Source organism: Ovis canadensis, chromosome 12 (assembly GCF_042477335.2).
Source record: "Ovis canadensis isolate MfBH-ARS-UI-01 breed Bighorn chromosome 12, ARS-UI_OviCan_v2, whole genome shotgun sequence".
NCBI classification, from domain to species: domain Eukaryota; kingdom Metazoa; phylum Chordata; class Mammalia; order Artiodactyla; family Bovidae; genus Ovis; species Ovis canadensis.
In genome coordinates, this window is record NC_091256.1 from 11537074 (window position 1) to 12113789 (window position 576716).

General features: G+C 44.2%; 9 protein-coding genes, 2 long non-coding RNA genes and 8 pseudogenes across 43 annotated transcripts; 7 read left to right on the forward strand and 12 right to left on the reverse strand.

Moving 5' to 3' along the window:
• Positions 1 to 28900: 28900 nt before the first annotated feature.
• On the reverse strand, positions 28901 to 29824 carry LOC138415802 (olfactory receptor 5W2-like; annotated as a pseudogene).
• Positions 29825 to 36596: 6772 nt separating this feature from the next.
• Positions 36597 to 37550, reverse strand: LOC138416270 (olfactory receptor 5W2-like; annotated as a pseudogene).
• A 12617-nt stretch (positions 37551 to 50167) lies between these two features.
• Positions 50168 to 52269, reverse strand: LOC138416271 (olfactory receptor 5I1-like; annotated as a pseudogene).
• A 4327-nt stretch (positions 52270 to 56596) lies between these two features.
• LOC138415938 (olfactory receptor 10AG1-like) lies at positions 56597 to 57798 on the reverse strand (annotated as a pseudogene).
• Positions 57799 to 65935: 8137 nt separating this feature from the next.
• LOC138416272 (olfactory receptor 10AG1-like) lies at positions 65936 to 68438 on the forward strand (annotated as a pseudogene).
• A 5460-nt stretch (positions 68439 to 73898) lies between these two features.
• LOC138415803 (olfactory receptor 10AG1-like) lies at positions 73899 to 76487 on the reverse strand. Its single transcript, XM_069544362.1, has 2 exons — positions 76052 to 76487; positions 73899 to 75939 (listed from the first exon to the last, which is right to left on the reverse strand). The coding sequence occupies exons 1-2, from the start codon at positions 76434 to 76436 to the stop codon at positions 75425 to 75427; spliced, it is 900 nt and encodes a 299-aa protein (XP_069400463.1). The 5' UTR covers positions 76437 to 76487; the 3' UTR covers positions 73899 to 75424.
• A 12994-nt stretch (positions 76488 to 89481) lies between these two features.
• On the reverse strand, positions 89482 to 90586 carry LOC138415941 (olfactory receptor 10AG1-like; annotated as a pseudogene).
• A 6573-nt stretch (positions 90587 to 97159) lies between these two features.
• LOC138415942 (uncharacterized) lies at positions 97160 to 132622 on the reverse strand. Its single transcript, XR_011247459.1, has 3 exons — positions 132340 to 132622; positions 119838 to 119929; positions 97160 to 98654 (listed from the first exon to the last, which is right to left on the reverse strand). It is a non-coding gene; the product is annotated as an uncharacterized lncRNA (long non-coding RNA).
• Positions 132579 to 148212, forward strand: TMEM183A (transmembrane protein 183A). Of its 10 annotated transcripts, none has more exons than XM_069544456.1 (8): positions 132579 to 132893; positions 133087 to 133176; positions 134016 to 134159; positions 139761 to 139920; positions 142346 to 142526; positions 145026 to 145106; positions 146063 to 146218; positions 147493 to 148212. In XM_069544456.1, the coding sequence occupies exons 1-8, from the start codon at positions 132785 to 132787 to the stop codon at positions 147676 to 147678; spliced, it is 1107 nt and encodes a 368-aa protein (XP_069400557.1). In that variant the 5' UTR covers positions 132579 to 132784; the 3' UTR covers positions 147679 to 148212. The 10 variants fall into 10 exon arrangements, with proteins under 10 accessions (XP_069400557.1, XP_069400555.1, XP_069400559.1 ...); XM_069544454.1 differs by having other exon boundaries at positions 132601 to 132893; positions 133992 to 134159; XM_069544458.1 differs by having other exon boundaries at positions 132608 to 132893; positions 133992 to 134159; positions 145046 to 145106.
• Positions 148213 to 150933: 2721 nt separating this feature from the next.
• On the forward strand, positions 150934 to 204926 carry PPFIA4 (PTPRF interacting protein alpha 4). 18 transcript variants are annotated; one of them, XM_069545120.1, is made up of 30 exons: positions 150934 to 151079; positions 165687 to 166300; positions 169511 to 169612; positions 169975 to 170139; positions 170486 to 170560; positions 170747 to 170836; positions 171384 to 171575; positions 171853 to 171999; positions 172255 to 172389; positions 174222 to 174305; positions 175596 to 175727; positions 176041 to 176103; positions 176991 to 177082; positions 178669 to 178777; positions 180262 to 180470; positions 181909 to 182149; positions 182599 to 182634; positions 182812 to 182945; positions 183246 to 183412; positions 185190 to 185286; positions 185782 to 185863; positions 186413 to 186613; positions 187285 to 187347; positions 187931 to 187957; positions 189711 to 189886; positions 194300 to 194397; positions 195044 to 195219; positions 197352 to 197420; positions 201111 to 201285; positions 201783 to 204058. In XM_069545120.1, the coding sequence occupies exons 2-30, from the start codon at positions 166067 to 166069 to the stop codon at positions 201830 to 201832; spliced, it is 3621 nt and encodes a 1206-aa protein (XP_069401221.1). In that variant the 5' UTR covers positions 150934 to 151079; positions 165687 to 166066; the 3' UTR covers positions 201833 to 204058. The 18 variants fall into 18 exon arrangements, 11 of the variants coding, with proteins under 11 accessions (XP_069401221.1, XP_069401219.1, XP_069401222.1 ...); XR_011247600.1 differs by lacking the exon at positions 187931 to 187957 and having other exon boundaries at positions 189711 to 189964; XR_011247599.1 differs by lacking the exon at positions 187931 to 187957 and having other exon boundaries at positions 189711 to 189964; positions 202136 to 204058.
• A 5327-nt stretch (positions 204927 to 210253) lies between these two features.
• Positions 210254 to 213316, reverse strand: MYOG (myogenin). Its single transcript, XM_069545125.1, has 3 exons — positions 212571 to 213316; positions 211744 to 211825; positions 210254 to 211158 (listed from the first exon to the last, which is right to left on the reverse strand). The coding sequence occupies exons 1-3, from the start codon at positions 213114 to 213116 to the stop codon at positions 211037 to 211039; spliced, it is 750 nt and encodes a 249-aa protein (XP_069401226.1). The 5' UTR covers positions 213117 to 213316; the 3' UTR covers positions 210254 to 211036.
• A 5219-nt stretch (positions 213317 to 218535) lies between these two features.
• ADORA1 (adenosine A1 receptor) lies at positions 218536 to 361049 on the forward strand. The gene is made up of 4 exons (XM_069545133.1): positions 218536 to 218748; positions 320686 to 320775; positions 321593 to 322025; positions 359087 to 361049. The coding sequence occupies exons 3-4, from the start codon at positions 321685 to 321687 to the stop codon at positions 359724 to 359726; spliced, it is 981 nt and encodes a 326-aa protein (XP_069401234.1). The 5' UTR covers positions 218536 to 218748; positions 320686 to 320775; positions 321593 to 321684; the 3' UTR covers positions 359727 to 361049.
• On the reverse strand, positions 285117 to 286076 carry LOC138416273 (annexin A2 pseudogene; annotated as a pseudogene).
• Positions 361050 to 361411: 362 nt separating the features above from the next.
• On the reverse strand, positions 361412 to 370729 carry MYBPH (myosin binding protein H). Of its 4 annotated transcripts, XM_069545129.1 has the most exons (12): positions 370416 to 370729; positions 369354 to 369518; positions 369112 to 369246; positions 368212 to 368379; positions 365716 to 365804; positions 365165 to 365360; positions 364873 to 365012; positions 364176 to 364335; positions 362863 to 362999; positions 362567 to 362753; positions 362193 to 362243; positions 361412 to 361672 (listed from the first exon to the last, which is right to left on the reverse strand). In XM_069545129.1, exons 1-11 carry the CDS (start codon positions 370438 to 370440, stop codon positions 362227 to 362229), a joined length of 1419 nt encoding a protein of 472 aa, XP_069401230.1. In that variant the 5' UTR covers positions 370441 to 370729; the 3' UTR covers positions 361412 to 361672; positions 362193 to 362226. The 4 variants fall into 4 exon arrangements, with proteins under 4 accessions (XP_069401230.1, XP_069401227.1, XP_069401228.1 ...); XM_069545126.1 differs by lacking the exon at positions 370416 to 370729 and having other exon boundaries at positions 369354 to 370139; XM_069545127.1 differs by lacking the exon at positions 370416 to 370729 and having other exon boundaries at positions 361412 to 361730; positions 369354 to 370037.
• CHI3L1 (chitinase 3 like 1) lies at positions 370416 to 382873 on the reverse strand. Of its 4 annotated transcripts, none has more exons than XR_011247607.1 (10): positions 382628 to 382824; positions 382380 to 382409; positions 381274 to 381475; positions 380698 to 380754; positions 379778 to 379928; positions 377728 to 377849; positions 374720 to 374931; positions 374062 to 374244; positions 373432 to 373548; positions 370416 to 370737 (listed from the first exon to the last, which is right to left on the reverse strand). XR_011247607.1 is itself a non-coding variant. In XM_069545132.1 (10 exons), exons 1-10 carry the CDS (start codon positions 382674 to 382676, stop codon positions 370672 to 370674), a joined length of 1101 nt encoding a protein of 366 aa, XP_069401233.1. In that variant the 5' UTR covers positions 382677 to 382824; the 3' UTR covers positions 370416 to 370671. The 4 variants fall into 4 exon arrangements, 2 of the variants coding, with proteins under 2 accessions (XP_069401233.1, XP_069401232.1); XM_069545132.1 differs by having other exon boundaries at positions 374808 to 374931; XR_011247606.1 differs by lacking the exon at positions 370416 to 370737 and adding an exon at positions 372600 to 373233.
• A 107183-nt stretch (positions 382874 to 490056) lies between these two features.
• LOC138416303 (uncharacterized) lies at positions 490057 to 493529 on the forward strand. Its single transcript, XR_011247608.1, has 2 exons — positions 490057 to 490207; positions 493280 to 493529. It is a non-coding gene; the product is annotated as an uncharacterized lncRNA (long non-coding RNA).
• A 7355-nt stretch (positions 493530 to 500884) lies between these two features.
• LOC138416304 (large ribosomal subunit protein uL16-like) lies at positions 500885 to 501523 on the forward strand (annotated as a pseudogene).
• Positions 501524 to 507540: 6017 nt separating this feature from the next.
• On the forward strand, positions 507541 to 511667 carry BTG2 (BTG anti-proliferation factor 2). The gene is made up of 2 exons (XM_069544465.1): positions 507541 to 507788; positions 509190 to 511667. The coding sequence occupies exons 1-2, from the start codon at positions 507671 to 507673 to the stop codon at positions 509522 to 509524; spliced, it is 453 nt and encodes a 150-aa protein (XP_069400566.1). The 5' UTR covers positions 507541 to 507670; the 3' UTR covers positions 509525 to 511667.
• A 31989-nt stretch (positions 511668 to 543656) lies between these two features.
• FMOD (fibromodulin) lies at positions 543657 to 553983 on the reverse strand. Its single transcript, XM_069544466.1, has 3 exons — positions 553597 to 553983; positions 549916 to 550903; positions 543657 to 545267 (listed from the first exon to the last, which is right to left on the reverse strand). Exons 2-3 carry the CDS (start codon positions 550892 to 550894, stop codon positions 545116 to 545118), a joined length of 1131 nt encoding a protein of 376 aa, XP_069400567.1. The 5' UTR covers positions 550895 to 550903; positions 553597 to 553983; the 3' UTR covers positions 543657 to 545115.
• Positions 553984 to 576716: the final 22733 nt, after the last annotated feature.

Here is a 576716-nt window from a genome sequence, read left to right on the forward strand (position 1 = left end):
AGCTGTTTCTTAGGTTTGGAAATGCTGTAGGTAAGGAAAGATGGGTCCAGAGGAGAAGGCTGTGTGCTTACTTCAAGGCAAAGGAAACAAAAATATCACACACACACACACACACACACACACACACACACACACACATACACACACACCTCAGAATAACCTCCTGAGGTACATATTGTTGTTACCCAACTTTAACCATGAAGAAACTGAAACTTAAAACGGTCAAATTACTCACTTGGGGTCAGAGTGAGTGGCAGATCCAGCCAGACACAGACAACATCTCCTCAGCCCAAGCTGTAAGCCTGGCTCTGTATGGCCTCCTCACAAGGCAAACGCACAGGACGATGAAAAACACAGCCACCAAAATCTTCCTCTAGTTATTAACATGAACATAGTCATTCACACTTATGCATTTATCATATATTTACATTCATTATAGTAATTTATATTTATTATATTTGTTTTTATTTCTGTTTATTTAGAAGTATTTGATTCTCAAAGGCTGAATCTCCTAGAACTCTGAATATATAAAATGCGGCAGGTTAAAATAGTTTTTGATAAAAGAAAGTACCTAGAAAAATGGGTGCAAAATGGTGTTTTGCCAGATCCTGGAGACTCCAGGTTCAATATGTGGGTCTCCCACACTACACGCAGATTCTTTACTCTCTGAGCCACCAGGAAAGCTCGATCCTGGAGAGGAGTGGTCTAACCAGACAAATTCTGAACCATATCAAAGGAAACATATTAATGGAAACACAATGGGCTACAGTGTTCATTTTTGAAAAAGGAAAACATATAAGATCATCCAGAGGGGGAAAAAAAAAACTACAACCACACTTTCTTGATTCTAATATATGGGAAGAATTCTTGGTGTGGCTGTCTACATAAGGGATGTGAACTGCAGTTAGTAAAAAGGCAAAAATACAGAAGACAGAAACTTTTCCATTAGGCTTTATGCTTGTTTACACAAATCTTCACTATACACAAACTAAATTTTAAGCTTTAACTCAGTGAAGACATTTGTGAGGAGAGGCAAGTCAGCACACACTTGGAGTGTGTAGTGCCCTTGCTTTTTGGTGATATAACCTGACAGAGGGCTACAACTCTGAGAAACCTACAAGGACAGGGAGCACATTTCCCCTGTTATCTCAGATCATAGTGGTCTTACGCAAATGGCAGCCAGTAGGTGCTCAGAGTCTCTGACAAGTGTTGAAAATGTTGACATTCTGTGCTGCTGAACATGGGAGATGCATCTATTTTAGAGACTAGATGATTAAACAGTAAGGTTCACGCTCCATTGTGTAAATAAGACCCTGAATTATATTCTGTCAAACAAGAGCATCTTCTTCTGTTCTTCCATAAGAAATTTACTATGGTATCAGAAAGTTGAGAAATCTGGAAGATGCCATTTAGAACCTTTAAAAATGCTTGGATGATACATTTTAAACCTTCACTGAAAATAGGAATATTTGTATTCATAAACATGTTGGGACTTTTAAAGCCCTGATAACATAGTTTTCATGGTTAATTTAAAATCTCTCGGGACTTCCCTGGTGATCCAGTGGTTAAGAATCTGCCTGTCAATGCAGGGAACATGGGTTGGATCCTTGGTTTGGGAAGATACCACATGCCAATGAGCAACTAAGTCCATGCACCACAACTACTGAGCCCACGGGCTCTAGAGCCTGTGAGCTACAGCTACTGAAGCCTGCACACCTGGAGCCTGTGCTCTGAAATGGGAAGCCCCTGCAATGAGAAGCCCGTGTGCCATGGAAGAGTTGCCCCCGCTCACTACAACTAGAGAAAGACTGAGCACAGTAACCAAGACCCAGATCAGCCAAAAAACAAAACAAAGCAAAGCTCTCATTAAAAAAAAAAAATAGCTTGCTTTTCTCATGGCTTTTGTAGTGCTGTTGTTCAGTCGCTCAGTCATGCCCGACTCTTTGTGACCCCATGGACTACAGCACACCAGGCTTCCCTGATCTTTACCACCTCCCAGAGTTTGCTCAAATTCATGTCCACTGAGTCAGGGATGCCACCCAGCCATCTCATCCTCTGTCATCTCCTTCTCCTCCTACCTTCAATCTTCCCCACCATCAGGGTCTCTTCCAATGAGCTGGCTCTTCATATCAGGTGGCCAAAGTATTGGAGCTTCAGCTTCAACATCAGTCCTTCCAATGAATATTTAGGGTTTATTTTCTTTAGGATTGACTGGTTTGATCTCCTTGTGTCCAAGGAACTCTCAAGAGTCTTCTCTAGCACCACAGTTTGAAAGCATTAATTCTTCCATGCTCAGCCTTCTTTATGGTCCAACTCTCGCATCCATACATGTCTACTGAAAAAAACCATAGCTTTGACTATACAGACTTTTGTCGGCAAAGTGATATCTCTGCCTTTTAATACACTGCCTAGGTTTGTCATAGCTTTTCTTCCAATGAGCAAGTGTCTTTTAATTTCATGGCTGCAGTCACCATCTGCATTGATTTTGGAGCCCAAGAAAATTGGAATTCTCCAGGCAAGAATACTGGAGTGAGTAGCCACTCCCTTCTCCAGGGGATCTTCCTGACCCAGGGATGGAACCCAGGTCTCCTGCATTACATGCAGATTCTTTACTGTCTGAGCCATCAGGGAAGCCCCCAAGGACTATCAGACATAGACACAGACTATAGACTATTAGACTATAGACACAGAGAGTTTATCACGTTTCCTCCCGTGACACTCAAAAGAGAGTACAGCAAAGCTATTTACACCACAATGGCTTGGAATCACGTGCGAGAAAGATGTGGGTGATACAAGGCAGGAGCGCATCTAGGAAATATACATATTAAGGGAGAACAAAACCACAGTTTTTTCCTCTACTGGATTATTCCTTTCAGGCTAAAAATATGCTGTTGATTCCTCCATTAAAAAAAAAATCCTTCACTCTTTCCCCCTCCAGCAAGACCTTCTTTCTCTGCTGATCTCTGAGTGTACTGGCTCCTCCAGAAAGCTACCCATCATCCTCTTCTCCTGCGCCCATCTAACCAGGCATTGGTTACTGGCTACCTAATCGTGCCTGCCCTTGTGAAGATACCAATTCCTCCTGCTCCTGCAAGCACCACAGCATGTCATATGGCTCTGGTTTACACCCTTCTTCTGGAAGCCTCTTCCACGTGGTCTACGAAGCTCCACGATCTGGCCCAATACCCCTCTGCGCAGTCATCTTCCACCTCTTTCCTCCTGCTCACTGTGTTCAGGATGCTCACTGCATCTGCCTCCCTCAGGCTCTGCACTTGCCACTCTCCCTGGATGGAATGTTCTATCTCCATTGCCCCTGCTTTATTCCTTCACTTCCTTCAAGTCCCTGCTTACCTGTCACAGAATACTGTCTGACAGGTGCACTTATGCTGCTGTACCTCTTTCAACTCTCTCTTCCCTTCGCCCTGAGTCCCCAAAGGATAGAGCAGGCCTCTTTCCTCACTGAGCACTAACACAGGACACCTTCATTCCCCTCTGAGCCTTAGTTTTCATGTTGTCAAGTGTAACCTATGGACAACACGATGGCTCATTATGGGAGAGTGCCACCTTCCCTTTGAGTAAATGGAGAGTGGCCAGGGCTTGGTGGGGGAGGTGAGGAGAAAGCTGGTGGATTATCCAGAGAATGTCAACATTGCTCAGTAAGATAAAATGGCAGATGAAACTGATTAAAGTTTCCAAACTTAGAAAGATATTCAAAGTATCGGGGATCCTGGGTGTTTTATTACTGATTTTAATAAACAAACAAACAAAACACCCAGAAGCAAAATAAATCAAAGTACAATGAAATAAAATAAAATGCTCATGGGCTTCACATAAGACAACATTCAGAAAGAGCAAGCATGAGTTGGTGCAGTCACCATGGAGAACAGTATGGAGATTCCTCAGAAAAACAGAGGTACCAGAAGATCCAGCAATCCCACTACACGGCATAGATTCAGAGAAAACTGTAATTCAAAGAGATGCATGCACTCCAATGTGCACCACAACAGCAGCACTACTTACAATAATCCAGACATGCAAACAAGCTAAATGCCCACAGACAGATGAATGGGCATATGTGGTACATATATATTTGATACAATGGAGTTTTGCCATTCTCTAGGTCCATCTAGGAACATGGATGGGTGAATCCAGGGATGGGTGAATCCATACTAAGTGAAGTAAGTCAGATGAAGAAAGACAAATATCATATGATATCACTTATATGTGGAACCTAAAATAAGACACAAATAGACTTATATATGAAACAGAAACAGATTTACATAGAGAACAGACTTGTGGTTGTCAAGAAGGAGGGGGCTGAAGGAGGGATGGCATGGGAGGTTGGGACGAGCAGATGCAAACTATTATACATAGAGTGGAAAAACAACAAGGTGCTACCGTATAGCACAGAGAACTGTATAGCACTGAGAATATATATCTCAATATCCTGAGATAAATCATAATGGACATATGTATGACTGAATTACTTTGCTGTACAGCAGAAATCAGTACATTATAAATCAACTATACTTCAATTTAAAACTTAAAAATTAAAAAAGAGGAAGCAGACAAAAGCATCTGAATTTGAGTTTGATATGGAATTATAATATGCAGATAAGAAATATTATGCATGTATAATAACTTTGATGATGATGATGATGACAACCATGGTGCTAATGATCTAAAGGTCCTTTTAAGGAGGAACAAATTATAAACAAGAGCTTTCCACAGAAACTAAGGAGCCTGGACTGGAGGACACTTATTTGCCATGATGGCTGTTCATCTGGACAGCTGAATAGACTAGCAATGCCCGTGTCCAAGGCCATGCTGCGCTTCCACGGCCAGTTCCACAGCAGCAGGATATCCAGTCCTCACTGAGGGCCCACTGGCTAGGAAGCACCATGTAAAAGGTCTGTCCTTGCCTCAAGAAATGTCTGCTTTCTTCTCAAGGGCTCAAACTTCCTCTCCTGACCTAGCAGTTGCCCATGGTTCACGTTTCTAAGCCTGTTTATATGAGTAGAAGCAAAGATCTTGAGCAGCGACCTGGTCAGGGGCCCATGGAGAGGGGTCCTAAGTGGAGATTCAGATGCCAGGCAAGGGCCCAGTGGGTGGTAGATGGGGACATTCTGGTGAGAGGGTGGAGGCCCAACAAAACAGAAGTGAGAGATAGGGCTTTATACCAGAGCAAAGGCGAACACATTTCTTCCCCCTTTTATTTATTTTAACCATTATCATAGCCACTCTTTGTTCCTAAGGATTTTTTTTTTTTTGAACAGAGGTAATTTATTTTTTTTCAACTAAAAATAATGGTTTTTTTTTCTTTTTTCTTTATTATTATTATTCTTTTACAGTCATGTCACTTTTTTTTTTTACTTTACAATATTGTATTGGTTTTGCCATACATCAACATGAATCCACCGTGAGTGTACACGTGTTCCCCATCCTGATACCCTGCCCACCTCCTTCCCCATACCATCCTTCTGAGATTTATCTCTTCTCCATTAGAACTACAGATTGAGAAAACTTGGACAATCTGACTCCTCTCATGGAGATTAGGTCTGAAAAAAGTTTATTTGGAATAGATGACTCATTTCAGATCACATACACACATATTACCTATTGAGTGTGTGTGTGTGTGTGTGTGTGTGTGTGTGTGTGTTAGCATGACTTGAGATTTCCTGAATCTGAAGTTTATTCAGAGAAATACTGCTCATTTCATCACTACAGAGTCATTATTTAAATAGATGGAGATCTTTTAAATTTTGGAAAGAACTTTGCTACTTGTTTTCCTACAAATTTGTGCCAGCAGATTTATCTCTCAAATTTTGATTTAGCTCATTTAGTCATATTACTAGTTGAAAGACTTGGTTTCCTTGAGTATATCTCCTGAGCACAGGGGAAATGGCCAGGAGTGGACCAGGCAGGAAAGAAAGTAAACAACATATGATTTCAAAACTGTGACCAACCTGAACAGATTGCTGAGGATAGGTGGGATGTTCTATTGTGGTCCACGATTAGGCCTAGTGGCTAATGTGAGAAATTCTACTCATTTGCTTTTTAAAAAAATAGCTTTATTGAGATATCATTAACATATTATTAAATGTCCATGCAAAGTGAACAGCTCATAGGACTGAACAGGGAATTCCCTGGTAGTCTAATGGTTAGGACTCAGAGGTGTCACAGCTGAGGGATGGGGAAGGATGAGGGGACTGAGACCCCACAAGCCGCATGATGTGGCCAAACAAACAAATAACAAAACAAACCAAACAATAGAAAACCCCATACCCCTTACCCCACAAGGCTGTGCAGCTGTCTATTCTTAGAACATTCCACCCACCAAAGGAACCTTGTTAGAGGTCAATTCCCATTCCTTTCTGCCCCCAGGCCTCAACAAGGGCTAATCTACTTCCAGGTCCTATATAAATACTTGCAAATTTTGGGTGTTTCATATAAATCAGATCGTACCATATAGTCTTCTTCTGTGACCATCTTCTTTCACTTAGCACAGCATTTTGAAGGCTCACCCGTGTTATAGCATATATCAGTGCCTCATGTCTTTTCCTCATTGAGTGCTATTCCGCGGTAAGGATGTGCTGTATTTTGTCTATCCTTTCATCTGCTAATGGGCATTTGAGTTTGTTTCTGCTGTTCAGATGTTATGAGTGACACTGCTGTGTGTCCTCTTCTTTGGATCCCAGGAGGGAGCTGTGGACTTAATGGCAACTCTAGGCTGACCTTTTAAAAAATATTTTGGCCATGTCCTTCCAACATGTGAGAGTCACAGACATTCAAAACTGAGTTTGATGTCTTATAACAGTTGTTCCTTGAGTATTAATCAGACTTCAGCAGGCAAAACCAGTGAATTAACTGCTTCTTGTCAAACAGAATGACCCAGCATGGCTGGGTCTAATACTGCCATCAGCTTCAAATCTGTTGTAGAGACTAACACCTATGTCTTGGAGATGATTCCTGCCCACCCCCGTTTCTCACAACTAGCTTCTGAATACCCATTACTGACCCCATGATCCCAAACTTTTTAAAATTTATTTTTAATTGGAGGATAATTGCTCTACAATGTTGTGTTGGTTTCTGCCATACAACAATGTCTATCAGCTAAAAGTATACACATGTCCCCTCCCTCTTGAACTTCTCTCCCACCCCCTACTCCATCCCACCTCTCTAGGTCGTCACAGAGCACTGGATTGAGCTCCCTGTGTTGTACAGCAACTTCCCACCAGCTAGCTATTTTACATATGATTTAGGTACATATGTTTCAATGCTACTCTCTCAACGCTTTCCATTTCTCTCAGCGCCCCACTGCTCTACCATGTCTGAGTGTGGAGTGCCAAGCAGACAGGAAGAAGGATGTTTGGCCAGTTGGCTCCTCTGCTTGGGGGGCTCAAAGCCAGTCAGGAAGATGTCACTAGGGGGTGCCTGACAGGGCCCTTGAATTCTTACAGTTTTCACTATCTAACAAAATCTAGGCTCCAGTGAAGTCCACACAAACCTAAGAATTTAGTTTTAGACAAATCTGCCCTTCTGTTCCTGCAGGTTATAATCATCACATTGAGAGGCTCCTAAAGAAATTGAAAATGATTCCCAAAATAATAGCTTGCTGGTAAAAGAATAGCTTACTTTAAGAATTATTTTCAGTTCACTGTTTTTTAGTCACTAAGTCGTGTCCAATTCTTTTGTGACCCCATGGACTGTAGACTGCCAGGCTCCTCTATCCATGCGATTTCCCAAACACTGATACTAGATTGGGTTGCCCTGTCCTCCTCCAGGGTATCTTCCCAACCCAGGGATTGAAACTGTGTCTCCTGCATTGACAGGGGGGTTCTTTACCACAGAGCCACCAAGGAAGCCCATTTTCAGCTCTTATAAACTCCATGATGTTATTTCTAATGAGTAATTTTTTAAAATATCTTTACTCCTTGTACCATATTTTGATCCAAACATGTTTTACTACAAACTTTGCTAATACATCAAAAAAACTTTTTAGCAAATGCTGAAGAGAAATTAATAATTGCTCAGATACCTTTATAAGTCTCTACAAACTCATCGGAAATGTTTAAATCCTTTTCCAAAGCAAAAAATGTCTGTGGACAAGCTTGAACCAGACAGAAAAGATGGACCTTTCAGGATGAGTTTATTCCATTTTTGAACATGAGGCTTTGAAAAAGGATTTCCCCAAAATTTAAAAATATCTCTTGAAACATGATAGGATAAAGAAGCAAGTGCAATGACTTTTTTCCATCTAACCTTCACCTTAGAGTTTTACATCAATTTTGGAGAACTCAGTTTTAGAAAATAAATTTTCTGATATCCACAGTCTTAGATCTTTTCTTAGCCATGGCTTTTTGTAAATCATTTTAGGAGAAAGAAAGGGGGAAGTTTGTTTTCCTTATCTCTAAAATCTGGTTAACATAAGCTTGTCATGATGCAGCTGAAACTCAGACTTTTCTGACCTCCAAAGTTGCTCCAGTCAGGAACTCAAGATAATGTGTGTGCAGAAGGTCCACTTCCTTCCACCTCTTGCTGCCTTTCCTGGTCCAGAGCATCACACCTTTCACCTGGGCCATCTCAGTTACTCCCTACTCATTTCTCAATACCATGGTGCCCCACCTCCTACACACTTGACCCAACAGTCTCTTCTGTGCATGAACTGCATCAGGTCATTCCCTTTCGAAAGCCTTGCAAGAATTCTTACTGTGCTCACAATGAAAGTCAGTCTCTTCGCATGACTGCAAGGGCCTGAATGGCCAGGCCCATGCCTGTTCCCTTAGACTCATCTCATGACCTGGAGAGCAGTCAGTCTTTTCTGTCAGGCTCTGTGACCTTCCCACACCTCTGACAGCCAGGCTCACCATCCTGCCCCTCACCAGCCTCAAGTTCTTTAGGTGTCAACATAAATGTTGCCTCTTCAGAAAGGCCTCCTCTGACCACACTTTCTAAATGAAACTCTTCTGCTTTTCATTCTGCAAAATTGGTTCACTCTTTACTTTCCTCATAGTGCTAATTTCAACCTATAATTTAAAAATGTGTGTGTTCACATTTTTATTGTCTGCCTCTCTCTCTCTAGAGGGTAAGATAAACATGGCCAGGAAATTTGCCGAGCACAGAGTAGGATGTAAATATTTGCTGAATTGATAAATTCATGAATTTAATTGCCTATTATATCTTAATGCATGTGAATTACTCCTTTAATGAGCATACGTCACATCCCTTACACATTCCCAGGCTCCACTGGCCACTGTTCTGTCTTGTCATTTTCCAGCCAAGGCGTCTGCTACAGGGCTCAGAACTAGGACGAAGGTTTCTTTATGGGCCGTTTCTTTAGAAACTGATGCCTAAATTTAAGGGGTAAGTGGTTGGCCAACTTCACATATTGCTGTGTATGACAGTGCTGAGTAGAGGTCCAAGAGGCAGCTCCATTTGGGTGTCCAATGAACACATGATTACAGAACAGTAAGTCTGTCTCTTTAGCTCAAGTTTATTTTTCATTGCTTTGAAAATGGTTGCTTCCTTCTATTCTAATGACACCCCCATTTCAATCTGAACACATAGCTCATATGCATACAAATAATGGAAAAAGGAATGTTAACAGTGTGTGAGGCACCTTCAGTTTAACGTGCAATATCCTAAGGCACAGAACACAGACACTTTTCCTCCAACCACAGACCAGTGGGGTTGAGACCAGATCTGACTGCCCCTCGCCTGCACAGTGGGAGGAAGGAGTAGCTGCTCTTTCTCCTGGTTCCTCAGAGTAAATTAAACCAGCAAATTAAGCTAGACAGCACTTTAAGCACAACCCTTACTAATGCCATCACTGATTTAGCAAATTAAAATATCTCAAGCTGACTACAAATGAAATGGTGACAGGCCTCACTGCATGATGGGGCTTGAGGCCTGGCTCCTGGAGATTGATCTCCTCGTCTAGGACACTCTCACTCCCAGGACCACCTGGTACACTCCTAATCAGATCTGCATCAACAGAATTCTGGAGGAACTGATCCCCTCTTGTTGCTTCCCCCTGCCCGTCACACTGTACCAGGGCTAGGCTGTCAGCTCCTGAGACAGGGTTGCCATCAAATGATTGAGGGGTCTCCTGGGCCTGGAAACTCAACATGGAGTGAGACGATGACCACAAGTCACACAACTGGACTCTGCCTAAAGACAGAGTTCAGCTATAACAGAGCTACTGCTGCTGCTGCTAAGTTGCTTCAGTCATGTCCGACTCTGTGCGACCCCACAGATGGCAGCCCACCAGGCTCCCCATCCCTGGGATTCTCCAGGCAAGAACACTGGAGTGGGGTGCCATTGCCTTCTCCATAACAGAGCATTTGCTGGCAATGAAGCTGTCTTGGGCAAAACTGTCTTCCCCAGGACCATGATTCCTCCATCACTGTGGAAAAGCATGTGTCAACAGGGGATATTATATATATACACACATACATATACACACATACATGTATAGCTGATTCACTTTGCTGTATAGCAGAAATTAACACAACATTACACAATAACTATACTCCAATACAAAAATTTTTAATACAAAAAAAGGAAAGAAAAGCACCAGTGCCTCCATCACTCTGCACTAAGTCACCTAGCTCCTATCCCCCAAGCTTCCTGGGCCTCCCAAGTGGATAGTGATACTGACAGCCTCCTGGAGATGAGATGGGTCCCCTGGGTCCTCACACACGGACAATGTGCTTGGGCAGCATTCATGTCAGCTTGTCCCCATCTTCTGGATAGAGTCAAGCTCACATTTAAAAAAATTATTTTTTATATTTTGTGTTGCTCAATAATAATGAGTCCAAATTTCTTTGGAGATGGACCTCTAATTAATAAGTGTACAAGCCTAGTTCCACATATATGAAAAAAAATTTTTTCTGACTCAAGACAAAACCAATGGGTCAGCTGTCTAAAGCATCAAGAGAAGTAGAGCATGATTTAAAACCAAGAAAGGACAGGTCACTTCAGCATCTTCAAACAAAAGTTCATCCTTGGACTCAGAATCAAGACATTTTACCAAACAAGAAGGCAACTGCATCACAATAATGCCTTGCATTTACAGATATGTTCTTAACATGCCTTGTCAGAATGTCACATGACCTTGTGGGTCATCATAATCAGGAGGTCATTTGTATTAAATGATGGACAACAGCCACTGAATGTTGAGCACAGAGACACTGCCCTACATACTCTAATAACCTTGTTCAGTTATAGTCTCTCTGCAGGACAGCTATTACTATCTCCACTTTGCTAACTCGGAAGCCATGCCTGTCTAAGGCTCAAGCCAGCAAGCGTGTGTGCATGCTAAGTCGCTTTAGTCATGTCTGGCTCTTTAAGACCCCATGGACTGTAGCCCACCAGGCTCCTGTCCAAGGGATTCTCCAGGTAAGAATACTGTAGTGGGTTCCCATGCCCTTTTCCATGGGACCTAGCCAACCCAGGGATCAAACCTGAGTCTCTTACATCTCCTGCCTTGGAGGTGGAGTCTTTACCACTAACACTTACCTGGAAAGCCAATAAAAACTCTGGTCTAGAAATACTTGTGTTTTCCACACCCCATTGATTAGAAAGACAGAAGACCTTTTCCCCATAGACTAGAAACTCACCATTTCAAGAAATATATCTATTAAATCATATAAGTCATGAGAAAAAGCCAAAAATATATTACTACCACTCTATACTCAAGCAACAATTAGTAATGATTTTTATAGAGTATTTATAACCTTAAAATATTATTCAATGTATACCTTACAAATTAAAGCAAGGAAAACTTGATCAGAAAGAAAAATTTCAGCCATGCCATTAAAGCATCTTTTGAGTTTAAGACACGCTAAGACATTCTGGTTACACAGGTTATTTTTAAAGGCTTAATAAATATATTAGGGCTAGTAGAGTATCATTTACTTGCTCCTCCCTAACTTCAGTGACAGTGCCAAGAAGGGGGTTATCACTCATGGCAATCCTCCTCTCTGGCTGCAGGACTGCTGAACCAATCACAGTCCCCACAGAACCAACCCCTGGCCACTGTGGCTGATCCAAAGATGAATACGACTCATCTGGATTTCCTCTCTGGGATTTCTCTAGAAGCTCGAGAATGCCCTCTCCTCCTGGGTTGGGAGAATGTGAACCAGGGCCAGACTGATGGCCAGGGGTCCACCCTTAAAGAAACAGCCTGGTCTGAAAATTGTGCTAAAACACAGAGCAATTGGAGGGAGGGAGATGAAAGATGAGAGAAGGTGAGAGTGCAGATGAGAGAGAAAGAGAGGAGAAGAGGGAGCACAGGAGGAGGAGAGGACACTAAAAATACAGGTGGAAGGTGGCAGGTACAGACACACGTGACCAACACCTCCACCCAACCCAGGCTGTGGTTGGCATTTCTGCAGTGAGGCATCCACAAACACCTTCCACCCTGTCCTCCGGAGGGCTAAGGAGCTCTCTCACATGCCACGTGCTCCTCCTAAGTCCTCTGTTAAGAGCAAGTGAGCAGTGTGCAGTGGACAGCACCTGCCACCTGCCCGTTAACATCACTACGAGATGAAATGAAGTCACCTCCAGTGAGCCAAAAAGCCCACTGGAGTTTTTTAAGCACAGGAAGAAGTATAAAAAAAGGATCAGGTTGATTGTATGAGATACTCAGCGAGCATGTCCAATGCCTAAGATCTCATAAATAGTGGACTGTTTCAACAGTGTTTCCTGGAAACCCAGTTCTATCTCGGGGACAAAGCCTTCACCATTTCTGACAGTGAATGACGTGCTCCAGGCCAACATCATCTCCATGGCAGCTTCTCAGCACTTCTGGACAGGCCATGTGGTGAAGACAGCTTGGATGAGAGACCCCCTGCAATCTCATGCCAGGACTCTAGCTAAGAATCCCTTGCTCACTTATGTGCCCTCAGGCCCTCTCCACTCCTGCTCTGTCCATGCCTACCTCTCGCCATTTCCACTCTGTCAGTATTTAGGTAGGAGATGGTGGGCCTCTGGGACAGACACCTGATATTTGTCAAGTGGAGTAAAATTCAAGCTTTGTTCTTACCCAGACACTCCAAGGAAATAGCTAGTGGTAAAAGCTGAGTTCTGCTAAAGCAAAGAGAAAAGGTGCCCAATCTTGAGGTCAAGGAAGACTTCCCTGTCTGCACATGTTCAGGAAGTCTTCTTTGGGGTTGAAAAGGGAAGGGACCCCATCCCATAATAAGTGCAGAAATGCACCCATAGGCCTCTATGGAGGGATACATCTGAAAAGAAAGTTGCACACACACCTTTGGGAAGGTGCGTGGACTAGTCAGTCAGGTGTGAAGAAAGAAACAAGATAATTGGCCAAAGGTAAACAGACCTAGAAGGGCTGTCCTATATAAGTGACTTAAACACCTCCAGACTGTGTTCCTCCTCACTCACTCTGCACTCTTCTCCAGGTGTGTATCTCTGCCCTCCTTCTGAGCTGGATGAACAAACTGTTTTCCTGTGTGCTCTCCCATACATTGTGCTATGTATCAAATCATAAATGTTGGACCTGTTTTTGCAGTTTTTGCCTCCTTGAAACAGTCTTGCTTACAAACAGGTGCAAGAGCCTGGGCCACTTTTGCTTCTCGCCTCTAGTCCCTGGTGGTCTAGTGGCTAGGACTCTTGGTTTTTACCCAGGTTCCCCAGGTTTAATTCCTGGGCAGGGAATTAGGATCTCTCCCTCTGAGATCAGTATAATCCCAGCTCCTGTGCAAAGTGAAAACACTGATCTTTCTATATTGTTTCCCAGTGTGACTGAGCCCCAGGCCCTTTCCAGGCTTAGGTCAGAGCAGAAAGGAAGCAGGGAGCACCAGGAAGGGAGGCTGTCTATGACATACCAAAGTTAAAAACAGTTTCCTCCTCACCATTTTCCAAACTGAGCAAGCCTTGCTCAGTGAAAAGCTGGAAACATCCATGTCTGAACAGTGGTCCAGATAGGCCCATGTTCACTCAGTTCTCTCCTGCCTCAACAATCTGGACTCCTGAAAAATGTCCTTTACATTAACCTGGGTGATGCATCTTGAGGTAGAACAGGTTCACTATCTACAAGTAGTTGTTTACAGTGTTTCCCTTCCATTCAGACTGCTCTCTTTTCCATCCACTGGTCACTGAGGCAGACTTCCTGCTGTGATGGAGTCGCGGGCTCTAGGTAGGTAATTCTATTGGTGAGAATAGTCCACTTGCTCAGCAAGTGTCAGCAATTAATCTTACCTGATTTAAAGACTGATTGAAATCTACTTACAAGTGAAAACAAGGTGAGCCAGCATGGTTTTGTACATAAGCAAGACCAAAATGAAGATGATAAGAAAAAAAAATTGTGGAACTTTGTACTACGATCAATAAAGTTCCTTAAGAGGTACGTTTTCTAAAGCAAAATCCCTGTTAGGGTCAGGATGTGAGAAGCGCACTAATAGGCTCAGGATTAGGGTTTGGTTTCCTTTTTATTCTCCCTTCAGACCCCACAATTTGGGGACATGCTTCCCAAGTTGGTAACAATGCACTTGTGTAAGCCTCATAATCAAGGGACAGAGATCATATTCCATGTACTTGAGATGGGAAATTTCCCTTCATTTCTGAAGATATACTTAAGGAAATGTGATCTAGATTTTTTAAATACATACATTTCAGGGGGCAAAGTCTATTATAAACATTTAAAAGACACTGTCTAATTATAATGGTTTGAATTTCTTTATATCTTGCTCCAAACTGTAATAAAATAAAATCATTTATTACATATATGAACTAATTGGAGTTTTGAAAAGAAACTGGGTATTTGATGAGATTAGAGATTATTATTTTGGGGGGATGAAACTACTGATGGTTATTTTTTAAAGGGGATTTTTAGAGATACATACTAAAATCTACATAAATGACATTATACCTGTTGAAGACTTGCTTCAAAACAGTGTGGGAGGGGGCAAGCAGGCAGGGGGTATAGATGAAACCAATTCAGGGACTGCTGAAACTGTGTGATGAATGCATAATGATCACTGTTCATTCTATTTACTGCCTCTGAATCACAGTTAAGCTCTCCACCTGCATGGTGTTTAATTTACCTACCCCTGCTTCCTTTAGCAAAGTATCAAATCATTGTCTTCTATTTATGGATTCTCAGATGTCCTATTATTGGATTTTCCTTGAGATCCTAAGAGCATATGCAGATTTCTGCATCTATCAATAATATTCTCTCAGCCATGCAGACTCATTGAAAGACACCATTATTTATATACAAAAATGTTCCCATGTTCTCACTCATTTTAAAATCTGGCTTCATAGATCACCATTCCACTACTTTTCTCTCAACAGTCTCTGATCTAAACTTGTAATTTTTAGCTATTTTTCTTCTCATGAACTAAAATAATGGAACCATTACTGTCTTGTTTACTTGAACTTGAAAGTGAGAATTTATTAACAGCTTTCTTTTGCTCCTTTAGGTTAAACTGATGCAAACTGAATTAAATATATTCCATTTTCCCCTTACAAAAGTCTCAGGAGTTTACAGGAGACAGTTGACATAATGATCACCTATTTCATGGCCTAACTTTGTACCAACTTAGATTTTTTAAAAAAGTTGAAAAGATAATATAGAGAATTCCAGTATAGCCTCCATTCAGCTTCTCCTAGTATTAACATCTCACACAACCACTAAGAGATAACATTGAAAACGAGAGGATTCTCTTGTTAGGAGCCATTGCAAACTATCTTCTGAGTAAAGTGAGTGAAACTGTATAGATGAGTGGGGAGGACAGGTAAGGGTGGTCACCCCAATGTGGTGCTGGCCTGCTGACCCTAAAAGACAGAGAGACACACACACAAAGGTATATATATTTAATTGAAGTATAGTATCATGCTAATTTCCGGTGTACATCATAGTGACCCAGGTATTTTTTCAGATGCCTTTCCAATATAGGTTATTACAAAATACTGACTATAAAGTAGGTCCTTGTTGCTAATCTATTTTATTCACAGTGGTTGTATCTGCTAATCCAAAACTTCTAATTACTTATATTACATGTAAGTAAGACCATAAGAGTATTTGCCTTACTCTGCCTGACTGATTTCAATAGGTGTAATATTCTCTAGTCATGTCTAGCTCTTTGAAACATCGACTGCAGCACGCCAGACTCCTGTTATTTACCATCTCCTGGAGTTTCCTCAGATTCATGTCCATTGAATCGATGACGCCATCCAACCATCTCATCCTCTGTCACCCTCTTCTCCTCCTGCCTTCAAACTTTCCCAGCATCAGCGTCTTTTCCAATGAGTTGGCTCTTAAAATCAAGTAGCCAAAGTTTTGGAGTTTCAGCTTTAGCATCAGCCCTTCTAATGAATATTCAAGATTGGTTTCCTTTAGGATTGACTCTTTTTATGTCCCTGCTGTTCAAGGCACTCTTAAGAGTCTTCTCCAGCACCACAGTTCAAATGCATTAATTCTTTGGCACTCAGTCTTCTTTATGGTCCAACTCTCACATCCATATTTCTGATGCTTACTGGAAAAACCATAACTTTGGCTATACAGACCTTTGTCAGCAAAGTATTATCTCTGCTTTTTTATATGGTATCTAGGTTTGTCACATTTTTTTCTTCCAAGGAGCAAACGTCCTTTAATTTCATGGCTGCAGTCACCATCTGCAGAGATTTTGGAGCCCAAGAAGATAAAGTCTGTCACTGTTTCCACTTTCCACTATTTTCCCATCTATTTCCTGTTTCCATTTTACCCCTATCTATCAGGTGAAATAATGGGCTGGATAAAGCACAGGCTGGAATCAGGACTACCAGGAGAAATATCAATAATCTCAGATATGCAGATGACACCACCCTTATGGCAGAAAGCAAAGAGGAACTACAGAGCCTCTTAATGAAAGTGAAAGAGGAGAATGAAAAGGCTGGCTTAAAACTCGGCATTCAAAAAACTAAGATCATGGCATCCAGTCCCATCACTTCACTGCAAATAGATGTGGAAACAATGGAAACAGTGACAGACTTTATTGTCTTGGGCTCTAAAGTCACTGCAAATGGTGACTGCAGCCATGAAATTAAAAGACACTCGCTCCTTGGAAGGAAAGCTTTGACAAACCTATTGTGATAATCACTCAGTCGTGTCCAACTCTTTGCAATTCCATGGACTGTAACCCACCAGGCTTCTCTGTCCATGGAATTCTCCAGGCAAGAATACTGGAGTGAGTTCCCATCCCCTTCTCCAGGGGATCTTCCTGACCTAGGGACCAAACCGGGGTCTTCAGCATTGCAGGCAGATTCTTTATCAGTGACAAACATAGACAGTGTATTAAAAAGCTGAGACATGAGGGGCGGTCCTAAGATGGTGGAGGAATAGGACAGGGAGACCACTTCCTCCCACACAAATTCATCAAAAGAACATTTAAACGCTGAGTAAATTCCACAAAACAACTTCTGAATGCTGGCAGAGGACATCAGGCACCCAGAAAAGCAGCCCATTGTCTTCAAAAGGAGGTAGGAAAAATATAAAAGACAAAAAAAAAAAAAAAAAAACAGAGAGAGAGAGAAAAGAGGTAGGGATAGAGCTCTGGCCCAGGAAGGGAGTCTTAAAAAGAGAGAAGTTTCCAAACACCAGGAAACACTCTCACTACTGAGTCTGTGGTGAGCCTTGGAAGCACAGTGGGCAACATAACAGGGAGGAAAAATAAATAAATAATTAAAACCCACAGATTACGAGCCCAACGATAACTTCCCCAGTGGAGAAGCAGCGCAGATGCCTGCACCCACAACTAGCAAGCAGGGGCTGGGCAGGGAGGGGCAGGCTGCATTGCTTAGAGTAAGGATATGGCCAGAATGCCCCGAGGGCAAACTGAGCGAACTAACTTGGGCTAGCAAACCAGACAGCAGGATAGCTACCACGTGAAGAGTCCTAACCTAAGACACCGCCAGGCCCGCACACAGAACAAAGGACTGAACAGAGATAGCCGGCTGCAGACCATCCCCCTCCAGTGACAGGCAGCCAGAGCCGGAAGGGGGCAATCACAGCCCAAGAGAGACATTATCTACCAAACTGCAAGCAGGCTTCTTTGCTAACTAAGAACTTCTTGGGGTTCTGGACTGTCAACATCCGCCTGAAAATGTGTGCTGGTTGTACACCCAGAAAACCAAGCATCAGGGACAGGGGAGGCGATAAGTCGCAGTAACCGTGCTCACCAAACACCACATCACCTGAGCTGCTCAGACCTCAAAAGGGCACAAAACACAGGCCCAACCAAGTCTGTGCTTCTGAGGACTACCCAAGTGCCTGAACCTGAGAGGCTTAGACCTGGGAGGTGCATGCAGCCCAGGGCCGGCCTCAGACGGTTCCCGGCTGAGTAACCTACAGCCTGAGCAGTGTGGGAGGGAGGGCACATGCGCCGTGAGTGGGGGCAGGCCCAGTATGTCTGAGACACTGCAAGCACATGCCAGTGTGCCAGTGTTATTTGCTTGCAGCGTCCCTCCCTACCCACAGCACGACTGAATAAGTGAGCCTTAAAAAAGTGTCCACCATGGCCCCCATTGTGTTAGGGCAGAAATCAGACACTGGAGAGACCAGCAAACAGAAGAAGCTAAAACAGAGGGAACCACCTTGGAAGCGACAGGTGCAATAGATTAAAACCCTGTAGTTAGTACCAACTACATAGGAAGGGGCCTATAGATTTTGAGAAATATAAGCCAGACCAAAAAACTATCCGAAAATGAACTGACCCCACACTGCCCACAACACCAGAGAAAGTCCTAGATATATTTTTACTATTTTTATGATCATTCTTTATTTTTAATTTTTAAAAAAATTTTAAATCCTCTATTACACCTTTAATTTTCATTTTTATAACTTCTTATTGCTTTGCAAAAAAAAACCCCTATTTTTTTAAGCAAACTTCATATATATATATGATATAATTTTTGTGACTTTGTCTTTTTTTTCTACTTCTTCTTTTCTTTAATATTGCATTTTTGAAAATCCAACCTCTACTCTAGATTTTTAATCTCTGCTTTTTGGTATTTGTTATCAATTTTGTACCTTTAAGAACCCAATCTTCAGTACCCATTTACTTGGGAGCGAGATTACTAGCTTGACTGCTCTCTCCCCCTTTGGACTCTCCTTTTTCTCCACCAGGTCGCCTCTGTCTTCTCCCTCCCCCTTCTCTTCTCTACCAAACCCTGTGCGTTCCAGATGGTGGAAAACATTTAGGGAACTGATTACTGGCTGGACCTGTCTCTCTCCTTTTGATTCCCCCCTTTCTATCCTCCTGGCCACCTCTGTCTCATTCCTCCCTCTTCTCTTCTCTGTATAACTCCATGAACATTTCTGAGTGGTCCAGACTGTGGAGCATACATAAGGCAGTGATTACTGGCTAGTTGCTCTCTCCTCTTTTGATTCCACCTCATCTCATTCGAGTCACCTCTAACTCCCTCCTCCCTCTTCTCTTCTCCTTGTAACTCTGTGAACCTCTCTGGGTGTCCCTCACTGTGGAGAAACTTTTCATCTTTAACATAGATGTTTTGTCAACGGTGCTGTGTAGAAGGAGAAGTCTTGAGACTACTGCAAAAATAAGACTGAAAACCAGAAGCAGGAGGCTTAAGTCCAAGTCCTGAGAACACCAGAGAACTCCTGACTCCAGGGAACATTAATTGACAGGAGCTCATCAAACAACTACACTGAAACCAAGCACCACCCAAGGGCCAACAAGTTTCAGAGCAGACATACCACACAAATTCTCCAGCAACACAGGAACACAGACCTAAACTACAATATACAGGCTGCCCAAGGCTACCCCAAAACCATTGACATCTCATAACTCATTACAAGAAACCTTGACAAGCCACCTGTATAAACCCCACCCACAGTGAGAAACTCCACAATAAAAAGAACTCCACAAACTGCCAGAATACAGAAAGGCTACCCCAAACTCAGCAATATAAACAAGATGAAGAGAAAGAGGAATATCCAGCAGGTAAAGGAACAGGATAAATGCCCACCAAACCAAACAAAAGAGGAACAGATAGGGAATCTACCTGATAAACAATTCCGAGTAATGATAGTGAAAATGATCCAAAATCTTGAAATCAAAATGGAATCACAGATAAATAACCTGGAGACAAGGATTGAGAAGATGCAAGAAAGGTTTAACAAAGACCTAGAAGAAATAAAAAAGAGTCAATATATAATGACTAATGGAATAAATGAGATAAAAAAACACTCTGGAGGCAACAAATAGTAGAACGGAGGCAGAAGATAGGATTAGTGAAGTAGAATATAGAATGGCAGAAATAAATGAATCAGAGAGGAAAAAAGAAAAATGAATTAAAAGAAATGAGGATAATCTCAGAGACCTCCAGGATAATATTAAACGCCCTAACATTCGAATCATAGAAGTCCCAGAAGAAGACAAAAAGAAAGATTATGAGAAAATACTCGAGGAGATAATAGTTGAAAACGTCCCTAAAATAGATAAGGAAATATTCACCCAAGTCCAAGAAACGCAGAGAGTCCCAAACAGGATTAACTCAAGGAGAAACACCCCAAGACACATATTAATCAAATTAACAAAGATCAAACACAAAGAACAAATATTAAAAGCAGCAAGGGAAAAAAAAAATAACATACAAGGGGATTCCCATAAGGATAACAGCTGATCTTGCAATAGAAACTCTTCAGGCCCGGAGGGAATGGCAAGACACACTTAAAGTGATGAAAGAAAATAACCTAAAGCCCAAATTACTTTACCCAGCAAGGATCTCATTCAAATATGAAGGAGAAATCAAAAGCTTTACAGACAAGCAACAGCTGAGAGAATTTAGCACCACCAAACCAGCTCTCCAACAAATGCTAAAGGATATTCTCTAGACAGGAAACACAAAAAGGGTGTATAAACTCGAACCCAAAACAATAAAGCAAATGGCAACTGGATCATACTTATCAATAATTACCTTAAATGTAAATGGGTTGAATGCCCCAATCAAAAGACAAAGCCTGGCTGAATGGATTTAAAAAAACAAGACCTCTATATATGTTGTCTACAAGAGACCCACCTCAAAACAGGGAACACATACAGACTGAAAGTGAACTGCTGGACAAAGATATTCAACACAAATAGAGACCAAAAGAAAGCAAGAGTAACAATACTCATATCAGATAAAATGGACTTTAAAACAAAGGCTGTGAAAAGAGACAAAGAAGGACACTACATAATCAAAGAATCAATCCAAGAAGAAGATATTACAATTATAAATACATATGCACCCAACATAGGAGCATCGCAATATATAAGACAAATGCTAACAAGCATGAAAGGGGAAATTAACAATAACACAATCATAGTGGGAGACTTTAATACCCCACTCACACCTATGGATAGATCAACTAAACAGAAAATTAACAAGGAAACACAAACTTTAAATGATACAATATACCAGTTAGACCTAATTGATATCTATAGGACATTTCACCCCAAAACAATGAATTTCACCTTTGTCTTAAGCACACACGGAACCTTCTCCAGGATAGATCACATCCTGGGCCATAAATCTAGCCTTGGTAAATTCAAAAGAATTGAAATTATTCCAAGCATCTTTTCTGATCACAATGCAGTACGATTAGATCTTAATTACAGGAGAAAAACTATTAAAAATTCCAACATATGGAGGCTGAACAACACGCTGTTGAATAACCAACAAATCACAGAAGAAATCAAAACATGCATAGAAACGAATGAAAATGAAAACACAGTAGCCCAAAACCTGTGGGACACTGTAAAAGCAGTGCTAAGGGGGAAGTTCATAGCAATACAGGCATACCTCAAGAAACAAGAAAAAATCAAATAAATAACCTAACTCTACAACTAAAGCAACTAGAAAAAGAAGAAATGGAGAACACCAGAGTTAGTAGAAGGAAAGAAATCTTAAAAATTAGGGCAGAAATAAATGCAAAAGAAACAAAAGAGACCATAGTAAAAATCAACAAAGCCAAAAGCTTGTTCTTTGAAAGGATAAATAAAATTGACAAACCATTAGCCAGACTCATCAAGAAACAAAGGGAGAAAAATCAAATCAATAAAATTAGAAATGAAAATGGAGAGATCACAACAGACAACACAGAAATACAAAGGATCATTAAAAAAAACTACTATCAGCAATTATATGCCCATAAAATGGACAAATTCTTAGAAAAGTACATCTTTCCAAAGCTGAACCAGGCAGAAATAGAAAATCTTAAGAGACCCATCACAAGCATGGAAATTGAAACTGTAATCAGAAATCTTCCAGCAAACAAAAGCCCAGGTCCAGACGGCTTCACAGCTGAATTCTACCAAAAATTTCGAGAAGAGTTAACACCTATCCTACTCAAACTCTTCCAGAAAATTGCAGAGGAAGGTAAATTTCCAAACTCATTCTATGAGGCCACCATCACCCTAATACCAAAACCTGACAAAGATGCCACCAAAAAAGAAAACTACAGGCCGATATCACTGATGAACATAGATGCAAAAATCCTTAACAAAATTCTAGCAATCAGAATCCAACAGCACATTAAAAAGTTCATACACCATGACCAAGTGGGCTTTATCCCAGGGATGCAAGGATTCTTCAATATCTGCAAATCAATCAATGTAATTCACCACATTAACAAATTGAAAAATAAAAGCCATATGATTATCTCAATAGATGCAGAGAAGGCCTTTGACAAAATTCAACATCCATTTATGATAAAAACCCTCCAGAAAGCAGGAATAGAAGGAACATACCTCAACATAATAAAAGCTATCTATGACAAACCCACAGCAAACATTATCCTCAATGTGAAAAATTGAAAGCATTTCCCCTAAAGTCAGGAACAAGACAAGGGTGCCCACTCTCACCATTACTATTTAACATAGTTTTGGAAGTTTTGGCCACAGCAATCAGAGCAGAAAAAGAAATAAAAGGAATCCAAATTGGAAAAGAAGTAAAACTCTCACTGTTTGCAGAGACATGATCCTCTACAAAGAAAAGCCTAAAGACTCCACCAGAAAATTACTAGAGCTAATCAATGAATATAGTAAAGTTGCAGGATATAAAATCAACACACAGAAATCCCTTGCATTCCTATACACTAATAATGAGAAAATAGACAAAGAAATTAAGGAAACAATTCCATTCACCATTGCAGCGAAAAGAATAAAATATTTAGGAATATATCTACCTAAAGAAACTAAAGACCTATATATAGAAAACTATAAAACACTGGTGAAAGAAGTCAAAGAGGACGCTAACAGATGGAGAAATATACCATGTTCATGGATCAGAAGGATCAATATAGTGAAAATGAGTATACTACCCAAAGCAATTTATAGATTCAATGCAATCCCTATCAAGCTACCAATGGTATTTTTCACAGAGCAAGAACAAATAATTTCACAATTTGTATGGAAATACAAAAAACCTCGAATAGCCAAAGCAATCTTGAGAAAGAAGAATGGAACTAGAGCAATCAACCTGCCTGACTTCAGGCTTTACTGCAAAGCCACAGTCATCAAGACAGTATGGAACTGGCACAAAGACAGAAATATAGATCAATGGAACAAAATAGAAAGCCCAGAGATAAATCCACGCACCTATGGACATCTTATCTTTGACAAAAGAAGCAAGAATATACAATGGATTAAAGACAATCTCTTTAACAAGTGGTGCTGGGAAAACTGGTCAACCACTTGTAAAACGATGAAACTAGAATACTTTCTAACACCATACACAAAAACGAACTCAAAATGGATTAAAGATCTAAATGTAAGACCAGAAACTATAAAACTCCTAGAGGAGAACATAGGCAAAACACTCTCCGACATACATCACAGCAGGATCCTCTATGACCCACCTCCCAGAATATTGGAAATAAACGCAAAAATAAACAAATGGGACCTAATTAAACTTAAAAGCTTCTGCACAACAAAGGAAACTATCAGCAAGGTGAAAAGGCAGCCTTCAGATTGGGAGAAAATAATAGCAAATGAAGCAACTAACAAACAACTAATCTTAACAATATACAAGCAACTCCTGCAGCTCAATTCCAGAAAAATAAATGACCCAATCAAAAAATGGGCCAAAGAACTAAATAGACATTTCTCAAAAGAAGACATACAGATGGCTAACAAACACATGAGAAGATGCTCAACATCACTCATGATCAGAGAAATGTAAATCAAGACCACAGTGAGGTACCATTTCATGCCAATCAGAATGTCTGTGATCCAAAAGTCTACAAGCAATAAATGCTGGAGAGGATGTAGGGAAAAGGGAACTCTCTTACACTGTTGGTGGGAATGCAAACTAGTACAGCCACTATGGAGAACAGTGTGGAGATTCCTTAAAAAACTGGAAATGGAACTGCCTTATGACCCAGCAATCCCGCTGCTGGGCGTACACACCGAGGAAACCAGAATTGAAAGAGACACATGTACCAAAAAGTTCATTGCAGCACTGTTTATAATAGCCAGGACATGGAAGCAACCTAGATGTCCATCAGCAGATGAATGGATAAGAAAGCTGTGGTACATATACACAATGGAGTATTCAGTTCAGTTCAGTCGCTCAGTCATGTCCGACTTTTTGCGACCCCATGAATCGCAGCATGCCAGGCCTCCCTGTCCATCACCAACTCCCAGAGTTCACTCAGACTCACGTCCATCGAGTCAGTGATGCCATCCAGCCATCTCATCCTCTGTCGTCCCCTTTTCCTTCTGCCCCCAATCCCTCCCAGCATCAGAGTCATTTCCAATGAGTCAGTCTTCTCATGAGGTGACCAAAGTACTGGAGTTTCAGCTTTAGCATCATTCCTTCCAAAGAACACCCAGGGCTGATCTTCCTCAGGATGGACTGGTTGGATCTCCTTGCACTTCAAGGGACTCTCAAGAGTCTTCTCCAACACCACAGTTCAAAAGCATCAATTCTTTGGCTCTCTGCCTTCTTCACAGTCCAACTCTCACATCCATACATGACCACAGGAAAAACCATAGCCTTGACTAGACAGACCTTAGTCAGCAAAGTAATGTCTCTGCTTTTGAATATACTATCTAAGTTGGTCATAACTTTCCTTCCAAGGAGCAAGCATCTTTTAATTTTATGGCTGCAGTCACCATCTGCAGTGATTTTGGAGCCCAAAAAAATAAAGTCTGACACTGTGTCCACTGTTTCCCCATCTATTTCCCATGAAGTGATGGGACCGGATGCCATGATCTTCATTTTCTGAATGTTGAGCTTTAAGCCAACTTTTTCACTCTCCTCTTTCACTTTCATCAAGAGGCTTTTGAGTTCCTCTTCACTTTCTGCCATAAGGATGGTGTCATCTGCATATCCGAGGTTACTGATATTTCTCCCGGCAATCTTGATTCCAGCTTGTGTTTCTTCCAGCCCAGGGTTTCTCATGATGTACTCTGCATAGAAGTTAAATAAGCAGGGTGACAATACACAGCCTTGACGTACTCCTTTTCCTATTTGAAACCAGTCTATTGTTCCATGACCAGTTCTAACTGTTGCTTCCTGACCTGCATACAGATTTCTCGAGAGGCAGGTCAGGTGGCCTGGTACTCCCATCTCTTCCAGAATTTTCCACAGTTTATTGTGATCTACACAGTCAAAGGCTTTGGCATAGTCAATAAAGCAGAAATAGATGTTTTTCTGGAACTCTCTTGCTTTTTCCATGATCCAGCGGATGTTGGCAATTTGATCTCTGGTTCCTCTGCCTTTTCTAAAACTATCTTGAACATCAGGAAGTTCATGGTTCATGTATTGCTGAAGCCTGGCTTGGAGAATTTTGCGCATTACTTTACTAGCGTGTGAGATGAGTGCAATTGTGCAGTAGTTTGAGCATTCTTTGGCATTGCCTTTCTTTGGCATTGCCTTTCTTTGGGATCGGAATGAAAACTGACCTTTTCCAGTCCTGTGGCCCTGAGTTTTCCAAATTTGCTGGCATATTAAAATTTTTCTTTTGCCACATATGAAAATGTTTATTTACATCGATGTTTATTTTCTTTAGAAACACTGAAGAATCTGTTCTGTCATTAAAGAAGCATAAATAACAACTGAGTATCCTTAAGATTGTAAGTTACCTCTCAGGTCTTTCTTGAGTTTTCTAAGATCTTTTTGAAAATCTTCAAACTTCATCTGCGAGGCCTGAAAGAGGTCCTGGGGTTCGTGTAGCGAAAACACACACTGTTCTTTCCCAGCGTCCTGGTCAGCACGAAGCACAGAACATTTAGTTAAATGAGGACAGAACAGCAGCAGCAATGACAACATCAAACACGACCACATCACTCAACAACAAAGAATAACAAAATGTGACTCTGTGAACGTTATCTCACCTCATCAAAATGGCAAAGATAATATGACACTATATATGACAACAAGTTTCGGCTATTGTCCTAGACAGAGAGACCAAAGTCAGTAGAAATACATTTTTTTTTTAATGTCTAAATATACAGCTTTAAAGAAAACGCATCCCAGTAAATCCACACATGTAGATGAGAATATTTAGGATGAATGGAGATGTTCTCTGTTTCATGTTACTTTAGTTTAATGGCCCAGATAGTCTTGTCCTCCCCCCGTCTGTTCCCACCTGAGCCCCAAGTAGAAGCACAACTGTTTTGAGGGTTGTCTCAGTTGTACACACCTTCCTACTTTCACTTTCCTCAACCAGAAAATTAATTCACTAATTTTATTTCTTATTATTAACAGGTATAACTACTATCTAAACAGAAATTACTAAATAGCACCAGCATTTCTGTATGGCTGAACCAATAGGGACCATTCAAACAAGAAGCTTGACTGAGGTTTATTACTAAGTAGATTAAGAAAAATTTAAAGTATTATCTCAAGTGAGCTGGAGCTTTAAAATGCAAATTCATGTTATAAATTATGTCAGCAACTGAGATTCAAGAATTAGTAGCTATGCAGCTATAAAAAAAAGTCTGAATTTGGCAATAAGGAGTTCATGATCTGAGCCAGTTAGCTCCTGGTCTTGTTGTTGTTGACTGTATAGAGCTTCTTCATCTTTTGCTGCAAAGAATATAATCAATCTGATTTCAGTGTTGACCATCTGCTGATTACCTTATGTAGAGTCTTCTCTTGTGTTGTTGGAAGAGGGTGTTTGCTATGACCAGTGCATTTTCTTGGCAAAATTCTGTTAGTCTTCGCCCTGCTTCATTCCGTATTCCAAGGCCAAATTTACTTGTTACTCCAGGTGTTTCTTGACTTCCTACTTTTGCATTCCAGTCCCCTAAAATGAAAAGGACATCTTTTGGGGGATGTTCGTTCTAAAAGGTCTTGTAGGTCTTCATAGAACTGTTCAACTTCAGCTTCTTCAGAGTTACTGGTTGGAGCATAGACTTGGATTATTGTGACATGGAATGGTTTGCCTTGGAAATGAACAGAGATCATTCTGTCATTTTTGAGATTGCATCCAAGTACTGCATTTCAGACTCTTTTGTTGACCACGATGGCTACTCCATTTCTTCCGAGGGATTCTTGCCAGCAGTAGTAGATACAATGGTCATCTGAGTTAGATTCACCCATTCCAGTCCATTTTAGTTTGCTGATTCCTAGAATGTCGACATTCCCTCTTGTCATCTCTTGTTTGACCACTTCCAATTTGCCTTGATTCATGGACCTGACATTCCAGGTTCCTATGCAATATTGCTTTTTACATTATTGGACCTTGCTTCTATCACCAGTCACATCCACAACTGGGTATTGTTTTTGCTTTGGCTCCATCCCTTCATTCTTTCTGGAGTTTTTTCTCCACTGATCTCCAGTAGCATATTGGGCACCTACTGACCTGGGGAGTTCCTCTTTCAGTATCCTATCATTTTGCCTTTTCATACTGTTCATGGGGTTCTCAAGGCAAGAATACTGAAGTGGTTTGCCAGTCCCTTCTCCAGTGGACCACATTCTGTCAGACCTCTCCACCATTTCCCACCCATCTTGAGTGTCCCCATGGGCATGGCTTAGCTTCACTGAGTTAGACAAGGCTGTGGTCCTAGTGTGATTAGATTGACTAGTTTTCTGTGATTATGGTTTCAGTGTGTCTGCCCTCTGATGCCCTCTTGCAACACCTACCATCTTACTTGGGTTTCTCTTACCTTGGGCGTGGAGTATCTCTTCACAGCTGTTCCAGCAAAGCGCAGCCACTGCTCCTTACCTTAGACAAAGGGTATCCCCTCACCTCCAACCCTCCTGACATTGAATGTGGAATAGCTCCTCTAGGCCCTCCTGCGCTGGCCCAGCCACCACTCCTTGGATGTGGGGTTGCTCCTCCCAGCTGCCACCCCTGGCCTCAGACGTGGGGTAGCTCCTCTTGGCTGCTCCTGCGCTGTCACAGCCTGGCACTCTTGGCCTCCGCCCCTGACCTCGGATGCAGGGTAGCTCCTCTCGGCTGCCTCCCCTGACCTCAGACATGAGGAACTCCTCTTGGCCACCGCCCCTCGGGCATGGGTTCCCTGACCTAGAACGTGGGGTAGCTCCTCTCGCTTATACTCATTAATACAAAAAGTATAGTACGTATCATAGAATATTTTTTTAAAAGTTCAAACATCTGTCAGTAAACACATGAGAAGTATCTAGTAATTGCAATAGTACATAAATGAAAGAATGAATCAATACAATGGGACAAAATTAGAACACTCAGGAAAGTTTTCAACGAAGAGAACATGCCATATATAAATTCTTGACACATATGAGCATGCTGCATTTGGAAGTTGTAATGTTTCTAAAATTTGGGCTTTATAACCAATGCTTATTATTAATTTATGTATTTAGTGAGACAATTTATTTTCTCTTGTATGATGCAACATAATTTTACAAATACAAAAACCACAATGTGTGTCTTTTTCTGTGTGTGAAATATAAACATTTAGCATCATCTTTTAAGTTTTATTTTTTCTAAGGTTTGTTTCACATCCTTGTTTCTTAGGCTGTAAATCAGAGGGTTTAACATTGGAATCACTAGAGTATAAAACAACAAAGTCATTTTGTCTTAATCTAAAGAGTAGGATGAACTCGGCCTGAAATACATAAAGAGAATAGTTCCTTGGAAAGTTGCCACTGCAGTTAGGTGGTAGGTGCAGGTAGAGAATGCTTTGAACCTCCCTTCTACAGAATGGATCTTCAAGACTGAAAGGATGATATAAAAATAAGAGACAAGAACTCTTGAAATGGTACTCAGTTCAGTGAAGCCAAAAACAAGGAATAATGCCAACTCATTGACCTGTATATCAGAGCAGGAAAGGAGGAAAAGTGGAGGTAAATCATAGAAGAAATGGTTAATCTCACTTGACCCACAGAAACATAAGTGGAATGCTAATGTCACGTATATCAGAGCATCCCATCCCCACCAGGTAAACCCCAGCCATGAGCAGGGGGCACATCCCACTGGATATGCTGACCACATAGAGCAAGGGGCTGCTGACGGCCTTGTACTGGTCATAGGCCATATTGCCAGTAGGAGACACTCAGAATCTGCAAAGATACAGAAGTCCAAGAACTGCAGAGCACAGCCATGGGAAGAGATTGACTTCTTCTTGGCAAATAGGTCCACCAGCATCTTAGGGCTGATGGCTGTGGAATAGCAGAGGTCACAGAAGGAGAGGTGGCTGAGAAAAAGGTACATGGGTGTGTGCAGCTGGGGGTCCATCCTAATCAGGGTTATCATTCCAAGGTTTGCCAGAAGACTGATGAGATAGACAAGGAGAAACATGGTAAGTAGGATCGCTTTGTTCTCAGTGTTCTCAGTAATTCCCAAGAAAATGAATTCATTCACGGAGGAGCAATTGTCTCTGTCCATCCTTCTTTGTTCTTGTCTATACTCTTAGATGGAGAATGCAATGGCACCCCACTCCAGTACTCTTGCCTGGAAAATCCCATGGGTGGAGGAGCCTGGTAGGCTGCAGTCCATGGGGTCGCTAATCGTCAGACACTACTAAACAACTTCACTTTCACTTTTCACTTTCATACATTGGAGAAGGAAATGGCAACCCACTCCAGTGTTCTTGCCTGGAGAATCCCAGGGACAGGGGAGCCTGGTGGGCTGCCGTCTATGGGGTCGCACGGAGTCGGACACGACTGAAGTGATTTAGCAGTAACATACTCTCAGAAAAATATTTTTAAAATAAATAACAAAGATACATGGATAGGTAACACTTTTGCACATCTGCAAAATATCGTAAAGCAGAACACATTTCTTTCTATAACAGAAAAGCATCCAGTCATGTGCCCACTCTTTAAAGAGGCAAAACTATCTACTGAGGCTTCTCTGTTGCTTCAGACAATTAAGGATCTGCCTGCAACATGGGAGACCCAGGTTTGATCCCAAAGTCAGGAAGATCCCTTGCAGAGGGGAATGGCTGCTCACTCCAGTATTCTTGCCTGAAGAATTCCATGGACAGAGGAGCCTGGTGGGCTACAGTTTTGGGGGTCACAAAGAGTCCAACATCACTGAGTGACTAACACTTCTTCAGCTATCTATTATCCAATAAGAAAAATCACCTAGAATAGACTGTTGAGAAAATGAACCAAATCTATTACGTCATTTATGAGGCATGTCACTTCCTACAAGGTCATGTCGGAGTCTGACTTTATCTCAATGGATACATTTGAATTAATTTACCTCTCTTTTCCTCTTCAAAATAATATGAACAAGATTCTAATGTATTAGAGATGTTGAGCTGTAAGACAGGGCTAAGGAGTCTCTACATTTGAAAGTATTTACATGGAAACAAAATGGGATTACAGTTTTAATGTTTCTCATTACATGATTGGTTTAAGAATATTTGTATTAATTCCTGAAATAATGACCATGTCACTGACTAATAATAATGATCTCTATTTTGTTACTGGTTTTATGTTGTGTTTACTAGTTACTGAGACATCTAAACATTATCAACCTTTATTCCTAATAATTTGTTATTGATTTGTCACAATACTCATTACCCCTTTGCAGAGAGAGTTGTCAAAAATCAAGTCTCTTGATGAGGGAAAGAAAAGATCTAAAAGAAATTGAAAACAATAGAACACATTTGCATCTCTTTGGATTTTAAATGGGCTCTAATATTATAGAATGGAAATGAGATGAGAGACAAATTCATCTGAGATAGATACATACCCTCTCTTATGTATGTGTCTTTGTGTGTGTCATGCTTGAAATGCCTATTTTTTTTAATTGGAGTAAAATTGCTTTACAGTGTTATGTTGGTTTCTGCCATACAACAAAGCAACTCAGCCACAATTATAAACATATCACCTCCCTCTTGACTTATATATATTTTTGATATATATGAGAATAGAATGCATTTAATGAAATTCTTCTTAAGCCTAAATAGATATGACATTTTTTCACATAAGAATTAATTTGCAAGTTTTTATTTTTATGGTGGTAGTTGTATTATTTTTTAAACAAAATGAAACAAACCTTCAATTCATGTATACACTTATCCAATGATAAAAGGAGTAAAAGATTTTTTGTGAGCCAATAAAATAAAATCATTAAGAAGTTATACTGTGGTTATTAACAAGTTCAGGAAGATAGTTCCCAATCAGAGAAATCAATATTATTTCTGGCAAATAAATGCAGAGTTAATTTAATTGAGTAAGTAGGCATAAACATTTCACTTACAAATACATTTTTTCTTTCTCAAAAAGTTATTTCCTCTTATATTCTTTAAGATAAGGCCTGGAAACCTACCTGAAATGGGCAGGTCTTGGGTAGCTAAATGATAATAAGCAGATGGTCTTTTATTTTACCAGGTATATGGGGACTTAAATCCCTGAGTTACTGCCCCTAAGTTTTGATGTTAGCAAACATTTCATTAATTATGTTTCTGCTCCTGTGTATTCCCCTGTGAATTCAGAAACAACTTTGCAAAGGCTGAGATTTAAAGCTTCACTATTGCTGCCAGATTGATCTATGGTAGAAGAAAATAGCAATTTGTTTGTATGGAATGCTTTGCAGTTACCCTGAAACTATCTCCTCCTTTTCCAGTCCAAAAGGAAACCTAATGAAACTCAAAAAGATCCTCCCTCCATCATTTTCAGCTCCTTTGGATTGGTCATTTTGTCTTTGAAACAGTCTCCTTCACTGGACTATTTAGGAATATGGCTACACTTTGACCATATTTTCTTTTTTATTGAAATACGAGGCATATATCATACAATTGATCTTTCTTATGTAAGTATGCAGTTCTTGTTTTTATTGTTTTTTATTATACTTTCAAGATTGTTCAATTATCTCCAGTACCTAAATCCAGAATATTTTCATCACTTCAATAAGAAACCCCCACCTGCTACCCGTCAGTTCTCCTTCCTTAGCCCATAGTAACCACTAATTCTATGTGGTTCCCTATTATGGATGTCTCATACAAACAGAATCATGTGATACCTTTTTTTTCTAATATGTTTTGTTCATATGTTTATTTTCTTTTCCTGTCAGCCTTCTTTCCTTGAAGATAATGTTTTCAAGTTGCATCCATGTTGCTCCACTTATCAGTATTTCGTTTCATCATTTGGGGACAATATTTTATTTTAAAGATACAATACACTTTGTAGATCCCCTCTTCAGTTAAGTGACTATCAGGTTTTTTCTACTTTTTATCTACTATAAATAATGATGCTATAACATTAGTAACAATGCTACCTTTCACCATAGCTTTCATCACCACACACTGTCTTATTCTCATCCTACCACATTTTTTACAGGCATTTCATTGACTTTATGACTCCCTCACATTTCCTAAATAATGTACTTTTTCTTTCTGAATTACATTTTATTTATATAAGAATATTTACATTACATTTAAGGAATGAAATCAATGATTTTTTTTTCATTTCCTAAAATTTCTAGTGCAAGAATTTGAAAAGGTAATACTATCTAAATGTTTATTTACTACTAAGTATAGTACTAATATTTCTGTCTATTAAAGCAGAGGCTGAGGAACAAAAAATAAGAATGTAACTGTGATCAGAATTTTCTATTGATAAGTTCATATATGCAAAGATGACTCATTTTAAAAATTTTTACACAAATGATTTTTCTAAATAAACAGGGTTCATAATTTTTTTAAAAAAAGTTATTTGTTTTCTACTATCCACATTCATTCTATGAGACAGAAGTTTCAATATTACATCCTCCCAAATTCTCCCTTCTAGACAGCAACGAAACTCTTTCAGTCAGTTAGTTCAGCCACTCAATCGTGTCTGACTCTATGCTACCCCATGGACTGCAGCATGCCAAGCTTCCCTGTCCATCACCAACTCCGGGAGCTCACTCAGACTCATGCCCATTGAGTAAGAGACTTTGATACCCAAGAAAATAAAGTCTGTCACTGTTTCCATTGATTCCCCATCTATTTGCTATGAAGTGATGGGACCAGATGACATCATCTACTCAATGGGCATGAGTTTGAATAAGCTCTGGGAGTTTGTGATGGGCAAGGAAGCCTGGCATCCTGCAGTCCAGGGGGTTGCAAAGAGTCAGACATGACTAAGCATCTGAACTGAACTGAACTGACTCGGTGATGCCATCTAACCATCTCATTCTCTGTCATCCCCTTCTCCTCTGGCTTTCAATCATTCCCAGCATCAGGGTCTTTTCCAATGACAGTCATAGTCATTGGACACTCATTTTCCAATGAGCCATAGTCCTGGTATCTTTGGATGTAGCCCAATCATACCAGATACGAAGATCTTAGAGCAAACTTTGAGTATGAAGTTCCTTGGGCTGCAATGAGAGCAAAGCAGTCAATCCTAAAGGAAATTAGTCCTGAATTTTCATTGGAAGAACTGATGCTGAAGCTGAAACTCCAATACTTTGGCCACCTAATGCAAAGAACTGACTCTTTAGAAAAGACCCTGATACTGAGAAAGGTTGAATGCAGGATGAGAAGGGGATGACAGAGGATGAGAAGGTTGGATGGCAATCCAATGGACATGAGTTTGAGCAAGCTCTGAGAGATAATGAAGGACAGGGAGGCCTGGCATGCTGCAGTCCATAGGGTCGCAAAGGGTTGGACATGACTAAGTGACTGAACAACAACAAATCCTGCATTATAAATATGTACTGCATCTTCTTATCCATTCATGTGTTAACAGACATTTAGGCTACTTCTATGTCTTGGCTATTGTAAACAGCACTGCAGTGAACATTGGGGTACATATATCCTTTCAAACTTCAGTTTTCTCTGAATATATGCCCTGGATTGGGATGGTTGCATCATGTGCTAGCTCCATTTTTGAGCTTTTAACAGACCTTCATATTGTTCTCCATAGTGGCTGTACCAGTTTACATTCCCACAACAGCGTAGGAGGTTTTTCTGTTCTCCACACCCTCTCCTGACCTGCCTCAAGAGAAATCTGTATGTAGGTCAGGAAGCAACTGGACATGGAACAACAGACTGGTTCCAAATAGGAAAAGGAGTACATCAAAGCTGTATATTGTCACCCTGCTTATTTAACATATATGCAGAGTACCATGAGAAACGCTGGGCTGGATAAAACACAGGCTGAAATCAAGATTGCTGGGACAAATAATAATAATCTCAGATATTCAGATGACACCACCTTTATAGCTGAAAGCAAAGAAAAACTAAAAAGCCTCTTGATGAAAGTGAAAGAGGAGAGTGAAAAAGTTGGCTTAATGCTCAACATTCAGGAAACAAAGATCATGGCATCCAGTCCCATCACTTCATGGCAAATAGATGGAGAAACTGTGGAAGTAGTGGCTGATTTCATTTTTTAGGCTCCAAAATCACTGCAGATGGTGACTGCAGCCATGAAATTAAAAGCTGCTTACTCCTTGGAAGAAAACTTATGATCAACCTAGACAACATATTAAAAAGCAGAGACATTACTTTGCCAACAAAGGTCCATCTAGTCAAGGCTATGGTTTTTCCAGTGGTCACATATGGATGTGAGATTTGGACTAGAAAGAAAGCTGGAATAATTGATGCTTTTGAACTGTGGTGTTGGAGAAGACTCTTTGAGAAACCCTTGGACTGCAAGGAGATCCAACCAGTCCATCCTAAAGGAGATAAGTCCTGAGTGTTCATTGGAAGGACTGATGTTGAAGCTGAAACTCCAATACTTTGGCCATGTGGTGCGAAGAGCTGACTCATTTTAAAAGACCCTGATCCTGGGAAAAATTGAGGGCAGGAGGAGAAGGGGATGACAGAGGATGAAATGGTTGGATGGCATCACCGACTCAACGGACATGAGTTTGAGTAAGCTCTGGGAGTTGGTGATGGACACGGTGGCCTGGCGTGCTTCAGTCCATGGGCCTGCACACAACTGAGCAACTGAACTGAAATGAACTGACACTCTCTCCAGCATCTATTGTTTGTAGGCTTTTTACTGATGGCCATTTTAGCCAGTGTGAGATAATATCTCTTTGTGGCTTTAATTTGCTTTTCTTTAATGATTCACGTGTTGAGAATCTTTTCATGTGCCTCTTGGCCATCTGTATGTTTTGTTTGGAGAAATATCTATTCAGATTTTCTGTGCATATTTTTGTTTGGGTTGTTTGTTTTGTATACTGAGCTGCATTGCAACTGCTGCTGCTAAGTTGCTTCAGTCGTGTCCAATTCTATGCGACCCCATAGACAGCAGCCCACCAGGCTCCCCCTTCCCTGGGATTCTTCAGGCAAGAACACTGGAATGTGTTGCCATTTCTTTCTCCAACTGAGCTGCATTAGCTGTTTGTAAATTTTGGAATCAATCCCTAGTTGCTCACATCTTTTAAAATATTGTCTCCCGTTCTATGTGTTGTCCTTTCATTGTGTTTATGCTATCCTTTGCTGTGCAGAAGTTTTTGTTGTTGTTTTATTTTAATTAGGTCCATTGGTTTATTTTTGTTTTTATTTCTGTTGCCTTAGGAGGTGGATACAAAAAAATAAACATTGCTGTGATGAATGTCAAAGACTGTTATGCCTATGTTTTCCTCTAAGAGCTTTGTAATACCTCATCTTATATTTATGTCTTTAATTCATTTTGCATTTATTTTTGTATACAGTGTTAGAGAATATTCTAATTTCATTCATTTACATGAGCTGTACAATTTTTCCAGCACCACTTATTGGAGAGACTGCCTTTTCTCTTTTGATAATCTTGCCTCCATTGGATTTATAGTCCTCAATTTTTATTTTAGAGTGATTTTGAGGCTTGTTAGGAATTACTTGACCATGTAGTTAATTAATACTTGCTATTAGCTCTAGCTTATAGTTATTAATATAGAAAATGCAGTGTGTATCATAGAATATAAAGGACCTAAATGTTCAATGATCTCTCAGTAAATATACAATAAATCTTAGTGTAATTGAAATAATATTTGAATTAAAGAATTAACCATAATATTTGACAAAACTGCAAAATTCTGGAAGTATTCAGCAAAGAGGAAGTGCTATACATTAGTTGTATATACACAATGAAGCATGCTGTTTTGGAACGGTAGTATTTTTAAAGATGACATTTTATTACAAATATTTATTTACTCCTTTAAAGTATTTTAAACAATTTCATTTCCCTTGGATCATGAATATAATTTTACAAACAACAGACATATGTATGTGTGTCTATATATTTATAGTACACCCTTTAAAACCACCTTTAATCTTCCAGTTTTTCAGGGCCTGTTTCACATCTTTGTTCTGTAGGCTATATAACAGAAGATTTAACATAGGAATCACAAGGGTGTAGAACAATTAGGTCATTTTGTCTTGATCTGGACAGTAGGAAGTATTTGGCCTGAAATATAAGAAAAGTACAGTTTCCTAGAAAATTGTCACAACATTTAAATGAGAGGTGAGGGTGGAGAAAGTTTTGAACCTCCCCTCAGTAGAGTGGATCTTCAAGATTGATAGGATGATATGACAGTAAGAGAAAACGACTCCTGAAATGGTACTTAGCTCAATAAAACCCAAAACAGTGAATAATGCCCATTCATTGACCTGTATATCAGAGTGGGAAAGGAAGAAAAGTGGAGGTAAGTCACAGAAGAAATGGTTAATCTCATTTGACCCACAGAAACATAGCAGAATGCTAATGTCGTGTGTATCAGAGCATCTGTCATCCCCACCAGGTAAACCCCAGCCACGAGCAGGAAGCACACCCTGCTGGACACGCTGACCACATAGAGCAAGGGGCTGCTGACAGGTTTGTATTGCTCATAGGCCACACTGCCAGCAGGAGACACTCAGAATTGGCAGAGATACAGAAGACCAAGAGTTGCACAGCAACAGCCATAGAAGGTGATTGATTTGTTCTTGGCAAATAGGTCCACGAGTATCTTGGGGTCAATTGCAGTGGAAATAGCAGAGGACACGGAAGGAGAGGTGACCGAGGAAAAAGTACATGGGTGTGTGCATCTGGGGATCCATCTTAATCAGGAATATCATCCCAAGTTTCGCCAAGTGGCCAATGAGATAAACAATTAGAACCATGGTAAATATGGTCACTTTGTCCTCAGTGTTCTCAGTAATTCCCAAGAAAATAAATCCAGTTACGGAGGAGCAATTCCCTCCATCCATTTTTCATTGTTCTTGTCTGAGCTTTTAGAAAATGATCAAGAAAAGAACACATGGATGTGTAACACTTCTGCACATCTGCAATATATCGTAAGATAGAACACAATTCTATCTGCAATTGTCTTTATATTCAGAAAATTATACATTCATGCACACACTCTTTAAAAAGGCATAACTGTTATTACTCAATAAAAACAATGTCAATGTATGACAAAACCAATACAGTATTGTAAAGTAAAATTTAAAAAAATAATAAATTTTTAAAAAAGAAAAAAGAAACAAAGTTGCACTGAAGGACATACAGTCCCAAATGATTAAAAAAAAAAAAAAAAAAAACACCTGGTATAGAACATTGGGAAATTGAACAAAATCTAAATGTAATTAGTGAGGCATGTTACTTTCTACAAGCTTGTCCCTGAGCCTTCCTTTCTTTACTTCAGAGAATACATTTGATGAATTTACCTGTCTTCTCCTCTTCAAAATAATGTGGGTGAGACTCTAATATTAGAGATATCTGGCTGTAAGTGTCAGGACTAAGCATTTTCTATGAATATTCATGTGGATGCAAAACAAGGTCGTAATTTTAATATTTCTCAAAACCATGATTGTTTTAAGAGTATCTGTGTCAGTTCCAGAAATAATGAGCATATCATGGGTTGATCATAATAAAATAATTATGTTTCTGGTTTTGGTTTATGTTATATTCAGTGTTTGGTGAGACATTAAGCAAGTATTAATGAGCAGTTCTCTAGATGTGTATTTTTGTTTTGTCATAATATTAATTACCTTTTTGTGGGAATTGTCTGGTGCCAAAGAAAGAATCACTTTACTCATTGAAGGGAAACATTTCTACAAACTTATTTGACACAAATATTTTTATCTCTTGAGCTACTCTGTAGCTCAGCTGGCAAAGAATCAGCCTGCAATACAGGAGACCCTGGTTCGATTCCTGTGCCAGGAAGATCCCTGGAGAATGGGTAGGCTACCCAATCCAATATTCTTGTGCTTCCCTGGTGGCTCAGATGGTAGAGAATCTACCTGCAATATGGGAGATCTGGGTTCGATCCCTGGGTTGGGAAGATCCCCTGAAGAAAAGAACAGCTATCCACCCTGGTGAAATATTAAAAAAGACTTTTTCTTTATAAAATGGAAATGAGATGAGAGATAATAAATGCTGTGGGCTTCCCTTATAGCTGAGCTGGTGAAGAATCTGCCTGCATTGAGGGAGACCTGGGTTTGATCCCTGGGTTGGGAATGAGCTCTTGGAGAAGGAAATAGCTACCCACTCCAGTATTTTAGCCTGGAGAATTCCATGGACTGTATAGTTCCTGGGGTCACAAGGAGTCAGACACGACTGACTGACTTTCACTTTCTTGTTTCTGAAATATATAGAATTATCTCCATTGTGTCTGCATGCATTTATATGTGTGTCACGTGTTTGCATGTGTGTGTGTCTTGGATAATATGTGAAAACTGGAATGTGAGTGATGTGCATATTTTTTAGACCTAAAGAATATGACATATTGTTCACTTGAAGTTCATTTTTTCACAGGTTGTTATTTGTAAGATGGAACCTCAACTGCTTTTGAAATAAAGCAACAAGAACCTTCCAACTAATGTTTATACTTGGTGGTGGTGGTGTTTAGTCACTAAGTCATGTTTGGAACTTTAGCGACCCCCTGGACTGTAGCCCACCAGGCTCAACTGTCCATAGGATTCTGTACAGTTTGATACCATCTGACCATGGTCAACATCAAGAATAACAGTATACAGACAAGTTATTTAACCTGTGCCATTTTGAGATAGTGATTATATAGCAAAAGAAAACTGAAGCACTATGAATAGAATATAAGCAGAGGGGAAAAATGTTTTATTGATTATTAATTATTCCCATTACATAATTTTATGAAATCATTTTTAATGTTTGTATTATTATGTAATGCTATGTATTATTATGTAATATAAATGTTAGATTTATAGGTGAAGTGAAGAAACTATTTGCAAAACATTTTTGCAACAAAGAATTTGTAGCTAGACTATACAAAAAGGTTTATAAATAATAAAAACACAATCCAGTTAAAAATAAGGACATGATTTGAACAGATACCTCACCAATAGATATATAAATGGCTATTAAATAATGATATAATAAATAATAATGATGAAAATAATAATAAACAGCAAAAACATAAGTTATAGAAATATATTTTGCAATTATACATGTCCTTTTATGTCCAGGCTTCAAGTGAATGTTCTCTGTGGTGCTTCCCACTGTCACATCAGTTGATCAGCTACTGAAGACACAGGTTATATGCTTAGTAGCTCATTGTGTTTCTGATAGCAGAGAAGGATGTTCCATACTTTCAGTAATACTTTCACACATAAAGATAAAAGATAGGGAGGAAAACAAACACTTTGCTTGCAATTAACCTTTAGTCTACAAGATGCCACTTAGAAAAAGTTTTCAAATTAATTTGATTGGATATAGAAGGTTCTTGACTTGGTATTGGACAGCGCTTAAGAAAAGGTATTTGATTTTGTATTATTGCTTTCCTAGCATCCCTGCCTTACACCATCATGTTGCACTTTATGTATTTAAATTGATTAAAGAAATATATGTATTTAAGATCTATCAAGTGTTTAAAATGATTCAGGCATGATTCTCAGCATTTAGTCAAACATGCAACAGTCACTGATGTAGGTACTATATTCTCTTCATTTTACAGGTCAGAGAATTGAGACAGAAAAATTAAGCAACTTGATCAAAGTGCAACTGACTAGTTGGGTACAAGAGATAGCAAAGGAAACCAAAGGAATCTGTCTTCCTTCCTAATCCAGCAATTTCGTAAATGCAATCTTGTTAATGAAATATTCTACACATGAAAACACACAGAGACACAATCTCAGGTTCTTACTATATCTTTTAAGACAACCTATTACAATCTGTTCTAGAATTAACTCCCAGCTCCTAATGGTTGGAAGTGACAGATTTTATTTGGGGGGGGTGGGGGCTCCAATATCACTGCAAATGGTGACTGCAGCCATGAAATTAAAAGACACTTGCTCCACGAAAGAAAAGGTATGACAAACCTAGACACTATATTAAAAAGCAGAGACATTACTTAAGCAACAAAGGTCCATCGGGTCAAAGCTATAGTTTTTCCAGTAGTCATGTATGGATGTGAAAAATGGACCATAAAGAAAGCTGAGTGCCAAAGAATTGATGCTTTTGAACTGTCATGTTGGAGAAGACTCTTGAGAATCCCTTGGCCTGTAAGAAGATCAAACCAGTTAATAATAAAGGAATATTCACTGGAAGGACTGATGCTGAAGCTGAAGCTCCAATACTTTGGTCACCTAATGTGAAGAACTGACTCATTGGAAAAGACCCCATAGCTGGAAACGATTAAAGGCAAGAGGAGAAGGAGATGACAGAGGGTGAGATGGTTGGATGGCATCACCAACTCGATGGACATGAGTTTGAACAAGCTCCAGGAGTTGGTGATGGACAGGGAAGCCTGGCGTGCTGCAGTCCGTGGGATTGCAAAGAGTCAGACACGACTGAGTGACTGAACTGAACTGAATAGTTGGAAAGTTATTCAACTATTCAGTTCAATTCAGTTCAGTTCAGTTGCTCAGTCGTGTCCGATCTTTGCGACCCCATGAATTGCAGCGCGCCAGGCCTCCCTGTCCATCACCAACTCCCGGAGTTCACTCAGATTCACCTCCATCGAGTCAGTGATGCCATCCAGCCATCTCATCCTCAGTCGTCCTCTTCTCCTGCCCCCAATCCCTCCCAGCATCAGAGTCTTTTCCAATGAGTCAACTCTTTGCATGAGGTGGCCAAAGTACTGGAGTTTCAGCTTTAGCATCAGTCCTTCCAAAGAAATTCCAGGGATGATCTCCTTCAGAATGGACTGGTTGGATCTTCTAGCATTCCAAGGGACTCTCAAGAGTCTTCTCCAACACCACAGTTCAAAAGCATCAATTCTTCGGCGTTCAGCCTTCTTCACAGTCCAGCTCTCACATCCATACATGACCACAGGAAAAGCGATAGCCTTGACTAGACGGACCTTAGTCGGCAAAACAATGTCTCTGCTTTTGAATAAACTATCTAGGTTTGTCATAACTTTTCTTCCAAGGAGTAAGCATCTTTTAATTTCATGGCTGCAATCACCATCTGCAGTGATTCTGGAGCCCCCAAAAATAAAGTTTGACACTGTGTCCACTGTTTCCCCATCTATTTCCCATGAAGTGATGGGACCAGATGCCACGATCTTCGTTTTCTGAATGTTGAGCTTTAGGCCAACTTTTTCACTCTCCACTTTCACTTTCATCAAGGGGCTTTTAAGTTCCTCTTCACTTTCTGCCATAAGGGTGATGTCATCTGCATATCTGAGGTTTTGATGTTTCGGCAATCTTGAGTTTGCAGCAATTTTGAAACTTATAAGTGTTTCCTTTATCTTGGGGCTATGAAATGTATTTGGCTCTGTGAAAACAAGTGTTTGATAAAATGTTTGTGTGAGAAGTTGTGTATGTGCTGGCAAGGTTGTTGCAGGTTCTTAGCTACAGTTTGTCCCAGGCATTGCAGGGGTAAAAGAATCTGCCTGCCAATGCAGGATAAGCAAGAGATACAGGTTCCATCCCTGGGTGGGGAAGATTCCCTGGAGGAGGAAATGGCAACCCACTCCAATATTCTTGTCTGGATAATTCCAAGGACAAAAGAGTCTGGTGGGCTATAGTCCATGGGGTTGCAAAGAGTTGGACACAACTGAGCATACACACAGCTGGAGTTTGTAGTCAGGGATTTAGATGACTCCTGGAACCTTATATCTCAGGAGGGATTTATCTTTGGTTTTAAGACTTTTTTATTTTTTATTTATTTTTTTAATTGGCATTTTTTTAAATTTTTTTAATTTTAAAATCTTTAATTCTTAATGCGTTCCCAAACATGAACCCCCCTCCCACCTCCCTCCCCATAACATCTCTCTGGGTCATCCCCATGCACCAGCCCCAAATATGCTGTATCCTGCGTCAGACATAGACTGGCGATTCAATTCTTACATGACAGTATACATGTTAGAATGCCATTCTCCCAAATCATCCCACCCTCTCCCTCTCCCTCTGAGTCCAAAAGTCCATTATACACATCTGTGTCTTTTTTCCTGTCTTGCATACAGGGTCGTCATTGCCATCTTTCTAAATTTCATATATATGTGTTAGTATACTGTATCGGTGTTTTTCTTTCTGGCTTACTTCACTCTGTATAATCGGCTCCAGTTTCATCCATCTCATCAGAACTGATTCAAATGAATTCTTTTTAATGGCTGAGTAATACTCCATTGTGTATATGTACCATAGCTTTCTTATCCATTCATCTGCTGATGGACATCTAGGTTGCTTCCATGTCCTGGCTATTATAAACAGTGCTGCGATGAACATTGGGGTACATGTGTCTCTTTCAATTCTGGTTTCCTCAGTGTGTATGTCCAGCAATGGGATTGCTGGGTCATACGGTAGTTCTATTTGCAATTTTTTAAGGAATCTCCACACTGTTCTCCATAGTGGCTGTACTAATTTGCATTCCCACCAACAGTGTAGGAGGGTTTCCTTTTCTCCACACCCTCTCCAGCATTTATTGCTTGCTTGCACACTTTTGGATTGCAGCCATTCTGACTGGTGTGAAGTGGTACCTCATTGTGGTTTTGATTTGCATTTCTCTAATAATGAGTGATGTTGAGCATCTTTTCATGTGTTTGTTAGCCATCCGTATGTCTTCTTTGGAGAAATGTCTATTTAGTTCTTTGGCCCATTTTTTGATTGGGTCGTTTATTTTTCTGGAATCAAGCTGCATGTGCTGCTTGTATATTTTTGAGATTAGTTGTTTGTCAGTTGCTTCATTTGCTATTATTTTCTCCCATTCAGAAGGCTGTCTTTTCACCTTGCTTATATTTTCCTTTGTTGTGCAGAAGCTTTTAATTTTAATTAGATCCCATTTGTTTATTTTTGCTTTTATTTCCAATATTCTGGGAGGTGGATCTTAGAGGATCCTGCTGTGATTTATGTCTGAGAGTGTTTTGCCTACGTTCTCCTCTAGGAGTTTTATAGTTTCTGCTCTTACATTTAGATCTTTAATCCATTTTGAGTTTATTTTTGTGTGTGGTGTTAGAAAGTGATCTAGTTTCATTCTTTTACAAGTGGTTGACCAGTTTTCCCAGCACCACTTGTTAAAGAGATTGTCTTTATTCCATTGTATATTCTTGCCTCCTTTGTCAAAGATAAGGTGTCCATATGTGTGTGGATTTATCTCTGGGTTTCTATTTTGTTCCATTGATCCATACGTCTGTCTTTGTGCCAGTACCATACTGCTTTGATGACTGTGGCTTTGTAGTAGAGCCTGAAGTCAGGCAAGTTGATTCCTCCAGTTCCATTCTTCTTTCTCAAGATTGCTTTGGCAATTCGAGGTTTTTTGTATTTCCATACAAATCTTGAAATTATTTGTTCTAGTTCTGTGAAAAATATGGCTGGTAGCTTGATAGGGATTGCATTGAATTTGTAAATTGCTTTGGGTAGTATACTCATTTTCACTATATTGATTCTTCCAATCCATGAACAAGGTATATTTCTCCATCTATTAGTGTCCTCTTTGATTTCTTTCATCAGTGTTTTATAGTTTTCTATATATAGGTCTTTAGTTTCTTTAGGTAGATATATTCCTACGTATTTTATTCTTTTCGTTGCAATGGTGAATGGAATTGTTTCCTTAATTTCTTTTTCTACTTTCTCATTATTCGTGTATAGGAATGCAAGGGATTTCTGCTTGTTGATTTTATATCCTGCAACTTTACTATATTCATTGATTAGCTCTAGTAATTTTCTGGTGGAGTCTTTAGGGTTTTCCATGTAGAGGATCATGTCATCTGCAAACAGTGAGAGTTTTACTTCTTCTTTTCCAATTTGGATTCCTTTTATTTCTTTTTCTGCTCTGATGGCTGTGGCCAAAACTTCCGGAACTATTTTGAATAGTAGCGGTGAAAGTGGACACCCTTGTCTTGTTCCTGACTTTAGGGGAAATGCTTTCAATTTTTCACCATTGAGGATAATGTTTGCTGTGGGTTTGTCGTATATAGCTTTTATTATGTTGAGTTATCTTCCTTCTATTCCTGCTTTCTGGAGAGTTTTTATCATAAATGGATGCTGAATTTTGTCAAAGGCCTTCTCTGCATCTATTGAGATAATCATATGGTTTTTATTTTTCAATTTGTTAATGTGGTGAATTACATTGATTGATTTGTGGATATTGAAGAATCCTTGCATCCCTGGGATAAAGCCCACTTGGTCATGGTGTATGATCTTTTTAATGTGTTGTTGGATTCTGATTGCTGGAATTTTGTTGAGGATTTTTGCATCTATGTTCATCAGTGATATCGGCCTGTAGTTTTCTTTTTTTGTGACATCTTTGTCAGGTTTTGGTATTAGGGTGATGGTGGCCTCATAGAATGAGTTTGGAAGTTTACCTTCCTCTGCAATTTTCTGGAAGAGTTTGAGTAGGATAGGTGTTAGCTCTTCTCGAAGTTTTTGGTAGAATTCAGCTGTGAAGCCGTCTGGACCTGGGCTTTTGTTTGCTGGAAGATTTCTGATTACAGTTTCAATTTCTGTGCTTGTGATGGGTCTGTTAAGATTTTCTATTTCTTCCTGGTTCAGTTTTGGAAAATTGTACTTTTCTAAGAATTTGTCCATTTCTTCCACGTTGTCCATTTTATTGGCATACAACTGCTGATAGTAGTCTCTTATGATCCTTTGTATTTCTGTGTTGTCTGTTGTGATCTCCATTTTCATTTCTAATTTTATTGATTTGATTTTTCTCTCTTTGCTTCTTGATGAGTCTGGCTAATGGTTTGTCAATTTTATTTATCCTTTCAAAGAACCAGCTTTTGGCTTTGTTGATTTTTGCTATGGTCTCTTTTGTTTCTTTTGCATTTATTTCTGCCCTAATTTTTAAGATTTCTTTCCTTTTACTAACTCTGGGGTTCTCCAATTCTTCCTTTTCTAGTTGCTTTAGTTGTAGAGTTAGGTTATTTATTTGACTTTTTTCTTGTTTCTTGAGGTATGCCTGTATTGCTATGAACTTTCCTCTTAGCACTGCTTTTATAGTGTCCCACAGGTTTGGGGTTGTTGTGTTTTCATTTTCATTCGTTTCTATGCATATTTTGATTTCTTTTTTTATTTCTTCTGTGATTTGTTGGTTATTCAGAAGTGTGTTGTTCAACCTCCATATGTTGAAATTTTTAATAGTTTTTCTCCTGTAATTGAGATCGACTCTTAATGCATTATGGTCAGAAAAGATGCTTGGAATGATTTCGATTTTTTTGAATTTATCAAGTTTAGATTTATGGCCCAGGGTGTGATCTATCCTGGAGAAGGTTCCATGAGCACTTGAAAAAAAGGTGAAATTCATTGTTTTGGGGTGAAATGTCCTATAGATATCAGTTAGGTCTAACTGATCTAATGTATCACTTAAAGTTTGCGTTTCTTTGTTAATTTTCTGTTTAGTTGATCTGTCCATAGGTGTGAGTGGGGTATTAAAGTCTCCCACTATTATTGTGTTATTGTTGATTTCCCCTTTCATACTTGTTAGCATTTGTCTTACATATTGCGGTGCTCCTATATTGGGTGCATATATATTTATAATTGTCATATCTTCTTCTTGGATTGATCCTTTGATCATTATGTAGTGGCCTTCTTTGTCTCTTTTCACAGCCTTTGTTTTAAAGTCTAGTTTATCGGATATGAGTATTGCCACTCCTGCTTTCTTTTGGTCTCTATTTGCATGATATATCTTTTCCCAGCCCTTCACTTTCAGTCTGTATGTGTCCCTTGTTTTGAGGTGGGTCTCTTGTAAGCAGCATATAGAGGGGTCTTGTTTTTGTATCCATTTGGCCAGTCTTTGCCTTTTGGTTGGGGCATTCAACCCATTTACGTTTAAGGTAATTATTGATAAGTGTGATCCCATTACCATTTACTTTATTGTTTTGGGTTCGGGTTTATACACCGTTTTCATGTTTCCTGTCTAGAGAATATCTTTTAGAATTTGTTGGAGAGCTGGTTTGGTGGTGCTGAATTCTCTCAGCTTTTGCTTGTCTGTAAAGCTTTTGATTTCTCCTTCGTATTTGAATGAGATCCTTGCTGGGTACAGTAATCTGGGCTGTAGGTTATTATCTTTCATCACTTTAAGTATGTCTTGCCATTCCCTCCTAGCCTGAAGAGTTTCTATTGAAAGATCAGCTGTTATCCTTATGGGAATCCCCTTGTGTGTTATTTGTTGTGTTTCCCTTGCTGCTTTTAATATTTGTTCTTTGTGTTTGATCTTTGTTAATTTGATTAATATGTGTCTTGGGGTGTTTCGCCTTGGGTTTATCCTATTTGGAACTCTCTGTGTTTCTTGGACTTGGGTGATTATTTCCTTTCCCATTTTAGGGAAGTTTTCAACTATTATCTCCTCAAGGATTTTCTCATGATCTTTCTTTCTGTCTTCTTCTTCTGGGACTCCTATAATTCGAATGTTGGAGCATTTCATATTGTCCTGGAGGTCTCTGAGATTGTCCTCGTTTCTTTTAATTCATTTTTCTTGTTTCCTCTCTGATTCATTTATTTCTACCATTCTATCTTCTATTTCACTAATCCTATCTTCTGCCTCCGTTATTCTACTATTTGTTGCCTCCAGAGTGTTTCTGATCTCATTTATTGCATTATTCATTATATTTTGACTCTTTTTTATTTCTTCTAGGTCCTTGTTAAACCTTTCTTGCATCTTCTCAATCCTTGTCTCTAGGCTATTTATCTGTGATTCCATTTTGATTTCAAGATTTTGGATCATTTTCACTATCAATATTCGGAATTCCTTCTCAGGTAGATTCCCTACTTCTTCCTCTTTTGTTTGGTTTGGTGGGCAACTCTCCTGTTCCTTTACCTGCTGAGTATTCCTCTGTCTCTTCATCTTGGTTATATTGCTGCGTTTGGGGTGGCCTTTTTATATTCTGGTAATTTGTGGAGTTCTCTTTATTATGGAGCTTCCTCACTGTGGGTGGGGTTCTATCAGTGGCTTGTCAAGGTTTCCTGGTTAGGGAGGCTTGTGTTGGAGTTCTGGTGGGTGGAGCTGGGTTTCTTCTCTCTGGAGTGCAGTGGAGTAACCAGTAATGGGTTATGAGACATCAAAGGTTTTGGAATAATTTTGAGCTGCCTGTATATTGAAGCTCAGGGGACTGTTCCCATGTTGCTGGAGAATTTGAGTGGTATGTCTTGTTTTGGAACTTGTTGGCCCTTGGGTGGAGCTTGGTTTCGGTGTAGGTATGAAGGCATTTGATGAGCTCCTATTGCTTAATCTTCCCTGAATTCAAGAGTTCTCTAATGTTTTCAGGCTTTGGATTTAAGCCTCCTGCTTCTGGTTTTCAGTTTTATTTTTACAGTAGCCTCTAGACTTCTCCATCTATACAGCACCGATGATAAAACATCTAGGTTAAAGATGAAAAGTTTCTCCACATTGAGGGACACTCAGAGAGGTTCACTGAGTTACAAGGAGAAGAGAAGACGGAGGGGGTAGTTAGAGGTAACTGGAATGAGATGCGGTGAGATCAAAAGAGGAGAGAGCAAGGTAGCCAGTAGTCACTTCCTTATGTGCGCACTATAGTCTGGACCCCTCAGAGGTATTTACAGAGTTACACGGGGAAGAGGAGAGGGAGGAAGTAGACAGAGGTGACCAGGAGGATAAGAGAGAGGAATGAGAAGGAGAGAGACAAATCCTGCCAGTAACCAGTTCCTTAGGTGTTCTCCACCGTCTGGAACACACAGAGATTCACAGAGTTGGATAGAGAAGAGATAGGGGAGAAAAGAGACAGAGGCCACCTGGTGGAGAAAAAGGAGTGTCCAAAGGAGGAGAGAGTGGTCAAGCCAGTAATCTCGCTCTCAGGTAAACTTGGGTAGTGAAGTTTGGGTTTTTAAATGTACAAAATTGACAACAAAAACCTAAGCGCAAAGATTAAAAATCTAGAGTAGAGGTTGGATTTTCAAAGATACAATATTAAAGAAAAGCAGAAGGAAAAAAGGAAGAAAGAAAGAAAAAAAAACAAGAATTATTAAAACAAACAAAACAAACAACAAACAAACAAAACAAAAAACTACCAACAACCATCCAAAGACTATATATGGTGTTTGCCTTAAAAAAAAAAAAGGCTTTTTTTAAAAAATAGTAATAGTAGGTTATAGAAATAAAAATTAGAGGAGAAATAGAAGACTTAACAATTTTTTAAAAAGTTAGAAAAAAAAGGAAAAAGAAAAACAAACAAACAAACAAAAAAAAGGAATGATTTTAAAAATAGTAAAAATATATCTAGCCCTTCTCTGATGTTGTGGGCCGTGTGGGATCACTTCCAAGGTGGTTCCCTCTGTTTAACTTCTTCTGTTTGCTGGTTTTTTAGGCTCACTAGTTCAGTCGCGCTGTGGGGAGGGGGGATGCTGCAAACAAATAGCACTGTCGTGTGCACACAGTGTCTCAGCCCCGCTTGACCTGTCCCTTCTCGCGGCGCACAAACCGCTCCGGCTCTACGATGCTCAGCCGGGAACCGTCTGGGGCCAGCCCTAGGCTGCGTGCACTTCCCCGGTCCAAGCCGCTCAGGTTCAGCGCTCAGGTAGCCCTCAGAGGCACAGATTCGGCTGGGACTGTGCTTTGTGCCCTTCCCAGGTCCGAGTAGCTCAGGAGTTTGGCGAGCGCGATCGCCGCGGCTTGTCACCTTTTCTGCCGCTGCTGCTTAGCTTTCTGGGTGGACCACTGGCGCACCCCGTGAGGCAGATTGTGACTGTCCAGCACCCCCAGAAGTCTTAGCAAAGGAGTCTGCTTGCAGTTAGGTAAGTAAAGTCTCTCCGGGTCTGCAATTGCCCCTTTCCAGTCCTTACGGCTCTAGCTGCCTGTCCCCAGCGGGGGATGGTCTGCAGCCAGCTTTTTCCATTCCGTCCTTTGTTCTGTGCTCGGTCCTGGCAGTGTCTTATGTTCGAGCTTTTCGCGTGGTAGCTATCCCACAGTCTGGTTTGCTAGCCCAAATTAGATCGTTCTGGTTGCGCGTGGGGCGTTCCTGCCCGATTCTTGCAAAGCACTGCAGCCCGCGCCTCCCGTGCGTCCCTGCCCTGCCCCCACTTCCCAATGGCGGATGCAGGCGTCTGTGCTGCTTTTCCGCTGGGGGAGTTACTGGTGGGCTTGTAATCTCTTGGTTTTAATTATTTATTTATTTTTCCTTCCTGTTATGTTGCCCTCTGTGTTTCCAAGGCTCGCCACAGACTCAGCAGGGAGAGGGTTTCCTGGTGTTTGGAAACCTCTCTTCTTAAAATTCCCTTCCCGGGACGGGCTTCCCTTCCCGGGACGGAGCTCCCTCCCCACCTCCTTTGTCTCCTTTTTCGTCTTTATATTTTTTCCTACCTGTTTTTGAAGACAATGGTCTGCTTTTCTGGTTGCCTGATGTCCTCTGCCAGCCTACAGAAGTTGTTTTGTGGAGTTTGCTCGGTGTTGAAATGTTCTTTTGAGGAATTTGTGAGGGAGAAAGTGGTCTTCCCGTCCTATTCCTCCACCATCTTTACAGTTCCCTTAAGACTTTTTTAGAAGCATCTTTTACGTCTTTGTTTCTCAAACTATAAATCAAGGGATTCAGCACTGGGATGATGATGGTGTAGAACACTGAGATGATTTTATCAGTGTTGGGAGAAAACAGGTAGCTAGGTCATGAGTAAACGAAGAGCAGAGTTCCCTGGTAGATGGCCACGGATGTCAGGTGAGAGGTACACGTAAAGAAGGTCTTCTTCCTCCCACTGGAAGAACGTATCTTTAAGACTGAGAGGAGAATGTAAAAGTAGGAGATGATGATGACAAGGAAGCAGGTAATTTCCACTGAGCTGCTGTATGTGGAGAGAAGCCACTCAATAAGTGACGTGTCTGTGCACAATCACTTAAGCAAGGAAGGGAGGCCACAGAAAAAAATGATTAATGACAGCTTTGTCACAGTATTTCAGAATAAACGTAAAGGATGTGTGCACCAGGGAACTCATATTGCCTCCAAAGTATGACAAGACGATCAACCATATGCAGATGTCCCGACACATCACAGCCGTGTATGGTAAAGGGTTACAGATGGCGATATAGCGGTCATACGCCATGGCAGCCAAGATAAAGGATTCGGTATCTGCAAAAGTACAGAAAAAATAGAACTGCTGGGCACAGCCGTGATAGGAAATGGACTTGTTCTGAGAGAAAGTGGACAGGCATTTTGGGAATGATGACTGAAGAATAGCAAAGGTCTACAAAGGATAGGAAACTACCACACAATTGCACTCATCTCACAAGCTAGTAAAGTAATGCTCAAAATTCTCCAAGCCAGGCATCAGCAATACATGAACTGTGAACTTCCTGATGGTCAAGCTGGTTTTAGAAAAGGCAGAGGAACCAGAAATCAAATTGCCAACATCCACTGAATCATGGAAAAAGCAAGAGAGTTCTAGAAAAACATCTATTTCTGCTTTATTGACTATGCCAAAGCCTTTGACTGTGTGGATCACAACAAACTGTGGAAAATTCTGAAAGAGATGGGAATACCAGACCACCTGACCTGCCTCTTGAAAAATCTGTATGCAGGTCAGGAAGTAACAATTAGAACTGGACATGGAACAACAGACTGATTTCAAATAGGAAAAGGAGTACATCAAAGCTGTATATTGTCACCGTGCTTATTTAACTTATATGCAGAGTACATCATGAGAAACGCTGGACTGGAAGAAACACAAGCTGGAATCAAGATTGCTGGGAGAAATATCAATAACCTCAGATATGCAGATGACATCACCCTTATGGCAGAAAGTGAAGAGGAACTAAAAAGCCTCTTGATGAAAGTGAAAGAGGAGAGTGAAAAAGTTGGTTTAAAGCTCAACATTCAGAAAACGAAGATCATGGCATCCGGTCCCATCACTTCATGGGAAATAGTTGGGGAAACAGTGGACACAGTATCAGACTTTATTTTTTTGGGCTCCAAAATCACTGCAGATGGTGACTGCAGCCATGAAATTAAAAGACACTTACTCCTTGGAAGAAAAGTTATGACCAACCTAGATAGCATATTCAAAAGCAGAGACATTACTTTGCCGACTAAGGTCCATCTAGTCAAGGCTATGGTTTTTCCTGTGGTCATGTATGGATGTGAGAGTTGGACTGTGAAGAAGGCTGAGCGCCGAAGAATGGATGCTTTTGAACTGTGGTGTTGGAGAAGATTCTTTGAGAGTCCCTTGGACTGCAAGAAGATCCAACCAGTCCATCCTAAAGGAGATCAGTCCTAGGTGTTCATTGGAAGGACTGATGCTAAAGCTAAAACGCCAATACTTTGTCTGCCTCATGCGAAGAGTTGACTCATTGGAAAAGTCTCTGATGCTGGGAGGGACTGGGGGCAGGAGGAGAAGGGGACGACCGAGGATGAGATGGCTGGATGGCATCACTGACCTGATGGGCAAGAGTTTGGGTGAACTCTGGGAGTTGGTGATGGACAGGGAGGCTTGGTGTGCTGCAATTCATGGGGTCGCAAAGTGTTGGACACTACTGAGTGACTGAACTGAATGGCAGAGAGTTCTGACAAAGTGTGTTCCACTGGAGAAGGGAATGGAAACCACTTCAGCATTCTTACCTTGAGAACACCATAAACAGGATGGAAAGGAAAAAGGATATGACACTGAAAGATTAATTTCCCAGGTTGGTATGTGCCCAATATGGTACTGAAGAGTGAAGAAAAAGCTCCAGAAGGAATGAAGAGGCTGAGCCAAAGTGGAAACAACACTCATCTGTGGCTGTGACTGGTGGTGAAAGTAAAGCCCGATGCTGTAAAGAACAATACTGCATAGGAACCTGGAATGTTAGGTCCATGAATCGAGGTAAATTAGAAGTGGTCAAACAGAAGATGGCAAGAGTGAACATTGACATTTTAGTAATCAGTGAACTAAAATGGATGGGAATGGGTAAATTTAATTCAGATGATCATTATATCTATTACTGCGGGCAAGAATCCCTTAGAAGAAATGGAGTAGCCTTCCTAGTCAACAAAAGAGTCTGAAATGCAGTACTTGGGTGCACTCTCAAAAATGACAGATCTCTGTTTGTTTCCAAGGAAAACCATTCAGTATCACATAATCCAAGGCTATGCTCCAACCACTAATGCCAAAGAAGGTGAAATCGAATGGCTCTATTATTACCTCCAAGACCTTCTAGAACTAACACACCCAATATATGTCCTTTTCATCATAGGGGACTACAATGCAAAAGTAGGGAGTCAAGAGATACCTGGAGTAACAGGTAAGTTTGGTCTTTGAGTACAAAATGAAGCAGGGCAGAGTCTAACAGAGTTTTGCCAAGAGAATGCAGTGGTCATAGCAAACACTCTCTTCCAACAACATAAGAGATGACTCTACACATGGACATCACCAGACGGTCAATACCAAAATCAGATTGATTACATTCTTTGCAGCCAAAGATGGAGAAGCTCTATATAGGCAGCAGAAACAAGATTGGGAGCTGACTGTGGCTCAAATCATGAACTCTTTATTGCAAAATTCAGACTTAAGCTGAAAAAAGTAGGGGAAACCACGAGGCCATTCAGGTATGACCTAAATCAAATCCCTTATGATTGATTATACAGTGGAAGTGACAAATCAATTCAAGGGATTAGATCTGATAGACAGAGTGCCTAAAGAACTATAAATGGAGGTATGTAACATAAAGGAGATGGTGATCAAAATCATCCCCATGAAAACTTCCATAAGACCCAGCAATCCCACTCCTGGGTATATTCCCTGAGAAAACCATAATTCAAAGAGATACACAGCACTATAGATAATAGCCAGGACATTGGAGCAACCGAGAGGTACACTGACAGATGAATGGATAAAGAAGGTGTGAAAGTGAAGTCGCTCAGTCGTGTCCGACTCTTTGCGACCCCATGGACTGTAGCCCACCACGCTCCTCCATCCATGGGATTCTCCAGGCAAGAGTACTGGAGTGGGGTGCCATTTCCTTCTCCAGGGGATCTTCCCAACCAAGGGATCGAACCCAGGTCTCCCGCATTGTGGGCAGATGCTTTACCATCTGAGCCACGAGGGAAGACAGTACATATGTATACTGGAATATTGCTCAGTCATAGAAAGTAATGAATTTGTGTCAGTTCTAATTAGGTGGATGAATCTAGAGTGAAGTGCTATATAGAATGAAGGAAGTCAGAAAGAGAAAAACAAATATTGTATATTAATGCAAATAAAATGGAATGTAGAGAAATAGTACTGATGAATCTATTTGCAGGGCAGGATTAGAGAGGCAGACATGGAGAACAGATTTGTGGACACAGCAGGGAAAGGAGAGGATGGGGAAAATTGAGAGAGTAGCACTGAATCATTTGCATTACCATGTGCAAAGCAGATCTAATGGGAAGTTGCTGTATAACACAGCTCAGCCCGGTATTCTAATGCAACCTAGAGAGGTGGGATGGGGTGGAGAATGGGAGGGAGGTTCAAGAGAGAGGGGACTTATGTAGCCGTAGGGTTGATCCACCTTGTTGTGTGGCAGAGACCAATACAACATTGCAAAGCAATTATTCCCCAATTTAAAAAATCAAAATAAAAAAGCACCAAAATCTACATTCCTGAGAAACATTTCCTGCCACAATACAGCTTTTCACCAGATGAACAGACACAAAAGAGGTGCTATCTACTACCACCAAACATTGTGAAACACTATTATGTATGCAGATATACTCTCCTTTAGAATTTTATTTAAGCCTGTGAAATAAAACACATTTATTTGCTTCACAGAGCCCTTCTGGTGGGGTGGTCTGACTAGTCTTATACTTTAAAAATAAAGACATCGGAGTGTCAGGTTCCTTATGCTTTCCTGCTTTCCCATTCTTAGATATGACTTCTGCACCCTTCCAAGGATGAAGGGTATCCTTGTCTGGAAAATCTGATAGACAGAGGAGCCTGGTGGGCTGCAGTCCATGGGGTCGCAAAGAGTTGGGCATGACTGAGGGACTAACACAAAGGATAAAAGTAGTGGAAACAAAAGTCTGAACACTTGTTAACATCTATCTTCATGTTATTAGCCAAAATTGAGTCATTGCTTCATACTCAGCTGGAAAGGAGGCTGAGAAATTGAATATTTCAAATCCTCATAGAAAAGTGAAGTCGCTCAGTTGTGTCCGACTGTTTGTGACCCCATGGACTGTAGCCTACCAGGCTTCACCATCCATGGGATTTTCCAGTCAAGAATACTGGAGTAGGTTACCATTTCCTTCTCCAGGAGATCTTCCTGACCTTGGGATTGAACCCAGGTATCCCACATTGTAGGAGATGCTTTACCATCTGAGCCACCAGGGAAGTTTCTTCTTATAGTACAGTTAAATTGGTTATGAGATTGAAGTTTTGAATTTGCATATCCTGAGCAGGTCTACACCATCTCATATTATTTTCTGTGAAAGATATCATTATCTTCTGTGTATTAGTTGTCTGTTGCAGTTTTAGTTTATTATCTTGGAGGTCTGTAGATGATAGGTCAAAACTGTTGGGAGGGCCACATTCTTTCTTTTTTTGCTTTAGTGAGTATTCCATCTTTCTTGTTCAATTAAATTATTGGCAGAATTTTCTTCTTTGAGGTTGTTGGACAGAGGACTGAGTCCTTGCTGGCAACTGGTCAAATGCCATGTTCACTTTCTAGAGATCAAGACGGTCCTTGCTCTTTGTTTCAACAGACTCTGGAGCCATCACTGACAGAATGAGCCCTCCTTTTCTCTGTTCCATCTGTGATAACCCATTTTTTGAATATTGCTTTTCTTTCTCTTCTTGTTTTTAAGGCTTATGTGATCAGATTTGTTCTACCTGAATAATCTCCCCATTTCAATGATTTATGATATTAATCATATTTATAAAGTCCATTTTGTCAACTAATATAGTGCACTTGTTTCCAGGGATTCTAGTTCATCTCACCTGGAGAGATATCTATCACAATCTCCCAGTGAAATAGCATGACCGGCCTGTGTGGTCTTCATTTGACTGAACCATTAACATCCATAAATTATTCTCTGATACATCATATAATAGTACATCCCAGGATAAAGACAGTTAGATTATAATTGAAACTAAAACTAGAGAATGGAATAATTGTCAAAAGAACTATAGCAGAAGTTCTCAGGGACAGCTACAACAAATCATCTCTTAATGTTGCTGATTTGAGGATGGAATTGGGAAGATGTGCATTAATAATCCTAGTGAGATATGTTCACTTTCCTTGATTATATCAGTCAATGATTTAAAGTTTTCAACACTAAAGGAGGGGATAAAGACATGGGAAGTTAGTCCAGACACACTAATGTAATGCAATTGTACGGACTGTGGGTAATTCTGAAAATAACTTCTAAAACTTTTCTTCATTTTTATATCTATATATATTTTCTTTTAAAATTCAAATGGACATAGATTTAGCTGTTAGAATGCAGTTACGTAAAGGATGAAATAATGCAAAGCAAATTATTTTGGATCAAATTCGCTAAGTAGAACATGCAAGTATGTGCAAAATAAACCAGTTAAGATGAGCAGGAAGGTACTGTTTTATCATGCATTTAAGAAGAAAACAAAGTCTATGAATGCTATTCTTTTGGTTTTATGATTGCAATAATTCCATGTGAGTTTATAGTGGATAAGCAAATATGCTCCCAATATTATTGGTTCTCTGAAAAATCTAGGTTTTTTTGCTAGCAGTCTGATGTTGGCACTAGCAATATTCATTTACCCATTCACTCATTCAATCCCTCCTTCAAACATCCAATTTTCAACTGCTTATACTCCTTTTCTGTGCTATACAATCAAAGAATACCAACAAATGCAAGTGTGGAGATAGAGATAATTATTTAGATAAATAAACATATTTTCCAGTATATTTAAGCCAAAAAACTTAATGGATTCAATTTTGTTTTAGCTTTTTTAATGTGTAAATTACTATGTAATTCATCAGGCAGGATTATTCCTTAGGCATGGAGGATTGACGACTCATTTATCTGGTATTTATCCAAACCCAGTAAACTGTGGATTAGTTTTCTAAAGTATTCATAAGTGTATCTGAGAATAGAAGTGGCTAACTCCTTAAACAGGGAAGATAGAAGCTGAAAATGTTTCTCTGTTAACTGTTTAGCAAACAATTAAAACATTTATAATTAAACTCATCACATTATTTTTTTCAGTAATACTTTTCTCAGCGCTGTAATCACATCCTTGTTCTGAAGGCTGTGTATCATGGGATTGCACATCGGAGTCACTATGGTGTGGAACAGAGAGAGGAGTCTGTCAGTTCCTGCAGAACGACTGGATTTTGGTCTTGAGTAGGTGACAGCAGCAGATCTGAAGAATAACTCCACAACCAGCAGGTGAGAAGAACACGTGGAGAAGGCTTTAGCCTGTCTTCTGGCTATTGGCAACCTCAGAATAGTGGGAATGATTTGGCTATAAGAGGCAAGGATCAGCAAAAAGGGACGGCAGCAAACAACAGAGCTACTGCATAGACTGACAGCTCGTGTGCAGAAGTGTCTCCACAGGCCAGCTTCAGAATGGGAGGGGGGGGGATGTCACAGAAGAAGTGGTTAATCTCGTTAAAATGACAGAAATGCAGAGAGAAGATCTGGCACGTTTGCCCTATCTGCACTGGGATTCCACTGACCCAGGAGCCCACAACCAGCTGGAGGCACACCTTTGGGGTCATGACCAGGGGATAGCGCAGGGGGCCACAGACAGCCACACAGTGGTCATAGGCCATCACCGCCAGGAGGAAGCACTCAGTGGCTCCGAGGATAAGGAAGAAGCACATTTGGGTGGCACAGTCCGGGACAAATATTCTTCTGTCCTGAGTCCAAAGATTCACCAGAATCCTAGGGAGAGTGACGGACACATAACAGATTTCCAAGGAGAAAAAGTTTGCCAGGAAGAAATACATGGGTTTCTGCAGAGCTGGGTCAAGCCTATTTAGTATTATTGTGAGACTATTTCCAGTTAAGATAATGATGTAAATGATGGAAAATACCCCAAATAGTAACGCCTGGAGGTTTGGAAGGTCAGAAAACCCCAGGAGTACAAATTGTATAACTGTGGATACGTTGTCTTCTGCTTCCATCTCTTCATATTTCATCTGTGGAAATGATTCAATCAAAAGTACTGTTATTTCACTTTCTTTGACTTTTGTTTCCTTATATATATAAAAGATGGTACACCATTCATTTTTTCCAATTCCATTAGAAAACAAACCTATAATTGTTAGGTGTCTAACAGGTTGTAAATTACATTTTTCATCATTATTAAATCAATTTGTAAGAAAAGTTATCCATTTAATCTTTATTTTCTGCCATGAATTATCACTTTTTCTGAAGATATGTGATTATAATTTGGGCTTCCCTGGTGGCTCAGACGGTAAAGTGTCTGACTGAAATGTAGGAGACCTGGGTTCAATCCCTGGGTTGGGAATATCCCCTGGAGGAAGAAATGGCAACCCACTCCAGTACTCTTGCCTGGAGAATTCTATGGATAGAGGAGCCTGGTGGGCTACAGCCCATGGGGTCGCAAAGAGTCGGACACAACTGAGCTACTTCACTTCTTCATCTGAATGCTCAAAAATGCAAAAAATTGAGTTAAATTCATTTACATTAGTGATTTTGCTCTTATAGCCTGTGTTTTTCTCTTCAGCTCTCAACTTAATTCTGTGTTTAATTATTGTTGATTGAAAGTTAATTTGATTGTATGGTGAAATATATTGTAAGTGACCTAAGATAGTTTTAGGGAAGAATATAGTTAACTTTTAAAGTGTTGGTTTTCCTGTGGTATTTCCAAAGTCTTGTTTGGCACTGACAGTCTACATATTTCATTTTTTTCTTATAAATAAAATTGATGAGCTGACTATATAACATTACGGGATGTTACTAGTTTTCAAACATGTGTATTTCAGTGTAAAGTCCATAAATCAGTACTGATAAGTTCTATTCAGATTTCTCAGTTGAGAGAAAAGGAATTTTAAGCTGTTCTTTTGGTCCAGGAACACTCGAGATGTAAGAGGCAAGTACATCCAGGTTTATGTTCACAAATGCAGTTCTGGCTAGAATGTTCACCTCTCACTCACCTACTGCATCAAAGAGACACCACCCACAACTCATCTGTGAGATCTTCTTAAATCACCCACATCCTCAACAATTGCTGTTTTACTGATGATCCCATTCAACTTTTTCATTCCTCCTTTTCGCATGTGTTTGTGTTAGTCAGGCATGTGAATGTGATAGGTTGAGATTTCCCATCTTTTTTCATTAACTATATTACTAGATTCTTTCATTTTTTTCTGGCCTGGAGAATTCCATGGACTGTATAGTCCATGGGGTCACAAAGAGCCAGATGCAACTGAGAGAGTTTCACTTCACTTCATTTCCAAAGTAAAACATGGATTCCCACTGAAAATGTAAATCTCTCCTTCCTCTCTTTCCTGTTAGAGATCAAGCATACTTTTTGTGGGGCATGCATGTGTGTATATTTGGAGAAGGAAATAGCAACCCACTCCAGTGTTCTTGCCTGGAGAATCCCAGGGACCGGGGAGCCTGGTAGTCTGCCGTCTGTGGGGTCACACAGAGTCAGACACAACTAAAGCGACTTAGCTACAGCAGCAGCAGAATGTGTGCATATTTAGAAATTATACTCTTTACTCATTCTTGCAGAAGTAGGAAATTGCTTCATTGTTTTCAGCGTGTTACACAGGTATTTTCATATTATGTGTTAACTTATTTGAAAGCCAATAGAAAATAAGTCACTGAAAATAAGATACACAACTAACTACATATTCTAAGGGTATTAAATAAGGACAAAAGTCAAGATTTCTGCTGCAAAAATGTAAACAAACGTGGGGTAGAACCAATAGTCCATACAAGAACAAGAATACTGGGGTGTGTTGCCATTCCCTTCTCCAGGGGATTTTCCCTACCCAGGGGTCAGACCCAGGTCTTCTGCATGGCAGGCAGATTCTCAATCATCTGAGCCATCAGGGAAGCCATATACTATTTATATACGTACCATCTACAATATCTTAAACTACACATTACAGTACTAAAGATATTCAAACTTTTTCCATTCTTATACAATTCTCTCAATAAAAATGTGATTGTTAGAAATGCAAAAATGCTATGAATGAGTCTCTTATTGGTCAGAAGCTAGTGGCTGACAGATGTATTATATATGAGTCTATGCAATCATGCCTCCTTTTTTTAATACCTTGTCCCAACACCTTTACCAAATTTTATTCACATACTTAAATCAATGTAGAGTGTAGTACTTGGGTACTGATTAAAATTACTTGTTGAATGAATCATCAATCTTTTTAGCAAGGAGCATGCACCTACATTTGTGGAGCCACCCATTTCCCACAGAAACTGCCATCTGCTTTATTCTTTTTATTGTATCTGCTGTTTATGTATGTAAGGTTTTTCTCTCATTTTTTAATCCCCTTTACAAATTATTCCTTCCTGTTCAGGTAGAATAGTGCATTTGAAAAGCATACTGAAACTAAGATGTCAAAGAAAAGCCAGAAAAAGTAAGAAAGCAAAACTTAATATCAAGAATGGAGTGTTCACATTTATTAAAATATTTCTTGTCTCAACTTTTTATTTATCAAATGGAAACTTTTTATGAATAATAAATAGAATTGTCTGTATAAAACCATTTCTAAAGTAAGAAATATTATAATTATTCAAATTCTGTACAAACTGTACTTATATTCTAAACTCAATCTCAGGTTCAAAGATTTTCTCAAATCTTGTGACATATTTGTTGGTTTCTCTGACTTCTGAAAACTGTCAATGCTTCTCTTTATACAATTCAAAGAGAAAATCACTATATAATTCATCTAAATAGAGCCACTTTTGTTTTTGCTCAAATAATTCATGTTTATTGTTCCAGTATTTCCACTGAAATGACAATTTTCTTTGATGTAGGGATTATGATATGTAAATCAGCTATATCATAATGCATTTATTACTGTTTAGAGAAAGTTTATGAAATCAATTTGAAATAGGAAATGAAAATCTAAAATTGGTGAATACAGTTCAGAAGCCTGCTTCCTTTAGGATAAAAAGGAAAACATGCCAATATTACTTTAATATTTTCTCATTCATTTGCCATAGAATTTAATTTTAACAAACAAATGATTCCCTTGGTATTGGATGAGAACACATTTTAATAACTCCTTTTACTATTGTACAACTTAGTTAAATAATTTTTAAAATGTTTTTGTGATATATCCTGATATAATACTACATGCAAACTACTTAAATATATGCTTACTATGTAATAATCACTTAATAAATCTTAATACTTAAGATGACTGATGATAATGATAATGAAGTTGTAATATTTAATATATTGGCCAAATATATTACAAGACATTTCCTGTGGCTCAGTGGTAAAGAATCTGCCTGGAATGTAAGAGATGAGAGACATGGGTTCGATCCCTGGGGCAGAAAGATCTCCTGGAGGAGGGCATGGCAACCCACTCCAGTACTCTTACCTGGAGAACGCCATGGACAGAGGAGCCTGGTGGGCTCCTGCAGCGCATCGGTTCCCAGAGAGTCAGAAGACTGAGGCGACTGAGGGCACGCATGCATAGTACGCAGTACTCTGTACTTTCTCACTTTGTAATATGATGATGAGAATTAGAAAAGCGAAGATTATCTGAATCAAGGTTTTCTAAATTAATTAACAGTAAGAAGAAAGGATCTATTTTTAATTCTTCTGAAATGAATGCCTTTTTTGCTGATGCTAAATGTACATAGATATTTGTAAAGCTGAATTTGCTTTGGAAAAAATGATTCATGCTTACCTGTTTGAATTGAAGCTAAATGCAATGCTTACCTTTATAGACAGAGTTAAAAGACAGGAAAAAAGTGAGACCTTTTTTGTTTTGGCAGTTAGGCAATTTACATTTATTTGGAACAGAGGCTAACCACAGTCTATAATATATTCCTTGTCATAAAAAATAGTGCTCTTTAAATATAAAATATTCTTTACCCTTGGGATCAGCTTATTCCCCATGTCATTTCTTAATTAAACTAAACCTTTCTGTCCGCCACTGGAGGAGTTTCATACGACAATCAAAATCATATCTGTCCATAGTATTCCTTAAAATTTTCTACCTCTTTTCCTGTATTTTGTGATTATTAAGAAATGGAAGTATTGTAAAATCAGAAATTTATGATTACATATTACTGATGCTATAAAGATGTGCTATAAAAGATTTAAATGAATAATGTTTTGAAGAGAATTGTCTTTGTCATTAAAAATTCAAAAGTAAGAAATCTAGAAGACTTGGGACAATTAGGTCATGTTCAACAGGAATTTTCCATCTCCACATTCACACTAACCAGGTCGACCTCACCGTCTCCTAGACTACAGAAAGAGGAGTGAGGGGAAGGGGAACACACACTTACTCCTTTTCAGGTGCACAAGCTGAAAGCAGGAGCCCGGTGGGCTACAGTCCGAAGTGTCGCAGCGACGACTAAGCATGCGCACATGTAAGCGGAAATAAACAGACTTGTATAAAGAATAATGGAGAGTTAGAACAACACATTTCAGAGATATTTCATCCATGCACTGAAAGCTATCACTATTGAAGAGTTATATGTTATGTAACTTTTCAAGTATCTGGAGGTCTTCCTCTTATTGATCTACATTTTTACTTAATATAAATATCACATACCACAATCTATGAGATCCAGCCAAAGCAGTACTTAAACAAAATATTATAGCACTGAACATTTAGAACATTAAAATAACATCTTAAGTCAATAGATTAAATTTTCACCACAATAAATTCTAAAAGTCATAGTGAAATAAATCTAATCAAATGGAAGAAAAAAACAGAATAGAAATCGCCAAAACTAAAAAAAAAAAATAGAGAAAGGCAATCAAGTAAAAAGCTGATACTTTGTAAATTTTATAAAGTAGATATGACTTTTAAAAAACAGACAATGAAAAAAGACATATCACATGTATTAAACACAAAGAATGAGTTGGCACATTGAAATCTATAGATATTATTAAAGGATTAATAAAGATGTTTTTAATAACTCTATGTCTATAAAATTGCCAATAAGATGAAATGGACTGATTCCTCAAAACTCACAAACTATCAGGGAATCTTTCCAACCCAGGGATTGAACCTGCATCTCTTGGGTTTTCTGTATTGGCAGACGGATTCTTTACCACTAGCGCCACCTGGGAAGCTGCAGGATATTTATATCTGTATCTGTATCTAGATAGCTAATCTATGTCTCTATCTGTTCATATATATTAATTTTAAAATATTCAATTGTTAAATTTAATGAGAAACTACAGAAAACCAATTAGGGCAGCCTGAGGATTACAAAGAATCAGACACGACTGAAGCAATTGAGCACACACACACGCACACATAGCCCCTGGAATCACACATCCATTTTCTGGAAACGCATCTCTGTGTGCTTGTGTGTGTGTGTGTGTGCCTGTTTGCAAAAGACTGAGGGCAAGAGGGAAAGGGAGCAACAGAGGGTGAGATGGGTGGATGGCATCACCATTTCTCTCCCTCATATGATCAATTTTGAGTTAATTTTTAAATAAGGTTTTATGGTTTATATAGAACTTCAGGGTTTGTTGTTGTTTATTTCTTTGGATTTGCATGTGCAATGTTTTAATAACTTTTTTAAGACAATATATTTTTTCTTAAATAAATTGAATGATTTTGAACCTTTGTCAAAAATCAGTTAGTCATATTTGTGTTGGGAAATTTTTTAAATGTCTTAGATTCCATTGCTCCATCAACATTAGATGTCCTAATTCCCCTAGGATATTTATGTACTTGTGCACTAAGTAGCTTCAGCCATGTCTGACTCTTTGTGACCCAGTGGACTGTAGGCCGCCAGGTTCCTCTGTCCATGGGATTCTCTCAGCAAAAATCCTGGAGTCAGTTGCCTTGTTATTTAAAGCACTACAGAATAGAGTAAGACATCACTGAAAAGGAATGCTATGGCCAGGGACATTTTTGGTTGCTTTCCAAAATATTTGAATGGCTAGTATAATGAGCTGGTTCAATTTTACACTGATATGGGAGAGAACTAATTCCCAAGGCCGAAAGAAATCTATTTCTACTTAAAGAGCACTATTTGCTTTGGAGGGAAAAAATGATTTAGAAAGACATTTGCAACACCTAACATTCAAATTATTTAAAGTTGAATATCAATAGAACAACATTTAAAATACTCCGTATCAAAGAAAGAAATAACTTCATTCCAATCCAGGGAGGTAAGCATGAACTCTTACATCTAAAGTGTTCTTTACATTTTAGATTGATTCTCTTAGCTAATCACATCTTAAATATCAAAGTTTATAAACCCAAATATTTACAGGCTATTAAGATAATATATTAAATTTGACAAGTTAGACTATATTTCAGGCAACATCTTCATTATTCTGATAGAAAATTAGTGAGATAAATGACTAAAAGAATTTTGAAATGTATTATTAGTTTTAATGTAACAAGTTATTAAAATAGTTGAGGCAGTTTTGAATAACATTCTAAATGTAGGAAAACTTACTGAAGAAAGCAGTGATTGGCTTATTTTTAAATGTTTTAAAAGTGTTTGCATACTACAATCAATGAAATACAGTATTATTTCTGAAGAAACACTACTTTGAAAAGTATTAGTTGCTCAGTTGTGTCCAACTCTTTGTTATGGACTGTAGCCTGCCAGGCTCCTCTGTCCATGGAATGTTCCGACAAGAATATTGGAGTCGTTGGTAGCCATTCCCTTCTCAAGGGCATCTACCTGACCCAGGGGTCAAACCCAGGTCTCCTGCACTGCAGGCAGACTCTTTACCATCTGAGCCAGGAATCTAACATTTTAGGGCATTAAAAGAAAAATCATTGATGTTATACTTTTCTGATTAAACAAATACTACAAAATCAGACTACAAATATAACTGTCTTTGTCCTCATCCAGAGGGAGTTAGAGCCTTGAGGTCATTAGCTAAGTAAAAGAGAAATCGGCCTGTGTCCCTAAGAAAAGAAGCCAGCCTAAAGGAAAAACAAACAAACAAACAAAAAGCCTCAAAAGAATCAAGCCTGTTTACCGTTCACTTGGAAGGACTTCTGAGAAAGAAAAGTTTGAGTAGAATTAATTTTAGAGTAGTGATGTGATACTGCCTTTCTCTAACTACAGTGAAGGGATATAAGTATACAATCAAATCACAATACTAATCTCATCTCCAGTATTAGGTGTAGACTGAAAACACTGGTGTGGTTTAGTCACTGTCCTGTCTGATTCTTGCGATCCCCATGGACTGCAGCCCACCAGGCTCCTCTATCCAAGAGATTTCCCAGGCAAGAATACTGGAGCAGGTTGCCATTTCTTTCTCCAGGGGATCTTCCTGACCCAGAGATTGGACCCGTGTCTCCTGCATTACAGGTGGATTCTTTGTCTCTGAGCCACCAGGGATTCACTAAGGTGAATATTTTGTTATGAAAATACTGAGAATAATTCATAGGTTGACTTTCCATATCTCTCTCTTCCTTCTTTCTCTCCCTCCCTCTCTCCTTCCCTCCCTTCTTCCCTCTTTCTTTCCTCCTTCCTCCTCCCTCTCCCTCTCTTTCTCTCATCCTTTTCTTTCTCTTCTCTGTTTATGTTGCTTGAATTTCATCCAGCTCATAATCGTTTTATTGCTTAAGTATCATTTGAGAAGATAAAATGTGGAGAGCCTTATAGTAGATGTGGTGGATAATAACACCATCTCTGTATTGCATGCATGAATGCGTGCTCAGCTGTGTCTGACTCTTTGCAGTCTCCTAGACTGTAGCCCATCAGGCTCCTCTGTCCATGGAATTTTCCAGGCAAGAATGCTGGAGAAGGTTGTTATCTCCTCCTCCAGGCGCTCTTCCAGACCCAGGATCTAACCTGCAACTCTTGCATCTCCTGCACTGGCAGGCAGATTGTTTACCACTAATGCCATGTGGGAAACCCCTCTGTATTGCAGAACACTGTAATTTCAATTAAACTGTTTTGGAAAGTAAACATAAAATCATTTAACACAAATAGAAACTGTTAATTAAAGTCTGAAATAAATAGTGGACTTAGAATGGAATTTGTAGTCACCAACTGTTTGGTTTGTACACTTTTTTAGGTTATTAAAACAGAAATAATATGAGTCCAACACAATGTGTGGTCAGTATATACATCTTTCACTGTCATAGATGAATACATAATATTTTTCAGTATTATAATAAAGCCATGCATGAATGGTATCCCTGACACAACCTGGAAAACATTCCAAATTCATGGAGAAAATCCTCAGTATCTTTATATGAAGGAAAGATTTTATGCTACTATAATATTTAAGGAGGGAATTAGAAATTGGATGGAAATTGCTTAATAACTTCTCTACATTTCAAAAGGTCTTATCATGCAATTTCTATTTAATATTCACAATACATGTGGAAATTTCAAAAATTACTTATCATTGCATGTTATTAAGAACTTGTCACAAATCTTAGTCAAGCAAATTCATACTCAGTTATAGACTGCTAATTTCCAATTTGTTTTTCAATTGTTATTTTTACTTTTCTCTGATTTGTTTTCCCCAAAATACTTAAGAAAAATATGAAAGAAGGATATTATCACAATATTGGAGAAGAATTAAGACAAGATTTCAATGTGCAGAGAGAGAGAGGTGATCACAAAACACAATAATGAGAATAGTGCATCCCATACCAATCATTAGTGGAGGGTATAGTAATCTAATTAATATTGAATATTGTTATCCATTCGTAAATCAAATACTTATTGGGTTATTTATATATGTTAGTTCCCAGGAAGGAGAAGCATATATAAATGATACATTCTATGTTCCCCTGAAATTATCTGTTGCAGTAAAAGTAACTTAGATTTTGAGTTGTACATGCCTAAAATTCAGTCTTTAATAATGCCTTTTATTTGCTTTGATCTTAGCTGATTTATATAACATTTTTATGTTGAAATTTATTGAAAGCATGGCTGTCGATTGCAGGAATTATCACTCAAATGCAAAAGCAGCGTTTGAGATTTGATAAAAACCTCTTTGGCTGAGTTCTTTCTGACTCTTTCAATTGAAATAAACTGGCTATTCCAACTATTATAACACAAAAAAATCACAAAGATCATCCCCCAAATCACTTTTTCTGGCTTATTTTTAAATTATAGTTGCATGATGACTCAAAAATATTTGGATAGCTTAAATCAAAATATAAATAAATGAAATTAATTTAAAAGAAATAACATGAGAAAGAATTGATGGAAAGGTCATTCTAAATAAAATTGTCAAATTTCTTGCTATAGCTATATATTCGTCTCACAAAGCTGAATAACAAAATGCAGCATCAATTATTTCATTATCAGTAACGGGAAAATACAGCCATCTATCAGCAGACCTAATTCCTGATATTACTCTTTTCTGATGGATTACTTTTTGTGAAAGAATGAGCTTCTTTAAACTATAGCTTAATATCAAATTTAGATGCTTTTCTAGGACTCAAATTAGTGAGTTTTGAAAGTGCAGTGCATACATTTTATCACTTGGCAAACTGCAACTCAGAGAGATAGAGGACTTTACATTAAATATATATATATTTAAATTAAATATATTTACATTACTTTACATTTACATTACATATATTTACATTACTTTACATTATATATATATATATATATAAAATATATATATATTGCAGATGCTTCCAGGAGACCAAACAGCAGAAGGCAATTTCTCTTCAGTCATGGCATTTGTTCTCCTGGGATTTTCGGATCTTCCAAACCTCCAGGGACTTCTATTTGGCATTTTCTTTCTCATCTACATATTCATCTTAACAGGAAATAGTCTTATCATAATAATCACGAGGGTAGACCCTATGCTCCAGACGCCCCTGTATTTTTCCCTTGCAAATTTCTCGTCACTGGAAATCTGTTACGTATCTGTCACTCTAGGATTCTAGTGACCCTTTGGACTCAGGACAGAAGCGTTTCTTCACTGAGCTGCGCCATCGGACGCGCTTCTTCCTTGCTCCGCGAGCGCCGGGGGCGAGTCCTGTGCCCTGTGTGTCCATGCGCAGCCTCTGGCCATCGGACGCGCTTCTTCCTTGCTCCGGGGGCGCTCCTCTTGGGAGCGAGGCCTGAGCCCTGTGCATCCGCGTGCAGCTTCTGCGCCGCCCTCTGCTCACGAATCACAGGACGGGCCCGCAGTCGGCTGCTGGCGCCTGGGTGCGGGAATTCCAGTCCCGACAGCACAGACACGCCGGGTGTCCTCACTGCCCTTCTGCGCTTCACACCAGATCGACCGCTTCTTCTGTGACATCCCCCGTTGATCACCTTGGCCTGTGGGAACACTGCGCTTAATAAATTCGTGTCTATGCGGTTGCTGCGCTGTTTGCCACGATTCCTTTCTTCCTGATTCCTTTCCTCCTGATTCCTTTCCTCCTGAAATGTCAAAATCATTTCCGCCATCTGAAAGCCGCGCTCGGCCACAGGCCAGTCCAGAGCCTTCTCCACCTGCTCTTCCCGTCTCACCGTTGTGCTTTTACTCTTTGGCTCCGTGACTATTGCCTATTTACACCCCAAACCAAATCATTCCACAGGAACCGACAAAACGCTCTCTGTTTCCTACACTGCTGCGACGCCAGTGTTTAACACCTTGCTATACAGTCTTAGGACTAAGGATGTCATTGCAGCTTTGAAAAAATTATTACCTAAGAAAACACTGTGAAGATGTGAAAGGTCACTTTTTAATGTTTGTCTCAGAGGGCTCACAGAAATATGATTTAATTTCACTCTTCCATTGTTTACTGATAGCGTAATTATTCCCAATTATTATGTTGTCATTTACTATTATTAAGTATTTTGAGGTTTTCTGTCTGAAGTCAGTTTGACTACATTTTAAATAAGAAAATCAATTAATTTTGTTTTATTCTTTAAAACAAATCCACTTTTTCATAGCCATTTAAATTTTACCCAACTCTAACACTTTCAGATAAGCAAATCGCTAGAATTTTGCTTAAAATGTGTAGAAAAAAAAATACTTTGCCTTGATAACTGATAAATTATTTACAAATATGCTGGTACCGCCATATGTATTTGTGACACATTCATTTCAAATGGGAGAATTTTTATTAGATATGTGATGAGGAATGAACACAAGACTAAATTATAAGTCATACGTTCGTGAACAATAATTTTAAAATAGAATGAAAACCTTTCATTACATCCATTTTCTCAGTATAAATTAAGAAAATTGTTCCATGTGTAACCAGAGGGAGCTGAATGTCTGATCTTTTCTTCCAAGAGTGATAAAAACTGAATACCAAACATCTGACACAGCGCTGTCATACAGCTTTCATTACTGTGCTTCATACCGATTTCCAAAATGCATTTCCTACTTAGAATCTTTGCTAGAGCTTACTTGAATTAACAAAGTTGCAATGAAAAAAAAATCTATGTATGGATTGTTTTTTTACACTTAATATCAAGGAACAGATTAGTAATTTAGATGAAAATTAAGAGCTTCCCTGATAGCTCAGTTGTTGAAGAATCCACCTGCAATGCAGGAGTCTCCAATTTGATTCCAGGATCAGGAAAATACCCTGGAGAAGGGATAGGCTACCCAATCCAGTATTCTTGGGCTTCCCTTATGGCTCAACTGATAAAGAATCTGCCTGCAATGCGGGAGACCTGGGTTCAGTCCCTGCGTTGGGAATATCCACTGACGAAGGGAAAGGCAACCCATTCCAGTATTCTGGCCTGGAGAATTCCATGGACCGTATAGTCTATGGGGTTGCAAAGAATCCGACACAACTGAGTGACTTTCACTTTCCAAGCAAAGATTCACACACAATTACTTAATATCACAAATAGTAATATAGCCATAAAAAATGCCTAACACTGCCTGTCTATAAGCTGTATTTAAATTAGTATGAATACAACTAATCCTTACCAGCTGATCTTTCAGTAATGTATATGAAATTAACCAGAGGGTACAGATAAAATCTGCTTTTGAACTGTGGTGTTGAAGCAGACTCTTGAGAGTCCCTTGGACTGCAAAGAGATCCAAACAGCCCATCCTAAAGGAGATCAGTCCTGGGTGTTCGGTGAAAGGACTGATGTTGAAGCTGGAACTCCAATACTTTGGCCACCTGATGTGAATAGCTGACTCATTTGAAAAGACCCTAATGCTGGGAAATATTGAGGGCAGGAGGAGAAAGGGAGGAAAAAGGATGAGATGATTGGAGGGCATCACCAACTCAATGGACATGGGTTTGGGTAGGCTCTGGGAATTGGTGATGGACAGGGAGGCCTGGCATGCTGCGATTCATGGGGTTGCAAAGAGTCGGACACAACTAAACGACTTAACTGAACTGACAGATAAAATCAAGAATTAATCCATCATAAATATCCTGACAGGAAAAAAAAAATCAACACTTCACTATACACCTGCTTCTCTCTTTCAAATGTGTAACTCAAGGGATACTCAGTCTCTATAACTAAAAATTGTTACTAATACTTGTAAATATCATTTATTTATCTAATGATACTGTCACTTTATAGGTTTAATTTTTTTTGTAGATTTTGTTCCTTCAGGTTAATTTCTCTTTAAAAGAGTTAACAGTTTAATTATAACATTTGATTTATAAATTTGGATTTTTATTTTTCTAGGGCTTGTGGGGATTCCTAGATGGTGCATTGGTATAGAAATTGCCTGCCAGTGAAGGAGATGCAGGTTCAATTCCTGGGTTGGGAAGATCCCCTGGAGAAGTAAATAGCAACTCACTGCAATATTCTTGCATGAAAAATTCCATGGACAGAGAAGCCTGGTGGGCTATGTAGTCCACGGGTGAGCAGAAGTCAGATATGACTGAGTGACTAAGCACACACATGGCACACATGAGTGTAGATATCTTAACCTACTTCATCTATTTTTTTAATGTGTCAAAAATTAAATACATTACTGATGGTGATAAAGAAAGTGAAGATATAATAATTATGGGAGTGCTATTCTTTCCCTTTCAAACTGTGATGCTAAAGAAGTCTCTTGGATGCAAGGAGGTCAAACCAATCAGTCCTAAAGGAAATCAACCCTAAATATCCATTGGAAGGACTGATGCTAAATTTGAAGCTCCAATACTGGCTACCTGATGCAAAGAATCAACTCATTGGAAAAGACCCTGATGCTGAGAAAGATTGAAGGCAAAAGGAAAAGGAAGTGGCAGAGGATGAGATAATTAGATAGCATCATGGACTCAATGGGCATGAACTTGAGCAAACTCTGGGAGACAGTGGACCACAGAGGAGCCTGGCATACTACAGTCCATGGGGTCACAAACAGTTGGACATGACTTTGAGACTGAACAACAAAGTAATTCTTTCCCTGAACTCTTAGATAAGCAAATTGTAATGAAATGAAATAGTATCAGTCCTATAATTAAGATAACTGATTTTTGTTTTGAATTTATTATCATCTGTGCATTCTCAAGTATCTCAACTGTTCTTTTGTGTCAATTTCTCTGTCTATAAAATAGCAATAACATCTACTATCAATAAGTATGCCAAAGCAATGAACACAATATCCTGGATTCAAGGAGCCTTTTCAGAAATTTTAAAAATCTTGGAGAAGGAAGCATTTGCCAACATCTAGTTTTCCATAGAATGAAGGCTACTCATTTAAATATTGAAATTATTTTAACAATATTATTAATACAAATTCTCTTACAACAATGTTCACACTTCTCTGCCTTCTTAAACCTTCAGGCAGAGTTCATTCTGCCTTGGTGTCTCATGATATACACATGCATGAATAAATACTTGCTCTTATCTTTGGCTTACAGGACCTGCCACTATTTGCTGACTTGGAACATTTAATTTGGCTCTGAATTTACATAGAACGCATATTCCTCTATCTCCTTTCCTTTCTTGATTCTCATCACTTGATTTTCGAGATTCTACAAACATTCTTTAATTCAATTAACTATTTTTTCCTAATATGTTTTTCATTGTCATCTATCATTCTTTATCACACTGATAAAGAGTAGATAGTTCTTTGTTAGTCATTTGATTTTACTTACAATTCTAAACGAGACCTCACTTGAAAGAAAGGAACAGAGATTATCTCAAGGCTCTTTCTCTTTTTATTTAATCTAAGATATTCAGTGGTTTGCTAATGTTTACACATACTTTCAGTATGGAAATGCAATATATGAGGCAGTTATTAATTGATTCTCTGTTTTTTCAAGTATGTTGGCTGTCACAGAATAATGATCCTCAAGGACACATTTTATAAGGAAGGCTGAGTGCCGAAGAATTGATGCTTTTAAACTGTGTTGTTGGAGAAGACTCTTGAGAGTCCCTTGGACTGCAAGGAGATCCAAACAGTCCATCCTAAAGAAAATCAGTCCTGAATATTCATTGGAGGGACTGAAGCTGAAGCTAAAGCTCCAATACTTTGGCCACCTGATGCGAAGAGCCAACTCATTAGAAAAGACCCTGATGCTGGGAAAGATTGAGGGCATGAGGAGAAGGGGACGACAGAGGACAGGATGGTTGGATGGCATCACCAATTCTATGGACATGAGTTTGAACAAGCTCCGGGAGATGGTGAAGGACAGGGAAGTCCAAGCTGCAGTCCATGGGGTCACAAAGAGTGAACACAACTGAGCAACTGAATAGCAACAAAAATATAAATGTGTGACAACCTTGTGTGTGCATGCTAAGTCACTTCAATTGTGTCTGATTGTGCCACCCTATGGACTGCGGCCAGCCAGGCTCCTCTATCTATGGGATTCTCCTGGCAAGAACACTGGAATGGGTTGCCATGCCCTTCTACAAGGTATCTTCCCAATCCAGGGATCAAACCCATGTCTCCTGCAGCTCCTGCACTTCAGGCAGATTCTTTACTGCTGAGCCACTGGGGAAGGCCATATATGACAACCTTAATCATTCTAAATATAATTACTTCAATTAATCCACCTAGAAAAGTTCACATCTGTGTTATTGCATGCACATACACAAACTTTTTATCTATGTATCATCTATCTAAATGCTTTAAACACAAAATATAAATGTACATATATAAATATGTATATCTTTTGTGTGTAAAGCTTATTATGGCAAAGCTCAATCATCTTCCTTTTTGAAATTTCAACATTATCTCTCTAAAAGTTTGTTTCATAACTTATATTTTTTCCAACTCTTCCCTTAGACCATATGGTCACCTTCTCTTTATCTTCCAATTCTATTATTCTATTTCTATATATGTTCTCTATACTAATTATATGATAGTGAAATAAGCTTACATGCTTTCATGTCATAGCTAAAGAAATAGTTTATCGATATAAGGGTTACATACAGCAAAACACTATTCCAAGAAACAATTATAGGTATGATACCTATATAAGTATAAATATGCAGATACCTTTAAAAGAAGGAAAGAAACAGAAGATGTCTACCATTATTCCCTGAATATTCCTTTCCAGCAAAGAATCCAAGCTATTAATACAATCCAGATGCACAATGAAGACATATTCACTTTTCACTTTCCCCGAATCAGGCTATTAATCTCGGAAAGATTTTGCGCATATTATTGACCTTCCTATCCTTCGTTGTCAGTTGACTTCAGTCCACAAAAGCAATATTCTCCTAAAGTACACACACAGACACACACAGACAAGCATGTATACCTATGTAAATGAATGTCTGTTTTCATGTTTCTAAATAATAAAATTTTTATTATTGTGTGTGCTTAGTTTCTCAGAATTATAAGTGACTTGCTCTGGAAATAGTACAATGCAAAGTAGTAACAAAAGATTATCCTGCTAATAAAGATATTTATGATTTGCAAAGCAGTGGTAGTATTTGCACACATTTATTGTGTTTTAAAAACAAGTGATACAGATACAGATTTTTGGCAAGCTATTACTACTAAATGTGGTAACTAGTTTAGATATGGTTTGTTAGTTGCCAAGCCAAAGGGAGAATAATTTCTGAAGCTGTCCACTGACATTTTTAGCTTGGAACTTCAGTATCTACCCCAAAAAAGTCATAATGCTCCAAGATATCACTCTTATTTGCCCTTCTCTATAAACGGAGAGAGATCCAATCACATCTGTTCAATCTATCAATATTTTTAAATGTTGCCCACCCCCAATTAGTTATCTCTTCTCTCTAAAAGAGGTTTGTTTTTTTTTTTTAGTTAGGCAGAAGGGAGAGAAAAAAGAGAGGATTTCCTGATTTTTGTCTCAATCTTTTCAGCATATGATAGTTTCAGGATTTATCCAACTTCTGCCTAGAAATTTTCCTGGAATTTTGTTGTTGTTGTTGTTATAGTTCTCTTTCTCTTAATCTCCGCTGTATTCAATCATCCCCATTAGATTTTAGTAGGTTATGATGGCTGTATTATCTGAGAATCTTGGTGATTTATTGTTTACTTGGTTCTCAGTAAGAGTTGGTTTTTCCTTCTTCACTTTATTATCAGAATTGGTCACATGTCATCTGGTTGCTTTCCCAAGGAGAAAGTGGTACTGCACCTCCCTATCCATCTGGAAATAGCCAGCTCCATATAAATGTGAACAAAACTTACTTATATTTTTATGGGAATAAACTTTAAAAGCAACTCTTCAAGCTTCATCATATTTTTTAACTTTGAGTACTGGTTACAGGTCATATTTCTGCAATGATCTGTTGCCTGTCTATAGGAAGGATTATTATTATATATATATGGAATTTTGAAAATTATATAACTACAGAAATAGCAGACACAACTAATCATTGTGATTTTCCTTGTCCAGAATGAATACAAATTGTTTGTTATTTTGATTACCTGAATAGCACAAGCTTACTGTAATAAACTGCACAATTTCAATAAAACAAAGGAAAAATAGAATGATTTACTCTGTGATTTCCATAATTAATGATGATTATTTTTTTATTGACCATTTCTAATATGTGTATGTATGTAAGGTTTAAGGTGTATAATACTTGTGCTTTTATGGCAGATACTTACTTTTACAAAAATTTAAATCCTTTCCCTTTTCCCCTAACTTTCCTATCCTCACTATCATCTCTAGGAAAATATATTTAAAAAATCATGACTTGTGAATATTCTCATCACTTTTTCCAAGCTCATCTTATTATATGTAAAGACTTCAATAATATCTTTTATCAACTCAACAAATCATATTATTATTTAATCTGATATACACATAAATGATGCCTAATAATTACTAATATCATTGTACAACATCATTTATTAAACTACGTTCCCAGTGAGAGGCACTTTTCACTCTAAGAAATCATTTCTCTGCAGAATAATTGCTAGGCCAAACTATACATAACATTTTAATTAATGCCCATTACTAACTTAGTTTTAAAAATTTCCTGTGACAACTCTATGGAACTGAATAATATGCTTTCAAATAAGTGATATAACTTGAGTCTGTATTACAACTGGGCCTATTATAGCAATTCTTGTCTAAAGTTCTTACTACAAGAGAACATTTCACAAGAAGGTTATAGAATTCCCAAGTGAATGATTTGCTATTTGTTGACCCATACTCAACTGTATAACTGGAGACAGAAAGGTTTCTCAGTGTTACAAGTAATTTTTATTTTGGTAATAACTACCACTTTATAGACAGATAAATTGAGTTAAGATAAATATTGAAAATTTATAACAAATATGTAAGAAATCAACTTCTGAAATACAAGTCAGTTTTTCAATGAACTAAGGTATTTGCATGGCCATTGTCTCAGTGCCATTATGACATCCTTGTTCCTTAGACTGTATATCATGGGGTTAAACACAGGCGTCACAATCGTGTAGAAGAGAGAAAGCACTTTGTCAGTTCCTGCTGAGCCTTGGGTCTTGGGTCTTAAATATGTGACAAGGCCTGATCTGAAGAACAATGCCACAACCATAAGATGAGAGGAGCAGGTGGAAAAGGCTTTGCCTCGACTTGTGGCTGATGGCAATTTAAGGATTGTGGAGATGATTTTGCCATAAGAGACAAGTATCAACAGAAATGGAGCCAAAACAAACTGCGCAGCAACTGTGAAGACCAACATTTCATTCAGAAAAGCGTCCCCACAGGCCAGCTTGAGTATGGGAGGGATGTCACAGAAGAAGGGCAGAGAGAAAATCTGGCCTGTCTGGCCTATTTGGATTGGGATTCCACTGATCCAGGAGCCAGCCATTAGCTGGATACACACCTTGTAGTTCATGACTTGGAGAAGGCAATGGCAACCCACTCCGGTATTCTTGCCTGGAAAATCCCATGGATGGAGGAGCCTTGTAGGCTACTACAGTCCATGGGGTCGCAAAGAGTTGAACACGACTGAGCGACATGACCAGAGGATAGTGCAGAGGGCTACAAATGGCTGTGTAGCAATCATAGGCCATCACGGCCAAAAGGAAGCGCTTGGTGGCCCCAAGTATAAGAATGAAGCACATCTGTGTGGCACAAGCAACTAAAGAAATCATTCTTTGTGTCCAAAGACTCGTGAGCATTCTGGGGAGCGTAACAGACACATAGTAGATTTCCAAAAGGGAAAAATTTCCAAGGAAAAAATTCATGGAGGTCTGGAGACCAGGGTCTAGTTTTGTTATCAGAAATATGATCCCATTGCCCATCAAGATAATTATATAGATGAGTAAGAACAGTCCAAATAAAAACCCCTGGAGATGAGGAACATCAGCAAAGTCCAGGAGAACAAATTCCATCAATTTAGTGAGATTACCTTCTGGTGCTTTTTCTTAGTGTTGCATCTGTGAAAAGGCAGAAATGTATTATCTGCTTTTTATTTTTACCATCAAGGGTCAGTGCCTGTTTTATAAATTGTATCAGGATATTCATATTGATTTCTATGATCAATGCAATTGTTCCTAATTTAAGAATTTTATTATTTATGCATTTCTCCTTTCTCAGTTTATAATCCATGTGTTATCACCATACACTCTCCCTTGAAATATCTTTTAGGGCATTCTTTCTGAATACAGTCCAAAGTCAAAAAAGTTAAAGTGTTAGTCATTCAGTCTTGTCTGACTCTGTGATCCCATGGACTGTAGCCCACCAGGCTTGACTGTCCATAGGATTTCCTAGGCAAGAATACTGGAGTGGGTTGTCATTTCCCTCTCCAGGGGATCTTCCCCACCCAGGGATCAAACCCAGGTCTCCTGCATTGCAGGTGGATTGTTTCTCAGCTGAGCTACCAGGGAAGCCCCAAATGCCCTGACCAGCACAGGCATTGGACAAATTGATAATCACTGAAGATAGACCCACAGTCTTGCTATGTTATCTCAGTTTTAAATACTTACATTATTTTGTGGCCGTGTCTCATGGCTTATGGGATCTTAGTACCTCAACCAGAGACTGAAGTGAAAGTACAAAGTCCTAATCATTGGACTTCTAGGGAATTCCCTTAAATATTTACATTTTTTGGCAATTTTGTATTTCTCTATAACTTTTCTTTACATACTTCAGTAGAACTGTTAATATAACAGAAATTATCTTCCTTATATATTTTCAGCTACATATTTCAACTCTTCATTTCCCTCCCATCACTTGATGATCTTGATCATGCATGTTCTTATATACAATTCACATTATTAGGCAGTTTTTAATAAATGAGAGAATATTTTATTTAATTGTACATAGGGGAATAAAATACATATATTTCAGTAAGATATTATGTGGGGGCTATCAGAGGGTTTCATTCTGGAAAAGTCGTGTGGGAATAGATACAGATAGAAGCAATTAAGAGGGTCACTCTGGGAAAACAGGGATCACCGGGCTGTGTTCACTAGCTGTGTGAGATACTTCCTGTCATGCTTTACCCTGCACTCGGTGTGCCTCTCTGATGTCTTTGTTGTTCCTCAGAAAATAATAATAATTCAGGTAACAGTTTCTAAACTCACTTTTCTTGAGCTAGGATATTGAGATTTAGCAATGATGGATACATTGATCATTTGCGCATTGGTTTTGTGATTGCAAATCAGTGCTTATTTTTTAAATCATACTGAAGTTTGAATCCTAACTCCATTATTTATCATCTGTTATATTAAGTAATTGTTCAAATTTTCTTTGCTTTCTTATTTGAGATAATTAGATATGATATTATTGATAAATTACCTATCACTTTTAATATGTTTATGTATAAGTTATGGTCCTATAATTATAATTATTAATATGGTACAATGTTCTTAAATCTTTAGTTGCCAGGGTTGTAACACACTCCCTAGAAAAATTGTTTTGGGTAGAGCTATTGAGTTACTTGCTAATGATTACATTTTTGCATTTTTTTCCTTTCATCAGAGCCTGGAGTAGAATACGGTCTTAGCTAAATAAGGAATGAGACTCCTCTAGTACAGAATTTCAGAGTTTCAGGGCTGACTCTGCATTGTACCACTGTTAAAGTGACTGCCTCCTTAAATATTACACTCCAGGCATCACTTGACTCAACATGACTCCCAGCCCTGCTTCTCATTTCCCCATCCTTTATGTTTCAAGTTTTTCCACGCAAGCATAGTCTAAATATTGTGTCATGGACAGAAAATACAATCCTGACAAGATGGCCTGCAATCGAATCATGGCTTCACTTGCCTGCTTTGTGACAATGTGAATTGCTTAATCTCCCCGTGCCACAGATCACTTGGCAGTAAAACTGACTAACAGTTGTACCAACAGTTAGGACTGCTATATGAATTAATTCATTTGATACATGCAAAGCAAATTAAAGATGTTTTGGCATTCATAAAAAGTCTATTCAAAAGCTAGCTATTATTTTTTCATTAAAAACTAAATTTTATTCTTCTAAATTTCACTCTCTGTCTTACCATTATGAAAAACTGCTCTCTCATTTACCTTGACTTTGTATCATATGGTTAATGAGGGAATAAAATAAGATATTAAAACAATCATCACAGTGATATAAAAATCCAAGACTCTTAGATGTGAATTCTCCAAGAATTTTCTGCCAGTAATTTCAATAATAGTATCACCTCCACTCTGTAGAACTAATAGGGAGAACACACACAACTTTGTAGCACATAGTGCTGCAATTTGGCTCAGTCCTTTCATTTACCTTTTATTTTCCCACTGACGTTACATGATCTGAGATGGAAGCACTGAGACTATTTTCCTACTTGGGAACAATATAGAACATAGAAAATGCTTGTTCACTTACTATGGTGTTCATTATTTGGTTCTGAAATTGAGAAAAGAAACAGACACTTTTAAAATTGTCAATCTGAAAAGGGAGAAAAGATTAATATACAAAAGAATACAATTTTAATCTTTATCATTTTATGAATAAAAACATTTAGTATGAGCAATTTCACCTATTACTTGAATAAAATTATTTCCAGTGCTATATAAAATACAGTTTGTAATTGTACAGATGAGATATTTTGGTGATCAAATCTTATATGACATGAAATAGGTAATATCTGAGTTTGAATTTTTCAAGAGTAGAACAAGGTGTATTTCAAGTATATTTGTATATCTGATAAAAATTAGCAATGTAATCCTTGAAAATAATTTAAAAACAATGTTGGACTTAAAGCTATCTTTATTATTTTATAAATCCTGAATTCTATAAGTTTCTTTCTTCAAAATAATTGTTCTTTGAACTCCTCAATGGTTGTAACTTTATTTTATGTGTTATGTTATTTAAAATCTCATTGTAATATCAAACTGAATAAACATATTTAACTTTTTTGATACAATATGTTGACTCAAATAAAGTTTTCTTTAATATCATCTATACCTAGACTTTAATTATTACATTTTTTGACATTTCAAATGGACTTAGTACCATTATTTATTATTATTTAATTGCAAATTTTATTTAATAGAATAAGAAATATATAAAAGATGCTTTAATGAATTGAAACATTTGCTACCATGTTAAAATTTAAAATTTACACATTTAAATGTTTAAATTATTAATTTTAAATTTAAAATAAGAATTAAACTTTACTATAATTATTTTCATATTTACCTTTCTTACTTGAGATGTTGCTGATTTTTCTCACTAGAGAAGATCAGAATATTTAAGTTCCTGTAACTGAAATTACCTGTTTCATCAAAATTATTCAACTGGACTTTAAATATTCTGTTCTTTCTATACATAAAGTGCTCTTTAAAAGTAGCTATCTCTACCCAAGGGATCTCTGCAACCTGGCACATTTAAATTTCCAATTTAAATCATCACTTCATGAATTATCTGACTTGCATTTTTTTTTTTTAATTCTCCCAGATAGCTCTCACTCTACTCAGAATATATTTTTCTTCAGCCTCTAGAGGGACTAGAGGACACAGAGCATTTTATTTCTCAAATGTGAACAGGGTGCTAAGTAATATTATTTGCGGGCTCCCCAGGTGGTACAGCTGGTAAAGAATTGGCCTGCCAATGCAGGAGATACAAGAGGCCAATGCAGGAGATGCAACAGACAGAGGTTTGATCCCTGGGTCAGGAAATTCACCTGGAGTAGGAAGTGGCAACCCACTCCAGAATCCTTGCCAGGGGAATTTCATGGACAAAGGAGCCTGGTGGGCTACAGAGTCATACATGACTGAGCCCGTACACTCACAGCATTATTTGGGTTGACCCAAAACAGACATGCATCCAGTTCTTAACTATTATGAACGAATTATGCAGAGTCTCTGTATGTTTCTTGATACTTAGTTAGAGGACAGATCTGTGTAATAGTTATAATACATATTCTGATGGCAAATATTTTTATGGGCAAAATTAGTGTGTTATTGATTTCTTCAGCAACCTGAGATTTAGCTGATGAATGTATTAAACATACATCAAAATTTTAAAATTTAACCCAAGGTTAACCATAGTAGGAGAAAATTTTTCCTCTCTTTTGCAGCCTACCACCAAATTTTCCCAAATTTATTTTACATGTTCAAGGTGTGAATACTTTCAGACTCTAGCTAAAATAAAATGAGAATCTGGAATAAGTCCAGCTGAGATCATAGGAAAGATGCTAAGCAAAAAGTTGGTGAGTTATATGTTTTCAAATATGGAGAAATTTCTCCAACATAAAGACTGTTTAAAATTAGAGCCAGTTTCTCATCACCCCAAAAATTGGATATTGGTTCCTGCTGCTGCTGCTGCTAAGTTGCTTCAGTCTGTCCCACTCTGTGCGACCCCATAGACGTCAGCCCACCAGGTTCCTCCGTCCACAGGACTCTCCAGGCAAGAATATTGGAGTGGGTTGCCATTTCCTTCTCCATATTGGTTCCAATTATTTAGTAAATAGCAGTTTTTCCAGTACTCTTGCCTGGAGAATCCCATGGAGGGAGGAGCCTGGTAGGCTACAGTCCATGGGGTCGCAAAGAGTCGGACACGACTGAGCGACATCACTCACTCAAGGTTTATGATTTGGAGAAGGCAATGGCACCCCCACTCCAGTACTCTTGTCTGGAAAATCCCGTGGATGGAGGAGCCTGGTGGGCTGCAGTCCATGGGGTCACAAAGAGTCGGACACCACTGAACGAGTTCCCTTTCACTTTTCACTTTCATGCACTGGAGAAGGAAATGGCAACCCACTCCAGTGTTCTTGCCTGGAGAATCCCAGGGACGGGGGAGCCTGGTGGGCTGCCCTCTATGGGGTCACACAGAGTCGACACGACTGAAGTGACTTAGCAGCAGCAGCAAGGTTTATGATTATGAAGAGAAAACATTTACAAGAGGGAACACATATAGTATGTGTCAGTGTGAGTGATTTGGAAGGTTAATTAAAAAGTATCAGCAGCCTCACGGCAAATATCACAGAAGGCCCGTGAGTAGTGGGTAGTGGGACAGGCTTATCACGGGGACCGGATGTGATAAAGGACAGAAGGGGAGTGAGAGGCCAGCCAGGCTGAGCTCCTGCAGGGGCTCATCCAAGAAATAGCTAGTGCTGGGAAGGAGTTAGAAGACCTCGTGATTCGCAGAGTGCAGTATTATGCAAGGGCTTCTCGGGCGGCTCAGTGGTAAAGAATCTGCCTACCGAGGCAGGAGAGGCCAGGGCAGCCTGGCGGGCTGTCGTCCATGGCTTCTGACAAAGAGTCCGACACAGCTGAGCGACTGAGCATAGCTCAGCCCAATATCATGCGTAAATAAAGAAGCCTTCTCCTGGAATAGAATAGAAATTCCAGAAAAGGCTCAAATATACATGAACATTTGTCATTGACTAAAATAGCCAGTAAAGTAATGCTCAAAATTCTCCAAGCCAGGCTTCAGCAATAAGTGAACCGTGAACTTCCTGATGTTCAAGTTGGTTTTAGAAAAGGCAGAGGAACCAGAGATCAAATTGCCAGCATCCGCTGGATCATGGAAAAAGCAAAAGAGTTCCAGAAAAACATCTATTTCTGCTTCATTGACTATGCCAAAGCCTTTGACTGTGTGGATCACAATAAACTGAGGAAAATTCTGAAAGAGATGGGAATGCCAGAGCACCTGACCTGCCTCTTGAGAAACCTATATGCAGGTCAGGAAGCAACAGTTAGAACTGGACATGGAACAACACACTGGTTCCAGATAGGAAAAGGAGTACATCAAGGCTGTATATTGTCACCCTGCTTATTTAACTTACATGCAGAGTACATCATAAGAAATGCTGGGCTGGAAGAAGCACAAGCTGGAATCAAGATTGCTGGGAGAAATATCGGTAACCTCAGGTATACAGATGACACCACCCTTATGGCAGAAAGTGAAGAGGAGCTAAAAAGCCTCTTGATGAAAGTGAAAGAGGAGAGTGAAAAAGATGGCCTAAAGCTCAACATTCAGAAAACAAAGATCATGGCATCCGGTCCCATCACTTCATGGGAAATAGATGGGGAAACAGTGGAAACAGTGTCAGACTTTATTTTTTTGGGCTCCAAAATCACTGCAGATGGTGATTGCAGCCCTGAAATTAAAAGACGCTTAAACCTTGGAAGAAAAGTTATGATCAACCTAGATAGCATATTCAAAAGCAGAGACATTACTTTGCCAACAAAGGTTCATCTAGTCAAGGCTATGGTTTTTCCTGTGGTCATGTATGGATGTGAGAGTTGGACTGTGAAGAAGGCTGAGTGTCGAAGAATTGATGCTTTTGAGCTGTGGTGTTGGAGAAGACTCTTGAGAGTCCCTTGGACTGCAAGGAGATCCAACCAGTCCATTCTGAAGGAGATCAGCCCTGGGATTTCTTTGGAGGGAATGATGCTAAAGCTGAAGCTCCAGTACTTTGACCACCTCATGTGAAGAGTTGACTCATTGGAAAAGACCCTGATGCTGGGAGGGATTGGGCAGGAGGAGAAGGGGATGACAGAGGATGAGATGGCTGGATGGCATCACTGACTCGATGGACGTGAGTCTGAGTGAACTCTGGGAGTTGGTGATGGACAGGGAGGCCTGGCATGCCACGATTCACGGGATCGCAAAGAGTCAGACACAACTGAGCAACTGAACTGAACTGAACTGAAAATAGCCTACCAATTTGGTAAGGCGTGGGCATTTAAAATCCCTGTTATTTGGACAATTGGGCAGCCTTAGAGGGAAAAAAACAGTATACGTATTTTTGATAACTATCCCACAGCAAGATAAACCCTGAATGATACACAATTTTGTATATTTTAGAGTGAAATGATGACAGTATTCTAAGAAATGGGTTTTATAATTTTGGAGTAAGAAAAGTTTAACTCATTAAAATTTAGAAGGCAGTACACACACACACACAAATACAAAAAAAATTTGTAAAATTAAATGATTCTAGATGCTAAAATGTAGCAAACCCCATAAGTATCTAATATAATTAATATAATGGAAAAAAATTGTTACAACTAAAATCAAATAAAGCTCCTTCTTTAATACAGAGGAAAAGTCCAGAGTATAAATTTTAAAAATGGGTAAAACAGATGAATTAACAATTCACAGAAGAAAATTATTCCTTCAACTACAGACAACAGCTTCATTTGTAGGAAAAAAATAAAAAGTAAATTGTAATCTGAATAATGATACAGTGTTAAAAATCTGAGACATTTTCCTATGCATTGTGTATGTGTGGAGAGGAATATCCAATTGACCAGTATCACAGTTGTGCTCACTCTTTGAATCAATCAGTAAGCATGCATACATACTAAGATATGCAGTAGCATGATATTGCAACAAATTTGTGCTTGGAAAAGTGTGAATATTTTATGACTTAATGAGCCTTGATTTTGATACTGTCATCTATTCTTTTTTCTCCCACAGTTATATATCTTTAAAATGTGTTCTATAATTTATCAAAAATTTCTAGTGCTTGAAAGTAGACTGGCTTATTGTGACCCAGAGCCTCTTAACCACAAATGAAAGTTATTTAATTGTTTTAGAGGTTGGAAAATTAAACTTGGCTTTAAGTATGTCCTTTTATAAAGATGTTGATTTATTTTACAAAGCAATTCTGTAACATCACCAGTCTTGAATCATATTTTTGTTGATTACTACCTTTTTATAATAAAAGGTAATTCATCTTTCTAAATTAGTTTCATAAAAAAATAAAAGCATAGCCAAAAGTAAGACAGTATTATGCTTTTTTCCATGATAGAATATGCTCATTAAATAAAATTTAAGAAATGGAATTATGTATATAGGTATGATAAATGGTGTTCTAAATACTGCTTTTTACCTTAACAAAAAGGATATGTACATTATGATTATGATTTGGTTTGCTTAAAAATATGCTTAATCCATGCTCTATATAATTGCATTTTATTCATTTCTATAACTCCTTGGTTTTCCTCTGTGTGAAATTATCACAATTACAGTCAATTCTAGTTTGATAAAGATCCGACATTATGGATGATGTGAAATGAGCATTCTCAGATGCGTCCCTTGGCACACATGTGCACACATTTCTTCTGGTACATGGCTAAGGGTAAGCTTTTCTTGATGAAGGCAGGCTGTGTGCTAATATGCTGTACAATTCACACACCAGCATCAGGGGAGAGCTTTCATTACTCCACGTCCTTTACGTATGTGATCGGGTTAGTCTTCTTGTTTATTTCATCCTTGTAATGAATGTGTCATTACAAATGTGTTCATTTGATTTTAATCTGGTTTTAATTTTCTTTTACTGGTTGCTAATGGGTTATTTCCTTCTTTTTTTCTGGGCATTTAGATTATTCTGTCTTGTGAAATGCATCTTTAAGTCTGTTGTCAATTTTTCTCCTGAATTTTTGATGCTTTTGATTTAGAGCACTCCTTTAACTATAGTGTATTTAAACATTTTATGTTGAAAAACTTCACTCTGAATACCAGTATTCCTTAGTCCAGGAAGTGCAACAGATTAATGTTTACATTATGACTAATAATTTTATCAAAAACACTTTTCTTGCACCAACGTCATGAAGTTAATAAACATTATCTTGGAAGAGACTCATTGTTATGCATTTTACTTAAGTTTACAAATTATCTGAGATTACATTTTAAAATAAATTTTGTGAAGTGAGGGTCAAGCTCTCTTTTTATGCACCATTATTAATAATTAAATTAATATAATTTATTAAAATGCTATCTTTTCTACATTTTCTGCAGTATGAACTTTTGCTTATTCAAGTGTGCCCATGTTCTATAGTCATTCAACAAGTATTCTCTAAAGCTTTCCATATGCACTAATCTTTGCTAGCTGAAATCTTTTGGTTTTAAGTAAGTTGTAAGAATACAGAGGGAGACAAAATAGAATATGCATTATGAATTTTGGATGAAAATATTGGGAGGCCAATTAGATAGATACTATGTTTTAGTACTTTGGCTACCTGATGCAGGGAGCCAACTCAATGTAAAAGACCCTGATGCTAGTAAAGATGAAGGCAAAAAGGAGGACAACAGAGTATGAGACAGTTGGATATTAATCATGTCACTGACTCAATGGGCATGAAGCTGAGCAAATTCCAGACATAGTGGAAGACTGAGGAGCCTGGCATGCTATAGTCTATGAAGACACAGAGTCGGACATGACTTACCAACTGAACAACAACAAATCAAATAAGAGGTGAATTTTTGCTGACAGAGACTAGTCCATTTAATATGAGATCAGCAAAAAAAAAATAATTTCTTATAAATACAAACACTAGGGAGATAATCTTGATATCAGAAAGTTAAGCATAAAATGGCAGGATCATGAGGATAATCAATTTATATTAACACAGGAAGAAAATTTTCAAATAATGTCTGATTAAGATAACTGTAGAACTAAGTGGGGGAAAGATCACTAGCTCAAAGCAGAGGATAAGATGTTAAACATTAAGGCAGTCATTTTCTCAAGGCTGTCATGACATCCTTATTCCTCAGAGTATATATCATGGGATTAAACATCAGGGTAACATGGTATAGAAAGGAGAAAAAAATCTTTCCTGTAAAAATGTTGGAATCGTGTCATAAATATGTAATGGTTCTGGGTCCACAAAATAAAGGCTCAACTATGGGTCTTCCCAGGTGGCGCTAATGGTAAAGAACTTACCTACAAATGCAGGAGACATAAGAAACACAGGTTCAATCCCTGGGTTGGGAAGATCCCCTGGAGAAGGGCACAGCAGCCCATTCCCGTGTTCTTGCCTGGAGAATCCCATGGACAGAGGAGCCGGCTGGGCTATGGTCCACAGGGTTGAAGAGAATTGGACAAAACCAAAGCGACTTAGTGCACACGCGTGATGTGTGGTGAGCAGGTGGAGAAAGCTTTAGCTCATCCTGTTGCTGACAGCAACACTGGATGAAGAAGCGATTTTACTGTAGGAGCCAAGTGTCAACTGAAAAGGGATCACGACAAAAAATTCACTAATGGTACAACTGCAGAGACTGACATCTCATTCAGAAAAACATCGCCACAAGCCAGCTTGTAGTTAGATCCAAAAATGACAGAGGGAAAATTGGCATGCTTGCCTTATCCTGACTGTAACACCACTGATCCAAGAGCCAAGCGTCATCAGCTGAATACACAGCTCCTGGTTTATAAGTAGGGGAAGTTGCGGAAGTTACAGTTGGCCACATAGCAGTCACGGGCCATAACTGTCAAGACCAAGCATGCAAAATTATATATATATATATATATATATATATATTTTTTTTTTTCTGACTGTGAAGATTTGTGAATATTCTAGATTTCCAGGAAGGAAAAGTTACTGAGGAAGAAACACATGGAAATTTGAGAGCCTCGTCAACTCTGATTATAAGAGTATTGTTCTTGCTTCTCACCAGGATAATCACATAAAAAAGGAAAATATTACAAAGAGAAACACTCAGACATTGGGAATCAGAAAAATCGAAAAGAACCAGTGTTATCATTGAAATGAGATGTGCTTTTCGGTTGTGTCTGTGTGTGTGTTTGATGTTCTCTCTGTGAAAAGAGTGAAATCAGCAATTTTTATTTTTATTTTATATAGTAATTTTATTTTATGTAGTATAGCTATATATAAATATATATATTTGTTGTTGCTGTTCAGTCTTCTAGTCATGTCCGACTCTTTGCAACCCTATGGACTGCAGCACTCCAGGCCTCCCTGTCCCTCACCATCTTCCGGAGTTTGCCCAAGTTCATGTCCATTGCATCCGTGATACCACTCAACCATCTCATCTTCTGATGCCCTCTTCTCCGGCCCTCAGTCTTTCCCAGCATCAGGGTCTTTTCTAATGAGTCAACTGTTTGCATCAGGTGGCCAAAGTATTGGAGCTTCAGCTTCAGCATCAGTCCTTCCAATGAATATTGAAATATATGCCTTTATATTATATAAAATATATATTATACATATGTAAAAGTGCCTATGTACATATGTATCCTATGATACATATGTATCATAATCTTATATTTATCTCATTTGTAACTATTATTAAAGCCATTTTAGTCCTTTTTGAGACTAAAATGAGACTAAAGCCATTTTAGTCCTTTTTGAGACTTGACCAAACATTATATATTCTGGCTCTGTTTAGTTCATAACAAATGTGCTATTTCTTTCAAACATCAAATATTATTTGGCTGATACTGAAATTTCTGTTAGCTACTAAATATTCTGTAAAATGTTGGGAGGCAATAAGAAGAAATGCAGTAATTTTCTTCCATATATAGTTTTTATTTTCTGAATAAAATTTATTATTTTTGTGATGTGCATATTATTCTCTTCGTAATAAATCCATACTGCAAAAAAGTATAAATAAGTAAACAAGTCAGACATTATCTGAACTCCTGTCACTGTAAAGAAGCCCATTCTCTCTTCTAATACACATCCAGATCTTGCTGACATACACACACACCAACTAGAAAGATGCACATGTGAAATGTTATATGAATACATGGATGCTATCTTCCTTTGTTTTACAAAAATAGAGTTATATTTATACATACATTTATGTACTTATTAAATGCCTGAAAAGCTTGGGATTTCCTCACTGGTGTGGCTCTAAAACATTGTCCTAAGAGACTGTGCAGCATCACATGGTAAACGGGCGCCCATGTCTACTATGTTCCAAATGAGAACAGCTTCCCTTTGCTTTGCTAGTGTTGTCTTTTGCAGTATTTAAAAAAAGCTTTTAATAAACATCCTTGAAAAAACACGATTAACCATCATTCTTGGGCAAATACTTTTATGAGGCTTCATTGATATAGTTTTTGAAGTTAAAAAAAAATTCTACATATTTTTTTTAAAATCACTGTTCCCAAAAGATACAGAATTTATCCCAAATGATTAGAATAAAAACACCATAAAAAAAACTGCTTTCACAGGGTATTACTTTCCTAGATCTATTGTAACAAATTATCACAAATTGAGTGGTGTAAGTAACAGAAGTTGACTTTCTCACATCTTTAAAAGCCAGTGTCCCAAATCACAGTGTTGACAGTGTTTTCCTCCACAGACTCTGAAGGGATGGTCACTCCTCACTTCTTGCAGCTTTTGATGGTGCCTGACCTCCTTCGCTTCATGGCTGTGTCACTCCCGGTTGCTTCTTCCATCTTCACGTGATATTCTTCTATGTGTCGCTGCGTCTCTATTTTTAACTTAATCTCTCTTCCCACCTTATAAGAACTAAGAACAATGATCATAGGATATAGTGCCCTTTCCTTAAATTAAGATAATCTTATTTCAAAGTCCTTACCTGAATTACACCTGCAAAGGCTTTTCTTTTCCTAATAAGTTCAGGTTTGCAGGTTGTAACCTGACATATTTAAAGGGATCAACATTCACCCCAAAGCACTTTATAGTTTAAATTCCTAATATTCCTAATACTAAGGAGACACTACAAAAGTATACCTTGAAGCGACAAGCTGGAGGAAATGACGTCACTAGAGAACAATCAGCATTGAGGTAACAAAGGATCCTTTCAGGGTTTGTACTCTGAAAGGGTTATGGACAGTTGCAAAATAGAGAAAGAAGGAAAAACTGCAAGAAAACACTCAGATTCCCCTACTCCCACCAACTTGGATGCGGTTGTTATTTTCTCATCGTCTAAATCCAGTCGTAAGTACAGAAAATGATAGTGAATATGCCTGAAGGAATGGGAAGTTTCAGGCAAATTTCTTACAGGCATGACCATGATCATTGGTTATATTGCAGTTAACTATCATTTTATTGCTCAGGAAATCTTCTTAACTCACTCTTTGCCAGTGAGAGGAAAGATAGGTCTTCAGAATAGATCATTGCCATGGAGATAATTTGTGTTTTGATAACCCAGAAACCCTTAACTCTTTGAAACTAAGGTCCTTTCACATAATGTGAGATGGCAGTGATGATATTAACTTTCAGTTTATAGGAATATAGAAATAAACTAGATAATATTTTCTGATGTATTTACATGGGAAACATAGAAACAAATTGCTTCTGTAATTTCAAGCCTTCGAGTCAAGTTGATAATTTACTTAGTAGTTTTCTCAGTGCTACGGTGGTATCTTTGTTCCTCAGAGTAAATATAATGGGATTCAACGTTGGGATCCAAACTGTGTAGAAAAGAGATTAGCTTCCCAGTTTCTTCAGACTGATTTGGTTTGGGCTGTAAATAGGTGGTAGAGGCTGTGCTGTAGAATAAGACCAGCACTGTGAGGTAAGATGAGAAAGTAGAGGCGGCTTTAGCCCTCCCTCTGGCAGATCGCAGTTTCAGAATGTTGGTGATTCTGCCACAGGAGACAACAATCAACAGAAATGGAACCATGATGAACACGACTGCAACTACATAGACTGCTACCGCGTTCACAAATGTGTCCCCACAAGCAAGCTTGGACACTGGGGGGCGGTCACAGAAAAAATGATTAATTGCACTAGACCCACAAAAGAGCAGAGAGGAAACCTGCCATGTTTGCCCAGTTACAACAGGAACTCCACTGACCCAGGAGGCAGTGACCAGCTGGACACAGACCTGGGGGCTCATGATCAGACCATAGCGAAGGGGGTTACAAATGGCCACGGAGCGGTCCTAGGCCATCACGGCCAGGAGGAGACACTCTAAACCTCCAAACAGAAGGACCAAACACATTTGTGCAGCACAGGCAATGAAAGATACGTGCCCTTTCTGGTTCAGAAGGTCCGTGAGCATTCTTGGGATAGTGACAGTTACGTAACAGATTTATAAAATGGAAAAGTGGTTGAGGAAAAAGTACATGGGAGTCTGGAGAGTAGGGTCAATTCTTGTTATCAGTACAATGACACTATTGCACATCATGATGGTCAGATAGAAGATGAAAAATATCCCCCAAAGAATCCATTGGAAATTGGGAATATCAGAAAACCCCAAGAGAATAAATTCCATCATTGTAGTGATATTTGATTTTTCTGTTCTTAATTTGTACTCCATCTGTAGATATGATAAATTCAAGATGGTTAATTCATTAATCCTTTTGATTAATGTTTCCCTTCTGTTAATTGGATCAGATGCATGAACCTATGTACATAATCCATGCAAGTACTGCTGCCTTTGCCTTGCTCAGTTTCTAAGAAATGAGATTTGAAACCTCAGCAATGAACTGACGTGCAGTTAAAATCAATTAAAGAAATAAAATCCTTATTTTTTACACTTGGATGTACTGATACCAGAGGGCTTCCCTGGTATCTCAGCAGTAAAATAATTTGCTTGAAATGCAGGAGATACAGGAGATGTAGGTTTGATCCATGGGCAAGGAAGATCCCTTGGAGGAGGGGATGGCAACCTACTCCAGTATTCTTGCCTAGAGAATTCCATGGGCAAGGATCCTGGCAGGCTATGGTCCATGGGATCACAAAGAGTCAGACATGATGGAAGTGACTGAGCAGCAGCAGTAATGATACCAGAAACAATACAATGTATGCATTTTTATTTAGAGCTATTGTGCAGCAATAGTATTAAATTGTTTCACTCCTTTTAAGAGTGCAATTATATATGACACAGCCTTGCTATTGTTTTTCTTTGGGTTCATCAATTTCTTTTTCTGTACCTATAGACTTATTCCATTTCCTTTCAACTCAAAGCTTTTCACTTAAAACTTTTGCCTAATTTTTATTCATAACATTTTAAGCCCTCCAATTTCTACTCCAATGAGAACTGACTTTCTTAAACTCAGTCCTTGTTACTGGGAGAATAGAGACGTGTAACTGTATTGTTCTCGTCTGTGTACCTCACCCATCAGTTATGTTACACATGGAAAGCATGTTACATCATGGGGTCCAATAACATTCACTATTAATATCCACTGTACACTGCATTACAAATACCAATTAACCTTTAACACAGTCCATACATATGACCCATTCTTCATGATATTTGGAGTTCCCTAATAGCTCAGTTGGTAAAGAATCCACTTGCAATGCAGGAGACCCTGGTTTGATTCCTGGGTAGGGAAGATCCAGTGGAGAAGGGATAGGCTACCCACTCCAGTATTCTCGGGCTTCCCTTGTGACTCAGCTGGTAAAGAATCTGTCTGCAAGGCAGGAGACCTGGGTTCGATCCCTGGGTTGGGAAGATCCCCTGGGGAAAGGGAAAGGATACCCACTCTAGTATTCTGGCCTGGAGAATTCTATAGACTGTCCATGTGGTCACAAACAGTCAGACATGACTGAGTGATTTTCACTTTCATGATATTTTAATATAGTCTGTTCTTAACCTATGTGATTCTCTGATCCATTGTTATCTACTTCTCTTACAACCAAATAAAATACTTCCTATATAATTCCTTTGTAATTTTATCTAATAAATGTAACTTTATTTAAACCCTATAATTATTTATTTTGGGAATGCAAATGGCAAAAGCATATGAGTGGGACTAACACACACACACACACACACACAGAGGCCTGTTATCTTGCTTCAATTCAAGTTCATGTAATCAGTTATCAGGCAGTCAACAGTGTGTGACAATTTTCATAACACTTCATTAATGTTTGTTTTCTGTGTTTTCATATTTCATTAAATCTACTATGTCTGTTCCCATCTTCCAGCTCCACAAACTATTGCTTTTGCGTTAATACTTTGATTTAAAAAATTGAGTCAACAAATGTTCTCTCATATTTCTCTATTTCCATTAGAATTAGTTTTCAAAATTACCTTAACTGAAAGTTTTATTATAAATACTATTATTATTATTGCTATTTCACTTATTTCTAATTTTATCATTAAAAAAGTTAAGAAATACATTGGTTAAGTTGTTAACTAATTTTCAGATAAAGATCTCAGATTTTCATATTTTTCTGTTTTATCCTTTTTATCTTAAACCTCAAATCAGAACTACTTTTAAATAAAACCCATCTAACATCTTATCTTCATGAATTTATATGAAGTTATCTATGAGAATATAGATGTTTTGACCCTGTAAATTTTTATAATTCTTTTGAATCAGGAAGTCACTGTCATTCTGCAGTCTTCTTAAAAGATCAGCTGCTCTTATGTAGGAAGTAGTCATGCTCACCCTGGGGGATATTTTCTGTTGAGTATCAGTTTAATTTCTAGAAGACTGCTTCTGTTTGGTGATCATCTGGGTTTATGTTTTAAGACTACTTTTTCTGTAGATGATTTGTCCTCTGACGCTCCTTCTTGGCATAAAAGTTCCCCTCTGTGGGGGTGGAAAGATGACACTTAATTATCTAGTATCTATAGCGGAAAAATGACATTTATCTAGTATCAATAGCGGAAAAATGACATTTATCTAGTATCAATAGTGGAAAAATGATATTTATCTAGTATCAATAGTGGAAAAATGACAATTATCTAGTATCAATAGTACTTTCTGGAAAAAAATTAAAACTTTCAATTTATTGCATTTCAGACCATTAGTAATTGCTGTAAGTTTGTCTTCCTTAATTTTATTCCCATAATTCATTCAGATCTCATCTTTCACATCTTTAGAAAAGTGTATCACTTACTAATACACAAACATGATATTGTTGTTCTTTCCAATATAGTGTGGGGAGGATTAGATCCCTTTTCAGAAGTAGAACACTGTTCCTAGATTAACTTTTGTGGAAATTAAAGCATGTTGTATCTGCTGACAAAAATCTGGGTAGTTTTATTCATGTTAGGATATCTAGTTGGTCATCAGCGTAGGTATCTAGCAGATTAAAAATGAAAGGCACCTTAAAAATAGCCTAGAGCCTGTTATGCAGAGTGAAGTCAGAAAGAGAAAGACAGATATCCTATATTAACACACATGCACACATATATCATATGTGTGTGTGTGTGTGTGTGCTCGAGAAAAATGATACTGAAAAACCTACTTGCAAGGCAGGAATATAGACACAGACATAGAGAACAGACTTGTGAGGGAAGGAGAGGGTGGGACAAACTAACTGAAAGATTAACACTGAGACATATACACCCCCACATGTAAAGCAGATAGCTAGCGGGAAGTTTCTAAATATATACAACAGGGAGCTCAACCTGAAGCTCTGACAACCTGGGGCGATGGGGTGGGGTGTGGGAGGGAGGTTAAAAACAGAGGGGATGTCTGTACACCTATGAGTGATTTACTTTGTTGTATGGCAGAACCAACACAACACTGTAAAGCAATTATCCTCCAATTAATAATTTTTTTAAAAAACATTTAAACCCAATTATTTAAGACAGAAAAAAACAAAAAAACCCTCCTACAAAATGCTTTTTCTATTTCAGCTACTTCCAGGCAGGTATGTAGCTAAAATGATCAGGAATGAAGTTACAAGGCCAATATCCACTTCTGCTCATAAGCACATTTTTTTTTCTTTCTGTTTAGAGATTCTTTGACAATTTGAAACACTATTCGTGTTTAAAGAATACATTTGAGTCAGTTCTAATGAGATGGATGAAACTGGAGCCGATTATACAGAGTGAAGTAAGCCAGAAAGAAAAACACCAATACAGTATACTAACACATATATATGGAATTTGGAAAGATGGTAATGATGACCTTGTACGTGAGACAGCAAAAGAGACACAGATGTGTAGAGCGGACTTTTGGACTCTGAGGGAGAGGGAGAGGGTGGGATGATTTGGGAGAATGGCATTGAAACATGTATACTATCATGTAAGAAATGAATCGCCAGTCTATGTCCGATGCAGGATACAGGATGCTTGGGGCTGGTGCACGGGGATGACCCAGAGAGATGTTATGGGGAGGGAGGTGGGAGGGGGATTCATGTTTGGGAACGCATGTACACCCATGGTGGATTCATGTCAATATATGGCAAAACCAATACAGTATTGTAAAGTAAAATAAAGTTAAAAAAAAAAAGATTCTGCAAAACAAAAATATCTAACATTTTATGCAAATAATGCATAAGTGCCAAACCAAGAAAACCCAACAATAATAAATCTGAAAACAAACCTGTATTCAGCCTGACTCTTCACATAGATGTATAACAGCCGGCATTTCAATAGGTGAGAAGAGATTCCACATTAAAAAATATTTCACGTGTTTGCTATATACTTTATATCATAATTATTTTACATTTGATCATGATTGCTTTCTAGATGTTTACAGTACAAATTTATACATTTAACAGTACAGCAGTATTCATAACCATTAAAACGTTTAGTTTGAATTTATTGCTACCAAACTTTCCAAAGTGCTATGACTATAAAGGAAGAGTCTATAATTGTTATTCTATTTTGTGAGATTAAAATTTCTCACAAAGCTGTGGTACATATACACAATGGAGTATTACTCAGCCATTAAAAAGAATACATTTGCATCAGTTCTAATGAGGTGGATGAAACTGGAGCCAATTATACAGAGTGCATAAACCAGAAAGAAAAACACCAATACAGTATACTAATGCATATATATATGGAATTTAGGAAAATGGTAACGATAACCCCTGTATGCAAGACAGCAAAAGAGACACAGATGTATAGAACAGTCTTTTGGACTCTGTGGGAGAGGGAGACGGTGGGATGATTCGGGAGAACGTCATTGAAACATGTATAATATCATATAAGAAACAAATCACCAGTCTACGTTCGATGCAGGATACAGGATGCTTGGGGCTGGTGCGCTGGGATGACCCAGAGGGATGGTAAGGGGAGGGAGGTGGGAGGGGGAGTTCAGGATGAGGAACACGTGTACACCCGTGGCAGATTCATGCTGATGTATGGCAAAACCAATACAATATTGTAAAATAATTGGCCTTCTATTAAAATAAATAAATTTAAATTTAAAAATAAAAAAATTTAAAAAATAAAAGTAGCATTTCTTTTTTGTCTTTTAAATTTGCTTCTCTTTATTACAGCATGTTCCTCATAAATTGGACTTATGTACTCTTTTTTTAGGATTGATGTTGTCATTTAGTGTCATGTTTATTTACAAATGAGAATTGCACTAATGATTTGTTTCAACTAAGTTTTACTTACAGGATGGAAAAAATTGAATGTCTGTCACCCATCACCCATGTGAGTAAACTGATCTAATCCTTAAATCTATAGTTAGGATAGTGAATTGAATGTTTCTGTGTTCAATTCAATATCATCATCACCTGAAAACAAATCTACACTCTGAGACAATACCTCAAATATATCAGTGTAACAAAATAAAGAAACATCTCGAAATCATATTATAGTACAAGTTTGCAGTTATTTCCATCTAGGAGTTCCACTGTTCCTACCTTTTCTTAGTAGTTTCCTACTGGATCTTCAGGATGCAGAAACCTGAGATGTCAGACAGACAGAACATAAGGAAACAAATATACTATTCAGAGCCTCCATACATAATAAATACGTCACTTCTACCCATATGTCATTGTAGAAACTAATCACTTGGTCCAATGTAGTTCTGAGAAGGTTAGGGAATGATGTTCATTGTATGTCAATAAAACAGATGTATTTGAAGAGCATAAAGCCAGACTCTACCAGAGTCCTCACTTTTGGTCACTAAAATAAAGGTGTTATAGCATGCTGCAACATGTATACCTTTAGACTGATGATTTAGCATGACACATAATGGAATAAGCATTCATGGTACATATTTATGCATATTAATTTGTTTTATAGATATATTTGAGCCTAACAACACAACATCATTATTATTTTCATTAGGCTTTGATGCTTAAATTAGCAACAGTGGTGAGGCATAATTTACATAACATAAAGCACAACCTTTAAAATTCAGTGATTAGTTGAGATGTACTTGACTTATAGCATTATATTAACTTCTTCTGAACAACATTAATATATTTGAAATGATCATCACAATGTCTAATGTTAATATCCATCAATGTTAATATCCATCACCACCCAAAGTTATGCATATTTTCTTGTGATGTGAACTTTAAAAAATTCTCTTAACAACTTTCAAATATGCAAAATTATTTAACTATAGTCACCATGCTCTATATTATTTTCTTGGGCACCAAAATCAGTGTGGACAGTGAGCAGCCATGAAATCAAAAGGCTTTTGTTTCTTGGAAAAAAAGCTATGACAAAACTAGAGTGGGTATTAGAAAGCAAAGACATCACTTTGCTAACAAAGCTCTGTATAATTAAAGCTATGGTTTTTCCAGTAGTCACATATGGATATGAGAGTTAGAATATAAAGAAGGCTGAGTGCCAAAGAATTGCTGCTTTCAAACTGTGGTGTTGGAGAAGACTTTTGAGCGTCCTTTGAACAGGAAGGAAATCAAAATGGTTAATCCCAAAGGAAATCAACCCTGAATATTCACTGGGGGGGACTGGTGCTGAAGCTGAAGCTTCAATACTTTGGTCACGTCATGCAAAGAGCCAGCTCACTGACAAAAGGAGAAGGGGGCGATGGAGGATGAGATGGCGTCACTGACTCAATGGACATGAGTTCGAACAAACTCCAGGAGATAGTGAAGGACAGGAAATCCTGACATGCTGCAGTTCATGGGGGTGCAGGATTAGATGGGACAGCTACTGAACAACATCAACATCATGCTGTATATTGATTGGATTGCTATACATTTTAATAGCTGTTTTATAAATATGACTAAATTCAAACTTACTGCCTTGCTGTTTGTGTTTTGTTTCTCTTATACATATATATTTTCATTGTTTTTTCTTATTATTTTTTGTGATTTTAATATACTTTTAGTATTTATGTATCACTTAGACACCATATTAAAAAGGAGAGACATTACTTTGCCAACAAAGGCCCGTCTAGTCAAAGCTATGGTTTTTCCTGTAGTCATGTGTGGGTGTGAGAGCTGGACTATAAAGAAAGCTGAGCATCAAGGAACTGATGCTTTTGAACTGTAGTGTTGGAGAAGACTCTTGAGGGTCCCTTGGACTGCAAGGAGATCGAACTAATCCATCCTAAAGAAGATCAGTCCTGAATATTCATTGGAAGGACTGGTGCCCAAGTTGAAACTCTAATATTTTGGCCACCTGATGTGAAGAACTGACTCATTTGAAAAGACCCTGATGCTGGGAAACATTGAAGGCGGGAGAAGGGGACAACAGAGGATGAGCTGGTTGGATGGCATCACTGACTCAATGGACATTAGTTTCAGTAAACTTTGGGAGTTGGTGATGGACAGGGAGGCCCGGTGTGCTTCAGTCCATGGGGTTGCAAGGAGTCGGACACGACTGAGTGACTGAACTGATCTGAAGGCCACTTGACTTCACATTCCAGGATGTCTAGTTCTAGGTGAGGGATCATACCATTGTGATTACCTGGGTGATGAAGATCTTTTTTTTGTATTGTTCTTCTGTGTATTCTTGCCACCTTTTCTTAATATCTTCTGCTTCTGTTAGATCCATACCATTGCTGTCCTTTATTGTGCCCATCTTTGCATGAAATGTTCCTTTGGTATCTCTAATTTTCTTGAAGAGATTTCTAGTCTTTCCCATTCTACTCTTTTCCTCTATTTCTTTGCACTGATCACTGAGGAAGACTTTCATAAGTCTCCTTGCTATTCTTTGGAATTCTGCATTCAAATGGGTATAGCTTTCCTTTTCTCCTTTGCTATTGGCTTCTCTTCTTTTCACAGCTATTTTTAAGAGCTCTTCAGACAGCCATTTTCCTTTTTTTGCATTTCTTTTTCTTGGGGATGGTCTTGATTCCTGTCTCCTGTACAATGTCATGAACCTTTGCCCATAGTTCATCAGGCACTCTGTCGATCTGATCTAGTCCTTAAATCTATATCTCCATTATATAATTGTAAGGGATTTGAGTTAGGTCATATTTGGGTCATACCCGAATGGTCTAGTGGTTTTCCCTACTTTCTTCAATTTAAGTCTGAATTTGGCAATATGGAGTTCATGATCTGAGCCACAGTCAGACCTCGGTCTTATTTTTGCTGACTGTATAGAGCTTCTCCATCTTTGGCTGCAAAGAATATAATCAGTCTGATTTTGGTGTTGACCACCTGGTGATGTCCATGTGTAGAGTGCTCTCCTGTGTTGTTGGAAAAGGGTTTTGCTATGACCAGCGTGTTCTCTTGGCAAAACTCTATTAGCCTTTGTCCTGCTTCATTCTGTACTCCAAGGCCAAATTTGCCTGTTACTCCAGATGTTTCTTGACTTTCTACTTTAGCATTCCAGTCCCCTATAATGAAAAGGACATCTTTTTTAGTGTTAGTTCTAAAAGGCCTTGTAGGTCTTCATAGAACGATTCAACTTCAGCTTCTTCAGCATTACCGGTCGGGGCATAGACTTGGATTACCATGATATTGAATGGTTTGCCTTGGAAATCAACAAAGATCATTGTGTCGTTTTTGAAATTGCATCCTAGTACTGCATTTTTGACTCTCTCTCTCTCTTTTTTTTTTTTTAACCATGATGGCTACTCCATTTCTTCAAAGGGATTCTTGCCCACAGTAGTAGAAATAATGGTCATCTGAGTTAAATTCACCAATGTGAGAGGAAACCCAAAGTCCCAGTCACCTCTTGAGATGAAGAACGAGTTTCCCACCACAGCTCAAGAGGAGGCTTGACTCCCCTGTTGCAACTTGAAAGAAACCCGGAGTTTCCCACTGGAACTAGAGAGGAACCCCAAATTCCCGCTGCAACTTGAGAAAAGACCCAGCTCTCCTGCTGCAACTCGAAAGGAAACCCGAGTTTCACACCTCAACTTTAGAGGAGGCCTGACTATGCTGTTTCAACTCGAGAGGTATGGCTAGAACTGCTTCACAACTCGAGAGGAACATCATGTTTCCCACTTCCACTCTAGATGAGCCCTGATTCCCATGCAGTGACATGAAATGAATCATGAGGTCCCCATTGCAACTCTAGAGGAATCCCAAGTTCCCCACAGAAACTTGAGAGGAACCCCAAGGTTTCTGCCACATCTCAAGAGAAACCCCAGTTTCCCACTGCAAATAGAGAAGAGGTCTGATTCCCCTGCATAGTCTCGAGAGAAACACCGAGCTCCCCCTCACAATTCAAGAGGAAGCCCGACTCGCCTGTTGCAATTCAAGAGGAACCTGGGGGCCAATTCCCCTGAGGCAACTCAAAAGGAACATCGAGTTACCCGTCACAGCTCGAGATGAACCACAAGCATCTTGATGCAACTCCTGAGGATTCCCAAGAGGAACTTACCCCAGAAAATTCGAGCAGGGCCCTCTTCTGCAAAAAGAGTGGAAGCCCCATACCACAATTAAAAAGGAGGCCCCCTTGCTACAACTAGAGAGTAGCCTCCTGCATATCACAACTAAAAAAGCATCCCTTCTCATCACAACTAAAGAGGTGTAACCCACTTCACAATTTGAGAAGAGCACTCTACCACAACTAGAGAGGAGCCAAACTGCTACAACTGTAGAGAAGCCCCCTGCCACAACTAGAGAGGAGTCTGCAAATGACAACTAGAGAGGAGCCAACCCACCACAAATAAAGAGTGAACTCTCGCTGCAATTACAGTGGAGCCCCATGCCACAGATACAGTAGCCTCCTGCACATTGCAACTAGACACAGGCCAGCCTGCACATCACTACTTGAGAGGATCTGCCCCACTGCAGCTTGAGAGGAGGCTCCACCACAACTCTAATGGAACGCTGACTCCCCTGTTGCAACTTGAGAGGAAACCCGACTTTCCCGCCTCAACTCAAGAAGAGGCCTGAATCCGTGATGCACCGAGCCCGTATCTCCGAACCGACCGAGAGAGCATGTCCACCATAGTAATGCAAAGGCAAGAAGGGAGTTTATTTCTAGCGCGCTAGGGCCCAAGTCTCTTCCAGCACAATGGAATCCGACAAGAGCCCCGAACAAAGGAGTATGGCGGCTTATATACAGGCAGTTCTTTGTCTCAGTTACAGGAGTGGCTGGTGTTACATGATTGGCCAGGCAGGATGAGCGCATATCCTGTCTCTTTCTGGTAAACATGACTCAGGTCCTAGAGCCCGTCATTTGGTCCCTAACAGAATCCCCTGTTGTAATGCGAGAGGAACCCTGAGTTTCATGTAGCAACTCGAGAAGAATACCGAGTTCCCTATCTCAACTCGAGATGAGGCCCAATTCCCCTGCAGCATCTTGAGTGGAATACCAAATTCTCCATTGCAACTCGAGAGGAGCTCCAAGCTCCCTGATACAACTCCAGAGGATTCCCAAGAGGAGCCTACCTCACCACAATTTGAGAAGAGCACTCTACCACAAGAGAGGAAATGCCATACCACAACTAAAGAGGAGGCCTCCACTGCCACAACTAGAGAGTAGCCTCCTGCACATCGCAACTAGGGGAACCATCCCTTCTCATCACAACCCAAGAGGAGTCACCCCCTTACAATGTGAGAAGAGCACTCTACTACAACTAGAGAAGAGCCCAACTACAACTAAAGAGGAGAACACAGTCCTAATATGGCAGAGAAACAGTATGGGGAGACAACTTTCTCCCCCACAAATTCATCAAAAGATCATTTGAATGCTGAGCAACTTCCACAGAACAACTTCTGGACATTGGTGGAAGACACCAGGCACCCAGAAAGGCAGCCCTTTCTCTTGGAAAGTAGGTAGTGAAAGGTTGTTGCTGAACCATGAAAGATGCCAGGATTCTTGGCCTCAGGACGAGAAGAAATCAATCCAGGGCCAGAGACGAGGCTTGATCATTTAGAGCTTTTGTGTAGTTTATTAAAGTATAAAAAAGATAGAGAAAGCTTCTGACATAGACATCAGAAGGGGGTAGAAAGAGTGCCCCTTTCACTAGTGTTAGCAAGGGAGCAATATACTTTTAGTTAGTTATTACAATGAATCAAAAGAATGTCTGGAGGTTGTAAAGATTGTACTAGACCCACTCCAATAACTTACATTTTAAGATAACAGGATTAGCCAGAAGGTTTTCAGGACGGAGAAACTGTCCTCAAGCAGGATACATTGTTGTTATCTAATCCTTCAGTTCAGTTTAGTCGCTCGGTCGTGTCCGACTCCTTGCAACCCCATGAATCACGGCATGTAAGGCCTCCCTGTCCATCACCAACTCCAGGAGTTCACCCAAACTCATGTGCATCGAGTTGGTGATTCCATCCAGCCATCTCATCCTCTGTCATCCCCTTCTCCTCCTGCCCCCAATCCCTCCCAGCATGAGGGGAGGTCTTTTCCAATGAGTCCACTCTCTACATGAGGTGGACAAAGTATTGGAGTTTCAGCTTCAGCATCAGTCCTTCCAATGAATACCCAGGCCTGGTCTCCTTTAGGATGGACTGGTTGGATTTCTTTGCAGTCCAAGGGACTCTCGAGAGACTTCTTCAATACCACAGTTCAAAAGCATCAGTTCTTCAGGGTTCAGCTTTCTTCACAGTCCAACTCTCACATCCATACATGACCACTGGAAAAACCATAGTCTTGACTAGACAGACCTTTGTTGGCAAAATAATGTCTCTGCTTTTTAATATGCTATCTAGGTTGGTCATAACTTTCCTTCCAAGGAGTAAGTGTTTTAATTTCATGGCTGCAAATCACTATCTGCAGTGATTTTGGAGCCCCCAAAAATAAAGTCTGACACTGTTTCCACTCTTTCCCCATCTATTTCCCATGAAGTGATGGGACCAGATGCCATGATCTTCGTTTTCTGAATGTTGAGCTTTAAGCCAACTTTTCATTCTCCTCTTTCACTTTCATCAAGAGGCTTTTTAGTTCCTCTTCTGCCATAAGGGTAGTGTCATCTGCATATCTGAGGTTACCGATATTTCTTCCGGCAATCTTGATTGCAGCTTGTGCTTCTTCCAGCCCAGGGTTTCTGATGATGTACTCTGCATATAAGTTAAATAAGCAAGGTGACAATATACAGCCTTGACATACTCCTTTTCCTATCTGGAACCAGTGTGTTGTTCCATGTCCAGGTCTAATTGTTGCTTCCTGACCTGCATATAGGTTTCTCAAGAGGCAGGTCAGGTGGTCTAGTATTCCCATCTCTTACAAAATTTTCCACAGTTTATTGTGATCCACACAAGGCTTTGGCATAGTCAATAAAGCAGAAATAGATGTTTTTCTGGAACGCTCTTTCTTTTTCAATGATCCAGCGGATGTTGGCAATTTGATCTCTGGTTCCTTAGTACAGAGTTTAAACTGAGTTGTTTGCTGTGTAATCATCAGTTGTTAAAGACAAAAATGTTTTATGTGACTAAGACTAAGGAATGTAGAGGGGGGAAAAAAACATTTGTCCTTTCCTCCTCCTTGAGAATCCCAGACCCCTATCTCCTCCTCGAGAATCCCAGACCCTTCTCTCCTTGGGGACACCTGGACTTCTTATCAACCTGCCTAGGAATTGACTCTCTCAGTGGGACAAAATCTAAAAGACAAAAAGAGAGACAACAGAGTTAGGGACAAAGACCAGTCCAGGGGAGGGAGTCATGAAGGAGGAGAAGTTTCCAAACAGCAGGAAACCCTCTCACTGGTGGGTCTGTTAGAGGCCAGCAAAACAGGGAGCGGGGAGGGGGGGTGGTGACAAAGAATGCATGCCTAACTGCAACTCCCCACAGAGAAGTAGCCCAGAAGCTCACGTCTGCCACCAGCGAACTGAGGCTGGACAGGGAGGCGCAGGTAGATGTTTAGGGTAAGGACTGGGGCTGAATGCCCTGAGGACAGTCTGAGAGAGCTAACGTGAGATAGCAACCCAAACTGTGGGTTAGCCAGAGAGAGAAAAAAGAGAGACAACTTTCTTGCACATAGCTCTAACCTAAGACACAGCCTGGCCAGATCACAGAACAAAGGATTGAGCGAATACCAAAGGAGAACTAGCCGGCTGTGGACAGGTCCCTTCCCCCACCCCCGACAAGAGGCAGAGAGACAGGCAGGCGACAGCCAGAGCCAGAAGGCAAGGTGCAATCTCAGCCCTATAGACAGCATCCTTCTTCAAATTGTGAGCAAGCTCCCAGAATCCTGGGATCCTAGACAACTGACATTTGCCAGGAGGCTTGCAGCCTGAGATCAGCACCCCAGAGGAGACACACAGCACACCTGAGATGGCGCTTTTGTGGCACACCCAGGAAACCGAGAGGCTGGGATTGGGGAGGTGATTAAGATACACAGCCCACCTGGGACAGTGCGCTCCCCAAGCACCTGGTCACCTGAGCCTCTCAGACCTAGGAAGGGCACAAAACGCACACCCAACCTATTCTGTGCCCTTGTAGAGTACCCAAGAACCTGAACCTGAGCACTTAGGCCTGAGAAGTGCAAGAAATGCAGGATCTGCTTTGGACAGCACCCCTGCAGAGCAACCTGGAGCCTGAGCAGTGTAGACCAGGAAAAAACATGCTGCCATGAGCTGGGGTAAACCCAGTGTGGTCCAAACACTGCCAGCACTCACCACACATGCCAGTGATATTTGTTTGCAGTGTTTCTCCCTCCCCATAACACAACTGAACAAGTGAGCCTAAATAAATGACCACCTTCAGAGGTTAAAGTGTCTGCCTACAATGCGGCAGACCCGGGTTTGATCCCTGCATCGGGAAGATCCCCTAGAGAAGGAAATTGTAACCCGCTCCAGTATTCTTGCCTGAAGAATCCCATGGATGGAGAAGCCTGGTAGGTCGCAAAGAGTCAGATACGACTGAGCGACTTCACTTTTCACCTCCTAGTGTCAGAGAGGAAATTAGACACTGAAGAGACCTGAAAACAGATGAAGCCAAAATAAACAAAGAAGAGGGAACCACTATGGAAATGACAGGTGCAACAGATTAAAACCCTGTAGTTAACATTGACTAAGCATTGGAAGAGGCCTATAGACCTTGAGAAGAAGTATAAGCTGGAACAAGGAACTGTCTGAAACAGAAATGACCGCACACTGCCCTCAGCAGCTCCAGAGAAATTCCTAGATATATGGTACTAATATCATTTCTTAATTTTAGTTTTATTGTTCTTTTATTTTTTCATTCTTTATTACTCCTTTAATTTTCATTTTTATAACCTACTATTAGCTATTTTTGAAGAAATTTTCATATAGATAAATTTTTTATAATTTTCATGATTGACTTTGTTTTGTATTTTTAATATTGTATTTTTGAGAATCTAACTTCTAGCCTAGATTTTTAATCTTTGCTTTTTTATATTCGTCATCAGTTTGTACCTTTAACAACCTAATTTTCAGTACCCATTTTTATTTAGGGGTTTGATTACTGGCTTCATTGCTCTCTCCCCCTTTGAACCCTCCCTTTTCTCCCCCAGGTCAATGCTATCTCCTATCTCCCCAGTCTCTTCTCTACTTAAGTCTGTGAATCTCTCTGGGTGTTCTGGGCTGTGGAGGACACTTAGGGAACTGGTTACTGGCTAGATTGGTCTCTCCGCTTTTGACTTCCCCTATTCTCCTGTCACCCATCCTGGTGGCTCAGAGGTTAAAGCTTCTGCCTCCAATGACAACTTTATCTCCCTCCTCCCTCTTCTCTTCTCTGTGTAACTCCGTGGACCTCTCTGGGTGTTCCAGACTGTGGAGAGCACATAGGGAATTGATTACTGGCTAGATTTCTCTACCTTCTTTTGATTCCCCCTCTTCTCCTGGTCTCTCTCTCTCTCCTCCCTTTTCTCTTCTAATGTAACTCTGTGAACCTCTCTGGGTGTCCCTCACTGTGGATAATCTTTTCACCATTAACCTAGATGATTTATCATCTGTGCTGTACAGATGGAGAAGCATTGAGGCTGCCGTAAGAATAAGACTGAAAGCCAGAGGCAAGAGGGTTAAATCAAAAACTTGAGAACACCAGAAAACCCCTGACTCCAGGGAACATTAATTGACAGGAGCTCATCCAAAAGCCTCCATACCTACACTGAAACCAAGCTACAATGATTTCAGAGTAAGACATATAATACCAGAGTAAGATATACCATGCTAATTCTACAGCAATGCAGGAACACAGCCCTGAGCATTAAAATACAGGCTGCCCAAAGTCACATCAAGCCCATAGATACCCCAAAATTCACTAATGGACACTTCATTGCACTCCAGAGAGAACAGATCCAGCTCTACCCACAGGAACAGAGGCAAGCTTCCCTAACCAGGAACACTTGAAAAACCACTATTCCAACCCCACCCATAGGGAGTAACCTCCACAATAAAGAGGAACCACAAACGCCCAGCCTACAGAAAGGCGACCCCAAACACTGCCATATAAACAAAATGAAAAGGCAGAGAAATATTCAGCAGGTAAAGGAGCATGATAAATGCCCATCAAGCCAAACAAAAGAGGAGACAGGGAATTTACCTGAAAAATAATTCAGAATAACGATAGTAAAGATGATCCATAATCTTGAAAACAAAATGGAATTACAGATAAATAGAGACAGCGGAGCCTGGTGTGCTGCCATCTATGGGGTCGCACAGAGTCAGACACGACTGAAGTGACTTAGCAGAGACAAAAGTTGAGAAGATGCAAGAAATGTTTAACAAGGACCTAGAAGAAATAAAAAAGAGTCAATCAATAATGAATAATGCAATAACTGAGATCAAAAGCACTCTGAAGGGAACCAACAGTAGAATAACTGAGGCAGAAGATAGGATAAGTGAGGTAGAAGATAGAATGGTGGAAATAAATGAAGCAGAGAGGAAAAAAGAAAAAAGAATTAAAATAAATGAGGACAACCTTACAGATCTCTGGGATAACGTTAAATGCCCCAAAATCATAGGAGTCCCAGAAGAAGACAAAAAGAAAGGCATGAGAAAATACTTGAGGAGATACTAGTTGAAAACTTCCCTAAAATGGGGAAGGAAATAGCTACCCAAATCCAAGAAACCCGGAGAGTCCCAAACAGGATAAACCCAAGACAAAACACCCCAAGACACATATTAATAGATTAATGAAGATCAAACACAAAGAGCTAATATTAAAAGCAGCAAGGCAAAGGCAACAAATAACACACAAGGGGATTCTCATAAGGATAACAGCTGAACTTTCAATAGAAACTCTTCAGGCCAGTAGGGAATGGCAGAACATACTTAAAGTGATGAAACAGAAAAACCTACAACCAGATTACTATACCCAGCAAGGATCTCATTCAAATATGAAGGAGAAATTAAAAGTCTTACAGACAAGCAAGAGCTGAGAGAATTCAGCACCACCAAACCAGCCCTTCAACAAATGCTAAAGGATCTTCTCTAGACAGAAAACAGAGAAAAGGTTTATAAACTCGAAACAAAGACAACAAAGTAAATGGCAATGGGGTCATATTTATCGATAATTACCTTAAATGTAAATGGGCTGAATGCCAAAACTAAAAGACAAAGACAGGCTGAATGGATACAAAAACAAAACCCCTATATATGCTGTCTACAAGAGACCCATCTCAAAACAAGGGACACAGACAGACTGAAAGTGAAGGGCTGGAAAAAGATATTTCATGCAAATGGAGGACAAAAGAAAACAGGAGAAGAAATGCTCATATCAGGTAAAATAGACTTTGAAATAAAGGCTGTGGAAAGAGACATAAAAGACACTACATAATGATCAAAGGATCAATCCAAGAAGAAGATATAACAATTATAAATATATATGTACCCAACATAGAAGCACTGCAATATGTAAGGCAAATGCTAACAAGTATGAAAGGAGAGATTAACAGCAACACAATAATACTGGGAGACTTTAATACCCAACTCACATCTATGGATAGATCAACCAGATAATTAGCAAGGAAACACAAACTTTAAATGATACAATAGACCAGTTAGACCTAATTGATATCAATAGGCTATTTCACCCTCAAACAATGGATTTCACTTTTTTCTCAATTGCACACGGAACATTCTCCAGGATAAAGCATATCCTCGGCCATAAATCTGCCTTGATAAATTTAGAAAACATGAAATCATTTCAAGAATCTTTTCTGATCACAATGCAGTAAGATTAGTTGTCAACTACAGCAAAAATAGTATTAAAAATACAAACATATGAAGGCTAAACAACATTATACTTAATAACCAATAAATTACAGAGGAAATCAAAAAAGAAATGAAAATATGCATAGAAACAAATGAAAATGAAAACATGACAACCCAAAACCAATGGGATTCAGTTAAAGCAGTGTTCAGGGGAAGGTTAATAGCAATGCAAGCTTACTTCAAGACACAAGAGAAAAACCAAATAAATAATCGAATTTTACACCTTAAGCAACTAGAAAAAGAAGAAATAAAGAACCGCAGGCTTAGTAGAAGAAAATACATCATACAAATTAGGGCAGAAATAAATGAAAGAAAAATAAAGGAGACTATAGCAAAAATCAACAAAACTAAAAGCTGGTTCTTTGATAACATAAATAAAAGGGACAAACCATTAGACTCATCAAGAAAAAAAAAAGGGAGAAGAATCAAATCAACAAAGTTAGAATTAAAATGGAGAAATCACAATAGAGAACATAAAAATACAAAGGATCATAACTATATCCTTGCTAATTATTCTTTGCTAATTATCTGGCAACTATAGGACAAAAAAAATGGACAACTTGGAAGAAATGGACAAATTCTTAGAAAACTATAACCTTCTAAAACTGAACCAGGAAGAAATAGAAAATCTTAACAGACCTATCACAAACACAGATATTGAAACTGTAATAAAAAATCTTCCAACAAAAAAAAGCCCAGGACCAGATGGCTTCACAGGTGAATTCTACCAAAAACTTACAGAAGAGTTAACACCTATCCTGCTCAAACTCTTCCAGAAAATGGCAGAGGAAGGTAAACTGCCAAACTCATTCTATGAGGCCACCGTCACCCTAACACCAAAATCAGACAATGATGCTACAAAAAAAAAGACAACTACCGGCCAGTATCACTGCTGAACATAGACGCAAAAATCCTCAACAAAATTCTAGCAAACAGAATCCAGTAACATATTAAAAAGATCATGCATCATGACCAAGTGGACTTTATCCCAGGGTTGCAAGGATTCTTCAATATTCACAAATCAATCAATGTGATATATCACATTAACAAATTGAAAGATAAAAAGGATAATATTATCTCAATAGATACAGAGAAAGCCTTTGACAAAATTCAACATCAATGTATGCTTTAAAAAAAAAAAACCCTCTGGAAAGCAAGCACAAAAGGAACATAAATCAACAGAAAAAAGCCAAATATGATAAACCCAAAGCAAACATTATCTTCAATGGCGAAAAATTGAAAGCATTTCCCATAAAGTCAGGAACAAGAAAAGGGTGCCCACTCTCACCACTATTATTCAACATAGTTTTGGAAATTTTACACCACAACAATCAGAGAAGAGAAAGACATAAAAGGAATCCAGATTGGAAAAGGAGAAGTAAAACTCTCACTGTTTGCAGATGACATAATCCTCTAGAGAAAACACTAACACATCGTGAGAAAATTACCAGTTAATCAATGAATATAGAAAAGTTGCAGGATATAAAATTAACACTCAGATATCCCTTGCATTCCTATATACAAACAATGAGAAAACAGAAAGAGAAATTAAGGAAGCAATTCCATTCACCATTGCAATGAAAAGAATAAAATATTTAGGAATAAATCTACCTAATGAAAGAAAACACGGATATATAGAAAACTATAAAACAATGATGAAAGAAATCAAAGATGACACAAGTAGATGGAGAAAGGTACCATGTTCATAGATCAGAACAATCAATAGAGTGAAAATGAATACACTACCCAAAGCAATCTATAGATGCAATGCAATCCCTATCAAGCTACCAACGGTATTTTTCAGAGAACTAGAACAAATAATTTCACAATTTGTATGGAAATACAAAAAAACTCAAATAGCCAAAGCAATCTTGAGAAAGAAGAATAGAACTGGTGAAATCAACCTGCCTGGCTTCAGACTATACTACAAAGCTACAGTCATCAAGACAACATGGTACTGGCACAAAGATAGAAATATAGATCAATGGAACAAACTAGAAAGCCCAGAGATAAATGCACTCACCTATGGATACCTTATCTTTGACAAAAGAGGCAAGAATATACAATAGAGAAAAGACAATCTCTTTAACAAGTGGTGCTGGGAAAACTGGTCAACCATTTGTAAAAGAATGAAACTAGAACACTTTCTATCACCATACACAAAAAACTCAAAATGGATTAAGGATCTAAATGTAAAACCAGAAACTACAAAACTCCTAGAGGAAAACATAGGCAAAACACTCTCTGACATAAATCACAGCAGAATCCTCTATGACCCACCTCCCAGAGTAATGGAAATAAAAGCAAAAATAAACAAATGGGACCTAATTAAACTTAAAAGCTTTTGCACAACCAAGGAAACTATAAGCAAGGTGAAAAGACAGCCTTGAGAATGGGAGAAAATAAAAGCAAACAAAGCAAATGACAAAAAATTAATTTCAAAATTATACAAGCAGCACATGCAGCTTAGTACCAGCGGAAAAAATGACCCAATCAAAAAATGGGCCAAAGAACTAAACAGACATTCCTCCAAAGAAGACATACAGATGGCTATTAATCACATGAAAAGATTCTCAACATCAGTAATTATCAGAGAAATACAAATCAAAACCACAATGAGGTACCATTTCACACCAGTCAGAATGGCTGCTATCCAAAAATCTACAAGCAATAAATGCTGGAGAGGGAGTGGAGAAAAGGGAACCCTCTTAGACTGTTGGTGGGAATGCAAACTAGTACAGCCACTATGGAGAACAGTGTGGAGATTCCTCAAAAAAATAGGAAATAGAACTGCCATATGACCCAGCAATCCCACTGCTGGGCATACACAGCAAGGAAACCAGAACTGAAAGAGACACGTGTAGCCCAGCGTTCATCTCAGCACTGTTTAAAATAGCTAGAACTGGAAGCATCCTAGATGTCTATCGGCAGATGAATGGCTAAGATAGCTGTGGTACATATACACAATGGAATATTACTCAGATACTAAAAGGAATGCATTTGAATCAGTGCTAATGACGTGGATGAAGCTGGAGCCTATTATACAGAGTGAAGTATGTCAGAAAGAAAACCACTAATACAGTATATTAATGCATATATGACAGCACCATTGTGGCAGAAAGTGAAGAAGAACTAAAGAGCGTCTTGATGAAAGTGAAAGAGGAGCGTGAAAAAGTTGGCTTAAAGCTCAACATTCTGAAAACTAAGATCATGGCATCCGATCCCGTCACTTCATGGCAAATAGATGGGGAAATAGTGGCTCACTTTGTTTTGGGGGGCTCCAAAATCAGTGCAGATGGTGACTGCAGACATGAAATTAAAAGACGCTTACTCCTTGGAAGGAAAGTTATGACCAACTTAGACAGCATATTAAAAAGCAGAGACACTACTTTGTCAAAAAAGATCTGTCTAGTCAAGGCTATGGTTTTTCCAGTAGTCATGTATGGATGTGAGAGATGGACTATAAAGAAAGCTGAGCACCAAAGAATTGACGCTTTTGAAATGTGGTGTTGGAGAAGACTCTTGAGAGTCCCTTGAACTGCAAGGAGATCCAACCAGTCCATTCTAAAGGATATCAGTCCTGGGTGTTCATTGGAAGGACTGATGTTGAAGCTGAAACTCCAATATTTTGGCCACCTGATATGAAGAGCTGACTCATTTGAAAAGACTCTGATGCTGGGAAAGACTGAGGGCAGGAGGAGAAGGAGAAGACAGAGGATGAGATGGTTGAATGGCATTACCAACTCAATGGACATGAGTTTGGGAAAACTCCAGGAGTTGGTGATGGACAGGGAGGCCTGGTGTGCTGCGGTTCATGGGGTCACAAAGAGTCAGACATGACTGAGCGATGGAACTGAACTGACTGAATGCATATATATGGAATTCAGAAAGATGATAATGATGACCCTATATGTGAGACAGCAAAAGAGACACCGAGATAACAGATATTTGGACTCTGTGGGAGAAGGTGAGGGTAGGATGATTTGAAAGGATAGCATTGAAACATGTATATTACCATATATGACGTAGATCACCAGTCCAAGTCCAATGCATAAGACAGTGTACTCACAGGACGACCCTGAGGGATGGGATGGGGAGGGAGATGGGTGGTGAATTCAGGATGGGGGACACTTGTACACCGTGGCTGATCTGTGTTGATGTATGGTGAAAGCCACTACAATATTTTAAAGTAATTAGCCTCCAATTAAATAAATTCATTTTTTAAAATGGTAAAAAAAAAAATTTTTAAATAAAAAGAGGAGCCCCTGTGCCACAAAAAGAGAGAAGTCTGCAAAAGACAACTAGAGAGGAGCTGACCCACCACGAATAGAGAATGGACACTCAGGGGAGTTAGAGTGGAGCCCCATGCCACAAATAGAGACTAGCCTCCTGCACACTGCAATTAGACAGGGGCCAGCTTGCACTTCTCTAGTAGAGGGCATCTGCCCCACTGTAGCTCAAGAGGAGGCTCCACCACAACTCTAAAGGAACCCTGAGTCATCTGCTGCAACTCAAGAGGACCCGAGTTTCCACTGCAATTTGACAGGACCCCTAGGCTGTAACAAGAAAAGGGGATACTTGTCAAAATGACAGAGGGGGCCCCAGCCAACACTGAAGCGGATTCCCCTGGCACAACTAAAGTGGAGTCCCCCAGGATATCACACCTAGAGAGAACTTTTGCCCCAAATAGAGACGAGCTCCCTGAAGGAAGTCAAGTGGAGTCCCTCACAACTAGAGAGCAGCAAACCCACTAATATTAGTGAGGAACCCCTGGCACCATAAGTAGAGAGGACCTCCCCTGCGGAGCCACCCACACCCCAACCAGAGAGGGCACTGCCCCACACCTCTAGAGGAGCCCTCCACCACAACTCTAGAGGAGCCCGCTGGACATCACACAAAGAGAGGAGCCCCTCTACTGCCAATACAGATGAACTTATACAAAAGTAGAGAGGGCCTTGCACATCACCACTAGAGAGAATAGAACCCACCACAACTACAGAGTTGAACCTGCCCAAAATGATAGAGAAGTCCCATGACAAAATTAGTGACAAAAAAAAACAAGACAGGAGCCACCCTGCATATCACTGCTAAAGAAGAGTCACCGCAAGACAACTAAAGAGGAGTCCCCACTGCAAGTCAAGAGGAACCCTGAGTACATCCATAATTCAAGAGGAACCCTGAGTTCCCCTCCACGGCAAGAGTGGAACCCTGAATCCCGAGCTGCAACTCAAGAGGAACACTGAGTAATGGCTGCAATTTGAGGGGAGCTCTGACTCCCTGCTGCAACTAGAGAGGAATCCCGAGTTACCCCTTGCAAATCAAGAGGAGGCCAGACTCCCCTGTTGTAACTCAAGGGTAACCCCGAGATCCCTGTCACAACTCCAGAGGAAACCCGAGTTTCAGGCCTCAACTCAAAAGGAGGCCTGACTTCCCTGTTGCAACTCGAGAGTAACACTGAGTTCCCGCTGCAACTTGAGAGGAGCTCTGAGTTTCCTGCTGCAACTTGAGAGGAAACCCGAGTTCCCCGCCTCAACTCAAGAGGAAGCCTAACTCCCCTGTTGCAATTCGAGAGGAACCCCGAGTTTCCAGCTGGAACTGGAGAACCTCGGGTTCCCTGCCTCAAATCAAGATGAGGCCCAATATCCCTGCAGTAACTCGAGAGGAACCCTGAGTCCCCCACTGCAACTCAAGATGAGCCCCATGCCCCCTGATGTAACTCCAGAGGATTCCCAAGAAGAGCCTGCTGCTGCTGCTGCTGCTGCTAAGTCGCTTCAGTTGTGTCCGACTCTACGCGACCCCATTGACGGCAGCCCACCAGGCTCCTCTGTCCCTGGGATTCTCCAGGCAAGAACACTGGAGTGGGTTGCCATTTCCTTGCATGAGAGCCTAACCCACCACAATTTGAGAGGAACACTTTACCGCAACAAGAGAGGAAGTCCCATACCACAACTAAATAGGAGGCCCCCTTGATAAAACTAGAGAGTAACCTCCTGCACATCACAACTAGAAAAAGGCCCCTTCTCATCACAGCCAGAGAGGAGTCACCCCCATCACAATTTGAGAAGAGCACTCTACCGCATCTGGCTACCACAACTAAGAAGATTCCCCACTTCCACAACTAGAGAAGAGCCTGCAAACAACAACTAGAGAGAAGCCGATCCACTACAAATAAAGAGTGGACCCTCACTGCAATTAGAGTGGAGCCCCATGTCACAACTAGAGTAGCCACCTGCACATTGCAACTCGCCAGGGGCCAGCCTGCACATCGCTACTACAGAGAATCTGCCCCACTGCAGCTCGAGAGGAGGCTCCACAACAACTCAGAGGAACCCCGAGTTACCTGCTGCAACTCAAAAGGCACCCCGAGTTCCCCACTGCAATTTCACAGGAGCCCTAGGCTGTAACAAGAAAAGGGCACACTGATCAAAATGACGGAGGGGCTCCCTGGCCAAAACTGAAGCGGATTCCCCAGGCACAACTAGAGTGGAGTCCCCCAGGATATCACACCTAGAGAGAAGTCCTTCGGCCACAAATAGAGATGAGCTCCCTGAAGTAAGCCGAGTGGCAACCCTTACAACCAGAGAGAAGCAATCCCACTAACATTAGTGAGGAACCCCTAGCGCCAAAAGTAGAGAGGACCTCCCCCATGGATCCACCCACACCCCAACCAGAGAGCACACAGCCCTGCACTTCGAGAGAAGCTCTCCATCACAACTCCAGGGAAGCCCACTGGACATCACACTTAGAAAGGACCTGCTCTACTGCTAATAGAGACGAACCTCACACCACAACTAGAGAGGAGCTTGCACACCGCAACTGGAGAGAATCAAACCCACAACAACAGAGTTGACCCTGACCACAACTATAGAGAAGTCCCATGCCAAAACTAGTGAGTAGCTACCCACCTAGCAACAAGATAGGAGCCACCCTGCACGTTCCTGCTAGAGAGGAGTTGCCCCAAGACAACTTGAGAAGAGTCCCTAAGGCAAGTCGAGAGGAACCCCGTGTTCCCCACCACCGCTCAAGTGGAACCCTGAGTCCCCCACTGCAACTCAAGAGGAACACTGAATTCCCACCACAGCTAGAGAGGAGTGCTGAGCTCCCTACTGCAACTCAAGAATCCTGATTGTCCAGCCTCAACTCAAAAGGAACCCCGAGTTCCCTGCTGCAACTCGAGAGGAGACCCAACTTACCTGCTGCAACTCAAGAAGAAACCCGAGTTCCATGCCTCAACTCGAGATGAGGCCAGACTCCTCTGCTACAACTCAAGAGAAAACACAATTTTTATGCCTCAACTCAAGAGGAGGCCTGACTTCCCTGTTGCAAATTGACGGAACTCCAAGTTCTCCATCACAGCTAGAAAGCAACACTGAGATCCCTGATGCAAATTGAGAAGAACCCTGAGATCACCCTCGCAACTCAAGAGGAGGCCTGAAATCCCTTGCTGCAACTCGAGAAGAAATTAGAGTTCCCCACCTCAACTCAAGAGGAGGCCTGACTCCCCTGTTGGAACATGGGATGAACCCCAATTTCAACCACCTCAATTCAAGAGGAGGCCTTATTCCCCTTCTGTGACTCAAGAGGAACCCCAAGTTCCCTGTCATGACTCAAGAGGAACCCCAAGTTCCCTGTCGCAACTCGAGAGGAGCCCCAAGGACTCTGATGCATCTCCAGAGGATTCCCAAGAGGAGCCACCCCCACCACAAATCGAGAGACGCACTCTACCACAACCAGAGAGGAAGGCCCATACAACAACTAAAGAGGAGGCCCCCCTGTCACAACTAGAGAAGAGTCTGCAAACCACAACTAGAGAGGAGCAGAAACAAAATCCTCAGTTGACCACACTGCAACTATAGTAGAGCCCCATACTGTAACTCTACCGTAGCCTACTGCACCTCACACCTAGACCGGAGCCAACCTGCTAATCGCTACTATAGAGGAGCTGCTCATGCAGCTCGAGGGGAGGCCCAGAACAACTCTAAATGAACCCCAATCATCCGTCCCAACTCGAGAGGAAACCAGAGTCCCCCACCGCAACTCAACAGGAGCTCTATAGTGTCATAAGGAAGGAGCTCCCAGTGACAAACAGAGGAACCCCTCACCAAAAGTGGAGAGGATTCCCCTGCCAAAACTAGAGAGGATCCCTCTGGCACAGTGGGCCTAGAGAAGAGCTCCTCTGCTGCAAATAGATAAGAAGCCCCTAAAGTAACTCAAGATGAGCTTCTCACAACTAGGGTGGAGCGACCCCATGAAAACTTGTAAGGAGCCCCCAATTCCACAACTAGGGAGAACTGCCGCGGGCCAGCATGAGGAACTCCGCCCATGGCAAAGGTCATGAGGAAGGAGGCTTGGCATACGCAAAGGCGTGATCAAGCCTCAGGAAACCCCCTGTTCCCGAGCATCTACCCCAAAACCAGAGTCTGTTTTATGCTCTCACCTACACCTCTGACTTTACGGGGGGCTCTCTCCCACAACCATTTCTCTCAGAGAAGGAGTTAACTTGCAGCTCCAGTTAATAAAAATTCCTGGGCGTGACAAAAGTGTTTCAACTTAGAAATTCCTCTGGAGGTCCTCTAGCCTCCTTGATCAGGTTCGTCAGGCCACATGTGATTGTTTACAGCCTCCCAACCTTGAGAGGCACAAGAGGCTTTAAAACTTTCTAAATACAGACTCTTGAGAAGTTAGAAAATTATTAGTATAGTATAGTGGGTTGATTAGAAATTATATTGGTGAAGGGTTTTTTCATTTGTCGTGCCAATAATTACTGCTATTTCCCTGCCCTGGGTGTGACAAGGGTGTCTCAGGTCAAACCTCTCTGCTGACAGACTAGCTTGTATGACAACCTCTCAACCATAAACAGCACAGAGAGTTTGGAGTATTAGCATAGGGCTTTTCTCATTGTTGAGTCAGTGATTGCTGCCAGGCCTCCATATCCTCAGGCACCTGGGAATATATAATCAATGTATTTGGAATATAGAAAAGGAACTATAGTAGTTTTTGATGTTGGCAATACTAGACTTTTTGAGTTAATGAATTTTCTCTTTTGTTATAGATCACTGTACTTTGTTATAAATCACTGTGTCCTTGCTATGTAAAAATGTAACTTTATCACTATCTTAAGACAAAATAGATCTTAAGGGGAACATTGGTCAAGGGTTTACATTTGTTGAGCCAATATTTGCTGCTAAATCCCCATATTCCTTGCCCTTATAATGAATATAACTAGCGTATAGGAAAAATAAGTATTAACCTTTAAGATTAATCATGTTAAACCTTAGGCTAAGTAAATTCCTTTCCTAGTTGTAACTCACTACACCCTCACCCTACAGGAATGCAACTTTATTTGGAGGGTGGCGCCTGATTTAAGAAAAAAATCACCCCTGGAAAAATAAGTTTTCTGGTTAACTGACCGGTATCAGAAAGGGCCATAAAATGTCAGCAGGTCTTATGGCCAGAAGATGATGTCAAACCCATAAGACCTTTGTATAATTTTATATGAAGCACCTGATTGTGACAAGGGTCAGGTCTGCTGATCCCTGCGTGACTCTGTATTCATTCCTATGTATAACAAAAAGGTATATAAACAAACCTGAAAAATAAAGAAATTGGATCAGTTTCTGGAAAGACTGATTCCCCCATGTCGTTTCTTTCTTGCTCCCCATTTTTTTGGCTGAATTCCCATCTGGAGCATGGATGCTATTCCATGTAAACCAAGTTATTCAGCCTCTTTTTCTCCACTAATTTTCCTACTACACTATCCATTTCTAATCTCTCTATATATCTGTAATTAAGATTTTTCCTAGGATGCTGATTCCGTCCCCACCTTCGGATCACCCTGGATCCACCGGGGCTGGACCCCGGCAGAGAACACCCTCCCCACAGAGAACCCCCAGAGGAAGCACTACCACTACTAGAGTAGAGCCCTGAGTGTCCTCCTGAACTGGAGAGTGGTCCTGTGCCACAACTCAAGAAAAGTCCATGGCCACAATGAGCGAGAAGCCCAGCCGCCGAGACCGAAGAGTGTCCCGTTACCACAACTGAGGTGGAGACAACGGACACAGCACCTAGAGGGGGTCCCCTCCACTGCAAACAGAGACGACCCCCCTGCTGCAAGTCGAATAGACGCCCCCTACCAATGTCAGAGAGGAGTAACCTCGCCACAACTAGAGAGCAGCCCCCTGAACATCGCAACTTGGGATGAGCATTCCCACACATCGCAATTAGACAGAAGCCTCCTTCCACAACTAGAGAGAAGGCTCGCATGCCACGACTAAAGAGGAGGGGCCATGCCCAAACTAGAGAGCAGGTTCACCCATACCACATCTGGAAAGAGTGCCTGTGGACATCGCTACCGGAGTGAGAAACCCCCTCCACAATTCAAGAGGAACACTTCACTGCAACTCTAGGGGTGCTTCCTGTACACCGTACTAAGAGAAGAGCTCCCCTAGCACACCTCGAGAGGAGACTGCACACCAAAACTAGAGAGGAGCCCACCCACCACAACTAAGAGTTGACCCTCCACAACAACTAAGAGGTGTCCCATGCCACAGGTAATTTAGCCACCCACACATCACAACTAAACAGAAGCCACCCTGCACATTGCAACTAGAGAGGAGCCACCCCACCACAACTCGAGTGGAGGCTCCACCTCAACTTGAGAGGAACACAAAGTCCCCCAACGCAACTTGAGAGGAGTCCCCAACCACGACTAGAGAGGCAAACACACACTGCAACAAGAGAGGAGCCCACCCAGACACAGCATGAAGAAAGGAGGCCCCACACCCTGTCCCTAGAGGGGAGCAATCTTGAACACCACACCTCGAGCGGAGGTTCCACACCACTATTAGGTGAAAGGAAAGTGAAGTCGCTCAGTCATGTCTGACTCTTTGCGACCCCACGGACTGTATCCTACCAGGCTCCTCCTTCCATGAAATTTTCCAGGTAAGAGTACTGGAGTGGGTTGCCATTTCCTTCTCCAGGGGATCTTCCCGACCCAGGGATTGAACCCGGGTCTCCCGCACTGCAGCAGACGCTTTACCCTCTGAGCCACCAGGGAGGTACTATTAGGTAGTAACCCCTCAAACCACAAATAGAGACGAGCCAGCAAACTGCGCCTAGAGAAGAGTCACACAGCATAATGCACCAAAACAGCAATTCCCAGTCCACAACCAGAGAGGACGCCTCCAGGCACAGCAAAACTAGGGAGGACACCACAACACATCACAACTAGAGAGAAAACCAACCGCTAAAACTAGAGAGTTGAATACACGCCACAACTAGAGAGTTGACCCTCAGGCACAACTAGTGGGAAGCACACTGCCAAAACTAGGGTGCTGCCCCCCTGCCCGCTGCTGTACATCGCATCTAGAGTGCAGAACCACGGCCACTAGAATGGACAACTCTGTCACAGGTCGACAGGAGCCCACCCCACACATCACAATTAGAGAAAAGTGCCCATGCACAGCACGACTAGAGTGCAACTCACACATGGATCATAACGAAAGAGGAGGTTGGCACTGCAACCAGAAAGGAGACCCCTGCTGTAACTCAAGCGGCACCCTGAGTGCCCCGCTTGATTTGGCAGGAGCCCTAGGCTGTAACAAGAAAAGGGGCTACAGGCCAAAATGACAGAGGGGCTCTGAGACCAAAACTGAAGCAAATTCCCCCGGCACAGTAGAGTGGAGTCCCACAGGACATCACACCTAGAGAGAAGCTCCTCTGCCGCAAAGAGAAACAAGCTCCCTGAAGTAATTTGAGTGGAGGCCCTCACTAGAGAGAAGCAATCCCACTAATAACAGTGAGGAAACCCTAGCACCAAAAGTAGAGAGGACCTCCCCCATGGAGCCAACTATGCCCTCAACCAGACAGGACACAGCCCCGAAACTCGAGAAGAGGCCTCTACCACAACTCGAGAGGAGCCCACGGGGCATCACGCATACAGAGGCAGCCCTCTGCTGCTAACAGAGACGAATTTCACACCCCAAGTAGAGAGGTGCTTGCACACCACAACTAGAGAGAATCGAACCCACCAAAACTACGGAGTTGACTCCAACCTCAACTAGAGAGAAGCCCCGTGCCAAAACTAGTGAGCAGCCACACACGTATTGCAACAAGACAGGAGTCACTCTGCACATCCCTGCTAGAGACGAACTGCCCCAAGACAACTTGAGAGGAGGCCCCATCAAAAGTTGAGAGGAACACTCAGTACCCCTCTAACTCGAGAGGAACCCCGAGTTCCCTGCCACAGCCCAAGTGGAACCCTGAGTCCCATGCTGCAAATCAAAAGGAACACCGAGTTTCCCGCCACAACTCCAGAGGAGCTCTGAGTTCCCTGAGGCAACTTGAGAGGAAAACCGAGTTCCCCGTTGCAACTCAAGATGAGCCCCAAGCCCCCTGATACAACTCAAGAGGACACATTTCGAGAAGAGCACTCACCTGAAACAAGTGAGGAAGTCCAATACCACAGCTAAAGCGGAGCCCCACCTCCTGCTCCCTGCCACAACTAGAGAGGAGTCTGCAAACCACAGCTAGAGAGAAGTGGAAACAAAAACGTTAATTGACACCACTGCAACTAGCGTGGAGCCCCATGCCGGAACTATACAGTAGCCTTCTGAAAGGTGGTTGCTAAACCACAAAAGACTCTGGGATTCTTGGCCTCCTCCAGAGAAGAATAATTCAATCTGTGGCCAGAGATAAGGCTTGATCACTCAGAGTTTTTGTGTAATAAAGTTTTATTAAAGTATAAAAAAGATAGAGAGAGCTTCTGACATAGACATCAGAAGGGGCAGAAAGAGTACCCTCCTGCTAGTCTTTAGCTGAATGTTATATAGTTACTAGCAGTCTGCTAATAAAGGAAATATCTCAAAACTCAGAAAATGGCACCAGGCCCCTCATCCACAAGATGCATTTTGAGATAACCTTGGCACCAGGTGAGTCATCCCAGGCCATAAAATGATTGACATGAATCTTGAAGAAAGGCAGATTTCCATACAAACATATAGTTTCATTAACATAGATTAGGAGAACAGTATACCTTACTGGTTTTTCAAGTCAGTTCTGAGCCTTTAGGCTGAACCGACTTGAAGACAGAGTCTGGGGTAAATATATAGCATATTAACATAGCTTAAGACAAACATTTCCATAAGAAAAATACAGTGGTTACCTCAAAGTTTGAGAAAAGTTAAGTTCAGGTGGAGCCAGGTGTCATTATGGCAACACAGAATTTTAAGAGAAACCTCTTTTTAAATTTGTATAGAGAAGGGAAAAAAATGTAACACTAGTTTGTTTCTTCCTGCTACTTAAGAGAGAGAGAAAAAAATGTCTGACCATTTCTCCAAAGAAAACATACAGATGGCTAATAAACACATGAAAAGATGCTCAACATCACTCATTATCAGAGAAATGCAAATCAAAACCACAATGAGGTACCATCTCACACTGGTCAGAATGCTATCAAAAAGTCTACAAACAATAAATGCTGGAGAGGGTATGGAGAAAAGGGAACCCTCTTACACTGTTGGTGGGAATGCAAACTATGGAGAACAGTGTGGAGATTCCTCACAAAACAGGAAACAGAACTGCCATACAACCCATCAATCCCACTGCTGGGCATACACACTGAAGAAACCCAAACTGAAAGGGACATGTGTACATCAGTGTTCATCGCAGCGCTGTTTACAATAGCTAGCACATGGAAGCAACCTGGGTGTCTATCAGCAGAGGAGTGGATAAGAAAGCTGTGGTACATATACACAATGGTATATTCAGTTCAGTTCAGCCGCTCAGTCGTGTCCGACTCTTTGTGACCCCGTGAATCGCAGCACGCCAGGCCTCCCTGTCCATCACCAACTCCCGGAGTTCACTCAGACTCAAGTCCATCAAGTCAGTGATGCCATCCAGCCATCTCATCCTCTGTCATCCCCTTCTCCTCGTGCCCCCAATCCCTCCTAGCATCAGAGTCTTTTCCAATGAGTCAACTCTTCGCATGAGGTGGCCAAAGTACTGGAGTTTCAGCTTTAGCATCATTTCTTCCAAAGAAATCCCAGGGCTGATCTCCTTCAGAATGGACTGGTTGGATCTCCTTGCAGTCCAAGGGACTCTCAAGAGTCTTCTCCAACACCACAGTTCAAAAGCATCAATATTACTCAGCTATTAAAAAGAACGCATTTGAATCATTTCTAAGGAGGTGGATGAAACTGGAGCCTATTATACAGAGTAAAATAAGTCAGAAAGAAAACACCAATACAGTATATTAGCACATATATATAGAATTTAGAAAGATGGTAATGATGACCCTATATGCGAAACAGCAAAAGAGACACAGATGTAAACAACAGACTTTTGGACTCTGTGGGAGAAGGCGAGGGTGGGGTGATTTGAGAAAATAGCACTGAAACATGTATACTACCATATGTAAAACAGATTGCCAGTCCAAGTTCAATGCATGGAACAGGGTGCTCAGGGCTGGTGCAATGGGATGACCCTGAGGGATGGGATGGCTAGTGAGGTGGGAGGGGGGTTCAGAGTGGGGGACACATGCACACCCATGGCTGACTCATGTCAATGTATGGCAAAGAGCACTACAATACTGTAAAGTAATTAGCCCCGAATTAAAATAAATTAATTTTTTTAAAATGTCTGACACTCGCAGCCTATTTCTTCCATTTGGAGACCCCTGGCCTTCCTGCCTGTTACCCTCTCACTACTGCACAACACAACTCAACAGGGGCCAGTGTGCTAATCGCTACTAGAAAGGAGCTGCCCCGTGCGGCTCAAGAGGAGGCCCCACCACAACTCTAAAGGAGCTCCAATCACCTGTCGCAACTCGAGAGGAACCCCGAGTCCCCCACCACAACTCGACAGGAGCCCTAAGCTGTCACAGGGAAGGAGACCCCGGTGACAAACAGAGGAGCTCCTTGCCCAAACTGGAGAGGATTTCCCTGCCAAAAGTATGGAGGAGCCACCAGCACATTGCGCCTAGAGAGGAGCCGCTCTACCGCAAAGAAAGGAGGCCCATGAAGTAACTCGAGATGAGCCTGTCACAACTAGAGCGGAGCAACCCTGTGAAAACTAGCGAGGAGCCCCCAATGCCACAAGTAGAGAGAACAGCCTCCCCACAGAGAACCCCCGAAGGAGGCACTACCACTACTAGCTAGGAGCCCCGAGTCCCCTCCTGAACTGGAGAGGAGACATATACCGCAACTCAAGAGAAGCCCATGGCCACAACGAGAGAGGAGCCCCACCCGTCCAACCTGGAGAGTGTCCCACCATCACAGCTGGAGAGAACCCGGACATCACACCTGAGATGAATTTCTCACAGGAGGTGCGAGCAGCTTCTCTCTTCCAGAAAACTCAAGAATCAGACCTGGAAGTGATCAATCAGAAGCAAAGCCAAGCCACCACAAAGCTTGTCAGTAACTTACAATGTAAAATCTAAGTAGTATTCTGAGGCAGAAAAGAGGCTTTAGAAGCAAGTTCTGACTTCCTGGTTCACAGCATGATTCGGAAGAATGTGAAAACACAACCTGTGTACTCGGATCCTCCTGTGAGATAACTGGTTTTAAACAGAGAATTCTGTGAACAGAGAATACTCTAAATCTACCTAGCCTGCTTAGGTGAAAATGTACCCAGAGATGACCCTTTAATAAGGAGTTACAGGCAGCTTGCTTTCATTTCCGAAACGAACAGAATTTGACTAACAAAGATGTGGAACTGAATAACACACAAGGAAGGAAAGTTTTTCCACGTAATTTTCAGTCTAAAATCAACTAGGCTTCGGATACAGAAAATAGAGCTTTAATCCAAAGCTGGGGTTCAAGGATCACACACAGCATGTTTCTGAAGAACATAACACAAAAGGGCTGAGTGGATCCTTCTGGGAGAACCATTGTTTGAGCAGACAGTAAATTATAACTGACATTTTTGGGTGTACTTCACCTCTTAGAAGAACCCCTACCAAGGCATGACAAGCAGCTTCTTTCTTTCAGAAAGCTCAAGGATTAGACCAGGAACCTGTCAATCTGAATAAAAATGAAGGAGATGGCAGTGTTTTTCCAGGAAATGGGTCAAAACCCAACTTGTTTGCTCATTTGCAATGTTACAGCTTGAGCCAAAAGTTCAGTTTGCTATGTTCCCACACAGCATGAGTCTGAAGAATGGAAAAACACACACAGGGCACTCGGATTCTTCTCTGGGTGTACTGGTTTGAGCAGAGAGTTCTGTGACTTGTTAGTTCTCTAACTATAACTAATCTGCATACGTGAAAATGTCATCTGAGATGGACCTCCTAACAAGGATTTGCAAGCAGCTTGGTTGTTTTGAAAAATTCCAGGATTAGACTAAGGCAGTTGTTGGAGAGAATAAAACAAGAGCAAGCAAGGTGTCTCGAGGTTGCTTTCCATCTCAAATTAACTCGTTCTCTGAGCCAGAATGTATGTCTTTGACCAGAGCTCAGTTTCAAGGTTCACATGGAGCATAGTTCCAAAGATTGCAAACACACACAGGGCCCACAGGATCCTTCTGTGAGAACACTATGTGAGCAGGGAGGTCTGTGACTAGTTAGTTCCCTAGCTATAAGTAATGTGGGTAAGTGTAAATGTTCTGGGATGATGTCCAAACCAGGATGTTCATGCAGCTTGTCTGTTTCAGAAAAGTCATGGTTTAGACTAGGAAGTTGTTGATATGATTAAAACAAAAGTCGACCAAAGCATTTTTCAAGTAACTGATCCAAGGCAGAAGAAAAGTCCTAAGCAAGAGCTTGGTTTTCCAGGTTGACACACAGCATGAGTCTGGAGACTGCAAAGACACAGACAGGGCACACAATTCTGTGGAAACCGTGGTTCAAGCAGGGAGTTCTGGGTCTCTTTAGTTCTCTGAATGATAATTCACCAGGTTGGGTGAAAATAGACTCAGAGATAACCCTGGAGCAAATAGTTGCAAGCAGCTTGCCTGTTTCAGACAACTCAGGGATCAGACTAAGGAAGCTGTTGAATGGATTCACCCAAAGTAACCAAAGTGTTATTTGGGTTACTTTCAGTGGAAAACGACCTCCTTTTCCGAGGCAGATAATACAGCTTGAACCCAAAGCTCAGGTTTCGAGATTCACACACAGCATGATGTGCTTGCTGTGTCTGAACCTTGTAAAATGTCACAAATTATGGATGCCATTGAACTGAATAAAACAATACTTCAAGGAATTTGTTGACTGCAATAAAAGAAAAGCACGATTGTGTTTTGGAGGTCAGTTTCAGTCTAAAATGGACTAGTTTTGCAAGGCAGGAAATAGAGCTTTCACCAAATGCTCAGTTTCAACATTCACACACAGCACATGCCTTCCAAAGGTAAAGACACAAAGAGGCCCATTGGATCCTTCTCTAGAAACATGCTTTGGGTTGGGAGTTCTGTGACTAGTTAGCACTCTAACTATAGGAAACCTGGATAGGTGAAAATGTACTCTGACATGACCTAATGAGGAGTTGCAAGCATCCTTTTCCGTTCTGAAAACTTGAGGATTAGAGTAGGAAGTTGTCAATTTCCACAAAGCCAAAGCGAGCAGCAAATCGTGTTGCAAGAGGCTAGTTGCCTGAGGCAGGAAATACAGCTTGAACCAAAAACTTGGTTTTCAAGGTTCAGATACATCATGTTTCCATTCAGAATGTAAAGACACAAACAGGGCACACTGGATCTTCCTGGGACAGTACTGCTTTGAGCAGAGAGTTCTGTGTGTAGTTACTTTTGTCACTACAGCTAAGCTGGTGAGGTGCAAATGTGCTCTGAGATGAATTCCTCACAGGAGGTGCAAGCAGCTTCTCTCTTTCAGAAAACTCAAGAATCAGATCTGGAAGTGATCGATCAGAAACAAAGCAAAGCCACCAAAGGGTTTGTTGGTAACTTACACTGTAAAATCTAAGTAGTTTTCTGAGGCAGAGAAGAGGCTTTAGCCAGCAAGCTCTGATTTCCCAGTTCACAGCATGATTTGGAAGAATGTAAAAACATAACCTGAGCACTCGGATCCTCCTGTGAAAACACTCGTTTTGAACAGAGAGTTCTGGATGAGAGACTACTCTAAGTCTACCTAGCCTGCTTAGGTGAAAATGTACTCTGAGATAACCCTCTAACAAGGAATTGCAAGCAGCTTTCTTTGGTTTCCAAAACCAACAGGATTTGACTAAGGAAGTTGTGGCACGGAATAACACACAAGCAAGCAAAGTGTTTTCTAAGTAACTTTCAGTCTAAAATATACTAGGTTTCAGATGCAGATAGTTCAGCTTTAAGGAAAATGTCAGTTTTCAAAGTCAACACACAGCATGTTTCTGAGCAGTGTAAATGCACAAACAGGGCATACTGGATCCTTCTCTGAGAACACAGGTTTGACCAGAGTTCTGGACTAGTTTGTACTCCAACTGTAACCTGGTTAGGTAAAAATGTACTCTGAGATGATATCTTAACAAGGAGTTTGCATGCAGCCTGTTTCTTTCAAAAAACTCAAGGGTTAGACTATGGAAGTTGTTGAACCTAATAAAATAAAAGCAACCGAAGTGTTTTTCATGTAACTTTCAGTCTAAAACTACCAAGTTTTCAGAGGCAGAAAATACAGCTTTTGTCAAGAGGCTCAGAGTTTCAAGTTCACACACCACATGTTCTTCATTAACTTAGAGACATACACAGTACATGCTGGACACTTCTGTGAGAACACTGGTTTGAGCAGAGAATTCTGTGACTAGTTAATACTATACCTATAGCCAACATGGTTACGTGGAAATGTACTCTGAGATGACGTCCTAATACGGAGTTTCACAATTCATATGGAGACATGAAAGACCCCAAATAGCTAAAGCAGTCTTGAGAAAAAATAACAGAGCTGAAGAAATCAACCTTCCTGACCAGATTATACTATAAAGCTACAGTCATCAAGAAAGTATGGTACTGGCACAAAAACAGAAATATAGGCCAATGGAACAAGATAGAATGCCCAGAAATAAACCCATGCACCTATGGGTACCATATTTTTGACAAAGGAGGAAGAATATACAATGGGGCAAAGATAGCCTCTTCAATAAATGGTGCTGGGAAAACTGGATAGCTACATATAAAAGAATGAAATTAGAACACTCCCTAACACCATATACAAAGATAAACTCAAAATGGATTAAATATCTAAATGTAAGATCAGAAACTATAAAACTCTTCAAGGAAAACATAAGCAGAACACTCAATTACATAAATAAAAGCAATATTCTCTATGATCCACCTCCTAGAGTAATGGAAGTAAAAACAAAAATAAACATGTGGGACCTAATTAAGCATGAAAGCTTTTGCACAGCAAAGGAAACTACAAACAAGGTGAAAAGACAACCCTCAGAATGGGAGAAATTAGTAGCAAATGAAACAACTAACAAAGGATTAATTTCCAAAATTAACAAGCAGCTGATACCAGTCAATACCAGAAAAATGAACAATCCAATAAAAAAGGGGGGAAAAGACCTAAACAGACATTTCTCCAAAGAACACATACAGATAGCTAACAAACACTTGAAAAGATGCTCAGCATCACTCATTATTAGAGAAATGCAAAAATCAAAACTACAATGAGATACCATCTCACACCAATCAGAATGGCCATCATCAAAAAAATCTACAAACAATAAGTGCAGGAGAGGCTGTGGAGAAAAGGGAACCCTCTTGCATTGCTGGTGGGAATGTAAGCTGATACAGCCACTATGGAAGATGGCAAGGAGAGTCCTTAAAAAACTGGGAAGAAAACCACCTTATGGCCCAGCAATCCCACTCCTAGGCATATACCCTGAGGAAACCAAAATTGAAAAAGACGTATGTACTCCAATGTTTATTGAGGCACTATTTACAATAGCTAGAACATGGAAGCAATCTAGATGTCCATTGGCAGGTGAATGGATCAAGAAGCTGTGATGTGTATACACAACGCAATATTATTCAGCTATAAAAAAAAAAATGTATCTGAGTCAGTTCTAATGAGAGGGATGAACCTAGAGCCTGTTACACAGAGTGAAGTAAGTCAGAAACAGAAACATAAATATCGTATACTAATGTAAATATATGGAATCTAGAAAGATGCTATCGATGAATATTTGCAGGGCAGCAATGGAGAAACAGACTAGAGAAAAGACTTATGGACATGGGGAGGGGGAGGAGAGGCTGAGACGTATGAAGAGAGCAACATGGAAACTTACATTACCATATGTAAAATAGATAGCCAATGGGGATTTGACGACTCAGTGAACTGATGACTCAGAGAACTCAAACAGGGGCTCTGTATCAACCTGGCAGAGTGGTATGGGGAGGGAGATAGGAGGGAGGCTCAAGAAGGAGAGGACATATGTATACCTATGGCTGATTTATGTTGAGGTTCGACAGAAAACAACAAAATTCTGTAAAGCAATTATCCTTCAATTACAAAATAAATAATTTTTTTTTAAGTATAAGATATTTTTCTCCTTCAGTCATAATGTTGTGTCTGACTCTTTGTGACCCTTTGGACTGCAGCACACCAGGCTTCCCTGTCCTTCACTATCTCCCAGTTTCCTCAAACTCATGTCCATTGAGTCAGTGATGCTATCCATCCATCTCATCCTCTGCTACCACCTTTCTCCTGCATTCAATCTTTCCCAGTATCAGAGTCTTTTCCAATGAGTATACTCTTCAATTAGGTCACTAAAGTATTGGAGCGCCAGCTTCAGCAACCATCTTTCCAATGAATGCTCAGGGTTGATTTCCTTTAGGACTGACTGGTTTGATATCCTTGTAGTCCAAGGGACTTTCAAGAGTCTTGTCCAGTACCACAGTTCAAAAGCATCAATTCTTTGGTGCTCAGCCTTCTTTATGGTCCAACTCTCACATCTGTACATGACTTCTGGAAAAACCATAGCTTTCACTATACAGACCTTTGTGGGCAAAGTGATGCTTCTGCTTTTTAATACACTGCCCAGGGTTGTCATAGCTTTCCTTCCAAGGAGTAAGCATCTTTTAATTTCATAGCTACAGTCACCATTCACAGTGATTTTGGAGCCCAAGAAAATAAAATCTGTCACTGATTCCTAAAAGAATAAGATATCTTGAAATAAATTTAACCAAGGAATCAAATACCTGAAACTATAAATTACTGATGAAGGAATTTGAAAATTATAGAAAGAAATGGAAAGATATCCTGTGTTCTTGGATTGGAAGAAATAATATTGTTAAAATGTCCATACAACCCATAGCAATCTAGAGATTTAATGCAACCCCTATCAAAATATCCATTACATGTTTCACAGAACTAGAACAAATAATCCTAAAATTTATTGAAATCGCAAAAGATCCCAAAGAGCAAAAGCAATATTGAGAAAACAAGAACAAATGTGGAGGTATCACACGCCCCAATTCAGATCATACTACAAAGCTACAGTAATAAAAACAGCACAGTACTGGCAATAAACACAAACCCATATGTCAAGGGAACAGAATAAATAAATATTATTCCAGAAATAAACTTGCACACTTATGGTCAATTAATCTACAACAAAGGAGGCAGGAATATACAATGGAAAAAGCTAGAATATGTACACTGCTCAGTAAATAGTGCCATAGAGCTGGACAGCTACATGTAAACAATGGGATTAGAATATTTCATCACATCATATACAAAAATGAACTCAAAATGGATTAAAGACTTGAATGTAAGACTAGAAACCATAAAGCTCCTACAAGAGAACATAGGTAGAAGACTCTGACATAAATTGCAGCGGTATTTTTTGGATCTGTCTTCTAAGCCAAAAGAAATAAAAGCAAAAATAAACAAATGGGACCTAATTAAACTTAAAAGCTTTTGCACAGCACAGGAAATCGTTGATCAAACAAACAAACAGCCTTTATTTATGACTAATAAAGGATTAACATCCAAAAATACAAACATCTCATACAATTTAATATCAAAAAAGCAAACAGCCCAATTTAAAAGTGAGCAGAAGACCTGACTAGACATTTTCCCAAAGAAAAAATACAGATGTCCAACAAGCACATGAAAAAATGCTCAGCACTAGTAATTATCAGAGAAATACAAATGAAAACCGTGAGATATCACCTCACACCATCAAAAAGTCCATATATAAATTAATATGTATATATGTGCATACACACATACAACAGAATAGTATTTGACCATAAAGAAAATAAATTCTGCAATTTTCAGTAATGTGGATGGACCTAGCGAGTTTTATGCCCAGTGAAATAAGTTAGACTGAGAAAGACTAATATTGCATATTATCACTCACATATGGAGTCTAAAAACTAAAACAAATAAATGTAGTAACAAACAAGACTCACTGTGAGTAACAAGACTCACAGATACAGAGAACAAACCAGTGGGGAGAGGGAAGGAGGAGCAGCAAGACAGGGGTATGAGATTAAGAGACGCAAGGTACTTACACATAAAATAAAGAAGCAACAAGGGTATACTGTATGGCACAGGGAAACATAGCCATTACTTTGTAAATGGATCATAACATATAAAAATATTGAATAACTACGTTGTACACCTGTAACTAATATTGTGAATTAACTAAACTTCAACAAAACATAAAGAAAAACTGACAAGAATAACAATAAGTTTGAATTAAAATGATTAAGGGACTTAGAAGACTTTATTAAATGGAGATGCATTTCCAACCACTAAGTGGAAAGACTCAATAGTATATAGATATCAATTTATCCCCAAATTAAGTCTATAAATTGAAGGAAATTTTAATTTTAAAAATTCAATAAAAATTTTTGGAACTTGAAAAAATAACAGCTCTTTTAGTAACTTTAACAACTTACGTTACTAGAAAAAACTGTGTATCTTCAAATATGGACTCTGACAGTGCCGTTAATTTAAAATCGCTGCTTTTTAGTAAAAGCCATCTCATCCTCTGTCGTTCCCTTCTCCTCCTGCCCCCAATTCCTTCCAGCATCAGGGTCTTTTCCAATGAGTCAACTCTTCACATGAGGTGGCCAAAGTATTGGAGTTTCAGCTTCAGCATCAGTCCTTCCAATGAACACCCAGGACTGATCTCCTTTAGAATGGACTGGTTGGGTCTCCTTGCAGTCCAAGGGACTCTCAAGTCTTCTCCAGCACTACAGTTCAAAAGTATCAATTCTTCTCTGCCCAGCTTTCTTCACAGTCCAACTCTCACATCCATACATGACCACAGGAAAAACCATAGCCTTGACTAGACGGACCTTTGTTGACAAAGTAATGTCTCTGCTTTTGAATATGCTATCTAGGTTGGTCGTAACTTTTCTTCCAAGGAGTAAGCATCTTTTAATTTCATGGCTGCAGTCACCATCTGAAGTGATTCTGTCTGCCACTGTTTCCACTGTTTCCCCATCTATTTCCCATGAAGTGATGGGACCAGATGCCATGATCTTCGTTTTCTGAATGTTGAGCTTTAAGCCGACTTTTTCACTCTCCTCTTTCACTTTCATCAGGAGGCTTTTTCGTTCCTCTTCACTTTCTGCCATAAGGGTGGTGTCATCTGCATATCTGAAGTTATTGATATTTCTCCCAGCAATCTTGATTCCAGCTTGTGCTTCTTCCAGCCCAGCGTTTCTCATGATGTTTCTCATGAAACTCCAATACTTTGGCCACCTCATGCGACGAGTTGACTCATTGGAATAAACCCTGATGCTGGGAGGGATTGAGGGCAGGAGGAGAAGGGAACGACAGAGGATGAGATGGCTGGATGGCATCACCGACTCGATGGACACGAGTTTGGATAAACTCTGGGAGTTGGTGATGGACAGGGAGGCCTGGCGTGCTGCAATTCATGGGGTCTCCAAGAGTTGGACACGACCGAGCAACTGAACTGAATAAAAGGTGAAATAAAAGATCTACATGTGTTCTGTTCCACTGATGTGGCCAAAGGAACTCAAGAAGAGCTTTGCTTAACATCTTCATATTAAAAAAAAAGAAAAAGATCTTCATATGCTTTTTTTTAGTCTTTATTGAATTTCTTATAATATTGCTTTCTTTTTTTTTTTTTTTTTTTGGTATGTGGCATCCTATGTCCCTGACCAGGGATCCAAATCAACATCCCCTGTAAATTTATTATTGTTGTGAAATGAGAAGGTTTGGAGATTTACCAGCTGCATTTTGACTACATATATCAATTATATGGAAAATTATTTTAAAAATAAAACAATTTTTAGTTCAGTCTGTTAGACCCTTGTTCATGTTATTACTTTAGATAAATTTGACTATTTCATGACTACAGTCAATTATATTTAATTTCTAATACAATTCCTGATTCAACCTTATTAGCACAGTCTCTACTGTTACACAATGTTAGTAAAAGGCCAGTGGTTTGTGCCTAACGAATGTCTATGTTTATGTTTAATTAGATTAAAAACGTAAGTCTGATCCTAAATATGTTAGGATGGCACTGTCTGGTGGGTCCTGGTTGGGTTCCTGGTCCCTAAGTACCATGCTTCTCAAGACAGGGATTAGCACCTTTTGGTAGCTGCAAAGAAGTTAGAAGGGCAAAGAACCTCATTTAGGACCCACGGTAACTTATTCCTTCTGGATACTAGACCAGGATCCTGCTCCGTCACAGTTCTATAACCTTAGCTCCGTGAAGTTTTTCTCACTCAAAACAAAGGAGACACCATTCTTTCCTTATCAACCCTACTAGTATTTATCTTGGTGGTGGTGGTGGTTTAATCGCTAAGTCGTGTCCCACTCTTGCGACCCCATGGACAGTAGCCCACCAGGCTGCTCTCTGTCCATGGCATTTTCCAGGCAAGGGTATTGGAGTGGGTTGCCATTTCCTTCTCCAATTTATCTTGGAGGATGGTGTAAATGAATAAACTTTTAAGAAATCGTTCCCCAGATTTCAGAATTCAGAAATGTATAGCTTTCGTATAAGAAATTAGAGTGAAGACTTACCCATGTTAGACTATGCCTTTGTGGCCTGAGAGATGAGCACGAGAATGACAATAAACGCGCTTTGGGTGTACTGAAGGGAACCTGGAGGGTGGACAGAGACAATAGCAGAAAAATTGGGGAGACCAGAAGATAAATCAACGGGGTTGTGGGTTTCGGTCTGAGACGCAAAATTATCTTTTAAGACGTAAGACAAAACCCACACGGCCCATAAAAACACCCTCCCTACCACTTAGGAACCCAGACTCAGGGTTATCTGCAGGCGCCGGATGATGACGTACTCCCTAAACCAGAAGGTGATTGGTTTCTGAAGAGGAGAGTTGGCGGCCGAAGCGACGCGGAGCCGGGGCCTAAGTCCTCGCGGGAGCTGCGGTCTCTGGAGCGGGATGGCAGCGGAGCCGGCCGGAGTTGGCCCTAGGCTCACAGATCCCGCTCTCTGGCCTGAAACATGGCCCGGGGTCCTGGCCCTTTAACCCGGCCTCGCCCCGACACGGTCGCCATGCCCAAGAGAGGGAAGCGACTCAAGTTCCGGGCCCAAGACGCCTGCTCAGGAAGAGGTGGGCGAGGGGCAGGGGCTTTGAAAGACTTGGGGCTGGAAGCAGGGCTGGAAGGCACCGTGGCGAGTGCTCGCCTGTCTGCGATGGGAGGGCGGCTGGGGCCCGCCGGGGACTTGGAGTGCGCAGAGAATCTTGGTGGGGAGGGAGCTGAGGAGGGACGCCTTCTCCTTTGAGGGTTGGTACTGTGTTTCAGTGACCGTGGCGGATTATGCCAACTCGGATCCGGCCGTCGTGAGGTCTGGAAGGGTCAAGAAAGCTGTCGCCAATGCTGTTCAGCAGGAAGGTAGGCTTCCAACGAGTCTTTTCAGACTCAGACAGTCTGAAAAGAAAACTAGGTTTTTTATTTTCCTGGGGTTCTGCCTCAGTGTTTTTCTTAAAATCCTTTGGGGATCTTCCTGTAAACGTGTTTGCTGTCCTCCGTTGTTACTTACTTATTCAGAGGAAGGGAAAGAATAGCCAAGAACAGTAGAAGTTTCTGTAGCAGTAATATTTTATTTGTCTTTCTATTAAAAAATAAGTCATTGAGTACTCTTCTGTGATTTCCACTCCTTTCTTCCTGGTTATTAATCTTCTTCCTATTGTTCACATATATTCTTCACTTAACTGCTATTTGCTTATGCATTTGAAGCATTTTTTTTTTTCCTTTTTTCATGCTTCTCTTACTTTCAAGCTTGAAACTTGCGTTTTTATAATAAGTACTGTCTCTCATCCAGAATTAAGGTTAAATTGGATTTAATTCCTCTCAACCTTCTCCTCAGAAATTATGCAAATGAAAATAGCATTCACTTTTTGCTCTTCTCCTGCGGGGTTTATAGTGGAGAATAATTCACTCCCTTATTTCAGATCTGATGTGTTTCACTCCTGTATTTCAGGTCTGATGTGTTTCTGCAATTTTGGAGTCAGTTTGCCCATTGCTTTCCAGTTTTTTGTATTTAAAATGCCTTTAAAAAAAAAAAAAACATTCTCAGCTTTCTTTAGCAGATTCTCACACTGCTTTTGCTTTTTTTGTTTTTCTGTTTTCTTTTCCTCATGTATGCTGATACCCTGCCTAAGCCATAGGCTTAGGCTCTGCTGTCTCATTCTCTTATTTTTTTCTAGTAAAATCTCTCTGTGGCTTGGAAGCCTCCCAGGTTCCTGCAGTGGAAGCTCTTTCTGGGGCTGGTGAGCCCTGTGACATCATCGACAGCAGTGGTGAGACTGATGCCCAGGAGGAAAGCATCCATGAGAGAACTATCTCCAGAAAAAAGAAAAGCAAGAGGCACAGAGGTACAATGCTGGCTTTCTTTTGGATTATTGGTCCTATCTGTGGTGATACCTTGAAGCTGTCACTTCTCAGTAACACAAGAGGTGATACCAGTAGGGAACCCGAGTTTGAATATTAGGAGTAGGACAGGACTGTAATATACCAGGGCTTTCCACTTATATCTGAATTTGAGAGGAAAGGAGAGTCATAGCAGTCAGTATATTTCTGGAGCTGTAAACTGTAGTAGCCGTTCATTGAGAACATATTATCATTGAGAACATATTATCATTGAGAACATTATCAGGTAAAATCCATTTAACAACAGGAGAACAAAAAGCCTTTGCATTTCTGGATTTCTGAATGTGTAAGGAAGAAGACTTTTGACAAAAATGTTCTCCTAAATATTTGGATTTTTATATAACCAGTTTCATTTCAGTTAGATATGTATGTGCTCTGCAGTTGTTAATGTCTGCTTTATGTCTAATAGGTACTGTAGTAAGTAGAAAAATATGTGATATTTATGGATTAGTGGTGATAAAACTTACACAAGTGAAACAAAGAAAGTTAAATTAATGGTATATAATGTGCCAATAGGAGAAGGCAATAGCAACCCACTCCAGTACTCTTGCCTGGAAAATCCCATGGGCGGAGGAGCCTGGTGGGCTGCAGTCCATGGGGTCGCTAAGAGTCGGACACGACTGAGCAACTTTACTTTTACTTTTCACTTTCATGCACTGGAGAAGGAAATGGCAACACACTCCAGCGTTTTTGCCTGGAGAATCCCAGGGACAGGGGAGTCTGGTGGGCTGCCGTCTCTGGGGTCGCACAGAGTCAGACACGACTGAAGCGACTTAGCAGCAATGTGCCAATCCATCATTCATTGGTTTGCTCCAGACTTAAAAACTCATACTCTTGGAATGGAGCCCAGAATACCTATTCTTTTTTATTTGTAATTTTTGAAAATTATTTACATATCGGCTGCACTGGGTCTCTGTTGCTTTTTGTGGGGGCTTTCTCTAGTTGCGGTGAGTGAGGGCTACTATTTGTTTTGGTGTGTGGGCTTCTCATTGTGGTGGCTTCTCTTGTGGAACACATACTCTAGACACGTGGACTTCAGTAGTGGTAGCACGCAGGCTCAATATTTGTGCACAGGCTTAGTTGCTCTATGGCATGTGGAATCTTCCTGAATCAGGGATTGAACCTGTGTCCCCTGCATTGGCAGGCAGATTCTTATCCACTGCACTACCAGTGAGGTCTCAGGGTACCTTTTGATAAAGCTAAAGTGGTTCTGATGATCAGCTAGAGTCAGGGGGAAGTTAATATTATAATGTATCATTTTGGTCTCAGATCTATGAGAACTTTCACCTATACTTGAGAATCAGATAACAGACTTTTGCATTTGTTAAAATATTTTGAAATAATCAGCAAATTTGGAAAATTCAGCAGTGGCCACAGGGCTGGAAAAAGGTCAGTTTTCATTCCAATCCCAAAGAAAGGCAGTGCCAAAGAATGTTCAAACTACAGCACAGTTGCAGTCATTTCACATGCTAGCAAAGTAATGCTCAAAATTTTCCAAGCTAGGCTTCAGAGTACATGAACAAGAACTTCCAGGTGTTCAAGCTGGATTTAGAAAAGGCAGAGCCACCAGAGATCAAATGGCCAACATCTGTTGGTTCATAGAAAAAGCAAGAGAACTCCAGAAAAACATCTACTTCTGCTTTGTTGACTATGCTAAAGCCTTTGACTGTGTGGATCACAACAAACTGTGGAAAATTCTTAAAGAGATGGGAATACCAGACCACCTGACCTGCCTCCTGTGAAACCTGTATGCAGGTCAAGAAGCACCAGTTAGAACCAGACATGGAACAATGGACCGTTTCAAAATTGGAAAAGGAGTATGTCAAGGGTGTATATTGTCACCCTGCTTATTTATTTAACTTATATGCAGAGTACATTATGTGAAATACTGGGCTGGAAGAATGATAAGCTGGAATCAACATTGCTGGGAGAAATAGCAATAATCTCAGATATGCAGATGACATCGCCCTTATGGCAGAAAGTGAAGAAGAACTAAAGAGACTCGATGAAGGTGAAAGAGGAGAGTGAAAAAGCTAGCTTAAAACTCAAAATTCCAAAAACGAAGATCATGGCATCCAGTCCCATCACTTCATGGCAAATAGATGGGGAAACAATAGAAACAGTTACAGACTATTTTCTTGGGTTCCAGAATCAGTGTAGATGGTGACTGCAGCCATGAAATTAAAAGACACTTGCTCTTTGGAAGAAAAGCTATGACCAACCTAGACACCCTATTAAAAAGCAGAGACATTACTTTGTCGACAAAGGTCCATCCAGTCAAAGCTATGGTTTTTCCAGTTATCATGGATGGATGTGAAAGTTGGACCATCAGGAAAGCTGAGTACCGAAGAACTGATGCTTTTGAACTGTGGTGTTGGAGATGACTCTTGAGAGTCCCCTGGACTGCAAGGAGATCCAACCAGTCCATCCTAAAGGAAATCAGTCCTGAATATTCATTGTAAGAACTGATGTTGAAGCGGAAACTCCAGTATTTTGGCCACCTGTTGCGAAGAACTGACTCCTTGGAAAAGACCCTGATGCTGGGAAAGATTGAAGGCGGGAGGAGAAAGGGACGACAGAGGATGAGATGGTTAGATGGCATCACCAACTCAATGGACGTGAGTTTGAGCAAGCTCCGGGAGATGGTGAAGGACAGGGAAACCTGGCATGCTGCAGTCCATAGGGATGCAAAGAGTTGGACACGACTGACCAACTGAACAATAACAATTGAAATAATCAATAATAAATGAACTGACATTGCTTTGCAATTATGCCAGTTATTGTCAATTATACCACTCTTTTCCAGAACCAAGGATGCTAATAGACATTCTTCTCTCTCTCTTGCTTGAAATCCCTGCCTATTGTCACCATTGTATCAATGTTAGATATTTCTCTTGATTTTCTTCTTTGATTTCAAGCACGTTCCACAGAAGAGCTTACAGATTTTTAAAACATCTTTGTTGAGACAAAGTACATCCCTTTAAAGTGTGCACTGTGTGGTTTTAATATGTTCACAGAGTTCTGTAGCCATCAACATGATCTAAGTTAGAACATTTCTGTCAACCCAAACCTGTTAGTACCATTCCTAATTCCCTCCTAACACTCTTTCCCACCCATCCCTTCCTCCCAGGCAACCACCAAACTACTTTCGGTCTTTATAGATTTGCCTATTCTGGACATTTCATATAAATGAAATAATATAATATGTGGTCTTTTACATCTGACTGCTTTGACTTAGCATAGTGTTTTCAAGGTCCATCTGTATTGTAGCATACATCAGTGTTTCATTCCTTTTTGTTTGACTATTATGAATAATGTTACTAGTATCAGTCATAGACAAGTTTTTGTCTGAACATATATTTTCATTTCTGCTGGGTAGGAGTGAAATTGCTAGAGGACATGGTGACTGTGTTTAACTTTCGGAGGAATTGCCAAGCTTTCTTTATGAAGTTTCCATTTTATGTCCCACTAGCAATTCCACATCCTAGCCAACACTTGTTATTTGTCTAACTTTTTAATCTAGTGAATGTGAAGTGGTATCTGATGGTTTTTATGTGCATACTAATGTTGAATATTTTATGTGCTTATTGGCCTTTTGTATATCATCTGTAGGGAAATATCCAAATCTTTCACTCATTTTTAAATTAGGTTATATTTTTATTACTGAGTTGTAATAATTCGTATGTATTCAAGGAGCCCAGTTAACTTATCAGCTGTATGACTTGTGGTTTACAAACTCTTAGGTGTAATTCATCTTTTACTTCCTTGCTCCACTTTACCCTCATTAAGGTCCTTTATTCTCATCAAACCAGTCTTCCCCTCCCCCTCTTTTTTCTTTTAAAAAAGGAACATTTACAAAAGAAGAATGAATAGTATAATGAATCCCATGTGGCTATCACATAGCTTCAACAATTATCAACTCATGGCTGTTTTTGTTTTAGCCACTACCCCCTCACCCCTAGTCTCAACACACACACATGCACAATTAGTTTGAAAGTTTCCAGACATCCCATTATTATATCTGTAAATATTTTGGTAATTATCTCCAAAAGATAATTGCTCTTAAAAAAATTAATCACGTGTGAAAAAGTTAACAGCAGTTTATTAATATCATCAAAATCTTGTTCAACTTCTCTGTTTGTTGCCATCACATATGTTTTGTTTTTCTGAATATTCAGGCTTCGTGTTAGCTGTTTATTTCACTTGGAATACTTCCTCTTAACCTATGCCTATCAAATTTTTTATGTCCTACATAACTTACCTACATGAAGCTTTCCTTTACTGATTCCATTTATGTTTTGAAATTTCTTAATAATTATGTATAAAACATTTGCAAAAAAAGAATATTGGCAATTTTTATAATCACTGAATTTTGTCCCTAAAGACAGAAAAATTTTAACAGTACTCTGCTTTGTAAAAGTTATCATGATTCTCAGTGGAGGAATTACTGAAAGTTGTTTGCCTTCTCTGAGAGAGAGATTTAATGTGGGAGAAGAGGGCCCCAAGGGCTGTAGGTTGAGCCTTAAATGGTTACTGGAGATTTCAAGAAGAATAGGAACCACAAGAAACAATGTTTTAGAATCGTTGGTCTCCATTATGAAGAACCTGATGCAAGAACCTAATTGACTTATAGAGCTGCAGGAAGTGACTAGAAAAGCAGATGCAGCTTCAGGGAGGTGGTTATATGGGCTTTGCCCAGGAAACAAACAAACCTTGGTTTTGAATAACTATATAACTAAGTGTCAATTAAAGTTTAGAGTTGACCAGATTCTGGTGTCTCTATGGAGTGTGGATTTTTGCTTGAATCTGACATGTATTGTGGACCTCAGGGTCAAGAGAATTAATGCTAATAAGGTCTGAAGGAGGAAGAAGTGAGGATATGTCCTCACAGGGTGTCTTTGATTACTGGATGCTTGTGGCCAGAACTGTAGACCAAGCTGATAGTGAAACCAGAAACTAGAAGAAAAAAAAACATGCTCAAGCAATTATTGAGTAATGAAAATACATTGTAATTTACTTAGTTTTTTATTTTGTACTTTGAGGATTCTTTATACTATATAAAAATCAGTTTTGTTTTTTAAATGACTGAACTAAAGAAAATGATGGATGGGGATTGCAAGGGAAATCAAGGGTAGAATTTATATAAAGTTGGAATTTGGAGAAAACTGGGTTTTGTTTACCTTGACCACATGCACAAAGTAATATGGGCCACAATAATATAGTAAAATGGGCACAGTAATATTTTCCTTATTTCCATATTATTGGAGTTGAATGGTGTAATGTATGCTAAGGTACTTTGAAAACTTCAAAATAGTGTGTAAATACTGGTTAAAGGCCTTAAGAACACAACCTATTCACTTGGGCAACAGGAAACAAAAATTTTCAGCAGCTACAATAAGGAGGAAATGGGCCTTTGAGAGGCTTCCTTGGACCTATTTAAACTATTTTTTTAACTATGCAAGCCCTGGGAGAATTGAAATGATTAGGGATCTTTATATGTGCATATAATAGAAGGTCAGAGGTTATAGTTCTTTTTTCTATTTCAGAAGACCTGAACGGGACTGGAGGAGAAGAGTATCCCATGGATATTTGGCTATTGCTGGCCTCCTATATCCGTCCTGAGGACATTGTGAATTTTTCCCTGATTTGTAAGAATGCCTGGACTGTCACTTGCACTGCTGCCTTTTGGACAAGGTTGTACCGAAGGTGCGACCACAGAGAGCTCACTGTGTTATCTGTGTGGCTGATTTCATTGTTTTTGATTTGATGCTACTCCCTGGATGGTGACCTCTTCACTTTCTCTAATTCATGCCTGGGCATGAACCTAGCTTTGACTTCCTTGAGCTCCTCTTTAAAATTGATATTAATTCATTCAGGTAATTGTCTTCCCTATGATTACCTTCTTACCCCCAAGCAGAATCTTCATTAGGTTGGTACAAAAGTAGTTGCCGTTTTGGACAGTGAATTTTAAATCCTTGTAACTAGGCTCAAACACATCTTTGGTGATCAAAATAGAAACCATTACATTCAAAACATTTTTGCCAACAAGAAATAAGTTTGTTTATTCCTGTAGCATGAAAATCTACGCCTCCGGATTCAGTGAACTCTTGGAACGTATTTCTGCCTCCTGCTGCTTGTGGAAGTGTTTTGCCTGCAAAAAGTTGTTGAGATACTTGAAGCAGTGGTAGTCAGTTGGCAAGAGGTCAGGTTAATATGGCAGATAAGGCAAAACTTCATTGCCCAATTCATTCGACTTTTTTTTTTTTCTTCAACTTTTGAAGTGTCAGTTGTGCAGTGTGCATTCAGGCATTGTTGTAGAGAATAATTCTTGGGCCCAATCTATTCTCCAATGCTGGCTGCAGGCATTGCAGTTTTTGGTGCATTGCATCAATTTACTGAGCATACTTCTCAGGTGTAATGGTTTTGCTGGGATTCAGAAAGCTGTAGTGGATCAGATGGGCAGCAGACTACCAAACAGTGACCATGACCTTTTTTGATACAAGTTTGGCTTTCGGAAGTGCTCTGGAGCTTCTCAGTCCAGCCACTGAGCTGGTCATGGCTGGTTGTTGTATAAAATCCACTTTTCGTCACATATCACAATCCATTTGAGAAGTGGTTCATTGTTGTTGAGTAGAATAGTAAAGAAAAGTCAAGTCGCTCCACTCAGTCGTGTCCGACTCTTTGCGAACCCATGGACTGTAGCCTACCAGGCTTCTCCGCCCATGGGATTTTCCAGGCAAGAGTACTGGAGTGGGGTGCCATTTCCTTCTCCAGGGGATCTTCCCGACCCAGGGATCAGACCCGGGTTTCCCACACTGTAGGCAGACGCTTTACCCTCTGAGCCACCAGGGAAGCCCTAGAAGACGACAGTTCAGAATGACAGTTTTTTTTTTATTTTTGGTCAGCTCATGAGGCACCTACTTACTAAGCTTTTTCACCTTTCCAATTTGCTTCAGATGCCAAATGACCATAGAATGGTCAGTGTTGAGTTCTTCAGCGACTTCTCCTATAGCTCTAAGGGGCTCACCTTTGATGATGGTTCTCAATTGGTTGTCAACTTCCACTGGTTGGCCCCTACACTCCTCATCTTCAAGGCTCTCATCTCCTTTGCAAAACATCTTGAACCACCACTGCACTGTGTTTGGTAGCAGTTCTGGGCCAAATGCATTGTTGATGTTGTGAGTTGTCTCTGCTGCTTTATGACCCGTTTTGAACTCAAATAAAAAACCGCTCCAATTTGTTTCTTGTTTAACATCATTTCCATAGTCTAAAGTAAATACAAAATAAACAGCAAGTAATGTCATTAGCAAAAAAAAAAAGTGAGAAATATACATTAAAATGATGTATAATATAACCTCATTTATTTAAGAATGTGTTCCAATATGAAGTGGCAAAGATCAACAATGTAACACCCCAGTTACTTTTGCACCAACCTAATACTTTCAGCAAAAGTAAGGTCTCAAAAACAACTGTTTTTGACTTTGCTTCAGAGGTTTATCTTAGCTAGAATTCTCAGAAACTATAGCTGCCCATCTGTTTATCTTTCCAGCTGGGTTGGTTGTTTCTTAGATTTGCTAGTCATCTTGAATGCATAGTCTTTGCATTTATGTGGCTCTGTATAGTTGCAGTGGTGAGGAGAGAGTGAATGATGTGATTAATAAGAGGGCTAACTTTTGATGCTGGGTTAGAAGTGTCAGAATATGGTGGAAGGGGATGTTGAGGTTATCAGGGAGTAGAGAACTTTCTGAGACATGTGACAAGAGAACCTGGTAGATCTTCTCCAGTGCAAGTTCTTTTTGAGTAACTGAAGTATATTGTACTAGTATTAAGTCAGAGACTTGCCCTTTTTTAAAGTGAAATAGGATTTAAAATTTTTAAGTGAATAGAGAAGTGCAGGATTACAAGGTATATATGAATTGGGTTTTGCATAACGAAGAAAAGAAGCTGAGGAGTGAAGGAGATGGTAATTTGTACGTGTGTGTGTGTGTGTTTGTGTAAGAGCACTAGGGACAAACTACTGGCCAGTGCAATAGTAATGTAAAGTTTGTACAGAACCCAGGAGTCCTAGGAGGCTGGCCTAGGACAGAAGAGACAGGCCACTCACTGGTGGGAGTAACGTGTCATGTTGCAGACACTACACGCTGGACGCCTCTCTGCCTTTGCGCCTGCGACCAGAGTCAATGGAGAAGCTGCACTGTCTTCGGGCATGTGTGATCCGATCTCTGTACCATATGTATGAGCCATTTGCTGCTCGAATCTCCAAGAACCCAGCCATTCCAGAAAGCACTCCTAGCACATTAAAGAATTCCAAAGTAAGTGGGTATTAGTGGTAGGGTTTAACAAATGGACTCTTGTATAATGGGCCTGTTATCATGGCTTGTTTCTAGCTTTCTGAATGGGGTGGTCTGGGGCTGTAGATGCCAGGCTGCTCGAGGACTAATATAAACTTTCCGGGCTTGGGGGTATCGTTTCATCGTTTCTCCAGGACATTCCTGCTGTGCTGGGCTGGCTTATGTTATGTTTACCTTAAAGCTTTCTTGTGCTTTTAGCATATTCCTTATTCTCTTTATTTTCTTGCTGTATACATTGAACCACTTCAAATGGTTTGATGGTCTGAGCGAGGAAGAACACAGTTCAAATGGTAAATGTAAACCATAATTCTCAAAAGGTGCTTAATCATGATATGCTAAGTCACTTCAGTCATGTCTGACTCTGTGCAACCCCATAGACTGTAGCCTCCCGGGCTCCTCTGTCCATGGGGTTTCTCCAGCCTAGGATACCGGAGTGAGTAGCCATTTCCTTCTCCATTAAATCATGATACAAAAATATTAAAAAAGCGAATTTTCTTACTAATTTTCTTTTTCTAATGTGACCTTGACATCTGGAATGTCACTTTCTCATTGACTTCTTAAAAGATTCTGGTGTAGACTTCTTCAGCATTTGCAAAGTGCCTATTGTTGCCAGGCTCTGGGATGGATTGTTTCAGAGACTATAAAGTATTCCTACTCAGACTTCAGCGCTCTAAAATTCTTCCTGTGTTCTAGGCCATTATTTATATCTCTGGATTTCTCCAGTAGTTTATATTCATTTATACATTGTATTCAAGTTTCATTGTATTTTTCTGATCTGTAAGTAGGTCTGTAAGCCTGTGGCCCATTTTGTCCTTTGTTCCACCATGAGGTATCTGGTGAACACACCTTTGCCAAGCTAGACTATTATAGCATATATGATTATTTAGGCAAGTTGATGTCTCCAACTTTTTTCTCATTCAGCTAACACTATTGTCCAAATTTTGTATCTTTTGAGTTTGTGAATTATTTTTTTTTACTCTGTTCCTACCCAAAGTCTTAAGTTCTTTAGCACTTCGTAATTCTATTTTGTGTTTTATGCTTTGGATGTTAATGATTCTTTTTCCCTAGTTCAGCTCTAGTGTGAGAACATTCTACCTGATACATATTGATTAAAAGAGTACTGTTGATTTCAAGATCATGGTTTTCCCCAGGATTGTAAACTGAGGTGGTCAGGGTCATTGGCTGAGCTCAATTTAATGTCACACTAGTTGATGGATTTAGGGCAGGATTAGAATGCTGAGTGGGTAGAATTTTATTCCTTCTCATAATATGAGTAGACAGAGTATCTTTTCACATTTATAGTTTTCCTCCCCCTAAAGACCTTTGATCATCGCAGGTTAACTGTGGTGAGATGGGATCACCCCAAAGCTGACCATGGCCGGGTGTTAATCAGTTGCTGGGAGCAGAGCAGCACTGGGCAGACTTCATGCTGGACATCCTTGCGGCTCCAGTGCACAATGCAAGTGCTACTCCTAAATCTAAAATGCCCATGTCTTCATATTTTTATAATTTATTAATTTTTTAAGTGGACTACTAACAGTGGTGATAACAAAAATCTTAACCGAGACAGGAAGCCTAGGCCACCCGTCTGCTGTTTTTGTGTCCACTGTTTAGAGATCTGGACGATGTGGGACCTGCAGTGGCTGATGTCCCGTGCATTGCCTTGCTAGTAGAACCATAATCGCATGGCATTCAGGAAGTTGCCAGCATGCCTGAAGGAAGTTGTCACATGTTGCTGGACTCCACCTTTTCGTATTTGATTCTCCCTCTCTCTCTTTTCAGTAGCATAGCTTGTGTGGGACACTGGAGCTGTTGTGTTGGCAGCAGAAGTGTTTGCCCCTTAAAGCCAAGCCCATTATTTTTGATGGAACAGCAGGACGTACAGGGCATGTCTGAAGGGCAGGACAGCTGGCACGGCGGACGACCCACCCCTTATCCCCTGGGAGGTACTTAACTTCTTGTGTTAACCCTAGCTGTAGCCTGACTTTCCTTGAGGGGCTTACTCTAGATTGAATTCAGCTCAGCTCTGTAGTTTCCATACCGGCTGTCTGCTCCCAGAAGGTCCTGAGTGGTTTGCTCCTATTACATTCAGGGTTGGCTATCTCTGCCTGCTTTATGGCTTTGTTATTGTCTTATCTGATGGCTACTGACTGCCCTTATATTTTAATGTAGAGAAGTGGCCTGCTGAATGCCCCAGTCTCTAGAGACCATGTTTGTGTCTTTAAAGATGAGAACAATAGGGGTTGACCTTAATAGCATCTGAGGTTGACTTTTATCGGTACCTCTTCTCTTTACTGAACAGCCTTGGGGTTGTCTCTTCTCATGTTGCACCAATGTCAAATTGGGGGGTGAGGGGGCAGGATATGGGGGTTTCTGTCTGTGCCAAAGTAAAATCTCAGCATTGGAGCCATGGCTGGCTCTAGAGCTAGCAACAGAAAAGTTATTTTTATTTTCTTACAGTGCTTACTTTTCTGGTGCAGAAAGATTGTTGGGAACAGACAGGAACCAATGTGGGAATTCAACTTCAAGTTCAAAAAACAGGTATGTGTTTTTATCATCTCTTTGCTTTTCAGGTAATACCTTGCTCTGATTTTACTAAACATAAAATTGCCTTTTTAAAATCAGGTACTACACATTAAAACTTATAATAATGTCATGGAAAGAAAGAAGGAATTATTTTATATGAAAGAGGCACAAAGATATAATAGCTTAATGCACAGAGTAAACCTTGAGCAGATCCTGGATTAATGAACAATGAGATACCTCTTTATGTATAAAAGACATTTTTGGTACAGTTAAAGAAATTTGAAGATTCTGTGGATATTAGATATGAAATTATTGTTAATTTTTTTAGGTGCCAATGTTACCTTCAAATGACTTTGCCTCCCCCACCCCAGAGCTGTGATTTTTTTTTTAAACATATGAATATATATATATTTATTTATAAAATGAGAGATGTGAGAGGAAAGAAAACAAATATGGCAGAATATCCAATGGTAAAGGGTATACAGGAGCTTATTGCATGATTTTATTAATTTTTCTGTATACTTGAAGACTTAAAAGTAGGGGAAAGGAAAGAACTTTGTACTGAGGTTATTTGCCTAAGAATTTTTTTTTCAAAGCAAATGTATTTGTGAACAATAATAATTCACATGGTTTTATGTATCTGAGGCAATTTGAGGAAGCCGTGGGGAGAGGGACTGCCAAGAGTGTTCGCAGGAAGAGCAGATACTATTGTACCTTTCTTTCTGCTTGTTGCTTGGACTGTACCTGAGATCTTGGCTACTGAGAGGACCTGTTCTGCATGTCCTTGCATGTGTTTCCTCATCTTTCAAAGGGCTTTCCTTGATCGGTGTAAAAGCTGATTTATATATTAAAGAGAGAAGAGATAACAGAAAAATGGATCTCAGCAGCTTTAGTTAAGCATTTTCATTGGTGGAGTCTTAGAGCCATAACATTTCCTCTAACCCATGAGAGTAATTCTTAATTCTCCTCAGTCCCCAAGATTAAAGAGCAAGTGTATGGGAGGATTGCAGCCTCCCATTCAATACGAAGATGTTCATACCAACCCAGACCAGGACTGCTGCCTACTGCAGGTCACCACCCTCAATTTCATCTTTATTCCAATTGTCATGGGAATGATATTTACCCTGGTAAGTGGAGACAGGATGTCATCCTCAGTTCTTTTGTAGACTGTCACTGTACCTAGAGTTTGAAAGATTTGTATATTTAACCACTGAGGAAGAAATCTTTGAAAAAAATTATTGTTTAAAGTAATTTTAAACAAACTCTGAAAACTGACTTTTATATTAGGAATAGACTTATTTGTGGAGAAGTTAATTATGTCTGAGAATATTTTACTTCTGTTTCATTCTCCATAGTGAATAGAATGGTTTTGTATCTCCTGTGTTGTGCTCATTAATGTTTGAGAAACATTATCCCATTAAGGTTAATGATAAAGCTTATGCATGGGCACTATATGTCAGGATCTGAAGCATGCATGTGGTATCATAAATGGAATATTAAAATGTAGGGTTACCAGCTCTGTCCTTTGCGTAATTCTCTTGACTATTCAAGGTTTAGCTAAGAATTAGATTAGTAAACAACAAATATGCCTCTGGTATATTTTCCATATTTTTAACTGGATTGGCAACTGGAAAGTTCATGTAATTTATCTTTTCTGTATTTTTGGCTTATGTTCAGAGATATATTCCACATTGAAAATAGCTTTATTCTTTTCTTAATGGTAAAATAAGTAATGCATACTTCATGTGAAGAATTAAATAATACATAAACATGTTGAGACAGTAAAGGTAACTTAGACTTGTATCCTCTAACTGCACTTAACTTCTGGGGAATTGTTCTTTAATGTTTCTGTTAATATATACATGTAGATACCCACTCTCTTAAATAATTTTGTATAATTCAAAGTATGTCATATACCTGTTTTTATGGTAGCCATCTCATTAAGCCACATTAATGACTTATTTATATACTCATATTCCATATTCTTCCTATTCATATAATTCTCTACCCATCTATATATGTTGATATATAAACACATTTAGAGATTTTGTGGTTTATTTTCCCAAAAAAAGTCATCAGATGTATCTTATCAAAATCCCTTCAAACCATCTCTTATAAAGTTTTTAAAAATTGTCACTGATGATACTCTATGTGCACGTATCCTAATATTTGCAGCCATTTGAGAGGCTTTCTTTAGCACAGTTTAAATATACGAAGCTAAGAAAAACTTATAAAAACCACTGTTAATGTTTAATATTTTTGCAAAGGTGCTGGTAGTGTAACTTAAGAGATTATTTTGTGGCCTAGTCCATGTCAATTGTCTAGACTGTTTAATTTCAGAGTGTGTCATAGGAAAACAAGGTTGTTAAATTTGGGTATTGAATTTACTTTTCCCTCCCAGTTTACTATCAGTGTGAGCACGGACATGCGGCATCATCGAGTGAGACTGGTGTTCCAAGATTATCCTGTCCATGGTGGTCAGAAACTGCGCAGTGAACAGGGTGTGCAAGTCATCCTCGACCCAGTACACAGCGTTCGACTTTTTGACTGGTGGCATCCTCAGTATCCATTTTCCCTGAGAGCATAGATATTGCTTCCTGTCACTGAGGGCAGCCTTGAGCTAGGCCAGTCCATTTGTAATCAGATTCCAGTTTGGGGAATTTGGGAATCAGATTCCAGGGGCAGCTGGATTGTATATCTAGTCAATAATGCACATGCTCTTTATGTTTCTGGGGTTCCTGGTAGAAGAAGGAGAAGGATTGAATCAAAAGGAAAAACAACTATGATTTTTAAACATATTTTAATGTAAAACTTTGTATTTGAAAGGAGAAACCTGAGCCTGTTTTCTGTGTTAAACCCCATTTGGTGCTACTGAGTTTGTTCTTTATTCTTTTACCCCAGCCAAAGTGGATGATCTTGCTTTAGGGGAAAATTAAACTCTTAAGTCTCCAAACAAGGAAATTTTACCATTCCTTTATGTATCAGAGTAACCTTAGAGGCGTAAAATTGTTGCTACTCTTGCTTTCAGTTTAGCTGCCCCTCAAATTCAAGTGAGTATTTCCTTGTTTCCCTTTACCCTTATCTAGAAATAAAGCAGGTAACAGGGTTTTCAGAATCTTAAGGAGATTGACTTGTGTATCTTTCTTTAAAAATATTTGTTGCATAAATTTTTTTTGCCAGTTTTGAATTTTAGGTTTCGGGTTTTTTTGGTTTTTTTTTTTTTTTTTTTTGCATGAAGCTGATAGTGGTGATGATAATGATTTTGTGTTATATTAGGAACTTTTCATAATGTCTCTAGTTCTCACAATCCTGCAAGGTGGATGATACTGTTCCCATTCTCTGGCTGAAAAAAACGGAATCAGTGACTTACCCAAAGCTATCCTGTCCTGTGCTTAGTTTCTCAGTTGTGTCTGACTCTTTGCGACCCCCATGGACTGTAGCCTACCAGGCTCCTCTGTCCATGGGGATTCTCCAGGCAAGAATACTGGAGAGGGTTGCCATGCCCTCCTCCAGGGGACCTTCCCAACCCAGGGATCAAACCCAGGTCTCCTGCATTGCAGGCAGATTCTTTACCACCTGAGCTACCAGGGAAGCCCACCCAAAGCTATAATACCCAATAAATGGCAGAGCCAGGATTCTGACCCTTTGCTATCCCACAATTAAAATGGTCAGTCTCATTATTCTCATGGTAGATGTCAGCAAAGCGAAGCAGGCAAGTGAGCATAGATGGAAAAAATAAAAGGATGAATAAAAAGTTGATTGTGCTAAACCTTATCGCTAATCAGCCTAAATAGTATGTAAGATCCATGAAAGAATCTTTTAAATATATGTTTCTAAGTAAAATGTAAAACCATGAAAGTTACTGCAGGAAGAATAGTGATTAAATTGTTAAAAAGGCATTTATTATGGTGAAGGTCCTTTAAAAAATGCATTCCCATATTGGAACCAGACTTTGGCACTGTAAGAATTTAGTGCCTCCTTTGTTGTGCTCTGCCCTGTGCTACCTATCAGAGCTGGTCTTTTCATCCCTGCAGGAAAACTAATGTCCTCCGTGCTCTGAGAAGATCATGTTTTTGTTTTGTTTTTTTGCTAACAAGATAACTTTGCTGCTTGTCTCCTGCCCCACCCCCTACCCAAATTAGCTGGGGGGATGGATGTTAGCTAGATATTGCCACAAGGTGGGCATTAAGACCATATTCCTTAAACTTGAAAATTCAATGGGGGCAGTGCAATCCTGAGCTTGACTGCTAAATGAGTGTTGTTTTTTTCCTTACCATTCTCCCTACCCCCTACTATTTACAGAGTCTTCTTAGGAAGGATCTGCTTAATACTGGTGCTAATAGCTAACCTTACCCCACACTGAGGTGGGTACTAAAGCTCTTCATGCAGAAAGTGAGCTAGGTCAGTGGAAAACAGAATTTGGGCACTTAAATGATTTTTAAAAAAAAAGGACAATAAGCACCTTAGAGATCTCTACAATCAAAAATTGCCTCTGAGGCAGAAGGAGAGAAACACACAATTCCTAGTGTCCTTATAAGATGCCACGGAGCAGAAGAGAGATGTCTAGTGAGTTTTGTGGCCCCTATTTAGGAGTTACTTTTAAAAGGGGAGTGAAGTAAAATTGGCTTAATGATTGTGTCCTGACTGAACTTCCTGGTTTTTGTATCAAACTCCATGGTATGATAGATAAAACATTAAACATTGCCTTAGCTGTTCTCTTAGTAAAACATTGACCCTTGGTAAAGTATTACCTCTGCATCGTTTGAGTTGCGTTTTAGTGAAAGGATATAAAGCGTCTCAGGGATTTCCTTTTGATGGGAACCGAAACCATCTGGAGAGGAGTTGGAACTTTCTGGACTGCTTTTATAAAAACTGCTATGTACTTTCCACTTCTTTAAATACGCACCTTGAATTTGCTTGGAGGGTCAGACAAAATATTCAGGTTCATTTCTTACCCTTCAAGTCAGAATTACTCAGATTTTCCTGCCTTCTACTAATGACACAGAATTAACTAAGCCAAATGGTGAATATATTGGAGGAAAGAAAAAAAAAATGGTTATACGTTCCATTGATCTCAACTACAGCATTTGTTGCTGATACAGAACTTGTGTGTTTATAAGTCTGTACACATTGCATGTGTATAAAGCCCTTACATTACTAGCAGTGCTTACTGGGCAATGTAAAGGACTGAATAGGCACTGTGATGAAACTTCACAAACCAGATGGGAAAGATGCACTAATTGTCACAGGGTACAGGGTACGGTGCAATTAGAAGAAAATGGTCAGGTTTAACCAAAATTTGGCATGAATTTTGGCATTTAAAACTGTCTTCCTATTCTGTACATACTATAGACAAACATTTCATTTTATATTAACAGTGTTAGCACAGCCAAGCGACACAATTCACTTAAGCCTGCACTATGGAAATTTATCTGGCTTTCAAGTTTCTCCACTTAAAGAATGGGCGCAACCAAAGGACGAATAATAAATAGGCAACAGAGTGTGAAAGGCGACAAATCATTGGCAAATAATTACAAGGCCAGTAGAGACCAATTTAGGGAGGAGGTGGTTAGAGACAAACGTAGGTTCAAAGGGTACGTGCTGCACTTCACTGGGATGGAGGCAGGGCTCCCTTGGGCCCTAAAGCTTGACTGGCGTTGGGCAAAAATCTGGCTCCCCGCCACCTCTCGAGAGACTCTCCAGCCGAGCCAAGATGGCGCGCAGCCCCAAGCGGCTCCACGTCACGAGGGAGGGAGCGCCGCGGAGGGGGCGTGGCCTCGAGGGGGCGTGGCCTCGAGGGGCCGGTCAGCCCCGCCCTTGAGGTGGTGCGGGGGCCGTCCGCAGAGGGAGAGGGCGGGGCGCTTCGGCTTGGGGGGGCTGCGGCTGCCTCCGCGCCTGCTCGGCTCGCGAGGACAAGTCCGGCGCCTCCAGGCCGGGGCGGCTTCCTGCGCAGAGCCAAGCTGCCCGGCCTTCGGTGAGTGCAGGCAGGTGAGACTCCAGAGCCCAGGGTGCGGGAGGGGTTCCTGTTTTTCCCACCTCCAGCTCCCCTCACAGTTTGAGAAGGAGGTCTCAGTCTAGCGGTTCTTGGGAAACAGCACCTTTTACTCAAACGTGTCTCCGGTAGATACTTTTCCTGCTGCCCCTCACCAGCCTTTGCAGTGCCCTGTGCCCTTGAGGATGAGAATGAGAGGACGATGCCCGATTTGCGGGGAGTGCTTGGAGTCCGCCCTCAGCTCCATCAGCTCGGGACGGGGAGTCTGAGTTGGCAAGTCTCCCAGGGGGAGCTGGGTGGACCGCGCCCCCGTTTCCCATGCAGAAGAGTCAGAGAAGCGCCGGGGCCAGCTCCGCTGCTTTGGCACAAGGGGTACTGTCTTCGTTCTTCAGGGGTTCTTATCCCCTCCCACATTGCTCATATCAGCCGTTCTTAATATTGCTCACTCTCCATTCCTCGAACTGCCAGTCTCAGGTTGTGCCAGAGATGCCCACATTTCTGCAGTGCCAGGGGCGGTGGAGTGGAAGGAGCAGCCAGTTGGAGGTCTGTTGAAGGTGGGGTTCAGGATGGGCGCAACCATAAAATAGGGCTGGGTAGAAATTCCTGAGCGGAGAGAGTAGGAGTGGGGAATTGACTTTCCACTACGCAGTTGAGATATTTTCCAGTACAGTTTGGTTGTGAGTGGGAAAAGAGAGGTCTGGTTGAAGGACTTGGAAACGTGATGTGGCTGGGTTTTTTGTTTTGTTTTGAGAAGGGGTTGCCAATGTCACCTTTAAGGAGAAGTATGCTGGTAGAGGGGTAGGGGTATTGAGACTGCTGTCCTCTGGTGAGCAAGTTGTTGAGGAGGAGGCTGTCCTTAGCATGGAGATCCTCTCCTGGTGGGATCTTAGTAGCCCCTTTTGGGTTCTCCCCTCAATCTTCCCAGTTGGAACTGGTACCTAGTACTTTGTTCAACATACAACAAATATTAATTGGGCATCTACTGTAATGCCAGACACCATTGCTAGGTGCTAAGTCTTCTGAAGGCAATTTAGGGCCATGGAGCACCTGAAAGGTACACACAGCAGACACCCTGTTAACAGATCCATTCCTCCTCCACCGCCAGCACCAATTTTGTTACACTCCTATTGGATTATGAAAAGATCTGGGTCCACATCCTTTTAAATAACTGTCTTACTTGGATTCCAACCTATCCACCCTCTGCCACTAATAATTAGCCAGGCAGTCCCAAGGAAAGCTACCTTAAAAAGGAAGTGTTTGAATGAGTTCTTTTGGCTGTTTTCTAGGACTTTGCCCTGAGATGTAAGGAGGATGCCTGGATTAAGAGGTACCGGGAGATAATGAGACAATGAACGGCACAATGGTTATTGAAGGCCAAGAATACACTAGGCACCCTCCACAGTGAGAGACGCCATCTCTAAAAGATAGAAGGATGGGTGTGGGATGGGGGTGGGGATGTGAAAAGGAAATCTCATCCAGTGGCATCAGGGCATGTGCTGCTGAGCTTGTCATCATGCCAGAACTGTGGCATGTATAAGGGAGGTCTTGCAGCTGGATGGTAAGGAGGGATTGGATAGGCAGGGAAGGGCAGGCAGCCAGGATGCTGGGTCCCCTCTCTAGGTTGATTACTGAAATCTTAGAGCTGGAAATAGTTGTCAGGGATTGCTTGTGGGTCCTTTCAGAGCCACTGAGGACAGCAGGGTGAGAGCTAGGGGAGAGGGAGAGTAGTCAGCTTTGGGGGCAGTGAAGCATGGTGAAAACTGAGCAGGGCCAGGGAGGTGGAGACCAATGGGACTTTAGAATATGGGGGAGAGTACTGAAGTGTTTCTGTGCCAGGGATACTGTACTCTGTGGCTATATGCCCTTGGATAAGTTGATATAGAAACAAGGTGTGGTTTCTAAGTGGTATGGAGTTATGTGTGGTGTGTGTGTGTGTGTGTGTGCTGGAGAGGAGGAGTTGGTAGGGAGCAGGCAGCTGCCTCAGAGTTTAGGTTCTGAGTAGGGAATTGGGAGAAAGAGGAGAGGGAGTGGGGTCAGAGGGAGGGACAAATATATATTGCAGCCACTTGAAGTCACCATATGTCCCCCTCTGGCTGCTAGCTCGCTAATTATAATTAGCTCTGGGGGGCATGCGGTGCTGGCTCCCAGAAGCGTGGCACTTGAAATAGCCACCAGAGTAAAGAGCACTCAGAGGGGTGCTGATGCTGGGCAGACTCTGAGAGGGGGTCCTTCTAGAGGAATTTGCTGAACTGGGAGGGGGCTGTGGAAACTGAGAATGTCATGGGGAAATAGCATTGAGGGAAGGAGCTCTAAGTCAGGTTCATATGAAACTCCAGGGCTGGCAGAGCCTGAGGATCTGGGCTGCTGGCTCACCACTCACGCAAGAAGCATGATGGCTGCCTAGCTTGTGGCTCTGCTTTCAGAGAGTGTTGGGAGCTGCAGCCCTACCTCCCTCAAGCACCTTCTGTTCCCCCAAGTGAAGTCCGTTCTAGTCCAGAGAAGCATCTTGCATGTCAGTCAGGGGTCGAGAGGCCTTGGCTGGGGTTGCCTCCTTCCCAGAGTTGGGGGAGAAACCGTCGCTGGTGAGCTCAGTGGTCACTGCAGGTGGTGCTCAGCGCTGAAGCCCAGGATGTGCCGCAGACTGAATAGTTGATTGCGTGCTACTCCATATGTCTTCCTTTCTTCCAGGTAGGCTGTGAATTTCTTAAGGGTTTAGATTGTATCTTACTTGCCTTTTGTATCCATAACAAAAAGTAATCTACTGCAGAATGGGAATCTACTCATAGTAATCTTTGACTTGAATTAAAGAGGTCTGTCTGCAGATCCCCTGGGTTCAGTGAAGCCTTGCAACTAGATATTTTTAACCAGGAGCAGAAGATCCTCTGGGCACCCAATACAGTGATGTTACATTAGTGGAGGAATTAGATTCTATAATCAGTGAAGGGAAAATTCCTAAATTTCCCATAAACCATGGTAGGTGGTTTAGGTTTATATCTCTGAATAATAATACTAATGTACAGATACAGTACACATTATATAGTAATTATAAAAATGTATAATGTATACAGTGATTTAAAAGAGTACTTAGTTACAAGTATGATTTTGTTGCTAAGTCTCTGATGAAAATAGCTGGTTTTCAGAGAGACCTCTGTTGCTCACTTGGGCTTCCCTGGTGGCTCAGTATTGTTGTCTGCGAAATCCCATGGACAGAGGAGCCTGGAAGGCTACAGTCCATGGGGTTGCAAAAAGCATGACATGACTTAACAGCTACACAACAACAATTGCTCACTTTGCCCAGCCAGTGTAGTTTTATTTATTCTGATAAATTTATTCTCATAAATGCATGTCTGATATGACTTCATAGCCACTGTCCTTTGATAGATAACTGTCATTTTAAAGGAGAGATAGGTTTCCATTCAGTTTAAGAAAAAGCTTCCTTAGGACAATGAGGGCTTCCTCATTTAGTAGTGAGCTCTTTATTCCTGAAGGATAATCAAAGAAAGACTGACCTGTCAGGGATATTTTGGGAGCAACTCACTTCCAGCATGGAAGATTGGCCTGCATGGCCCCAGAGAACCTTTCAAATAAGAACCTACAATTCCAGGTAGGGGCAGGAGTGGAGGTAGGCATAGGCACTGGATGATAGAGATGATCTTCAGTTCAGTTCAGTCACTCAGTCATGTCCGACTCTTTGCGACCCCATGGACCGCAGCGCACCAGGCTTCCCTGTCCATCTCCAAATACCGGAGTTACCCAAACTCATATCCACTGAGTCGGGGATGCCATCCAACCATCTCATCCTCTGTCATCCCCTCCTCCTCCTGCCTTCAATCAGCATCAGGGTCTTTTCCAATGAGTCAGCTCTTTGCATCAGGTGGCCAAGGTATCGGAGTTTCAGCTTCGGCATCAGTCCTTCCAATGAGCACTCAGGACTGATCTCCTTTAGGATGGACTGGTCGGATCTCCTTGCAGTCCAAGGAACTCTCAAGAGTCTTGTCCAACACCACAGTTCAAAAGCATCAATTCTTCGGTGCTCAACTTTCTTCTCATCCATACATGACTACTGGAAAAACCATAGCCTTCAGTAGATGGACCTTTATTGACAAAGTAGTGTCTCTGCTATTTAATATGCTGTCCAAGTTGGTCATAACTTTCCTTCCAAGGAGTAAGCATCTTTTAGCTTCATGGCTGAAGTCACTATCTGCAGTGATTTTGGAGCCCAAGAAAATAAAGTCTCTCACTGTTGCCACATTTATTTGATATGAGTGATGGGACCAGATGCCATGATCTTAGTTCTGAATGTTGAGCTTTAAGCCAACTTTTACACTCTCTTCTTTCATCTTCATCAAGAGGCTCTTTAGTTCTTCTTCACTTTCTGCCATAAGGGTGGTGTCATCTGCATATCTGAGGTTATTGATATCTCTCCCAGCAATCTCTAATTCCAGCTTGTGCTTCTTCCAGCCTAGCATTTCTCATGATGTACTCTGCATAGAAGTTAAATAAGCAGGGTGACAGTATACAGCCTTGACATACTCCTTTTCCTATTTGGAACCAATCTGTTGTTCCATGTCCAGTTGTGACTGTTGCTGCATACAGATTTCTCAAGAGGCAGGTCAGGTGGCCTGGTATTCCCATCTCTTTAAGAATTTTCCACAGTTTATTGTGATCCACACAGTCAAAGGTTTTGGCATAGTCAATAAAGCAGAAATAGATGTTTTTTTCTGGAACTCTCTTGCTTTCTTGATGATCCGATGAATGTTAGCAATTTGATCTCTGGTTCCTCTGCCTTTTCTAAAACCAGCTTAAACATCTGGAAGTTCATGGTTCACATATCGCTGAAGCCTGGCTTGGAGAATTTTGAGCATTACTTTACTAGTGTGTGAGATGAGTGCAATTGTGCGGTAGTTTGAGCATTCTTTGGCATTGCCTTTCTTTGGAATTGGAATGAAAACTGACCTTTTCCAGTCCTGTGGCCACTGCTGAGTTTTCCAAATTTGCTGACATAGTGAGTGCAGCATTTTCACAGCATCATCTTTCAGGATTTGAAATAGCTCAATAGGAATTCCATCACCTCCACTAGCTTTGTTCGTAGTGATGCTTTCTAAGGCCCACTTGATAGCATATTCCAGGATGTCTGTCTCTAGCTGAGTGATCACACCATCGTGATTATCTGGGTCATGAATATCTTTTTTGTACAGTTCTTCAGTGTATTCTTGCCACCTCTTCTTAATATCTTCTGCTTCTGTTAGGTCCATACCATTTCTGTCCTTTAATGAGCCCATCTTTGCATGAAATGTTCCCTTGGTATCTCTAAATTTCTTGAAGAGCTCTCTAGTCTTTCCCATTCTATTGTTTCCCTCTGTTTCTTTCCACTGATCACTGAGGAAGGCTTTCTTGTCTCTCCTTGCTATTCTTTGGAACTCTGCATTCAAATGGGTATCTTTCCTTTTCTCATTTGCTTTTCACTTCTCTTCTTTTCACAGCTATTTGTAAGGTCTCCTCAGACAGCCATTTTGCTTTTTTTCATTTCTTCTTCTTGGGAATGATCTTGATCCCTGTCTCCTGTACAATGTCATGAACCTCATTCCATAGTTCATCAGGCACTCTATCAGATCTAGTCCCTTAAATCTATTTCTCACTTCCACTGTATAATTGTAAGGGATTTGATTTAGGTCATATTTGGGTCATACCTGAATGGTCTAGTGATTTTCCCTTCTTTCTTCAATTTAAGTCTAAATTTGGCAATAAGGAATTCATGATCTGAGCCACAGTCAGCTCCCAGTCTTGTTTTTGCTGACTTCATCTTTGGCTTCAAAGAATATAATCAATCTGATTTCAACGTTGGCCATCTGGTGATTTCCATGTGTAGTGTTCTCTTGTGTTGTTAGAAGAGGGTGTTTGCTATGACCAGTGCGTTCTCTTGGCAAAACTCTATTGGCCTTTGCCCTGCTTCATTCTATACTCCAAGTCCAAATATGCCTGTTACTCCAGGTGTTTCTTGAGTTCCTACTGTTTCATTCCAGTCCCCTGTAATGAAAAGGACATCTTTTCGGTGTGTTAGTTCTAAAAGGTCTTGTAGGTCTTCATAGAACCGTTCAACTTCAGCTCTTTCAGCATTACTGGTCGGGGCATAGACTTGGATTACCATGATATTGAATGGTTTGCCTTGGAAATGAACAGAGATCATTCTGACGTTTTTAAGATTGCATCCAAGTACTGCATTTCGGACTCTTTGTTGACTATGAGGGCTACTCCATTTCTTCTAAGGGAGTCTTGCCCACAGTAGTAGATATAATGGTCCTCTGAGTTAATTTCACCCATTCCAGTCCATTTTAGTTCTCTGATTCCTAAAATGTTGACATCCACTCTTGCCATCTCCTGTTTGACCACTTCCAATTTGCCTTGATTCATGGACCTAACATTCCAGGTTCCTATGCAGTGTTGCTCTTTACAGCATCAGAGCTTGCTTCTATCACCAGTCACATCCACAACTGGGTGGTGTTTTTGCTTTGGCTTCGTCTCTTCATCCTTTCTGGAGTTATTTCTCCACTGATCTCCAGTAGCACAGGTCACTTACCAACCTGGGGAGTTCATCTTTCAGTGTTGTATCTTTTTGCCTTTTCATACCGTTCATGGAGTTCTTAAAGCAAGAATCCTGAAGTGGTTTGCCATTCCCTTCTCCAGCAGACCACATTTTGTTAGAACTCTCCATGGCTTGTCCGTCTTGGGTGGCCCTACACGGCATGGCTTAGTTTCAGTGAGTTAGACAAGGCTGTGGTCCATGTGATTAGACTGGCTAGTTGTCTGTGGTTGTGGTTTCAGTCTGTCTGCCCTCTGATGCCCTCTCTCAGTGCCTACTGTCTTACCGGGATTTCTGTTACCTCAGACATGGGGTATCTCCTCTCAGCCATTCACCACTCCAGTGCCACACGGCCTCGCTCACCACTCTGTGGAAGATTTTCCTATGTTTGGCTTCGAGGATAGCTGCTAAGAGGAAGGTCAGGCAAGGAGTTTGGCCTGCGCTCTTCCTTCAGGAGTGAGCATTCTGGAAGACTTAGTGGGTGACTGCTGCCATCTAATGCCATGGGCTTGGGAGGCTAGGCAGTGAAGCTCTGATGGTTGCTGGTAAGTAGAAAGATGGGCTGAGCCTAGTTCCTTGACTTGAACTCACACTAGGCCAGTTGTGGAGTACCCTAAAATTTTCGTCCTTGTTTGGGGCAGAGCACATGAACAAATACGATTTTTATTCCTTCATTATTATTCTCATCCTTCCCTCCTTTCCCTCTCATACATTCTCACAGAAGTTCAAGACCACATATAGGCTTATACTCTCTCATGATCAGCAACATGCTTTCACGATCATGCACACATGCAAAGCTCTCACGGCAGCCACGTGCTCTCATGAACGTGCATTCTCTCATGACTCCCAGGTGCACTCTCAGGATTGCATCACATATGTATTTTCATGACCAGTCATGAGCCCTGACATATACTCGTGATCACACACATCCACACAGTCTCACCATTTTACATGCCCACTAATGTTCTCTCCTGCACATGCACTCAGGACCCCATTCTCATGACCATACTCTTATACACACACATACACACAAGCACATATCTCTTTCAGGGTTACACATTGACACCACAGATTCTCATGGCTGTACCCTTAGTCTGTTGTGTGAATACACATCCCCCCCCATATTCTATTTTGTGTATGCACATACCCCCACCCCCCACACACTTGTGTGACCACTTGCAGTGCACACTTTTTATTGTGCCTACATTTCTCTGGGCAGTCCTGTGTGCTCTGGATCTTTCACACCCCAGCACCTGACAGTACTCCCTTCTGATGCTCCGTATTACCCCTGGACAGTTGTTTTCTGCTCTGTGGCAGCTCCCTACTTCTTTGCTGACTGAGGACATATATGTGTTCATCAGTGGCTCTGATTAGCAGAAGATGGTTAGGGTTACTGTACTTACGATGTAAATTCAGCCAAAGCCAGGCGCTATGTTCAGTGGTGCAGCCTATCTTAACTTTTGTAAATAAGTGATCTCTATTAGACATTTGGGGCTTCCCTGGTGACTCAGTCGGTAAAGAATCCAACTGCAGTGCAGGAGATCCAGTTCAGTCCCTCGGTCAGGAAGATCCGCTGGAGAAGAAAATGGCAACCCACTCTAGTATTCTTGCACGGGAAATCCCATGGATGGAGGAGTGTGGCGGGCTATTGTCCATGGGGTCGCAGAGTCAGACATGATTGAGCAACTAAAGCGCCACCATTAGGCCTTTAGCATATGGCCCCCAGTGTGTCCTGTGGAGCCTTCCCAGGCCCTTGTTCTGTTGCACTGATGTGCTGCCTCTGAGAGAATGTTTGTTTTAGCAGAGGTCTCTGTAGACAACACCTACCAGCAATCTTCTAACCTCTTGTTAGACTTGGAACCCTTTGATACAAATGAAACCTTAATCAGAAATCCAGTAAAATTCACAGATTTGGAGTTGATGAGCTTAAAGAAAGAAAAGAGTTCAGAGCCCTTTGCATTTGTCTTACCTCTTTCCTCTTTTTTTTTTTTCATGCCAGGCTGCCCCGAAGGTACTCTATGAAAAAGCCCAGTTGGCAAACCCCTGGCTTAATTTAAACGGATAGCTGTGACGGCTGTAACTGTGGTTACTTTAGAAGTGGGCTGTTTTGGAGATGTACAGAGACCTGCAGGCCTCCTTTCTGCCCCAGCCTCTGCCGTTAGTCCCCCCTGGGTGGTGACAGTGAGAGTGACCATGTGGTTCGACACGCCTGAGGCAGTGGCATTTTATATGTGTCCTGGTGCGGTTGTTAACAGTGCCTGCATTCACTGTCCTGATTTGGACAGAAAGTTCTTTGCTTACCCAAATAATAGGCCATGTCTTAGTAAGAGGTGGCTTATAACTCACTCCTGTGGAGCAGCTGGAGAGATGGGCTTCACAGGTATGGGCCCAGGGGAACCTGTCAGATGGAGCAGCCTCTTCCTGTGTCAGCTGACTATGCCAGCATTCAGAAGTTGAGTGTCTTAAGCTGGCAGTCGGTGCTAACCTGTGCTCGAGCAGCATTTTATACTTCTCAGAACAGTTTCATGTCTCTTAACTCCTTAGACCCTCATGACAACTTGTGAGATCACTAGATCGTGTTACATGTTATGACTTTTATTTCCCAGATTTGGGAACCTGAAGCTCAGAGAGAGGAAGTCTCATTGCTGGCCCTTTAGAGACCCAGAGAACTGGATGCTTTTGAAAGGATTTGTGACCAGCAGTGAGAAAGTATCAATAAAGCTTTTCCAAAAGTTTTTTCCTCTGGGAACGCTTCCTCTAGCTAATGCAGATTTTTAGTTTTCTTATTGTATTTGGGGTGGGCTCAGCCTTGAGATGCTTCAGGAGCCTGAAATGCTAAGAATTAATTCTTACTGAGTGTTTGATGGACACTGATGTCAGCACTTTGAACTCTAGTAATTCTCACATCTGCTATCTGAAGTGAATATTACTATCATCCCCATTTCACAGATGGAGAACCAAGGCTCAGAGAGATTAGGTATCTTTCCAGAGTCACAGGAGTGGTCAGTGAAGGAGCCAGTTCATCAACCTCCTCCAGAGTCTGCCTTTTAAGGCAGGAGTGGCCCCCATCTTGCTGTAAAGAAGTTTTAATTTTTTAGAGGGCAAGATAAGTTTTTTCTATTTTGAACTTCCCTTTAAAGTGGGTCAGGAATGGACTTCCTAGAATGACTCTGTCACATGTATCCACTCAACTCTGTGTATGTCAGGCCCACGGTTAGTGTTGGAGAGTCCAAAGATAATTAGGTTAGGGTTCTCACTCTAGAGTCTTCAGTTGAGTTGATGTGCCACAGAGGACAAAACTGTTCTGGGTCAGTAAAAGGGCCAATCTTATGTGTGAAGGGAATCAGAAAGGTTCCATGGGGGAAGTGGTGCTTAAGATGAGCTTAAGGGTGATCAGAAGTTCCTTAGACTAATACGGAAAGGAGACTAAGGCAGGCTGGATGAGGTGCTAGAAGCTCGTGAGCAATAGGTGGACTCTGGGAGCTTAACAGTGAGCAGAGACAAGGAGTAGCAGGGAAAGGTGGCTCGGTGGGGCTTTGGAGAGGGGGCTGAGTGGGGGCAAGTCTTCTTGGGGTTTTGAGCTGGATCGGAAGAGGAACAAGGGGAGAGGATGGACTTCTGCATGAGAGGAAAAGAGAGGTGGGGAGCTGGACTGCGTTCCACTGAGAGGATGGTGTCTGAAAGCCCCAGAGGGAGGCGGCTGAGGGCTCGGAAGAATGTCTGCTTTTGTAGTTCCTGTGGGAATAGGAAAGATGGAGTGGTGCGGGAAACTCAGGCAGTCTCCTTAAACAACTCAGTATAGAGCCAGCCAAGGGGGAGAGGGAGAGGTCTGCTTACGGGGTGGATGAGGCTCTGCAGACAGGTCGCTTCCAGTGGGGACGTGGCTGCCTCATGACCATGGTGCCTGCCGTGCAGGCCTTCGCTCGGGCTAGAGGAAGGTTGGTCGAGGAGGGCTGAGGCAAGCGAACCCTTAGGCTGCCGTCTCCTGGATAAGGGCGAAAGGGGCTGGGGCCCAAGTGCCTTGGCTTCTTGGAAGAAACAGGATGCCTGAAGGAGTTGTGTTCACTCCCCTCTCCTCCATCCTCTGCTCCTCTTTGGAGTCAGACAGACTGGAATTGAATCCTAGCTCTTCTTACTAGCTACATAGACTTGACTTGTTGCATGACTTATCTCAATTCTCAAATTGGTGAAATGAGAAGAATTGTGTCTTCCTTGCAAGGAACTGGAGAATTAAAGTTACTATGTGTCAACTGATGCCACAATGTCTGGCACATGGTAAATTCTGAATAAATCATAGCTGCTTTCATAATTGTTACTGTTTTCCTAGGTGATTCTCCCCCATTTCCTCAGGTCTTCATCCTTCCTCCAGTTGACTGGTATCTGACCTTGTTTTTTTACCTCTTTACCCTGAAGGAGCTCTCACCCTGAAGCTCCCTCTTTGCCTGGCTCTTGGCCCACTTCCACTTGGGCACAGCTCCTGGAAGCTTTGCCCTGGCCCTTGGGCCTCTATGGAAGCCAGTAGCTTTGCCCTTGCTGAGCTGTCTTACCATGGTGGGGCCTGCCATCTGGCAGGGCAGTGGGAAGCCAGCCTGTGTATGTGTGTGTGGTCAACCAGAGCATCACATCCAAGCGCCTATCCCTCCTGTTTGTTAGGAAAAGATGGGGGTGATTTTTAGGGAGCCAAAGAGGTTTCAGAGTCTCTGCCTCTCCTGTATTCTTAAGCTCAGAGGCCTGGTTTTCATCTGACCCTCCCTCTTCACACACACACATCAGCTCAGTTAGGGGCACTCCTCTGTCGTGTCACAGCCTGCCCACACTCCTCACTGCCACAGCTCCTCACACATGTCTGCTTTAGGGGTTGGTAGCTTTTGACCTGTGAGTATTACTTAGAAATTGTGCAGGAGTTGAGGCTTCTGCTAGGTTGGATGATAACTGCACTATTTAAAGATGGCCATGGAACCAGAAAGAGCCAGGTGTCCTGATAGGGCTGTTCATGAGCCCCCGTCTGCTCACCACACTAGTGCAGTTTGTGGGGGCAGCCGTAGGAAGTCCTGGACAGTCATCTCAGAGGCATCCCCCTGCCATGCACCTCTGGGCACATCTTCAGCCTGCTCTGTGGTTTGCCATTTCGCTAGGGGGAGTGGAGTAGCTACCTGTCTCTTGGTTTGGAAGGAGCCTGGGGAAGCGATGATGGTACCAAAGTCAGCTTCTCAGTTGCCAGGATGACTGGGAGGATTTTGGTAGGCCAACTCAGACCAAATGTCCAGCACGTCACTGTGGGCAGCCTGAGATCCTGTTTCCTTCCTGAGAACTTCTCAACCCCTTTCCTAGAAGGAAACTCCACCCACAGGCCCACCTTTGCCCACTACTCAATTCAGTTCAGTCGCTCAGTCGTGTCCGACTCTTTGCGACCCCATGAATTGCAGCACACCAGGCCTCCCTGTCCATCACCAACTCCCAGAGTTCACTCAGAGTCGTGTCCATCGAGTGCCCACTACTAACATAATTCAAATGCCCCTACAATCATGGAATGCTTTCTGCTTTTCCAGGCTCTTTATCTATGATCTCATCCCCCTGAGGTGGACTGAATAAGGGTCGTGGGTTCTGTCTTACAGCAGAGGTCTCAGTAAGGCAAGACAAGCCCAGGATCACTCAGCTAATCTGTAGCAGAACTGAAGCTCAGGGCTCGAGTCCTAGCTCTGGGCTCCTTCCTGTGCGTTATACTGCAGGCTGCCTGAGCTCTGCTGGGCTCAGTCCCTGTGCTCCTGAGCATACTGTGCTCTTTTCCAAAGCACAGCCTTTGCCACAGGGGCCCCTTCCCCAGACTGGCCTTCTCTTTGACTTCACACTTCTTCAGGTAGGGGCAGGAGAGTGGGAAGGGATTGGGCTTGGCTGTTGATGAGCTTAGAGAGGTATGGTGGGGCCACTAACCGCTAACCACTGGACGCTCAGTCGTTTCCGACTCTTAGCGACCCCATGGACTATAGCCTACCAGGATTCTCAGTCCATGGGATTTTCCAGGCAAGAGTAGGATTTTCCCACTGGAGTGGGTTGCCATTTCCTTCTCCAGGGGATCTTCCCGACCCAGGGATAGAACCCAGGTACCGCATTATAGGCAGATGCTTTACCCTCTGAGCCACCAGGGAATCCAGTGGCCTTTAAATCTCACAGAGTGGAGCGTTTCAGGTGAGGAGAGTGAGTGAGTCCGAGGAATTGCTGTTATTAGCATTAGTGAGACCACTGCTCTGGAAGGACTGGGGCAGCAGCGCCTCCTGTCTGCTCCCAGCTACTCTGTGGAGCAGGGATACTGGGTCAACGTAGGGTGCAGACCAGGGTGCTACTTTTCACCTCGTGGGATCCCACCTTTTACAGTGGCTATCCAGTTTGGAGAAGGGCTCCCTGGGTCAGATTTTGTATCCATTTTCTGTGTCTGGAAACGTGAATGTCCTAAGGCTCCAAATCCTGTGTCTGCCAGTGTACGTACATATGTGGGCATGTGTGTGCATATATGGGCACACCCACGTGCTGCCTGAACTATTGGGTCCTCTGGGAATGGCTGTGGCGGTGGACTTGGGAGTTCTCTAGTTAGTGCTCTGACTTTTATCTCAGCTGGGCCCATGTTTCTCCCCTGCATCATTTTCTGTCCCCCATTCTGGGGGCGGGGAGCGAGGGTGGTCGGTAAGGGTGAATTCATTTAGAAGAGGCTTGGCCCTTTTTTGGTTCCCCTGCTAGGTTCTGCCCTGCCACAGGCTGTCTGACTTCCTGTGTCTGACTTTTCGCTTCACACTGGGTCCAGGTGCTGCCTGTCCTCTCCCTGACTCTCCCAGTCTGCCACCAGAGGGGTAGACATGAAGCTGTCTCTGAGTTTCCCAGATGTAGAAGGGGTAGGGAAGGAAGGAAAGCACCATTTATGGGGTTTCTCTGAGTCCTTATCACTGCGCTGGCTGTCTCACATCCCATCTCTCCTAGAACAGGAGCCTTGAAGACAGCTTCCTCTGAAAACTGATTAGGTGGTAGCCTTCCAGCAGTGAGCAGGGAGACCGGAAGCTGATGGCAGGCGGAAATCCCCAGCTGTTGGCCGCCTTCCTCAGTCCCCTTTCCTTTGCTCTGACCGCTGGACATCCCTGTGCCAAAGTCAAGGTGTTACTGCCAGGCTGTGCACGTGTTAACCACCCTAGCTGGTGGCTTCTGACAGTACTAGCATTGGGCAATGACATGGAGGGAGAAGATTCCCAGACATGAGCAGAGGCCCCCCTGGAAGCCCTGCCCTAGGAGAGTAACCCTCCCCACTCCCCGTCACCGATCCTTCACTTCATTCAGTCCCTGCTTCAGCCCATAGGTGGCAGTTCGTGAGTTCAGAGTGGAAGCCTGCTGTCTGCCAGGGTTCAGGAGTAGGGGATGACTTGATCCAGAGACTCTTCCTGAATGACGGGCATGGAGCAGATCAGGGTTCTCTGCCTGCCCCAGTGTCCAGCCTGGGCCTTGCCAGGTAGCCATGTTGTACCAGGGGTCAGGGTAAGAGCTCCTCTGCCCCTATTTCCTGTGACCCCAGTGGTCTATTCTGTGTGGGACTCGTATCCACTAAGAACTCTTTAACCCCTTCTGTGCTCACCCTGGCCTGAATGTGGAGGAGAAACCTCTGGTGGGGTAGGGACCCTGTTTCTCCTCCTCCCACTTGTGCAGCCCCACTTGGGAGGACTCTGGCCGCTTTCTGCTGCTCCCTTGCCACTTACTGAATCATTGCTATATTTGGCCAGCAAGCCATGTGGGTGGGGGAGCCACTCCACTGCGGCTGCCCTTCTGACAGCTGGGGGTGGAGAAAGCTGCAGCAGCGGGCATGTGCATTTCCTGGGAGAACTAAGGTAGGCACCATCGAAGTGAGAAAACCTGGGGGAGGGGCCCGCCCAGCTCCTCCCCCACTCCCCCACATTCTGGTCCGGGTTCCTGCGTTCTCTGCCCTCACCCACGCTTCCTCCTCTGCCCTTCTCTGCTCAGCTTCTCACAGCAGTCTCTTCTCCAACAGACCACGGCCCTCCAGAAACGATGGTTGTCAGTGGACCCCGCTGGGACTCTGCCAGGCTGCAGTGCTCAGTCTAAGAGAAGGGTCCTCTCTGAGCCCTGCTTGCTCCGCCTGTTATGGCCGCACTCGGCTGCTTCCTCCTTGTCTGGGGACACAGGGTGCCCAGCCCCAGCCCCGAGAGCGTAAACCAGGCCCTCCCACTCCGTTTCACAGGGGCACTCTGGGCACCAGGCCCCTTCCAGACTGAGAGCAGCTGATGCCCTGGAGAAGCCCCCGCCCACCTCTCCACTCACCTGGTACTGCCCACTGTGAGACCTTTTCACTGAGACCCCCAGAGCTTCCAACCCTGTGAGCCACTCCCCTGTCCCCTGCCCACCCCCACCATGTGTGAAGTGATGCCCACAATCAACGAGGGAGACCCCCTGGGGCCTCCCCATGGAGCCGATGCTGACGCCAACTTTGAGCAGCTGATGGTGAACATGCTGGATGAGCGGGAGAAGCTGCTAGAGTCCCTTCGGGAGAGTCAGGAGACTTTGCTGGCCACCCAGAGCCGGCTCCAGGATGCCCTGCATGAGCGAGACCAGCTCCAGCGCCACCTTAACTCTGCCCTCCCCCAGGTAAGGCCTGCGGTCGGCATCTCGCTCCTCCCCTGCCCTTCGCCCAGCCCAGCGGAGCCACACCTTCTGAGCCCTCAGCTCTCTGCATCTGTGAGCATCTCAGCAGACGGAACTCACAGAGCATTTCCTCTCCTTCGCCTTGTTTCCTAAAACCTTTCCGTTTCTCCCGAGCGCCTCAGGCTGAAACTGGCTTCACAGGAAAGCCCCGCCTTAGTGGCCAGCTGCAGTGAGCCGAGGCCGCCAGCAGGTGGCAGCCGGTACTGGGCAGGGCGCTTCCCCTCGGCTGCTCTTCACCAGGGTCTGTTCTTGGAAGTGGTGGGTGGGAATCACAGAGAGCGAAGATGGCAGAAGCTTTACAGACAGTCTAGTTCACCTCTCATCGCATGGATGAGAGAAACAAGATGCATCCCGTGGACAGTTATAGACAGAATTGTGACGCCTCTCTTGCTCTCCTCCGTCAACAGAACTAGTAGCGATTATAGTCACCCTTAGTGGCATGTTCTGTGTGCTGAGCACTTTGCCTGGGGTTTCCCTCACAGAATTCTCACAACTGTGAAGTTGGTGCTATTATCACCATCAGCTCTATTATACAAAGGATGAAACTCAGCCTTGAGGACACTGGTGAATTACTTCTGACCACCCTACCAGTAGGGGAGCTGCCGGGGTGGAGGAGGCAGCCCTGAGGAGCTGGAGCGCTCCTCTGCCCCTCGCACGTGGGGAGAAATGTCAGAGCAGGCGAGGTTCCTGCCCAGGCTTCCGAAGTGTCTCAAGGGCACTTTATGATGCTTTCTAGATGAGAATATGGAGCCCTGATGAAGAACTGGGGTGAGAGATGGGCCCATCCTACGCCCACTGTGTTTGGAGCCCTGAACAAGCCCTGGGATGAAGGAACCACCTGCCTCTAGGGAGCTCATACACTAAAAAGGAAATAGACAAGAACCCAAATGACAGGAAGAGTGTGGAGGAACAGAAGAGGGGCTCCAGAGGACTGTTAAAATCATATCAGTGGTTAAAATAGGGGCCAGATCATTGATCCTCACGGCAGCCCTTGAGGGATCTTTCGGATTAGACGTTCAAAGAGGTTCGGCATTTTGCCCAAGATTACAAATGGGCAGAGCTGAGAATTGATCCTGGGAGCTTCACAAAGGCAGGGATTATGTCTTTCTTGCTACTGTGTCTCCAGTGACCAACACAGGAGCTGGTACATGGTGGTCAGCAGTCCCAGTAGTTTGTTCCGGTTTTCAGTGGAAGAAAAAAGGCTTCCGTTAGGAAGGTCCCAAGGAAGTGTGTCCTTTGCCATGGACTTTGAAAAATCAGATGTTCACAAAGGGTTGGGAGGGAGCAAGAGGGAGCCCCCGAGCGAAGGTGTGGACTCACTAGTGATTGGAAACAGCAGGTTACTCAGGCTAACTAGGTCTTAGGGTGTTTGGAAAGGAACTGTGAGAGAGAAGCTGGAGCCAGGATAAGAAGTTTGTATTTAACGGTGAAGACAACACTGCTTTGGGAGATTACCCTGGCATCAGTGTGTCAGATGGTACGAGCTGGGCAGGGAAGTAAGAGGCACACTGCAGTGGGAAGACTAGGCAGTGACGGAGCCTGGACAGGGTGGGAGAGCTGGTAGTGCCAAGTTAGGGGCTGGGGGCATGCCATCAAGAGTCCAGGTGTGTGTGTGGGAGCATGTGTGCATGCCCACGTGTGTGAGCTGGATGGTGAAGCTACATGAGGCCAGGCCTGGCCTCCGGGATGGGAGCTGCTTGCCTGCTGTTGCCCGTGGCTTTGAGAGAAAGGCAGGAATCATGAGCAGGATCCGCATCCGAGGCTTCTTAGGCTCTGGCATCTCTCTGTGTCCCTTGTCTCTTCCTTCTGTCTCTTGTCCCCTTGGCCTGATATGGAATGATAAGAGGCAATTGCTTTGAAATTTTTCCTTCAGTAGTGATTCTGTGCTGTGTGAGAGAGACTGCAGGTTGGGATGGGACTGTAGCCGCTATTCAGTCACTCCCAGACCCTGAGCATCCACAGAGTTTGGACCAGTTAACTAAACACCTTTCTGGAATTAGTTGATGTCTAATTATAAATAGATATGATAGGCCTGAGTCTGTGGGGCCAGCCTCTCACCCTCTGTGCTTGGCCTCATGGAGGAGAGTGGGCTGAAAATGTCTCTCAGAGTGTCTGGGCCTATCATTGTGGGAAAAGACCCCCTCAAAGGGATACTACATGGGCATTCAGCAAAGCCAGGACAAATGCCCTGGCAGCAGGCCCCAGGATGGAGTGAGCTGGGATCCTGGAAGCCAAAGCTGAAGCCACAGAGCTGATTCAGCAGATCTGTACACTCTTGTTTCTGCATAGGGTGGGCCCTTCAGTCATCTCATTTCTTACGCTACCTGTAACTTGCAGAACTCTGGGAAGGGAGTAGAAGAGAGCTCTCCAGAACACCACTTCAAAGTCCTCTTCTCTTCCTTCTTTAATATCCATCAATCTCTGTTTGGACCTTACTAACAGCAAACCAGAAGCGAAACTCCCCTCCACCCGCTTCTACAGGGAAATGTCACTGGATTGTTGGAGAAACAGAAATGCAAAATGGGAGAGGGGGCATAATCAGGTAATATTGGTGGCTGGAGGAGGAAGGAATCACAGAGCACACTTGGTGACTTTCTCACTGTCATATCCAACTGTATTCCCTTGCGTGTACTTGGAATGCTTCTCCCCTCTGGAGAAACATATGCTAATAGTATGGATGGATAGGGCTTCCCTGTGGCTCAGCTGGTAAAGCATTCACCAGCAATGCAGGAGACCCCAGTTTGATTCCTGGGTCAGGAAGAGCCCCTGGAGAAGGGATAGGCTACCCACTCCAGTATTCTTGGGCTTCCCTGGTGGCTCAGGCAGGAAAGAATCCACCTGCAATGTGGGAGACCTGGTTTTGATCCCTGGGTCGGGAAGATCCCCTGGAGGAGGGCATGGCAACCTACTCCAGTATTCTTGCCTAGAGAATCCCCATGGACAGAGGAGCCTGGCGGGCTACAGTCCATGGGATCGCAAAGAGTCAAACACGACTGAGCGACTAAGCACATGTGGATGGGTAGGGATTTTTCTGGGGACAGTTGGTGGAAGTAAGGGCCAAGTGACAGGATCCCACCACTCACTGACTTGGGCGTGCAGGATACTGTGTAAGTGGTGGATCCTCAAGCACTGAGGGGGCTTGGGGATTTACAGGAATTTACCACCTTAACCCGGGAGCTGAGTATGTGTCGGGAGCAGCTTCTAGAGAGAGAGGAAGAGATATCAGAGCTGAAAGCAGAGCGGAATAACACGAGGGTGAGTGGGGTGACCTGGTGTGTGTTTGTGCTTTGGGGGGTGGGGTATATAACCAAGGGAGCATGGCCAGCACGCCCAGCCGCATCCTCGCCTCCTCTTGCCTTGTCTTCGGGGCTGATAGTCAGTGTGTTCAGCCATGAGTCCTAGGCTTGTCGCCTCTACTTAGGGGATCGTGGGAAAGTCAGGGTCTTGAGAGAGAGGCTTGGGCAGCGTGCATTTACCCGCATGGGAGTATTGCAGCATTCCAACAGTGGTACACACGGCAGGACTTGGGTTTGCTGGGTGTTTGTGTGGACCGTGCTTATAGCCTCTGGGGCGTAGGCTCACAGTCCTTCCTTGCACCCTTGCCTTCTCTCTGCCAGTTGCTTCTGGAACATCTGGAGTGCCTGGTGTCCCGCCATGAGCGGTCACTAAGGATGACTGTGGTGAAGCGTCAGGCTCAGTCACCATCAGGGGTTTCCAGTGAGGTGGAGGTGCTGAAGGCTCTCAAGTCACTGTTTGAGCACCACAAGGCCCTGGATGAGAAGGTACCTAGGCTAGCCAACAGCCTGCATCCATCCCCCGTCCAACCGTGGATACAATACAATACAGTCTGGTCCACCCCCAGTCTCTTCCCTGGAGCCTCCATGCATCCTTTCTCTGAGATTTCTGTATCCTCTGTTTAGGGAAAACTGCCGCCTAGCTTCCTAACTGGCTTACTCCTACCGTTAGTCCAATTTCCAGGTCCTTCTATTAGGTGCCCTCTCAAAATTTGCCTTTTGATAGGTCTTTCTCTTTGCCTCATGCTCAGCGATGATAGACCAAGCCCAGGCTTCTCCAGCTCAAGTCCAGAGGGTCTCTGTTTCTTTCTCCATCTCCCCTTACCTTGGGCAGGTGCGAGAGCGGCTCCGGGCTGCCCTTGAGAGAGTGACCACTTTGGAGGAACAGCTGGTGTGTGCCCACCAGCAGGTAAGCTATCTTCCCTCTTTTCACCTGGAAGCCATGGCTGGGTTACACCTGTTTCCGACTCCAGTCCTCATCAGACTTTTCGCTCCTGTCTTAGCTGGAGATTGTTAGCTAACAGGAGGCGTCTCTCTCTTGGAAGTGGGTGATTTGGAAGGTCTAGAAGGTTCCCTTCTCTTTGACTCCCCGCAGGTGTCTTCCCTACAGCAGGGGTCAGGGGTTCGGGATGGAGTGGCTGAAGATGAGGGGACTGTGGAGCTGGGACCAAAAAGCCTGTGGAAGGTGGGTCACGGGGAGCTGCACAGAGAGGGCACGTCTTACCCCAGACAGGGGGCATGGGCCCTGCCCTGCCTTCATGCAGTAGAGCCACTGCTTGAATTAAATTTGGAGCTTTCTCCAAGATTATCATCTCTCTCTCCTTCTTCCCCTTACCCCATCTCCAAAGAAATCCGCAGGTTTTTCTTTTAGTGCCCAGTATGTACACTGATACGCATGTAACTGAATTGTTAGGAGCCATCTAAGAGATCACTTCTCTTTCTGAGCCTCTGTTCCCCTAGTCATGGCCCTCTCTAGGTTACAAGAGACTGAAATAGCAGGTAAAATTAGAAATGATTGTTTTTCAAGAGAGACACAGGAGAGTGAGGGTGTTTGATTGTTGTTTGGCGTGAGGTCCTGGAGCTCAGAGGATGAAGGGTGTTCCCAGACATGTGCTCTAGAGCTGGGGCAGAGCTGTGGCCTGCTCTGGATGTACTGTCCCTCCGCCCCTCTCCCCGGGGCAGGGCAGGGAGGGGGTGCCTGACGGCTGACTGAGAGCTCCCTGTCTCTGGAGGAGGACTCGGGCCAGGTTGAGGAGCTGCAGGAGCTTCTGGAGAAGCAGAACTTTGAGTTGAGCCAGGCCCGGGAGCGACTGGTCACCCTGACAACAACTGTGGCTGAACTGGAGGAGGACCTGGGAACAGCCCGCCGGGACCTCATCAAGTCGGAGGAACTGAGCAGCAAACACCAGCGGGACCTCCGGGAAGTGAGCAGGGGCCTGGGCCTGACGCTGTCTTTCTGGGTGCGGGCCTTTGGCACTTAGGAAGGCAGCTGTTGGATGTCCTGGATATTGAGGGAGGGCCAAGCGAGGGCCGAGGAATGTGAGACTGATTGCTTGGGGGGCTCCTGTGTGGGGAGGAGTGGTGGCAGGGATGGGTCAGGGTCAGAAACTGGTAGGGGAGTGTGGAGGAGGCACAGCCGTTCTGCTGTGGGGGCGGGAAGAGGCTCATGGCCTTCCCGGCACCCTCTCCTCTCCTGCTCAGGCTCTAGCCCAGAAGGAGGACATGGAGGAGCGGATCACCACCCTGGAGAAGCGCTACCTGGCTGTTCAGCGTGAGGCTACATCAGTCCATGACCTCAACGACAAACTGGAGAATGAGCTGGCCAATAAGGAATCCTTGCATCGCCAGGTAACTCCTGCATTTGGTGTTTGGGGGCATTGTACTCGACCCTGGTGGTCCTGAAGATCATGCTTGACCCTTCCCTTGGTGGCCCAAGAGCCTCTGAAGTACAGCAGGCCACTTTGGGAGAGAGAAGTCAGGTGTCTTTGGGTAACCAGGAACGAAGATGACCCCTGGCCTGTCACCTGCTCTGTCCTGAAGCAGGGGGTAGGGGACGCTTCAGTACTCCCTGTTGACTCTCCTTCCCACCCCTCACTCTGCTAGTGTGAGGAGAAAGCCCGATATCTGCAGGAGCTACTGGAGGTAGCCGAGCAGAAACTTCAGCAGACGATGCGTAAGGCCGAGACGCTGCCAGAAGTGGAGGCTGAGCTGGCCCAAAGAGTTGCGGCCCTCACCAAGGCAAGTGGACTGCGGGCCTGGGAATCTGCCTCTGACCGCTGCTGCTTGAGCTCTCCTGGAGCCGGGCAGTGGGTGGAGAGAGGGGGAGGTGTGATGGGCTGGGGCTAGGAAGCTGCTGCTCATTGCATGGCTCCAGGAAGCACACTCTCTTGTCTCTGTCAGATGGAAGAGTAACCCCTGCCCTTATCCCTCCACAGGGATGTGAGCCCCATGAGGGAACATAAAGAGTACTTTAAGAAGTAGAAAAACTGTGTCAATGCAGACTATTTTTATTATTATTTATACCATTATGATTAATAGTAATACTTCTTTTTTGGGGAATCTGAAGTAGGAAAAATAGGACTTTGATTTCTGGAAAAGTGAAATTTGAGAGGAGATATGATCAGAGTTTATACATCTCTGAAGGGGCTGGGAGTTTAGACTAAGCATTTCATTTTTTGTCAGATTGAAGCGTTCTAGATCTTGGGACCACCTCTGGCTGTTTGAAGGCTGCAACTTTTGGACAAATGAAAGGGAATATAATTTTACCCAAAGGATAGTTAACTTTATGGAGGTGTATGGCTAAAAACATCCTAGGTCTGGAAGAGCTGTGTAGATGCATGGACATGTGGTGGCTTAATCAGAAGAATTTAGGAGTGTTTACAGTGGGAGAGACTTTCAGGGGTGCCCCATGTGGGATCACCATAGCTACTCCCTCAAGCAGCGAAGAGAAGGAAACCAATATTTAGTAAGCATCAGACCCTAGACCTCTGGAGGTGAGAGGCTCGCCGTTGTGCCAGTGTGGCAGCTTGGGAGCTCTGCAGAAGGAGCCTCCAGCCTGGCTGTGCCTCACACACACAGGCCCAGGTTTACTTCTGCCACTGACTGGCTCTGTGACCTGGGAAAAGTCACTTCCTCCCTAGTTGGGTGTCTCTGTCTTTATCTCTGTGATGAAGTCATCATCTCTGTAATGATGGGATTGAACTTGGTGATCTCTAAGCCTTTCAGGAATCATCTCCTAGGAATGAAGAACAGAGTTTAAAGTCCAGCAGAAGACATTGTGTGTGCGGTGCTGAGCAGTCAGGTTTCATCACTCCCAAAACTGACCAGAAGGGCTGGACTGGAGTGATTAATGTGTTCAGGAATTCATTGTAGAAGGACTTTTAGAAGGGATTTCCTGACTAAAAGATGTGTAATAATATTTAATACCTGTCAAAAGAAACAGTGAGGTCCCCATCTTTGACGATGTGTGAACAGAAGGGAAGACCACTCTACCAGGGCTGGTTTAACAGCGAAAGTAATCACCGTGGCTAGCATTTGTTGGCTACTTATTGAGTCCTAAGTGTTTACCGTGGATTATGACCTTTGGTCCTTGCAAAAGGCATAGATACTATTATCACAATGGAGGAGACAAAGGCTCATAGAGGTTCAGTAACTTGCCCAACGTCACACAGCTGGGACGGGAGGGAGCCAGGATTTGAACTCTGGCTGGAGTCCGTGCTCCTATCTAGAGGCACAGAGATTTATGGCAGCTCATACTTTCAAGTGGCATTCTTTCTGGAAGCATGAGAATTTACAGTCTCTTGAGCTGCCAGCTCTGAGATAGTGCAAGGCTAGCCCTGAGCGGGAAGGAGGAGGTGTGGGTGGGGGACTCCGGCAGGGGTCGGGGTACGTGGGAATGGTGGCAGTGGTGGGGACGGAATGCTCTGCTGTGGTAAGTGGAGAGCTTGGCTTTACTTTTCCCTGAGGCCCTAACTCCCAAAGGCTGCTGTGGCACCTGGGAGCGTGGGATGCGAGGTGTGAGCAGGAGGAAGGGTGATCGACAAGCCACACTGACCCATCCCTACGTCCAGGCTGAAGAGCGACGTGGCAGCACTGAGGAGCACCTCCGACAGCTGGAGGGACAGCTGGAGGAGAAGAACCAAGAGCTGGCGCGGGTGAGAGCACCAGACAGGACTTTTTGGTGTCCCTCTCTGCCCCACGGTGGCACCGCAGGGTGGTCTGTGAACAGGGAAAGGAGGAGACTGGGACCTGGACAAGGACCTAACTAGGACAGAGACGGACACATGGAGGAGCTGAGGGCATGGGCAGGAGCACTGGAGAGAGGGCCCCCAGAGGCTGGAAGTGGCCAGGTGGGCACATAACCACAGTAGGAACAGGTGCTTTCCTGGATGTGTGGAGGGCGGGCCCAGGGGGCCAGTGAGGCTGGGATTGTGGACGGAGGGCCGCGGAGGCCTCCTGTGAGGCTGGGACTGTGGACGGAGGGCCGCGGAGGCCTCCTGTGAGGCTGGGACTGTGGAGGGAGGGCCGCGGGGGCCTGTGAGGCTGTGACTGTGGAGGGAGGGCCGCGGGGCCTCCTGTGAGTCCCTGGTTGTGGCGGGAGGGCTGCGGGGGCCTCCTGTGAGGCTGGGACTGTGGAGGGAGGGCCGCAGGGGCCTGTGAGGCTGGGACTGTGGAGGGAGGGCCGCAGGGGCCTCCTGTGAGGCTGAGACTGTGAAGGGAGGGCCGCCGGGGCCTGTAAGGCTGGGACTGTGGACGGCGGGCCACGGGGCCTCCTGTGACGCTGGGACTGTGGAGGGAGGGCCGCGGGGCCCTCCTGTGAGGCTGGGACTGTGGACGGAGGGCGGTGGGGACCTCCTGTGAGGCTGGCACTGTGGAGGGAGAGCTGCAGGGGCCTCCTGTGAGGCTGGGACTGTGGAGGCAAGACCACGGAGGCCTCCTGTGAGGCTGCGACTGTGGACGGAGGGCCGTGGGGACCTGCTGTGAGGCTAGAACTGTGGCGGGAGGGCCGCAGGGGCCTGTGAGGCTGTGACTGTGGAGGGAGGGCCACGGCGACCTCCTGTGAGGCTGGGACTGTGGAGGCAGGGCCGCGGGGGCCTCCTCTGAGGCTGGGACTGTGGAGGCAGGACCACGGAGGCCTCCTGTGAGGCTAGGACTGTGGAGGGAGGGCCGCAGGGGCCTCCTGTGAGGCTGTGACTTTTTGGGAGGGCCGCGGGGCCTCCTGTGAGGCTTGGATTGTAGCGGGAGGGCCGCGGGGACCTGTGAGGCTGGGACTGTGAAGGGAGGGCCCTGGGGGCTTCCTGTGATACTGGGACTGTGGAGGCAGGGCCACGGAGGCCTCCTGTGAGGCTGGGACTGTGAAGGGAGGGCCGCGGGGGCCTCCTGTGAGGCTGGGACTGTGGAGGGAGGGCCGCGGGGACCTGCTGTGAGGTGGGCTGCATTTGCAGGTGCTCCAGCAGGAGAGGATGAATGAAGCCCACAACAAGCGCCTGTCAGACACGGTGGACCGGCTGCTTATTGAGGCGAAGGAGCGCCTGCAGCTCCACCTCAGGGAGCGCATGGCGGCCCTGGAGGAGAAGGTACTGTGGACAGCTGTTCATGGTCAGGTTACTGGGAGGAACAGAGCTGGTGGAAATGGGTAGGGGGGCAAAGGCCTGGGGGGAGCCCCCTGAGCAGGTGGGATGGGGCTGCATCAGTGGGCTGTGGACAGAGAAGGCAAAGAGCAGCTAGGGGGTGGGGGTGGTGGTTTGGAGATCGGGTGGGCAAGGGGCGGCTGAACTAGGGAGCAGGCTGAGCGCAGCTGGTCCTTGGAGAGGACAGCGTGGCCAGAGCTGGAGTTGGAGTCAGAACGGGGAGAGGGAGGCTCCTTGGCTCACAGCTGTTCTCCCCCAGAACACGTTGATCCAAGAGCTGGAGACCTCCCAGCGACAGATTGAAGAGCAGCACCATCACAAGGTACCCAGTTGTTGGCCAGCCGTGCCAGCCTGGGAGGGCTGAGCTTGCTGTGCAGGAAGAACACACCTGTGTTTCATGTAGCTGCTCTCAAACCCAGTACTGTGCTAGCCAGTTTGTTAGTCCATGTTCACATGTTAGCCCACTAATCCTCACTAAAGGCTGTCACAGTGGATGTATCACCACCCACCTGTAAAGAAGAAACTGAGCCATAAGCTTAGGGCAGAGAGTGGGTAGCAGAGACAGGGCCCAGTGACGGACTTGACATGATTGGGTGGGGCTTCCCAGGTGGTGCTTGTGGTAAAGAACCCACCTGCCAATGCAGGGGACATGAGACGGGTTCAGTCCCTGGGTGAAGATCCCCTGGAGAAGGGCACCCCACTCCAGGATTCTTATCTGGAGAATTCTATGGACAGAGGAGCCTCCCAGGCTATAGTCCACATGGTTGCAAAGAGTTGGGCATGACTGAAGTAACGGAGCATGCATGCACGCAAACCTGGGGAGGCTCTCGCTTTCTGGTGGTCTGAGGAGGATTACCGCTGTGTGTGCCCCAGCAATGTCTGTGAGGCCTAGGAGTTCACTGCGGACCCCTCTGCTACCCGGCCTTATGTGCCATGCCTTTGTCGGCAGGGAGGGCTCAGCAGACGTGTTCTGCTCGAGTCCTTCCAAACAGAGCTCTCTTCTGGCCCTGCCCTACCAACCCTTCGACTCGTTTTCCAGCTGGACCTCTTCTCTTCTGGTGTCATCTGTGGTCTTGGCCTTGGGCCCCTGGGTTTGGACTTTGCAGTGCATTCTTCTGCTTCTCCCCAACTCTGCTGTTCTCTGTGTCCTTTTATCCCCTTTCTTCCCTTCCCTTGCCCCTATCCCTACTGTGTGTCTGCCTGGCACAGGGCCGCCTGTCTGAAGAGATTGAGAAACTGCGCCAAGAGGTGGACCAACTGAAGGGTCAAGGAGGACCATTTGTGGATGGCATCCACTCCAGGTATGCTCAGGAGGCCAGGCACGCTGGGACGGGGTCCTGGATGGCCCTGGATGGACCCTGGGGGAGGAGACTTCCTCCCAACAAAAGACTGCTCAGGACCTCAGGGTCCTCCTCCTATTCAGGGTGGAACACTGAGGTTTAGAAAACTTGGTGAAGTCATTCAGCTTTCTTGGGCAGTTTAGAAGGGAGCACCTGTCCTCTGAGGGATGCTGAGAGCTAATAAACCACAGTATGATTCTTCCCCACTGTCGTGGAACATAGGGCATGATTCCTGCTTCCTTGATAGAGGGCATGCTGTTGAGAGGGGTCTACTGAATTACATGCCCACCTGTGTCCAATAGGGCCTGCTCATGGGGAGTATCTGGTTCACTCTAGTTCTTTTGAGATAACTTACTTAGGGCTCTGAACATAATGCTGGAATTAGGCCCATGTTTTAGGGGACTTCTGGGGTTTTATTCGTATTTTCTGAAGCATTTGGTATTGAACTCAGACGTCAAGCCTGCACTCAGTTCTCTGCCTAGAGAGGCAGGGTGATGATTGAGGAGACTGAAATGGATGATGCTACTCAAGGTTCATGGCTTCTGGATATATTCTGTATAAACCAAAATGTCTTAGATCAGAACTCATAAGGTTCCCTATGGTCATGCTCTTGTATCAGGGAAATAGGGATCAGTTTTTTTGAAGAGAGGTAAAAGTAACTGTGTGTATATATATGTGCAGAGGGGCAGCATAGGACATATTAGGAAAAGAGATGTTGAAGAGAAGTCTGTAGGTTTCTAGGGTGGTAGACACTTGGGTATCAATTTCAAGTTTATTAGGAATTATTGTATAGAAGTATGGAGAGAAGCATCTTCCCAGGTGGCACAGTGGGTAAAGAATCAGCCTGCCAATGCAGGAGATGCAAGTTCGATTCCTGGGTCTAGAAGATCCCCTGGAGAAAGAAATGGCAACCCAATCCAGTGTTCTTGCCTGGAAAATTCTATGGACAGTGGAGCCTGGTAGGCTACAGTCTATGGGGTCACAAAGAGTTGGGCACGACTGTGCTACAGAGCTCATATGGAGAGAAGCAGAGAATAGAGACAGGAAATGGTAGTTGGAATTCCTCCTACTCCTCCGTTCCGGTAGGATGCTCAGAAGGGACCAACCCCCTACCCCAATCAAGAAGACATAGCCCGGAGCACACCAAGCTATTTGGCATTGCTTTCCTTAGTGACTGAGGATTCTTGGCTTTGCCTATAGAAGTACTGACCCCATCATAGAGCCGGAACTGAGTTGCGGGGAAAAGTGGTGGTGGGGATAAGCAGGAACTCCCCTCTCCCTCCAGATGCCTTGTGTACTGTTTAAAGGTTCTTCTTATACTAAATGAAAAGCTACCTGCCTAGAACTTACTCACCTGGATCATTCTCATTCCTGAAGCACCAGAGAATAAACCTAATCTCTTGTTTACATGGAAACCTTTAAATCATTTACAAAAGTCAGGTCTTTTTCTCCAAGCTGAAGATCCCTTAACTCTTTGGGGCCAGTGAGTATGAGCTGGGGCTGTCAGACCTCAGGGCTCACCTTTTCTCCCCCATCCACCACTCAAGGGCATACACGGGCAGTGCAACGGATGTGCGGTTCTCCATGAGCACAACTGCCCACGCATCTCAAGGTCTGCATCGTTGTTACTCAGCACGGCGGGAACAGTCTGCCAAGGTGAGGGGGTGGAGAGTTGAGTGTGGATGGGTCTCCCCAGGGGAATTTGGGGTCAGTTCAGCCACGTGTCTGGCTCTGGTTTCACAGACAGCTGGTGTGTGGTGCACAACCTCCCCCTACCCTCCCCCATGTCAGTGACAGCTGCAGCCTCGGGGTTAAGGCCGTCATCAGCTACAACAGCTGTGTTTCGCCTTGACCTCCTGATAGGCAAGAGGTAGGGGCTGGTGGGTGGCCAGCCAGTCCCTGAGGCCCTGCTGAAGCCTGTGCACGTGTGCCTGGGTGTTTCAGTGGTGGGGGTGGGGGAAGTAGGGCCAAGATGGAATTGGCAAGTTCTCTGAAACAAAAGCTGTGGTTTATGGGGGAGGTGAGGGTGGGATAACAGATTAACTGACCCTTGGGATGGCTCCTGCAGTTTCCTGAGAAGTGTGTAGTTTCTGTGGGGTCTGCCTAGGAAGCTGAGAGGACACAGGAAAGATTAGGGGCAGAAAAGGACTGACTTCAGTCTTTTGGGGAAGTCTGATTCCTTCCTAGCCCCGTAATTGTTAACCATGCTCTGTCTTGAACGCAGGTTCCCTACATGCTCTAGGGCGCTAGAAGATAGAGGTAAAGAAGGAGGGAACTCTTATCTGATGGGGAAGGATTCATCTCCACCCTTAGGAAAACCCCTCTTTTTCTCTCTCCCCTCTCTTCTTGTCCTCCTCCTGTTTATAACAACACAGCAGCTGCCCAGGAGCTCAGTCTCAAGACTGCAGGAGTGAGAAAAGACCCCTGGGGGGGGTTGGGACACAGAAGATAGAGTTAGAGATGGGCTCTTCCCTTTTCTTCCCCTGATCTCACTCTCCCAGCCCAGTTCTGTGCTCTTTGCACTTCTAGGCCTTTGTCTACCAAAGAGGTTCTGAGAAGCTGCCTCCTCTGAGGGTTCACCAGAGGGTTCTGTAATGTGCTGAAAGTCCGTGAGACAGAAGACAGTTAGGCCTGCTTGGTTTTCTCTTGTTCCCTTTACCTTTTGTGTGCATAGAAATGGATAGACTTTATATAATACTTACTTGGTGCCAGACACTGTGCTAAGTGCCTTACATGCATTTCCTAGTTTAATCCTCAGAGCTAACTATGAAGTAGATACTGTTACTGTCCCCACTTTACAGATGAAGAAACTGAGGCACAGAGAGGTTAAACAGCTCTTTCATAGCTGGGACTTGGTGGAGCCAGCATTCAAAGCAAGGCAATTTCTGGAATCTGTTCCTAACTATCCTGCTGTCTGCCTCCTTGAGTTTGGGTAGTGTTTCTTACTTTAACATACAAGTAAGTTATCCAGGAGTTTTGTTAAAAGGCAGATTCTGAATTAGTAGGTCTGGGATGGTACCTGAGATTTAGCGTTTCTCACAGCCTCCCGGGAGATGTCAGTGCTTCTGCTGTAGGTGGGGAGGGTCCTGCTTCTCAGCCATCAGTGCATGTTACCCACCTCTCTGTCCTTCTCTGCTAAGGACTGGGAGCCATCCCCACTGCCTGAGGTGCTGGTCCCGACAGCCACCCCTGCCTTTGACAGTGACCGTGAGAGCTCTGATGTGGATGAGGATGAACCAGGGGGTCTGCTGGGCTCCATGGACGTTGTCTCCCCCAGCAGCCGCTCAGACGCCCAGACCCTGGCCATGATGCTGCAGGAGCAGCTGGATGCTATCAACGAGGAGATCAGGTTAGGGCAGGGGGGGAGGGCCTGGGAGGTTCCTTGAAGGACAGCGGCCCTTCGTGTTTGAGCACTGCAGGAGGGATTCTGTATGTGTTTGCTTGTCTCTTACAGCTGCACCTTGAGTGCCATCTAGGGACCCTGTGTGGGGATCAGGCAAGGTTCTGGCGCAACGCTGATGGAGAGGGGCAGGACCTCAGCTTGACTTCTCAGGCTTCATTTTTCCTCCCAGGTCTTTGGAGGCTGTGTTCCTGACCTCCTACAGCTAAACACAACCACTTTTGTGTACTGCCCACATACTGAGGCCGACTCAGGGTGAGATCTTTTGTCAGTCTTATCACAGTCACTGGAGGAGACAGCATTACTTCCATTTTACAGACAAGGAAACAAATCAGGTAGATTAAATGATTTGCCCAAAGCAGTGCGCTAAGTGGCAGAGCCAGGATTCAAAATTTTCTAAACTCCGTGCACTGTGTCATGCCGTCCATCCCTAATGAAGCATCAGACAGAAACCACTGGCAGGGAATGTTATCAAGATCTGCACTTTACTCCATTTTTATAGAGAGTTTATTAATGTTTGTGGCAAATGGCAAAGGAAAGTCCAAAGCAGAGAACATCCACGCTTTACAGGGCTGTAGGGGTCATCTGGTTCAGTGGTTCCCACACTTTTGGATTTCACAGACGAGCTAAAAAGAAAATACTGCATAGACACACACACACACACACACACACACACACATACACACAGAAGGGTACTAACATAGTACTGCCGACTTTCATTCTGCAAAATGAAATAGTAAAGATAATTACCATTTCCTATCATAACCATTCTATCAAAGACAGGATATTTTAACATCCCTAAAGTTGGAAAGATATGCTCTGAGAATTAAGATAGGTCCTGCTTCTAAAGGACAGTTGGCATCATTATATATGTGTGTGTGTGTATGAGTGTGCATACACACATTTCTGAGTGCCTCCCCCATACACATAACATTATCACTATTATTCTAATTTTTCTGTGGAACAGGGAACATTCCATCAGGGATCAGCATCAATTAAAGGTTCTGTGTTTGAGAACTACTGACTTAGACCTTCCTGACATTGGATATATTTTTATAGTTTTATATAGTTTATAAAACTATAGTTTTATAGTTTCATATTCCACTGACGGACTTGCCTCCTTTCCTTGCAAACTGCTTTTGTTAAACTAGGGAGTTTTGTTACGTTAGGCCAGTTAACAAGACAGAAAATTGCTAAGCTGTAGTGGGATAGAACCAGCTATGCTCACAAGGCCTTTTATGTCCCTGCAATGCCCCCAAACACTGGGATACACCTGAGCATCGCCTTCTACCCTGGGTCACTGGATGGTGACTCAAGCAGTGCCCACACATGCCTCCTGCTAGTCCTCTCTGGCTAACAGTGAGGCCCGATTTTGCCTGCCTCCCAGGATGATCCAGGAAGAGAAGGAGTCCACAGAGCTCCGTGCTGAGGAGCTGGAAACTCGAGTGACTAGTGGCAGCATGGAGGCCCTAGACCTGACCCAGCTGCACAAACGAGGTTCCATCCCCACCTCTCTGACCGCCCTGTCCCTGGCCAGTGCATCCCTTCCACTCAGCGGCCGTGCCACACCTAAGCTTACCTCCCGAAGTGCTGCCCAGGACCTGGACCGGATGGGGGTCATGACCTTGGTGAGAGACTCAGAGCAGTTGATGAACAACCTTGTCATCACTAGGCTCTGCTTCAGGGTTGACCGAGGGGGGTTGACTGCAGGGCTCACTGTCAGTTGGGGCACAGCATTTTCTTCTTATGATGTGTATAGACCTTGGCATGCCAGGTTACCAGCACAGCCTTCTGGGTTTGGAAAGAGCTACGTGGTTACTTTCTTGCCCTCTCCCCTTGGGTAATGCTTAAGAAATTCACCCAGCGCCCACACGTCTTTCTCTCTTTCAGAGGAAGCCCTGATTTATTTTTTTTCAAGCCAGTGTTTTGTTGGTTTGTTTTGCTGTGATATTCTCTTCAGGCCTGTATAAGGCGCTGAGTTCTATCTTCTCATCCTAAGACCACTGGGTTCCCCTTAGGGTAGATGTTCAAGCATCCAAAAGGTGAGTCCAAGCTCACCTGTCACTCTCTTTTCCAGCCCAGTGACTTAAGAAAGCATAGGAGGAAGCTGCTGGTGAGTGCTGCCTGATGACCCAGGTACTAACAGGTTAATTTTCCCCCGCCTTTCCCTTTCAACTTCTCCCCCACGGGCCCTTGAGTCTGAGTCTGAGCTCTGAGAGGCCTGTCTGGGCTGGGTCAGCAAGCCCCCGATCGCTCTCTCTACCCCCTGACGGCTCCACTGTCTGTTCAGTCACCAGTGTCTTGGGAAGAGAACCGAGAGGATAAAGCCACCATAAAATGTGAGACTTCTCCTCCTTCCTCACCCAGGACACTGCAGCTAGAAAAGCTTGGCCACCCAGCCCTGAGCCAGGAAGAAGGCAAGAGGTAAATGGAGCAGACCCCATCTCAAGCCTCTCCCTCCCCGAGTTTACCTCATCCCTCTCTGCCTCTGAACAGGCTGAATCTCACCTATCCCAGGTGTCTGAACATCTCACTTCTCTTTGAAACACCATGAGAGAAGGACATTTCCATGTCTCTTTTGGTCCCATGCTCTGATCATGCCCCCTTACCCTTTCAACTCTGACACTTACTGTGGGTTCTTCCTGAAACCTAGCTCCTGTCTCTCATGCTGTAATTTACGTCTGTTTCTTTTCACCCCACCCCGTCCTGGCTGTCATCCTGTAGTGCTTTGGAGGATCCAGGCAGCAACCCCAGCAGCAGCAACAGCAGCCAGGACTCCTTGCACAAGGGTGCCAAGCGCAAGGGCATCAAATCATCCATCGGCCGCCTGTTTGGGAAGAAGGAGAAAGGCAGGCTGATCCAGCCAAGCCGGGACGGACCCACAGGCCATGGTCTCTGTCTAACCCTAGTAAATGGGTGTGAGTAGGGGAGAAGCAGGAGGGTGTCCTTGGATCCAGCCTTCTCTGCCAGGGACCAGCGGGCAGAAGCCACAGACACCGAGATTCCGCTCCAGAGAAGCAGTTTTCTGTCAGAGCTGTTTCATAGCTGGAAGGGCTGCTTCATGAGGTGGTAGTTCCTGCCATGAGAAGTGTCAGGCATCAGATGAATGGCTGTTTATTTGGTATACTGTAGAAGGGCTTCCTGTATCAAGTGTGAGGTTGGACCTCTGAGGTTTCTTCCAGTTTGGAGGTTTTCTAGTGTACTGTGCTCAGGACTTTCAGGAGAAATTTCTTGGTTTTTTTTCTCCTAGGAGAGTCACTTGTTAATTCCTAGTATATCTTGCCTCCAAGACTCAAAATATCCTAATGCCTAGTCATAACTTGGTAGACACTGTAGTCAAGTAAGTCCTTGGGCAAGGGTAGCATTATTAACACCTCTATGATCATATAAAGTTCCAGTGTGTGCTTGGCATGTGCTAGGTGCACCATAAATGTTAGCTGTCTTCCTGTCCCTTCCCCTGTTTCTTCTTTCCTTTCTTCCTTTCCCTCCCTTCCTCCTTTTGTTGCCCTCATCTACCCAGTTATTTGCTCAACAGACATTTATTAACTACTGTAGTAAGCAAGGCTTCATAGAGCAGTAGTCATTCCTTCAAGGAGTTCAGTTTCTAATGAAACAGAAAGAGATGATTCCAAAACAATATTAAGGTAGCAACATGCTTCTGGAATTCAGAGGTCAGTTATGAAGCAGTGGGAGTGATGAGAGTGACTTTCTCTGCTGGGCAACACCTGGGCAGAAGCTTGAAGGCTAAGTGGGAATTAGCCAAGAAGAAGCATTTGTGTGTGAGAGGGGGAGGGTGGGTATGAGAGTTTTGTACATAGTTGAATCTTTTCACAGTGGGGAGGGAAGGGTGTGGGAGAAACGGAAGAGGTGGGTTTAGATCCTGGGCTGGGGCTAGCTCATAAAGGCCTTGTAAAGTACATTATGGAGCCAGCCACAGATGGGAGGGGCCAGGGCTGAGAAGCTCTGGCAGTGCAAGAGGCATCTTGTGTTGAAGCCTTATGCTTTCCTACGTTCCCCACACCATGTTGGCACCTAAACCTAAAACAGCATTGCAGATTGAGTTCTGGATTACCCTCTGCCCCCTGTATACTTGTGAGGAGTGACTGGGACTGAAATGAATTCTACAGTGCTGCCCCTGCCATGAACTCTGGCATCAGTTCAGGAGATCCTTAAGACGACAGAGCTGTGCATGTTCCGTTTTGTGATTTGTGCAAGTGAGTGGCCCTGAGAAAGGGGCCCAGACACACCTGTCTGAGCATGCCTGTTTCTCCACCCCAGCCCAGGCCACGCTAATCCTGGCTGAGCCCAAAGCCCACTCTGGCTCTCCGAGTTTCCTTCGCAGCTTGGTCTGGAGGAGGGACAAGGTCTGCTAGGACTCTGCTGCTGTTAGGGTGGAACAACTTCTAGCCCTCTGGCTGGAAAACACGTAGAGAGCTGAGGCCCCCATGGGAAGGCTCTTTGGGCTCGGGGTGACCCACTTGATGCCACTGTGGGACCGCCGGGTTGTAGGGATGTTGTGTGGAGGCTCCAGGAAGAATGGGTGGTCCCCTCAGGCCCACAGGCTCTCCTATGCTGAGGCGCGTCCTGCTGGTCTGCTCTCCAGTCCTGACCCAGGCCTTGGGAGGAGAAGCGGAGGACCTAGCTGATACGCCGTCTCTTCCATTCTAGTTGTACTACTAACAGATTCTGAGCTCGGTCTGCAGGAGCCCATGGTGCCTGCCAAGCTGGGAACCCAGGCAGAAAAGGACCGGAGGCTGAAGAAGAAGTAAGAAGCACAGGCTAGGCTCTGCCAAGGTGGGATCCAGCCCTTCACTCACTTTCATCCCCCAGGACTGCCATGGGGCTGAGCTCAGGCAGTCAGAGCCCAGCAAGGCCCTTTCTGAACTGAGCTGGCCTGGTCTAAGTGGGGGCTGGGAGATTGTTCTTAGGATGACCTGAGCAAGAAGGAGACGGGTGCTTTGGGAGAAGGAGACAAGTGTGCTATGACCCAGCACCTGGGACCTCTGACAGAGCAAACTAAAATGTCTGTGTTTCAGGCCATGTGCAAACAACCTGAAAGCCCTCCCCTCTGGGAATGGAGAGGTGTAGCTCCTCATGGCTTCGTGTTACACTGTTTCAGGCATAGCGCAAAGGTGGCAGTCCTGTGGTGAGGAGCTGGGGTAGTGGGAGTCCACGTCTTGGCAGAGCCCATGGTCCCTGAGAGTAAGCATGGTTGACAAAGAAAAAAGACTAGTGAATCTGTTGTTGTTCTTCCCGAAAGACACCAGCTGCTTGAAGATGCCCGGAGAAAAGGAATGTCCTTTGCCCAGTGGGACGGCCCTACTGTGGTCTCCTGGCTAGAGGTAAACCTGGGCAAAGGGCGTCCAAGTCTACTCAGGTCTGGTGGGAAGGGTGCGTGAGAAAGGACAGGACTCCTTATGGAAAAGGGGTGGTATTTCTAAAATTTTCCCAGCATGTTTTTCCCCTGCGAAGTGCACAGTGCCATATCTAGCACTGAGCCAACACCTCCTTTCCCCAGACATGCACACCTGTTACTTTGGAGGACATAGTGGATGTTATATTCTGATGTCTCTCGTGTGGCTAAGTCTGGGAATTAATCATCACTGAGCCTTAAGACTTTCACAGGTGGTTTCACTTTTCCTATAGCTATCCCCAGGAGCTGATCACCCATGCAGTGTTGGTAAAATCCCTTCACCTTCCCGGGCCTCAGAGTTTCCTGTTAAATGAGAAAAAGCATTTGGTGATGGTCATTTCCACATGTCTAAATTCCTCTGCTCTGCATTTGCTCTTCTGGGACCATGGATGAGGCCTGACCATTGCCTCTCAGTATTGAGTGAAGCCCAGATCTTGAGGAAGGGGCTGAATTTACCCTCTGTGCCTCGTATCTGCAGCTCTGGGTGGGGATGCCTGCTTGGTATGTGGCAGCCTGCCGGGCCAACGTCAAGAGTGGCGCCATCATGTCAGCCCTATCGGACACAGAGATCCAGCGAGAAATTGGCATCAGCAATGCCCTGCACCGGCTCAAGCTCCGGCTGGCCATCCAGGAGATGGTGTCGCTGACCAGCCCCTCTGCCCCGCCCACCTCCAGGACTGTGAGTGGCCTCTCCCTCACCTAGAATATTTTCAAAAGCCCCAGAATAGTGTCTGCAAAGTTTCCCATGGGTCATTGGGAAGATGGTAGCATTGAGGCCTGCCCCTTACTTCCTGTCCCCACAAAGGGTCCCACCTGGCCTCCAAGAGGTGGTAACACTGATTCAGCAGGATCTCAGTGGGTGTAATTCTCTGCCTCCCACATACCGCCCATGAGCTCCATCTCCCCAATTCTTCCTCTGCCAGGAATTCCAAATCTTTGGGCAGAGTTTGCAAACAGGGCCTTTGTGGGAAGCAGAGGGAATAGGGCATTTGTAAATTCTGGCCCTCCAACCTCTCCAGAAGAATGTAAACCTCTCCATAGAGGCCCAGAGGAAATCTTTCACTGTAGTCCATCTCTGTGATTGGGTTAGTCCTTATACCAGATACACACCATTTACTCATATTCATTCAGAAAACATTTGCTGAGTACTTCTGTGTGCCAGACACTGTGCTAAGCAGTGCAGACATGGTAATAAAAGAGAGCTGCTCAGAGCTAGAGTGCAGAATTCTGGGCTGGGCCTGTGATAGGACTTGGGGAAGGCAGCTCTGTCCTTGTCCTTGAGGCTCTCAGCCTGATAGGGAGCCTAGGCACCCCCACACAGGACCAGCTAGGTTTCTTCTCTGCCTGCAGTCTTCTGGGAATGTCTGGGTCACCCACGAAGAGATGGAAACTCTGGCAGCATCCACTAAAACAGTGAGTCAGGTCCTGGGTCCTGGGTCTGGGGTTAGGACTGATGACTTGCATGAGGATGAGGGGAAGGTTATAGGAAGTCAAAGGGGGTTGCAGCTGATTCAGTATAAGATTGGGATCCCTGCTGTTTGATGGAGTTCTGCTCTCAGAGTGGTAGGTTGGTGGGAAAGAAGTGAGAATGGAAACAGTTGGTGGGGGTGGGGTGCACCCCAGGGGGCTCACAGGCTCACGCTAGGCTCCTGATGTACTGCAGAGAAGAGGAGGACTTGGGAAAATCTAGCCCGGCTACAGACATGAAGCCAGTCTTTGCCCTTGCGCTGGATCCTTGGGGAAAGAACAGGGAAGGTGATGAGGACCTGGGAACTTGGCTGGCTATGATTCTGCCACACACACATTTGATCCCCTTTCACTGCAAACGCAGGCATGTGCACCAGCCTTCTGTGCTGAAACCATCCTAGCAAGTTTTCCCTAGTCACCCATCCCGCTGCTGGGGTGTCTGCTCTTTCTTCCTGATGGGGCCTTGGGTGGAGGCTGCCAGGTTTCTTGACTTTGCCTCTTTCCCCCGACATGCTGCACTTGTTCCCAGGACAGTGAGGAGGGCAGCTGGGCTCAGGTAAGACCCTGCCCCCTTGTTCAGAACCACCTCGCAGCAGTTTGGGGTGGTGTTCTCCCAGCAGGTTTGCTCCTGGAGGACTCTGAGCCCTGGTCTTTTAGGTCCCTCTTCACACGAATAGCCCTGGGCACAGGTTTTCTCCTCTGCTGAAGCCCCGCCTCCTCCCTTCCTCAGTCCCCTTTCATTACCTCTGGTTTTCACCATGGCAGGTGAGGAGCCTTGGATGGCTGTGCCCCCAGCATGCCTGCCTCTTCCCCTCAGTTTGACAGCCTTCCCAGGAGTATTGAGATCGTTTGTATGAATCCTCTTCCTCCTCCTGACCCTCTTGGGGGTACCCCTGGTGAGCTTAGCAAAGGGCTTTCATTCATTCACTTAGCAAGGATTTGTTGAGCAGCTACTAGGTATTAGGCCTTGCTCTACAGAAGTAAGCAAACTTAGCCCTCCTGGGGTTTATATTCTAGTGGAGAGATAGACAGTAAATAAATAAATGGACAGTATGTCAGATAGATATGAGTGCCATGAATTAAAATGAAGCACAGAGCAGCACTGTTTATACTTACTGGGCAACAGCAGCAATAGTAGACTGGACTGATCAGTTACAGTATATTGTCACAGTAAAATACTATTCAGCAGAGGAAATAAATGACACACATATAATGTAACATGAAAACTATAATTCCCAAAAGATTTTCTATTAAAACTCTCAACCAAGCAAATGTAATTATATTATTTAAAGAAGTACGCATCAGTGACCATAAGAACCAATAAAACATTTTCTCAAGCAGGGGAATGATAGAAAACTCAGGAGAGGTGTTTCCTCTTGAGGGAGCAGGGCACAAGCTGGGGAAGACACAGGGATGGAGGCCGCAGTGGATGACATCCAGAGATGTTAACTTCATCTTTATGCTTCACAATGAACATATGCTGCATATATTTTATATGTATGAACTATTTTTTAAAAGATAATGAAGATAAAATTTTCAGTTCTAAAAAATAATCAGATTAGGTAAAAAGAGTGATGGAGGGTTGCCGTTAAAATTCTTTCTAAGGGTAGATGGTCAGAGAGGTCCCTGCCCGCAAGACAGGAGGCAGTGACTAACTGGAGCAGGCCTCTCAGAACCAGACTGGGTCGGGGGTGGTGCACATGCTGTGTTGGGGTTGGGGAGGCAGCATACAAAGGACCTAGAGGATTTCTGGAGAGACATCCACCAAGCCTTAGAGAAGAGCGCTGGCTATTCAGGCACAGGTCACCTTACTTCATTTTTTTTTTTACATCTCTAGTCAAACACAATCCCTTATGGACCATATGAAGACAGTTTCCCAAGAAAGACTGGCTTTCTTAGCCAGGTCCTCTATAAAGCAGCCTGACCCTTGGACTCAGCAGGCTTGTGGCTGACTGGAAATCAGGAGGGCAAGTCGGCCTTACAGCACCACAAATGCCTTTCAAGTTAATGGGAAGGAGTTCCTATTATCTGCTGCCTAGATAGATGCTTCTTTTCATTACTGTTGATAATTGATAAGTGAGTAGAAATACATCATTTCAGGGTTTAAAAAATCCCATTAAAAATCCCCACCTCCCACTTGACAAATCAGTATGTTATACTCAGACATTGTTCCCCAGCCTCTCAGTGAAAGTAAGCTGCGATTTTATTGAATTGCCATGGACACCGGAGTAAGACTTCTCTCAACAATACGCTAGCGGCAACCTGCTGACGCTGCCTTTGCCCCCATCCTCCTCCATCTTGTTCCTCAGACCCTGGTCTATGGGGATATGAACCACGAGTGGATTGGGAACCAGTGGCTCCCCAGCCTGGGGCTCCCCCAGTACCGCAGCTACTTCATGGAGTGCCTCGTGGATGCTCGCATGCTGGATCACCTCACCAAGAAGGACCTGCGGGTCCACCTGAAGATGGTGGACAGCTCCCACCGGTGAGCCAGGCTGGAGCCCATGGCCGCCTCCCAGCACAGGTCTCCCCCAGTTCTGGGGGTCTGTCTCCAGGAATAGAGGTGCTTTTTTCTTTACCAGTTTGGGATAGTGACAGATCTCCATTTAGGGAAAGTAAAATCTTTGTCTCCACTGCAGTTTGAGGGTTTAGTCCTGAAAGGTTGTTGCTGAATGAAAAGACACCAGGATTCTTGGCCTCCAGAGGAGAAGAATTCAATCCGGGGCCAGAGATGAGTCTTGATCGCTCAGAGCTTTTGTGTAATAAAGTTTTATTAAAGTATAACGGAGATAGAGAAAGCTTCTGACATAGGCATCAGAAGGGGGCAGAAAGAGTACCCTCCTGCTAGTCTTCAGCTGGATGTTATATAGTCACTAGCAGTCTGTCAATGAAAGAAAGGAATGTCTCAAAACTCAGAATGGCACCAGGCCCCTCATCCATAAGATGCATTTTGGGATAATCTTGGCACCAGATTATTCATCCCAGGCCATAAAACGATTGACTTGAATCTTGTAGAAGGGCAGATTGCCATACAAATAGTTTTGTTTACATAGATTAGGGGAACAACGTCTGAGTATAACATAGTGGTTTGTCAAGTCCATTCTGAGCCATTAGGCGAAACCGACTTGAAGACAGTCTGGGATAAATGTATAGTACATTAACAGAGTTTAAGACAAATATTTCCATAAGAAAAATGCATTGGTTAACTCAAGGTTTGAGAATAGTTAACTTCAGGTGAAACCAGGTGTCATTATGGCAACACAGAATTTTAAGAGAAACCTCCTTTTAAATTTGTATAGAGAAGAGAAAAAAAATCGCTGGTTTGTTTCCTCCTGCCACTTAAGAGAGATAAAAATGTCTTACACTTGTAACCTATTTCCTCCATTTGGAGACCCCTGGCCTTCCTGCCTGTTACCCTCTCAATCCTCTCACCTCCAACTCTTAAGACACAGTCATTTCTTTTTAGCTTCACTGGGAAAAATTTCCTCATAGATATGAATTTTATTTCTTGTCACTGGGCTTGCTGAATCCCTACATGTATCCAGAGAAGACTCATCCTGAACCCAGCATCTATTTTAGGTGCCTAGTTCCTTACAAGATCAGAAGAAAGTTCTATCTGGATTCTTGCTCTGCTAACATCCTAGATCTGAGCCTCTCAGCTTTAAACATACATCCTTTTTGTACAGGAAGTTATCCAGTGTCCTTCTCTTTGTTGACAAATCTTCTGTGCAAAAATATCTGCAATGGAGGTCACCAACTGGTAGCCTGAGGGCAGAATTTGCCTCATTAATGCATTTTGTTTGGCCTACATTGTATTTTTAAAATTATGACTTTAGTTGCCAACATTTAAACATTAGGAAATATTACACAGAATTCTGGATGTCTGGCTTCTCTTGAAAAACAGGATCATGGAAACAACCAGCTAGAGCTAGGGAGGCAGCCCTCCTAAAACATAGGTATTCCCCAGGTCCTCCCAGCCCCTCCAGCCTGCTTCACTCATTTGAAATATATGCTTGACCCCAGCTGGCATTTGGGTGGAAGAGTAAAGTGGGTGGTAATAGTTCCAGGAGTTTATAGTTTTTAGGAAGTCCTTTTTAACATTCAGCTTCACATCATACCAACTATCTGAGCCAGGTCTTTTGCCTTGAGTGGTTAATGTGTCAAAGGTTACAGCTGAGAGTGTGTAGCTTTTCAAAGTTCTATTTGGAGTCTGCAGGTGTCCCTTGGTCTCTCCAGCTCATAAAGAACAAATTATATTTGGAAGAGATTAGTTAGCCTCCATATTTTTATGGGTGAGGAAACTGAGGGATAGGAAGGAGTAGCACCCCAGGGTCCCTCAGGGATACCATCAGAATGCAAGTTTCCCGACACAAACTGTGCCACCATGCCGGAGAGCCTCCTGTGCTGGAACCCTTAGCTGTGTCTGCCCTCCCCCCCACCGCTAGGGCTGAAAGGCACTCTTTTGTCTCTGTCAGTCTGGGAGGCTGCCAGACCTAGCTGCACCTGTCCTCGCAGCTGATTGATGGGGCTGGGGAGAGAAGGGCCATTGCCCACCAAGCTGAGCTGTGCCTCGGCTGCTTCAGGATCTGGTAGGCCAGCCCTGCCCAGCATTATGGAAGCCTTCCTCTGACCCTTTGCCCACGTCCCAGGAGAGAGACTCAGCCTGTACTCATGGTTCCAGATGCAGCCCCAAATCGTCAGTACTTCAGAGTTAATGAAGCATTTCTGCATTCCTTATTACCTCAATTATGTCTGTAACTGCTTTCATTCCACTTAGTATTTCATAAGCATATTCTCATCTTTAAAAAATGTTTTTTAAGTTATAATTTTTTAACAGTGAGGAAGGGATATTTAAAAACTTCTTTCACAGATGGAGAAAACAAGTCCAATAGAGACTGTCACCAGGCCTCAAGTCAAGTGGCTGCAGAATGGGGCCAACATTCTTTCTCGACACCTCACTGAGAGTGCTTTTCCTTAGACCATAGTATTCTATTGAGCAGGTTTCCATTGATATGAGAACACACACAGTAATCAGCAATGTCCTCCTAAGAGTGGTACCATTACTGAGTGCCTCTTATATTTCAGGGGCTGGGCTAAACCCTGTCATACAGGATCACCTTTAATGCTCACGGTGATTCTGCAGGAAAGGCACTACCCCCGTTTCACATATGCCAAGTGCCACTCAGCTGGAGAGTGGCACAGCTGGCATTCAGACCCAGACTGATCTGATGTTAAGGGCTTTATATTTCTGCTGTACCATACAGCAGCTTTTTGAAAGTCATAGGAACTGTATTGAAATTTTAGTAAGATTTCAGTTAGACAGAGGCATTTCCAGTTAGGTCTGTGTGCATCTGCCCTCCTTCTAGGGGACCAAAAGGCTTAAAGGTCGTGAGCCAGAAAACAGTTCCTAGAAATGGTGTCTCTGAGCTATAAGGGATTTTTTTCTAGGCATATGGGCTACCTGGATAGAACTGAGGTAAGAAAAGTAGGGAGCAGTCCAGCATAATTTAATCTCATAAAGCAATGACCTCTATAGTCAAAAGTAGTTGAAGTTGGAAGAGACCTTCTATTCTATTCCTCCACTTTATAGATGATAAAATCCAGAGAGGCTGAATGACAGAGTAGTGTTCAAGTTTAAAGAACACTACAAGGAAAGCTGCTCAAGGTGGAATGAGCTGCATTGAGAGGTAGTGAGTTCCCTGTCACCAGAAGTGTTCAGGCACAGGTGTTCATAATACTCACAAGGTTGTTAAAGAGATGACTCTCGCATTAGGTCGGAACTCGGACTGATAGCCTGCGGGGTCCCTTCTGCAGCCTTTGGGTTTTGGCCTGGCTTAGTCATTCTTTACTGAGTACACACTAAGCACCTGGTACAGTCTAAAGCACTTTTTTTTTTTTGCCTACTATTTTGGAGCTTTTATTGAATTTCATACAGTTCGTTTTCTTCTGGTTTTAAAGCTCAGTTTCAGTCATGAAGATACTTACTTCTTTTTTTTTTTTAATCATACATTTTATTTTATTTTTTAATTTAATATCTTTAATTCTTACATGCGTTCCCAAACATAGTTTATGTGAATTATTTCATGTAATCCATTTAGCATTTATGATGTTTACATTTATGGACTGTGTCAAGCACCATTCTAGGAATTTAAGATACATCAGTGAACAAAACAAAGCTTCCAGTTACATTGTAAATGGGAGACATAGCAAGGAATTATAAATATGCAGAATGTTAATAGATAAAAGGTGGTAGGAAAAAAATTAGATCAGAGTAAGGTGGATTGGGAATATGGGCTGGGGGTGATGCTGGTGATGTTGCAGTTTTAAATCAGGTGGACAAGGTAACAACTACTCAACTTGAAATACATTTGAGCAAAAGCTTAAAGGAGACAGGAGGGTGAGCCATGTAGCAGTGTAAGGGGGAGGGATGTCACAGTCAGAAGGAGCAGCCACTGCAAATGCCCCAAGGCACAGAGGCCAAGCGTGTCTGCCATGTCTGGGGAACAGCGGGGCTGTCACTATAGGGGCAGGCCATACCATAGGCCGTTTTAGGGACTCAATGAAATGGGCACACAAAAGAGTATCTGTAGGGGTCTTTGTCATTTCAGACCCTGGAGAGGGAAGGACATGTTGCTATCATTCAAAGAAGTTTCCTTCATCAGTCAAGCCCACACTCTGGCTTAGAGGGAAGATGGGTAGGGTAGGCAGAGAGAGGGAAGTAACCCTTGAATGGATCATGTCTAAGCCCTGGGGAAGGCGGAGAAGGAGCAGGCTGGGATGCTCTTTGTGCTGGAGGATGTAAGTCTGGATGTGCTGTGACTGGTGCTGGATATGGGGCAGATGAGGTTGAAATGCAACCCCACTGAGGCTCTGGCTCAGGGGGGCTGTGTGCCTGCAGAACCAGTCTTCAGTATGGCATCATGTGCCTGAAGAGGCTGAATTATGACCGGAAGGAGCTGGAGAAGCGGCGGGAGGAAAGCCAGCATGAGATCAAGGGTAAGCCTATCGGACTCGATGGAGCCGCCTCTGAGGGTTGTGGAAGCAGCCTGGGGGGACGAGGGCCTGCACGGACCTGGCCTCTGGCTGAGGGAAGACAGGAGAGGCATCCTGTGCCACAGCGGAGATCCAAATCTGAGGGAGAAGGCAGAGCCTGTAGGGAGGCACAGGCTCTGCCCAGAGGATGCTGCCATCTGTTGGAGAAGAAACAGCCCCCGCCCCACACACAAGACAGGACCACCAACCAGACAAATGCAAGGATGTGAGAAAGTGCTCAGAAAACTTGCTGCTGTGGGTGGGGTTTGACCAGAAAGAAAGGCAAGTCTTGGGAGAGACCTTGAAGGTAGAAAGACTAAGAAAAGGGCCATGCCTGCTTAGAGACAGGGGATGCCTGACACAGGGCCTCTGGGGAGAAAGCCTATTGGCCTGAACCTGCAGGCTGACAAGAATGGAGTAGTATGGGCTGGTTCTCCAAGAGCTCAGGTGCCAGGGAAGACAGAAGATGTGGAAAGTTAAGGGGGGTGGGAGTGGGTAGGAGCCGATACAAACGGGAGACTGGGGATCTGGGTCCAGGGACCTCCATTTCTGTCCCTGGAGAGGCCTTGGCCACACCTGTCTCTGCTGCTTTTCTGCCCCCACCCTCCAGATGTGCTAGTCTGGACCAATGACCAGGTAATTCATTGGGTCCAGTCTATTGGGCTCCGGGACTACGCAGGAAACCTCCATGAGAGTGGTGTGCATGGCGCTTTGCTGGCCCTGGATGAGAACTTCGACCACAATACACTGGCTCTGGTTCTCCAGATACCCACACAAAATACCCAGGTGGGCATCCTTGTCATCAGTCCCAATCTCGGTCTCCCTTTCTCTTGCTTTCTCTCCCTCTGATATGCATAGGTTTATGGATCGGCGGGAGGCCTGTCCTAGAGGGGATCACAAATGTCCTCAAACCTCCAAGTGGTCCTTGTGCATAACCAAGTTCCCTAGGAAACAAGTGTTCCTCACAAACAGAACACGCTCAGCACAGGCCTGGTGCCACCGCAGTGGGCAACTCCATCTCCTCCCAGCCACACCATTGCAGTTGAGACTTTCCTCAAGTTGCTTTTCTGACCTGACTATTCATAGAGGAAAATGAATAACCCTAGCCCTAGGGCCCAAAAGGACCAGAGAACCTGTATCTCCTTTGTTTCCCATCCTAGGGATCTGCTCCTGGGTCCCTAGGTTTAAGAAAGCTAAATATACCAAATAATACAGCCCAGAGCTGCTCCATGCCAAGGCTTTGTCTCCCTATCAACAGCTCAAAAGATTAGACATCTCCTTCCATTACATTTCATATTTATTATGGAGCTATCATCTAAGAATATATCTAAATTCTCTTGAACTTACTTATGTTTGACCTTTTTAACTTCCTGTGGATAATGGACTCTAGAATTACTACCTGTTGTGTAAAGTACTTCCTGATCTTATTTCTCCTAAATGGAATTCACATTGGGCTCCCCCTGGGGAGGACAACTGTCTCATCCTAATTGTCTATGATTTGGTACAGATGTTTGTTTTTGACTAGTTCTACTTTCTGTCATTTCATAAACCCTGATTGTGCTACCTCTGGGTCTGAGGCTTTGTCTTTCCAGACAGAGTGGTCTTAATTCTTTTAGCCTTTCTCATATAGAGTTGTTTCCATGCCCTGATCATTTTAGCTACCCTTGTCTGGACTGTTTGCAGCTGTCATATATCTTCTGAAATTCAACCACCAGAGCTGCACAAGCTATTCTGGGAACAGACAAGTTTTTGCTTGTGCAAGGTAGTGTTGAATTGTCTCGTAATTTTGGTGGTGTGTTGGCCTTTTAGGGGTGATGGCAGCACACAAGCCCAGGGTGTCCTGTAGTCTCTTTACAGTGACCCATCCCCACCAGTCCGAATGGATCACACAGATTCCCCTTGTTCTCTAGGGAGAGCTGAGATTTCCCCACGAAATGCAATATCTCTATGAGTGTCCACCTCCAGCCTCATTGGTCGCCTTCTTGCCCACTTACACAGCTTCGTAGTCATTTTTCACTACCCAGGGGAACAGTGTCATCTGGATACTTGAAAATTAACTGCATCTCCTTTTTGATCGTTTATAAAAATGTTCCCATTACCAAAAAAGACCATCCTCACAGAATTCTATGGTTAGTATTTTCTACTCAGAAATGGGCTTGTTTTATCTTGTTTCCTGTCTCTACATACATCCAGTTTTTGTGGATAGCAGTACAGCTGTAAACAGTGGCAGGGCTACCCCTCTGTTGCTCTCTAACCATTCTTGTTTTTCTGACCCATTCATTTAGCTTAGCTATTAAGGGAAGTAGGATCTGATCCAATAAGGAATCCTTCATTAAAAATGGTTAAAAATATCTGGTGGCAATTTTGAAAACTTCCTTGTTTCTGGCATTTCTCAAATCTCCTAGTGAGTTAAAGTGGCCTACAGAAGGCCTTCATGCCCCACAGAGCCTAAGGGCTACCAATATCCATGACTGAGCAGTCTCCTAAGTTAAAATTTTTATTTGGAACCTCATAAAATACATTTGTATAATCTAAATAAATCTTTATTATCCATGTTCTCCATGCATATTTACCCCTTCAGAGAAGTAATATGCCATGATATTCCCTTATAGACAAACTGTTGGTTTTTTCCCCCAGTAGGTGAAGCCTGTCCATCCATGTGTTCTATAGTTGGTTTTTTTTTTTTAATTATAGTTTTCTAATTAGCTCCATATGAAAAAATCCTAAGGTTTACAGTTTGACTTGTAGGAGGACACCAAGGTCAGGCCTAAAGGAACAGTATCAAAGGCCAATGGGTTAAATGAACTGAAAACCCCATCTCTACCCTTGTACTCCCTACGAAACAGGTGAAAGATGGTATTGGAAGTCATTAACCATAGCCCCTCCCTACTCCCCCTGTCTCACCTTGTGGACTCTAGGCACGCCAAGTGTTGGAGAGAGAGTTCAACAACCTGTTGGCTTTGGGCACAGACCGGAAGCTGGATGATGTGAGTACCTGACTGTGAACTGGGGACCTTGAAGATTTTGTGGTCACTGCTGCTTCATTGAAGTTCATGAGTTCTTTCCTTGGGTTGATGATTGGTGGAGTAACCTAAAAGAGGCGAGCCATACAGGATGGGGATGATGTCAGGGGGTTGAGGAGGCAGAAACAGGCCTAGCAATAGGCCTAGAGAAGTCTCTATGAAACTCCTTCCTTGAACCTCTAGCATTTTCAAACTCTGTGCCCCAAACCTCCTAACTACAGAAGCTCAGAGGTTTCCCCCAAAGGCAATCTCTTTGGGATCATACCTTTTACTGTATCTCTTGCTTTGGCTGCTGCTGCTAAGTCGCTTCAGTCTTGTCCGACTCTGCAACCCCATAGACGGCAGCCCACCAGGCTCCTCCGTCCCTCGGATTCTCCAGGCAAGAACACTGGAGTGGGTTGCCATTTCCTTCTCCAATGCAGGAAAGTGAAAAGTGAAAGTGAAGTCGCTCAGTCGTGTTCGACTCTTAGAGACCCCATGGACTGCAGCCCACCAGGCTCCTCCATCCATGGGATTTTCCAGGCAAGAGTACTGGAGTGGGGTGCCACTGCCTTCTCTGACCTCCTCTTAGACCTTATCTCTTAGACCTTATCTCTTAGACCTCCTCTTTTCAGTGTTGTCAGCAAAGCACATCTCCAGCCTGTTCATAAAGTTTCTAACCCGCCCAGCAGTGTGATTGTTTGGAGGTGGAAGTTACGCTGAGGTCATTCAATGACAGGTTTGCTCACATGCTCCTCAGTTCAGTGTGACGTAGTTAAACACATGGCTCAGGCTGCAATCATCCCAGCTTCCCCTCTAGTTTTACTCATGTACCCTGGTCACTGAAGAAACAGTCTCTTCCAAGTAGATTTTGTCAGGCCTTCCTCTCAAGTTTAGGCTGGACTGTTTCTGGAAAGACTCCTGAGTTCTGGCCGTAATCCTTCTGTAAGAGATGCCTGCTAACACATAGGTTTCCTGAGGACACAGTCCCCTCAGTGCCTGCCTTCTCTCCCCTTCCACCTCCCTACTCACTTTCCTATCATCAGCCTTGCCTGCCCTCCCTGTCAGGTCCGCCTTACCTGCCTTGGTTTCAAACAAGTTAAAAAAGAGCCCAGACTATTTATTTTTAGTTTCTCCATCTTCAATTAGACCTGCTGATCCCCACTTTCTGTGCAGCTTCCCTTTGTTTGCACCCCCACCCCATCAGTGCCTCTCTTTAGACTCCGGGGCCTCCTTATGGGACACCAATAGTGTTACCTACTTATCAGTTAATCTTTTCTTGGTTGGGTTTAACATATTCCTGCTCTGCCTTGGTAGATAGGACACACTTAGAAACACACAGAATTTGTAAAGGGCTGTTTTCTTCACAGAGGTACCTTGAAATTTGGAGTGTGTTATTTACCATACACACACACGTGTGTGTGTGTGTGTGTGTGTGTGTGTGCATTTCAGTCAAAGAGATAAACTGCCAAACCCCACTAGGTGTCCCCGTTCTAAGATCTGAATCTTCCTAATGCTCCTACAAGGAGGACCTTCCTACTTATTTCCCATACGCTAGGATCTAAGCTTTCTTTGATATAGCTTTCTCATAAATCTTTGAATGGTGCTTTCTAATTTAGAAAACTCTTTACTCCTTCAGTCCTGACAAAAATAGTCTTTGAATGCCTATGCAAAGCCAGGCATGGGGCAAGGCATGGTAGTGAAGTGATGGCAGACATCTTATTTTATGCTGGTAATAATCACATGAGACAGGTTATTATCTTACAGATGAAATTGAAGATCAAGAGGTAACTTGCTGTCACAGGTAACTTATCTACAGTCACAGGCTGGTATGTGGCAGAGCAAGTCTCGAGCAAAAGTGTATCTGATTCCTGTATTCTTTTTCCTACATTCCATTGCCTCCTAAAAGTGGAGATACCAGGCTTCAGACATTAAGGTGGAGTTATTGAGTAGGTGATATTATCTTGGCAATGTAGTGGTCTTTCTGGGATGCAGTTGGATGTAGGGCTGGAGAGAACTGATTTTTTAAAAGGAAGCTTAAAGTAGAATGCCAGGTCCCATGAATAATATGAGATTTGGGGCTATGGGACAGTAGCAGGGGGGGGAGGTTGGAGATCCAAGAGCCTGCCTCCTGTCCAGCCATCTAGTACACATAAGCAATCTTGGGTTGTCTCTTGGAACTGTGTTCTCTGACAGTTCTGGTTCTTGGTTTCCCTTCTCAAGCTTTAAGGCCCTGGAGGGCTAGATCCAGTTCTCCTGTACAGGGATAGCAGGACTCAAGGGAAATGAGGAGATGCTGAGTAGAAAGAATGCCTATTACAGGACAGGGGAGAAAAACAGAAAGACCTTAGTGTTGGCTAAAGGTGGAAATGGAGAGAAAGCATGCAGAAGAGAAGAGTCTCGGGACTAGGATAAGGATAGGGTCATAGGGAAGACAGAACTGATGAGGAAAGTTCCGCATAAACTCAGGGGTGGGATGTGTGCGTAGGGAGCCAGCTGCCATTTAATAATTATTTATTGAGTACCTACAGTGTTCCCAGGCACTACTCAGAGGCTGGGGAATATACTGGTTGAAACAAACAAAATCTCTGCCCCATGATTAGAATTTGAAAGTGGAGGTGGGGGAGAGAAGGAAGACGAGAAGAGAAATAAATTGATGACATAAGCTCATCAGTACATTTTAAAATGCTATGGCAGAGATACATGGTGCTAAGAACTGATGGGAACATTTGGCCTACTCGGGGCAGGAGCAGCAAACCCTAATGGGGCTGGGAGAGGTTGTTGAGGTGAGAATTGGTGGGTTGGTGTCTCTCAGTCCCGCTGGTAGCGCTCTACCTGCAACAGTTCTGCCAACACAAGGGCTGAGCGGTTTTAGGCATGGCCGCCACGGAGGGTGGATGTAGGCTCTGAAGGGTGGGTTGGGAGGCTTGTGCAGAGGGACATCCTGTAGGGTTATGGCTCTGGGTGCCCTTTGGCAGAGAGAGTTATTTTGGAGGCTTGCCTGGCAATACAGCGGGCAGGTAGCAGGGGACTGCTGTCCACTGCCTCCTTTGAAAGAGCCTATTCAGATTGGCCATCTGCCTGACCCAGCCTTGTCACTGCTCTCCCCAGATCCAGCATATAGGCAGCCTGTACATTTATAGATAATGAAACTGAAGCTCAGAGAGGTCACCTATGAGGGTCACACAGCTAGTAAAATGGAAGCCAGGTCTCCTGGCTCCTGACCCAGCACTCCTCCAGGACACTGGGGCTGCAGCCATATTGAGTCTCCAGAAGGGCAGGAAGGAGTGCATGGAGCCTGGCTGTTGACCACTTCCCAAGCATGAGGCTGAGAGGAGGGATACTTTAAAGGTCAGCGGTTATCCCAAGCCCACTTTGAGATGATTGAGGCGACAGGGAAACTGAGTTAAACTGCAGGATGTCAGATCTGAACAGGGGACCGCACCTCGCCTAGACACAGGGGCCTTCAGAGTCGCAAGGGCTCTCCGGAGCCATCCGCTTCGTCCAGTCATTTTCCACAGGGAAAGGCGGAGGGCCGGAAACGCGACGTGACCTTGCTCCGTTGTTTCTGAAGGGAAAGGTAGCCCTAGAACAGGCACTGCCTGCCCTCCCAGGCAGGGACGAAGGGCGGCCATAGCGCCCTAGCCCCGGGCCTCTGCGCGCCCCCCGGTGCAGGGGGAAGACCAGGCGCTCCGCCGCGCGCCCTCCTGGAGGAAACGCTTCCGCCCGCGGGACCCCCACGGCCGCGCCCCGCTCAGCGCCGCGGCCGACACGCTCCCGACAACATTCCGCGCGTCCACCATGGGGCCCGTGCCGCCTCCACCGTCCCCGCGGAAGATCACGCCTGAAGGTGAGCGCGGGCGGGCGGGCGGGGCGCGCTGCGCCGCTCCGGGCTGGCGCTGTTAACGCGGCCGCGGGCGGGAGGGCTCCACCGGCGAGCTGCGAGCTCGCTAACCGTCGCTCTGTGTTCCGCGGCGGCTGTCGACTCCTAGTCCGGACAGCGGGGGCGCGGAGACTGGAGACCCCAGCAGTGCACCTACTCCTGCTGAGCCCGCCTCCCGCCCCGGGTCCTTCGCGGCTGTGCCCGCGGCTCGGGGTGAGGGAGCCGGGGTCGGGGCGCAGGCGCTCCGCGGCCCGCCGTCCGCCGGCTCGAGGCTTCCCCGCGCCCGTGGCTGGCGGGCCGGCCCTGCTGCTCCACGCTGCTCGCGCCCACTGCCGCTTGCTCTTACTGCTTTCTCAGGTCTGGGGCGCTTCAAGCTTGCAAGCACGCCGCAGATACCTTGCAACCCGTCTCCCAGGGGGTCGCTCTCAACTCACTGCGCAAATGCCTTTCTCTCTCTCTCTCAGCTCGCTCCCACTATCTCTACGGACACATGCTCTCCGCCTTCCGGGACTAGCCACAGCCCCGGAAGGCCAGCTTCCTCCTGCTTGGTTTCACAGGCTCGGATAGCCCTTACCGTCCTGCTGGTTCCCCCTTACTCCCAGGGCTCCTAGTCTCCTCTCTCAGAATGTACTCGTCTACCCCTCAGCATCCCGCTACCCCAAGTCCACCGTGAGTCCCTTGTAAGGCTCTCTGGGATGTGTCTGGGTTTCCTGGTGGTGTGAGGCAGCCAGGTCGTCCATGCTTGTGGGTCTGCAGCAGGGAGAGGAAGGCAGCCGGAGATAGACGGACTCCGCTTCCCGTCTTCTGCATCTAACAGGTCTGGACCACACACTCCACCGGAGACCAGGATGCAGCACCAAGGGCTGGGGTGGCCCTTCCAAGGAAAGGGCGCTTCAGACTTCCTTGCTTGGGTTATTTGGCCTTCTGGTTTCTGTCTGTCTCTTGGTTGCACTAGATGGCCTACGTCTGCTTTTGGCAACCCCCCCTTCCCCACCGTTTTCCCTCCCCCGACTCATCCGCACTTTGTAGCTGCTGCCACACCTTCAGGACCTCTTTGGGGGCTGGGAGACGTAGACGGCCCCATTCTTTCTCAGGATGATGAACCTGGGAAGAAGGAAGGCTCAGGTGGAGATTGTAGGCCCTGGTTTAAGTTGAATCCCAAACGTCAAGCATAAGCATGGGGAAATTCAGCCCTCCTGCCCCTTGAGAGGTTGCAGGCAGGTCAGCTAGAGGGAGAGCCGACGTCCTGTGGTAGCTCTAAGCCCAGGTGGCAGCAGGAATTGCCTCCTGCCCCAGCTGTAGCGTCGAGCTGCTGCTGGGCTGGAGGGAGAAGGATCTTGGCTCTGGGGCAGAACAGAGCTAACCATGAACTGCCAGCTGTGCTCCCAGTATTTCTTCCCTTGCTGTCCCCCTGTGGCCCACTTCTTTGATAACCCCAGCCCTACAAACATGTACCTAATGAGTGGGTTGAGTACATACTAATACACTGACCTTAAAATCTGGTTTGGGAAAAAGGTAATCTGAGGCTTCCTTCCCCGATCTCCTAGCAAGAAAATAAAGCTTCCCCTTTAGTGAATCATGCCCTAGGTCCAGGAAATCCAGTGTTCTTGAAGACTGTCATTCTCCTGCTTGTCCCCAAACTGTCACCGTAGTTCAAGATGCTTTTGGTGTTCAGGGGCTGCCTCCAGAAATTCCTGAGACCTGCCCAGTTTCAGTTGCTTTCCCCAGCAGCGTGGTTGCCTCTAGGGCTGAGGGATATAGGTCGTGGTTTGGTAGGAATGTCATTTCCAATAAGTTCTTCTTCACCCACATACTTCTCCTGCCAAGGTGCTTGGAAGTATTTGGAACCCAAGTTTAGGGTGAGTTGATGGAACCCAGAGCTTCTCCTAGTGAGAGGAGAGGAAAAGTACCTGGGGCGTGTTACCTGGAGAGTGGCCAGCACAGTGCCAGCCTTCCGGTGGCTGAGCAGCTAGTTTGCAGGCTGATGGTTTGGGTCTGAGCAGGGGCTGGGCCAGCAGGTCGGATGAAGGGTCAGGGAACCCCGTCTAGAAGCAGTGATGGAGCCTGGGGCGGTGGCGCGCTCACAGCCTTCTGCTGCAGAGCGCTGGCGCTGGGCGGGCTTCCATGCATCTGGACAAGATGTTCGCCTGCCCTTGCTCTCATTGTTGCCTGCCCTTCCTGTCAGGCCACTGGCAATGGAGCTGGAGGAGTTCTTGAGCAGAGAACGAGTCAGATGGAGATGAAAAGCCCCTGTCTCTGGGTAATGGATGTTAAGATTATGGAGGAGCCCCAGATTCCTGTGATTGATGAATTCACAATCAGAGACCATAAGGCCATCTGATTCCTTCAGGGAACTCTGATGGGCCAGCTATGTGGGAAATTTAGTCCCAGCGTCTCCTCTGTGGCTTAACCCTATCTTAATTGGTTATATCATAAGCCAGCAGCTAGCAGGATCCAGGTCTGTTCAGGGTATCTTGGGATATATTTCAGCAAGGTTATGCATACAGTGATGGAAGGTTCTTGTCTTGGTGTATCTTCTGCCTCACCATCAGTATACTTTTTAGCTGGAGACTCACCAGTGGCCCATACCCTCCCTGCTCCCATCAGCTTCCTGTGTCTTATCAGGTCCCTTCTCAGCACTGTACTGGCTCAGTGCATCAAGAATGGGTGGATGGGTGTGTATGAGTGTTGAGTGTGGATGTGTATATACCAATAAATAAACTGGTCTTGAGACAACATACACATGGCTCTGGTCTTTTTTTTTTTTAAACTTCAAACTTACCTGATACATCTAGCTTATTCCACAGTCCTAAGGGCTGTTGTATGCTGGAATGTAAATAGCAGAGTTTTTCAAACTTGTAGTTAGTAACCTTCTGTTTACTTATATAACCATGGAATTGATAGGTTAATGTTTGGGTTACTTGTGCCAAGGGAGTATAGGAAAAGGAGTGAGGAGTCCTAAGTGCTGGGATTGATTTATTTCCTTCTCTTCCTCTGTACACGCCTGCTTCACTATTCTCATAGCCTTTCACACTGATGCCAGAGGATAAGTAACTCTATCCTAAACACCCTTCAGTCATGTCACTCTGCTGTGCACTTATGTAGCAACTCCCCAGCACCTCTAGATCTGAGATCCAAGTCTTTGGGGCAGGACAAGAGGCTCTCATGACGTTTTCCCATGCCCTCTCTCCCTCTCAGGCTTCCCTGGTGGCTCAGAGGTTAAAGCGTCTGCCTGGAATGTGGGAGACCTGGGTTCAATCCCTGGGTCGGGGGAAGATCTGTCTTGAGTCGGCCTAACTCAGAAATGTGTCTATCCAGCCCCGTCACCAGAAGAAGGCAGCACAAATACGTTTCTTGCCTTTGCAGCTGTGAACTTTCCAGACCCACTTCAAGCGTCACCTGGGAGGCACTGCCTGCCTCTCCTCAGCAGAATTAGGTAACCAGCAACCCTTTTTGACCTGGGCACTCTGTGCCCACCACAATATTGCCTAGTCATTGTCCTCTCTAGTCTTTCCCACAGGGCTGTGAAGAAGCTCCTTTAAGTGAATCCCATTGATCTCATGTGTCCCTAGATGAATATACTAGAATGAATAAATGAGCTAACATTATCTCAGAGGGTTTTTATGAGGATTATTATTAAATCTAAAAATTGAGAACTTTTCTGTGCCAGACACTGTTCTAAGCATGGTAAATGTATTAGTTCATCAAACCTTCACAACCCTGTGATGTATCATCATCACCATTTTATAGAACAGAAAATTGTAAAGCTGAGACCATGTAACTGGTATGATATAGCTATGTAGAAGTTTGTTAAAAGTTCTGACCCACTACCAGTATATGCTCTTCTTTTGAGTGAGCTTGAGCCCCTACCTTGAGGCTAAGCCCCCCACCTGCCTTTCTCAGACTTTCATCTTTGCCGCTCCTACAGCACTCGGCTCCTCTGCTCTTTGTGGAGACTTCTTTCTTTGTTCACTGGAATGGTGCAGTCCCTGATGGCAGCGTAATACAGCCTTGCATCTTCAAGGGGAACCATTCCACCGATGATATGGGATGGCAGAGTCCATGGGCACAGATGGCAGGATGAGAGCAAGACAAAGCCACCTTTGATTCCGGGTGGCAAACAGGCAGTGGAAGTTGCTGGCCTAGTGCCTGCAAGCCTCTAGGGGTCCCCTACTACCCTCTCAATGATGAAAGGAAGACTTGACCAACTTTGGTGACCTGTTGGCTAAAGGAATGAGATCTGAAGGATTTCAGGAAAACTGCTGTTTCTTAACATTGCCATCCACTGGGTGGGAAATGTAGATGAAACAGGCTTATGTGGAAATGTGAACTTGACATTGGACTGGCTGCGTTTGAGATGAGACCCCGACGTCGGGTTTCTATCAGCATTTGTGAAAAAGAAGACTCTATATGTTTCTCCCTTGAACATTTTTCTTTGCTCCTCTTAGGAATGTACCCAGCATAGTGAGAGGCAGAGAATCTGAATTTGGTGTTTGCCTGTGGCTGAGGGATGAGGCACAGCCATAATCACTGTGGCATTTGGAATTCCCATCTGGGTCTCGGTGGTACGCCCCTAGCCATGACCCTAGTCCCACCCCTTCAGTTCTTCCTGAGCTTAGCTCACTTCCAGGTGTCTCAGCCCTAGCCTGGAGCCCAGAGGCCAGGAATTCAGACAAGTCCGGGGGACGTGACATGTTAGCTCTTACCCATGAAATAGTAAAACTGAACTGAGGGGGCTTCTCTGCTCTCACCCTCCATTGTACCTTCTTTACCTCCCTCTCCAGCTGGTCAACCACCTGCAGCACTTTAAAAGGTTTTTCGCTGCCAACTCGGTTACCCAAGGATGTTTATTAAACTGCAGCAAATAGTACTCTAAGTGTTCCACAGTTCATACCAATTATCTAAACACTCCAAGAAGTTCCTCTCTACACACTGTCAATTGGTATATTGACTTCAAATAATTCTTCTTTTTATTCTAGCAGATTCCCTAAAGTTCATTATTAGGCAGCATTTGATTAAGCCTGTTTGATTTATTGCAGGTGCTTCCACTGGAGACCAAATTTAAGCTGATTTCCCTAAAGAACTCACTCGTTACTCATTAATTGGAGTTTTATCTGTAATTCAATGTGAAACTTAAGTATTTGTTAATTTAAGAAAGTCTCTGTGCTTTGATGACAAATAAGACCTTGGACACGACTGAGCGACTGAACTGAACGGAACTGAACTGTGCTTTAATGACAAATGTTTATCCCATGAAAATAATAAATGAGTCTAGGCTCCAGTTTGACAAAACTTTGCCATTCACACATCTGTCCAGTTCAATTCAGTCACTCAGTTGTGTCCAACTCTTTGCAACCCCATGAATTGCAGCATGCCAGGCCTCCCTGTTCATCAGCAACTCCCAGAGTTCACCCAGACTCATGTCCATCGAGTCTGTGATGCCATCCAGCCATCTCATCCTCTGTCATCCCTTTCTCCTCCTGCCCCCAATCCCTCCCAGCATCAGAGTCTTTTCCAGTGAGTCAACTCTTTGCATGAGGTGGCCAAAGTATTGGAGTTTCAGCTTTAGCATCATTCCTTCCAAAGAACACCCAGGACTAATCTCCTTTAGAATGGACTGGTTGGATCTCCTTGCAGTCCAAGGGACTCTCAAGAGTTTTCCCCAACACCACAGTTCAAAAGCATCAATTCTTTGGCCCTCAGCTTTCTTCACAGTCCAACTTTCACATCCATACATGACCACTGGAAACACCATAGCCTTGACTAGACGGACCTTTGTTGGCAAAGTAATGTCTCTGCTTTTGAATATGCATCTAGGTTGGTCATAACTTTTCTTCCAAGGATTAAGCATCTTTTAATTTCATGGCTACAATCACCACCTGCAGTGATTTTACAGTGGAAGTGAGAAATAGATTTAAGGGACTAGATCTGATAGATAGAGTGCTTGATGAACTATGGACGGAGTTCGTGACATTGTACAGGAGACAGGGATCAAGACCATCCCCATGGAAAAGAAATGCAAAAAAGTAAAATGGCTGTCTGGGGAGGGCTTACAAATAGCTGTGAAAAGAAGGAGAAAAGGAAAGATATAAGCATCTGAATGCAGAGTTCCAAAGAATAGCAAGGAGAGAGAAAGCCTTCCCCAGCGATCAATGCAAAGAAATAGAGCAAAACAACAGTATGGGAAAGACTAGAGATCTCTTCAAGAAAATTAGAAAATTAGAGATACCAAGGGAACATTTCATGCAAAGATGGGCTCGATAAAGGACAGAAATGGTATGGACCTAAAAGAAGCAGAAGATATTAAGAAGAAATGACAAGAATACACAGAACTGTACAAAAAAGATCTTCATGACCAAGATAGTCACACTGGTGTGATCACTCACCTAGAGCCAGACATCCTGGAATGTGAAGTCAAGTGGAATGTGAAGCTAGTGGAGGTGATGGAATTCCAGTTGAGCTATTTCAAATCCTGGAAGATGATGCTGTGAAAGTGCTGCACTCAATAGGCCAGCAAATTTGGAAAACTCAGCAGTGGCCACAGGACTGGAAAAGGTCAGTTTTCATTCCAATCCCAAAGAAAGGGAATGCCAAAGAATGCTCAAAGTAAAGTAATGCTCACACTTGGAAAATTCCAGCAAGTTGTTTCTTCCAGGTGGGAGGCTCAAGGACTTAAAGACTGAGAAATAAGTATACAATGACAATACTTGACAATCAACCCTAATAGCCATTGCTGAGAACTGTTCATTTGTAAGATTATGAATATCAACCTCAAATTCCAATTGAAATTGAGAAGAAATAAACTTATCCAGCAACCCGAGAACCTATGAGTTCCTTAGTAGAGATAAGTGTCTTTCTCTTGGTCAGACCATGACCACTTACTGGGCAACTGAATGCGGTGGGATTGTATCCCCCTAGGAGCTTGGAAGGTGCCAGGGCCAGAAGAAATGAATCTGATGGGAAAAGATACCCCTTGAATGGGTAGTTCGATGTTTGCATTGGATAATAAGAATGAATAATTTGATACCCACACGTGTTACCCTCCTCATCTCCAAGGGCAATGAGCCACGGAGAGCTAAGAGTTGTGGCAGTGACCTAAGTATTCCTCTCCAGTCTTTCCAAGGAGGTAAGACTGTCCAACTGAAGAAAAATGCACAACCTAACAATTGAAAGGTATGTTTTACTTGGGGGAACTTACTGAGGACTATAGCTAGAGGGGAGAGCCTCTCAAATAGCTCTGAGGGACTGTTCTGCCAGGACATATAGGAGTTTTTGCTAAAAATAAAAATATAGTCAAATGTCAAAGATTACTGATAATCACAAAAAAACAGGCATATCACATTAATGATTTTAGTGCCTTTCTGTATATGGGAATATGCAACAGTCTGGGCTTATTGGCATTACCCTTTACATAAGCATCTTAACAGTCTAGGGCCAGTATCTGAACCACATAATGCTTTCTGTTATTTTCTCCATCTAGGAAATGGGTGCACCTTGCCACTACAGTGTCTGATGACTGGATGGCAGGCAAGATTTTTTATTTACTGAAATGGAAAACATTCCAGTAAATGGAACAGCAAATGGAATACACCCCTTGTCCACAGTGTAAACACAGTGACATAAACCCAAAAAGAAAATCTCACAAATGGGGAAAGATTAGGCCAGTTTATGCTTCCCGGTAGACCCAGACCTGCCTGGTGGTTTGGGATGAGTGAGCCATGGAGAAACTCACCCACCGCTCCCCACCCCCTCCGCCCCCCGCCACTCTTCTGTGCTCTCGCCTGCATTCTGTGAGCCTGCTCTGAGGCTTGCTTCTCCTGTTGCTTACGCAGGGTTTCTGGAGAAACCTCCAGGAGCAGTGTGTTGTCTTCTCTCTCCAGGATCAAGTCAGGAAGATAGGTGTGGTAGAGATGGTGCAGCTGGGCCTGGAGCTAGTGCAGAAAGGGCATCAGGGCCTGGGCCTGGCTGATAAAACTGGGTCAAGTCTGTTGTGAAGGGCCCGAAAGAATTGAGGCTGGAATGTACTGCACTCTGAATCCCCTGACTTCTGTAATGATTCTGAAACTTATAATTTGCAATAAGCCAGACACAGCCTGAAGCAGTCGGAATTAATAGTTTCTAGTCTGAATTGACTAAATTATAGCTGAATTCTAGCTCCTGATGCTTTAACAATTAACGTATGTGATCTCTATCCAAATCCTTCATCTCAATTCTCCACCCACCTTCTTCCCCTCAGGAAGCTAGTCTTTGGGAAATGGCATCCCATATGGGGAGATTCCTAGCTTCATTTCCTTGGATTGTTCTTTATAAACCCCTTGCTCCCAACCCTCAACGAAATTGGCTTCATCCTCTGAGCTGTAGACAGGGACCAGAATCTCCTGCAGACTGGAGTATCAGAAGAGTGTGGCAAGAGGGCATGCTATTTGGCTTGGAATAAAGGGATAGTGTCTGACTCCAGTCACCCTGATTTGATCACCTCCCACTTCCTCACAGGACTCCTAATGGTGCACCAGAGGAGAGGCAGGAATTAGACAGGGGAAACCCACAGATTCCAGCTCTATACCCCTGTCTGCTGGCTGTGTTCTGAGTGCTAGGAAAATGAGCATGCTCAGGTAATTGAAAGGGAATGAACCTAGTGGGATGGAGTGCAGGAGACTGTGAATAGCACCTATGAACTAGAGTGCAACAGAATGCTGAATGAAATTTCCTACGTGTCCCCCAAGGATTTCCGTAAAATCTTGTCTTTGCCCAGCCAATGAACCAGACATGGCTTCCTTTGTAATGGTGAAAAAAGGGTTCGGGCACCTCGTGACCACCAGCAGTGTGGTGCCTCGGATGCTTTGGGAGCATCATCTGCTTCACAAGCCCTGGCCCTGCAACGTGTCCGGACCACCGAGGTGGAAGAGGCTATAGCATCAGTCATCTCCTCCCTCTATATCACAGACACTCTTCTAGCACCCAGTCTTTATTTATTTTTTAAAAAAAGAAATCCAAATAAGTTAGCAAAAAAAATATACAAAACAATGGCAAAACCACACAATGCTTAGTTAACAAAATTAATCACCCCAGGAGCCCCTGCCCCCCGCCCCGCACCTATCCCTGGCAACTTCAGCACAGAGACCTTGGTCAGATGGCAGCTTTACAAACAACACACAAAACAAAACAAAACATAAAACCACTGGAAGGTTCCCAGGATTCACTGTAAAAGCTTGGCCCCCCCAGTGACTTGGGAACTGGATTATTCCTCTCCCTTATCTCAATTCAGGGCAGGCCCAGCCCAGCCACTGGCATAGGAAGAGACGAACAGGAGATGTGCATAATCTGTCCAGGTCAAGACGCTGTCTTCATATCTCAAGCTATCTTTTCAGGGAGTGGATTTGGAGGCTGCATAACAATCAAAGGGCAGCTCCTGAGTTGCCCCCTGACCAGAGGGCTTACACAAGGGGGCACTCTGGTCCCTTGCTTTATCTCCCTGGAAACAGAACTGCCCTCTTGCTCTAAGGAGTCAGCTAAGTGAGAGCATTCTTTCCCTCTCTGGGTGGCAGGTTAACCTTAAGTGGATGAGGAGGGGGTAGTCTGGCATTTGTCAGCCCCAGAGCTGGTTTTCTGGCATCAGGAAAGCCTGGCTTAGAAGAGCCCTGCTGCAGAAGTGGTGGCATCTGTGGCCAGCTTGGGGGTGGGGGGGGGCTCTCATGGATGCCCATCCTGGCAGACAATCTCAGTTTGGTATGGCTTCATCTGGGAAGGCCACAGTGACATCCTCCACTGTGATGCTGTCCACGATGGAGGTGAGGGAGTGCAGATTGTGGGCATCTGTAGGGTCCGCTGGGAGCAGATGATCTATAAGGAGAAGGTAGGAAGATGTTACCTGGTTGGTGAAAGGATCGTATGACCAGAGTCAGCTTTGGAGTAGCACAGGTTTTCCAGGACAGTTGGATGAGAAAAGCTTGGGGTTCTACTCCACAGCCCATGCCTTTCCTAATGCTAGGTGCACACGTGTGTGTGTGTGTGTGAACACCAGTGTGCCCTCTGAAATCCCCGGTGTAGTTAGAATTTGGAAGCAGCTATTCTGAGGTAGAGCCAGAATACTGTATCCTGGGAGACTGGAACTGCCCTTTGCTGGCCAGTTTTGCAGCGTTGACTCAGCAATTCCCAGAGCAGGGACACTGTCCTCTCTGTGGGGAAGGTCAGCCACCAGGCAGCAGCCGGGCTGTTGCAGGAGGCCTAGACAACTCCTTAGCGGGTCAAAGCTTCAGAGAGGCACAGGGCCTGCTAGCCCACCATGTGGGGCCCTAGTTTCAAACACCTCCTAGAGAGGCTGAGGGAAAAGTACTGGAGCAGGGAATAAGGGAAGAGGGAAGAACTGGGCCTAGAGACAGACTGCGTGATTTGAGTCAAAGCAAGCAGGGTCCTGGTCTCACTTACCCCCTGGGTTGGGGCCAAACTCCAGTGCGCTGCCCCACTGTGGACTGCAGGAGGCACTATGGGAGCTGCATTCACTGGGCACCTGCAAGACAGAATGGAGGCCATGGGTTAGGGCACCACCATTCTTGGTAGTGTCTCTTTTGTCCAGTCCCAGTGGCCAGAAGTGCCTGTGGTGGGGTTGGAGGGAGGCTCACAAGCTGCAGCCCTCCAGCCTAGCACAGCCCCTATTTCAGAATCTTCAAAATTACCTCTCTTAATTTGGCCACAGAACCCCTGCTTCAGGGCCTTTCCCAGCACCCATCCTGGGGTGATTCTGCCCCTAAAGAGTGCTCTGTGGTTTCCTGACTCTGGGATAGGGGTGAAGGAGGCAGAGTGTCTGGCCCAACCGGGCCCACTTCTGTGCAGGGAGGCTGAGTGGGTTTCCTCTCTGCTCGCCATACCCAGGATGGGGTTGACTAAGGGGCGAATCAGTCTTCTTAGGTACGCTTGACCTTGCCTTTGAGGCCCTAAGGCCAGACGCTGGGGTTAACCTTCCTCCTCATCCAGATGACTCTGGACTTGCTTCTGGACCCCTCCTTCAGGCCTGTGCCACCCCCCTCCACATGCCTCTCCTCCCAGTTGCCTTTGTCTTGTCTGGAAAGGACACGGGGACACAGGAGGTCAGCTGGGCGGTCCAGCTGTAACAAAGGAAAGGCATCCTGCAGCCTCCTAAGACCCTGCCTGGCTCCTGCTCCAGCCATCTGACTGAGCCCACGATGGGTCCCCTGAGGCTGTCCAGATGCCTCCTATGCCCCCCTCCCCGGGCAGGCGGTGGGGTGGCCACTTACCCCTGGCTGGGGTCCGCCCCCACCTCGGTAGCGGAGATCGCGCTCCTCCTGGTTGAGGGAGCTGAGCAGGGCCTGCAGGCGCTCTATGTACTGGATGGCGCTGCGCAAGATCTCCACTTTGGGCAGCCGCTGGTTGGGGTTGAGCAGGGTGCTCCTCTTGAGGGCCTCGAAGGCTTCATTCACCTTCTTGAGTCTGCGCTTCTCCCTCAGAGTGGCGGCGCGCCGCCGGTCCACAGACACCGACTTCCGCTTGCACACCTTACACGCCCACGGCAGGCACTGGCCCGGGCAGTGCTCCGCGGGCCCCAGCCCCTTGTCTTCAAGGGGCACGCGAGCCTCAGGGCTCAGGCCGAGCTCAGCCCGCTCGTAGCCTGGCGGCTCGAAGCCCTGGAGGTGGACAGGCAGGTAGTTCTCCCCGTCATAGAAGTGAGGTTCCTGATAGAAGTAGGGAGAGGTCTCATACAGCTCCATGGGGTCAGCAGAGACTTGTTCCTGCCACCAGCCCCCAAGCTCCTGCGGCCCCTCACGCCAACTGCTGGGTGCCATTTAAACCCTCCCCGCTGGCATGGAACCAGAGATAAATATAGCCAACGCCACAGAAACTTGAGCCCCACTCTAAGCTGTTGCTGCACATCAAGACGCTTACAGTGGATTAGGCGTGATTCCCCTTCCCTCCCCCCCTGCACACACCACCCCGGCCCCTGCCCCAGCCAGCCTACCCCTAGCTGGCTCCCGTGCACTGGGAGGGAGGCCACAGGGTGTAATCTGACTAGTTTTCATTTCTCGACAGCCCCCGTGGGGGCCGGGGAGCTGGGGGAGGACACACATTCTCCCCTCATCTGCTCCTTTCAATTACTCCTAGCTGGGCGGCCTGCCTGCTGCTAGCCTCAAAGAAGAGGGGTGGGGTGGGGGAAGGACAAGGAAGGAGCAGGCTTAGGCTGGAAGGGGCCATAGGAAGTCAGTCTACTCATCTCCCGGCTTCCTCATAGCGCCTTACCCAGACTGTGTTGGTGAGATGAAACTCTTCAAAAGATTCCCTTTCCAGAGGGTGACAGCACTTCAGTTTGCAGACATGTATGGATACTCGGTGTCCAGGGTAAAAAGGACTGGCAGATGGATTCAACTTTTAAGTATTCAAAGCAGTTTTGATATCATATATTTCTTAGAGCTCATGTGATTGTGGATAAACTGAGGCAAAAGGAATTTTTCGGTCTTGTTTTCTCTTTTTTGGTAAGAGTCAGTGGAAGTTTTCTCTTTAATACAGCTGACCAGGGTTAAAGCAGAGATTGGAATTAACAGTCTACACATCACCATCTTCCCCACAGTGGCTAGGTCAACGTCTATTAAGCCCTCTGTCTCCTCTCTTTCTGACTCTGAATCATTTATCTGTCTTCCCATGTCACCTTTTCAACTTGTTTCCTACCCAATTTAGACACCAGGATTCTCCTGGCTCCTTAATGTGGGTGAGGAGGGAAGGAGAGAAAGCAGAGACCTTCAAATGCAGTTTAAATATACCCTCTCCTTGACCATTTGGCTGAGTTGCTCTGGTCTTCCCATCTGAGCCATCAGCTTTATATATACCATGCAGATCTCAAATGTCAGGTGGAGGAGGGACTGCTTAATCTTTGGGCTTCGCAGTCTGTGATCACCTCTCAGCTGATGCTTTGGGGTCTGAGGGAACAATGATCCCAATACAGTAGGCAGGCCTCAGAGATCAGCAGTGAACAAGGCTCAGTCTTAGGACTGAAGAATCATAGGGATGCCCAAAGCAGTGTCTCTACCCTTGAGGACCTTCCCATCTAGTAGACCCTGCTGGCCACCTAATTCCCTTCCCAGGTAGCCATTGTCCAACATCTGCTGACTTCCTAAGGCAGCCCATTCCACTAATGAGCAGGAAGCCCTTCTGGGTTTAAACTGCAGCCTGCACCCTGAATCTTCTGTCCTTTGATCCCAGTTTTTTTGTCCCCTATGACACTCTGGACTTAGCCTCATTTCTTCTCAAATGACAGATGAGACTGATGTTACAAGTTCCAGCTGGTGGCAAGGATAATAAGAGGAAGAAGAACTGTGCTGGAGTCTTGGGGAAGACTTCACAGGGGAGGTGAGATCTGAATAGAGCTTGAAAAATGCAGCATTCCACCCTCTCTTTGTCTATGGTAAGGAGCAGAAAAATGTTGCTATCCCAAAAATGTGTCCTTTGGGATAAAGAACAGAGATGAGGAGGGTACATTGCTAGACATTTTTTTTTTTTTAACCCAAGCATGTTGAGGGGAAGCAACAAGGCCTTAATTTGGTTTTTGGTTTTACTAGTGTAATAAAAAGTGGCAGTATAGGAGCTATGGGTTGTAAACTTTGCTTTGATCCTGACCAGATAGGCTGATAGCTGTGGCGTTCCTGATAGCTCAGTTGGTAAAGAATCCACCTGCAATGCAGGAGGCCCTGGTTTGATTGCTAGGTCTAGAAGATCCACTGGAGAAGAGAAAATCTACCCTCTTCAGTATTCTTGGGCTTCCTTCATGGCTCAGTTGGTAAAGAATTTGCCTCCAGTGTGGGAGACCTGAGTTCGATCCCTGGATTAGGAAGATCCCCTGAAAAAGGGAATGGCTACCTACTCCAGTATGCTGGCCTGAAGAATTCCATGGACTCTATAGTCCATGGGGTCACATAGAGTCAGACACAACTAAGCAGCTTTCACTTTCAGATAGGGTGAAGAAGAATCTATTAATATTTCTAACACCCCACCAAGAAAAGAAAAAAGAAAACCCTTGCCTCAGTTTACACTCCAATTTCGAGTGCTGAGAAAAAGAGTGATGTTGAAGTTACTATAGAAACCCAGAAATTGCACTGTTTTGTCCTTTTGGGATCCGGTCTGCCACACTCTTAAACAATGTGACCTCATCCTCTAAAAATGGAAGCAGGAGAATTGAGCTTGTTCTGTGATTACTTCTAGGATCTTAATAGACTGGTTCCAACTGGGAAAAGGAGTACATCAAGGCTATATATCATCACTCCGCTGATTTAACTTATATGCAGAATACATCGTGGAAATGCAGGGCTGGATGAAGCATAAGCTGGAATCAAGATTGCCAGGAGAAATATCAATAACTTCAGATATGCTGCTGACACCACCCTTATGGCAGAAAGTAAAGAAGGACTAAAGAGCCTCTTAACGAAAGTTAAAGCGGAGAGTGAAAAAGTTGGCTTAAAGCTCAACATTCAGAAAACGAAGATCATAGCACCTGGTCCCATCACTTCATGGCAAATAAATGGGGAAACAGTGGAAACAGTGGCAGACTTTATTTTGGAGGGCTGCAAAATCACTGCAGATGGTGACTGCAGCCATGAAATTAACAGATGCTTGCTCCTTGGAAGAAAAGCTATGACCAACCGAGACAGCATATTAAAAATCAGAGACGTTACTTTGCCAACAAAGGTCCGTCTAGTCAAGGCTGTGGTTTTTCCAGTGGTCACGTACGGATGTGAGAGTTGGACTATAAAGAAAGCTGAGCACTGAAGAATTGATGTCTTTGAACTGTGGTGCTGGAGAAGACTCTTGAGAGTCCCTTGGACTGCAAGGAGATCCAACCAGTCCATCCTAAAGGAGATCAGTCTTGAGTTTTCATTGGAAGGACTGATGTTGAAGCTGAAAGTCCAATACTTTGGCCACCTGATTCGCAGTGCTGACTCGATGGAAAAGATGATGCTGGGAAAGATTGAGGGCAGGAGGAGAAGGGGACGACAGAGGATGAGATGGTTGGATGGTATCACCGACTCAATGGACATGAGTTTGGGTAAACTCTGGGAGTTGGTGATGGACAGGGAGGTCTGGCATGCTGCAGTCCATGGGGTTGCAAAGGGTTGGACATGACTGAGCAATTGAACTGAACTATCTAGTTTGTGAGTGTGGATACTGTGCAAATGCTAAATTACAGTGCGAGAGAGATGTTTTAATTCAGCAGTAAACATGGGGTCATGACCTATTGCACATGAGTGGGTTCATCAAATGAATGTTTCAGTTTATAGAAAATCAAAACCACCAAAAGCTGGAGTCTTTGTGGAAGGGGAAGAGATCCCTGGATTGGATCTTGGAGAAATGGTAGGATTTGGATGAGGAGAAGAGGGCAGGGGGATCATTGGGTAGATGAGCTTGTATGGAGCTCAGGGTTCAAGTAAGTAGATGACTGGACAAGCCTGCACAGATGAGAGGAGGCCCACCTGGCAGCAGGGAAGGACTTGGGGCCAGGAGACCACAACAGAAGACCATGACAATGACACAGTGCCAAGTGCCGGAGACCTGCAGAAGCCACGCAGACAAGAGGGTGGGGTCAGCTGGGAGAGGATGCAAGTTTCAGCTGGTAAAGGGATGGTACATGTGCACGATAGGGGAATCATTGCTGTATTAATGAAAGGGCACCTGGCACATGGAAACACCCCTAAAATGTTCATTCCCTTCCTTGTTTTATCCCCTCCTCCACTCCTGGCCTCTCCCTCAGGCTATTTCTCTGGCTGTCTTCATTGTCTCCAGGGGACCAGAACAACAGGAATGAGAGAGCGGAAACACGACCCCATGCCATGTGTGTACATAGTCACTCATTCACTTTTTCAGTCAAGGATTACGTAATCTGTACCTTGTGCTGGAGTCAGAGTCACTAGTGTGAATAAGACGTGGTCTTTCTGCCATCTCCACTTCACCCATGGGAAGATGATTGTACAAAGTCGGTGATAATAGAGTAGCCAAGAAATAGTGCTTAATAAAATCCAGAGAAGGAATTTATTCGTTTATTCCTTTCTCGGCTCAACTCAGTTTCCTGAGAGCCTACTCTCTCTCATTCCCTGGGCAAGACTGGACATTGGCAAGAGTGGCAAATAACGTCAGTTCCTGCCCTCAGTCTGGGTGTGAGTTTAGCCTCATGTCTGTGTATCACTTGCTTCTGACCAAATGTGAAGACAGGACTGGGAGATGAGGGTGACCTTGTGTCTGGGTTTCAATGAATCCCTGTCTGTGGATGTATTTGTGTATGTCTGTTCAAGTAAGTGGCTTGTGGACTACGTTAAATCCCAGCTGTGAGGCAAAGACCCTTCCAGGACTGAGAAATTAGGCTGGCCCAAGTGTCTCTGACCTCAGAACCCTAATGGAGAGACTGGCCCTTTTCTCACCTTGTTCCTCTCTCAGAGCTGACCTGTGGAAAACTTGCCCCTAGAGGCCCCCCCTGCATATTCGTCTGCTCCATGCTAACCAGCCTCTGATGGATGGGAACACATTGGTGCCAAGCACAGAACAGCCTTTGTGCTCTGCCACCAGTGGTGATCCATCAGCTCTAACCTGACAGCAGGGCGTCAGGCCTTAACCCCTACCCCGCTGGCGCGGGCGCTCAGGGGCCCCTGCTCTGACTGCAGCCTCCTGCTCTAGCAGTCCTCCTTCCTCCAGGGGGAGCCCTTGTCCCCGTCCACGGCTCCAGAGCCAGGCTGTTTGTGCCCCTACCCTGACTGTCTCAACTTGATTCTGTCTATTTGCATGCTGGGCTGATCTCATTTGCATGGTACTGGTTGAATTTCAGAATGCTCAGAGATCCCTTTCACCTGCTCCTGACTCTTTGTTTCTGCATCTGCTGCATACCCAGTCCCAGCTGTCTGCTTCCCAGGATCTTCCAGTCCCTACTGACCTCACAGCGGGGCTGACCTGGGCTGCTAATTTGCTTGACTTACATCAAAGCAAGTTTCCTATCCCAGAGTCTCACATGCGTAGGTATAAAGGATCAAGGAGGAGGTCTGGAAGGGTGGGAGCCTCTGGTTTCTCCAGACAGGCCCCACATTTTGTTTGCCTAGGCTAGTTCTCTGGTATTATGAATGAGTACCAGGTGGGAGCTGGGTGGCAGAATGCACGTGCATTTCAATAGGACTTAGATGCAAGAACATGGCATGCAAATCAGCATTATTTTTAGGACTTTGTAGCAGGGTGAGAAGAGATCACAGAATCTTAGAACGTCCAAACTGTGAGGAAGTCTAAAAATCAGTGCACCTTCTTTTTATATATTGGGTGCACAGAGCACTAGTGTCAGAAGTGTGAATGATGTTGGCTCTTAGCCGGAGTTTAGGCCTCGGAGCTGAAAGAAGATGCCTCCTCTCCCTCTCTGAGGCTGACAGGTGAAGAAGTGTGCTTTGAATACATGTTTTCCAGGTAAGCCTGAGGCCATAGGTGGGAGGCAGCAAGGGAATTGGAAGTGCTCTAGGTTTCAAATAGAGTGTTTAGAGAGCTATTGGGAGAGGTAGTGATGGAGAAATGAATAGAAGACACAAGAGAAGGGTGAGACAATTGGCTGGAGAGACCAGGGGGAGTCCTGAAGTCTTGAGAAAGAAGGAGAGGTTTGGACGCAGATGGGAGACGCATGGTGGAGAAATGAGGGGGAGGGGAGGGCTCCAGGCCTCTGGAGACAACACATTGTTTCCACTGAGAACTGAGCATCAAATTACCACTGGGAAATCCGTCCCTGCCTGGAATCTGGAGATCAGGGCCAGGCTCATTCATCAAGAATCTCTGGTGTTGGGGTGGGGAAGTGCAGGTCCGGAGGTGGTAGGGTCCTCCGGAAATGAGGGTCATGGAGAGGTGGTTGGTAGACACAAACTGCAAAGCTACTTTTTAAAATAAATAGAACAGGGCTTAGCAGAGCATGTGGCAGTGTAAACCTAAGGAACTTGGGGAAAATATAGGTGAGGATTTCTTATGAGTAGTTCATGCTTCTGTGAGGGCTTGACCTTCAGCTCCCAGTTGAAACAGTTCAGGGAAAGAGGAAGAGGGAACCCTAGATACGGAGTCAGGGCACGTTACTGTCCCCAGTTCTGAGCTCTCCTGTTTGTAAATCAAGATGCTGGATTGAATGGTTCCAGTGGCCCTTTGAGAGGTGACATTCTTTTTCTGACACAGCATGTGGGGCTGTAGGAAGTACTCCTGGGGTCGGGGTAGAAGGACTGTTTTGAGTGTTTAAATCAGATGCAGCTCTGAAGATCGATTCATAGGGTCCGAGCAGGCAGGTTTCCTTGGCTAGTCTGTCCTTTTCCCGTCTCCACTCTGCTCCCATACTCAGGCTCACTGAAGGGCACCTGGGATGTTGTGTGGCCCCACTTCAGCCTACCTAGAACTGCGTAGCATGTGTGTGTCACACTCATCTCTAACAGCACACCCCACCTGTCCCCCTTCTCTTCCAGCCGCTCAGTTCTCTCCTCCCTGTGGGCTAAGAGTCCTAGCATGCCACCCCACCCCCTCCTGCTCCCTGGACAGCTTCTATTTCTGCCTCTTTGACGAGTTGTGACATATTTGGGAGCAGCTGCTGCCTGGGTGGAAGTGCTTTTGCTTTTCTCCCAGCTCTATCTTCTCCTCCCCAATATCTCTTTCAATAGCCACCACTTCCCAGAATTTGCTCTAAGACCCTCCCTGCATTCCTCTCCCTGGAACTCAGGCCCCCAGCTTTTCCTAGGTTCCTGCAGGCATGGCCAGGGCTGCTGGCTGATATGGAGGGAGCTTTGTAGGATAGGAAGTCAGGTGGCCAGGTGGAGGGAACAGATCTTTTCTGCCAAGGCCCAGGTTGTTGTGGTTGGAGGCAAATTTTTTCCTCCTTTGGGATTCACTTTTCTATCTTTCAAATGGGGAAGATAAGTAATGTCTTCCCCGCCAGCTGTAAGTAGCTGTGCCACCTATTAACTGTAGGTGACTGACGTCACCATTCAGTAGTTCCTCTCTAACCCAGTTCATCAAAAGCCCCTCAATCTCTGCTCCCCTCTGTATCTTAACAATTCCTAGCTTCACACAAAGCCAGAAATTATTCAAATTTCCACTAGTTATAGCAAGAGCCTCACAAAAGAGTCACACTTTAGCAATAAAATAAAGAGTACTCTAAATCTGCTTTTTAAAAGTTTAAAAACAAGCCTCAAGCAAAGAGTCAAACTAACTTCCTACTGGAACAAAGTCTAACACTCATCAAAGGAATATGATAAAATTCAACACTCAATTATATAAAATTAATGTCAGTTATTCAATCAAAGGTTAGTAGGCAGCAAAGAAGCAGGAAAAAAAAAATGTGACCTAAAATCAGGAGAAAATTTTCTCCTATAATCAATCAGGAGAAAAATCAGTAATTGGAATAGACCCAGAAATGATAGAGATGATATATTAATAGACAAGACAATTAAAAGGGCTTTTAAATATGCTCAATATGCTTAAGGATTTAAAGAAAAATGTGAGCATAATGAAGAAAAGAAATAGAAGATATAAAAAGAAATCAAAATTTCACTGGTGGAATTATTTATTAGTCTGCTTTGGCTGCCATAACAAGATAGCGCAGGCTGGATGGCGTAAACAACAGCACTTTATTTACTCACCGTTCTGGAGGCTAGAAGTCTGAAATCAGAGTACCAGCATGGTTGGATTCTAGTGAGAGTCCTCTTGCTGGCTTGCAGGTTGCTGCCCTCATGCTGGGTGCTCACATGGCTTTTCCTTGAAAGAGAGATCAATCTCTCTCATATTTCTTCTTATAAGGGTAATAATTCCATCAGACCAGGCCCGCACCCTTAATACCTAACCAACTCCACAGCCGCATCTTCAAATACAGTTACATTGATTACACTGAGGGATTAGGGTTTCAACATATGAAGATGGGGATACATTGAGTTCATAAAAGATTAGACATTGCAGAGAAAGATTTCATTGAATCTGAATACAAAGTAATAGGAAAAATAAAAAATGAACCAAAAAAATATTTTTAAAAAGAGTTTCAGTGACATGTGGGACAGTATCAAGTGAATTAATATGCATGTAATTAAAGTTCCAGAAAGGGGCAGAAAAATATTAGAAGAAATAATGGCTAAATGTTTACAAGTTTGGTAGAAACTATGAACTCACAAATCTAAGTCACTTAATGAAGGATAAACACAAAGAGAACCACACCAAGGAGCATCAGAAGCAAAGTTTCGAAAATCAGTGATAAGAGAAACATTTGAAAGCGGTCAGAGTAAAAGAGGCCTATTGTGTATAGAGGAATGAAGATTGTTAAAAGCTGCGAAGTATTATGAGGGATGCTATGGAGGACAGAAGGCAGTAGAACCTCTTGAAAGTGCTGAAAGAAAAGAAAATCTATCAAACAAGATTCTGTACTCAACAAAACATATCTTTTAAGAATTAAGTAAAATAAAGACTTTTTTCAAACAAAAATAAGCTGGCAGAATTTATCACCAGGACATATTTACTATAATAAATGGTAAAGGAAGTTCTTCAGGCAGAAGGAAAATGATACAAAATTGAAACTTGAATTTGCATAGAGGAATGAAGAGCATCAGAAGTGGTAAATGTGGGTAAATATAAAAAGACTCCTCACTGTAAAATTTCTTTAAAAGATAATTATCTATTTAAAACAAAAATAATAGCAATGTATTTTAGAGTTTATAACACAAAAACGAAATGTAAAATGACAATAGCAAAGAGAATGGGAGGTGAGAAGTGTACTGTTGCAGGATTCTTACTTATACATAAAAGTGGTATAGTATTATCTGAAAGTATACTGTGATAAGTTAAAAATGAATACTGTCAAATCTAGAGCAACTACTAAAAAATAAAACATAGAACTATAGCTAATACATCATTACTGGAGATAAATTAGAATATTAAAAAATACTCAGTTAATCTAGACAATAGGAAAAGAAACAAAAAAGAATAAAGAGTAATAGGATAAATTGAAAACGGTTACCAAGGTGGGAGACTTATATCCAACCATATCTATAACTGCATTAAATATAAGTAGACTTTGGCACAAATACACAGATAAGTTGAGAGTCAAATGATGGGAAAATATATACAATGAGAACACTAATCATAAGAAACCTGGAGTGGCTATATTCATACCAGAAAAGCAGATTTCAGAACAAAAACTGTTACTTGGGGTAAAGAGATACATTATACAATGATAAAGGGCTCAATTTATCAAAAAGCAATCATCTTAAATATATATGTACCTAATAACAACCCTTTTAAAATAAAGTAAAAAAAATGCATAAAGCAACATACAAAAAAATAAAACTGAAGGAAGGAATAGACAAATCCAAAATTTTAGCTAGAGATTTTAAAAATCCTCTTCCAGTAATTCATAGAACAAGTACATAAAATCAACTTGGAAATAGAAGACTTAAATTTATAAATCAATTTTCCCTATCAACATTTGTAGTATATTCCACCCAACAGTAGCTGCACATGGTTAAGATACACTGTACCACAAAACAAGTCTAAATAAATTTAAAAATACTGATAATAAAGAGCATGTGCTCTGAAAACAATGAGACTAAATTAGAAATCAATAACAAATTTCTAGAAAATCCCCAAATACTTTGAAATTAAACTTTTAAATGACTCACTTCAGTTCAGTCACTCAGTCGTGTCCACTTCTTTGCAACCCCATGGACGCCAGGCTTTCCTGTCCATCACCAACTCCTGGAGCTTACTTAAACTCATGTCCATTGAGCCAGTGATGCCATCCAACCATCTCATCCTCTGTCATTCCCTTCTCCTCCTGCTTTCAATCTTTCCCAGCATCAAGGTCTTTTCTAATGAGTCAGTTCTCATCAGGTGGCCAAAGTATTGGAGCCTCAGCTTCAGCATCAGTCCTTCCAATGAATATTCAGGACTGATTTCCTTTATGATTGACTGGTTTGATCTCCTTGCTGTCCAAGGGTTATTATTTATTGAGCCCTTTCTTCTAGGCCCTATGCTAAGTGCTAGATAACCTGTAATTCATTTAATCCTTACAGTCATTCCATAAGGTAACTACTATTATTGCCATTTTACAAATGAGGACCCAGAATTCAGAGAGGGTAGGCAGCTGGTGAATTATAAAGCTAGGACAAGAAACTCTTATCTATCTAAAGCCAAAGCCCAGGTCATGATCAGTATGTTATTTAATAATCAACTAGTTAGAGCATTTGAGACAGGTGTTCCAAAGAGAGCCCTGTTGGGTGTATGGGTAGGGGACTGTGTGACCCAGTTGTTGAGCTGCCACTTACCTCCTTACCAACTCTCCACCCTCAGTATTACCCTCATGCTTGGTGCTCAAACTCCTTCCCTATGGAAAGTCTCCCGTTGGTTGTTTCCGTGTGTTCTTCCCCACCCCGATTCCTCTCTGTTTTAGGGCTCCTCTGTCCCTAAACAGCTTTCTCCATGGCAGGCTCACAGGCCTTTCTCATGAGGTCTATCTAGACTGGACTTTCCTGGTGATCCAGTGGTTAAGACTCTGCACTTCCAATGCAGGAGGTATGGGTATGACCCCTTGTCGCGGAACTAAGATACCACATTCCATATAGTGCAATGGTAAACAAATAGATGAATAAACTCTTCACAAGTCTTCCTGGCCTTCCTCCTCTAGGAGTTCACCTCCTCTGCTTGCACTTCAGTTCAGTTCATTTCAGTCACTCAGTCGTGTCCGACTCTCTGCGACCCCATGAATTGCAGCATACCAGACCTCCGTGTCCATCACCAACTCCCGGAGTTCACTCAGACTCACATCTATTGAGTCAGTGATGCCATCCAGCCATCTCATCCTCTGTCGTCTCCTTCTCCTCCTGCCCCCAATCCCTCCCAGCATCAGAGTCTTTTCCAATGAGTCAACTCTTCCCATGAGGTGGCCAAAGTACTGGAGTTTCAGCTTTAGCATCATTCCCTCCAAAGAAATCCCAGGGTTGATCTCCTTCAGAATGGACTGGTTGGATCTCCTTGCAGTCCAAGGGACTCTCAAGAGTCTTCTCCAACACCACAGCTCAAAAGCATCAATTCTTCGACACTCAGCCTTCTTCACAGTCCAACTCTCACATCCATACATGACCACAGGAAAAACCATAGCCTTGACTAGACGGACATTAGTCAGCAAAGTAATGTCTCTGCTTTTGAATATACTATCTAGGTTGCTCATAACTTTTCTTCCAAGGAGTAAGCGTCTTTTAATTTCATGGCTGCAGTCACCATCTGCAGTGATTCTGGAGCCCCAAAAAATAAAGTCTGACACTGTTTCCACTGTTTCCCCAACTATTTCCCATGAAGTGATAGGACCAGATGCCATGATCTTCGTTTTCTGAATGTTGAGCTTTAGGCCAACTTTTTCACTCTCCACTTTCACTTTCATCAAGAGGCTTTTTAGTTCCTCTTCACTTTCTGCCATAAGGGTGGTGTCATCTGCATATCTGAGGTTATTGATATTTCTCCCAGCAATCTTGATTCCAGCTTGTGTTTCTTCCAGTCTAGTGTTTCTCAAGATGTACTCTGCTTGTACTTAAGACTTCCTAATCTTAGCAGGCCTGCTTTCTGCCCCAGGGCTTTCTGGACCTTTTCTCTGGGCCCTGAGCTCCAAACAAGCCTTGAGACTACCCACGTTCCTGAGACAGCCTTCTCAGACCAGACCCACTATTGTTGGTCACCTAGACCCTTGAGAGGTTAGAGTATCTCCAAACTATCCAGACTAGTCAGACTGCCTGGATTTTAATGTTAGCATTGTCACTTTCTAGCTGTGTAAGTGGCTTGACCTCACTGTGCCTCCACTTCTTCATCTGTTTAACAAGGATAAAAATAAGACCTGTCTCATAAAGTTATTTTTTGGGTTAAATGAGTTCATATTTATATGAATGCTTCTCATGTAGCATGTACTCAATAAGCTTTATCTACATGATTATTATTGAGCCTAGCCATGACATGTAGGGCCACCCAAGACGGATGGGACAATGGTGGAGAGTTTTGACAAAACGTGGTCCACTGGAGAGGGAATGGTAAACCACTTCAACATTCTTGCCTTGAGAACTCCGTGAACAATATGAAAAGGCAAAAATATATTGCACTGAAAGATGAACTCCTTGGGTCAGTAGGTGCCCAATATGCTGCTGGAGAAGAGCAGAGAAATAGCTTAAGAAGGAATGAAGAGGCTGAGTCAAAGCAGAAACAATGCCAAGTTTTGAATGTGTCTGGTGGTGAAAGTAAAGTCCAATGCTATTAAGAACAATGTTGCGTAGGATGGAATGTTAGGTCCATGAATCAAGGTAAATTGAAGTGGTCAACAGGAGATGGCAAGAGTGAATATCAACATTTTAGGAATCAGTGAACTAAAATGGAAGGGAATGGTGAATTTAATTCAGTTGACCATTGTATCTACTACTGTGGGCAGGAATCTCTTAGATGAAATGGAGCAGCCCTCATACTACTCATACAAGACTCCAAAATGCAGTACTTGGGTGCAATCTCAAAAATGACAGAAAGATCTTCGTTCATTTTCAAGGCAAATCATTCAATGTCACAGTAATCCATGTCTATACCCCAACCACTAATGCCAAAGAACCTGAAGTTGAATGGCTCTATGAAGACCTAAAGACCTCCTAGAACTAACACCAAGGAAAGATGTCCTTTTCATCATAGGGGTCTGGAATGCAAAAGTAGGAAGTCAAGAGATCCCTGAAGTAAAAGGCAAGTTTGGCTTTGGAGTACAAAATGAAGCAGGACAAAGCCTAACAGAATTTTTCCAAGCACACACATTGGTCATAGCAAACACCCTCTACCAACAACAAAGAGATGACTCTACACATGGACATCAACAGATGGTCAATACCGAAATCTGATTGATTATATTATTTGCAGTTGAAGATGGAGAAACTTTATACAGTCAGCAGAAAAAAGACTTGGTGCTGACTGTGGCTCAGATTATGGACTCCTTATTGCCAAATTCATACTTAAATTAAAGAAAGTAGGGGAAACCACTAGGCCATTCAGGTATGACCTAAATCAAATCCCTTATCATTAAACAGTGGAAGTGAGAAATAAATTCAAGGGATTAGGTCTGATAGGTGAGTGCCTGAAGAACTATAGAAGGAGGTTGGTAACGTTGTTTAGGAGGCAGTGATCAAAAGCATTCCCAACAAAAAGAAATGCAAAAAGGTAAAATGGTTGTCTGAGGGCCCTTACAAATAGCTGAGAGGGACTTCCAGTTCAAGATGGCAGAGTAGAAGGACCTGTGCTCATCTCCTCCTGCGAAAGCACCAAAATCATAACTGTCTAATAAGCAACCATTGACAGGAGGATGCTGCTGCTGCTAAGTCACTTCAGTCGTGTCTGACTCTGTGCGACCCCACGGAACCTACCAAGAAAGACACCCCATGGCCAAAGACAAAGAAGAAGCCACAGTGAGATGGTAGCAGGGGCACAATCACGATAAAGGTAAATCCCATACCTGCCAGGTGGGTGACCCACAAACTGGAGAACAATAATACCAAAAAAGTTCTCCCACTGTTGTGAAGGTTTGGAACCCCACTTTGGCTTCCCAGGTTGAGGACCCGACAAAAGGACTGGAATCCCAGGAAATATGACCTTAAAGCCCAGTGGGATTTGATTACAAGACTTCCACAGGACTAGGGGAAAGGGAGACTTCAGGCTAGAAAGGCACTAACAAAACCTTGCATGCACCAAGCCTCAGAGGAAAGGATCAGTGACTCCATAGGAAACTGAAGCAAAACTACCTGCTAGTGTTGGAGGGTTCCTGTGGAGGCGTGGGTCAGCAGGGGCTCACTGCAGGGATGGGCAGATGGGCAGCAGTTGTCTGGGAAGGTCCCCTTTGGCATAAACACTCTTGAAGGTAGCCATTGACCATAGAGCCTGTAGCCCGAGGGCTACAGGCCAAAAAAAAAAAAAAAAACCCACCCATCAGCACATAATTGGATTAAAGCTTTACTGAGCAAGACCCTGCCCACCAGAGCAAGACTCACTATTCCCCACCACCAGTCCCTCCCTTCGTACTGTTCATGGGGTTCTCAAGGCAAGAATACTGAAGTGGCTTGCCATTCCCTGCTCCAGTGGACCATGCTTTGTCAGGACTCTCCACTATGACCCATCCATCTTGGGTGGCAGTACACGGGACCTGGTTGATAGTTTCACTGAGTTAGATAAGGCTGTGGTCCATGTGATCAGTTTGATTAGTTTTCTGTGATTGTGGTTTTAGTTCTGTCTGCCCTCTGATGGATAAGGATAAGAAGCTTATGGAAGCTTCCTGATGGGAAAAACTGACTGGAGGAAACTGGGTCTTGTTCTGAAGGGCAGGGCCATGCTCAGTTCAGTTCAGTCACTCAGTTGTGTCTGACTCTTTGCGACCCCATGAATCGCAGCATGCCAGGCCTCCCTGTTCATTACCAACTCCCGGAGTCCACTCAGACTCACATCCATCGAGTCAGTGATGCCATCCAGCCATCACATCCTCTGTCGTCCCCTTCTCCTCCTGCCCCCAATCCCTCCCAGCAACAGTCTTTTCCAATGAGTCAACTCTTCACATGAGGTGGCCAAAGTACTGGAGTTTCAGCTTTAGCATCAGTCCTTCCAAAGAAATCCCAGGGTTGATCTCCTTCAGAATGGACTGGTTGGATCTCCTTGCAGTCCAAGGGACTCTCAAGAGTCTTCTCCAACACCACAGTTCAAAAGCATCAATTCTTTGGTGCTCAGCCTTCTTCACAGTCCAACTCTCACATCCATACATGACCACAGGAAAAACCATAGCCTTGACTAGACGGACCTTAGTCAGCAAAGTAATGTCTCTGCTTTTGAATATACTGTCTAGGTTGGTCATTACTTTTCTTCCAAGGAGGAAGCGTCTTTTAATGTCAAGGCTGCAGTCACCATCTGCAGTGATTTTGGAGCCCCGAAAAATAAAGTCTGACACTGTTTCCACTGTTTCCCATCTATTTGCCATGAAGTGATGGGACCAGATGCCATGATCTTCATTTTCTGAATGTTGAGCTTTAGGCCAACTTTTTCACTCTCCACTTTCACTTTCATCAAGAGGCCTTTTAGTTCCTCTTCACTTTCTGCCATAAGGGTGGTCTCATCTGCATATCTGAGGTGATTGATATTTCTCCCTGCAATCTTGATGCCAGTTTGTGTTTCTTCCAGTCCAGCGTTTCTCATGATGTACTCTGCATAGAAGTTAAATAAGCAGGGTGACAATATACAGCCTTGACGTACTCCTTTTCCTATTTGGAACCAGTCTGTTGTTCCATGCCCAGTTCTAACTGTTGTTTGCTGACCTGCATACAGATTTCTCAAGAGGCAGATCAGGTGGTCTGGTATTCCCATCTCTCTCAGAATATTCCACAGTTTATTGTGATCCACACAGTCAAAGGCTTTGGCATAGTCAATAAAGCAGAAATAGATGTTTTTCTGGAACTCTCTTGCTTTTTCGATGATCCAGCGGATGTTGGCAATTTGATCTCTGGTTCCTCTGCCTTTTCTAAAACCAGCTTGAACATCTGGAAGTTCACGGTTCATGTATTGCTTGGAGAATTTTGAGCATTACTTTACTAGCATGTGAGATGAGTGCAATTGTGTGGTAGTTTGAGCATTCTTTGGCATTGCCTTTCTTTGGGATTGGAATGAAAACTGACCTTTTCCAGTCCTGTGGCCACTGCTGAGTTTTCCAAATTTGCTGGCATATTGAGTGCAGCACTTTGACAGCATTATCTTTCAGGATTTGAAACAGCTCAACTGGAATTCCATCACCTCCACTAGCTTTGTTCGTAGCAATGCTTTCTAAGGCCCACTTGACTTTGCATTCCAGGATGTCTGGCTCTAGATGAGTGATCACACCATCATGATTATCCGGGTCGTGAAGATCTTTTTTGTACAGTTCTTCCGTGTATTCTTGCCACCTCTTCTTAATATCTTCTGCTTCTGTTAGGTCCATACTATTTCTGTCCTTTATTGAGCCCATCCATGCATGAAATGTTCCCTTGGTATCTCTAATTTTCTTGAAGAGATCTCTAGTCTTTCCCATTATATTATTTTCCTCTATTTCTTTGTGTTGATCTCTGAAGAAGGCTTTCTTATCTCTTCTTGCTATTCTTTGGAACTCTGCATTCAGATGCTTATATCTTTCCTTTTCTCCTTTGCTTTTCACCTCTCTTCTTTTCACGGCTATGTGTAAGGCCTCCCCAGACAGCCATTTTGCTTTTTTGCATTTCTTTTCCATGGGGATGGTCTTGATCCCTTTCTCTTGTGCAATGTCATGAACCTCATTCCATAGTTCATCAGGCACTCTATCTATCAGATCTAGTCCCTTAAATCTATTTCTCACTTTCACTGTATAATTATAAGGGATTTGACTTAGGTCATACCTGAATGATCTAGCGGTTTTCCCTACTTTCTTCAATTTAAGTCTGAATTTGGTAATAAGGAATTCATGATCTGAGCCACAGTCAGCTCCTGGTCTTGTTTTTGTTGACTATATAGAGCTTCTCCATCTTTGGCTGCAAAGAATATAATCAATCTGATTTCGGTGTTGACCATCTGGTGATGTCCATGTGTAGAGTCTTCTCTTGTGTTGTTGGAAGAGGGTGTTTGCTATGACAAGTGCATTTTCTTGGCAAAACTCTATTAGTCTTTGCCCTGCTTCATTCCGCATTCCAAGGCCAAATTTGCCTGTTACTCCAGGTGTTTCTTGACTTCCTACTTTTGCATTCCAGTCCCCTATAATGAAAAGGTCTTGTAGGTCTTCATAAAACCATTCAACTTCATCTTCTTCAGCGTTACTGGTTGGGGCATAGACTTGGATTGCCGTGATATTGAATGGTTTGCCTTGGAGATGAACAGAGATCATTCTGTCATTTTTGAGATTGCATCCAAGTACTGCATTTCGGACTCTTTTGTTGACCACAACGGCTACTCCATTTCTTCTGAGGGATTCCTGCCCACAGTAGTAGATATAATGGTCATCTGAATTAAATTCACCCATTCCAGTCCATTTTAGTTCACTGATTCCTAGAATGTCGACATTCCCTCTTGCCATCTCTTATTTGACCACTTCCAATTTGCCTTGATTCATGCACCTGACATTCCAGGTTCCTATACAATATTGCTCTTTACAGCATTGAGCCTTGCTTCTATCACCAGACACACCCACAGCTGAGTACTGTTTTTGCTTTGGCTCCACCCCTTCATTCTTTCTGGAGTTATTTCTCCACTGATCTCCAGTAGCATATTGGGCACCTACTGAATTGGGGAATTCTCTTTCAGTATCCTATCATTTTGGCTTTTCATACTGTTCATGGGGTTCTCAAGGCAAGAATACTGAAGTGGTTTGCCATTCCCTTCTCCAGTGGACCACATTCTGTCAGACCTCTCCACCATGACCCTCCCATCTTGGGTTACCCCGTGGACATGGCTTGGTTTCATTGAGTTAGACAAGGCTGTGGTCCTAGTGTGATTGGATTGACTATTTTTCTGTGAGTATGGTTTCAGTGTGTCTGCCCTCTGATGCCCTCTTGCAACACCTACCATCTTAGTTGGGTTTCTCTTACCTTGGGCGTGGGGTATCTCTTCACAGCTGCTCCAGCAAAGTGCTGCCACTGCTCCTTGCCTTGGAGGAGGGGTATCTCCTTACCGCCCTTCCTGACCTTATCTTTAATCCAGTTTTCTGTTGATGGGTGGGGCTGTGTTCCCTCCCTTTTGTTTGACCTGAGACCAAACCATGGTGGAAGTAATGAAGATAATGGCAACCTCCTTCAAAAGGTCCCCTGGGGTCACTCATTGCCCCCAACCCTGCAGCAGCCCACCACTGACCCATGCCTCTGCCGGAGACTCCTGGACACTCACAAGGAAGTCTGGGTCTGTCTCTTGTGGGGTCACTTCTTCTTTTTCCTGGGTCCTGGTGCACACAAGGTTTTGTTTGTGCCCTCCAAAAGTCTGTTTCCCCAGTCCTGTGTAAGTTCTGTAATCAAATCCCACTGGCCTCCAAAGTCAAATTCCTTGGGGGGTTCTCCCTTTGCCAGATCTTCAGGCTGGGAAATCTGTTGTGAGTCCTAGAAAAGGCAAAAAGATAGGACACTGAAAGATGAATTCCCCAGGTCAGTAGGTGCCCAATATACTGGAGAAAAATGGAGAAATAACTCCATAAAGAATGAAGAGATGAGGCCAAAGCGAAAACAGTGCCCAGTTGTGGATGTGACAGGTGATGGAAGTAAAGTCTGATGGTGTATAGAACAATATTGCATAGGAACCTGGAATGTTAGGTCCATGAATCTCAAGGTAAATTAGAAGTGGTCAAACAGGAGATGGCAAGAGTGAACATCGAAATTTTAGGAATTAGTGAGCTAAAATGGACTGGAATGGGTGAATTTAATTCAGATGACCATTATATCTACTACTGTGGTCAAGAATCCCTTAGAAGAAATGGAGTAGCCCTCATAGTAAACAATAGAGTCTGAAATGCAGTACTTGGGTGCAATCTCAAAAATGACAGAATGATCTTGGTTTGTTTTCAAGGCAAACCATTCAATATCACGGTAATCCATGTCTATGCCCCACCTACTAATGCCAAAGAAGCTGAAGTTGAATGGCTCTATGATGACCTACAAGACCTTTTAGAACTAACACCCAAAAAAGATGTCCTTTTCATTATAGGGGTCTGGAATGCAAAAGTAGGAAGTCAAGAAATACCTAGAGTAAAAGGCAAGTTTGGCCCTGGAGTACAAAATGAAGCAGGACAAAGCATAACAGTTTTGCCAAGAGAACGCATTGGTCATAACAAACTCCCTCATCCAATAACCCAAGAGACAATTCTGCACATAGGCGTCACCAGATGGTCAATACCAGAGTCAGATTGATTGTATTCTTTGCAGCCAAAGATAGAGAAACTCTATATGATCAGCAAAAACAAGACTGGGAGCTGACTGTAGCTCAGATCATGAACTCCTTATTGCCAAATTCAGACTTAAATTGAAGAAAGTAGGGAAACCACTAGACCATACAGTTATGACCTAAACCAAATCACTTACAATTATGCATTGCAAGTGACAAATAGATTCAAGGGATTAGCTCTGATAGAGTGCCTGAAGAACTATGGATGGAGGTTCATGATATTATATAGGAGGGAGTGATCAACATCATCCCCAAGAAAAAGAAATGCAAAAAGGCAAAATGGTTGTCTGAGGAGGCCTTAAAAATAGCTGAGAAAAGAAGAGAAGATAAAGCAAAGGGAAAAAGGAAAGATACACCCATTTGAATGCAGGGTTTCAAAGAATAGCAGGGAGAGATAAGAAAGCCTTCCTCAGTGATCAATACAAAGAAATAGAGGAAAACAATAGAATGGGAAAGACTAGAAATCTCTTTAAGAAAATTAGAGATACCAAGGGAATATTTCATGCAAAGATGAACACAATAAAGTGCAGAAATGGTATGGACCTAACAAAAGTAGAAGATATTAAGAAGAGGTGGCAAGAATACATAGAATAACTATACAATAAAAGATCTTCATGACCAAAATAACCATGATGGTGTGATCACTCACCTAGAGCCAGACATCCTGGAATGTAAAGTCAAGTGGGCCTTAGGAAGCATCGCCATAAACAAAGCTAGTAGAGGTGATGGAATTCTAGTTGAGCTATTTCAAATCCTAAAAGATGATTCTGTGAAAGTACTGCACTCAGTTACTTAGCAAATATGGAATACTCAGCAGTGGCCACAGGACTGGAAATGTGTTTTCATTCCAGTCCCAAAGAAGGGCAATGCCAAAGAATATTCAAACTACCATACAACTGTGCTCATTTCACATAGTTGGTAAAGAATCAGCCTTCAGTGCAAGAGACCTGGCTTCGATCCCTGGGTCAGGAAGATCCCCTGGAGAAGTAAATGGCAAACCACTCCAGTATTCTTGCCTGGAAAATCACACGGACAGAGGAGCCTGGTGGGCTGCAATCCATCAGTCGTAAAGTGTTGGGCAGGGCTGAGCGACAAACACTGGTCACATTTTAGCAAAATTATGCTCAAAATCCTTTAAGCTAGGCTTCAACAGTACACGGACCAAGAACTTCCAGATGTACAAGCTGTATTTAGAAAAGGCAGAGGAACAAGAGATCAAATTGTCAACGTCAGACTGATCATCAAAAAGGCAAGAGAATTCCAGAAAAGTAACTGCTTCTGCTTCATTGACTATACTAAAGCCTTTGTATGGATCACAACAAACTGTGGAAAATTCTTAAAGAGATGGGAATACCAGACCATCTGACCTGCCTCCTGAGAAATCTGTATGCAGGTCAAGAAGCAAGTTAGAACCAGACATGGAACAATGGACTGGTTCAAAATTGGGAAAGGAGTAGGTCAAGGCTGTAACTAAAAAGCCTCTTGATGAAAGTGAAAGAGGAGAGTGAAAAAGTTGGCTTAAAGCTCAACATTGAGAAAACGAAGATCATGGCATCTGGTCCCATCACTTCACGGGAAATGGATGGGAAAACAGTGGAAACAGTGTCAAACTTTATTTTGGGGGGGCTCCAAAATCACTGCAGATGGTGACTGCAGCCATGAAATTAAAAGACACTTAATCCTTGGAAGGAAAGTTATGACCAGCCTAGATAGCATATTAAAAAGCAGAGACATTGCTTTGCCAACAAAGGTCCGTCTAGTCAATGCTATGGTTTTTCCAGTGGTCATGTATGGATGTGAGAGTTGGACTGTGAAGAAAGCTGAGCACCGAAGAATTGATGCTTTTGAACTGTGGTGTTGGAGAAGACTCTTGAGAGTCCCTTGGACTGTAAGGAGATCCAACCAGTCCATCCTAAAGGAGATCAGCCCTGGGTGTTCTTTGGAAGGACTGATGCTAAAGCTGAAACTCCAGTACTTTGGCCACCTCATGCAAAGTGTTGACTCACTGGAAAAGACTCTGATGCTGGGAGGGATTGGGGGCAGGAGGAGAAGGGGATGACAGAGGATGAGATGGCTGGATGGTATCACCAACTCGATGGACATGAGTTTGGGTGAACTCCAGGAGTTGGTGATGAACAGGGAGGCCTGGCGTGCTGCAATTCATGGGGTCACAAAGAGTCAGACATGACTGAGCGACTGAACTGAACTGAACTGAACTGAAGGCTATATATTGTCACCCTGCTCATTTAACTTATGTGCAGAGTACACCATGTGAAATGCCAGGCTGGATGAAGCATAGGCTGGAATCAAGATTGCTGGGAGAAATATCAATAACCTCAGATATGCAGATGATAATACCCTTATGGCGGAAAGTGAAGAGGAAGTAAAGAGCCTCTTGACAAAAGTGTACGGGGACAGTGAACTTAAAACTCAACTTTCCAAAAACTGAGGTCATGGCATCTGGTCCCATCACTTCATGGCAAATAGATGGGGAAACAGTGGAAACAGTGACAGACTTTATATTTTGGGGTTTGCAAAATCACTACAGATGGTGACTGTAACCATGAAATTAAAAGACACTTACTCCTTGGAAGAAAAGCTATGACAAACCTAGGCAGCATATTAAAAAGCAGAGACATCACTTTGCTGACAAAGGTCTGTATAGTCAAAGCAATGGTTTTTCCAGTAGACATGTAAGGATGAGTGTGTTTGAGCATAAAGAAGGCTGAGAGCCATAGAATTGATGCTTTGGAACTGTGGTATGGAGAAGTTGAGAGTCCCTTGGAGTTCTAGGAGACCAAACCAGTCCATCCTAAAGGAAATGAGTCCCAAATATTCATTGGAAGGAGTGATGCTGAAGCTGAAGCTCCAATGCTTGGGCCACCTGATAGAAAGAGTCGACTCATTGGAAAAGATCCTGATGCTGGGAAAGATTGAAGGCAGGAGCAGGAGGGGATGACACAGGATGAGATGGTTGGATGACATCATCGACTCAATGGACATGAGTTTGAGCAAGGTCTGGGAAATTTTGAAGGACAGGGAAGTGTGGCATGCTGCAATCCATGGGGTCACAAAGGATCGGACACCACTGAGTGACTGAACAACAACAGCAATCTTTGTCTACATGTTCCCCATCAGGCTGGGAGCTCTTTAAGAGTAAAAGTGGTATCTGTTCTATCACTTTATCATCCTGGGAACTCTCTGGGGAAAGGGGTTGCCTCTCCCCTAAAGAGTCAGGGCTCCCTCATGTCTCCCCCATCACACAGGAAATGTGTCTGTGCCTGAATATTTCTGCCCCTAATTACTCAGGATGTGAATATGACAGTCCCTGTGAAGCTCCTGGGCAGTGAGACTATCTTGGGGAGTGATCCTGGGAGATTGTCTGGTCCTGGTGAGACAGCCAGGGGATCCTAGAGAGAGATTCCTACCAGGGGCAGAGTGCCCCCCCAGAACAAGCTGGGAAACTCCAGGGGCAATATAAAAGGCAGCCTCCAAAGACTACTTCTACTCTTAGTAAGGGGCAAGCCAGATATCCTCCTTAGACCTTCTTTCCATGCACATGATTCTGAGAGTATCAGCCCTAGAGACAATCTTACTCCTTTCTCTCTATCAGAAAAGAAGAAATGCAGTGTGGTACAGGACAAAGATAAATCAAGATGGCATCAAATCCTAGCTGTGACACTTGCTAATTGTATGACATTTTTTTCATTTAATATCTTGGAACTTTCGTTTCCTCATAAGCAAAATGGTAATTAGGAACCCCATTTCTTTGGGCATATCATGTACTTAATAAATGTTTGTTGAATAAATGATTGCATGTTTATTTTCTTTCTTTTGGGAGGTTTAGAGAATGGTATAACTAACCCTGCCTCTGGTAAGTTGAATTCCTGCATTGGTGAGCCTAACAGTTCATCGAGATGACATTTAGTTCACTCCCAGCCTTTAATCCATTCCAAGCACACAATTAAATAAGTTCCCAAAATGGAACCTTTGGTAATACATTCCCGTTCTTTGGTCATGAGAAAATCCCTTCTAACATTGCTTCAACCCCTCCCTACCCCACCTCTAATGGCACATCATAGGCATGTTTTGTCTTTGACACTTTTCTGTAGCTGGGTGGTAGAATGTCCGGCTCATTGGCTTAAAAGTCAGGGCACCGGGTCTTTAGTCCTAGATCTACTGTTAAGCCCTGTGTGACCTTGAAAACTCGAAGCTAGTATTTACTGAGTCTTTTCTGTCTACTGGCCACTATTCTAAGTGGTCTACATAAATTACCTCACTCACTTCTTACAGGTGATATAATCCCTTTACAAAGAAGTCTAAGGCTCAGGGAAGTTAAGAAACTTGCACTAAGTCACACAGCTATTAAGTGGTGAGTTCACGTCTCCCTGACTCCACAGCCTCTTTCTATTGTGCTATGCAAACTTCTCCAAGGGCCTTAGGTTCCTGAGCTATAAAAGAAAATAACTGGATTCTGTGTCCTGGAAGGTCTCATTCAATTTGACCTTTTGTTACCACCTGTTCAAGGCCTCTGGAAGGATCTTAGGAAACTTGTGGACAGCTTCCTGGCTTTCCCTTTCCTGACCTTTTCTTTTGTTTCTCTGTCTCCAGGCCCTCCTCACAATCCTCTCCGATGTGAGACAGAAACCAAATGTTCCCCTGAATCAGGGCAGTTCCATCTGCTGCGTTCCCTGCGTAGTGAGCTGTGGGAACACTGCATTCCACTCTCCACATCCTGTTGCCTGGAGTATTTTCCCTGAGCCATATTGCCTCTCTGCATTCCTTTCTTTGTGTGAGCTTGAACCAGCCCAAAGGAAGACCCATTTGCTTTTCTGCCTCTGAAAGCAGGTAGTCTCCTGGTGGTAAACGTGTAACTGAGTGAAATTGCTTCCTGGGTCCAGAGACTTCTCCTCAGTAGGCTGTTTCCATCGCTGGAGTTCCAGTCTTCACACTCCCAGACCACCCATGGAGTTCACACACCCAAACATTCATCAGCTCATATGTTCCATGTCCTTACCTCATTTCAGCTCCTTAACAGTGGAGACATAGCCCTGACTTCAAATTTTTAGCCATAGTTCACTTCAGCCTATAGTTCGCTTTTCTGCATTTATGTCTGGTGAAGTTGAGGCCTTGGGAGATGGGTTAGGGGCCCAGAGCAGGATAGGATCTCAGGCACCTGCCCTTCACCTAACCGGTTCCTTCCTCCCTGGCTTCTTCATAAGGCTACTTTCACAACCCTGTGTCTGGCTTCCTAAGTCTCCAGTTGCCTGTTTTTCATCTTTCTTGACTGATCCAGATTTCTGAAAGTAACAGTTTCCTTTGTTTGCTAATGAGGCTCTCATGCTTCCTGGTCCAGGAGTGAAGGGCAAAGTTTTCCTGGATTCCTGAACCCATAACCAGCTGCATTCTCTATCTAATATCAGCCAGTGGGTGTTAGATAGGGAAGTACTCTAGGCCTAAAGTGAGATTGACTCAGGGCAGGGTAATTATCACCATGTCATCATCAACAGCTACATCAGCTGTTGCTGTACAGCTACAACAGCTACATCAGACTTTCCTGTCTTCCAGACAGTATTTTGTCTCTACAATGTTTCATTAACTATTTTGTCTCTACGATGAGGTCTTAGGATGGTTACCTGCCCTCAATAATTGGAGGTATGCATCATTACTATAATTTTCAGACTGGAAGTTCTGGTTAAGAAATTTTCTAATGGTACTAACTGAAGACAGATGCAAGATTAGAACCCAGTCTGACCAACTTCAATGTCAGTGGACCGTCATCTTCATTAAAGTCTGCTATCTCAGACTCAGTTCTTGGATGACTTTGGTAACCAGCTCAGATTAGGCATATTGTAGGTACCCAGCAAGTGCACATAATGCTTACTAATTAGCTGAACTAAACAATGGAGCCCATATCATCAACGCAAGTCCCTTCTATGGCACAGAGTGTGAGAGTTCAGAGTCATTTCTTCGCTGGGTTGACCTGAACATCATAGCCTATGTGCTTTGTGACCTGGGGTCAATGCTTGACCTTTGGATGATAATGATGTCCACTGGGAAAAAATGAAGTTGTGGTTCAGAGGGACATCGAATTGCGGACTAATAGAGGTATGAAGTTGGACATTTGACCTTCAAAAGGATCGTTGCAGCCTGACAAGCAGAGGAACTGCATCAAGTTGCCTGAAAGTGAAAGTCACTCAGTCGTGTCTGCCTCTTTGTGACCTCATACAGTCCATGGAATTCTCCAGGCCAGAATACTGGAGTGGGCAAGCCTTTCCCTTCTCCAGGGGTTCTTCCCAACCCAGAAATTGAACCCAGGTCTCCCACATTGCAGGGGGATTCTTTACCAGCTGAGCCACAAGGGAAGTCCTCTAGTTCCCAGAAGGGAATTCCTCAAGAAGGCATCAAGTTGCCTAGGGCTTTACTTATTCTGAGACAGACAACCTTGCTGCTGGAGTCATGACATTGGAAGCATTCTAACCCCATTGGCAGGCATGGCTGGCACCAGCGCATAGCCCTGGGAGTGGGTGTTGGCATGATCAGTGGTGCTTATAGCATCTCACTCCCTGCCACATGGCACAGATGGCACCGCCTAACTTTTCTTCCTTTCGCTTTGCCTTGCTGACTGTTCGTGCCAAGGTTTGGCTCTTGGCCTTTGAGTTGATAGCCAAGAGTTTGACTTTTGACATCCCAAACCATCCTTTTCTCCACATTTGCTAACTTCAGTAGAATCACAGATACATAGATGATCAGAGCTGGGAAGAATCTTAGACCAACTGTCTTGTTTTAAAGAGGAGAGACAGAGCTAGAGAAGTGGCTTGCCTTCCTTCCTAAGAGGTGCGTAGAATAAGCTCTTTGGCAGAGGAGAATAAGCCAGATTGGACTTCATTTCCTGCCTGCCTTGTCCTCTAGAGCCAGATTTATTAAATAAGCATTTAATAAATAACTTAATCTCTTCTACATATAATCATACTGCCTTTATCTGGGTGATCACCTGGATATTCACACACACATGTGCTGTTCAGAGCTGCCCTTCAGCACTTCTCCTTAATGTGCCAGTTCCCTGTCCCCTTCCCCACCCCTATCAAAGTTCCTGGTCCATATTTCAAGCTCTGTGATCTTGCCTCTTTTAAGTCTCTTAGGGCTGAAGTGATAGGAAAAGTTGTCTAGACACGTGGCACTCTTCCCACTCCCACACAGGCCAGGGTGCCATGCAGAGAGCTTCACATAGCTATGAGGTCTTAGGATGGTTACTTGCCCTCACCAAGACTCAGCTTTCTCATTTTACAAATGTATAATTAGCTTAATGCCTGACACCTAGTCAGCTAATAACATGTTAGTTATTATTATTAGTGAAACTATTATTATTCCTAAGAGCAGAGATTCTCTGGAGGGTTTCTCACCTAGCCTGGAGGATGGAGATCAGCTTCATAACCTTTCTATGGTGGCACTGTCCCTCCCCGCAAACACCCACATTCTAGGAGTCCATGTGGAGGTTTCGGTCCTTACCCTGGCCTTATTCATTTTCAGCCAAGCCACCTGGCATTTCACAGATCTCAGTCCTGCCTGTTATAAGTTATAAATAACCCCCAGCCATCTGTTCTCTGAAACTCCCATACTGAGACCAAAAACAAAACTTCCCTATCCTTCCCCATGTTATTCTGCTTCTGGCAGGATTTTAATGTTCTCTGTTTTAGAATTTAAATCTTTTCCCTTTAGTGCCTTCTTCCCCAACCCCAAGCCTTGTGTAGAATCTCTGTCATTGCACATGTTGAGGAAATCACTGGGGAAAAGTTCTCTTAAGAAGGAAGTGCTCATTTAAGGACATTGCATAGAAATAGTGTGCTCCCTCCTCAATCCTTAGGCAAGCAGTTGCAAGGCAGATGGAATGTGCACAGAAAACATGAGGGGACTGTGAGATAGGTACCATCCATGGCAAAGGGGTTCTGAAGCAGTGGCTAAGTCCCCAGAGCTAAGCAAGCCCTCACCTTGATGGAGGGAATAAAGTGAAAGTCCTTGGGTTCTTTTTTCATACTCATTCTGAACCCCTAAAAATGTATATTCTGTATAAGACTTCTGTGCCTCAGTCCCCCTCAACCTGCCAAAGTAATAATTATCTAATCTGGGTGACTATATGTTATAGACTGAATGTTTGTCTTGTATCCCCCAAGTTCATATGTGAATATGATAATGTGATGATATTTGGAGAGGAAATAAGCATTAGATGAGGTCATGAGGGTGGGGCCCTCATGACTGGATTAGTGCCCCTCTAGGAAGAGGCATCAGAGGGCTTACTCTTTATCTACATCCATCAAAGAAAGGCCATATAAACAGAGCAAGAAGGCAGCTGTCTGCAAGCCAGGAAGAGTCTTCACCAGAATCTGACCATGCCGGCACCTGATCTTGGACTTCCAGCTTCCACAACTGCAAGAAAGTAAATTTCTGCCATTTGAGCCACCCAGTCCAGTGTATTTTCTTATGGCAGCCTAAGTCATTATTATACTCTATATAAAGAGAATGGTTAGGACATTCCCTCTGCTCAGGAAGAGTGAAACCTAGTACACAGGCAGCCATGTTTTTTCCACCATAAGCAACATGACCAGAAATCTTTATTCAAGATTTATATTTTACATATATTTACATGTAAATATATTTTACATATATTTATGTAAAAGATACAAAATTTTAATTGTACCAAATTTTATTGATTATAAAGTAATATTTATTTATAAGTCATGCAGTATAAAAATAACAATTTAACAAACACTTGTATTCCCACCATCCAATTTAAAAAAGAGAATATGGCAGCATTACCTTTATATGCCTTCCTGATCTCATCCATTCCCTCCTCAGCCTAAGGTAATCCTCATCATTAATTTTGTGCTTACAATTCCTTTGCTTTTCTTTACAGTTTTATCACATTTTAAATCTCTAAATGATATAATGTTTGATTTTATGTGTTTTTGAATACTTTATCAATGGAGTCAAAGTAAATATCTTCTTTTGTGACTAACTTCTTTCATCTGTGTTATGTGTATTACAAATCATTTTCTTTCTTTGTAGTACAGAATTCCATTGTGTGAGTATATCACAACTTCTCAATTCTATTGCTGATGAAAAGTGTTTCTTTCCCTGTTTGAGAGTACTGAATACCATGCTACAATGAGTATTCTTCTTCATGTCTCTTGATGCATGTGCTGAAGAGTTGCTCTAGGCTATATATATAGAAATGGAATTGGTGGGTTACAGAGTATGTGCATCTTAAACCTTGCTAGATAACATAAAAACTGTTTTCCAAGGTAATTATACCAATTTATACTTCCATTAATGAGGATTTGTCAGACTTAATTTTTCTTTGTTTATCTGGAGGGAACAAATTGATATCTTTAGTGTTTCAAATTTACATATCCCTTCATGGCTATTTTTTAAGATATTTTTTTGCCATTCAGATTTATTTGTGAAGTTCCTCTTTAAGTATTTTTCCCATGTTTCTATTGGATTGTTTGTCATTTTCTTATTGATTGTAGAGGTTCCTCATATGTTATCAATAGGAGAGCTTTATCAGATATAAATATTATGAATCTCTTCCCATTCCAGTTTGCCTTTTCACTCTCTTAAGATGTCTTTCCACCTCTTTTTCTTTAGAGCTAATGCTTTTAGTTCCTATTAAAGAAATATTGCCTACTTCAAGGTCATTAAGGTACTCTTTTATATTTTCTTCCAGAAATTTTCTTGTTTTATCTTTACATTAGTTCTCTTTTTCTGGAACTGAGTTTTGTATGTAATGGGACGCTGTTGGTTACCTCAGTGGTGAAAGCTGTCCAGGTCTGTGGAACAGATCTCAGAAGACCTGTGGATGTCTGTGCCGAGGAACACAACAGGGTCCTCTGCTGTGAAAGTTGTGGGGACCCCATAGTTGTCGTGGGAGCTATTGAGGTCCTTAGTGGCAACGTCTTCCAGAGATCTCCATGGAGAGGGACACAGGGAACTGTGATGAAATTGATACTGACGGCTCCTTCCCTCCTTCTTCATCCCTATCCATCTCTAGACATCTCAGCTAAGCCAGTCTCCCTAATAGTCTTCCTGTGGCTGTTCTTTGTTTTCTGTTCCACTATGTTGCTGAAGTTCTAAACTCTTGGGCATACCAGAGCTATTTTTTATTTGTAGATAGCCATCTGTTCTTTGTTGGCAGAAAAGTGCTCCTACCTCTTACTCTACCATCTTGCTAATGTCACCCCAAGGCTATTTTTGCTGTTTATAAAATGCTACATGTGGTTGTTTTCCACACTTTAAAACATTATTCCATTGTCTTCTGGCTTCATTGTTTCTGTTGAAAAGTTCACTAATTGCAGCAAAGTTTGTTTTTACCATGCCTCCTTTTGTAACAGGAGGAAAAGGGGCAGGGCACAACTTTTCAAAGAATGACATAGCCCTCCGACACAACATAAACCAATTAGAATCAAATGAGACCAAGATGGCAGACAAGACAAGACCTTGATCTTCAGTCAGCAAGTGAAATGACACACCCAGAGGTGCCATGACAGTTTCAAGGCACTGTCAGAAGACCAAGGAGTGGATGGTGGCCCAAATCCTGGAAATCTCCACCCATTCCCCAAAATAGTTGGAATAATCCCCCCCTCATTAGCATGTGAAATTACCCAGTCTATAGCAGCTAACTGGGGCACATTTTGTGGCATGCTGACATCTGTGATGGTCCACACTCTGTCTGAGGAGTGTGCTTCTCTCTGAATCTGAATAAGTCCACTTCTCACCTATCGCTTTGTCTCTCACTGAATTCTTTCTGTGATGAGACACCAAGAACCTGAGCTTCATTAGGTTCTTAAACCAGGTACCATGGGTTTTGGCTCGGTTGGAGTCCCAGCCACATGGGTTTGAGTCCCAAACAAGATTTTGGCTGGGTTTGAGTCCCAGCCACATGGGTTTGAGTCCCAAACAGGGTTTTGGCTGAGTTCGAGTCCCAGCACATGGATTCAAGTCCCAATATGAGGTAAATGATTTCACTTGTAAGGTATTCTCTTTGTCTTTGTTTTCTCTAGATTATTATGATGTATTTAGATTTGGGGAAGAGAGTTGTTTTATGGATATTCCTCAGTCTGCGGCTTCATTTTGAAATACTCTATGATTTGGAATACTTCTATGTGAAGTATTTCTTCAAATACTGAATCTGTTTTATTCTTCTCCCTCTCCTCTGGCACTACAATTATGTGTACATTGGGATTTTAACTATGTGCTAAATGTCTCACACATTTTCCACCCTTTTAAGGGGGCATGTGGGGGCTTCTAAGGTGGTGCTAGTGGTAAGGAATCTGCCTGCCAATGCAGGAGATGCTGGTTCAATCCCTGTGTTGGGAAGATCCCCTGGAGTAGGAAATGGCAACCTGCTCCAGTATTCTTGCCTGCAAAATTCCATACTCTGCACTGAGTTCACACTCATTGGAGAAGGAAATGGCAACCCACTCCAGTATTCTTGCTTGGAAAATTCCATGGACAGAGGAGCCTGGCAGGCTACAGTCCATGGGGTTGCAGAGTTGGACATGACTGAGCACACAGGACAGGAGGGGTACATATTTTAACCTGAATATTTTTATTGTTTCCTTTTTCCAGTTTACCAATACTCTGCTTTGTCTAATCTACTGTTAAACTCATCAAATGAATTCTTAATTTATGCTATTGTATTTTTCAGTCCTAGGAATTCCATTCAATTCCAATTACTTTAAAATACATTAATCATTGTTATTTTAAAGTATGTATCTGGTAAATTAAAAAAAATCTGAATCACCTATGGTTCTGGGGTTTCCTTTTGCAGGGAGGAGCCTTTTTTCCTGCCTTTTAATCTTTCTTTTGTTGTTAATTTTCAATTACTTGCTGGATTTTTTTTTTTTTCTCAAAAATTTTAGGAGCTCTTGATGGTAACTTCCTCCAAATAAGGCTTTAATTGTTTTGTGGTAGACAGATAGGTTATGAGCAGAATAACTTGGTCCAATTGAGACTTACCTGTTTCTATGTTATCCTTATTTCTAGAATATCTGGTGGCTAAACTGGGGCCCTGAACTCTAATTTTGTCTCTCCTAATCCATAAACATTGCCAAAATTTCTACTTGTTTTCTTTTATTTTCACTTTTTAAACTTTTCATTTTGTATTGGGATATAGCTGATTGACAATGTTGTAATAGTTTCAGGTGAATAGCAAAGGGACTCAGCCATACATATATATGTGTATCCATTCTTCCCCAAATTCCCCTCCCATCCAGGCTACCACATAACGTTGATCAAAGTTCCATGACATCTACTTTCTTTCTTGAAGCATTGCCTCACACGTGCAAAATTTAAACAAAGGTCTTCATTGGAAATTGGCTTTAGAATGTTGCACTTATCAGAGCATGTTTCCCTTTCCTTTGGATCTTGGCCCATTGAGTCCTTGTTACCAGCTTTGTGCCTTCAAATACTTTCACCCAGGATTTAAAATTCTCAGTGTGAGGTGTAATCTGATGCCAATTATTTTTTTCAGAAGTAGAAATAAAGTACCTCTTAGATTAAAAACTCGATGAGAGCAAGAACCTTGTCTATCTTGTTCATCACTGTACCCTAGTTTCTAGAGCAGTGACTGGACTGTGTGTGTGTGTGTGTGTGTGTGTGTGTGTTAGTCACTCACTTGTGTCTGACTTTTTGAAACCCTCATATAGCTCACCAGGCTCCTCTGTCCATGGGATTCTCCAGGCAAGAATACTGGACTGGGTTGCCATGCTCTCCTCCAGAGGTCATCTCAACCCGGGTCTCTGGCATTGCAGATATATTCTTTACCATCTGAGCTACCAGGGAAGCCCAACTGGAACATAGTAGGTGCTTAATAAAATGGATGGCCCAGTCCTTGGCTTCTACATGGCTCACAGCAGTTATCTGATTTGTCCCCTACATTTCTAGTACACTTTAAAACCCAGCTGGATGCTGCACCATCCATGCTGAACCATGATGGCGTCTCTTGTAATTTTGATGGGAATTGCATTGCAATTATAGGTTAATTTTGGGGAGAAATTGATATCTTTATAATCTTAAGAACTGACATTTTTATAATTTTGTATATTCTAAATGGTAAATAGAATGTCTCTCTCCATTTATTTTATTCATCAAGAAACGCAACATAATACAAGATTCCATAGCCAAGTTGCTTTGGTTCAAATCTCTGCTCTGTCACTCAGTAGATTTCCAACATTGTGTGTGATAGTTTCTAGTTTCCTTAACTGTAACTGCGATTATTTTAATAATAAAAGTACCTTTCTCAGAAATGGTTATTAGGATTTATCAGGTTAACAACTATAAAACTTTAGAATTACATAAAATGTAGTGGCTTCTGCATAAGTATTTGTTAAATAAAATAATATTCCTTTAATGTTTTATAATAAAGTTTTAAATATTTCTTCATAAAAATCTTGCAATCTTTTGTTAGATTTATTCCTAGTTACTTTATATTTTTATGTTATTTCAGATGACTGTAGCTTTAGTTTTAAAAGGAACTAAAGAGCCTCTTGATGAGAGTGAAAGAGGAGAGTGAAAAAGCTGGCTTAAAACTCAACAGTCAAAAAACTAAGATCGTGGCATCCAGTCCCATCAGTTCAGTTCAGTTCAGTCGCTCAACTGTGTCCGACTCTTTGTGACCCCATGGACTACAGTACACCAGGTCTCCCTGTGCATCACCAACCCCCAAAGTTTACTCAAACTCATGTCCACTGAGTCGGTGATGCCATCCAACCATCTCATCCTCTGTCGTCCCCTTCTCCTTCCGCCTTCAATCTTTCCCAGCATCAGGATCTTTTCCAGTGAGTCAGTTCTTTGCATCAGGTGGCCAAAGTATTGGAGTTTAAGCTTCGGCATCAGTCCTTCCAATGAATATTTAAGATTGATCTCCTTTAGGATGGACTGGTTGATCTCCTTGCAGTCCAAGGAATTCTCAAGAGTCTTCTCCATCACCACAGTTCAAAAGCATCAGTTCTTCGGCACCCTGCTTTCTTTGGCTTCCCTGGCAGCTCAGAGGTTAAAGCGTCTGCTTCCAATGCGGGAGACCAAGGTTCGATCCCTGGGTCGGGAAGATCCCCTGGAGAAGGAAATGGTAACCCACCCTAGTACTCTTGCCTGGAGAATCCCATGGACAGAGAAGCCTGGTAGGCTACAGTCCATGGGGTCGCAAAAAGTCGGACACAACTGAGCAACTGCTTTCTTTATAGTTCAACTCTCACATCCATACATGACTACTGGAAAAACCATAGCTTTGACTAGATGGACCTTTGTTGGCAAAGTAATGCCTATGCTTTTTCATATGCTGCCTAGGTTGGTCATAACTTTCCTTCCAAGGAGTAAGCATCTTTTAATTTCATGGCTGTAGTCACCATCCACAGTGATTTTGCAGCCCAAAAATATAAAGTCTGCTACTGTTTCCACTGTTTCCCCATCTATTTGCCATGAAGTGATGGAACCAGATGCCATGATCTTAATTTTCTGAATGCTGAGTTTTAAGCCAGCTTTTTCACTCTCTTCTTTCATTTTCATCAAGAAGCTCTTTAGTTCTTCTTCACTTTCTGCCATAAGGGTGGTGTCATCTGCATATCTGAGGTTATTGATAGTTCTCCTGGCAATCTTGATTCCACCTTGTGTTTCATCCAGCCCAGTGTTTCTCATGATGTACACTGCATAGAATTTAAATAAGCAGGGTGGCAATATACAGCGTTAATATATTCCTTTCCCTGTTTGGAACCAGTCTGTTCTATGCCCAGTTCTAACTGTTGCTTCCTGACCTGCATACAGGTTTCTCAAGAGGCAGGTCAGGTGGTCTGGTATTCCCATCTCTTTAATAATTTTCCATAATTTGCTGTGATCCACACAGTCAAAGGCTTTGGCATAGTCAATAAAGCAGAAGAAGATGTTTTTCTGGAACTTTTTGCTTACTTCATAGCAAATAGATGGGGAAAGAATGGCAATAGTGGCAGATTTTATTTTCTTGGGCTCCAAAATCACTGTGGACAGTGAATGCAGCCATAAAATTAAAAAAAAATTTGCTCCTTGGAAGAAAAGCTATGACAAGCCTAGACAGAGTGTTAAAAAGCAGAGACATCACTTTGCTGACAACAGTCCGTAAAGTCAAAGCTTGGTTTTTCCAGTATTCATTAAGTTGGACCATAAAGAAGGCTGAGTGCTGAAGAATTGATGCTTTTGAATTGCAGTACTGGAGAAGACTCCTAAGAGTCCCTTGGACAGCAAGGAGATCAAACCAGTGAATCCTAAAGGAAATCAACCCTGAATATTCGTTGGAATGACTGATGCTAAAGCTGAAGCTCCAGTACTATGGTCACCTGATGCAAAGAGCTGATTCATTGGAAAAGATCCTGATGCTGGGAAAGATGAGGGCAAGAGGTTACAGAAGATGAGATGGCTGAATGGCATCACTGACTCAATGGATATAAATTTAAGCAAGCTCCAGGAGATAGTGAAGGACAGGAAAGCCTGGCATTCTGCAATTCATGGGGTCACAAAGAGTTGAAAATGACTTATTGACTGAAGAACGAGTTTTAAAGCTTAGATTCTTCATCCATTTTTGTTGCTTCATGAAAATAAAGTTGATTAAGTGAAAGTGGAGAGTGAAAAAGTTGGCTTAAAGTGCAACATTCAGAAAATGAAGATCATGGCATCTGGTCCCATCACTTCATGGCAAATAGATGGGGAAACAGTGGAAACACTGTCAGACTTTATTTTGGGGGGCTCCAAAATCACTGCAGATGGTGACTGCAGCCATGAAATTAAAAGATGCTTACTCCTTGGAAGAAAAGTTATCACCAACCTAGATAGCATATTGAAAAGCAGAGACATTACTTTGCCAACAAAGTTCCATCTAGTCAAGGCTATGGTTTTTCCAGTGGTCATGTATGGATGTGAGAGTTGGACTGTGAAGAAAGCTGAGCACCAAAGAATTGATGCGTTTGAACTGTGGTGTTGGAGAAGACTCTTGAGTCCCTTAGACTGCAAGGAGATCCAACCAGTCCATTCTAAAGGAGATCAGCCCTGGGTGTTCTTTGGAAGGACTGATGCTAAAGCTGAAACTACAGTACTTTGGCCACCTCATGCAAAGAGTTGACTCACTGGAAAAGACTCTGATGCTGGGAGGGATTGGGGGCAGGAGGAGAAGGGTATGACAGAGGATGAGATGGCTGGATGGCATCACTGACTTGATGGACGTGGGTCTGAGTGAACTCCGGGAGTTGGTGATGGACAGGGAGGCCTGGTGTGCTGCAATTCATGGGGTCGCAAAGAGTTGGACATGACTGAGTGACTGAACTGACTGACTGACTGAAGTGAAATTTATTTTTGTATATTGAATTCTTTTGTCCAGTAGCCTTGCAGAATGCTTATATTTATGCTAATCATTTGTCTGTGGATTTCTTAGGATTTGCTGATGATTTTAGGATTTGCTAGAATTAGATGATCTTATCACCTGTGAAAAAAAGCAATTTTGATTCCTCTTTACCGATTCTTATAACTTTCATCTCTCTTCCTTTTTGCTTAAACTTCCAGGTCAGTATGGTGATCATGTACATTCCCTCCTTGGTCTTAGTCTTGTAGAGAAGATTTCAAGTATTCACCAAAAAGTAAAATGTTCACTGTGAATTATAAAAAGTTATCTTTTATCAGTTACTTTCTGCTTTTTGCTTCTATTTTGCTGAGAGTTTTTGTCATGAATGGAGAGTCAATAAAATTTTTTTCTCAGTGACAAGGTTTTTCTCCTTTAATTTGTTAATGTGGTAAATTACATTAATTAAAAAATTATAAGGCAACTTTTATTCCTAGAATAAACCTATCTCATTCGAGATGTAGTGCATTTTTATATGTTGCTGTATCTTGTTGCTAATATTTTGTTTAGATATTGCATGTATATGCATAAATAGAATGGCTTAAAACTCTGTTCTCATTTTTTTAAATCTAGTTTTGATATCAAGATTATTCTAGGTTCATAGAGTGAGTTCACAATTTTTCATTGTTTTTATTTCTGGAAGAGTTTTTGTAAGATTGGAATTACTCATTTCTTGAGTTTTCTTTAGAAGTATTAACTCAATATCTTTCCTGGTTAAAGGACAATTCAGATTTTTTTTTCTTTTTGTATTAGTTTTAGGAAGTTTTTTAAAGGAATTTTTCCATTTCACCTAAATTTTCAAACATGTGATACTGAATTTTTCTCAATATCATCTTACTTCTTTTTTTTGCCACTTTATTTATTTTAATTTATTTATTTTTGATGGAAAGATCATTGCTTTACGGAATTTTGTTCTTTTCTGTCAAACATCAGCAAGAATCAGCCTTAGGTACACCCATGTCCCCTCCCTTGCAAACCTCAGCCCCATCTCCCTTCCCATTTCACCCTTCTAGATTGTCACAGATTCCCTGTTTGAGTTCCCTGAGTCATACAGCAAGTTCCCATTGGCTATCTATTTTACACATGGTATTGTAAATTTCGATGTTACTCTCTCCATACATCTCACTCTCTCTCTCCCTGTTTCCATAGGTCTGTTCTCTATGTCTGTTTCTCCATTGCTGCCCTGCAAATAAATTCATCAGTACCATCTGTCTAGATTCTATATATGTGTTAATTTATGATATTTATATTTCTCTTTGTGACTTACTTCACTCTGTATAATAAGCTCTAGGTTCATCCTCAGAACTGACTCAATGGGTTCCCTTTTATGGCTGATTAATATTCCATTGTATATATGTACCACAACTTCTTAATCCTTTCATGTGTTGATGGATATCTAGGTTGCTTCCATGTTCTAGCTGTTGTAAATAGCACCTCAATGACCACTGGGGTGCGTGTGTTTTTTTCAATTTTGGTTTCTTCTGGGTATATGCCTAGCAGTGGGATTGCTCGACCATATAGTGGTTTTATTCCTAGTTATTTAAGTAATCTCCATACCATCTTCCATTGTGGCTGTATCAATTTACATTCCCACCAGCAATGCAAAGAGGGTTCCCTTTTCTCCACACCCTCTCCAGCATTTATTGTTTGTAGATTTTTAGATGATGGCCATTCTGACTGTTATGAGGTGGTATTTCATTGTAGTTTGATTTGCATTTGTCTAACAATGAGAAATGTTGAGCATCTTTTCATGTGTTTGTTAGCCATCTGTATGTCTTCTTTGGAGAAATGTCTGTTTAGGTCTTTTCTCCACTTTTTTGTTGGGTTGTTCATTTTTCTGGTATTGACTTGTATGAGCTGCTTGTATATTTTGGAAATTAATTATTTTTCAGTTGTTTAATTTGCTATTATTTTCTCCCACTCTGAGGGTTGTCTTTCCACCTTGTTTATATTTTACTTTTGTGTGCAAAAGCTTTTAAGTTTAATTAGGTCCCACTTGTTTATTTATTTTTTTATTTCCATTACTCTAGGAGGTGGGTCATAGAGCATCTTGCTTTGGTTTATGTCATTGAGTGTTCTGCCTATGTTTTCCTCAAAGAGTTTTATAGTTTCTGGTCTTACATTTAGATCTTTAATCGATTTTGAGTTTATCTTTGTGTATGGTATTAGGAAGTATTCTAATTTCATTCTTTTACATGTAGCTATCCAGTTTTCCCAGCACCACTTGTTAGAGAAGCAGTCTTTGCCCCATTGTATATTTTTGCCTCCTTTGTCAAAAATAAGTGCTTGGGTTTGTCTCTGGGCTCTCTCTTGTTCCATTGGTCTATATTTCTGTTTTTGTGCCAGCAACATACTGTCTTGATGACTGTAGCTTTGTAGTATAGTCTGAAGTCATGAAAGTTGATTCCTCCAGCTGCATTCTTCTTTCTCAAAACTACTTTGGCTATTCGGCGTCTTCTGTGTTTCCATATGAACTGTGAAATTTTTTGTTTTAGTTTTGTGAAAAGTTCAATTGATAATTTGATAGGGATCACATTGAATCTGTAGACTGCATTTGATAGTATAGTCATTTTCACAGTATTGGTTCTTCCTACCCAGGAACATGGAATATCTCTCCATCCATTTATGTCATCTTTTATTTCTTTCATCAGCATCCTATAATTTTCTGTATACAGTTTTTTGTCACCTTGGGTAAGTTTATTCCTAGATATTTTATTCTTTTTGTTACAATGGTGAAAGGGATTGATTCCTTAATTTCTCTTTCTGACTTTTTCATTGTTAGTATATACAAATGCAAGTGATTTCTGTCTGTTGACCTTGTATCCCGTGACTTTCCTCAGTTCACAGATTAGTTCTGGAAATTATCAAGTAGTTTCTTTTGTTTTTTTTTTCTATGTATAGTAGCATGTCATCTGCAAACAGTGAGAGTTTTAGTTCTTCTTTTCCCATCTGTATTCGTTTTATTTCTTTTTCTTCTCTGATAGCCATAGCTAGGACTTTCAAAACTATGTTCAATAATAGTGGTGAGAGTGGACACCCTTGTCTTGTTCCTGATCTTAGAGGGAATACTCACAGTTTTTCACCATTGAGAATAATGTTTGTTGTGGGCTTATCATATATGGACTTTATGATGTTGAGGTATACTCCTTCTATGCCCATTTTTATAGTGTTTTTTTAATCATAAATTGATGCTGAATTTTGTCAGAGGCTTTTTATGCATCTACTGAGATGATCCTATATTTTTATCTTTCAATTGTTAATATGGTATATCACATTGATTGATTTTTATATATTGAAGAGTCCTTGCATCCCTGGAATAAGCCCTGCTTGATCAAGGTGTATGAACTTTTTAATGTGTTATTGAATTCTGTTTGAATTGAGCTATTTCAAATCCTGAAAGATGATGCTGTGAAAGTGCTTCACTCAATATGCCAGCAAATTTGGAAAACTCAGCAGTGGGCAAACGACTGGAAAATGTCAGTTTTCATTCCAATCCCAAAGAAAGGCAATGCCAAAGAGTGCTCAAACTACTGCACAATTGCACTCATCTCACATGCTAGTAAAGTAATGCTCAAAATTCTCCAAGCCAGGCTTCAGTAATATGTGAACCATGAACTTCCAGATGTTCAAGCTGGTTTTAGAAAAGGCAGAGGAAACAGAGATCAAATAGCCAGCATCCACCGGATCATCGAAAAAGCAAGAGAGTTCCAGAAAAACATGTATTTTGGCTTTGTTAACTATGCCAAAGCCTTTGACAGTGTGGGTCACAATAAACTGTGGAAAATTCTGAAAGAGATGGGAATACCAGACCACCTAACCTGCCTCTTGAGAAACCTGTATACAGGTCAGGAAGCAACAGTTAGAACTGGACATGAAACAACAGACTGGTTCCAAATAGGAAAAGGAGTACAACAAGGCTGTATATTGTCACCCTGCTTATTTAACTTATATGCAGAGTACATCATGAGAAACACTGGGCTGGAAGAAGCACAAGTTGGAATCAAGATTGCCAGGAGAACTATAAATAACCTCAGATATGCAGATGATACCAGCCTTATGGCAGAAAGTGGAGAGGAACTAAAAAGCCTCCTGATGAAAGTGAAAGAGGAGAGTGAAAAAGTTGGCTTAAACATCAACATTCAGAAAACTAAGATCATGGCATCCAGTCCCATCACTTCATGGCAAATAGATGGGGAAACAGTGGAAAAAGTGTCAGACTTTATTTTTGAGGGCTCCAAAATCACTGTGGATTGTGACTGCAGCCGTGAAATTAAAAGATGGCTTACTCCTTGGAAGGAAAGTTATGACCAACTTAGACAGCATATTAAAAAGAAGAGACATTACTCTGCCAACAAAGGTCTGTCTAGTCAAGGCTATGGTTTTTCCTGCGGTCATGTATGGATGTGAGAGTTGGACTGTGAAGAAAGCTGAGCGCCGAAGAATTGATACTTTTGAACTGTGGTGTTGGAGAAGACTCTTGAGAGTCCCTTGGACTGTAAGGAGATCCAACCAGTCCATTCTGAAGGAGATCAACCCTGGGATTTCTTGGGAAGGAATGATGCTAAAGCTGAAACTCCAGTACTTTGGCCACCTCATGCAAAGTGTTGACTCATTGGAAAAGACTCTGATGCTGGGAGGTATTGGGGGCAGGAGGAGAAGGGGATGACAGAGGATGAGATGGTTGGATGACATCACCAACTCGATGGACATGAGTTTGGGTGAACTCCGGGAGTTGGTGATGAACAGGGAGGCCTGGCGTGCTGCAATTCATGGGGTTGCAAAGTGTCAGACTTAGCAGCAGCAGCAGCAGCAAAGAGTCGGACACGACTGAGCGACTGGACTGAAACTGAATTCTGTTTACTAGAATTTTCTTGAGGATTTTTGAATCTATGTTCATCAGTGATATTGACCCATATTTTCTTTTTTGTGTTGCCTTTGCCTGACTTTCATGTCAGGGTGATCGTGGCCTTGTAGAATGAGTTTGGAAATGTTCCTTCCTCTGCAAATTTTTGGAAGAGTTTCAGAAAAATAGGCATTAGCTCTTCTCTAAAGGTTTGGTAGAATTCCCCTGTGAAGTCATCTGGCCCTGGGCTTTTGTTTTTGGGGGAGATTTTTGATCACGGTTTTAGTTTCAGTATTTGTAATTGGCTTGTTTATGATTTTTTTCTTCATGGTTCAGTCTTGGGAGGTTGATCTTTTCTCATAACCTGTCCATTTCCTCTAGGTTGTCCATTTTGTTAGAACATAGTTGCTCATAATAGTTTCTTATGATCATTTGTGTTTCTTGTCTGCTGTAACATCTTTTTCATTTCTAATTTTGTTGATTTGATTTTTCTTCCTTTTTTTCTTGATGAGTCTGGCTAGTGGTTAGTTAATTTTATCTTCTCAAAGAATCAGCTTTTAATTTTATTAATAATGCTATTGTTTTCCTCATTTCTTTTTCATTCATTTCTGCTCTGATCTTTATGATTTCTTTCCTTCTGCTGACTTTTGATTTTTTTATTGTTGTTCTTCTTTTTACAACTGCTTTAGATGCAGAGTTACATTGTCAGTTTGATGCTTTTCTTGTTTCTTGATGTAGGATTGTATTGTTATAAACTTCCCTCCTAGAACTGCTTTTGCTGAATCCCACAGGTTTTGGGTCGTCATGTTTTCACTGTCAATTGTTTCTAGAAATCTTTTGATTTCCTTTCTTATTTCTTCAGTAACCTTTTCATTATTTAGGAATGTATTGTTTAATCGCTATGAGGTTGTGTTTTTTGCAGTCTCTTTCCTTTAGCTGATACCTAGTCTCATAGTGTTGTGGTCAGAGAAGATACTTAATACATTTTCAATTTCTTAAACTTACTGAAGCTTGATGTGGCCTAAGATGTGGTCTATCCTAGAGAATCTACCATGTGCACTTGAGAAGAAGTTTATTCTACATTTGGATGGAAAGTCCTGAAGATATCAATTAGGTCCATCTGGTCTCATGTTTCATTTAAGGTTTCTGTTTCCTTATTGAGTCTCTGTTTTGATGATTTGTCCATTGGTGTAAGTGGGGTGTTAAAGTCCACTACTATTATTGTGATACTGTAGATTTCCCCTCTTAGGCCTGTTAGTGTTTGCCTTATGTACTGAGGTGCTCCAATGTTGGGTGCATAAATATTTAAAATTGTTATGTCTTCTTGGATTGATGCTTTAATCAGTATGTAGTGTCCTTCTTTGTCTCTTATAATATTCTTTATTTTAAAGTCTATTTTGTCTGAAATAGGATTGACATTCCAGTTTTCTTTTGGTTTCCATTTGCACAAAATATCTTTTTCCATCCTTTTACTTTCAATCTCTATGTATCTGTAGGTCTGAATTGGGTCTCTTTTAGGCAGCATATATGTGGGTCTTGTTTTTGTATCCATTTAATCAGTCTTTTAGTTGGTACATTTTATCCATTTAAATTTAAGGTAATTATTGATAATGTTCTTATTGGCATTTTCTTAATTGTTTTGGGTTTGTGTTTTAGGTCTTTCGTTTCTCTTGTGTTTACTGGCTATCTAATTCCTTTTAGTATTTGTTGTAAGACTGGTTGATGGCACTAAATTCTCTTAACTTCTGCTTGTCTGTGAAGTTTTTGATTTTTCCATCAATTTTGAATGAGATCTTTGCTGGGTATACTAATCTTGGCTGTAGATTTTTTGTTTGTTTGTTTCAGTATTTTAAATATATCCTGCCATTCCTTTCTGACCTGCAGAGTTTCTGCTGAAAGATCCTCTGTTAATTGTATGGATTTTCCCTTGTATGTTGCTTGTTGCTTTTCCCTTGGTTTGTTAGCTTTCTTCGTTAGCTTGATTAACATCTGTCTCGTGTTTCTCCTTGGGTTTATCCTGTAAGGGACTCTCTGCATTTCTTGAAATTGATTGACTATTTCCTTTCCTATGATGGAAAATTTTCAACCATAATTTCTTCAAAAATTTTCTCAGTGCCTTTCTTTTTTTTTTTTTTTCTTCTTCTTTTGGGATCCCTATAACTCAAATGTTGGTGCATTTAATATTGTCCCCAAAGTCTCTGAGGCTGTCCTCAATTCTTTTCATTCTTTTTCCTTTATTCTGCTCTTCAGCAGTTTTCTACCATTTTATCTTCCTGCTCACTTATCTGTTGTTCTGCCTCAGTTATGCTGCTATTTGTTCCTATAGAGTACTTTTAATTTCAGTAATTGTGATACTCATCTGTTTGCTTTTTCTATATATCTTCTATGTCCTTGGTGATTGTATTAACTGTGTTAATTGTTTCTTGCATTATCTCCATTCTATTTTCAAGTCTTCAGAACATCTTTACTACCATTATCTGAATTCTGTTTCAGATAGATGGCTTATTTCCTCTCCGTATTTATCTGGTCTTGTGAGTTTATACCTTGTTCTTTCATTTGTGCTGTATTCTCTGTATTTTAATTTTTTTCCCTACTTTGCTCTGCTGGAGGTCCTCTTTACCCAAACTTTAGTGTTGTAGTCCTTATTCCTTTTGTTTTTGCCCTCAGAGGGAAAGGTTGCTTGAGTAGTTTGTGTTTATTTCTTGTTAGGGATGACTTGTGCCTGTGTACTAGTGGGAGGAGATCAAGCAAGTAATCACAAAAATAAGTAGACATATACCCACACTTCCACACACACAGTTATAACCAAAGTATAGAGTACAGGAAATTGACTTGGTGAACAAGGGAAACCAAAGGTAATATTGACCAATTAAAAACAGAGCTAACTAATGCTCAGTCTGGAAAACTGAGCCTCAGCAGATTGCCAACTGGGGAGTATAAGAAAGAGAGCACAACAATTTAACTTACATGGTGAAAAAAGAAAGTGTGTGAAGGGAAAAGAAGGAAGGAAAAAAGAGGAAGAGAAAAAGTAGGAGAAGGGAGAATATAGAAAAAGAAGGGGTGAAAAAATGAAAAACTAGAAAAGCAAGGATAAATGGACATATGTGAAAAAGATTTATATATATTCAGGAATAACTATAATATGAGAAATGGAGTCAAATATATCAAAAGCAAAATTAGAAAAATCACAAAAAAGGTGAAAAAAATCTTCAAAAGAGGATATTTTTTAAATAAGAAAAACAAAAATAAAAACTCCACAATACCACAAAAGGATAATGTGAAGGTAGAAATATGTGCGATTTTTTTTTAATTTTTACTTTATTTTACTTTACAATACTGTATTGGTTTTGCCATACATTGACATGAATCCACCACGGGTGTATACAAGCTCCCAAAAAATCTCCACACTGTTCTCCATAGTGGCTGTACTAGTTTGCATTCCCACCAACAGTGTAAGAGGAGTGTTAAAGCTGAAACTCCAGTACTTTGGCCACCTCATGCGAAGAGTTGACTCATTGAAAAAGAGTCTGATGCTGGGAGGGATTGGGGGCAGGAGGAGAAGGGGACAACAGAGGATGAGATGGCTGGATGGCATCACTGACTCGATGGACGTGAGTCTGTGTGAACTCTGGGAGTTGGTGATGGACACTCTAAGTGCAAAAATAAATGATTCCTGCAGGACATAATGAAGATTGCACACGGTGTAACTAAGACCCAAGGTTGCTGAATAATTAAAAAGGCATATATAATGATAAAAGATCAATACAAAAGAAGGATTTTACGCTTGCCAGCAAGAATGAAAACTGACATTTCCCTGCCCTTGTGGCCACTACTGAGTTGTCAACATATATGCAACTAATATAGGAGCACCCAAATACATGAAACAAATACTAACAGACAGAAAGGGAGAATTGACAAGAATAACAATTATAGTAGGAGAAAATAGAATTGTCATAAAACCCAGCAAACCCCCTGCTGGGCATGCACACTGAGGAAAGCAGAATTGAAAGAGACACGTGTACCCCAATGTTCATCGCAGCACTGTTTATAATAGCCAGGACATGGAAGCAACCTAGATGTCCAGTACTCTTGCCTGGAAAATCCCATGGATGGAGGAGCCTGGTGGGCTGCTCTAAGGGGTCACACAGGGTCAGACACGATTGAAGGATATCAAATCAGCCAATCCTAAAGGAAATTGATCCTAAACATTCATTAGAAGTACTGACACTGAAGCTGAAGCTCCAATACTTTGGCCACCTGATGTGAAGACCTGACTCATTGGAAAAGACCCTATGCTGGGAAAGATTGAAGACAGAAGGAGAAGGGGGTGACAGAGGATGAGATGGATGGATGGCATCACTGACTCAATGGACACGGACGTGTGCAAACTCCAAGAGATGGTGAGAGATGGAGAAGCCTGGCGTGCGGCAGTCCGTGGGGTCGCAAACAGTCAGACACACCCTGGCGGCTGAACAGAGTAGAACAACAGATTGAACAACAATCAACATGAATCACTGTAACTTTGTCTTCTCATTTACTACCTTGAACAAAGCGCAGACCAACAGGCAAATGTCTTCCAGCTCTATCTTTGGGCTAAGTGGGATCACTCTTTATTCTCATGGTCCCTGCAGGATAAAGAAAAATTGAATATCGCAGCACTGTTTACAATAACCAGGACATGGAAGCAACCTGGATGTCCATCAGCAGACAAATGGATAAGAAAGCTGTGGTAAATATACACAATGGAATATTACTCAGCCATTAAAAAGGATGCATTTGAGTCAGTTCTAATGAGGTGGATGGCTTTAACATACAACTCACATCAATGGACAGATTTTTGAGGCAAGTGTACGTGGAATGTTTACTAGTATTAACCACATACTAGAGCACAAAACAAATCTCAAAAACTTTGTTGTTCAGTTGCTAAATCCTGTCCAACTCCTTGGAGCCCCATGGACTGAAAAGTGCTAGGCTTCCTTGTCCATCACTATCTCCCTGAGATTGCTCAAACAGATGTCCACTGATATGGTGATGACATCCAACCATCAATATAGTGAAAATGAGTATACTACCCAAAGCAATCTATAGATTCAATGCAATCCCCGTCAAGCTTCTAACGGCATTTTTCACAGAACTAGGACAAATAATTTCACAATTTGTATGGAAATACAAAAAACCTCGAATAGCCAGAGCAATCTTGAGAAAGAATTATGAAACTGGAGGAATCAACCTGCCTGACTTCAGGCTATGCTACAAAGCTACAGTCATCGACAGTATGGTACTGGCACAAAGGCAGAAATATAGATCAATGGAACAAAAAAAGCACTTACTCCTTGGAAGGAAAGTTATGACCAACCTAGACAGCATATTAAAAAGCAGAGACATTACTTTGTCAAGGCTATGGTTTTTCCAGTGGTCATGTATGGATGTGAGAGTTGCACTATAAAGAAAGCTGAGCTCAGAAGAATTGATGCTTTTGAACTGTGGTGTTGGAGAAGACTCTTGAGAGTCCCTTAGACTGCAAGGAGATCCAACCAGTCCATCCTTAAGGAGATCAGTCCTGAGTGTTCATTGGAAGGACTGATGTTGGTCATAACAGGGAGGCCTGGCGTGCTGCGATTCATGGGGTCTCAGAGTCGGACCCGACTGAGTGACTGAATTGAACTGAACTGAACTGATTCCTAAGTATTTTATTCTTTTCGTTGCAATGATGAATGGAATTATTTCTTTAATTTCTCTTTCTGTTTTCGCATTGTTAGTGTATAGGAATGCAAGGGATTTCTCCATGCTAATTTTATATCTTGCAACTTTAGTATATTCTGTTGACCCCTTCTCCTCCGGCCCACAATCTTTCTCAGTATCAGGTTCTTTTCCAGTGAGTTGGCTTGTCTCATCATGTGCCCAAAGTATTGGGGCTTCAGTTTTAGCATCCGTTCTTCCAATGAATATTCAGGGTTGATTTCCTTTAGGATTGACTGATTTGGTGTCCTTGCTGTCCAAGGGAATATCAAGAGTCTTCTCCAGCATCACAGTTTGAAAGCATCAGTTCTTCAGCACTCAGCCTTTTTTATGTTTTCACCTTTTCCTCTTCTATTTGCTATGAAGTGATGGGACCAGATGCCATGATCTTTGTTCTTTGATTGTTGAGTTTTGAGCCAGCTTTTCCACTCTCCTCTTCACTTTCATCAAGAAGCTGAAGAAGTTCTGCTAGAAGTTCCTCTTCACTTGCTGCCATTAGGGTGGTATCATCTGCATTTCTGAGGCTGCTGATGTTTCTCCCAGCAACCTTGATTCCAGCTTGTGATCCATCCAGCCCAGCATTTCACATGATGTGTTCTGCATAGAATTTAACAGGGTGACAATATGCAACCTTGATGTATTCCTTTCCCAATTTTGAACCAGTCCACTTGTCCATGTCTGATTCTAACTTCTGCTTCTTGACCTGCATACAGGTTTTTCAGGAGGCAGGTTAGGTGGTCTGGTATTCTCATCTCTTTAAGAATTTCTCAGTTTCCAGAGTGTGGAAAGCCTTTGGTGTAGCCTTTACTGCAGTCAATGAAGTAGATGTAGTCAGTGTAGTAGATGTTTTTTTCTGGAATTCCCTTGCTTTCTCTATGATCCAGTGAATGTTGGCAATTTGATCTCTGGTTCCTCTGCCTTTTCTAAATGTTCACATACTGTTGAAGCTAAGTTTGAAGGATTTTGAAAATGACCTTGCTGGCATGTGAAATGAGAGCAATTGTATAGTAGTTTGAACATTCTTTTTGCCCTTCTTTGGGATTGGAATGAAAACTGACCTTTTCCTGCCCTTGTGGCCACTGCTGAGTTTTCCAAATTTGCTGGCATTGTGAGTGCAGTACTTTAACAACAGCATCTTTTAGGCTTTGAAATAGCTCAGGTGGAATTCCAGCAACTCCACTAGCTTTGTTCATAGTAATGCTTCTTAAGGCCCATTTGACTTCACACTCCAGGAGGTCTGGCTCTAGGTAAGAGACCACACCACTGTGGTTAACTGCATCATTAAGATCTTTTTTATACAGTTCTTCTGTGTATTCTTGCCACCTATTCTTAATCTCTTCTGTTTCTGTTAGGGTTTTGCCATTTCTGTCTTTTATTGTGCCCATTTTGCATGAAATGTTCCCTTGGTATTTCCAGTTTTCTGGAAAAGATACCTAGTCTTCTCCATTCTATTGTTTTCCTCTATTTCTTTGCATTGTTCACTTAGGAAGTCTCTCCTTGCTTTTCTCTGGAACTCTGCATTCAGTTGTGTATATCTTTCCATTTCTCCTTTGCTTTTCACTTCTCTTCTCAGTTATTTATAAGGCCTCCTCAATCATTTTGCCTTCTTACATTTCTTTTTCTTTGTGATGTTTTTGTCACTACCTCCTGTACAATGTTACAAACCTCTGTCCATAGGTCTTAAGGCACTCTGTCTATCAGATCTAAACCCTTGAATCTATTTTTCACTTCCACTGTATCATCATAAGGGATTTGATTTAGGTCATACCTTAATGTCCTAGTGGTTTTCCTTACTTTCTTCAATTTTAGTCTGAATTTTGCAATATGGAGGTAGTGCAATAAATGCAATCTTATCTTGCAATAATATATGAGCCACAGTCAATTCCAGGCCTTGTTTTTGCTGACTGTATGGAGCTTCTCTCTCTTTGTCTTCAAAGAATATAATCAATATAATTTCAGCATTCAAAAAATTCAAGAGTATAGAAATTATTTTAAGCATTTGCTCTGAGCACAATGGCATGAAACTTAAAATCAACCACACACACAAAAAAAGAAATAGGGGTGGGGAAGCAATTACATGAAGGCTGTTATTTCATTTTAATAATGCAACTAAAAAACTAATAGGACAGCAAAGAAAATCAATAAGGAGATTAAAAAATTCCCTAAGATAAATGACAATGAAAACACAACCATACAAAACCTATGGGATACAACAAAGCAGTTATTAGGGAGAAGTTCATAGCAATACAAGCTTTCTTCCAAAACAAGAACAATTTCAAATAAACAACCAAAACAAACACCTGAAAATACTAGAAAAAGACTTAAAACCTAAAATTAGCAAAAGGATGTAAATAATAAAGATCAGAGTGGAGATATGTAAAATAGATTTTTTAAAATAGAAAAAATCAATAAAATCAAGAACTAGTTCTTTGAATGAGCAGACAAAATTGATAATCCCGTCACTGGACTCGTCAATGAGAAAAGAGAGAGAATCCAAATAAATAAAATAAGAAGTGAAAAATATCAACCAATACTGCATAAAAACAAACAAAAAAATTAGAATATTATGAACAGTTATATGCTAACAAAATCGACTACCTAGAAGAAATGGACAATGGAAATGTACAGTCTATCCAAGTTGAGTCAAGAAGTAGATAATTTGAACAGACTGATCACTAGAAATGAAATAAAACCTGTAATTTTAAAAACTCTGTATAAACAAAAGTCCAGGACCAGATGACTTTACAGATGAATTCTTGGAGACATACAGAAAAGAACTTGTACTAATTATTCTCTAACTCTTCCAAAAGATTGAAGAGAAGGCAGCACTTTCAAAGACATTCTATGAAGCCATCATCATTCTGACACCAAAACCAAAGATCCTATCGAAAAAAGAAAATTATAGGCCAATATCTTTGATTAAATGCAAACATTCTCACTAAAATATTAGCAAAATGAATCCAGCAACACATTACAAAAATCATACAGCATGATTAAGTGGGATTCATCCCAAGTTCACAAGGATGGTTCAACATGCATAAATCAATCTATGTGATAAACCACATCAACAAAAGAAGGCAAAAACCACATGATCATTTCAATAAATGCAGAAAAAGCTCTTGAAGAAGTTAAACATCCATTCATGGTAAAATCTCTTAAAGTGTGTATAGGGAGAATATGTCTCGACACAATAAAAGCTATTTATAACACAAACACTTGGAGGATAAACAATATGTTAATAATTAATCAATGGATCAGTGAAGAAATCAAAGAGAAAATAAAAAATACCTAGAGACAAATGACAACAAAAATACAGCAATCCAAAGCCTATTGGATAAGGAGAAGCAGCTCTAAGAGGAAATTTTATAGCGATACAACACTACTTCAAGAAACAATAAAAATCTCAAACAACCTATCCTTACACCTAAAGCAACTAAAGACAAAAGAACAAATAAAACACAAAGTAGTAGCAGGAAAGAAATCATAAAGATCAGAGCAGAAATAAACGGGATGAGGATACCAGACCACCTTATCTGCCTCCTGAGAAACCTGTGTGCAGGTCAAGGGACAACAGTTAGAACCAGACATGGAATAACAGATGGGTTCAAAATTGGGAAAGTAGTACGTTAAGGCTGTATATTGTCACCCTGATTATTTAACTTATATGCAGAGTACATCATGTGAAATGGCAGGCTGGATGAAGCACAAGCTAGAATCAAGATTGCCAGGAGACATATCAATAACCTCAGATATGCAGATGGCACCACCCTTATAGCAGAAAGTGAAGAGGAACTAAAGAGCCTCTTGATCAAAGTGAAAGAGGAGAGTGAAAAAGCTGACTTAAAACTCAGTATTCAAAAAGCTAAGATCATGGCATCTGGTCTCATCACTTCATAGCAAATAGGTGGAATACAATGGAAACAGTGACAGACTTTATTTTCTTGGGCTCTGAAATCACTGCAGATGGCGACTGCAGCCATGAAATTAAAAGATGCTTGCTCCTTCAAAAAAAGCTATGGCAAACCTAGACAGCATATTAAAAGCAGAGACATCACTTTGCTGGCAAAGGTCTGTATAGTCAAAGCCATGGTTTTTCCAGTAGTCATGCATGGATGTGAGAATTGGACCATAAAGAAGGCTGAGCACTGAAGAATTGATGCTTTTGAACTGTGGTGTTGGAGAAGACTCTTGATCTTCTTGGACTGCAAGAAGATCAAACCAGTTAATCCTAAAGGAAATCAAACCTGAATATTCATTAGGACTGATGCTAAAGCTGAAACTCCAATACTCTGGCCACGTGATATGAAGAGCCGGTTCACTGGAAAAGATGCAGATGCAGGATAGAAGGTAGGAGGAGAAGGAGATGACAGAGAATGAGATGGTTGGATGTCATCACCAGCTCAATGGACATGAGTCTGAGCAAGCTCTAGGAGATGGTGAAGGACAGAGAAGCTTGACACGCTGCAGTCCATGGGGTCCCAAAGAGTTGGACATGACTGAGCAACTGAACAACAGCAAGAAGAAATGGACAAAGTCTTAGAAAGATACGTCCTTCCAAGGCTGAACCAGGAAGAAATAGAAAACATGAAAAAACTAATCACAAGTACTGAAAGTGAAACTGTGATTAAAATTCTTCCAACAAAAAGGTCCAGGGACAGGTGGCTTCATAGCTAAATTCTACCAAACATTTAGAGAAGAGTTGACATCTAGCCTACTGAAACTCTACCAAAAATTTGTGGAGGAAAGAATACTCTCAAGCTCATTCTACAAGGCCATCGTCATGAGATACCAGAATTAGACAAAGATATCACACAAAACAAGAGAACATTACAGGCCAGTATCACTGGTGGGCATAGATGTAAAAATCCTCACAAAAATGCTAGCAAACAGATTCCAATAACACATTAAAAAAATCGTATACCCTGATCAAGTGAAATTTATCCCAGGGATACAAGAATTCTTCAATATATGCAAATCAATCAGTGTGATACACTACATTAACAAATTAAAGAATAAAAATCATATGATCATCTCAATAGATTCAGAAAAAGCTTTTGACAAAGCTCAACAGTCATTTATGATAAATTTAGAAAAAAAAAAAAGTTCAGAAAGTGGGCTTAGAGGAAACTTGAAAGTGTTAGTCACTAAGTCATGCCTGACTCTTTGCGACCCCATGGACTGTAGCCCACTAGGCTCCTCTGTCCATGGAATTCTTCAGGCAAGAATGACCTAGGGATAGAACCTGGGTCTCCTGCCTTGCAGGCAGATTCTTTACCATTTGAGCCATGAGGACACCTACCTCAACATAATAAAGGCCATATACAACAAACCTACAGCTAACATCATACTCAATGGTGGAAAGCTGAAAGCATTGCCTCTAAGACCACAAATGAGACAAAAATGTCCACTCTTGCCAATTTTATGCAACATAATTTTGGAATTCCTAGCCACATCTATCAAAGAAAGAAAAGAAGTAAAAAAAAAAAATTCAAGTTGGAAACAAACAAGTAAAACACTCACTGTTTGCAGATGACATGGTACTATACATAGAAAATCCTAAAGATACTATCAGAAAACTTCTACAGCTCATCAATGGTTTTGGTAAAGTTGCAGGATATAAAATTAATATACAGAAATCTCTTGTATTCATATACACTAACAATGAAAGACCAGAAAGAGAGATTAAGGAAACAATCTCATTTACCATTGCAACAACAAAAACAACAAAAGTACCTAGGAATAAACCTACCTAAGCAGGCAAAAAGCCTATAGTCAGAAAACTATAAGACTCTGATGAAAGAAATCAAAGATGACACAAACAGAAGAAGCAATATATATCATATACCTGGATGAGAAGAATCAATATTGTGAAAATGACTATACTATCCAAAGCAATCTAAAGATTCAATGCAATCCCTATCAAAATACCAATGACATTTTTCAAAGAATCAGAATATAAATGTTTGCAATTTATATGGAAGCAAAAGGCTTCGAATAGCCAAAGCAGTCTTGAGAAAGAACAGAGCTGGAAGAAGCAGGTTTCCTGACGTCAAATTCTTCTACAAAGCCACAGTAATCAAACCAACATGCCACTGGCACAAAAAAGGAAATAAATATCAATGGAACAGGATGGAAAACCCAGAGAAAAACCCATGTACGTATGGTGACCTAATCTTTGACAGAGGCAAGACTATACAATGGAGAAATGACAGTCTTTTCAATAAGTGGTCCTGGGAAAACTGGACATGTGAAAGAATAAAATTAGGACACTGCCTAACACTGTACACAAAATAATCTCAAAGTGGATTAACGACCTAAATGTAAGGCCAGATACTATAAAGCTCTTAGACGAAAATATAGGTAGAATACTCTGTGATGAAAATCATAGCAAGATCTTTTTCAATCCACCACTTAGAGTAATGAAAATAAAAATAAATAGAACCTGAGTGAAAGTAAAGTCACTCAGTCATGTCTGACTCTTTGTGACCCCATGGACTGTAGCCTACCAGGTTCCATCATCCATGGGATTTTCCAGGCAAGAGTGGGTTGCCATTTCCTTCTCCAGGAGATCTTCCCAACCCAGGGATTGAACCCAGGTCTCCCTCATTGTAGGCAGACGCTTTACCATCAGAGCCACCAGGGAAGTCCCTAAATAGGACCTAATTAAATGTAAAAGCTTGTACACAGCAAAGGAAACCATAAACAAAAGGAAAAAGACAACCCTAAGAATGGGAAAAAAACATTTGCAAATGAAGCAATTGACAAGGGATTAATCTCCAAAATATATTTTAAAAAAATAACATGCAGCTCAATTAAAAAACAAACAAACAAAGCAGTTCGTGGAAATCCTAAACAGACATTTCAACAAAGAAGACATATGGGTGACCAACAAACACATGAAAGGTGCTCAACATCACTGATTATAAAAGAAATGCAAAGCAAAACTACAATGAGGTATCACTTCACACTGGTTAGAATGGGTATCATCAAAAAATCCACAAATGATAAATGCTGGAGAGAGTGTGGAGAAAAGGGAACACTCCTACATTGTTGGTGGGACTGTTACTTGGTACAGCCACTATGGAGAACGGTATGGAACTGCCTTAAAAAGAAATTATAACTAGAGCTACCATATGACCCAGCGAATCCACTCATAGGCATATATTCAGAAAAAACAATCATTCAAAAGGATGCATGCACCTGATGTTCCTGTGGCACCATTTACAATAGCCAAGAAAAGAAGGCAGCCTAAATGTCCATCAATGGAGAAATGGATAAAGAATATGTGGTACATATATACAACAAAATATTATTCAGCTATAAAAGGAAAGAAATTGAGCCATTTGTAGTGATGTGCATGGACCTAGAGACTGTCATACAGAGTGAAGTAAGTCAGAAAGAGAAAAATATTGTTTAATATTGCTTATATGTGAAGTCTAGAAAAATGGTACATTTCAGTTCAGTCACTCAGTTGTATCCAACTCTGCGACCCCAGTACACCAGACCACCCTGTCCATCACCAACTCCCAGGGTTTACTCAAACTTATGTCCATCGAGTCGCTGATGACATCCAGCCATCTCATCCTCTGTCATCTCCTTCTCCTACCACCTTCAATCTTTCCCAGCATCAAGGTCTTTTCCAATGAGTCAGTTCCTCCCATCAGGTGGACAAAGTACTGGAGTTTTAGCTTCAGCATCAGTCCCTCCAATGAATATTCACAACTGATATCTTTTAGGATGGACTGGCTGGATCTCCTCACAGTCCAAAGACTCTCAAGAGTCTTCTCCATCACCACAGTTTAAAAGCATCAATTCTTCGGCACTCAGCTTTCTTTATAGCCCAACTCTCACATCCACATGTGACTACTGGGAAAACTATAGTTTTGACTAGACTGACCTTTGTTGGCAAAGTAATGTCTCTGCTTTTTAATATACTATCTAGGTTGGTTATAGCTTTTCTTCCAAGGAGCAAGTGTCTTTTAATTTCATGGCTGCAGTCACCATCTGCAGTGATTTTGGGGGCCCCCAAAATAAAGTCTGCCACTGTTTCCACTGTTTCTCCATCTATTTGCCATGAACTGATGGGACCACATACCATGATCATAGTTTTCGGAATGTTGAGCTTTAAGCCAGCTTTTTCACTCTCCTCTTTCACTTTCATCAAGAGGCTCTTTAGTTCACTTTCTGCCATAAGGGTGGTGTCATCTGCATATCTGAGGTTATTGGAATTTCTCCCCACAATCTTGATTCTAGCTTGTGCTTCATCCACCCCAGAATTTCTCATGATGTACTCTGCATCTAAGTTAAATAATCAGGGTGACAATATACAGCCTTAAGGTACTCCTTTCCCTATTTGGAACCAGTCTGTTGTTCCATGTCCAATTCTAACTATTGCTTCCTGACCTGCATACAGATTTCTCAAGAGGCAGGTTAGGTGGTCTGGTATTCCCATCTCTTTCAGAATTTTCTACAGTTTGTTGTGATCCACATAGTCAAAGGCTTTGTCGTAGTCAATAAAGCAGAAGTAGATGTTTTTCTGGAACTCTCTTGCTTTTTCAGTGATCCAATGGATGTTTGCAATTTGATCTCTGTTTCCTCTGCCTTTTCTAAATCCAGCTTGAACATCTGCAAGTTCTTAATTCACATATTGTTGAAGTCTGGCCAGGAGAATTTTGAGCATTACTTTACTAGTGTGTGGGACGTGTGCAATTGTGTAGAAGTTTGAGCATTCTTTGGGTTTTTGATGAAAACTGACCTTTTCAAGGCCTGTGACCACTTCTGAGTTTTCCAAATTTGCTGGCATATTGAATGCAACACTTTCACAGCATCATCTTTTAGGATTTGAAATAGATCAAACCTCTGCTAGCTTTGTTCATAGTGATTCTTCATACTGCTAAGTCGCTTCAGTCATGTCTGACTCTGTGTGACCCCAGAGACGGCAGCCCACCAGGCTCCCCTGTCCCTTGGATTCTCCAGGCAAGAACACTGGAGTGGGTTGCCATTTCCTTCTCCAATGCATGAAACTGAAAAGTGAAACTGAAGTCGCTCAGTCGTGTCCAACTCTTAGCAACCCTCTGGACTGCAACCTACCAGGCTCCTCCTTCCATGGGATTTTCCAGGCAAGAGTACTGGAGTGGGGTGAAGGCCCACTTGATTTCACATTGCAGGATGTCTGACTAGGTGAGTGATCACACCATCGTGATTATCCTGGTGGTGAAGATCTTTTTTGTGTAGTTCTGTGTATTCTTACCACCTCTTCTTAATATCGTCTGCTTCTGTTAGGTCTATACCATTTCTGTCCTTTATTGTGCCCATCTTGGCATGAAATATTCCCTTTGTATCTCTAATTTTCTTGAAGAGATATCTAGTCTTTCCCATTCTATTGTTTTCCACTTTTTTTTTTTTTTTTTTTTTGCATTGATCAGTGAAGAAGGCTTTCTTATCTCTCCTTGCTATTCTTTGGAATTCTGCGTTGAAATGGGAATATCTTTCCTTTTCTACTTTGCCTTTTGCTTCTATTCTTTTCAAAGCCATTTGTAAGGCCTCCTCAGATAACCATTTTGCCTTTTTGCATTTTTCTTGGAGGTGGCCTTGTTCCCTGCCTCCTGTACAATGTCATAAGCCTCCATCCATAGTTCTTCAGGCACCCTAACAGATCTGATCCCTTGAATCTATTTGTCACTTCCAATGTATAATCATAAGGGATTTCATTTAGGTCATACCTGAATGGTCTACATGTTTTCCCTACTTTCTTCAATTTTTAATCTGAATTTGCAATAAAGAGTTCATGATCTGACTCACAGTCAACTCCTGGTCTTGTTTTTGCTGACTGTATAGAGCTTCTCCGTCTTTGGCTGCAAGAATATAATTAATCTAATTTCAGTATTGACCACCTGATGATGTCCATGTGTAGTCTTCTCTTGTGTTGTTGGATGAGGGTGTTTGCTATGACCAATGCGTTCTCTTGGCAAAACTCTATTAGACTTTGCCCTGCCTTATTCTGTACTCCAAGGTCAAATTTGCCTGTTATTCCAGGTGTTTCTTGACTTCTTACTGTTGCATTCCAGTCCACTAGAATGAAAAGGACATCTTTTTTGGGTATTAGTTCTAGAAGCTCTTGTAGGCCGTCTTAGAACCAACCGTTCACCATCAGCTTCTTCAGCATTACTGGTCAAGGCATAGACTTGAATTACTGTGATATTGAATAGTTTGCCTTGGAAATGAACAGGGATCATTCTGTCATTTTTGAGATTGCATCCAAGTACTGCACTTTGGACTCTTTTGCTGACTACTCCATTTCTTCTGAGGGATTCTTGCCCATCATAGTAGATATAATGGTCATTTGAGTTAAATTCACACATTCTAGTCCATTTTAGTTCACTGATTCCTAAAATGTTGATGTTCCCTCTTGCCATCTCCTGTTTGACCACTTCCAATTTGCCTTGATTCGTGGACCTAACATTCCAGGTTGCTATGTGATATTACTCTTTTGGGCATTGGACTTTACTTCCATCACCAGTCACATCCACACTGGGTGTTGCTTTTGCTTTGGCTCTGTCTCTTCATTCTTTCTGGAGTTATTTCACCACTGATCTCCAGCAGCATATTGGGCACTTACCAACCTGGGGAGTTCACCTTTCAGTGCCCTATCTTTTTGTTTTTCATACTGTCCATGGGGTTCTCAAGCCAGGAATCCTGAAGTGGTTTGCCATCCCCTTCGACAGTGGACCACGTTTTGCAGAACTCTCCACCATGACCCTTCCGTAGTCCAAATGATTAGATTGGTTAGTTTTCTGTGATTGTGGTTTTCAGTCTATCTGACCTCTGATGGAGAAGAATAAGAGGCTTATGGAAATCACTGATGAACATAGATGCAAAAATCCTTAACAAAATTCTAGTAAACATAATCCAACAACATATTAAAAAGATCATACATCATGACCAAGTGGGCTTTTCCCAGGGATGCAAGGATTCTTTAATATCCACAAATCAAACAATGTGATACATCACATTAACAAATTGAGAAATAAAAACCATATAATTCTCTCAATAGATGCAGAGAAAGCCTTTGAAAAAATTCAACATCCATTTATGATAAAAACCCTCCAGAAAGCCAGCATAGAAGGAACATACCTCAACATAATAAATGCCATATATGATAAACCCACAGCAAACATTATCTTCAATGGTGAAAAATTGAAAGCATTTGCCCTAAAGTCAGAAACAAAATAAGGGTGCCCACTCTCACCACTACTATTCAACACACTTTTGGAAGTTTTAGCCACAACAATCAGAGAAGAAACAGAAAAAAAGGAATCCAGATTGGAAAAGAAGTAAAACTCTCTTGCAGATGACATGATCCTCTACAAAGAAAACCCTAAAGACTCAACTAGAAAATTACTAGAGATAATCAACACTGAAATCAGATTGATTATATTCTTTGCAGTCAAAGATGGAGAAGCTCTATACAGTCAGTAAAAACAAGACCAGGAGCTGACTGTGGCTCAGATCATGAACTCCTTATTGCCAAATTCAGACTTAAATTGAAGAAAGTGGGGAAAACCACTAGACAATTCAGGTATGACCTAAATCAAATCCCTTATGATTATACAGTGGAAGTGAGAAACAGATTTAAGGGACTAGATCTGATAGACAGAGAGCTTGATGAACTATGGACTGTTATTCGTGACATTGTACAGGAGACAGAGATCAGGACCATCCCCATGGAAAAGAAATGCAAAAAAGCATTTCAAAATGGCTGTCTGAGGAGGCCTTACAAATAGCTGTGAAAAGAAGAGAAGTGAAAAGCAAAGGAAAAAAGGAAAGATATATGCATCCGAATGCAGAGTTCCAAAGAATAGTAAGGAAAGATAAGAAAGCCATCCTCAGCAATCAACGCAAAGAAATAGAGGAAAACAACAGAATGGGAAAGACTAGAGATCTCTTCAAGTAAATTGGAGATACCAAGGGAACATTTCATGGAAAGATGGACTCGATAAAGGACAGAAACGGTATGGACCTAACAGAAGCAGAAGCTATTAAGAAGAGGTGGCAACAGTACACAGAAGAACTGTACAAAAAAGATCTTCATGAGCCACAAAATCATGATGGTGTGATCACTCACCTAAAGCCAGACATCCTGGAATATGAAGTCAAGTGGGCCTTAGAAAGCATCACTACGAACAAAGCTAGTGGAGGTGATGGAATTCCAGCTGAGCTGTTTCAAATCCTGAAAGATGATGCTGTGAAAGTGTTGCACTCAATATGCCAGCAAATTTGGAAAACTTAGCAGTGGCCACAGGACTGGAAAAGATCAGTTTTCATTCCAATCCAAAGAATGCCAAAGAATGCTCAAACTACTGCACAATTGCACTCATCTCACACACTAGTAAAAGTAATGCTCAAAATTCTCTAAGCCAGGCTTCAGCAATACATGAACCATGAACTTCCTGATGTTCATACTGGTTTTTTAAAAGGCAGAGGAACCAGAGATCAAATTGCCAACATGTGCTGGCTCATGGAAAAAGCAAGAGAGTTCCAGAAAAAAACATCTATTTCTGCTTTATTAACTATACCAAAGCCTTTGACTATGTGGATCACAATAAACTGTGGAACATTCTGAAAGAGATGGGAATACCAGAACACCTAACCTGCCTCTTGAGAAATCTGTATGCAGGTCAGGAAGCAACAGTTAGAACTGGACATGGAACAGCAGACTAGTTCCAAATAGGGAAAGGAGTAAGTCAAGGCTGTATATTGTCACCCTGATTACTTAACTTCTATGTAGAGTTCATCATGAGAAACGCTGGGCTGGAAGAAGCACAAGCTGGAATCAAATTGCCGGGAGAAATATCAATAACCTCAGATATGCAGATGACACCACCCTTAAGGCAGAAAGTGAGGAGGAACTAAAAAGCCTCTTGATGAAAGTGAAAGAGGAGAGCGAAAAAGTTGGCTTAAAGATCAACATTCAGAAAACTAAAATCATGGCATTTGGTCCCATAACTTCATGGGAAATAGATGGGGAAACAGTGGAAACACTGTCAGACATTTTATTTTTCGGGGCTCCAAAATCACTGCAGATGGTAATTGCAGCCATGAAATTAAAAGACGCTTACTCCTTGGAAGGAAAGTTATGACCAACCTAGGTAGTATATTGAGAAGCAGAGAATATTACTTTGCCAACAAGGGTCTGTCTAGTCAAGGCTACAGTTTTTCCAGTGGTCATGTATGGATGTGAGAGTTGGACTGTGAAGAACGCTGAGAACTGAAGAATTGATGCTTTTAAACTGTGGTGTTGGAGAAGACTCTTGAGAGTCTGGACTGCAAGGAGATCCAACCAGTCCATTCTAAAGGAGATCAGTCCTGGGTGTTTATTGGAAGGATTGATGCTGAAGCTGAAACTTCAATACTTTGCCCACCTCATGCAAAGAGTTGACTCATTGGAAAAGACCCTGATGCTAGGAGGGATTGGGGGCAGGAGGAGAAGGGGATGACAGAGGATGAAGTGGCTGGATGGCATCACTGACTTGATGGACATGAGTTTGAGTCAACTCTGTGAGGTGATAATGGACAGGGAGGCCTGGCATGCTGTGATTCATGGCGTCGCAGAGAGTCGGACATGACTGAGCAACTGAACTGAACTGAACTGAACTGAATCAACGAATATACTAAAGTTGCAAGATATAAAATTAGCACGGAGAAATCCCTTGCAGTCTTATACACTAACAATGTGAAAACAGAAAGAGAAAATAAGGAAATAATTCCATTCACCATTGTAATGAAAAGAATAAAATACTTAGGAATCAGTTCAGTTCAGTTCAACTCAGTCGTGTCCGACTCTCTGAGACCCCATGAATCGCAGCACGCCAGGCCTCCCTGTCCATCACCATCTCCCGGAGTTCACTCAGACTCACATCCATCGAGTCAGTGATGCCATCCAGCCATCTCATCCTTGGTCGTCCCCTTCTCCTCCTGCCCCCAATCCCTCCCAGCATCAGAATCTTTTCCAATAAGTCAACTCTTCTCATGAGGTGGCCAGAGTACTGGAGTTTCAGCTTTAGCATCCTTCCTTCCAAAGAAATCCCAGGGCTGATCTCCTTCAGAATGGACCAGTTGGATCTCCTTGCAGTCCAAGGGACTCAGGAGTCTTCTCCAACACCACAGTTCAAAAGCATCAATTCTTCAGCACTCAGCCTTCTTCACAATCCAACTCTCACATCCATACATGACCACAGGAAAAGCCATAGCCTTGACTAGACGGACCTTAGTCAGCACAGTAATGTCTCTGCTTTTGAATATGCTATCTAGGTTGGTGATAACTTTTCTTCCAAGGAGTAAGCGTCTTTTAATTTCATGGCTGTAGTCACCATCTGCAGTGATTTTGGAGCCCCAAAAATAAAGTCTGACACTGTTTCTACTGTTTCCCCATCTATTTCCCATGAAGTGATGGGACTGGATGCCATGATCTTTGTTTTCTGAATGTTGAGCTTTAAGCCAACTTTTTCACTCTCCACTTTCACATTCATCAAGAGGCTTTTTAGTTCCTCTTCACTTTCTGCCATAAGTGTGGTGAATAAATCTACCTAAAGAAATAAAAGACTTATATATAGAAAGCTATAAAACACTGATGAAAGAAATCAAAGATGACACAAGTAGATGGAGAAATATACCATGTCCATGGATAGGAAGAATCAATATATTGAAAATGAGTACACTACCCAAAGCAATCTATAGATTCAATGCAATCCCCATCAAGCTTCCAATGATATTTTTCACAGAACTAGAACAAATAATTTCACAATTTGTATGGAAATACAGAAAACCTCGAATAGCCAGAGCAATCTTGAGAAAGAATTATGAAACTGGAGGAATCAACCTACCTGACTTAAGGCTATACTACAAACCTACAGTCATCGACAGTATGGTACTAGCACAAAGACAGAAATATAGATCAATGGAACAAAATAGAAAGCCCAGAGATAAATCCACACACCTATGGACACCTTATCTTTGACAAAGGAGGCAAGAATATACAATGGAGAAAGGACCATCTCTTTAACAAGTGGTGCTGGGAAAACTGGTCAACCACTTGTAAAAGAATGAAACTAGAACACTTTGTATCACCATACACAAAAATAAACTCAAAATGGATTAAAGATCCAAACGTAAGACCAGAAACTGTAAAACTCCTAGAGGAAAACATAGGCAAAACACTCTGTGACATAAGTCACAGCAGGATCCTCTATGACCCACCTCCCAGAATATTGGAAATAAAAGCAAAGATAAACAAATGGGACCTAATTAAACTTAAAAACTTTTACACAATGAAGGCAACTATAAGCAAGGTGGAAAGACAGCCTTGAGAATGGGAGGAAATAATAGTAAATGAAGCAACTGACCAAGAATTAATCTCAAAAATATACAAGCAGCTCCTGAAGCTCAATTCCAGAAAAATAAAAGATTCAATCAAAAAGTGGGCCAAAGAACTAAACAGACATTTCTCCAAAGAAGACATACGGATGGCTAATGAACACAAGAAAAGATGCTCATCATCAGTCATTATCAGAAAAATGCAAATCAAAACCACAATGAGGTACCATCTCACACAAGTCAGATTGGCTGCTATCAAAATGTGTACAAACAATAAATGCTGGAGAGGGTGTGGAGAAAAAAGAACCCTCTTACACTGTTGGTGGGAATGCAAACTAGTACAGCCACTATGGAGAATAGTGTGGAGATTCCTTGAAAACTGAAAATAGAACTGCCATATAACCGAGCAAACCCCCTGCTGGGCATACACACTGAGGAAAGCAGAATTGAAAGAGACATGTGTACCCCAGTGTTCATCGCAGCACTGTTTATAATAGCCAGGACAAGGAAGCAACCTGGATGTCCATTGCCAGACAAATGATAAGAAAGCTGTGGTAAATATACACAATGGAATATTACTCAGCCATTAAAAAGAATGCATTTGAGTCAGTTCTAATGAGGTGGATGAAACTGGAGCCTATTATACAGAGTGAAGTAAGTCAGAAAGAAAAACACCAATACAGTATATTAACGCATATATATGGAATTTAGAAAGATGGTAAAGATAACCCTATATGTGAGACAGCAAAAGAGACACAGATGTCAAGAACAGTCTTTTGGACTCTGTGGGAGAAGGCGAGGGTGAGATGATTTGTGAGGGTAGTGTTGAAACGTGTATATTATCATATATGAAGCAGATCGCTGGTCCAGGTTTGATGCATGAGACAGGGTTCTCAGGGCTGTTGTACTGGGATGACCCTGGGCGATCGGATGCGGAAGGAGGTGGGAGGGTGGTTCTGGATGGGGAACACATGTGCACCCATGGCTTATTCATGTCGGTGTTTGGCAAAAACCACTACAATATTGCAAAGTAATTTGGCTCAAGTTAAAATAAAGTAATTAATTTTAAAAAATGCAGATTAAACTTACAAAAAAAAATGAGGCTTATGGATGCTCCCTTATAGGAGAAACTGACTGAGGGGGAAACTGGGTCTTGTTCTGATAGGCAAGGCCATGCTCAGTAAATCGTTAATCCAATTTTCTGTTGATGGGTGAGGCTATGTTCCCTCCCTGTTATGTACCCGGGGCCAAACTATGGTGGAGGCAATATCACAGTTATCCAAGTCTATGCCCCAACCAGCAACACTGAAGAAACTGAAGTTGAACGGTATTCTGAAGACCTACAAGATCTTTTAAAAGTAATACCCAAAAAAGATGTCCTTTTCATTATAGGGGACTGGAATGCAAAAGTAGGAAGTCAAGAAACACCTGGAGTAACAGGCAAATTTGGCCTTGGAATGCGGAATGAAGCAGGGCAAAGACTAATAGAGTTTTACCAAGAAAATGCACTGGTCATAGCAAACACCCTCTTGCAACAACACAAGAGAAGACTCTACACATGGACATCACCAGATGGTCAACACCGAAATCAGATTGATTATATTCTTTGCAGCCAAAGATGGAGAAGCTCTATACAGTCAACAAAAACAAGACCAGGAGCTGACTGTGGCTCAGATCATGAACTCCTTCCTTATTAACAAATTCAGACTTAAATTGAAGAAAGTAGGGAAAACCGCTAGACCATTCAGGTATGACCTAAATCAAATCCCTTATGATTATACAGTGGAAGTGAGAAATAGATTTAAGGGTCTAGATCTGATAGATAGAGTGCCTGATGAACTATGGAATGAGGTTCATGACATTGTACAGGAGACAGGGATCAAGACCATCCCCATGGAAAATAAATGCAAAAAAAAAGCAAAATGGCTGTCTGGTGAGGCCTTACAAATAGCTGTGAAAAGAAGAGAGGCGAAAAGCAAAGGAGAAAAGGAAAGATATAAGCATCTGAATGCAGAGTTCCAAAGAATAACAAGAGATAAGAATGCCTTCTTCAGTGATCAATGCAAAGAAATAGAGGAAAACAACAGAATGGGAAAGACTAGAGATATCTTCAAGAAAATTAGAGATACCAAGGGAACATTTCATGCAAAGATGGGCTCGATAAAGGACAGAAATGGTATGGACCTAACAGAAGAAGAAGCTATTAAGAAGAGGTGGCAAGAATACACGGAAGAACTGTACAAAAAAGATCTTCACGACCAAGATAATCATGATGATGTGATCACTAATCTAGAGCCAGACATCTTGGAATGTGAAGTCAAGTGGGCCTTAGAAAGCATCACTACAAACAAAGCTAGTGGAGGTTATGGAATTCCAGTTGAGCTATTTCAAGTCCTAAAAGATGATGCTGTGAAAGTGCTGCACTTAATATGCCAGCAAATTTGGAAAACTCAGCAATGGCCACAGGACTGGAAAAGGTCCGTTTTCATTCCAATCCCAAAGAAAGGCAATGCCAAAGAATGTTCAAACTACCACACAATTGCACTCATCTCACATGCTAGTAAGGTAATGCTCAAAATTCTCCAAGCCAGGCTTCAGCAATGCATGAACCATGAACTTCCTGATGTTCAAGCTGGTTTTAGAAAAGGCAGAGGAAACAGAGATCAAATTGCAAACATCTGCTGGATCATGGAAAAAACAAGAGAGTTCCAGAAAAACATCTATTTCTGCTTTATTGACTATGCCAAAGCCTTTGACTGTGTGGATCACAATAAACTGTGGAAAATTCTGAAAGAGATGGAAATACCAGACCACCTAACCTGCCTCTTGAGAAATCTGCATGCAGGTCAGGAAGCAACAGTTAGAACTGGACATGGAACAACAGACTGGTTCCAAATAGGAAAAGGAGTACATCAAGGCTGTATGTTGTCACCCTGCTTATTTAACTTATATGCAGAGTACATCATGAGAAAAGCTGGATTGGAAGAAACACAAGCTGGAATCAAGATTGCAGGGAGAAATATCAATAACCTCAGATATGCAGATGACACCACCCTTATGGCAGAAAGTGAAGAGGAGCTAAAAAGCCTGTTGATGGAAGTGAAATAGGAGAGTGAAAATTTGGCTTAAAGCTCAACATTCAGAAAACTAAGATCATGGCATCTGGTTCCATCACTTCATGGTAAATAGATGGGGAAACAGTAGAAACAGTGTCAGACTTTATTTTGGGGGGCTCCAAAATCACTGCAGATGATGATTGCAGCCATGAAATTAAAAGACGCTTACTCCTTGGAAGAAAAGTTATGACCAATCTAGATAGTATATTCAAAAGCAGAGAGATTACTTTCCCGTCTAAGGTCCGTCTAGTCAAGGCTATGGTTTTTCCTGCGGTCATGTATGGATGTGAGAGTTGGACTGTGAAGAAGGCTGAGCACTGAAGAATTGATGCTTTTGAACTGTGGTGTTGGAGAAGACTCTTGAGAGTCCCTTGGACTGCAAGGAGATCCAACCAGTCCGTTCTGAAGGAGATCAACCCTGGGATTTCTTTGGAAGGAATGATGCTAAAGCTGATGCTCCAGTACTTTGGCCACTTCATGTGAAGAGCTGACTCACTGGAAAAGACTCTGATGCTGGGAGGTATTGGGGGCAGGAGGAGAAGGGGACAACCGAGGATGAGATGGCTGGATGGCATCACTGACTCGATGGATGTGAGTCTGAGTGAACTCCGGGAGATGGTGATGGACAGGGAGGCCTGGCGTGCTGCGATTCATGGGGTCGCAAAGAGTCGGACACGACTGAGCGACTGAACTGAACTGAATGAAGACAATGGGTACCTCCTTCAAAAGGTCCCATGCACTCACTGCTACACTCAGTGCCCCTACCCTATAGCAGACCACCTCTGACCCACGCCTCTGCCAGAAACTTCTGGACACTCACAGGCAAGTCTGGGTCTGTCATTTGTGGGGTCACTGCTCCTTTCTCCTGGGTTCTGGTGCAGCCAGAGTTCTGTTTGTGCCCTGCAAGAGTCTGTTTTCCAGTCCTGTGTAAGTTCTGGTGGCTCTGTGGTGAGGTTAATGGCAACCTCCTCCAAGAGGGCTTATGTCATACTCAAATCTGCTGCACCCAGGGCCCCCATCCCTGTGGCACTCCTCTGCTAACTGGTGCCCCCTCTGGAATGGCAGCTGCACAGCACTGGAAAGAGGATGTTCCCCATGTCTACAGGCAGAGAAGCCCCAGCAAGATGGTAGACGCTGGAGCAGTGACTGCATGACCCTGGAGTGGTGGCTATGTGGTGCTGGAGTGGCTGTGAGGAGATACCCTGTGTCCAGGGGCAAAGGAGAAGTGCCAGTAAGATGGTAGGAGTGGTAAAATCACATTTAGAATCAAACCCCATACCCACCAGAGATGCTCAGAGGGCTCAAACAAACCTTGTGCGCACCAGAACCAGAGACCCCACAGAGACTGAGACAGAAAAATGGTACAGTTGAACTTATTTACAAAGTAGAAATAGAGTTGCAGATGTAGAGAACAAATTTAAGGTTACCGGGCGGGGGGGGGGGGGGGGGGGGGCGGGGTGGCGGGCGGATGGGGTGTGGGACAAATTAGGAGGTTGGGATTGACATATATGGTGGTGGTGGTTTAGTTGCTAAGTTGTGTCAGACTCTTCATGACCCCATGGACTGTAGCCCACCAGGTGCTTCTGTTCACTGGGTTTTCCAGGCAAGAATACTGGAGTGGGTTGCCATTTCCTTCTCCAGAGAATTTTCCCCACCCAGGAATTGAACCTGGATCTCCTGCATTGCAGGCAGATTCTTTACCAGGGAAAACTGATCTGTGTATAAAATGAATAACTAATGAGAATCTGTTGTATAGCACAGGGAACTCTACTCAATGATCTGTGGTGACCTAACTGAGAAGGAAATCTAAAAAGCAGTTGGTGTGTGTGTGTGTGTGTGTGTGTGTGTGTGTGTGTGTGTGTGTGTGTATCTGACTCACTTTTCTCTCCAGCAGAAGCTAACACAACACTGTAGAGCAACTATACTATAATTAAAAACTTAGAATAAAATAGAAGATATTTATGAGAAACTGACAGCCAATATAGTACTCAATAATGAAACCCTGAAAGCCCTCCTGCTAAAATCTGCAATGAGACAAGGATGGCCACTGTCACCACTTCTTTTCAATATAGTATTGGAGGTCCTAGCCACAGAAAACAGAGAAGAAAAAGAAATAAAATATGTCCAAATTGGAAGGGAAGAGGTAAAGTTGTCATTATATGTAGGTGATAAGATGTTATATAGAGAAAACCCAAAAGATGCCACACAGAACTACCAGAATTAATAAATGAGTTCAGAAGGTAGCAGAATACCTACCATAAGTGGAGTTCCATTTATTTATACTAACTTTAAGTGAAATATCAGAGAATGTAAAAAAAAGAAAAAGTACCAATACCTTTTTAAACTGTACTAAAAAAAGCCTTTAAACCTGAGAAGATGAAAGACATATGCTAAGAACTATAAAATATTAATAAAGGAAATTAAAGATGATTTTTAAAAATGGAAAGATATTCCATGCTCTTGGATTGGAAGAATTAATATTGTTAAAATGACCATACTACTCAAAACAATATACAGATTTAATACAATCCCCATTGAATTACCCATGACATTTTTCACAGATTGGAACAAATAATCCTAAAGTTTGTATGGAATCATTAATAAAACTCAGAATTGCCAAAGCAATTCTCAGGAAAAAGAACAAAGCAGGAGGCATAACTCACCCAGATTTCAGACAATACCACAAGGCTACAATAATCAAAACAGTGTGGTATTGGCACAAAATCAACAATAAAGATCAATGGAACATAATAGAAAGCCCAGGAAAAAACCCACACACATGGATAATTAATATTTTACAAAGGAGGCAAGAATATTCAATGGGGAAAAGACAGTCTTTTCAGCAAGTTGGGCTGGGAAAGTTGCACAGCTGCATGTAAATCAATGTAGTTAGAACACATCCTCCCACTATGCACAAAAATAACAATGGCTTAAAAAATAAAAGAAAGAGAAAAAAATAGACTCATAAAAAAGCTAAATAATAAAATAAAATAAACTAATAATGGTTTAAAGACTTAAACATAAGACAGGGCACCATAAGATTCCTAGAAGAGAACATAGGAAATTTTACTAAAGTTTTTTTAGGTCAGTCTCCCAAGGTAATAGAACTAAAAACAAAAATAAACAAAAAGCAGACTAATCAAACTTACAAGCTTTTTCATAGCAAAGGAACCCATGAACAAAACAAAAAGACAGCCTATGGAATGGGAGAAAATATTTGCAAACAATGTGATTAATAAGGACTTAATTTCCAAATATACAAAGCTCATGCAACTCAACAACAAAAAAACAAGCAATCCAGTTGAAAAATGGGCAGAAGACATACAGATGGCCAATAAACACATAAAAAGATGCTCAACATTGCTAATGATTAGAGAAATGCAAGTCAAAACTACAGTGAGGTACCACCTTACACCACTCTGAGTGGCATTATTAAAAAGTATGCAAGTAACAAATGCTAGAGAAGATGTAGAGAAAATGGAACACTCCTACACTGTTGGTGGGAATTTAAGTTGGTGCAGCCACTGTGGAAAACAGTATGGAGGTTCCTCAGAAAACTAAAAATAGATTTACCATATGATCCGCAATCCACTCCTGGACGTATATCTGAATGAAACTATAATTTAAAGAGATACACATACCCCTATGTTCATAACAGCTCTATTCACAATAGCCAAGACATGGAGACAACCTAAATGTCCATTGACGAATGAATGGATAAGGAAGATATAAATGAGGGAATAATACTAGCCATAGAAAAGGATGGAGTAATGCCTTCTGCATTAACATGGGGGCAAGTAGAGATTATCATACTAAGTAAAGTAAGTCAGAAAAGGAAAAACAAATACCATATGATATCAGTTGCATGCGGAATCTAAAATACGAACTTGTATACAGAGCAGAAACAGAATCACAGGAAGAGAGAACAGGTCTGTGGTTTCCAAGGGAGAGGGATGGGAGAGGATTGGACTGGGAGTTTGGGGTTAGTAGATGGAGACGATTACATATAGAATAGTTAGACAACAAAGTCCTACTGTATAGCACAGGGAATTATATCAATGTCCTGAGATAAACCTTAATGGAAAAGTAATATAAAAAAGAATGGCTCAGTGGGAAAGAATCTGCGTACAATGCAAGAGACACAGGAGATGTGAGGTCGATCCCTGGATCGGAAAGATCCCCTGGAGGAGGGCATGGTAACCCACTCCAGTATTCAGAGCCAGGTGGGCTACAGTCCATAGGGTAGCAAAGAGTCAGACATAACTGAAGCAATTGAACACATGAGCGTGTGTGTGTGTGTGTGTGTGTCTTAATCACTTTGCTGTATAGCAGAAATAAACACAATATTATAGGTCAACTACACTTCAATAAAAAAAGAAAGCAGACTAAAATTGATGTGTTAAGCATTCTAGTTAAGAAATTAATATCACTATATATACCTGTCAGAGTTCAGTTCAGTTCAGTTCAGTCGCTCAGTTGTGTCCGATTCTTTGCGACCCCATGAATTGCAGCACACCAGGCCTCCCTGTCCATCACCAACTACCGGAGTTCACTCAGACCCATGTCCATCGAGTCGGTGATGCCATCCAGCCATCTCATCCTCTGTCATCCCCTTTTCCTCCTGGCCCCAATCCCTCCCAGCATCAGAGTCCTTTCCAATGAGTCAACTCTTCGCATCAGGTGGACAAAGTACTGGAGCTTCAGCTTTAGCATCATTCCTTCCAAAGAAATCCCAGGGCTGATCTCCTTCAGAATGGATTTGGTTGGATCTCCTTGCAGCCCAACGGACTCTCAAGAGTCTTCTCCAACACCACAGTTCAAAAGCATTAATTCTTTGGCGCTCAGCTTTTTTCACAGTCCAACTCTCACATCCATACATGACCACTGGAAAAACCAAAGCCTTGACTAGATGGACCTTAGTTGGCAAAGTAATATCTCTGCTTTTCAATATGCTATCTAGGTTGATCATAACTTTTCTTCCAAGGAGTAAGCGTCTTTTAATTTCATGGCTGCAATCACCATCTGCAGTGATTTTGGAGCCCCCCAAAATAAAGTCAGTCAGAGTGGCTATCATCAAAATATCACAGATAAAAAATATTGGCAAGGATGTGGAGAAAAGGGAACCTAGTATACTGTTGGTGGGAATGTAAATTTAGGTAGGCACTTGGGAAACAGTACAGAGTCGCCTCAAAAACTAAAAATAGAACTGTTTCATTATTTAGCAGTTCTACTCTAGGTATCTATCAGAAGAAAACAAAAAAACAAATTTGAAAAGATGTATGTACTCCATTATTCATAGCAGCATTATTTGCAATATCCAAAATATGGAAGTAACTTAAATGCCCATAAAAAGATGAATGGATTAAAAAATATGTGATATATATATATAATGGAATATTACTCAACCATAAAAAAGAATGAAAATTTGTATTTCACAAGTTTGACATTTGTTTCATTGCCTTTTAACTGAGGTTCCTCTGCTTCTTCATTTTACTTCTATTTCTCTTACTCTGAATTTAGGAGAAAGTTATCTACTGTAGTCTTAGACAGCTATTTACATGCAGCAGTGTCCTTGTGTAACTTGTGTGGCTTTAATACTTTTGGCATGAGGGCTGCTTTTAGTCTGGATGCCTTCTGCCTCTTTCTTTCCTTAGCGTGCCCTGGCTATTATCCCCTTCATAGGGGATGTGCAAATGTAGTGGCTTACATGTACTCCTGGAGGCCACACCGGCAAGGACAGTGATTGACTATTGCTCGTGTGTCTCTCAGCAGTGGCAGCGGTCTGTGCAAGCTTCCTGGGCCCATGACAGGGGACAGTGATTGGCACTCACTCCTGATTCTCTTGGCAGTGAAGGTGGCCAGCACCCACCTCTGGAACCCACTATGGCAATGGGAGCTCATGCTCACCATGAGAGCTTGTGTAGGTTGTGTCCTGTTGCCTGAGAGCATGCAGAAGGGAAAGAAGTTTCTGTAGTGATCCTGCCCCTTCCCTAGCACAACCCCCGATAATGGTACCTTGTCTCTCTGGCTGGCCCACGTTTTTTCTGCATATACCCTTGGTTGTAACTGCACCCCTCTCCTGTCCGTTCAGGCTGTCTCTATGCAGTCAATCCCAGCTGTCTCCTCATGTCTGACCTCTGAAGCCCCAGCTTTGGCACTCACTTCCTGCCTGCTCTGGCAGACAAGCATCTCAGACTGAGGAGTGCATGGTGATGGTATTGAACATCTGGGCAAGTCTCTCTCTGTTTTGCCTTACACAAACCAGTTGCTCTCTCCTCCAAGTCTCTGAAGCTCCCCTTCCATCCTGGCTGGTCTTTACACCAGTGAGGGGACTTCCCAGGGTGTGGCAATGTTTTTCTTTTACAGCTCCCGCCCAAGAGCACGGGTCCTATCCTGATTCCTTTCTCTCTCTCTCTCTCTCTCTCTCTCTCTCTCTCTCTCTCTCTCTCTCTCTCTCTCTCTCTCTCTCCCCCTCTCTCTCTCTCCTTTTTTCCTTTTGTTATACCTAGTTGCATGAAGATTTTCTTGCTCTTTCAGAAGTCTGAGGTCTTCTACCAGTGTTCAGTAGATGTTTTATGAGAATTGTTCCACACATAGATGTATTTTTGATGTATTTGTGGGAGGAGGTAAGCTCCACGTCCTACACCTCTACCCATATTGACCCTCCTTCTGATTTATTTTCTAATATAGGCATTTAAGACTATAATTTTTCTTTAAAGTACCACTTTAATTGTATTTCACAAGAGTGACATATAATGTTTTGTCTGTAAACCTTTCTAAATATTTTTAATTTCAATTAAAAACGTCTTTATTCCATGAGTTATTTAATGTTTTTATATCTTTCATGGATGTTATCTTCATACATATGATAATATAATAGATTTATAATAGATTTATTCTTCTTTATCACATTAAAGAATATTATTGTACTATCCTCTAACTTTCACTGTGGATGAAAAAAGGAGTCAGTCTAGGTATCAATTACTTGAAGGTTATATATTTTTTCTTGCTGACTGCTTTTAATATCTTTTCTCTTTAATTTTTATTTTTTTAATTTTTAAAATAAAAATTTATTTTATCCATCTGTTTATGACATTATGACATAGTACGCAAGAGGCAAAGTGTTTCACATCAGAGATGGCACTTCCAATTCCTTGAAATGTTCTTTCTTTTTTTTTTTTTTGATAAAAAGGAAGACTAGACAGGAAAGGCAGAAAATGCTTGGGCAACTAAAATAAGGTTGGGACCAAGGGGAGCAATACTAACATCATCCTCACAGGGAATGGGCACAGGGGGCTGTTTGTGGCAAGCTGATTTTCTAGGACTGTTGGCTGGAAGCAAAGGAACACCACTTCTGGATGTCCATGCTATCTCGTGCTTAAGCCATCCCCAACACACAGGCACGGAGCACTTCCTGGTAGTCATTCTTGGTGTCTGGCTGGATGTAGTAGCACAGCAGCTTGGAATTGTGGGAGACCATGGTTCGAATCAAGCCCTTATAATGAGGGCCTGCCCTTCATGGAGTCATATGCAGCAAAATACAGGAATTTATTATGAATACTCTGGGCCAGGTTTAGGAAAACATCTTCCCAGTCTCCTTTGACCTCTTTCTTTATGCTCTCTAATATGTTTATAAGTCTCTAAGGGGCATAACTCTTGTACCTTTCAAGTACTTTCTGGAGGTGACTCACACTCCATTTGGTCATGATGTTTATCCATTAAGAACATCAGTTCTCTCCTCTTTTCTTTAGTACAATAGAGACTGCAGGTATCTTGGTCAGTTAGTACATAATGACAGAGCCATCCTCTCCTCTTCTACCCTTTACAGGGGCGACTGACTACTTGCAGCAGTCACCAGATGTTTCAGAAATAATGTCCTTCTCCAGATCAATTTTGTACATTTCCTTGTAGACTCGGTTAATTTTCTGTAGCTCCTGGTTGGTCCTTGAGCAAATAATCTCAGGGAGTCCTCATTGCACCCCAGCCCCTTCATGGAGTCTTTCAAATCAGAAGCGTAATACTGAGCAAGTGTTTTCAGTAGTTCTCAAATCACCATCTTTACGTGGCTGGACAAGGCTGACTTCAGTGCTGATGGAAGTTTCTTTTCAGTCCTTCTCTCATGGGCAATATCCTGTCTCTTTTCATTGCCTCATTTGGTCAAAATGTGGATGATAGAAACCTCATCCATACCTTTGGTCTTGATGGCTGTTTCAATGTTCAAAGCATTCTACTCATCGTCAGAGTTGTCCTATGCTTTGACTGACCTGTCTGTACTTAAAGGTGTAGTGTGGATACCCTTCATGCCTTGCTTGCACAGAAATTCAGGAACAGGAGACATTTTGACAGAAGTCAGGTCAAGTACCAAGAGCTACATGGAGCCCTTTTTAAAATTTTATACATTATGAAATTTTCCATATATGTTATAGGTGTATACACTTTTTATTTAAACTGCTTGTGATTAGCTGGGCTTCCCAATTTTGTCAGTTATTTGTTCTTCAGTTCTGAGAAATTTTCAGCCTTTAGCTCTTCAAATACTGCCCCTCTTTGTCCCACATCTTTAGAATTCCAATTCAGTCTTTCTTTCCTACTTTTTATCTCTTTGTCTCTCTGAACTGTGTTCTGAAGAGTTTCTTTAGATCTGTCTTCCAATACTGTAAATCTCACTTCAGCTTTTCCTAAGCTGGTGTTTAACCTGTCCATTTCATTTTTCAAACGCCTTTTTCAAACTTTTTTTTTTTAATTGAGAAAATGTAACACAGTTCAGAAAAATGCAAAATATAAATGGAGAAGGAAATGACAACCCACTCCAGTGTTCTTTCCTGGAGAATTCCATAGACAGAGGAGCCTGAAGGGCTACAGTTCATGGGGCCGCAGAGAGTCAGACACGCCCGAAGGACCGACATTTTCACTTTCACAGCTTAACAATTAATTATGAAACAAATACTAAGTAATCACCCTAGAAATGGAACTTTACCGAAGTCCAGAATTTCTGTCTCTGTTCCTGATCCTCAACCACCACTTCCTCCATGAGAGATAATCATCACTCTGACTTTAGTCTAATAATTTCTTTGCTTTTCTTTACAGTTTTACCACCTATATCCATTTTTGTTTGTCTGTTTTAATGTAATACTCTATATTTAGAGTCTTACATCTTTAGATCTTATACATCTTCACATCTTATATTTAGGGTCTTACATCTTTTATTCAACATGATATTTGAAAATTAATCCATGTTTGTACCTGTGGTTCACTTACTTTCCATGCTTTGAGGCAGTACAGTTCATGAAAATATTACACTTTTTATTCTATTTTTGATGGATATCTGGATGAGTCTTTTCCCCTTTTTATGGAGGCACTATTTTCAACAATACATATTGAAATACATGTTCGTGAATTTCTCAAGGCTATGTACTAGGAGTGGAATTGTTGGGTCACAGATTGTGTATGTCTTTATTTTACTAGATAATTCCAAGCTATTTTTCAGAATGTTCCACTGAATTTTTTAGTTCAATTGTTTTACAATTGTTCAACTGTTTTCAATTGTTTTACAATTTAGTTCAATTGTTTTTTAGTTCAATTGCTGTTTTGGGATATTTTAATTTTCCTTAAGTTTATACATATTATATATGTTTTTTCAGATCCAAAATAGAAGGCTTGTAGGCGTGATTCTACTCTCTCAGGGTTTCTCAGTGTTAACACTATTGACATCTTGAGCCAGACAAGACTTTATTGTAGAAGATTGTCCTGCACATTAGAGAGTGTTTGGCAGCAACTGGGCTCTGCACACTAGATGCCAAGAGCATACACATTCTCTTCCTAGCTGTGACAACCAACAATGTCTTTTGGAGGGCAAAGTTGCCCTAGGTTGTGAACCACTATACACCCTCTACTTTTTCCCTTCTGGTACCTCACTCATGGTATCTTGTTTCCTTGTGTTTTGTAATTTTTTGGTAAGCTCATGTTTCTTAAACCTGTATCTGTGGGAATTCTCTGATGCTTGGATTGAAATTACTTTCTTCTGTGATGTTTTCTATTTGCTACTGCCAAGCACCTGAGGACATTGCTAGCTCAGGATCATACAAAAATATAAATGTTTGGCTTTAGATTTTTTGAACCCCCAGGATAGTGTGAATTGTGGGCCACAAATCTGCACAAGGTCTAGCTGGTACTTACTAATTCTCAAAAGAAATGCTTTTCTTCTATTTAGTCCCAGATTTAAGGCAGCTGGGCATGACACTGATTTATCTTTAATTCACCCTTGTAATGAATTGTAGCCTTTGGGCTCTAGGTTTATGGATTTATACTGGGAGTATAGACTCCTATTAGTCTCTTTCCTTTTAACAAACCTTCTATGTCTTGCAAGATATGTGAAAATTGAAACTCATTATAAATGCTGACATTAGTACAGGTTTATCTTTCTGGTTTTTATGTGATTTTAAGGCTTCTGAATTTACCTGTAATTTTTTCCCAATCTATTGGTTCATTTTTAAAGAGTTTTTAATTATTTATTTTGTCCAGTATTTTTAGTTTTCTTTAATGAGAGGATCAATCACTAAACTACTATGCTATACTTCAGAACATGAAGTCCATAACTTAAAAGATAACAACAACAGCGAAGCTGACTGAACAATTTAATGACAACACAAAAGCAATATAAAAGCAGTTAGATTAATAATTTATACAAAGTGCATTCTTATGGGCCTATGCTAAATGTGGGTTGATTTTAAGAGGATTGATGAAGTCCATGAGGACAGGTGTATAACAAATGCAGTTGTAGAGGGTGCTCCAGCAAGTCAAATCTCAACACAGGATCCAGATTTACTCACTACTGACAGTTCTTGGCACTGACCTCAATGATTTCTTTAGAAAAAGAAAATGCACTCAAGTATTGCTAAGTCAGACCACATTGTAGGATATTTTAAGTTCAGGAATTTATCCAGTGCTTTCTACAATTATAGGAAACTTGATTTTCTTGGTGAGCGTGATTAACTTTCACTATAATCAGTTCCATGGAAATGAAGTCCCACTGATAAGGTTGATGTTTGGTGATTTAGATACATCTTCAAGTTTACACAGAGTGGTCAATAGCACAAAAGTCAGAGTTAGAGTCTGCCAGAGTTAGAGTCTGGGTTCCCCTACTTCTTAACCTTACTGTGTCTCCATTTTAATATTTGTGAAATGAGAACAGTGCTAGAAATTATCACATAGGTTTGTTGTGAGACTTGAATGAATTAATACATGTAAAACACCTAGACTAGTGCCTGGAACATATAAGCACTCAATAGATATTAATTTCAAAATGGTTATATATATTTATATATATATATATATGTGTGTGTATATATGAGAGGGTAACAGGCAGGAAAGCCAGGGGTCTCCAAACAGAGGAAATAGCCTGTGAGTGTCAGACATTTTTTTCTCTCTCTCTTAGGTGGCAGGAGGAAACCCAACAAGTATTAGTTTTTTTCCCCTTCTCTATACAAATTTAAAAGGAGGTTTCTTTTATATATATATATATATATATATATATATATATATATATATATATATACACACACACATACATATACATACGTACATACATAAAACATAGCATATATATATACATATATATAACATAACAAAATTCATACCAAATTTCATACCATTCATATCAAAATCTGAGAATGTCTCCTGAAATGTGACTTTATGACCATCAGATAGCACTGCATTTCTTTATTGTTGGTGATTTCATTGGGCTTCCCTTGTGGCTCAACTGGTAAAGATTTCATTGTGCTCAGAGTACTGAAACAATAAGAAATGAAAGCAGGTTCCAGTGGTCAGTCACTTAGTTCACACATCCAGCTTAAGCTCAACATGAATATTTCCTCCATCCAATGCATCAGCAGTGTTTCACTTTCAGGATCAGAGTGGTTACAAGTCTTGTCATATACAGAAGATATGAGTGGCCTGAGGTCTGAAGAGTTGAGTCCTTCAAAGCTTTTTAATTCCCTATGGTGGAGAAGCAGTTCAGTAAGCCTCTCAAGCAAATTGTCCGTGACTTCACTACCCAACAGCATCGATATAAATATTTTCATACTATGTTTCATCTTCTAAAATTTCAGTAAACCAACAATAATAAAAGCACAAGAACAAAGAAAATTCACAGCTTTGGTGACTTCCTCCGTGGTATCAGGCAATGAGGTGATTTTCAAAGTTCACAGTACGCGTTCTTCAAACAAATGATGCAATGCAGATACCTTTTGATGGGAATAAACTGCTGAGATCCCTCTGCTGCATCCATGCTTTTCTTTGCAGGAGACCAGGCTACAAACAGTGAGCTCTATTTTTGCACGTTTATATTCACACTCTTTAATAACCTCTTTTTGGAAGGCTGAGGTTTAGTTCTGTCAGAAGTTTCTGGTATACTGCCTTTAAGAATCAGTGGGCCACACACTGATCTTGATCTTATGAACAGAGGCAGTGCATTATATATGAATCTTGCTGTAAGTCTCTGTACTTCTTACTTGTTTTCTTCATTTAAGTTACTGAGCACTTACTGTATGACAGGGACTTTTCTATGTGCCTTCCATAAATTCATATAATTGGGAAGGCAATAACAGGCTCCCTAAGCTACAACTGGCCTTTCTCAAGGAAATGGAGAGACCCAAATCAAAATGACCATGTGCCTCCAGACACACCCTTACCCTGTACCCCTCATGTCAGCCACTGGATCCAGTTAACCTCTGAGATGGAAACTGGGAAGTCATCCTAGAACTCTCCTCCCTCCCTTCTCATAACCCATTGATTCCTGGTCTCTCAAGGCTTCTCCTTCTCTTCAGTCTGTAACCGGCTGTCTACCAGTCCAACTGTCTCTCTTAAGACACTCTATTTGATCACTGACTGACTTGTCATTCAGTTGCTAAGTTGGGTCTGACTTTTTATGACCCCATGATCTGCAATGCGCCAGGCTCCTCTGACCTCCACTATCTTTAAGAGTTTGCTGAAATTCATGTCCATTGAGTCAGTGATGCTAACCATTTGACCCTCTGCCCCTTCTTTTGCCTTCAGTCTTTTCCACCATCAGGGTCTTTCCCAATGAGTCAGATGACCAAAGTATTTGGAGCTTCAGCTTTAGCATCAGTCTTTCCAATGAGTATCAGGGTCTATTTCTTTTAGGATTGACTGATTTGATCTCCTTGCAGTCCAAGGGACTCTCAGGAGTCTTCTCCAGCACCACAATTTGAAATCATCAGTTTTTTTGTGCTCAGCCTTCTTTATGGTCTAACTGTCACATCCATACATGACTACTGGAGGAAACCATAGCTTTGACTATATGGACCTCTGTCGTCAAGGTGATGTCTCTGCTTTTTACTATATTGTCTAGGTTTGTCGCAGCTTTTCTTCTAAGAAGCAAGAGTTTTTAAGTTTCATGGCTGTATTCACTACCATGGGGCTTCCCAGGCAGCACTAGTGGTAAAGTGGTGCTAGTACCAGTGAAGGACACACAGGTTCCATCCCTGAGTCAGGAAGATCCCCTGGAGGAGGGCATGGCAACCCACTCCAGTATTCTTGCCTAGAGAATCCCATGAACAGAGGAACCTGGTGGGCTACACTCCATAGGGTCCCAAAGAGTCAGACACAACTGAAGCAACTTAGCACAGCACAGTCACCATCCAAGTGATTTTCAGTTCAGTCACTCAGTGTCCAACTCTTTGTGACCCCATGGACTGCAGCACACCAGGCCTCCCTGTCCATTACCAACTCCCAGAGTTTACTCAAAATCATGTCCATTAAGTTGGTGATACCATCCAACCATCTCATTCTCTGTCAGCCCCTTCTCCTACCACTTTCGATCTTTCCCAGCATCATGGTCTTTTCAAAGGAGTCAGTTCTTCGCATCAGGTGGCCAAAGTATTAGAGTTTCAGCTTCAGCATCAGTCCTTCCAATGAACATTCAGGACTGGTTTCCTTTAGGATGGACTAGTTGGATCTCCTTGCAGTCCAAGGGACTCTCAAGAGTCTTCTCCACGGTTCAAAAGCATCAATTCTTTGATGCTCAGCTTTCTTTATAGTCCAACTCACATCCATACATGACTACTGGAAAAAACATAGCTTTGACTAGATGAGCCTTTGTTGGCAAAGTAATGTCTCTACTTTTTAATATGCTGCCCAGGTTGGTCATAACTTTTCTTCCAAGGAGCAAGTGACTTTTAATTTCAAGGCTGCAGTCATCATCTACAGGGATCTTGGAGCCCTCCAAAATAAAGTCTCTCACTGTTTCCCCATCTATTTGCCATGAACTGATGGGACGAGATCCCATAATCTTACTTTTTCGATTGTTGAGTTTTAAGCCAATTTTTTCACTCTCCTCTTTCACTTTCATCAAGAGGCTCTTTAGTTCTTCTTCACTTTCTGTCATAAGGGTGGTGTCATCTGCATATCAGATTATTGATATTTCTCCCAGCAATCTTGATTCCAGCTTGTGCTTCATCCAGCCTGGCATTTCACATGATGTATGATGTAAGTTAAATAACCAGGATGACAATATACAGCCTTGACATGCTCCTTTCCCTATTTAGAACCAATCTGTTGTTCCATGTCTGGTTCTAACTGTTGCTTCTTGACCTGCATACATATTTCTCAGGAGGAAGGTCATGTGGTCTGATATTCCCTTTTCTTTAAGAATTTTCCATAGTTTGTTGTGATCCACACAGTCAAAGGCTTTGGCATGGTCAATAAAGCAGAAGTAGATGCTTTGCAGTGATTTTGGAGCCCAAGAAAAGAAAATCTGTTACTGTTTCCACTTTTTCCCCATCTAATTGTCATGAAGTGAAAGGACTGAGTGCCATGAACTATTTTTTGAATGTTGAGTTTTAAGCCAGGTTTTTTATCTCCTCTTTCACCCTCTCAAGAGGCTCTTTAGTTCCTCTTCACTTTCTGCCATTAAAGTGGTATCATCTGCATATCTGAGGTTGTTGATATTTCTCCCAGAAAGCTTGATTACAGCTTGTGAGTCATCCAGTCTGTTGTTTCACATGATGTACTCTGTATATAAGTTAAATAAGCAGGATGACAATATACAGCTTGTTGTACTCCTTTCTCAGTTCTGAACCAGTCAGTTGTTTCATGTTAGGTTCTAACTGTTGCTTCTTGACCCACATACAGGTTTCTTGAAAGACAGGTAAGTGGTCTGGAATTCCCAATCTCTTTAAGAATTTTATACAGTTTGTTGTGATCCACACAAAGGCTTCAGTGTAGTCAATGAAGCAGAAGTAGATGATTTTTCTGGAATACCCTTGCTTTCTCTATGATCCAATTCATGTTGGGAATTTGATCTCTGGTTTCCTTTTCTAAAGCCAGCTTGTACAGCTGGAAGTTCTCAATTCATTTACTGCTGAAAGTCTAGCTTGAAATACTATGAGTATAACCTTGCTAGCATGTGAATAAGCAGAATTTTATGATAGTTGGAGCATTACGACTGGATGAAGCACAAGCTAGAATCAAGATTGTCAGGAGAAATATCAATAACCTCAGATATGCAGATGGTACCACCTTTATGGGAGAACGTGAAGAACTAAAAAGCCTCTTGATGAAAGTGAAAGAGGAGAGTGAAAAAGCTGACTTAAAACTCAACGTTCGGGAAACTAAGATCATAGCATCTGGTCCCATCAGTTCATGGCAAATACATGGAGAAACAATGGAAACAGTGACAGACTTTATTTTGGGGGGCCTCCAAAATCACTGCAGATTGTTCCTGCAGCCATGAAACTAAAAGATGCTTGCTCCTTGGAAAAAAAGGTATGACAAACCTAGACAGCATATTAAAAAGCAGAGACATTACTTTCCCAACAAAGATCTGTCTAGTCAATGCTGTGGTTTTTCCAGTGGCCATGTATGGATGTGAGAGTTTGGTCATAAAGAAAGCTGAGCACCAAGGAATTGATGCTTTTCAACTGTGGTGTTGGGGAAAACTCTTGAGAGTCCCTTGGACTGCAAGGAGATCCAACCAGTGCATCCTAAAGGAGATCAGTCCTGGGTGTTCATTAGAAGGACTGATGTTGAAGCTGAAACTCCAATACTCTGGCCACCTGATGTGAAGAGCTGACTCATTTGAAAAGTCGCTGGTGCTGGGAAAGATTGAGGGCGGGAGGAGAAGGGGACGGCAGAGGATGAGATGGCTGGATGGCATCACTGACTCGATGGACATGGGTTTGGGTGGTTCCGGGAGTTGGTGGTGGGCAGGGGGTCCTGGCGTGCTGCAGTCCGTGGGGCCACAGAGTCTGGGTGGGCTCTGGGAGTTGATGGTGGGCAGGGATCCTGGCGTGCTGCAGTCCTTGGGGTCGCAGAGTCAGACATGACTGAGCTGTTAACAAGTGCTTAAAAGTTGCTCACTGAATGAATTAATGAATAAAGTTTTATTATTTCTACATAAAAGTTTCATGAGTTAATTCCTCTACTCTTGTCCCATTAATTGCCCCAGTTTAGGGTCTTACTCTTTCTTATCGGAACTCTTACAATAATGTCCTAATTTATGTTCCTTCTCTCCACTTTGTCCTACTGCCACCCAGTTTGCTCATGGCCTCAGTGGTCATCTTATAAAGCACAAATTAGAGTATGATGTTGCTCTGATTAAATGTTTTAATGCTTCTCAATGCCCTTAGAATAAATTCAAGGCCTCATCTCTTACCTATGTTTCTCCTAAACTCTAAGTTTAGCTACACTGAATGATAGTGTGTGTGTTTAGGCCCTGGTGCCTTTGCACTTGTGCCTTCTGCCTAGAATGCTTCCCCCTCTTCTCTGTCTGGTAATCTCCTGCCCATTCTTTGAAATGCAGCTCAAATGTCCCTTGCTTGTGAAGCCTTCTGGGACACTACAACCTCCACCTATAGAATATCAGACCTCTATTTGAGCTTTTGTTGACTGTCTATAATTGTTTGCTCACACATCTCTCCCTAGGCACTAGAATCTGAGTTCTTTAAAATCTTGTGCTTGGTATCCCTAACTTCTTCACTGGCTTTAAAAAATATCAAAGGGAAGAGGGTGGAAGGTAAACATCTTTGTACAGTGGAAATTGTTTTCCATCCAAGGAGCCTGGAAGAGCCTGAGTCAACACTATCACTGACATTGCTTCTATGGCTAAAGATGGCCCAGCCTTCAAAACATGACTCCAATCCTTCTCTCCTCACCTCTCTTCTCCTTTCTTATTTCATCTTCCATGCCCTTCTCTCTCTCTCTTCTTCACCATTTTCATTTTATTTATTTTCCTTTCTTCTTTTTGTTGCTATTTAACATTAAATATTGCACAAAATACTATTATGACAATATTAATGTAAGTAAGCAATAATAATAGTATACCCACAATTCTGTTACTGTAACAAATCAAGTTGTTTTGGCTGTATTCCCTTTCCATCTTTATATGTCTGCATCATTTTACATGGTTGTTATTATTATATAGTTTTAATTTTATAGTCTACTTTTTAACTTTTTAAAAATTTATTTATTTTATTTGGAGGCTTATTTACTTTACAATATTGTAGTGGTTTTTGCCATACATTGACATGAATCAGCCATGGGTGTACATGTGTCCCCATCCTGAACTCCCCTCCCACCTCCCTCCCCATCCCATGTCTCTGGGTCATTCCAGTGCATCAGCCCTAAGCACCCTGTCTCATGCATTGGACCTGGACTGGCGATCTGTTTCACATATAATAATATACATGTTTCAGTGCTGTTCTCCCAAATCATCCCACCCTCGCCTTCTCCCACAGAGTCCAATAGACTGTTCTATACATCTGTGTCTCCTTCACTGTCTCAAATATAGGGTTATAGTTACTACCTTTCTAAATTCCATATATATGCATTAGTATACTGAATTAGTATTTTTCTTTCTGACTTACTTCACTCTGTATAATAGGCTCCAGTTTCATCCACCTCATTAGAACTGATTCAAATGTATTATATTTAATAGCTGAGTAATATTACATTGTGTACCATAGCTTTCTTATCCATTTGTCTGCTGATGGACATCTAGGTTGCTTCCTTGTCCTGGCTATTGTAAACAGTGCTGCGATGAACATTGGGGTACACGTGTCTCTTTCAGTTCTGCTTTCCTCAGTGTGTATGCCCAGCAGGGGGTTTGCTCGGTTATATGGCAGTTCTATTTTCAGTTTTTAAGGAATCTCCACACTGTTCTCCATAGTGGCTGTACTAGTTTGCATTCCCACCAACAGTGTAAGAGGGTTCTTTTTTCTCCACACCCTCTCCAGCATTTATTGTTTGTACACATTTTGATAGCAGCCAATCTGACTTGTGTGAGATGGTACCTCATTGTGGTTTTGATTTGCATTTTTCTGATAATGGCTGATGATGAGCATCTTTTCTTGTGTTCGTTAGCCATCGTATGTCTTCTTTGGAGAAATATCTGTTTAGTTCTTTGGCCCACTTTTTGATTGAATCTTTTATTTTTCTGGAATTGAACTTCAGGAGCTGCTTGTATATTTTTGAGATTAATTCTTGGTCAGTTGCTTCATTTACTATTATTTCCTCCCATTCTCAAGGCTGTCTTTCCACCTTGCTTATAGTTGCCTTCATTGTGTAAAAGCTTTTAAGTTTAATTAGGTCCCATTTGTTTATTTTTGCTTTTGTTTCCAATATCCTGGAAGGTGGATCACAGAGGATCCTGCTGTGACTTATGTCACAGAGTGTTTTGCCTATATTTTCCTCTAGGAGTTTTATAGTTTCTGGCCTTACATTTAGATCTTTAATCCATTTTAAGTTTAATTTTGTGTATCGTGATACAAAATGTTCTAGTTTCATTCTTTTACAAGTGGTTGACCAGTTTTCCCAGCACCACTTGTTAATGAGATGGTCTTTTCTCCATTGTATATTCTTGCCTCCTTTGTCAAAGATAAGCTGTCCATAGGTGTGTGGACTTATCTCTGGGCTTTCTATTTTGTTCCATTGATCTATATTTCTGTCTTTGTGCCAGTACCATACTGTCGATGACTGTAGCTTTGTAGTATAGCCTGAAGCCAGGCAGTTTGATTCCTCCAGTTTCATAATTCTTTCTCAAGATTGCTCTGGCTATTCGAGGTTTTTTGTATTTCCATACAAATTGTGAAATTATTTGTTCTAGTTCTGTGAAAAATACCGTTGGTAGCTTGATGGGGATTGCATTGAATCTATAGATTGCTTTGGGTAGTATACTCATTTTCATTATACTGATTCTTCCAATCTATGAACATGGTATATTTCTCCATTTATTTGATTTGTCATCTTTGATTTCTTTCATCAGTGTTTTATACCTTTCTATAATAAGTCTTTTGTTTCTTTAGGTAGATTTATTCCTAAATATTTTATTCCCTTCATTGCAATGGTGAATGGAATTGTTTCCTTAATTTCTCTTTCTGTTTTCTCATTGTTAGTGTATAGGAATGCAAGGGATTTCTGTGTATTAATTTTATATCCTGCAACCTTACTATATTCATTGGTTAGTTCTAGTAATTTCCTGGTGGAGTCTTTAGGTTTTTCTATGTAGAGGATCATGTCATCTGCAAACTTGAGAGTTTTACGTCTTCTTTTTCAATCTGGATTCCTTTTATTTCTTTTTCTTCTCTTATTGCTGTGGCTAAAACTTCCAAAACTATGTTGAATAGTGGTGGTAAGAGTGGTCACCCTTGTTTTGTTTCTGACTTTAGGGGAAATGCTTTCAATTTTTCACCATTGAAGACAATGTTTGCTGTGGGTTTATCATATATGGCTTTTATTATGTTGAGGTATGTTCCTTCTATGCTTTCTGGAGGGTTTTTAATCATAAATAGATGTTGGATTCTGTCAAAGGCTTTATCTGCATCTATTGAGATAACCATATGGGTTTTGTCTTTCAATTTGTTAATGTGGTATATCACATTGATCTATTTGCAAATGTTGAAGAATACTTGCATCCCTGGGATAAAGCCCGCTTGGTCATGATGTATGATCTTTTTAATATGTTGTTGGATTCTGTTTGCTAGAATTTTATTAAGGATGTTTGCATTTATGTTCATCAGTGATATTGGCCTGTAGTTTTCTTTTTTTGTGGCCTCTTTGTCTGGTTTTGGTATTAGCGTGACAGTGACCTCATAGAATGAGTTTGGCAGTTTACCTTCCTCTGCAATTTTCTGGAAGAGTTTGAGTAGGATAGGTGTTAGCTCTTCTCTAAATTTTTTTGTAGAATTCATCTGTGAAGCTGTCTGGTCCTGGGATTTTGTTTGCTGGGAGATTTCTGATTACAGCTTTGATTTCTGTGCTTGTGATGGGTCTGTTAAGATTTTCTATTTTTTCCTGGTTCAGTTTTGGATAGTTATACTTTTCTAAGAATTTTTCCATTTCTTCCAAGTTGTCCATTTTATTTTCACATAATTGCTGATACTAGTCTCTTATGATCCTTTGTATTTCTTTGTTGTCTGTGGTGATTTCTCCATTTTCATTTCTAATTTTGTTGATTTGATTCTTCTCCCTTTGTTTCTTGATGAGTCTGGCTAATGGTTTGTCTATTTTATTTATCTTCTCAAAGAACCAGCCTTTAGCTTTGTTGATTTTTGCTATGGTCTCCTTTGTTTCTTTCCCATTTATTTCTGCCCGAATTTTTATGATTTCTTTCCTTCTACTAACCCTGGGGTTCATCATTTCTTCTTTTTCTAGTTACGTTAAGTGTAGAGCTAGGTTTACTTGATTTATTTGATTTTTCTCTTGTTTCTTGAGGTAAGCTTGTATTGCTATGAACCTTCCCCTTAGCACTGCTTTTACTGAATCCTATAGGTTTTGGGTTGTTGTGTTTTCATTTTCATTCATTTCTATGCATATTTTGATTTCTTTTTATTTCTTCTGTGATTTGTTGGTTATTCAGAAGCGTGATGTTTAGCCTCCTTATGTTTGAATTTTTAATAGTTTTTTTTTTCCTGTAGTTGACATCTAATCTTACCACATTGTGATCTGAAAATATGCTTGGAATGATTTCAACTATTTTTAGTTTATCAAAGCTAGATTTATGGCCCAGGATGTGATCTATCCTGGAGAAGGTTCCACGTGCACTTGAGAAAAAGGTGAAATTCATTGTTTTGGGGTGAAATGTTCCAGAGATTACTTTTAAACTTAATATCAGAAGTTTTTTCATACTCTTACACAGTCTTCAAATTGTTATTTTAATGCTACATAATTATCTGGTGAATATATATGACAAGTTTTACTTGTCTCTTTTCTGCTAGACATTTCCAGTTTTACTCTGTTGCAGAGAGCATTATTGCATGCATATTCTTTTACATCTTTCTCTTTCTTACTCTTTCCTGTTCACTTTCTTTCCCTTTCTACTCTCTTTATTCTCTTTTGAAACTCCTTCTACCTCCTTGGGTGCACTCTCTTTCCTAGAGCAGTGATTTTCCCCAGCTGGATGTAGAAATCATCTTAACTGGACCCAGGGTTTTTAAGTTACTAAAAATGTGTTATAAAGAGTTCTTAAGGACACTTTTACTATTTTTGCATCCTTAAAACAGTATAAATGATAAATTTTCCACTTCACAAGGGGAGGGAACATAAGACCAGACAGGACAAGTTGGAGAAGACTCAAGCATGTGACAGAATACAATGTTTATAATGAGAGAAAATGACAGAACCTGGATGTCTGTCAACAAGGAGGTGGCTAAATGAACCATGATATGTCTATTCGAAGAATATCATGATGTAAATCTATATGTACTGGTTTAGATAAGACCTTTTTTAGTGAATTTAATTGTGAAATATTTGTGGTTTACAATTTATGTAAAAAATAATAGCAAAATCCAAGTCTACATGACAGAATTATATATTTTCTATGTATAAATTAGGCAAACATATATTCAAGCTGGTAACAGTGGTTACCTCTGTGTTGAAGGGAAATAGTCTGGATTTAGGAGACTGATCAAAGGGAGTCTGAATCTGAAATGCAATGGTTTCATTTTTCTATTCAAGGGAAGAACATTTATATGTTGCTTATATAACAAAAAAATTAATTTTAAAAATATTGCCACTGTGTGTCTTTCTGTTTACATTGTACACTGAAACCCCTGACTCAGGTCCTGGCTACAAATAAATGAAATGTAATAAAAGAATGCTATTAAATATGCAAGTATCCTTTTGAGAAGAGTGGGCTTCTTGCTTTTTTTCACACTGCATTTGCAGTTTGTTTCAGTCCGTGTTGGTGGGTCTAGGATAGAGAAGAACTAGGCCTGCTCTTCCAGGAGATAAGGGTGCCCCTAACTCAGACTCTGCCTTTCAGCCAGTGCTGCCTACCTCAATCCTGGCAGGTGAAAGTTGGGGATTTTGAAGTTTAGTCTCTTGCCCTGGATTCCAGATGGAGGACAACAGATGAGGCCACATAGCCCTACTGTTCAGACCCAGTGAGACAGATGGACACTCTGGAGCCAGCATGTGAATGGTGGCGATTCATAAGGGGTACAGGCAGGCAGAGTGCCTAGCTTAGGGCCAGTGACAGCTGAGCAGCACATGGGAAGGGGAGGGAGCAGGGGCATGGGAGTGGGGTGAGTGGGTTTAGCCATGAGGGAGGAGGCGAGAGAGGGCAGAGAACAAGGGAGGAAAAGAGGGGGAACTCCTCTGGTCCTACCCCCAGGGTGGAGCAAGCTTGAGGTCAGAGGTCCCAGGCTGACCTGGAAAGCTTACAAATTTGCAGGATAGGTGGACATAATGAGAGAGAAGAGTGTTCCTTATCTGCCCCCTCATCCTTCTCCCCCATCCTCAGCTGTCCTCTACCTAGCTCTAAACACAGGACATTTGGGCCATTCCAGCAGCAGCCAGTCCCTCGGCTGGATCAGGGCCCGGGCAGGTGGACGGAGCAGCTGCCACCCCTCCCCTGGCAGACAAGGGGTCGGAGCACAAGGAGGCGGCTGGATCGCGGACATATCAAGCACGCTACTGGGCTCTCCACACTTTTCTTTCCAGAAGTCCTACCTGCCTACTGTACCCCTCACCCCATTCCTCTTAAGTAGAGTGACAAAATAAGAAAGGTAAAAGAATTGTGAAACTATCAGGTAAGAAATGAATCACCAGTCTATGTTCGATACAGGATACAGGATGCCTGGGGCTGGGCACGGGGATGATCCAGAGAGATGATATGGGGTGGGAGGTGGGAGGGGGGTTCAGGATTGGGAACTCATGTACACCCGTGGCTGATTCATGTCAATGTATGGCAAAACCAATACAGTATTGTAAAGCAAAATAAAGTAAAAATAAAATTTTTAAAAATAATAGTAATATTTACTGAAGTCACTATATGCATAGTACTATTGATTTTATGATATATCACTGAATCATCCCAACAGCCCATTATGAAAGTAAGGCCTATTTTATAGGTGAGAAAAATGAAGCTTCTTGATTAAGCAATGTGCTCAAGGTCAGACACTAAGAAGCGATAGAAGTGAAATTTGATGCCAAACTTTTTTGACATTACAAATAAACTCATAACCCTTGAGGAGGATTGAATTAACAAAATACCCAGCAGAAAGCCAGCGGACCCACATTTCCAGGAGAAATAAGAAGTGGGTGCACCTAAGCTAGCCTTTCTCACCATTGGAACTGACAGTTGCTGGATGAGGTGGGGTGAGAAAGTAAAAGAAGCTAGAAAATCCTCCTCTCTAGAGATTTTGCTAAGTAGGAATCATCCCATCTTTGGGGGCTGCTTTAAATGGCTCTGCCTGGAGAAAGAAGAATAAAGGAGAGCAGTCTCTTCATTCCCTCTGGGTGGGCTCTCCAGAGGAGAGGCTAGTCAAAGCCTGGAGTAAGAAGGGACTAGACATAGGCTGTCTCCCACAGGTCTGATCTGTTTTACCATGGAGCATCCCACCTGAAGCCCTTTATAGTGCATTGAATCATCCCCCTAGCCTTGAGCCTCCTCCCAGACTTAGGAACCCTAGCTCAGAGCAGGCCCAGTGAGGAAGCCAGCCCTCCACAGCTCCTCAAGCAACACCCAGGCTTTGGGCTGCCAGCAGGGGGACCCTGAGCCCCAGGCAACAGGGCTGAGCTGGGCAGCTTCTTCTGCATCTAGATCCGTTCTCTGAGCAGATCCACGTGCTGCCCTGAGCCACAGTTTTCTGCTCTGAAAAAAGAAAAAATATGCTTACCTCACCAGCAATGCTGTGAGAGTTAAATGAGTTCTAAATAAACAATAAAGCATTGCTGGACTTTTTCCTATTGTTGTACTCTTGTACAATTACTGTATTATGCTGAAAATTCAGCAAGAGTAATTTTAAGCCCTAGATGGAATCTCTTCAACCCCTGGGGCAGGGGAAGTGATTGAAATAGAAAAATCCAGCAACTGGAGGGTTCCACTATGTCTCCCACTCCATCTGATCAGCTGGATAGAGCGGATGGCTCTTAGGTATAGTTGGATACCTCTGGCAAGCTCCTGTTTGTTCTCCTGGCCTGGAATTTGGAACTTTCGGGTGGGCTCACTAAGGGACCTGGGAACCCAGGCCAGAGCCTATTTCTGTCAATCCTGACTTCAGAAAATGTACTTAGTGCAGAGTCTTTTCACAAACCCAGTGTTCTTTGGTGAAAGTGTCTTAGACTCAGGATAGATGGTCAAGGCAGATTTGAATAGAATATTGGGATTCTTCTTAAGATCAGGGAATTAGCTTTCGGATAAAACTGGAGCTGAGAGAATGAGTTGAAGCCATAAAAAGGTCTCCTGACCATTCTTTCCCCAGAATTATTCCCCAGGAATGTTTTCTCCTCAGTGTGATGGGGTGCATGCTTAGTGTTTTGACTCTGGTTCCATCCCTGCTGGGCAGGGCTTCAGTCAGACAAATCAGTAGGAAAACCTGTGTGTGGAAGGCTCTCTGATAGGCTCCCAGGGTCCTATAGGGGGAGAAGGGCCTTTCCACAAGCCAGCACCTAATTAGGAGTTTAGACTGACTCTTCACTTTATGTTGCTTTTCTTTTTTTTTTTTTAAACTTTTTATTTATTTATTATTTTTTTAATTTTAAAATCTTTAATTCTTACATGCATTCCCAAACATGAACCCCCCTCCCACCTCCCTCCCCATAACATCTCTGTGGGTCATCCCCATGCACCAGCCCCAAGCATGCTGTATCCTGCGTCAGACATAGACTGGCGATTCAATTCTTACATGATAGTATACATGTTAGAATGCCATTCTCCCAAATCATCCCACCCTCAATGTTGCTTTTCAAAATTCACGTGTTTCAAAGTTCTTGGAGAGTCATTGCTGACTCTCTGAGAGTCACTGTGCTGTGTTGGAAAGAATCCTAGACTGGGTTTGTATTTCAGCTCCAGCATTTGGTGCTTTCAGGCCTCTGTTTGAGCCTCAGTGTTTTAATCTTTTAAATGGGAATCTGTTAAATGAGATCATACAATAGCCTCCCAGACAGGCAGCATGATGATATATGGAAATAAATGTGAGAAAGGGTCAGGCACACGGTTCTACTTTTCCTTCTCTCTGGATAGACTCAAAACAAATGAAAATATAGATTTACACAAAAACTGGTATCAATACATGAATGTTCGTATTGGCATTATTCAAAGTGGTCTGAAAATAGAAACAGGCCAAATGAACATCACCTAAAGAATGGATAAACAAAATGTGAGACATCCACACATCAGAATATCATTCAGCCATATAAAGGAATAAAACACTGACATGTGGTACAATACAGACAAACTTTAAAAACGTTTTGCTAAGTGAAAGAAGCCAGTAACAAAGGCCTTCATATTGTTTGATTCCATTTATACAAAATGTCCAAAACAGAGAAATCCATAGAGACCAGAAGTAGATTAGTGTTTACCTAGAGTTGTGTAGGGATGGGGAGGGGTTAGGTAATGACTGCTAAAGGGTTTAAAGTTTTGGGGGGAGTAAGAAAAATATTCTAAAATTAAATTATGGCAAAGTGAAAGTTGTTCAGTCATGTCCAACTCTTTGCGACCCCATGAACTATACAGTCCGTGGAATTCTCCAGGGCAAAATACTGGAGTGGGTAGCCTTTCCCTTCTTTAGGGGATCTTCCCAACCCATGGATTGAACTCAGGTCTCCCGCATTGCAGGCAGATTCTTTACCAGCTGAGCCACCAGGTAATGGCTGGTAATGGTTGTGCAATTCTGTAAATACACTAAATACCATTGAATTGTACACTTTATATGGGTGAACTTTATGTTATATAAGTTACATCTCATTAAAGCTGTTTAAAAATTTAACTGTTCCTAAAATTAATCTGGCAACTCTAGTTTTATCCTTCCTTCCTCTTGCCCCAGTCTTCATGGACTTCTTCCTTTCCTCAGAACATACAGAAGGTAGTGGGCATATTCCTTTCTTGAGGGGACAAGAGCACTGTTTGATGAGTGAGGAGTAAGGGAGGCATCAGGGAATCTGGATACCAGTCTGCTTAATCTCCAACAGAAGTCACATAATTCCCCAGTCTTGATCTTTCTTTCTGCCCACTGAGGGGAAGGAAAGCAGAGAATCTTGCCTCATACCCTTAGAGGTGATGTTTGAGGGGTCCAGGTAGGTGGGTGTGAATATTCTGGCCAGGATAGGGTAGGCTGTGCAGGGAGGTGTGAGTGCTAATGAATCTAGTACATGGTAGTGTCAACACCACATCTTGCAGCCTGGCAGACTGGATTGCCCAGAGGCACCTTTTTGGCTGCAGTCAAAGACCAGAGAAGTCAAGAAATTCATAGCCAGTACCATGTGGGCTGGGGTCAGGAGTGAAGGCTTTGCCGTGGGCCTGGAGGAGCTGGTGCTGGGAGAAGACTGATTGTTTAACAGATGTGCAACAGGGCCAGGCAAACTGCTGGCCTCCTGTCAGGGGCGGGTGGGGTGGAAGAGTGAGGGGCTTTGCAGAGAGACTGGGCTGGGGCAGAAGGCCTGAGAGCTTCCCCTCAAGATTCACTGGGGGTGGGAGAGAGGGCCTTGGAGCACTAGCTCTTCCAGGTTTCTGAGCATCTAGAACCTCATGCCCAGCAGTCCCAAGTCATTAATCACTTAGGAGTTTGACACTTAAGGTGTCTTCTCAGTTTCTGATTCATCTCTTCCTCGCCACTGCTTCCCTCCCTCTCACTATGAGCATGCTCAGGTCTCCCCATGTAAAACCAGCTTCTTTCTGATGCTGCTCTCTCACAGCTGGCAGTCCATCTTTTATTCTCTTCCCTGCCAAACTCTTTTCAAAGCCTCATCTGCACCTACACCCTGTATTTCCCTGCCTGAGCCAGTATTAACCTGCGAGATGGTACTTCTACCCCACTCCTCTTTCTTGTCACCAAACCTTGCCATTGCCCCCCTCAGACCATTCAAGCTACTCTCCAGGCCTGAACCCCCTAGAAGCTTTCTTCCTGAAATACCTGCTAGCCTGCTCCTCACTTTGGCTGCTCCTCTCCCCAGGTGCTATAGGCATAACCCTGCTTCCTTGCAACTACTCTTCTGAGTGATCTCTTCTCCACCAGACCTCAGTTGAGATGACTCAGATGGAACTCCAGTTGTGCCCTTGGCCAGTCCCACAAGCCCACTGGACCCTGCCCCTGAGTGTCCCTATTGGCACATCCCACCAAGCTGTCCCGGAGTAGATTCCCATCCTTCCCCAGCTCTCATAACCAGCAGCTGCTGCTCCCTATCTCCCTTATAGGCATCAGCATTTCCTCAGGAGCCCACGCTTGACATCCAAGAGTCATCTTTGCCTGGCTGTTCTGCTTGACTGCCCAAGGATCCCAGGAATCCTACACATCTCCCTTGCTCATCTCCTCTGTTCTCACTGCTTCCTTTTATGTTTGACTTTTAATCTTCCTGGACCAAGACCATTGTTACCTCTGACAGGTGTCCCTGCTTTTACCGTCTCCCTCCTCCAGCTCCCTCTGTGCAGGGTCACAGAATTATCTTTCCAAAGCTTCATTCAGATCTGTCAGTCTCCTGTTCAAAACCTACAAAAGCTTCCTGTCACCAATAGAAGAGACCTTGATATCCATTTAGTGATTTACAACCTGAAAAACACTTTCAAATAAGTAAAATATGTAATGTGATTACCCCTCCTTTATGGATAAGAGAACTGAGGCTCAGAGATGTGGTGCATTGCTGGGGTTCACTCAGGGCTGAGGGTGGGTGCGCTGCCCACTCCAGTCATCTTGGCCTCCCCTGAGAAGCCTCAGAAATGTGACCCCCTCACTGTTGCCCATCAGCTCAGCCAGAGGTCAGCGCTCTCACTAAGTTCCCAACCTTGTCCAAAACATACCTCCTTTGCTCTGGACAGGTTGAGCTGAAGCTCAGATTGTCAATTTTTTTAAAAGTCACATGGCCAATAAAATCTTATGTTTAAATAAAATCTTATATCAGCAACCCACATGTAATGTAAGTCAGAACAGCTAAAGCAGGGGCAGTTCTCTGAGCCCCAAGACCTGACCCTCCTTCCCAGCCTTTAGAGCCTCTTCTGCCAAGTCCTATGTATTGGGGGTCATTTATGCCTTCTGTCCCCCTCCGGACTGGGAGCTTTTCTTATCTCTATACCTGCAGTGCTCAGCTCACTGGTACAACAAAAGGTGCTCAATAACCCTCTCTTGAATAGATCAAGTGGATGGATGAATGAATGAATGAGCAATGAGTTTAAGAAAAAAGTGACGTCTTCATTTCAGGACTTAGAAACAGTTCCATGCTGTCCGGAGGGACTAAGTGGCCCTGACCTGCCCCACACCTCCCTCTCCTCACAAACACCCTGAGCCACAGGGAATTCTCCGCCTGTGTTCTCACTCCTTCCCATAAACCGGGCATCTCGCACAATGGAGCCTCTGATCCCAGAGAAGAGAGAGAGGAGGAGGGAGGGAGAAGGAGGCAGGGAGACCTAGATTCCAGATCTGAAGGGAGGAGGGTAGAAGAAAGGAAGGGAGCTTCAGGAAAGCCGCTGCAGAGGCAGGCTTGGCTTGGGGTGGGCCCCACTGGGGAGAGGCCAGGGGCTTCCCTGCCATCTAGAAATCTTTTCCTTCCCAACTACTTGTCCTTGCCCAGTCCTGTTCCTTTTCCTCCTCCTTGTACACGTGACACTCAGAACAATCCTAAAAAATAAGGCAAGAACTGAAATAACCTCCTCCTGTTGGGAAGAAGAGAATCCTAAAACCTCATCTACCCACCCAGTCCCCTCAGAGCTAAACAGGGCCTTGACAGCCCCCTTCCCTGCTGGTGTCCTGGTTAGGGGGGTGACTGGGATGGCTTCAGCCTCCCTGGGGGGGCCTTCCTGACTTGGGGTGTCTAACCCAGTCTAGAAAACACCAGGAAGGAAGACATGCAGAGCGCCCCTCAGGAGTGCTTCCACCTCAGCCCCCCTCTCCTCTATCCACCCTTTCCCCCACTGATGAGACTGTGGGGGTGAAGGGTCAGGGAGAAACCCAGGACAGGGGCCTTGGGAGAACAGAAGCAGGACCAAGAGGTAAAGGGGATGAAGGCCAGGCCCCGGGGACCTGTAGACCCATGGTAATGTTATCTTGCTCCCAGAGCCACATGCCAAATGTAAGCTTTTCATAGGGTATTTTAAGGACACCCAAACCTGGTACCTGTGGAACTTTAACATGACTGGCTGCACAGAGCAGATTCCAGAATTTTTCACTTCTCTCCTCTTTCTACCCGTACTACTCCACCTGCTTGGTGCTGTCCTACCTGCCTTTTGATAAAATATCTGTGCTGGACACTCTGCGAGTCAGCTCTTTAAGCCTTCATAACCATGCAGTGAGGTGGTATTTCTATGCCAGTTTTATGGATAACGAAACCAAGGTTAACTGTTCAAGGCTGGTGTAAGCATGGAGGTCATTTATGCTTTGGAGGTCTGCAAAGCATAAGTGGACCCTGGCCATAGGGATGTGCATCTAGTTAGGGTGCCCTGAACATACTGTGAAAGCCAGAGTTTTTGGTTCAGTGTAAACTCCAGACACCTTGGTTCCACTTGTTTGGCTAATACCTCTCTACACCATCCTCAGCCCACTATAGACGTCTGTCCCCCTTTTCTACTTCTCCCACCACAAACCTCCCCTCCTCTCAGCCATGAAATCTACCTTAGATCAAGTAGCTTGGATTTAGAAGTTTTCTAGATGGAAAATGGGCTTCCATGTTGGCTCAGCTGGCAAAGAATCCACTGGCAATGTGGGAGACCTAGGTTTGATCTTGGGTTGGGAAGATCCCCTGGAGAAGGGAATGGTTACCCACTCCAGTATTCTGGCCTGGAGAATTCCATGGGCTGTATTAGTCCATAGGGTCACAAAGAGTTGGACACGACTAAGCCACTTTCACTTAGGTGGAAAATCCAAGTGCCCATGGGTTCTGTATCCATCTTGGCATCTTTTCCACCTTGGAATGTACTCACCAGTTGTCAGAGAGGACAGGATGGTAGGTGTCAATCCTCTGAGATGACTGATGTATAAACTGAAGCCAGTAGAGGAAAAGTCACTTGGCTGAGGCCACACAGCCAGTGAGAGGCAGAGTATGGTCTAGAAGCCAGCTTCCAGCTCTGCTAACTCTCAAGTGCTCTTTTCAGCGCACCAAAGGGACCTGCTGCCAACGACAGTTCACCACTGACACCCCCACCATCTCCCACCCAGGAGACTCTGAGGAGATTGTGTGCTTTTCCCAGAGTTCTCCAGGATGGACCCTAACTGAATCAGCTCTGTTCTCAAAGAGGCCAGTTTATTCCCCCAGGACGCTTGACCCTGGAAACAGGCAGGAGTAGAGGGAGGGAGGGAAGGATGGGGGCAGGAAAGAAGGGAAAATTATTTTGGTTTATTTTCCCCAGAGCTGAAGAACAAACAAATTACCTACAGGTATTATGCAAATGTATCTATTACATGTCAAAAATCCACGGCGAGGTGAGAAGAATTGCAGATGAGTGTGCGCAGCGGGGAGGGGGGCAGGGGAGGTCAGCTGCCTCCAGGACTGAAGCAGCTGCTGGAGTCTCAATAGGGTGACCCAACCATCCACCTCCAGCTAGGCCAGCCCAGCTAGGGTTTTGCAGGTTTTTATAACAGCTAGATTAATGAAAATCAGGAAACTGAGAGAAAATTAAGAGAAAGCCTTGAATCAAAAAGAATTTGAGTCAAGGAAAGGTCTGAGAGACAGGTGTGTGGACACAAGGCTTGCATGTTCACAGGGCATGGGGAGTAAGCCGAACTTCAGGAGTGTGAAGGAAATCTGTAGGGGAAGTGGATAGGGGACGCAGGTAGGAAAGGTGACATGTTCTGGTTTCTCCAGCTAGGTCCTAGGGAAAGATTGCAATTTTGCTCTTGAGGCATAGATTACTTGCTCCCCCTGAAGGTAGAAATGGAAGCTCACTTTCCCCATGCTGGGCTTCCTCCTCCAGGGAGATTCAATGCACCCTTACCCTTCTCCTCCAAACTATTCAGGTTCTAGCCCCACCTCAGGCCTCACTATGATTGAGCACAGATGTCCAGCAGAAGCTGTGGGCTCACACTTGTTAACTGAAAAACTGTACGACATGAAAGTTGTGTGTTATGTTTAATTTGGGGCAAACAAGAGGACCATAGCCTGGGAAACAGCTTCTCAGATAGCTCTGAGGAACTGCTTCAAAGAGGTGGGTGGGGGGAAGTCAGTGTATATGTGATTTTGGTGAAGGGGGATATGTGCGAACAAGCACACATTTTGGTAGAGGGTTGCTGTTAGTTATAAGGAGCAAATGTCTCCATTAGTGATTTTAGTGATTTTCTAGATATGAGAAGATGCAAGAAACTGGGCTCATAGAATCTTCTTCTGAAAATATCTGACTATCTGTTTGGCCAGTTTTTCCCAGAGCACAGAGTACCATTCCTGATCTCTGTCTGAACTCCTGAGCTGAAGGTCAGTGACTGCAGTGGCTAGTGACCTAATCTTTGTAGAGGCAGATGGCACGCAACAATTTTTAGTTGGCAGGGACTCCCTCATGGTTATAGATTCAGGCATGATTTCTGGAGGCTTGTCATGACCATTTTGCCCCATGGTGCTAGGTCAGGTGAGGACTTCATTGATAGGCCACTCGATGTGATATTACTGGACTATAGAGGACAGAAATTGTATGGAGCAAACAGAAGTAGGGCTTCCCTGGTGGCTCAGAGGGTGAAATGTCTGCCTGCAATGCGGGAGACCTGGGTTTGATCCCTGGAGAAGGAAAGATCCCCTGGAGAAGGAAATGGCAACCCACTCCAGTATTCTTGCCTAGAGAATCCCATGGACGGAGGAGCCTGGTACGCCACAGACTACTGGGTCGCAAAGAGCCGGACACGACTGAGCGACTTCACTTTCACTTCCCAACAGAAATAGAAGATATTAAGAAGAGGTGGAAAGACGACACGGAAGACCTGCACAAAAACGGTCTTCATGGCCTGTGCCCATGCTTGCGTGCTTGTACCTCTCATGCTTATCTCTCTCCCTCCTGTCTCCATCCTTGGCTGCATCTCTGAGTCCTGCCCGAGAGACCATGGCAAGATGGACCATTAACTTAAGTGGATTATGCAGATTTTCTTCAAATCCAATGACCAAGATTCACCACAAAGTTTCAAGAACTAGCTTCAAGGATTAGTATCTTGGAAAAATGTGTATGCTTAGTCGTTCAGTTGGACATCACTGAGCAACTGACTGGTGCCCAATAAGCTACTGGAGAAGAGTGGAAAAATTACTCCAGAAAGAATAAAGAGATGGAGCCAAAGCAAAAACAACACCCAGGAGTAGATGTGATGGGTGATGGAAGTAAAGTATGATTCTGTAAAGAACAATATTGCATAGGAACCTGGAATGTTAGGCTCATGAATCAAGGTAAATTGGAAGTGGTCAAACAGGAGATGGCAAGAATGAACACCAACATTTTAGGAATCAGTGAACTAAAATGGACTGGAATGGGCGAATTTAGTTCAAATGACCATTATATTTACTACTGTGGGCAAAAATCCCTTAGAAGAAATGGAGTAGCCTTCATAGTAAACAAAAGAGTCCAAAATGCAGTACTTGGGTGCAATCTCAAAAATGACAGAATGATCTCTGTTTGTTTCCAAGGCAAACCATTCAGTATCACAGTAATCCAAGTCTATGCCCCAATCACTAATGCCAAAGAAGCTGAAGTTGAATGGCTCTATAAAGACCTACAAGACCTTCTAGAACTAACAACCCAAAAGATGTCCTTTTCATCATAGGGGACTGGAATGCAAAAGTAGTAAGTCAAGAAATACCTGAAGCAACAGGCAAGTTTGGCCTTGGGGTACAAACTGAAGTAGGGAAAAGGCTAACAGAGTTTTATCAAGAGGACTTACTGGTCATAGCTAACACTCTCTTCTAACAACACAAGAGACAACTCTACACATGGACATCAACAGACGGTCAATACTGAAATCAGATTGATTATATTCTTTACAGCCGAAGATGGAGAAACTCTATACAGTCAGCACAAACAATACCAGGAGCTGACTGTGGCTCAGATCATGAACTCCTTATTGTAAAATTCAGACTTAAACTAAAGAAAGTAGGGAAAACCACTAGACCATTCCAGTATGACCTAAATCAAATCCCTTACAGTAATACAGTGGAAGTGACAAATAGATTCAAGGGATTAGATCTGATAGAGTGCCTCAAGAACTATGGACACAGGCTCATAAAGTTGTACAGGAGGAAGTGATCAAGGCCATCCCCAAGAAAAAGAATGCAAAAAGGTTAAATGGTTGTCTGAGGAGGCCTTACAAATAGCTGAGAAAAGAAGGGAAGTTAAAGGCAAACAAGGAAACGAAAGATACACCAATCTGAATGCAAAGTTCCAAAGAATAGCATGGAGAGATAAGAAAGACATCCTCAGTCATCAATGCAAAAAAAAAAATTAGAGGAAAACAATAGAATGGGAAAGACTAGAAATCTCCTCATGAAAATTAGAGATACCAAAGGAATATTTCATGCAAAGATGGGCACAATAAAGGACAGAAATGGTATGACCTAACAGAAGCAAAAAATACTAAGAAAGAGTAGCAAGAATACACAGAAGAACTATACAAAAAAGATCTTAATGACCCAGATAACTTTGATGGTGTGATCACTCACCTAGAGCCAGACATCCTGGAATGTGAAATCAAGTAAGCCTTAGGAAGCATCACTACAAACAAAGCTATCAGAGGTGATGGAATTCCAGTTGAGCTATTTCAAATCCTGAAAGATGATGCTGTGAAAGTGCTGCACTCAATATGCCAGCAAATTTGGAAAACTCAGCAGTGGCCACAGGAGTGGAAAAGGTCAGTTTTCATTCCAGTCCCGAAGAAAGGCAATGCCAAAGAATATTCGAACTACTACACGATTGCACTCATTTCACATGCTAACAAAGTAATGCTCAAAATTCTCCAAGTCAGGCTTCAACAGTACATGAACTGTGAACTTACAGATGTTCAAGCTGGATTTAGAAAAGACTGAGGAACCAGAAATCAAATTGCCAACATCCGCTGGATCATCGAAAAAGCAAGAGAGTTCCAGAAAAACACCTATTTCCGCTTTATTGACTAGGAAAATCTTTGAGTGTGTGGATCACAACAAACTATGGAAAATTCTTAAAGAGATAGGTATACCGGACCACCTGACGTGCTTCCTGAGAAATCTGTATGCAGGTCAAAAAGCAACAGTTAGGACTCGACATGGAACAAAAGACTTATTCCAATTGGAAAGGAGTACGTCAAGGCTGTATATTGTCACCCTGCTTAATTAACATATGCAGAAGGCTGGATGGCTTCAAGCTGGAATCAAGATCGCCAGGAGAAATATCAATTACCTTAGATACGTAGACGACACCACCCTTATGACAGGAAAGAGTGAAAGTGAAAATGAAGTCACTCAGTTGTGTCTCTTTACGACCCCATGGACTGCAGCCTACCAGGCTCCTCCATCCATGGGATTTTCCAGGCAAGAGTACTAGATGTGGGTTGCCATTTCCTTCTTCGGGGGATGTTCCAGAACCAGGGACTGAACCCAGGTCTCCTGCACTGCAGAGAGATGCCTTACCGTTTGAGCCACCAGGTAAGCCCTTATGACAAAGTGAAGAAGAACTCAAGAGCCTCTTGATGGAAGTGAGAGAGGAGAGTGAACAAGCTGGCTTAAGACTCAACAGTCAAAAAGCTAAAGTTATGGCATCTGGTTCCATCACTTCATGGCAAATAGATGGAGAAACAGTGGAAACAGTGAAAGACTATTTTATCGGGCTCCAAAATCACTGCAATGGTGACTGCAACTATGAAATTAAAAGACCCTTACTCCTTGGAAGAAAAGTTATAACCAACCTAGACAGCATATTAAAAAGCAGAGACATTACTTTCCCAACAACGTCTCTCTAGTCAAAACTATGGTTTTTCCAGTAGTCATGTACAGATGTGAGAGTTGGACCACAGAGAAAGCTTAGCACCGAAGAAATGGTGCTTTTGAATTGTGGTGTTGGAGAAGACTTTAGAATCCCTTGGACTGCAAGGAGATCCAACCAGTCCATCCGAAAGGAGATCAGTCCTGAATATTCATTGGAAGGACTGATGCCGAAGGTGAAACTCCAATACTTTGGTCACCTAATGTGAAGAACTGACTCATTGGAAAAAACCCTGATGCTGGGAAAGATTGAAGCTGGGAGGAGAAGGGGATGACAGAGGATGAGATGGTTGGATGGCATCACTGACTGGATAGACATGAGTCTGAGCAAGCTCCAGGAGTTGCTAATGGACAGGGAGGCCTGGCATCCATGTGGTCACAAAGAATTGGACATGACTGAGCGACAGAACTGAACTGAGACCTTATTAATGGTAGCCAAAAATCTCTGGACAATTTGTCTTACTAGTCTGTTATGGTCCAGGAACCGATTCCCTATTGCTTTTTTTCCATATTAAAGTTACACTATTACAATCATTCATATATTACTACATAAGTGGTGAACTGCTTCATCTAGTGATTATTTTTCAGAGGCTCAGCCATACATCTGGTAGTGCAGGAAACAACAATTTTGTAAATCAGGGAAAATACAAATGCCAAGAACTTCCATTAGGTGTAGCCTAGTATATCCCTAGGTCATCTGACTTATTCTATTCTGTACCAATCGTATCTTTAACAGAAATTATGTATTATCATTATTCATAAGGCACCCAACCCAATGTCCTACTGTTAGGACTATACTCTTTAATCCTTCAGTTCTGTTCAGTTGCTCAATCATGTCCAACTCTTTGTGACCCCATGAACTGCAGCATGCCAGTCCTCCCTGTCCACCACCAACTCCAGGAGTTTACCCAAACTCATGTCTTTGTGTCGGTGATGCCATCCAACCATCTCATTCTCTATCGTCCCCTTCTCCTCCTGCCCTCAATCTTTCCAAGCATCAGGGTCTTTTCAAATGAGTCAGTACTCTGCATCAGGTGGCCAAAGTATTAGAATTTCAGCTTCAACGTCAGTCCCTCCAATGAACACCCAGGACTGATCTTCTTTAGGATGGATTGATTGAATCTCCTTGCAGTCCAAGCGACTCTCAAGAGTCTTCTCCAACACCACAGTTCAAAAGCATCAATTCTTCTGCACTCAGCTTTCTTTATAGTCCAACTCTCACATCCGTACATGACCTCTGGAAAAACCATAGCCTTGACTAGACAGACCTTGTTGGCAAAGCAATGTCTCTGTTTTTTAATTTGTTGTCTAGGTTGGTCATAACTTTCCTTCCAAGGAGCAAGCATCTTTTAATTTCATGGCTGCAATCACCATCCACAGTGATTTTGGAGCCCAGAAAAATAAAGTCAGCCACTGTTTCCCCATCTATTTGCCATGAGTGATGGGACCAGATGCCATGATCTTAGTTTTCTGAATGTTGAGCTTTAAGCCAACTTTTTCACTCCCCTCTTTCACTTTTATCAAGAGGCTCTTTAGTTCTTCTTCACTTTTAATCTTTAGTATGGCTTAATTGTTCCCAACTTAAAGAGGACCTTGAACTTAAATGATTATATCTTGATGTTAGTCATATAAATCTATTCCACAACTGAGGGAGGTTACATTCCTTGGCTAAAATTTTACTCTGACAAGTTTGACTTTAGAAGAAAATTCCTATTTATGGTCAGAGTCAGAGCAGGTATTATTAAATAGCCAGGTGAGAGGAACCTACCTAATAATATGAATACTGGCTTGAACGGAACTACGATTTCTTTCTTGTAGAATAACTTTCTAAAGGCCTTCCAATTAGAGCCTTGGGGTAGAGAAATCAACAAATGCCACCCAGTTATAGGTAACTTACCATAAACCTAATAATTGGATGAACTTTAACTCTGCATAAGATTGTGATAGACATTTGGTTCATAAGCAAAGGTGTGAGCAATTATCAAAGTAATTGGTATACAGGCCTGGTCCAGCATCTTGGGTCAGCTGTCTACTTCAGATGTTGTCTTCCTCTTATCCTGATCTGGTAGTTTCTTCTCTGTATGAACATTGATTTAATGTAATTTTAAGGTCAGAAGTCCTCTCTATAGGCCAGTCCAATGCAGGGGCACTTTCTAAGAGGAAATAGTAATCCTAGAGTCAATTCTCTTCAATTTCCTGTGTATGAGCTAGTTAAGAGTACCTGATAAGGGTCCTTCCTTCTGATTGGAGATAGTCTTTTAAATGACATCTTTTCAAGTGTGCATACTCCCCTAGTTTCAGGTCACAGGGCCTCTGATCTTAATCCAAAGACGGATTAATGAGATAACTTTCAGAAACAAACCTAGAGTGTCATTTTAATAATTCAATTAAACTTTACAAGAATATAACATAATAGCAAAGAGCTGCGTGTGAAGTGAGTCTTAGGCAGTAAATACAGACCTCAATTAACAAATCTAGAATTTAATATCGACTGAAACACTATCTTTCTCTAGAATTACCCTCATTTCTAACAAATACTACAAAATTGACTATTTGCAGAATAAATCTGGTTTCAATAAACTTGGCCTGATTACTTATATAATTGATCATATAGGCTTTTTAAAAATTTGGCTTTGCTGGTACTTGTCAAAAAGTTCTTGCTAGGGACTTCCCTGATGATCAGTGGTTAAGAATCCACTTTCTAACCCAGGGGACTAAGATCCCACATGTCACACTAAGACCTGATACAGTCAATAAATAACTAGATAAATATTTTTTTTAAGTTACTGCTATGAGTCTTCTTGAAGAGGAAACATTTTTGCAAAGGCATAAGTATAAAACAATGACTATCAATGAATGACAAAAGAGACTTAAGAAGGTACAGTTAAGTGCCTGATTATACAATGCTATTGACAAAGAAACTCGGTTACTGCTGTGACATTCAATGTTTTAAGATAATAACTAGAATTATGACTGATAATAGTTTATCAGAACATACCATATTTTTAGAAATTCCATATAATTTTTAAAATATCTATATTAAAAGCAGTAACCCAGGACTTCCCTTGTGGTCCACCAGTTGAGAATCTGCCTGCCCATTCAGGGTACATGTGTTTGCTCCCTTGTCCAGGAGGATTCCACATGCTGGAGGCAACTAGGCCCATGTGCCGGATCTACTGAGCCCATTCTTCCAGAGCCTGTGCTCCACAACAAGAGCAGCCACCACCACGAGAAGTCCTTGAAACACAATTAGATAGTGACCCTCACTCATAGCTAGAGAAAGTCCACATGTAGCAACAAAGACTCAGCACAGCCAAAAAACTAAATAAATAAATTTTTTAAAAGATGAGGTTTCCCTCATTAAAAAAGGATTACCCATACCATATAACCTAAGAAGATTTACTACCCATTTGACAATCTTTCCCATTAATTAACATGCCAAATGAACCTAGTTAGTTTAATATCTTTGGGATGTTTCAGGGCCCCTTAAAGCATACCAAAGTAAGCTAAATAAACTTCATTGCAATTTTATTTGGGGAGTCTGTCAAAAAATATCAAAGAAGTTTTAAAATTCTTGGTCAAATTGGATCATAGGTCACCGTGAAAAAATACTTATTCACTTAACCAATGTGACAATAAAATATATCAGAGGCAAATACAGAGGCAAATCACTTAAAAGGTAAAGAAACTTAAAATCTGCTATCAAAGCAGATCAACATTTTAAGAAAACTTTGTTCTCTTAACAGAGAGAAAAGCCAAATTTAAATTTCCACAGTTTACTTTTTAAATTGATTTACTCAAATTAATTCAAAATTTAGTCAATCCTAATCATGCACAAATCTCTTCTCAGGGCTCCTTATCCATCACTTTCTATGTCCATATTAGTTTATCCCTTATTTTCTCTATCCAGAAACAACCAGCTCTAGGACAAAATTTCTTTCCCTTAATGAAATGCAATTCCATTCCTCATATCTTCTTTTATTGAAAACGTACATCCTACTTTCTTACTGCATACTGAAACTTTTATTATTTTCAGTAGCTTTAATGACATTTAAATTAGAATCCTCAACTCTAAAAACCTTAATTTCTAGTGAAAACTAAAAAGTAAGCAACTGTGAATTGTCTACTACATTAGCATTCTGTAGACTGGAACATATAAATACTGATAACAATTGCTGAGAACATGTACTTTTTTATATCAATTATCTCAGTATGGTACCAAATATATGCATTAATAGTACTGAATACCTTTGGTTTCTCTGAAAGGAGGCCGATGTTTAGTAATTAAAGTTTCAGTATCTTATTTTATTTGAGAATGATAAACTTCTATCATTTAACTTAACTTAGCACAACTCTACAATTTTAAGTTACCAAATACCTGGAGAGATTATTTTTAAGTAAACATTCCTGGGGGGGCTTTTCCGGTACTCAGCTGCTAAAGAACCTGCCTGCCAATGCAGGAGATGCAAGAGTTGTGGGTTCGATCCCTGGGTCACTTAGAGAAGGAAATGGCAACCTCCTCCAGTATTGTGCCTGGAAAACTCCATAGACAGAGGAGCCTAGCAGACTACAGTCATGACATGACTGAACACACATACACATGCACAGATATTTCTAAAATATAATTACTCCAAAAGAGTTCACCCAGAAGCTCTTACCTTGTTTATATTTTACTTATAAAAAATTTATCATACCAAGTTACTTCTCTTGCTGACAAATTTGCAATAGATGTTAAGACCTTATTTGACTTCTATTAAGCATAGGTACAATATGAGCAGTACCCTAAAATATTGATGTCTCTAAAGACATGTCCATGTTCATTAAATCAACAAGCTTCATTGCTCATTCGCTCAGTTGTGTCCGAGTCTTTGCAGCCTCCTGGACTGCAGCATGCCTAGCCTCCCTGCCCCTCATCATCTCTCAGGATTTCCCCAAGTTCACGTCCATTGAGTCAGTGATGCCATCCAACCATCTCATCCTCTGTCATCTCCTTCTCCTCCTGCCTTCGTTCACAGCATCAGGGTCTTTTCCAGTGAGTTGGCTCTTCACATCAGGTGGCCAAGGTATTGGAGCTTCAGCTTCAACATCAGTCATTCTAATAACTATTCAGGGTTTAGTTCCTTTAGGATTGACTGGCTTGATCTCCTTGCTGTCCAAGGGACTCTCAAGAGTCTTCTCCAATATCTTAGTTCAAAACCATCAATTCTTTGGTGCTCAGCCTTTTTTATTGTCCAGCTCTCACATCCGTACATGACTGCTGGAAAAACCATAGCTTTGACTAGACAGACCTTTGTCAGCAAAGTCATGTCTCTGCTTTTTAATATGCTGCCTAGGTTGGTCAAGCTTTTCTTCCAAGGAGCAAGTATCTTTTAATTTCATGGCTGAAGCCATCATCTGCAGTGATTTTGGATGGTATTAATTTAATACTAGGTAACTCAGCTGGTAAAAAATCTGCCTACAATGCAGGAGACCCCGGTTGGATTCCTGGGTCTGGAAGGTTCCCTGGAGAAGGGATAGGATATCCACTCCAGTATTCTAGGGCTTTCCTGGTGGCTCGAAACTTTAATCAGTTCAGTTCAGTTCAGTTCAGTCACTCAGTCGTGTCCAACTCTTTGCAACCCCATGAATTGCAGCACGCCAGGCCTCCCTATCCATCACCAACTCCTGGAGTTCACTCAGACTCACGTCCATCGAGTCAGTGACGCCATCCAGCCATCTTATCCTCTGTCATCCCCTTCTTCTCCTACCCCCAATCCCTCCCAGCATCAAAGTCTTTTCCAATGAGTCAACTCTTCGCATGAGGTGGGCAAAGTATTGGAGTTTCAGCTTTAGCATCATTCCTTCCAAAGAAATCCCAGGGCTGATCTCCTTCAGAATGGAATGAGTTTTATATTGTAATACTTGATTCATGGCTAAGTGTTAAAATAAAGCTATGAGATCTCTGGTTGTATCTGTCTATATGTCTGTTAATATCATCTAACTTTGGATGATATTAGCTCTACTTAATTGGCTTAAAGAAAATTAAGAGCTTATATAAATTTCTCAGAATAAAAAACTTGCCAGAATGAATTTTGTATTCACATGAACTAGGAAAAAAAGAGATCCAACCAGTCCATTCTGAAAGAGATCATCCCTGGGATTTCTTTGGAGGGAATGATGCTGAAGCTGAAACTCCAATACTTTGCCCACCTCATGTGAAGAGTTGACTCACTGAAAAAGACTTTGATGCTGGGAGGGATTGGGGGTAGGAGAAGAAGGGGATGACAGAGGATGAGATGGCTGGATGGCGTCACTGACTCGATGGACGTGAGTCTGAGTGAACTCTGGGAGTTGGTGATGGACAGGGAGGTCTGGCGTGCTGCAATTCATGAGGTCACAAAGAGTCGGACACGACTGAGCAACTGAACTGAACTGAGAGTGCCTTGTTCTTGATCTCTGCCCCTAACTCCTGTGTTGAAAGTCAGTGACTGCAGGGGCTAGTGACCTAACCCTCGTAGAGGCAGATGGCAAATGGCAGTTTTAGTAGGCACCCACCTCACAACAGAACCCCTCTCTTGACATCCTGAAACCCAACAAGAGTGTAGTGACCTCAGGGACTGGGGTGTGGCCAGGTGGTATTGGGCTTCCCCCACTTGACTCTTTGCCCTTCCAGAGCTCTTTTCCAATATCCACGAGCAAGGACTTCTCAGGTCAGGATCTTAGTAAGGCACCCGGTCTGAGTGAGCGTCTTCCTTGGGGTGGTCCTGAGGCAGTACCAGTGGCCCACCTAAACTGAAACTGTGGCAGGAGATCTTCAAGAGAGGGGTCAGGATGGAGGACAGTGGAGAGAGCACTGTGCGGGGAGTCAGCAGCCTGGCTTCTTACTCCGGTTCTATTAGGACTTGCTATGGTAACTTAAGAAAGTCTCTTTCTTCCCCGGCGGGCTTCTTTATCAACAGCACGTGGACATTGGACTGGATACCGGTGGTTTATGTACTGTGCTATGAAGAGGGAGATAGAGAAAAGAAAGGGGGCACAAGAGGAGGTGGCACTGATGGAAATGACCTTGTGAAGCCAGGTCACTTCTCTGGGTCTCAGTGCCCTCATCTGAAAAATGGGAATTGCTAACAGATTAAAAGGTGTTCTGAAAGATAGAGGTAAAGCGGACATGTTGACTCAGGATAGAGCCTTCAAAGCAACGTCTGCTGGAAGAACATTAGCGCCTGAGAAAATGCAGGGGCTGGTTTCATGGGAAAGGAGGGTTTCCGGGCTGAGGGGTAGGAGAGTGTGCCAGGGCTTCCAACTGACTGTTGAGGCAAATGGAGAAAGGGCGTCCTAGAGACTCGCAGGTACCATGCCCTGCTGTGATCTGGATTTGCACATCAGACCCTACGGAAAGGTCATGTCTTCCAGCTTCTCTCACTCAGAATTACGGCCTTTGTTTAGAGGAGGGGATGAGGGAGGAGACAGAGGCCCAGGAGGGAGGGGCCGGGGCCGCCCCCGCCGCTCCGGCTGTGCGGAGCCGGGCAGCCTCGCTCCCGCGCCGGGGCGACGGAGGCGCCGGGCGCCAGAGTTGAGTCTCAGCCAGTTACTCTCCCTCTGGATTCTTCAAGCATCCCTGGAGCGAGCGGCTGCGCACGGCGTGGAGCTAGGAGGGCGCTTGGACAGAGCCGTTCAGGTGGCTCGGAGCTCTGCCAGCTTTGGTAAGTCTGTACCTGGTTCGCCTGCCGGTCATCCCCACTGGGGATGGAGGAAAGTGCTGACAGGGACTGCTAGAATCCCCCCTCCCCACCTGGGACCGAGTGTTTACGATGGTCCCTGGCAGAGCCGGACCGGGACTGGGGACTGCTAGGAAGCAGGAGCCAGCCGTGTCTCAGGTAGAGGGCCGTATGGCATGCATGCGCGGCAAGGTGGGAGACGGGGATCCCCGCACCCTGGCCGCTGCTGGGCTTAGTTCTCCAGACCCGCGTCTGCCAGACCAGTCCCAGGTGCGAAACTGGAGCGCTACCTCTTTAAAAGCGTCCAGTCTGAGCCTCTGCTGCACCATGTGATTGCTTGAAAGGCAGGGCTGGGAGCCTGGAGGATGGTGAACCGCTGCGCGGGGGCCCAGAGCCCAGCCCTGTCTGGCGCAGCCTCTAGCCTTGGGAGGCACCAGGTGCCCAGAACTTTGGGCACCGCCTCTGGGACTCGCTGGCCACCAGCAGACAGGATCGTGAGCTCCCTGCATCCTGTTCTATGATCATGGGTAGGTAGAGCCAGGCACCGGGAGCCCTGTGGGTTGTGTGTGTGCTGGGAACTGCCTCACACCTGATAAAAAAAAAAAAGCCAGTGGAGGAGTGAGTGCTGCTATTTTAAGTTGCTGAATGAATCCTCTGGGGTTGACAAGGAGAGGGGACAGAGATTAGGCAGAGAAAGGGTTAGCGTATCCCGTCAGCTTGGGTAGGCACTACATGTGCCAAGTGGGGCACATCTCCAAAGGGCAACTGGAGTTCCAGAGCTGCCTGGTTCCCCTCCCCCCAGGCAGGCCTTCCCACCCTAGGCTTCCGTGACCACAGGTGCTTGCCTCCTGCCCCTTGGCGCCTGTCTGCTGATGTGCCCAGCCTGTGCCCACCATGCCGCCCTCCATCTCAGCCTTCCAGGCTGCGTATATTGGCATCGAGGTGCTCATCGCCCTGGTCTCTATACCTGGGAACGTGCTGGTGATCTGGGCGGTGAAGGTGAATCAGGCCTTGCGGGATGCCACCTTCTGCTTCATCGCGTCACTGGCTGTGGCTGATGTGGCGGTGGGCGCGCTGGTCATCCCGCTCGCCATCCTCATCAACATTGGGCCGCGGACCTCCTTCCACACCTGCCTCAAGGTCGCCTGCCCTGTCCTCATCCTCACTCAGAGCTCCATCCTGGCCCTGCTGGCAATTGCTGTTGACCGCTACCTCCGTGTCAAGATCCCACTGAGGTGAGTCTAGAGCAGCTGCAGGTACCCCATGCCGGGAGGCTCGAGGGCCATCTGAAGAGGTGAAAAGGTAGAACATAAAACCCCACGTGAGCCGGACTTTCCTTGGGCCGTTATGCCCCAGCCCTCACTCTGCAGCACCAAGCTGAACTGAAGCTGAAGCAGGAAGGGGTTGGGTGGTTGGAACAATGTGAACCTAGTAGCGCTTGGGCCCCCAGAGCTGAAGCTGCTGCTGCTCTGCTGATCCGGCCAGGGCACCTGAGGCTGCCTGTCTGGCCTGCGGAGGCGGTGGTGGGGAGGGGCTAGGTGGTGGAGCTGAGCTCCACCAGTTTGAGGCAACCAGTGAAGAAAGAGCAGAGCAGGTTGCTCGGGTGGGCTGAGGGTGATGCACAGCAGAGAGGGGTGCTGCTTCTCTAGCCAGACCTGAGAAGGCTTCCTAAAGATACTCCATAGCTCTCCTGTTCTCCAGATACCCCTGCGCAAGCCAGCTCTGAGCTCCAGGGCTGTCCTGTTGAACCCAAGCAGTCTGATTACCTCTGCCCAACTCCCACTTACGGAATCTCTGTTGCAGGCAGGAGCAGACAGGCTCTTAATGATCCCATTCTGTTGTGAAACTGGTGTTCCTCCAGTCACAGCAGAGGTCCTTACACTGTGTCCAGGCAGCACCAGAGTGGGTGGCCCAATAACGGCCGTCCTCTCATGCAGGTGGCAAGCCCACACTGGGGCTCTGTCCCTGGGCCTGCCAGGCCATAGGCTCATCACCAGGCAGTGCCTGGGCCACCAAGTACCAGCAAATGCCTGGGCACACTGCCAGTGCTGCCTTGCTGGGACATTCTTGTGAGGCACGCTTGCCTCCTCCTTAAATCTTCTCACTGGTAGATTCCCTCTCTGCTGTGAAGTTCTAGCCATCTTTGTCACCAGCCATCCCTGGAGTAGCTCCCATACCTGGGATATGGTGCTCCTGGCCTCACTTGATAATTTGCCCAAGCAAGCCTAGACACCCACATTTGTCCTGTTTGTACATTCAATTTTTCAAAGCTTCTTTAATGCACCATTTTTTTCCCCTCTTTTCAACATGATTCTGTGAGGGAGGTGAAATAGAACCTGGCCAAGGGGAAGCAGATCCAGAGGCTCTCCTGGGGCTGGCTGGGAACGCAGCCTTAATCCCGCAGCCTCCTTTCCTTCCTGCCCCCACTGTGTCCTGCCCCTCCATGCCGCGCTCTCTGCCTTGTTTACCCCCTCACAATACCCTTCCCAGGGAAGGTGAAGACTGCTGCTCAAGCGAGAAGGGAAGGCAGCCCAGAAGGCCTGTGAGCTGAGGGGCCTTCATGCTGTTATTAGCCCCAGGTCATGGCTGGCCTGTGCTGACGAACCTGGTTTCAGTCCATTAGAGTGGGCTGGGCCTCTGAGCCTGGCCATTACAACAAAGTGTTGCCATAATCGGAAAGTCATGCAGATTTGTGAATATAGGAAAGCTGCTTAAGAAATGTGGTCTACTGAATGGGTGCCAAGGTGAGACAAAGGCCTCGCCATGATGTAGCAGTGATCACAGACTCACAGAATGTGCCCAACTTGTCCTGTGGGGGTGGGGGTGGCTGTGCTGGCAGGAACTGCAGGCTCATTCCTGCAGAAGGCAGCTTCTGTCACTCCTTGCTTCAGCCTTGAGGCGGCGGGGTGGCGGGTGAGGGTGAGTGGTCTTTAGGAGCTATCACTGGAGGGCCAAAGCAGAGGCTTTGGCATAGAAGTGAAGACTGCAGGCCTCGGTTCAAATCCTTGTTATGAATTCCTAGCTTTATGACTTTAAGAAAGTCACTTATTCGCCTCCTTCATTTTTAATTTCCATGTCAATAAAAGGAGACATTAAATAGTACCTTCCTTCTAGGGTGCTTGGAAGAATATAATAAATTCCTACATATAAAGCACTTAGTACTGTATATACTTACATTATATGCAGTCCTTAAGTGGTAGGTTTATTTTGTTGCTTTATTGTCATTATTAACATATGGGTCTGAATAGACAAGCCCTGTACTCCCATCCCCCACACACTCATGCTTTTATATAATAACACATATGCCCACATACACATGTGCACACACACATGGGCACACACAACACACCACATTCCCCGGGAGGTGTCAAACTGCTATGAAATTATATTTATACATGTTTCTTCTCCCTTGCTAGATTGTTATGGCTCAAGGGTGGCAACCTAGCAGTGACCGCATTTTGTTAATTCTTACAGATTCTCTAAAATGCCTAGCATAGTGTCTGGCACATTGAAAATGTCTACTCAGTAAAAGTCGATTGAATTGGATGAGTATTCAGAGTCACACGGTGAAGCCTCAGGTAGGCCTCCCAGGGGTCTGACCTCTAACCATCCTGCTGTGGCCTGTCTTCCCGGCTTTCCAGCACAGAGTCAGGATCACAGCTGCCCATACCAGCTCAGGCAGCTGCTTCAGAACCACGTATCGACAGTGCCTGCGAGAGAAAGACTGCCAGGCCTGGCTTCCGAAGCTGGGATCCCAGAGGCTGGGCTGAGGTGACAGACCCCTCCAGGTCCTTGCTGGTCACTGCCTGGGTCCCTCCTGCAGGAGGAATAGCATGCGTGGCTCTGCTCTGGGCAGCTGGAGTCAGCAGGCTACTGGGCTGGGAGAACACCTCTCAGCCAGAGGCCCCCAGGTGCCTGATTCCTTGCCCTGACAAGCCAGTCTGAGGTAGATTGGGCCCTGGGAGCCAGGGAGTAGCATTGCCCAAGCATTGGTGAAGCATGTATGGGGCATTCAGTGACAGGAGTTAGTTGGACCCCTCGCTAAGCAAGTATGATTGGACCAGTTAACCACAACTTTCATTCCCTTCCATTTGGAAGTAACAGCAATTTTAGTTTATTTTATTTCTTTAATTTTTATTTTTACTTTATTTTGCTTTACAATACTGTATTGGTTTTGCCATACATTGACATGAATCCGCCACAGGTGTAGATGAGTTCCCAATCCTGAAACCCCTTCCCACCTCCCACCCCATATCATCTCTCTGGATCATCCTCGTGCACCAGCCCCAAGCATCCTGTATCCTGTATCGAACATAGACAGGCAATTCGTTTCTTATATGATAGTATACATGTTTCAATGCCATTCTCCCAAATCATTCCCCCCCTCCCTCTCCCTCAGAGTCCAAAAGTCCATTCTATACATCTGTGTCTCTTTTGCTGTCTCGCATACAGGGTTATCATTACCATCTTTCTAAATTCCATATATATGTGTTAGTATACTGTATTGGTGTTTTTCTTTCTGACTTACTTCACTCTGTATAATTGGCTCCAGTTTCATCCACCTCATTAGAACTGATTCTAGTGTATTCTTTTTAATGGCTGAGTAATACTCCATTGTGTATATGTACCACAGGGAAGTAACAGCAATTTTAAAGTTTAAATTGTTGATTCATCAATAACCTGTGGTTATTTGCATGTATTTTACAGGTTATTTGTGTAGTACCTCCACATGTTTGGCAATGGATACCCTATCCCCCTCATTACCTGCTTCTAGGGAACCCCTGGGTCTTCTTGGTGGCACTGTGTCATCTTGATACCTACACCAGGGGCTTGTTATGGTGAGGAGTGCCACTCCCCAGCCACCAAAGCCCTCTCTGTGGAAAGGGGATCTGAGCACGCTCTGTCTGTCATCAGATGGGTTGGTGTGGGGGGAAGGGGTGATGGGTATTATAAGAAATACATGAGTTTGAACCTTGCTCTGTTACAAACTAGCTGTGCAACCTTTAATAAGCTATTTGATCTCTCTGAGCCTCCTCTTTGCAACCCCACCCCCTGCTACCTGCCTTCTGGATTTGAGGTCTCTGAGGTTCCTTTCTATGGATATTTCTTATCATGACTCCTCCCAATACTGTGTTGAAAGCCTAGGAAGATTGTGTTGTGTTTATTAGCTCCTAGTGGTGATGAGCTAGACACAATACTATATTTTTATGTGTGTGTGTGTGTGTGCGTGCGTGCATGTGTGTGTGTGCGTGCATGTGTGTGTGTGCGTGCGTGCATGTGTGTGTGTGTGCGTGCATGTGTGTGTGCACTAAGCCGCTCAGTCATGTCCAACTCTTTGCTGCCCCATGGACTGTAGCCTGCCTGGCTCCTCTGTCCGTGGGACTTTTCAGGCAAGAATACTGGAGAATGTTGCCATTTTCCCCTCCAAGGGATCTTCCCAACCCAAGGATTGAACCTGCATCTCCTGCATTGGCAGGCAGATTCTTTACCACTGGCCCCCTGTGAAGTAGTCGTATTTTTTTTGAAACAAACAAACAACTTTATTATATATATATATATATATATATATATATATATATCCATAAGTTTTTTTTTATTCTTACTCTCTTTTTTTTTAACTTTACAATATTATATTGGTTTTGCCATACATCAACATGAGATAAAGCATAATGCTCATAGTTTCCTGCTGATAGAGATTATTATCCCCATTCTAGATACTTCTATAGATAAACTAAAGTCTAAAGCTCAGAACATTTCAGTAATTTGCTCAAATGTCTTATTAGGAGCAGAGAAAGGATTTGAATCCAGGTCTAGTGCATGGATGCTAAGTTGCTTCAGTCGTGTCCAACTCTTTGTGACCCCGTGGACTGTAGCCCACCAGGCTCCTCTGTCCATGGGATTCTCCAGGCAAGAACACTGGAGTGGGTTGCCATTTCCTCCTCCAGGGGATCTTCCTGACCCAGCAATCCAACTTTTGTCTGTTATATCTCCTTCATTAGCAGGCCAATTCTTTACCACAAGTGCGACCTGGGAAGCCCTTAACTAGTGAGCCCATGTGTATTTTGAGTCAGCCTCTAGAAGCTGTAGGATTTATGGAGGAGTTGCCTCCAGGCTGTCAGTGGGGGTGATTTTTCTCCTCTTATTTTTGCCATGGACTCTACACTCTGCTCCAGCCCATGCTTGACGCCTCTCTCTGCCTCCTCACCTTCTCTCCAGTGCGCATTTGAGCCTCGGGCAGCCCTGCCTTTGTCCACAGCTGGAGGCCTGCCCAACTGGGCTGCTGACCAGGGAAGTACAGCAGAATGTGGGGGAGGCCAGATTACTGGACCAGAGCTCTGACAAGGAAAGAAATTTGATAGATTAAGGTATGTTTGCTCTTAGGCATCAATTTAGGCAACCCCAACTCTCCAGCTTCCCTGGGCTTTTCTGGACAGGTTAAGTGCCTCCTGCTCTTGTACCAGCAGGCGCTCATCTGTGGCCTCAAGGTCCCAGAATAATTGCTCTTCAGTGGTGCCATCTGCTTTCAGGAGACATAGGTCACCTCTAGCTCCTCTATCTAAGGATGGATTAGTCATTGACTTAGAGTGTCTGAGACAGAAGAGGCGTGATAGCAAGCCCTGAAGCCCAACTCCCTCACATTTGGAGAAGAGGAAACAGAATTCCAGCGTTTTCAAGGTTACTCAGCCACAGGCTCTTTACTCCTCCTAATTCTGACTGTTGCTCCCCAGCCTTTGATGTAAAAGGCAGTCATCCTCAAGGAATAGAACAGAGAAATTCAGCCTCTACAGCTTGCCAGCAAATTAATCATGGGTCTAGAAGGGAAAAGTGATGGAGAGAAAGAAGTAGTTTCTTTGTTTGGACTAAGGATAGCCTTCAGATGGGTTATGTTAAAGATTGTGCTAAGCACTCTGGATTAGATTCAGTGGTGAAAGCTTCCACTAGCTGGCATTGTAATGGCATCTAGGAAGCCTCCAAGTGCTTTAGGAGCAAGATACTGTGGTGGAAGTGCTGCTTGGAAGCAAGAGAATGGCCAAGATACCTTCTGGAGAACCCCTCTACCCAGAGATCATGGGGTTGAGTTTTAGAGGCTGTGCCCTGACATATTTATTTCCAAGCATAAAAGCAATCCATATTTATTGTAAAAATTTTGAGAAATATAGAAAAGAATAAAGATGGTAAAGTGTTAGTAGCGCAGTCATGTCTGACTCTAGCCCACCAGGCTCCTCTGTCCATGAAGTTCTCTGGGTAAGGATACTGGAGTGGGTAACCATTCCCTCCTCCAGGGAATCTACTTAACCCAAGGATCAAACCTGGGTCTCCCACATTGTGGACAGATTCTTTACCATCTGAGCCACTCAGGTCTCCAAAATTACCAGTAATTCTGCCACCTGCACATCACTACTGTTAACTTTCTGGTGTTCCAGAAAATTTTCCCACATAGATGATAGATGGATAGAATGATAATTATTTTATTGTAGTTGAGTACATCAATGATTTTTATATCCTATTTTATTCACTTAATGTTATAAGCATTTCCCCCATCAATAAAAATATTTTCTAAGGATTTTTATAATGATATAATATTGAATTGGCTTTTTACTCATCTTTTAGGTCTTAGCTAAAACAGCACCTCCATAGAGAGGCCTTCTCTGACCCCCTCCGCAGCTAAACCAGTTTTATTTTCTCTGTTATTTACTCAGGTTGGATATATTTTTCCTTCCCATCTCTCCTGGCCCAGGTAGTTCTTTCTGGACTTAGTAAGCACCGAAAGGGCAGGAACACATCTGCTCACATACTGATGTCTATCCCACGCCTGGCACAGAGTAGATATGCTGTAAACATTTTTAAATAAATGATTATCACATCTTATTGATTCATTCTTATCTTCCCTGGTGGCTCAGAGGTTAAAGCATCTGCCTCCAATGCGGGAGACCCGGGTTCGATCCCTCGGTCGGAAAGATCCCCTGGAGAAGGAAATGGCAATTCACTCCAGTATTCTTGCCTGGAGAATCCCATGGAAGGAGAAGCCTAGTAGGTTATAGTCCACGGGGCCGCAAAGAGTCGGACACAACTGAAAGACTTCACCTCACCTTATAATTTTGACTATTTAGATTATTACTGATTTTTAAATTTTTACAAATAACACTGCAGTGATATCCACAGTTCACACTGTTTGTAGGATCAGGGCCAAGCCTAGAACTCTGGATTGTGCCTCCTAGTAAATGGCACAGCTTCTATCTGTATGAGATTTTACAACTTTAAATATTCCCCAACTCCTTGTCCTCCTACTCTCCCTGCTCCTCCTGCCCAGTTTCATGAAAACTGCAAAGCTCCATAGCTGCATCTGGCATTTCTCTGCTCATCTGCCCTTCTGGGCTAGGTAGGGCAGGAATGACTGGGCCCCAAGACCAGTCCACAGGAGGCCTGGGAATCCTGTTTCTTTGTGTCTTGGTGAGGAGAGCATCCCCTAGAGGAGAGAGCCTTGGAGTATGGTACTTCCTGGTTGGCCTCATCTGGCAGGGTGGGCACAGGACAGAGAGGAAGAAGGATACCTGACTCCATGAACTGCATGAATCACCTCTTCAGCCTCAGTCTCTTAACTCAAGCCCAGAGGAGGCTATCAGCTGCTGCACAAGAAAGAAAAGGCTAGCAGCTGAAGGTGGGGTGGGATACAGGGAAGAGACAAGTAGGTGGGCCTTGGTATTCATTTCTCCTTGGAAACACTGGCTTGAGGGTGGGCAGAGAGAGTGGGGAAGCTGGCAATGGGCTTCCCTGACCCCTTTCCCAAAAAATGGAGATCAGGCATCTTATCTTGCAATGTTCCTCACTTTGGAATTTTTTTCTTTACAAGGATCGCAGGGAGCTGTTCAGTTGGGGAGCTGGTTATATCCATTTATCTATTTCATAAACATACATTTTTGTACTGACCATTTATTGGGTACTTTGTGGGGCTTGGGGATACAGAGATGGGTGAGTTGGTTTGGTCTCTGTCTCTGTCTGGGGTGCTTAGACGCTGCTGAAGTTGTGGATTCCTATATACCAAGGGGGGCGAGTAGAAATCCCAGCCCGTCTAGCTGGTGGGAGTAGGAGTGGCTGGAGAGCTGGAACCCAGCCCCTGACCCCTTGCAGTGCTTGGGCTGGGCGTCTGGGCTTGACTCCACATCACTCTTTGCAGGCCTGGTCATGGTAGAGAGGGCCTTTGGAACTATCTTCCTACCACCTGCTTTCAGAACTCTGTTCTTTGGGAGAGGAGGGTAACTGATTTGTCTAACCCTAATTTGTCTCCACACAGGGCCGTAATTTAGAGATATCTGTTCATTCATTCATAGGAGGCATCCTATGTGCCAGGCATTGTTATGGACACTTGAAATACATCCATTAATAGAACAAAGATTTTCACGGAGCTTGCAGGCTAGTTGGGTTGGTAGACAGATGCTACATAATAAACATAAAACCTAATATGTAAAGTGTTAGAAGGTAAAACACAGGGAGCCCAGCCTGGCACTCTGTCACAACCTAGAGGAGTGAGGGAGGGAGGCTCAAGAGGGAGGAGATATGTATAGCATTATGGCCGTTTCACATTGTTGTATGGCAGAAACCAACACAACACTGTAAAGCAATTTTCCTCCAATTAAAACAGAAGAAAAGAGCAGGGCAAATGAAATTGGAAATGCCAGGATAGGGGTCAGTGGCAGTGGGGGAGGGTGGTGTTAGTTTTGCGATTATAAATGGAGTGACAATTGAGGCTTTCTTGAGAAGGTGCTATTTGAACACAAACTTGGGGCTGAGGAACTCTGCCATGCAGATATTGGGAGAATAATCCATGCTGAGGAAATAATTAGAGCAAAGTTTCTGGGGAAGAAATGTACCCAAAGTGGTAGCAAGGAAGTCTGTGCAGCTGAGATAAAAGGATAGAGTGGTTGAAGATAAGGCTGAAAAGTTTATAAACTGCTGGCTTGGAAGCCACTGGAAGGACATTGGCTTTTACTCTGAGGGAAATGGGAAGCTATTGCAGGTTTAGAACAAGGAAGTGACATGATATTAATGACTTAGGTTTTCAGTGCTCACTCTGACTGATGTGTGGAAATAGAGTGGAAAGCAGAAATTCAGGCAAGAGAAGAGGGAAGTGACGTGAATCAGAATGATAAAATAGCAAGCAGAGGAGATGGTAAGAAGTGATTAATTCTGGGTGTGCACTTTCAAATTTTAGCTTTTTGTATTGTTTTTACTGTATCCTTCCCTGGTTGGCTGAGATGGTAAAGAATCTGCCTGCAATGAGGGAGACCTGGGTTCAGTTCCTGGGTTGGGAAGATCTCCTGGAGGAGGGCATAGCAATCCACTCCAGTACTCCTGTCTAGAGAATCCCTATGGACAGAGAGCCTGATGGGCTGCAGTCCATACAGTCACAGAGTCAGACATGACTGAGGGACTAAGCACATCCTTTTTATTGGGATAAAATATTCACACAATAAAGTACATAGTCTTACATGTACAGCTCAATAAACTATTTCACACATGGATGTATCTATGTAACTACCACCCAGATCAATATTTGGAACAATTTCAGCATCCTAAAGGTACTTTCCAAAAGATAATCACTATTCTGTCTTTTATCTCCATAGACTGATGTTGCTTGTTCTTGAAATTTCATAAAGGGAATTGAGTAGTATATCCTCCTTTCTGTCTGGCTTCTGAAGCTTAAAATTATGTCTGAGATTTATCTGTACTGTTGAATGAAATAGTAGGTTTTACTTGTTTTTTTTTTTCTCATTGTTATTAGAATTCCATTGAATGAATATGCCATGACCTGTTTAAATTCTGGATATATTTGGAAGAAAGAAAAATTTGTTTATGGCTTGAATGTGGAGTGTGAGAGAAAAAAGAGTTGAAAATGACCAAGATTTTAGTTCTAAGCAACTGGAAGTATGGAATGTGCATTATCCAAGGTGGAAAAGGCTATAGGTGATACAAGTTGTGGGACCAATAAAAGGAGTTCAAATTTAGACATGTTGGATTGGCTGTATCTATTAAATACCTCAGTGAAATGTTGAGCAGGCAGCTGGATGGATATACGAGGATGGAGTTCAGGAGAGAGGTCTGGGCTAGGGATGTGAATGTGAGAGCCATTGGCATGTAGATAGTGGTTAAATTCATATGGCTAGATGAGATCACCAAGACAGAAAGTGGAAATAAAGAAGAGAGTGCAGATGATGTGATGCTATACATAGAAAATTCTAAAGACACTATCAGAGTTCATCAATGAACTTGGTAAAGTTGTAAGATACAAAATTGATATATAGAAATCGGCTGCATTTCTACACACTAACAATGAAATATCAGAAAGAGAAATTAAGAAAACAATCTCATTTACCATTGCACCCAAAAGAATACAATACCTGGGGATAAACCTACCTAAAAGACAAAAGATCTGTAGTCTGAAAACTATAAGACATCGATGAAAGAAACTGAAGATGATGCAAACAGATGGAAAGATATACCATGTTCTTGGATTGGAAGAATTGATATTGTTTAAATGACTATACTACCCAAGGCAATCTACAAATTCAGTGCAATCCCTGTCAAAATACCAATGTCACTTTTCACATTTGTATGGGAAGACAAAAGACACAGAATATAACCTTGACACAATCTTGAGAAAGAAGAACAGAGCTGGAGGAATCACATTCCTTGACTTATGTAATCAAAACAGTATGGTACTCACACAAAAACACACACACGGATCAATGGAACAGGAAGAGATCCGAGAAATAAACCCATGCACATATGGTCAGTTAATCTGCGACAAAGAAGGCAAGAGTACATAATGGAGAAAAGATGATCTTTTCACAAGTGGTTCTGGGAAAAGTGGACAGTTTCATGTTAAAGAATGAAATTACAACATTCTCTAATACTGCATACAAAAATAAAGTCAAATGTAAGACTGGATACTATGAAACTGCTAGAGGAAAAACATAGGTGGAACACTCTTTGCCATAAATTGCAGCATTTTTTTGGATCCATCTTCTAGAGTAATAAAACTAAAAACAAAAACAACAAATGGGACCTAATTAAAGTCTTTTGCACAGCAAGAGAAACCATAGGCAAAATGAAAAAGCAACCTACTGAATGGGAGAAAATATTTATAAATAGTGTGAAACAATATAGGATTAATATTCCACATATATAAACAGCTCACATGACTCAACGTTAAAAAAAAAAAGGTAAAAAAGTTGGCAGAAGAACTGAATACACATTTTTCCAGAGAGGAAATGCAGATGCCCAAAAGGCACATAAAAAGATGCTCAACATCACTAATCATCAGGGAAATGCAAATCAAAACCACAATGACACAGCAACTCACACCTGTCCAAATGTTGTTGTTGTTGTTCAGTTGCTAAGTCAAGTCTGACTCTTTGTGACCCATGGACTGCAGCATGCCAGGTTTCCTTGTCCTTCGCTGTTGCCTGGAATTTGTTTAAATTCATGTCCACTGAGTCAGTGATGCCATCCAAACATCCCATCATCTGTTGCTCATCCTCCTCCTGCCTTCAGGCTCTCTCAGCAGCAGGGTCTTTTCCAGTGAGTCAGCTCTTCCAACAGATAGCCAAAGTATTGGAGTTTCAGCTTCAGCATTAGTCCCTCCAATGAATATTCAGGGTTGATTTCTTTCAGGATTGACTGGTTTTAATCTCCTCTTGTCAAAGAGACTTTCAAGACTCTTCTCCAGCACAGCAGTTTAAAAGCATCAATTCTTTGGTGCTCAGCCTTCTTTATGATACAGCTCTCACATCCATACATGACTCCTGGAAAAACCGTAGCTTCAACTATACAGACCTTTGTCAGCAAAGTGATGTATTTGCTTTTCAATATGCTGTCTAGGTTTGTCATATCTTTACTTCCAAGGAGCAAGTGCCTTTTCATTTTGTGGCTTCAGTCACCTTCCACAGTGATTTTGGAGCCTAAGAAAGTAAAATGAGTTACTGTTTTTACTTTTTCCTCATCTATTTTCCATGAAGTGATGGGACTGGAGGCCATGATCTTTGTTTTTTGAATGTTGAGTTTTAAGCCAGCTTTTTCACTCTCCTCTTTCACCCTCATCAAGAGGCTCTTTAGTTCCTCTTCACCTTCTGCCATTAGAGTGGCATCATCTGCATATCTGAGGTTGTTAATATTTCTCCCAGCAGTCTTGATTCCAGCTTGTGATTCATCCAGCCTGATATTTCACATGGTGTACTCTGCATATTAGTTAAATAAACAGGGTGACAATATACAGCTTGTTGTACTCCTTTCCCAATTTTGAACCAGTACATTGTTCCAAGTGCGGTTCTAACTGTTGCTTCTTGCCCTGCATATAGGTTTTTCAGGAAACAGGTAAGGTGGTCTGGTATGCCTAATCTCTTTAATAATTATGTACAGTTTGCTGTGATCCACACTCAAAGGCTTTAGTGTAGTCAATGAAACAGAAGTAAATATTTTTATAGAATTCCCTTGCTTTTCCTATGATCCAGTGGATGTTGGCAATTTTATCTTTGTTTCCTCTGCCTTTTCTAAATCCAGCTTGTACATCTGTAAGTTCTCTATTCATGTACTGTTGAAGCCTAGCTTGAAGGATTTTGAGTTTGCCACCATGTGAAATGAGCACAGTTGTACAGTAATTTGAGCATTCTTTGCCATTGTCTTTCTTTGGGATTAGAATGAAAACTGACCTTTTCCAGTCCTGTGGCCACTGCTGAGTTTTCCAAATTTGCTGGCATATTGAGTGCAGCACTTTCACAGCATCACCTTTTAGGATTTGAAGTAGCTCAACTGGAATTCCATCACCTCCACTAGCTTAGTTCGTAGCAATACTCCTAAGCCCCCTTGCCTTCACACTCCAGGATGCCTGGCTCTAGGTGAGAGATCACACCATCATGGTTATCTGGGTCATGAAGATCCTTTTTGTTTTGTCCTCCTGTGTATCCTTGCCACCTCTTCTTTGGGTCTATACCATGTCTGTCCTTTATTGAGCCCATCTTTGCATGAAATATCCCCTTGGTATCTCTAATTTTCTTGAAGAAATCTCTAGTCTTTCCCACTCTATTGTTTTCCTCTATTTCTTTGCCTTGATCAGTGAAGAAGGCTTTCTTATCTCTCCTTGCTTTTCTCTGGAACTCTGCATTCAGTTGGGTATATCTTTCCTTTTCTCCTTTGCCTTTTGCTTCTCTTCTTTTCTCAACTATTTGTAAGGCCTCCTCAGACAACCATTTTGCCTTCTTGCATTTCTTTTTCTCGGGGATGGTTGTTACAAACTTCCATCCATAGTTCTTCGGGCTCTCTGTCTACCACTTCTAATCCCTTCAATCTATTTGTCACCTCCGCTGTATAATCATAAGGGATTTGATTTAGGTCATACCTGAATGGTTTAGTGGTTTTCACTACTTTCTTCATTTTAAACCTGAATTTTCCAATAAGGAGTGGATGATCTGAGCCAGTCAGCTCCAAGTCTTATTTTTGCTGACTATATAGAGCTTCTCCATCTTTGGCTGCAAAGACTATAATCAATCTGATTTTGGTGTTGACTATCTGGTGATGTCCATATGTAGAGCCATCTCTTTTGTTGTTGGAAAAGCATGTTTGCTATGATTAGTGTGTTCTCTTGGCAAACTCTGTTAGCTTTGCCCTGCTTCATTTTGTACTCCAAGGCCAAACTTTCCTGTTACTCCAGATATCTCTGGACTTCCTAATTTTACATTTTAGTCCCCTATGATGAGAAGGATATCTTTTTTGGTGTTAGTTCTAGAAGGTCTTGTAGGTCTTCATAGAACCATTCAACTTCAGCTTCTTTGGCATTAGTGGTTGGGGCATAGACTTGGATTACTGTGATGCTGAATCCTTTGCCTGTAAGAATGGATTTCATCAAAAAAAGCCATTGTTGATGTTGATTTTCACATGTTGGAAAGGATGTGAAGAAAAGAGGAGACTCCTACATTTTGGTAGGAAGGCAAATTGGTGAAACCACTGTGGAAAACAGTATGGAGGTTTCTTAAAAAACTAAAAATAGAACTACCATTTGAACCAGCAATTATACTACTATATTATTTCAGAGTATATATATGAAAAAAACAAAAACACTAATTCAGAAAGATACATGCATCCCAGTATTCATAGAAGCATTATTTACAGTTGCCAAGATATGGAAATAACCTGTGTCCATTAACAGATATGGATAAAGATGTGGGGTGTGTGTGTGTGTGTGTGTGTGTATACATATATATATATATATATATATATATATATGCAATAGAATACTGAAAGTGTTAGTCACTGTTGTGTCTGACTCTTTGTGACCCCATGGACTGTAGCCCGACAGGCTCCTCTGTCCATGGAAATCTCCAGGGAAGAATACTGGAGTGGGTTGCCCTTTCCTTGTCCAGGGTAACTTCCTGACTCAGGGATCAAACCTGGGTCTCCTGCATTACAGGCAGATTCTTTTGTCAGAGCCACCAGGGAAACCCAATGCAATACTACTGAAACATAAAAGAGAAACACAATTTTGCCATTTGCAGCAACTTAGATGGATTTGGAAGGCATTATGCTGAGTGAAATAAATCAGAGAAAGTCAAATACTATATATCACTTATACATGGAATCTAAAAAATATGAGAAACTATGAACATGACAAAAAAGAAGCAGACTCGTAGATACAGAGAACAAACTGGTGGTTTCTAGTGTGGGGAGCGGGAAGGGTGAGGGCAACATGGGGGTGGGGGAGTGGGATGTACAACCTATTGGGTATAACATAGGCTTAAGGGTGTATATCACAGCATGGGGGAATATAGCCAATATTTTGTAATAACTGTAAATAGAAAGCAACCTTTCAAAAGTGTATATTTTTTTAATTTAAAAAAGAAGAGGAAAGGACCAAGGACTGAGCATCAAGAGGTTGGGAGATGAGACACCAGCAACCGAGACTAAAGGAGAGCCACAGATATAGGAAGAAACCCCGAGTCCCTAGCGTGGTGTCCCAAAAGCCAGCTAGGGAAGGGGGTGAAGGGGGACCAAGAGGCTGGCCGCCACATGCTGCCAGGGTGGCAAGGGAGACGAAGACTAAGAATTACTGTCAGCAGGAGCAATGCTAATTGACGGTGGGAGAAAAATGTCTGATTGAAGAGGACTCAGCAGAGAAGACGAACGGAATCGAAGGCAGCTGGCATAGGTTACTCCTTTGAGGAATTTTGTTGCAGAGCGCAAAGGCAGGAGGCAGGAGCTGCCAGGGGAAATGGGAGTGAGGCGTTTTGCTCTGTTTTTGCTGAGGAGGGACATTGGTATGTCTGTGTACTTACTGAGACAATTTAGTAGACAGCGCAAAACTAACAATAGGGCAAAGAAGAGAATTTCTGGATTGATGTTGTTGTTTAGACCAACAGAGCAGGGGCCCGGGCAAACTCAGAGGGGTTGGCTTTAGAGGAGCATGGAGGTCATCTACCAGGCAGGAAGGCAGGCTGTGGGTGCTGGCAGGTGAAGTTCTCTTCTGAGTGTTTCAGTTTTCTTAGCAGTGGGAAGCAAGGTCATCACCTGAGAGGAAGGAGGTGATGGAGAGAGTAGAAAGTGTGAAATAATTCTTTAGGAAATGGGAAAATGACTAGATTCAGAAAATCTAGTACAGTTGGAGGCAGTGTTAAGGGCCCACCTGAAGTTCATGGTGATCAGTATGAGTGTTCAGCTGCATGGGCACAGGCATAGAGCAGGTGAACAATTCATTCTTTCACTTAATCAGAAGTGCCAGATTCCTTGCCAGGCATTGTGTATCTTACAATGGCCAAGAAGTCAGCCCTGATCCGTGCCCTTGTGGAATTTAGAGGCTAGTGGGAGTGAACCAAGACCCAGATAGTATTAATGCATATATATGGAATCTAGAAAAATGGTACAGATGAACCTATTTGCAGGAATAGAGACACAGATGTATAGAACAGACTTGTGGACATAGGGTATGGGTGGGGGAAGGAGAGGGTGGGACGAATTGAGGAGTAGCTTTGACATATATATACTACCATGTGTAAAATAGATAGCTAGTGGAAAGCTGCTGTATGACCCAGGAAGCTCAGCTCGGTGCTCTGTGACAAACTAGAGGGATGGGGTGGGATGGGGTGGGGTGGGGTGGGGTGGGAGCCAGATTCAAGGGGGATATATGTATATATATAGCTGATTCACCTTTCCTGGTAGCTCAGTTGGTAAAGAATCCACCTGCAATGCAGGAGACCCTGGTTCAATTCCTGGGTTGGGAAGATCCCCTGGAGAAGGGATAGGCTGCCCACTCCAGTATTCTCGGGCTTTCCTTGTGGCTCAGCTAGTAAAGAATCCGCCTGCAATGCGGGAGGCCTGGGTTCAAGCCCTGGGTTGGGAGGATCCCCTGGAGAAGGGAAAGGCTACCCACCCCAGTGTTCTGTCCTGGAGGATTCCGTGGACTGTATAGTCCAGGGGTCACAAAGAGCTGGACACGCCTGAGCGACGTGCACTGGCATGGCTGATCCGCTTTGTTGTGCAGCAGGAACGAATACGACATTGTGAAGCAATCATACGCCAATAAAAAATTTCAAAAGCAAAAACAAGCAGATAGCTACAATTGCGACTTCAAAGAATTTGAGGAAGGAAGCCATCCTGGAATTCACTGTAGCTGCACTTGACTTTGGCTTCTGCAGACTCTGTGTCAGTCCAGCTCGCTTGGGGTCCAAGGACTAAGGCAGGACCTTGGAGGCCCCAGGTGGTTCATGGTCAAGAGTTTGGTTTGGATTCTAGGTACACAGTGAAGCCTTTGAGTGCTTTAAGCAGGGAATGACATAATCCAGATTACATTTTTAAAATGTCAAGTCCTTAACAAAAGAGAAGCAAATCAAATTCAGTGATACATAAAAAGGGTAACATATCACAGCCAAACAGGTTTTATCCCAAGTATTCAGGTATGGTTTAACATTTGAAAAAAATGAATATCTTTACCACAGTAATGTAAGGTCACTCTGCCTGGTGTGTGGAGAATGGCTTAGAGCGGATAAGAGGAGACAGTAAGAGAGCTTGGCTCAGGCGGGGGTTGGGGCCGGCAGACTGCAGGCATGTTAGCGTTAGAACCAGCTGGTAAAGAGCTGGATGTGCAAAGTAGGAGAGGGATCAGGTGTGACTCCCCAAGATGAAGGCTGAAGCCACGGGGTAGATGGTGGTGCCGCTTCTGGAGACAGGGAATGGTGAGGAAGCGAGGAGTTGGAGAGGGGGTGATTCAGATCCTAGTAGGTATTCAAGTGGAACGGAGGCAGTGGCGGGTCTAGTGGTCGTCTCTCTCTTGCTGGTTTACCAGCTTCTGTCCTTTTCATGTGGTCCAACAAACAGCCTTTTGGCCTCAAACTGCCTTCTTTAAGGAGTCCCTCAAACATCAAGCAAGCTTCCCGGGTGCCTCCAGCTGCTGCGTCTATTGTTCCCACCTCAATTCTCAGGGGGAGACTGGCTTTCTTAGGCTGAAACCCCAGAAATAAGGACATGCGAGAAGGAGATGGCAGAGTTGGGGGTTTGTCCTTCTTGCCAGGCTTTACTTAGAATGATGCACAGTGGCTTCTGTGATAGTGAAGGCCACCTCGAGTCTCTGCCCATCCTCAGTCAGCCAGGCACTCTCCATAGATGCTCTGTGTCCACGGCCTCATTTCCCACCCTCATCGCCGGAACCCGCCAGTGACTGGGCATTGCGCTGCCGCTGCTCACTCAGTTGTGTCCAACTCTTTGCGACTCCAGGGACAGTAGCCCGCCGGGCTCCTCTGTCCATGGGATTCTCCAGGCAAGAATACCAGAGTAGGTTGCCGTTTTCTTCTCCAGGTCTAGCAGTGTGGACTGTGTTAATCCTCTGCACAATGGGTGTTCCTCTCCCACTCCACAGCAGGGTCCTCTCACAGCTGCTATCTTGGGCCCTGGGGGCCTGGTTTTAGCTAACACAGTAAAGGAGATGGTCAACCAGTAAGGAGGCAGTTATCAGCTTCAGACTAGCCCTAGTGGGCAGAGCAGGAGGGCTGGGGAAAGCCCCAGGCTGGCATGGGTCACACAGGGACAGGGTCTCTGTCGCCATGGACTGCTTGGTGGAGCACTATTAACTCTTCCATGCAGAAACAATCTCCTTTAACCTTGTGTAGCAGAGAAAGCTTTGCAGTACAGTTTGTGGGGGTGGCGCCGGCCATGCACTTGTTCTTAGAGTTCACAGGCTTCTGGTTCTCTGCTTCCCACCCCTGGGAAAGCAGGGACAAAGACTATAGGAGGGCAAGAATTACTTCTTAGTCCTTGTTTTTCTAGCCCAGTGGAACCAAGTGCTCTGATGCCTACCTACCAGTTGGAATGGGAATGTATCCGGCCATGATTCTCTTGGGGGCACCAGAGGGAAACGTTTCTTGGAAAAGAGCCTCTTACCCCAGATATATTTCATTTTTTATTGAAGTATAATTGATTTACAATATTATATTAGTTCCAGGTGTACAACATAGTATTTGATGTTTTTATACATCATAAAACAGTCACCAGGATAAGTCTAGTTGATTTTTTACCATACAAAATTATTACACTATTATTGATGATATTTCCTATGTTGTATATTACATTCCCATAACTTATTTTATCCCCAGATATTTAAAATTTTTATTTATTTTTAATTGAAGGATAATTGCTTTATAATATTGTACTGTTTTAATTTTATTTATTTTTAGTTGGAGGATGATTGCTTTACAATATTGTGTTGGTTTCTGCTATATATCAACATGAACCAGCCATAAGTATATGTATATCCCCTCCCTCTTGAATCTCCCTCCTACCTCCCACCCCATCCCACCCCTCTAGGTTGTTACAGAGCCCCAGGTTGAGTTCTTTGAGTCCGATAGCAAACTCCCATTGGCTGTTTTATGTGTCATAGTGTGTATGTTTCCATGTTTCTCTCTCCATTCATCCCACTCTCCTCCCCTGCCCCCTACATGTCCATAAGTCTGTTCTCTGTCTGCATCTCCACTGCTTCCCTGCAAATAGACTCATCAGTACCATCCTTCTAGATTCCACATGTGCACATTAATATACGATATTTGTTTTCCTCTTTCTGGCTTCACTCTGGCTCTAGGTTCTTCTACCTCAGAATGAACCCAAATGCATTTCTTTTTATGGTTGAGTGATATTCCATTGTATATATATACCACAGCTTCTATCTCAGATATTTTTAATGATCACCTTTTCAGAGAAACATCTCTCTGGTTCTGCTTTATGGAAGCACTCGAGTAGAATGAGGGGCAAAAGCAGTATCCCCAGACAGATAGTTCAGGTACTTAGAACTAGTCATCTTGGAGTAGCTACTTAACCTTTCTGATTAAGGTTACTTAACTTTAAGGTCAAAGCTAGTGGAGGTGATGGAATTCCAGTTGAGTTGTTTCAAATCCTGAAAGATGATGCTGTCAAAGTGCTGTACTCAATATGCCAGCAAATTTGGAAAACTCAGCAGTGGCCACAGGACTGGAAAAGGTCAGTTTTCATTCCAATTCCAAAGAAAGGCAATGCCAAAGAATGCTCAAACTACCGCACAATTGCAGTCATCTCACATGCTAGTAAAAGTAATGCTCAAAATTCTCCAAGCCAGGCTTCAGCAATACGTGAACCGTGAACTCCCTGATGTTCAAGCTGGTTTTAGAAAGCACAGAGGAACCAGAGATCAAATTGCCAACATCCACTGGATCATGGAAAAAGCAAGAGAGTTTCAAGAAAAACATCTACTTCTGCTTTATTGACTATTCCAAAGCCTTTGACTGTGTGGATCACAATAAACTGTGGAAAATTCTGAAAGAGATGGGAATACCAGACCACCTAACCTGCCTCTTGAGAAATCTGTATGCAGGTCAAGAAGCAACAGTTAGAACTGGACATGGAACAACGGACTGGTTCCAAATAGGAAAAGGAGTATGTCAAGGCTGTATATTGTCACCCTGCTTATTTCACTTCTATGCAGAGTACATCATGAGAAATGCTGGGCTGGAAGAAGCACAAGCTGGAATCAAGATTGCTGGAAGAAATATCAATAACCTCAGATACACAGATGACACCACCCTTATGGCAGAAAGTGAAGAGGAGCTAAAAAGCCTCTTGATGAAAGTGAAAGAGGAGAGTGAAAAAGTTGGCTTAAAGCTCAACATTCAGAAAACGAAGATCATGGCATCCGGTCCCATCACTTCATAGGAAATAGATGGGGAAACAGTGTCAGACTTTATTTTTGGGGGCTCCAAAATCACTGCAGATGGTGATTGCAGCCATGAAATTAAAAGATGCTTACTCCTTGGAAGAAAAGTTATGACCAACCTAGATAGCATATTCAAAAGCAGAGACATTACTTTGCCGACTAAGGTCCGTCTAGCCAAGGCTATGGTTTTTCCTATGGTCATGTATGGATGTGAGAGCTGGACTGTGAAGAAGGCTGAGCACTGAAGAATTGATGCTTTTGAACTGTGGTGTTGGAGAAGACTCTTGAGAGTCCCTTGGACTGCAAGGAGATCCAACCAGTCCATTCTGAAGGAGATCAGCCCTGGGATTTCTTTGGAAGGAATGATGCTAAAGCTGAAGCCACTTTGGCCACCTCATGCAAAGAGTTAACTCATTGGAAAAGACTCTGATGCTGGGAGGGATTGGGGGCAGGAGGAGAAGGGGACGACAGAGGATGAGATGGCTGGATGGCATCACGGACTTGATGGATGAGAGTCTGAGTAAACTCAGGGAGATGGTGATGAACAGGGAGGTCTGGCGTGCTGCGATTCATGGGGTCGCAAAGAGTCGGACACGACTGAGTGACTGAACTGAACTGAAGGTTAACTGCTCAACCTTTCTGATTAATGGCGGCTATAACTATTGTCAAATAACCCAAACTTGGTTTCACTTACCACTTGCCCTTCTGTGGCCACTCTGGTCCTGCAGGGAGGAAGATCTTACTGAGACACGTTGCCTGCTCTCTGAGAGAAGGATGTGGTTCTCTTCACCTGCCTCACTGACTGTATTTCAGGACCTAACAACGCGTGCCTTATTGGCACTTAGTAGGTGCCTGAATCAGTGCTAGGTGGGGGAAGGAAGCATTAGTGGGGCAGATTGAGTAGCTTGATTGAGAAGAAGTCAGTTGGATATTTTAAATTCACCTGCAGAGTGCAAACGCAGGTACTGGAGAGTGAAGTGTTATTTTATTAAAACATCCCCAGGAGATCAGAGGAATAAAGGGTCTCATCAAGCTTATCTGGCAAGTTAGGGGGAGTATTCTGGCCTCCTGATCCCAGGCTCAGCTTGCGTTGGTCTCCATGCTCCTGTTTCTATAAGGAAAGGGTGTGAAGAGTCCCTCCTGAGCTCTGTTTACCTTCCCAAGGCCTCATCCTTCCCTTTCTGGAGGGCTGGCCTCTGAGGGAGCTGCAGCAAGGGCTCCCTTGGGGGCTGGCAAGTCCATAAATCCTCTCTGGGGAGGAAAACATTCAGTGTGTTAGAGGCCCACTGTGCTCAGCAGATGCACCTGATGTGGTGCCGGGTCCCCTGCGAAGTAAACACAACTCCGCACCCCGTGTTACAGGCTGCTGGTGCCGCCTCTATGCGGACGGTCCAGCAGGGCTGGGGAGAGATACAGTCACCACTCAGGCCCTGGGGCTGACAGTCTGGGAGCAGCCAGCACGCCAGCGAAGGGTGTGAAGGCGTGACACCCCTTCCATCATCACCATTAGTCATGACAGGAGGCCCCGGTGCTTTTAGGCTCTTAGTGGTGTGTGTGTGTGTGTGTGTGTGTGTGTGTGTGTGTGTGTGTGTGTAAGGAGCTATAGCTTTTTATTTTTTAAGGTCAAGAAATCATATTCTGGATTTGCAGCCCTTTCATTCAATTCTGCTTGTTCACCCCTCCTCCCTCTGATTCCAGTCCTTTATTCAAGGCCTAGGGAAGAGGCCCAGCAAGCTAATCTCTTTTCTGTTTGTGCCCTCACCCAATCCTCATGCCTCACCCCCACCTTCCTGATGTGGAAATACAATGTGTTCAAGTCAAGAAATGTTTTTTTGACAGCACAAGTCCTGCCCTCAAGGGCACAGCCCCATCGTCCCATGGGTGAGCCTGGCAGTTTAGGCCGGAGCAGCCTGGTTCACACACGAGCACACAGGGCCAAGGCTGCTCCCTCAGCCTAGACACTCAGCCCCATCCCTCTTTTTACCTCAAAACTTTCTTTGCCTCCTTGCCAGTTACAGCTTAATCTGTCCAAGCCTTGGAGTTGAGGAGAAATATAACAGGATATTTAACATATAAGAACATGTCTTAAACAAATACACACACCCCTCAGAAAACTATCCCCTTCTCTTTTCTAATTCCTGCTCATTCCATAATAGTCAACTCAGACGACACCTCCTCCAGGAAGCCTTCCTTGTTTTGTCATGTTTACAGCTCCCCATGCTCCTCTGTTACACAGCCCTTGTCAGATTGCACTGAGGTAACCTCCTTAATTGGCTAGTGAGCAACTTGAGGGTGGGGCCCAAGCCTGTTCATCTCTCCTTCACAGTGTCCAGCATAGTTTCTGCCCATTTTTGGTATCCAATGCCTGATCAATAAATGAATGGTAATAGTAGCAAGTGACTCTTGAACACCTAATATTTGCTAGGCCCTGTGCTAAATGCTTTGTGTGGATTCTCTTATTTAAATCCTTACACAATTTTATGAAGAGGAGCTAATAGTATTTTATAGTAATAGTTATAATATGTTCCTCTTTTCCTCATTCTCTGGGGAAGCTGAGGCTCAGAGAGGTTAAACAGCTTGATATTCGTCACACAGCAGCAAAGTGTAACTGGGGTTGTTGAATGAGCAGTGGAACAGATGAATGAAAAGACCTGTCTTTGAGCTTTGACTCCACCGTTAGCGCTGGGTGGTTTTGGATAAACCACTTACCTCTTTGGTTTCAGTTCCCACATTTATAGAATGGGTGCAATTGCTAACCATACTGCAGAGAGCTGTCTGTAGGACGGTGCTCTCAGAACAGGAGAGGACGAGGCTCCTTGCTCAGGGGTCAGCTGGCTCTGGGTGTGTCTAGGGGGAGGCAGGACCCCCAGTGCTCCAGCCCCGCCTGTCCTCTGGCCGCAGCACAGAGGAGGACCCGTGCGTTGGGCGGCCGGGCACACAGAAGTGGCGAAGGAGCTAACGCTGGCGGCAGGGCAGTGGCTGTGCGAGGGGACAGGAACGCGCGAGGCCAACACAGCTGCCGCTGGGAGGCGAGAAGGCAGGAGGCAGGTGCTGCCACGCACCTGTCTGGGGCTTCGCGTGTCTCTGGAGCCGACGTTTAAAAAGAGCACCTCTTCCCTCTCAGGTGTCGTGCCGTGCTGTCTCCCCTCACCAGAGTGGACACAGCTTCTGGCTGCTGGGAGAGGGCCATCCACCTCCAGCACGGCGGACTGGCGGCTCCACACTAACAACTCCCTGACCACATGAGGTCAGCGGGCACCTTGGGGCTGGTGGGGGGAACTCAGCCACTGGACGTGCAGGCTAGCATTGAGCTTGAAGTCCTCAGTGTTGAGCAGCTCTAGAGCCTCAAGGGTCTGCAGAGGAGCGGTTGTCACCTCCCACTGCTGACATCCACAAAGGCAAGAAGGCGACACTCTTTGGGCTCTTGTCTTCCAGTCAGAACGTGGCCTGAGTCTGAGCTCAGTCTACTGTTGATTTGAAGAAAAGAAGGGAAACACTTGGGAGGAGAATCAAGGACAAGGGAACCCCTCCCCAACCAAGGAGACTTGATCCCTTCATTTTCCGAGGGCAGAGAGAGGCTGGGAGCCAGCAGTCCTGAGGCTGGAACTCAGACTGCACCCATCAGACTGCACCCATCAGACTGTACCCATCATCAGACTGCACCCACCATCAGACTGTACCCACCATCAGACTGTACCCACCATCAGACTGCACCCACCATCAGACTGCACCATCAGACTGTACCCATCATCAGACTGTACCCATCATCAGACTGCACCCACCATCAGACTGCACCATCAGACTGCAACCATCATCAGACTGCACCATCAGACTGCAACCATCATCAGACTGCACCCATCATCAGACTGTACCCACCATCAGACTGTACCCACCATCAGACTGCACCCACCATCAGACTGCACCCACCATCAGACTGCACCCACCATCAGACTGCACCATCAGACTGTACCCATCATCAGACTGTACCCATCATCAGACTGCACCCATCATCAGACTGTACCCATCATCAGACTGCACCATCACACTGCACCCATCAGACTGTACCCATCAGACTGCATCCATCATCAGACTGCACCATCAGACTGCACCATCAGAACAAGCCACCCCGCTTCTCTGGCCCCACATCCCCACCAGGAGCAGGGACTCGCAGCCCCTACTGACCTCGCAGAGTGGCTGCAGGGACCCAGGGGGCAGCTCGTGTGCTGAGTCCGAAAAAGGGAGGCAAGCTGGGAGGTGCAGAACTGCGTGTCTTGGGAGTCAGGCTGGCAGGGCTGGTTTCCTCGTCCTGACTCTGCGGCTCACTTGTTCTGGGATCTTGGCAGAACTCTCTGAGCCTCAGTTCCTACATCTGAAAAATGAACATAAGGATATCTACCTTACTGACCTGTTGAGAGGATTACATGTGAAAATAATGTAAACCCACCATCTTTCTCTGGTACCACAGGGCTTGTTCTTCCCCTTTCCTGCTGTCTCATGGAAGGGAGGAGAATCGATGGATAGCAGCATGGGTGTGTGTATGTGTGTGTGTCTGTCTCTGTTGCAAACGGGGTGGACAGTTAGCACACGCCTGCACCACTGTGTCTTGAGGGCTCCTTCACAAGCTTCCCGTGTTTAGCTTGGGGAGGTGGTGTGGCAGGCTGGGAGGCGCGCTGAGTGTGAGGTGGCGCTCTGTCACTGCTCTGGGTACAGTGCCCGGGGCTCCTCCCTCTGCCTGAAGCTCCTCCGTGAGCCCCGAGCCTGTCTGACAAAGGGTCCTGAGGAAGGAGGCGTGTGGTCTCGAGGGGAGGGGAGGCAGCTGCGTGCTAAGTGTCTCCTCAATGTCAGGAGCAGCATTGAGGGACTTCTTTGGCAGCATATTTAATTTTATTTACCTGTGCAAGGCTGGTATAAACATCATTTCTACAAATAAAGAAACAGAGAACCAAGCAGGTAAAAGAACTTGAAAATTGCTATCCAACTAGTAATTAGCAAAAGTGGAGCTTGAACACCTGCCTGCCAGACGCCAAAGTGAATGCTGTTTGTGATACACCCATCACCCGGCCACTGTCCCCAGGGATTTCCAGGGGAACCGCAGTCCCTGTCCTCAGAGAGCTTCTAGGCGGAGACGGAGCTAGAACACACAAGATTTTTCAGATAAGAGAAACCGGCTGAGAGGGCTGAGACTTCCGGGACAGGGGCTGATAGCAGCGGGTACAGGCCCGGCCTGACCCACCGCCTGGTTTCCTTTAGGCCCTGCCCGCTTTCTCTCAGGTCCCAGAGCCTGCGTGTGCTCATCTGCACAGCTCCTTCAATCACAAGTGCAAGGAAGCTAAATCAGGAGGTGTTGCTAGCCTCATGACAGCAGAAATAGTCCAGTGAGGTCTGTGGAAGTGAGAATGGAGGAGATGGGCTAAAGAGGCAGCCCAGCAGACGCTGGGCTTGGTCCTAGGGCTTAGTGTTACGAGAGATTCTGGGAAACTTTCTCTGCCACCCGCTGGTAGCAGGCAGCCTGCAAAGAGCACTGGGCCACAGTCAGAGGAACCTGGTTAAGTCTTTATTTGTCAAAATGATGTTTATACCAGCCTTGCATGGCTGAACCCTCTTAGGCCTCAGTTTCCCTAACTGTGAAATGTCAACAACAAAAGCTGTCATTTCTGTCAGGCAAGATAATGTGTGCAACAGGGAGGATCCTTGGTTGGAGGTGCTTTGTGAGAAGAAAGGTTCCACCCCACTGTCATTTCGCTGAGGTGGAAACCTCTTGCCCTTCTCCCGTTCTGGCTCCCTGCCTTTGCTCCCTCCATATGGTGGAGGTGGCTCTCCATAAAGAGAAGCAAGTCACGCAGGTGGTTTGCAGGGGACTTGGCATGGATTTGAGTTCCTATTTCCTACAGGATCCAAGACAATGCCTTTCTTTTTCCTGGGCTGCTCAGACAGGCTTTTGCGCAAACAAGGGTGGAAAGGGTTACTTTTGTGCCAACCATTCAGCTGAATGCCATTGGCCTTGCTCCTTCGACACACACTGAAGTCTGAGAAGCTTGGACAGTGAGGGACACTGGGGACGTAAGGCTACAGTCCCTGCTCTCAGGGTCTGCCCTGCCTCACGGGGCTATGACTGTGTGAGACACCAAACCCTGGTCTTGGAGGGAGCTGACCTGAGGTGCAATCCCAGTTCTGACCACCAGCTGTATGACTCTGAGAGAGTTACCCAGTCTCATCTGTGGAGACGCTGCCTTCTTCCCAGGAAGACTGTGAAAAGAGAAAGGAGAGACTGCACGAAGGCTCGGTGCCAAGTGGTTACTATGGAAACACTGGAAGGTGGGTGAGGCAGCTATCAGCTCCGTTTGATATCTGCCTCGCTAAGATTCTGAGAGGTGATGCAATCTGCTAACACAGCAAGTTTGAGTCTGATTCGAACCCAGGCCCTCTGATGCCTGTCACATGCCTGCCAGCGCTTTGTCATCTTGAGCTTCTTGCTTTCCTGGCCAACTGGTGTGACTCTATTGCAGATAGTGGTACCGGCTTCCCCAGGAGAGGGGGGTGGTCAGATCCTTTTGTGGGGCGCTTGAGTTGGATCTTCCAAATGGCCCAGATTGTTGGTATTAATATCAGCTGGGAGAGGAAAGCCACTTTGGTGTTCCCACCACGTGCCTGGTATGCCTTTCCTACCGAATTCTTGCCTGGTTGAGTCCCCGGGGTCCATTATTGCCCACAATCTGCCTTTTCTTTTTGCGGCTCTGAGCCCAGCACTTTGAAGTTTTTGTGAATGGTAGATGGGAAAAAAGGCTTTGATTTTTAATAAGCTTCCTCCTCTCCCGCATACATCATAATGTGAGATTCCCTCATCCAGGGTTGTGGCAGATGTGATTTATTAGGCTTTGCAGAAGTGGCAAAAGTGACTGAAAATGAGGTCATTGATCAAGGCTCCGAGAAGCTGCCTCACCAGGTCCCTGCTCTGGGATGCTGCCAGTGGCTCCACGCTGCTCCATTATCCTGATGCAAGTCACGGGGATGTAGGCCAGCTTGCTGAGAACAGACTGTCCCCTGCTTCCACCCAGGAGCAGCTGTGAGAAGAAAGTCTAGTCCTGCAGCAGGAGGAAGTGTAGTTAGACTCTAAATAGGCTAGAATCACCTAATTAAGTAGCTTAATGTATTAAGCTGGGTGACTTAGAATGGGAAGTGGGCTGGGTAACTAACTGGCGCAGAAACGTAGGACTGGAAATCTCAAGGAGTCTATGGGAGGTTCCTCAGCTGGTGGGCTGGTGCATGTTCTGTTCTTCTTCCAGAAGGGATGTTGTGGCAAGAAGCAGAAAGCCTCAGAGCAGCTTCCTCTTCCTCTTCTTCTTGCTTTATTCCCATTTAAAATGGTCGGTGGTATCACTGGCCATCTTCCACGTTAGCACTGTTTTCTATTCATTGCATCTGTTGTTTCGCTCCCACCTTCTCTTTTTCTGACTTCTCTGGTTTTAATTGAGCATTCTATGTGACTCTGTTTTCCTTTCTAAAAATATTATTGTGTGCCCACTGAGTACCTGTACCATGGCAGGTGCTAGGAATACAACACTGAACCAGACCTGACTCCCGTCACTGGGGAACTTGCAGTTATATGCTTAGGGAGGAAAGCATAGTTTTAGTGATTGCCCCGCCTGGGGAAGAGGAGGGTATCTACCTCCACCTTGATCCAGGTGAGTCAACTGTGAGAAGGCCTGGGAAGGGGACTCTATGCTTGGCCTGCGCCTACCTGGGCAATGCTGGGTGCTTCCCCTTCTCTCACTGCATCAGGACCCTCCTTCTCCCCAGCCCATTTCTGGAGGTGCTACAGGAAAGAGGAGAAAAGCCTCAAATCCAAGAAGTCGGAAAGGCAGCATGGGGCAGGGCTCAGGGCTGACGCCGTTGCTGAACTTTTCTGTGTGCTCCTGCCTGGGTGGCTGCACTGGCTCGGGGATGGGGCCTGGCCTGCAGCTTCGTGTGAATGCGCTGCACACTGCAGGGATCAGTGAGTAGGCCTGGGTGGGGCTCAAGACAAAGGAAGCCTGAGAGGCACAAAGGAGGGACAATGGGAAGCTGCTAGGTGCTGGAGTTCTTACTGCTCTAATTGGGCCCCACATTTCCACCAACCTGAACGTGAGGTGGGAGCAAGGGCAGGGCTTGGGAAAATATGACTGCAGCTTCTTCCAGGTCCTGAGAGCAGTACTTCCTTGGGTTGGGATACAGCAGGAGGGACTGAAGTTAGATCCTGGGTAGGACTTTCTGGTATAAAAGTACAAGCTATGGAATAGAGGCCTGCGGGTGAGATGGGCCTTCTCTTTGAAGAGATTTCCACAGAGGAGGGGTCTTCCTGTTCTCCTGCCCCTCTCCCACGTCTGTTGCGTCTTTCCTAGAGTAGAGGGCTGATGCTGTGACTTTAGGGAACCCTGAAAGCCCAAGCAGCTTTCCTGGTGGTTCACTGGTAAAGAATCACCTGCACTGCAGGAGACTTGGGTTCAATCCCTGGGTCGGCAAGATCCTCTGGAGAAGGAAATGGCCACCCACTCCAGCATTTTTGCCCAGGAAGTCCCATGAACAGAGGATCCTAGTGGGCTACAGTCCATGGGGCCGCAAAAGAGCTGGACGTGACTTAATGACTAAACAACACCAATGAGGCCCAGGTGGCTAAAGCAGAGTAAGGACCCGAGTCCTCAAGAGCAGTGACCTCCGCAGGGCGAGCGCCCCCTGCCCCAGGCCAGGGGAGGGCTGGGGGTGCCCCTGTGACTCCATGCTCTGATCCACTTTCTGGCCTCAGTGGGCTACCGCCTTCGGGCTGCTCTGGACTCTGCTCACTGTCTCTCTGCCCAGGGTGGGTCATGGCCCTTTGAGGGAAACAGGCCTTCGGGCGGATGTTGAGTACTCTACAGTTCCCAACAGACTAGAAGATGAGCAGAGAGGGGTGGGAGACAGCACTGGAGCCCCCCAAGACTGTCCCCCCATCTCCACTTTCTGCACTGGCTGCTACTCACAAGAGCTTTCCTGGACTTAGCCAGGAATTAAGGTTTCTCCAGGGCCCCGTGTGGGGTGCAGTGCTGGGCTCAGCAAGCTCCCCGTGCACGTCCGCCCACGTCCGCCCCCCACCCAAAGAATCAGACACTAGTCAGATCAGGGGACACAGACTAGTGCTGTGCCAAGGCTGAATTCAGGAGGGGAGCTGAAGTGAAACAAGTAACTTTTTGTTTCTCTGAGTTGCTGCAACCTGTTTTGTTTCTCTTCAGGAGCTGACTGTGTTTTCTGGTAGAGCCAGGGGTGTCCTTGGGAGAGGGGTGGTGGTAACAGGAGGCACCAGTTGCTACTATTCACAGAGGGGCCTTGTGGTCACAGTGATCTTGCCAAGTAGGTCCCCTCATGCCAGTGTGCTGAGGACAAAGCAAGGCTCAAGGAATTGTTGCTTGGCCAAGGCTACAGATTATTAACTGGTAGAGCCAAAGCTTAAACTCAGATCTGACTCCATAGCATTCTTCATTCACTGGAGAAGAGTTTCACCAAGCTCACTCCCTCCTGCAAAGCCTGGACCAGAACTCAGCTCTGTTTTCCTATAACATCAGGTCTTTCCACTCTGTTGGAAAAGAATTTGACACCCTTTACCACTGTGGTCAAACCAGGAAGGCCTCACCGTGCCAACCACTCATAGGTCATTAAATCTATATGCAGACAGGATTTTTTTTTTCCATGCCACCAAATGAGTCAGAAAGTCTCCCACAGCAGGTGGGGTTATCTGGCCCTGATGTTTTCACCATCCTGGCCTCATCCCAAGAATTGGAGACAATCAAATCTGAGGGCAGGAAATGGCCAGGAATGCTGAGGTCTGGATCCTGTTCTCCTGAGTCTGCAGTTCAGGTGAGACACTCTCCTCCCTGAAGACCACCCTGCTCCTGGGATGTGGGGCTTCACTGGCCTCAGGAGTCAGAGTGCTGGGCTGGGGAGGAAGTGACGGCATCTCAAAGTCACCCAGGGGACTGTGTCAGAGCACCGTCCCCGGTCTCCTGTTGCCTGCGTGGGGACGTTCTGATATGCCCGGGGCTGCGGGAAAGGGTTGGGGATGTAGGCAAGGTTGGGGCTTCCCTGGGGGCTCAGACAGTAGAGAATCTGCCTGCACTGCAGGAGAACCAGGTTCAATCCCTGGGTCAGGAAGATTCCCGTGGAGAAGAGAATGGCAACCCACTCCAGTATTCTTGCCTGGAGAATCCCATGGAGAGGAGCCTCGTGGGCTACAGTTCCTAGGATTGCAAAGAGCAGGATACGACTTAGTGACTAACATTTTCACTTTCACACTTTGAGCGCATGCCCACCCTGAATCTGCGAACCTTCCTGCCTACATCCCACCCCCTGCAGCGTCCTCCGCATCAGATGCTCTGAACAAATCCCAACCCCTCTTTGTAAGGATGAGAGGACACAGCCAGAGAGGAAAGGGGCTTTGTCATAGGCTCATAGGCCTCTAGAGGCGCTTGTGATGTCAGTTACCTGGACTACTTTTGAGTCTGGGGTTGAGGCCAGGAACTTTGGCCTTATAGGTTTTATTCAGCCTGGACTGCTCTTCCATCAGAGACGCAGGAGCTATACCTCCCCTGTCAGAAGGGGAGTTCCCTTGGGGCAGAGACTAGCATATATCTTCCACTCATTCCCAGATTCAAGGAAGCTCTGAATCTGAAGCAGAGAGGGTGGGGGAAGTTGTTTCAGAATAGAGGATGTTACTGGGTCACATACATAGATATGATTGTTTTTCCTACCAGTCTGTTGAATTGTTTGTCCTCAGAACATGACCAGGAGTTATTTCCAAGGTCCATTACACTGCTAGCATAATTAATTTCTCCAGCTTTGTTCTTTCAAGGAGTTTCGTGTCTCCCCCACTGTCTGTAGCTCTGCAAAGTTGCCCTGAGGGTGTCAGATGGATCCCCCTTTTGGGGATTGGTGACACTGACATTCAGAGGTGGTGGGTAATGCCACAGGGCCTAAAGCAAGCAATATTCAAGGCAAGATAATTAGGACCCAGACATCCTGGTCCTTCCCCGGGGCTTCTGATCCAGACTCCTGTGGGGAATGTTACTATTAAATATTTTGTCCCTGGAGTGTGCTTTTGATTGTATATGGTTTCCTGTTTCCTCTGAAAGGGAGAGTTTCTCTGCAGGAAGTAGTTTAATAGTCTGAAAGTCTTACGTCCCTGATCTTGAGATCCAAGTTTCCATTTATAAGTAGCTGAGATCTGTGATAAGAAGGGAGGCAAGGAAAGAGGTAACCCGAGCTGCGGAATATCACTCCTTCTCAGACGGCAAGAAAGGGAAGGGAAGATGGAGGATTCAGCCTCAGACTGTCCAAACTGCCTGTTGCAGAAAGGTGTGGACCCCTCCAGTCCCTGCTCAGTCTGCATGCCCAGGGCCTTGGTGAGAGGAAGGTGGCGGTGGCCTGCAGACCCTGCCCCGGTCTCAGCAGTTCACAGGATACTTCATCACCCCTGCCTCCAAACAGAACCATGTGTAGCCTTTTCCACACTCATTCCTTGGATTATCTCTCTTCTTTTGAGTTAACACACATTTATTAAAAGTCTGGCCAGGTCTTTCGTCTCTCTAGCAGGGAGTTCTTTGTGATAATTCAATTGTTCCTGCTCCAGCTTCACCCCTGAACCACTGGGATCTAACCCGGAACACAGAAATTATTAGGTGTTTACAACTGAGGGCTTTTAATGCCCACATTAGGAACTGGTAACATAGGTCATGAAGCATCTGAAAAGTCAAAGAGGGGATAGTGAGGTAACTCAGACATTAGCAACAACAAGAAGCTACCCCTAGGCTGAAGGGCAAAAGAAGCAGGTGGTCCCAAAACCCAGGGGCTGTGGACAGTGAGTGGAAGCTGGAACCAGTGGGCCTGCTAGTGGGAGGTGGAGCCAAGGAAGAGATTTAACCACTGCCTGAGACCCGCCTGTGACAGAGAGGTGGGTGGAAACATCCTTCTGTCTCCTTCCTCCAGCAGTCCAACGCCTTCGATGAACCCAGTGACCCAGGGCCTTGGGAGATGCAGGCTGCAGGAGTTAGACCCCATCCCCTGTGACTCAGAACAGGACAGGGTTGGCGGGGGGGGGGGGGGGGGGGGGGGGGGGGCGGGTAGGGTGCCCAGCTTGAGGACCAGCACTCCCAGTCTTGTCTGTGCAGGGATGGAGCAGCTTCTCTGAGGACCTGGCTCTGGTGGCCAGTTCTTTGTCCACCAAAGAGTTTCTGAGGATCTGTTTCCCTCCCTTCTCTTTTCTTTGTCCAGCGCATCTTTCCTGCCTAGGTCCCCCGGTCTCTTTATCACCTGGTGGCGTTCTGAGCTTTTCCTGTTCTAAGGAGCTTACTGTTCATGATCTCATAATCCGCCTAAAAATTAGCCCACAGCAGTGTACCTGAAGAGCTGTCCTACGACGCTGTAGGCAGACAGAGGCCAGCCCTCTCTGCAGTCGGGTCTCCAACCCATGAAGAGGGCTTATTCATAATGCAAAGGGCCAATGCAGAGCTCAGGCATGCTCATAGCTCCTGCTGGAATTTAGCTTGAGATGGAAATGCCTCTGCTCTGGGAGACTCTGGGGAGGCTGGTTCTGGCTGGGGAAGCCTCTGCTGGTCTCACTGTGTGTTGGGAGCAGGGCTGCTGCGTGTGTGTTAGAGCCTGGCCGGTGGCCTGGTGGCACTCGCTCATACCGCTCAGAAGAGGCCCTCGTCCTCAATCAATCATGAATGGTCAAATGAATCATTTTTATTTATCGCTGAATAAAATGTGGTTTCCATTGCATAAACCATAAAGATTGAATAAATGGATATATGGATTCATGTGTCCATTTTTGTGTGTATTTATTCATGTTGTGTTGTTGGGAGAGGAGAAGGGCCCCTGGTGAGAGAGGGGTCAGGCTGAAGGCAGGGTGCCTCTGTCCCCTCAGTGGTTGGGATCAGAAACTGAGCCTCAGCCTGATGGTGCTCTCTCTCACCTGGACATCCAAACTCAGCAGCAGGTCCTGCGGGCTCTGCTCCCAACACCTCTGACAGCTGGGAGCTCCTCCTCACCCCCACCATCACCTACCCGAGGTCACCACCTCGCCTCTTGCCTTCATGCGTGTACGTCACTTCAGTCATGTCTGACTCTTTGTGACCCCATAGACTGGAGCCCACCAGGCTCCTCTGTCCGTGGGATTCTCCAGGCAAGGGTACTGCAGTGGGTTCCATGCCCTCCAGGGGATCTTCCTGACCCAGGGATCAAAGCACGTCTCTCATGCCTCCTACATTGGCAGGTGACCTCTTTACCACTGAGCTGCCAGGGAATAGGGAAGCCCTGCCTCTTGCCTGGACAGCTGAAGTAGGCTCCCTGTGGTGTTCTTGCTTTCCCCGCTGCACACAGCACACTCCACACCACAGCCCGAGGCATCTTTTAAAAACAGAAACTGGATTATATTCTTTCTTTGCTTACAACGAACGGCTTTCCCTGCACAAGAACAAAACCTTGAAATCTTTCATGTGACCAGCCCAGCCCAGGGGGCCACCCCAGACCACAGCTCTGACTGCCCTGCCCGGTGTCTTGGCCTCACTAGGCTACAGGGGTGGGCAGGGCTCTCCCTGGTTCCTTCAGTGATGTCTTCGAACGGCTGCCCACCCCGCTCGCCCGCGGTGGGGCCCCACGTGGTGTTTCAGTGCCTCGATGCTATTGCTTCCCCATTGTCTGGGGCAGTCATCTCTCTGACTAGGTCTCAGCACAGCCCCAGGGGTGATGAGGCCTTAGACCGTGACTTGGCGGGGACAAGCACTTGTCCTGTTGAACATGCCCCACCCTACGTGCACCCCAGAACTTGCAGCCTCTGCCGTTCTTTCCCGCATGTAAGGAGAGGTGAGTTCTTCTCCCAGCCCTGGGAGGTAGCCCTTCCTGTGAATGCCTGCCCCTACCCCACCAAAGTTCTGAGTCTAACCCTTTCCCACTATGGAAAAAATAGCAAGAAAAACAGATGCAAACTGATACCCTAGGCTGCAGGGTCTGCTGGGACCTGGTCCTGGAGGAGCCCCAGGAAAGCTTTAACCCCAGGGCTCCAGGCAGTTGAGAAGGGTGTGGGGAGGAGGAAAGGGGGGCACCTCTTTAGCCAGAAGCTGCCTTCTCCTTGTCTCCCAGCTGGGACACTGTCAGAATTCATCTCCTCTCTTGGTGGGTCATCATTGCCCAGATGTGAGTCCTGGGCTAGGCACCCCCTCCTCCAGTCCTCAGGCTGGGTGGCAATACCAGAGCTCACCGTGTCTACCCTTCTTTCTCCAGGTAGTACCGCCTGTGGACAGGCATTTTAAAGCTTGTCAGAAAGGGATATTCTGAATCTGCTTATCATCCACAAGTAAACAACCCATAGTCAGCCTGCAGAGTGGTCGTGTGGATTACCGAGACGTGAATGTGAAAGCGCTTTATAAGTAATACACATGCTGTGAACACAGGGGTGATAGCTGTGACGGGATGCCCGCCTCCATCCTTCCTGCTGCAGCTGCAGCCCCGTTTGGCCCTGCTGAGGCGCACCCCAGCTCCCTGCCGCCTGCTTGTGACAGCCGTGACCGAGTGCCTTTCTCTTTTGTAGAATGATCTTCACTCCTTTAGTCACACCCCGTAGACTCTCCCAGAACTTCTTTCACCATGGGGTGCGTGGGAAAGCAGTTGGAGCTCATCGGAAACAAATCCTGAGCCAGATGATTGCAGACACGTTGGGCTACGTGTGCTGAACATCTAAAGATAGCAGGGTTTCCCAGGTGTGTGTGTGTTTTCAGGAGCTTTGGAGGGGTAGGAGCTCAGGCACAGGAATGTTGGTGGGGTGCTTACAGACTACTTCACATATATTAACTCATCTCAAGTAGGTCCCATAATCTCATTTTACAGAGGAAGAATTGACCAAGTAGGTTGCAGACCTGGGGCTCAGATATGGATCTATGACTCCAAAGTATGCACCAGGCTTGCTATTCTGCTGGGGATTCAAGAGGCGGAAATGGGCTTTAGTTATAGCAAGAATGCAAGGATTCAGTTCAGTTCGGTCGCTCAGTCGTGTCCGACTCCTTGTGACCCCATGAACTGCAGCACGCCAGGCCTACCCTGTCCATCACCAACTCCCAGAGCTTGCTCAAACTCATATCCATTGAGTCTGTGATGCCATCCAGCTATCTCATCCTCTGTTGTCCCCTTCCCCTCCCACCTTCAATCTTTCCCAGCATCAGGGTCTTTTCAAATCGGTCACTTCTTCCCATCAGGTGGCCACAAAGCATTGGAGTTTCAGCTTCAACATCAGTCCTTCCAATGAGCACCCAGGACTGATACTGATCTCCTTTAGGATGGACTGGTTGGATCTCCTTGCAATCCAAGGGACTCTCAAGAGTCTTCTCCAGCACCACAGTTCAAAAGCATCAATTCTTCGATGCTCAGGTTTCTTTCTAGTCCAAGTTATTTCTCACATCCATACATGACTACTGGAAAAACCACAGCTTCAGATAGGCACAAGCAATCTGGGCAGCTTTCAAGACTCCTCAGAGCTCTGGGGACACAAGATTACAGAGTAGGGGAGGGTTACCACGCTGTGGTGTTGGAGTGTTCTAAGGGCCTCAGTTTCCCCACTGGGATGATGAGATTGGAAACGAGGTTCCCAAGGTCCCTTCTAGTGCTCAGTTTTTAGACGGGGTGGGAGTGGGTCCAGCTTCTTGCATCCCCCAAATCATTCCCCTTTCCACTCCAGTAAAGTAAATATGGAGGAGAAAGCTGCAGATTCTCCAGGCACAGGACAGAAGAAAACGGAGCTAGAAGGAGGCCTCCACCTTCACACCCGTGGGCTGCAGGAGCTGTTTACATGCTCAGGAGGCCAATCCATCCATTTCAGAAGCTGCATCGGAAAATAACAACTGGGCAAGCTGCTGGCCCAGAGCCAGGCAGGCCCCAGCCTTTGGCACTCATCCCAAGGCCAGTGCGTGGGCCAAGGACATGCCGGCTGCTGGCTGAATTGGTTTAAAGGGAAGTGGGGAGCCCCTATAGACTGCATCTCCTCAACCTTGGGGACAGCGGCAGAGAGAGGGGCATGGCCGGCGGGCAGCCGCGTCCATTCTCGGGGCCCTCCTAATGGTTTCATATCTGAAGAGGGTGTTACGGCCTGAAGAGGGTTGGGGGCTCTGCCCCTCAACATGGTCCGGCTTATTTTCTTCAAAGGACATATCACAACCTGTAGCTGCATTATTCCTCTCTTACTTTTATGTTTTCTGTTTCTTCACTCAAAATATGAGCTATGTAGAGGAAGGGGTTCTTTATCTTAGTCCCAGCACAGGGGCCAACGCCTGGCATGGAAAGCACTCAGAAAACGGATGACCACGCCCAGGCATGCAGGCCCGAACTGGGGTCCCCTGCATGCAGTCCTCAGTGACCGTCAGTCCTCTTTCTTGAGAATAATTCCCAATTAGTTTGGGGGAGGAGAGCTGGTTCTTGAGATGAACCCTTCAGGAGACAAGCATTGTACAATGGCTGAAAAAGGAGGGGAGGTTGGGATGGGGGTGGGGAGACAGGACGGAGCCATGGGAGGCAGGTGTGGGGGAGCTTTTTATGATAGTGAGTCAGCTGGCCCAAGGGGAGGGGTGGTTTGTTAATCATTTTGCTGTGCGGTCAGATAGGAAGCACAGGATAGCCTGCACCCTCCACGTGGCCTCGGGAAGAACACTTGACTACCTTGAGCATCAGTCAGTGGGCCCTCATTCTGATGGTGCTTTTCCACCACATGGGGACTGTCATGAAGCCATGATGAGGTCACCAGTGGGGGTGTGCCAAGTGCATATGAACAATTTTTACTTTGGTAATTTTAGTAAAACTCCTAAAAGAGTTCGTCTGTTATTTTCTTCTAGATTTTTCCCACCCTCAGCAGGCGACATGAGCCAGTGCATTACAAGTTCTGGCCTAAATTTTAGATCCCAAAGACTTTGCCCTCTAGCCAAAGACATGCACCTCCCCACTTACTGGGCCCTGGCTGAGCAAGGAGCTCCTCTTAGAGACCCCCGGGGTTGGGTGAACCGAGGAGGGGGCCTCACACTCTGCCCTCCTCTCCCTCAGGTACAAGACAGTGGTGACTCCTCGAAGGGCTGTGGTGGCCATCACTGGCTGCTGGATTCTCTCCTTTGTGGTGGGCCTGACGCCCATGTTCGGCTGGAACAACCTGAGAGCCGTTGAGAGGGACTGGCTGGCCAACGGCAGCGTGGGCGAGCCTGTGATTGAGTGCCAGTTCGAGAAGGTCATCAGCATGGAGTACATGGTCTACTTCAACTTCTTCGTGTGGGTGCTGCCCCCGCTGCTGCTCATGGTCCTCATCTACATGGAGGTCTTCTATCTGATCCGCAAGCAGCTCAACAAGAAGGTGTCGGCCTCCTCCGGAGACCCGCAGAAGTACTACGGGAAGGAGCTGAAGATCGCCAAGTCACTGGCCCTCATCCTCTTCCTCTTCGCCCTTAGCTGGCTGCCCTTGCACATCCTCAACTGCGTCACCCTCTTCTGCCCTTCCTGCCGCATGCCCAGGATCCTCATATACATCGCCATCTTCCTCTCGCATGGCAACTCGGCCATGAACCCCATCGTCTACGCCTTCCGCATCCAGAAGTTTCGAGTGACCTTCCTTAAGATCTGGAATGACCACTTCCGCTGCCAGCCTGCGCCCCCCGTTGATGAGGATCCCCCAGCAGAGAGGCCTGATGACTAGACTCTGCCTCCTGCCCCACCCTGGCCCACATCTGGGGTGTCTCGGCCCAGGGATCCCCTCCTTGCTATTTCACTTGTCTCCCTTGTCTCTCCCTGCTGTGGGCTATGGGCTGTGGGCTGTGGCTGAGACCCACCCCTCACGGTGCTGGGGGAGGTTTGGGAGGTCAGTCCACAGGGAGAGAACCAGGTAACCTGAGGGAAAGAGGAAAGTGGCTTGGGCCTCCCCATCTGCCTGATCAACCCAAGGCAGCCCAGTGCCGCAGCCTGAGTGGGCCTGAGACCCTGAGACTGCCGTGGGACCACACAGGCCAGAAAAGCAAGCTCAGCTCCCACAGCAGGCAGGACAGCGGCGTGTCTGACTTAGGTGCTGGGATTGCAGCCCTGGGACCCAGCTTAAGGAGAGAAGCACCCTGCCAAGATAGAGAGAAGGAGAGAAAGTGGATGTCCTGGCCTTGTTTTCTCTCCTGTTCTGCAGGAGAAGGTGGCCAGAGCCACCGACAGGCAGGAATCAAGGAGCCTTTGGTCCCCGCCTTCCACAACCCTGTGTCCCTGACCATGATGCTTGCCAGGGTGCCTGCTCTTCTCACCCCAGGGATTCCAAGGTTATACTTGTGAGAGGCAGAAAGAACAGGTCCAGAAATCATTTCCACTATTTGCTTTGTTCTCCACTTGGGCCCTGAGTGGGAGCTCCGTGCTCCCTGGAACTAGAGTGGAATGGCAGGTGTGGGCCTCAAACAGCCACAGGGCAGACGCATTGAGCCCTGATTCTTGCCCTGAGCACCCCAAGTGAGAGAAGGAAGCGTCATGGCTTGTCATCTAGGCCACCAGCTCTATCCGCTCCACCCCTCCTCTGTGCTGGGCACCCTCCTAGGTGACACCCCTCTTTGCTGCTTCTGGGGAACTCAAGACCTGTCACCTCTTGGGAACACACTGCCTGCCTGGGGAGGAGATGAACAAGGGAAAGTGGGCTGCCATGGGCACCGTGGGATGAGTGTGCCAGGCTGCTCAGGCCGGAGCAGACGCCCCTCTGGAGCGTGTGGACAGGAAGGTCCTGCCGGATTTTAAGTGCCCTCAGCACCCCTGGCGCTAGCACTATATTCACGGGCTTTAGGCTCTGTTGCAGTGTCTAGGCCTTTAGACTAGACCCTTCGGGAAGGGTCTACTCTTGGCCCAAACCTAAGCTCCTTATACAGAGGAGTGAAGGGCCAGGTTCTAAGTGTGAACAGCAACTCCAGGGCAGATTCCAGGCCCTTCCCTCTCTCAGGTGGAATGTCCCCTGGCTCCCAGGGAGGTCACTTGAGTAATAAAAGACTGTCAACCCTCATGGATAATGCACCCCACCACTGAGGGCAAGAGGCAACCTCAGCAGATAGAAATTGGTAGTGGTGTCTGGGGAGAAATTGACGGAATGGGGAGGGCATGGAGGTGTCTGGAGCAAGGAGGGTCTAGAGAAGGGAGTGTTTGTTCCTGTAGTCATCCTCTAAGGGCAGCAAACTCTGAATGTGAAACGAGATCCTAAAAGATCTCATATCTGGAAAACACCCATGAGATCACGAGACCCCTCCCACTGGACCTTCCTCACAGTGTCAGAGGTAGAGACTCCATCATGGGGACATATTCAGCCCACCCTCCTGGGGACACAGTGCCCATCACGCTGACTCTCACTGTCACAGAGGCACTGCACCATAACACCAAACACCTTTATTCAAGTGCTTCCCGCCCAGCATACGACTCTTTGCAGGAGGGCTCCGATCTTTGCACCTTCCAGGTCTCCTGGTGTCTAGAAGCCTGTCCAGAGGCCTGCTCGGCCCGCTCCCAGTGGAGGGACAGAGGCGAGGCAGGTACCGAGGAGCAAAGCCATCAGCTGTCGCTGTGGGGTGAATACCTCCGGCCTCTGAGGCGCTTGATTCTGGGCCTGGCAGCCCTGGCCCCTCAGGCCTGTGGCACCTGGCAGAGAACGTTTCACAAGTCCTGCTGGTAGGCAGAGCTGGGAAACGTGCGCCTGCTGAAGAGGTGATATGGGGGAAAAGTCCTCCCTTCCTGGCTCCCCTCCCCTCAGGCCCTAGACCCACAGCCCGGGCTCCAGCTCTGGCCCCCGCAGCTCTAGGATACACCCTCACCCATCCAGAACCTCAGATCCACCTGGGAAGGGCAGTCAGGGCACGGTTGTTTCTGCTACTTTTCTGGCTGAGGAAATTATCCCACAGGGATGCCCCAGCCTAAGGTCATTCAGAGTCAGGACTAGACCCTGTCCTGTGCCCGTCCCCTGGATGCCCATGCCTTCCAGGCCTTGCCAGCATCACACTACCGTGCTGGGTCTCCGGAGCACCACCGGGACTGTGCGGGTATCTTGCCTGTGGCTGCAGATTTATACTCAGAGCTGACTGCCACCCTCCCTTCTTAAGCCCACCCCTGCTCCAGGCCTCCACCCCCAGAGGCAGGAGAGAGGGTGCATGCAGTTACTTACCTTTCTCCTCTTCACAGCTTCCACCAGAGGCTCCTCAGTGTGTGGCTGAGGCTGGGAGAGACCTGAAGGTTAGAGCTCAGGGAGGGGGCAGGTGTCTGCTGGGGACCCAAGTGCAGGGTGGGAGATAGTGAGTCTCACACCCTCACCCCGTGAGCCGTGTGTCTGTGAGGCAGACTCCAGCCCTCCTTTTCCCACACTGGGCCACCCTCCCTCTTGGAAAGTCCTCCTGAGAGTCTGACCTCTATCTTTACTATCCTCATCTTGCCTTGATTTTCAGCGCTCAGCCTCATCTAGTCCAGCAGGAGAAAAGATGGCTTCTCCTGGTCTCCCATACATCAGAAGATTCCTAAAAAGCAACCTCTCTCAGTCCTCACCTTTCACCTCCAGCCGGCAGTCCACAGACGCCTCCCCCAGCACATTGATGGCCTTGCAGGTGTAAACTCCGGAATCAAAGGGGCTGGGTTTCCGGATCTCGAGGGTGCAGACACCTTGCTCAGAGAGAGCTCGGTATTTGGGGTCACCCTGGATGTCCATCTTGTTTTTCATCCAGATGATCTTGGCCTGGGGGGGCAAGGTCAGAGAGAGCTGGGAAGGGTGTGGGCCAGGATGAAGCCCCGGAAGGCCACCCTCAGGCTTAGGCAGAGTAGTCTGGAAAGATTCTTCGCCTCACCTTGGGTGAAGCTCGGACGCTGCAGGAGAGCTGTGTGCTGTAGCCGGGGGTGGAGGTGTGGTCAGCCAGGGGCTGAGTGAACGAGGGGGCTTCTGAGAAGTCTCGCTCAACAAAGCTTTTAGGTTTGGCAACAATATCTGGTTTCAGAGGAGAAAGACAGGATGAATTTGAGGTTACAGGAGGAGACCTCTTAAGACTGACCTCATCTGTTTTCCTGAAATAATCACTATAGCTTACACCTAGGTTTCCCATCTAATCTACACAGGATTCCTTTGGAAGGGTAGGTTTATCACCCCAGCTAACAGATGGAAAACTAAGACCCTTCATGGATGAGGGACTTGCCAATCTCACATAGTGAGTTTGTGGCTTAAGAGGTGGAAGGCCACATGCTGGTCGTGGCTCTTTGAGCAGAGAGCTGGTGGTCTGGAGGAAGACTGAGGGCAGGCGACAGTCCACTTCACCCCTGCCTCCACCACTGGAGGCCCATGGCAGGACCCCAGGCTCCTGAGATCTCCGGGAAGCCAACGTGCAGGAGCAAAGACAGTATCTCAGGGAGGCAGAGGAAAGCCAAACCCATGGGAGGACGGTGATACTGACTGAGGGGCCCTCAGTGGAGACTAAAAACCCAGCGAGTCCACGCATTATTTCTCTTTGTCTTCAGAGACTTTACTGGCTTTCTATTTTTAAACAAAACCTTTTTCCTAATTCTGTGCAGCTTAGGCTGGTGTTTAAAAGAGTGTGCTTTCTGTGGCCCACACGGACTGTGTAGGGCCCTTAGGCTCAACGTCCAAGTGACAGACAACGTGACAGGGAGAAAGGACTGGGAATTTCACGTTTGACGCAAGAGGACCACGTGTCTGTGTGGAAACAGTGAATATCCGCATCTCTGTCGTCCATCTATGTGGTGCTATATTAGAGTTGGGAGTTTGCTTTTGGCAAACTCGCCAGTCTACCTAACCACACACATTGTCCTTCAGAGTGGTGCTCTTGGGACACTGTACATGAGACCCAGTGACTGCTATGATGCCGGCAGCCACGTGGCATCTTTAGCATAAGTGCAGTCTCCCAAGGGGTTCTGTTCATTTGCGTGGTTTACTCTGATGTGTTTGTTGCGATCAGTCAACCACATTCATCTTTTATAGTCCCTCTGTGAATTGTGTGCGCATAGCGGTGGCCTGGGTGTGGAGAAGCAAAAGTTCTGGCAAGTGGACTCCTGTGAGACGCACCCAGGGAGGGGTGCCAGCACTCCAAGGGACGGAAGAGACAGGCGTGGTGATGCCTGGCTTGGTTTCTGGTCTTAGGCCCAGACCCACCTGTCTTTACGATGTGGGCGAGCTCCTCGGTGACGGCTGCTGAGGCGCTGAGTCCACACAGGTTTTCTGAGAAAACTCGGAAGGAGTAGGAGTTGCCCACGATGAGGTCAGAGACAGTGCAGGTGGTGGGGCGGCAGCGCTCGATCACCGTGAACCATTGCTGCAAGAGCCCGGGCCTGCCATCCTCACTCCCCATGCCCTCACCCTCCCTGCACCCCGGGGCCTCCTCCTCTGAGGGGCTTCTGGAAGAAGGCGACCTCTCTGGGGACCTCAGAGAATTCTAGAACCTTACTGATCCAAGAGTGGCCAGATGACCTGCAAAGTAAGAATCACCTGGGACCTTCAGAGATGTGTAGGATCTCAGTCCCCACCTCAGACCCACTGAATTAAGGCCTGCATTTTAGCAAAATTCCCAGGTAATTCACATGTACATTACATTTTCAGAAGCACTGCTTTAGAGCTTGAAGGGCCCCAGAGAACAGTCCTTGCAGTCTTCAGAAGGAAACTGAAGTCCAGAGATGAAAGAGATTTGCCAAAAGCCACATAGCAAGTCAGGATCACAGTGGGCAGACCAGAAGGCCTCAGTTCTGTACTCTCTGTGAATAGGCCTTCCCCACCACCTCGGCCACTTCCTCTCCCCAGACCCACCTCTAGTCAGGCCCTCCTCCCCACGCCACGCTGCTCAAGCAGGCCTCACCCTTGTCTTTCTGTCTGCCTTCTGCACCATGTAGCCCAGGAGCTCTGTGTTGCCTGTGTCCTGGGGCGGTGTCCACTGGAGGGTAGCGTTGCAGTTCCAGACATCCAGCAGTCTGATGCTGCTGGGGGGTCCAGGTTTCTCTGCAGGACCAGAGAGTAAGGAGGAGGGCTGGGCTCGCAGCAACCCCACCCTCAACACGATCAGGCTCCTATTGCTCTCTCTTGGCCTGACCCCTCTGACCATCAGTCCTGGGGTGGGGGAACCTCAGCCCTTGCCTCCCCTGGTCCCATACCAATCACCAGGATGTTGATGGCTGCTTTGGCCTCCAGGCCTTTCAGCTGCACAGTGAGCTCATAGCAGCCTGAATCGGAGCGCTGGGCTGAGCGGATGAAGAGGATGGAGTCCTGGTCCCCAGTGCGCACGCTCACCCGCTGGCTGTCCAGGGCATGACCGTTGTGTGTCCACGAAGCCTGAGGCTTGGGATTCCCCTGGGAGAGAGAAACTCTCTGAGTGGGAGCAGAAGGTGCCAGGCCCCACCACCGCTCCAGGGTTCTCTGGAGCTGTGCTCAAGGGAGCTGGCTGCACCAGCCTTGTCTAGGAAGGGCAGCAGCGGCTAGAGCCACAGGCGCTTCCTAGAGCCTCATCGTCCGGTTGTCCAGCCGGCCCCAGAGCCACCTGTCCTATTCGCTGGCTGGAGAACTGACTGAGTCATGTGTATCTTGATGGGTGGGTCTCAGCAGACCTCCAACAGAACCCTGACATTTTCTGGGCTCGTCCGATACACCTCAGGTGGGGCCCTGTATTTCCACCCAAGCTCTTACCCTGGGAGGGAGGCATACCCACCTGGAAGGGGATTTGCAGGTTAATCGACTCTCCCACCTGGCGAATGTAGGTCTGACGAAGGTGCCGGGGAACACGGATCTTGGGGGCCTCTGCATTAGAACCAGAGTCTAGGCTTAGCACAGCAGTGGGGCTACTGAGAGGCTTCTGTGGCAGGGGACGGGACAAACAGTGAGGCTGCGCCCCGCAGGAAGGCTCCTGGGATGCTCTGAGACTGCCTCCTTGTGGGCAGGGCAAAGCTCACTCCCCAGATTCAGGGGCCAGAATCCCCTGAGGCCCTTGGGGAGTTGAGAAACAGGAGGTTCCAGGAGGGCAGGGCCTCCACGGTGTGAACTGGTAGGCATCCTAGGCACTCCCTTGGTGCCCCAACCATGCCAGGCTGGGATTTGCCCTGCAGCCCTGGCATTCCTGGACTCCAGATGGGCCCTGCTGGCTCCCCGGCTCCCCCTGGTGGGGAGTGCGTGCGCACCTGTCGCCTGCATTCCCCAGGAAGTGTGGCCAACTCTGTCTCCTTCCTAATGCCTCTGCCCTTCTGCCTTGCACCAGCGCAGGCCTTCAGAGATGCCCCTGTGAGACCCATTTGCACATTGCTCTGTCCCCAATCAAGTAAGAGAACTGGGGTCTTTCCCCTGCTAAAGGGAGCAAGAGCAGGCATACCCCCTTCCTTCTCTTTTCCCTCCCATTACCTTTCAGTCTGCAGTTGGGAGGTCCTTCCTGACACCTTACTTCCGACCTGTGCTGTAGTGGAGAACCACCTTCCTGACCATCACCTCATTGAGTGCAACCACTGAAGCTGTTGGGTGTTCCACGGGGAGCTGTCACACCCTCACAACTCTGCCTAGGCGGGATTGGGGTGGGGGTGGCCGAGGCCCCTCAGTGGCAAACAGGTGGCAGCAGTTGGTTTGCGGTGTGCAGGGTGGAGAGGGAGGAGACAGCAAGAAGGAACACGGTGTCTCTGAGGATTAGCTGTGCAGGCACTTGGCCCTGGGAGCACCAGGGGTGGAATGTTCCAGAGGCAGCTGCAGGGGGCCAGGAATGCTTGGCAGCTCCAGGTGGCTGAAGAGGGACAGCTGAGCAGCTAAGGACTCTAGACAGGGTCCCCACCCTGCCCTGCCCCTGAGAAGGGCCTGGCTGCTCCCTGTTTATTCACTATCTCCTCCTGCCCTCTTCTCTCCAGGAAATCCCCTTCTTTCCTGCCAGAGGAATTTAATGGAGTAGTGGGTGCTGAGTCAAGCTGACTCCTCCAATGTTAGGCCTTGAGGTCGAAGGTCCTGGCCCCAGCAAGCTCTCAGAGTCCGAGCTCCCTGTGCCATCAGGGAGGGTCCAGGGTGCCTGCTAACGCCCCCTTCCCAGCCAGGATGGCTCCCACCACTTCCAGGCTAGAATCATACCGAGCTGCCAGGTGGGACCATGTCTCACCCAGACTCAAAGGATGGGCATGTACTCTGGTTTCGAAATTCACCAGAAAAGATTGCTTGCCACCTGGTGGGACAGGAATGGTCCTGTGTGGGAGTCAGTTCTAGAACTGCCACTAATAGTCTGGGTGACCTCAAGGGAGTCCTGGGGTGCCTTGGCTTGGCTGGACCAGCCATGACAGTCTATAATTCTATATTTCCTAGCCCTGTGGTTCCCACCTCTCTCAGACCTTAAAGCTGAAAACTATCTCCTTGAAATATTCCTTCAATATTTCCCTCTTTCTGGAGGCCTGTCCGGGCTGCAGGGTGCCCCTCTGCCTCCGAGAGAGAGGAGGGCAGGACAAGCAGGAAGGTGGAGGCGGCCTCGGGCCACCTGCTGGCCCATGTCTCTTGTCACTCTGGGGCTCTGGGCTGTCCCCAGAGACCTTGGATCAGACCAAATGACTCACTGCCATTAACAGACTGAAACCTGAGCAGCCTTGGGAGGGGAGCAAGGGTAGGCTTGAGGTTAATGCACCCTACAAATAGAAATCTTAGCAAGGAGACAGCAGCTGGCCTCCTGGGTTTCCAGTTCAGCACTGGCCTCTGGGGATGGAGAAACTTTCACAGGTCTTTTGCAGGGTGTTTGTCTTCTTTCCACTAGGGACGTGGTACAGTAAGAGGCAAACAAAGACTTTTCTCTGTTCCAAAACCTTTGGGAGAATCTGGAACCCAGGTCATATGAAATGAGCAGAAAGTGAGCTTCTATGGCTGCTGAAGGGATTACGATTAGATAGGAAGAATGAAATGACTCTAAGCGTTGGGACTCTTGAGGCAGGTGATCGGGGCAGCGTGAGCTTTCGTTTCTGGGGGTGGGGAAGCCCTTCCTCCAGTGCTTGAGAGCCGGACCAACCAGAAAATTGGCCTCTTTGACCTCCAGAGACTCCTTGCTGCCGAGGAACCTGGAACTTTCTTAAGGCAAGATGGCGCTAGCAGGTGGCTTGTGCACGTGAGTGTCGGGAAGCAAGTCTACCCATTGGCCTCCTTTTCTCCATCCACTAGCTACGGTGCCTGGGAAGGGCTGGGGAGCAGGGATAGGCTTTACCGATGGTCTCCTGGATGTGGACAAGCTGCTCCAGCACCGCTGGTGGGCCAGCCCCTGCAGAGCTCACTGCAGCCACGCGCACGAAGAACTTGTCACCTACAGCCAGGTTCCGCAAGGTCTGCTGGGTCACCATCATGGGCCGGGCATTCACAGGCACCCAGTCCAAGGCTGAGAGGAATGAAGACAACACAAGGCCCTGGCCCCATGGCCGCAGGCACCCTTTCTCAGTGGGGCTTCCCTTCTCACTGATGGTCTGAGGAAGCTAGCCTCCCTTTCCGGGCCTTATATTCCTTTTGCTCTCCCTCCTGGACTTCTCATGTGCCAAATGGCATCAAAGACACCTTGTGTCAGAACCCTTGAGTGGTGGCCAGAGATGGGGTTGCTGAAGCCCAGAGAGGCTTGGACACGTTTGCCAAGTCACACAGTAAGGTGGGGGCAAAGGCAGGAGCCACACTGAACTTGCGTGTCCCCGAGGTGGACAAGATGGCGGGGGGCAAGATGGCGGCATCAGGAGCTTGGCCACAGCCCCGCTCCTTCTCCTCACTGTTTCTTGTTCTAACTTAGGCCTCTCCCTCAGCTCTACAAGCAGGGTCCTCTGAGACTCAGCACCTCCTTAATTCTTACAGAGGAGAACCGCAGTGTCACCGACCCTTTTATCCTTGTTGCTCAGAGGCTTCCTGAAGCTGGAGGACAAGGCACCTGCTGAGGCCCGTTGGATGCCCTCCTGCTTTCAGAGATGTGTAGGTGAGCCAGACGCTGTCTTGAGGCTTAAGCAGACTGCCTCCACTCCCGCTCTGCGTCTCCCTCTGGTCTGACTCAACTGCAGCGTCTGGGGGCTTGACCCTACGGCCCCCCAGGCCCACCTCCCCTGCGCACATGAGGGCTTAACCCGGAGCTCACCTCCCTCTCGACGGAGTTCCAGCACATAGCCCTGAAGCCCCAGCCTCCCCAGCCTCTCTGGAGGCTCCCAGCTCACAGTCACCGAGCTCTCACTCACATCCTCCACGGCCAGCAGCAGCGGGGCACTGGGGACATCTGAGAGAGAAGCAGGGGGTGGTGAAGGGGTTTGCAGCCGAGACCTCGCCCCCCACCGCTCCCTGCCATTGCTGCCTCCCCCCTCCGCCCGCCCCAGCTCTCATCACCTTCACGTGGAAGTGCAGGGTCAGTGGCTGTGGGGGCTGCGGGGGCTGCAGAGGCTGTGGGGTCAGGAGGCTGATGGGCAGACTCCTGTGGCTCAGAAGCCTGCTGCCCCCCGGGAGCCTGCTCCCACCCAGGAGCCTGCAGAGCTGCCGTGTCTCCAGAGGGCTCTGTAGGGGGCACATGGGCAGACTCAGAGGCGGTCTCCTCCAGACCACAGGCAGGGGCCTCCAAGGTGGCTTTTTCTGTCATTGCGGTGCCTGATGGAGGGTCAAGCTGGAGTGTGCAGGGGTTTGCACTGGAGGAGCTGTGCTTCCAGGGTGCCTGGGACTACCTAGGTCCAGTCTTATATAGTCAGGGGGCTGCCCCACCCCCAAGCAAATGTTCCCAGCTGTGGGGTCAGGTCAGGCAGGGGGACCGAAGGGAGAGGGAGGCGCCTAGGCCAGGAATAGCTCTGGGGGAGGAACTTCAAGGGTCCCTTGAGGAACGCACAACCTCGTCCATCATCCCGATTGAATCTTAGAGACAGGGTTCTTGTGCCCAGATGGGAGGAGGGCACAGATCAGTGAGATGGGACGTTGCCGGGAGCCTATGCCAGGGGTCAGGGCATTGGGAACAAGAGATTCTATCTGGATAATGAACCCAGATCAGGCTCTGTGTGTTTGGCCTCTGCAGGGCCACTTGTGCTCAGGGCTTCTCAGCTTAGGTGCACACAGCTTGAAGCAGGCTTCTCTTAGAGCACTCCCAGCTTTGTTCCTGGGCTCCCACACTCCCCTAGTCCTTACAATCCCCAGGAATTTTCACTTGGGCTGTATGAGGCTGAGGGCCTAGAGAGGGAGGGAGCTGAGATGCCCAAAGTGGGCTGGATTGCAGGAAGTCTTCTAACAATGGGATCCCAGGAAGGGAGTCCAAGGCTCCAGGTTACCCAGTCTCTCAAATTCCTGCTCTGGACCTCAGTTTCCTCATCTGTTACAGAGGGCACTATGACAATCCCCTAGCCCTTGGGGTGAAATCAAGTCGTAAGACAGATCTGGAAGAGATCTTGGAGGAGGACAGCACTCAGAGACCTCTAGAGTCCTCGAAGCAGAACATGGCACGGACATTGGCATGCCACGGGGAAAATGAGGCAGGTATGGCCAGATTCCCAGTCACTCAGTCATTCATCCAATAAAACATTAAGATTTGTTGCTGGCGGGACTGTAGATAGGAGCACTCTCTTTGAAAAAAGTGAGATGGTATCCAGTCGAACTGAAAACATGTGACCCAGCAGTTACAGTCCCAGGAACATGCATGTAAACATTCACAGCAGCATTGTTGATAACATTAAACTTGGAGAACACAGCTCTGCCTCAGCAGAGGAATGCATAAATAAGTGGCGTATATGTGCACCTATAAACCAAAAATGAAATAAAGTGAGCAAACTTCAGCTACACGGTTGATCAAACAGACATAACAGGGAGCGAAAGAAGCTGGGCACAGAGAGTGATGCGACCCCATTCATACTCAATTCAAACTCGGGCAGCACCAGCTCTCTTCTTCAAGGGGCATCTTTAGGTGATAAGACCACAAAAGAAGGCAAAGAAGATTAGGATAATGCTTGCCTCTGGGTGGAGGGACAGAGATATGGAGTTTCAGAGGCATGAATGAGGTCTTGTTTCCTGTCCTGGGTAGTTTTACAGGCTTTCACTATATAGTAATTCTTTAAATTAAAAAAAAAATACATTTTGTGTGCTCTTCAGCATGTATGATATATGCTACCATTTTAAAATCAATGCCCGTGTAATTTATTTCAAGCCATCAGTCGCGTTCACACTCTGCCCCTTCCCCAGGGCTGAGGAGTATGGCCACGTCCCACAGTGGCTGTCCTTGTTGGGAAGGGCAGTGGAGGGCCTCAGGAGCCTCTCGATCCTGCCCTGCTTGTGTGCCCGGGCCCTCTGCTGGGTGAGTCAGAGTCCTGCTGGGCGGGATTCAGGTCCTGGAGACCCAATCCCCATCCCTGGCCTCTGACTCTGCAGCTATAAGTGAATGTGACTAACTCTGCGGGACCCTGAGTCAGCCCTGCAGAGCCTGTCCCAGGATGGGGGAAGGGTGGCCGGGGGAGGTGGGGAGGGGGTTAGCTGCACTGGAGGACTCACAGCTCCTGGGATTTCAAAGACCCCCGTGTGGTGGGAGGGCCGCAGGCACAGATTTGGAATGCTGGGCCCACTGGCCAGCAGTGAAATGCCAGGCAACCTTGAAGCTCTGGCCAAGTTCTCACTCTCTTTGCCTTTAGCTTGGCAGTGACCTTGGGATTAGTTGCTTCTGTCCTGCTCCAGCTAGTTCAGATTTCAGGGAGGCCGATAGGTATTTCCTTTCCCCACACCTCAAACTAGTGCCACAAGCCACTGGGCCAAGTCACAGATAATTCAGACATCCAGGAATCCACAAATAAATTCTCTTTGATTTGGGACCATGCAGATGAACCCTCTTTGGATACAAGGCTCTTGGAGTGTGCAGGAACTGTTAAGAACATTTCTACTTCATGAAGGCTAGAACCCTGGCTGATCTTCTGAGCTCATCCTGTCTGACCCACACTGTCTTATCTGGCCCCCACTTCATGTCCCAGGCTGGGCCAAGGAGCCTTGATTTCTGCATGGGCTGAGGGCTGAGTGTCTCCTGAGAAGAGAGAGACAGAGGGCTAGGCTACAGCCCTATGACATCTGACCAATTTCAGTCCAGCAATGAAAAGGGCTCTTCTAAGGTGATGAGCAACTGGTCACTAAGAGTGGGGAGCTTGGAAGGCCAGCTCTCAAGATCTGCAGAGACTCTAGACCTGGGATTGTGGGACAATGTGTGAGGTAACGTTGGTGTCTCCTTCTAACCCTGAGTCCAGGGTCACGGCTCTCTCTAACCTGGCCCTATATTGGCTCCTTCCCCTCCCCAGGGTGAGAAGAGATGAAGGGCTGGGATTAAAGGGTTTCCTTCCTAGTGTCTGCTAGCCCCTGGAAAAGGCTTCTTTCAACAAAGAATCGTATAGAGAAGTCTGGATGACAATGACTTTAAGATCTAGAAGGCCTCCAGCACTCTCGGGTTAAGTCCACAACTGATGAATCTGGTGATGCTTGCCGCTTTGGGGGATGCCCTGGAGGCAGCAGAGGACAGGGTGGTCTCACTCTCTGCACCTCGGGGCTCCCAAGTCTGAGAGAAAGGAATCCAGAAGAGAGATGGGAGGTGAGCCCAGTGGGGCCACAGATACTGAAGCAAGCGCCAACAACAGGTGAGCCTTGGTGCTTTATTGAGCAGGTGCAGAACCAGCAAGGGGAAGTGGGATGGAGACACAGTTATGTTCCCGGGAAAAGGTTTCAAGCTAGGCTTTGCAGACGGTGTAATTAGTGTGGTTGCTGCTTCTTGTAAGGCTGTGTGGCCGCAGAGCTTGCCAAAATGGCGTCCTTAGGCATCAGGCCCCAGGAGTAAGCAAGGGGAAGAAATCTCCTGGTGTCGGGCTTGGCGCTGCTGAGCATTCTCGTTCGTCAGCAGGTATGCGCTGACCCTGCACCGTGCGCTGTGCTGGCCCCGCAGCCCCACCCTGGCCTGCCCCTGAACCAGAGCTGAGCTCAGACTGCAGAGCCGTGGCCCTCACATGGGCCCAAAGAAGGGAGGCTGAGGCTCAGCGGGGCCCCGGCAGGGCAGGAGATCAGGCTTCTGGTCAGTCAGAGCCAAGTGTGAGCGGCATCTCTGCCCCACTGTGAGCCCAAGGGCAGAAGGCTACCCCTCAGCAAGCACATCCTTGACGGCACTCGTGAGAGGAAAGGTCAGGTTCTGCCCACAGAAGGTGCCCCGGAAGTCATCCAAGTCCAGGGCCCACACCATGGCGCCAGCCAGCTGCCTGTTCTTCAGGTACCGCGCCTGGTGGGGAGACCCAAGGCGGGCGTGGCTGGGTTCCCTGTGCCAGGGTGCACACGGGGGCATGCTATCTAGACTCCTCCGCAGAGGAGAGAAAAGCAGACGCTGGGACCCGAAACACCCCTGTAGCCAAGCCCCACCCTCAGTGCAGGGGGCGTCCCTCTCGCTTTTTATCTGGTGGGTGTGGCCTTGTGAACATACCTTGTTTTTGACGCTCTCCTGATCGTCATATGCCACCCACTGGTTGCCCTTGGTGGCATAGGGGACCTGCTGGTCATGGAATCTGTGGGTGGTGGCTCCGTGGAGGAAATCACAGATCTGAGCAGAGAGAGAACAGGGCAGTGGTGGCTGGAGAGCTGTGCTGAGACGTTGCCGGTCTCTGTGGGGATGTTACCTACCCCCCCCCCAATCTATTGCAGCCCCTTGCTTCATCCTGCAGCTTGCACCTGCCCCTAGAACCTGCAGATTTCACGCAACTTTATTTAAAATAGATGCAAATATCCCAGGATTCTGTGGCTGTTCTGCACTGACACTGAGGATTGGCCAAGGCAACTCAGAGCAGCAGAGGTTGGGTCAAAACGAAAGAACTTACCTCTTGGCCGTTGCTTTATCCTGGGCTAAAAGGAAAGCCTCAACTTGGTGGCCAGAGGGGATGAAGATGTGATGTGCCTGCCCTCCTCCTCCCTCCTCTCTACAATGCTAGGTCTGCTGGAATTTTTTTTTTTTTTTTTTTTTTAATTTTCAAAGGAGTAAAGTGGGGGTGATTTGGAGGGTCACCTTCCCCAGGGCTGCTGATGCTGTGGGAAATCTTACCTTCTCCCTAGCTCATACCTCATAATAGGCAAGAATCCCTTTCTCCTTGGTGAACCGGCCTGGTATTCCTGGCCCTGAGATGGGGGCTCCCACATCTGTCTTGGAAGAGGCCAGAGTGAAGCTCCTCCCGAAAGCGGGGATGCCCATCACCAGCTTGTTGGCTGGAGCCCCCAGCCTCAGCATGTAGCTCACCGCGTAGTCCTGGGTGTGGGCAGGGCAGGACAGTTTGAGCAGTTAGTCTCGGAGGGAGAAGGTCGTGCAGTTCCCACTGCTGCCTTGAAAGGAGTTCCAGGTCTAGATGCATCTGGAATTCCCTTCCTTCTGGGAACTTATAATGTCAGTCTAAAAAGCACTGTACAGTTTCCATCCCAAAGGAATCCTCTTAGGTGTAGGAAGAGATGCTGTTTTGTAGTTGCAGAAACCAGGTGACTGGCTCACATTTCACAGCAAGCAAATGGCAGGACTAGACTAGACGCGTGGCTTCTCGGCCCCCAGCCCTCGTTTGCTCTCTCCCATCTGCCCTGTGCCTCCACCCTATAGGCCTGTCAGGAGATATCCTGATTCTTTATTTAAGAATCACCTCCTCAGTTCCCAGAGCTGTGGAGAATGAATGAACTTCGTGCCTCAGATTCCTCATCTGTGAAATGGGCCCCTAACCCCTCCCTTACAGGATTACCAAGGAATGGAGAGGTTGGTGTGTGAGCTCCAGCAGGTGGCAGGTCTTTGTGGCCCCCTCTCAGCCTTCCCTCCTTCGGGACACTCACAGCATTACTGAATCTGTCAGAACTTGCATCTTCCTGGCCTCGAAACAGGGGGCTATGATGTCCTACTGTCTGGCGCCAGGCTCCATGAAAGTCATAGGTCAAAAGGCTGATGAAGTCCAAGTGTCTATAGAAGAGCGGATGCAGGGCAAGGAGAAAAGTTTAAAAGCACACCACGCCAACAGAATGTGAGCAAGAAAAACAGGCAGTCATTAATCCAAAATCTGGTAGAACCCAGTGACCAGAAATAGGCTGCTGGATACAGGCTCTCACTCAGGGCCCCACAGGAGCATTCAAAGCAAGAACAGGGCTCTTCCTATCTGCTCGCAGGACACAACCGGGAGCTGCCCTCCAGCACATCTCAATCCCTACTCTCCAACCACATTCATCTTTGAGAAAGCAGATTAATATCATCAGTAACTAGCCTTGTGGGGAAAGAGCAGGACCAAAGGATGGCCTGAAACTATGATTCCTTGTAATAGGGAGTAAGCTTTCTATACACACAGATTAGGGGTCTCCAGATGGATTGCATGAATATGAGCTTTAGGTGTTCGGGGCAAATGATTGAGAGCCACTTCATTCCCACCCTCTAAGTGATCAATGATCACTTGACCACTGTCAATGATCAAGGCAAAGAAATAGAGGGAAACAATAGAATGAGAAGGACTAAATATCTCTTCAAGAAAATTAGAGATACCAGGGGAATATTTCATGCAAAGATGGGCACAATAAAGGGCAGAAATGGTATGGACCTAATAGAAGCTGAAGATATTAAGAAGAGGTGGCAAGAATACACAGAATAACTATACAAAAAAGATCTTCATGACTCAGATAATCACAATGGTGTGATCAATCACGTAGAGCCAGACATCCTGGAGTGCAAAGTCAAGTGAGCCTTAGGAAGCATCACTATGAACAAAGTGATGGAATTCCAGTTGAGCTATTTCAAATCCTAAAAGATGATGCTGTGAAATTGCTGCATTCATTATGCCAGCAAATTTGGAAAACTCAGCAGCAGCCACAGGCCTGGAAAAGGTCAGTTTTCATTCCAATCCCAGAGAAAGGCAATGCCAAAGAATATTCAAACTACAGCACAGTTGCACTCATTCCACATGCTAGTAAAGTAATGCTCAAAATTCTCCAAGCCAGGGTTCAACATTATATGAACTGTGAGCTTCCAGATGTTCAAGCTGGATTTAGACAAGGCAGAGGAACCAGAGATCAAATTGCCAACATCTGTTGGATCATCGAAAAAGCAAGAGAGTTCCAGAAACACATCTACTTCTGCTTTATTGACTATGCCAAAACCTTTGGCTGTGTGGATCACAGCAAACTGTGGGAAATTCTTAAAGAGGTGGGAATACCAGCCCACCTTACCTGATTCCTGAGAAATCTATATGCAGCTCAAGAAGCAATAGAACCAGACATGAAATACCAGACTGGTTCCAAATAGGGAAAGGAGTATGTCAGGTTCTATATTGTCACCCTGCTTATTTAACTTATATGCAGAGTACATCATGTGAAATGCGGGGTTGGATGAAGCACAAGCTGGAATCAAGATTGCTGGAAGAAATATCAACAACCTCAGATATGCAGATGACACCACCCCAGAAGAAGAAAATAAAGAGCTTCTTGATGAAAGTGAAAGAGGAGAGTGAAAAAGCTGGCTTAAAACTCAAAATTCAAAAAACTAAGATCGTGGCATCCGGTCTCATCACTTCATGGCAAATAAATGGGGAAACAATGGAAACAGTGAGAGACTTTATATTTTGGGCTACAAAATCACTGCAGATGGTGACTGCAGTCATGAAATTAAAAGATGCTTGCTCCTTGGGAGAAAAGCTATCATCAATCCTAGATTGATTAAATTAAAAAGCAGAGACATTACTTTGCCAACAAAGGTCCATCTAGTCAAAGCTATATTTTTTTCCAGTAGTCATGTATGGATGTGAGAGTTGGACTGTGAAGAAAACTGAGCACCGAAGAATTGATGCTTTTCAACTGTGGTGTTGGAGAAGACTCTTGAGAGTTCCTTGGACTGCAAGGATTTCCAATCAGTCCACCCTAAAGGAAATCAGTCCTGAATATTCACTGAAGTACTGATGCTGACGCTGAAGCTGAAGCTCCAATACTTGGGCCACCTGATAGGAAGAACTGACTCATTTGAAAAGACCCTGATACTGGGAATAATTGAAGGCAGGAGGAGAAGGGGATGACAGAAGATAAGATGGTTGTATGGCATTACCGACTTGATGGACCTGAGTTTGGTAATGGACAGGGAAGCCTGGCATGCTGCGGTCAATGGGGTTGCAAAAAGTCAGACACGACTGAGTGACTGAACTGAAGTGATCAATTAAAGCAATTATAGCAATTAAAGCAATGAATCTACATGTGCCTGAGACCCTAAAGAAGATTCTAGTCAGAGTGAAGAGTCTTTGTTTCTTACTCTTGGGTTTCCTAAGATCCATATCTTGTTCCACCAAGAAGCCAAGCTGCTTGGCTGGAGACTGCTCATCGCCACATGCATAGGAGGCAAGGCGAGGAGAAGGGACGGATGGATAAGAAAGGGGAGTCTCTGCAAGACAGAGTCCCTTGAGGACTCTCCAGGGCCTAGAAATGAAAGGTATTATTAACTGCTGCTTTGCCCTTCTAGAGACTAGTGACTGGCTCATTTGTATAACTTTCTCTACTTCTTTTCCTGCAAGCATACATTCATAACAATTTTCTCAACTGATCAGCACAATCTCCCAAGTGAAAAGAAAAGATAGGGATTATTATACCCCTTTTGACAGATAGGAAGGCTAAGGCACAGAGAAGTGATGTGACTTGCTCAAAGTCACGCATCTCTGGAGAAATTGGGACCAAAAGCCCAGTCTTCTGATTGTACATAGACTGCAAAGGCAGAGTAGGTCAGGAGACTTACCGGGATATCTGGGCGATGTCATAGCCTCTGTCAATAGCAATCTTCCCTGCGGACACTGCTGCGCTGAGCAGGAGCTGCTCTGTGCCTGCTTGGGCTTCCCTTACAAACTCAGCCTTCATTTCCTGGTGGGGAGAGAGGCAGGTGAGTGACAGCAAGCCTTGTGGAGAAAGATCTTTGAGCATGTCATTGGCCTTCCCTGTCTGCTGTAATCTCCAACCAGACTGGAGCTTAGTGGGAATGATAAACTGGTCCCATCTGCAGGCTCACCCATCCTTTTCCTAAAAACAGTTTGGGCTGATCTCATCCCTACACCCCATGTATACTCATCAATATTCAATTTTTCTTTATCCTGCAGGGACCATGAGAATAAAGAGTGATCCCACTTAGCCCACAGATAGAGCTGGAAGACATTTGCCTGTTGGTCTGTGCTTTGTTCAAGGTAGTAAATGAGAAGACAAAGTTACAGTGATTCATGTTGATTGTTGTTCAATCTGTTCTACTCTGTTCAGTCACCAGGTTGTGTCTGATTGTTTGCGACCCCATGGACTGCCGCACGCCAGGCTTCTCCATCTCTTGGAGTTTGCACACGTCCATGTCCATTGAGTCAGTGATGCCATCCATCCATCTCATCCTCTGTCACCCGCTTCTCCTTCTGTCTTCAATCTCTCCCAGCATAGGGTCTTTTCCAATGAGTCGGCTCTTCACATCAGGTGGCCAAAGTATTGGAGCTTCAGCTTCAGTGTCGGTACTTCTAATGAATGTTTAGGATCAATTTCCTTTAGGATTGGCTGGTTGGATCTCCTTGCAGTCCAAGGGACTCTCAAGAGTCTTCTCCAGCACCACAGTTTGAAGCATCAATTCTTCAGTGCTCTGCCCTCTTTCTGGTCCAACTCTCACATTTGTACATGACTACTGGAAAGACCATAGGTTTAATTATATGGACCTTTTTCGGCAAAGTGATGTCTTTGCTTTTTAATACACTGTCTAGGTTTGTCATAGCTTTCCATCCAAGAAGCAACCACCTTCTAATTTCAAGGCTGCAGTCACCATCCATGGTGCTTTTAGAGCTCAGGAAGAGGAAATCTGTCACTGCTTCCACCTTTTCACTTTTTGTTTGCCATGAAGTGGTGGGACTGGATGCCATGATCTTGGGTTTTTGAATATTGAGTTTTAAGCCAGCTTTCTCACTCTCCTCTTTCACCCTCATCGAGAGGCTCTTTGGTTCCTCTTTGCTTACTGCCATTAGAGAGGTATCATCTGCGCATCTGAGGTTGTTGATATTTCTCCCGGCAATCTTGATTCCAGTTTTTAATTCACCCAGCCCAGCATTTTGGATGATGTGCTCTGCATATAAGTGAAATAAACAGGGTGACAATATACAGCCTTGTCATAGTCCATTCTCAATTTTGTACCAGTCAGTTGTTCAGATGCTAACTGTTGCTTATTGACTCACATAGTTTCTCAAGAGACAGGTAAGATGGTCTGGTATTCCCATCACTTTAAGAATTTTCTGCAGTTTGTTATGATTCACACAGTGAAAGGCTTTATTGTAGTCAATGAAAAAGAAGTAGATGTTTTTCTGGAATTCCCTTGCTTTCTCTATGATCCAGCGAACGTTGCTGATACTGTGAACAATTTGTTTGATTGCTCTGCCCCTAGGGTAACTAAAGGTGCTTGCGCTGCCCCCAGATGGAGTTGAGTATCCTGATTTAGTGCATGCTTGGGAGTGTGCCGTGTCAGTTTGAGAATGAATAGAGGACAATGATGCTCGACTAAGTGGCAGTGAGGAGTAGGTGCTCTGGTTAGCGAGCGCTGCCTCTTAGAACCCCAGCCCACCTCCCACTGTTCAGAGGATGTCTTCCCTGCTGTGTCAGACCTCAGGACACAGACCTGTATGTCTCACCTTTGGCCCAGATCTCAGGACTCTGCAGCAAGGAGGCTTCAGTCTCCCCTTTCCTGCCTCAGGAGAACGTGCCCAAAGATAGCTTCCGCCCTCCCCACTCCTTGGTGCTCCCCACCTCCATGCCCCTTTCCCCGGCCCGACCAGCACCTTGACCAGAGCGGTGAGATGCCGCTTGTCTCTCCGCCCGGGGTAGAGCCATGCTAGGTCCAGTCCATCAAAGCCATGGGTCCGCAGAAATGGTGGCACTGACTTGATGAAAGTCCTGCGACTCTGGGTCTTGGAAGCTATTTTGGAAAATCTAGAACCAAAATCACCACAGTAGAGTACTCAGCACCAAAATGCTGGGTGCCTTGGCCCTTTGGAGTGGTCTCTGGGGCATGTGCAGCTGGGAGCCTGAACTCACACAGCTATAGGAGGGCATGGGTGGGACAGGACCCACTTCTAATCATCTTATTAATAGAAAGAACATATGCATTATAATCAGATATCGCTGGCTCTGTCACCTAGTAGCCAAGCCATTTTGAGCAGATTATAACCTAAGCCTCAGTTTCCTCATCTGTAAAACAGGTATAAATATAATATGTCACAGTACTATTATGAGGATTACATGTGATAATGGTTGGACAGGATGCCTGACTCATAGTAACCATTCAATAAATGAGAGCTGTTCTAGCCATTACTTTAACTCTTTTTAAAGCTGCTCCAATTCTACCCACTCCAGGAAGTCCTCCCAGGGTCTCCACTCCCAAATTCCCATTCATTCCATCTCGCTCCTTCCAACCCTTAGGACAGTATCCCCTCAAATTTCTTTGTGTTCATGTCTGAGAAGTAGTAAAAAGAGCATTGGCAAGAAATCAGAACATTGGCTGCCGTCTTGCTGTGTGTCTCTTGGCAAGCTCCTTCCCCTTTCTGGGCTCTGATTTCATGATTGCACATGGTGCAGACTCCTGACAACCATTCACATCCCTGGGCCTGGCCATTCTGGGGTCCCTGTGACCTTCATCCCATGGGTGTAGAGAAACCTATACTTCCTCTTATCCCATCGTCCTCTGGGGGATGCATCCTACCTTTCAGGACCGAAGTTCCATCCTCCAACAGATAGGAGGGTCTTCAGCTTGGGGTTCCTGTGGGGCACAGAGAGGCAGGAAGGCTGGTGTTGAGTGAAGTTGCTGTGACACGGGGTGGCCCCATGTTTAGGAAGCTGTAGTAGGCTTCTAGCTTCGGGTAGAGGCTGAATCAGGCCTCCAAGGCCCTTCCAACATTGAAATTCCCTACTCTAAGGTTTTCTAGGTGTCTGTGGCACTTATTCTGAGACGTGTTGCCCATTTTTGTTCCCTCCAGTGGGAAGCCACGATATGGCAAAATAGAACCATGAACATTTTCTCTGTGGAGAGGTACCTTCAGGGGACAGAAAGAGTTTCTTCTCCCAGGGGAGTCCAGCTATGCCTTTTTCTGCAGGCTTCTTCTATATCCTGACCTCTGCCCTCATCACTTCCTCCCATTTGAGCCAAGGCCCTCCAATTCTCCACCCAGAAGTGAGTCCCGGGGACCTTGCCCATCCCCTTGCTCAGGCATACTCTACCCTGAAACCAGCCCTCCGCACCCTCCATCTTTCTCCTGCCCTAGCTAGCCAGTGGCCCAACCTGTTCTTGAGTGTGTTCAGTGTGTCATAGAGCGTCACGTCATTCCACTCCCAGGTGTCGATCTCATTGTTGCTTATGTTGGCAAAGCTGTAGATGACGTGGGTGCACAGGAAGGGGTCGATGGCATCTGGGAAGCAGCTCCCATCACCCTCCCGGTACTGGGACCAGCTGGTGTAGTAGCAGATTAGCTTGTATGCAGCACCTGAGGAGAAGGCTAGGGTGAGCCCCGGGCCACGGCTGAGCCAGGGACCCTCTGGCTGAACCCTGAGCTGAGCACCAGTGGGGTTTGGGGGCAGGGGTGGGATGGACGGGTAGAATTGTGAGCATAGTTAAAATTCTCAGTGAAAGGAACTGGCTCAAGGGAGTTCTCTGTCTGGTGAAAATAAAACCTATTTTGAAAATGCTTAGGAAAGATCAAACATGGTATATAAATATACTGCAGACTAAGAGCAGAACACTATATGGAGTGAGGGGGCCCTGATGGATAAAGATAAAATGGGACTTGGTGCAAGTGAGGAAGGTTTCCTGGAGGCTTTGAAGGAGAGGAATGGCCTAGCCCCAAAGAGCCAGTGTTAGAAGACCTTTGCCTTTCAGGAGTCCTTGATCTGAGAGGCTCTGGCCTGTCTCTTCTCTGCCTTCATGGGGGAGGTACCCCTGACTTGTAACCCACCCAGAATGGCAGTCTCCGGGCCCCTCAGTGCATCCTCCTAGCTGGGACACAATAACCCAGAGGACCGGAAAGTTCCCACTCTTCTTTTTCTAATTTCTGCTGCCGCAGAGCAGGCCTCTTCTGCCCTCTTGATTGGAGTGGGCATCACTCATGCACACTGTTCCTGAGCTCCTGCTAGTGGTTCCCACTAGGCTATTGGTTGAAGGCTTCACTGAACCTGAGCCTTTGAAAGTTTTTAATTTTGAAAAATTTTAAATATACAGAAAAGTTGAGCGTAGTATAATAAACATCTATATACTCATCACCTTGGTTTAACAAATGCTAATGTTTCTGAGCCATTTGAATCACAGAAGAAACTGGGAAAAAGTGCCAAGTTCTCTTCCATATAACCCTCACCACACCCCCACCTTCCATGACTTAAAAGAAGGTTACTTACAGCTCTGGAGCAGCACCAGGACCACAAAACCTGAAGGGAAATCCAGGATGAGACCGTCTGCAAGCACCTCTGGCCCTCCCTCCTGCAAGCACCCGCCCCACCTCCAGGAAATCCAGGGCCTCTTCACATCAGGCACCCCCTCTCTCTCCCTTGGCTCTGCACCGCCCCTTCTCCCGCCCACTGCCTCTCCCCATAGCAGGTAGGAGGCCAGCCTCTGCAAGCAGCAGCTCTGCGGCCAACCCAGAGACCTGTCCGAGCCGCCCTCAGCCCCATCCTGGCTGCGGCAGAGGAGGGCATGCGCGGCCTCTTCCTCCGGTTCAGGTTCCTGCTCCCCAGCTGCCTGAGCAGGCCGCTTCCTGGGCCTCCAGCTTCCTCTTATATGTACCCTTCTCCACTCCCCTGCACCGCAATCCTCCCTTTACAGGAAACCGAGCTGTGTGTCAGTGAAGGAACTGGCAGACCGAAGTGGCGGGGGAGGAGCACTGTGGGCCACTGGAGGTGGATTGGGAAACCCTGGAAAGTCTTGAAAACTTGGGCCAGGTCTCCCTGGGGCATCTGCCGGTAGAACAGCCATTAGACGGATGATCTGGGGGCTCCTGGGGCCAGTGACTCAGCCTCCCGCTCACTTTTCTCCAAAAGCCGGCAGTTCCCCTGCTTTTCTGGAAACCCCTACCTTTGCCTCTCCAGCCCTCTGTCCAGGCCCTCGGCCAGGCTGAAACTGGGCACAATTGAATTCTGCAATGCGCAGCACCTCCAAACAAGGCTGTTATTTCTTCTCTCCCTGACCCCGGCATCACCCTGCCTGACCCTCTCTCCTCCTCTCTAAGCCTGTTTCCCATAGCAGCCTGAAGGTCAAGGTGAGGGCCACAGAGCCTCTCAGCGACTGACATGCTGATTGTTTAACAAGGAAAGCTAGAGAGGAGTGGGAAGTTGCTGGGGGGCACTCTGAGACCTGCTGCTGCTTTCCCTCCATTTGGAATGCCAGTTACAATGAATGAGAAAGAATTTGGCAAGTCTGAGGCTTTGGTGAAGTACCAAGAGGTAAAAATGCAGACAACTCAGTTTCCCCCAGGAGCAGATCATCTCAGAAGATCAATAACCTCCATTCCCTCAGCTCCTCTCTTTTGAAGCCCAATGATACCACCCCTTTCTAGATCCTTCGGTGATAAAATTTTTTTTTTTTTTTTGGTCACTCTTCAGATAAGAACAAAACTTAACAAGGCTCTGCATGATTTGTCCTATTTGTGGATACATTTTGAGCCAAAGATCCTGGACAACTCCATTCTTCGTAGGCTCTAAACAAAATAATAGGCAGGGAGTGAAAAATTCAGAACTCCAGTTGCTGGAATAGGTCAGAGGGCTTCTCAATAGATACCTTTACTTTTACACTAACATTAGGTGCTAATCCGATGTCAGCCACACTGCTTCCACAGCCCTCTCTTGGTGGGGTCTGTCCCTCTGTGCACATCTCTTCCTTCCTCTCCCTGTAAAACTGACACAACTCTTCACTGAAAGGAACAGTCAGAGAGCAGTTTGTCCAGAGTCATACTCATGAAAACTAAAGGGTCATTGCTTCACCCTTTTTAGGCAAATAGCCTTCTTTTGTACCCTAGATAATTGACAGAAATGATAGTTCATAACAACCTTTCTTGGTTTGGGGCACTGGGAAATAGACTTCTTCTAATGTCTAATGGAAATATTACAGTGGTAGTTATGTGAAAATTTTCATAACAGGGTGCAGGATGTTAAGAAAACATCTACTTTCACTCTCCTCCTTTGTTAACAATTATTTCATAGGCTTAGATTGGCCCATGTGCTCTCCTAAACCCAGTTCATTAGTTCCACACTGTCGTGCATGAAAGTGGCCGGAAGTGGCCAAGACATTCCCTGGGGCTGCCCCAGCAGGACTGGCCGAGGGTCGCCGGGCACCTCCCAACCTCATCTCATGCCCTGCCCCCTCCACCCCCTGTAACCCAGCCATTCATTCCATCTTTCTTTTTTTACTTTTTCTCTATGCCACGTGGCATGTAGGCTCTTAGTTCCCCCACCAGGGTTCGAAACCAGTGGAAGCACAGAGCTTTCACTGCTGGACCTCCAGGGAAGTCCCAATGCCTTCTTTCTTGAACTTTCTTATATTTGCTCTGCTCTCTTCCACCACACGGCTTTCGTATATGCCATCTACTTGCATGTCAATAACCATGAAGGGCCTGAGATTTTATACTACTCGCGAGCTAACGAGACACACAGCCACAGTCTCACGGATTCCGACAGAAGACACAGAACCTTAGGGCAGAGACAAAGGCCTTTTCATGTCACAACAAGCAGCATGAACTTCATGTCTGCATCATTTCTTGTGATGAGGCAGCTATTTTGAGTTAAGCATTTTACAGTATGACAACTCTACTTACACCCAGAATCTGGCAATTTAGATAAGAACCTGAGTTTAGGATTCCAGCCACAAGGTCCAGCTTTGCATTTCCCCGGGCACCTTTTATAATAAAATTTTAAAGTTGATCCCTCGAAAAGTAAAGGATGAATAAGTGTGTTAAGTTGAGAATATGCAGATTATGACCTGCGGCCCGAGGAGGCAGGAGCCGTGCACCCAGGGTGGGCAGGAGGCTCCTTCACTATCAGCTTTGACTTTGGGGAAATGAAAACCCTGGGGCTGTTTTGATTGAAGGCACAGTTTCAATACACAAAGGAAGTGAAGTGGCAGGATTACTTACAGACTCCAGAAACAGAGGAGGGAGGTGGTGCTCCTCAACCACCTTGTAAGTAAAAGTCCTTGCTCTCTGTCTCCTGCAGGCTTGTGAGCTAGGACAGAGCACTGCTCCCACCCCCAGCTCATTGCACGCCTCCCTGTTTCTGGAGTCTAAGTAATCCTGCCACTTCACTTCCTTTGTGTATTGAAACTGTGCCTTCAATCAAAACAGCCCCAGGGTTTTCATTTCCCCAAAGCCGAAGCTGATAGTGAAGGAGCCTCCTGCCCATCCTGGGTGCACGGCTCCTGCCTCCTCAAGCCGCAGGTCATAATCTGCATATTCTCAACTTAACACACTTACTCATCCTTCAGACTGCAGCTCAGCAAGCACCTTCAGAAAAGGCAGACTCCCCTGTGAGGGAAGATCCCTATCGGGGCTGTCAGAGTACTTTGTACCTCTCTTCCTAGCACATGACTCTGTTATAATTTTACATCTTGTGTCTGAGTGCGGATGTCATTAATGTCTGCCTCCCTCAGTAAAGGCAAAGACAGGGTCCTGTTCTACTCACATTTGTGTTCATCCCTAGTGCCGGACACATGCTTAGTAAAGTATTTATTAAGTATTTATTAAGTGACTGAATAAATGAAAAAATGATCTCAGGATGGTACACAACTCCAAAGTCTTCTGCTTTGAATTTGGAACCTGAGGTGCTAGAAATGTCATCTTTTTCAATAGTTATGTCACCTTGTGAATAACCAACTCTGGAGGCACAATGAAAACCCAAAGAAAGCACCCTGACCATTTTTCCCTGATCCAATCCTTCTAATCATCTGCTCTTTTCATGCATTTACTCATGCAACCAATGCTAATTGAGCGCTTACAGTTGCCCTGCACTGCAGGAGGCGGGGGAGGCAGAAAACCGAGTGAAATCAGAGAGTCAGCGCCTGTCCTCATGAAGCACTTGGTCTGCAAAGAATATGGACATTAAACAGCGGCTCATATAAAGCAGTAATTTATTACAACTGTGAAAAGCTCAACAACGTACTTCTGAGGGTTAGGAGAGTTTATAAATGCTGTGGGTGGTCAGGGAAGTGTTCCTTGGGAAATGTTGTTTCAGTTGAAAGGGGAAGAACAGGTGCTAACCTGGCAAAAACATATGAGGCAGGAGAAACAGAAAAAGCCCATGATGGGAAGAGGCTGCCATGTTCCAGGACCTGGATGGATTTAAGAGGTTGAAGCACGAAGTAGGGTAAGAGAGGCACCATGGTGGCCCGGACAGTAAAAAATCTGCCTGCAATGGATGAGAACTGGGTTTGATCCCTGGGACAGAAAGATCCCACGGAGAAGGGAGTGGCTAACACAACAATTCCAGCATTCTTGCCCAGAGAATTCCAGGGACAGAGGAGACTGGCAGGCTGCAGTCCATTGGGTCACAAAGGGTAGGATGCTACTGAACGACTTTCACTTTCTTTCTTTCACTTTGAAGAATGAAGTAGGGCAATGAAGGCACAGATAAGGCTGGATCAGGAGGCTGTGGGCAGACAGCTATGTCAGAGGACAACTTTCTGGATCCCAGGGATAGCCGCTCAGGCATAACTGTTTTGAGGATCCTTTCCTTTTGCATGGAGCACCAGAACAAATCAAGGTGATGTTAACATCCTACCAAGTATTTGAGGGGAAGTTCTTTATTCACAGTCAGGTCTCTTCCTCAAATTCATTTCCAAATCCTCAGCTCCAGCATGGTGTTAGTGCCAGCACATACTAAATGCTGTCAAAGACTCAGACACAGAAACATTTGGACAAGTAAACAACTGCAAAAGTAACTTCAGAAAGAACACTTTGTTGAATACAAATTGCAACAAGTATTTACAAAGTGAAAAAAGATGACTAAGGCTACCATGTTCATAGAAATTAACAGCGTTCTTAGTGTCCATCATATTCAGTTTATCTTCACTTGTTAGCATGGTAAAAATCAAGAAGAAAATAGTTTTCATCAAAAAGTCCATATTTATGAGAAATAGTCCGAATTTATTATTTTGGAGTCTGAAACCAGTCAGGATAGCTATTGTTTTTGATTTATCTCCATATAAAGAACTTCTTTCTGGAGGCTTGTGAAACTCCTAGGCTGGGAATTACTTTTATGTGTCAGAGAAATTTTACCATCCTTATTAGCACTATTTTCTCTTAAACTCCCATGTCTGTTAATATGCCTGCCAATAAATGAAATTTTGGAATTTCACAAATCATAAAGCTGTCCCAGAAAAGTTTTCCTGAGAAGACTTCATAGATATCATCCTTACATGTAAAATGTAATCTTTGTTCCTTCAAAAAGGGCTTATCACACCTAATTAAGTGGAATTTTTGGCATAGTCAATACTCAATTACATTCTGGTAGGAAAAATGGGATAGATTCTTATTGAGCCTATATAAATAACCTACACAAGTATTAATCACAAGTATTAATTCTCTCCAAAGGTAAATAAGCCATATCAGTTTGGTTACATTGCCTCAAACTTATAAAATACGGAATTTGGCCATGAAAAGTATAGGAAATCAGTAAAGGCACTTTCCATACTATTTAACCTGTGTTATCATTGTTCTGTAGACAAGCCAAATCAATACATGTCATTACAATTTACAAAACTGTTCTTTTTAAATTGTGCTAATGATATATCAGCTTATAATATATTTAAGATCACTCAGGTTTTGTTTTTTTTTTCTTTTGAAATCTGAAAGTTCAATTGGGACAAAATGACATTCAAAATGTAATTTAGTAGGCTCTAAAGTATAAAACTCGATGGCCGTGAGTCTGCGTGAACTCCGGGAGTTGGTGATGGACAGGGAGGCCTGGCGTGCTGCGATTTATGGGGTCGCAAAGAGTCGGACATGACTGAGCCACTGAACTGAACTGAACTGAAAGTATAAAAATAAACACTAGATTTAAAATAAAACTGAAGACAGAGAATTTAAAATATAAGCTATCTGTAATATTTTTTGCCTTGATTATATGTTGGAATTCTAATATTGTGGATTACATAGGGTTAAATAAAGTATATTACTTTTAAAATTAAGTATATTCTAAATTGAGGGTAATAAATAGATTAAAAGGAAAGGTTTTATCCTTATGCCAATTAATATAAATATTAATCATATGAGATCAGTCCATTTAGTCTATTTAACTGTAGGTAATTCATTTTATTTTATTGACCTGGGGTTAGGTAGTCTATTTCTGGAGAAGGAAGTGGTAACCCACTCCCGTTTTCTTGCCTGGAGAATCCCATGGACCCCTGATGGGCTACAATCCATAGGATTGCAAAGAGTTGGTTACTGCTGAGTGACTTAGCCACAGCAGCAGTCTATTTCTACAAAGTTTTATACTTTTAGGTGAGTTGCATGCCTTGTATGTAACCACTGAATTCTGCTGTTGCAGGATGTGAGCCATAGATAATAGTGACTCAGCGAGCATGTTGTTGTTTAGTCGCTAAGTCCTATCTGACTCCTTTGCAACCCAATGGACTATAGCCGGCCAGGCTGCTCTGTCCATAGGATTTTTCCAGGTAAGAATAAAGGAGTGGGTTGCCATCTCCTTCTCCAGGGTATCTTCCTTACCCAGGGGTGGAACCTGCATCTTCTGTGACTTCTGCATGGTAGGGGGATTTTTTTTAACAGTTACCTACCTCATGCACCCCTCAGTGTGCATGACTATGTTCCAAAAAAGCATTATTTACAAAAACAGACAGCTAGTTGTATTTGTCCTGAGGGCCATAGTTTGCTGACCCTTATTCAAATCTAGACCAAAGTAATTCTAGAGAGTCTGACTCTGTGACTTGGCTCAGTCTGATAGAGGCCCAGTGTCCATTTATTTAGGGAGATAATGCAAAGAAATAGAGGGAAACAATAGAATGGGAAAGACCAGAGATCTCTTCAAGAAAATTAGAGATACCAAGGGAACATTTCATGCAAAGATGGGCTCGATAAAGGACAGAAATGGTATAGACCTAGGAGAAGCAGAAGATACTAAGAAGAGGTGGCAAGAATACACAGAAGAACTGTACAAAAAAGATCTTCACGACCCGGATAATCACGATGGTGTGATCACTCACCTAGAGCCAGACATCCTGGAATGTGAAGTCATGTGGGCCTTAGAAAGCATCACTACGAACAAAGCTAGTGGAGGTGATGGAATTCCAGTTGAACTGTTTCAAATCCTGAAAGATGATGCTGTGAAAGTGCTGCACTCAATATGCCAGCAAATTTGGAAAACTCAGCAGTGGCCACAGGACTTGAAAAGGTCAGCTTTCATTCCAATCCCAAAGAAAGGCAATGCCAAAGAATGCTCAAACTACCACACAAATGTACTCATCTCACATGCTAGTAAAGTAATACTCAAAATTCTCCAAGCCAGGCTTCAGCAATACATGAACCATGAACTTCCAGATGTTCAAGCTGGTTTTAGAAAAGGCAGAGGAACCAGAGATCAAATTGCCAACATCTGTTGGATCATCGAAAAAGCGAGAGAGTTCGAGAAAAACATCTATTTCTCCTTATTGACTATGCCAAAGTCTTTGACTGTGTGGATCACAATAAACTGTGGAAAATTCTGAAAGAGATGGGAATACCAGACCACCTGACCTGCCTCTTGAGAAACCTATATGCAGGTCAGGAAGCAAGAGTTGGAACTGGACATGGAACAACAGACTGGTTCCAAATAGGAAAAGGAGTACGTCAAGGCTGTATATTGTCACCCTGCTTATTTAACTTAGATGCAGAGAACATCATGAGAACTGCTGGGCTGGAAGAAGCACAAGCTGGAATCAAGATTGCCGGGAGAAATATCAATCACCTCAGATATGCAGATGACACCACCCTTCTGGCTGAAAGTGAAGAGGAACTAGAGAGTTTCTTGATGAAAGTGAAAGAGGAGAGTGAAAAAGTTGGCTTAAAGCTCAACATTCAGAAAATGAAGATCATGGCATCCGGTCCCATCACTTCATGGGAAATAGATGGGGAAACAGTGGAAACAGTGTCAGACTTTATTTTTGGGGGGGCTCCAAAATCACTGCAGATGGTGATTGCAGCCATGAAATTAAAAGATGCTTACTCCTTGGACGGAAAGTTATGACCAACCTAGATAGCATATTGAAAAGCAGAGACATTACTTTGCCGAATAAGGTCTGTCTAGTCAAAGCTATGGTTTTTCCAGTAGTCATGTATGGATGTGAGAGTTGGGCTGTGAAGAAAGCTAGGCACCGAAGAACTGATGCTTTTTAACTGTGGTGTTGGAGAAGACTCTTGAGAGTCCCTTGGACTGCAAGGAGATCCAACCAGTCAATTCTGAAGGAGATCAGTCCTGAGTGTTTATTGGAAAGACTGATGCTGAAGCTGAAACTCCAATACTTTGGCTACCTCATGCAAACAGTTGACTCATTGGAAAATACTCTGATACTTGGGAGGGTTTGAGGGCAGGAGGGGAAAAGGACGACAGAGGATGAGATGTCTGGATGGCATCACCGACTTGATGGACATGAGTTTGAGTGAAGTCCAGGAGTCGATGATGGACAGGGAGGCCATGGCCTGCTGCAATTCATGGGGTCGCAAAGAGTCAGACATGACTAAGTGACTGAACTGAACTGAACTGTACCTGTGAGTGTATGTCCTATAGGGTTCAACTCAAGAGTAGCAGATTCAGGGTTTTGTTTTGTTTTTTTTTTAATTGATGTTCCTTTGTTAGCTATTTCTTTAGAAGACTGAATTTCTGATTTTTCAGCTTATAGCAGGGGCCTTTAGTAGATGCAAGGAAAACTAGTTTGCATTTATGATTAATAAACTATCATCTGTAATAATAAGATTACAGGGTTCTGGTTAATCAAAAGATGGGGTAGGATTGTAGAGCCTTTTTTATCTAAATATAATATTCAATCCATTTATGTGAGAGAGTGAATGCAGAGCTGCATGGATGTCTTATACCATAGCCAGGAGATGGTTCCTTTAATGGCTTTCAACACTTAAACAGGCAACTAGAAACATCTATAGATCCTCCATTCTTAGAATCTTAAGCCAGGCACTTTGGACTAAGATAACAGTCTCTTTTGGAGCCTGGGAAATTGATGAAGTTTGAAAAAAGTAGCTTATACACTAAGACCATTGCAGTAGACAGAATACAGGTTCCCCAAAGATAGCCGTGTCCTAATTCTTGAACCTGGGAATACAGCACCTCACACACAAGAAGAGCTTGGAAGATGGGTCTAAGTCAAGAATCCTGCAATGGTGAGATTACTCTGGATTATCCGGGTGGGCCTGATGTAATCATAACAATCCTTCAGACACAGAAAAGGGGATGTGACGATGGAAGCAGAGGTTGGAGTGATCAGCTCTGAAGACGGAGGAAGGGGCCACAGACCCAGGAATGCGGTGGCTTCTTGATGGTAAAAAGGCAAGAAAATGGACTCCATCCCAAAGCCTCTAGAAGGAGTACAGTCCTGCTGACACCTTGATTTTAGCTCCACAAAATTTACCTCGAGAACTGTAAGAGAATAAATGTGCCACTGAAGGCTGTGGGGATTTGTTGCAGAAGCAGTAGGAAACTAGCACAGAGGTGGTTTTCTCCAACTAGCAACAAGGAAATAGAACAGCCGAATTCCCAGGGCATTCAGCCACTGTGACAGAGCCTGCCCAGACTTCAGTTTTGTCCCGACAGGCACAGCCTAAAGCAGGCCTGAGCTCAGGGACTGTGAGGCCATGCCTGAAAGTGAGGGCTCTCCTGCACAGCCTTGGGAGGTAACTCCTGCACAGCGTGAAATGAATGCCCCTGGAATGTTGAAGGGGCCACTGCAGCTCCCTTAATAAAAGCAAACTTCAGGCAGCACTGCCTGAGTTGGCGCTGGAAGAATTCATACACGGGAAGGGCAACTGGACCACGTGATCCCACCTTGAGAGGCTATCAGCAAGTGGCCTTGGGACACTGGTTGTCCTTCAATGAATACTCTAGCCCAGGAGGTGGCACACCATCCCTCTGCCGAGTTGGGTCTGAGTCACTACATTTAACTAAGACATTAGAGGCAGCTCCGGGGTGTCAAAGGGAAGTGAGCACGAAGAGATGCATTCCAGAGGAAGCAGACCCTCCCGCTACGGTCTCCCGCTGATGCTGCGGGAAGGGTGCCATCTCACAAGCACTTTTCAGGGACGCACCCCTGTTCCTGAGCTGGGGTTAAGAGAACCAGGCCCAAAAGACTGGACATTCTCTACTGTCTGCCTAAGACCAGTCTTAGGAGCTCTGATTTCCAATAAAGATTTGCCCTTTCCCTGCTAACGTGCAAACCTGAGTCCCTGGAAGAAAAAGTCCCCGCACTTTCTTCCTCTCCTCAGGGAGACCGAACTCCTGCCCTATAGACGTGACCTGGCTCACAATCCAGCCCACAGGAATGTACCAGTCACCCAATGCCATATCAGTTTCACGTGTACACTGGTCAAAGCACTAAACTCTTCACTGGAGCCTAGGATTCTGTCATACCATTTATCCATTCTGAGGGAAATGGGGGCACTTTTTTATGGGTTCCAAATACTTGGCGCTTATTATGCCAGTCACCACTTCGGCAGTTCCTGGAATGGAGGTATTGTTCTTATCCTTATTTTGCAAATGAGCAAACTGAGACATGAATTTCCCCAAAGTCACACAGATTTTAATGTGGCAGAACAAGGGTTTGGACCAGACTGTGGCCTTTCAACTGCTGAGAGCTGGGGTGGTTTAAGAAAGCCTCCTGTCTTGGGAGAAGAGCAGGAAGAGAAGGTTAGAATGACCGTATGGTAATAAGACTCATGGTACATAGTCAAACACTAGAACAGAATGGTGGAAGTCAGGGCTGTCCTAGATAACTGGGGGGATCTTGCCAAGAAAGGCAGTCAGGAGCTAACTATAGAGCACGACCACGTCTCCGGAAACTGCATCGGGCTCTGAACTCAGCCACTTCTCCCTGTTGGTGATTTTCCATTCTCCCCACCATTCCCCTGCAGTGACTAGCTTTTAAACCTGAAGCTGAAGGTGGCAGCCAGGAAGCAGATAGCAAAGGAGTCTTTGTCCAATTTTGCAGCTAATTTTGGAGGAGAAAGAAATCCTACAATATGGTGCTTGTGTGGGCGTTTGAGAAACTAAAAATGTGGGGAGAGTGCTGAATCCCTGGTGGTAAGGAAGGAGGAAGAAAAGAACTCACAGGAGATGGGACCCAGGGCTGCACCTACCATCCTTTCAGGAGGTATTACTGAGCCCTATTAGGTGCCAAGTCCTGTGCTAAGTGGTGTGGGTAGGAGTGGTGAGTGCGTGGAGGGACTTACTTTACCTTGCATGGCCAGGGAGGTCTCTCTGGAGAGGTGAGCTTAAGATTAAATCTGAGGGATAGGAAGTTAGCCATGCCAAGAAATGGGAAAGTGAGCTATAATACCATATGCAAAGTCCTGGGGTGAGAAACAGCTTTGATTTTTTTTTTTTTTAAGTAAGAGAAAGAGACAGTCACTGTGGCTATGGCAGACTGAGCTAAGGGGCACAGAGGCAGGAGGCCCAGTGGAGAGAGACAGGAAGCTCTGGGTCAGCGGGACCTTGTAACCCAGGGGCGGAGCTTACTCTGTGTGCAATCAGATGACACTGGATGTTTAAGCAAGGAGGTATGTGGTAGGATTTGTGTTTTTAAAAGCCACTCTCGTTGCTCTATAAAGAGTAGATATAGAGTGGAAAGAGGTAAGCACATAAATAGCTACTAAAGAGTTCAAGCAAGAGACGTCAAAGCCTGCACCAGGCTGGCAGAGATGGAAATGGAGATTAGCGGGCAGATTCCAGACATTTATTGGAGGGGAATTAACAAACTTACTGATGAGTTGGATGTAAATGGGTGATGGAAAAGGAGGAATCAGGAACCACCTTGGACTTCTAGCAACTTGGAGAGGATTGTGGTAATTTTCTAAAGTGAGGAATACTTGGGGTGAGGATAGGTTTTAGAGTAAAGAGTTCTGTTTCAGACATGGTAAAGATGAGCTGTTTACACTTCCTCTGAGTGGAAATAACGAGAAGGCTTATGGATATACATGTCTGGAGCTCAGAGGGGAGCCTTGGACTAGAGAGAGAAGTATGGGAGTCGTTAGCATAAACATGCTATTTAAAGCCATGAGAACAGATGAGATCTTCCAGGGATGGAAGGGCAGCAAGCCCCTGTCCAAGCCCGGTGACGGTCAGAGATCAGGTAGGGATGGTAGCACCCAGAAGGTACAGCTGCAGCCGCTTCATTCAGCCAAACACTTTATCCAGCCTACAGGCTTGGCTGCACAGATGCTAGAGACACCAGAGGAGGAGGACACAGCCCCTGCCCTCAGAGGCTCACAGTGTGTGTGAGCATGTATGTGAGCCTGTAATTACAGTACAATGTGGTAACGTAGTTATAGAGATGGGCCCAGGAGAAGGAGCTGAAAGTGTCTGCTGGTCTCTGAACCTGGGAGTATGGCTGAGTCTACGGGAGGGGCCATGAGCCCCTGGAAGATGGAGAGAAAGGATGCAGAGGCTTGGAATTGTTCCTGATCTGGTGGATCTCCCATGAGACTCCCCAAGTCTCCTGAACTTCAACTTCACCTCCAACTTCACCTCTCCCCAGCCCTCCACATCCTAGTCTTCCTCCAGCAGAATACCCACTGTCCATGCCAGCTCCAGACAGATCACTCTTAGTTTCCACCCCTGTCTCCAGCCCCGGGTCTCCACCCCTTCCCAGACAGGCTAGTGCCCTTACGAAGAAAACTGCTTTCAAAAACAGGATTGGCTGCAGAGCAAAATTACTCTGGCACCTTGCCCTCTCTCAAGGCAGGATGTTGTCTCAAAAGCTCTTGCTTAATTTCCTACTGTTGAGAAATCGTGCATGTGGACCAGCTTGTTTTTCACGCTGCTTGAAGAAGAGAAATGTGTCTCACTGAACTGCTCAGAGAGAAGCCAGTTCAGCCCCCGGATGAGTGCAGGTGAAGACCCTCCTCTGCCCACCCTCCGCCCGCCCACCCACTGCTGGGGGAAGGGAGCCTGGCTGCACTTGCTCGCTTTGCTTCTAGGTCAAGGCGCCCTGTGGCTCACTCTCCCTCGGCTAGGTCCAGTCCATGAACTTGCACAATCCGGCCCCGCCTCTACTTCCATCATTGTCCTGTGTGTGCCTCCGTGTGTGCCACGTCCCGTCAGCCTGGCCGTGCCCTGGGGATCCTGGCACTCAGCCCCTGCTTGGGTAATGCTCTGCCTCTGGGATTGAGGAGGGTCTGAACCCACATCCAAGGCTCAGTCTCAGTGCTGGCACCTCTCTTAAAGCCCTCACCCACCACCCAACCAAAGAAAATTCCTCTTTCCTTTGAACATGTTTAGTTTGTTCCTCTTTGATTCTTTATGGCATTTTAATCTTGAAGTATAATGCTTCAGGCATGCGTGTTGCCCCTTCAGACTCTATAAACTCCAGGAGATCAAGCCTTGTGTCTGGGGTCCAAATCTCATTTATCTCCATCCACAATCTCAGCAGAGATCCTGTAAAGTTTGTGGAATGGATGAGTTTTGATTAAAGTTGTAGGGGGATCCTTGAGATGATGTGGGAAATGCAGCCTAAGACTTCATTTTATTGGTTCTCTGGGAAAAATTCATCTCTCTGCTAAAAGCAGTATATAAAGGGATAATATCCATTCATTCATTCACCCATCCATTCATTCAACAAACAATTATGAAGCATCTTCCATGTGCCAGAAATAATGTTAGATGCTGGAGAATAAGCCTGGTAAGTTCTTACTCAGGTAGAGATTCTGTTCTAACCCATGGAAACAGATTATAAGCAAGGAAAACATCACTTAGTGGTAAGTGCCATGATAAAAAAAACAATAAGTCAGAATGATGTGATAGTGTGACTGGGAAATGAGTGCCAGGGCTCTCTGAAGAATTGGGTCTTAAGGAAAGACCTGAAGGATGAACACGACTGGCCACAGGAAGGCTGAGCAAGAGCAGTCCATGAAGGGGGTACACAAAGCTCTGAGACTGGGGAATGTGGGAAGAGAGACAGAGCGGGTCTAAAGGCTGTGAGGGCTAGAAGGAGGGGAGAGTGGCTGGGCCACGGGAAACGAGTGTTCAATAGGGAGCTGAGAGTGAGATAGCCCATAAAGGACGGCGCAGTATATAGAGCTTTAAAACAAAGGATGAATTTGAGTCCTGATTCTAATTATTAGTGGTGTGTGAACTTGGACAAATTTTCTGGGTCTTAATTTCTTCATTTGTAAAAGATCTCATTTTTAGAGTTCTTGTGCAACTAAGTGATGTGATAGAAATAAGCATCTACATGTTGACTCTTTACAAATGGTAGATTATAACCCAGGCAGTGGCGTAGAAAGAAGCTTAATAAGGTTAGTGATGGCCTGGAGCATGAGCTCAGAGGGCGGCGTGCTAGCAGTTGCCCTAATAAGTCTTCCCTGCTCTCCTAATTCCATCTCCCTCTTCCTCCCTGCCTTTTCTCACTCCTTCACCTTTTTTCTTGCCCTTTATTTTTCTTTCTTTTCTTCCATCACCAATTTCTTATTTGTGCTTTCCTTTACATTATTTCAAGTCATAGCATCTCAACTAACCAAACCTTGGATTAAAGACATATTTTAAAATATTGATTATTTAGTATAGCTTTGCTTACCTTTTAAAATTAGGTGTGTTTAATGCTTATACATCTCTTTAAGCTAAAAAGGAGCAGCAGCAGCATCCACACCTAACTTAAGCAATTTTATATGATTATATGACCCACGGATGTTTTGTTTTTTCCACTGAGGTCACCGTCTCTTAATAGAAAATGGTCCAACCTACTGGATTAAAGGATTGGAGAGAGATTGTTTCAAGGCATTTGAGGACTGGTGTGCTGAGAGATCTCTCCACCACTGGGGAGTGGAGGTCTGGATGTCCCCCAGAGGCCAGTGACCTCAGAATCACTCCAAGGATGCTCTGGAACACAGCCAGAACGTTATGCTCAGCTGTTGGCTGGCTTTGGCTCTGAGGCTGCCCCTGCAGATGTGGAACAGGGCAGAGGCAAGGGCAAGGAAGGCCTGGCTGAAGTCTGCTAGCGGAGATGGAGACCCTGAGAAATATGTTAAGACAGATTCTGGCATGAAGGATTTTGGAAAACCCCCATCCTGGTGTTGCAGCTCCTTTGCTTGGCCAAGGAAGCACAAATTCTCTACGTGTGTGTGTGTGTGTGTGTGTGTGTGTGTGTGTGTGTATAGGAGAAATTCACAGAGCACGTCCCCAACATTCAGCTCAAGACTTATATTAAAAGTGGCCTTTCAGGTGGAAGAACAGGGTGAGGGGAAAATATTTAAGCCAAAAGGAGGTTCTGGCCTCCCCATGCTGTTTCCTGGAAAGAGGTGTTCGGTGGTTGGCGGTGGCTGGTTGCAGCCAGTAAGTCTCACCCACCCACTGTCAGCAAGACACTAATGACTCAGGATCAGAAGTGACTTGCCCAAGGCCACACAGGGCGGCCGAGGTAAAGCCTGCTGTACCTTCCTCCTCATCAAGTCACTTTTCAGTCTGGGTGGGAGTGGTAGGAACAAGATGGGGTGACGATCTCTCTGTACTCTGACTTTAGGGGTTCCAGACGTCTGGCTTCAAATCCTGCCCTGGCTCGTGTTACACAGTCTGAGCTCCGCATATTTGAAGTCTGCCTTTCAGTGGGGCAAGGGTGAGTGAAGGAGCCTTGGGCTGCACACTGGAAGGGAGCCCAAGTTACACACAGACACCGAGAAGCCAAGGGTGCAGATTGAGGGCTTACTTTAAAAATCAATGGGGTGAAGGTTTCCAGACCTACAGAGGTCCAAGTAAGGTCGCATGAATTATTGCTATAGCTCCAGGCACTCATATTTAATGCTAGGAAGGATCTTAAGGAAAACAAGACGCAAAGCCTGTAGTCTGGGCTGGTTTAGACTGGTCTGGCTCCTCAGTACCACAGCTGTTTTGTCTCAGAGGAAAGCCAAGGGCAAGTCACAGTGACAATGGAAGTTCTGGATACGGAGTCCCTCTGCCCTTTTCGTCCAGGTGCCTCTCCTTCTGAGGTTGCCCCTTCAGTTTCCTTTCCTGGAGCGTGGTCTCCAGGATATGAAGGGGCTGAGAGGATGGGAGGACTGGGAGGACATGCTCAGCTAAGCCTGGGCTCCTGGCTGCTTTGAGCTGTCAGTTTGCTATTGGCTCGGGCAACAGTTGGAAATAGCGAAGATACTCTGAAATGGACGATGCTGGGGCCATCCTAAACTCCCAGGATTTCACATGCCGTATGGTGGGGGCCGAGGAGGGGAGGGGAGTGCCAGGAAAGTCTGTGTGTTTTCTTCTCCCTACTCCCAGTGCTAAATAAAATGAGGCAAGGCCCAAGAGAATCTGAACAGTCCGTTTCAGAAGCTATGCTTTTCTACTTGCTGCTGCTGCTAAGTCGCTTCAGTCGTGTCCGACTCTGTGCGACCCCACAGACGGCAGCCCACCAGCCTCCCCCGTCCCTGGGATTCTCCAGGCAAGGATGCTGCAGTGGGTTGCCATTTCCTTCTCCAATGCATGAAATTGAAAAGTGAAAGTGAAGTCAGTCGCTCAGTCATGTCTGACTCTTCGCGACCCCATGGACTGCAGTCCACCAGGCTCTTCCATCCATGGGATTTTCCGGGCAAGAGTACTGGAGTGGGGTGCCATTGCTTTCTACTTGAGATGTATTTAAAAAACACTTTTTTTGTCTGAATGACTGAGTTAATTATTGGCTTAATTAATATGTGACTGGCTATTTTCACTTTGCACCAAGATCTGAACATGAGGAAATGGGTTTTCTTACCAGCAGAGAAAGGTGGAGTGAACTCCAGGAGTGCTTGTTAGAAGGGATTCCACACTGACCTGTGTGGTGGCATCCAGTGAAGATGCTTAGCAAAAGGACTGTATTAATAGTTGTCTGGGCAGCATGACTCGGCAGGGGTGCCCAGGGTCCTTTAGTAGCCCCCAACTCCTGTATGCCCTCCGCTAGCCTCTTAGAGGCAGCTCTGTCTAAAATGCCTTTCCATACCTCTCCACTCGTAGCTCTCATGGCGCTGATCCCTTAGGCACAATCCCTTCCAGTTTTCCCCAAACTCAGCAATAGCAGGCCCTGAGGTCAAGGGAACTGCAGGTGTTTCCCAGGTGAGAGTCTAACACTGGAGGGAAAGTGGCATCCGGAGGGTTTTGCCTTCTGGGTGGGGGTTGGGGTCAGGGCAAAGGAAGGAGGCAGAAAGGCATACAGGAAGCTAGTTCTTTGAGCCTGAACCCCCTGGAGATCCCTGGGGGTATCTGAGAACTCTTTAGCGGGAGGTGGTAAGGATGGTGCGTCTAGATGAACTGCCTTTCCAGGAGGCTTGTAACTGTCCATGGGACCTTCAACAATCTCAGTCCACGCCACTGACTTCTGAGATTATGGGTGTGCAACCTGACCCAATTCTCTCCAGGGTCACTTGGTAGGGACAGATGGGAAAAAGAGAGAACCAGTAACCTCCCCAACTTTATCTCAAATGAAAGCCATACCAGGAGCACAAGGATACTCTGAGTAAATAAAAGCAGGCTCTAGGGCCACAAGATACAACTCTCAGATTCACTGAGGAGGGAGGGAAGAACTTTGGCCCAGAGAATAATAGAGTTTCAGCCATCAATCTACTCAAGGAAAACTACAAAGTTCAACAGTCCTGTAACCAAAAAGAGACATTTAATTAGCAGTTACGAATCATCCTCTGTGAAAGTATGGGGCAAGCATTCAAGAAATGGATGAGTCCTTCAATAAAACTCAAGAGAGTGGAAAGATAGAACCTCCCCAACTCATTTTATAAGTTTAGCAAAATTCAATTTAAGCCTAAAAGGCAGCAAGAGATGGCAAGGACATCCTAGAATGTAAGATGCAGGCCCATCTTATTCATTAATAAATAAGTGCAAAAACACGAGGCACAATATTAACCATATCCAGCAATATACAAAAACTGTAATCTATCAAGACTCAGATTTGCCCTAGGAATGCAAGATGTCATCCTCTTCTTCTCCTGCCTTCAGTCATTCCCAGCATCAGGGTCTTTTCCAATGAATTGGTTCTTTGCATCAGGTGGTACTGGAGTTTCAGTTTCAGCATCAGTCCTTCCAATGAATATTCAGGGTTGATTTCCTTTAGGAGTGACTGGTTTGATCTCCTTGAAGTACAAAGGACTCTCAAGAGTTTTCTCCAACACGACAGTTCAAAAGCATCCATTCTTCAGCACTCAGCTTTCTTTATGGTCCAGCTCTCACATCCATACATGACTACTAGAAAAACCACAGCCTTGGCTAGACGGACCTTTGTCAGCAAAGTAATGTCTCTGATTTTTATTATGCTGTCTATGTTGGTCATTAACTTTTCCTCTAAGGAGCAAGCATTTTTTAATTTCATGGCTGCAGTCACCATCTGTGGTGATTTAGGAGCCCCCCCACCCCACTCCCCGCCAAATAGTCTGTCACTGTCTACATTATTTCCCTATCTATTTGCCATGAAGTGATGGGACCAGATGCTATGATCTTAGTTTTCTGAATGTTGAATTTTATGCCAACTTTCTTACTCTCCGTTTTCATTTTCATCAAGAGGCTCTTAGTTCTTCACTTTCTGCCATAAGGGTAGTGTCATCAGCATATCAGAGGTTATTGACATTTCTCCTGGCAATTTTGACTCCAGCTCCCGCTTCATCCAGCTGAACATTTCCCATGATACACTCTGCATATAAGTTAAATAAACAGGGTGACAATATACAGCCTTGATGTACTCTCTTCCCTATTTGGAACCAGTGTGTTGTTCCATGTCCGATTCTAACTGTTGCTTCTTGACCTGCATACAGATTTGTCAGGAAGCAGGTAAGATGGTCTGATATTCCCATCTCTTTAAGAATTTTCCACAGTTTGTTGTGATCCATACAGTCAAAGACTTTGCTGTAGTCAATAAAGCAGAAGTAGATGTTTTTCTGGAACTCTCTTGTTTTTTGATGATCCAACAGATGTTGGCAATTTGATCTCTGGTTCCTCTGCCTTTTCTAAATCCAGCTTGAACATCTGCAAGTTCACAGTTCATGTGCAAGTTCACAGTTGAACCCTGGCTTGGAGAATTTTGAGCATTACTGTGCTAAAGCTTGAAATGAGTGCAATTGTGCGGTAGTTTGAGCATTCTTTGGCATCGCCTTTCTTTGGGATTGGAATGAAAACTGACCATTTCCAGTCCTATGGCTTCTGCTGAGCTTTCCAAATGTGCTGGCATATTGAGTGCAGCACTTTCACAGCATCATCTTCTAGGATTTGAAAGAGCTCAACTGGAATTCCATCACCTCCACTCGCTTTTTGTGTAGTGATGCTTCCTAAGGCCCACTTGACATTGCATCCCAGGATGTCTGGCTCTAGGTGAATGATCACACCGTCGTGATCATCTGGCTCATGAAGATCTTTTTTGCATAGATCTTCCATGTATTCTTGCCACCTTTTCTTAATATCTTCAGCTTCTCTTAGGTCCAGACCATTTCTGTCCTTTATTGTGACCATCTTTGCATGAAATATTCCCTTGGTATCTCTGATTTTCCAAAGAAATCTCTAGTCTTCCCCATTTTATTGTTTTCCTCCATTTCCTTAAATTGATCACTTAGGAAGGCTTTCTTATCTCTCCTTGCTGTTCTCTGGAACTCTGCATTCAAATGGGTATATCTTTCCTTTTCTCCTTGCCTTTAGTTTCTCTTCTTTTCTCAGATATTTTAAGGCCTCCTCAGACAACCATTTTGCCTTTTTGCATTTTTTCCCTTGGGGATGGTCTTGATCACTGCCTCCTGTACAATGTCATGAACTTCCGTCCATAGTTCTTCAGGCACTCTGCCTCAGATCTAATCCCTTGAATCTATTTCTCACTTCTACTATATAATCATAAGGGATTTGATTTAGACTCAATGGTCTAGTGGTTTTCCCTACTTTCTTCAATTTATGTCTGAATTTTACAATAAGGAGTTCATGATCTGAGCCATAGTCAGCTCCTGGCCTTATTTTTGTTGCCAGTATAGAGCTTCTCCATCTTCAGCTGCAAAGAATATAATCAGTCTGATTTCAGTATTAACCATCTGATGATGTCCATATGTAGAGTCATCTCTTGTGTTATTGGGAGCAGGTATTTGCTATTACCAGTGGGGTCTCTCGGCAAAACTCTGTTAGCCTTTGCCGTGCTTCATTTTGTACTCCAAGGCCAAATTTGCCTGTTACTCCAGGTATCTCTTGACCTCCTACTGTTGCATTCCAGTCCCCTATAATGAAAAGGACATCTTTTTTGGGTGTTAGATCTAGAAGGTCTTATAGGTCTTCATAGAACCATTCAACTTCAGCTTCTTTGGCATTAGCGGTTGGGGCATAGACTTGGAGTATTGTGATATTGCCTTGAAAATGAACAGAGATCATTGTATCATTTTTGAGACTGCACCCAAGTACCGCATTTTGGGGGGCTCTTTTGTTGACTATGAGGGCTACTCCATTTCTTCTAAGGGATTCTTGCCCACAGTAGTAGATACAATGGTCATCTGAATTAAATTTGCCCATTCCAGTCGACGTTAGCTCACTCATTCCTAAAATGTTGGTGTTCACTCTGGCCATCTCTTGTTTGGCCACTTCCAATTCACCCTGATTCGTAGATCTAACACTCCAGGTTCCTATACAATATTGTTCTCTACAGCATTGGACTTTCCTTCCATCACCAGTCACATTCACAAAGTTATTTTCGCTTTGGTTCCATCTCTTCATTCTTTCGGGAGTTCTATCTCCACTCTTCTCCAGTAGCATACTGAGCACCTACCAACCCAGGAAGTTCATCTTTCTGTGTCCTATCTTTTTGCCTTTTTGTGGGGTTCTCTAGGCAAGAATAATGAAGTGGTTTGCCATTCCCTTCTTCAGTGGACCATGTGTTGTGAGAACTCTCCACCTCGACCCATCTGTCTTGGGTGACCCGACACAGCATGGCTCATAGTTTCTTTGAGTTAGACAAGCCTGTGGTCCATGTGATCAGTTTGATTAGTTTTCTGTGATTGTCGTTTTCATTCTGTCCACCTTCTGATCAGAATAAGAGGCTTATGGAAGCTTCCTGATGGGAGAGACTGACTGTGGGGGAAACTAGGTCTTGTTATAATGGGCAGGGCCATGCTCAGTAAATTTTTAATTCAATTTTCTGTTGATGGGTGGGGCTGTGTTCCCTCCCTGTTGTTTGACCTGAGACCAAACCATGGTGGAGGTAATGAAGATAATGGCGACCTCCTTCAGAAGGTCCCCTGCACCCACTGCTGCGCTCAGTGCCCTTGACCCTGCAGCAGGCCACTGCCGACCCATGTCTCTGCCGGAGACTCCTGGGCACTCACAGGCAAGTCTGGGTCAGTCTCTTGTGAGCTCACTGCTCCTTTCTCAGGGGCCCTGGTGTGCACAGGGTTTTGTTTGTGCTCTCCAAAAGCCTGTTTCCCCAGTCCTGTGTAAGCTCTGTAATCAAATCGCAGCAGCCTCCAATGTCAAATTCCCTGGGAATTTTCAGTCCCTTTGCCAGATCTCCAGGTTGGGAAGTCAGGTGTGCATCCCAGGACTTTCTTAACAGTACGAGAATTTATTTGGGATAACCGTTCTGCAGTTTGTGGGGTGTCCGCTTGGCAGCTCTATGGTGGGGCTGATGGTGATCTCCTTGAAGAGGCTTGTGCCACATGCTGTGTGATCCAGCTCTGCCACACCCAGAGCCCTGCCCATGTGGCAGGCCACTGCTGACTTGTACCTCTGCAGGAGGCTCTCAAACACTCAAAGGCAGGCCTGGCTCAGTCTCTGTGGGGTCCTGGTGAGCACTAGGTTTTGTTTGAGCCCTCTGAGTGTCTCTGGTGGGTATGGGGTTTGATTCTAAACTTGATTTTTGCCCCTCTTGCCTTCTTGCTGGGGCTTCTCCTTTGCCCTTGGATGTGGAGTATCTTTTGGTTGGATCCAACATTCTCCTGTTGGTGGCTGTTCAGCAGCGTGTTGTAACTTTGGCGTTCTTACAGGAGAAGATGAGAGCACACCCTTCTACTCCATTTTATCAAGGCCCTGCCCCTGAAAACCACACCACAAATCTGAACTCTTTTTCTGTGAGTTTGTTTGGGAGTTTTTGAAGTAGAATTGACTGACAACACTAATTTAGTTCCCATTAAGTGACATACTGATTTGATATTTCCATATATCTTAAAATGATCATACCGTAAGTCTAGTTATGATATGTCCCCATACAAAGAGACAACATTGTTATTGACACTGTACCTTTCATACTGGTGACTCATTTATTTTGCATCACAGCCCGTCTTATGAAAATTCTCGGCAGAGTAGGAATAGAAAGAAACTTCCTTTGTCTTATAAAAGGGATCTACAAGAACCCTACAATAAATAGCATACTTAAGATTGACTGTTGCGAACATCTTCTATCCAGCCAGAAACAAAATAAAAATGCCCACTGTCACTGTTTTTACTCACCACTGTACTGGACGTGCAGACAACAAGAAAATTAAACAAAAGTCATAAGGTTCAGAATATACAAAACATTCATGGAGACGATATGATTGTCTACATAGAACTTTTTGCAGAATAATCACTGAAATTAACAAGAAGATTGGAAAAATTTCAGAGCATAACATCTATATCCAAACATCACTGACATTATTATACACTAGCAACAATTAATGAAAAACTTTAATTTTTAAAAAGGATAAAATTTATCAAATATTAAAAACCTAGGAATAAGTATCATAAGAAATGTATAAGATCTTTATGAAGAAAATTGCAAAATTTTATTGAGCTACTTTTAGAAGATAAAACTAAATAAAGGGATATACCATGTCTTTAGAATAGGAAACAATAAAAATACCAATTCTCCCTAAACTAACCTATAAATTCAATGTAGTTCGTATTAAAATCTAAACAGAATTTCTAATGAAATTTGGCAAAATGATTCTAACATGTACATTGAACGAGTTACGAATAGCCAAGATGTTCCTGAAACAGGAAACAAAAGGGTTTACTGTCCCATCTACCAAGTTGGGGGGCCAAGATATGGAGCTTCCATGGTGGCTCAGATGCTAAAAAATCTGCATGCAATGCAGGAGACCCGGGTTTGGCCCCTGGGTCATGAAGATCCCCTGGAGAAGGGAATGGAAACCCACTCTAGTATTCTCGCCTGGAGAAATCCGTGAGCAGAAGAGACTAGCTTCATACAGTCCATGGAGCAAAAAGAATTCGACAACTGAGCAGCCAGTGCACACAGGAAGAAGGAAAAGCCAGACCTCAAACTGGGAGAAAATATAGTCAGATTTGTAAAGATGTAAGGATCTGTGTTCGGAATATGTAAAGAACTCATGCAATTAATTTGAAAGAGACAAACAACTGAACAGAAAAATGGGCAAGAGACACTCACTCTACTCACAGAAGAATGAATGCAAATAGCTGATGATGCAGGCAAGTATTGTAAAATAGTGAGGAGTCATGAGAATGTGATTTAAACCTCAGTGAGATACCTATTTGCACCTCCTGGATTGGTAGAAAGGATGGAAGGAAATGTAAACTTTTCAGTGGGGGGAAAACTTGTATAATCACTTTGAAAAACCATTCACCAGCACCCAGTGAAAATGAACTTGAGCATGCCTCAGGCCCTATCAAGTCCTGGACACACTCTCTACACTCTCAGCAATAGTCATGCTCGACATGCCTCAGGCCCTAAAAAGTCCTGGACACACACTACTCACACTTATCAGAAGTCATGCTCAACATGCCTCAGGTGTTGTCAAGTCCTGGACACAGCCTATGCACACTCATCACAAGTCATGCTCAAGAGTGTTCATACCAGTATTGTCCACACTGGCCCAAAGCCGGAAGCAACCCCAAATGCCCACTGCCAGCAGTACGCATGGGCCGTGGTGTAGTCGTGTGAGGGAATACCGCAGAGCAGTGAAGAGCTTGCAGCTCTGGGAAGCACAGCAGTGGGCCACAGAAGGCACCACACGTATGTTTCTATTTATTTAAAGTTCAAAAATGGCTGGACTAAGCAATATCTTATTTAGGAACATACACACAGTTGGTAAAACTGTAACAAAAGAGAAGGGACGACTAAGCAAAGCCTGGCCAGAAGAGTGTCTCTTCAAGAGGGGCACAGGGCAGCTTCACAGCTCCTGGTAATGCCGCTTCCTTGCCTCCCGTGACTGATTTCTGGAAGACACCGAGCATTCGTATCTTAAACACTCCTTGCTCATGCGGCAGATTTCATCACTGGAACAACATGAAGGCAACAGTGCCTCGGGCTGCATGGCTCCGAGCGAGGCGTGGCACACTCAGAGGCAGGCCGTGCTGGGGCAACACTGTGGCCCACCCAGAGAGCTGGGCCCCGGCCTGGGTAGGGGCTGAGGACTCACCTGTGCAGCAGGCGTGTGAGGCCTGCTGGCGAGTGCTCAGAGTGTGCTCAGAGAGGAGACGAGAGGAACTCCTCTAGGGCGCTCACAGCGGGCACTGCTGTTAGGAAGAGTGGTCTGACAGCAATTCATGGGCTAAGCCATGAAAGCATAAATGACCCCAAATTCCTTTTTATATAAACTGTGCGGCTCAAAGACAAGCAAATTCTAATATTTCAGGCAGCATTTGCACCTGACTTCAAAGGCCTAGTTTATAAAATGAGCAGTGGATGGGTGGGGCAGACTGGTGGATCAATGGAGACAGTCTTGTTTAAAGCAGTATTTGCTATGGGGCAGGGGCTCAGATTACAGGAAGACACAGACATATGATGGTAGACATCAGGGGATCCTATATGAGAAGCTGGCATGTCTGAGGTTAGCACTGACCGCTGGGGTACCCGGCAACCAAACTGGAATGGGACGATAGATGTGAGAGCAGGAGGAGGGACTAGGGCCTGATGGAAGGTCTTGGCACTTGACAGAGACTTTATGATTTAGGCAGGAAGAAGTTGTTGGTAGTTCTTGGGCATGGGAGATGAAAGGATTAGATTCCTAATTTAGAAAGACCAAGCTAGTCACAGTGAGGAGGTTGGACTGGCTGAGAGGTACAAGAAGCAGACAGCCCAGTGAGAAGGCTGGTGGGAGGCGTTGCTGATCACGTTGATCCAGCTAACGTGTGCTTAACGCTCACCCACCCTGCCAGCAGGACAGACTAGGACACTGACCTCCCATTTCTTCGCCTAAACTCACACAGCTAGTAGGCGGTGGGGCAGGAAGTCAGCTCTGCCCTGCCTGGTGCTCCCCCTACCATAAGGACACTTCCATTCTACACTCCATTCTGAGCAGGTAGTTAAGTCTCAGTTGAGACCTCAGCAGAAAGAACATGGGCAAAAGCAGACCTGTGCTCTGGACTGAAGAAGAGCAGATTTCAGAAGGCCCGCACACAGGCAGGGGATAAAGGGGAAGTCACTGCTCAAGGGATCTGGTGCTGCTTGCACCCATGCAAAGAGTCAGCTCATCTCTCTCCCTACCTGTCTCTATCCTTAACTGCCTCCCTGAGTCTGCCCCAAAAACAGCCTTGGGTGGGGGCTCCCTACCTGTCTCCATCCTTAACTGCCTCCCTGAGTCCTGCCCTCAAAACAGCCTTGGGTGAGGACACAACAAAATGGATCATTAGGTTAAGTGGATTATGCAGATTTTATTCAAACAGAATGACCAAGATTCAACCCAAAGCTTCAAGAACTAGCTTCAAGGATTAGTATCCTGCACAAAAGTGTATGCTTAGGCATTCAGTCGGACATGACTGAACAACTGAGTAGTGCCCAATTTGCTAAGGGGGAAGAGTGGAGAAATGACTCCAGAAAGAATGAAGAGACGGAGCCAAAGCAAAAACAACACCCAGGTGTGGATGTGCCTGGCAGTGGAAGTAAAGTATGATGTTATAAAGAACAATATTGCATACGAATCTGGAATATTAGGTAACTGGTCCACATATCAAGGTAAATTGGAAGTGGTTAAACAGGAGATGGCAAGAGTGAACATCAACATTTTAGAAATCAGTGAACTAAAGTGTACTAGAATGGGTGAATTTTATTCAGATGGCCATTATATCTACCTCTGTGGGCAAGAATCCCTTAGAAAAAATGGAGTAGCCATCATAGTCAACAAGAGTCAAAATGCAGTACTTGGATGCAATCTCAAAAATGACAGAATGATCTCTGTTCACTTTCAAGGCAAACCATTCAATATCACAGTAATCCAAGTCTATGCCCCAACTACTAATGCCAAATAAGCTGAAGTTGAATGGCTCTATGAAGACCTACAAGACCTTCTAGAACTAAGACCCCAAAAAGATGTCCTTTCCATCATAGGGGACTGGAATGCAAAAGTAGGAAGTCAAAAGATACCTAGAGTAACAGGCAAATTTGGCCTTGGAGTACAAACTAAAGTAGGGCAAAGGCTAACAGAGTTTTGCCAAGAGAATGCACTGGTGATAGCAAACACCCTCTTCCAGCAGCACAAAAGAGGACTCTATGCATGGACATCACCAGATGGCCAACACCGAAATCAAATGGGTTATATTCTTTGTAGCCGAAGATGGAGAAACTCTATACAGGCAGCAAAAACAAGACCGGGAGCTGACTGTGGCTCAGATCATGAACACCTTATTGCCAGATTCAGACTTAAATTGAAGAAAGTAGGGAAAACCACTAGACCGTTCAGATACAACCTAAATCAAAACCCTTATGATTATACAGTAGAAGTGAGAAATAGATTCAAGGGATTAGATCTGATAGACAGAGTACCAAAGAACTATGGACAGAGATTCATGACATTGTACAGGAGGCAGTGATCAAGACCATCCCCATGTGGAAAAAAATGCAAAATGGCTGTCTGAGGAGGCCTTACAAATAGCCGAGAAAAGAAGAGAAGCTAAAGGCAAAGGAGAAAAAGAAAGATATACCCATCTGAATGCAGAGTTTCAAAGAATATCAAGGAGAGATAAGAAAGCCTTCTTCACTGATCAATGCAAAAAAATAGAGGAAAACAATAGAATGGGAAAGACTAGAGATCTCTTCAAGAAAATTAGAGATACCAAGGGAATATTTCATGCAAAGATGAGCACAATAAAGGACAGAAATGGTATGGGCCTAACAGAAGCTGAAGATATTAAGAAGAGGTGGCAAGAATACACAGAAGAACTATACAAACAAGATCTTCATGACTCAGATAATCACAATGGTGTTATCACTCACCTAGAGCCAGACATCCTGGAATGTGAAGTCAAGTGGGCCTTAGGAAGCATCATTACAAACAAAGCTAGTGGAGGCGATGGAATTGCAGTTGAACTATTTCAAATCCTAAAAGATGATGCTGTGAAAGTGCTGCACTCATTATGCCAGCAAATTTGAAAAATTCAGCAGAGGCCACAGGACTGGAAATGGTTAGTTTTCATTCCAGTCCCAAAGAAAGGCAATGCCAAAGAATGTTCAAACTACTGCACAATTGCGTTTATCTCACACTCTAGCAGAGAAATGCTCAAAATTCTCCAAGTCAGGCTTCAACAGTATACGAACCATGAACTTGCAGATGTTCAAGCTGGATTTAGAAAAGGCAGAGGAACAAGAGATCAAATTGCCAACATTCGATGGGTTATCAAAAAAGCTAGAGAGTTCCAGAAACACATCTACTTCTGCTCTACTGACTATGCCAAACCTTTGTGTGGATTACATCAAACTGTGGAAAATTATTAAATAGATGGGAATTCCAGACCACCTGACGTACCTCCTGAGAAACCTGTATACAGGTCAAGAAGCAACAGTTAGAACTGGGCATGGAACAACAGACTGGTTCCAGATTGGGAAACGAGTACGCCAAGGCTGTATATTGTCACCCTGCTTATTTAACTTATATACATCATGAGAAATGCTGGGCTGGATGAAGCACAAGCTGGAATCAAGATTGCCAGGAGAAATATCAATAACCTCAGATACGCTGATGATACATACCACCCTTATGGCAGGAAGTGAAGAACAAAAGAGCCTCTTGATGAAAGTGAAAGAGGAGAGTGAAAAGGGTGGCTTAAAACTCAACATTCAGAAAACTAAGATCATAGCATCCGGTCCCATCACTTCTTGGCAAATAGATGGGAAAACAATGGAAACAGTGACAGATTTTATTTTGGGGGGGCTCCAAAATCACTGCAGATGGTGATTGCAGCCATAAAATTAAGACATTTGCTCCTCAGAAGAAAAGTTAATGACCAACTCAGATAGCATATAAAAAAGCAGAGATATTAATTTGCCAACAATATCCATCTAGTCAAGCCATGGTTTTTCCAGATGTGAGAGTTGGACTATAAAGAAAGCTGAGCACCAAAGAATTGATGCTTTTGAACTGTGGAGCTGGAGAAGACTCTTGAGAGTTTCTTGGACTGCAAGGAGATCCAACTAGCCAATCCTAAAGGAAATCAGTCCTGAATATTCATTAGAAGGGCTGATGCTGAAGCTGAAACTCCAATACTTTGGCCACCTGATGCAAAGAACTAATTCACTGGAAAAGACCGTGATGCTGGGAAAGATTAAAGGCTGAAGGAGAAGGGGGCAACAGAGGATGAGATGATTGGCTGGCATCACCAGCTCGATGGATATGAGTCTGAGCAAGCTCTGGGGGTTGATGTTGGACAGGGAAGCCTGGCGTGCTGCAGTCCGTGGGGTCGCAATGAGTCGGACACAAATGGACAACTAAACTGAACTGCATGGAGCAACTAAGCGCACACATTTGTCAGCATAGTGTGTTGTGTGCGCATGCCCTTCTGTTCCATAACGGTCTATTTAAGCCTTTGTTCTGGTCCCAGAGCTGGGTTGCAGTAAGTCTTCAGTTTAAATACCTGTAAAGTGAGGGTATTTTGACCCAGACTCCTCTGGCAACTAGGAGTTCCCCAGTGGCTCAGCAGTAAAAAATCTGCCTGCGAAGCAGGAGACTCAGGAGACAAGATTATGATCCCTGACTTGGGACGATCCCCTGAGGGAAGAAATGACAACGCACTCCAGTATTCTTGCCTGAAAAATCCTATAAACAAGAAGCCAGGCGGGCTACAATCCACAGGGTACAGAGTCAGACGTGACTGAGCGCACACATCTGGCAAAAGAGCTTAGTAGCAGGGGGTCTGGCTTCTCATTCTAAAGCAGAGAGACCGTGCTGCTGCTGCTGCTGCTGCAGCTGCTGCTGCTGCTGCTGCTGCTGCAGCTGCTGCTGCTGCTGCTGCTGCTGCTGCTGCTGCTGCTGCAGCTGCTGCTGCTGCTGCTGCTGCAGCTGCTGCTGCTGCTGCTGCTGCTGCTGCAGCTGCTGCTGCTGCTGCTGCTGCTGCTGCTGCTGCTGCTGCTGCTGCTGCTGCGTCGCTTCCGTCGTGTCCAACTCTGTGCGACCCCATAGACGGCAGCCCACCAGGCTCCGCCGTCCCTGGGATTTTCCAGGCAAGAACATTGGAGTGGGTTGCCATTTCCTTCTCCAATGCGTGAAAGTGAAGTCGCTCAGTCGTGTCCGACTCAGCGACCCCGTGGACTGCAGCCTACCAGGCTCCTCCGTCCATGGGATTTTCCAGGCAAGAGCACTGGAGTGGGGCGCCAGTGCCTTCGTGAGCAGAGCGTTTAAGGCAGGGAAAAGCTATTTTCTACTGCCATCTAGTGTGCATCTGTGGAATAACAGTTGAGTGGAGGTTACCAGGAAAAGTTCTCTCCAAAGGCTTTTGAGCCAGGTCAGATCCAGGGCCATGCCCCAGATGCAGTCATCTGTACCCTGAGTGCTGCCCACTGGAAAGTGAAGTCTTCAAGGAGAGACTTAGAGAAGAACCTGACATACCCTGAATGGACCACCTTCTCACCGGGCTCTGACCTAGGCATACCTTTTGTCACCTCCCACTCTTGGTTCTCTGCCTTCCTTGGGTAGGTTTTGAACTAACAGATAGCCTCTGTAAATTATCACATCTGAGGACAGCGAGCTGCAAGCCAAAGATTTATTTTTAAAATAAGGCAGCCCAGGAAGAGCAGAACAGGGCTGCTGACAGAGGCTGCCCAAGGCTGAGAACAGAAAGCTTGGGTAAGGAAAGACGCAGGAAGGGAGCCCAACTGTAGCCACCAGGGAGCGCTAGGGAGGTGGGTTGTGGAATGGCCCGGGGCCGTTACCCAGGTGCTGGGGCTGAAGGGGCCTTGGAACTTCAACTCCAGGTGCAGAGTTTGCAAGAGGAGCTGAACACCAGGCTCCTCCGGCTGCTTTGCTGGAACAACCACCCCCCTGTACAGCTGTAGCAACTGGACCGGTCCAGAGGGTTGGGATGAAGCCCATCGGCTTTGCCCTGGCATGAAGCGTCTTGTCCAAGGCTGGAACTGTGCTCAGGTTCAGAGGGCTGGGATGGTACCGGAACATCAGGTTCTGGGGGGTCTAAAGGCATATACAGAAGACCTGGGGAAACAGCAATGATTCAAACAAGACTCCTCTGAAAGATCTCCACCCCATAAGCCAACACACAGGCAGCATAGTCAGTAGACCATAGTCAGGCAGCAGCTCAACACACCACAGCCTAGGGGCAGGGAAAGTCAGACACCCCAGGCAGAGAACAGCCACTCCCACAGCTGGAGCACAGCTCTGCAGGAAACACCAGGGCTGCAAGTGCCACAAGCAGTCAGGGGCCATCATACGCAGACCCAACCAAGTGACAGCGAGGGCCAGCGGGGGCCACACTGAAGGCTGAGCACAGGCTTCCTCCCTGAGAAGAGAGGCTGAGGGCCCTCTACAGGGAAGCGCTGGTCGCCAACACCCTCGGCCAGCACGGGCACAATCCTAGGGAGGAAGAAGAAAGTGTGAAGAGACAACGGTTGCAACAGCTTCCTCAGCTCCTGGGGGAAGAATTTGGGAAATCACGGTACTGGGGCAGTTACTCCTTCGGAAGAAGCCAGAACCTAAGGTTCAGGGAGGTGGGGCGGCAGGGAGGGTGTTCATACTTTACCCAATATTTTGCCTCTGGTTCCTAGCCCCTTACTCACTCAACTCCAACCGCAATGTCTTGATGAGGGGATACCAGCTCTGGTTACAGAAGAAACCAGCAAAATCATCCATGTCCAGTGTCCAAACCATGGCCCCTGCCATGCTCTCTGCAGGATCATGCTGCCTCCTCAGTTCCTCCAAGGCATTTTGTCTACACCTCCAGAAGAACCTGCCACTGTCCACCCTTCCTAACTGAGATGAGATAGGAAGATGAGCAAAGGCAGGCCCCTCTACAGGAACCGACGACCTCACTGAGGAGAAAGACGTGGAGACAAGTAAATTACTCAAGTCTTGAGCCACCAACTTTGGGCAGCAGTGGAGAGGGTGCCATGTAAGTAAATCAAAGGGTCTATAATTTGGACATTCAGCAAATATTGTCAATGGATTGAATAAAATGACATGCCATAAGGAGTTTCAAAAGGGAGGGGTTATGTGTATACCTATGGCTGATTCAGACTTCCCTGGTGGCTCAGATGGTAAAGCGTCTGTCTACAATGTGGGAGACCTGGGTTCGTTCCCTGGGTTGGGAAGATTCCTTGGAGAAGGAAATAGCAACCCATTCCAGTACTCTTGCCTAGAAAATCCCATGGACGGAGGAGCACAGGTCGCAAAAAGTTGGACACGACTCAGCGACTTCACTTCACTTATGGCTGATTCATGTTGAGCTTTGACAGAAAACACCAAAATTCTGTAAAACAACTGTCCTTCAATAAAAAATAAATTAATTTTAAAAATGATATGCCTTCCTGTATGTATTTTTCCTCTTATATGACTGCATAATATGTATTTAATAAATAGGAATGTTTTCAGAGTGACGCTCAGTGTAGAGGGGTTTTTGTCATTGTGTCTTTTCTTACCAAGTGATAAGTGTACCAAATGTTATCACATGGAGCTCTGTGAGATGCTGGGATATTTCTTCCTGAAGAGATATCTCTTCTTGAAGAAATAAAAGGATATTTCTTCTTGTAGAAATTCTTAATGCTGTCATTGTTTTTGACAGGCCTTGGGCACAAAACCACCCTCTCCCAAAAGGGCTGAGTCTCACCTTAGTTTTGAAGCTCTCCACCTCATCAAAACCTACCCACTATGCCGTGAAAGACATAGGGCACCTTCTGGTCCTTGATTCTCAGCAACACCCTTCCAGGAACAGACCTGTAGGAGAAGAAGGCAGAGCTGGAAAGGTGATGAGAGGCACTGCATGCGTCGTCTCCTTGTAATGAGGAGACTCAGTTCAGTTCAGTTGCTCAGTCGTGTCTGACTCTGCGACCTCATGAATTTCAGCGCTCCAGGCCTACCTGTCCATCACCAACTCCCAGAGTTTACTCAAACTCATGTCCATTGAGTCAGTGATGCCATCCAGACATCTCATCCTCTGTCGTCCCCTTATCCTCCTGCCCCCAATCCCTCCCAGCATCAGAGTCTTTTCCAATGAGTCAACTCTTCGCATGAGGTGGCCAAAGTATTGGAGTTTCAGCTTTAGCATCAGTCCTTCCAATGAACACCCAAGACTGATCTCTTTATGATGGACTGGTTGGATCTCCTTGCAGTCCAAGGGACTCTCAAGAGTCTTCTCCAACACCACAGTTAAAAAGTATCAGTTCTTCAGTGCCTAGCTTTCTTCACAGTCCAACTCTTACATCCATACATGACCACTGGAAAACCATAGCCTTGACTAGATGGACCTTAGTCGGCAAAGTAATGTCTCTGCTTTTTAATATGCTATCTAGGTTGGTCATAACTTTCCATCCAAGGAGTAAGCATCTTTTAATTTCATGGCTGCAATCACCATCTGCAGTGATTTTGGAGCCCCCAAAAATAAAGTCTGACACTGTTTCCACTGTTTCCCCATCTATTTCCCATGAAGTGATGGGACCGGATGCCATGATCTTCATTTTCTGAATGTTGAGCTTTAAGCCAACTTTTTCACTCTCCTCTTTCACTTTCATCAAGAAACTCTTTAGTTCCTCTTCACTTTCAGCCAGAAGGGTGGTGTCATCTGTGTATCTGAGGTTTTTGATATTTCTCCCAGCAATCTTGATTCCAGCTTGTGCTTCTTCCAGCCCAGCATTTCTCATGATGTACTCTGCATGTAAGTCAAATAAGCAGGGTGACAATATACAGCCTTGACGTACTCCTTTTCCTATTTGGAACCAGTCTATTGTTCCATGTCCAGTTCTAACTGTTGCTTCCTGACCTGCATATAGGTTTCTCAAGAGGCAGGTCAGGTGGTCTGGTATTCCCTTCTCTTTCAAAATATTTTCCACAGTTTATTGTGATCCACACAGTCAAAGGCTTTGGCATAGTCAATAAAGCAGAAATAGATGTTTTTCTGGAACTCTCTTGCTTTTTCCATGATCCAGTGGATGTTGGCAATTTGATCTCTGGTTCCTCTGTGCTTTCTAAAACCAGCTTGAGCATCAGGGAGTTCACAGTTCACGTATTGCTGAAGCCTGGCTTGGAGAATTTTGAGCATTACTTTACTAGCATGTGAGATGAGTGCAATTGTGCGGTAGTTTGAGCATTCTTTGGCATTGCCTTTCTTTGGGACTGGAATGAAAACTAACCATTTCCAGTCCTGTGGCCTCTGCTGAGTTTTCCAAACTTGCTGGCATATTGAGTGCAACACTTTGACAGCATCATCTTTCAGGATTTGAAATAGCTCAACTGGAATTCCATCACCTCCACTAGCTTTGTTTGTAGTGATGCTTTCTAAGGCCCACATGACTTCACATTCCAGGATGTCTGGCTCTAGATGAGTGATCACACCATCATGATTATCTGGGTCATGAAGATCTTTTTTATACAGTTCTTCTGTGTATTCTTGCCACCTCTTCTTAACATCTGCTTCTGTTAGCTCCATACCATTTCTGTCCTTTATTGAGCCCATCTTTGCATGAAATGTTCCCTTGGTATCTCTAATTTTCTTGAAGAGATCTCTATTCTTTCCCATTCTGTTGTTTTCCTCTATTTCTTTGCATTGATCACTGAAGAAGGCTTTCTTATCTCTTCTTGCTATTCTTTGGAACTCTGCATTCAGATGCTTATATCTTTCCTTTTCTCCTTTGCTTTTCACTTCTCTTCTTTTCACAGCTATTTGTAAGGCCTCCCCAGACAGCCATTTCGGGTTTTTTTTTTTTTTTTTTGCATTTCTTTTCCATGGGTATGATCCTGATCCCTGTCTCCTGTACAATGGCATGAACATCATTCCATTGTTCATCAGGCACTCTGTCTATCAGATATAGTCCCTTAAATCTATTTCTCGCTTCCACTGTATAATCATAAGGGATTTGATTTAGGTCATACCTGAATGGTCTAGTGGTTTTCCCTACTTTCTTCAATTTAAGTCTGAATTTGGCAATAAGGAGTTCATGATCCGATCAGCCCCTGGTCTTGTTTTTTCTGACTGTATAGAGCTTCTCCATCTTTGGCTGCAAAGAATGTAATCCATCTGATTTTGGTGTTGACCATCTGCTGATTACCATGTGTAGAGTCTTCTCTTGTGTTGCTGGAAGAGGGTGTTTGCTATGACCAGTGCGTTTTCTTGGCAAAACTCTACTAGCCTTTGCTCTGCTTCATTCCGTATTCCAAGGCCAAATTTGCCTGTTACTCCAGGTGTTTCTTGACTTCCCACTTTTGCATTCCAGTCCCCTATAATGAAAAGGACGTATTTTTTGGGTGTTAGTTCTAAAAGGTCTTGTATGTCTTCATAGAACCATTCAACTTCAGCTTCTTCAGCGTTACTGGTTGGGGCATAGGCTTGGATTACTGTGATATTGAATGGTTCTCCTTGGAAATGAACAGAGATCATACTGCGTTTTTGAGACTGCATCCAAGTACTGCATTTCAGACTCTTTTGTTGACCATGATGGCTACTCCATTTCTCCTAAGGGATTCCTGCCTGCAGTAGTAGATATAATGGTCATCTGAGTTAAATTCACCTGTTCCAGTCCATTTTAGTTCGCTGATTCCTAGAATGTCAACGTTCACTCTTACCATCTCCTGTTTGCCCACTTCCAATTTGCCTTGATTCATGGACCTAGCATGCCAGGTTCCTATGCAATATTGCTCTTTATAGCATCGGACCTTGCTTCTACCACCAGTCACATCCACAACTGGGTATTGTTTTTGCTTTGGCTCCATCCCTTCAATCTTTCTGGAGTTATTTCTCCAGTGATCTCCAGTAGCATATTGGGCATTACCGACCTGGGGAGTTCCTCTTTCAGTATCCTATCATTTTGCCTTTTCATACTGTTCATAGGGTTCTCAAGGCAAGAATACTGAAGTGGTTTGCCATTCCCTTCTCCAGTGGACCACATTCTGTCAGACCTCTCCTCCATGACCCACCCGTCTTGGGTGACCCCACATGGCACAGCTCAGTTTCATTGAGTTAGACAAGGCTGTGGTGCATGTGATCAGATTGGCTAGTTTTCTGTGATTAAGGTTTCAGTGTGTCTGCCCTCTGATGCCCTCTCACAACACCTACTGTCTTACTTGGGTTTCTCTTGCCTTGGATGTGGGGTATCTCTTCAAGAATGCTCCAGCAAAGCACAGTCGCTGCTCCTTACCTTGAACGAGGTTGCCTGTCTGACCTCGAACGTGGAGTAGCTCCTCTCGGCCCTCCTGCACCCGTGCAGCCGCCACTCCTTGGACGTGGGGTAGCTCCTCTCAGCTACTCCTGCGCCATCACAGCCTGGCACTCTTGGTGCCATGAGGAGACTGCTGCTGCTGCTGCTAAGTCGCTTCAGTCGTGTCAGACTCTGTGTGACCCCATAGACGGAAGCCAACTAGGCTCCCTCATCCCTGGGATTCTCCAGGCAAGAACACTGGAGTGGGTTGCCATTTCCTTCTCCAATGCATGAAAGTGAAAAGTGAACGTGAAGTCGTTCAGTGGTGTCCGACTCTTAGCGACCCCATGGACTGCAGCCCACCAGGCTCCTCCGTCCATGGGATTTTCCAGGCAAAAGTACTGGAGTGGGGTGCCATTGCCTTCTCCGCATGAGGAGACTAGAGACTAAAAATTCATGTCTGAAAAGCCTGGAGAACTGAGGAAGTTCTAGACTGAGTGATCTAGAACTGTGGATTTAGTGAGGCATCTGGGCTTAAGGATACAACCAAAATGACATACATGCGATGGAATTTATCAGACCAGAATTCAGAAGTTATGGGAGAAGGAGCCCCTGCTCTTCACAGCACTCAGGGTGGTTGTGGGTTTTCTTACTTCATAGCAAGCTAGCAGTCTTTGGTTCCCCTCCCTCTTTGGTGGAGGGGCCACATGCCCCGTGGCTTGAGCCCCCACTGTGGTGTCCAACGAGGAGGCCAGGGTAAAGGATTGCCCGTAGGTGGGCATAGCCACCATTGTGCGGCAGAGTCCTGGTAGTGAAGCAGGAGTGTCAGGGTTAATTTTCTTTGCCTTCAGACTGGGTCTGCTCATCCAAGGCTGGTGGCTCCAGAGGACTTTCATGAACCTTTACTAGGGCTCCAACCCTGCCCCCATCTTCTTTAGATCCTATCTTAGACCCTCAACCCAGGGAGAGAAGCTACATGGACCTATCACCAAGAGCTTGGGCTCTGGAGTCTGATGGTCATTGACTGAGTAAATACTTAGTGAAGGTTTGCTGTGTGCCAGGTACTGTCCTACATGCTTGGGATAACTCAGTGAGCAAAGATCCCTGCCTTACTCAGCAACTTATTTGATTGCTAAGCCTCAGCCTTCCTATCTATAAAATGGAAGTAATAAAAGTATTTGTCTCTAAAAGCATTGTGAAAATTAAAAGATATAATGCATGTATAAGATCTAAGACAATGCAATAAAGGGGAGCTGTGATTATGATCACTGCAATCACTGCTGTTTCACCTTCAGTACAAGAGCGAACAATTCTATTTATCTCTGTATCCCCAGTGCCCAGAACAACACTTGACACTGAGAGGTGCAAATAGAGGGAATAAATGAGCACAGGGCTTCTTCACCACCTCTGCACAAGACCTTCTCCCACCAGGTACTGCTTGACATAATACTCCCGGGCCTACAACATGAGGAGGTACACTATACAGCCCTGTAAAATAACCAAATAATGAAGACTCTTCCTTGCCAGGATGACAGGATCAGTTTCTCCAAGAAGCCATTCTGTTTTAGTCCAGATTTTCTAGTTACTCTAGCAACCTCTTAGCACTTAGATTACTTTCACTGTACTGACTGACATGTATTTCTTTTTGATGGTCTGTAAGACTTACCTCTTTGATCAAACTGGAGCTTTCCAAAAGCAGACATCAGAGCACCCTGCTAAGCTCTGTGGCATTTTTATGCAAATTTGGAAAATTCACCCCTCTGATCAGAAGCAGTCTGACAGGGCACACAGTATGCAGAGTAGAAGGCCTCTTTGTAGGAGGAGAAAGGCCTCCATCCCCCCATATTGATCCAGAGCACACAGTTTGGAGGGCACCATGCCAGTGGGGGTTCTACTCCCTCACCTCTCAACTGAAGGGTTTTGTGTGTCTCCCCACATGCCTGGATTGGCTTCCCCTGGGACCCATACAGTTTTCCAGATGGGAGTGGAGGGTTGGGCTGTGTGAGATCTAGACACCTGGCCCCAGTGCCTAAAGAAGTATACTTTATTTGTGAAAAAGTCACAGAAGTCCTAAACTTTCCACCTAGCTGACACACAAAGATGTGGGCTCCTCAGAAATAACAAATATTTTATTTTATTTTATTTTCTCTATTGTTTTTCTGCTTTTAATTTTATTGGTATCTGCTTCAATGTTATTTCATTTTTTAATTTTTATTTTTACTTTATAATATTACTTTTCAAAAAAAATAACCCTATTTTTAAAACAAATATTTTAATTTAGGACATTTTGTTGTTCTTGTTTATGTTAAGGAGAAATGATATGGCCAGTCTTGACTTTAAAAACATAGAATGGGCTTATAAAACCATCTAGCCTGCTCAGTGAGGAAGAGCTGGGCAGGAAACCCCCCACCCACCCCAGTCTGCATTCAGGTCTGCCCTTTCCAGGGACTGGGGTGGGGTAGGGGTGGCTCTTCCCTGATTGATGTCCCCTGAGATGCTATCAACTTAGGAAAGCTCTTGCCTCTGAAAGCACTTTCCAGAACGTCAGTTAGTGACAAGGAGCAAAAGTTATCCATTATTTTGAAGGAAATGGGATTGAGGGTGTATGAAGGGAGCAGGAACCATTTGGACTGGAAACTTGAGCTCAAAGACAGCCTCCCAAATAGGCACTGGTTTATATGATACCGTTAGATTGGTTTATTGTGTCTAATATAAGCCAAGATGCTACATATTCTGTCACATCAAGAAGAAGAAAATACCCAGGAATAAATCTACCTAAGGAGACAAAAGACCTGTACTCAGAAAGCATGAAAGCTGGCTCCTGCATAGAACACTAAAAACCAACTTTTTAAAGAAGTGCCTATCTTCTGAATGTTAGTGAAGACTTTAAAGGAAAACATGACAGTCTGGTTGAAAAGGTAAAAGACTTTTTGAGCACTTTGTGATCTTGCTAAAGGCTACACGCAGCCAAATGACTCCACCTTCTTCAGCTTTGTATCTGCATGGGTCCATTCATATGCCTCTCTTCTAAATCCAAGTTTTTAACTACTTTTGTTCCAAAAATAATTTTTTAAATGAATCCTATACAAAAGTTTATAACTAGCTTTTTTTTCTCTCTCTCCAAGGACATTTAAGTATCCCTTACAAGGAGTCTGGGGGTAGGTGGTTCCAGAATCATTATAGTAATTAAGCTACATCATAAAGGATCCAGCCTCCTTCTGTCTTTCCTCTATTATCCTCCTCAGATGGTTGACTCTTTCTTTTTTCCTGGTGCTTCTCATCTCACTAACCAGTTCCTTAGCTCGAAACTTTAATGTTACATAGCAAATGGTAATATGTCCTGTGTAAGTAAATTAGTGTATCTATTAAAAATTGAATTTAAGGAATCCCTTGTGGCTCAGCTGGTAAAGAAACCACCTGCAGTGTGGGAAAGCTGGGTTTGATCCCTGGGTTGGGAAGATCCCCTGGAGAAGGGAACGGCTACCCACTCCAGTATGCTGGCCTGGAGAAGTCCATGGGCTATATAGTTCATGGGGTTGCAAAGAGTCAGACATGACTGAATGAATTTCACTCACTGAAAACTATAAGATGCTGATGAAAGAAATCAAAGAAAACATAAACAGATGGAAAGACATACCATGTTCATGGATTGGAAGAATTAATATTGTCAAAATGACTATACTACTCAAAACAAACTACAGATTCAATGCAATCACTATCAAATTACCAACATCATTTTTCACAGAACTAGAATAAAAAAATCTCAAAATTTGCAAGGAGAACCAAAAAAACCCCAAATATCCAAAGCAATCTTGAGAAGGAAAAATGGAGCTGGAGTAATCAAGGTCCTGGTTCAGACTATACTACAAGGCTACAGTCATCAAAATAATACAGTGCTGGGGCAAAAAAATAGAAATATAGATCAATGGAACAGGATAGAAAATCCAGAAATAAAACTACACATTTATGATCAATTAATCTATGACAACAGAGGCAAGATTACAATATTGGAAAGATCCCTTCAACAAACATAGTGGGAAAATTAGACAGCCACCTGTAAAAAAATGAAATTAGATCTTTCATTAACTCATAAATAAGGTCAAAATGGATTAGAGACCTAAATGTGAGACCAGACACTAAAGATCTCCTAGAGGAAAACATAGGCAGAACACTATCTGACATAAATCACAGCAACATCTTTTTCAATCCATCTCCTAGAACAATGGAAATAAAAGCAAAAATAAACAAATGGGACCTACTTAAACTCAAAAGTTTTTCTTTTAAAAACTTAATCAAGTTTTCAAAAGAAAACAATAAACAAAATGAAAAGACAGCCCACTGATTGGGAGAAAACATTTGCAAATGATTTGACTGGTAAGGGATTAGTCTCCAAAATTTACAAACAGCTTATAAGGCTTAACAGCATCAAAGCAAACAATCCACTCAAAAAATGTGTAGAAGACCTAAACAGATATTTCTTAAAAAATAAAAAAATACAGATGGTCAATAGGCACATGAAAAGATGTTCAACATCACTAATTATTAGAGAAATGAAAATCAAAAATACAATGAGATATCACCTCGCATCAGCCAGAATGGTTATCTTCAAAAAAATCCACAAAAAGTGCTGGAGAGGATGTGGAGAGAAGGGAACCCTCCTACACTGTTGGTGGGAATGTAAATAGGTACAGCTACTATAGACAACAATATGGTGGTCCTTGAATAACTAAAATTATAGCTACCATTAGATAAGGTGTTATGTCCAACTGTTTGCAACCCCAAGGATTGTAGCCTACCAGTCTATGAAATTCTCCAGGCAAGAATACTGGAGGGGGTAGCCATCCACTTCTCCAGAGAGCTACCATATGACTCTGTAATCCCACCCCTGGGCATATATCCAGAGAAAAACATGATTTGAAAAGATACGTGCATCCCAATGTTCATTGCAGCACTGTTTACAACAGCCAAGACATGGAAGCAATCTAAATGTCCATCAACAGATGAACGGCTAAAGAAGACATGGGGTGTGTGTGTGTGTGTGTGTGTGTGTGTGTGTGTGTGTGTGTGTGATATTACTCGGCCATTAAAAAGAATGAAATGATGCCATTGGCAGCCACATGGATGGACATAGAAAGCTCATATTGAGTGTAGTACGTCAGACAGAGAAGAGGAAATATCTTATGACATCCCTTTTGTGTAGAATCTAAAAAGAAATGATACAAATGAATGTACTACAAAATAGAAAGAGACTCACTTAGAAAATGAGACATGATTGCTGGGGGAAAGGATAGTTAGGGAGTTTGGGATGAACATGTACACACTGTTATATTTAAAATGGATAACCAACAAGGACCTACTGTATAGCATATGGAACTCTGCTCAATGTTATGTGGCATTGGATAGGAAGGGAGGTTTGAGGGAGAATGGACGGACACATGTATATGTTATGGCTGAGTCCCTGTACTGTCCACCTGGACCTATCACAATATTGTTAATCAGCTATTGCTGTTCAGTTGCTCAGTCATGTTCGACTGTTTGCAGCCCAATGAACTGCAGCACAACAGACTTCCCTATTCTTTACCATTTCTGGGAGTTTCTCAATCTCATGTCCATTGAATTGGTGATGCCATCCAACCATCTCATCTTCTATCATCCCCTTCTCCTCCTGCCTTCAATCTTTCCCAGCATCGGGCCCTTTTCCAATGAGTCAGCTCTTTGTATCAGGTTGTCAAAGTGTTGGAGTTCCAGCTTCAGCATCAGTCCTTCCAGTAAATGTTCAGGGTTGATTTCCTTTAGGATTGACTGGTTTAATCTCCTTGCAGTAGAAGGGACTCTCAAGGGACTCAGTTAGAAAGCATCAATTCTTTGGCACTCAGCCATTTTTATGGTCCGACTCACATCTGTACATGACTACTATAAAAATCATGGCTTTGGCTATACAAACCTTTGTTGGTGAAGTGAGGTCCTGCCTTTTAATACTCTGTCTAGATTTGTCATAGCTTTCCTTCAAAGGAGCAAGCATCTTTTAATTCATGGCCACAGTGATTTTGGATTAAAAAAATAATAAAGTCTGTTACTGTTTCCATTGTTTCCCCATCTATTTGCCATGAAGTGATGGGACTGGATGCCATGACCTTGTTTTTTGAATGCTGAGTTCTCAGCCTGCTTGTTCACTCTCCTCTTTCACCTTCATCAAGAAGCCCCTTAGTTCTTCTTCACTTTCTGCTGCAAGAGTGGTAACATTTGCATATCAGAGGTTATTGATATTTCTCCCAGCAATCTTTATTCTATCTTGAGCTTCATCCAGACCAGCATCCACATGACATACTCTACATATAAGTTAAATAAGGAGGGTGACAACAAATAGCCTTGATACTCCTTTCCAAATTTTGAACCAGTACATTGTTCCATGTCTGGTTCTGTTACCCCTTAATCTGCATATATATTTCTCAAGAGGCAAGTAAGGTGGTCTGGTATTCCCATCTCTTTAAGAATTTTTCATAGTTTGGTGTGATCCACACAGTCAAAAGCTTTAACAATGAAGCAGAAGTAGATATTTTTCTGGAATTCCCTTGCTTTCTCTATGATCCAATGAATGTTGGCAATTTGATCTCTGATTCCTCTGCCTTTCCTAAATCCAGCATGTATATCTGAAAGTTCTTTGTTCACAAACTGTTGAAGCTTAGCTTGAAGGATTTGGAGCATCACTTTGCTAGCATGTGAAATGACTGCAATTGCATAGTAGTTTGAACATTCTTTGGCATTACCCTTCTTTGTGGTTGGAATGAAAACTGACCTTTTCCATTCCTCTGATCACTGCTGAGTTTTCCAAATTTCCAATGGCATTTTGAGTGCAGCATCATCTTTTAAGACTTGAAATAGCTCAGCTGGAATTCCATCACCTCCACTAGCTTTGTTTGTGGTAATGCTTCCTAAGGTCCACTTGACTTCACACTCCAGCATTTCTGAATCTAGGTGAGTGATAACCATTGTGGTTATCCCGGTCATTAAAACCGTTTTTGTATAGTTCCTCTGTATATTCTTGCCACCTCTTCTTCATATCTTCTGCTTCTGTTAGGTCCATACTGTTTCTATCCTTTATTGTGCCCTTCTTTTCAGGAAATATCCCTTGGTATCTCTAATTTTTCTTGATGAGATCTCTAGCCTTTACCATCCTATTGTTTTCCTCTATTTCTTTGTGCTCTTCACTTAAAGCCTCCTTATCTCTCCTTACTATTATTTGGAACTTTGCATTCAGATGTGCATCTTCCTTTTTCTCCTTTGCCTCTAGCTTCTCTTCTTTTCTCAGCTATTTGTAAGGCCTCCTTAGACAACCATTTTCCTTTTTGCATTTCTTTTTCTTGGGGATGGTTTTGGTCACTGCCTCCTATACAGTGTTAAGAACCTCTGTCCATAGTTCTTCAGGCAATCTGTCAGATCCAACCCCTTGACTCTATTTGTCACTTCCACTGTATAAGCATAAGAGATTTGATGGAGGTCATACCTGAATGGCTTAGTGGTTTTCCCTTCTTTCTTCAACTTAACTGTGAATTTTGCAATAAGGAGCTGATGATCTGAACCACAGTCAGCTTCAAGTCTTGTTTTTGCTGACTGTATAGAGCTTCTTTACCTTTGGCTGCAAAGAATATAATCATCTAATTTTGATATTGACCATCTGGTGATGTCCATGTGTAGAGTTCTGTCTTGTGTTGTTGGAAGAGGGTGTTTGCTATGACCAGTATGTTCTCTTGGCAAAACTCTGTTAGCCTTTGCCTTGATTCATTATGTACTCCAAGGCCAAACTTGACTGTTAATACAGGTATCTCTTGATTTCCTACTTTTGCATTCAAGTCCCCTATTATGAAAAGGACATCTTTTGGGGGTGTTGGTTCTAGAAAGTCTGTTAGGTCTTCATAGAACTGTTAAACTTCAGCTTCTTTGGCATTAGTGTTTGGGTATAGGATTGAATTATAGATGTTCAATTCCAGATATTCAAGCTGGGTTTAGAAAAGGCAGAGGAACCAGAGATCAAATTGCCAACATCCGCTGGATCATTGAAAAAGCAAGAAAGTTCCAGAAAAACATCTATTTCTGCTTTATTGACTATGCCAAAGCCTTTGGCTGTGTGGATCACAATAAACTGTGGATAACTCTTAAAGAGATGGGAATACCAGACCACCTGACCTGCCTCTTGAGAAATCTATATGCAGGTCAGGAAGCAACAGTTAGAACTGGACATGGAACAACAGACTGTTCCAAATTGGGAAAGAAGTAAGTCAAGGCTGTATATTGTCATCTTGCTTATTTGACTTATATGCAGAGTACATCATGAGAAATGCTTGACTGGAAGAAACACAAGGTGGAATCAAGATTGCCAGGAGAAATATCAATAACCTCAGATAGGCAGATGACACCACCCTTATGGCAGAAAGTGAAGACGAACTAAAGAGTTTCTTGATGAAAGTGAAAGAGGAGAGTGAAAAAGCTGGCTTAAAGCTCAACATTCAGAAAACGAAGATCATGGCATCCGGTCCCATCACTTCATGGGAAATAGATGGGGAAACAGTGGAAACAGTGTCAGACTTTATTTTTGGGGGCTCCAAAATCACTGCAGATGGTGATTGCAGCCATGAAATTAAAAGATGCTTACTCTTTGGAAGGAAAGTTATGACCAACCTAGACAGCATATTCAAAAGCAGAGACATTACTTTGCCAGTGAAGGTCTGTCTAGTCAAAGCTATGATTTTTCCAATAGTCATGTATGGATATGAGAGTTAGACTATAAAGAAAGCTGAGCATTGAGGAATTGATGCTTTTGAACTGCGGTATTGGAGAAGACTCTTGAGAGTCCCTTGGACTGCAAGGAGATCCAACCAGTTAATCCTTATGGAAATCTGTCCTGAATATTCATTGGAAGGACTGATACTGAAGCTCCAATAATCTGGTCACCTGATGCGAAGAACTGACATTTGAAAAGACCCTGATGCTGGGAAAGATTGAAGGCTTTTTCTGCGTCTATTGAGATGATCATATGGTTTATATCTTTCAGTTTGTTAATATGGTGTATCACATTGATTGATTTGTGTATATTGAAGAATCCTCGCATCACTGGAATAAATCCAACTTGATCATGGTGAATGAGCTTTTCATTGTGTTGCTGAATTCTGTGTGCTAAAATTTTGTTGAGGACTTTTGCATCTATGTTCATCAGTGATATTGGCCTATAGTTTTCTTTTTGTGTGTTGTTTTTGTCTGGTTTTGGTATTGGGCTGATGGTGGCCTTGTAGAACGAGTCTGGAAGTGTTCTTTCATCTGCAAGTTTTTGAAAGAGTTTTAGAAGGATAGGCATTAGCTCTTCTCTAAATGTCTGATAGAATTCTCCTGTGAAGCCATCTGGTCCTGGGCTTTTCTTTTTGGGGAGATTTTTGATCACAGCTTCCATTTCAGTGCTTGTAATTGGGTTGTTCATAAGTTCTACTTCTTCCTGGTTCAGTCTTGGAAGATTGAACTTTTCTAGGAATCTGTCCATTTCTTCCAGGTTATCCTATTGTCATATAGTTGTTCATAATAGTCTCTTATAATCCTTTGTATTTCTGCACTGTCTGTTGTAATCTCTCCTTTTTCATTTCTCATTTTGTTGATTTGATTCTTCTCTTTTTTTTTTATTCCCTGATGAGCCTGGCTAAAGGTTTTTCAGTTTTGTTTATCTTCTCAAAGAACCAACTTTTACTTTTATTAATCTTTACTATTGTTTCTTTCACTTCTTTTTCATTTATTTCTGCTCAGATCTTTATGATTTCTTTCCTTCTACTAATTTTGGGTTTTTTTCTTCTTCTTTTTCTTCTTCCAGTTGTTTTAGGCATAAAGTTAGGTTGTATCTTTGATGTTTTTTTTTTTTTCTTGAGGTAGGATTGACTTTCTAGAAACTTCTCTCTTGGAACTGCTTTTGCTGCACCCCATAGGTTTTCAGTTGTTGTGTTTTCATTGTCATTTGTTAGTAGAAATTTTTCACTTCCTTTTTGATTTCTTCAGTAATCCATTGGTTATTTAGAAATGTCTTGTTTAATCTCCATGTGTTTGTGTTTCTTAGTTTTTTTCTTGTAACTGATATCTAGTCTCATAGCATTGTGGTCAGAGAAAATGCTTGATATGATTTCAATTTTCTTAAATTTACAGAGGTTTGATTTGTGACTCAAGATGTGGTCTAACCTGGAGAATGTCCCATGTGCACTTGAGAAGAAGGTGGATGCTTCTGAGTTTGGATGGAATGTCCTGAAGATATCAGTGGGATCCATCTCACCTAACGTATCATTTAAGACTTGTGTTTTCTTATTAATTTTCTGTTTTAATGATCTGTCCACTGGTGTGAGTGTGGTGTTAAAGTCTCTTACTATTATTGTGTTACTGTCAATTTCTCCTTTTATGTCTGTTACTGTTTGTCTTATGTATTGAGGTGCTCCTATGTTGGGTGCATAGATATTTGCAATTTTTATGTCTTCCTCTTGGACTTATCCCTTGATCATTATGGAGTGTCCTTCCTTATCTGTTGTAATATTCTTTATTTTAGGATCTATTTTGTCTGATTTGAGGATTGCTACTCCAGCTTTATTTTGTTTTCCATTTGCATGGAATATATCTTCCATCCTCTCACTTTCAGTCTATGTGTGTCTTGAGGTCTGAAGTGGGTTTCTTGTGGACAGCATATATATGGGTCTTATTTTTGTATCCATTCAGCCAGCCTGTGTCTTTTGGTTGGATCATTTAATCCACTTACATTTAAAGTAATTATTGTTACATATGTTCCTATTTCCATTATCTTAATTGTTTGGGGTTGATTTTGTAGATTTTTTTTTCCTTCTCTTGTATTTTCTCACTATATAAGCCCATTTAACATTTGTTGTAAAGCTGGTTTGTTGATACTGAATTCTCTTAACTTTTGCTTGTATGAAAAGCTTTTTATTTCTCCATCAATTTTGACTGAGATCCTTACCAGGTACACTAATCTTGGTTGTAGATTTTTCCCTTTCAGTACTTTAAATATATCCTGCCATTCCCTTCTGGCCTGCAGAGCTTCTGCTGAAAGATTAGTTGTTAAGCATATAGTGTTTCCCTTGTATGTTACTTGTTCCTTCTCCCTTGCTGCTTTTAATATTCTTTTTTTGCATTTAGTCTTTGTTAGTTCAATTAGTATGTGTCTTGGCATGTTTCACTTTAGGTTTATCCTGCGCTTTGGGGACTCTTCACCGCTTGGACTTGATTCACTATTTCCTTTTCCATGTTTGGGAAATTTTCAACTATAATCTCTTCAAATTTTTTTCCCTTTCTTTTTCTCTTCTTCTTCTGGGACCCCTATAAATTAAATGTTGGTGCATTTGATATTGTCCCAGAGGTATCTGACACTATCCTCAATTCTTTTCATTCTTTTTACTTTATTCTGCTCTTCAGAATGAAGTTATTTCATTTTGGTGGAAATAGATAATTTATAATGGTTGAAGTTATTTCCACCATTTTATCTTTCAGCTCACTGATTCGTTCATCTCCTTCAGATATCTGCTACTGATTCCTGCTACAGTATTTTTAATTTCAGTAATTGTGTTGTCTGTCTCTGTATGTTCCTTCTTTAATTCTTCTAGGTCTTTGTTAACTATTCTTGCATTTTCTCCATTTTGTTTTCAAAGTTTTTTATTTCATCTTTACTCTCATTATTCTGATTTCTTTTTCAGGTAGTTTGCCTATTTCCTCTTCATTTATTTGGATCTCTCTGTTTCTAGGTTGTTCCCTCATTTGTGCAGTATTTCTCTGCCTTTTCATTATTTTTGGTAGCTTATTGTGTTTGAGGTCTCCTTTCCCCATGATTCAGGGTTGAATTCTTTCTTCCTTTTGGTTTCTGTCCTCCTATGGTTGGTCCAGTGGTTTGTGTGGTCTTCATATATGGCGAGATTTGTGCTGAGATTTTTTCTTCTTATGGGCAAGGGTGAGTGAGGTGGTGCTCCTGTCTGCTGCTGACTGGGTTTGTATTTTTGTTGTGTTTGTTGTTTAGGTGAGGCATGCTGCACAGGGTGCTACTGGTGGTTGTGTCATACCAGGTCTTGTGTTCAAGTGGCTTCTTTTCTGTGAGTTCTCACTATTTGATACTCCCGAGGGTTAGTTCTCTGGTAGTCTAGGGTCTTGGAGTCAGTGCTCCCACTCCAAAGGCTCAGGGTTTGATCTCTGGTCAGGAATGAAGATTCCACAAGTGGTTTGTTATGACATTGATATTGACATTGACATTGAAGTCGCTCAGTTGTGTCCAACTCTTTGCAACCCCATGGACTGTAGCCTACCAGGCTCCTCCGTCCGTGGAATTTTCCAGGCAAGAACACTGGAGAGGGTTGCCATTTCCTTCTCCAGGAGATCTTTCCGACCCAAGGATCAAACCTGGGCCTCTCGCATTGTAGGAAGACGCTTTACCGTCTGAGCCACCAGGGAAGTCCCAAACAAGAAACCAAAGATGAACCCCACACAAATGGCAATTATAAAATCAGGCAAATAATAAATAAAATAATGGAATATATGCATACACATGTACATCCATGAGCAAAGTCTAAGCAGTCCAACAAAAATAAAGTACAACAGATTGACCTAGAGAACAAAGAAAATCAAACAATATATTTACCAGTTAAGAACAAAACTAGCTAAAGCACAAACTGGAAAACAAAACTAAAGCAAGGTGCTAACTGGAGAATAAAGCAATGAAAATAAAACTAGCAAATATGTTGAGAGGAAAGGAAAGAAAGAAAAGAAAAAAAGAATAGATACGCAATGTTAAATAGAGGTAGATAAAGAAAATTTATATATATCAAAGGGTAACTGCAAGGGGAAAAGATCAATAGGAAGAGCAAACAAAGGAATAAATTTAGAAAATAGAATAATAGATTTAAAAAATTAAAATTAAAAAGGAGGAAAACTCCACAGAACTGCAAGAGCCTAATGTAGAGGCAGAGGTTTATAAAATCAATAAAAATTGCTGACTGAAGAAAAAAAATGAAAAAAGAAGGCTCAAAACCTTGATCAGATTTCATAGTGCCAATAAAGTCAACAACTACAACAGAAAGGGAAATGAAAGAAAAAAAATTCAAAAGAATCTACAGAGCAAGTCAAAACATAATATTCTTATTTATTATTCCATAAATGTTTTTCTTGAGTCACTGCTGTTAGAGTCCTTTCCTTTGCTGGGAGTCACTGTCCACCTCACCTCCCTAGGATGCCCTCCAACACTGTGCCCGTCCCTGGACCTGCTGTGGGGGCAGCTTAGATTCTAATCTGGTCCTTCTCCTGTGTGTCCTTGCCTCCAGTGCCCACAGCTATCAGAACTAGTGTGTTTTCTTTTATGGGGGCTCTCAATGGCCTTTTATATATTCCATAGACACCGAGTCTGTCTAGTTGACCGTGTGGATTTAATCTGCAGCTGGTGGGAAGGTTTTGGGTCTTCTTCCTTAGTCACACTGCCCCTGGGTTTCAATTGGGCTTTTATTTCCACTTCTGCATGTGGGTCAGACTTTCTGTGTGGCTCAGACAGTAAAGCATCTGCCTACAATGTGAGAGACCTGGGTTCGATCCCTTGGTTAGGAAGATCCTCTGGAGAAGGAGATGGCAACCCACTCTAGTACTCATGTCTGGAAAATCCCATGGACAGAGGAGCCTGGTAGGCTACAGTCCATGGGGTCGCAAAGAGTCGGACACGACTAAGCGACTCACTTTCGCTTTTCACTTTCTGCATGTGGGTAGTCCACTGGGGTTTGCTCCCGAGGCTGCTCTGAGGGACTTTGGTTTGAAACTGTGAGGGCCAGGTGTGGAGGTGGTGCAGCTGCTTGGGTTGCAGGGGTTTTGGCAGCACCAGGTACTCAGAGGGGTTGGCAGCTAGAGAAGCAGGAAATACAGTGCTCTAGAAGGGTATGGCAACCAGTATTGGCCAATGTGCTCCAGTATTCTTGCCTGGAGAAACCCCTCCCTGACAGAGAACCCTGGAAGGCCACAGTCTACAGGGTCACAAAGGGTCAGACACTACCAAAGCGATCCTGCGCACATAGACACAGGACGTTTTCTGCCTGTGGCAGCTCTGCCCCAGGGACAGTTGAATGTGAAGGTGGTGCAGCTGCTTGGCTTGTGGGGACCCTGGTGGCACCAAGTGTGCAGGGACACAGACTGCCTCTGACACAGGAGTTATGGCCCTCTCGCAGTCTTTTTTCAAGCCTCTTGTGGCTGGTGATCAGAAGGCCTCTTTGGCCAGTCTTTCTCCATAGCTCCATCTGTTCAGGCACTTAGAGGGCTCCCTTGCCTGGGGTCCTTCTCTGTTGTTAGTGTGTCAGGCACATAGAGGGGCCCCCGGCTGAGGTCCTACTCTGTAGATCGGCACATCAGGCACTTAAAGGAGCAGAGCACAGGGCTCCTGCTCTGTGTTCAGTGCGTCAGACGTTTGATGGGCCAGCCTCTCTATTGTTCAGCTGCCAATGCTGGCATGTGGGGAGAGAGAGGCTATGGGGATGGCTCCACCCCATACATGTGACTCAGCAGTATCGCCTTGCTTCCATGGTGCCTGGCTTTCCTCCACAGGCATTTCCCACCACTATCTCCTCCCTCGCATCCCCTCGGTCTGTCTCTCCACAGTCAACAGCAGCTCTCGCCCTGAGATTTCTCCACAATCCCCAATCTCCAGCTCCCAGCCACTGCCCCTTCCAGGGGACCAGCATTCCTGTCCAAGGTATGTATGGCTGCTGCAAGGACTGTCTGATTCTCATTCCATTTAGGCTGCCACAGATCAGCTGTTTCACTCTCAGCCTTAAATGTTTCTCCCTTGACTCAGACAATTGCCCCTATACGGGGATGGGACCCCTGCCTCAGTTCCCCCACCCGCCGAGGGCAGGTCCAGTCCTACTAACACTCACGCTTTCCCCCCTGGCTCCTTCATCCTCCCGAGTTTTGCGTGGGTCTACAGATTCTTTTCCGCTGGTCAGGTCCTCCTGTCCACTCTCAGCTGGTGTCCCGCTTGCACGTCTGTGTCTGAAGGTGTATTCCTGATGTATCCACAGAGAGAGATGTACTCCACGTCCACCTACTCCTCTGTCATCTCGTTTGTAGAATTTTTGATGATGGCCATTCTGATTGGTGTGAGGTGATATTTCATTGTAGTTTTGATTTGCATTTCTCTGATAATGAGCGATGTTGCAATGGGGTGAGAGGTGGGAGGGAGGTTCAAGGGAGAAGGGACATATGTATACCTATGGCTGATTCATGTTGGTGTATGCAGAAACCAACACAATATTGTAAAGTAATTCAGTTCAGTTCAGTTCAGTCGTTCAGTAGTGTCCAACTTTTTGTGACACCATGGACTGAAGCAGGCCAGACTTCCCTGTCCATCACCAACTCCCAAAGCTTTCTCAGACTCATGTCTATCGAGTTGGTGATGCCATCCAACCATCTCATCCTCTGTCATCCCCTTCTCCTCCTACCCTCAATCTTTCCCAGCAGCAGGGTCTTTTCAATTAAGTCAGTTCTTCCCATCAGGTGGCCAAAGTATTGGAGTTTCAGCTTCAGCTTCAGCTCTTCCAATGAATATTCAGGACTGATCTCCTTCAGAATAGACTGGTTGGATCTCCTTGCAGTCCAAGGAACTCTCAAGAGTCTTCTCCAACACCACAGTTCAAAAGCATCAATTCTTCAGTGCTCAGTTTTCTTTATAGTCCAACTCTCACATCCCTATGTGACCACTGGAAAAACCATAGCTTTGACTAGACGGACCTTTATTGGTAAAATAATGTCTCTGTTTTTTAATAGGTTGGTCATAGCTTTTCTTCCAAGGAGTGAACATCTTTTAATTTCATGGCTGCAGTCACCATCTGCATCTTGAGAACCCCATGAACAGTATGTAAAGTAATTTTTCTCTGATTAAAAGTAAATAAAAAATTTTAAAAGTACATGGAGTTTGGGGGAGATTCAGCAAGGGCTGTAGCTCAACTATGTGGGGTGGGGGGGACCAAAAAAGTTGAATTCAACTTCTCTAAAGAACTATGGCTTGAAAAATAAATAAGTTAGACTTCTGGGGAAATCATCTTCTCTCTCTTCCCCATGTTTGTTATTTCTCTGGACCCAAGCTGTTCCCTCCTGTGACAGGAAGAAGGAAAATGTGGGCCCGATGGCACAGCCTCAGGATGAGGGCCTGGGCACAGGGAGCGGGGTGGGATGGAAAGGGAACCCAAGAGTCCAAGTTGCTAAACATCACCCTGAGAGTTCTCTCCGGTCTTGCACAAGAAGGAGCCCTCCTGGTTCTCTCAAATCCCACATGCAATCAATTCAACAGACACAGAAAGAGTGTGTTTTCCTTACTGAGCCAAGGGGCTAGAACATAGAGCTGGAGGAGACTTAGGTTTCTTACTTCCAGTAGCTCAGAGCCTGAAGTGGCCAGGATAGGGGATACCTAAGCCAATAATTAGAAACACTGATATATGCTATAAAATGTGTTCAGGTGCTATCAGAGCAGAGAGGTTGAAGCAAGTGACTCCAGAAAAGACTGGAGAGAGGCTGACATTTAAGCTGGCCCCACAGACATGCAGGAGTTCAGCTAATGGATAAGGAGGCTAGAACTTTCCCCAGCAAGGCCATTAGGGGGACAAGGACCCTTGCAGGAGGCTGAGCTTTGGAGGAGAGAACCCACTGAAATCTGGCAAGAGCTCTTGGGGTGGGGGGAAGGATGGGGGAGTGAGTGGGAGAGTGTAGCAGAGTCCAAGGAATGAGGCTGAGGGAATCCAGAGATGGCTTCAAGAGAGGCACCACTTACCCCATTTACCATCAGACTTAAACAGCACAAACAAGAGGGCAGAGGTTAAGATATCATTCTCACTCTCCCAGGCCCTGTGTGGCTACAGGAGTGAGAAGTGGTCAGGGAGCAGGGGGCTCACAATAGTTTACTACAAATCCAGCTTCCTCTGCCCATGAGGGTACTGTGCCCTTCCCTTCATCCAGGCCAGGCAGCAGGACTCCCACCTGGCCTGGGCTAGTTCCAGAGCTGATGGAAGTTTCCATGAGCTGAGGCTGCTCCCTCTCTAGAGTATCAGTGGAGCAGTGTAAGTTTAGGAAGATTCTAGGAAAACCACTAACTGAATGCTTTTAGAGAGAAAGTTTGTCTTTTGAAACAAGCAGAAAACCTGTCCGGGGGTTGCAAAGCACCAATTTGGAAGGGCTAGGCCAGAGAGTCCATCTCTCAATGAGGCTTCTGGTCCTCTGCTCACAGACACAATTTATTACTTCCTGCTGATTTCCTGCCATAACCCACCAGAGGTTGGCTGAGTTATCAACATCCTTGGAGACCTAGGGCTCAATGTGACTCCTTTAAAAATCTTTGTTTCATCTTTCTGGTGACTTGGGTTTCCCCATTAACCTAATAAAACTTGCCTGAAAATTTGTAAGAACACCCAGGATCATGGCCCCTGGACTGCCTCTGCAGGGCAGCCAGCACGAGGTTGGGAAGACTCCTTTGGCAGTAGGGGCCCCTGGGAAAGTAGTAGTCTCAGAGCACAAGAAAGACAAAACCAGCCAGAGCTGATGTACTTACCCTGGGCTCCCAGAACAAGAGGAAAAGTCATTTTTAGCCTGTTAAGAAAAGCTTTTGCTTGCAACACAGTGGCTCTTGGGCTGAAAGACCTCAGGGGGAGCCCACAGGGACTGCATACCAGGTGGCAGAGAGAATGGAATGGAATGACCCTCCTAAGTTCTCCTGAAAGCTTCTGCTTCCTTACACGCAGCACCAAGCAGCCATTTCCCACACACATCCCCGCTTCCCCACAGCTTCCAGGGCCCAGCCCACGCTCCCCAACAGCACCCACTCACCTGCCCAGGCCACAGACTACAGCATGGTGCTGGCTCAGGGACGGACTCCAGCCCTAGCAGCTCGCCCTCCTTTATCAGGGCTCCCTGTTGCCCTACAGCCGGGGGTGTTGAAATCAGGCGAGGGCAGAGGCAGGACGCGGGGGCAGGGGTGTGACACGGAGGTCTAGGTGTCGAGTAGCCGGATTGGCAAACCTGACACAATGCCTTTGAGCAATCCCTGGTTTTCTGGAACAAGCATGGAGTAAATTGGGCTCTTATCATTGCCAAACCAGGAGACAAATGGAGGGAAAAGAAAAGTGCTTCTAAACCTTTTGCTGGGCAGGCATGACTCTGATTTTCTCGGGGTAGGCTGGTAAGAACCATAAGCAGTCACAGACTTAGGTTTCAAAAGAGGAGAAACACCTCCTGAGTCAGGGAGCTGGCTTCCAGCCCAGCCTACCTGCTTGTTTCAACATAGCCTTCTCCAAAACTCAGGTAACCTCTCTGTAAGATAACAGTGTTGCAAATATAATCTATATACCACAATAGTAATGTTTTTATTACCGTCCTCATGATAGTAATATTTTTATATCCATTGAGAAAAATATATAGTGACAAATAGCAACTATGAATTTACTAATGTTTTTAAATGCCCATGTTTCTTATAAAGAATTGTAGGGACCTTTATTAGTTTGCCACGGCTGCTGTAACCAAATACCTCAAACTGCTGGCTTGAAGAAACAGAAATTTATTCTCTTACACTTCAGGAGGCTAGAAGATTGAAATCAAGGTATTAGCAGGCCCATCTTCCTCCAAAATTTCTAGGGAAGAATCTTTCCTTGCCTCTTCCATCTTCTGATGGCTTCTGGTGTTCTTTGGCTTGCAGCAGCATCATTCCAATCCAGGGTGATCCCATCTTGAGATTCCTACCTTAATTACATTTGCAAAAAATCCTTATTCAAGTAAAGTCACATTCTGAAGTATGGTAGAGATACTGTGGGATGGGCAGCATTTGGCCACTGCAGGACCTACTGGGACACGTTACTTATTTTGTCTGAAGACAATGGCCAGTGATTGCATCACCTCCAGGGTCCCGGTAAGACTCTGAGCTTCTCGGGGGTCCGCTCTTTGGTCCTTGGCCTTAATGTGAGTGACCTGAACGATTGAGTGGGAATGTCCGGCGGCAGCAGGCTCTGGAGTCAAGTTGCCTGTGTGTGAATCCCAACTTTGCCGTCTACTAACTGTGTAGCCTTGAACATGTTTCTTTAATTTCTCTGGACTCCGGTTTCTTCTGCTATAAAGAGAAGTCCTCGGAAGATGGCCATGAAGGCACTGCCTGCAGGTCACTGTCATTCCTGGGGCTGCCTGGCCCTCATCCTTCTGCCCAATCTCTGTGAATGTCAGAGATCAGGGTTCTGGTCACTTCTGTGAGCTCTCTGAGAGGGTAAGACTTCTGTGCCCTTCTCAACTTCTCTTTCACATGGAGATCCTGCAAAGGAGCCTGTTCAGAGTCACCTGGGATCTATAGAGGTGCCGCAGATCCTGCAATGTGGGAAGAAGTAGGAAGTGAAAACTAGGAGACTTTGAGAAGCTTCTCCAGAGAGCCAGGTGGCCTCCTTTTCTTGCCCCCAACTCCCATACACACAGCTGACCTGTCAGCTTTGAGGTTTTCTGACTGTGCTTTATGTCACCAAAAGATCCCTGCATTGGTGGCACACTCAGGAGTCTGTTCTTGTTGTTCAGTCGCGAAGTCCAACTCTTTGTGACCCCATGGACTGCAGCACAGCAGGCTTCTCTGCCCATTACTATCCCCCAAGTTTCCTCAAACTCATATCCAGTAATGCCATCGAAACATCTCATCCTCTGTCACCCCTTTCTCCTCTTGCCCTCAATTTTTCCCAGCATCAGGGTATTTTCTGATGAGTCAGCTCTTCGCATCAGGTTGCTAAAGTACTGGAGTTTCAGCTTCAGCATCAGACCTTCCAATGAATATTCAGGACTGATTTCCTTTAGGATGGACTGGTTGGATCTCCTTGCAGTCCAAGGGACTCTCAAGAGTCTTCTCCAGCACCGCAGTTTGAAAGCATCAATTCTTTGGCACTCAGCCTTCTTTATGGTTCAACTCTCACATCCATACATGGAATGTATGGAAAAACCATACTGGAAAAACCATAGCTTTGACTCTTCAGACCTTTGTCAGCAAAGTAATGTCTCTGCTTTTTAAAATGCTGTCTAGGTTTCTCATAGCTTTCCTTCCAAGGAGCAAGTGTCTTTTAATTTTATGACTGTAGTCATCATTGATTTTGGAGCCCAAGAAAATGAAACCTGATACTCTTTCCACATTTTCCCCATCTGAAAGTTCTCAGTTCACTTACTGCGGAAGCCTAGCTTGAAGGATTTTGAGCAAAATCTTGCTGGGGTGGGGAAAGAGTGCAATTGTATGGTAATTTGAATTTGGGATTGAAATGAAAACTGCCTCAGGATTCTGAGTCACTCTAGACGCTGAGCTGCCCCAGTCACCCAGGGTCTCCACTGTGCCTAGTAGCCCCACCATTGTCATCAGCACCTTGGTTAGTGTAGCTACTTCTTTTCTTTCCCCTGATTACCTCATTCCTGTTACTCTCTCCTGAGACAGACTGCTCTTTTCCTTCCTGCTGCTGCTAAGTCACTCCAGTCATGTCTGACTCTGTGCGACCCCATAGACGGCAGCCCACCAGGCTCCCCCTTCCCTGGGATTCTCCAGGCAAGAACACTGCACTGGGTTGCCATTTCCTTCTCCAATGCATGAAAGTGAAAAGTCAAAGTGAAGCCACTCAGTCGTGTCTGACTCTTAGCGACCTACCAGGCTCCTCCATCCATGGGACTTTCCAGGCAAGAATACTGGGGTGGGGCGCCATTGCCTTCCTAGCCCTTATCCTAATTTGAAATTATGTACTTATTTTTGTGAGTTTATGTATTGCATGTGTGTCTCTCTCATTCGACTGAGAGCCCCAAGAGTGAGAATCATGTCTGTCCACTACTGTGTGTTGTTAGCCCCAGTGGTTTGGCACATAGAATAGTCCTTAAGAAATATCTGAAAATATGGAGGGAATTGACTATTGAGTATTATTTCCTCACTCCCCTCACCACTCAATGTCAAACGCTCAGAAAGGATCTCATTGATGAGAGAAGTGCAAACCTCCCCTTAAAACCTCTTACTATTAATAGAGGCTGTGCTCCCATATTGCAGTTGAGGAAACAGATGCCAGATAACTTGTAAACTGCTCACTGCTGGATAAAACAGAGCCAGAGCTGGAGGGGAGGCTCCCAGGCTCTTTCCTTTCCTACCTGGGAATCTTCAGATGGGCGTCAGTCGCAGTCAGGGGCAGACCTTGACGCTGGCCACTGTGGCCATTAGTTGTGCAGAAATGCACGTCTGGGAGTCCCTACAACCCTCTGGCAATGAAGAACACACTGAGCCCTCTCTGGCCATGCAGACTGTGATCTCATCTGTCCAAACGTCAGCTTGTTTCCTAATCCTGGGGGCCCACATCCCAGTGGAAGCTGCTTTCCTCACAGATAACAACAGGCTTGCATCTGAAGCAGCTGGCATGCCTTTGGTACCAGAACTGAGAGGTGAGGATTGAGTCTAGCTAGTGTGGGCCAAGGCCAGAACTATAGCCCATTCATTTCCCCATGCTTCTCCCCCACTTCCTCCTTCAGGCTCTGACATTCCATGTAGACACCTTCCTTCCTCATCCTCCCTTCTCTCTTTCTCACTCTATTTGGATCTCTCCTTCTATTCTTCTCTCCCCTGTTTCTATATATGATTATTAGTGTAAAGTAATTTTCATTCTATTTGTTGAAGCATTAGAAAACATAAACCTAAAATAGGTTTATGTGTTGCCTATTAGAGCCTGGAATTCTATACCTTATTACAAAGAAATAAAGACTTCCTCAATATATTGTTAAAGGGAAAAGCACAGTGTACCCATTGCACACAGCAGATCGAACAGAGGTGTTTACTCTCTTCTGAAACTCCCTCAAAATAGCAACTACAGAATTAAAATGGTATAAATCAACTGGGACAAAGTAAATGGAAGAGAAGACTAAAACAGACAAGAGATGTCAACAAGGGTTTGGAAGATGGAACAGAATGAATAAGTAGAACGCAGTCAGCAGACCTGAAAAAGGTGAACCCTCACACTGCAGGTGAGGCATGCGCAGGAGGTAAGGGGCTTATACCAAGGCCCCTGGAAGGCGCAGGAGTTGGCAGAAAACTGTGAAGCAGAATGAAGCTGACAACAGTAAGTAGGAGTGAACAGTTTAGACCCCCGGGATCCTCTTTTCATCCCCATAAAACACAAGATGAACTGGAGCGACTGTAGATTTGGAAACGTGTTGTCCAGCAGAGTGGAGTGGGGATGGGGTGGGGAGTACCAGACCGAAGACTGAGCCTGACAACTGGAGAGTCAAATGGAAGTCTCTGAAAGTTTCTGGGAAGCTCAGACCAACCAGGCCTTCCCTCCACTAGATCCTCAAGCAGAGCATGAACAAACTCCTCTCAGGAAAACCAATCAGCCTTAAAAAAATTACTAGAAGTCAGACTATCAAAACTCAAATGATGTCTTAAACTGAACAGCCATGTCCCTCTCCCATCACCCACAAGGTGGGGGCCCTTAGATAAGAAGCTACCAAGCCCCCGGAGCTGCCAGTATTGATGACTCATTATTGCATATGGAAGAGAAGCCAGGATCACCAGATATTTGAGGAAAGATGCCCCACATGAAAGATGGATCAAAACAAACAGAAAAAAAGGAACTTGGAGAAATCAGTGAGGGCTTCTGATTTGCTAACCTTAAATGTATATGTGCTGACTGTTAACAATGAGTACATATTACCTTTACTTTTTTACTTTTATTATTTTAAAAAATTTAGTCTCCTTGCTTGCTGTATACCTTCTAGAGAACAAGTACCATGCCAGGCACTGGGGACCCCGAGATGAATTCACAGCCCCTGTGCCTGTGGAGCTTGCAACCCGTAGCATTAAGCCCTGCTTCTCTCTGGGGTCTTTTCTCAAAATGCAAATTCCCTGAGAGTCATCCACACTTCAGTTTCTTCTCACTAGTAGAAGAATTTTCCATCCCCACTATCGGCGCTGAGCCTTTTCTATCTTCCCCCAAACATATCAAAGCTGAGACTCCTCATTACTCGAGGCTTTACATGTGCAAGGGTGGTGGACTTTAGCTTGGGGCCAAGGCCTGCTGACTCCTCTGAGATGGATTCCACCTGGCCTCTGGAGAGCCTGACGGGGAAGGTTGGTCAAAATATTCTCCTTGTGGGAGCATCTTGGTTCTGGCCCATCGCCTCATTAATACAAAATTGCAACTCCTACTCCAGTGCTCTGCACAGGCTTCTATTTAAGGTACTTCTCCCCAGTCTCTGCCTGCTGATTCAGTGAGTCTAAGTATCTGCTTCCTCTAAGGTGAGTTCCCCAAGATCATCATGGGATGTGCTATCAGAAGCTCTGAACTGGGCTGGTCTGGGCCTGGTAAGACACATTGTACATTGTGCCCTTATATAAGAAAGTGAAGTCACTCAGTTGTGCCCGACTCTTTGCGACCCTATGGATAGTAGCATGCACCAAGTTCCTCTGTCCATGGGATTTTCAAATGGCAACTAGAGTGGGTTGCCACTTCCTTCTTCAGGGAATCTTCCCAACCCAGGGATCGAACCCGGTATCTCACATTGTAGACAGATGCTTTACTGTCTGAGCCACCATTCTCCCTCCTTTTTCTAGGCATTTGAATCTTCTCCTCTTTCATTAAATTAGCATTGCCAAAGCTTTGAGTATATAGCTAGTCTTTTAAAGGAAACAGACTCATATGTTTCCTAATAGATTCTATGATTTTTAATAAACTGGTAGGAACACTTGGTGATTGTAATGAAATGAGACTCAGGGCTTCCTCAGTGGCTCAGTGGTAAAGAATCGGCCTGCAGTGCAGGAGATGCAGTTTTGATCCCTGGGTGGGGAAGATCCCCTGGAGGAGGAAATGACAATCCAGTCTATTATTCTTGTTGAGAAAATCCCATGAACAGAGAGGAGCCTCATGGGCTACAGTCCTTGGAATCACAGAGTCAGACATGACTGAGTGACGGAGCACTCACTCACTAAGTGTGACCTAGCTTGAGTTAAATGTTCCTGGAGACTCAGTCCAAGGTGGGGCACAATTTGTAGGCTTTACTTCCAGAAGCTCCACACAGTTCTCACATTAAAGATTGGGGGCGGGGCGGGGGGCGGGGCGGGGCGGGCGCGGGGGCGGGAATCTCATGTTCCCTGAAGAAGGAAAGGAAAAGAAACTATTTGGAAATATGCCTGGAGCATTGTCCATAACAAAGTCCTGTCCTTTAAAGGAAACCACTTAACCAGATAAAAGCCTTATCTGACCTGGGGGGAATCAGCTAGCCAACTCTGTGCCCTCTAGCCTTCTTGTCTCCTGTAAGGAAACTAAACACAAAGGCTAAGAAATTCTTTTGAAGAGCACAAGCCAGAGACTGAGGTACAACTGAAAAGCTGAGATTTAATTATAAGATTGTAGAATGCGCCCCCTCCCCAACAACTTGCTGGCAAATCAACAAAGTTATAGTGGATTACAAATAACAGTGAATTACAAATGAAAGACACAGGCTCTATATAAGGAGTCCCTGTAAAGAAACTGCCTGCAATGCAGGAGACCTGGGTTCAATCCCTGGGTTGAATCCCTGGGTCAGGAAGATCCCCTGGAGAAGGAAATCAGCTATCCACTCCAGTATTCTTGCCTGGAGAATTCCATGGACAGAGGAGCCTGGCAGGCTCCAGTGCATGGGGCTCTCCATGGCGTTGCAAAGAGTCAGACATGACTGAGTGACTAGTGTTTTCTAAAGGAAACCCAAAGACAAGGGAGGAAAAAAACAAACAAGAAAACTAGAGGACATCGAAGGCTCTGGAACTTAACAGCTACGTCAAACATGAAACTCAGTCCAGTTCCTTGCCCCATTAATATAAAATATCATGCTAAAAGATTAATTATTTCATTGCTATTACTTGATAGATCATGTCCAGCTTTCAACCAAAAATTACAAGTCATGATAAAAGGTAAGTAAAACCACAGTTTGAAAAGAACAGAACTCAGATAAGACACAGATCTTCGAATGAGGAGATTTGGAAGTTAAAATTACTGTGATTAATACATTAAAGGCTCTAATTAAAGAGTAGACAACATGCAAGAACAGACACAAGCAGCCAGGTGGAAATTCTAGAAAGAATCTAAAGGAAATGCTAGAAATCGAGAACACTGGAACAGAAAAGAAGAATGTCTTCTTTACATTTATTTTTAATTGGAGAATAATTACTTTACAGCGGTGTCTTGGTTTCTGCCATACAACAGTGTGAACCAACCATAAGTATACATATGTCCCCTCCCATCCCTCTAGGTTGTCATCCCTCTAGCATTGGATTGACCTTCCTATACATCAGATTCCCAGTAGCTATCTGTTTTACACAGGAGAAGAAGAATGTCTTTGATAGTCTTATCAGTAGACTGAACACAGACAAGGAAAGAACCAGTGGTCTTGAAGATATGTCAAAGGAAACTACCAAAACTGCAAACCAGAAAAAAAAAAAGATTAGAACATCCAAGAAATGTGGAACAATTGAAAAAGATGTAACATACATGTAATGGGAGAAGAAAGACAGAAGAAATATTTGAAGCAATAATATCTGAAAAATTTGGAAGTTAATGACAAATTAATGACAAAGTTAATGACAAAATCACAGATCCAGCAAACTCAGACAACACCAAGCAGGATAAATATTTTTAAAACTATACTTGGATATATCATATTCAAACTACAGGACAGCAAAGACAAAGAGAAAATCTTAAAAGAAATTAGAAGGAAACTATTCCTTATAAGGAACAAAGATAAGATTACATCAGGCTTCTTATCAGAATCCACACAAAAAGAGAATGAGTGAAATACTTAATGTGTTAAAAGAAAAATTCAACGTAGAGTTCTAGATTTAGCAAAATTATCCTTCAAAAGTAAAGTAACTATAATTTCTTCAGGCAACCAAAAATTGAAGAAATCTATTACCTGTAAGAAATTTAAAAGTTTTATAGAGGGAAGGAAAATGTTATGGGTCAAAAACTCAGATCTATCTAAGAAAAGGCACAGCACCAGAGAAAGAATAAATAAATAAAATAAAGATGTATTAAAGTCTTTTTATTCTTAATAAATCTAATAGATAACTGTTCAAAATAATAATAGCAACAATGTGTTGAATGATTATATCATATGGATGAGTGAAATAAATGACAATGTCTAGAAGAGCCATGAGGGAGGAATTGGGAATAATGTTTTATAAGCACCTGCATTACTTATGAAAGGGTATCAGTTCGGTTCAGTCACTCAGACATGTTTGACTCTTTGTGACCCCATGGACTGCAGCACGCCAGGCTTCCCTGCCCATCACCAACTCCCAAAGCTTGCTCAAACTCATGTCTATCGAGTCAGTGATGCCATCTACCCATCTCATCCTGTGTCATGCCCTTCTCCTCCCACCTTCAATTGTTCCCAGCATCAGGGTCTTTTCAAATGAGTCAGTTCTTCCTATCAGGTAGCCAAAGTATTGGAGCTTCAGCTTCAACATCAGTCCTTCCAATGAATATTCAGGACTGATTTCCTTTAGGATGGACTGGTTGGATCTCCTTGCAGTCCAAGGGACTCTCAAGAGTCTTCTCCAGCACCACAGTTCAAAAGCATCAGTGCTTCAGCACTCAGCTTTCTTTATAGTTCAACTCTCACATCCATACATGACTACTGGAAAAACCATAGCCTTGACTAAACGGACCTTTGTCAGCAAAGTAATGTCTCCGCTTTTTAATATGCTGCCTAGGTTAGTCACAGCTTTTCTTCCAAGGAGTAAGCGTCTTTTAATTTCATGGCTGCAGTCACTATCTGCAGTGATTTTGGAGCCCCCGGAAATAAAGTCAGCCACTGTTTCCATTGTTTCTCCATCTATTTGCCATGAAGTGGTCTTTTTCCCACTTTTTGATTGGGTTGTTTGTTTTTCTGGTATTGCGTTGTGTGAGCTGCTTGTATATTTTAGAAATTAATCTCTGTCAGTTGTTTCATTTGCTATTATTTTCTCCCATTCTGAGGGCTGTCTTTTCACCTTGTTTATAGTTTCCTTTGCTGTGCAAAAGTTTTTAAGTTTAATCAGGTCCCACTTGTTTACTTTGTTTTTATTTCCCTTACTCTAGGAGGTGCGTCATAGAGGATCTTGCTTTGATTTATGTCATCGAGTGTTTTGCCTATGTTTTCCTCTGATAGTTTTATAGTTTCTGGTTTTACATTTAGGTCTTTAATCCATTTTGAGTTTATCTTTGTGCATGGTGTTAGGAAGTGTTCTAATTTCATTCTTTTACAGGTAGCTGTCCAGTTTTCCGAACACCATTTATTGAAGAACTGTCTTCGCCTCGTTATATATTCTTGCTTCCTTTGTCAAAAATAAGGTACCCATAGGTGCATGGGTTTATTTCTGGGCTTTCTATCTTGTTCCATTGGTTTATATTTCTGTTTCTGTGCAAGTAGCATACTGTCTTGATGACTGTAGCTTTGTAGTATAACCTGAAGTCAGGAAGGTTGATTCCTCCAGTTCCATTCTTCTTTCTCAAGATCGCTTTGGCTATTTAGGGTCTGCTGTTTTTCCATGTGAATTGTGAAAGTTTTTGTTCTAGTTTGTGTGAAAATGACAATGATAGTTTGATAGGGATCACATTGAATCTGTAGACTGCATTTGGTAGTATAGTCTTTTCACAATATTGCTTCTTCCTACCCTTTCCATCTGTTTATGTCATCTTTTATTTCTTTCACTAGTGTCTTATAATTTTCTGTGTACAGTTCTTTCATCTCCTTAGGCAAGCTTATTTCTAGATATTTAATTCTTTTTGTTGCAAGGGTGAATGGGATTGATTCCTTAACTTCCCTTTCTGACTTTTCATTGTTAGTATATAGGAATGCAAGTGATTTCTGTGTACCAATTTTGTATCCTGCGATTTTGCTATATTCACTGATTAGCTCTAGCAATTTTCTGATACTATCTTTAGGGTTTTCTATGTACAGATGTCATGTCATCTGCAAACAGTGAGAGCTTTACTTCCTTTTTTCTGATCTGGATTCCTTTTATTTCTTTTTCTTCTCTGATTGCTATAGCTCGGACTTCCAGAACTATGTTGAATAATAGTGGTGAAAGTGGACACCCTTGTCTTGTTCCTGATCTTAGAGGGAATGCTTTCAGTTTTTCACCATTGAGAATAATGTTTGCTGTAGGCTTATCATATATGGCCTTTACAGTGTTGAGGTAGGTTCCTTCTATGCCCATTTTCTGAAGAGTTTTAATCATAAATTGGTGCTAAATTTTGCCAAAGTCTTTTTCTGCATCTATTGAAATGATCATGTTTTTATCTTTCAATTTGTTAATATGGTGTATCACATTGATTGATTTACATATATTGAAGAATCCTTGCATTCCTGGAATAAACCCAGCTTGATCATGGTGCATGAGCTTTCCATTGTGTTGCTGAATTCTTTCTGTGTGCTAAAATTTGTTGAGGATTTTTGCATCTATGCTCCTCAGTGACATTGGCCTGTAGTTTTCTTTTTCTCCGTTGTCTTTGTCTGGTTTTGGTATCAGAGTGATGGTGGCCTCATAGCATGAATTTGGAAGTGTTCCTTTCTCTGAGATTTTTTGAAAGAATTTTAGGAGGATAGGCATTAGCTCTTCTCTAAATGTTTGATAGAATTCTCCCATGAAGACATCTGGTCCTGGGCTTTTTTGGGGGAGAGATTTTTTAATCACAGCTTCAATTTCATTGCTTGTAATTGAGCTGTTTATAATTTCTATTTCTTCCTGGCTCAGTCTTGGAAGACTGAACTTTTCTAGGAATCTGCCCATTTCTTCCAGGTTATCCATTTCATTGCCATATGGTTGTTCATAATAGTCTCTCATAATCCCTTGTGTTTCTGCACTGTCTGTTGTAACCTCTCCTTTTTCATTTCTAATTTTGTTGATTTGATTCTTCTTTCTTTTTTCTTGATGAGTCTAGCTAAGGATTTGTCAATTTTGTCATTTCAAAGAAACAGCTTTTAGTTTTATTAATCTTTACTATTGTTTCTTTCACTTCTTTTTCATTTATTTCTGCTCAAATCTTTATGATTTCTCTCCTTCTACTAATTTTGGAGGTTTTTCTTCTTCTTTTTCCAGTTGTTTTAGGTGTAAATTTAGGTTGTCTCTTTGATGTTTTTCTTGTTTCTTGATGTAGGATTGTATTGCTATAAACTTCCCTCTTAGAACTGCTTTTGCTGCATCCCATAGGTTTTGAGTTGTGTTTTCGTTGTCATTTGTTTCTAGAAATTTTTGATTTCCCTTTTGATTTCTTCAGTAACCTGTTGGTTATTTAGAAACATGTTGCTTAATCTCCATGTGTTTGTGTTCTTACAGGTTTTTTTCCTTGTGATTGACAACTAGTCTCGTAGCGTTGTGGTCATAGAGGACGCTCAATATAATTTCAATTATCTTAAATTTACTAAGATTTGGTGTGACCCAAGAGGCGGTCTATCCTAGAGAATGTTCCATGTGCCCTTGAGAAGAAGGTGTATTCTTCTACATTTGGATGGAATGTCCTGAAGATATCTATGAGATCCATCTCATTTAATGTATCCTTCAAGATTTCTATTTCCTTATTAATTTTCTGTTTTGAAATGATCTGCCCATTGGTGTGAGTGGGGTGTTAAAGTCTCCTAATATTATTGTGTTACTGTCAATTTCTCCTTTTATGTCTGTTAGTGTTTGTCTTATGTATTGAGGTGCTTCTATGTTGGGTGCATAGTTATTTACAATTGTTAAGTCTTCCTCTTGGACTGATCCCTCTATCATTATGGAGTGTCCTTCCTTATCTCTTGTAATCTTCCTTATTTTAAGGTCCATTTTGTCTGATATGGGGATTGCTACTCCAGCTTTCTTTTGCTTCCCATTTGCATGGAATATATTTTTCCATCCTCTCACTTTCAGTCTATATGTGTCTTGAGATCTGAAATTGGTTTCTTATAGACAGCATATATATGGATCTTGTTTTTGTATCCATTCAGCCAGTCTGTGTCTTTTGGTTGGAGCATTTAATCCATTTACATTTAAAGTAATTATTGATATATATGTTCCTATTTCCATTTTCTAATTGTTTGGGGTTGGTTCTACAGATCTTTTTTCTTCTCTTGCATTTCTTGACTATACAGGTCCATTTAACATTTGTTATAAAGCTGATTTAGTGGTACTTAATTCTCTTAACTTTCGCTTGTCTGAAAAGCTTTTTATTTCTCCATCAATTTTAAATGAGATCCTTGCTGGGTACAGTAATCTTGGTTGTAGATTTCCCCCTAACAGTACTTTAAATATATTCTGCCAGTCCCTGCTGGCCTGCAGAGTTTCTGCTGAAAGGCCAGCTGTTAACCGTATGAGGTTTCCCATGTATGTTACCTGTTGCTTCTCCCTTGCCTCTTTTAATATTCTTTCTTTGTGTTTAGTCTTTGTTAGTTTGATTAGTATGTCTTGGCGTGTTTCTCCTGGGTTTATCCTGTATGGGACTCTTTGTGCCTCTTGGACTTGATTGGCTATTTCCTTTTCCATGTTGGGGAAATTTTCAACTATAATCTCTTCAAAATGTTCTCACATCCTTTCTTTTTCTCTTCTTCTTCTGGAACCCCTATAATTCGGATGTTGGTGCTTTTGATATGGCCCCAGAGGTCTCTGAGACTATCCTCAGGTCTTTTCTTTTTTTTTTTTTTTTTTTTTTTTTACTTTATTCTGCTCTTCAGAAATTATTTCCACCATTTTATCTTCTACCTCACTGATTCGTTCTTCTGCTTCAGATATTTTGCTATTGATTCCTTCTAGAGTTTTAATTTCAATAATTGTGTTGTTTGTCTCTGTATGCTTATTCCTTAATTCTTCAAGGTCTTTGTTAATTGATTCTTGCATTTTCTCCATTTTGTTTTCAAGGGTTTTGATCATCTTTACTCTCATTATTCTGAATTCTTTTTCAGGCAATTTCCTCTTCATTTATTTGTACTTCTGTGTTTCTAGTTTGTTTTTTCATTTGTGTAGTATTTCTCTGCCTCTTCTTTTTCTAAGTTACTGTGTTTGAGTTCTCCTTTTCCCGGGCTTCAAGGAAAGTTGAATTATTTCCTTGAAGAAGGTTGAATTCATTCTTCCTTTTGGTTTCTGCCCTCCTAAGGTTGGTCCATTGGTTTCTGTGAGGTTTGTATAGGGTGAGATTTGTGCTGAGTTTTTGTTTGCTTATTTTTCCTCTGATAGGCAAGGCTGAGTGGGATGGTACTCCTGTCTGCTGATGATTAGTTTCGTATTTTTGTTTTGTTTGTCGTTTAGATGAGGCATCCTGCACAGGGTGCTACTGGTGGTTGAGTGATGCCGGGTCTCGTATTCAGGTGGTTTCCTTTGTGTGAGTTCTCACTATTTCTACTCGCTAGGGTTAGTTCTCTGGTATCTAGGGTCTCGGAGTCAGTGCTCCCACTCTAAAGGCTCAGGGCTTGATCTTTGGTCAGAAACAAAGATTCCACAAGTGGTTTGTTTTGGCATTAAGGGAGAGTAAAACAAATATTCAAAACCGAGAAACCAAAAATGAACCCCAGACAAATGGCAGTTACAGACTCAGGCACATAATAAGTAAAATAATGGAATATACATATATACATATACACCCATGCACAAAGTGAAAACAGTCCAACAAAAATACAGTAGATTGACCCAGCAAACAATGGAAATCAAAAATTATATTTACCGGTTAAGAACAAAACTAACTTAAGCGCAAATTGGGGGGGGGAGGGGGAGGGAAACTAAAGCAAGGTGCCAAGTGGGGAATAAAGCAATGAAAACAAAACTAAAACAGATGTTGAGAGGAAAGGAGAGAAAGAAAAGAAAGAATAAATATGCAAAGTTAAATAGAGGTAGATAAAGATTTTTATATATTAAAGAGTAACTGCAAGGGGAAAAGAACAGTAGGAAAGGCAAAAGAAGGAATAACATAGAAAAAATAAAAATTAATTTAAAAAATTAAAATTATAAAGAAGAGAAAGGAGGGAAAAAATGGAAGAAGAAAGGAAAAAGGAGAAAACAGGAAAACTCCACAGAACTGCTAAAGCCCAATATAGAGGCAGAGGCTTATCACAACAACAGAGAATGTGACTGAATATACACATATACATATACACTCATTCAGTTCAGTTCAGCTCAGTCGCTCAGTCATGTCTGACTCTTTGCGACCCCATGAACCGTAGCACACCAGGCCTCCCTGTCCATCACCAACTCCCGGAGTCCACCAAAACCCATGTCCATTGAGTCGGTGATGCTATCCAACCATCTCAGCCTCTATCATACCCTTCTCCTCCTGCCCTCAATCTTTCCCAGTATCAGGGTATTTTCAAATGAGTCAGCTCTTTGCATCAGGTGGCCAAAGTATTGGAGTTTCAGCTTCAACATCAGTCCTTCCAATGAACACCCAGGACTGATCTCCCTTAGGATGGACAGGTTGGATCTCCTTGTAGTCCAAGGTTAGTTCAAGAGTCTTCTCCAACACCACAGTTGGAAAACATCGGTTCTTCTGCACCCAGCTTTCTTTATAGTCTGACTCTCACATCCATACATGACCAATGGAAAAACCATAGCCTTGACTAGACAGACCTTTGTTGACAAAGTAATGTCTCTGCCTTTTAATATGCTGTCTAGCTTGGTCATAACTTTCCTTCCAAGGAGTAAGCGTCTTTTAATTTCATGGCTGCAGTCACCATCTGCAGTGATTTTGGAGCCCAAAAAAATAAAGTCAGCCACTGTTTCCCCATCTATTTGCCATGAAGTGATGGGACCAGATGCCATGATCTTAGTTTTCTGAATGTTGAGGTTTAAACCAGCTTTTTCACTCTCCTTTTTCACTTCCATCAAAAGGCTCTTTAGTTCTTCACTTTCTGCCATAAAGGTGGTGTCATCTGCGTATCTGAGGTGATTGATATTTCTCCCGGCCATCTTGATTCCAGCTTGTGCTTCTTCCAGCCCAGCATTTCTCATGATGTACTCTGCATAGGCAAAATTAAAACAGTCCAGCAAAAATTAAGTACAATAGATTGGCCTGGTGAACAAAGGAAAAAAAAATTATATCTACCAGAACAAAATGAATTAAAGCATAAACGGGAAAACAAAATGAAAGCAAGGTGCCAATTGGAGAATAAAGCAATGAAAATAAAACTAACAAATACGTTGAGAGGAAAGGAGAGAAAGAAAAGAAAAAAGAATAGATATGCAAAGTTAAATAGAGGTAGATGAAGATTTATGGACATTAGAGATTAACTGCAAGGGGAAAAGAACAGTAAGAAAAGCAAACAAAGGAATAAATGTAGAAAATATAATAATACGTTTAAAAATTAAAATTAAAAAAAGAGAAAAGAAAAAGAAGAGGAAAACCCCACAGAACTGCAAAAGCCCAAATTAGAGGGAGAGGGTTATGACAACAATAAAAAATGTGACTGAGGAATAAAGGAAAAAAAGCTCAAAAGCTTAATTGGATTTCTTAGTGTCAATAAAATCAACAACTCCAACGGGGGGGGGGGGGGGGCGGGGGGGCGGAATCCAAAAGAATCTACAGAACAAGTCAAAGAATAAGACTAATAAATGTTTTTCTTGAGTCACTGCTATCAGAGTCCTTTCCTGCGCTGGGAGTCACAGTCCACCTCACCTGCCTAGGATGCCCTCCAGCACTGTGCTGGTCTCTGGACCTACTGTGGGGGCAGCTCAGATTCTAACCTGGTCCTACTCCTGTGTGTTCTTGCCTCCAATGTCCACAGCTATCAGAGCTAGTGCGTTTTCTTTTGTGGGAGCTCTCAATGGCCTTTTATATATTCCATGGACACAGAGTCTCCTTAGTTTATCCTGTGGATTTAATCTGCAGCTTGTACAGCTGGTGGGAAGGTTTTGAGTCTTCTTCCTTCATCACACTGCCCCTGGGTTTCAATCGTGGTTTTATTTCCACCTCTGTTTGTGGGTTGTCCACTGGGGTTTACTCCTGAGGCTGCCCTGGAGGACTTGGGTCTGCCCCTGTGAGGGCCAGGTGTGGAGGTGGTGCAGCTGCTTGGGTCACAGGGGTTCTGGCAACACCAGGTACTCAGAGGGGTTGGCGGCTAGGACAGCAGGAAATATAGTGCTCTAGGAGAGTATGGCAACCAGTAGTGGCCAATACGCTGCAGCATTCTTGCCTGGAGAACCTCTTCTCTGACAGAGAAGCCTGGCTGGCCACAGTCTACAGGGTCACAAAGAGTTGGACAGGACAGAAGCGACATTGCGCGCATGAGCACAATAGACTTTTTTTTTTTTTTTTTTTTGCCTGTGGCAGCTCTGCCCCAGTGAGAGGTGAGCATGAAGGTGGTATAGCTGCTTGGCTTGTGGGGATCCTGGCGGTGCCAAGTGTGCAGGGACGCAGACTGCGTCCACCGCACGAGTTATGGCCCTCTCAGAGTCTTTTTCCGAGCCTCTTGTAGCTGGTAATCAGAAGGCCTCTTTGGCCAGTCTTTCTCCATAGCTCTGCCCATTCAGGCTCCCTTGCCTGGGGTCCTTCTCTGTTGTTTGGCACATCAGGCACATAGAGGGGCACTCCTGTGTGGGGTCCTACTCTGTAGTTCAGAGCATCAGTCACTTAAAAGGACACCCTGGCTGGGGTCCTGGTCTGTAGTTCAGCGCATAAGGCGTTTGATAGGCCAGCCTCTCTATTGTCCAGCTGCCAATGCTGGCACATGAGGAGAGAGAGACTATGGCGATGGCTCCACCCGCTACGCATAACTAGCAGTATCGCCTTGCTTCCTTGGCTGCCTGACTTTCCTCCACAGGCATTTCCCTCCCTCATGTCCCCTTGGTCCGTCTCTCCACAGACAACAGCAGCCCTTGCCCTGGGATTGCTCCACAATCCCTAAACTCCAGCTCCCAGCCACTGTGCCTTCCAAGACACCAGCATTCCTGAACAGGGTATGTATGGTTGCAGCAAAGACTGTCTGATTCTCTTTCCATGTAGGCTGCCACAGATCAGCTATTTCACTCTCAGCCTTAAATGTTTCTCCTCTGACTCTGACAACTGCCCCGATGTGGGGATGGGACCCCTGCCTCAGTTCCCCCACCCGCCGAGGGCGGGTCCAGTCTTACTAACACTCCTGTTTTTCTCCCTAATTCCTTCATCCCACTGAGTTTTGCGTGGTTCTATGTATTCTTTTCCACTGGTCAGGTCCTCCTGTCCACTCTCAGCTGGTGTTCCGCGTGCACGTCTGTGTCTGAAGGTGTAGTCCTGATGTATCCACAGAGAGAGATGTACTCCATGTCCACCTCCTCCTCCACCATTTTGTTCTCCTCCCCCCGCCCACCCCAGATCTTTCTTTATCTTGATTCCCCATTCTTAGCCTAGAGCGCTGAGGCAGTGTGTTCAGTGAAAGATCAACCTCTTTGCGAGTAGTTTTTTTCAGTTCTTTCCTGCTCCCAGCTTATTCGCTTCTTCCAAACTAAGAAAGCCTAGGAGAGTCTGGAATAATTATTGATATAATCCAGTTTCAGAAATTAACATGTTTCTGGGTCACTCAGATGACTTTGGCCTGAGCTGCTGTTTGTAAGAGCTAGATGACTTATGCCTGTGATACGGCACTTTTGAATTCCAACTCAAACTGTGTGTGTGTGTGTGTGTGTGTGTGTGTGCCCACGCATGAGTGTGTGTGTGTTGGGGTTGGGGGAGGTAATTTTATGAAAGTTCCCACCCTTAGTGGATTCTAGACTTCAGCTCCAGCCCCGTGAAGCTATCAAAAGTAATACTTAACCTCCCACCTGCATTTTCTTGATTGGGCAAAAGGGGCCGAGATGCAAGGCTCAACTTCAGCAGACAAATTTTCTTCCAAATCTTGATCCATGATTCTTCAGTACTTTATTAGTGTTTCCATGCTCTCAGGCAGATATTTCATTCTTTTGATCTGTTCTAGTTATTCTCAGTGGGATACTTCTGTTTCATTGATTATGCTAAAGCTTTTGACTGTGTGGATCACACCAAATGGTGGAAACGTTTTCAAGAGATGGCAATACCAAACCACCTTACCTGCCTCCTGAGAAATCTATATGCAGGTCAAGAAGCAACAGTTGGAACCGGACATGGAACAACAGACTAGTTAAAAGTTGGGAAAGGAATACATCAAGGTTGTATATTGTCACCCTGCTTATTTAACTTATATACAGTTTATCATGAAAAATGCTGGGCTGGATGAAGCACAAGCTGGAATCATGATTGCTGGGAGAAACATCAACAACCTCAGATATGCAGATGACACCACCCTAATGGCAGAAAGTGAAGAGGAACTAAAGAGCCTCTTGATGAAGGTGAAAGAGGAGAGTGAAAAAGCTGGTTTAAAACTCAACATTCAGAAAACTAAGATCATGGCATCTGGTCCCATCACTTCATGGCAAATAGATAGGGAAAAAATGGAAACAGTGGCAGATTTTATTTTCTTGGGCCCCAAATCATGTGGACAGTGACTGCTGCCATGAAATTAAAAGACTCTCCTTGGAAGAAAAGCTATGACAAACCTAGACAGCACATTAAAAAGCAAAGACATCACTTTGCCAACAAATGTCCATCTACTCAAAGCTACAGGTTTTCCAGTAGTCATATATGGATGTGACAGTTGGACTATATAGAAGGCTGAGTGCCAAAGAACTGATGCTTTTGAACTGTGGTGCTGGAGAAGACTCTTGAGAGTCCCTTGGACTGCAAGGAGATCCAACCAATCCATCCCAACTGGAAAGCAATCCTGCATATCCATTGGAAGGACTGATGCTAAAATTCCAATACTCTGGCCACCTGATGCAAAGAGCCAACTCATTGGAAAAGACCCTGATGCTGGGAAAGATTGAGGGGAGGAAAAGAAGGGGGGTCACAGGGAATGAGATGGTTAGATAGCATCGCTGACTCAATGAACCCATGTTTGAGAAAACTCCAAAAGATGGTGAAGGACAGGTAAGCCTTGTGTGCTACCGTCCATGGGGTCGCAAAGAGTTGGACACGACTCAACGACTGAACAACTTAGCCAATTAACAATGTTGTAATAGTTTCAGGCGGACAGCAAAGGGACTCAGCCATGCACACACACGCATCCATTCTCTCCCAATCTCCTTTTCCACATAACATTGAGTACATTTCCCTGTGCTATACAGTGCGGCCTTACTGGTTACCCATTTTAAGTAAATCAGTGTGTACATGTCAATCCCAAACTCCCTAATGATCCTTTCCCCTCCTCCTTCCCTCCTAGCAACCATAAGTTTGCTCTCTAAGTCTGTGAGTTTGTTTCTGTTTGTTTCTGTACTTCTTATTTTTTAAAATCTCTTAAATATATTAACATCAAGAATAAAACCATAGCTATTGACATCACTTATGACAGATGAAAAATTGAACACGCTCCCTTTGCTACCATCCACTTTTTGTCAAGGTAATTTGTGATATTAAAATCTGAATGCATAATTGTGAAGTCTTTATTATATATAATTGTAAGGATCTCATTTTTCTTGAGTTTCATATCATATTAATCAAAACAATTTAACTCACATAGCTTTATTCGTTTTATTGATTTAATTATTCTTTGCCTTTTGCTCTATCATCTTTGGGGTCCTTCATTTGGATTCATTTCTCAGGTGGCAGGACTATCTCATAAAGATATTCTCCAGAACTGTTTCATGGGAAAGCCCCCGACCCCCAGTTGAGCTCACTAATATCCGGTATCAGTTATCAATGTATCACCTTTCAGCTCCAAATGCACCCTTTATACATGTCTGGCCTGTCTTCTCCCTGGCACATGCTATGCTTTATCAGCACAGGGCACTGGAGGGACAGGAGGAGAAGAGCCTCCTCCTGGTTCCTTTGCCTTCCTTCTGGCTTATTCTCAGGACTCCGGTCTGGTGGCGCTTCCGCCCAGCGAGTTTCAGCAGTACACGTGCTGGTGGCATCTCTATGGCTAGTTTTGTGGGCATCTCTCCTAGTTTCCCAGCGGCAAGTTTAGCTACATCCTTCATGGGTGGATACCTGAGGAAAGGCAGGGGTTACTGGAAAGTGCCACATGCAGCATTCTCCCAGAGAGATTTCTCCATGAGTTCTTTGTGAGCCCTAGGTGGCTTCACCATGATTTCAGCTGCATTTCCCTAAAACAACTTCCTGGGAATTTTATGGACACTCAGCAGGAAGCTTCCAGCTGGCAGCCCAAGAGTGTAGTTCTTGCCCGTCAGTCTTGGATCTCTGACTACGGACCAGTTTTGTCCAAAGACAACTCAGAGAATTTCTCCGCCCTCCGTGGGCCGCACCCGCACCTTCCCCAACAAGCGCTGAACCCCAGCCTCGAGGAACCCCTCTCCTCTTCCTTCCTTGCGTGTTCCTTCTTTGTATACTCTCATCAGCCTTAGGAGATTTTTTTTTAACAATCCCTTTTATTCCCGCTTTGTAGTTAATTCCCTGAAAATAGTCCATTTTTATATCAAAAATTCCCTTTTCAAATGACTATGCAATTTCTCTCTCCTAATTCAACTGCGATTGAAGCACAAACCCTAGTTCAGAGGCAAGGGAAAACTGTGGGAAATTCCTAGGCTTCTCTACTCAGAATGGGAAGAAGCAATGGACTCTTACTGCTATTAACATCTCTAAATATTGCACTTGTGTCTGGAATCTTCACAGGGAAGGAATCCTGTAGAATTACAGCTTGCTTGAAAGGTGCTATGTTGGGTGAGGCCACTGCAGACAGTTATATGTAGTGAAAAGTGAAGTGAAGTGAAAATGTTAGTCACTCAGTCGTGTCCAGCTCTTTGCAACCCCATGGACTATATCCCGCCAGGCTCCTCTGTCCATGGAATTAATTCTCCAGGCACGAATATCAGACTGGATAGGCATTCCATTCTCCAGGGGATCTTCCTGACCCAGGGATCAAGCCTGGGTCTCCTGCATTGCAGGCAGATTCTTTACCATTTGAGCCACAAGAGAATCCTGAAGTCATGCCTAACAGACAGTCAAACCAGTTGGAGAAAGTGCTGTCAGTGTTCCATAGAAACTATGTCCCTTCTGACTTCTGCCCTGTATCCACTGTTCTCCTACGACCCCTTGGCTGGAATCTCAGTCCAGTTTCTCTCGTTGGTGTCCTTAGCTATTCTCACTGCCATTGCTCTAGCCAAGATCTGGTCACCTAGCTAGCAATTCCCTCTGGAAACACTTGCTGCTTTCCCTCCATAGGTTCCTGAGCGCCAGCTCAAACTTCACCTCCTAGGAAGCTTCCCCATCAGCTTGGCTCAATGGTTCTCCTCATCCTGACTTTTTCTAATGTCTGTACAGATCTTAAGGCACTTTCCTAAGTCTACTCTGCCACATAACTGGTCTTCCTGATCCACCTGGGCTGCTTTGGTGAAACCTGATTCAGATTAGCAGAGGAAAATAATGCACGTATCTGGATAGAAAGGACACCCTCTGTTGGTAAGTATATACAATGACTGGATTTTTTGGTAAGCTGTATAAGGACCTTCACTTCCCAAAGGTGAGAAAACCGAGGAAACTCAGCTGCCCCTCTCTGCTCACCTCACTCCCTCACAGGTAACATTCAACCCACTGACCCACTCACCAGATTTCTACCCCTTCCTAACACACTAAGAGGATCCTGATGCCGAAGTCTCTTGGATAACAATCTGTAATGTTTACTGAATACCTGCTGTATGCCATACATAGGATTAATTTTATCCTCATAGAGATTTTATGAGGTAGGCACTTGGGAAAGGCTCCCTGAAGCAAACTTCAGTATGTGTTAGCCGTTTAGCATTTGTCCAACACCTGCCATATACCATGCCTGGGAAAGTGATCTGGCTGGGCACAACGTGCCAAACAACAGAAATTCTCATTTCTACCACACAAATGCAGAATTGTAATCTTTTGTATTTATAGATTCTTCATATTTGGTATCTCGTTGAATGTTGCAATAATCATGAGAGATAGTGATTATCATTCCCATTATACAAACCAGGAGAGAGACAAGAGAGGAGACTCGCTCAAGATCAACCCGCCAGTTAAATATCTTCTGTCGGTTTGGGAATACCACTTTCCTAGATATGTAGCCAGCTCTTGTCAGTCCTGGCTCAGACTCTCCTCTGTGATGTGCAGGCTCTGAGAGTTTACCAGTGGGATATTACAGCCCTTTTAACTCAAACTCCTACTCAGCCCTGAAGCTGATAACCATCCCTCATGAGATCAAGTAAGAGAAAATATACTTCCTGACTGGAAGGGAGCCATGCCTTGCCGACCTGACATTTAAAAACCCTTGTGGCAAGAGAATGCACCTGGGGCATTCCTCACCTTTTCAGCAGTCTTCCTTAGTCAAGTTTCATTAGAGGTGACCCAGTAGACCAGAGTCTGTCAGTGGAGATGGAGGGACCCAGGGCTCCCTGAGTACAGCTTTCACCTGCCACAAGGGGTGGCTGTGTGGCAAGTCTTGTGGCAGAGAGCTGCAGTTTCCTGGATCTTAAGGGAGCTGTCATCTCCACCACCCTCTCAGGGTCCTGGGTCTGGTCCCCAAGTTGCCTCTGTATCTGTCAAATGCCCCTGAGCTGTCTTTGGAATGAATGAGTATAAAGAGCCACATTTAAAGCTCCCCACCTCCAATTCCCACCCCCTTACATTTCCACCTAAGAGACGATGGGGGTACAGCTGGAGCACATGCAGGGCCCGAGAAGCATCAGATTGTGGTGGGATAGTGTGGGCTTAAGATCTCATTGACTAAGGTTCAAATTCCCCACTCCATCACTTACTAAGCTAGGTAGCTCATCGGGATAAGGCACAAATGAAGGTAACAGAAAACCCACACCAACAAAGGCTTTAACAAGGTACAAGCTTATTTTCCTCTCACATCAAAGTGCTGAGAAGGAGTTCAAGACTGGTGCAATGCCCCGGTCTCTTCCCAGACTGTTACTCTGTGCTCTCAGTGGGCACCCTCGTCCTGGTGGCTCAGGGTGGCTCCCACCTTCCAAACAGCAAAGTGGAGGGAGGGGCAAAGAAGGGCTGCCAACCTGCTGGAGTAAGCAGCAAGGGCTTGCCTTGCCTTCACGCCCACCGCTGTGACATCTGCGAAAAGAGAATCTTCTCACTCACCTTTCTGATACTGCTAGCAATTTTGTAAGAAAACCCAGCCCAGCCCCTCACGGGAGCCCCAGATCTGATTCTTGCCCTGGTGTGGGTGCTGAAGCCCAAGAGAGCTGAGACTTAATTCAAGGAGAGATCTCAGATGTGCAAAAGCCTGTGGGAAAGCTGAGGCAGTGCCAGTGAAGAGGGCTTGCTGGGCAGGGACCAGCTCCTCTCACACAGCGGTGTCAGACTCATCAAATCTCTCTAAGGCAGCGAGAGTGACCCTTAACCAGATAACCCCGACCCCCACGTTTAGAGTATAGAGCGGGTGACAGTAAATGAAAACACTTCCTTCAGTCTTCTCTTTTTTCTTTAAAATTTGTTCAAATTTTACATCAGTAAAGTACTTACATTAAGTTCCCTACATATGAACCTTCAAGGTGTGAACTTTCAAAGGTGTGAAACATCAAGCGTGAGTGAAATTGCAGCTTGCTCTCTGTCTCCTTTCACCACCGACCCTTCAGCTCTGCCTTCCTCACCTCCTCTCCCTCCTCCAGTCAGTAAGTCTTCTTACCAATTCACTTGATACCAGCCTCCGTATGCCAGCCATTATACTGTACTACTGTACTTTTCAAGATACCATACTGTAAGATTAAAAATGTTTTTATTTTTTGCATTTGTTTATGTATGTATTATTTGTGTGAACAGTATTATAAACCTTTTATGGTACACTGCTATACAGATAATTGTGTTAGTTGGGTACCTAGGCTAACTTTGTTGGACTTACAAACAAACTGAACTTAGGAATGTGCTCTCAGAAGGGAACTCATTCATATACAGGGGACTTACTATAGTGTACTTCAAAATGCATGTGTGTGTGTTTGCTAAGTCTGTTCAGTCTTCAGGGACTCTCTGTGACCCCATGGACTGTAGCCCGCCAGGCTCCTCTCTTCATGGGATTCTCCAGGCAAGAATACTAGACTGGGTTGCGTGTCCTCCTCCAGGGGATCTTCTTGACTCAGGAATTGAACCAGGGTCTCGTGCAGCTCCTGCATTATAGGTGAATTCTTTACTGCTGAGCCACCAGGGAAGCCCATTACTTCAAACTATATTTCCCTAAATGCTGCAACTAAATTTACACCCCAGCAGTGTATGCCATGTTTGTCCTTTACCTTCGCTTGTCCTCAGCCCACAGTTCATGCCCTTTGGAGTCATGGCATCATCCCTATGTTCATGTACAATCCCATGTGATATGAGCTGTTACATGGACTGACAGATTTGGAAACTGAGGTTGAGAGGTCACACAGACTGCCAAAAGAAATACAAAGAATAACTTGTTGAAATAGCCCCTCTGGCTCTAAATCCTTGTCCTGTAATCATCATGTAAGAAAGTAGGGGCTACCCACCACCTGGTGATGTAACCTGTTGCTAAGGATCTTGGCCATTCAGGGGAGTCAGCAAGGAAGGGGTCCAATGAAGGAAGGCCTCTCCTAGATGACAAGATTGAGCTTCAGGAATTGTGGGCCATTGACTACAGGTGAAGCGAGTGAAGTCGCTCAGTCGTGTCCGACTCTTTGCAACCCCATGGACTGTAGCCTTCCAGGCTCCTCTGTCCATGGGATTTTCCAGGCAATATACTGGAGTGGATTGCCATTTCCTTCTCCAGGGGATCTTCCCAACCCAGGGATTGAACCTGGGTCTCTCGCACTGTAGACAGACACTTTACCATCTGAGCCACCAGGGAAGACTACAGGAGTTACCACCAAATCAACCTACCAAGATGCCTGAGGCTAGAGAGATGCTTCAACTAATAGCAGGGGACCAGCTTGGGACTTGTTTGGGGCTCTTTCGCATATTGCCCTGAACTCAAGTGTAGAGAGCCAGGACCAGATAGGACTGGGAAGAGGCCCTCACTGCTGTTCAGTGACTGTGAAAAAGGCAAGCTCCTCGGTGAGCTAGAGTCAGCCATGAGGGCTGATTTCAGCCTGAAGTTCAGGAGTTCCTGGGGGAACTGAGGCCCATGTGGCCAAGAAAAGCAAGACACGTGCACTGTCTCTCCGATACTGGAAGGATACACAAAGGCCCCATCTGATCCTGGAGAGGCCGAGCACGGAGGAGAGTTTATAGGGAATTACAGTAAGGAGGTGACGATCTAGGCCCGGCTGCCTGCTAGAGACACCAGCCTGTTTCAAGCCATCTTCTGACTTCCTCTGGCCGTGGGTTTGGAAGTGGCTGAGTGCAGAGAAGCCCGTGGCCGGCAGTCTGCGGGATTCCCGGTGTGCCTCCGGGCTTCGTCCTGAGCTGTGGGTGCAGCTTCTCCCATCAGCTCAAGTCCGAGGCCCCAGGCAGCGGCCAGGCTGCACCCTTTTGCACTCAGAGAGGCTGCTAATGCTGCACTGGAGTCCAGAACCATTCACCTCCTTGTCCAGCCCAGAAAGGAGTTATTCTGTAGGCCCTGCGGGAGAATGGACCAGGCACAGAGACAGTCCTGGGAGGAAGTCCAGCCCCTGACCCCTGCGGGAGCTCCCCACCCGCTTCCCTCCACCCCTTCTCCTTCCTGCTCTCCAGGTGATCGTGGGCCCAGGACAAAAGAAGTCTCCCTTGCTTCTCTGGCCAGAGGAACGGAGCCAAGAGATTGCAATAAAGCCCTTGGGTTCTTGGACAAGAAGGCAAAACAAAACACAAAATAAAAAGCTCAGTGAGATCACTGTCCTGCCCAGAGGCAAGTCATTGCTCAAGTCAAGTCAGCCAACCTGGCCACTATCCCTGCTGAATCCCAGAGAGAGGCTGCCTGGCTAGGCGATCTGATGAGGGTGGGCGGGGGAGCTGAGCCCCTGCCCTGGAGCTCCTGGCCCAGGGGAGGGATGCTGTCTTCCTCTCAGAAAACCATGGGAGGGAACAGCGTGCAGGACCATTTTCCACCAAGGATAAATCAGGCTGTTCCAAAGGGGCCTGCAGCCATGTAAGGCAGAGATGAATCTAAACCACAAAGCATTTAAACCCAGACAAATTGCTGAGCCCCTTCCCACGGCCCAGTCAGCGGCTCTCTGGTCTTCTGACTGCCCAGGTCATCCCCTTTCAAACACTTACCCAAGGGCCACTGTGGGCCTGTCCTCCCCAAGCTGAGGGTACAGACAAGGAGCTTGCCGAGTAGGGTGGGTGCTGCACTATTCCCATGGAGCGACAAGCTATGTAGGAGGCTTCTGCTTGAGGAGAGGTATTGGGGCTGCCTCCCAACACCTAAAAGGAAGTGATACTCCCACTGGAGAGAAACTGGAAGGAAGTGATGGTCACACTGAGGAGGCAGAAAAATGATCTGGGTAGATGACAGGAGCAAGGCCCCGCTGCAGCTCCCGCCCCAGAGGGACCCAGGGTCAGTGCCGGGCAGACATGCAACTGTCAGTATAACCCAAGGAAGAGCACAAAGCACTTTAGCTCACTGAGTTATTTCATTTACCTTTATTCTGTGACATAGTTCAGAAAATAAAGTTCAGATAAGTGAAATAGCTAACCGCAGGACACACAGCAAGAAGCTCTGATTCCACATTCCAAGCCTCAACTACTTTTTTAGGTAGCCTCTGCCCCCAACTCCCAGAGACAGAACCCTGTTGAAAACATGTCTAGAACTTGTTTTTTTTAAGTTGGTTCACATATGGAGACCTGGCTTACACCAACCAAACACACAGGAGGTGGATGGGTGTAGGGAACTAGGTTTAAAGAAGGTTGAGAAGTGCTTGCAAACGAGACTCTCAACCAGGGCTGAACATTCTTGCAAACGAGATGTTCTGCCCAGTGTAGGGAACTAGGTTTAAGGAAGATTGAGAAGTGTTTGCTAACGAGACTGTCAACCAGGGCTGAGCATTCTTGCAAATGATATGTTCAGCTAAAAATCCTGTTTGTTCCCATGGGAAAAAAACATTGCTTGCACACAAGGATGTTTCTCTGATTCCTCAAAAGGAACAGACCTTGGGACGAAACGGATTCTAAGTTGATAAGGAAGTTCCCCAAAACAAAGTCTTAGCTGCAGTAAATAAGCCAAGGTAAAGGTTATCTCGCCCTGCGCCTGCGCACTGTATAGTCTTTAAATCATATCGCTTGGCAGCTTGCCCTGTAGGTTGTTGTGCAAGGGATATAAAAATTAAGCAGCTGTAAAAAGCAAGTGTTAAAATATAAAGATTTACACCACTCTGCAGTGTTGGTGTGTCATTAGGTCGCCGGCATCTGGCACCCAACGTGGGGCTCGACGGAACCGAAAAGGTAAGCACCCCGGGGCAAAAGGCTAAAAGGGGGACTTTCGGGAAATAGAGAAAAAGAGAAAAGAATAAAAATCCGAAAGGGTAAACGCCCCGGAGCAAAAGGCTGAAAGGGGGACTTTCGAGAAAAAGAAAAAGAAAAATCCGAAAGGGTAAACACCCCGGAGCAAAAGGCTGATAGGGGGACTTTCGAGAAAAAGAGAAAAGAATAAAAATCCGAAAGGGAGAGCACCCCGGAGCGAAACGCTGAAAGGGGGACTTTCGAGAAAAAAAGAAAAATAAGAGAAAAAGGACAGAGAAAAGAGAAAAGAAAAAGAAAAAACTATGGGGAATTCCCCGTCTTTAAAGTCACAATATATGGAGCTGGTTAAGGGGCTCCTGCATTCTATAGGAATTAAAACGCCTACTCGCCGCTTGAGTGAGTTATTCTGTCTTATAGAGCAGCATTGTTATTGGTTTCTATATCAAACAGAAGTACAGCTAAATTTGAAGGAATGGAAAGTGGTGCAAAAAGAGTTAAGAAGGCAACATCAAAAAGGAAATGTGATTCCTTTAAGGCTGTGGACTCTATGTAACGCTATAACACAGGCTTTAAAATTAATGGCTGCTGATAGTGAGGCCGCCTCATGTTATCTTGAGGAGGGGGCTTCACCTTGGCCTCCACCCAAACCTCCGGATGATAGTACAGATTCATCCACTGAGCCAGATAGAGATGTGAGTTCTGGGGAGGATTCAGATTCTGTAGAGGCAACGACTGCTGCCTTTTGAAAGGTTTTATTAAATAAAAAATGAACTTCCAAGGCTGTTAACCCTTCTGCACCACTTTACACATCCCTATTTCTAGTAGCTGCCGACAAGGCTGAGGTAGGGAGAGAGAGTCAATAGTTTTGGAAGTACGGGAAAAAGTATATTTTAGGAAACGCTTATTAATGACTCTCGTCCTTTAATGTCACTGATTATTGAAGGTAAACAGTTTAAAAGATTAATAGATACAGAAGCAGATGTTTCGGTTATTTCTCTCCAGCAGTGGCCTAATGACTGGAAAAAAGAAAAAATTCCTCTTAACAGGCTTAGGATCTATAGCAGATGTGTGGAGAAGTGCTCAACCTTTGTCATGCCAATTGTCTAATGGAAAGAAAGTATCTATTTCTTTTTACATTGTTAATATACCTATTAATATCTGGGGAAGAGATCTTTTATTTTCTTTAGGAACAATGCTCACCATCTCGTCGGAAAACTTGTAGCCACTGCTCAGATTCCTCGAGCTCTCCCATTGAAATGGTTAACTGATGTCCCTAAATGGGTTGAGCAGTGGCCGCTTCCAAAAGTGAAGCTCGAGGCTTTAGAACAATTAGTAAAAGAACAGCTTCAATCTGGCCATATTGAACCTTCTACGTCTCCTTGGAATTCTCCTGTTTTTGTCATTAAGAAAAAATCTGGTAAATGGAGAATGTTGACTGATTTAAGGGCAGTTAACAAATGTATAGAACCTATGGGAGCTTTGCAATTAGGTCTCCCTTCTCCTGCTTTGATTCCACAGGATTGGTCTTTGATGGTTTTAGATTTGAAGGATTGCTTTTTTAATATTCCTTTGCAAATAAAAGATAGAAATAAATTTGCTTTTACTATTCCAGGGTATAATCATGGGCAGCCCGTAAAATGTTATCAATGGACAGTGTTGCCTCAAGGAATGATTAATAGCCCTACACTTTGTCAGGAGTTTGTTAATCGTGCTCTTATTACTGTGAGACAACAATTTTCTAATTGTCTTCTATATCATTATATGGATGATCTTCTATTGGCAGCTCCTAGTAAAGAAGAACAAGATACATTTTTTATTCATGTAAAGAAAGCTTTAAGTGATTTTAATCTTCAAATTGCTCCTGAAAAAATTCAAACTGAATTTCCTATTTCATATTTAGGTGCTATTTTGGAACGACAAAGAATAAAACCTCAAAAAGTCCAAATTAGACGAGATAATTTGAAAACTCTTAATGATTTTCAGAAGCTTTTGGGTGATATTAACTGGTTACGTCCCATGTTAGGGATTCCTACACATCAATTGCGTCATTTATTTTCTACTTTAGAGGGTGATACTGCTCTTAACAGTCCTCGATCTCTTACTTCTCAAGCAAAAGAGAAATTACACTTTGTAGAGCAACGGTTGAATGAAGGGTTTCTTACTTATCTACAACAAGATCAACCTATATATTTCATAGTGTTCCATACTCCCTATTCTCCTACTGGAGTTATTGCTCAATCTGCAGGGTTGATTGAGTGGGTATTTTTACCCAATAACTATACAAAAAAGCTTACTACTTATATGGATAGAATTGTTTTCCTTATTTTGAAAGGTCGAGGCCATATTACTCAGTTAATTGGAAGTGACCCTCAAACAATTATTACTCAACTTCCACCCAAATTTCTAATTGCTTACAGTTTAATGAAAATTGGCAGATAGCTCTTGCATCTTATTCAGGGACTTTTTCTAATCTATATCCTCAATCTAAAATGATAGATTTCCTTCGACATACATCAATGGTTTGTAAATCTCCTATATCTAATATTCCAGTTGAAGGAAAAACTATTTTTACAGATGCCAATAAAAATACTGCTGGCTATTGGACTGATACTACTTCTAAAGTTGTTCCACATTCCTTTTCTTCTGTGCAGCCTGCTGAACTTTGGGCCATTTGTTTGGCATTACAGGATTTTTTTGATATTCCTATTAATATTGTTTCTGATTCTAAATATGCAGTCTTTTCATGTATTTATCTCCCTGAAGCCACTTTACCGGTAACTTTAAAAACTAATATTGATAAATTATTTTTTCAGGTTCAACAATTATTGATTAGGCGAACTAACCCTGTCTTTTTTACTCATATACGAGCTCATTCTTCTCTCCCCGGACCATTATCTCAAGGAAATGCAAATATAGATGCCTTACTTTATCCTTTACAGTCTGCAACACAAGAACATTCCTTACATCATACTAATTCTAAAGGGTTACAAAAAACTTATTCGTTAACACGAAAACAAGCTCAACGCATTGTTCGTTCTTGTTCCATATGTGCACCGTTTATTTTGCCCTTTGCCCCTCCTGGAGTAAATCCCAGAGGACTACAATCTAACCAAATCTGGCAAATGGATGTTGTTTTTATTTCTTCATTCGGTAAGCAAAAATATGTTCATCATACTATACATACTTATTCTCATTTTCAATGGGCTACAGCTTTAAGTTCAGAAAAGGCAGATTCTGTTATTACTCATTTATTATTTTGTTTTGCTACTATGGGCATACCTATAGAATTAAAAACTGATAATGCTCCCGCATATCAATCCTCTAAATCATCTCAATTTTTAGAACAATATCATATTAAGCACACTTTTGGTATTCCTTATAATAGTCAAGGACAAGCTATAATTGAAAGAGCTAATCGGACTCTTCGAGAATACATTGAAAAAATAAGAAAGGGGGAAAAAGGTGTGATATCACTAAGGGGCCATTTCAAGTTCATTTGCATATTAATAAATCTTACTCTGCTATAGCATGTGTAAAATTTCCTTATTCTTTACTGTATGGGCAATGGATTTGGAATGAAATTTTGGGAGTTATATCATGTTCTGATTGTAACTTGACTCAATGTATAAATCGTTCTTGGTGGGAAAATGTTGAAAACAAGATGGTCCATTCCAGTAATTATTCTTTGGTCATTGTGAAAGCACGGACTGAACTTTGGTTGCCTGTTAATCTTACTCGACCTTGGTCGGACTCTTTTGCTGTCACTCATCTTGTGAATGCTGTACAAACTCTTCTCCATCGATCTCGAAGAATGCTTGGCATTGTCATCGCATCAGTTCTTGCCGTGCCTTCAGTAACAGCAACAGCAACTGTAGCAGGTCTTGCTTTGCATCAAGGCATACAGACTGCTGATTTTGTCAGGAAATGGCATAAAGATGCTCATTTATTGTGGCAACAACAGCATGATTTGGACGCTCAATTGGCTACTGATGTATTGAATTTACAACACACAGTTTCCTGGTTAGGAGATCAAGTGACTGTGTTAGCTACAAAGAGTGTGTTAAAATGTGATTGGAACTCATCTCACCTATGTGTAACCCCTGTTCCCTTTAATATGAGTGAGGGTTGGGAAAAGGTGAAAAGGTCTTTAGTGGGACACCAGAATTTAACTGCTGAAATTATGGGATTGGAACAAACTATATTGTCAACTTTTAGTAAGACGCTGCCTGATATTCTTGGTTCTGATATACTGAAAAGTCTTCAAGAAGGATTAGACAACCTTAATCCTTTAGGGCATGCATCTACATTGTTAACAACATCCTTTGTGAATACTTTGTTAATTGTTGCTTTATGTTTTATTGCTTTTAAAGTCTACCGGCGCTGGCGAAAAGGGAAACAATTGAAAGAAGAAGCTTTGCGTATTCAAGCGCTTATTCAGCATCTACAAGAAAAGAAAGGGGGAGATGTAGGGAACTAGGTTTAAAGAAGGTTGAGAAGTGCTTGCAAACGAGACTCTCAACCAGGGCTGAACATTCTTGCAAACGAGATGTTCAGCTAAAAATCCTATTTGTTCCCATGGGAAAAAAACATTGCTTGCACACAAGGATGTTTCTCTGATTCCTCAAAAGGAACAGACCCTGGGACAAAACGGATTCTAAGTTGATAAGGAAGTTCCCCAAAACAAAGTCTTGGCTGCAGTAAATAAGCCAAGGTAAAGGTTATCTCGCCCTGCGCCTGCGCACTGTATAGTCTTTAAATCATATCGCTTGGCAGCTTGCCCTGTAGGTTGTTGTGCAAGGGATATAAAAATTAAGCAGCTGTAAAAAGCAAGTGTTAAAATATAAAGATTTAAACCACTCTGCAGTGTTGGTGTGTCATTCCGTCGCCGGCAGATGGGCAAACAGACACCCAATATGCTCGTTTACAGGCAGCATACATTTGTCATTAAGGCTAGTGTTGAGAATTTGCTGAAGCCACCCATTCCCCCATGGGGATGCTGAGAAAAGCAGAGCCCAAGCAAACGGAGCCAGCCCATTCTGAAGGACTCATCAGTCCATCAGATCAAGTGAAGGAGAAGTAGGATGTTCTGGAAGCTTAAAGAAAGGTGACTCTGGAGCAACCTGGATTGGAATCTCAGCTCTACCAGCCTCTGACTGTGTGTCCCTGGCAGGTTACTTAATCCTCAGCTTCTTCATCTGCTAGATGGAGACAATCACAGAACAACGCAGAATTGCTGAAGCAGATTAGACTTGGAAGGTATGTGACACCTTGTCCAGCGTGTGGGGGAACTTAATAAATGGTAACCGCTTTGTCATTAGGATAGTGGTGTAGGTTTTACAAGCTTCAAGTTCAGAGGCCTTGTCTATGTAACCATGGTGTAACTGGAGCATACTAATGACAAGATCTTTTTTTTCTTAATTAATTTATTTATTTTAATTGGAGGCTAATTACTTTACAATATTGTAGTGGTTTTGCCATACATTGACATGAATCAGCCATAGGTGTACATGTGTTCCCCATCCTGAACCCTCCCACCTCCCTCCCATCCCATCCCTCTGGGTCATCCCAGTGCACCAGCCCTGCGCACCCTGTCTCATGCATCGAACCTGGACTGGCGATCTGTTTCACATATGGTAAAATGCATGTTTCAGTGCTATTCTCTCAAATCATCCCACACTCGCCCACTCCCACAGAGTCCAAAAGACTGTTCTATACATCTGTGTCTCTTTTGCTGTCTTGTATATAGGGTCATCATTACCATCTTTCTAAATTCCATATATATGTGTTAATATACTGTATTGTTGTTTTTCTTTCTGACTTACTTCACTCTGTATAATAGGCTCCAGTTTCATCCACCTCTTTAGAACTGATCCAAATGCATTCTTTTTAATAGCTGAGTAATATCCATTGTGTATATGTACCACAGCTTTCTTATCCATTCGTCTGCCGATGGACATCTAGGTTGCTTCTATGTCCTAGCTATTGTAAACAGTGATTCGATGAACATTGGGGTATACGTGTCTCTTTCAATTCTGGTTTCCTTGGTGTGTACACCCAGCTATGGGATTGCTGGGTCGTATGGGAGTTCTAGTTTCAGTTTTTTAAGGAATCTCCACACTGTTCTCCATAGTGGCTGTCAACTAGTTTGCATTCCCACCAACAGTGTAAGAGGGTTCCCTTTTCTCTGCACTCTCTCCAGCATTTGTTGTTTGTAGACTCTTTGATAGCAGCCATTCTGACCGGCGTGAGATGATACCTCACTGTGGTTTTGATTTGCATTTCTCTGACAATGAGTGATGTTGAGCATCTTTTCATGTGTTTGTTAGCCATTTGTATGTCTTCTTTGGAGAAATGTCTGTTTAGTCTTTGGCTCATTTTTTGATTGGGTCATTTATTTTTTCTGGAATTGAGCTTCATGAGCTGCTTGTATATTTTTGAGATTGGTTCTTTGTCAGTTGCTTCATTTGCTATTATCTTCTCCCATTCTGAAGGCTGTCTTTTCACCTTGCTTATAGTTTCCTTCGTTGTGCAAAAGCTTTTAATTTTAATTAGGTCCCATTTGTTTATTTTTGCTTTTATTTCCATTACTCTGGGAGGTGGGTCATAGAGGATCCTGCTGTGATGTATGTCGGAGAGTGTTTTGCCTATGTTTTTCTCTAGAAGTTTTATAGTTCCCAGTCTTATATTTAGATCTTTAATCCATTTTGAGTTTATTTTTGTGTATGGTTAGAAAGTGTTCTAGTTTCAGTCTTTTACAAGTGGTTGACCAGTTTTCCCAACACCACTTGTTAAAGAGATTGTCTTTTCTCCATCGTATATTCTTGCCTCCTTGGTCAAAAATAAGGTGTCCATAGGCACGTGGACTTATCTCTGGAGATCTTATAACTGAATTGCTGTTAGAGCCCATGGGTGGAAAAGTTAACTTCACAAAGAGGAAGACAGGGGAGGTTCCCTGTGAGCCTTTGGACCAGGTCTATCTACTCACACCCATCCCCTCATGTGTCTCCCCCACCACTGTCTTAGATCCCCCTTGTCCCCCTTCAGAGCATCCACTTGGCACACAGTGTGATATGAGGAGAGGGGGTGGGAAGGACGCCCTGCAGGACGGTCTGCTCCCTGAGCCCTCCCACATCACCAGGCCATTTCTAGCCTGGAGACCTGAGGGCTCTCCAGGAGTCTGGGGATTCAGGGTCGGGTGGGTGGAGAAGAAGCTGAGGCCTTTCTGAAGAGCCTTTCTTCTCCCTGACAGACCCCCTCCCTGCCTCTACCCCCACCCCACACTCTGTACACAAACTCCTGAAGGAGGCAGGCAGTCTCAGAATAGGTCTTCTCAGGGACACCACCTCAGGCATAGCCTCCAAGAAAGCACACTCGTATCTGCTGCCCGTCTGCTGCGATTGGAGCCAGTGGGCTTCCCAGGTGGCACCAGTGGTAAAGAACCTGCCTGCCGATGCAGGAGACATAAGAGACACAGGTTTGATCCCTGGGCCAGGATGAGCCCCTGAAGGAGGGCATGGCAACGCACTCCAGTATTCTTGCCTAGAGAATCCACGGACAGAGGAACCTGGTGGGATACAGTCCACAGGGTGGCAAGGAGTCAGACAGGCCTGAAGCGGCCTAGCAGCAGCCGCAAGCGTGTGAGCTGTGTAGGACAGCGGCAGCGCCCGCGCTTGGGCTCCACACGTCCGACGAGCCCTGCTGCTGGCACAGGCTGCGGGAGGGGCTTGGTGGCTGCTCTTCACAGTTCAGCAACTGTTATTAATGGTCCCTAAACCACAAGACTCAAAAGAGGTTTTGTGACAAGTACTAAATGTATAATGACTTATATCTTGAGCATTTAATTAAAATTCTACCAGCTTGTAGACTGCAGTCAACCATCTCCATCCGCTAATGCTGTGAGGTTTACCGCCTCCACAGCTTCAGTGCTCTGGCATTGGGTAAGGAGCAGTCTATACTGTGGCCTAGGTTCTAAACAAGGATTTGCCCTACACCAGCCTCGACATGGAGGCAACTGTCTTCCAACCCAAAGTCGATGCAACCAAAGCAACTGGAATTTAAACTTAGTGTTAAAGTGAATGGCTTTATTCAGATATTAGAGTTTCACATCCTTAATCAAAAGCTTTCATTACACTGCAGCAGCCCTTCACTGATTTTGGGAATGAAGAAAGGCAGCAAAGAAGTGAGGTTAGAGGCACAGACTGCAGAGCCAGATGGCCTAGGTCCAATCCTGGGTAGAAGACCTAACCTCTCTGCCTCAGTTTCATCATCTGTAAAATGGAGAACAGATTTTTTTTAAATTTTAAATCTTTATTGAAGTATAATTGGCATATAACATTTTAATTTTAAGTATACAACATAATGATTTGGCATTTGCTTATACTGTGAGATGATCACATCTACCACCATACACAGTTAGAAAAATTTGTTTTTCTTGGGATTAGAACACTTAAGATCTACTCTATTAGAAACTTCAAATAGGCAATACAGTATTATTAACTGTAATCACCATGCTGTACATTAGTTAATCCCCATAACTTACTAATTTGATAACCTTTCAACCCCCTTCACCAATTTTGCTCACCCAAAGCCTTCCGATGACAACCACCAGCCAGTTCTCTGCATCTATGAGCTTGGAGTTTTGTTTGTGCCTTTTTTTTTTTTAGATTGTTGGTGTAATATCACGCAGTAACAAATATTTTATTCCCGTTTTACAGATAAAGAGATTGGGGCTTAAACGGTAAGGGACCATATCCCTCACTCTAAAGTCATATGGAGAACAGGACTCAGCTCTCTCCCAAGATAAGCTCAGTTTCTACTGGTCCCAGACAAGCCAGAAGGCCAAGGAGGGCAGTGTGGCTGACACACAGCCCAGCTTGGCTGCCCGGTGAGAGACGCCAAGCCTAGTGCTCCAGAGAGCAGGTGGGTGGCCAGCCCTTCCCCACCCAGGTCCTGACCACTGAGAAGGGCTCAGCCTTGAGAAGAGCTGTCAGAAACCTGAATTCTTTGGCCTGGAACAGAATAGAAGCACAATAAAGGACAGACATGGCCCTAACAGAAGCTGAAGATATTAAGAAGAGGTGGCAAGAATACACAGAAGAACTATGCAAAAAGATCCTCATGACCCAGATAACCACGATGGTGTGAACACTCACCTAGAGCCCATGGGTGGAAAAGCCCATAGGGAAACAGTGGAAACAGTGAGAGAATTCTTGGGCTCCAAAATCACTGCGGATGGTGACTGCAGCCATGAAGTTAAAAGAGGCTTGCTCCCTGGAAGAAAAGCTATGACCAACCTAGACAGCATATTCAAAAGCAGAGACATTACTTTGCCAACAAAGGTCTGTCTAGTCAAAACTATGGTTTTCCCAGTAGTCATGTATGGATGTGAGAGTTGGACTATAAAGAAAGATGAACGCTGATGAATTGATGCTTTTGAACTGTGGTGCTGGAGAAGACACTTGAGGGTCCCTTGGACTGCAAGGAGATCCAACCAGTCAATCCTAAAGGAAATCAGTCCTAAATATTCATTGGAAGGACTGATGCTGAAGCTGAAGCTCCAATACTTTAGCCACATGATGTGAAGAAATGACTAATTTGAAAAGACCCTGATGCTGGGAAAGATTGAAGGTAAGAGAAGGGGATGAGAGAGGATGAGATGGTTGGATGGCATCACCGACTTGATGGACATGAGTTTGAGCAAGCTCTGGGAGTTGGCCCTGGACAGGGAGGCCTGGCGTGCTGCAGTCCATGTAATCGCAGAGTCAGACATGAGAGAGAGACTGAACTGAACTGACTGAGAGCCTACCTCCGCTCTGAGAATCCCTGTGAGTCTGAGTTTTCCCTGTTTCACTCTAACTCGGGTTTTTTTGCTTTGCTTTGTTTGCTCCAGAGCTGACAATAAGGGAGAGAAGCGGATACAAATTTCTGAGCTAGGAATATGGAAGGGGAATCGGGCTGGACTCCGCTGCATATCAACGTTAATTCTGTGAACCAATTTTAGCAGGTCTGCCCTAACGGGGACCTTGAGGATTATCATGGTTGAAAATATTTGATTGCCCCGTCTTCTATCTCTGTCTGTCTCTGCCTGTTTCCTGTGTCTGTCTCTTTGTCTCTTTCCATAGATACAGATATACACATATAATACATGCTTACATACACCTGTGTTTGTGTGTGTGTATATATATATATATAAAATATATGCACATACATGTGTATTTCTCTGTCTCCGTCTCTAAACACTGATCTAACTTGAAGGATCACAGATGTGGATGGGACAAGAGTTTTCTCAGACATTCACTACCAGGTTGGTTCTTGAACTACTGGATGTGGGTCGGATTTGCAAACAAAGTCCCACTTCTCACCGCTAGGAGTCAGTCCACACTCAGCCTGAATCTGATGGTTTCATATTCCCTCCTTAGGCCAAACTCGCATCCTTTGTACTGCAGTTTGAATACTCACTTTAGTGTGCGAGGGAAATAGTGATAAGACAGAAACTGGCCTTGCCTGATGGGTGGTGAAGCTTGGCGCTCTACGGGACTAAGGCACACCAAGAGAAGGGAGGAAAGTGGCAGAGCAGCTCAGGGAGTGTGGCAGGCTGCTGTCACGGCCCTGTATGAATACCAGCCCAGTGCTGGGCATATTTATTGACGCGCACAAACGTGGGAAAGCGCTGTTTGTTTCCCGGAAACAGGTGCCAGTTCTCGCTGTTTCACCAGATTCCCCAAGTCGCGTCTTCCTGAAACAAGGGAAACTTTGTCTTCTCCCTGGCATCCACCTGTGATGTGAAGAGAGATCTTTGGAAAACAGACCTAAACACCTCTTTTCCCTCTGGAAGACTGCAGGGATTTCCCCTTGTCCTCAGTGTAAGCTTTTCCCCGAAGGCCTGACTGCCCAGCTAACTGCTCCAGCCCCAGTCCTGCTTCCCAGGGCTCCCTGAACCTCTCCCAAATCCCTGTATGTCCTTTCTTCTGAATGCAGCAGACTGCCTCATACTTCTCTCCTTGACATGTGGTTCCCCCAGCCCAGAAAGGTTTTCCATCCCTTATTCTCCTGGCAGAGTCCTACCTGGTCTCCAAATCCAGCTCACACTGTCCCCAGGGACATAGTTGCACATTCCTCTGAGGGTTTAGGACTCTGCCCTCGTACCTCACTGTTGTATTTCTATTCATATCTGTCTCTTCCTCCCATATGACCTCTCCAAGGTCAAAAACTCTCTCTTACTCATTTCTGCCTCCTCAACATCTGGGCCAGTGCCTGCAGCAGAGTAGATGTGTACTGGAGAGCTAGTGAGTGGATGGATGGGATGTTTACAGCGGCTAAGGGCTCAGGGCCTGCTTTTGGTGGAAGGTTGGATTGAAACACCAGCTCCACCACCTGCTAGTCACAGGATTTTTCCAGTTGCTTAGCCTCTCTGCCAATCTCCTAATCTGTAAGGTTGCTGTTTTTGTTATTTAGTCATTAGGTCGTGTCTGACTCTTTTGAGACTCCATTCACCGTAGCCCACCAGACTCCTCTTTTCCAGGCAACAACATGGGAGTGGGTTGCCATTTCCTTCTTCAGGGGATCCTGCAGGACCAAGGACCAAACCCACATCTCCTGGATTGGCAGGAGGATTCTTTACCACTGAGCCACCTGAGAATTCCACTTATGTGAAAATTTAATGACGTACATGCAAGCGATTTCCTGGCATCAGTTCAGTTGCTCAGTCATGTCTGACTCTTTGCTACCCCATGGACTACAGCACTCCAGGCTTCCCTGTCCATTACCAACTCCTGGAGTTTACTCAAACCCATGTCCATCGAGTCAGTGATGCCATCCAACCATCTCATCCTCTGTCGTCTCCTTCTCCTCTTGCCTTCAATCTTTCCCAGTATCAGGGTCTTTTCCAATGAGTCACTTCTTCGCATCAGGTGGCCAAAGTATTGGAGCTTCAGCTTCAGCATCAGTCATTCCAATGAATATTCAGGACTGATTTCTTTGGAATTGACTGGTTGGATCTCCTTGCAGTCCAAGGGACTCGCAAGAGTTCTCCAACATCATAGTTCAAAAGCATCAGTGCTTCGGTGCTCATCTTTCCTTATGGTCCAGCTCTCACATTCATACATGACCACTGGAAAAACCATAGCCTTGACTAGACGGCCTTTGTTGACAAAGTAATGTCACTGCTTTTTAATATGCTATCTAGGTTGGTCATAGCTTTTCTTCCAAGAAGCAAGTGTCTTTTAGTTTCATGGCTGCAGTCACATCTGCAGTGATTTTGGAGCCCAAGGAAATAAAGTCTGTCACTGTTTCCATTGTTTCCCTGTCTTTGCCATGAAGTGAAGGGACTGGATGCAATGATCTTAGTTTTCTGAATGTTGAATTTTAAACCAAATTTTAGGCTCTTCAGCTCCTCTTTGCTTTCTGTGAAGGGTGGCGTCATCTGCATATCTGAGATTATTGATATTTCTCCCAGCAATCTTGATTCCAGCTTGTGCTTTGTCCAGCCCAGGATTTCTCATGATGTACTCTGCACATAACTTAAATGAGCAGGGTGACAATATACAGCCTTGATGTACTCTTTTCCAAATTTGGAACCAGTCTGTTGTTCCATGTCCTGGTCTAACTGTTGCTTCTTGACCCTTATACAGATTTCTCAGAAGGCAGGTGGGATGGTCTGGTATTTCTGGCAGCGGCACATACTATTTTTCTCAAAACCCACATTTTGTCTGTCAGCAAATCCTGCAGGATCCTCCTTTAAAATATCCAGCCACTTTTTACCTTTTGACTGCTAATAGCCCAATTCAAACTGCAGTCGTTTCTCACGGACATGTTCTGGTGGCCTCCTCTCTGGTCTCTCTGCCTCCTTCCTTGTCCCATATCTATTTTCAACACAGCTGCCAGATGCAGTCCTTTAAAAACATAAATCAAATTAGATCACCCTTCTGCCACAATCCGCCTTTGACTTCCCTTCCCCACTGCAGACAACAAGGTTGGTGCTACCTCTGATTCCATCTCCTCACTTGCCCCCTTGCTTTCCCAGCTTCAGCCACAATGGCCAAAGTGTTATAATTCAAACCTGCTGCATACCACCCTGCCCCAGTACCTTTGCACTTGCCATTTCCTTGGCCTGGAATTCTATTTCTCCAGAAAGCCTCATGCCTCCTTTGCTTACTTAAAGTCTTCATTTTCAAAAGTCACGTTCTCCAGGAGACTCTCACTGGCTATTCCATCTAAGCTTTCAACAATATTCACTGAACTCTCTGTCCCACTTCCCTCTTTATTATTGGCCCTTATCATTAACAGAAAGACATTTTTATTATTTTGTTCACCATCTGTTCCCCTCATAGAATATAAGCTCTAAGAAGGCGGAGGCCTGTTTTGCTCACTGCTGTGAACCATATCTAGAACCATATCTGGCACAAAGTACGTGCTCAGCAAGTACTTTGTTGAAATGAAAAGATGAAAACTTAGATTGCTATAAAATATGGGGACAGCAGTGTCTGGGCTGAGCTTGGGCCACTCCTTGCTGTCTCTAGGCAGTCAGAGCTGACTCAGGAAACAGAACCCCAAACCATGCTTCTGTCCTCAGACTGGATTTTCCTCTTTTTCCAGCCCAACCCAGCTCTGCCCTGCCCAGTAAGGGGCTTGGCTGGGAACTCCAAGTTCCTCCTATTCGCTAGAGAGACAGGGGCATAGTACAGACTCCAGGAAGGAGCGGCATGTGAAGATACCCTAGGACTTGAAGGCAGGGGGACACTGCTGAAGCTGCCTTTTGTTCCATTTTGTTGGGGTTCCCACAGGTTACTTTCTCAGGAAAAAATCAGTGCTACCCTTCTCGGACTTGTTTTCCCAAAAAAGCAATGCCCTCAGTGTGGGTCCATGACATCACACTTCTGGGCCCGGCTCCAGGCCTACTATCAGACTCTCTGTGCAAGCCAGGAGATTCTTCTTTATACTTAAATGAGAGCCACCCATCAGATAATGGCCTCCTTGGGGCGGGGATTGCAGCCTTCTCACAACCCAGCCACCTGGTCTCAAGTTTCACCCCCTCCCCTGCTCTATTTTCCTCCTTAGCACTTACCACAATGTAATCTAACAAAGAATGCACATAGTCCACTTACTTATCCAGTGTATTATCTGATCCTCCACCACCCCCTTGTACACACCAGGAAAGGATTTTTTACCTGTTTTATTCGTTGCTGTATTCCCAATGCATAAACACGTGACACAGAGTAAGTGCGTTATAAGTACTTGTCCTATGAGTAAATCCTTATCCAAAGCCCTCCACACTAAGAGCTCATTACTGAGGGAGGCGAGGGCAGAGAGATAGTAATCCTCTTACAGTGAGATTACCCTTGCCCTCCAGGGACTTCCAGAAGCCACTGGCAGAGCAATCCTGGAGAATTCCTCCCGAGTCACCTATGCGCCTTTCTCCGGCTGACCTAAGTGCTGGGCCACTTTGTAAAGAGTAGGGGTACATTGTGATGGGGCTTAAAACAAGTAGTGCATTGTCTTCCCTCCCAGGACTTCCTTCCTTTTGCCTTATAATCACCATCCATTCTATAGGCCTCTTCTCACCCAGCAGGCCCCCTTTTCCTTCTCTGAGCCCTAAGGAGCACCAGGGGGCAGTGCCATCATCTGAGCACCGATGGCCAGGTTGGCTGCTGCACAGTCAGTGGACCCTTCACAGACATCCTCCTTTCTTCCACCCTAAATAGACTGCGAGTTTGCTGACAGTATGCGCGTGCGTGCTAAGTTGCTTCTGTTGTATCTGACTATGTGTGACCCTATGGGCTATAACCCACCAGACTCCTCTGTCCATGGGATTCTCCAGGTGAGAATACTGGAGTGGGTTGCCATGCCCTCCTCCAAGGAATCTTCCTAACCCAGGGATGGAACCCATGTCTCTTATGTCTCCTGTATTGACAAGTGGGTTCTTTACCACTAGCGGCATCAGCTGACAGAACAGACTCTGTCTAATTTACCTTCATCTGCCAGTACCTACATCACTTATATGCAGAGCACATCATGCGAAATGCTGGGAGGGATGAAACACAAGCTAGAATCAAGATTGCTGGGAGAAATGTCAATAACCTCAGATATGCAGATGACACCACCCTTATGGCAGAAAGTGAAGAAGAACAAAAAAGCCTCTTGATGAAAGTGAAAGAGGAGAGTGAAAAAGTTAGCTTAAAACTCAACATTCAGAAAACTAAGATCATGGCATCTAGTCCCATCACTTCATCGCAAATAGACAGAGAAACAATGGAAACAGTGACAGACTTTATTTCCTTGGGCTCCAAAATCACTGCGGATGTAACTGCAGCCATGAAACTAAAAGACACTTACTTCTTGGAAGAAAAGCTATGACCAACCTAGAGAGCATATTAAAAAGCAGTGACATTACTTTGCCAACAAAGGTCCGTCTAGTCAAGGCTATGGTTTTTCCAATAGTCATGTATGGATGTGAGAGTTGGACTGTGAAGAAAGCTGAGCGCCGAAGAATTGATGCTTTTGAACTGTGGTGTTGGAGAAGACTCTTGAGAGTCCTGGGGACTGCAAGGAGATCCAGCTAGCCCATCCTAAAGGAGATCAGTCCTGGATGTTCATTGGAAGCACTGATGCTGAAGCTGAAACTCCAATACTTTGGCCACATGATGCAAAGAAGTGACTCATTGGAAAAGATCCTGATGCTGGGAAATATTGAAGGTGGGAGGAGAAGGGGACAACAGAGGGTGAGATGGCTGGATGGCATCACTGACTCGATGGACATGGGTTTAAGTAAACTCCAGGAGTTGGTGATGGACAGGGAGGCCTGGCGTGCTGCAGTCCATGGGTGACAAAGACTGAGGAACTGAACTGAACTGCCAGTAGCTACATTATAGTAGAGGCCCCCTGAGTCATGAGTCTGTGGCTTTATGAAAGAAAAACACATGGAATGCAGTTATATTCAGGGCTTGGTGTATGCGAGGGCACAGAAGGGGCTGAACAGAGGAGTTTTCCTTTACTGTGTACACAGATTAACTATGGATGGGGGACTACACAGCAACATGCCTTGATGTTGGAACTAAATTGCCTACCTATTTCCTCTTACTATTACCTCCAGGAATAATAGCTCACCTTAATATAATATTTACGGTGTGCTAAGTGCAGTTCGAAGCATTCCCCAAGGTTATCTCATTTAATTCTCATAATATTTAAAGATAGGGAACATTATTATACATGTGACATGCATTTCAGAATCAGGGCTATTTCAGGGATAAAGACTATGAAGTGTTGGTGGGAAGGCCAAACTTGTGTGCTGAGAGATCAATGAACAGATCAGAAAAAGGGATTTCTCAGTGTGTAAACACCACGTATACGAGGTAGCATAACATTTTCACAGCAGAATCAGTTCCATCTCTATCATGCCTTCAGTCCTGATACATCTCAGGAACATCATTCAGAATTTCCCAGTTCTAGAGGTTTAACCTTCAAAATCCCAACCTAGGAATCAAGGGTCCAATGTTTGTGAACATTTATTTGTATGCTGGCCATTTTTTACTTATTTAACTGGCTTTCTTCCTATTTGAATTGGGAGTGAAGTAAATATGAAATCACCCTTTCCTGTCCTTATTTCCCACCTGCTTCCCAAGAAGTCTTCCTAAGAAAGGATCCTGCCCTCTTTAACTTCCACCAGACAGAGGACCTATGGGGCAGGGCCATGTCAACCCACTCAGTGGGACCTCTCTGCCCCCCTTGCCCCACCAATCCCATGACTAGGAACCTCTCTTGATCCTTTGTCACTGGTGGTGAGCCCTAGGCCCCACTCCCAAGCACCTCTCTCTGTCCTGAGAACACGCTCTCTGGGCTCCCAGCTGGGAGTGACACATAAGATGCTCCTGGGTGCTCTTGAGTAGTAGAAAGAAGACAGAAAGGCAAGGACTGGTGACAGGGTGTGAGAAAGCCAGAGAGCAGGAGAGGCTGGAGAAGGCAGCAAACCCATTCCCCTCCCTCTCAGCTTGGAAACTGGGCTTGTAAATAACATCTGAGTGGTCTCTGCTGCTGTGTTTGAATCATGACTTTCTACTCCCCAAATAGACCTTGACTATCTGCTCCAGGCATTCCATGGGCACCGGGGGTAGGACTGGACCCTGTCCTCCCCACTCAGGGCACTCTAGCGGCAGGATCCAGGACTCATGGGCTAGCGGCAGGGTTCTGCTGAAATATGGTCAGTGTAACCTTTGCAACACATTTGTGTCCCTGTTTTCAACAGTTCATAAGAGAGATGTTATGGGGAGGGAGGTGGGGGGTGGGTCATATTTGGGAATGCATGTACACCCATGGTGGATTCATGTCAATGTATGGCAAAACCAATACAGTATTGTAAAGTAAAATAAAGTAAAAATAAAAATTTAATTTAAAAATAAATAAACAAATAAATAACTACACACACACACACAAAGAATGGCAAATGTTGCTGTGTTTTCCACTGGAAATAAACAGATTCAGATGTTCAGGGGGCACAAGACTGGGCTTAAAAGAAATGTGTGTTTAAGCCCTATAGAAATTCATCCACTCACACCTCCTCCCCAACAAGTTTTGGGTCTCCCAAGAAGACTCTGTGAACAAGCAGTGAAAAGACCCAGTGCAACTGCTGCTGGAAATGGCTGAGAGGAGGCAGGGTGGAGGAGAGAATGGTCAGAGCCATGCAAACCTGCAGCTGGGTGTTCTGTCCCCACTATAGTGTGTCTCCATGCCACCCTCCATGCCTCCTGCCCTTTCATATTTTATGCTCCAATAATTTCTCTTCCTTCTGCATAGCAAAGGAGTGACTGAAGAATCTGCCATCTGCTGCCTCCCCCAATGCCCAGCTCCCTGTGCCAGGGTAACCCAAACAGTTTAGGAAACTGAGATAAGATTCTTGCTGCCATTAAACATGGACAGGTCAGAGCATGCTGCTCAGCTGCAGTGAAACTCCCTGGCTAATCTGCAGGGAAACAGGGAGACCAGAGCAGCTGGGCCATTAAACATGGATGGAAACCAACCCATAGAAGGAAGCGGTGGCACTTCTCCTGTTGGCCAGAGGGAGGGACAAGGAAGATTTAGCAAAGGTCAGCAGGGCTCATATTGAGCAGCATTAAGTCTCAACTACTCACGCCCTTCACATTGTCAGTTGGACAGAAAAAGCATGGCCTCTAAAGTCAGGCTGACGTGGAAAATTCTGAAAGAGATGGGAATACCAGACCACCTGACCTGCCTCTTGAGAAACCTATATGCAGGTCAGGAAGCAACAGTCAGAACTGGATATGGAACAACACACTGGTTCCAAATAGGAAAAGGAGTACGTCAAGGCTGTATATTGTCACCCTGCTTATTTAACTTCTATGCAGAGTACATCATGAGAAAAGCTGGGGTGAAAGAAGCACAAGCTGGAATCAAGACTGCCGGGAGAAATATCAATAACCTCAGATATGCAGATGACACCACCCTTATGGCAGAAAGTGAAGAGGAACTAAAAAGCCTCTTGATGAAAGTGAAAGTGGAGAGTGGAAAAGTTGGCTTAAAGCTCAACATTCAGAAAACTAAGATCATGGCATCTGGTCCCATCACTGCATGGGAAATAGATGGGGAAACAGTGGAAACAGTGTCAGACTTTATTTTTGAGGCTCCAAAATCACTGCAGATGGTGACTACAGCCATGAAATTAAAAGACACTTACTCCTTGAAAGAAAAGTTGTGACTAACCTAGATAACATATTCAAAAGCAGAGACATTACTTTGCCAACAAAGGTCCGTCTAGTCAAGGCTATGGTTTTTCCAGGGGTCATGTATGGATGTGAGAGTTGGACTGTGAAGAAAGCTGAGCATCAAAAAATTGATGCTTTTGAACTGTGGTGTTGGAGAAGACTCTTGAGAGTCCCTTGGACTGCAAGGAGATCCAACCAGTCTATTCTGAAGGAGACCAGCCCTGGGATTTCTTTGGAGGGAATGATGCTGAAACTGAAACTCCAATACTTTGGCCACCTCATGCGAAGAGTTGACTCATTGGAAAAGACCATGATGCTGGGAGGGATTGGGGGCAGGAGGAGAAGGGGACAACAGAGGATGAGATGGCTGGATGGCATCCCTGACTCAATGGACACGAGTCTGAGTGAACTCCAGGAGTTGGTGATGGACAGGGAGGCCTGGCGTGCTGCGATTCATGGGGTCGCAAAGAGTCGGACACAACTGAGTGACTGAACTGAACTGAACTGAACTGATGGCTTTAAGTACCCTGAATCTTAGTCTGCTCAATTATGTGCATGCATGCTAAGTCGCTGTTCAAGTATAAAATGGGCTTAATACTTAATTCCAAAGATTGTTACAAGGATGAAATGAAGTAGCATTTATAAGATATGTAGCACAGAGTCTGGCCAAAAGAGGTCAGCACTCAAGGTTAACCTTCCTTCCCCTTCCTCCTGAAGGGTGATGAGTTTCTTCCCAGGGACACCCGCTTTGGCCTGGTGGGATCTTTTCCCTGACTCCTGTGACTTCCAGAAACCCTGATGGCATTACAGTGTGCTTGAGATGCTTGGATGGCATCACTGACTCAATGGACATGAGTTTGGCTAGGCTCTGGGAGTTGCTGTACAGGGAGGCCTGGCGTACTGCGCCTCATGGGGTCACAAAGAGTCGGACATGATTCAGCGACTGAACTGAACTGAATTGGTCTGTCTTACCCCACTAGTTTGGAAGCACCTTGAAAATAGCTATCTTGGCACTACTGATTTTCTAGTACCCAGCTCAATGTCTAGCATATAAGAATTGTTTGGAGAATGTTGAATTAAACTGAAAAAATAATTTTTAAGGATGTAAATTGGATCAATGAACTAAAGGCAAACTACAAAAGATGAAAGGAATTGAGGTCATTTTGCGAAGAGAAGGTCATCACAGCCTGCTGAAGCTCACAGGGACCTTAGCAACAGTTGGTTCAACACACTCACTCACTGTGTAATGGAAGGGACTGACACTCAGCAAATTGATGGCAGAGCCTGAAAGTTCATAGGGCTCTGAGTGCAGGCTCCATGCTGGATGAGCAGCCTCTGTCCCCCTTCTCTGTGAGCAGGGCAGGACACAGAACTGCTCGGGTGACCAGAGGTTGTGTGACTGACTCTCAGCCACACAGTCTGCCCAGGGTGGACCTGGACCTAGCCAGCTCTTTGGACATTCAAGCCAGCACTGCCGCCCCCAGGGCACCTGATGTTTCTTGTTTGTAGGCTGAGGGCTCTCAGCTTTGCGATCTGGGTTCTAGCGGTATTGTCCCCTAGTTCCTGTACCCTGCGAGGTCAGGGGTTAAGTGAGAGGATTTGAGGAGGGGAAAGGAGTAGCCCTTTTCCCTTCACACTGTCTGCTCCCAAATAGCCCACTACCTGTTATTAAGTCCCCCTGTCCTTGTGGGACCCTGAGCTCTGCCCCCATGGAGCCGCCTTGCAGCTTCTGCAGTGGAATAGCCCAGGGCCACGCTGGACGGGCCCCTCCTCACTCTGAGTGGCCTACTAGAGCGGAGGTCCCAGGGGGCCTCTCTGATAATATCTTTACAGGCTATTCCGTGGGACCATTATGGAGGTTAAATGACACAACATATGTGAAAGTTCTGGAGTATAGACACCGTCATCATAGAAAATACGTCAGGTGAGGGACTGAAAAGAACCAGGTCAGGGATGCTCCGCCAGGCAGACTTCTTACACTGAAAAGATTCTCAGACCTTCTACCTCCTGGTGCCCAGAGCGACTGCTATGCCATCATCACCCAGAGGAAGGGACTGAACTTTTTGCTCTTGCTGAACCAGGAGTTCAGAAGCCAAAAGATGTGTGTGTGTGTGTGTGTGTGTGTGTGTGTCCACGTGAAGTGTCAGAATCAGGGAGAGAATTTTCTTTCATAATAGCAGAGAAACAGAATAGGAGACTTCTTAAAGTTCTTCCTCATAATAACAGTATTCATTGAGCCCTAAGTGTTATGTACCCCTCACCTCATCAGTCACAGACGATCCTATGTGATAGAAACTCCTGTAGTTCCCATTTTACAGATGAGGAGGTTGAGGCACAGAGAATATTAGGTTGCTTGTTCAAACTAAGGTTTGAGCCCAAGCAATCTGACACCACACCCTGAACCCAGACCCCTCATTACACAGTTTTGACTCTATTACAGAAGATCATTCTGGGGGTGCTTGCTGAGTGAAGAGCAGCTCTTGTTACAATGACCAACTGCAAGGAAATTTCTCTGGACCTTTGGAGAGAGATTCAAAACCCGTCTCCATTCCAGTTCTAGGTCTGCTTAATAAGCCAGGAACAAAGCTATCCTGTGCCTTCTAGAACCTTCTGCTCCTTGAGGCAGCAGGGAGTTTATTTGGCCAAGGATTCACACCCCAGGGGCTCATGTGCCTCAGCAACTAAGGGCAGCTCACAGATGGCATGCAGCTTTTGGACAGGAAGCTGCTGGGTATGCTTGCTCTCTGCCACATCTGTGAGAGATGAGATGGCCTGGGAGGGACACTCTTCAGAGCTGGAACCATGAAACTTTATCCTCTAAAAGGAGGGACTCCCCCCCCCCACCCCCACCCTACCGCAGGGCTTGGCTTTGCTCAGTTGCCTGGTGACTCAGCTGGTAAAGAATCTGCCTGCAATGCGGGAGACTTGAGTTCAATCCCTAGATTGGGAAGATCCCCTGGAGAAGGGAACTGGCTACCCACTCCCGTATTCCAGCCTGGAGAATTCCATGGATTGTATAGTCCATAGGGTCACAAAGAGTCAGACACAACCAAGTGACTTTCACTATCTGGCCTCCTCCTGGAGGCAGCTGCCTTTTTGAATGCCTAGTGGATCTCAAATTAGCTTGACCCATAAGTTCAAAATATACAAAACCCCTCTACAGACAAAAATGGACTTGTTTATGAAGCCTCATGTGTTAAAAATAAAGTTTTACCCCCAGGAAGCTGCCTGGCTCTTTGCCCTCTCCCGAGTACACACTTCAGTTCAGTATACTTGGTACTCTACACTGTGGGGTAACAGAGGGAATGAGCTTAAATTTTCATGATGCTGAGAAAGAGGTAGAAGCAGATCAGACAAGCACACAAAGAAAGAAAGTGTAGTCACTCAGTCGCATCTGACTCTGCGACCCCATGGAGTAGCCCACCAGACTCATCTGTCCAAGGAACTCTCCAGAGAAAAACACTGGAGTGGATTGGCATTTCCTTCTCCAGGGGATCTTCCCTACACAAGGATCAAACCTGGGTGGGTCTCCCGCATCGCAGGCAGATTCTTTCCCATCTGAGCCATGCCTGAAGGGGAGCAGGTAAGACAAGCACACAAACCATGGAAAAAAGCTTAAAGATGTTTCCACACCCTTAAGTAACAGACACTCTTCTCCATGGTACAATTTGGGTAAGTCCTGAGGACACAGTAGCTGCCCAAGGAGGGCAGACTTGATGTTTGAGGAAGGTCTCTCCCTTTTGGAGATGGTGGTGACCTGGGCTCTATGTGAGTGGCAGGCAGAAGTAACAACGTGCTGCTTACACCGCTTACATCTTCACAACCACACCTGATTTGACCCTGATGACCACTCTGTAAACAGATTCCTCCACCCTCATTTCTCAGACGAGGAAACTGAGGCTTAGAGACGTTTCCGAGCGGCCAAGAACTCAAGTGGCTTCTGACTCAAGTTCTTTCTCTTATGTGGCAGTTTGCTTGGGGAAGTCTTGTAAAAGCTTACGGAGCAGGAAACCTTGTCTTCTACAAAGGCAGCTTCCTCCCAACTTTGGGCAAGGACCACTGCAGGCCTTGTAAAATCACAGTGGTAAAAAGTAAGGGGGTCATGCTGATGAGGGCTGGTGGCTGGACAGCAGCAGGAGCAGCCAGGGGTCCTCAGGCCAAGCTGGGGCCAGGCTGCCCACCCCGTGGGGCGGCTCCACGCCCCACAGAGATGGGGGGGGCAGCCCCAGGCCTGAGCGTGGAGGCCCAGCCTGAGGGGTGCCTGAGGGGTGCCTGACTGAGTCTGGGATTTTGGAGCCAGAAGCAGGCGTAAGATGAACTAGTGTCCTATTTTACTACCAAAGAGGGCGGTTCTTTGTTTCCAGGAACCAGCAGGAGAGGAAATGGGCTGCCTGGGTGAGGGTGTGGGGCAGAGGAGTGGGGGTGGATTACATCTCTTGCATGAGGAAGTAGAACCTGTTGTCAAGGGGCTTCCCTGTTGGAACACTTGCTCTCCTCCTGGGAAGAATGGAGAGGCAGGGATTAGAGGCTGGTAGAGCTATCTCCCAGCCCTGGAAACCTAGAGGAAGACCAATCAGCAAATGTACCCTGAAGAAATGGGGCTGATCTTGAGCTTTGTGTGATGGGAGCAGCAGGAATCCCTGAGTCTGAGCAGGGCCAGGACTTGGCTCCCCTCCTCCCCTCTTTCCGCCCTCCTGTCCTCCACAAGCTCCCAGAGGACACAGACTGCTTCCCCAAATCTACTGTGCCACCGCCTTCCGGTTCCATCACTACTAGATTAAAGGAAAGCCATGATGGCTGAAGCATAGCGTGTGTGTGTGTGTGAGTGTGCATGTCCGTGTGTGTGTGTGGCACGCGCGCATGTGTGTGTGGTGGGGGGGTGGGGGAGCGGGTGGTTAGGTATAGGAGCTGCGGCTCAGAAAGAATCCGCCAAGTGCAGAGTGGGTCCAGGGGGACAGTTTTCAAGGTTTTTTCACAAATTTTTTAGTCCTTTGACTTTCACAAAAACGGACACCAGCCAGAAAGGATTCTCCTCCATTTCAGTGACAAGGAGCTTGAGGCCCCAGGAAGGGTATAGCCAGCATGGAAACACCTATTCTGTGTTCTGCACTCACTGTCATTTCTTTGAGGCCCGGCTGGAATCAGGACGGAGGAGAAAGTGGCGGAGGTGATGAGGTATCAGAGGGGGAAGGAAACTGAGGGACAGGGACCCAAAGGCAGCCCTGGAACACCTGGTGTTGCTGGCCAACTTTCCACGTGGGGCCTGGAGAGGACGTCTATTACTGCTACCACGATTATTGGTAATGACAGTTACTATTTATTGTTTACCTTGTGCCAGATACATAAATACTGTGGAAGGGATTAATGTACAAAATGCTTTAGAAACATGATCATCTTTAACCCTCAAAAGAATCAATAAGATAAATATTTTTGTTTCTATTTTTCAGACAAGGAGCTTGAAATTCAGAACTTTCCTGAGACCTCACGGGACTCCCAAGGCCATTCTTGTAACCACTGTGCACTACTGCCCAGGTGAGATACAAATGCTACCCCATTGTTTTTATTCCTCTATACCTGGTGCCTGAGAAAGGAAGGCCAATGTTCTCCACACTGTTCATGTGCTTCTCAAGGCAAGAATACTGGTTTGCCATTCCCTTCTCCAGTGGACCACGTTTTGTCAGAACCCTCCACCATGACCAGTCCATCTTGGGTGGCCCTACATAGCATGGCTTATAGTTTCCCTGAGTTAGACAAGGCTGTGGTCCATGTGGTCAGATTGGTTAGTTTTCTGTGATTGTGGTTTTCTTTCTGTCTGCACACCAATGGAGAAGGATAAGAAGCTTATGGAAGCTTCCTGATGGGAGAGACTTACTGAGGGGAAAACTGACATTACTTTGCCAACGAAGGTCCGTCTAGTCAAAGCTTTGGTTTTTCCAGTAGTCACATATGGATGTGAGAGTTGGTCTATAAAGACATCTGAGTGCCGAAGAACTGATGCTTTTGAACTGTGGTGTTGGAGAAGGCTCTTGAGAGTCTCTTGGACAGCAAGGAGATCCAACCAGTCCATCCTAAAGGAAATCAGTCCTGAATATTCATTGGAAGGACTGTTCCTGAAGCTGAAACGCCAATACTTTGGCCACCTGACATGAAGAGCTGACTCATTGGAAAAGACCCTAATGCTGGGAAAGATTGAGGGCTGGAGGAGAAGGGGACGACAGAGGGTGAGATGGCATCACTGAATCGATGAACATGAGTTTGAGTAAGCTCCAGGAGTTGGTGATGGAGAGGGAAGCCTGGCGTGCTGTATTCCATGGGGTCGAAAAGAGTCGGACACAACTGAGCAACTGAACTGAACTGTTCTTCATTATCTTAAATTCCTAGGCTTAAAACATTTTTACTGCCCCACCATTGCCCCCACCCCACCAGCCTAGGCCTCAGCAGTAGGGTGATTTCTGCAGCCACGGCAAAGGGCAAAGTGGCCACATCCTGGGCAGATCCCGTGACAAGAAAGGTCACTGTCTCCATGCCTCTGACTCCCACTCTCTGACTGGGGCCAAAGCTTGGGGTGGTGTACAGTTTCACCCAGACAGTTCTCTACCAGGGGAACGAGAGAGGAAGTGAGTCTTTAGCGGAAGGAGAGTGCGTGGGTGCAAAGGGACAGTCTGGGAGGCCCTGGGGACTTTCCCCTATGCCTGAGCTCCTGCAGTACGGCAGCCAAGTGCCCCTGCACCCCAGCCTCTGGCTGGGTTTCTGACTCTTCCATGTCCTGTTTCTGCCACACCCTCTATTGTGTAACCCCCTCGCTTCCTTTTAGAATCCCTTTACCACCCATTGGTCCCCTCACCCATCCTCCCTCCCAACTTCAGTTAAGACAAGGCAGGCCTGGGGGAGGGGGGGCACTCCAAGAGGTTCCACCCTGGCAAGCTGAACTCAGAAATGAGCAGTTCCCCCACTCCTGGCACCCCACCCCCACCCCCACCCTGGAGGCTCCATGAAGCCTGGTTGAAATGTGAGCCTTGAGCTTCTCTTGTGATTTCTCTTCCTTTTCTGTTTACTGACCTGGAGAAGGAAATGGCAACCCACTCCAGTATTCTTGCCTGGAAAATCCCATGGACAGAGGAGCCTGGTGAGTTGGTGAGTCCATAGGGTCACAAAGACTCTGACATGACTGAAGTGACTTAGCACCTGGCCCTAGGCATCTTGACTTCTTTTCTGCTTCTTCTCCTTCAGCTCCAGAGCTGACCTGTTTTTATTTGATTTGGCTAGGACGGTGGGGGGATTCGCTGGTGGCTCAGAGGGTAAAGAATCCGCCTGCAATGCAGGAGACCTGGGTTCGATCCCTGGGTTTGGAAGATGCCATGGAAGAGGACATGGCAACCCACTCCAGAATTCTTGCCTGGAGAATCCCATGGACAGGCGAGCCTGGTGGGCTGCAGTCCATGGGGTCGCACAGAGTCAGCGAGAGGAGGCCGCTGGGTTAAAGGGAAGCCAGTGCCTTACAGCAGTGCCTCCAGTGAGACTGTCGAGGTCTGAGAGTCTCTGGAAGCACAGGTACCAAGACTCTTTTCGGTTGTTTAGCAAGAGAAACAATGGAGCGCTTCGATTGTCTTACCCAACAAAGTGGCTCATCTGTCTCCAAGGCGAAAATACACACCATGGCTGTAAGGTGAAATAGGCATGCTTGACAACTAGAGACAAAACAGACTGGCCAGAATACAAACACCCGCGCCCTCACAGGGACGGAAAGTAGTCACGCACGCGACTCCCGAGGTGAACCCACATTTACCCACACAGAGTAAAGAGGAAGTTCAGAACTGGCCACCCGGCGCGAGAGTTAACCTTGCGGGCCCGCCCCCGCCCCTCCCCCTTGCCCCGCCCCCGCCCCCGCCCGCGTCACCGCTTTCCCAGTCAACTCGCAGCCGCCCCCTCCCCTCCCCCTCCCCCTCCCCTCCCCCTCCTCCCCTCCTCCCCTCCCCCTCCCCTCCCCCTCCTCCCCTCCCCTCCCCCTCCCCTCCTCCTCCCCTCCTCCTCCCCTCCCCCTCCTCCCCTCCCCTCCCCCTCCCCTCCTCCTCCCCTCCTCCTCCCCTCCCCCTCCTCCCCTCCCCTCCCCCCCCTCCCCGGCCAGCGTCACCGCTCCCCCAGCCTCGTCGGGGCCTCCCCCTCCTCCCCTCCCCTCCTCCTCCCCTCCCCTCCCCTCCTCCTCCCCTCCCCTCCCCTCCTCCTCCCCTCCCCTCCCCTCCTCCTCCCCTCCCCGGCCAGCGTCACCGCTCTCCCAGCCGAGTGGCGGCCGCCGCTCTCCCCGACGCTGACGTGGCCGCTATGCGTGACTACCCGACCGCCGGAAGCGCAGCCCTTGTAGGGCGCAGACTCCTGAGGGCTCCGTGGGGCCGGAGGCCGCGCAACAGCGGCCCGAGGTCTCTGGCCAGGCTCTCATCTTCCAAACGACTCCCCGGTCCCGCAAAGGTGAGCCAGTTCAGAGAGAAGAGATGGATTTCCATCTCCTCCAGAGAGCTGGACCGCCCAGGGAGGCAGCCTTCCCAGACACTTTCTCCCAGAATGCTCGTCTTTGTGTTTCTCCTGAACCGTTCAATGCAGGACTGAAATGCAGATGACAGCTGGCCTTTGATAGACACACTCAAATGATCCCCATCACGCTCTGGGGCCCTCAAGTCGATCCAGAGTCTGTGAGGAGAGGCCAGTGCAGCGTGGTGGGAAGGACAGCCTAGCCTCTGCTGGGTAACTTTAAACCTCATAGTTGCTGCCAGCCTCATTTTCCTTATCCCTGAAGTATAGAAGGTTCTTGCCTTATGGAGTGGTTGTGAGCATCAAATGGGCGTTCAACTTGTTCTTGTAAAACAGCTTTGGAAACTGTGAAGTGTTGTGCAAAATTATGGTGGTCACTTTGTACCCTCAGTTCAGTTCAGTCGCTCAGTCGTGTCCAACTCTTTGCAACCCCGTGGACTGCAGCACGCCAGGCCTCCCTGTCCATCGCCAACTCCAGGAGCTTACTCAAACTCATGTCCATCGAGTCGGTGATGCCATCCAGCCATCTCATCCTGTGTCGTCCCCTTCTCCTGCCCTCAGTCTTTCCCAGCATCAGGGTCTTTTCCAATGAGTCAGCTCTTCGCATCAGGTGGCCAAAGAATTGGAGTTTCAGCTTCAACATCAGTCCTTCCAATGAACACCCGGGACTGATCTCCTTTAGGATGGACTGGTTGGATCTCCTTGCAGTCCACGGGACCCTCAAGCATCTTTTCCAACACCACAGTTCAAAAGCATCAATTCTTCTGTGCTCAGCTTTCTTTATAGTCAAACTCTCACATCCACACATGACCACTGGGAAAACCACAGCCTTGACTAGATGGCCTTTGTTGGCAAACTAATGTCTCTGCTTTTTAATATGCTGCCTGGGTTGGTCATAACTTTTCTTTCAAGGAGCAAGGCTCTTTTAATTTCATGGCTGCAGTCACCATCCGCAGTGATTTTGGAGCTCAAGAAAAGAAAGTCTGTCACTGTTTTCACTGTCTCCCCATCTATTTGCCATGAAGTGAAGAGACCGGATGCCATAATCTTAGTTTTCTGAATGTTGAGCCTCAAGCCAACTTTTTCACTCTCCTCTTTCACTTTTATCAAGAGGGTCTTTAGTTCTTTGCTTTCTGCCATAAGGGTGGTATCATCTGCATATCTGAGGTTATTGATATTTTTCCCGGCAATCTTGATTCCAGTTTGTGCTTCATCCAGCCCAGCATTTCTCATGATGTACTCTGCATATAAGTTAAATAAGCAGGATGACAATGTACCCTGGAAGAGCCTATTCAGGTGCCCCTTCTAAGGAAGGGATCAACAGAGGCCCAGATGCTGACTTGGCTTCCAGAACCTGCCTTTCTGGGGCCTCACCCAGCCACTCTGGGATGCCCTTTGACCCTATGGAAAATCTTAAGCTTTATAAACAAAATCACTTGGTGTCTGCCGTCTGTGCTGCCGTGGCAGCGATGGGCTGTTTTGGGCCCCTACTAGTAAGCAAGTGTGGTGAGCATGCTTGAGATGACCTGTCCAGTTAAACCCAGGAAGGAAACCAGAATTGCCAAAAGCCAGTGGGTGAGCAGTCATGTGAATACTTGTACAGTACTGGACTGTCTTCTGCCCCTCCTAATAAGACCTGCAAATCTAGCTCAGAACTTCAAGGGCCAGCAAGCTATTTCATACTGGACACCAACTGTCTACTGCTGCCTCCATTCCAACCCCCTTCATTAACTTCAGACTATGTTTGCTGGCAGCTCTGCGTGTATGTCCTCAGTATGCATGCCTCCTCCTTGTCCCCCGCTTGGAGATTCTTGAGGTCAGGAATCATTTCTTTCAAAGTAGACTGAAGAGCTTCCTCCTTCCACCCTTGAGGATGGGGACCAAGCTTCCTTCCTTTTGATCACTTTAAAACGGGAGGAGAAAAGGTGTTCAGATCCTGGGGTCAAGTGATTGATCTATGACTCATGTATAAATGGCACTGAAGCATGGGAGGTCAGACAAGATGAATCTCTGCAATACTCCCCTCGCCCTCTTTCTCCACGTCCTGGCTCAGTGATCCCCACAGAACCCCTTCCCTGCCAGGGAAAACTCTGCTGAGTTGCTGAGAAGTAAATTGCACAGTGTAAATTGCAGTTACCCTCCTTTTGGAGGTGGTTGTCCTCATTAAAGATCAGGCACTTGAGTATGACACCTAAGGCCATATTCCCAATGGGTGTTTGTCAGCTGAGGTCCACTGTTCCTTAGGTGCTAGCTAAGATTGGTTCAGAACTTCATTCTAAGGCCTATAGCAAATCCAGTGCCCCTCCTCAAAATATTCCAGATTCCTCTGGGAGCAAGGTTGGCTCTAGTTTTGAGCTTCTCTTTTCTTAACTCAAATTAGTTTAGGAAATGTGTTGCTGATCCATGAGTGTTTTTGCTATATGAGCTGGATTTCAGGCCCTTTCCTTACAATTCTTCCTGTTTTCTTTTGCATGGTAATTCAGCTCTTTTTAATCCCTACCCACACTTCTGTGCCTCTCTACAAATTCAGTGAGATGGGCCCAAAGCGTCTGTCTGTTCAAATTCTTAGGCAGATTCCCTCCTCCTGGAATCTGGCTAGAAGAGGGTGGTTGGTGTCTTCCTGGACTTACATGCATTTTTAAATAAGGATGCTTGGGAAAGACCCTGATGCTGGGAAAGATTGAGGGCAGAAGGAGAAGGTGAGGGGCAGAGAATGAGGTGGTTGGATGCATCATTGACTCAGCGGACATGAGTTTGAGCAAACTCAAGGAGATAGTGAAGGACAGGGAAGCCTGGCGTGCTGCAGTCCATAGGGTCACAAAGAGTCGGACATGACTGAACAACTAAATTCTTCTTTGAATTCAAAACCTGGGCGTCAGGGAGTTGTTCTCTTTCTAGGAGCTTACCCATCCCCACTAAGAACATAATTCATTCTCCCCAACTTTAGGGGCTCAACCTTCTCAAAGCCCTATTAGACATATCTCATAATATCCCTCTCTCCACTCTCCTCAGGAGCTTTCACCGTGGGACCACATCTCTAATGCTGAAAAGCAGCTGAAAATACACAGGACCACCTGACTGTCTGACTCAGTGGGACTCAACCCCTGACCTCAGGGGAGTTTCCTGAGCCATGAAGGAAGCCTTGAGCTGAGCACAGAAGGAAACATGGGAAAGGATGTTGATTATTATTTTCCCAGCTATTATCCTGACCTGATTACTCTTGTCATTATGGGCTCTCATTAAAGCTCAGTTGAGGATGACACTAAATGCTACCGAGAATAACTTCAGAGTCCTCGGATCCCATGTTCCCACATTAGGGATTCACACAGATTATGGAAGCAGCAAGGTGGGTCTCCTGGCCCACACTCTCTTATAGATACGCAGTGTGTGGCTCGAGGAGGTGACTCCCAGTCTGCCCACCAGGCTCCACTCTGTGAACCACATGGATGAAGTGCTCTGCCTCCCCGGGCTGGCAGCCACGCTCAGCTGAGAAACACCTGGGGCCCTGAAGCCAGAGCTGGCTGCCACAGTACCTCTTCTTTAGATTCTTCTCGTGTCCCCATTTCTTGGGTCTGTCTTTCTCCACACGTTAGCCCCCTCCCAGGGGGCTTTCTGGCCATCACAACTGTGATGCCAGCTTCCTGCCTACCCCAGACACCCAGCCGCAGGAGGCCCAGCCCACTAAGGTTTTGCCAAAACAACATCTGCGGCAGCGCTTCTCTTGTTTTCTGTCTGGAGATGAAGGGGGTTTGTCCTGGGCTTTGGGGAGTGAGGATAAGGAGTATGTACAACGTGTCTGTCCTCTCGGTTTGGGAAAGAGGCGATAAATGCAGCTTCAGATCTGCGGCTGACCCCAAGTGCCTGTGCTCCACTGCTGAGGTTCCAGCACTTGCAGTCACACCTTCTAGCACTGTTGGAGAAGGCCCGGAGGGTGAAGCTGTGGAGGGCACATTGTTGGGGGGAGGCGCCTCCAGGATATCAGACTTTTAACAGACAGTTTCTATCCTTTTGCTCCTATGATGCACCTAGGGAATTACAGAAGCGAAAAAACCTCTCTGGGGACATTTCCAACCAAATCCTGGTCTGACCATCTGTCCACATCTCCCCTGCTCAAGCTCCCACCCCGTCACTCTTTCACTCTCTCTCACGCGCACTCAGCCCCTACCGCAGGCCCATGCTGGTGAAGGAGAGCAGAGCTGGAGCACTCCTCTCGTGGGTCAGCAGGACACAGCAGCTGAGAAGCGACCCTCAAGGGCACCGCCATCTTTGGGGGAGCAGATCCCCTTCATACCGTCAGCCCGTGTCACAAGTCTGATGAATTGGTAACACTTTCCATCACTCCCCCCAGCAGGAGAGAGAGCCTGTGTGAGCCAGTGCGGTGAAGGATAACGTGAAGGTGTGAAAGGTGGCTTTGGGAAGCACAAAGCAGGCCCTGAGAGCCCAGCTCCAGGAACCTGGAGGCCTCAGTCTTCCAAGCCACAGAGGCCACCTGCAGTCCCCTGACTGACTCCTGGGAGCAGCTCTCCGGGCCTCGTGTCTTTGTGGCTGAAACCCTAGGCTCAGCTGTCTCCCGAAGCACAGGCAGGACTGAACCTTCACTCCTTCCCACACTGGCCACTGTGCAAGGGGCAAACACACTCACTCCCACACCTCTGTGTAAGTGCCCTCCACTAACGTGACTCCCCCCACCTCCCTCCCGAACCCTCGCGTCCAGCAAAGTCCCTGGTAACCTCAACCTCATCCAAGCGCTTTCTGCAACTCCTGACCTTACCTGAAACAGGACCATCTCAAGGGGAGCCTGTTGCTCCGTCACAGCCCACACCCCTTCAGGCCCACGTGGTGAGGCGGCATCTTCCTGCTCTGGCTTCCCTATTCCAACCATCGCTTCTCATCACTTTCTCTGAAGGTCGTTTTGTCCTACTGTACCATCGTCTTTGACCCTCCTGGTCACTCTTTCTCACTGACCCTGTGTCTTGGCCCTGTAAGGCTCCGAGTCTTTCTCTCTGTCCCAAATTTCTGCCTCCCCCTGAGGAAATGTCACCATGTGTATGCACAGCTGAATTTTTCTGCCCCTTGGGCTCTCCACCTCTCACTCCACCTGATCATATCCTGCCTTCAGCTTCCAACAGCTGCCACTCCAAAACCCACCACTGTTCCTCCAGAGCCTGGCACCAAGGGTACTCAATAAATACTCCCTAAGTAAGAGAATAAATGAATGAGGGGATGAATGAAGAATGTGTCACAAGAAGGGATGTGGAAAAATGGGAAGAGCTCTCTAGAGGTGAGAGACAGAGGTTCTAGTCCTAATCCTGCCCTAAATAGCTGTGTGACATTGGGCATCTTTTCCCCTCTCATGGCCTCCTTTTATTCATCTGAAAAATTAAAAATTTTGTGTAGATGATTTCTGAAAACCCTGCTTCTGACTGTTAGCAATACCAGGCTGTGGTTTACTTATTTATGATATTTATGTCAAAAATAAGTATATATACTTATCTACAATGTTTAAGCATTACACTAAGCACTTTCTATATATTATTATTCATCTACCCAATAACTCTGGGAAGAACTTATTGTCCTCATTATACAGATGAGAACAATTGAGGATAAGAGAAATTAAAGATTTGCCTTGTCATAGATAGTAGGTGGCAGATTCAGGAATAGAATCCAAACAAAAACTTGTTTTTGTTGTGGTCAACAAAAATAAGCGTGTCTGAACGTGTCTCAAGTATCAAGATGAAAGAGGCCTCCTGTTTAAAGAGACTGCTATTTGCTCTTCTAAACTAGGCTTCTGAGGGAGCTTTCCCTGGCAGTCCACTGAAGGGGGCACAGGTTCGATCCCTGGTCAGGGAAGATAATATTCTGTATGCCGTGTGATGCCGCCAAAACAACAGCAATAATAAATAATATAAATAAAGAAAGGATAAACAAGGTGTCTCTGAGGTGGCCGGGGGCTGCCTTCAGAATGCTGTCTGGGGGTACAGACCGCCTTTTGCATAGGCCGATCCCCACCAGCTCAGCCAACGGTTACGAGCCCGGTGCTGCAGCAGAGGAGGCGCTGACGCAGATCGCGGTGTCTGGGCAGATGCGCCAGGTGTCTTGGTGCCCCAAGAGTGCCTCTGAGACAGGCTGTGTCGCGTGAGGTTCATGGACCGTTGCATCAGAATGGCCTGGGTTCTATGACAAAGAGGCCTGCGTCCCATCTCAAACCACAGAATCAGAACCTCAAGCAAGAAAGAGGCTGCTTAATCTGAATTTTTACCAAACTCTCTAGGGATCTGAGTTACTATACTAAGAAGTCCTAGGGTGCAGAGATTTGAATGCCAGATAAGGGATACTTGATTAATGCTATAGGCAATGGGAAGCCTTTGAAGTCTTTTGAAAGCTGAAAAGTGACATGTTTAGGATATTGTTCAAAGAAAATTATTCTGGCAAGTCTTCAGTGTGGACTGAAGTGAAGAGAGACTGGAGGGCAGAATAACCAGTCAGTCAGTCACTCAATCGTGTCCGACTCTTTGCAGCCCTATGAACTCCAGCACACCAGGCCTCCCTGTCCATCGCCAACTCCCAGAGTTTACCCAAACTCATGTCCATCGAGTTGGTGATGCCATCCAGACATCTCATCCTCTGTCGTCCCCTTCTCCTCCTGTCCTCAATCTTTCCCAGCATCAGGGTCTTTTCCAAGGAGTCAGTTCTTTTCATCAGGTGCCAAAGTGTCGGAGTTTCAGTTTCAACATCAGTCCTTCCAATGAACACCCGGGACTGATCTCCTTTAGGATGGAGGTTGGATCTCCTTGCAGTCCAAAGGACTCTCAAGAGTCTTTTCCAACACCACAGATCAAAAGCATCAATTCTTCTGTGCTCAGCTTTCTTTATAGTCCAACTCTCACATCCATACATGACTATTGGGAAAACCATAGCCTTGACTAGATGGACCTTTGTTGGCAGAGTAATGTCTCTGCTTTTGAATATGCTGTCTGGGTTGGTCATAACTTTCCTTCCAAGGAGTAAGCATCTTTTAATTTCATGGCTACAATCACCATCTGCAGTGATTTTGGAGCCGCCCAAAATAAAGTCAGCCACTGTTTCTACTAACTGAGTTTTTCCAAGAAAATGCACTGGTCATAGCAAACGCCCTCTTCCAACAACACAAGAGAAGACTCTACACATGGACATCACCAGATGGTCAACACCGAAATCAGATTGATTATACTCTTTGCAGCCAAAGATGGAGAAGCTCTATACAGTCAACAAAAACAAGACCAGGAGCTGACTGTGGCTCAGATCATGAATTCCTTATTACCAAATTCAGACTTAAATTGAAGAAAGTAGGGAAAACCGCTAGACCATTCAGGTATGACCTAAATCAAATCCCTTCTGATTATACAGTGGAAGCGAGAAATAGATTTAAGGGGCTATATCTGATAGATAGAGTGCCTGGTGAACTATGGAATGAGGTTCATGACATTGTACAGGAGACAGGGATCAAGACCATCCCCATGGAAAAGAAATGCAAAAAAGCAAAATGGCTGTCTGGGGAGGCCTTACAAATAGCTGTGAAAAGAAGAGAGGTGAAAAGCAAAGGAGAAAAGGAAAGATATAAGCATCTGAATGCAGAGTTCCAAAGAATAGCAAGAAGAGATAAGAAAGCCTTCTTCAACGATCAATGCAAAGAAATAGAGGAAAACAACAGAATGGGAAAGACTAGAGAGCTCTTCAAGAAAATTAGAGATACCAAGGAAACATTTCATGCTAAGATGGGCTCGATAAAGGACAGAAATGGTATGGACCTAACAGAAGCAGAAGATATTAAGAAGAGGTGGCAAGAATACACGGAAGAACTGTACAAAAAAGATCTTCACGAACCAGATAATCATGATGGTGTGATCACTAATCTAGAGCCAGACATCTTGGAATGTGAAGTCAAGTGGGCCTTAGAAAGCATCAGTACGAACAAAGCTAGTGGAGGTGATGGAATTCCAATTTAGCTGTTTCAAATCCTGAAAGATGATGCTGTCAAAGTGCTGCACTCAATATGCCAGCAAATTTGGAAAACTCAGCAGTGGCCACAGGACTGGAAAAGGTCAGTTTTCATTCCAATTCCAAAGAAAGGCAATGCCAAAGAATGCTCAAACTACCACACAGTTGCACTCATCTCACATGCTAGTAAAGTAATACTCAAAATTCTCCAAGGCAGTCTGCAGCAATACGTGAACCATGAACTCCCTGATGTTCAAGCTGGTTTTAGAAAAGGCAGAGGAACCAGAGATCAAATTGCCAGCATCCACTGGATCATGGAAAAAGCAAGAGAGTTCCAGAAAAACATCTATTTCTGCTTTATTGACTATGCCAAAGCCTTTGACTGTGTGGATCACAATAAACTGTGGAAATTTCTGAAAGAGATGGGAACACCAGACCACCTAACCTGCCTCTTGAGAAATCTGTATGCAGGTCAGGAAGCAACAGTTAGAACTGGACATGGACCAACAGACTGGTTCCAAATAGGAAAAGGAGTACGTCAAAGCTGTATATTGTCACCCTGCTTATTTAACTTCTATGCAGAGTACATCATGAGAAATGCTGGACTGGAAGAAACACAAGCTGGAATCAAGATTGCCGGGAGAAATATCAATAACCTCAGATATGCAGATGACACCACCCTTATGGCTGAAAGTGAAGAGGAACTCAAAAGCCTCTTGATGAAAGTGAAAGAGGAGAGTGAAAAAGTTGGCTTAAAGCTCAACATTCAGAAAACGAAGATCATGGTATCCGGTTCCATCACTTCATGGGAAATAGATGGGGAAACAGTAGAAACAGTGTCAGACTTTATCTTTCGGGGCTCCAAAATCACTGCAGGTGGTGATTGCAGCCATGAAATTAAAAGATGCTTACTCCTTGGAAGGAAAGTTATGACCAACCTAGATAGCATATTGAAAAGCAGAGACATTACTTTGCCGACTAAGGTCCGTCTAGTCAAGGCTATGGTTTTTCCTGTGGTCATGTATGGATGTGAGAGGTGGACTGTGAAGAAGGCTGAGCGCCGAAGAATTGATGCTTTTGAACTGTGGTGTTGGAGAAGACTCTTGAGAGTCCCTTGGACTGCAAGGAGATCCAACCAGTCCATTCTGAAGGAGATCAACCCTGGGATTTCTTTGGAAGAAATGATGCTAAATTTGATGCTCCAGTACTTTGACCACCTCATGCGAAGAGTTGACTCACTGGAAAAGACTCTGATGCTGGGAGGGATTGGGGGCAGGAGAAGGGAACGGCCAAGGATGAGACGGCTGGATGGCATCACGGACTCGATGGACGTGAGTCTGAGTGAACTCAGGGAGATGGTGATGAACAGGGCGGCTTGGTGTGCTGCGATCCATGGGGTTGCAAAGAGTCGGACACGACTGAGCGACTGAACTGAACTGAACTGCCCTGTTTCTACTGTTTCCCCATCTATTTGCCATGAAGTGATGAGACCAGATGCCATGATCTTAGTTTTCTGAATGGTGAACTTTAAGCCACCTTTTTCACTCTCCTCTTTCACTTTCATCAAGAGGCTCTTTAGTTCTTTTCCACTTTCTGCCATAAGGTAACCAGTAGGCTATGGCAATAGTCTAGATGGAACAGAAGTCCTGGGGAGGGAGAATTTTGCCCATGGTAAGAGGCAAAAGCAGCAATGATGTTGCAAATGTAGTTGTGTTGTTGTGTTGGTCAGTGGCTAAGTCGTGTCCAACTCTTTGTGACCCCATGGACTGCAGCACACCAGTCCTTTCCTGTCTTTCACTGTCTCCTAGAGTTTGCTCAAATTCATGTCCATTCAGTCAGTGATGCTATCTAACCATCTCATCCTCTGCCACCTTCTTCTCCTTTTACCTTCAATCTTTTCCAGCATCAGGGTATTTTCCAATGAGTCAGCTCTTTGCGTCAGGTGGCCAAAGTATTGGAGCTTCAGCTTCAGCATCAGTCCTTCCAGTGAATATTCAGGGTTGATTTTCTTTAGGATTGACTTGTTTGATCTTCTTGCTGTCCAAAGGACTCTCAAGAGTCTTCTCCAGCACCACATCAGTTATTCGATGTTCAACCTTCTTTATGGTCCAACTCTAGGCCTTGGCAACTGATCAGGAGGGGTAGGGTTAAAGATGTCTGCCAAACTCAGCCTGGTGTCTAGACAAAGAACGGTAATGCTATTTTGAGAGAGAATGAAATCAGAAGTTGAGCATAAAGGAAAAAAGTATCTTGACTGGTTCAGTCTGACACGACTGAGTGACTGAACTGAACTGAACTGAGCAAGTCAAGATAATTTTTTCCCTTATGCTCAACTTCTGATTTCATTCTGTCAAAACGGCATTACCGTTCTTGTTACAGGCTTGTTACGAGCTGAGATTAAAACACCAGAAAAAATATTTCAAAATGTCCAGTTCTCAACTGAAATAAAAAGCAGTTGGCAGCTCAGCAGGAAAGGTAGGGTTAGAGATGATAGTTTGACATTTGCTCTGTGTAGGGAGATGCTAATTGAAACACTTCCAGAATCAAGGTAGATAATGCAAATGAAGATTAAGTATATAAAAATAACAATAAATCCCAGCCTTTTCCCTTTGGCTCACCACTGGAAATCCTGGTGTCACCATGGGCCACTGCCCTGCCCCGTATTATAGATATTGTACGAACAAGACGTACTCAAAGTCTTCCTCCTGCCGAGGTATCCCTGATTGTAAGATCCACATCTTTGACCTGTAGCGGGAGAAGGCAAAAGTGGATGAGTTCCCACTCTGTGGCCACATGGTGTCAGATGAGTATGAGCAGCTCTCCTCTGAAGCTGGAGGCTGCCTGCATTTGTGCCAACAAGTACATGGTGAAAAGCTGCTGCAAAGGTGGCTTCCACATCCGAGTGTGGCTCCAACCCTTCCCTGTCACCTGCGTCAACAAGACGTTGTCCTGTGTTGGAGCTGATAGGCTCCAGACAGGTATGTGTGGTGGCTTTGGAAAGCCCCAGGGCACAGTGGCCAGGGTCCACTTTGGTCAAGTCATAATGTCCATCCGCACCAAGTTGCAGAACAAGGAGCATGTGATTGAACTCTGCAAGGCCAGGTTCAAGTTCCCTGGCTGCCAGAAGATCCACTTCTCCAAGAAGTGGGGCTTTATTAAGCTGAATATGGATAAATTTGAAGACAGTGTAGCAGAAAAGCAGCTCATCCTGGATGGCTACAGGCTCAAACACATCCCCAGTTGTGGCCTCTGGGCAAATGGCGAGCCCTGTACTCATGAGATCCTTGGTGTTATCCCCTCCTTACTCATGCCCACCAATAAATCCTACTTTCCTATCAAGTAATAATAATAATAATAAACCCCAGCATCCAGCCATGGTTAGTGATAATCACGACTTGGTCTCAGCAGGGATGCTATAAAGAGTGGGTGGGGACTGGACAAATTGAAGGACGCATTCCCTGTCTTAGGTACCAGTCATCAGTAAATAAGAATGTGGAATCAGTGTAAACAGATACGTTAAATTTTAAAGAGAAATTATAATTCTAGTATAATTTGATACAACACTGCTACTGTTGCTGCTGCTGAGTTGCTTCAGTCGTGTCCGACTCTGTGCGACCCCAAGATGGCAGCCCACCAGGCTCCCCCGTCCCTGGGATTCTCCAGGCAAGAACACTGGAGTGGGTTGCCATTTCCTTCTCCAGTGCATGAACGTGAAAAGTGAAAGTGAAGTCACTCAGTCATGTCCTACTCTTTGCGACCCCATGGACTGCAGCCCACCAGGCTCCCCCGTCCACGGGATTTTCCAGGCAAGAGTGCTGGAGTGGGCGCCACTGCCTTCTCCAGTTGCAACACTACCTACTAGTTAAAAATTGAGAGCTAATATTTTAAATGCTTAAGCGCTATATAGACCAAACAATGTATATTGTGATTGAGTCTGCTTCACAAGCTTCCAACATATGACTTCTGAGCTATATGGACAGTAATTGGTAAAGAGAGGAAATCCAGAGACTGTGTACTACGGAGAACCATGACCCTCCCCAGCTCCCAAGTTTGCCTGTAGGTAAGCCCGGTAAAGCTTAGGCAGGCCTGTTATTTTGGCCACCAGGTGTCCGATGGGCTCCCAGGTTGGGTGGCAAGCTGCATCTGCCATGGCTGTTCCTATTCATCACTTGGAAACTGTGGGAAACTGCTGAGGGTGATCCATTGCAGGTTAGAGGCTGCATGCTGCCAGCAGCTGCATCATAGCACCCTCTGTGGCTAGCTTCAGCCTTCACTCTGAAGATTTTGTGTACCTCAGAGCATCTGAGTCCTGAAGCAGATATCTTGTTTAGCAGATCCTACTTGCTCACTTTCCTACAAAGAAGTTCTCTCGCCAAATTTAGGTCTTTTTTGTGCAATGGCATCTTCCTTCAGAGCCACTGGGAAATGGGTTACTCTTTAGCTTTCCGACTCTTCTCCAACCCTCAACAGTTTCTCAGAAATGATCCTTACAGACTTGAAAATGGTCGTGACCAGGGGATTAGAGAGTCCTTTTCATATTTATATTTTACCAAGACTTCCTTCAGTCCAGATGGGTAGTTTCCCACTTAACCCTAATCATCTTTGCATTACATGTTTCTGTCCCTGTTTTCAGTTCACTTTGGGATGAGGAAAGGGAATTAAAGACGGACACTTAAAAATAGCTAACATCCCCAATTTCTTAGTCTTCTTTAACAAGTTCTAGGAACAATGTTATCTTCTTTTTGTCTTTGATTCCTGTTCCTGATTCTAAAGAGTAACTCTCAGACTGATGGTCTAGAGCTGATCTTAAAGGGTACAACTTTGTGAGACGGTGAGAGGGAACTCAAAAACATGTCCTGAACATTATCCAATAATGTTTGCAAAGAATTATGAATATGTTTAGCAATATTTCCCCTTTCATTAGAAGAAAAGGCATTCATCCTCCCTGGGTGACGTTTCTTATCAGCTATGGGCAGCAGTGCAGGGTTATCACCGATGAGGCCTGAAGAGACGAAAGATCAAATTAACATCTATACCAGCCACACTCAGACACACCTGCCAAAATATACACTCCACCAAAATACAAACACTTTACAAAATGATGCCCTTCAATATATACTGATGCTGCTGCTAAGTCACTTCAGTAGTGTCTGACTCTGTGCGACCCCATAGACGGCAGCCCACCAGGCTCCCCCGTCCCTGGGATTCTCCAGGCAAGAACACTGCACTGGGTTGCCATTTCCTTCTCCAATGCATGAAAGTGAAAAGTGAAAGGGAAGTCGCTCAGTCGTGTCCGACCCTTAGCATGGACTGCAGCCTACCAGGCTCTTCCATCCATGGGATTTTCCAGGCAAGAGTACTGGAGTGGGGTGCCATTGCCTTCTCCATCAATATATACTATGCACATGCTAATATCTGCAAATATATATATATACAGGCCCTTCTATCCACAAATATCATACACATTTAAATATGTACATTCATATACTGCCTCCCTACCCACACTGATACACACACACATACACATGCACACTCACACACTGACTTACTGAAACTATGCACTGCACAGTGTTAGAATGAGCTGATATAATCTTCCTAGAAGATCACAGCCCAGCCTCAGCCTGCAGATCAACTTTACTTAAACTCAGGTTTCAACACGTAGTGGAAACTGGGACGTAGTCTTGACAACCGAGCTAAGGCCCTGCAGGGTCAGCAGGCTGCTGGGAGAGATGGTCACGTACAATGATCTGATTGTGCTGCATTGGGGAGTGGAAAGCAGAGCATGCCTGATGACCCCACAGACAAAGCTAGGGCTGAGAACTGAGGAGAGGAACCCAGTTCTGGGTGGGGATTTGATCTGAGGAGGGTTGTTAGGGAAGCTGTGGGTCACTCTAGAGCGGCCACACAGGTAAGCTGTGCAAGTGGGTGAGATGGGAATCCAGGGAAACAGTGGGTTGGGGTCACATGCACAGAAAAACTTCTGGTCCAGTTGAGGCATACACTGGCATCACCCCCACCTCCACACTACCTGCCCAACATGGCAGTAGGTAGAGTCATAGTTCAGCAGAGTGTGAGGCCATTTAATGTTCAAAATTCAACTCAAGGCATTTGGAGAGAGGGGAAGAGAAGAGTTAGGAGGAAGAGGAACAGGAAGAAGAGAAGAGAGAGGGAGGGACCCACGGTTCTTATCCAGATGCTAGAACTATACCTTGGCTATGCCAAGAAATGGGAGGCAGCAGGTGACAGAAGTGAAATCTGGACTTAAGAGCTTCTCAGGACCCTGGTCCTAGCAGTTTAAGGGAAGTTTCAGAGAATTCCAAAAGTAATTTGGATTCTTATAATGTATTTGCCTTTTTAAAAGAAACTGAGAATCCAAATCCTGTAAAGTGACTTGGAAGCTTTGCATGTTGAATGCATTAAACTCCCTCTGCCTAGGCTTGTGTGTGGAAAGAAGAGAGGATGAGAAAGTACACGAAGTGCTTTCTGGCTCTTACTATCAATGCCCTCTACGAAGCTCAGTAATTAACCACCAGTAATGAGACTAAGACACTCCCTGGGTAATGGGGGAATCTGTGGGGTAAGACCTTGCTCCTATTTCAAAATGAAGAATATTCCCCTCCAATTCATTGCCTCATCATCTAGAATAACAGCTCTGTGGGATGAGGTGGGCCTAGGCGCTGCTGTAGTAGAACAGGGGCTTCATGGTCTAATGAAAAGGGCATGATATTTGAAGTCAACAGATCTGCTAGTCCTGGCACTGCCGAGAACTAGCTGTGTGACCTGGTGAGTGACAGGAAAACCTACAATAAGGACAGAATTCTGTTTCCTAAGGCAAAAAACAGGTGATCTGTCACAAAACCTTCCCCCCATCAATTATGGACTAGAGCAAGGCCCAGAACAGCAGGCCCCAGTCAACAGCAGAGCCAGGAAGATGTTATTTTCAGATTTTGGTGCGAAATCACTCTGCACACGTTTATACCTTGGCCTGTTTCCCTGGTCTTGCTGACAGCTGATCTTTTTGTTTGATGTTCTCTGGGTTATCTTGTTTCCAGTTCCAGCCCTATCTCTGAACACACATTGTTTCCCCCCTCAATGAGCAGAGGTAAGAGTCTAATCCAGCCTGATCCAGCTTTGGGGAGGAGTTAGTGAAGAGCTCATCTAAGAGATTTGTTCAATGCCAAAACACTAGAATTCCAGGTCATTTTAATGGGTTATATGAAGCAATGGAGCAGAATATTTGAAACCTGAACTGTCCTGGAAATATAGAACATATGAGCATAGTAACCTGTTTTCCAGTAGTCTGCAAACAAGATGTGAGCCTCTAAAAAGATCACTAATCTTATCAAACAACAGATTATAAATGCCAAATGAATGGTATGGATAATGTTAATTCTGTAGTGAGAGAATGATCAGCACCAGTTTTCAAAGTGGAGGACCCAGCTTAAGCTGTGCCTTCAAGAGTGTGAGGGCTTGGGAACGATGGCAAGGAGGCAGCGAGGCATCCAAGAGATGATGGCGTGAGTGCAGCAAGGCCAGGCACATTCATAGCACATGGGATGGGGACCACATTACACGGCAGGGATAGGGATCGTGGGCAAACGCTGAGGGCCCTGGGATGCAGAACTGCGCTGATGCTTAGAGAACAGTGAGGAGAGTCACCCGGGAGCACAAAGTGGCAGAAACCTAAAAAGGTAGACGCAGCCAAATGATGAAAATTCCTATTACACAAAGGGGTCCATACTTAATGCAGTAGACAAATGGAGGACATCTCAGAATGATCTGAGCAAAGGAAGAGCACGTGAGTGAAGAACTTTAGGAAAGTAAATCTACTAACAGTGAGAAGTGTGGTTTGGGGACTGCATTTGATAGCGTCTACTGCAGTCATCTAGACATGAAGTAACAGGCCTTGAGACTGGGTCTAATGAAAAGCAGCAAGCCAAAAGTGAGTATGAGTTTTTTCAGTAGAGTGACTGGGGAACCGGTGGTATTTAAGAGAAACGGAGGTCAGGAAGGAGGCTGGCCTTGGAGAAATCAGTGGAGTTTAGACTGACGTTGATGTAGAGGCTGGACATCCAAGAGGAGAGACAGAGCAGATAGGAGGAGTGGGATGAAAGGACATGTGAACAGGCTTGCGGAAAGGAAAGCCAGTGGTAAAAACAAAGTAAATATCAAAGTGGACAACATGAATCAGATCTCTGTGAGGAAAAAAAGTGGAGAGAAAAGGAAGGGGAATGAGTGGACATAATGAGGAAAGGGGAACAGGAAGGGATCCGTGGGAGACACAGCAAGGGAGGAAGGAGGCAGAGGAACCTGGGGTCAGGGAAGAAAAGAGGAGACTGCCCCCAAAGTGAAGGAGAATAAGGATTTACAGAGGCCATCGGGTTTGACTCGATGTTAATATCTATGTACGGGGCACCTACGTATTCTGAACCCTGGGATGTTGGTTAGGCGTTATCTTCATTCAGCAGACCTCAAGGAGAGCCTGTGATGGCGCCAGGTTCTGAGGATGGAAGAGCAAGACCCGCCAGTCTTGCTGCCGCCAACACTGCCGCCACCGCCGCCCAGCAGCACTAGGTGAGAGTAGGCCACGGTTCTAGGCAAGAGGACAGGCATTTCTGGAGAGGAAGAGCGGAACTTGGGGATCTTGGCACTATCGCAGAAGTAAACAGAAGGCTAGTCTCCGTTTCCGGAGAGTCAACAAGCCACTCTGGTGGGAAAGTGGTAAAACGGGCGAGTGGCTTTGACAGGGTGTGGCTGAAGATGTAGGAGTCAGAAAAGGGGACCGCCTGGGGGAGGTGGCGTCAAGGAAGGCTTCTCGTCGGAGGTGTTCCTTAAGCTGTGTGGAAGGATGGGAGGAGAGGGGAGGTCAGACCACGCCCAGCCTGACGCGCTGCTTTCCTTCCCAGAGACCCGGGCCGCTCCCGGTCTCCCTTTCCCCTGCTCCCCCGGCCGGCACGCGGAGCTCGAGTTCCCAGCACTGACGTCACGGGCGATGACCTCAGGGCGGCGGGGGCGGCGGGGGCGGCGGAGGCGGGGGCGGCGGGGGCGAGCGCGCGTGGGCAGGGCTGGTACAGGCCCCGCCCCCTTCGCGCCGCTGGCCAATGGCCTCCGCCGCCAGCGCCCCCGCCTCTCGCCGGGGCCTGAAAAGCGCAGCTCGTGTTACTAGCACTGACGTCAGCGGGCGATGACCTCAGGGCGAAGGGGGGCGGGGGCGAGCGCGCGGGGCGGGGCGGGCGCCAGGCCCCGCCCCCCGGGCCGGCCGCTACCCCGCCTCTCGCCGTGGCCTGAAAAGCGCGTCTCCGGGCGAGTCCGGGCAGAGCCGAGGGGCGGCGGAGCGAGAGAAGGCTAGCTGGGCACCCCGTCCAGTCGGAGACCGCCCAGGCCCGCGACAGGAGCCAGACGCGCAGGGCCGAGAGGAGAGCAGACATGCTCCCGGAGATAGCCGCCGCCGTGGGCTTCCTCTCCAGCCTTCTGAGGACTCGGGGCTGCGTGAACGAGCAGCGACTGCAGGTGTTCCGCGGGGCTCTCCAGGCGGCGCTGACGGGTGAGCACGGGGCGGAGGGCCCGGCGCCCTCGGGCTCAGTCCCCACCGAGGGCGGGCTCCCCGCCGAGCGGCCCCGGCCCGTTCGCTCCCTCGGGTCGTGGTCCTCGGCCCTGCGCTCGGGGCCGGGTGCGCCGTGGTTCCGGCTGGCTGCTGCCCTCTGAGCTGTCGTGGGCGCAGAGTCCCGACTGCGACCCCGGGTCGCCGCTGGGTGCCGCGGAAGCGGGGTGCCTGTGGGTCTGCGTGCGGGCTCTTCTCCGTCACTGGACCCAAGACTCTTCAGGCGACAGCCCGACCAGCCGAGGGTCCTTATGGAACGAGAAGGCGCAGTGGAACCTTCCAAACAACTCGGGCTCCCAGCCGAGGCGCTTCCGGCCGCGCGGGGCGAGCCGTGCCTGGGGCAGTGGCTGGCACTTCAAGTTAGAATCCGGGCCCCCTTTCTATCCTCCGGCCTCTCTTAGCCATCTGCCACCATTTCTGGTACCGAGAGAGGCTTGTATGCAGTAACTGCGCTCCGCGGGGCTGTGTTGGGCTTGGGGGTGGTGCGGCGTTAGATGAGGAGGTGGGCAAGAGATAAGCAGCTGCTGGCTGGGGAGAGACCTGTCTCCTAGCTGTTGGCTGGCGGGCTTGGGCAGCGATAGCCGTCTTTAAACGTGCCCACACAGTCCCGCTTCTTTCTGAGGGACAACATATGTTTCATTAAAACATCCCAGTTCTGCCTTCCTTAGCCACTGTGACAGGCCTTTGACTTTTCAAGGCAGAGGAAACCACCGAAGCACTGGGTGGGAGACATGATGACTTGCTGTGGGCCCCACAGTGAGGACAGCCTTTTGGCCTTGAAATTTTGACTCAGAGGTTCCCAGAGGCCCTGCCTGGACATGTCAGCCCCAGGCACATCCTCCTCCTTAAACCGGGAATGTGCCAAAGGCAATATACTGGCCACAAAGGATTGCCCCAGAGCTCTGGCACACCCTCTGGATACACATACACCCATGTCTTAGAAGGAGGGGTCTTTCCAGATTCCATAATTTTTTTTTTTTTTTGCTACAATGTCAGGAGGGTCATAAAACTCATGAGAAACCATGTTGCTTACTTAAAATAACTAGGCCCTTTCCTCTCCTCCTGTCATCACGCTCACCCGAACCTACCAGTGCAGGGGACAGAGACTTGGGTTCTGTCTCTGGGTTGGGAAGATCCCAGGGAGAAGGGAATGGCAACCCACTCCAGTATTCTTGCCTGGAGAATCCCATGGCCAGAGGAGCCTGGCGGGCTACAGTCCATGGGGTCGCATGAACACAACTGAAGCAACTTAGCACACATCCCATCACCCCCCCGCCCCTTGTGGTCGCATCCATGGCCCAGCTGCACTAACCAGTGCATCTCTGCCTTGTCCTGTCTCCACAGAGCACTACAAACACCATTGGTTTCCTGAAAAACCATCCAAGGGCTCTGGCTACCGCTGCATCCGCATCAACCACAAGATGGACCCCATCATCAGTAAAGTGGCTAGCCAGATTGGACTCAGCCAGCCTCAGCTGCACCGATTGCTGCCCAGTGAGCTGACCTTGTGGGTGGACCCCTATGAGGTGTCCTACCGCATTGGGGAGGATGGCTCCATCTGCGTCCTGTACCAGGAGGCCCCAGTGGCCACATCCTATGGACTTCTCACCTGCAAGAACCAAATGATACTGGGCAGGAGCAGTCCTTCAAAGAACTACATCATGGCAGTCTCCAGTTAGATCACTTGCCAGCCCCAGCTGGCACTCTTCTGTACTCAACTCTGCTGTCAGAGCAGGCCACTGCATATCTCAACCTGGGGAACTGTATTTTAAATGAAGAGCTATTTATATATATATATATATATATATATATATTTTTTTTTTAAGAAAAGAGGAGGAAAAAACCAAAAGATTTTTTAAAGAAAAAAATCCTTAAAGGATGCTGCTTCGAAGTGGCCTCCGCAGGTGCCTTTGGGGAGAATTGTGTGCTTGAGTCTGGGAGCCAGTGTCTGCCTGTGGGAGGGAGGAATGGTGTTCTGGCCCAGGTGAGAGAAGTTTGGCTAACACCCCAGGAAGGTGTGGGAGGGAGCAAACAAGATTAGCAACTGTGAACAAGAGAGGTCAGGATCTGTCCTGGGAGAGAAAAGAGGCTGAGTTCAAACTTCTCACTCTCCCAACCAGGACACCTGCACCCCTGGCCCCTCTCTTACTCAAGGGCATTCAAGCCTGGACTTAAGTCATACTATATTGCCTAATCTTCTCTTTTATTTTTATTTTTTTATGAGCTCCTAAGCACAGAATGAAAAGGCCTTTCCTAATTCCTTCTGTCCGGAGTAGCTTTTCTTGAAATCGTGACTTGTTTCTAATTCTATTCTCAGAGACCTGTAGATGTTGCTTCCCACCAAGAAGATAAAGCTTTTTGTTCTGGAGGTCAGGGGAGTGAGGCAGGGGTTGGAGGTTACTGGAGTCGGGACAGAAGGGCATCATGTACCGACCCTTGCCTTGCTGTAATGCTGCTCCGTGTGGCAATTAACTTGAGGGTGACTTGGAATTTTAGAATCCAAAGAGTATCCACTGGGATGTTTTTTTGGCCAAAACTCTTCTTTTTGTAACCAGATGGAAGTCCTAATGATGCTACCATCATCTGTTCGAGAGGTAGCTCAAAAGCTACAGGGAACTTCCGGTCCTTGATTATTGCCTTCTTTTTAAAAGCACACACTCCTCTCCAACTGCCCCCCCTCAACCTACCAACCCTACCCCACACCCCTCCCCTTCTGGTCGGGTCATGGAACTCCCCTATTTTCTAGGACAGGAGTTCTCAGTCACTGTGCAATATGGCCTCCTGGGTCCCAGGAAGAGCTGGAGGAGAACTGGCTGTCACAACCTCCTGGCGCCCTGGTGGGCTTAGGAAACTCTCTCTCTTTCAGTCCTCAGGACTATGAATTTATGCTTAGCCTTGCAGGTATTTCTTGGCTGAAGGAGAGAATGACCCAAGTTACTGCTTGGTACTCTTATAGAGCTGACTCTAACAGCCAGACCTTGGGCATTGTTTTTTCCTCATTGGTGCCCAGAGCACCCGTGGGAGAGGTTGCCGTCTCTCCCTACAATCCAAGCTTGTCTACAGACTTGTGCAATAGTTACTGTGCTGGGTCTGAGGAAAATGGAAAATTTCACAGGGAAGAAGTCCCATTGCTTCAGTTTCTCAGTGACATTGGTGAGGGGTCTTCAAGGCCGTGAGTTTCCCAGACCCAAGTCCCCTTGCGAAGGCCACAGCTGGGTGTCTGGTGAACCTGGCTGCTGTCCGGCTGTTGCCCGTAGTGAGGGACTTTTCTCTCCACTGCCGGTCCCCTTTCCTGGATTTCTTAACTACTCAATTCTGACTCAGAGGTGCTATTTACCAAACACTCTCCCTACCCATTCCTGCCAGTTCTGCCTCTTGAACTTTCCAAATCCCAAGCTTCCTTCCCAGGCCCTCTTTCCAGTCCTTATTGCTTTAATGTTGACTTCAGGCCGGTAGACCCAAGTGCTCATTTTCTGGCATATGGGTTGAAACAAAGCTGTGAATCCCTGCAGATTGTTGTTACATCTTGTCTGCAAACAGTTTCCTGCCTTTTTATAAGCAGCCTCGTGGTTTCATACTTAATCTTTTCTCTCTTCTTTTTGACATTCACTTTAAAAACGATAAACACCCAGAGCTGGACTGTTGAGCAGGCCTGTCTCTCCTTTTAAGTAAAAATAAATACATTTGTAAGCTATTCTGACAGAAAAGACAAAGGTTACTAATTGTATGATAGTGTTGTTATATGGAAGAATGTACAGCTTTATGTATGGACACATGTATACTTTTTTGGGTTACTTTAATAATAAAAATGTAGCAGTTGAAGTCCTGTGGTGTGGAGAAGATAAAATTCCCACATGGCTAATTTGCATTTCCCTCAGATCCAAATCCTTTGTGTCTCACGGTGTTTCTCTTTAGCTGGATTCAGAAGTCCTGTGGCATAGGTGGGAGGGACATTTCCAAGCATTTCCTCTTTCTTGGGAAACAGCTTCTTCCTTCCTTCCTTTAATGCATATTCTGACTTCCATGTGAAAATGCTGGATGGGCCCATGATCTAGTCTGAACTTTCCTAGGTTACCCAGGGCTCATTTTACGTATCCTGTTCTTGCTCAGCCATATTCATGAGTTCATTCAGCAAGCATTTATTGTATGTGCTAGGTACTAAAAATATTAAAAATGATTACAACACGGTCCGTTCACAGACTAGGGTGGTGAACAGAGGACGCTGAACCCCTTTCCAGATTGGGGCAGAATTTTTGAAATTCTTGTCCTATTCCCTTGTGATCTTTTGGGGCTCCCACATGACACTAACTGTTCTTACTATGAGAGCAGTTGAGCCTCAGGATACAGGCATTGGCGCTGAACATGTGACAGAAGGTTAATGTTACCAGTTAACTAAAATGTGGCTACTTCTGACATCAAACACCAAGAGCAAATGTTTGTTACCCATTTATGATTCTCTGACTGGATGGATAGGATCTGTGTAAGGATATACGAGCAGCCTTCCTTGTCCCTGACTTTTGGGTTCTACCCATGAGGTTTTGACACAGGCTTCTCCACTCCCACTTCACTTGCTGGCTCTGCAGTTCACACTGAGGTCACAAGTGAATTTTTGACCTAGGGTATCTTTTTGTTGGCCACAAGTGGGCTATGCATGCGTGCTTAGTCACTCAGTCATGTGACTCTGCAACCCTCATGGACTGTAGCCTGCCAGGCTCCTCTGTCCATGGAATTTTCCAGACAAGGATACTGGAGTGGGTTGCTGTTTCCTACTCCAATGGATCTTCCTGACCCTGAGTCTCTTGCGTCTCCTGCATTGGCAGGCGGATTCTTGACCACTGCCACCTGGGAAGCATAAGTGAACGGTACTTAAACTTAGTTTTAAACATGTCGACTCATGAACAGTGGCATACCCCCACCATACGCATACTTCATACCTCCATGACCTTCATCAACAAACACGCAGTTTGACCTAGGTGTCCTAGATGGGAAGTAGGCCAGGGAGGCTATGTGTGATATACTGGGAGGGTAGGTGAGCCAGGAAATGGCAGTCAGGGAAGCTAGCTCTTCTGTACCACAAATAGAATTGGTTAGAGACCCATTTGTGTCAAGGAATTGTTTAAAAGAAATGGCCGCATTTCCATGGCTACCTTCTAACACAAATGTCCTAGGTACTCATTTGCCAAGGACCTACTTTTTTGGTAGGTCCTTACAAATGAGGTTAGGGTTGAATTTTTGCTCTTATTAGGTACAAAATCAGCATCTATCTTCTTGTTTGCCAATAGACTCCTCTCATGAAGGATATTTCATTGTTTAGTCAAAGTCCTGAAATTCAGGAAGGGTTGTCTGGAAGTTAAGAGGATACCATCAGTCACTTCTGTTTCCAGGGAACCCGTAGAATGGCAGACTGGCCTTGGAGTTGCTCTTGGTTCTAGATAGACTAGTAGTCCCTCAATTTACATAAGAGGGTTCTGTGATCAGGCAGTGTGCTGTTTACTTTAGATCTGTCAATCAGAGTGGAGAGCTCCCCTTAGCCAGGTGAGGAAACGGGGGCTGGGAACAGGAATTGCTTGAGGAGTTGCAGTTGGTGGATTTTTTGTGTTCAGGGCCCAAGCATTGGTTGGTCCATTCTGCTCCTAGCTTCTCTACTTGGTAAACAGCGCTAGCCTGGAAGACCTGTGCTTGGTCAGCTGTTTCTGGATGATAGGCACCACCCCAGAGAGTGTAGACAGGGCTCTAGGAGCTGCAGATTAACAGCCCATCCTGGCTCCTGATAAGAAGGTTTGGGTGGGAGAGTCCTTGATGCTGCAGCAAATGAGCCCCAGTGGAAAGAAACTCACTTCAGTGAGGCTGATGTCTGCTGCTTTACCAGTCTGTGGTCAGGAAAGATCGTGGGAAATCCTGGCTTCCAGGAGAGTGCTGGAAAGAGTGGTACAGTAGGGAGTTCTGGGCTGGGAGGGAGAATCTATGGGTTGTGGTCCAGGTTCTTCTTCCCAACTAACTGTGTGAGTTTGGATAAGTCCCTAAGTTTTCCTATCAGAAATTAGGAGGTGACCTCTGTTCCCTTCTTCAGCTTTTGGTTCTAAATCATCTTTATCCTGGCAATCACTGGAAGGCAAATTAGCACATTTCTTATCATTTTCAGTTAGTTGAACCAAAAGTTCATCTGGGCTAGGAAGTAGAATCAGTAATAATCTTCCCTTGTTTGGATCAGATTCCTGACTGATAAGGTTTCAACTCCCAGATCTAGGGAGGCAGTGCTGCCAAGAGGTCAGAAGCTCAGACGCTAGTGTCAGCCTGCCTAGAAACCTAATCTGATCTAATCTCAGCTCCACCACCTACCTAGACATTGTATTAGAAAGCAGAGACATCACTTTGCCAACAAACTGATACAGTCAAAGCTATTGTTTTTCCAGTAGTCTTGTATGGATGTAAGAGATGGACCATAAAGCAGTCCCTTGGACTGCAAGGAGATCCAACCAGTCCATCCTAAAGGAAATCAGTCCTGAATATCCATTGGAAGGACTGATGCTGAAGCTGAACCTCCAATACTTTGGCCACCTGATGTGAAGAACCAACTCATTGGAAAAGACCCTGATGCTGGGAAAGACTGAAGGCAGGAGGAGAAGGGGGAGACAAAGGATGAGATGGTTGGATGGCATCACCGACTCGATAGCATGAGTTTGAGCTCCGACAGCATGAGTTTGAGCTTCAGAAGATGGTGAAGGACAGCACTGTCATGCCGCAGTCTGGGGGGTCACAAAGAATCGGACACAAGTTAGTGACTAAACACCACCACCACCTACCTACTGGCTGTGAAACCTGGGGCAGATTACTTCACCAGGGCTTCATTTGCCCATTTGTGAAATAGGCTTAGGAATAGAATCCATCTCAAAATGTGAGGATTAAATGAGATGCATATTCTATCCATATTCTTGAATAGTGCTTTGCACGATTCTATTAATTACTAAACGAACAAGAATTATAGTTTTAAGTAGAAATTGACCTCATCTCTTCAAGGGCTCTGAATTGGTCCCGAGATGAGTAAGGACTCTGACTTTCTGACAACTGGAAGGAAACCATTATAAAAGTAATAGTTCCTATGAAGGCCTCTAAGAGCAGCTACAGAGAACCCCATTCAAGCAGTCTCTCTGAGTACTTGATGAATGAATGAATGAACTGATGTCTGACCTTTGTCATTGTTGCTGAAATGGACAGTGTTCTTTCCAGACAGCTGATCTCATTGGCTACTAAACAGTTTTAACCTGTTGGCTTCAGGCTCTGCTGTAGTTTATACCAAAGTGGCTACATGCTCATTCACACACCAAGTGGGTGGAGAAAGAAATTTTCCAATAACACCTTTGCTTACCTACATCCTGCCTACTTATGGAATCACACCTACCTGCTCTCCCTTCCCAGAAGACAGATAAATGGGGAAGTTGAGAAAGGCAAGGGTGATGAGTTCTGGAGAGTTCTGCCTTTCTTTCGGCACCATTCGTTTGCAGAGCTAGCAAGAAAAATATTTGAGCTTAGTCTAAAAGATTACCAGGGTGCTGGATAACAGTAAATTTTATACAAACAAGTGTACCCCACACATGCAGCCAGGCCTTCCCCTGGCATTGAGAGAAGCCAGGTTCTCTGACCTCCCATCAGCTCCAGGTCATTTTGTTCCCACCAGAACCCTGGCTATTCCACTGCCCACCTTCATTCCCATAAACAAGGATGGGTCTTAATTCAGTCCTAGCCTAGTAAACCTGATGGGTTGCCCAGAGCACATCAGGTAAGACTTATGGCTGGGCAGGCTGGAGCAAGAGCTATTTGATTTACCAGCAGGGAGGGACTCTTTAAAGTTTGGTGGGTAGCAGGGAGGTGAGGGAAAGACCAGACAATCAATGGATGAGGCTAGCTGGACAGAGGACGCAGTGAACTTGCAGAGCTAGCTCAAGCCTTGTCTGAAAAGGACCCCATTTATTAGCTCTAGTTATCCTGGGAGACCAGTAATACCAGTTATTGTAATTTTTCTAGAGAAGCCTGAAATGTAGATTTCTATTTGACATCTCCCTCAGTTCTAACCACGAAGACTACATCTGCCTAGGCTGCCAGTTTGTGACCTACGATACCTCTAGGGTGTGGGGGTTCTGACCCCCGCCCCCGCAGTGAGGCTCTGCCTAAGGACACCAGTGTGGACTGCCACAATGGCCGTGGTCTTTAGAGACCCTGATAGAGACAAGGGCACATCTGGGGTCTCTGCCCTCTCCAAGGACTCAGCTAGAAGTAGCTCTCCCTTCCCTTAACCTGTGCCTGGGACTGTGGTCTCCGGGCCTCTTCTCAAGCCTGCTCTGCCCCCTCCTACCCCCTCACTTGATCTGGTTAACTCTTGTCTCTCAAGATGTAGACCTGGGACGTGTGTTCCCAGGATACTCGGGTTTTTCCACTGTCCTAGTCCTTTTAACCTGAGTTTACAGCTAGAGTGTAGGCCAGGGCCTTATCTGAGGAGTGTTTGTTTGATGCCTAGTAGATGTTTTTGAATATTGTTTGAATGAATGCCAGAGCAGCCAAGGAGTGTGTTAGTCAGTCAGCTGACTCTGACTCTTTGTGACCCCATGGACTAGCTCTAGGGGATCTTTCCAACCCAGGGATTGAACCCGGATCTCCTGCATTGCAGGCAGATGCTTTTCTAGGGAAGCCCAAGAGCAGCCAAGAGCAGAGGCTAATAGATGAAAGGGATTTTTAATAGATCAGGGTAGAAGAATAGGGGACCTCAGGTCCCCTTAAGGTCTTTCAGTGAGAGGTCTCAGCTCAAAATACCAACCTGTGATTGCTCCTTCTTAAAAAAAAAAAAAAAAAAAAAAAATTCTTAGACTCTTGCAGTCCCTTGGATCTTTAAGCACCTGTCGTTGAAATGTAAATATCACTTAGAGAGGGGTGGACACACTTTAAATCATAATTTGGGAGAGCCTCAGTTAACAATTAACTCCCTAAATGGGTTTACCTGGAGGGTAATCACCTGGAGAAAACAAAGGCTGGGCTGCTATCATACAGGAATTCTGAGCAAGGTGGCAGGAGAGACAATAGACTCCACAACTTCTGAACACTGATCCTGTCTGCAGAAGTCCTTCCCAGTGTCTACTGGTGAGGACAGCTGTGGGGTGGCAGAAATAACTCTAGATTTAGGAGCTGGGAAATCGGGGACTTAGCTTCAGGTCTGATAGTTTCTAGTAATAGACACCTTTGACAACTTAGAAGTCACTTCCCCCTTCTGAATCTTGGTTTTCTTGTCTGTAAAATGAGTTATTTACACTCAGTCGCCCTCTCACTATTCTATTTCCATATAGAACAGGAAAATCTGATTCTCCCCTCCCATTAGGCCAGCGCAGAGTCCAAGTCTGTGCTCTGGACATGTCACAACTGAACTAACGTAACAGCCTTCTACTTGCTTTACTGCCTGGCCTGGTCAGCAGCCTGAGATAAGTGCAAACTGTTCTTATCATGCCATTCCCTTCCTGCAGCCTTTTTGGTCATTCTGAGTCCCTTAGTCCAGTCTTTCCAACCTCAAACACTCAGTGCAGTGGCCTGTCTGCACCAGGACCCCCCATCTTGTCGGTTCTCACCTGCTCACCTTTCCTTGCGGTCCTGTCCACATGTGCAAGTTTCTCTACTCTGATAATCATGGCCCAAAACTCCTCATAGAAAAGACTTTGACACGCTTTCTTCTAGAATATGAGCACTGACCATATGCTGAGCATCAGCTATTACCAGACATTCTGCCCGGTGCCTTGCACATGGAATGTCTCTTGAAATGTCCACAGTGCACTGTGAGATGCTGTTACCTCAGGCTCCCAGATGGAGCAAAGCACCGGTACCTAGACGAGGAGGTAGTGGAAACAGGTTTAAAGCCTAGAGGACACTCTAGGGTTTCTTCTGCTGCCTCTTCAAAATACTTACCTTGGATAATCCTCCTAGTCCTCTTTAAAAACATTCTTATCTCAGGGTTTTTCAATATTTGTGCACTTTTATAACACATTTCGACTTCAGAATCCCTTAACGATATATCTCTTGATATATACATGTCGCTTATCACTGTTCCTACTTTCATAACAAAGAGTCAGCACATCTTCGTGTCTCCCTTTTGGCTGGTGTCTGTTGGCTTTGCAAGCTTGCATCCCATCTCCAATTGTTAGTGCAGGAGGAACCACTGTGTTTTATTTCCTTTTATGCATCTGCGGGCTGTTCACAACTTTCATGAGATGTCTAAGCCCACCGCCGGAGAACACTGGCCGTTGAATGAAAGGATCTGGGCTGAGTGAACTGCGGTGTGCCCACAGGTGGGGCAGCCACCTCTCCTCACTGCTCTCTTCTAATCCTCCTCGGGACCTGAAAAGGAAACTGTCCAGTTTGGGAGTTTCCTAAGAGAGGGTGAGGAAGCCCTGTGACCTGAGACCCCCTGCCTACATCACAGTTCCCAACATATGACCTACACACCAGCAAGCTCTGATGGTAGGACTTCATTTGGTCTTTTCGGTTAGGTCTGTTCCACATACAACTGGAACCATAACTTGAAATAATAAGCAATAAGTAGGCAGATCTGGGGGCTCCCCAGGTGGCTCAGTGGTAAAGAATCTGCCTGCCGGTACAGGAGACGCAGGTGACTTGAGTTCTATCCCTGGGTCAGGACGATCCCCTGGAGGAGGAAATGGCAACCCCGCTCCAACATTCTTGCTTGGAAAATCCATGGACTAGAGGAGCCTGGCAGGCTACAGTCCATGGGGTCGCAAAGAGTCAGACACAGCTGAGCGCAAGTCAGCACAACTTGAGTGCGCAGAGCACGCAAGAGTGTGAGGCGGGCATGCACACACCCAGATAAGTGAGTTTGGAAATAGAGGGAGACGTCTCGGGAAAACGCTGTCACATTCCGTAGGCTGAAGCATCATTTAAGGGTTTTATCTTCATGCTTAGACCATGGGTTTAAATTTACATGGTCTGAAAGGGATTAAACATTCTGGCTGAGACAGAGGGGGCTATTGAAGGAAGCAGAGGGCCAGAGGCACAAGCCCTCTGAGGAATCTTTCCTTTATGAGTGTTTTTGCCCTAGTTCCAGGAAAGCTGGTGCTGGAGAGGGCTGACTCCTTCCCTCTGTCTGTGTGTGTGTGTTGGGGAGGTGGGGCAGTGACATGCGTTTGAGCAACTCAGCCATGAGCTCTCAGCAGCTGGCGGGTACCCAGGGAAGGACGGTTAAGCAGCTGCGCCCCTCCCCCAGCTCCTGGCTGACCCCAGTAATCTGAAAACCCTTTCTTCTCCTGTAGAGCGTCTCCCTGCCAGCTGCCTGGTCCTCCAGGTGTTTCCTGTAGCTCTTTGTTTGCTGGCTTGGTGGCTGCGGGCTGCAAGAGGGAGTCTGGTTTGGCTTCCTGTTAGCCAATGGAAGCCAGCATGGGGGTGGGCCCGCCGCCTGTATCTGGGGGGACTACCACAGGCAGCAGCTGCCTCCTGACACCTGCCTTCCTGAGAGTGCCTGAGCAGTGCTCGGCGAGAGGCAGAAGCAGAGCAGGGCAGGGGCTTCAGCTGGGTCAGAACAAAGCGGTCATTTCACAAGTGAAATGTCCACAAGTTTCCCACCCCAATACCCCTTTCCCCAGAGGAGAGGATCGGGGTCTAAAGTGTGGGGCCATAGGGACCACAGGACACAGGCCTGGTTGCCCTCAGCACTTGTGCTCACATGACAAGGGCAGGTGGTGCTGGGTCACCCGCCATCAAGTGGAGGGCATTGCTGCTGGGCGCACAGGCAAGAGTAGAAGGGGCCATCTTGACAGAGCCTCTGCTATCTCATCGAAGAGCTGAAGCGACCATACAGTCCATTTTCACCAAACCTCTCCAACCCCAGATAGTCAGTATGGAGACAAATGCTGTCTTGGGTTTCTCCCTAGCCACTCTTCCCAGGAGGTAGGGCAATATTTGCAGTTCAAGTTTTCCCATTTTTAGTTGAAGTGATCCACTCATCTGGATGATTACTCCATCTCTGCCTCCCAGGAAGGCTGTTGGCTTTGGGAGCTTAGGCTTTCTATGTTGATGCTACGTTGTATCTCCAGTGCTTACATCAGTTCAGTTCAGTTCAGTCACTCAGTCGTGTCCAACTCTTTCCAATCCCATGAATTGCAGCACGCCAGGCCTCCCTGTCCATCACCAACTCCCGGAGTTCACTCAGACTCACGTCCATTGAGTCAGTGATGCCATCCAGCCATCTCATCCTCTGTCGTCCCCTTCTCTTCCTGCCCCCAATCCCTCCCAGCATCACAGTCTTTTCCAGTGAGTCAACTCTTCCCATGAGGTGGCCAAAGTACTGGAGTTTCAGCTTCAGCATCATTCCTTCCAAAGAAATCCCAGGGTTGATCTCCTTCAGAATGGACTGGTTGGATCTCCTTGCAGTCCAAGGGACTCTCAAGAGTCTTCTCCAACACCACAGTTCAAAAGCATCAATTCTTTGGCGCTCAGCCTTCTTCACAGTCCACCTCTCACATCCATACATGACCACAGGAAAAACCATAGCCTTGACTAGATGGACCTTTGTTGGCAAAGTAATGTCTCTGCTTTTCAATATGCTATCTAGGTTGGTCATAACTTTTCTTCCAAGGAGTAAGCATATTTCAATTTCATGGCTGCAGTCACCATCTGCAGTGATTTAGGAGCCCCAAAAAATAAAGTCTGACACTGTTTCCACTGTTTCCCCATCTATTTCCCATGAAGTGATGGAACCGGATACCATGATCTTCGTTTTCTGAATGTTGAGCTTTAAGCCAACTTTTCCACTCTCCACTTTCACTTTCATCAAGAGGCTTTTTAGTTCCTCTTCACTTTCTGCGATATGGGTGGTGTCATCTGCATATCTGAGGTTATTGATATTTCTCCCAGCAATCTTGATTCCAGCTTGTGCTTCTTCCATCCCAACATTTCTCATGATGTACTCTGCATATAAGTTAAATAAGCAGGGAGACAGTATACAGCCTTGACGTACTCCTTTTCCTATTTGGAACCAGTGTGTTGTTCCATGCCCAGTTCTAACTGTTGCTTCCTGACCTGCATATAGGTTTCTCAAGAGGCAGGTCAAGTAGTCTGGTATTCCCATCTCTTTCAGAATTTTCCACAGTTTATTGTGATCCACAGAGTCAAAGGCTTTGACATAGTCAATAAAGCAGAAGTAGATGTTTTTCTGGAACTCTCTTGCTTTTTCGATGATCCAATGGATGTTGGCAATTTGATCTCTGGTTCCTCTGCCTTTTCTGGCACCTAGTAGGTTCTCAACAATATTCTGGAGACTTCCCTGATGGTCCAGTGGTGAAGACATCATCTTCCAATACAGGAGTGGGTTTGATTCCTGGTCGGGAAGCTAAGATCCCACATGCCTTGTGGCCAAAAACTAAACCTTGAAACAGAAGCTATATTGCAAAATCAAACATAGACTTTAAAAATGATTCACATCAGAAAGAAAAAAAAATCTCAAAAAATATTAAAGTGAATGAATGGGAATGTTCCCTCCCTATTTTCTGCCTTTGTGTTTGCAATGGGCTAACAGAATAACACAATAATAAATGGCACTAGTGCATATAATCTCATATATAGTGCATCAGACCCAGATGCTGAGGTGGGTATTGAGAAACATCAGAGGTGGTCTCGAGGACCTTAAATTTAAATACGACACATAAAAAAGTAATCTGAGGAAGACATACACAAACAAAAGGTCAAATGAGATATAATGAGATAATATAATCTCATTGAATTCTCAGAGTAACTCCATGGGATGACATGATTACTCTTAGACTATAGGTGAAGAGACTAAGACGCAGGGAAGGTGGAGCAAATTACCTTCAGGCATACTGCTAGTAAGTGGTAGAACTGGGTCAAATCCAGGACTGGCCGAATAGAGGGTAAAAAGAAGAAGAAAGAAAAACTAAGGCAAAACTGGACACAGGGTGTCTTGTCTTCAAATTTTCCTTGTCACCTTTAGTCCTCTGGTCTTGTGGATTCCAGAAACTTTAATACCGAGCCACAGTTCATACTGCAAATAGTCAAAAAGCTAAGAAGTCTGGAATCTCAACCTTACATATATTTTATGTCCAAACTCAGACTGCCTGTCGTTTGAAATCCTGCTGTTTATCCTAGCCTTGACTAACTATATAACAACCCTCTGAACTCTTATAGGAAGAAGTTGCCACTCCCTCCCTTATTCATGTACTTGGTCTTTTGTTTGTGTATGTCTTCCTCAAATTTCTTTTTGAGGTGTCATATTTCAATTTAAGGTCCTAGAGATCACCTCTGATATTTCTCAGTAGCCACCACAGCATCTGGGTCTGAGGCAGTACCTGGGTGTGAGCCTGAGTGCAATAAGGGCTGGAGGATCGAGTAGTCTAGTCTATGCCCTTCAGTGGAGTTCCGCCAACTGCACAGTGATCTCTCTCCATCTGCCTCTCTCTCTCGCCCTTTCTCCCCTCTTTGCTCTTTGCATCTATCCAGCTGGAGAAATCCCAATCCAGTAGAGACCAACGGGCCACATGAACTGCTTCATCCTCAGCTGCTGACTTCCCAGCTCTTGTACAAAAGACAGGAACTCCTTGTGTTCACTGTGACCCACTTCCTTTCCTACAAGGACCTGCTCAGGGTGGAGGCTTAGGTCTCTGTGGATTCTCTTGTTTCTACAAAAGGAAAATAATCTCCCTATCATGGTCACCAATAGACTTTTCCCATGGCACCTTCCAGGGGGGAGAAAGAAAAAAAAGGAACACTGATTGTGTCCTGGAACGAGATTCAAAGATGCCCCGGAGAGTGGAACAGGATATAAAAGCACTCGATTATAGTGCTATTTGAATATGAAGGATTAAAACGGGTCAGTGTAGGTCTTGGAATCCAGGGTCTATATCCAGGTTCCAGCACAGGGCCAGTCGCACGTGTGGCTTGAAGGACATTTTTATGCTGTTGAGTTTTCAGTTTTCTGCTTGGCAGGCAGGCAGTTATGTGTCCTGGAGTAAGGGCTCTCTTATATCCAGAGATGGTTCTTTGTGAGAAACACAGTGTAGGGGTGGGCAGAGCTGAGGTTTTGTCCACAGGATGTTGCCTGACCAAAGGAGTTGATGGGATCATTACAAATGGGAATACATAAAACACTAATATGGGATTAAATGCAAACTAATGGAACTATATAGAATGAAACATTATACATAAATAAATGCTTAGATGGTTGCTAGACAAATGGAAAAGATTAGAAATGAGTGAGATTAGATTGAGCAAGGATTGAGAGAGAGAGGTTGTGAGAAATGCCTTTGTTATCTTATGTCAGAGAGAAGAAACCCCACACAATTCTGAGCAGGCAGCTTGGCCAGCACTAACGAGATGGGTGGGTAGGGAGCCAGGTAAGAGGAGAGCAGTGAGCTCTGTTCTCTGAGCGCTCTGAGCCGCTCTACCCACCCCACCCCTCACCCCTCACTCCAAGCACTACAGCTCAGTTCTTCAGCAGAAAGAGCAACCTGGGGCGTTCAGCCCAGAAGAGTGCAGACTGCGGCCTCAGAATCATAACTTTGAGTATAGTATACATTTTTACTGTTTTAAGACACAGGTAACGATTGCCTTTTATTCTGGATTTATTCAGATCCCTTAGCACCTTAACCTAGAGTTCCCATTAATCCTCCCAAACCAGACTGGATTGATGTTGGAGGGTGGAGGGAGAAAGGAGACAAAAATCAGAAATTCAGGAGATTGGGGGACAGGAGGACCCTTCACCCCTACTCTTTAAAAAAAAAGATCTTTGCATTGCCTGGACCTTTCTGGTCTCAATTGCCTCACAAAATAATAGATGTGAAGCACTTTGAAAAATGTTTGAAGTGCCTTGCCCACTCCCCTCCTGGGAATTATAGCTGTCGGGAAATTGAAAGTAAGGCCTCCATGGGGGATCTCTCTGGTGGCCAGTGGTTAAGACTCTGCACATCCACTGCCGGGGCACAGGTTAGATCCCTGGTTGGTGAACTAAGGTCCCACTTGCTGCACACCAGAAAGAAAAATAAAGAAAGAGAAGGAAAGAAAAGAAGGAAGGAAGGAAACAAAGGCTCCTACTTGGGCAGCCTCTGCTGTTTATAGAGCACTGGATCGCATGTCAGCTTACTTTTGATATACAGGTGGCAGGTAACTTTTTCACCATTTATGGAGAGAAAACTGAGGCTTAGACAAGCTCAATGACTTTCCCAGAATTATATAGCAGGCAAATGATAAGTTGAGTGTGGAAGCCAGGTCTCCTGATTCTTGGTCTACTCCTTGGCACCTAGCCTCTCAATGCTTGAAAGCACCCATGTGTTACTTTAATAGGATCCCACTTTAGAACAACTCAAACGATATTACTTAACGACAGAGTACCCAGATCCCACTATTCTCCACCTGTTCCCAAAGTCTTGGATTTTTCCACTCAGCCCTATTTTTTAAGGGGCAAAAAATGCCCAGTCAAGGTGTTTTTACTGAACGAAAACCTTCCAAGCACAAAGCCCCAAGCTACCATAGTGTAGCACTGCTGCCCCAAAGCGAGGCCTCGCTTCCAGGGCCTGGCGCTGCTCAGAGCTGGCCAGAAGCCCAGGAGGAGCGTGGGGTAGAGCACCTCAAAGGAGAGCAGGTGGGCTGGCTGGCCGCAGTGTCAGCACTCCGAGAAACGCTTTTCTTTTCCAGCCACACATCCAGGGTCCGTTCCCCTCTCACCTCCCGGCCAGCCTCTGCCCCTACCCCACCCCACCCGCTGTCTGTCTTTGGGCTAGCTCTGAGGAGCTGATGCGCTCTGGAGGGACGGAGGCCACTCTCCATTGTGCCTGGCAGATGGATGAAGAGAGGCTTGCAGCCCGCGTGGGGCCACTGTTGCCATCTGTCTGGTGGGACGGCTGCGCGGATGGCCTTGCCCATTCACTCCTTCAGGCACCGCTGGGCTCTGGCCTTTTGTTTGGTTGCCTGCGGGTGGGGCTGCGGTCCTTGGGCAGCGGAGGGAGGCAGTGAGGGGAGAGAAGCAGTGGCTTTGTGTCTGGAGCAAACTTTCAGTGATTCATCAGGGTGATTGACACGAGGAAGCTGTCCAAGCCCCCAGACACCCTAGTGACTGAACCCCAGCCCTCTTCCCCCTTCACATACCCCTTCACCTCCGCTTTGGCCAGGCAGCTCCCTGGGGTTAGAGGGGGTGGCCCCGGCTCCTTTGCAGGGATGAGGAGCAGGAAAAGCTGCCCTGGTCTTTTCTGTCTCTCTGTCTACCCTCTCTTCCTATTTGTTTCCCAGGTTGAGGTGGGACCGCCCTTAACAGATTTTTTCTTTCTGTTTGGTTTCTGTGTACAAGGCCTGGCAGCTGGAGCGGCCAGAGCATGAGGAAAGGCCCATTAGCCACCCAGCAGCTGAGAAGGAAATAAAAAAAGGGGGAATTGAATAGAGGTGGTGGGGTTGGCAGTCTTTCAGTCCAGCTCCTGGTCTTTGAATAACACTCCAGGTCAGGGACTGGGATCAGTATGTGGAAGGCTTTAGGGCATTTAATTATTTAAAGGTCTCAATAAAAGGAACCAAAACCCTGGGGAAGGGGGGGGGGGGGGCGGGCGCGGAGATAGGCAGATGGTGTGCCCAAGCTGCTGGGAACCTGGGAACCAGGTGCAGGGTGGGTGAGGGTGGGGGTAGGAGAGTTTAGGAGGGCTGAACCAGAGGTCAGAGCTCAGGAACTAAGAGAATAGGGGAGGGGAAGTGAAACAGAGATTGCCCTCCAGACCCAAGCAGGCCCTGCACATAGCCTTTCCCTACACCAACTGGGGGCAGGTCTCTCTCCTGTCTGCACTCCTGCCCACCACTCCTCAACTTCAAAATTAATATCAGCCCTAAGAGAGATACATTTTGGAAACATACAAAGAAACTGTGAAATGAAGGTGATTATCCCTTCTCTATTAGGTTAGTGCAAAAGTAATTGCAGTTTTGACAGTTGAAATTTACCGTTTGATATTGGAATACATTCTTTCTTTTTCTATTTTATTTTTTAAATTAATTTATTTTTTAATTGAAGGATAATTGCTTTGCAGAATTTTGTTGTCTTCTGTCAAACCTCAACATGAATCAGCCATAGGTATTCCCTCCCTCTTGAATCTCCCTCCCATTTCCCTCCCCACCCCTCCCCTCTAGGTTGGTACAGAGCCTCTGTTTGAGTTTCCTGAGACACACAGCAAATTCCCGCTGGCTATGGTAACATAAGTTTCCATGATACTCTCTCCATACAGCTCACCCTCTCCTCCCCTCTGCGCACATCCATAAGTCTGCTCTCCATGTCTGTTTCTCCACTGCTGCCCTGCAAATAAATTCTTTGGTACTGTCTTTCTAGATTCCATATATATATGAGTTATTATATGTTATTTATCTTTCTCTTTCTGACTTACTTCACTCTGTATAACAGGCTCTAGTGTGTGAAATTTTTTTATTCTAGTTCTGTGAAAAATGCCACTGGTAATTTGACAGGGGTCACATTGAATCTGTGGATTACATTTGGTAGTATAGTCATTTTCATAAGATTGATTCTTCCTAGCCAGGAACATGAAATATCTCTCCATCTGTTTACACTTCTCCATCTGTATACACTTATACACTTCATTAGAACTGACTCAAATGCATTCCTCTTTATGGCTGAGTGATACTCCATTGTGTGTATGTACCACCGCTTCTTTATCCATTCATCTGTCGATGGGCATCCGGGTTGCTTCCGTGTTCTGGCTATTGTAAATAGTGCTGCAGTGAACAATGGAATACATGTGTCTTTTTCAATTTTGGTTTCCTCAGGGTATATGCCCAGGAGTGGGATTGCTGGGTCATAGGGTGGTTTTATTCCTAGTTTTTTAAGGAATCTCCATACCATCTTCCATAGTGGCTGTATCAATTTACATTGCCACCAACAGTGCAAGAGCATTCCCTTGTTCTCCACACCCTCTCCAGCATTTATTGTTTGTAGACTTTTGGTTAATGGCCATTCTGACCGGTGTGAGGTGATACCTCATTGTAGTTTTGATTCGCGTTTCTCTGATAATGAGCGAAGATGAGCATCTTTTCATGTGCTTGTTGGCCATCTGCATGTCTTTGGGGAAATGTCTGTTTAGGTCGTTTCCCCGATTTTTGATTGGGTTGGTTGTTTTTCTGGTATTGAGTTTTATGAGTTGCTTGTCTATTTTGGAAATTAATCCTTTGTCAGTTGTTTCATTTGCTATTATTTTCTCCCATTCTGAGGGTTATCTTTTCACCTTGCTTATAGTTTCCTTTGCTGTGCAAAAGTGTTTAATTAGGTCCCACTTGTTTACTTTTGTTTATATTTCCATTACTGTAGGAGGTGAGTCATAGAGGATCTTGCTTTGATTTATTCCATCGAGCGTCCTGCCTATGTTTTCCTCTAAGAGTTTTATAGTTTCTGGTCTTACATTTACGTCTTTAATCCATTCTGAGTTTATCTTTGTGTATGGTGTTAAGAAGTGTTCTAATTTCATTCTTTTACATGTAGCTATCCAGTTTTCCCAGTACTACTTATTGAAGAGGCTGTCTTTGCCCCATTATATATTCTTGCCTCCTTTGTCAAAGATAAGGTACCCATAGGTACATGGGTTTATTTCTGGGTTTTCTATCTTGTTCTATTGGTCTGTATTTCTGTTTTGTGCCAGTACCATACTGTCTCGACTGTAGCTTTGTAGTATAATCTGAAGTCAAGAAGGTTGATTCCTCCAGCTCCATTCTTCTTTCTCAATATGGCTTTGGCTATTCAGGTCTTTTGTGTTTCCATATGAATTGTGAACTTTTTTGTTCTAGTTCTCTGAAAAATGCCATTGGTAATTTGATAAGGATCACATTGAATCTGTAGATTACATTTGGTAGTATAGTCATTTTCATAATATTGATTCTTCCTACCCAGGAACATGGACTATCCCTCCATCTGTTTATGTCATCTTTGACTTCTTTCATCAGTGTGTTATAATTTTCTGTGTACAGTTCTTTTGTCTCCTTAGGTAAGTTTATTCCTAGATATTTAATTTTTTGTTGCAATGGTGAAAGCGATTGATTCCTTAATTTCTCTTTTTGATTTGTCATTGTTAGTATATAGGAATGCAAGTGATTTCTGTGTACTGATTTTGTATCCTGCGACTTAGCTAAATTCACTGATTAGCTCTAGAAATTTTCTGATACTATCGTTAGGGTTTTCATGTCATCTGCAAACAGTGAGAACTTTACTTCTTTTCTGATCTGGATCCCTTTTATTTCTTTTTCTTCTCTGATTACTGTGTAATTAGGACTTCCAAAACTATGTTGAATAGTAGTGGTGAAATTGGACACCCTTGTCTTGTTCCTGATCTTAGAGGGAATCCTTTCAGCTTTTCACCACCGAGAATAGTATTTGCTTGCTGTGGGCTTATCATATATGGCCTTTACTATGTTGGGGTAGATTCATTCTATGCCCATTTTTTGAAGAGTTTTAATTATAAATGAGTGCTGAATTTTGTCAAAGGCTTTTTCTGCATCTATTGGGATTATCTTATGATTTTTATCTTTCAATTTGTTAATACGGTATATCACATTGATTGATTTGCATATAGTGAAGAATCCTTGCATCCCTGGAATAAACCCAACTTGATCATGGTGTATGAGCTTTTCAATGTGTTGTTGAATTCTCTTTGGTAAAATTTTGTTGAGGATTTTTGCCCCTATGGTCATCAGTGACATTGGCCTGTAGTTTTCTTTTTTTGAGTTGTCTTTGTCTGGTTTTGGTATCAGGGTGATGGTGGCCTCATAGAATGAGTATGGAACTGTTTCTTCCTCTGCAATTTTTTAAAGACTTTTAGAAGGACAGGCATTAACTTGTCTCCAAATTTTTGACAGAATTCTCACGTGAACCCATGTGCTCCTGGGCTTTTGTTTTTTGATCACAGCTTCAATTTCAGTGCTTATAATTGGGTTGTTCATAATTTCTATTTCTTCCTGGTTCAGTCTTGGAAGATTGAACTTTTCTAAGAATCTGTCCATTTCTTCCAATTATCCATTTTATTATCATATGGTTGTTCATAATAGTCTCTTATAATCCTTTGCATTTCTGCATTGTCTGTTGTAACCTCTCCTTTTTCGATTCTAATTTTGTTGATTTGATTCTCCTTTTTTTCTTGATGAGTCTGGCTAACATTTTGTCAATTTTGTTTATCTTCTCAAAGAACCAGCTTTTAGTTTCATTAATCTTTACCATTGTTTCTTTCATTTCTTTTTCACTTATTTCTGTTCTGATCTTTATGATTTGTTTCCTTCTGGTAATTTTGGGTTTTGTTGTTGTTCTTCTTTTTCCAGCTGTTTTAGGTGTAAAGTTAGGTTGTCTATTTGATGTTTTTCTTGTTTCTTAAGGTAGGATTGTATTGCTATAAACTTCCCTCTTAGAACTGCTTTTGCTGTACCCCACAGGTTTTAAGTTGTGTTTTCATTGTCACTTGTTTCTAGGAATTATTTGATTCCCCTTTTGATTTCTTCAGTAAGCTGTTCATTATCTAGAAATTATTCTTTAATCTCCATGTGTTTGTATTTTTTACAGTTTTTTTTCTTGTAATTAATATAGTCTCATAGTGTTGAAGTTGGAAAAGATGCTTGATATAATTTCAATTATCTTAAATTTACTGAGATTTGATTTGTTACCCAAGAGGTGGTCTATCCTGGAGAATGTTCTATGTGCACTTGAGAAGAAGATGAATTCTTCTACATTTGGATGGAATCTCCTGAAGATATCAATGAGATCCATCTCATCTAATGTATCATTTAAGACTTGTGTTTCCTTACTAATTTTCTGGGTTGATGATCTGTCCACTGGTGTGAGTGGGGTATTAAAGTCTCCTACTATTACTGTGTTACTGTCAATTTCTCCTTTTATGTCTGTTAGTGTTTGTCTTGTGTATTGAGGTGCTCTCATGTTGGGTGCATAGATATTTACAATTGTTATTTCTTCCTTTTGGATTGATCCCTTGGTCGTTATGCAGTGTCCTTCCTTATCTCTTGTAATCTTCTTTATTTTAAGGTCTATGTTGTCTGATATGAGGATTGCTACTCCAGCTTTCTTTTGCTTCCCATTTGCATGGAATATATTTTTCCATCCTCTCACTTTCAGTCTATCTGTGTCTTGAGGTCTGACAGCATACATACGGGTCTTGTTTTTGTATCCACTCAGCCAGTCTGTGTCTTTTGGTTGGAGCATTTAATCCACTTACATTTAAAGTAATTATTGATATATATGTTCCTATTGCCATTTTTAAAAATTGTTTGAGGTTTGATTTTGTAGATCTTTTTCTTCTCTTGTATTTCCTATGTAAGTCCCTTTAACAATTGTTGTGAAGCTGGTTTGGTGGTACTGAATTCTCTTAACTTTTGCCTGTCTGAAAAGCTTTTGATTTCTCCATGAATTTTGAATGAGATCTTTGCCAGGTTCAGTAATCCAGGTTGTAGATTTTTCCCCTTTCAGTACTTTAAATATATCCTGCCATTCCCTTCTGGCATGCAGAGTTTCTGCTGAAAGATCATCTGTTAAACATATGGGGTTTTCCTTATATGCTACTTGTTGCTTTTCCCTTGCTTCTTTTAATATCCTTTTGTGCTTAATCTTATTAGTTTGATTAGTACGTGTCTTGACATGTTTCTCCTTGGGTTTATCCTGTATGGGACTTTTTGTGCCTCTTGGACTTGATTGACTATTTCTTTTTCCATGTTGGGGAAATTTTCAATTATAATCTCTTCAAAAATTTTCACATACCCTTTCTCTCTCTCTTCTTCTGGGATCCATATAATTTGAATGTTGGTGTGTTTAATATTGTCCCAGAGGTCTCTGAGACTATCCTCAGTTCCTTTCATTCTTTTTACTTTATTCTGCTTCTCAGCAGTTTTTTCCACCATTTTATCTTTCAGCTCACTGATCTGTTCTTCTACTTTAGATATTCTGCTATTGATTCCTTTTAGAGTATTTTTAATTTCAGTAATTGCATTGTTTGTCTGTGTATGTTTCTTCTTTACTTCTTCTAGGTCTTTGTTACTTGATTCTTGCATTTTCTCCATTCTGTTTTCAAGGTTTTTTATCATCTTTACTATCATTAATCTGAATTCTTTTTCAGGTAGTTTGCACATTTCCTCTTCATTTATCTGGGCTTCTGTGCTTCTAGTTTGTTCCTTCATTTGTGCTGTATTTCTCTGCCTTTTCATTTAAAAAAAAAAAAACTTATTGTGTTTTATTGTGTTTGAGGTCTCCTTTTCCCAGGCTTCAAGGTTGAATTCTTTCTTCCTTTTGGTTTCTGCCCTCCTAAAGTTGGTCCAGTGGTTTGTGTAAGCTTCATATAGGGAGAGGTTTGTGCTGAATTTTGTTTTGTTTTCCTCTGATGGGCAGGGCTGAGTGAGGTGATAATCCTGTCTGCTGATGACTGGGTTTGTACTTTTGTTGTGTTTGTTGTTTGGATGAGGCATCCTGCACAGGGTGCTACTGGTGGTTGGGTGATGCTTGGGTCTTGTATTCCAGTGGTTTCCTTTGTGTGAGTTCTCATATTTGATCCTCCCTAGGGTTAGTTCTCTGGTAGTCTAGGGTCTTGGAGTCAGTGCTCCCATTCCAAAGGCTCAGGGCTTGGTCTCTGGTCAGGAACAAAGATTCCACAAGTGGTTTGTTATGACATTAAGTGAGATTAAAGCAAATACCCCAAAATGAAAAAACAAAGATGAACCCCAGACAAATGGCAGTTATAAAATCAGGCAAGTAATAATTTAAATAATGGAATATACACATATACATATACACTGATAAACAAAACCAAAACAGTCCCACAAAAATAAAGTACAACAGATTGACCCAGCAAACAAAGGAAACCAAAAATGACATCTACCAATTAAGAACAAAACTAACTAAAGCACAAACTGGAAGACAAAACTAAAGCAAGGTGCTGGGGAATAAAGCAATTAAAAGAAAAAAAACTAACTAACCAACAAATATGTTGAGAGGAAAGGAAAGAAAGTAAAAAAGAATAGATATGCAAAGTTAAATAGTGGTAGATAAAGGAGATTTATATACATTAAAGATTAACTGCAAGGGGAAAAGAACAGTAGGAAAAGCAAACAAAGAAATAAATGTAGAAAAAATAATAGGTTTAAAATTTTTTTAAATTAAAATGTAGAAAGAGAAAAAAAAAGTAGAAAAAAATAAATAAAAGGAAAACTCCATAGAACTGCAAAAGGCCAACATAGAGGCAGAGGTTTATAACAAGAAAAAGTGTAATTGAAAAAAATCTCACAACCTTAATTAGATTCCATAGTGCTAATAAAATCAACAACTACAACAGAGGAAAAAAACAGAGAAAGAAAAAAAATCCTAAAGAAACTTAAGAACAAGTCAAAATATATGAATAATAAATATTTTTCTTGAGTCACTGCTGTCAGGGTCCTTTCCCTCCCTGGGAGTCGCAGTCCACCTCGCTCCCTTAGGTTGCCTTCCAACACTGTCTCGGTCTCTGGACCTGCTGTGGGGGCAGCTCAGATTCTAATCTGGTCCTACTCCTGTGTTCTTGCCTCCAGTGTCCACAGCTATCAGAGCTAGTGCGTTTTCTTTTGTGAGAACTCTCAATATCCTGTTATATATTCCATAGACACAGAGTCTGCCTAGTTGATCTGCTACTTGGACAGCTGGTGGGAAGGTTTTGGGTCTTCTTCCTTAGTCACACCGCCCCTGGGTTTCAATCATGTTTTTATTTCCACTTCTGCATGTGGGTCGTCTGCTGGGGTTTAGCACCTGAGGCTGTCCTAGATGGCTTGGGTTTGCCCCTGTGAGGGCCAGGTGTGGAGGTGGTGCAGCTGCTTGGGTCACAGGGGTTCTGGCAGCACCAGGTACTCAGGGAAGTTGGTGGCTAGGACAGCAGGAAATATAGTGCTCTAGGAGGGCATGGCAACCAGTATTGGCCAGTATGCTCCAGTATTCTTGCCTGGAGAGCCCACTGACAGAGAAGCCTGGCAGGCCACAGTCCACAGGGTCATAGAGTTGGACACGACCGACATGATCCAGTGTGCATAGACAGAACACTTTTTTTTGCTTGTGGCAGTTCTGCCCCTGTAAGCATGTAGATGGTGCAGCTGCTTGGGTTGCAGGAACCCTGGCGGCACCAACTATGTAGGGACACGGACTGCCTCCACCACAGGAGTTATGGCCCTATCAGAGTCTTTTTTCGAGCCTCTGGTAGCTGGCAATCAGAAGGCCTCTTTGGCCAGTCTTTCTCCATAGCTCCGCCTATTCAGGCATTTAGAGGGCTCCCTTGCCTGGGGTCCTTCTCTGTTGTTCAGCACATCAGGCACATAGAGGAGGCCCCCTGGCTGGGGTCCTACTCTGTAGTTTGGTGCATCAGTCACTTAAAGGAGCACCCTGGGTAGGGTCCTGCTCTGTAGTTCACTGTGTCAGGCGTTTGATGGGCCAGCCTATCTATTGTTCAGTTGCTGATGCTGGCGTGTGGGAAGAGAGAGGCTATGTTGATGGTTCCACTCCCTACATGACTCAGCAGTATCGCCTTGCTTCCATGGCTTCCTGGCTTTCCTCCACAGGCATTTCCCACCACAGTCTCCTCCTTCACATCCCCTTGATCCATCTCTCCACAGCCAACAGCAGCCGTCACCCTGGGATTGCTCAACAATCCATAAACTCCAGCTCCTAGCTGCTGGGCTTTTCAGGGGACCAATGTTCCTGTCCAGTGTCTGTATGGCTGTGTCAAGGGCTGTCTGATTCTCATTCCATTTAGGCTGCCACAGATCAGCTGTTTCAGTCCCAGCCTTAAATGTTTCTCCTCTGACCCAAACAACTGCCCGCTGTGGGGATGGGACCCCTGCCTCAGTTCCCCCACCCGCCAAGGGCAGGTCCAGTCCTACTACACTCATGCTTTTCCCCATGGTTCCTTTATCCTCCTGAGTTTTGCGTGGGTCTATAGATTCTTTTCCAGTGGTCATGTACTCCTGTCTGCTCTCAGCTGGTGTTCTGCAAGCACTTCTGTGTCTGAAGGTGTATTCCTGATGTATCCATGGAAAAAGATGTACTCCGTGTCCACCTACTCCTCTACCATCTTGTTCTCCTCATCTGGAATACATTCTTAAATAAATGTGGTTATGTTACACATCATTTTAATGCACATTTCTCATTTTATGCTTTTTTGCTAATGACATTATTTGCTGTTTGTTTTATATTTATTTTAGACTAGAGAAATGAAGTTAGACAAAAAGCAAATATGAGCAATTTTTTTGAGCTCAAAATGGGTCATAAAGCAGTGGAGACAATTTGCAACGTCAACAACACATTTGGCCCAGGAACTGCTAATGAACATACAGTGTAGTGGTGGTTCAAGAAGTTTTGCAAAGGAGACGAGAACCTTGAAGACAAGGAGCATAGTGGCGGGCCATCAGCAGTTGACAGCAAACAGTTCCGAGAGTCATCAGAAATGATCCTTTCATAACTACATGAGAAGTTGCCAAAGAACTCAGTGTTGACCGTTCTATTGTCATTTGGCATTTGAAGCAAACTGGAAAGGTGAAAAAGCTTGATAAGTGGGTGCCTCATGAGCTGACCACAAATCAAAAAAATCTTTTTTTTTTAAGTGTCATCTGTTATTTTATGAAGAAACAACAAAACATTTCTTGATAAGATTGTGATGTGCAACAAAAAGTGGATTTTATATGACAACCGGCACCAACTGACTCAGTTGCTGGACCAAGAAGAGGCTCCAAAGCACTTCCTAAAGCCAAACCTGCACCAGAAAAAGGTCATGATCACTGTTTGGTGGTCTGCTGCCAATCTGATCCACTAGCACTGCCTGAATTCCAGCAAAACCATTACATCTGAGAAGTATGCCAAGCAAATCAATGAGATGCACCAAAACCTGCAATGCCTGAAGCTAGCATTGGTCAACAGAAGGGCCCAATTTTTCTCCAGAACAACATCCAACCACACGTTGCACAACCAATGCTTCAAAAGTTGAACAAATTGGGCTACAGGGTTTGCCTTATCTGCCACATTCACCTGACCTCTTGCCAATCGACTACCACTTCTTCAAGCATCTTGAAAACTCTTTGCAAAGAAAATGCTTCTACAACCAGCAGGATGCAGAAAATGCTTTCCAAAAGATCATGGAATCCTAAAGCATGGATTTTTATGCTATAGGAATAAACAAACTTATTTCTCATTAGCAAAAATGTGTTGATTATAATGGTCCCTATTTTAATTAATAAAGATGTGTTTGAGCCTAGTTATAATGATTTAAAATTCATGGTCCAAAACTGCGATTATGTTTGCACCAACGTAATAGCACTTAGGGATGCTCCAGAGTGGTTCAGTGGTGACCGGGACTAAGCAGATGGATAGGAGGATTTTTCCTTTCTTTCTGTGGTAAAATTTCTACAACAAAATTCACCATTTTATCTAGTTTCATTTTATAAAGTGAGACCATACAGTGAATCTATCGAAATACTGAGAAAGCCAATAACTGGAGGTCCTGCTTTTGGGAGCACACACTGCTTCAAGAGGCAGCATATGTCCTCAAGAACATAGGGGCCCTAGGTCCCTAGGAAGAAACATACTAGTTAGATGCAGTTTGAATTCAGCTTCGCCATGTTCTAGCTCTGAGACCATAAGTAAGTTATTTCTCAATGCCTGTTTTCTCATCTTTACAATGAGGATAAAAAATTTTTCCATCAGTATGGTTGAGGGCATTAATATAGGTAAAGCATTTAGAAGAATGTCTGGCTCTTTGTAAGCACACAATAAATGTTATTAAACATTATTGTCATTACCATTACCAGATCAGGAGGCATTCATACAGGCTTCACAATGGGAACTGAGTGAAACGGGGAATTTGATGAAGGTGTTATTTGCCTCTGCCCGTTCTCCCATTTGTAATGAGCTATGGTTGGAAGTGTGGTTTTTGCTAGTGCTAAAATAGTAGTTTTGTTTGGGTAGCCCCCCTGTCCCACCTGCACCCCCTTCCACTTTCACCAGGACGAGTACACAGCTCCAGGTCTGGGGCTCTGATACCCTCTGGTCCAGACCCTTACTTTGTGGCACTTTGGGCATTATTGTTAGCAGTAATTTATTGACGAGATGACAAATTCAAATGGCTAGGGGACCTGAGATATAATTCTGCTTCCTGAGGCTCTTCTCACTCTCATTAGCCCCGCCGAGGCCACAAAGGCACGAGGCATGAGGGGGTCCCTTGGTCACCGGGGGGGCACAGTGTAATGTACCTCAGCCTGTCCTCACTTCTTGGTGTGGTCAGCCTCAAACGTGGCGGGTGGGCTGCTTTCTGCACCTTCCAGTGACACAGTTTGCCACTCTCAACACGCCGGGGACAACGGTGACGCCTGTCAGCCAGGGACGGCCGCGGACGACCCGCGAGGGCTGCGCGGACTCACACACCCCCAGCGGGGGCGCGCTGCGGCCGGGTACCGGCGTGAAGGCGCAGGCGTCAGGGCGGGCCGGGCGCGGGCGTGAGGGCCGGCAGGTGTCTGCCGACCTCCCTCCCGGATGTGGGGCGAGGGAGGGGCCCGCGGCCGCTCACCACGTCCCTCAGTCCCTACGAGGAATTGGCTAAGACCTAGACACGCTGCGAAAAGCGCTCGCTACTCGGTTCTCCCAGTTTGGCAACAGGACTGGTGCCGCAGCTTCCGCCCTCTCTGGGAAGCTCAGCAACAAGCTGCTGATTGGCTGGCCGGGGGGCAGAGCGAACCAATCAAAGTCCTCCCCGACGCCTGCGGTCTGGGAGAGGCGTTAACAGAGCTGGAGAGGGAGGGCGGGGCCGGCGGGGCCGGCGGGGCGGGGCCGGCGGGGCCGGCGGGGCGGGGCCGGCGGGGCCGGCGGGGCGGGGCCGGCGGGGTCGGCGGGGCGGGGCCGGCGGGGCCGGCGGGGCGGGGCGGGGCGGGGCCGGCGGGGCGGGGCGGGGCGGGGCCGGCGGGGCGGGGCGGGGCGGGGCCGGCGGGGCGGGGCGGGGCCGGCGGGGCGGGGCGGGGCCGGCGGGGCGGGGCGGGGCCGGCGGGGCGGGGCGGGGCCGGCGGGGCGGGGCGGGGCCGGCGGGGCGGGGCGGGGCCGGCGGGGCGGGGCGGGGCCGGCGGGGCGGGGCGGGGCCGGCGGGGCGGGGCGGGGCGGGGCCGGCGGGGCGGGGCGGGGCCGGCGGGGCGGGGCGGGGCCGGCGGGGCGGGGCGGGGCCGGCGGGGCGGGGCGGGGCCGGCGGGGCGGGGCGGGGCCGGCGGGGCGGGGCGGGGCCGGCGGGCGGCCGCTGTTCCCGCCCCCTCCCTCCTGCCGCAGCTGCCTGAGCGTCTAGGGTTCTTCAGTCTGAAGGTCTCCCTCATTTCTCAGACCTCCCCCACAGCCTGACGGACGGCGAGGCTGGTGCAGGCTTTTTTGAGTCATTCTGGAGGTTCTGGGTTTATGGCACCTCCTCGGCCGTCTTTCCAAAGCCCCTCTGGATCCGAGCATTCGTTTTCCCACGTTTGTCACTGGGGCCCTCCTGCCTTCTTATCTGTATGTGCGCACGCCCTTCTACCGTCTAAAACCAAATTAACCATCCGTTTTATTACACAGTACCTTATTGGCAGCAGCCTCCTAGACTTTAGTAGAGCATGCATTTCTGAGGATATACATTGTGAACTCGGTAAGATAAAGCATTTCGAATAATCTTGTTCCCCACCTCAATGCACACAAACATACACGCACGTACAAAGTCAAAGAATTTAGTACAGTAACAAGATTAAGACTTTAGAGATGGTGACAGCGTACGATTACTGGCTCTGTGACCTTGAGCAGATTCTTAACCTCTCTGAACCTCAGTTTCTACCAATGAAGAATGCTGCTGATGGTAGCACCTACTTCCTAGCATTATTATGACAAAATGTCTGACATAATGCCTAATAAATTATATTATTTTAGGTATTAATAACGGAGGAAGAGTATTCCTTTCCCACGTTTACTCTCAGTCCTCCATTCTTGGATTAGGTGCTAGAGGTAACAACTAGATTCTAGGAACATGTAAAATTTCTATCATTAAAACAATTTAAGATTCGGGTTAACGCTTAGCGCATTCTCATAGCCCCCAGCCTTCACATGGATCCTGCTTTTGGCTCATTAATTTTCTAAAGGGAGAGACATATTGGCAAGATAGGATCATTTTTTTCCTCAAGAACTTATATTCAAATTCGTCCCTTTCAAAAATTTTAGAACAGCAGTATCTGAAGATTCACAATAATCTCATTTTATAGGATTTAACATTCTCCTTTTTTCATAGACTTCTGAAGTGCCCTACCTGATCTCTCCATAACGTTAACACCAAGATTTGATTGTTTTTCCTAAACCTCTTCTACTGAAGTCCGTCCTTGTCTTCTCAGAAACTCATTTCTTCTGCAGTCTTTGCCTCTCCTCCAAATGCTATACGCTGGTGCACAGACGTTCTTCAGTGAACACAGACTGGCAGTTCAGTGCCCACAGACCCCTGGTGGTCATCCTGCCATGCTCCATCACCTGCCGTGCCCGTTGATGTCAGAAGTGACCTTTGTTGCTGTGTTGTTAAGAACAAAAGCAATCATGTCTGGGACATCTCAGTAATCCCAAATGCTGGGGACAGGGGGGATGCAAGGTACACAAGGATGCAACCCAGAGCATTGGGGTGTAATTCAGTGGGAAGCCAGTAGACCTGGGCTTCAGTGTTGAGTTTGTGCCATTTTAGGGGCAAGTCAATAAAGTGTTTGGTCTCAACTACCCTATCTGTAAAATGGGTGAATCAGACCTGTCTCCTTTCTTTATAGATATTTTGGGAAAATAGAATATACTGTTGAAGGTACTTAATATTTTTTGGGGAAAAATATTGTGTGGGTGTGTGTGAGTGTATGTGTGACAGGCTATTAAATCCATTTTATGCCACTATTTCCATTTGGCCCCCCAAAATATGTCCTAACAGTTGTTATTAAGCCTTATGAACCCAGCTTTGTGCTGTTATGGGCTATATGACACAGTCTCTACCCTTAAAGAATTTACAGTCTAACGAGGTTGCTCGATTAACGCATGAAATGATGTGGGTACAGACTGTGGGATCCCCACCTCCTCTGTCTTACAATAAGGGAAGATCTGGTGGTGTGACAGTGGAGCCGATAGGTGGGTGTGCCTTGCTCCAGCTAGCACATCTGCTGGCCTCTCGCCTCCCCCTTCCCATCCCTGGTGGAGGATGGGGTCCTACAAACCAGCCTCTCTGCTGCCTTCACCAGTGTTCACCAGCCATGGCCTGAGGCTTTGTGACCTGAGTCTGGGGAGATGCCAGTGTACTCACAGGGGTCTCCTCTCCTGCTCACGTTTGATGCTGCCCTTCACTTATACTCCGTGTTCCCGATACTTTCCCACCTGTACCTGCCCACTGACACTGCTTACGCTGTTCACGAAACTGACATGGGGTGCCGCCACAGTCACTGTAGCTACGACAGCTGCTCTGGAGTGGGCTTCGGGGGGGGCACTGTGGGTGTGCTTCCTCTGCGCCCGGCAAAAGAGGCCATTTCCTTTCCCTTTTTGCAAAAAGAATAGTGCTAGTATACACCTTCTAATCTCTGTTTGCTCCCCAGGCTAGGTAGACTAGAAAAGATGGAAGTTGCTTACCTTTCCCCACAGACAGAATCCTCTTTGTGGATTCCCTCAGCCTTCTTGGTGGAGGGACCTAATCTCTGATGACGTGGAGGACCAGTTCTGTTGCTGCGTGCTCAGCAGGCAGACTCCAGCTCCGATTCTCCGTGTTGGACCAGCAGGTTTAGCCCCCTTTCTTTTGGGGGACTGTCAACAAAGCCTCAGCATGGCCTCTAAGAAGGAATAGATCAGTGTAAGGAACAGATCATCGTGGACAATAAAAGATGGGCATGCAAATTAAAATAAATATCAATACAAAGTCTCATCCATCAGACTGTCCTAATTACTGAAGTCTGAAGCTACTGGCATCATGGGGATGTGCAAAAATGGGGACTCAGGTACGACTGATATGACTACACATGGTGGCTCAGATGGTAAAAAATCTACCCGTAATTCAGGAGACCCAGGCTCGATCTCTAGGTCGGTCGGGAAGATTCCTTGGAGAAGGGACTGCCTAACCAGTATTCTTGCCTGAAGAATTCCATGGACAGAGGAGCCTGAGCCTGACGGGCTACAGTCCTTAGGGATGTAAAGAGTAAGACAAGACTGAGCGACTAACACTTTGGAGAGCAGTTTGACAGCATCAAGTAGAGGAAAATTTGTTTATACTTCGCAACTTAGCAGTCCCCCCTGGGCATATATACCAGTAGTTGTTAACAGGTGGTACTCCTCCCCCCACCCCCTGCCGCCCCCCACCGCCAGGGAACATCTGGCAACTCTGGAAATATTTTTGATTTGGACTGGGGAGGAGGCAGATGCTACTGGCATCTAGTGGATAGTGGCCAGAGATGCTCCTAAATATTCTACAGGCAGTCCACTCTGTCCTCCCACCCCTTCTCAACAAAAAATTATTCAGACTCAAATGCCAGGAGTGTGCTGTTAAGGAATCCTGATGTAAACTCTAGAAAGACTCTCAAATGCAGTCTCAAAGAGACAGGTAAGAGGAGGTTTACTGCATTATTTGTTTCTAACATTACAGTATTGAAAATAATCTCAATGCCCCTCAAAAGGAGAATAGAGAAATAAAGTATTTCCATAACATGGTTGGAATGAATGAACTGGAATTTACAAGAATCAGGATGGGTAAATCTTCAACACAGTGTTCACTGAAAGAAGCAGAGTGATACAGAAAGTGCTATCGCGTGAAGTTTAAAGACGGACAATTCTCTACTTCGCCAGGTTAGTTATTGTTGTCTCCGCCAAATTCCACAGCAAGAACCTGGAGACCTTCACATTCGTTCTTTCATGACTGTAAAGGTGCATGCTCGGTGCACCAGCAATTAATATTATCTGTCTCAGGGTTTTGCATGAAGAAAACATTTGTTGAGTGATTGAGCTGTGCTCACAGAAAGATAAGACAGTGATTTGCCTTCTTTTCTTGCCTTCCCTCTATGATCTGCCTTTCTGCCTGTCTCCAGGCAGAAATGCGTGGCTCCATTTAGAGAGGGTCCTGGAACTTGGATGGTAAGACACTGAATCTTCATTTCTCATGCTGCTATCTGAAATTTTATGAAGGTACCAAGTTATATCAATGTTAGCAACCTGAAGCTTTGTAACCCACTGAAATTGGGTGTATTTTCATATCACGTTACAGTCACTGAAGATGCTTAGAAACGCCACTTGTGCTCGTCTGCCCTTTGAAATGACTGTGGTTAGATTTGTTGCTGGATCTCGTAATTTATTACATGAATATGCAATTTTGATAACTGTATTTCAGTGTAATTGGTTTTCTTTGGAATCCAATGGGTTTTATTTTATACCTTTAAAAACATTTTGAGAAGAGGTCCATAGGCTTTGGCAGACTGCCACAAAGGTCAGGACTCCCTGGTTACACCATACCTTCGGATGTTTTGATTATTTGTTACGTGTCCAATGTACTGATCTGAGCCAGATAGGAGAAAGTGGGAATAGAGTGCTGCCTTTACAGATTTCAGGAAAGCGTCTGATGGTGTGAAATGAGATGCTGCCTACTAGTTGCTGGAAGACAGACATGTGAGATTGAGCTGGGCTTTGGAGTGTTAGTAAGGTTTCTTGGTACTTGTGTCTGAAGTAGAGTAAAGGCAGTAATGGTCTTACCCCTGCCTACAGCTCTAGTCTCGTTGTTCCTTGTCATCGTGCCCCCAGCCATTTCTGTTGCCTTTTGGTGTCTAGGGGGCTCCCTGCATTAGGAGGTCTATGTATTCTGTGAGCTGGGCTGGCCTCTCCTCTCGTTTCTTCATCTCCCTTTGTGTCTGAGTATCTGCTCCAGTCCTCCAGTCTAGGCCAGGCCCCTAGATACTCCTCATGTAAACCTGTCCTCCTCTCCTTTACAGCCCTTTCTCGTTTGTAACCATGTGGTCTTCAGGTGATTGTTTAGTTCCGTGCTCGTCACCGCGCTGGATTATAAATCTCCAGTGGCAGGGAAGGCTTGCTTTTGTCATCTACAGTATCTCCATTGCCTGACCAAGGGCTCTTTGTAAGTATTGATTGATGAAGAGTGAATTTTAATTGGAAAATTTATTAAAGGACTGTGAATACTAGCAGAATGAATTTAGGTCCACAAAAAAATAAAGGCAGATGGTCTCCCCCAACTTGTGACACCCCATCCACCCCCAAGTCTCCTCCATACTCCAGTAATTCTGCATATACCAGTAACTGTGAGGTCTTCAGGCTAGCGCAGTAGAGGCAAGATAGCAAGACTGGCAGACTGGGGATGACCTGGGCACAGATCCTGGCCTTGATGCTTCCTTCCTGGGTAACGTCAGCCTCTTTGTGCCTGTCTTTCCACCTATAAAATATTGAAAATAATAGCACCTCTGGCATAGAATGTTTAGGAACGCTAATGAAGCAACGTAAGTAAAACACCTAACCCATAATAAGTGGTAGCTTAAGGGAAGAGAGCTGACTGAGCCTGATGGTTAATCCGGCCCTGCTGCCAACCTGAGAAGCCCTGGATTTAGAAATCAGGGAAGCCTTGCATCCCAGCTGAGCCTGGCTCTGGATTCTTCCCCTGCTGTCTTGGTTGGGATATTCATGAGAGCTGCTAAAAAGCAAAACTGAGAAGCGAGGGATTCCTCCTTGCAGCATGGCTGGACCCCTTTCTGTGTGTCTGCGTCTCCGCCTCCTCCATGTGACAGCTCCCTGAACTGGAGCAGATGTGCTGACCTTGCTGTGCTTGAAGAGAGGTGTATGGCTGAAGTCGTGACTGATCTTTTTGCATTCTCAAATTCCTGCCTAACTCTTGCTCCGGAGGATTATAATCAAATTAGCTCACTCTGGCTTCAGACGAACTTGTATCATTTGTAACACGCTTGGCACAGAATTTCACAGAATTCATTAGTGAATATATTCAGTAAATAATATATTCAGCTCAATAAATATCAGTTGTGGTTATTTCTCTGTTAGAAAATGATGATTTGGCCTAAAAGCACAGCGCTAGCCCACCCTCCTGACTTATATAACAGTTGCTAAGCATCATGTTCTTAAAGGCTTTTAAGTAATGTGCATTGAGAGGTTGAACGAAAGAGCAGATGGGCTGTGCTGTGCTGTGCTAAGTTCTTTGTGAATCGTGTCCAGTTCTTTGTGACCCTTTGGACTATAGTCTGCCAGGCTCCTCTGTCCATGGGATTCTCCAGGCATGAATACGGGAGGGGGTTGCCATGATCCTCCTGACTCAGGAATGGAACCGCGCTGCTGACTGCTTAGTTTCCTCTTTCAGGCGCTTTGCCGTACTTGACTGCCCTCAGTTCTGCATAGTTGCCACTAGAGGGCAGGAGCACGTAAGACAATACCCTAGACCCACCAGTGCGAGAAAGGTTGAAGGAGAAAAATGTTAGAATGAGTTGGGACAGGGCTGGGGGAGGGGGAGTGGAAAGCAAAACAGTTTCTCTTTCTCTCTTGGGAAGCAAATGGAAGGAAATGTGAAGCTAGTGGAACTGAAGTTAGATTTAAAGAACTTCCAGAGCACAAAGTTTTCTGTAGAGATTTTATACAGAGATTTTTATACAAAAAACAAAAAACCTTTAGCTACATCTGCCCAAGCAGAATAGATGAGAATGTGGGCTCCTCCAGTCTGAGGCCTGTGTGATGCCAGTAGGTCCCCCTAACCTTTCTCTGTGTCGCCTTAAATGATCCATTCTGGCACGTGCACTTGTAGAATAACTTTATTGGTCGGGTTAGCCACCACTCATGCTTTTCCTGTATTAAGGATCCTTTATAGAGGCACGATGGTGTCCACATGCAGACGCTTTCTGAAGAGCCCTGGGCCAAGGGGCAGCCTTGCCCCTCACATCAGAGCTTCTTGGCTGAAATGAGCTGGTTTGGCTTTTGTGGATTTGAGGTTCTGGAGCCAAGAACATAGCTCAAGGATCCCCTCTTCTTTCTTCGGGGAACTGATTCAAAGCATACACGGTATCAGGGAAGCAATGGCATCTGTGCAGGGAGCTCTCCTCAAGCAGTCTCTGCCCATGGCTGCCCAGATGGCCCCATCCCAGTGGTACCCCACAAAGCAGGGGTTAGGTCCCCAGGCAGCACTACTTTCAGAAATGGGAAAGATTAATTGCTCTCCAGCCAAGCTATAAAGCGACAGCCAGCTTCAGTAATGAGGGTGGCAAGTCCAGGGCTGGTTGGAGTCTGTCTCTCCAATCAGGTTATCGACCTTTCTGCTTGCATAAGAGGACAAATTACCTCTCTCATACTTGAAGAACCACATGGCCTCTGCCTTTGAAGATAAAAACTCAAGTAGGGAGCTGCTGGGAATGCAGAGAGTGCTGGGCAAGAAGGACACTACTGGGGCTGCCTCCTCAGTTCAGCCAATTCAAGGTGTATTTGCCTCCATTATGGATGCTGAGAATAAGCAACATCCGGTCGCTTTCCTTTTCTGAAGTCTGACCCACCTCCAAAAACTGCCCAGTTGCTAAAATATAGCCCCACACATTTAGCTAAGTCTGAGGTTGGCTGTCTCCTCCCACATCAGGAATATTGCCTTCACGCTGGTGACCTCTGGTGTAAAGGTGATTCTTGGTGTCCTTCCAACCTCAGCCACTAATGTGAGCTCTCTGCGCAGTCACTGGGCAGTTACGCATGCGCCTTGGCTTCTCCGGCCTCTACCTAAAAAGTCTGTGGGGCATGGTTGAGTGGATGAGGCGGACTGCGGAGGCGACAGTTGGGCAAGAGGTATATATGAGAAGCAGCAAGTGGGAGCCCAGACGGCGCGACCAGCCCAGCACGCGGGGGAGCAGTCAGGCGCTGCCTTCCCAGTCAGATATTACTTCAAAAGCACAGTTACTCTATTGCTCAGGCAATGGTTCAGGACACTGGATCACTATGAAGACCTCGAGGGTAATGAGATTTCGGGGACTGGGACTTCAGGGTTTACACCTTCTGCCAACCACTTCTGTCTTAGAAACGGACGTTTCATGTCCCTCAGCAGAAGGCTGCCTGTCCCCTGACTCCACCTAAAACTGCCTACAGGGAAGAAGACTAGAGAGAGAGCCCATGGACCTCTGTCACACGGTCTGTCCCAGACCTTCCAGCAAAAGCCAAACCAAACCATCAAGCCAAATGCAAAGAGGCGTGGGGGCACGGCCCTGCGCCCAGCGGCGCTCAGATCTCGATGAGGCTGGCTAGGCGCAGGCAGAGGGGCGCGTCGGCGGGCATGGCGCTGCGCTTGATCTCGTTGCCGTCCAGGCGCAGCACCTGCAGCTTGGAGAAATTCATGACATCCACCACGGTGCAGAAGCTGCTGATGGAGAACTCTGTGGGGACAAGAGGGGCGGGGATGGGGAGAAGCCCAGATCAGGGGCCTGGGACCGCAGGAAAGCCCCACGGTGTCTGTGAAGCTTCTAAGGGGAGGGGAGAGCTTGGCTGGGTGGGGCAGGCGCTTCCCAGGATCGGAGTCAAACTTGCACCCGTTGGGGAGCAGAGCCAGGGATAGAGTGAGGTCTCCGCCTGCATAGCTCCACCTCTTTACCCACGCCCCCCACCCCCCAAAACCCTGGAAGGTCGTTCAGGCAGGCCTTGGTCTTTTCCCCTCTGCGGGCAGCAGGTGGCAGCAGAAGGCAGTCAAAGAGGAACCCTAGCAGCTTTGAAGTTCTCCCTTGATTGTGTTTGAAGAGGAGGGCGTTTCCCAAATGCTTTGAGAAGAAAGACTGGGTAGGTGGAAGGACTTAAATCTTGAATATTTCCTAACAGTTTGCAGGTAGAGAAAGTGGAAAGAAATCAAAGAGAGAAAACTTGGGCTGAGAAACACGTGCGTCTGAGTGCAGAGCTTTGAGGGGGTTGTCCCATGTGCACTCTGAGTACAGACAGAGGCGTGATCTCGGCCCTGAGGTTTAAGGAGAGGTGAATCGAGCGTCCATGGAGCGCAAAACTCAAATAATTTCCTTGCCTCCTGCATTTAAGATGATTCGTTTACTCTCCATTTTTGTAATCTCAAAAGAAGTTTGAAGATTCTCCCCCAACCCTCCAAGTCCTGTAACCCTAACAGAAACAATCGTTCTGTTTGGTTTAAACACAAGTTCTTCAGCTACCACTCACCCGGTTCTCCCTCTGCTTGTTCTCTTGGACAAATCAACTACCTCTGTCTCTATCCTGCTGGGTCAGGAACTTGAAGGATTAAAACAAGAGCTCAGCTAGAACTCCAGCCTGCGTGCGTGCTAAGTTGCTTCAGTCAGGTCTGACTCTGCAACTTCATGGTCCGTAGCCCACCAGGCTCCTCTGTCTGTGGGATTCTCCAGGCAAGAATATTGCAGTGGGTTGCCATACCCTCCTTCAGGGGATCTTCCCACCCCAGGGATTGAACCCACATCTTTTATGTCTCCTGCATTAGCAGGCAGATTCTTTACCACTAGCACCTCCAGGGAAGCCCCAAAACTCCAGCAGGGACAGCAAAGGTTACCACCGAAAAGCTGCTGGCGCCCATAGAGGCTGCCTTCAATATGGTATGTGAGAGCGTCAGAAAGATGGTTCGGGTCCGGAGGGACTTTGGGTGAGGTTATTTGTCGGGGCTTCGTAGGCTACATCTGGAGGGCTGTAACACTTAGGCAGACTCAGAGCTTGGCTTGCTTTTGCTTCTACCAGAGGCATTTCTCTGCTTGCCACAGTGATCAGGAGCTGTGTGTCAGCCTGGAGCTGGGCAGGAGAAGTGGGAGGAAGGCTTTCCTGATTCTCTTCCTGGGGTGACTGTCAAAGGCATTGTGGTTATGGGTATGGAAAGTAAGCTCTCTATGGAGAGCTTAGATAGATGAAGAAATTGTTTTTGAAATTAGCATTAGCGATTGCTTTCAGTCTCTGTTAAGAACTGACCAAGAGGAGATGGGGAAGTCTGCAGCCAGTTAACATGTGCTACAAATGGAAGACAGAAAAACCAAAGAATAATGAGAAGAATGGGAGATATCCTTCTTTAGAGGGCACTCGGGGAGGGTCGGGTGGGGACCTGGAATGCTTTTGGATGTCCCCTTTCTGGTCCCAGGCAATAGATCAAGTGACGTCTGAGTGGACAGGTTGGGGCAGAGTTGAGGCTGAGTCAAGTCTGGGTCTATGGTGTCTGCATGGAATAGGCAGGGTGGATTGGGCTGGAGAGAAAAGCGCAGTGGCCTGGCTTGAATATCACTTCCAGCTGTACTGGGCGACTGCACTTAGAGGTTCCACAGTGGATTCTCTACACCAGCCTGGGGCCTTCAGACTGTCTGCTGAAGTCCTGGCTCCCCACTGTGCAACTATAAATATGAGGCATATTTAGGAGTTGCTCAACACTCAGCATATATAGATTCTATCCACAAGTTGAGCACTGTGAGCCCCCATGTTAGTCCTCTCTAAGTTCATGAATAGGACAGGAGCTTCTGCTTGGAGATGCTGGAGGATACTTTGCATCCCAGATTAAATTTTGACATAAGTTTTTCCAAATTCCTCCTGGTGTACTGGCCCGGCTCCACTGGATCCCAGAGCTACTGAATAACATTCTGAGCTGTGTTTCCTGCTGTTGCCAGGCTGGAAAAACTGAGGGAGACACTAGTGGGAGAGAGAAGCAGGGAGGGAGAGAGCCAGGCTTAAGTCCCCGGCACTCAGCACCTGTCCTTTCAGCTCTCTTCTCAGAGGGTTGCTTCAATCCTACCTTCATTACCCACCCCTGCTCTGGGTCCCCTGCAGGGAGACCTCCTTCACATTCACCCAGATGAGTGGCTGAGCTTGGGGAACTCGCTTTCCTGCTAGTGGCCCGAATCAGAGATGTACTCCTTTCTTTCTCAGCCAGAGAAGCCTGGCTCTCAGTCCTCTAATGTTAAAGGCAGAGGCTCTACTATGATCTGGGTGACCTGAAGAGATTGCTTTTCCTTCTCTGTGTCTCAGTTACCCCATGTTTGCAATGCAAAAGATAAAATAAAACTGTATCTGGCAACGTCAAAGTGGCAATGAGGGGAAAAGTTTATAATATAGTTACCGTGTGTTGAAAAGCAAGTGCTTTTTCAGTTGTGTGCCAGGTCCCGAACCAAAGCCTTTAATGTACTAATCCACTAATTAAGAAAAATAAGATATTGGTGTTATTTACCCCAAAAAAAGGACTAAGAGGGGGGCAACCAGATAGAAGAGCTTTGGCTTAAACTGCGCAAGAAGGGATTTGGGGTAAACACTGAACATTTTTGGGTTTGACTTAGGAAAAACTTTCTTGCAAGACCTTAGGACACTTGACTAATGTGATTTTATCTTTGCAGAGCTTTTGGAAGAAGTGAACCACCTTATATTTAAAGGACATATGTGGTTCTGCAAGAAGGCAGAGTGACAAGATGCCGTGATGGAGTCTTTTCCACCCCAAGTTTCGCTGGTTATACAGTTAGGCAGTAACTATTGGCTTCTCTCCCATGACAGCTGGTCTTCTGTCACATTTTCCAGGTCAGACTCTGATAAAGCACAAGATACTATATGACATTTCTGTTACGACACGCCTCCTGGATTCAGAGTGGGTAGCAGCAGCAGGTAAGTAGTGGGGACTTCTGGGAGGGATGATAGACAGCTACAAGTAAATGTCAAAGCTTTTACATCATGCAACATCTGAGAGATTAGAGAACCCTGCCTTGGGAATAGGAAGACCTTCCCCAAAGAAAGAGAGACTTTAAATACAGAGCAGTTTGCAGTGTACATGATGGTGTCTTGCACTTCAAAGTAGAGAACCAGACACCTTTTCAGCTTGCCCACCCCATGGTCCACCTCTGGGACCAGTGCCTCTCTCACTCGGGGAGGCTGTCTGGCTTAACATCTTGCCAAATGAATGATCTGTTCTGTGAGCCCAGGGAGAGAGAAGGATCCATGGAGAGGTTCTGGCCTCCGTCCTATCTGTGCTTTGATGCTGTGGCGGTGCTGTTTGCTCTCAGCAGGCTCTACTTTAAAGCCCTCTGCCAGTGGCTATTAACGAGTCCTTCCTCCCCCAGGGAGAGAGGTACTTTGCTGCAGAGGAGGAGACGTTAATGCTGGCTCAGCACCTTCCAGCTGGGCTGAGACGTCAGAGGCTCTGGCTCAGTGTAAGCACATTCTGAACACAAGACCCAGAGAGGGACCGAAAGGCGCCTGGACAGTCCAGTCGGAAATGGAGACTTTGGTTCTCGCAGACAGGCCGTCTGTTGGGCCTTCTGGGGAGTGTTGGGAACACAGGAGGCCTTGTGCTTGCTCACGACTGCAGGGTTTGGCAGGGGTCAAGCTCATGTCACCCAGGGCACCTCGTGCTCCCGGAGAGCCAGCCAGAGCAAGTGCCGCACACAGCTCTGAGAGGCTGCAAATTCCCGTCCACCAGCCGCATGTTTAAAACACAAGCGTCCAAGCATAAGACCGAGCTGATCGAGGGGAAACAGAGAGCGCGTTTCTGGAGTCAGTGAGACTCCAGAGTCAGTGAGAAAGTACAGATACCATGGTTTCTTAGCAGCCCACTTTCCTGCTCAACTTAAATGCCCCTGTCTATGAACCACCCCCTCCCAAACCTCTCCAAACTCATTTCTCACAGCTTGACACCTGACCCCTTCCTGTGAGACACAGGAATCTCCTAGCCATCCCCTCAAAGTGACTTGGTGAATGACTGGTCCCTTTGTGGCTATGGCGCCTCTAAGGATGGCTCAGCCCTATATTCCTCCAGCCCATGCCCATTTATCTCTCAGGACCTAAATTTAGACTTACCCCTTCTGAGAATTCTTCTTCCATACCAACCCACTCCCCAGTGACCTTTCCTAGCACTGCCATGTAGTCTAAGAGCATGCCACTCTGTACAACCTTGTACGGGGGTGTGGCAGGGTTCTCAACTTGCGTCATCAATATTCTTTGGTTCTCCTACTTCTAATTCTTCTGTGTGGCCCCCAGCACTCAGGATCAGCTCTTTCCAGTGCAACAGACAGCACTCCCCACTCCCCTGTGCCAGCGTCTCACCATTGATCCTATTGCCTTGGAGGTAGAGGTTCTCCAGGTTGGTGCTGACGGGGGGGATCTTCTGCAGCTGGTTGTAGGAGAGGTCGAGCTCAAGGAGGCTGCTGGAATTGAAGGTGTTTGAGGCCAGGCCGTTGTTGGTGAGGCTGTTGTGGGATAGCCGCACATACAGCAGCTTGGGTGACCCCCGGAAGTAGCTGTCGGGGACTGAGAAGACATTGTTGTGCTCCAGGTACAGCTGCTCAAGGGCTGAGGGCAGTCCATCGGGTACCTTCCTTAGGTGGTTGTAGCTCAGGTCCAGCAAGATCAGTGATCGGAGGCCTCTCATCGAACTGCCCACTTCCTGGATCTCGTTGTGATGAAGGTACAAGGCTGTGAGGTTCTCCAGCCCTTCCAGGGCATTGTTGGGGACCCTTGAGATCTGGTTGTGGTCAAGATGGAGCTCTCTCAGGGACCGAGGCAGTGGGCTGGGTATCCGGGTCAGGTTGTTGTGGTCCAGATACAGCCTCTCCAGGTGCCTCAGCTTGGAGAAAACCTTCCTGCCCACCTTATCGCTGGTGATCTGGTTGCCATGGAGAGCGATCCAGAGCAGCCCCGTGGCGTTGTCGAAGACACCCTCCTGGATGGAAGAGATCTGGTTGTTCTGGAAGTAGACGTACTTCATGCGGGAGGGCACGAAGGGCAGGTACTTGAGATTGCGGTTGTCGCAGTACATGGCTGTGGGGAAGTTGGGGGGGCAGTCGCACTCCTGGGGGCAGTCTCGGGGCTCTGGTGGGGGTGGAGAGCCGTAGGCATAAGCTGGCCCTTCTTCTCCCCCGTAGGGGTAAGGCTCATAAGGCTCATAGGGGTAAGGGTCATAGGGGTCGTCGTAGGTGGACTGCTGGCTGCGGAGGAACTGAAACCACCAGTGAGAGTCTTCCTCATACTGGGCCCAGGAGAGGGAGCAGAGCCCTGCCAGGAGCAGGATGGAAGCCCACTGCATTTTGTGTTTCTGCAAGAAGGGAGAGAAAACAGAGGAATCAGGTGTGAAGGAGACTCCAGGGAGTCAGAGAGGCAGAGGAGGTGAGCCTTGGGCTTTGAGCTCTTCAGACCTGACCTTCAGCAGAAAGCAGCTCTGAGCAGAGTCCTTGCTCCCACCTCCTCTGGGCCTCTCCCAGCACTGCCTCCACATGCTGGTCCAGATGAGTCCTGGCTCCCTGGGGGAGCTAGGTGCATTTCCCTCTGCTCACAGAGTTACAGAAACAGAGCCTTTGAGATCAGAAGGAGCTTGAGTGGAAGTATTGCTTTTTTTTTTTTTTTCCAGAGGGCAGGCCCATAGGAGCCTCTAGCAACCTGAAGGTACTGTTAGGGAACCAAGAAAGTCCACAGCAACTTCCATGGGAATGGGGGTGGTGGTGGGCTCTATTTGGTCTGAATTTACATCCTGTTTGAACTCCCCAGGGAATAATGTTTGCCAAGAGTCCAAGGAAAAAACCCTCTGGCTCTTTCCATATCTCTGGGAAATACCCAGGAGTGGCTTGAGGTCTCAAAGGGGAAGATCTGAACTACTTGGGAAGTTCTGGTTTTGAGTGTTTGGAGAAGGGCGTGGTCCCCTGCGGCCATCACAAGGCTTGGGCTTGTGGTACCAGCATCTGTAACAGTGCCAGAACCTGTAACGGTCTACTGGTGAGGAAACTCTCTGGTTGGCAGCTTGTGGCTATACTTGCAACTTGGCTAGCAAGGGCCGTCATACAGCAGTTACAGATTCTCTGCAGAGGGTCTGTGGCCCCCACTGTGGCCCTTGTGTTCTAGAGGGGGTATTGAGAGCATGAAGTCTTGGTGCCCTGGGCTGTCTTCCACAGCATCTAGTAAAGTGTTAGGACTTCTCACCCTGCACCATGGACATTATGCCAGAGCCAGCTGGGACCAAGAGAGATAACGAGAAACATCAAACAATGGAACAGGAATTGAAGACTCTTGAGTGTGCCCAGGGGAACATGACTTTAGAATGGGACTCTGGCGTCCTGCTTTCCCATCCGAAGCCCTCGGTGCTGACCTCTGGGTTACCAGTCTCCGTAGCCGGGCCCCACATTGCCTGGCAGCTCATTGCTTTTGAGCTTGTGTGCTAGTGAGACGAAAGCAGGCAAGGCTTGGAGAGAAGTGTGAGTCTGATGTCCCCCGAGAGGGAAGCTGAAGGCATGGAAGAGGAGGGCGGCCTGTCCGGCTGGATGTCTTACTCTGCATACCAACAGCCAGAGCACCGCACAGCCCTTTCGAGCAATGGGCACCCTCCAGAGGGGTGAGCGTCACCCCTGGGTGGAGAAGCTTTAGAACCTTTCTTGGTCTGAGCATAGTCACATATGCTGTTCACGTTGCTGCTGGCCCTTGCTGGGGACAAGAAAAAGAAAGGGCTCTAAGACCCAACGTCGAAGCCCATGAGGTGAGGAGAAGGCCCCTGGGGGTGATAGTCAGCCTGGTCCCTTTCTGGCCACCGTCTCCCTCAGACCTCTCTGTCCCCTGCGAGCGAGTCCCTCGGGCCTGCTTCATCCCAGTAGCCCACAGGCTCCAGGAACGAGGTGCCTCACTCATCTTCAGCAGCCTCAGACAAAGAGCCCACAGTGTTCCTGGGGAGCCTCCCCAGCCGCCCACTGCCTGGGCACGCTGGCTGGGCCCTGGCACTGCCCAGGAGAGAACGGATAGAGTGGCCCACTGCCAGCAGCACATTTTTCCATGCTCAGCTCTGGGCTGCTGCAGGACCAGGGTGGCTGTCTGGAGGTTGGCACAGTGAGCCTCTGTCTCCATTTCTCCTTCCAAACTAGGCACCTTGGCAGGCAAGAGCAGCCCTCCTCTTCAAGCCTTCCAGGGCTGTGCATCCTACCCACTTGACTCTCTTTCGGTGTCATGACTGCTGAGAGGGGTTCTCGGGGACCTTATGCCTCTCTTTACCCCTTCCCCATCTCTTAGCAATGTTGCTCCAGGCTTTATACTCTTAAATCCTCTCCACTTCGCCCCCCAAGCTAGAGACATTCCTGTGCTCAAAGTTTTGTGAGGTGGAAAGCTTCTAGGATTGGCACTGTCTGAGCTGGGGGGAGCTTACTCAGGAGTCACCGCTGGTCTTTCATTTCTCCATTCTAGAGAACCATGTCTCCTTCCTATCAGAATCCAGGAGGCCAAACCAAAAGCTGCTTTGCAACCTGAATTAGGTCCCCATTTCACAGTTCCTTGGACCTGGTCAACTCTCAACACTTTTGTGTGTTTTTTCCCTTTCACCCTAGTAACACACAAGCACACACATACACACACACACACACACACACTACACAAAATTCCCTCTCCCCTCATATAAGAGCGTTTAGGTGCCTCAGACCCTCTGAAGAGACTGCAGGGCACAGGTCCAGGATGGTGGACTTTCTGAGTAGTAGTGGGGCAGAGCTGGCTTCCCCAGATACCTGGTCCTTCACTTTTTCACACCTGAAAGCTGAAGGTTCCGCAACAGTCAGGAAGGAACCGTCGGACAAAGGGGGCATGTGGGAACCCCCTCCTTCGACTCCCTTTCCCTGCTCCAGCATCCTGGGACACGGTCCAGATGGGGAAGGAGGAATTGCTCCTTCTGCCCTGGGCCCTGTCCCCTCTCCCCAGCCTCTTTCCTTTGCTCCTTTCATGGAGCTACCAGGGACAAAATCTGAAGGGAAGTGACAGACCTACCTTGAAGGTGAATCTTTCAGAGAGTGACCACGTCCCTCTGTCTGGCCTCCTCGGTTGGAGAGCGTGTGAGCAGGAGAGGAGTGTGTCTACTGAGAGTGTGCACGCCTCTGCCAGGCCAGGGCCCGCCCCCAAATTCCTAATCAGATGTCGTGAAGAGAGAGGTTGAGGAGCCCAGATTCTGGCTTTCTCAGCGCCGCTGCAGAGGCGGAGCTCACACTCAACCGCTCAAAATTGCTATAAAAACCACCTTCTTTCCACTCACTTATCTTCCCTGAAGCATTGGCAGCTTGGGGTCTCTTTCTGCTGAATGAGTTAGTGGCGCTCTGGAGGTTATTTGTGCAGTCTCTTACAAAGGCCTGGATTTCTCATTAAACCCATAGGGCAGATGCAGGGATAGGGAGGGCCAGGATTTGCCAAGAGGCATCTTAACTCTTTCAGCAACCCAGGGTCCCACTGGAGAGCGAGTGCTCAGCTTTCTGGGCTTCAGCGCCCTCTGTGGGCAAGTGGTTAGGCTGATGGACAGAGGAGAGGACTCTGGCTCCAGTTCCATCCCTGACCAGAGAGACATGTCTGAGCTATAGGATTTCTCTCTCCCCACTGAGATAAAAAGGTAGACAGGGACTCTCGTATTTGTTAGTCACTCGCTGGGCACTAGGGCTTGCAGTTGGTAGAGAATCTGCCTGCAAGGCAGGAGACCCCGGTTCGATCCCTGGGTCAGGAAGATCCCCTGGAGAAGGGACAGGCTACCCACTCCAGTGTTCCTGGGCTTCCCTTGTGGCTCAGCTGGTGAAGAATCCGCTTGCAATGCAGGAGACCCCAGTTTGATCCCTGGGTTGGGGAGATGCCCTGGAGAAGGGCTAGGCTGCCCACTCCATTATTCTTGGGCTTCCCTTGTGGCTCAGCTGGTAAAGAATCCACCTGCAATGGGGGAGACTTGGGTTCCATCCCTGGGTTGGGAAGATCCCCTGGAGAAGGGAAAAGCTAACCACTCCAGCATTCTGGCCTGGAGAACTCCATGGACTATACAGCCACTGGGGTCGCAAAGAGTCTGACACGACTGAGGGACGTTCACTCTCACTTTGCTGTGCATGAGCCTCATGCACACCCACCTCGTGGTGACCCTCGGGTTCACAGCACTGCCTTGTTGAATTGTAGTAAGGTCTCTATGAGGTAGTTTGTGTGAGGCCCCTGGCCCAGCGCACAGCTGATGCTCACTCAGTGCGTGGTAGAGATGATTGCTGTTATACCCATTTTACAGATGTCAAGACTCTGAGCAAGGGGAGGATGAGGTCGTAGAAGCAGGCAGGAACTAGACCATGAAAGGACTTTTAGACCATGGAATGGATTTAACTTTTATTCTGAATGTAGTTTAAAAGTTTGTTTTAAGGAGAGAAAGTGGAAAGATCTGACCTACGTTTTAAAAAGTCCGTGGGAGAGACTGCTGTGCGGTGAAAAGGAGGAAAGCATGGAAGCAGGAGCTCCGGCTCTCCTCTGTTGAGAGGTAACAGCACATTGGGCCAGCGCAGTGAAAGAGGGAGCGACATGTGTTTAGACAAGTTGAAAAGTCTTGAAGGTGGACCAGAGAAGGAGTTAGGGAAAGTGACGGATGAGTCCTTGATTTTGAGTTTGAGCAACTGGGCTGGTGGTAGCACCATTTCCTGACATTAGAAAGACGGGGACGGACAGAGGCTAAGTTAGAGATGCCTGTTAGGCATTCCAGTGCAGATGCATGCAGGCAGTTAGATATATCAGGATAAATTGGAAGGTCAGGTACTAGAAGAATCTGGATTACCTAGAATCTCAGTAGCTTAGATGAATCCATGCATCTGAAATGCTCTTTCTTCAACTAATTGCCTCCTGCTAACATCCAAGAAACACCCCTAAAAAAATTTTTTTAACTGTGGTACATTACACATAACATAAAACTTACTATCTTAACAAATTTTCACAGTTCAGATGTTTTAAGTATCACTATACAACCAGTCTCCAGAACTTTTTCATCTTTCAAAACTTAAACTTTATATTCACTAAGCAAAAATGCCCCATTTCACCCTCCCCCAGCCCTGGCAACCACGAGAGTAGAAAGAATTACTTTCTCTCCCTATGAATTTAACTACTCTACATGACTCATACAAATGGAATCATACAGTATTTATCTTTCTGAGACTGGCTTATTTCACTTAGCCCTCAAAGTTCATCCATGTTGTAGCGGGTGTCAAAATTTCCTTCCTTTTAAAGACCAAATAATACTCTACAATATGTATATACTATATTTTGCTTATCCAGTTATCTTTCAATGTACATTTGAGTTGCTTACACTTAGCTATTGCAAATAATGCTGTTATGAACACTGGTGTACAAATATCTCTTTGAGATCCTACTTCTAATTACTTTTTTCTTACATGTTCAGGAATGGAGTTGTTGGATCGTACGGTAATCTGTTTGTATCTTTTTTAAGGAACTTCCATATTGTTTTCCGAAGTGTAGTCATACAATTTTACATCTCCATCAACAATAAACAAAGGTTTGAATTTGAAACACTCACTCCTGTTTTTAAAAAAAATACTAATTGAGAAAGCCTCAGATTTGAATTTGAAGAATTTGGAATTTGAATTTTAAACAATGGAGTTTTCGGTTGCTCCTGTAGGTTTTGAACTGTTGGCATAATATGCAAAGTCCTTGTTAGGGACCCAATCTCCTCAGAAATTTCAAAGTTTTTAAAAAGATTAAATATAATGAATGGGCCTTTGCTGACTGCCTACTATAAACTAGATGGTTTATGGATGTTATCTCATTGGTAATCACAGTAGATACTTTGTGTTGAAAATAGAGGATCGCAGGTATACAGTGATTAGATTGTAAAACAAGGATTTGAACCTTGACCTACATGACTCCAAAGACCGAACGCTTTCTCACAACACAAGGCCAGAGGACCAGCAGAGGGGGTGGTGACCACCATATTGTCAGGGTTGAACTCAATTAATATGGAGTCCAACTAATTATAGTGGCCCAATCTGGTTGAATCTGTGGCAGGGGATTGTAAGGATGAGAGGGGTCTGGGATACCGGGTTTCGTTTCCTGACTCCGGACATATTTCATTTCAGTTTAATACATGTAAGCATCTACTGTATGCCTGGCATGCTTTTAAGAGCTGCAAACACAAAGAAGTTTTGATAGACTGCCTGCTCAAAATAAAGCAGGTGTATAAGCAGCAAGGGATTCCCAGGTGGCTCAGTGGTAAGGAATTTGCCTGCCAGTGCGGGAGCTGCAAAAGACTTGCGTTTGATCCCTGGATTGGGAAGATCCCATGCAGAAGGAAATGGCAACCTACTCCAGTATTCCTGCTGGGAAAACCCCATGGATGGCCTGGCAGGCTACAGTCTGTGGGGTGGCAAAAAGCTGGACACAACTGAGCTCCTGAGCACACATAAGGAGCAAAATCTGGTTTCATGCATGAGGCAGAGCGGCGTTAATGTGAAGGTGGTTATAAATAATGCACAGATAACTTTCTCATCATTTCTGAATCCAGAAAGCAATCACTTTCCAATGGAAACACTAGTTTCAGCAGCTGAACATAAGAGACCCTTCGTAGCTAGATCTAGATAGCCTGGACAACTCTACCCATTAGGTACAGATGTTAACTTTTTAAAATTCTAGCATACTTAAACGTGGTGGTGTTGCACTGAATTAATTCCCACAACCACACAGGACTATGAGAGACAGCGCAAGGAGAGCTCTCGGAAGAGCAACTCCCCGAGAAAACACTGAGTGCACATTCCATGAGAACTTATCTGGAATTTAGTAACAGAGCTCAGCAAAGCGATCGCAAGGCTTGGAAGATAAGGAAGTTTGTTCTGCATGCAGGACAACATCTGCTGAGACTGACGTGTCAGCCACCGCATCTGTCTTAAGAGCCTGAGAAAGAGCACATAATGAAAGGGTAAGACACGACAGTCTCCAGAAATCAGGGCCTTGAGAACGTAACAGCTTTTATATTCCCACACTTAATAATACTTGGCCATGGAAGTCAGTAGAGTCTAGGGGCCAAACATTGATTGGGACTCTTTCCAACTAAGATCTACCAAAAAACACAGTGTCCCCAGGTGGGATTTGTCTTTAGTCATCTGTTCTGTTGCAAGGTAGGCTGGGGAGAAAGGAAAGAGGGAGGGGATGAGCAAGATCAGGTCAAGAGGAGAGTTTCAGGGAACCATTCACTGTTCAAAAATTCCTTTGTCAATGAATTCTAGCCTCCATTTTGACTACTGCCTCTCAATCTACCTGGTTCTGCATCTAGGCCCTCAGAACTTGGTTTCAATATGGGACACCAAATAAGGGATCCTGATGTCTGCCGATTGCCAAAGGAATCAGCACGTGAAGCAAGTTCCTTTGGGACACTGGTGCTTCCTGAGAGCTGTCAAGCCAGCAGCACTGCCCAGTTACTGGACGGCAAAGAAGCTAAAGAGACTATTACTCATTTCCATAAACCCTATCCCCAGCTGGGCATATAGTGCTTGGCACTTAGTAGGTAATCAGTAAAGGGTTATAAAATGAACTGTATTTTTGGCTCTCTACGGAGTTTGCCTATCCTCAGAACCCAGTGTTTGGTGGAATAAAAACCAACCAGGCCAGGAAAACCCTTAGGCCTTCAGGTCAGTTATATTTTCCAGGGGCTCATGTCATTGCTATTTCCTCCCCACCCAGAAAAAGTGCAGGTTAAGCCACAACCACTGGGCGAAACTAATTGCCTTTGATGTTTGGACCCACTCCGTCTAGCAGGGCTGAAGTGCCTTCTGATTCAAATTCCTCTCAGCAAAGAGAGATATGTGCCTCTGGCTGCCAAACCCTTCCTCTTCAACCTTCATAGGACCCAAAAGTCGTTGTTTTTATAACACCACTTCTGATCCCAATCAACCAAGGAATGAAGGGTAAGACTGGAAATCCACCCAAACAAAATTATTGAGTTGGCTATAAAAGGTCAGTAGAAAGATGATCATGGTCCAGCCAGGTCCTGCTGCTCGCCCATTCCGAGAACTCTTGATGCCAGAGAGGGATTGTTTACTAGTCTGAGGTTTTGATGGAAAGTCCTGGTTATATGGGTACCCAAAAATGGTGTCCCAGAGTTTCTAAGGGAGAGGTTTTCCCTTACTCCTTTGGTACTGAGTGCTTGTTCTAACTTCTCACCATGGATAGTCTCCTCAAAAGAGGAGACAAAGATGTTGGAGTGGGTGGGGAGGCTTGTTTTCTTTCAAATGCAAGAAGAAAAAGATCTCAAGTTCCAAGTTCTGGGAAATGCATTGAGGGCTTTGGAATTTCCTTCTAATAAGTTCTTTAAAAATAAGGCAGAGAACAACCTTGATTATTTAATGGATAGCGTCACTTGTTTTTACTATGTATTTATTGCACTCTTGTCTTTATTCTCATGATGATGACGTACACGATGGATTCCAGAAAATCACCTGGAAAGTATACGTGTATTCAGGTCAGGAAAGGGAGGATGGATCAGAGAGTGAAACCTAACTGAGGAAGGAGACAGAGTGAAATTTGAAGCCTAGAGGGTTTGGTCTCTCAGAACTAAGTATGTGATATCCATCTTTGTTCTGCAAATGAGCTGATGGTGCCCCTCAGACTGTTCTTGGGGCTGTTGGAGAGAACCGGTGTAGGACAGACCAGTTCCCAGGATGCTGGTATCTGCCTCGATGTGACCTGGCTGTAGGTGAGACCAGGTCTGGATATTAGCTCTAAAATACCACCTACCATTTCTGAATTCTCATCACAACCTATGAGATAGGAATTTTCATATCTTATTTTTACGGATGAGGAAACCAAAGTTCAGAAAGGCTAATTAATTTTTTCAAGACTATATAGCAATTAAAAGTGGCAAAGCTGGGGTTTTAAACTTAAGCCTGTCCACCTCTAGAGTCTGAGTTTCCAAACACTGTGCTATATAGAATCTCTGGAGTAAAGGAAAAAGCATGGGTTGAGAACACAGATATATATTCAAATTCCAGCTCTACCACTTATTAAACTGAAGTCTCCGTGACTTTGAGCATTGCTTAAGCATCAGTGAGATTTGGAGTTCTCGTTTGTAAAGTGGGGGCAGTAACCCTAAACTCATGAGACGCTGGGAGGACTGAATGTACAGGAAATAGACTCCTAGTAGGGAGCCTGCCACACGTGGCCCTTCAGTAAATGGTGGCACCCAGTGATGCTTTAGTAGATCGCAAGCTCCCCGAGGAAGGAGGCAATGTTGCTGTGCCTCCTTCAGCACAATGCTTGGCTGAGTGCCTGGCGTGTCTTAGGCCTTTTCTAAACCTTATGAATAAATGGGTGATGAGGAAGCTGTATTTTACTAAAGCGTAGTAAACTTCCCTGTACGACTTCCCTGGTGGCTCAGAGGTTAAAGTGTCTGCCTGTAATGCGGGAGACCTGGGTTCGATCCCTGGGTTGGGAAGATCCCCTGGAGAAGGAAATGGCAACCCACTCCAGTGTTCTTGCCTGGAGAATCCCATGGACGGAGGAGCCTGGTGGGCTACAGTCCATGGGGTCACAGAGAGTCGGACACGACTGAGGGACTTAACTAAGTAAAACATACTTTGGTAACTTAAACCAATCAGAGAGAAGTTAGCCAAGGATAGAGGTAGGAAGTTTAGGGCTGGAATTATTGCATTGCCTCAGGAAGGACAAGAGAGGTGACTATAAGATCAGTGTAGAAACCTCCATAGACATGTACAAATATCTTTGGGGGATAGATGGGGAAATATCTTATCCAGGGGTTCATGGAAAAGTCAGGATTCAAGAGCCATGTACAGAGCAGTCCAGAAAGGGAGATGCCTCAGCTGCTTCCCAGACAGGAGTGTAAGAGTCAGGTTTGGGTTGGGGAGAGAGCACCACCAAACTGGTAGCACCACTCTGAACACCCTGGGCTGAGGGCAGAGGCTAACTCCTACCCGGAGATGGACAAGGCTGGATTCTCAAAGCAAAAGCTAGAAACAGGTCCCGTGAGTCCGCCTGAAGGTCTCTGGACTTGGATCTAGTTCTATTTGCAAAGACCAGAAAAAATGATCCCTAGTACCATGTGAGATATCTAGGACTCTAGTTCACTCCATGGCCACTGTAACAAAGCAAGAGTTTAACAATCAAATAAAAAATAATTAAGAAAAATCCATTAAAAACTAAAAGAGGAAGGGCAATATCTTGTCGTTGTCTTGGAAAGGGCAGGGATTTTGAGTCAGACAGAATGACTCTGAATCCCAGAATCTAGAGCATGCCGCTTAATTCCCTTGGTCTTCAGATTCCTTATCTATAGCATGAAATGTTATCACCTAGCTCTTGGGGTAGTTTTTAAAAATTTTTAAATGTCTAGCACAGCACCTGGCACATAGGAGATACTTAGAAAATGCCATTCCTTCCCTTCCCTTGGGTGTTTGTCCAGGAACTGGTTAAAAAGGAGGACCTATGTCTTCATCTGTGGGACGATCAGAGGGAAGATAGTTTTAGTAGGATTGCAGCTGACGACAGCCGGGGAAGGAAACAGAGAAAACACCTGACACCCAAGAAAAGACAGAACAGGGGCCCAGCGGACCTAGGGTTCTGGCGATACAGCCCTCGGTTTCAGAGAAGTGGTTCTCAGCCCCCAGTGCCCGTGGGAGCCACTGGGGCGGCGTTGGAACAGTCCCAGCCCCAGGCCCCATTCTGGGCAAATGAGGCAGAATTTCTGCAGATGGGATCTGACATCTTTCTGTGAATTGATTGAAGGTTTTCGTGTGTAACCAGGTTTGAGAGTGCTATCTAGAGGCAGGCAGATGATAATGATGACTTTTAAGATAGATCATCCTAACATCTAGCTCCAAAAAGAAGGGCTTTTCAAACGTTTTTTAAATGAAGTACCCAGAAAAGGAGAGAATGAATGTGTACTCTCCAGTGATCAAGGAACATGATCCAAAGCAGCTCATTCAAACTGAAATCTCACATCTGATGTTAAAAAATCACCTGAATTTTGTTCCATAAAACATTCATGTTTATTTCCATAGAAATTACCCCTCACCAAAAAAAAAAAAGCCTTCCCAGGTGGCGTAGTGGTAAAGAATCCATCTGCCAATACAGGAGACTCAGGAGATATGGGTATGTTCCCTGGGTTGGGAAGATCCCCTGGAGTAGGAGATGGCAGTCTGCTCTGGTATTCTTGCCTGGAAAATTTCATGGACAGAGGAGGTTGGTGGGTTACAGTCCATGGAGTCGCAAAGAGTCAGACATGACTGAGCACATCACAGCCCCCGAAAATCTCCTTTAGTAAAAAGGATGCTTCAGATACGCCTTGCTTTTCCAGGGCCTCATGAATCCCAGGAATTCCAAATTGAATAGCACAGTTTTAGGTCATTCACCTTGGCTGGTGAGCACCTCAGTCACTGGAGGAGCAGCTGGTGATTGTAGGGGTGGGGGTGCAGGGGTGCCCCTGTGCATCTCGGAGATGTATGCTGGCCGTGGGGTCACCCAATGTGGGAACTGACCGGCCCAGCTCCCTGCAGTCTGCTGCTGTAGCCAGAGGAGGGACACTGCTGCTTCCTACACAGCTTTCTTACTAGAAAAACTGCCAATGGCTCCTGGCCAGGCAGCTTAGTAAAAGTTTGTGAAGAAGTGAATTCCTTTCCCAATCCTCATGAGACCACATTTCTAAAGGAATTTACAAGAATAGAAATCGTTTTGATCTTCAATCAAGATGCAGAAAGACTCTCTTCCCTCTTCTTCCACTTCCTCGGTCTCCAGCCAGTTTAGGAAGCACATCCTTGTGAGAGAATTTGGTCTCTCCTTCACCTCCCTGCCAGCAGCCAGCCTCACAAACTTCACCCACCTTGAGACATTTCTGTCTTGCCTGCTACATTCCTCTGGACCTGCCCCTCCCCTCCTCCAACACCTCATTTCATAAATATCAATAAAATAACATCTTCCAGGAGCAAACATGTTCTGGTTTGAGGGTATAACTGGGATGTAGGGTGCAGGATTAGAAGGATCTGCCTCCTTTCTGGAAACCTAGAAAAAGGAAACAGAGGGAATTAATATTTTTAAGGCTAAGTTCTCACACATCATTTCATTTAAACTTTATAAAACTCTGGAAAGAAGGTGAAAGTGTTACTCACTCAGTCGAGTCTAATTCTGTCACCCCGTGGACTGTAGTCCACCAGGCTCCTCTGCCATGGGATTTCCCAGACAAGAATACTGGAGTCGGTAGCCAGCCATTCCCTTCTCCAGGGATTCTTCCCAACCCAGGGATTGAACCCGGTCTCCTGCATTGTAGCAGATTCTTTATCGTCAGAGTCACTAGGGAAGCCCAGCACTGTGGAACATGGCTACAATTATCTCTATTAGTACGTCAAGGCTGTATATTGTCACCCTGCTTGTTTAACTTATATGCAGAGTACATCATGAGAAATGCTGGGCTGGAAGAAGCACAAGCTGGAATCAAGATTGCCGGGAGAAATATCAATAACCTTAGATATGCAGATGACACCACCCTTATGGCAGAAAGTGAAGAGGAACGAAAAGGCCTCTTAATGAAAGTGAAAGTGGAGAGTGAAAAAGTTGGCTTAAAGCTCAACATTCAGAAAACGAAGATCATGGCATCTGGTCCCATCACTTCATGGGAAATAGACGGGGAAACAGTGGAAACAGTGTCAGACTTCATTTTTTTGGGCTCCAAAATCACTGCAGATGGTGACTGCAGCCATGAAATTAAAAGACGCTTACTCCTTGGAAGAAAAGTTATGACCAACCTAGATAGCATATTGAAAAGCAGAGACATTGCTTTGCCAACAAAGGTCTGTCTAGACAAGGCTATGGTTTTTCCTGTGGTCATGTATGGATGTGAGAGTTGGACTGTGAAGAAAGCTGAGCGCCAAAGAATTGATGCTTTTGAACTGTGGTGTTGGAGAAGACTCTTGAGAGTCCCTTGGACTGCAAGGAAATCCAACCAGTCCATTCTGAAGGAGATCAGCCCTGGGATTTCTTTGGAAGGAATGATGCTAAAGCTGAAGCTCCAGTACTTTGGCCACCTCATGTGAAGAGTTGACTCACTGGAAAAGACTCTGATGCTGGGAGGGATTGGGGGCAGGAGGAGAAGGGGACAACAGAGGATGAGATGGCTGGATGGCATCCCTGACTCGATGGACGTGAATCTGAGTGAACTCTGGCAGTTGGTGATGGACAGGGTGGTCTGGCGTGCTGCGATTCATGGGGTCGCAGAGTCGGACACGACTGAGCGACTGAACTGAACTGAACTGAACACATGCTGAGCCTCAAAGAGGCGAACTAGGATTTAAACACAAGCAAATGGTATATAGGGCTTCTCCTAGAAGGAACTTCTAGAAAGCCCCAAACTCCAGAAGATCCGCTCCTACGGTCTCTAGCACAGGGTCCGGAGCTGTGGGAAGCCCCCTGACCTGCTGCAGGACACCCAGCTTCCGGGTCTCTTTTTCTTCCTTTCCCGTCTCTTTCTTCTTCAGGCTTCCATGAGAACTACGCCTGAAGGGGGCAGAAGTCAAGGTGCTCTTTGACTCTTTTTCTTTTTTTTCTGTGTTCTGGCCTAGTTTTCTCTGACTCGGGGCCTTGCTTGTACTGCCGTTGCTGAGGGAACAGCTCCTGTGACTCTGCATTTGGGCCTAGGGCATCGTGCGTGTTCATCCAGTCAGGGTTTGAGGAAGTGCACTGAGTTGACAGCTGCCAGCCACATAGTCTTGCCTCAGCAGGAGGGAAGAGAGAGCCGGACAGGACAGGGAAGAGGGGAGAGGAGGGCGAGGCTGGGGAGGGAGCAGGAGGGGCCCTGGAGTCAGTCAGGCCTCGGTCTGCAGTTGGCCGCTGTGGGTTCGCTGGAGGAGAGGCGTTAGTGTCAGCAGCTGGTGGGATTCGACATGAACAGGTGCTGCTCTCTGAAAGGGAAGGAAGATTTGAAAGGTTAGTAGCTGAGACGTGTTCTTGCTTAGTCGTACTGTTGTTCTTGGAGACCTATGTCTGCAACCCAGGGCTGGGAGCCCCATGGAGACTCTGAGCTATGTAGGAATAGCATCAGGAGGCATTTTAAGTGAGTGGAAAAAGTGACTGGGGTTCAGGCACAAAGTGATGCTTCAATTAGTGTCCTGTCCTCCGCTGCATGAGGCCCTCTCCTAATTTAACGTAGCAGATGGGATAGGAAAAGAGCACCAGCTGGTTGTAGGTACAGGAAAGTCAGGTTTCGCCGTTCTTTCTTTGTTGGTTAATGCCTCTCTAACTACAGAGGATCAGCTTCTGACAAACCTCCTCCCTTCTGCATTATTCCCTCTCTTGCTGCTTACGCACATGAATGCCTGTGTATGAGCAGGTCCATGTGCCCTGGGAAAGCGACTGCTGCACATGGCTTGCCTGGCTGTCCAGGCTCCCTCTGACTTCCCACAAAACCTCCTGCAGACTGCTGTCTGTGTCCTGGGCTGCTGGCAGCTTCTCCTAAAGCCCAGTACGTCCCCAGACTGGGCGGATGCAAGGAAACAGCAAGGAGCCATTACCTAAGACTTCTGGCTTCCGGTAGCTGGGTGAGACAGGCCACCAGGTCGAGAGAGCCTTGAGTGCTCCTGGCAGGACCTCTGGCAGCTCATGTAGTAACTGCCCCTCCAACCCACCAACCAATGTAAAGGAGCCCAGCAGCATGAACTCACTTCCACTTTAAGCTCTGGGATTCAGGGAGGTCACCCGGCTCCACTCACCTGAGGTCATTAGGGATATGGCCTCAAGGCCAGCCAGGCAGCTCCTCTAAATGTTGGTGATCACGCTCCTGCTAGACCTCTGCATCCCCAGGCATGGATGGATGAGGAGAGCTGGAGGCCCTCCTGTTTGGGAGGCTAAGAAAGCAGCCTTCCTGTTGAGCGAACAGCACCCAAGAGTGTTCTCTCGCCACCTCACACACACGCCCACCTTCCCACCCAGCCCTCCTGGGATCTTCAGCAAAGTAACAAAAGCCAAGGCTAATGGCCAGCCCTAACAGCACGAGGGGCTTCGGTACCAACCCAGAGTTCCTGGAGCAGCAACAATCTGGCCATACTCCTTCAACACGGTGCACATCCGACCCTACAGGCTCAGGGTCCCTTCTGGCTTCTGCCTCTACAGGCACCTCCCAAAGGAAAGCAGTACCCATTTCCAAGCAGTGCTTGGAGATGGCATCAGAGGAGTGTGGTGTGTTATTCATCAGCGAAAAGCAACCCTGCCTGCACATTGCCTTCAGCTGCCCACAGTCTCCCTCTGGCATTGCCTTTGGGGTCTCTCCTGCCTTTATTGAGCACTGCTATGTGTGAAAAGGCTCAGTGAAAATAAGAACTCATTGGATTGGCTGACAATTCTCCGCTACCTGAGATGGTAAATTAGGACCTATTTGCTTACTGCAGAGCGATGGGTGCTCCACACAGGAACTGTGCTTTCCGCAGAGCCCCACCGCCTATGGGCACTTCAGTGTACGCATGATAACATATGCCCACACAGTCTGGCAGCAACACTGACCCGCGAGGCTGAATTGAACCATATGTAGTGAAGCGTGGTTGCAATATGTTTTCGAGGAGAGTTAAGGCAAGCTGCCCTCATCTCTTCTCATTTTAGAGGAGTAAGCAAGTCAGTGGTCATAAACACCAAAGACTTCACACACTGCCAGATTCCATAAATATGTACATATTTTATTGAAATAAAAATACAATTAGCCATTTACATGTGCAATGCAGTATCATCTAGTGCATTCGCAATGTTATAAAGCTAATTTCAAAAGATTTTTCTGATTTCAAAAGATTTTTGTCACCCCTGAAGGATGCCCTTCACCCATTCAGTAATCACTCCCCATTCTTTCTCCTCCCTCAGTCCCTGGCAACCAAAAATCTGGTTTCTATTTCTATGGATTTGCCTATTCTAGAATTTTCATATAAAAAAAAAATCATACAATGTGTGATTCTTTGCCCTTTCACTTAGTATAATGTCTTCAAGTTTCATCCAAAGTTATAGCATCTATCAGGCCTCCATCGCTTTTTATGTCTGAATAATAATCCCTTGTATGTATGTATACACTACAATTTGTTTATCCATTCATCCACTGATAAACATTTGGGTTGTAACCACCTTTTGGCTATTGTGGATAGTGTTGCTATGAATGCTTGTGAACAATTATCTGTTTGAGTACCTGTTTTCAGTTCTTTGGAGAATATACCGAGCAGTGGATACCTAGGTCATATTGTTAGGGGAAGCACACTGATTGAAACCGCCCACCCTGGCCAGGCACCGTAGCAACCATTTGCATGAGTTGCTTTACGACAGGAGGTCCTGGTGAGGAACAGGGAACTAATAAGCCTCTACCAACCAGAAGAGTTCGGGAAAGGTCAAAAGGAGACACCACCTGTCCGACCACCTCCCAGAATCCTTCTCTCCGGCATCCGTCTTGACTGAACAAGACGTCCACCACCAGGAAGGACTCTGAGTCAGGATGATTGGCTAAGGACAACCTGGAAATTAATCCCATCACCATAAAACCCGAGACTGATTTTTGATGGCCATTTTGCTTTGTCTGGCCACCATTTGGTCTAGACGTGCAGACATTTTTTTAGAACTTGATTTTCTTTCCCTGTGCCTTGAGACCAGGGCTCTTAGGAACACTTATCTAGACCATCTCTAACTCCTGAGACTGAGAAAAAAATGGGAAAAAGCCTTTAAAAGTTTTTTTTTTCCAACTGTTTTTTATAAACTAGTAAATTTTATATTGAAATATCTAATTCATGACTAACTTAGAAAATGAAGCTAGATCTTGCACTGTGTCTGTCTAAATATGTCTTGGTATGTCTTTGTCTCTGGGTAATATTTTTGAGGTTAATTTGTAAATGAGCTCTATTTAATCGGCTTGAAGAAAGGTGAAGTGAAGTGAAGTTGCTCAGGCGAGTCTGACTCTTTGTGACCCCGTGGACTGTAGCCCACCAGGCTCCTCCATCCATGGGATTCTCCAGGCAAGAATACTGGAGTGGGTTGCCATTTCCTTCTCCAGGGGATCTTCCTGACCCAGGGATCAAACCCCGGTCTCCTGCATTGCAGGCAGATGCTTTAACCTCTGAGCCACCAGGGAAGCCCAAAGAAAGGTAAATGCTTACAAATCAAATAATTCTAAATTAAACAATAAATTCCAGGTTTTGTGAACTGGTAAATATTCAGTATTAAATACCTGATATTAATGTTTGTTTGTTGACCTATCTAATATAGACATGTCTTAGAGTAATTAACATTAAGTAGAATATTTTCATTATACCTGGGTTTAATATGGGAGAAGGCAATGGCACCCCACTCCAGTGCTCTTGCCTGGAGAATCCCATGGACAGAGGAGCCTGGTGGGCTGCAGTCCATGGGGTCGCTAAGAGTCGGATACGACTGAACAACTTCACTTTCCCTTTTCACTTTCCTGCATTGGAGAAGGAAACAGCAACCCACTCCAGTGTTCTTGCCTGGAGAATCCCAGGGACGGGGGAGCCTGGTGGGCTGCCATCTAGGGGGTCGCACAGAGTCGGGCACGACTGAAGTGACTTAGCCGCAGCAGGTTTAATATAAGTTAAATATTATCATATCTGTTACAAATTTATTAATAAGGACATTACCTCCAGTGAAGAAACTTCTGAAAAAATGTAAATGAGATAAGCTTTTAGATAAGCTCTATTATGAATAATCATGCTTTAGGAATATCTGTCTAAAATAGTCTCTCCAGATTGGAGTAACTTGAATTTCTAAGGGTTGTGCTAAACTAAGTATAGGAAGTCTATTGAATAATTAGGTCATTTCCAAATAAAATAAAATTTTGAAACATTTACTACTAAACACTGATTTCTTCTTACAGAAAAACTAAAGAGATTTGGGACTATAAATGAATAATGTTTGGTGCCGTCCTAAAATGTTTTAAGAAAGCAAGGGTTTTAGAAATTATCCCTGCTATTTATGCTCACCAATCTATAAAATGCTAATATAAAAGTTAGTTCTTGGTTGCTAAAGGAAAATACTAAAAAGAGTTATGCATGATCAGGATTTTTTAAAAATTGGATTACAATGAGTTAGATAAATGGATTTGGTTAGGAACGACACAGCTATAGGAAACTGGTTAGAGTCAAAACTGGTTAGGTCCAAGATGGTGGAGTTGACTTTCGCTAGACCTTGACCTCGATATATACGCCCATCATAACACATCAACAAGCTAAGTGATACACCCATCAACGTTGACTAAATCTGACCAAAGGTTCTAAACCCTTTTAATTGATCTTTTTGACAAAACTTCCTAAATTGAATTCTTTTGAAGTTCCTTTGACCTCTAGCTAACTTTGGGGTGTTTCAGAGGCCCCCTGAAACATCCCAAAGAGAGATATTAAACTGTGTTTATTTGGTTGGTTAAATTACATGAAAAATATTATCAAATGAGTAATAAATCCTCTCAAGTTATAATGTATTGTAAATATTACTAATATAGATGTCCTAGAAATTATATGGAGCGCTTCACATTCTGATATGTCCTGGTATTCTAATGGAAAACCTAATGACTTCACAAAAGTTAACAAAGGACTGAATGAACCAGCGAATATGCTTATAACTTTCATGGTTTCTATCTGAAAAATTACAGGTTTGAATCTTGTGTTTTCCAGGAGTAGGGAAAACCTTCCTCTCAAACTAATTATGACAATAATTTGGTAAAATTATATGTTATAAACAAAACAATTGTATTTTCTCTCTATCTGACTCCTCCAGAAATTTGAAACTCTTAGGTTTCCAGTAAGTTTATCTAATGAGTTAAGAAGGTTATCTCACTAACAGGTACAAAAATCTCAAGGAATTTTTGAGACTTTATAAAGGGAAGAATTCACCTAGATTTGTTAGGCAAAATTTGTGATAAGGCTTTGGTGTGAGTTTCCCAGCCCTGTTTTATTTTAAAAGTTCAGTCTGAGACTCTATAAATGCAAAATAAAAAGTCTATGATCAATTATGGTTATATAAATCATCAGACCAAGATTAGTGAGAACAGACATCTTTTGCAAAACAAGCTAGCCTTAGTTTGGTTATATTTGATAAAAATGAGGGTAATTTTAGGGAGAAAAAGATGTTTCAATAAATGTTAAATCCCAGTTTGTTAATGGGGGTCTGCATCTAGTAAAACTCATTTCTTGGATAGTTCTTTGCTATTATGTGATATTAATGTAAAATTTAATTGAATTCTTAAAGAACACCCTAAGTTTGTTTCTGAAGCTTATCTCAGTAGTCTATCTTTAGATGAAGATCAGATGCCTCACGACCTGCAACCAGGACGGAAAAAGACATATTTAAGGGACTGTCTTCAACCTGGATGAAAGGACTTCTTTATCAGGTACTCTTAACTAGCTCATGCGCAATGAAACTGAAAGGAAATTAACTCTTAGATTAATTCCCGCTTCCTAAGGCGCCTGCACTGGTTTGGTCTATAGAGAAGACAGCTGATCTCACCTTAAAATGATGCTCAACAGAGGAGAGACTGCACTTCAGCAGGATGAGAAGCCGACGACATCCGAGGTAGACAGCTTGCCCAAGATGCCGGACCTGATTCGAATGATCATTTATAATGTTTTCCTGACTTCTTAGACCTCTGCATATAAATCAAATGCTTTTCTATCATAGGCCTGATCCTATACTAGTTTTAGAAATCAATCCAGTTGTTGGGTTTGTGGCCAATTACTTGTGTCTAGTTCTGGGTTATCTCGGTAAATTTCCCTACTACAAGACTCTAACTGGTTGGCCCTGAGAAAATTTATGTAAAAAAAAAGATTATAGTCATATTCAGGTCACTGAGATATTACTAGATGGGATCCCCTCACCGGGCCAATTAATAATGCCTGCTCTGACTCTGGCCATACGTTTGAGCTTTCTTCTATTACTCAAGCTCAATCAGAGCAACAGGCAAAGTTTCAGCAAAGGGGGAAAAAATCTCCCACAATTATGGGATGGGATTTATATAGATAACCCCAGGCTATTTAGGTTTAAAGTCTCCTCTGTGGTGGAAACAACTGAATCATGCTAAGGATAATCAGTCTAGTAACACTAGAAAACTGGGCTATGTGCCTTATAGACAGTGCCAGTATATAATTTCCCTGGAAGATAAAGATTCACACAGAGTAGACTAAGTCAGATGGCCTAGGATATACTGGGCTACATCTAATGAAATCGCTTAGCTTAAGCCTTACTTGTGACGTTACTAGTACTGCTGGCTATGTGATTTGTATTTCACCTGTTTTACAAAACTGCTGTTTCTTACACTGCCTAATGTGTGTCTGAGGCCTCTGATAGAATAATGTATAGTTCCGTATGAGATCGATGATGGTAACAGTGTAACTCTAGATCTGGGAAGAAGCCACAAGAGAGAATATTTTCCTGGACCAAGAAGCTAGTAAAACAGGTGGTCCAGAGAAGTTTGGATAGTGTTTTGTGGCCTAGTCCGTAAAAGAGGCTCTACCAACTGAAGACTGGCACTCGCCATCTGCATCTACAAAGATTAAATCATGGCCGCTGAACCTGCTGACTTTCAACACCCCTGAAAGGAGATCAGGGTGAAAATCAGGAGTGAGCCACTCTGTGCTCTGGGAAAAACTGCAGAACAGGCCTTGAGATAGTTCAGTCTTTTCAGGAGAAGATTTTATAAGTTCCAATTTGTGCAGCCTCTCATACCTAGAGAATTAATGGTGGCATTAATGGTGGCATCTGCTTTGGCTATTAAGGACAATTTTATGATTAAAAGTCAAAATAGAGTAGCTATGGTTCAGACATCCTGGGAAATAACCAGGTGATACTATGGGTGTAATTTCAGGTTAGATGTTGTATTGCTAAACACTTGAGTTTTCTGAGTCGAGTCAGGCTTAGACGCCACCATTCTCAAAACAATGTCTGCTGGAAGCTAGTAACTGCAACCTTACTTTTTATAAATTTAGGCAACTGGCTACCTGGCTACAAGTCTCCCTGAAATGCCAGGTCCAGACTGAGTTTCAGGCCTATTCTTCTAAGAAGAAATGAGATTTATTTTGTCTATTAAAATTCCAGTTATCCCTCCTCCAGCTACTTCTAACTGGGTCTGTTACACCAAAATGGCAGACCAAGGTGTTGAGATTTTAGTCATACAAGGCTCAGATCTAGGACTTGGAACTCAGGAATGCTTCCAAGTCAGTGTCTAGTCTCCAGGCTGAGGTAATCCTATGTCCCATTTTCACAGGAAGTTATCACAATCATAGCTGCCTCGTTCCCTAAATTAAAACTGAGCAGAACTCTGTGGGGCTCTGGAGTACGGATCTGTTCTGTGTTCTCCATTTCTTGTCTGCAGGATATAGGCTTCATTCAGCCTCCTTGACCTTCCCTGAGTTCCAAAGGGTGGATTCAAACGATTGCTAATCAGGGAAGGGAGGGGATACAGAAACAGAGGAGGAACAACCAAACGGTGGTACAGCCTCCAGACAGGGTCCTGGTTCCTACTCAAAGAAATATGCATATCAATGTTTTTGAGTTCTTCTTCAGAACTGGAGTCCCAACCTAGGTGGAGGATGGTAACTTCAGACTAAACACAAGATTCCTGGAGCATAGCTCTTTTGCCTCACCAGCAACCAATTTAAAAAAAAAGTCACAAATCCTGCAGCCCTCACCCCAAATGTTGCCTCCTGTTTCTGGGGACCAGTGATGACCATCCTGTTAGGTCTCCTGTTTGGCCCCTGTCTATTTCATCTCTGAGAGGAGCCAACAGTTTCAAACTAAATTGCTGTTATAACAAGGGTGAATGCTGGTTTCAGGCAAAAAATATCTCGACTTAGACCAGGTAGAGAGAGACTTCTGCTCTGCTAGGCAGGTCTACACCCATGCACAGCAGGAGGAAGTTACGGAAGAAAGAGACCTCCGCCCCAACTCCCAAGAAGTATCTTGAGTATGAAGTCTCTCAGGAGGGAGTTGTTAGGGGAAGCACCCTGACTGAAACTGCCCACCCTGGCCGGGCACCATAGTAACCGTTTGCATGAGTTGTTTCACAGGAGATCCTGGTAAGGAACACGGAACTAATAAGCCTCCACCAACTGGCAGAGTTCAGGAAAGGTCAAAAGGAGACACCACCTGTCCCACCACCTCCCAGAACCCTTCTCTCTGGCATCCATCTTGGCTGAACAAGGCGTGCACCACCAGGAAGGACTCGGAGTCAGAATGATTGGCTGAAGGCAACCCAGAAACTAACCCCATCACCATAAAACCCGAGACTGCGAGCCACGTGGCAGAGCAGCTCTCCTGGGTTCCCTTACCCTGCTGCTCTCCACCCGGGCGCCCTTTCCCAATAAAATCTCTTGCTTTGTCAGCACATGTGTCTCCTTGGACAATTCATTTCCGAGTGTTAGACAAGAGCCCAGTTTCGGGCCCTGGAAGGGGTCCCCCTTCCTGCAACAATATGGTAAACATAATTCTATGTCTAACTTTTCGAGGAAGTATATTTTTTATTTGATCCTCCCCTGTGAGGTAGACAGAGCAGATATTAGAGAGAATGCATATTAAGCATTTAGGTCATTACCTAGCACATACTATATGCTCAATAAACTTAAAAGATTATTATTATCAGATGCAGAAAACTGAGGATCAGAGACTTCAACTCACTTGCTCAAGCTCCCTATAAATCACAGGATCTTAACTAAACCCAGGGCTTCCAATTTTAGACCACTGAGCCAGTCTTTTTCAAACAGATTTCATGAATGCAGGCCATGGCTTTTCCCTAGAGGAAAAAAAATTTCTAATAGTGTGAATTTCTGCTTGGGCTCAAGGACCTGTCTTGCCCTGGACCAAGGAAAGAGACAGGAGCCCTGAGCAGGGAGGCCGCCCACCCTGCGCTCCCAGCCCTTCATGCTGCCCTGCCTTCGCCAGGGCCTCAGCTCCGGAGCAGCAGCCTGACAGCAGGGAGCGCGTGGCACCAAGCGTCACTGACGACTGGCTGCGCTGTTGCTTCCCCTGAGCTCCTGGGTCCCTCCAGAGCCCCTGGTTTTCCTGCCTTCAGTTCCTCTGCATAGTTACAATGAGCCTCCACAGTTCAGTGGGGGGATGGAGAGGGGTGACGCATAGGCTCACCCCACACAGAGAATCCCTCCGCTTGTCCCTTCTCATTTGGGAACCTGCTTCAGCATTTCATGTCTGCATCAGCGTTAGCTCCCCAGAGGGACTCAACTGGTCTCTCACTTCAGAAGACTGGACCTGCAGCCCAGAAACGTTAAGTGAATTTCCAGAAGTCAGGCAAGGGAAGGATAGCACAAATTCTTGGCCGGGGCTTTCTGATCAGCCCCCATTCTCTTACTCTCCCCATATCCTGCCCTGCCCGATGATACCAAGAACCAGAGCACAGACTTCTGGAGAAGAGAGGTGTCGTGAACTCAGGCAGGGAAGATTCAAAAATCCATGTGGTTCACCCCTGACTCTGAGTAAGATTAGGTTGAAATTCAGTGGATCTAGCTAACCTCTGCAAGTATAGCCGAGGCATCTCTGATGGGATGGGGAGAGAGCGGTGCCAGCCAGTGTTCTGCTGCTGGGACTTTGTAATTTTTGTTTTGTTTCTTTAAAAAAAAATGTATTTATTTTAATTGGAGGCTGATTATGTTTTGTTTCTTTAACTTGTCTATGATCGCAGCTCTTGAGCCTGTCCTCTGCCTTCCCCCTTCCCACTCTCTGTTAAGTCTGCGGTTTGACTGCTTCAGAAAAGTGGCAACCACTCCCAGATTTTGTGGTTCTTAAATGTCAAAGCCAGTTGGGTGTTTCGTTTTTGCTTTTCTCCTAAAGACTAGGATGGGGAGGAGCCTTAGAGTGTCCTAGTGCCAAGGAACTCCTGGGCCTTGGGGGGGACGTTGAGAGGACTTACAAAGGTTTCTGTCTTTTCCTGTGCTTTCTGTTGATTCTTAATGATGCAAAAGTCAGGATGGAACAGAGAGCACTCGCCTGGAGAGGGGCAGTGACTACCTTGGGCGGAAGGAAGGGAGAGTGACCGGCAGAGGCTGTCTGGGGCCTGGCAGCTCCTTGACCTCCTTAGTGGTCCTGTGGGTATTGCTGACCTTGAGCTATACGTTTGTGTTTTATGCATCTTTATGCATGTTGTTAAATTTCACAGCAAATAAACTTAAAGAATCCTGGCCTAAGGATCAGAATATAGAGGGTCATCATTGGCTTTTCCATTTATTTGTCACGAGATCATAAGTTAATCATTTTAATCTCTCTAGTCTTCAGTTATCACATCTATAAAGTGGATTCACCAAACCTTGAGAAATGTAGTATTTCCTGCCATAAACAAGGATATCATAGTCATTAGCAATTCTAACCATCCAAATGTGAATTTCTGAGCCCCAAGGGCACCCAGGAAGATCAGTGCCTGTTATCTGGCAGCCTTGAGGCTGCCACCACTCCCTACAGTGAGCAAGGAACTAAGGATGAGAAAAATAATAGCAGGACCCTGGCCCCAGACAGCTGAGATGTATATAAAAGGAATGATTTCAGTGAGCTAGACTCTTGCATCATCCCAGGATAGAAAAGAGCTAAATTCCTTAACTTGAGATATCTGGTTTTCCATAGTTAACCTTAATCTTCTTCAGACTACCTGCCCTTTGTTGCAAACTTCTACATAACCCTGACTCCTCCCCTACCTCTACTGCCTCAGAGCAGTTCTCTCAGGGTTACTTGAAAGGCTGTCTCCTGGGCTTGAGGTTCTAAAAATTCCCACTGAATAAAATATAACTCTCAACTGTTAGGTTCGACTATATCTTAAGTCATCAACCTTGAATCTCTCAGGATGACTGTGAGAGTTGAGTGAAAAGTTGTATGTTGTTGATGCCCTGTAAACTATAAAGCAAGATTCCCATGCAAAATATTATTTCAGTTGTTTTATGGAAAGTCAGATAAGGGTGGGGATCAGCAGAAGAGCAGAGACTGCTGACGGGAACTGGGCCAGCCAAGGGAAGATCAGCAGCCATGCTTTGGGTTTGAGGGAAGGATGCAGGTATCAGTTTCCTAAAGTTGCCAGAACAAATTGGCACAATCCAGGTGGCTTAAAACAGTAGAAATTTATTCTTCCACAGTTTTCTGTTCTAGAAGTCTGAGACCAAGGTACTGGCAGGGCCGCAGTCCCTGTGAAGGCCCCATGGAAGAGTCTCTCCTCGCCTCATCCTACCTTCCCGTGGCTCCCAGTCGTTCTTGGCATTTCTTAGCTCACAGCTACATCGTTCCCATCTCTGCCTTCATTTTTACACTATCTTTTCCTTCATGTGTCTCTGAATACAAGTTTCAGTCTCCTTTCTCTTATAGAGATATAAACCATTGGACTTAGGGCCAACTCGAGTCCGATAGGACTTCATCTTAACTTGATTACATCTGCAAAGACCCTATTTCCAAATAAGGGAGTGTTCTCAGCTTCCTTGAGGCTCAGTGGTAAAGAAGCCACCTGCCAGTGCAGGAGCTGCGGGAGACGTGGTTTCCACCCCTTGGTGGGGAAGATCTCTGGAGGAGGAAACGGCAACCCACTCCAGGACCCTTGTCCAGTATTCCTGGACAGAGGAGCCTGGCAGGCTACAGCTCATGGGATCGCGAAGAGTCAGACACAACTGAGTGGCTGAGCATGCATGCACTCCCATACCAGGGATTAGGACTATGACATAGCCTTTTGAGGGTATGCTCAACTCACTGCAATGGAATTCTGGATGGAGAGATGGAGAAACCGGACTCAGGCCCCACTTCTACCACTTTGTGGCTTGGGTATTGGCTTCTTCAGCCCAAAGAAGAAAGTGAGTAGGAAGCTGGAATTCGTTAATTGCCTGTAATATGATGTAAGGGCACTGTGAGATTGACAATGTCGTCCCTATTTTCCTGATAAAAAGATTGAGGCTGGGAAAGGGCATGGAAGTTACCTGATGCCAGTGCTAGTAAGAAGAGATTTCTGGAGTGGAGAGGAAGGGCATTCGGCCCCTTCTGGGGCTCAGATTCAACAAGTCAAAGCTGCATGATTTTACAGAATACCAGAGGATTTGCTCCTGGTCCCTGAGTGAATCAACGGATGGGAAGTTAAAAAATGAACTGTAGTTGACCTCAAAACCAAG

Excerpts from the sequence above, each read along its gene's own strand:
- FMOD (XM_069544466.1), bottom strand. The coding sequence starts at position 550,894 with ATGCAGTGGGCTTCCATCCTGCTCCTGGCAGGGCTCTGCTCCCTCTCC. Across the intron at positions 545,268-549,915 it reads CCAAGGCAATAGGATCAATG|AGTTCTCCATCAGCAGCTTC; the intron begins GTGAGACGCTGG and ends TTGTCCCCACAG.
- LOC138415803 (XM_069544362.1), bottom strand. The coding sequence starts at position 76,436 with ATGGAATTTGTTCTCCTGGACTTTGCTGATGTTCCTCATCTCCAGGGG. Across the intron at positions 75,940-76,051 it reads TCCTCTGGTCATGTCGCTCA|TCATGAACTACAAGGTGTGT; the intron begins GTCGTGTTCAAC and ends GCCTTCTCCAAG.
- BTG2 (XM_069544465.1), top strand. The coding sequence starts at position 507,671 with ATGCTCCCGGAGATAGCCGCCGCCGTGGGCTTCCTCTCCAGCCTTCTG. Across the intron at positions 507,789-509,189 it reads TCTCCAGGCGGCGCTGACGG|AGCACTACAAACACCATTGG; the intron begins GTGAGCACGGGG and ends CTGTCTCCACAG.
- MYBPH (XM_069545126.1), bottom strand. The coding sequence starts at position 369,600 with ATGACAGAAAAAGCCACCTTGGAGGCCCCTGCCTGTGGTCTGGAGGAG. Across the intron at positions 365,361-365,715 it reads ACCTGCAAATCCCCTTCCAG|GGGAATCCCAAGCCTCAGGC; the intron begins GTGGGTATGCCT and ends TCTCTCTCCCAG. Across the intron at positions 362,754-362,862 it reads GCGTCCGAGCTTCACCCAAG|GCCAAGATCATCTGGATGAA; the intron begins GTGAGGCGAAGA and ends TTGCCCCCCCAG.
- TMEM183A (XM_069544454.1), top strand. The coding sequence starts at position 132,785 with ATGGCCCGGGGTCCTGGCCCTTTAACCCGGCCTCGCCCCGACACGGTC. Across the intron at positions 145,107-146,062 it reads ACTTCAAGTTCAAAAAACAG|TCCCCAAGATTAAAGAGCAA; the intron begins GTATGTGTTTTT and ends AATTCTCCTCAG. Across the intron at positions 146,219-147,492 it reads TGGGAATGATATTTACCCTG|TTTACTATCAGTGTGAGCAC; the intron begins GTAAGTGGAGAC and ends TTTCCCTCCCAG.
- CHI3L1 (XM_069545131.1), bottom strand. The coding sequence starts at position 382,676 with ATGCCCTCCTCTGCCGCAGCCAGGATGGGGCTGAGGGCGGCTCGGACA. Across the intron at positions 382,410-382,627 it reads GCTGAGGGCGGCTCGGACAG|GTTTTGTGGTCCTGGTGCTG; the intron begins GTCTCTGGGTTG and ends ATTTCCCTTCAG. Across the intron at positions 377,850-379,777 it reads ATCTCACCGCTCTGGTCAAG|GAAATGAAGGCTGAGTTTGT; the intron begins GTGCTGGTCGGG and ends TCTCCCCACCAG.
- MYOG (XM_069545125.1), bottom strand. The coding sequence starts at position 213,116 with ATGGCACCCAGCAGTTGGCGTGAGGGGCCGCAGGAGCTTGGGGGCTGG. Across the intron at positions 211,826-212,570 it reads GGGGCGGACCCCAGCCAGGG|GTGCCCAGTGAATGCAGCTC; the intron begins GTAAGTGGCCAC and ends TCTGTCTTGCAG. Across the intron at positions 211,159-211,743 it reads GTTTGGCCCCAACCCAGGGG|ATCATCTGCTCCCAGCGGAC; the intron begins GTAAGTGAGACC and ends TTCTCCTTATAG.
- PPFIA4 (XM_069545113.1), top strand. The coding sequence starts at position 166,067 with ATGTGTGAAGTGATGCCCACAATCAACGAGGGAGACCCCCTGGGGCCT. Across the intron at positions 166,301-169,510 it reads TTAACTCTGCCCTCCCCCAG|GAATTTACCACCTTAACCCG; the intron begins GTAAGGCCTGCG and ends GGGGATTTACAG. Across the intron at positions 182,946-183,245 it reads AGCCAGGAAGAAGGCAAGAG|TGCTTTGGAGGATCCAGGCA; the intron begins GTAAATGGAGCA and ends GTCATCCTGTAG.
- ADORA1 (XM_069545133.1), top strand. The coding sequence starts at position 321,685 with ATGCCGCCCTCCATCTCAGCCTTCCAGGCTGCGTATATTGGCATCGAG. Across the intron at positions 322,026-359,086 it reads CGTGTCAAGATCCCACTGAG|GTACAAGACAGTGGTGACTC; the intron begins GTGAGTCTAGAG and ends CCTCTCCCTCAG.